This window comes from Mustela putorius, unplaced genomic scaffold, assembly GCF_011764305.1.
Source record: "Mustela putorius furo isolate JIRA1106 unplaced genomic scaffold, ASM1176430v1.1 tig00000139_pilon_pilon_pilon, whole genome shotgun sequence".
In the NCBI taxonomy this organism is placed as follows: Eukaryota; Metazoa; Chordata; class Mammalia; order Carnivora; family Mustelidae; genus Mustela; species Mustela putorius.
Genome location: NW_025421293.1, coordinates 1,759,915 through 2,332,480, shown reverse-complemented (window position 1 = coordinate 2,332,480; position 572,566 = coordinate 1,759,915). Strand labels below are relative to the sequence as shown.

The window sequence follows — 572,566 nt, the reverse complement described above, 5'->3', positions numbered from 1 at the left end:
GAAAAAGCATTTGACAAAGTACAGCATTCCTTCCTGATCAAAACTCTTCAAAATGTAGGGATAGAGGGCACATACCTCAATATCATCAAAGCCATCTATGAAAAACCCACCGCAAATATCATTCTCAATGGAGAAAAACTGAAAGCTTTTCCACTAAGGTCAGGAACACGGCAGGGATGTCCATTATCACCACTGCTATTCAACATAGTACTAGAAGTCCTAGCCTCAGCAATCAGACAACAAAAGGAAATTAAAGGCATCCAAATTGGCAAAGAAGAAGTCAAATTATCACTCTTCGCAGATGATATGATACTATATGTGGAAAACCCAAAAGACTCCACTCCAAAACTGCTAGAACTTATACAGGAATTCAGTAAAGTGTCAGGATATAAAACCAATGCACAGAAATCAGTTGCATTTCTCTACACCGACAATAAGACAGAAGAAAGAGAAATTAAGGAGTCAATCCCATTTACAATTGCACCCAAAACCATAAGATACCTAGGAATAAACCTAACCAAAGAGGCTAAGAATCTATACTCAGAAAACTATAAAGTACTCATGAAAGAAATTGAGGAAGACACAAAGAAATGGAAAAATGTTCCATGCTCCTGGATTGGAAGAATAAATATTGTGAAAATGTCTATGCTACCTAAAGCAATCTACACATTTAATGCAATTCCTATCAAAGTACCATCCATCTTTTTCAAAGAAATGGAACAAATAATTCTAAAATTTATATGGAACCAGAAAAGACCTCGAATAGCCAAAGGGATATTGAAAAAGAAAGCCAAAGTTGGTGGCATCACAATTCCGGACTTCAAGCTCTATTACAAAGCTGTCATCATCAAGACAGCATGGTACTGGCACAAAAACAGACACATAGATCAGTGGAACAGAATAGAGAGCCCAGAAATAGACCCTCAACTCTATGGTCAACTAATCTTCGACAAAGCAGAAAAGAATGGCCAATGGAAAAAAGACAGTCTCTTCAACAAATGGTTTTGGGAAAATTGGACAGCCACATGCAGAAGAATGAAAGTGGACCATTTCCTTATACTACACACAAAAATAGACTCAAAATGGATGAAGGACCTCAATGTGAGAAAGGAATCCATCAAAATCCTTGAGGAGAGCACAGGCAGCAACCTCTTGGACCTCAGCCACAGCAACTTCTTCCTAGAAACATCGCCAAAGGCAAGAGAAACAAAAGCAAAAATGAACTATTGGGACTTTATCCCAATTGTTCACCCAAGGAACAATTAATCCAATCAAGAAATGTGCAGAAGACATGAACAGACATTTCTGCAAAGAAGACATCCAGATGGCTAAAAGACACATGAAAAAGTGCCACATCACTCGGCATCAGGGGAAATACAAATCAAAACCTCAATGAGATACCACCTCACGCCAGTCAGAATGACTAAAATTAACCAGTCAGGGAATGACAGATGTTGGCGAGGATGCGGAGAAAGGGGAACCCTCCTCCAGTGTTGGTGGGAATGCAAGCTGGTGCAGCCACTCTGGAAAACAGAATGGAGGTTCCTCTAAATTTGAAAATAGAGTTACTCTACGACCCAGCAATCACACTACTGGGTATTTACCCTAAAGATACAAATGTAGTGATCTGAAGGGGAACATCACTCAAATGTTTATAGCAGCAATGTCCACAATAGCCAAACTACGGGAAGAACCTAGATGTTCATCAACAGATGAATGGATAAAGAAGATATGGTATATATATACAATGGAATATTATGCAGCCATCAAAATCTAAAATCTTGCTATTTGCCATGACATGGATGGAACTAGAGTATTATGCTAAGCGAAATAAGTCAATCAGAGAAAGAGAACTATCCTATGATCTCTCTGATATGAGGAATTTAAGAGGCAGAGTGGAGGGTTGTCAGGGGAAGGGAGGGAAAAATGAACCAAGATGGAACAGTGGATGGCGACAAATCGTAAAAGACTTTTAATCTCGGGAAATAAACTGAGGGTTGTTGGGGGGTGGGTGGGATGGGGTGGCTGGGTGGTGGACTTTGGGGAGGGCATGTGCTATGGTGAGTGCTTGAGTTGTGTAAGACTGATGATTCACAGACCTGTACTCTTGGGGCAAATAATACATTATATGTTAATAAAAAAAATAAATGGATAACAGAATGTGGTGTATGCATACGATGGAATATTACTCAGCATTAGAAAGGATGGGACTTCTGACACCTGCTATAACATAACCAGTTACAAACAGACAAATATTGTATGACCCCAGTGATATGAAATACCTAGCAGAGCCACGTTCACTGAAACAAAGTCGAATGATGCTTGCCAGAGGCTGGGGGAGTTGTTTGCTAGGGACAGAATTTCTGTTTTGCAAGTGAAAAGAATTTCAGAGATGAATTGCATGACAAGGTGACTATACTTCACACCACCAACTGTGCTTAGGATGATAAATCTTACGTTTTGTACATTGCACTACAATATAGAAACAGATTCTTACAGGTTGCCACTGCAGCATAGTCTCAGGTTGGTTCTCTGGAATCAGGGGGCTAAGACAGAGTTTGCGGGCCAAGAGTCTTAGTAGGGAAGGCAGAATGGCGAAAGCAAGATGGGAAGAGGGAGCAATGGGGTGATGCCATCCAATGAAACCTTGGTCATCCCAATGGGGGCTGATCAGAATTAGCCTGTGTTGATCTCAAATGGCCAGGTCTTTATACCCCCACCTTGAAGAGTCAAGAGGCAGGCTGCCCTGGGAAGGGTGTGTCGTGAGTTCTCAGGTTCTCCACAGTTCCACATAGTGGAGACAAACCCTGAGGAAGCTCATAGTGGGGGCCCATGTGCTGATGGGGGACCCTCCTTCTTTGAAGAAGCATCTCCATGTCCACCCTTCATACTGTCTGGATCCAAGTGGTGATCATTGTCCGTCTTCTCCCTTCCCTGTTCTCTGTGGGACTCATGATGAAATGACCAGACCCTAATCCCCTGGTAAACATTGCTCTTCTCAGGTCAAGGGTGCTTCCCTTGTTCATTTACTGTCACACTTGAGCCAAAGAGCACCAGAAGGCGCCCAAGTCCTCATGACCAGCAGCCAGGCACTTAGCCACCACCCACAAGTCATGTGTGTGCTAATCTTGGGCCCCCTCTCCTTCCAACCTGAGTACATGAGGAGGGCACCTCCCCGGGCTCTGCCCTTGCGAGGGCTTTGCAGTCTGTCCGAGACTCTCTCTTAAGTGCCTCGGCCATTCCTTTTTGGCTTTGACCCACACACCTGGGTCAAAGCCAAATTTACAAGCTGACTCATCTCTAAATTAAGTTCAGGCTTTTTCATCCTCTCTCAGCTGTTCTTAAGGGAGCTGATGACGGCCGTTAGTGTGAGCTGAGGAGGGGCTCTGGTGATGTTCACCTGCATCTTCTGGTCTTGCTTGTGCATTTCCCTGCATGTACCATTTCCGTCCTCGGAGCGACTGCTGCTGGGCCCATCCGGTCTATGGCTTGGTGGGTCTGACAGCACCCAGTTCACGGTGGGGATTTCTGAAGGCTGGTCACTTGTTGCTCCATTTCCACCAGAGCCCAGCTGCTGCAGATGGCTTGACTTCCACACTAGCGGGTGCATTATGACTCCCTCCTCGGACCTTGCCATCAGCGCCACACGGCACATTTTCCTGCAACCAATACTTCTAAGACCATATCTGCCAGATTGTACGTGGTCTGAGTGGTAGGGCCCTTGGTGCCAGGCTGGGCTTGCTGGCTGCAGAGCCCTTTCCTGCTCTGGGCCCTACTTGGAGCTGGAAATCACTGGAACACCCAGTACATGGGCTAGAGCAGCATTTCTGAATGTAGATCTGTTGCCTCTAGACCTAAACAGTTGTACAACATTTTATGATCTATTGTTCATACTTGGGAATTGCAAGATCCAATAAGTCGGTTTTTCCCTGGGCAGTGGTATGGGAGTGTGGGGTGTGTGGGATGTCTCGGTACACCCTGACCACTGGACCTTTAAAAAAAAATTGTATTGATGTGGCAGGCTTCTGAATCTTCGTAGGACTTTATTCCCCACCCATTGGACTGCATATGCTTTCGTAAGGTCTCCCACGTACCAACCACTTCTTGCTTTTCTAGCTAGCTTCACATAACGTAATTATCAATGTAGTGCATCAGTATAACGTTTTGTTGGATATTCAGAATGCCCAGATGTCGTTGGTGGACAGGAGAATTAACATGGCCCTGTGGCAAAACTGTCTATGTATCTTGTTGCCTGGCCCGTGTGAATGGGAGCTACCTCTGATCATCTTTCTAAGTGGAATAGAAAAAAATGCATTTGGCAGGTCAGTATCAATGGCCACACTCTATAAACCCAGGGCTGTGCAAATCTGCTCTACAAACAGTGTCATGTCAGGCATGGCAGGTGTCTGTGGGGGACTACCTGGTAGAGTCTGTGGTAACCTGCTGTCATCCGTCACAACCCCTTGGTTTCTGGAGGGACCAGCTTGGAAAACTAAACAGAGAGGTGAGGACCGCGGCGCCTGCGTCCTTGAGATTCTTACATGTGGTGCTAATTTGTCATTCCCGTGGGATGCTATACTGCTTTTTATTTACTCTCTTGGCTGGCAGTGGAGAAAGGGAGTAGCAGGGGAGGCTTCCTCATATACGGGCTACGCAAAATAGGAAGTATGTCAATCCCAGTGACACACTTGAGAGCTAGAGCAGACCACCACGTGGGCCCGTGGATCAGTGGACCCACTGCAAGCTGCACCTTGGCCAGGAGCCATTTGTCCTCTGACCACCATCTGCCCCCACTCTCAAAAGAAGTCAGCCATGATGCCGGCTATCAATGTCCCCTCAGATCTGGTGTCTAATAGTCCTTTAAATGATGGAGTATCCCTCTGACCCCAGTGCACAGTTACCCAAGTGAATGACCACAGGTCACTTCGGAGAAGCACGGGGTAATCATTACCTGGTTACACTTGCTGTGATACTGTAGGATTGTACCGAGTAGGAACTTGGCATCGTCTTTAGTCAATGGGTTCTGGCTCTGAAATCATTGTGCCCACCTGGCTTCTGGCAGGTGCATGCTGCCGCTGGCCACCATTGTCTTAGGATCCGATGGTCCCCATTGCTCCCAGCGAGCTAGCTCCATAAAGATCTTTCTGAGAGCATTTCGGAGACCCATCGCCAAACCTTACGGTGATAATCGTTCTGTTATCATGGTTCCATCTTATCAGCTCCTTCCTTCTGATCTTGGAAAATTCTGTATCCTCTGCATAATGTGGATTCTTATGGAACACACCCATCTGGTGGACCTTGTGGCTGCACGTACTGTAGCTTCTCAAGTCCGCCATTTCTGCGTCTTTCTCCACCATCTGCAGCGGCAATTCCGGCATTTCCAATTGACTTTGGGGTCACCATCTCCTGGGGTCCTTGCCAGGGCGGTAAACCCTATCTCTTGGAAGAGTACTCCCAATTCAATAAGCTCTCCCCTCTGCAACCTTGCCTCCTGGCTCCCCTGACCAAGTGCCCATGGTCTCCCGTCCCAGGGGCCCATGCCTCCTGCCCAGCTGTGCTGGCTAGATCTTGCAGCATTTTGGGGGGATAGACCCTTTCTTCCATTATCAGCGTCAGCATGTCCTCAGCAGGATTATGCTATAACGAGCTACTGGCCTAGTTGACAAGCGGGGTCTTGGGGGCAAATCCTGGGATGGGGGGGGGTCCGTGTTGTGTTGTAGGGTCGGACTTGTATCATCAAACAAGGAGGGTTGGGCACCTCTGCAGGCTCAGAAGGGTTAGCAGAATCAGACGGTCTAGATATTTGGGTCACCTGTGCGTGTGTCAGGATCCTGTTTTTGCCTTCAGGATACTGACCTCGACATAACAGACCGGGCATGGTAACCTCTTCTGGAGCTCAGCCCTGACATCAAGTCGTAAGCCTGGTCCTCAGCTTTTCTTTCTGTGCCTCTTGCTGTGGGACATGAGGACCTATTTGTAAGCTACTAAGGAAGTCCCACGGCTTTCACATATGGCTTTTAATTGCCTATTAATCACCCACAGCTTTTTGCTGTCTTTTCCTAGGATATCAGTGGCACTTGGCAATAATTATCTAATATTTTTTCTCTTCCCTTCCACAGATAAGAGCTATAAATTTTCGGACACCGAAGAATGAACTACAGAAGGCATATTCTAGGGGTCACGCTTGGAACAAGAGTGGAATGAAGGTTCCTTGTTTCATGGCTTTTAGTTTATGTACATTTTATGCACATGATTAAAAGATTCAGGTCGTGTCACCGCTTTGCTCAAAACCATCCAGAGTCAAATTGGGCTCTAGGCATGCTTCTGCCTCAGGGCCTTTGCACCTGCTGTCTCCTTTGCCTGGATTGCTTTCCCTCAGATATTTTCAGGCTCTCTCTGCCTACTCCTTCAGATAGTTACTAAAAATGTACCCTCCTTCGTGGGAACTTCCTTAGCCAGCTCCCCACCCCCAACACTTACCCACTCCCTTCCCTTCTGTCCTGAGCCTCTCGTTTGTACTTGTCACCACTTAATGTATGACATCGTTTGTCTGACAGTGTCTTGTTTGTCTGACTTCCCTCTCTAAATGTAACCTCCACGAGGACAGAGATTTTTCCTCCCCCAGCCCCTTCCCCCCAAGTGCTTCATCCTCAACACCTACAACAGGGCCTGGCACGTAGCAGGTGCTCAAGAAAAGTCATCAAATTAAGAACCTTAAGGTAGATTGTGAAACTCCTGAAAATTCTGGACAGGTGAAGTAAAACCCCTTTCTTTTTTTTTAAAATTTCTTTAAAAATATTAACATGTATATTATTTATTTCAGGGGCACATCTCTATAATTCATCAGCCTTACACAATTCACAGCGCTCACCGTAGCACATGCCCTCCCCCATGTCCATCCCCCGCCACCCCATCCCTCCCACCCCCCTCCCCTCCAGCAACCCTAGGTTTGTTTCCTGAGATTAAGAGTCTCCTATGGTTCGTCTCCTTCTCTGGTTTCATCTTGTTTCATTTTCCCCTCCCTGCCCCTATGATCCTCTGTCTTGTTTCTCAAACGCCTTTCTTTCTTTAAACAAGAAATCTTTTGTTGAGATAAAGCTCACGTAATGTAAATAACCCATTGAGAAGGATACAAATTCCGTAGCATTTTGTAAATCCACGATGCTGTACAACCATTCCCCTCTCTGTATTTACAAAACGTTTTCATCACCCCGAGAAGAGACCCTGTCTCCAGTAAGCAGTCCCTCCTATGCCCCCTTCCCCGAGCCCCTATTGTCACAAGAGTGTTTCTGGGTCTACGGACCCGCTTATTTTATTTCACAGAAATGGGATCACATCATATACGGTTCTCTTGTGTCTGGCTTCTTCCTTAACGCAGTGTGTGTCAGAGTCACTCACACGGTGGCACAGATCAGTGCCTCATTCCTTTGGGCGGCCCAATGATATTCCGCTCCCCATCTGACACCATCTCGTTCCCCCATCACGGATGGACACGGGGGTGCTGTGCTCCTTTCTGCTCCCGTGAACAATGTTCCTACGAACATTCATGTCCAGGTAGTCCCCTGCACACCTGTTTTCCAGTTTTTGCAGGGGGGCAAAATTTTGCAGGGCTTAGGCTTCTGCATTTGATGAATGTGGAGAGATCTGGGATCGGGCTCAGATGCCAGCTCTGCCTCTTAGCACCTGCTTTCTGAGCCCCGGCTTCCTCGTGTGTACAATGGGGGTGTGAAAGCTGGTGGGATTAAGGTTCCCATATATATGTAACACGTGTGCATCATTTCCCATTACTGGATTTCGTGCTCTGGGATTGTGATGTCAGAGATCACCATCTTGTAAAAACATCCTTGATCTGGTCCTGGGGAGAAACGCCCTACCGGGCACTCGCAAAGAACGCCTGGGCCCTTCGCCTCATCTCGTGGCAGCTGGAAGCTGCGACAGCTCCGGGGAACAGGGAGAGCCCGCCCGCGGGGGTAAGGGTCAGTGTGGCCCAGACTTGCTGTTATTGCACATTATGGACACCAGAGGGCGCTGTCAGAACACTTTTTTTGTTTGTTTGTTTGGTTTTTGTGTTTTTGTTTTTTTAAAAAGCTGTGCGTTTGTGCTCCAGCCAGGGCCTGTTTGGTTGGGAGCGTGGTCTTGAGAAGCAACTGCAGAAAACCACTGCCTCTGCTTGAGGTGCGCCCACGGGAAGTGGCAGGGACCCGCACGTGCCGGTGCATCTGGGCTCGCTTGCCCGGAATCAGGCGGATGGGACAGAAGCTCTCCATTTACTCAAGGCCTAGTAGTGCTCACCTCACCCCTCCGTCCTTAACGCAGACCTGCGGTTCTAACTCACCAGCTTTCTCTCCGTTTGCATGCTCGGCAGGCACATTTTCCTTAAAGGAGGTCCTTCCGAGACACACCTTACAACACCACAGGTTAAGGCCCCGTTCGTGTCAATGTAAAAACCAAGTCACCGCCTCGCTCTGCATTCAGACGGAGCATCTTCGGGGGTGGGATGTTCCCAGCAGGAGGCAGGGGGGCTCTGGGGTGCCTCAGGACAAGTCATCCAGGATTAGGTGCTGGCGGGCACGGTACAAGGGACCTTGACCTTGACCTTGTCTGTTTAAGGTGGAAGGAATGGCTGCCCATCCTCCTCCTCTTCCTCCAGTGTGGTGCCCGGTCAAGGGTGGGTCCCTGGTCTCAGAATCCACACGAGACCGGGCTCTGACATCCCGAGGTTCTAGATGGTGCCACGTGCCCCGTCTAGCGTATGCTGTCTGATGTCACTTGGTCTGGAGAGGCCCCGGCCAGCGTAGGAGTTCAGTCATGGCCTGTGTTCCCAGTGGCAGATTTCCCCAATTCTGGGACACCTGGGTGGCTCAGTCAATTAAGCATCTGGTCATGGGGTCCTCAGGTCCTGGGATCCAGCCCCATATGGCGCTCCCTGTTCAGGGAGAAGCCTGCTTCTCCCTCTCCCTCTGTGCTCTGTTTCTCTCTCAAATGAATAAACAAAATCTATTTAAAGCAAAAAAAGATTTCGCCAGTTCTGCATCCCCTTCACCATTGACGTCATAGCCACAAAGCCTTTATGATTCTCCCTCCACTTCCGTGTCCTGCTCCCAGGGCTTTGGGAAGGTGGCAGGGACCGTGGGCAGAAATTCCTCGGCCCAGGTTCTGCGAAAGATAAATTTTAAGAAACACACCCAAGGCACTTAAGCCAGGTCTCGAAACCAGGACTGTATTTCCAACCGGACCCCTCGCAGGAGCCAGAGAAGAATCGAGGTCCCTTTCAGAAGTGTTTGCACAGGACTGGCTTGGAGTCAGACTCGGCATTAGAATTTGATGTTGGATGGGGCCAAGCGTTTGATTCAGTGAGGGTTACGTGATTCCACAGGGACTGTTCCGTGATTCTAGAATATTACGGCTAGGAAGTTACCAGGTCCACGTCCCCATATTTTCTAGAGGAGGAAATGGGCGCCCAATTGAGGTGCTGCCCCCCTTTTCATGGACTGAACTGTGCCCCCAACACGCGTGTGCTGAAGTCCTGACCCCTGGAATACGACTGTATTTCAGGATACGGTTTTTAAAGTAGTAACCAGATTACAGGGAGGTCGTTATGTACGTCCCAGCCTAAGACGACTCGTGTCCTTGTAAGAAGTGGGGGTTGGGGCACAGACACGCACACAGAGGGACGGCCATGTGGGGACACGGGGAGAAGGCGGCCGCCTGCACGCCGGGGAGAGACACCTCAGAGGAGACCAGCCCTGCCCGCAGCTTGATCTCAAACCCAGACCGTCTCCAGAGCCCGCAGCTGGTGGCAGGGGTTGCGGGGAGGCGGCCCAGCTTATACTTTTCAAATTTTGAGTTTCAAGTGTCCAGTTTTCCGGCAGGTGCTGGGGATTCGGGGCTGGGGGACGGAGGGGGTCCCTGCAAGGTTGGGGTAAATGGTGTGTGCCGGGGGTGGCGCACGAGCCCGAGGACCCGGAACCCCCAGGGCAGGCTCCCAAGGGATGGGAACGGCCGCCGGAAGGAGGGGTGGAGGCGGCTGTGGACTGAGCACGCGTCATCAGCCACCTGGGGTGTCCCTGGGCTCGTTCTGCCGAGGGCGTGGAAGACGCACGGACAAGCCCGGAGGCCGGCGGTCGGTTAGGAGGCTGGCGGCACCGTCCACGTGGGAGCCCAAGCCGGGATGCTGACGGAGAGCTGGAGAGCTGACCCACTGCCCGGCCGCTTTGCAGCAGAGTACTGCAGGCCGGATGGGTTTCAGTGACAGCGCCGTCTGGAGGCTAGAAGGTCGAAAGTGAGCGTAGGAGGACCGGCCCCCGCTGAGGCTCCCGGGGATGCCGGCTCCTTGCCCTGTCCCAGGTTCCAGCTGGGGCTGGCCATCGGGTCACTGCTGGGCTTGCCGCTGCTTCACCGCCGTCCCTGTCTCCACTGTCCCACGGGGTCCCGTGCGCTTCTCTTAGCCTCTCTCAATCAGGACGGCCGTCATACCGGACTCAGGAGTTGTCCTGGTCTGCTAGGACCTCACATCGGCAAAGACCCTGTTTCCGAGTCCTGTCACCTTCCCAGGCACAGGGGTTCGGTTTCAGTCTATCTCTTTGGTGGACACAATCCAGCTCACAAGAGCTAATGAGAAAAAGGGGGAGTCACAGGTGACTGGGTAGGAGGCCGCTGAGAGGGGCAGGCCCGGTGGGGACGGCTGTGGGGGACGTGGGGACATCCGTTTGGGACGTGCTGCGTCTGAGCGGATGGTCCACGGAGCACCTGGGAGAAAACGTCCAGGAGGCAGATCCACGGTCCGGAGTGCAGGGGACACAGCCAGGGACCTGCCTCCAGACAGGAGTGGGGCAAGACGAGTCAGTGAGTGAGAAAAGCCTTGGGAATGAAGACACGTAGGATGGGCAGACGTAGAGCATCTCACAAGACCGAGGAGCAAGGACAAAGGTAGCAGGAGGCACGCGGGGGGCTGTGGGTCCTGCGAGCCAAGGGGGGGACACGTCAAACGCGACGGAGGGGAGGGACACACGGAGCAGCAGCAGTCCCTCGGGGACGCTGACGTGGGCACGGACTTTCCCGTGGGGTGTCCACGGCTTGTATCTGCGAAAGCTCTTGCAGCGGGTGGGCAGGAGCCGGACTCCGCATGTGAGAGCCCGAGGGAACACAGGCTCCGTGTTCGGACGGAGACACCAGAGCCCAGGAGGCCCCCAGGGAAAGGAGAGAGTCGCTGCTATGGAATCCGAATCGGAGAGAGTGTGGACAGAAGAGCTGGGCTCCTGCCGCCAGGGGGCGACCGGCACCCGCCCGCCCAAGGCATCTCCGTCGAAAGGTGAGGAATTTAATAATCTACAGAAAGTTCAGGTTCTCCCCGTGTAACTGTCCCAGAGCAGCAGAAGTCCGGTAAATAAACAAATCTGTGTGGTTGAGCTACCGCCTCAAATGCATTATACAGACGGTTTCCTATGGGAAAACTGCTCAAAGCTCGTCTCTGTTCAGAGATGCCGTGACCAGAAGATGGGCCCCTTACACTGGGGAGTGGGTCGTGAGGCTGGGAAAGGAGAGAAGTTTAGGATAACGCAGAAGGAGACTCTCGGAGGGCCAGACCACGCAGACAGAACACTGTCCCCCTTCTCTGGTGAAATGTAAGGGTCTGGACACATTTTTTGAATCCCGAGAAGACAGCTGTCCTCCCCCGACCCTTGGGAAGCTACAGAAGGAAGAAGGAACTTTATAGGTTCTGGAATCTAACATAAAAACAACAAGAAACACTTGAGGAGTCAAAGGGTGGTTGAGGTCTACCGTGGGGGTAAAGTACCACAGAGGTTAGTCTGGGGTAGAACTTTTCCTTAATTTTAATTTTATTTTAATTGAAGTAGAGCTAGCACGTTCGTTCCGGGTGTACAACGTAGTGACTCAACAAGTCGATACGTCACGCTCTGCTTCCCATAAGTGTGGCTTCCGTCTGTCACCACGTAATGCCCCACGGCACCGTGCCATTGACCACACCGCCCGTGCTGTACCCGTGCTCCCTGGGACTTCCTCGTTCCGTACCGGGAAGCCTGTGTCTCCCGCTCCCCTTCGACCATCATGTCCCCACCACCATCCCCCTGGCAACCACCACGTTGTTCTCGGAACTTATGGGTCAGTTTCTGCTTTTTCTTTGTTTATTCTTTTGTTTTATTTTGTCTTAAGATTTTATTTATTTGTGTATTTATTTATGGAGCAAGTGGGGAAGGGGCAGAGGGAGAGGGAGCAAGAGAGAATCCTAAGCAGACTCCACACTCAGTGCAGAGCCCAAGGTGGGGCTTGATCTCACGACCCTGAGATCATGACCTGAGTCGGACTTGAGAGCTGGATGCTCAACCGACGGCACCACCCAGCCGCCCTTGTCTGCTTTGTCTTTCAGATTCCACGTGCAAGCATGGGATTTGTGTTTCCACTTGTATTTGTCTCTCCTTGTCTGACTCGGTTGACTGAGCACAACAGCCTCTAAATCCACCCATGTTACTGAAAACATCAAGATCTCATTCTTTTTTTACAACTGAATAATGGGGTGGAGCTTTGCTGTGTCCTTTCTGTCTCCCGCGTTGCTTTGGGCATATTGCTCGCCCTCCCAGGAGCCACTGCAGGGCCAGCCGTCCCCCAGATGATGACCGGAATGGTGCTCTTGGGATGAAGGTGGCAAAGCCACCGAATATTAGCCTGTGACCTCAAGTGACCTTTTAGAACAGAGACCCCCAGCTTTATCTCCTGTTGCGGACTTAGAACCATCCTGGACTGTCCAATGAGAGAGAAAGAAACTTCCATGTGTTAAGTCATTTATTATGTGTTTGGGGTCTATTTGTTACACAGCTAAGCGTTTGCAAACTACCACAAGACTCCAAAGCATTAGCCAAAATTAAGAACTTCTATTTAACAAAGGGCCCATAGACAGAGTTAATGGTTGGGGGACTGTTTGAAAAAGATGTTCGTGGCATCCAACACTAGCAACGGAGTAACCGCAACCCTAAATGAGAAATCCCCATAAAATAACCAAACACCACCACCACCACCGGTCCCCCCCATCCCTCTAAGAAGCTGGAGAAGGATGAGAACTCATTGAGATCGAAGTCCCAAGAACGCATTGAAGTCGAAATGCCAATGAACGTGAAGAGACGGTCAGCATCACCGGTGACCAGAGAGATTCGAAGGACAAGGTGAAGAGGAGACATCGCTCATCCCAATCCCATGCAGCCAACTCAGAGATGTAGACGAGGCCAGCGCGGGTGAGACAGGAGGACACAGAGCTGCCACGTGTCCTATGTGCACAGACGAGGTCAACCAGCTGTCAGTGGTGTTCAGTGAGATAAAACCAGAAACAGAATGAGATGCACAGCACCATAACTGGGGCTCCTGGCACACACAGAAAGTGTTATGCCAGCGTGCACGCACGCACACACACACGTAGAGTAAACCCACCAGAATGGGTGTTTCTGGTCCGGGCGCTGGAGGGGGTGTGTGGGCAGATGGAGAGGGGGTCCGCGGGCGCCGTACGACTCACAGTGATTGAACACGAGGAGTCCAATGTGAGGATAAGCCAACTTTCTGCACCCAGTGTTCAAAGGGAGAAAACCCCTCTCTCTCGGGAGACTATTATCTGCAGGGTCTCATCTCCGTCACCTGAGCCTTCACCCAATGCTGTGGAGCGAAGAGTTCATTTTACCCTTTGATTCCATGATTCAGTGGAGATTTCAACAATCGAGGCTTAATTAACTCCTATTTAATTGAAGTCATCTTTGCGGTCACGGTGTTCGCACGCAGGACAATTCTGCGTGGCCTCTGGGGCTTCATTACAAGGTCCGGCTTCCGACTCCGCTATGCACAGCCCCGAGCCAGGGTCGTCAGACAGACCTTCAGGCGGCCGCGGCTTTATGGTGGGAATCGGTGTCTCCCGCTGCCAGAAAGACGGGCCCCTGGGAAGGAAGGGTGTTTGAAGACGGCACAGAGAAGGGGACCCCACAGAGCAGGCAGGTTTGGGGGCAGGGGCGATGGCTCTTCTGGGGGGTAAAGGTGACCAGCGCAAGGCACAGCCGGCGTCACAGACAGTCACAGACAGCTGTCGGCCGCTCCTGGGCGGGAAAGTCTCATTCAGTGGGAAGTGGTTCTTTTTCCTTCTCTTTCCTAAGCTCAGATAAGCCACTTGGTAAACGTTGCCTACAGACCCATACTGATTTCAAAACAACAATCCCAGTTGGGGATCAGCCCAGGGTAAGGGAAGGAAGTATTTATAATTCAGGACAAACTCAGGGACCCCAAGTCATCTGATATGAATATCACACAGAAGCCCTTAAAGATGAGCTCGTCAAAAAGCCCGGGGCTAAATTAGCCAGGATCCTGGATTGTTTTCCTGGCAGTGGAGGCTGGGACCTCAGGAGTCCCCGGGACGCTCGGGGCACGGGGCCCGCCGGGGATCCCGTGTGCGTGCACGGAAGCAGTGGCTGCTGCCGGCATCTATGCGGACGGCTTCCTGCTCCGGGCGTGCAGACCCCCGGGGACAGCCAGCTCCGCGGTCCTGCTGCTCTGCGTGCATCTCCCCGTCCACCTGTGTCCCCGGGGGGCCCGCAGTTAATCCTCCCACAGTCAAACGGTTTTGTGGTTTTACCGGAATACTGTTCGGCCGTTAAAAAGGGTGGAGACCTGATCCGTGCCACAGCATGGGTGATGAGGGCCACGTTAGGCGCCTCGAGGAAGCCAGACCCAAATGCCACTTATTGTACGTGGAATGTCCAGAACGCGCCAATCCACGGAGACAGAAAGCAGATGATAGGGGCGCCTGGGTGGCCCCGTGGGTTACGCCACGGCCTTCGGCTCCGATCATGATCCTGGAGTCCCGGGATCGAGTCTCTCGTCGGGCTCCCTGCTCGGCGGAGAGTCTGCTTCTCCCTCGGGCCCTCCCCTCGCACACTCTCTCTGTCTCTCTCTCAAATAAATAAATAAAATTAAAAAAAAAAAAAAAAAGCAGATGACAGGTCGTCGGGACGGGTTGGGGCGCGTGGGGGCGGGGAAGGGGATTGGGGAATGACTGCTTAGTGGGTATGGGGTTGACTTTCGGAGTGATGGGCATGTCCTGGAAGAAGTGAGGGGTGCGGCTAACACTGCGAATGCACTAAATGCCACTAAGGGCAAATTCTGTTGTGTGTGTTTTACCGGAATTAAGGGGGAGGGGGGAGAAATGAACAGAGGCGCGGATGGTACCCTCCTTCCCAGGCTGTCTGCGCTCTGCTCTCTTGGGCTCCTCTCAGGGCTGGGGGAAGGCAGGGGGTGTGCCTCGAAGACAATCAGGACTGGAGGCTCAGGATGGGTCCCCTACAGTGGACCTACGAGTCCCCCCAGGAGCCACCCCGCCTTGCCCTCCTGACGCCCCCCAGGCTCCTTTCGGCATCTCCGGGAGTGACAGAGACCCCCCCCCACTGCTTTCACACGTGGGAACACCTTCTTTGCATTTGGGGGCCCCGCGTTGGAAGCACCCCGACTTCTGACAGAGGGGAGGCAGAGAGCTGGACTCCACGCAGAGCTGCTGAGGCTGGTCCTAGGGAGGCCGGAGAGGCAGAAACAGAACCGGATGGGGACAGGAGGTGGCCTCTGGAGGGTCCGCCCCCTCCTGGATGCTTCTCCGACGGGCGGTTTCACCAGGAGTTCTTCACATCTCAGATCTGGGGGACGTACATCCGTCTCTGTGACCGCGGCCACCTCCCTCCCGACTCCGCACGCATCTCAGGGGGACGTGGAGCCCCGCGGGGCAAAGGGCTGAAGAGGGAGAAGCTGGGGAGAGGGCTCGGGCTGCAGCAGGGCCGTGTCATCCTTGGGGCTGTGCCCACAGGTGGCTCTCCCTCTTCTGCTGAATCACCCCAGGCTCCCGCACAGCCACCGCCCTGTAAAGGGACTCCTAGTACCAACTGCACCACCGACTTCACGACTGACTGCAGTAGCGCTGGCTAGAGCGGGGCGGGGGGGGGCACCCTGGGGGAGAGAGAACGCGGGCGCTCGGGCCGCCCCTCTGTGCCCCCCGCTGTGGGCTGGGGTCCAGGGCCCCCCAGCTGCTCTCTCTCTCCTTCCCCCTCCGCGGAGTGGACGCTCTGCACACGTCACCCCCACTCTGTGCGCACCCCTGCCCCCACCCCGTCTTTAGCTCCTCTTTGGACTCGTGATTTCCAAGCCTTCTTGCAAAGCGTCCTGCTTCAATGGATTCATGTTATTTTTAATGGCGGGTCTCCCCTGGACTTCCTTTTCTTTATTACCTCCCTTTTGTTCCTCTGTGTTTAGAAGAAAATCCCCAGGATCGTCTCAGCCGGAGCAACCCGTGATCCCACATCCCTGGTTTGAAGACTCGTTTAGATCCATCAGGTGCAGCAGCCTGGCAGGCCCGGGGGCCCCAAGGACCAAGACAAACTGGTTGAAACCCTCAGGGCTTTGAGTCTAGTGAGTAAAGTTCTTGGTGTAATAATAATAATGATAAAAGTCAAGTGACGTCTTGTACGTGCCTGGCAGTGTCTTCACGAATGAACGAATCAGTGAAATTCTCTAACAACTCTCCAACGCTTGGACTGTTTGACAGAGGAGGAACCCGAGGCCCGGAGCCTAGCGGTAACTTTCCCCAGTTCACACAGGAAGTGGTGGGGCCAGGATCTGCCCCCGGGTGACCTTGACCGCCATGTTAGACCATCCCCCGTGGGGATGTCTCCAATCCTGGCCAGAGGGCTCCGGGCCAAATGGAAGGTCAGGGTCTCAGGCTCACAGACCTGTTTCCTCAGACCTTCTCTGGGGACACCTGTGGACATTCCTCCAAGCTTGCCTCCGACCGCCGCCCCCACCCATGCTCACCAGTTCGCTCCAAGGGGCTTTCTGTGGATCTCAACTGGGTAAAGACACGGAAAGGCCTTTCGGAGAAAAAGCCGAAGGACTACTTCACAATCCACACCGCGCGGCAACCTCAGCTCTGTTGTCATGCGATCCTGTGATCTTGGAAGATGAGTATTGATTTGATAAACTTGACAAAGAGACTGAAACAATGTGGCAGGCGCCCAGATGACCTTGAGCTTCTCCAGGGGACATCTCCGTGCCTTCTCTGTCGTGAGAGTCTCCTCGGGATTTACACTTAGACCCTGGGATGAAGATAAAGACGCACCCTGGGTCCCAATTCAGGCACCAACGCCTTTTACCTGACCAGGAGTCAAACTGTTACTTTGCCTCCGAAATGGGAGATTTCAATGATACCTAAACTCATTACGTTTTGGTGAGAAAGTTCCCCCCATTAAAAAGCTTTAATGATAAGACAAACACGAGAGATCCTGGACATACCATTTCTGGTTATATTATTTCATTACACTAGGGGGGAGCGTACATCAAATCTGGTGCCCTCCCCGCCCCCCCAAAGTGAGCGGTGGGATCCCATGATCCATGTGCTCATTCTGCAATGCCGTCATCAGTAGAAACCGCATTTCTAACCAAATGGCACCGGTGGTCCTGAGCCTGCTGGGTCTCTGAGCCCCCTGAGCGGAACGTAGAAGGATTGCTGGTGCCACACCATTAAAGGCATTGTCCTGTGTGGTAAAAATTGCACCGTGTGTGCGCTGACGTCAGGACTGGCCACAGTGTTAATGACCGCAATGACCCTGAATTGTATCCAACAGAGGCATTCGGAGAGAGGAGTCCTAGTAAAGGCAGAATGCCCAAGGGCAAAACAAAGAAGGTGTATCAGCTGATGTCTGTCTGTCCAGGTGCGGGGGGACCACAGAACACACCTAATCCCACGGAGGAAATGGGCATCCAGGTGGGCATAGCCGGACTGGCCAGGATGGGCGGCTTCATCAGGAAGGTGGCATGTCCCCAACATCACACTCAGGCCCCTCCCCCATCAACCATGTCCCCGTCGTGGCTTTTCTGTAATTCTGTGGCTCCCACTGCCTCCCCAACCCCAAATCCAGACTGTCCTTTGATGTCCTGTCTGCAACATCAAATTACAGAATCATTGATCTGCTCTCACCGTCCTCTCTCTCGAACTATCCATCACTTAGGCATTTGTCAGATAGGAGATGGGGCTGGCCGGACGCTGGACCGGCTGAAGTTATTGGAAAATGATGCTTGAGGATTAAAAAAAAAGAAATTCTTTGTATTTTTTAATTGCATCTAACCCAAATGTTGCCAAGGTGGAGGCTCGGACTTTTTCTTTAACACAGAAGTAAGCACTGATTAATTAATGAATTCCATAAGTATTTATTGAGCACCTACTGTGCGCTGATACTTTGCCAAGTGCTGGGAACGCCGCAGGGAACAAAGCAGACAGGCCCCGGAAGCAGACAATAGATGAACACTCGTGCTGGTAAAGACGGATTACGGTCATGCTAAGTGCTGTGGAGGTGAAGCCCGGGGGTGGGTGGGAGGGAAGCCCAGCGAGTGAGCGCGCCAGGGTACAGGGACACTGAGCCGTCCCTACGGGGGGGGGGGGTCGGCCAGAGGAGTTTGAGCTCTGTCTTTGTTGCTTCAGCCCCTGTTCTGGACTGGATTATGTCCTCCCCCCAAGTCCACAGGTTGAAGTCCTAGCCCCCAGGGGAACTGCATTCGCAGATATGGACTTTAAATAGAGAAGTTAGATGAAATGAGTCGTAAGAGGGGCTGATCTGATGGGACCGGGGTCCTTATAAGATGAGGAGGAGACACGGGGGGGGGGCGGTACACGCACAGAGGGAAGGCAGTGTGAGGACACAGAGAGGGGACAGCCGTCTGCAAGGCAAGGAGAGAGGCGTCTGGAGAAACCAACCCTGCCCGCACCCCGCTCCCCCGTGCCAATCCGGGGCACGTTGTCAGGGCAGCCCACGGACCACTGGAGCCACTCACAGCCCGGGGTACATGCAGGGGATGGGCAAGTGTCTCAGCACGAAATGTGTTGTCACAAATGGCTTCTCTGCTGGCCAGCTGCATTGTAAACCCCCAATTGGTGCACCTGCTGGGTTCACATGGACCGTTCACAGGCAGGAAAACATTTTAGAAACGGGTTTCGTTTGGTTTGGTTTACTCTTAAAACGACGCCACGGTGTGCTGGAGAGGATTCTAGAAATCCCAGGAAGCCCAAGATCCTCGCAAGCAAAGCTCTGGCCAGGGGACTCTGAACGAGTCACTTAAACTCTAGGGGTTCCTTTGTTCTCCGCTAATGTGAGTGTGAAGCCCCCAACGCGGTACAGTTCAGTGTGACCTGATTAATTGCTCGACTCACCACGAGGTTTCTTTTTCTTGTGTTGCGGATTGCGTTGGGGACATCTGGTGGCCAGCCTCTCCTGGGGAGGAGCCGCTGCGCATCCTCAGGGACACGCTCTCAGGCTCTCAGGCTTTGCGGTTTGGATGGGTCCCCGCCAAATCCCTTCGAGCCAGGAGCTTCTGTTGACGCTGATGAACCCCGACAGCGTGTTGTGATACTGTGTCTAAAAAGAAAATACATTATTTTGGTCTTTTGTCCCTGGCTCCTGGCCAGGGCTCCTAATACCCTTGTAATTTCCTAACTGATAAGAACAATGGGAGCTTCTTCCGTGATAATGTTTGGTTTCTGCCTGCTCCTGAAACAGCTCTGCAGCGATTAAAGGGAGCATCTTTGTGATGCGTAACAAGCCCCTCACAACCACACATCTTTTATCTTAATGAGGTGGCTTTGGGGAAGCACCTGAAGATAGGGGGCTGATTGCCAGAGGAGCCCGACGTGTAATTAGAGAGTTGGGACTCTTAGCACCCACCTCTGGGCCCGGGAGAGGAGCTGGAGATTGACTTGACTGCCAAGGGCAATGACTTAATCAGTGCTGCTTACCCGGTAATGCCTCCATCAAAACCGTACCCCGAAGGGTTTCAGAGAGTTAGCCCTCCCCTGCGATTTTAGCCCGAGGGTGGCCCATCCCAGCCCCACGGGGACAGAAGTTCCCGCACTCGGGACCCTCGGGACCTCACCCTCTGCCTTTCTCCATGTGGCTGTTCATTTGTGTCTTTAAACTGCCTCGTGGAGGGGCGCCTGGGTGGCTCCATCAGTTCGTGTCTGGCTTTGGCTCAGGTCATCGTGACAGGGCCCTGGGCTCGAGCCCCAGGTCAGGCTTCCCGCCTGGTGGGGAGTGCGCTTCTCCCTCCCCCGTTCATGTGCTCTCACTCAAATAGACATGTTCTTAAGGAAACAAAATGTCTTCTGTAATAAATTGGTAACAACGAAGAAACGGTTTCCTTGGATTCTGTGAGCTGTTCCAGCAAATTTTTAAACCTGAGGAGGAGGTTGTGGCTGGGACTAGTGACTGGTGTCTCCGGGTGAGGGCGGGGGTCTGCTGGGGTGGGGGGGATGGAGTCTTGTGGGATGGAGCCCTTAACCTTGGGGCTCTGTGCTGACCCTGGGCTGTTCGTGCCAGAACTGAGTTAAACGGTAGGACATCCAGTTGTGGTCTGCCAAGAATGGGAGCACGGCCTGCTGTAGAAAAGCCGGCACATCTGGTGTCAGAGGGCTTGAGTAGAAGAATCCGCTTTCCTTGTGGGTTTGGAGCGGACGCTCCCCTTGCACTGTGGCCACGGCTCCCCTAGAGGTCGCGAGAGAGCACCAGCCACCGGTGCAGACGCCACCTTTCCCAACAGGGCTACGAAGTAGCCGTTGGAACTTAGAGAGTCACTTCAACAGCTTGGAAGTTGAAGGCGCAGAGGCACGGCTGAAAAAGAAAGCGGGGGAGATCCTTGGCACCTGGGAGCAATGGTGCTCCCGCGTTAGCACAGCTGGTTCGAGTCACCCAGAGGCTTGTTAAAACACAGGACTCTGGCCCCACCCCCTGGGGGGTTCTGGCTCAGGAGATCTGGGGTGGGACCTGAAAACTGGCATTTCTGTCAGGTTCCCTGGGGATGCTCCGTGCTGGCCTTGGTCCCCACATGTCCTTCATATCCATGGAGATGGCCCCAGATCCAAGATGGGGAGGGAATGACGGAGAGCTCTCGTGGGGTCTCTCCATCATCACGGACAAGGTCAGAGAAGGCAGACGGAGCGAGGGGGACATCCTTGCCCTGCCTTTTGTTTGGGGCATGGGAGCTTCATCTCAGGACCGTGCTTTGAGACCGGGGCACATGACCCTCCCACACTGGACTCCACCGCCATGTCTGGTCTGAATCCTGTTTGCTGCCGGGGCAGAGACAAGGGGACTGGAGAGAGAGAAGCTGGTGCTGGGTACAGGGTGCCGGGGGGGAGGCTACCTGTGTGCCCAACGCTCGGCGGGGCGAGAGTTCACGCTGGGTAGAGTCATGCTGGAACTTTGCAGAAGATTTTGTTGAAAATCACTCTCTGAAACATAGATAGCATCACCACGGAAAGTGTGGGTGAGGAGAGAGGAGCCCTGAGGGAGGACTCCTGGGGAACAGGCGGGGGCGGGGAGGGAGAGAGAGAGAGAGAGAGCAAGAGCAGGGAAGGGGGAGAGAGACAGAGAGACGAGAGAGACAGAGAGACAGAGAGAGAGAGAGGGAGAGAGAAGACACGCAGTCACTAGAGACCATGCTCGGGAGCAGGAGGGGTGGGAGGAACAGCTCTTTCAGGCATTTGAATAGAATATGAAATTACGGTCGTAATATGAACAAGATCGAATCTTAAAAACCAGATGAAGCTCGTCCCCTAAGCCAGATAGATACCTTACAGAGTCACACTGTCGTTACAGGCATCGAGCCGGTCAGGGGACCCTGACGCAGTTTTTGGGAAAATGAAACCTTTTCATGTTCATCCCCCAAAGAGTCGAGACATCTTGGTGAGCTACTCACAATCATACTGGCCGTATTACCTGGGGATCTCGTTTTTCTTGAAGGACCCAAGGAGGACCCTTGGCTGGCTCCCCATCAAAGTACAGGTTCGGTTCAGGTTGGACGATCGCCCTGTCCACAGGCTGCTCCTCCATTCACCCCTTAATAGTCTTCCTATCCTGGACCCCAGGTTGGTGCCTTGGGTGGTCCTATGCTGTCCGGATCATGGGATGGCATCCTTCTAGAATCCTGTCTGCTTTTTGCCCCACTCCACATCCCTCAGCGTTAAAATAAATTATGCAGTAAATACATTAGTAAATGCAAGAACGGGTGTTTTCCTAAGAAAATGAAATTTACAGTATCCATGGGAACGATTATTATCAAACACTTAATGGCTTTATAAAAAGAAAATGTAACCAAATGCTTGTGCAGAAGAAGGCACAGTATTAAGTTGGCTCATCAGAGGGCTCTAGCTTTGAGCATATCCAGCAAGACTTTCATTAAGCAGCAGCGGCGTTCGTTGGGTGTTTTCGCTAACCAGAAGTTTTATTTCAGTCCTCGACTCTTTTGGAGAAAAGGAAAATAACATGAAAGCAAGTTCTAATAAAAATTTATTCCAGAAAGCAATTTCCAGGAGCGGTCTTGGAGGGCAACCCAATCTTTTCTTGGTCTACTTCTGCAGACAAGAATGAGGCAAGGACATTTCATGGAATGGTGGGAAGACCAGTCCACCTGGAGACACAGGATGGGGGCCAGTGTCTACCCACCTCCTTCTAGCCTCAGTTTCCCCACCCATGACATGGGGGGGATGGATTACCTGGTTTTAAGGCACCTTTCCTTAGGACATCCGACAATTTCAGGGTGAGGGTACAGGGTTAAAAATGGTGACCCATTGGAGAACTGGCTGATTCTATGGAGGCAAGAAATACATGAGATGAGCCCAAAGCCTCTTCTCCTAGCAGAAAGGAAAGGAATGCTTCAAACAAACAAATAAACACAAAACCCCTAACAATGGGGGTAAGCCACAAGGTCCACAGAGACTAAATAAAAGAGTTCCCAAAGTCCAACGCTGGAACCATTTGAGCAAGAAAATAAACAAAATAGTACAGGATTGTAACACAAGCATAAAACAGGTATCTCTGAGTTTGTACTGGTATAAGTCAATAAAGGATTGAACTAAAAATAATGGGAGAGGAGAGTCAACTCTTCCGCGCCGAATTCCAAATAATGTGTGCCCATGCCCCATTCTCCAGAAGGGGTATATAGCTCCCCAGTCCTTGGGTGGGGGCACTTGGTGATGTCCTTCCAAAGAGGAAGAGTCACTTGATAGGCAGAAACCTGACAAGGGTTTCCTCAGCCGATAACCAAGTTTAACATCAACGGTGCTACATCATGTTGACGGTGTGTTCCCTTGATGTAACATGATTAGGGTCACACTCTATCCCCAGACTTCTTCCAAAAACCCACAACGCCGGTCTAATCATGAGAAAAGTACCAACGAATTCCAACCAAGGAACGTTTGGAAAAATATTGACCGGTGTTCTTGGAAACTATCAAGGTCGTCAAGACCAAGGGAAGTCTGAGAGACCGTCATGGCCTAGAGCCCAAGGATCCGTGATGGGTAACTGTGATGTGGTCGGGACGCCTGGGTGGCCCGGTTGGCTGAGCGTCTGCCTTGGGCTCAGGTCATGATTCCAGGGTCCTGGGATCGAGCCCCGCATCGGGCTCTCTGCTCAGCGGGGAGCCTGCTTCTCCCTCTGTGGGCTGCTCCCCCTGCTTGTGCGCTCTCTCTCTCTTTCTGTCAAATAAATAAAATCTTCAATGGTAACGTGGCATCCTGAATGCAATCCTGGGACAGAAGAAGGACATTAGGTAAAAACTGAGGAAATCTGAGTGAAGTATGACCTTCAGGTCATCATGAGAAGTTCGTCGTGGTTCCTTCGTGGGAACACACATAGCATTCTGAAGTAGGAGGTTCGCAGTAGGGAACCTGGGGGAGAGGGGATTTGGGAACTCTTGGCATTTTTTAAAAAAGATTTTATTTATTTGACAGAGAGAGATCACAAGTAGGCAGAGAGGCAGGCAGAGGGAGAGGAGGAAGCAGGCTCCCCGCTGAGCAGAGAGCCCGATGTGGGGCTCGATCCCAGGACCCTGAGATCATGACCCGAGCCGAAGGCAGAGGCTCAACCCACTGAGCCACCCAGGCGCCCCATCACTTGGCAGTTTCATGTGAGATCTAAACTGCTCTGAAATGAAGTTTGTGGTTGTTTTTTGCTTTTTTTTTTTTTTTTTAATTATTGCCCCGAGGGTTGGCAAACCTTGCAGAAATGATTCAATATGGTCAACAGACTGGTTCCGTCTAAGGAGACAGAAGTGACGGAGGATTTACAATAAAGATGAGAAAATCGTGTTTCCTGAATCAGAAATCTCTTCTCCCCCGGCCCGGCTGTCACAGCTCCCAGGAAGAAAAAGGGTTAACTCATTAGCCCAGGTTGTCCAAAGCCTCCTGCGTTCCCGTCTCAGGACTTGGCCTTGACCCGAGAGGTGAGGGCTAAGCCACGGGCATCTTCTGCTAAGCGAGTCTCTGAGGCCTGCGGGCCTGGGCCACACTCCATCATCAGCCTGACTTCGGCCGGGAGGGAGGCTGGACACTCAACAGCCAAGGGCAGCCCTAGGGGTGCTTTACGCCCACGTGACCCCCAATAAAAACTCTGGACACCGAGTCCCGAGTGAGCTTCCGCGGCTGGCGGGCATTCGTCCTGCTGTCACACGTTCTGTAGGCAGCGACCGTATGACGCCCCTGGAAGGGAACATCGAGAAGATCATGCCTGGGCTCTGCCCTGCGCCCCATTGTCCTCTGTTGGTTTTCGTCGCATCCTGCCGCTGCAGGAAACCGAAACCCAGAGCGTAACAGGCCTTCTGAGGTTTGTGAGTCCTTCTAAACCGTCGTCAAACTGGCCGGTGGTCTTGGGGACCCTGTGACCGGAGGGGACACAGACTGAGGTCTTCATCTTGACGGATCTAATAAGGAAACCGGCCATCTCCAGCACGGGGGCCCCTCGCGACCTGGGGATTGTTTGAGGACATGAATTGCCTGATCAATTAGCCAATTATCCATTTCCCTCCATTAGTCCCCAATCAATACCCCAGAACTTAGAAAAGCACATACTCCATTTCCTCTTCCCTCCAGCTTCTGAAAGCCAGCATAATTTGGAGATGATTTTATCCAGTTTTAAAAAGACACACACAAAAGAATTCAATCATTTTTCTACCTGATAAATCTCTGCTCTCCCCGAGGACATGGGCACGGCTGTCTCATTCCAGCACACCCGGCGCAAAGCTCTCCCTTATATGCCACGACGGGGCTTGGCTGGCCGGGCTGCCCCGGGGTTCCGGAGGCCTGGCCCCAGACTGGAGAGCTGGGAGTGCCAGGGGGAGGGAGAGGGGATTGAAACTCTGAGAAGGACAGAAAACCACCGCAGACATGGAGAGGAAAGAGCCAAGCTGCAGCTCTGGGGGTTTACGGGCAGTTAGCCGTAGATGTTTCCATCAGCTTCTCCCACGTGTCTGTAACAGGCAAGCTGCGGCTGAGGAAACTCCCACGTGGGTCGAAAATCTGGGGTCGTGCAAGGCAGCAGGTGCCAGCAAAGTGAGCCACACCCCCTCCCTCTGGCCGGAGCCCTTCTTGGCATGGCTGGAGGACGTGACAGGTGCACTGACCTTGTCCTTGTGTGGCCCAGACTTCCAGCCTCCTGGGTTGGGAGGAGCCCCTGATTCTAGAAAGCCAACTGGAGTCTGTAGTGGAAACAACCTGAACCCAAAGGCCTGGACGTGTCTTGGGGATAGTGTTGGGCTGGCAGGAAGGGCTACTAAAGATGGCGAAAGTTCCCGCCACAAGACCTGAACTTGGACAAGAGAACAAAGGCCCAAGCAGGAATCTGAGACCCCTGCCCCGGGCTCCAGTGGACCAATGGGACCCCGGCGAGCAGGCGAAATATCCAAATAAGGGAAACTTGCCAAAAGACCCCTGAGCTCCCCTCGAGACCCCTTAAAAGCCCCCTCCTCTCTGCCTTGGGTGCGACGTCCGCCACTCCGCTTTCCAGAGTCGCGGAACCTCGCCCGAGGGTGCCCACCTCCTCCCGGCGCAACTTTCCCGGCTCCCCTTCTCCTGAGCCCTGAAACTTCCCCGGAGAGTGTTTTTAATAAATCTTGCCTTGCACCCACTTTGCCTGATGTTGTGTTTATCTCGCCGGAAAAACTTTACAGATAGAAACATGGTGCCAGCAGTCACGGCAGCCACCGGTCCACGGGGAGGCTGCTTCTAAGGCCCTGTCCCCAGAAACTTGGGTGTCACCAGTCAGTTTATCTCTTTGATCTGATCCGTTGGTCAAAGGCGATGAGCACATCTGGGGGCTTGAGGGAGCTGAAGGAGGACCTCTGGGCGGGGGCCCCGGGTGGCCTGGCTGCTGAGACATCGCAGTGGTGACCTCTGGTTTCTCCAGCCCAGGAGGCTGGAGCTCCTTGGGGCTTTCGAATTCCAGGTTCTGCCTTGGGATGGAAGGAGAATCTTTCCAGCTGGGTTTAAACACATTAATTCCCAAACGGAGTTTGGCTCTCCAGCTATTTAAAAACCCTATTTGGTAAGCACTTCACAGCAATAGCTCTGGAAGAGAAAGATTACTTTGCCCTTAGCCCGGCTTAGTAGAATGCGTCGTTATTCAAACGACCATCAGAGGGGATTCGAGGGGGATGTGGGTTTCAAAAGTCCAGGCGAGAACCGATCTGCTGGGAGTCTGGGCTGTCCCGCCTCTGGGGACATGAGGAGTTGGGGGCACTGGCTCCCGTCAGCCGTGCTGGTCAGACACTCCCCACGCTTGGGGATTTGGGGGAAGCAGAACAAGCAGGGAACTGACCATCCGAAGAAACCAACCAAGTGTGCTCTGCTTGCCTTGGAGCCGAAACAAGGTAGAAAGATAAACCCGAGACCTACAGCCTCCTGCCCCCTTCTCCCCACTGACCCGAGAGTGCCGGCTCCCACCTGAGCGGCTCAGGCCATGAGCACCTTCCTTGGGACTAGACCGAATTGACCGAATTACTGAACTTACCGAATTTACCGAATTACTGAACTTACCGAATTTACCGGACTAGTTCTGCTTGGACCGACCTGAGCTTCAGCGTAGAACCACCCTTTGGTCGAAGGGTGGTAAAGGGTGGCAGGAAAGGGTAGGTGGCCCCCTCGGGGTAAGTTTTCGTATTTGCTCTTCGGGAAAAATCAGATTTTTTTTTACAGCGACACAGAGCAAATAGAATTGTGACATGTTTTGTAGTTTATGTAGAAGGTACGTCACGGGCTCCTAGAGCCCATCATATTTCCTCTGATGACAGGCTTTTCTGTGTGGGCGGAAGCCCCTTGTCCCACCATCCTGGTGACCTCGATTTCTGACCGTAGGTTCCCCCCATGTTTGCCACGTGCTGGGTTGGTTCCTTTTCACCAAAATTGTCACTGTTTCTTTCATATATTTGGGCGCTCTGATGTTGGTACCTGTATCTTCGTTTTTATGTTTTCCTGGTAAATTGATCTTTTATCCCTCCATAATGTCCTTCCTTGTCTCTTGCGGTAGCTTCGACTTTGGCTGATGGCCAATACTGTCTGATACACATCTGGCCACCCGTTCTCCTTCGGTTGTCATTTGCATGGACACATTTCCCCATCTAGGATATCGCTTATACATGGAGTAAATGAACAAACAAATAGTTGGACTCATAGAAAGGGAAAGTAAAAGCGTTGTTTCGGGGGTTGGGGAGTGGGAGAAATGGGGAGTTTCATAAAAAAATACAAATTTTCCGTTATAAGATGACTACGTTCTCTAGTTATAAGTTACAAGACAAATAAGGTATAAGGTGAATGCAGCATGGTGAAAATAGTTAAGGATGCTATATTGTATATTTGAAATTTGTTAAGGTTTCTTAAATTTCTTAAGTGTTTCCACTCTGCGTTTTTTTCTTTTCTTTCAAAATTCACTGTATGTCTTTTGTTTGTGTTTTTTAATCCATTTACATTTAAGGTAATTATTGATCACTAAAGACTTACTGTTGTCATTTGTTAGTTATTTTCTGTCTTGTAGCTTGTAAAGTTTTTCCGGTGAGATAAACAGAACGCCAGGCAAAGTGGGTGCAAGGCAAGATTTATTAAAAACACTCTCCGGCGAAGTTTCAGGGCTCAGGAGAAGGGGAGCCGGGAAAGTTGCGCCGGGAGGAGGTGGGCACCCTCGGGCGAGGTTCCGCCACTCTGGAAAGCGGAGTGGCGGACGTCGCGCCCAAGGCAGGGAGGAGGGGGATTTTAAGGGGTCTCGAGGGGAGCTCAGGGGTCTTTTGGCAAGTTTCCCTCTTAGGATATCTCGCCTGCTCGCCGGGGTCCCATTGGTCCACTGGAGCCCGGGGCTGGGGTCTTTGTTCGCCTGTCCGAGCTCAGGTCCCGTGGCGGGAACTTTCGCCCTCTTAAGCAGCCCTTCCTGCCAGCCCAACGTCGCTTTTTTGTGACACTTCTTCCTCTTGCTGCTTTCCTTTCTGTTTCATTGGTTTGATGGGGGAAAAGGTATTAACACACTTTGATTTTTTTCTTTTTTTTATATCTTCTACATGCATTTTTTGTTGTTGTTATTGCCATAAAGCGTCTTATAGTTATAACAATCCATTTTAAATTGGGAACAAGTTAATCATATACCAAAATTCCACTCTTTACATCACCCCCCTCCTCCCATTTTGTTATTGATGTTAGAAGTTACATTTTTACATATATATCTTATATCCACGGACATAAATTTGATAGTTACTTTTAGGCTTTTATCTCTTCAATTCCATACCAAATTTAAAAGCGCTTTATATGCTGATATAATATTACAGCATTCTGTATTTGTCTATATATTTATCTTTACCAGTGAACTTTGTATTTTCAAACGCTTCCTTGTTTTTTTCTAGCATCTTTTAATTTTAACTTGCAGGAATGTGTTTAACATTTCTTGTGAGGCAGGTTTAATGAAGATCACCTTCCTCGACTTTTGTTTATCTGGGAAAATCTACATCACTTCATTTTTGAAACGAAGTGTTGTTGGATATAGTATTGTTGGGATACAGTATTCAGTTTTTTTCATTCAGTACTTTGAATATATCCATTGCCTTCTGGCCTGTAATGTTTTTGCTGAAAAGTCCACTGATGACCTTATATGATGATAAGTTGATCTTGATAGATCTTGATGAGTTGCTTTTCTCTTGCTGCTTTCAATGTTCTCTCTTAGTCTTTGTTGACAGTTTGATTATGTGTCTTGCTGTGAGCCTCTTTGGTTCATCTTTATTGGACTCTTGAGATTCTTGAATTCAGATGTCCATTTCCTTCCACAGTTTGAGAAATTTTTAGGTCTTTTTTTCTTTCTTTCTTTTTTTTTAATTTTTATACACACACACACACACACACAGAGATCACAAGTAGGCAGAGAGGCAGACAGAGGCTGAACAGAGAGCCTGACGTGGGGCTCGATCCCAGGACCCTGAGATCATGACCTGAGCCGAAGGCAGAGGCTTAACCCACTGAGCCACCCAGGCGCCCCAGATCTTTCTTCTTTAAATAAGTTTTCTTTCCCTTTCTCTTTTATCCTTCTGCAACTTCCATAGGTGTTTATTGGTCTACTTGATGGTGTCCCATTAGTTCCCTCAACTTTCTTCACTCCTTTTATGATTTTTATATTTTTGTTCTTTTGACTCAATGATTTCAAATGACCTGTCTCTGAGTTTGCTGACTGTTTCTTCTGCTTGACCAAGCCCCATGTTGAATGCCTCTAGTGGAATTTTCAAGTCAGTTATTGTGTTCTTCAGTTCCAGAACTTGTTAATTTTTTTACGTTTCTGTATCTTTATTGATATTCTCTTTTTGTTCATGCATTATTTTCCTGGTTTCATTTTGTTGTCTGTGTTCTTTGTAGAGTATTCAGTTCTTTAATATAATTACTTTGAATTATTGTCACATAGCTCTCCCATTCTTTGGGATTTTTTGCTCACCGAGATGTCCCTCCCTCCCTTTCTCAAGATTTATTTCTGATCCTTTGATTGGGGCACGTTTCCTTGTTTCTTCGTGTGCCTTGTATTTTTTCTTTTTCCTTTCTATTTTTTCCCCTTCTGTTTCTATCTTTCTTTTCTTTTTTTGCTGTATTTTATGCACTTGAATAACAGCCACCTCTCGAGTCTGTACAGACTGCCTTTGTACAGGGAAGGCACTCACGCTTCAGCTTGGCTAGAGACGCTAGGGACCTGCAAAAACCATCTTGGAAGGCTGCATAACGTCTTGGTGTTCTCCGTTTCCTACTTAGAGTTTTCCTGGTGTTTTTTCCAGGCGCTCTCCTGAGCCCTCTGGTGTCTGTCTGTCCTTCTGCAGGTTATCTGGTGGTGTTGCAACAAGACTTCTGGTTTTGTTGTTGTTGTTGTTGTTGTTGTTATCAGTGCCCCCAGGCACCCAAAGTTGCTGGGTCCCCTCGGTGCTCCAAGTCAGGTGAGGCAGACCACCAGTCCTGTGGCAGTCTTCCAAAAAGTCAGAATACCAGACATATGCCTCCATATGTCTGCTCTCTTCCAACGGAGAATTCATGAGCGGAGTGCCTTCTCCTGATGGCCCTGAGCCATGAGGCTTCTTCCTGTGGTGCTGCTGGCCTTATGCTAGGGTTACTCTCCCCTGCTCTCCCTTCCTCTCAGTGGCTTTCAGGTATTCAAAAATTCTAGTTTCATCAGAGCTCTGTGTGACGCAGAATTTGCTTCTGTGGTTTGTTTGGGAACTGCGTGTAGTTACTGGGTAACCTTCAATACTCACACAATTCTGGCCAAGCGGATCTCTACAGGTGGGAACTCTGCCTCATGGAATGCTGCTGGAAGTTCCAGGAACAGGAACAGACCTGACTGCTGAGCATGGTGTCTGACACGGTGGGCTCCTTGAAGTGTGGTCTATCACCTAGAAGCAGAATCTGATGCCTTCCTAGATCTACAGCATCAGCATCTACATTTGAACAAGGTTGCTGGTGATCCTTCACAGTGCAGACCGGGAAGCTGTGACAGAATTGACAGATGGCCCAGTTATATCAGGAGCCCTGGAAGGGGCCATGCAGTGCATGGGAAGCAAAGTCTCGTCTGGGGCTTGAGCAGGTGACCATAAATGTTCGACAGGGCCGTTCGTGTGTTGCTTTGACACCAGTCTTCAAGTGTTAGTAAAGCCTCCCCAGTGCTGCCAGATTAAAAGGTTCTCTTTCGAGAAAGGTCCAACATTTGCCCATTTATGTTAACTTAACTGTAGCTTTCCATCAAAGCGTCTGTCCAAAGGCAACGTCGTCATCATTTTCCTTCCTCTGGTTTAAAAATTGTCGATAAACAGATCCCTTTCTCCTAGAGGGCAAACAGGAGGATTTATCACCCCTTACTTGAGAAAAGTTTAATTACTTGATCTTGGAATTCCAAGGTTGTCTCAGTAATACAATTAATTTTAATCAGGAGTCTAAGTTTGTCACTCAATCCAATTATTCTCAATTAAGTGATTGTGTATTTCACTTCATGATCAATGGATTGCGATTACTTATTATCAAGTAAACTCAATATGTTAGTGATGATTTCATTAATCAGACAATGCCTGCCGCTCGAAAGCCATGGTTTTAGTCAGGGGGGCATCATCCGGGTACCTTGAGCTGCCGTGAAATCGATCGAAACTGAAGATAATTACCCGACGCCTGCACGGCTTGGCACTGTGCTGGGACTGTGGGGACAAAGGACAGCACAGAAGACAAAGGCGGTCCTCGGGGCCCTTATATGTATCTGAGACGGGCAGTGCGTGTCGCAATAACCACCGAGAAGGGTGGTACAGACGAGACATGCTGGGGGAGGGAGGAGGAGGGCTCGTCCCAAAGGTTTCGTGGAGGAAGCAGGACCCGAGTCTTTGGAAGGGGTGAGGCCTCCCAGCCACGGACATGAGGAGCACTGGGGATGATTGTGAGATGCGCCCCAAACCTACCAAGGTCCAGGAACCTGGTTGTTAGTAAGATGATCAGTTTACTAAGGTAATTCATATGCATAGAAAGTCTGAGATCCGCGGGCAGGGTGGCTAAGAGAAAAGCGTCTCACTCCAAACCTTCATATCAGGCTTCCCTGTTTCCACCCACTGGGTTTATGGCCTTGGGGGAAATCACCGGTGTCTCCAGGTCTCAGTTTTCTCCTATTAAACATGGGCACTAAATGCCTGTCTCATAAGGCTGATGTAAGAACCGCATCAGACAGCTCAGGCCTGGGCAGAGCAGTGGCCCACGGAAGGTGGCCTGAGAAATGCGGAGCAAGGGCTTGTGCAGCCCAAGGAACGTTGCAGATGAGACATGACGTGGGCTCGGGTTCCCGACGGCGAGGACCATCTTGGAGCGCCAGGACCTGGCCAGTGCGGAATAAGTAGGCAATCAACCATCCGGTTTGCCCCGGCCTGGAGGGCTTCCTGGGGGGTGGGACTTGCCTGGGCAAACTGGGAAAGGCATTCACCCGAGCCTGGGAGCAGAACTTACACCGAGAAGAAGTGTGAAGGTGGGGGATGTCTTGGGCCAAATGGTGGCAGAGCTGCTCCCCCAGCCCAGGGAGCCCGTCCTTGGTGCGCAGGAGGCTTCCCTTCGCACGTTATCTGCACCCACAGCTTGTTCTACTGCAGAGTGATGAGGAGATGCTCCTTGCTTGGGGTTTCTGGTTGTGTCTCAGCTTTGTGCCAGGTGGGACTTAGCTCAAGCTGAAATCACATCACTTCCTCAACCCAGAACACCAGGGGAAGGGCAGACCAGTGCTGCTTTTCATCGTAGTGGTCACTGCTGATGCCTTCCAACACCCGTTTCCAACCTCCTCGTCTTGCTTCCCACAATCAGGTCTCTCTTGCAGCAAAGGGGGCAAGGGCCCTGAGTCTGACCAATGCAACCCAAAATGAAATCTGTCAGCAGACTTTCAAGTAGGACATCTTCTCTTGACAGAAAGAGAGACATGCGAGCAGGGCTTTTTTTCTTACGTCCCTGGCTTCTCTCCGCTTCTCTCGATTGGATGGTGATGCAAGGATGTGATGCCTGGAGCTGTGGCAGCTATTTTGCTACCACAAGGAGAAGGTCTAGAGAAAGACAGAGATGTTGACTCAGACCTCTGACATGGTGAAGCTCTTCAGCCATCCCTGAAGGCTCCTCCATATGGGCTTTCTGCACCATTTAAGTACTGCGCCATGGTTTAAGTCCCCATTTGTCATGTGTTCTGTTACTCGAAGCCCAAAGCATCCTTAACGGATTCGTTCATTCATGCCGGTGGGGGGCCTGCCCTCCCACAGACTGCTCCAGTCTGATGTGGTCTGCTTAGATCACCTTAAGCCTGACCACTGGTCTCTGTAGTCTTTGACCGCCAAAGCCCAGGGTGGGGCAGACCAAGCACAGGGGAGGAGTTAGAGATCTCATCTACTCTTGGTGGACTCTGGCTGGCCGGCACGTGGTTCCTGCCAGCCCGTCCCCAAGGATGGCTGCTGTTCTGGTCCTCCCGCTTGTGGGAGTTAGGGGCCGGGAAACCACCACTGCGCAGACTTCTGCCCACCCGTCAGACATGATGATTCCTGTGTTCATCGCTGCGGGACGCCGTATGTAATCCAGCTTTGTACTGTGCCTCAGCTGGGGCCCCTGCCTCCCTCCCACCTCCCCCTGCGACCCTCCATCCACTTCCCCACCCCCTCGACACTTGAGCCAGAGTGACCTACTTCCTAACTCTCACCAACCTGCCGCTTTCTGGTCGGTCCTACCCCTTCCCCATGCGTCTCCCTGTCCTCCGTTCGCGACAAATGTGTATTTCAAGGCCCGGTGTGAGCCTCACCTCCTTCCCAAGTCTTCCCTGGGCCGCCAGCCCTGGTTGAGCCTCTCTGATGGGCTTGCGTTCCGGGGGAAGCCACCCTTGGTTTTGGCTGCTCGGACTCCTTCTCTGGTCGGAAACCCACCGCTTCTACTGGGAAAGCGCTCCCTCCTCCCGTCCTCTCCAGTCATGTGGTTCTGGAGGGACGAGTACCTGGTTCTTTCCTGCCTGGCCAGTCAGAGCCCTCCTGGGCATTTTTATTCTAAGTTGTGGTCCGACAGTGCGGCTCCCCTGCTACAGAGGAAAGCGAGGCAGACAGCCCTGGAGCAGCAGAGCCGGAGGCGGAGGGAGAGTCCCCAGGGCGTCATTACTGTCCTGCCCGACGCTGGCCTTACCTTGTCCTTCCAAGTCTGGGAACCAGTAAATCCTCCTTCGTGCTTAAACTACGCTGAGGCCCGTTTGGGTCTCCTGCAGCAGGAAAAGCTCTGACGCATACGTCTCTGTCATAGTGTGCAACGCTCCTTTGCTCGTCTGTCCTTCCTTCCGGCCAGACTGGGAATTCCTGGAGATCAGGGGCTGGTGCTCCCAGACACGCCGTAAGTGTGTGTTGAATGAATGAGTGAGTGAACGAATGCATCAAGAGAGCAACTAGACTTGAGTTGGCCTCCGTGCACCTTGGATGTGTGCTGTTGGCGTTAACTGAGTGACTTTCCTCCTGAGGCTGGCCCAGCTCCGTTGTCTCTGTGGCTTCCAGCTCCTGCCTTGGCCCCCGACTCACTCACAGAGACCCCAGCATGCTCTGCTGTCACGGCTGCACCATTTATAATAAATACCACCCTGCACGGTGCTCTAAGCGCTGAGAAAAAAAGACTTGAAAATCAAAATAAAGCACTTCAGCCACCCGGAGGCTTCTCCATAACAGTCTGGGTTTGCACACCTCTAGTGACAGTGAGCTCACCACTTGATAAGGCAATCTGCCCTTCTTAGGAATGCTCCGTGCTATTAAACAGTTCGTCCTTATATGAAGCTGGAAACTCTCTCTTGGTCGCTAATTTCTCCCCTTTGGTCCTAGTTCTTTTCTGTGGCTTTTACATTTTCACAAGGCAATGCTCTTCTAGCCTGAGCATCCCTGGGTTAACACCAGGCCTTGTGGGGGTTTGAGACTTTCCCGTCTCCGGACATGCTTTGCTTTGCCTGCACCCATCTCAAAATGAGTCTCCCTTTAGCCATTGCTCCCATCCTAGCCCAAGCTGCCACCAGTTTACAGTGGGATGTAATCTTTGCTGGAGGTCTCCCTCCCCGCCCCCAGGGTTTCCTTTATTCCTATAACCCGTTTCTTAGTAACACAGTCGTATCCGAGGCCTCCATTATCTCAGGGGCAGATTCTCCTGGGAATGGAATTTAGTACACTACCCTGTGACAGGAAAAAAAATAAATAAATTGCAGACAACAGTAAGACTCTCACCTCCTTCATTCTACAATCTATGCTTCTGTTAATGCAACCTCAGATAGTTCCATTTTTGCTTCAACAGGAAGGAGGACACAGAGGGCAAGAAGGAGATGGAGGAGGAAGAGGCAGAGAAGGCCGGGCCACCAGAAGGGGAGACGTGAATCGGTCACAGAAGCATCCTTTAATGTGGGCCACAAGGTGAGGTTTTTGCAGTGTTCCTGACCCACAGCTCTCCACGGACGATATCTGTGAATGTTGTCTTCGCCTGAGCCTGGATTTTCTAACTCGTACTGACAGGTTTCCTAATGGTAGCTCATAGCAGTGACTCGGGAAACAGGAATTTGACAGCAAGCAGATAACCCAGACTAGGACTTGATTTCTAGTGACAGACAAGGAGTCACCAGAGAGAACCTTTAGGAGGGAAAATAAATTCAGGAAAATGCTGTTCATCTGCCTCCCAGGGAGGGTCCCAGGGACCGGCCCCACCATCGCACGGCAGGCGGCCTCCTGGCACCGTCTCCGCTCCTTTCACACCCTTACCCCCTCACCCCCCCTCCCCAGGCCAGACCTCTGTCGGTTTGCTGTGGGACCTCGGTTTCCTATTATTCCGTGACCTGCGCCCTTTAAAGAAGCTAGACAAGAACCCAGCACTGCCCCAGCAGAAGACAGCCAACGCGCTTGGTGTGTGGCACGTAGACCTAGAGGAGCGGGCCAGCCGGCTTTCCTCTGGGGCGGAGGAGAGGGAGGGTAGCGAGAGGGGCCTGGGCCGGGGCCGGGCAGGTGGGTTCAGAGCGAGGGGCAGCTTCAGGGTGGGGATGCGGATGGAGCCCCCGCTGTGGACCGCTGGTGCGGCTTCTCCGCCGACGTCCTCTCCCTGAGCCTGGAGGCAGCGGGCAGGCCCGTGGGTGCTCAGAGCCGTGAGGGAAAGGAAAACAGCTCGTCTCCACGCCGACCCTCTCCCCTGGGCGGCACAGCAGAAACGCATCTCTCTCTCTCTCTCTCTCTCTGGCCTGGGTGCGGGGTCTACTAGTTGTCTGATGGTGGCCGCCTGCGTATGGCCGCCCGTGCTGTCTCTTGTCCACCAGGCGACCACCCGAGTGGTCCCTGAGAAGCACAGCTGTACAGAACCCACGCCTAAAACTCCGCCGCTGCCCCCTTTCCTGGAGGCCGGCGTCCCAGGGAGGAAGGTCTGGCTGCGGCCTCCCGCCGTAGCCCACGCTCTCGCCACTCCGAGCAGGACGTGGCCACCTGGACCCTGGACCCGGACCTTTGCACACGCTTCTCTTGACAGGTGCATCACCCTCTTCCCCCCACAACCCCCTTTCCCGGTCACGTACTGCCGCATGGCAACCATCCCACACGAAGTGTCTTAGAACAACAGCAGCCGTTCCCGTGGCTCGAGAGCCTGCCCTGTGGGGAGAGCTCGGAGCCGACCGCAGTCTTCGCTGTGCGGCGTGCGCTGGGGCCCCTCACCCGGCGCCGGAGGAATCACCAAGACGACGCGCTCGCAGGGCTGGCTGCCGGCGGGGGCTCAGCCGGGGCTCGTGGCCGGGGCCTCCCTTCTCCACGGGCTGCTCGGGTCGTTTCCCAGCACGGTGGCTCGGCTCCGAGAGCGAGTTTCCAGAGCACCGGGCGGAAGCTGTCTCGTGTTTTATGGCTTCAGTGCAAAAGCCACGCAGCGTCCCTTCAACCACAGTTGCAAACCTACCGGGGTTCAGGGGCGGCGACAGGCTCAGTTTCCAGGAGGGGCGAGGGTCCAAGCTGCAAGAAAGAAGCATGTGTGGATCGGGAGGTAGCGTAGGCGTCTTTGGAGAATAAAATCTCCAGCTCCTTTCTCTAGATTCTGCTGTTCATACCCGTCATCAGCTTAAATGTCTCTTTCTCGGGAAGACCTGTGATCACCTCGAAAGGGTTGGGATGGGACACCTGGGTGGCTCAGTGGGTTAAAGCCTCTGCCTTCGGCTCAGGTCATGATCTCAGGGTCCTGAGATCGAGTCTCGCATCGGGCTGTCTGCTCCGTGGGGAGCCTGCTTCTCTCTCTCTCTGCCTGCCACTGTGCCTACTTATGATCTGTCAAATGAATAAATAAAATCTAAAAAAAAAAAAAACCCCAAACCAAAAACAACGGTTGGTTGTCTTTTTCGTGTGCGATCCCGGCACCCTGCCCTTGCCCTGTTAGAACACTTGCCATGCTCTGAGCGATGGTCGAGTGTCCTGTTTTCCCAGCTGGACTGTCCCTCCCTGCTGGCTTGCTCTCTTGCTTCCTTCTCTCTGTTTGAAAAAGAAAATCCATTGATCAGACACCCGTCCATGCCAAGCCTTGTGCACTACCGGATGAATTATTTCTAACCCTCAGAACGACTCCACCAGGTATTAATTATTTCCTTCATTTTATACATGAGAGGAGACTCCGAAAATACACGGCTGCAGAAGTGGCCGAGCTAGAGTTCGAATCAGGTCCTGGAGCTGCGAAGGTCTGTGACATTTCCATTTTTTTTTCTTGCCTCTCTTGTGGTTTAATGTACATTTTTGGAGGGACTGCTACTTGAGGTTGAATATTTTCCCGTAGGTTTTTAGTCGGTTCTATTTCCTTTTATGTGAATTCTTTGCTCCTGCCTTTTATCCACGCACCTTTTTCTTACTTACGGCTCAGAGTTCCATCCAGAACAAATCATTTTCATTGTTGTATTTACCTTTTGATCTTACTCGGTTTCAGGCATGCAACGGTTTTACATTTGCACACGGCCAAACCCCAAGGTGTCCTTTTGTGAGTTCCTTTATCACGTCTGGAAAATCTTTTTTTTCCGATGGTGTATCATTGAAAATTCCAAAAAAAAATGCAGAAAAGGCTAAAGATGACATACAATTGCCTGTAACTTCCCCACCCACCGTGAGACCACCCGCATTGACATGACGGTATAGTTCCTTCCTTTAAAAAAAAAAAAGAGGGGCGCCTGGGTGGCTCAGTGGGTTAAAGTCTCTGCCTTCGGCTCAGATTATGATCTCAGGGTCCTGGGATCGAGCCCCGCATCGGGCTCTCTGCTCAGCGGGGACCCTGCTTCCCTTCCTCTTTCTCTGCCTGCCTCTCTGTCTACTTGTGATAAATAAAATGTTTAAAAAAATTAAAAATTAAAATAATGTTATATATAAGAGAGTAGGTATGGAATGATCGCATACAGCGTAAAGACTATCAGTGAAACGAACAGCCATGCGGGCTGAACGGTGCTGCTAGGGGCTTCCTGATGCCCGTCTCCTTGTGCCCCTGCAAAGCAGAGACCCTCAGGTGTGTATATCCACCACGCAGGTGAGGAAAGTCAGCACCATGCACACCTTAGAAGCCCTCGGGTTGTCCTTCTCCAAGAACATGCCCCATTTCTACCCTTGCCGGCTGGAGGCGATCACCAACCTCCATCTGGCTCATCATTCCCGTGGTGGTCCTCAGGTCCTGCTCTCTAGTTATCTAGCATCCAACAATCCACTGTAAAGCATTGGCCATTTTTCCCTTTGTTTTTGACATTTGCTTCTTGGACTTGACCTTATGTTTTGGTGATTGACTTGTATAAACCGGGGAGGAAAGGGTGGTTCCCCCATCCCTGTGTTGCAAGCGTCAGAGCCCACGGTCGCACCACGGTAGGCCGCCCACTGACGGCTGATGGGTGTGTCGGTGGTTTCCAACTTCGGGCTGTTCGGATCAGTGCCACGTGAACCTTCTTCCACACGTCTCCAGACGCACCGGTATGAAGTGTCCCTAAGGCGTGCGCACCTGGAGAGTGGCGCCGCTGGGTCATAAGGGGATACGCACGCTCAGCTTACTGACTAGAGGTGGATTTTCCCCTGGGAGTTGGAGAAATTTGCACTCACCAGCCGCAAATTAACTCACCGTCGCTGCACAACGTTATCAGCCCCTGGTATCGTTTAAGTCAAACTTCCTTGCAGTCTGGTTGCTTTGAAAGGTTTATCTTGTCAATACGTTAAAATTGTTCAAATTGCTGTTTTATCAATTCCTGACCCACTTGTGTTAAAACACTCCAGTATTGTGGATTCGTCAATTTCTCCTCACAGAGCTTTTTTTTTTCCTGTTTTAAGTATTTCGAGTTTAAAATTGCCATATCTTGTTAGCGAATTGAACCTATCTTCGTTATGTAATGACCCTTTTATCTCTATTAATGATTTTCCCTCAATTCCCATTTTAACTTATATTAATGTGGTTATTTCCACGTAGCCTTGGGTTAGAATTTGCCTGCCATAACCTTTTATCCAATCTCTTGAATTTCATTCCGTGTCCCGACGTCGTAAGTGTGCTTCCTGTAATCGTGACGATCGCAGCCAATCTCTACTCTCCAGTCCCCACCCCGGGGCAGCCCCCCAACATCGTCCAATGACAGAACACCCGTTCACCTCTGGGTCGCTTGAGCCGGATGCGAGGTCAGGGCTCCAAAGTGTCTGATGAATGAATGAGTGAAGGTATCATGCGAATTACACAGTATAGATGAGAATGAAAGTATTCTCTCTCTGACAAAGGTGTTCTGTCATTAACAAAGGTTGTCTTTTCCCAAGGCAGACTGATGCACGAGACTTTCTTTAAAATTAATTCACTGTTATTGGTCATACTACCAGCTTCCAGGAGTGGAAAGAGGACATCTGCTTCTCCGTGATGGCACCCAATGGCAAGACAGGCTCTGGCTCTAGTAGGGGCAACACTCCCCTCCCCCGCCTCCACCTCTCCTACAGCGGCCAGCATCTGTCTTTGCAAATGCTCCAACTCTGGTCTCCTGGACTTGCTCTTGAGGAACTTGGAGCATTCGTCAGGCACATCTGAGGGGGAGAACTGGATCCGTTGCGGAGGGCAATGGACGGCCTTTGCTACCTTGGTTCTGGCAACTGACAAGAAGCCAGAGCTGCCTGGTGAGGACTCAGGCCTTCAGGGGCCAAGATATGCACTGGGCTTAGTTCTGACCTCTGTCGGTGCCCCAGGGACAGTCGTTGACCTCCTCCGGGCCTCTGGAAAGGAGAGGGTGGGACCGTGAGCTTTCGTTGGTCGGTTCTGCAAGGCCATGCTTTCCAAGCACTTAGGTTCTTACATGGCGTGGCTGATGCGGGTGGGGACAGCTCTGATGGCCCCAGTCCCATCTTGGCCCAGAGGGTCTTGCAGCGAGATGGACAGAGCCCTCAGAGGAGAGCTTCATCAGACCAACTCCGCTGTCCTGAGTCACGGGCTGCGGTGGCTCCGGTTGGCTCATCTCCTCTGCTCCTGCGAGATGGCTGGTTTTCACGAGTTACTTCTCCTTCCAAAGGGCGTGGGTTCTCCATCCTCCCAAGGAAGAGACGAGCGGCCGAATGTCATAAACAGAAAGGAAATATGTTCCCTCTTCTCGGTTTCTCTTATGTAAGTGCTTTCTATCCTAAAATTTAAAAGGAAGCTACAGACCAGTCCTGAGGGTCAGCCAAGACGAGATGCTATTACTTGGCCCCAATTTCCTATTCAACGCCCCAAGCAGTGTGGCTGCTGAGATCAGCATATCCTTGAGCCAAAGACCATCTGGACCTTGTTCCCTTAGGACTTCATGGCCAGCAGCGCCTGAGTGTCCCACGCATGCGCAGGGCAGTAAGAAGGCCACAGGGCGGTTGATCTATATCTTGAGCTTCCCGGGCGGATGGGGGTGAGGCCAGGGGCCCCTGAGTAGGGAAAGTAATCACGAAACCAGCTCAACAGTCCAGCCTCCCCTTGTTCTTCTTTCTCATGGTTGCTAAAAAATTGGGACGAATCCTTGAAGCAGAGAGGATAGGAGAGGTGTCGACGGGGACGGTGGTGGGGCGAGCGCCGTCGTTCTTCGGGGTCTGAAGGTCTTGCTCCCTCCCCACCGAGGGGCTGGGAGCATGGGAAGAGACCTGCAGAAGAGGCAAGTCTGAGGGCTCATTGTTCATCTGGGGCTGCAAAGAAGCACTTGCATGGAGTGGCAGAGTCTCAACCCCAGGGACCTCCAAAATGACAGCAGAATTGCCTTATGCCAAGGTGTCCTCCTCCTGGCTTTCGGACCCCATGCTCTCCTGGTTCCCTTTCCCCCTCCCTGGCTTCCCCGCCTTATCCCAGCAGACAGCGGCTCCTGCATGAACGGACCTCCGGATGTGGGACCTTCTGTGCTCAGACCGGACACTCTTGTCTTCGCCTTTCTCTCTGGAGATGACCTCCTTTCCCTGGGCAGAACACCACTGGAGGCTGCTGACTTCCAAATACATATTTCTGGGTGGACCCAGGTCTTCCCACTTGACATGGCCCCTGGACAGGCATGGAGTCTAACAGATGTGCAGTGGAGATCTTGGCACCCACCCAGGCTCCCTCTTTCTGTCGCTTGCTTTCCCATCTCCACGGAGGGCAGCAGTGTCCACCCAAGGGTTCATGGCAGAACCCCATTTTCTTTCTGTTCCTCACCCCTAATCATCTGTCCACACTCCTGACCCTCCTCCTCCTCCCGTACCTGGACCCCATGTCCATCTCCAAGCTAGTCTCTCTGGGCCCTCTCTTAACTGTCCATTCGCTGCTCTGTGAGGAAGCCAGGGTGTAGAGTAGAACGCGTGATCTTCTGTTTAACCAGCCGAGCCACCCAGGTGCCCTCGTGGTCTTCTGTTTGAAACCCTCAATGGTTTCCCATCTGATGACCATGAGTCGTCCGCCTTTGGAGCAGGGATGAGACCTGAGTGAGGACCAGGTCCCGCCCTTCGGGTCCGGGTTCCGACAAAGGCCAATGAGGACCCAGCCGAGTGGTCCCAGACTCACAAACATGACCGTAGTTTCCAGAGGAAGGGCACAGCTCTGGAGACCGCGCCTTTCTCTGCCAGCCCCACCGCCTTCACGCTCCCAGGGAGGCAGATCCCGGCCCCCGCAGGGTCTTGCGGTCCATCCCTGGTTACAGTGACGGCGGGGGGAGCGAGGCTTGACCGCAAAACCCTCCCAGCTACCGGCCACACTGCATTTTGTAGAAGTGGGTACCTGCCCATCTCCACCAGTCTGAATGTCTGTCTGGGAATCTGAAACTTGACCGGAGACACAAACTAATGGAACGAGGTAGTCGGAGTCCTTTCCTAATGGCACCCGAGAGAGAAGGTCCCTGGCTTCCCGCCGCGGAGCTTCCCAGAGCTGTTCTGGCTGCCGCGTTTCCCAAGATGCTGTTGTCCTGCTCTTTAAGGGTGTGAGCTGCCCTGGAACCTTTCCCGAAGAGCTCATTTTCGTTCAGCTTAGCCAGGCTCTGCTTTAACAGGGGTTGCGAAGACGCAGACCTGCAGCCTGCACAGGCTGACACTGAGCTCTTGAGCACATGGCACAAGCCCAGGGCACGGAAACCGTATTCCACCCCCCACCCCCACCCCTGCTCCCGGAGCCCCAGCAGAGGAGACGCCGGGTCTGGCCAGGCTCTGTGCATTCTCCCTGGGAGCAGCCTGTCGGGGGGGCGGTGGGGGCGGTGAAGAGGAGCCTTGTGTCTGTGTCAGTTAGGGAACTCCTCACCCCAGGTCAGGCTGTTCGTGGTCAAACCACAAAAGGCATTTGCAATGCTCTCCCACTGCCAAAGTCTGGAAGTAGGTCATTGTGGGGCTGGGTGTATGGGATTCTCACAGTTTTCTTTCTTTTTTTTTTTTTTTTTTTTAAAGATTTCATTTATTTATTTGACAGAGAGAAAGGATCACAAGGAGGCAGAGAGGCAGGCAGAGAAAGAGAGGGAGAAGCAGGCTCCCGGCTGAGCAGAGAGCTCAATGCAGGGCTCGATCCCAGGACCCTGAGATCATGACCTGAGCCCAAGGCAGAGACTTTAACCCACTGAGCCACCCAGGCACCCGTCTCACAGAGATTTTCATGATCTCATGCGTGATGGTGGCTATGGGTCTGAGCATCAGTTACCAAAGACAGCAAGAGAGGGGGGTCGCCAAGATGCCAAAAGAAAGGCTGCTCTCGTGAACCTCCTGCTTTCTACCGGAGAGCCGGGATCTTCGCCGGAACTGCAGACTTTCCTCCGCAGTGGCTAGACCCACATTTACACGGTCCCCTTTAGCTCCTAGAGCAGGTGGACATGCAGATAAGTGGACATTGTCCCTATGGCCCAAACCAGTCCATTTTAGTGAAGGCACTGGCTGGGCCATTAACTTTGTCTCCAGCGGCCACTTCAGATTCCCAGTGTTGTTGCCAGGGAGCAGCTGAAGGACTATGGCCTCCTTTAAGTCTTCATCAAAAACAAGTGGGTGGTCTATTACTCAGAGCTCTCCAGAGAAGCAGAATCAGTAGAGTGTGTACACACACACACACACACACACATACACGCACGCACGCACACACACACACACAGATATTTCTGATGAAGAATTGGCTTACACAGTTACGGAACTCACAAGTCCCATGATCTGTCATCTGTGAGCTGGAGAACCCAGGGAAGCTGATGGTATTGTTGTGCTCGAGTCCTGATGCCTGCGGACCAGGGGGGCAGATGGTGTGAGTCGGAGCCCAGCAGCTGAGCCGGCGCATGGGGAAGGGGCGAGCAGCTTGGGTAGAGGGAGGAGAGAGGTTCCCCCGAGCGCGCAGAAGACAGGAGCGTCGGCAGTGAGAGGTTCTGGAGCCCTCAGAGTACAAGAGACCTCGCATGGAGAGAGAGAAGAGCAGCGACAAGTGCGGCGAGGCCGAGGCTTGCGTCTTCTTCAGCGTTTCTTGAGAGCCGGGGGCGAGAGATGGGACCTCATTTCTTTACCGAAGGAGAGTCGCTTTGTTAGCAGCAGGGGCGGCTCACACCGTTCTCAGGATGCAGTTCTTTGCGCAGCCTGGTGACACGAGGTTTCCAGATCGAACCTTTGCAGAGAGCTCGGTCTGGAAGGTGGAGCCCTCGGTGCGCCCAGAGACGATCACTGGGGTGGGGGTGGGGGTGGGAGATGGGGGTGGGGCGGGGGTTACAGGAACACAGGCGAACCACACCTGCTCCTTTCCCTGGGCCTGGGTTAGCGACATTCTCCCTTACAGGAGAAGCCCTTCCTGTCGGGGGGCACGAGGGAAGGGCTGACAGAGAGTCTGTGGCTATTGTTTTAGAGCTATTTTTAACATTTTCTTTTTAAAAGTTAACCCGTTGTCAAATTGCTCCTTTCCCCCTGAGTGTCCGGTTCTTTCTTTGAGTTTGAACACAAGTATAGGTTCATGTAACCGAATGCAATCGGGATACAGAACGGTTCCACCGATCCAGAAAACCCCCGCGTGCTACCTGCTGGTGGCCACAGCCTCCTCCCGGCCCAAGCCCTTCCTTGCGGGTCTTTTCCTCACCAGTGTAGTTTCGTCTTTTCAACGAAGCACGTAAATCATGCTACAGTATGCATGGTCCCGGCTTCTTTCCACTGTGGCTAAGTGAACCTTTTAAGACTGGCTTCTTTTTATCTTTTTTTTTTTTTTTAGTATAGTTGACACAATGTTACATTAGTTTCAGCTGCACAAAACTGTAACAGTTTCAGCTGTTACATCCTACAGTATGTAACAACTGTTACATTAGTTTCAGTGTCACAACGATGTGACACGGTTGTCCGTTATGCTGTGCTCACATCGGGTGCGGCTACCGTCTGCCCCGTACCACTGCACGACGACAACGTCGCCGACTCTATTTCTTATGCCGCGTCTTTTGTTCCCGTGACTCACGCATTCCACGACGGGAAGAAGACTGGCTTCTTCCACTGAACCTTTGAAATGTGCCCAGTCTCTTGCGCGTGTCAGTAGCTCATGCCTTTTTATAGCTGAGTAGTGTTCCCGCGTATGGACGTACCACAGTGTGCCCCTCCTTCCTCTCTTACTCACCTGGTCAAGGACAACGGGTCGTTTCCAGTCTTCGGTGGTAGTGAACAGAGCTGCCCTAGATACCCATGTGCAGCCTTTTGTACACATGAGTTCTCTTCTCCCGGCTTCCTTCTCAGGAGTTGTATGGTTTCTTTGTAAGACACTGCCAAATGGATTTCCAGAAACGCTGGAACCAGAAAGGTTCTTCATTCCCACAAGCAATCTGAAGTCTAGTTCCTCTTTGTTATTGTTGTTGTTAGCTTCCTAGTATGTGTACTATCTCATCATGGTATTTTATTTTATTTTACTTTATTATCTTCTCAGTGTTCCAGAATTCATTGTTTATGCCCCACACCCAGTGCTCCATGCAGTCCGTGCCCTCCTCAATACCCACCACCGGTCATCTCTTCATGGTTTTAATGTGCATGTCCCTAGCAGCGAGGATGCTGACTGAGCGTCTTTTCGTATGTGAATCTGACTTCTCTACAGCCTCTTCGGTGAAGGGTCTGTTTAAACCCTTTTGTCCGTTTTTAATTAGGCTGTTAGTTTCTTACCATTGAGCTGTGAGAGCTCTTCATAATTTTGTATGCAAGCCACTCGTTGGATAGATGACTTGCAAATATTTTATTCCACTCTAACTTGTCATTTCATTCTCTTAACAACGTCTCGTGCAGAGCAAAGATTTTAAATTTTGTAAAATCTAACTTACCACTTTTTTCTTTTATGCATCACGCTTTCGGTTATCATGTCCAAGAATTCTGTGGCTAAACCTAGATCATGAAGATTTTCTGTTGTGTTTTTAAGTCTTGCAGTTCTAGGTTTTATATTTATATCTGGGACCCATTGTAGTTCCCTAATTTTTCCATACAAACATATAGATACAGATATGATTTTGATTGATTAGAATTACACCAAATACAGAGTTTAATTTGGGGGCATCTTTACTATGTTGAGTCCTGCAATCCATGAACATGGTGTGTCTTACAATTTATTTAGGTCTTTGACGATTTCCTCCATCCATGTTTCATTAGTCTTCAGGAAAGGGCCCTGTCAGTGTTTTGTGACCTTTATGCCTAAGCATTTCATTTGGGGAAAGTTACTGTAAATTTTATTGATTTTTAAATTCTGGTTCATTGCTGGGTATAGAGAAATGCAGTTGATGGTTGTGGTCAATCTCCTATCTTGTGGCCTCATTAAACTCACTTGTTATTCCTAGAAATCCTTTTTTTGTGGATTCCTTGGCATTTTCTGTGTAGGTAAGCATGTAATTTACAAATAGGCGGTTTTATTTCTTCCTTTCCAATATGTATACTTTTTCCCCCTTTTTCTTTCCTTATCTCACTGGCTATGATTTCTAGTACAGAGTTGAATAAAAATGGTGAGAGTGGATAGCCTTACCTTGTTCCTGATTTTGGTGGGGGGGAGCATTGAATCTTTCCCTATTCATGTTTTGTTAACAGCGGGATTTTTGTTTGTTTGTTTGTTTGTTTTTTGTTTTAAATACACACCTTGTCTCAGGTTGAGAAAGCTGAGAGTGTTGTTGTTTTGTTTTTGTTTTTTTAAATCACGAACGACTATAAAATTCTGTCAACTGTCTTTCTGCATTGACTAATATGGGAGGGTGAAAAATGACAGGAAGGAGAGAGAGTTTAGCAGAAGTATGAGTTGGAAGTGGCTAGGAGAAATTCAAGCTTGCCCCTTCCACCGAAGAACTCTGATAGATTGGGAAGATCCTGGACCTATATGTGGGATGAGAACTCTTTTTATAGAAATCCTAAAGGACAAAGTGATTCCAGAAGTCTGGGCACCTAGGACAGATGACTTCTAGGGCAAGCATGTCTCTCTGTGTTTGCACGAACCTCTTGTGTGCAAATTCATTCATGTGTTTTATGAGACTTATAAGTCATCACCCAGGGCAGTGCCGGCTTATGGAAGGGGTTCACACACTCTGTTCTGATAAATGACCAAGTGAGTGAAATGTCATAGACCAGACTGTATGACATTGTGATTATGAGCATGGGTTGGGAGCCAGACTGCCCGGATTGCAACCATTGTAGAGGCTGAACCACAGCAAATTACTAAAACTCTTTGTGCGTTAGTCCCTTAACTCCAAAATGGGCATAATAAAGGTATCTATCATGTAGGACTTAGAAAACTGTCTTGCCCATCGTAAATGCAATGTTAAGTCTTACTATTGTTATTTTTTTTTAAAGATTTTATTTATTTATTTGACAGAGAGAGATCACAAGCAGGCAGAGAGGCAGGCAGAGAGAGGGGGAAGCAGGCTCCCGCTGAGCAGAGAGCCCGAGGCGGGGCTCGATCCCAGAACCCTGGGATCATGACCTGAGCTGAAGGTAGAGGCTTTAACCCACTGAGCCACCCAGGTGCCCCAAGTCTTACTACTACTATTATTGTTATTATTATTATTATTTATATCTTTTTCTTGGAATTAGAATATGGCCTTTCCTTTCTTTTTCTTTCATTCTTTTTTCTTCCTCTTCCTTTTTATTTTCTGAAAGTAAAGCTTTAAGATAATTCCTCCCAGTAGAGACAGAATTGGAGCCGACTTCAGGGCTGATCTCATTTAAGCTCTTTGTTTCTGTGTGAGGAAAGGGAGACTCAGCGAAGCCGTGGGACCTACCCACAGTCTCCTGGGTCATTGTTGCCCAGCTTGGGGGGGTCTGACTTTCTCCTCTGGCCACTAATCAGTTGCTCAAAACAACCCAAGTGTCTGCATTGTTGGAAGCTATCGTGCGGGGGACCCACTCAGGACAGGGAACCTGTGACTCTGCACGAGCGTTCTCTCGGGACCTACTCTGCGTTAGAAAGTGGGAGCGCAGGGGCAGGGCCGTCTCAGCAGCAAACACCCGCCACACCCCCGAGGGGAGACGCCGCAGCTTCGGGGGCTCCTGGCACACACCCGGAGGCTGCCGTTGCTACCACAGGCCCCTCCTGACCACCAAAGCCATTTGGTTGCCTTTTCTGCCAAGGGCTGAGACAGCAGCCCTGAAAATCCCCGCAGTCTGCCTTGTCCTGCTTAGAACACGCTCTGTGCTCCTGCCCATAAATATTTCAGGCCGCGCCGCTTAGTTATTAATGGAATGAAATGAAAGAGAATTCTTTAGCCTTTCTTCTCCGCAGATTGAAAACCAGAGCCGGTATTTGCGAGGCCGAAGTGACAGGTTCGGTGGCGGAGGGGGGGGGTGTTCATGCTTGGGGGTGGGGTGCCGTGAATGGATGTGTGCTGTCTTGCCTTTCTTGTGAAAGAGAAGCCACTCACCCCTTGTTCCAGAGCAGCCCAGAGCTGTCTTCCGCTCCCTGCTTCTCTGAGACCGTGTGCCCCTGGTGGGCAGGGGACGCTGTCCCATGGGGTCCGTGCCCCCTTCTCCACGGAGCAGATGTTCAATGTGCTCGAGGGGAAGAGAGTCAACCGTATGGACCGCCTTCTGTGGCCTGAGCCAGGGGAGCTCCCGGGGGCCAGTCACCCGTCAGACCCTCTCAGAGGACATCACTGTCACCCTGAGAGGCCGGCTGCCACGCAGGTGTTAGGATTCCCGCCCTGCCCCCTCTTCCCCTCTTCGTTTCTCAGAGCTAAAGAGGAGGCACCTCACACAGTGGCCCACAGTGACAGGTTCTCCATCATTTAAACCCCTTACGGTTGGCAGGAGCCAGAAGAACTGACTTTGTTTTTTTTTTTTGTTTTTTTTTTTTGTTTTTTTCCGGGAAAGGAAGCAGGGGCAATGGTTTATCCTGCTGTTCCTTTTCGTTTAGAGCATAAGACACCCCAGAAAGCGGAGACCCCACGCTGAAGAAACCAATTACATCGCCCAGCGTTTTTTAGTGCTCTGAGTCTCCAAGCGAAAGAAATAGGTGAGACATTGTCGTCATGGTAGCTCGTCGCAAATTGTCCCTTAAAATAGGATCTGTTCTTGGGAAGAAGGGGCCTGAGGCTGCCAGACGGGCGGCGAAGACGTGCACGCACCAGTCCCGCGCACACTCACGGGGGCCCCTCGCTCCGTGAGAACTCCCTGTGGGCACTGAGCGGACCGGAAGGCCCCGGCAACAGGCCACCACCGAAGGGATTTCGGCTCCAGGATTTTTTTTCTAGTCTCTTCAGTTCATTAACAAATCCTGGCTGAACACCCACTCCGCGCCAGGCACGGTTCTTGGCACCGGTGTCTTAGTAGCGAAGGCGACGGGATCCTTGTGATCTAGTGGTGAGGATGGACCTTCCACATTTGGTGAGGACGCTGTAGAGATGGGGTAGGGGGGCATGTCTTATCCTGAGTGGTCTCTTTGAGACCCGCGACATGAGAGTGAGGTAGGCATTCGGAGCCCCTGATGCAGGGACAGGCACCTTCGCTTTTCCTGGTGGAGTGTCACACTCCTGGCTTCTCTCTGCCCCTTTCCCACTGCACCCAGGGCAGCTGGCGGGGCTGCTCTGACCGGCAGAGTGGGGAGGGACCAGCCGCGCACCCTTAACTCTTCCCTCTCCTGCCTTCTACTTATTCTGCTCCCCTTTCCGTCTTGGAAGCAAGCCACCTTTGGGTGCAGGGCTTTGCCTCTCTCCCTCCACTCGTTGTGTCCAACGTTGGTGAAGCTTGGGTCTGGATGGAGAGGTTGGGCTGACCCTGGAGTACGGTTTGCAGGCCGTTCATCCTTCACACTAAGCCAGGCTCTCCACCGTGGCCTTTCTTAGTCGTGCAAGGGACCCGTGGATGTTCTTTTGCCATTTCTTTGTCTTGTTTCTCTTTTTAGACTCAAGCTGAAAATAAGAGTGCTCTCGTTGTGTCCCCTCCCCAACCCCGACTCCGGGGAAGGGGGCTCTAGATGAACAAAAGAGAAAGTTCAACTGTTCTGGGCCAGGATGAAATTGGGCACAGTTCAAGGCCAAAATGGGGGTGACAGGGACCGGAACAGGGTGGCCGACCAGAAGCGTGTCCGAGAAGAGCCAGGGAGACAGGAGCCAGATGTATGGCCTCAGAGGCGTTGGGAGGACTTTGTGCTGTATTGTAAGCACAGCGGGGAGCCAAGAGGAGGAGGATTTTAGGCACGGGGTGGGGGGGGGACAGGATCTGATTTCTCTTAAGCAACATAAAGCAAAACACAATACCAACAAAGAGGAGAATATAGCAGCTTTCTAGATGAGATGTGATGGTGGTTTGGGGAAAGGCCTTAGTGGAGACACAACGAGTATAGTTGGATTTTGGAAGTAGAGCCGGGAAGACTTGCTAAAGGATTGAAAGCGTCTGGGGAAGGAAGATTACTGAGGAAGATCAGGTGGCCCCAGTGGGCCGCGTGCTCTGGTTCAGGAGGCTGAGTGCCAGACGTAGGGTGTCTCACTGAGTGGCTCTGGAGATGCGCAGGGCTTTGGTGGGGTGGCCATGCCCCGGGGGACGGGGCGAAGAGCCCTGGATACGTGGCCAGCCCTGGGAAGATGCTGAGGCACGAGCCTTGCTGTGGAGAAAGCCACGCCTTCTCGTTACGTGTACAAACCTCGCGCCTGCCCCACTCACGGTCCAGCAAGCTCCAACACTCAGAATCACTGTCCGCTTCATCCTTCTTCCGACTCTGCCTTTCCTTCCACAGTCTCCATCCTCGTCACTCTCCCGGCCTCCCAACCCCCAACTTGCCCTCTTCCCTCCCCCCGGCTAGCAGGAACTTCGATCTTTCTCCCCAGATCTTACAACGGCATCCCTGTCCTCACGGACTGCTCTTTTCTGCTTTCCCATCTTTCAAACGGTGAGAATGGACTTTCCGAGATACATGGCGCTGAGTCACACAGCTCCCCACCCAGAAAACAGTCGTGGCGCTTGTTTTGTAAAGAAGGAAACAAACACCCCAGCGGGACATTCAGTGTCCCCTATAATTCTTCCAGGCTCTTCCAGTTACTATGGCTGCAAAACCAACCACCCTAAAACTTAGTGCCTTCAAACAACGGCATTTATTATGCTCCTGGATCACGGGAGTCAGGAATCCAGAAACAGCTTGGCAGAGTAGTTTGTGCTCGGGGTCTGGGATGGTGCAGTCAGATCACTGCTGGGATCTTCTGAAAGCTGACCAGGCTGGCAGATCTATTTTTTTAAGGTGGCTTACTCTCACGGTTGGCTCTGGCTGTTGCCTGGGGACCTCGGTTTCTAACCACAGGGCTGCTTGAGGTCTTAATGGCACTGTGGCGGTCTTCTGGCAGGAATGACCCAAGAGGCCAAGTGGAAGCTTCAGTGCCTTTTATGATTTGGCCTTGGAGGCTGCGCATCGCAACGTCTGCCATCTTTCCTTGGTCAAGGCACTTCCAAGGGTTCCCCCAGGTCCAAGGAGAGGGAACAAAGTCTCCCATGTCTTGGCAGAGGAACGTCAATGTCATGTTGTACGAACAGCCAGAAGAGACAATCTGCCACTCAGGCTCTTTGCCTTTCTCCAAGCATCCCAGGCTTCACCCACTTGTCCACCCACTGGCCACATGTTTTCACAACCTTCTTTCTTTCTCCTGCTGTGCCATTGAACAGAAATATCCTTACCCATTTCATCATTCTCCAGGGCGAGCTCAAATAACATTCTCCGGATGAAGCTTCCCCGAGCCTTCCCTGGGGGATGAATTCTTCTCCCTTTACAGCCCCTCTGGCTCCTGCTTACCTGTCCTGTTAGGTGTTTTCCTCTCTGCTGTCTGTGCGGTCACTTATTAAGGGTCTGTCTCTCCCACAAGACGGTGAAGCTCATCTTTCTGCCTCCACTTCCTAGCACGTGGTCAAGCCCAGGGAAAGCTCTGAATACTAAAAACCGATATGGGATGATGCGTATGTCCGAGAGGTGGCCCAGGCCAGATGGCTGTGGTCCATCCGACTTTGGGAGAGGGTGTCCAGGCCATGACTCTGTTGGGGTTAGGGGGGTGGCGGTGTCAGCTTCCAGATCCATTAGACTTGCTCTGGATTTAAGTCAAGGATCTTCCACGAAGGAGGTCCTATTCTGCGTTTTGGTCCCAGAGTGGTGATGGTCACCCCGTCCCAGGACAGAAGTGGGGGTGCGGAGCCCCTGGCTGGCTCTGGGCTGCCCCGGTCCTGGCAGGAAGGTTCTTAGCTCCAGCTTCTTTTGCTCAGCCTCTAATGCAGCTGGACTGTATGCCCAGGATTTCAGACATAACACGTCCCGCCCAACCTTCGTCCTCCCCTGGCGAATGCCCACGTTGCTCAGGTGGAGAAGTCCTGGGACAGCTCCTCGAGTCTTTCCTTCTGGTCTGTCCCCACCCTGCCTGTCTGTGGGTCCCGGCAGCGCTACCTGAGGAGTAAGCGCGGAATCCGAGCGCGTCTGGGCCTGTGCCACTAAGCCCCTGGCCGGGCCCCGCTCATCTCAGCTGGACAACCACGGGGGCTCCTGACCGTCCTCTCTGCTTCCAAGGCCACCGTCTCCCGTCCCTCCCAACCGGCGTGGCAGCTCGGGAACCTCACTGAAGGGTAGATTAGGTCATGTCGCTCCCGTGTGCAACCGTGCAAGGCCCCCACAGAATCCAGAGGCAGAATCTAAGCCGTGTGCCTCATCCCGGGGGACACCGTCTGCTGGACCTTGCGGCCCCCAGCCCCCCCTTCCTTCCCCTCCCGCGGCCTCCGGTTCCAGCCACAGTGACCCTCCCCTTCCCCCCGCCCTGCTTCTGGACGTCCACAGCCTCGTTCCCGTCTCTCGGGGCTCGCGCTGGCTGTTCCCTCCGCCTGGAGGCTCTTCGTCTGGGTCTCGTGCTTCTCTCCTTGTCCACATCTGGGTCTGTGGCCCGAGAGCTCCCCGAGAGGCCGCCCCTCCCTGCCTCCCGACCCCCCCTCCCACCACCTGGTCTCCTCGCTCCGCAGCCCTCACCCCGACGGCAACAGGGGAATGACGGGTTGGCCTGCTCCCCGGGACCCCCCCAAGCAGAATGTGGAGTCCAGCGGCCCGAGGCCCATGCTGCTCTGTCGCGTGCTGCCCGTAGGCCTTGCACCGGTGGTTGCCGGGAGGGAGACGGGCGGCAGGAAGGCCCTGACGGGAGGAAAGAGATGAGGAAAGCGATGAGGAGCACCAGACACAAGCCCACAGTGAAGAGAACCAGCCGGCGGGGACGTGAAGGTCCGCTCCCCTGCCGGCTCCTCCGGGGGTGGCGGGCGTGTGTGTCCCCTGCTGCTCTGGCCTTCCCAGCCTCGTCAGCAACTGCAGATTCCTCGAAACCGTGTCTCTGGTGCCTTCTCCTCACCCCACCCTCCTTGTTCCCGGGGGCCCTGGGTGTGTAGTGTGTAGTGTGTAGTGTGTAGTGTGTAGCACCCCACCCCGCCAACACACGCCCAAGACAGCCTCAGCCGGGGGGGAGGGGAGGGGCTCAGGGCCGCAGGAGCCTCCCAGGCAGTGCCGAGCTGCCCCCCAGGAATTCTGAAGCCCTTTCCGTTTCTCCCTTCCCAGAGGGGCCTCGGGAGCGGATCTCAGCCCAGCAGAGCTGCCTCTCTCCTCTTCTCCTCCCCTTTTGGCAGGGGGACCGTGTTCCCCAGGCTGAGCCACCAGCGACCTCCTGCAGCCTCTGTTGGGGAAGAAAGGGTTAATGCCAAACCCACCTCCAGTCCCCGTGGAGCCTCTCTCAGCATTTCAACATGAGTCTGTTTTGCATGCTTTTCAGGTGGTAGGTCTTCGGAGGATCTTGGTCTTTGAGCACGGGTGGTCTCTGCTCCTTCAGGACTATGACCTTGGGACTGTCCTTGTCCATGGAGTGGGGCGGCAGGACACCATGCCCGTGCACCTGGCAGGGCTGCTGTGATCCTCCGACAAGGCGACCCACAGCCAGCCGGTGTTTTACAAGCTGCCCCTTTCTGCTCTGGCTCAGGCCGAACCTAATCCAGGAATCCTCTTTTGTGATGGAAAGAGCTCGGCTGGGCTCCCTTTCTCCTGAAGCTGGGTTCACAACCGGCTCGAAGGAGCCTGAGGCTCACGTAAAAGCCTCCTGTACCCCTTGGACTTGGAGTTGAAGTTCTAGGGGGATATCAGGAAACCCCCTGGCCTTCTTGAGTGGCCCCAAACTCTCGTTTCTCTTTCCTTTCAATCTTCAGGACACAGGGAGGTGCTTGGCTCTTGCTCCATCCAGGGGAGTGGACGGGACAGAGGAACCAGGAGGCTGGCCAAGTGGGTGGGAGGCCCGTGACCCCAAGACAGGCTGGGGAGGGCCGGAGGGGGGCAGAAGAGGGGCCTGGCACCGGGTGGGTCTCAGGACGTCCGTGTGACAGCCCGCTGCTCAGGGGGCCACCGGAGACACACATCACCTGGACTTCCTGAGAGGACCCTAGGGTGTGCCCCTGCCTCAGAGCTGACCTGGAGGAACCACCTCTTACCCTCCCCCTGCGGAGACACTTGGCCTCTCCAGGAGTCCCCGAACCCCGGCCTCTTCCTGGAGGCTGGAAACGGAGCGCCGAGAACGTCTGACTGCAAGGTAGGAGCTGTGGGTTTGTTTAGTCCTGATACCTTGAGGGGGTGAGCGCGTGTGTGTGTGCTTGCGTGCACGTGTGTGTACATGTGTGTGCGTGTGCACATGTGCATGCGTGTGTAAAGTGAGCAATTAAATCCCTACGGTCACTTGCTCCGCACACCCGCACCAGACTCTCCTACTGTGTTCCAGGTAGCGCGCAAGACTCGTTATCTTAGTGACCTTTTCGACTCAGGAGCTCGGGCCTCTCCCCACATTTTACTGCCCGTGACCCAGAGATTCGGAGAGGCCCCCTATGAACAAAGCGACGTTAGGGCTGGGACGAGACCCTCGCTACTCCCCTCAACGTCAGCTGCTTCCTTAACATGACGGTGATGTCAGGGTCTCTATCATCTTCTTTAATCCGGCCTGTGGAGAGCGGCAGTATTTGCCCCAAGATTCAGATGGAGCCGGCGAGGCCCAGAGGAGCTGCACCGTGCGCCCGAGGTCACTCAGCACGCCACGTGGTAAGCTGGGATCTGGGCTGCCACCCTTCCGACTCGAGGCGCATCTCTGGGCTGTGATCTCTCCCTGCTACTTCTCCTTCTAATGCATTTTTAGAAAAACAGCTTGATTGAGATATAATTCCTATTCACCACCTGATGTGTGCAATTCAGTGGTCTCGAATACGTTTATAGAGCTGTGCAATGATCGCTCAATTTTAGAACATTTCCGTCACCCCTAAAGGAAACCCCATAGCCCTGAACGGTCAGCTGTCCACTTCCAGGCTCCTGGGGCCCCGGGGTGAGCACTCGTTCACTTCCCGTCTCCGTCAGTTCGCCTCTTCTGGAAATTTCACACGAATGGAAGTCACAGTATGCGGTCTTCGGTGACTGGCTGCTTTCTTCAGTGTGATGTTTTCAAGGCTCTTTCATAGTGTAGGACAGATCCGGTTATCATTCCTTTTTTATGGCTGAATAATATTCCAATGTGTGGAATATTAGTTATTTTTTATTATTATTATTTATTCATCCATTCACTAGCTGACGAGCATTTATGTTGTTTCTACTTTTGACTATTGTGAATACTGCTCAGAATACATTTTTTAAAGATTTTTATTTATTTATTTGAGATAGAGATTGACAGAGCTCAAAAGTAGGCAGAGAGACAGGCAGAGGGAGAGGGAAGCAGGCTCTCCACTGGGCAGAGAGTCCGATGCGGGGCTCCATCCCAGGACTCTGGGACTGTGTCCTGAGCCAAAGGCAGAGGCTTAACCGACTGAGCCACCCAGGTGCCCTCACAATGCGTTTTGGGAAGAGAATAGGAACCCAGAAAACAGGGACATCCAAGTCAGCTGAGTCCACTGCACTCTGCACAACAAGCAGGCAGGACTGGCCTGACCGTGGTCACGGTGACGAGAGGCTGGCCAAGTCTCTTCTGACCCTGGGCTACCTCCAGGGCTTGTAGGATTTCCGCTAAGCGTGGCCTTGTGACCTAGGCACCAGCCCCTGACCCACCAGAGAAGTTGCGCATTTCCTCTGCGTGCTCCTGTGGACCACCCCCCACCTCCCCGCCCTGCCTGGCCTGGCCCCCACCCCAGCCTTTGAATCAATTTAACACCAGCCAGGGAGCAGTTTAACAGGTTCTGTTGCTCTGCTGGAGAGGAAACTCATTTTCAGGGTAATTTTTAAAGCCTTTTACATAAGTCTGATTCCAGAAATGAACCTTTTGATTTCTCAAAGAAGAAAAGGTAAGACTTGAAAGGTGTTAATTACCTTGCCTATGAAATGGGCAAAATGTGAATTCTGGCTCTAGGGGAAAGGAACAGGACAGATTTTTGGCACATCAAGGACCCGTACCTTCTCTATTCTGTGTCTGAGATTATCAAAAATTGGCAGAAGTGCGGCCTTGACCCCAAATCAGGCACGCTGCCCACATATACTTAGTTCCCACTTTTGTTTTTTAAGCCCCAAAGCCTCCCAGGCAGAGTCCCCAGCCTTGGTCTCATCAGCAACAGAGAGCAGCCTGACTGGTACCCTGGGGACCCTGGTGTGTCTTCCCGGCACAGGGCAGGGGCTGTGTAACCAGAGTGCGGGGGTGGGAGGCACCCCTTGCTGGCTCACAGCTGTTGGGGATACACAAAGGAGGCTCTGGGGTTGACAGTGGTGGCGTCTGGGAAGGGTGTTGCTCGAGGGGCCATGTGGAATGGTCACAGCTTGGAGAAGGAGACCCCCGAGCTCTCTGCCTGTTGGTAGCACCCCTGAATGACCTTGGGGGCATGAGGAAAGAAAAGGTTCTGATGGGTCCTCAGGTGGTGGATGTCTGTGGGGGGAAGTCCCAGGAGCCACGTGCAAGAGCTATGACAGAAAAGAACATTCCAGACTGAATCATGGGCCTCAGAATGACACAGAGAAGCTGAGGTAGCCCAGCTGTCCCGCTCATGGGAGACGTGACACTGTAGCTATGAAGGACTCCTAAAGTAGAAAATGTCAATGAGAAATCAGGAACAGAGATCTCCTGGGCCAGCAGGTTACAGAATCTGATGATTTCTTAGGAGGAGTAAGAAGGAGGCAGAGGAGGGGGACAGAGGTGACTCGGTGGCTTCAGAGGGGACGGATCAGCAAGAGCGTCTGGTGACGCGACCTCAGAGCGAGGCTGGGCTGGCAGAGAGCGGACATCCTCTGAGGGCTCCCCCGCACCTTCCTCTCACACGGCTCCCCCCGTGTCAATAAGCTTGAGGCTACCAGATGTCCCACGGGACCTGACGTGTCCCCAGTGCATCACAGAACTGGCAGGTGTGTACTTGAATGTGTACTCTGGCTTCAGCGGGGACACCTCAGGGGGGGATGGCTTGTGACCAAAGAAGACCTTTCCTAGAGCTGTTTTAGGGCCCCTGGAGATTCTTGGCTTGTCTCAGACTAGCTCAGCAGAAGGAGTCATGATGGAACCTGGGGTCTGTGGTGGGTACGTGGGTCGTGTCTGCCAAGAGCTCAGCGTGGGGAAACCATGGTGGAGCAGAGAGGGCCGGCACGGGAGCAGGGGTCACGGAAGCTTCTGAGTGTGTGAATCTTTGGGATGCCCCATTGGGGAAGGGCTGGGTTGCCTTGCGGGGCCTCCCTTTATCTTTGGGTCACAGCCCACAGGTGGGGAGCTCTTCGCGAGGTGCCCTGCCCATTTCAACGTGGTGTCCAAGTGTGGCCTCACAGAGCCAGAAGCCATCTCAATAGCGGGCTCCTGGGGTTTCAAACAGATCCTACAACTTTAAGACTTTCTCAGAAGGAGTCTCTGGTGACCTAGGAAAGAGGGAAAGGGGAGTGAGAGGGCTGGCCACCAGCTGGCCGGCGTGAGGCCTTTGTGTAAGTGATTAAAAGCAGCCCCGAACTTCGGGCAGGTGTCTCCCTCCAGGCACATGCCTGGCACAGGACATGGTCTTTGTGCCAAGATACAGGGTTTGGCAAATAAACCACAGTCTGTATTTTTGGTGCCTTTGTGCAGTCTACAACCTGGTCACCTAGGACCCATGGTAGGCTGAATGATGGCCCTCCAGAAAAATACCCACATCCTCAATGCCCTGATAGGGGCTTGCAAATGTGATTAAGTTAGGGATCTTGAAATGGGGAGATTATTCTGGTTTATATGGGCCCTAACAGTAATCACAAAAGTTCTTGCGGGAGGGAGGTGGGGGAGGAGTCAAAGGAGGAAGTAGGAGGTGGACCCCGGGGAGCCCGAGACCGTAGCCATTCGAGGAAGGATTGTGAGTGATGGAATGCAGGGGCTCCCAGAAGTCCAAGAGGCACAGGAATGAGTTTTCCCCGAGTCTTCAAAAGGAACCAGCCCTATGGCACCTTGACTTTAATCGGCAGAGGCTGATTTTAGACTTCTGACCTCAGAACTGGAAAATAATTAACCTGTGTTGCCGGGAGCCGCCAAGCCTGTGATGTGCTCCGGAGGCGGCCGCCTCCCCCCCTTCCTTCAAGCCTTTCTTTCCCTCCGTGGTGCACGTCGGGATTTCAAGCACGGCTTCCTTCCCCCAAGAAGGCGAACTGCCGGATGGGGTCTAATAGCGCCGCGCAGGACTGGAGATGAACCACAAGTTGTTTTCAGTGTTGAGTTTACCAACGTTGCCAACTGCGTTCTAGTTGTGGGAGAACGTCTCTCTTCTTAGAGAATACACCTAGAGGTATTTAGTACGGTGTGCAGAACTTATCTCCAATGAGTCAGAAAAAACGTGTGTGCGTAAGTGTGCATGCACACGAGTGTGCATGTGTGCGTGAGTGTGGGTGTGAAAATAGCAATGATAGAGCAGATGGGGAAACGTGCACGAGAGGTAAATCTATACATGTTCTTTGTGCTCTTCCTGCAACTTTTCTCCAAATTTTGCGATGATCTCCAAAGAACACATTTAAGCAAGCTCGCTGTGAGGAATCACCCCTGGGAGCATGAGCGTGGAGGTGGTCCTGCAGCTCACACAGAGCCTCCCAAAGGGTCTGGAGCTGAGCTGAACCTGAAACTGCTGGCTCTTGATCTCCAGGAGGGTTTGTGACATGCCAAGTCCCCCTGGGAAGCTATAACACCGCTCACTAGTTCAGACTAAAGTGTTGATGGCTACCTGGGCTCTTCTGATCCTGGGAGCTGGGTTACTTGAAAGCAGAGTGGACACAGAGGAATGGTCCGGTAAGGAGGCAGAAGACCCAGAAGCTGGCCAGTGTTTTTGAGCAGTCCTGCCTTGCCGGGATCCTACTCTGACGTTGTTTGCCACTGTTCAAAGTGTGGGGTTCGCGGGATGTCCTTCTACTGCGTCCTGGGGAAGGCTCTGCTTATCGCCATGCTCAGCCCATCCATGAAGGTTAATCCACAGGCACTTGTGTGTTGCGCTTATCACGGGGCTGGTCAGGCGGGAAACACTGCTTGAACAAAAAAATGGGTCTTGCACGAAGCTTACATTTGTAGAGGAGAGAGTGCGCCAATAAACAAATGTTTTGTGTTGGTGGTGACAAGGAGGCAATTCAATACGGGGTTGCATAGAGCAGCCATTCTCAACTTTTTTGGCGGTACCTCTATCAAAAAATATGGACCATGTCATATACACACGCACGTAGACATGCGCATAGAAGGTCGTTTGCAAATAATATGCGTGTGGCACCGTAGTAAGGCATGGTAAGATGTATACAAAGTAAAAATGCAGTAAACAATAATAGGAATGGAAATTCCATCATTTTGTGGACCTCGCTGGGTCATCTTTGGCACCCCAGAAGGTGGGTCCCACTCTGGGGACCCTTGAGACAGGAAAATCTAAGGGGCTTGCTCTAGGCAGGGTATCTAGGAAGAGTTCTCTGAGGAGGGACCATTTGCCTCGAGACCTGACCAATGAGGGGACAGCCTTCCAGGTGGAGGGGCCAGCAGCTACGAGGCGCAGAGGAGGGCGTGGGCTTGGTGTTTCTGAGGAAGAGACAGAGGGCCAGGGTGTCTGAAGCAGAGGAGACAGCAGAACGGCCCGATCCTGGAGTGTGGGCTTAATTCTGGCGCCACGGGAAGCCATGAGAAGGTGGCCAGCAGGAGGTGGTGTGGTCACAGGTCCCCCGGAGACAAGTTCACTGCCTGAGCCGCAAGAAGGGAAGGTAGATGCGGGCTTAGAAGTAGCGAGACTGGGCAGGAGCTTCTCGCTCCGGCCGGAGCTACAGTGGCTTGGGTTCGGGCGGCGGCTGAGGGGCCAGAGGATGAACAGGGATAGATTTTGCAAGCGGACTTGCCAGGACCGGGTCGCACGTGGGGAGCAGGCTGGAGGTGGGTTAAGAACCAGGGCTGATTCCTGGATTTCCAGCCTGAAGGACTGACCGGAGGGGACGCTGGGGCCCAGCTGTGCTCCAGGTGGGGGGACACAACAAGTGGGCGCCGTGTCCCGGAGTCTGTCGGCAGGTGGGGACGGCGAGGGACGGTGGGCAGTCCCGGGGGAGAGAGGTCTGGGGACGCCTGGCCTGCGGGGGCAGGGAGGGTGTCAGAGGGCAGCCTGGGGCCAGCTGGGGGCCCACGATGGGAAAGAGCTGCAGGAAAGAAGTGGGGAACCATCAGAGAAGCCGCACCGCACAGGCGCTGTTAGGCCCAGAGTTAGCCGGAGCGGATTTGCTCAGAGCAGCAGCTCCAGCGGAGGCCCTGAGATCGTCTGATCCAGACGGATGTCAGACTCGGCGACTGGCCGCCCACACCAGCCCCCACCTGCCCCCGCCCCGCCAACCCCGGGGAAGGTGCGAGAACCCTGCTGCCGCGGCTCCCGACTCCCGCCCTCCTCTGCGCTGCAGCTGCTTGCAGGGCCCGGAGCTCCTGACATCTTGACGAATGATGCAGCCGGCCGGAGGGCTGCGGGTTCCCCAGGACGGCCGGGCACGCAGAAGGCAGGGCGGCCGGCTGCGACTCTGCCCGTTAGAAGTCGCACCTCACCTTCTTTCAGCCGAGGCTAGCGTCCGTGTCAGACCCCCACTCCACCCCATGGCAGAAGACCTCCGCTCTTTCCAGTTGGCCTTCCTGGTGTCCCGGGGCCCCCCAGTGCCACCGCCGTGGCGGGCCCGAGGCACGTGCGTGTCGGCTCCGCTGGGCTGCACGCGCCCAGCTCTCCTGTGTCCCTCTGGTCTTCTGCCAACACGCCACCCTCCCCCTTCTGCTTGCAAGACCCCCTCGGGCCCCCAGCCCGTGCTGCTGCTGGCCGACCGTCCTTGGGTGTGTGGAACACATTCCCCAGCACCCCACTTCCTTGGCCCCGAGAACTGCCTCAAGTTCTTCTTCGTAGATGGGTTCACTGGAACGTTCGTCCTGCTGCGTGGCGAGTGGGACCTGAGACCCCGTCGTGGCTGCTCTGCCCAGTGACACCCTCCAGCCGACATGGGACTTTGGCCCCACCCTACTGGGCTGGGCCGTCCTGAGTCTTCTTGGGTCGTCTTCTTGGGGTGAGCTCCAGGGACCTCAGCACTCACGGAGTTATGTCTCGAGGGGCTGATGCGAAGAACCGATTCCTTCTTCACTCAGACAGTGTCTACCGATAAGTGAAAGTCACCCCCCACCCTTGTACTGGGCGTGGAACTCTTATGATGGTTCACTTTATGTGTCAACCTGGATGGGTCAAGATGCCCAGGTAGCTGGCCAGACGTTGTTCTGGATGTTTCCCTGACATTGCCTGTTGGGTGAGATTCACGTGAAAATCCGTGGACGTGGAGTAAAGCAGGTTACTCTCCTAACGCAGATGGCATCCTCCACTTAGTGAAGGCCGTAGTAATCAAAGATGGGCCTCCCCGGGCAGGAGTTTGGAAATAGACGGCGGCTCTTCCCTGACTCTCTAGCTGCCCGCCTACCCTGCACATCTTGGACTTGCAACCTCCACAAATCGTGCAAGACAATTTTTTAAAAATAAATCTCTCGCTCCTTCTCTCTCCCTGTATCGTTGGTTCCCTGTGTCTGGAGATCCTTGCCTGATGTACCTCCGATAGACCAAGGATCTGATTATACAGGTGGACTGAGAAAATTGTCCCACTTCAGGGAATGCCAAGCATTTAATGGCTTGGATTATGCTGGTGGAACTCTCCACAGGAGCAGCTCTTGGGGAAGTCAGTCTTGTAGCTAGAACATTCCTTCCAGGCACGATGGCTTGAACTTCGAATGCCTCCTGAGTCCATTCTGAGTTTCAGGTTTTGTCCCCCCGCCCAAGGACCTCACAACCTGTGGGGCGCAGGGACTGGCCATGTGAACTTGCAGGGGAACGATGGACCCAGGCCACCTCTGGTGTCCCCTGGGAAAGGCCTCCTTGGGATTCAAGCCTGTCTTCACATCCTGGAGCCATGTTTGAGCCGTGGGCATGCAGGCCAGGAGGGTCAAGTCTCAAGACTCAGTACCACTTCGGACCCCGGACACTACATGCGTGTGTTCGTGTGAGGTTTCTGGGTTCTCCAGCCCACTCAGCATCAACGGTTCCCTTCCCTGGGGAGCCTCTTGAAACTTCCTCTTGAGGACACAGTGTTCTTTTTATCTTTCTATCTCCAGCCTCCAGCAGAAGGCAGGAAGGTAATACATAATTCGTGCTTGTTCAATACATGAGTGGAGGAGGGTTCCCGGCTGCAGCCTGTGGCCAAAGAAGCAAGTGTGACATGAGCCGGAAGATCTCTACCTTCCATTAAGACAACTACAGGGGACGGGGCTGCAGTGTCGATGAACGGCCTGCTCCCTCACCACTCGGCTTCCTGCCCCCCATCCCCAAATGGTCCCATGTGCAGACCCTGTCTAGGAATAGTGGCCTTTGCTATGCCTGTCCGGTGTGATGTGTCGTGAGGTCATCACAGCCATCCCCAGGGAACCTCCAGATTCCGTAAGCATGCCATCTTTCCTTTCTGTTGGTCAATGTCCTGGACGTCACTTGAGAAACAGGTTCTCCGTGTATCCAGGAATATTCATAGTGATGCATAGGCTTGTGCTGGCCACAACTGGGTTACTCTGCAGTTTTACTGGGATTGGGTTTCTAGAGTTTAAAGGAGCCGGAGGAAGCCACCCCCATTGCCAATGACAACCGGCCAAAAGGACCACTTATTTTCTCCCAGGGGTTCTCCTTCCTTCAGAAATCGTAGTGCTTCGCAGAGAGACTGGAGGGGTGTTGAAGTTGTAGCAAGAAGCACACACGGTGAGCCCCTGGGTCTTGGCAAAATGTCTAAATTCCTTTTCTTAAGAACCAAGGAGGACTCAGTCTGAGACCCCTCCCAGAGGAGGTGAGAGCAAAGGTGAGATTCCAACCTACGATTCATAGGGGCAGAGCCAGTTTGGAAATTGCAGAGGGCACTCAGCAAAGCTGGTGAACAAGACCAAAGGCCAAGTCCATGGACCAGGACACAAGAATGATTAACCAAACTGGAATGGAGTGAAATTCAAGCAAAAGGGTGTCCAGGGCGATTGGGGTGTCTTGGGTCAAGTCGTGTCCCTTCAAAATTCATAGGTAAGTTGTAACCCCTCGCACCTCAGAAAGTGATTATATTTGGAGGCAGGGCTTTTAGAGAGGTGATTAAGTTAAAATCAAGTCCTTAGAGGGTCCTAATCCAAGATGACTGGGTCCTTATAAGAAGAAGAGAATGGGACACAGACAGACGCACAGGGAAGACCACATGAGGACACAGGGAAGGTAGCTGTCCACAGTCAAGAGCAAAGAGAAGCCTCCTGAGAAAGCAACCTGACCACAACTTGATCTTGGACCTCTAGCCTTCGGAACCATGAAGACCTCAATTTCTGTTGTTTTAAACTGTCCTGAACAGACTAAGGGAGGTAAGGTGCTCTTGCTAGTTCCCCATCAGGTGAGTCAGAGCAGGGCGGGGCTGAGTTAAGGGTGAGAGGTCCAGATCTGTAACTCTTCTGTGCCTTCTCTAAGTTTAGGGAAGAGGGGACAGAAAGTGGTTGTCAATGTTGCCCAAGACAGAGCCCCCTGATCCCTCAGTTGTAGTTGGGTCTTGTGGGGTGATTGGTCATCCCCGGCCACCCCTGCTCTGAATTCTGAGCCTGGTGTTTCTCTGACTCAGCCTCTGCCCCTGTCTCCCCTCCACAAGTGGCTCTTGATGGAGCCAAATAGGATGGGTAAGAAGGAGACTCGCTGCTCAGGCCAACGTCAGGAAGGAACCCGCCCCATCGCCAGTGGGCCACATCCGCCATCTTGGTTCAGACTGGGCTGGGTTGGGGCAGAGAGCTCACTCGTCCTGAAGACTGGCTGCTGGATGTTGGCATAAACACTCCTACTGGTGCAGTTTGCTCTGCCAAGGGCTGAGCTGGAGGGATTTAAATGGGCCTGTCGGCTGGGCTCACAGATGCTTGCCTACCCAGTTTCTAGGTGAAAATCCGTCTAACCAGAGGAGTTTTCTCTCACAACTGTTTGTTTTTATGTTGAAAGTGTTTTATGCCCCCCCTCGAACCAGCCGAGAAGTGACAACTTTAATCCAGGGTAATAATTCATCCTTGTCCAAAGCCTCATAATTGTGCTGTGTTTTACTATGTGCCTCCTCATCTGGGAGTCATAAACGCCCCGAGAGACAGGCAGGATGGGTGTCCATCATCTCTGCGTTCCCAACAGGGGGAAGTCGTCAGTGGGTCTAGGGTCTGGATGTTGTGTCTCTGTTTGGACACCCTTTCAATGTTTTGGTGTTTGATTTTCAGGGATAACACTTTCTCATTGGACGGCTTGGTTGTATAGTGTGCATTTCCATGAGGAGAGCTAACCTGACCCACTCTCTGACCAGCCGTAGACACACAGGATGCGTGCTGACCGTCTCTGTTCTGCAGCTGTGGGAAACTTCTTTGCTGGACTCCTGCCTCCAGCTCAGGGAGACAAGAAAGGAGCAACAGTGCTTGCGAGCGTCAACCTCTGGTGCATCAGAATCACCAGAGGACTTAAAACAATGTGTGGGGGTCCCCCCCGAGGTCTGGTTGGGGTTGGCTGTTATTGTGGCTATTTTTAGACCTTCCAGGTGGTTCTCATAAGCCAATAGGGTTGAGTATCCGTGGGCTAAGTTATGACTCATTTGGTGTGTGGTCGCCAGTCAAGGAAGGTCCCCAGAGAGCCAGGGAGCAGACATTAGGACCCTCTTTCTCCTCAGCAATGCCAGTGGCTGCTTCTTGTTCCCGAGCTTCCCCTCTGTGCATCTCCTGCAACGCTCCTGGTTTCCCGCAGGTGAAATAAAACGGGACACCATTTGCTGTCATCTGAAGAGAACTCGTCACCACTCTGTGGCCAAGATGGAGCCTTGGCTGGTGGAAAGTTGGAGAAGACGAATCTTATCTGTGTCAGGGCAACAAAGAGAGACTGTGAAGGCGGCACAAAGAATGCCTGTAAGCAAACTCCCTTTTGTTACCGCACATGGAGTCTTGGGAGTCGGCCTTGCATGGCAGGGGCGCTGCGGTGGCTGAAGAGGCAAGTCCAGCGCTGCTGGTCTATGCCCGGGAGGGATGACCCACTCTCTGGGCCCACTGGCATGGCGGCCTTTCCCAGGCCTGGCTCTTGGCTGCTCCCTGAGGTGTCGGTTCCATGTGAGGGAGCCCGGGGAGGAAGCAGGGCCTGAAGAAGGCTTGGGGAGTGTTTCCCGAGGGAGCGACTTTGGAACTGGACCATGGAGGATGAACAGGAGGTCATAGAGGTCAAGACAGCAAGAGATGAGAGGCTTCTTGGCCCGAGCACACAACAACTTCACTTCCCAAACGTATATATTCTTGACGGGGTGTCAAGGGCGAGGCGAATGGCTGATTTGGGCCAACGAGGGGGTGTGGGAGGAGGTGGCCTGTCCTTCCTCAGACGCCTTGTGCCGCTCTGGCTGAGGACACCGGGGGACGGAGCAGTGGCAGACACTACGGTTGGGAGCTGGGGCATCCACGGGGACGGGAGGCGACTCGGAGCCCCGTGGGATCCTTGGTCCGTCCTCATCATCACCATCATCACCGGGTTCAGCTTCCGAGGACGCTGACATCCCTCCGTCTGGTACAGGAGACGCTGACATCCCTCCGTCTGGTACAGGAGACGCTGACATCCCTCCGTCTGGTACAGGAGACGCTGACATCCCTCCGTCTGGTACAGGAGACGGGACAGGGATCCTTGTCCCCATTTGACAGAGGCGGAATGGCAAGGAACGGCTGCCCCTTCACAGCCTTCCAGCCCCCGCAGACCTTGCTGGCTGGTGATGGTGAAGCGAGGTCCCGCTGCAAAGCCCCCCTCACGGAGCGGGGGACCCGGGGCGTTCACTCTGCGTCAGGGGGTCTGCGCTGAAGCTCACCTTGTACCCGCGGAGCAGGTCAGAGGGAGACTGGCAGGAGGCTGGTGAGGGGGAGGGTCTTGAGGGTCCACTGAGGTGACCGCGCTTACCCGAGGGCCTCGCAAGGCCCCGCCCACCGTTCTGCAAGAGCTTCTCCCTCGGCCCAGCAGAGTGTCTAATTGGAGCTAGAAATATGGCATTAAAAAATCACCACGGCAGCGCCGGCAGCGGTGGGAATCCGGGCAGTGATAAATTAAATGATGTTTCCAGCTTCTATGGCTTCCCTGTGGCCTCCCGGGAATACATTTCGATATAAATAATTTACCAGGCAAAGGGATATTGCGCCTGCCCCCGGGAGCTGCAGGGATCGGAATGAGTTCCGTTTCCGTGACTCAACGAGAGGTGTCACCTTGGGAAGCGAGGACCCGGGACCTGGAGTCTGATGTTCTGGGTTCCAATCCTGTGGTTGGTCATAGAGCAGCAAACCCACAGGGTGGCTTGGGGCAACCCCCTTCCCATCTCTGGGCCACCCTGTCCTCCCCACGGAGTGACCTTCTCCGGCCACAAAATCTCAGAAGTATTTTCCTCGTCCTTCTCTGGGCTCTCGTTAGCTGCTTCACAAACTCAGTGTTATGCAAGTCGGACCACCTGCGGGGTGTTTGGGAAGCGTTCCGTGCACACGCGCGGGCACATGTGTGCACACGCACCCATTCACCACGGAGAGAGAAAGTCCTTCTCCCGAGTGTTACTTTGAATGGATGAGAAAGAACTCAAATGATTTTATTTTCAGGCTCAGGGAAGCCAGAAGGCAAGTGGACAGGACAGCCGAGTGGAAATTCTAATTGCTATAAACCCCTGCGTTGGGAATGTTAACTCTTTCCTTGTGACAGTGCGGCGAGGAGGCAGCTGTGACACGATGAGAGGAGCTGCGTACGTCCTTGTGGGAGCCTCTCCAAGCATCCCTCCTTTTGTCTCAGACTGGACTGGCTTCCCAGACCCCAGGATTGGGTTCCTCCTCACCGGGAGCCGACACTTGCTCTCAGCCGGAATCTGGCTGCCGCCGCGGATCACCAGACCTGGTAACTTCTCGCCCTGGCTTGCCCGACCTTCTACGTCTGGCACTTGGGTCAGCCTCCACTCTTTGGAAGCTGTCTCTGTTGTCCCCGCTGCATACCTGTGCCTGGGTCAGGAGCGGAGGGTCGGATCCGGCCCAGCGAGGCCGTCCCGTTGGTCTCAGCCAGGGAATGAGCAGCCAGAGAAGTGAAAGACTGGTCAGCTCCGGAGCAGCACGAGAAAACCCCCAAACAAACAAACAAACAAAACCCCCAAAACCAAAGCCAAAAAACACCCACAATAACAACAACAAAAACATTACTTCTAACCATACTTCTATTCCAGAAGAGAATAAATTCCGCCATACACTTTGCGACCAGAAATGGGTACTGAGGGCATAGAAAGTCACCTGAGAACAACCGAATCCTTTCTCTCTCCTTCCCTTGCTTTACAGAAATACGTCTCAAGCACATATCATGAAGCAGAAACTTACAGACAAGGGAGGTGAGGAGTGAAGACAGAGTCCGAGCCCCCCCGTGGGAGATGCAGAAACATTAACCCATAATTTCAAAGTGGTGCATTAAGTGCTATCATAGAAGAGACAGAGGCCGCTGGGAGTGTAAAGAAGGGATACCTTCTCCAGCAGTGCAATGAGTAAGAGACAGTGTCAGCAACGCTTCCTAGAGGAGATGCTCAAGCTGCGCAGTCAGAACGCGGCGGGGCACAGAGCGGGGACACGGCAGGGCACAGAGCGGGGACACGGCAGGGCACAGAGCAGGAACACGGCAGGGCACAGAGCAGGAACACGGCAGGGCACAGAGCGGGGACACGGCGGGGCACAGAGCGGGGACACGGCAGGGCACAGAGCGGGGACACGGCGGGGCACAGAGCAGGAACACGGCAGGGCACAGAGCAGGGACACGGCAGGGCACAGAGCGGGGACACGGCAGGGCACAGAGCGGGGGCACGGCAGGGCACAGAGCGGGGACACGGCAGGGCACAGAGCGGGAACACAGCAGGGCACAGAGCGGGAACACAGCAGGGCACAGAAGAGTGGGGACACGGCAGGGCACAGAGCGGGGGCACGGCAGGGCACAGAGCGGGGACACGGCAGGGCACAGAGCGGGAACACGGCAGGGCACAGAGCGGGAACACGGCGGGGCACAGAGCGGGAACACGGCAGGGCACAGAGCGGGGACACGGCAGGGCACAGAGCGGGGACACGGCGGGGCACAGAGCGGGAACACGGCAGGGCACAGAGCGGGAACACGGCGGGGCACAGAGCGGGAACACGGCAGGGCACAGAGCGGGAACACGGCAGGGCACAGAGCGGGGACACGGCAGGGCACAGAGCGGGGACACGGCGGGGCACAGAGCGGGAACACAGCAGGGCACAGAGCGGGAACACGGCGGGGCACAGAGCGGGAATACGGCAGGGCACAGAGCGGGGACACGCGGGGCGCAGCCCAAGATCAGGGTGCTCTGGGGGTTCCATAATTCGGCTCAATTCTGCCACTTCCTAGAAATAGCACCTGATCTCACATGTTGAGGGCTCAGTCCCACAAGACTGCCCCCCACACTTTGGACGCCAGTTGCCATCCAGGTTGTCACATGGGCTTTTGACCAAGCATAGATCAGAGATTCCGAAGACCCCTCCTTGAGTTCCTTTAATTTGCTAGAGTGACTCACAGAACTGGGAGAAATGGTTTACTTTCCGGATTAGCAGTTTATTATGAAAGGATATAACTCAGGAACAGCCAGATGGGAGAGAAGCACAGAGCAAGACATGGGGGAAGGGAACAGATCTTTCCGAGAACACCGCTCTCCCTGATCTCCATGTGTTCATGAAGTCACCAGCACGGAAGCGCTCCAAACCCTGCCCTTCCCCCTCTCCCGCCCCCATGGAGGCCTCACCGCATAGGCACGATTGATTAGATCATTGGCCATTGACGCCTGATTCAACCCCCAGCCCCTCTCCCTCCCTGGAAGCTGACGGTGGGATCGAAAGTTCCAAACTTCTGTTCACGGGGTTGGCTCTCCTGGTGACCAGTCCCATTGTTAGGCTCAGTCCAAAAGTCATCTCATTGCCATAATTAAAAAAAAAAAAAATCATTCTCTGAGTACTGTGGAATGTGTAAACCTGGTGAGTCACAGACCCGTACCCCTGGGGATAAAAACACATTATATGTTTATTTCAAAAATTTAAAAATTAAAATTAAAAAGAAAATCATTCTCAGAATAGGACATCCCCAGCATTTCGGGAGCTCTGTGTTGGACACAGGGACAAAGATCACATGTGTATTTCTTATTACAGATCGCTCCGTCACAGGTGCGATGCCGCTGCTCGGGGGAAGCTGACACGGGGAAGGGAAACACGCATGGCTTCATGCTGAACGGAACATAGTTAACAGAAAAGAATGAATAAGAGGTGTTTGCAGAGCCCAGCCGGGAGCATCACAGAGGGACCCAGAATGTGGACGTGCTGCTGAGAGCAGGCAGCTGAAGAAACAGCCCTGCACCCTGGGGACAGTCAGGGTGGGAATTCAATGGTGAGGAGGAAGACATCGCTCTCCAGGGAGGACGCTTTGGGCACCCAGGAAGAGGAGGTGGAGATGAGACGCAGAAACCTGGAGGTCTAACCACGCAGGGGCGCGGCACAGAAGGGGAGAAGGAAAGAAAGGATGGATGTTCTTGCACAGGAGGGGCAGTGGTGGTGCGGCTCCCAGCACAAGGCACAGGGAGGAAGATGAGAACGAAGAGTTAAGAGAGAAAGAGGAGGAAGAGAAACAGCCCCTCTACCTCTCCTTACCCACTTCCAAAGACGGGAAGGTCAGTCCTCGCAAGAGAGCGTTCCACCGTTCGCTGTAAATGCTAACAACCTTGCCCTTTTATGGAAGAAACAAAGTGCCTTCGTGTACTTGCTAAGCACAGATCCTAAAGCTTCCCTCCAGGGCAGCCTGGAAAGTTCATCTTCTGCCAGACAAATATTTGAAGACAATAGTTAACAGAAAAGAATGAATAAGAGGTGTTTAGGGCTTGTGTTTCAACAGAAGATGCTCAGAGTGTTTGTGGGGTTTTTTTGGGGTGGGGGGGACCCAGAGCAGCATTAACCTTAAGAGCAGCGTGTGGCTTTTGGGGCCAAGAGGGGAGGTGACAGGTGTTTTTCAGGTAGGTCAATGAGCCCCAGACAGAAGGGTCAAATGCCAGCCCCTCAGCGGCCATGCTGGGGACGGTCAAGGGAGTCTCAAGCCAACCTATTCTGTTGAGAGAAGGAAGACATGCTGGGCAGAGTGTGGTCTTAGCCCGGGAGAGTCTCTGGTCAAGAAGCGATGCCTGATAATGGCCGTGGGAAGACATATGTGGACACTGTGGAAATGTCAGACCAGAAGCAACATAAATCCCGCCCACGGCCACCATGCGGGGACAGGTGAGGGGGCCAGAGGAGACCGTGGGAGGAACCCATGTACCTGCGCCCACAGAAAGTGCAATGATTAAGACAGTGGAAAGCACCGAGGGTGCGGAGACCGACAGTGAGAAGAGGCTTTCTGGTACCCCCGATGCTAGCTTACTCGGGCTTCCGTCACGAGGACCACAGCTGGGGTGGCTTAAGGGAGATACGTCCGTTTTCTCCCAGTTCTGGAGGCTGGACGTCTGAGATCAAGGGGTTGGCAGGGGTGGCTCCTTCTGAGCTCTCCCTCCTCGGCTTGTCTCCTCCTGGCGTCCTTCCCCCGCTGTGTAAGCCCATGTCCTCATCTCTTCTTCTTTTTACAAATTTGTATTTAAATGCAATTTAATTAACACAGAGTGTATTATTAGTTTCGGGGTAGAAATCGGTGACTCATAAGTCGCATAGAGCACCCGGTGTTCATCGCATCACACGCCCTCCTTAATGCCTATCACCCAATTATCCTACCCTCCACCCGCCTCCCCTCCAGCAACCCTCACTTTGTCTCCCAGAGTTAAGAGTCTCTCACGGTTTGCCTCCCTCTCTCTTCTTACCTATTTTATTTTTCCTTCCCTTCCTCTCTGATGCACCGTTTTGTTTCTTAAGTTCCACACAGGAGTGAAATCATTCTGTATTTGTCTCTCTCTAAGTTATTTCGCTCAGCATAACACCCTCTAGTTCCCTCCACATCATTGCAAATGGCAAGATTTCATTCTTTTTGATGGCTGCATAGTATTCCCTTGTATAGATATACCACATCTTCTTTATCCATTCACCTGTCAATGGCCATCTGGGCTCTTTCATAGTTTGGCTATTGTGGACACTGCTGCTGTAAACATTGGGGTGCAGGTGCCCCTTTGAACCTTTATGGTTGTCTCACTTCTTCCTATAAGGACCCAAGTCATGTTGGATTAAGCCACACCGTGATGACCTCATTTCAACTTAATTATGCCTTTGAAAACCTTACCTCCAACTACAGTCCCATTCTGAGGTTTTCCGGGTTAGAACTTCAACATATGAGTTCTGAGGGAGACACAATTTTGTCTGTAACATCCCCTAATGTTCTTTTTATACAGCTCATTCCCAGGCCTTGAACATAACTGATTATTCTATTATAACTGCATAGAAAAATAACCCAGCATTAAAGCATCCCTTCTTTGTTCTGTTGATTTCCGATCACGTTTTCGGGGCCAAGGCAGACCCACATTATCCTTCCAGGCTCTGCCTAAAAATATAGCTTGAGTTAACACCTCGCAGCAAACCAGGATATTTGTGAATGAAATCTATCAGAACCTTGCAAATTAATTATTCATGCAGTGTCATATAAAGTGATAACCTGTTGTGAGTTCTTTTTTTTTCCCCCTTTTCCTGGAAGCCTAGCTAGATTGTTAAATTTGGGCCCAGTGAGAGGTAGATATTAGTGATCTTTGGGAGAAAAAGTTAATAATTCAAAATGATGCATCATGGGCACTTCTGTACAAATGTGGATCTGTCGATGTTTCAAGAGGTTTAGCGAAGAAAGTGATATGACATGTTCTTTTGCCTGTAGGTCCTCTGAAAAAGGCAAAGGAAGCCTTATCCATCAAGAAAACTGCTGGGGTTCTTTCTAAATTTTCTGAAGCATGAATACTCAATAAAGTTATCTTTCTATTTTCCCTGTTGGATTTCTCATTTTAAACAGGCATGAAGACTTGTTTCTTCTATCGCTGGATGTACCAAATTCACATTGAAGTTTGCTATTATACTCAAACATAGAATAGCACCCATTTTTTTTTTATCTCCTTTGAAACACCAAATTCATCAGAAACATATTAATTCAAACTTGCCTAAGAGCTTCTGATGCCCGAGGGTCTTTAAGAGATGATGGTTTTACTCTACAGGACTACAGAGGAGCCCTCATCCTCTTCGTAACAATAGCCAACACTTATGAAGTCCTGTTCTGGGCCAGGCACTCTGCTGTGCGCTTTACATGGCAACACTTTGCTGGAATCTCGCAGCAACTCTAAGGTTAGGGTGATTATATCTTCCAATTCCCGAAGCCTAGGGAGCTCGCATATGCCCAAAGTCCTCCAGCTAGAAAGTACGGGAGCTGGGAGTCAAACACAAGGCTGCCTGTCCACACCCTGACTCCCAGCTCCATGGCGCCCCACCGCCCACCCTGTGGGGATCAGGGAGACCCAAGATGGCGGTCAGGGATCCCTCCGGAGTGCGTGCACCGGCGGGGGACTCTGTGCTAGGGACTATTTATACAAAAATGGAAGAGAAATTGTCGCTGCCTTCCAGAAGCCCTAAGCCTAGACGAGGAAGAAAGCCACATACAGACTGGGTAGACTGGCCCATGACATGTTCGGTGCCACGGCAAGAAGAGAAGCTCACCTTCTCCCGTCCCGTCTCTCGTCAACCCCTCAGCTTTGGGGGTGCACCTAGTTACATGTCAGGTGGGTATACCTTCCCTTCCCTTTTCTTCCCTTTTCTTTCTTTCTGTCTGTCTGTCTGTCTGTCTTTCTTTCTGTCTTTCTTTCATTTTTCTTCCTTTCCTTCCTTCTAAACGAGAACATGACTAGCTGATCCCATGGGAAGAGAAACTCCCCTCTGCCTTCCTCCGATGTCCCTGAGACGGGCATCAGGACACACCTGGTGCCCACGTGTGGGAAGCCGGGTCAACCGTCCGCTCCCCGAGCGCGCTCCGGACCCCTCCTCGTTATTCACGAGGCCCACGCTCAGGGCCTGGTTGGGATTCTGGGTGCTGTGCCCAGGGCCCTCTTGCATCCTGGCAGAAGGGACCAGGCCCCTGAGCACCGGTCCCTGACAGGACGGCGAAGGTGCCTCGCCTCGCCCGGCTGCCCCATCGACGGCGCACCCCCCAGCCCCGCACCTGTCGATAGTCCTCCCAGCAGGCTGCAAATGCCTGACGTGTCTGTCAGGGCTTGGGGGGGGTCGGCGACATCCTCTGCAGGGCCAGGACTGCATCAGTGAGCATCGCCTACGGAATCCTGAGCGACAAGGGACAGAGGGTCAGGTCTGCTCGTGGCTGGGCAGAAGCCCCCGGCTGAGAGCACTAGGGGGAATTTTTCCGTCTCTCCAAAGACTCTCTCCGTGAAAGAGGCAGAAACCAGGGTCCTGGAGCAGCGTTCGCAGCCTCTCTGCTGCCTCTGCGAGGTCTCCGGGGCCGGGATGGAAAAGCTTCTCCCTCTCCCCCACCTGAGTCTGGATCCCAGGGAAGCCAGGCTGCTGTCCCCCCGCATCAAGGCATCCGAATCAGACCTTTCCGGTTTCCCCCTGCTCTGACCCTGTGTCTGTGTCAATGGCGGCGTCTCAGGCTCAGCTGAACGCACTGGGTTTTCTCTTTCTGCGCCCTTGAAAGCGCAGCGGAAGAAAGCAAGTGCCGTGAGCTCTCTCAACGAGAGCCTTCGTTCCAAAACTTGAATTTGCTTCTTGGCAAGAGGTTCCAAAAATAAAAAGTTAAAAGCGATGCCTCCAGGAACTTTCGGGATAGCTCAGTGTCTCCAGACTTGCAGACTGTGACTATTCTGAACGCCATGGCTCTTTAAAAAAAAGAAAGAAAGAAAAAGGTTTTCACCAAAAAAAGCAGAGGCTCTCAGTTTTCTGACATTTCTTCAGTCTCTCGAAAACGCAAGCTTGCCAGTGGTAGGGAATGTGATGCGGCCGGTTGCCGGCGAATGTCTCGTCCAAGGACACACCGCCAGCCGCCTCTGGTGGCTCTGGACTCCGTCCTAGCTGCTCGACCCAGCTCAGCTGAGAATGTGAGGCCGGAGAGTTCTCAAGCTTCTCTGTTGCTGCTCGCAGACGGGGCGGCCGTGTGGGCGTTGGTGTTCCTCACCGAGCCTACCGAGCTTCGCGGCAAGCGAGCCATCGGCGATGCCACACGTTGGCACACAACCAACACCGGCATTTTCCCAGATTCTCCAAAGAAAAATGAACTTTCCCCCAAGCCTGCAACATTAAAGCATCTTGCCGAGTGCCTGAGATGCGGCAAGTACTGGTTAAAGCAATTTGAAGGGCTTATTCTGTCTTCATGTGAAAGCCATCTTTCCCCCAGGATGTGTTTATTACTAAAGTGATACTCTAGCAACATTAGCATCACAAAAACCCAGAAATAGTTGACTTACAGCATCTTCATCTGAACACACCTGCTGGAAATAACACCACAAGTACATTTCTGTAGAAAGTCTTTGTCCATTTTTCTGGTGACTTCCTTAGGGTATATCTCTGGAAGAGGCATATGGGTTCTAATCTTTGGATTAGACGTCTAATCTAATCTAATTTAGTCTTTAGATTAGACATTTAGATTGGACATCTTTGAAGATTGTCCATGGCTTTCCAGAAATAGTGTTTTACTGACTCATTGTTGCTTAATTTACGTTTTTCTGAATATTAATGACCCGGAGCAATACTTTAAATATTTATTAGCCATTTATGTATCTTTCTATGAATTACTTCTTCACTTTCTACCTTTTCTACCAATTTGTATGGACTTTTTTTAAAAAATTAAGACTATCATATTTGTTGCCAGAATTTTCATTTGTCTCAATTTCATGGAGATTGTGGTATATAATTGCAACATTGTTGTGTTTATGTATTCAAATCTATCCTACTACCCATTGTGATTTCCTGAATAATAATATCCCCTATCGGGCATCTGTTTCACGCTACACCATCCGCCACAGGATTTATGTTTATGTTCCGTTAGTTCCTTACGTTGAGCACAAGAGGCAGCTCTCCATATACCCATTAGACAGATGAGCATACACTAATAATGGAATAAAATAGTAATAACAATAGCGATGTCTAGCAATGAGCCATTACCGTGCTCTGGGTATTCTTATGGGCACTTTAAATATACTATTAACACACGTAATACCCCAAAACACTCCCACAGGGTAAGAAAGATTTCCATTCTCATTTGATAGAGGAGAAAACTGAGGACAAAGAAGTTAAGTAAATTGTTCAAGGACCTACAGTGGGGAAGTGGCAGGAGTCAGAGTAGGGGAAGTTCTGAAACTTGCCCCAAGTCACAGAATTAGCCCAGGGTATAGACGTGCGGTCAGTCCTCGGCCTGATGGAACCCACAGCCCAGGTCCTTCAGCTTCTCTGTAGTCCTTGTGTACTCGCCTGTGACCTTTGGCCTGGCTTCCATCACACTTAAGACCTGCATTTATATGACTCTTGCTGTCTTCTTCTTCTTCTTTTTTTTTTTTAATATTTTATTTATTTATTTGAGAGAGAGAGAGAGAGCACACGAGCAGGGGGCGGGCAGAGGGAGAGTGAGAAGCAGGGAGCCTTGATGCGGGGCTCAGTCCCAGGACCCTGGGATCATGACCTTAGCCAAAGGCAGATGCTGACCCCACTGAGCCCCCCAGGCGCCCCTCGTGCTGCCTTCCTTCTCTCTCATCTTTTGTTGCATCAGGTCTCATTTGTTACACAGCTTTGGAAGACAAACATTTTATATTTTATTCTGTGGACCCTCCCCGTATCTGGGTGTTGGCTACTCAATGCCGCATAACACCCAAACAGGGTACACGAAAATGATGAAACCATCAGGATTATGCTTTAAAGGGAGACACTCATTTCTCCAATGTCAATTATGTGTCTCGGTTTTATTCTTCTGTGTTGAAGGCTCTGGCTGTTCCCAGAAGTCATGTTCCTGTGGCATTGAAGTGAGTGGTTGGGACATGCAGACCTTCTGTGATTTTTCCTTAGCAAACGCTCACGAGACCAGCAGGAAGGGGGTAGGTGGAAAGCACGTCCGTGTGTCAGGGCCGAGCCCACGGGTGGAGCGCCAGCCAGAGCAAAGGGCCAGCCCAGAGTTAGGGTCTCGCTGCTGGACAGCGACGCCGTTTCCCATGCAGCTTGTACAAACCCAACCACACACGCTTCAGGGTGATCATATGAGGACATTTTCCTGCTGCTTGGAATGTCTACAACTTCCACATTTTCTTGAGTTGTGCCTGCAGCAGGCAGCTAAGTTACTTGTGGGTAACATCTATCCCTTTGAGCTTTGCTTTGCCAGAGTGGTTTCTGAGAAGCCTGCACTCCAAGGAGAGTAAGCTCTCCCACGAAAGTGGGGGTCTCTGGAGTTTCCCCTGGGTGCTCAGCAAACACCAGTTGGGCTGGTTGGAGCTCAAGTGTCTCCCAGTTCTTTGTGAGCTCTGGGGATACTTCAGTTTCCACACCCAGGTCATGCTTTGCTCGTTGGAGGGCGTTTCCATGTAGCCTCACACTCAGCAAACAATCAGCCTTACCATGTGCTGTTCTCGCCTAACTTCCTGCTTTCCAGAATGCTGCCTTGAACTTCCAGCCGCCTCAGCCTCCCCACGTTTCAAGTTCTACCTCCTCAACGAGGAAAAGTGGCCCCGCTCTGTACCCTACCTTCCTCCCATGCCCTTAGATAAAGCCGGGCAATTGTAGGGGCACCTCCATTGTTTTTTCTTCCCCTGGGTTCCCGGTCCTTTGCTACTCGTGGCCGCCAAACCCAAAGACAGCGGATTCACAGTCCAATGCCTGAAAACAGTGTGTCCCGTTTTCCGGTTGTTTATGGTGGTGGTGGTGGGGGGGTCCCATCCTTCTCACTCCCGTGTAGTTGCACGAGAGTGAGAACAAGTTAAATGTTCTCACCCTAAGCTCGAATGTTCACGCCCAAGCTCAAATCTGCTTCTCCCCTGACTGGTCTCAGGGTCCTCGGGCTCCTCTGGGCTGAGGGTTCAGATGCTGCCCCAAAAGCTGTCCTTTCCCTACACAATGGCTCCTCGGTTCATGTTAATGACTTCCTCTGGTTTGCATTCCAAAAGCAGAGATTGGTCCCAGCACAAGGAAACACTCCCTGGTTGGTTTTATGGAGTCTCCAGCTGCGCCCACTTTCCAAGCACTGGTTTTACTCTGCACAACTGTCACCCTACGGGCTGACGTGGGAACCCCGTCCCCTCCCGAGACACAGCTTCGAACCTTAGATCCCCTCACAGAGGCTGGGTGAGCCTGAGCTCTCAGCCCAGGACTGGTCTCCTTTTCTGGAACGCTCCGCGCACCACATCGCACCGTTCGTGAGCACGTGTTTCCGTTTTAATCGAGGCCTGCTTCTGCCAATGACATGGTTATGCCTCTCGGCTCTCCTCAACGGAAGCATCTGGGGATCGCAGACCCGAGCGGGTCTGCTGCTCAGTTTTGATCCTCCTCCAGCAGGCTATGCCTTCCTGTCCTCATCAGTACGTGACCGTGACGGTTCCCCCTTGGAGGGTGGCCGGGGCAACGAGACGACGTCCTGCCTGCGTGTTTCAGCTCTCTGGGGCGGCTTCTAGACACGCCTGTCATGGAGCCTGCTTCTGTCAGCGTCACCAACGTCCACCGTGGCGCCACATCCCAAAGACTTCTCTGTTTCTCACCTTACAAGATTACATACTCGTGTTTGATACGGTGGTCGCCACCTTTTTTTCTTGAAACCTTTAAAGAGTTTTTTTCATGATAACCTGTCCTGGTTTTTCTTCTGCCTCTCTGGCCATTCCTTGGCTACATTCTATTCTTTCTTTTTTTTTTCACTTTTTAAAAATTTTTATTATTTTTTAAAGATTTTATTTATTTGACAGAGACAGAGATCACAAGTAGGCAGAGAGGCAGGCAGAGAGAGAGAGAGAGAGGAGGAAGCAGCTCCCTGCTGAGCAGAGATCCCTATGTGGGGCTCCATCCCAGGACCCTGGGATCATGACTGAACCGAAGGCAGAGGCTTTAACCCACTGAGCCACCCAGGCGCCCCGGATCCTATTCTTCAACCCCAATCTCCACATCAGTGGTCTTCTCACTCAAATTAATTTTTATTCAGGTTTTAAAATTTTTACTTATTTTATTTTCAAATTTATCATCATCATCATCATCATTATTATTATTTTGGAGAGAGAGCAGAGAAGAGGGGCAGAGGGAGAAGGAGAGAGAGAATTAAGCAGGCTCCATGCCCAGCTTGGAGCCCTACTCAGGTCCTGACCTTATGACCCTGAGATCATGATCGGAGTTGGAATCAAGAGTTGGACATTTTGGGGCGTCTGGGTGGCTCAGTGGGTTAAAGCCTCTGCCTTCAGCTCAGGTCATGATCTCAGGGTCCTGGGATCGAGCCCCACATTGGGCTCTCTGCTCAGCAGGGAGCCTGCTTCCCACCACCTCCACCCCCACCTGCTTCTTTGCCTACTTAGGATCTCTGTCAAATAAATAAATAAATAACCTTAAAAAAAAAAAAAAAACAAGTTGGGCATTTAATTGACTATGTGCCAGGTGCCCTAACTGACTCAATTTAATTGTATGTATTATGTATGTATGCATGTATGTATTTATTCATTCATTTTAATTTTATTTAATTTTAATTTGAAAAACTCATCCTCTAAAATCATGGGTATATACATCTTAGAGCATATAAGATATTTGAGTATGGTGACACATGTATGTGATTTTGAATAAATGTACACGTAGGGAATATAGGCTAACCACGTCCACTGACGGAGGTGAAATCAGAAACTCTTTGGAGGGTGCCACCGCTCTAAACGCCGGAGATCTTCAGGGTTGACCATGGACCAAGCTTCTCCTCTTCCACGGTCCCCCTGAATGACCACATCCACTTCCATTCACACACCAATCACTCCTCAGTTGTCGTGTCTATCCAAACTCCTCTTCCAAACCGTAACTCATGTATTCAATTTCCTTGTTTAACAATCTCCTATGCCTTGTACAGACTTCTCCAACCAAAGAGCAACCAAACTAAACTCTGCAATTTCTCGCCTAAATATTCTCTTCTTCCAGGCGTTTCCCCCAGGATGCTCATTCTTTGAGGACACCAAGCTGGTCTGGTTGTCCTTCCCCTGGCTCCTGTCACCCCCAGGACTCTGATCGCTGTTGCCTACTTCCTGTCATTCTTCAAGGCTCAGCTGCTTCATCCCTTCCTCCGGCTTTTCTTTCCAGCATCTCTGTCCCTTTCTTACTCATTCTCCGATTTTCCTTTGGGAAGCGAGCAGTCTTGTTGGGGCAGGGTGTCAAGGGTCCCATTTCCCAGGTTGGTTCCCACCAGCCCTCCAAGCAGGGGTCACATGGCCCCGGGGAAGCCAGTAAGTTGACTTTTGCGTGGGCTGATGCAAGGGAATAAAACAGTGGGGACATATTTCCTCTGAGGGTGACACCTGGAGAAGGCTGCCACTTGGATCCTACTCTCAACTTCCACAATTAACTTGTTAGTGTTTGCCCCGATGCTCTGCTACCCCATCTTCTTTTGTGTAAACTTCTTATTTTTACATAAGTTGGCTCCCTTCCTATCGCTTACCCACAAAGAAGCTGAACTGATGCGCTTCCCGATCTAAATTCGGCCCTACCTGATCCTCTGTCGTACACGGCACCCACCGTACTGTCCTAGGGTGACTGTACCCAAGTATCCGAAGCTGGGTGCCTTAAAGCAACACAAATTTCGCATCTCACAGTGCTGAAGGCGGGAAGTCCAAAGGCCAGGTGTTGCCAGGGCCATGCTCCCTCTGGGCCCTTTACTGGAGGATCCCTCCTGACCTTCTTCTAGCTTCTGGGGGCCCCTGACCCCAGGTGTTCCTTGGCTTGTGTCAGCACCATTCCAATCTCTGCCTCCCTCCTCCCATGGCCAAATGCCCTCTCTGTGTCTCTGTCTTCACATGGCATTCTCCTCTCTGTGTCTCTCTCCTTTTCTTAGAAGGACACCAGTCCTGTTGGATGAAGAGCTGCCCCTGCCCCAGTATGACCTCCTCTTATCTTGGCTAATTACATCTACAACGACCTCATTTCCAAACACGCTCCATTCTGAGGACCTTGTACTAGTCCTAGAACTGGGGACTAGAAATACAACATACACTTTCGGGAGACACCATTCAACCCATAATAACCCCCTATTTTTTTCTTCTGGAGCACTTCCACTGTTGACAATTATATTTTTGTGAGCTTATTTGTTTAGGGCCCATCTCCCCCTCTTCGTCCATGAGGACAAAAACTGGGTCAGTTTGATCACCACTGTGCACCGTCCAAGCACCGTCCCTGTTGTAACTGTGATGTCGGAAAGCACAGCTCGCTAGTACCTGGCCCATCAAAGACTCAGAGAAATGATCATTCTTTTTGATTCTTTAGGGAGCTCCTGGAAAGTTTGCATTATAAGTATCTTACCAGAATCTATTGTATCCTGTGTGTCCAAGGACAGGAAAGAGGGAGAAGCGAAGATACCCAAGAGGCGTGTATTTTCTTCTCTAAATATTAAGAGTCCTATGTAGCTAAGGAATGGAATGGCCCCGTCTGGCCCCATGTGTATCTGAGGGAGTCACGAGCTCCCAAATTAGAATGAGCCCCGCCCCCCGCCCCAGCCTGGGATGTTGTGGGGCACAGGAGCCCTCAAGCTGTCTGGAAGAGTGTCTGCAACCCTGCCAGGGTTCATCCTTACCCGCGCCATCCGTTTCCCACTGGCAGGGCTTTCTCTGTCTGGCTCGGCCGTGGCATATGAATCAGGCCATCCCTGGGTGCCCAGAATTAATCATCTCTCCTTCAAATGGATTGTGTACCCCCAGAGCACTGAGTTGGGCCAGAAACTCTGGAATCTGTTTTCTAAAATGATTTTCCAACTTGGCAGAAATGTTCCAGCTGGGAAGGAAGAACAGAGGAGTTAAGGAGACTGTTAAAAGCTTCGAAATAAGGAACACGATTGTGCGGAGCTGAGGTCAGATCTGGCGCCAATCGGGAGGGCGATGGGCAGGCCGTGGTGCGAAGCGTGGCAGGACCCATCCGGATCTGGGATCACGAATGTGCTGCGGCATCTTTCTGGGGGTGGCCCAAGTTCCCCTAGTAGGACTCGGTCACCTGAGACCCAGAATGCGGACTCCCCCCGGGGGTGGGTTTTGTTGGAGGGTGGGGGCGTGACGGAGGTAGGGCCAAGGGATGTGAGACTGGAAGTCCCCACAGAGCCCAAGGAAGAGCATATCCCCCAAAGCGATGAGGTTATAACGTAGAGCAGGAGAGTTTCAGATTTCAGAAGTGCAGATATTCAGAGTGAAAGGGAGACACCCACTGCGGATGCTAAAAGACACAAGCGCTTGGTGTCCATCTCCCCCGGCCATCCACTGGCCCCTCCTGGGCTGTCTTTTGGACGGCCTTCATCGGACAAGCCCAGACTCACCCCTCTGGCCTGTTCTCTACACTCTTGCCTGGGCTTGCCTTTAAGGATCATGGTTTAATGCTCTCCATACCCTGACGTCTCCTGGGACCCGTCCCTGACCTCTGCCCTGCTCTTGAATCCTCGGGACCCGGATCCAAGCACTTTCTTGATATTTCCAGTGAGGCGCCTTCCTGGCACTTCAACTTCAACACGTCCAAGAGGGAAGTCATGATTCCTCTGCCCAAACTTCCACCCCTCCCAGTCCTCATCTTAGGAATTTGCAATTCCCTCCTTCCTGGTCCTTACGTCTGCTGTGGGACGCGTGGCTCCTCTGTGTCCCCATGTTCTCGTCCGCAAGACAGAGGGAACAGTGGCACTTACTATATAAAACTCTTACAAAAGACTATTGAGTTATCGCATTTAAAGCATTTAACTTTCTGTCCCGACTCATAGAAATTGTTCAGTAGTTGTTACCTATTACGGGTATTAATAGATACACGCAGAATCCTGACCCTGCGCTGCCCTCGGCTAACTGATGATGAGCTCTTGAGCATGTAACTGACCCAAAATGGTATTGCTCTTGTTTAAAAACCATTAAGTCTGGCTTAATAAGAAAGAGCTCAAGATCAGTGTACTTATGTTAGATTGCGGGGGAGTAAGAAATTCCTTATTGCTGTTTTAAATTTTGCTTTGGCAGCTAAAACATCCGGACAAAAATGAACATCTCTACTTTCAGACATTCTGAGCCCATGAGGCCAAGCGTCTGGTCTTTGGTAGTTTGGGGAAAACCCATTCCCCAGGCAGCCTGTGCAGAACTGGGGCCCCACCAAGGTTTTGTGACGGAACGCCGAGGCTTCAGGGCAAGACTGGGCGGTGGGGAGAGCTCCCTGGCAAAACTTTGTTCCAGGGTCTTGGAATTGAAACAAATCCTGTTTTCAATTATCTGCGCCTTTCCTAGCAAACAGATGTTTAACATCGCAGAGCTGTAATATGACAATAATCGGCTGAATTTTCCAGGCAGCCAAGAGCCAAACGAAAGAACCATCCAACTCTCCTGGGCGTGACTACAAAGGTTTTGCTTCCGGGGGTCCTGCACTTTCTTTCCCCGCCTCCTCTAAACACCTTGACGTATTCTTTTATGAGAGAAGATGTGATGTCAAGCCCCGGCAGTTCCTCGTTCACTGTCGCCATCTTGGTCACCCAATGATCTTCGCACGTGGATCTGGAGTGGGAGAAGTAGTCTTCCTACCGCCGGGCCTGGAGAACACCCTTCTTTGTGTGAGAAGGCCGTCCTCTTTCAGCAAGAGGCGACACCGGATGGGATGCCTTCCAAAGACTGAGAACTGAGAGCTGCCCCACCCTGGGCAACGCAATCGGTAGCCTCATCCCTAGGGGTCAGTGGGATGGCGGAGGCCCCCAGCCTGGTTCCTTCCACCTCCAGGATAATATTTACAGCAACTCTGAGGACTAGGCTTTACATTTTCAAAAAAGAAGCCAATCGATCAGGGGCTGCTAAATTTAGACTGCTCTGAGGAAATCAAATATAGAATCCCAAGAGAGAATAAAAACCAACAAATAAAGAGATTAAGCTCCCTGGAGACTCCATGATCAGTTTCCCTGACTACCCTAAGTGACCATTTCCATAGCTCTGAGCACTCTTGCCCCCGGGGCTCTGGTCGTGGAAGCGGCAGGGCCGCAGAGGGGGCTGGAGAAAGGGGGAAAGACAGAGGCTGCGTCTAGGCAGGTGCCGACAGAGCCCCACTGGGAACTGAAACTGCCGTAAAGCGCGCGGGGGTTTGTGACCGTCTAAGGACGTACGGACTTCAACTTCCCCCTAAATTTACGACTCAGGACTTGGCATTTGCCCCCATACCTGGCCGAGGGCTGGAGCTTCAGTTTTATTATTTTCCACGGATCCAGCCAGGAGGTAGGGAAGGACATGGGAGTGAGAGGGAACCTGTGATAAATCTGGGATGAGTCCTGTCACTGGAATTTTCTGGTGGCAGAAGAACAGAAGATTTCATTAAGAAGAATTAAGGGGAGGGGCGCCTGGGTGGCTCAGTGGGTTGAGCCTCTGCTTTAGGCTCAGGTCGTGATCTCAGGGTCCTGGGATCAGGGTCCTGGGTCCTGCTTCCGCCTCTCTGTCTCCGCCTGCCTCTCTGCCTACTTGTGATCTCGGTCTGCCAAAGAAATAAATAAAATCTTTTTTTAAAAAAGAAGAAGAATTAAAGGGAGTAGAAAGAGAAAGCACAGAGAAGGAGCAAGAAAAGAAAAGGGAGAGAAAGACGATTACGCGGCAAAAGAGTAAAAGGAGCGCGTGGTGGGCAAGGGGTCTCTGCGCCCGGCGTCAGGGGGAGGTTTGAGAAACAGGTGTGAACAAGCACATTCAAAAGAGAATTACCCGCTTTCAAAGCAGTCCCCTTAACCGTGAAGGTGGTGCATCCTTCCCTGGAAATATTTTGACACGAACCTAAAAATAGCGCAAACCTAAAAAAAGTCTGTATAATTTGAACAGTCATTCTTTTACTAGAAGTCAAGTTTAATAACATGAAATAGGAAACAGTTTTGCCTGCACAGATGTGCGTCTCCAGCAGGGGTTCTTAATCCTTTTGTACTTTAGAATTACCCGGGGAGTTAAAAAAATGGACTGGTGCCTGGGTCTGTCTCCAAACCCTGGGGAGGAGCCGGCATCCAGCTGGTGGAGGTGGCTGCTGTAGTTCTTTGTTTACTTGTCTTCAAGCTCCCTGGGTGACTCCAGTTTCAGTGCCCGGTCGGATCCGATGGCCACGGAGGGAGAGCTCTGCTTGGCTCACACGGTTCAAGACTAACTCAAATTCCACGCCCGTCGAAAGGCTGCCCTGACGTTTCTTCCCAATCTCGTTCCCTGCACCAGGTTCTCTCCCTACTTCCCTGGTTCCTTTTCTTCAAGGTTTGCTATTTATTTCTCTCTCCCTGTCTTCTTTCTCCCTAAGAGGACCTTACAGCACGTTTTTCTCTTTGGTTTCTAATTCCGAGGAACCCCTGCTTACTGTAGGGGGTAGGAGGTCAGAGGCGGGTAATGAGGGGGATCGGTAGTTGGTTGTTATTGAAACTGTAAGGTGCAGAGGCCACAGAGAAAGTTCTGGGGGCTTCTCTGGCCTCCCCTATTTTCTGCAACAACAGTCGGGGACGCTTACCCTCCAGGCTTCTAGTATTTCTATGCCTTCCCCTGAGGCAGCGTCTTCCAGACTCTTGGATCATTGCTTGTCCACTTAGGGGATGTTATGAGAACTCCTCAGGATTTCCCAAGTCACAGCTCGCCTTCTGGGTTAGAAGCCACACGGAGACATGCTCCCCAGCATCTTCCACCGGCAACGACTTCCTAAAATGTAAGCCAGGATGTTGTGTCGTCTCTTTGGCCCTGGGGACTTTGGAAGCTGTTTTCTGCACTGCCATTTTTTTCTACTCTTTTTAGTCCATTTTTTTTTTTTTAGCTTGGGGAGGAGGAAGAGTCCCCAAGCCTGTTTGACTCCATCATCTTTATCAGGAAGTCAACACAAAAATTTCAGTAATGTAGTCAAACACAAACATTATGGTGTTTAAATCCAAAAAACCAGTGATAGGGTTTGATAGTGACTCATGATAATATAAGAAATGTGGGAAGAAACACAACAACATGAAAACAGCAACGGAATTCTTACAGAGGGATTATGAAAGAGGTGAATTCAAAACTTTTCAGTACTCTAGCTTTCCCACAACATTCTTATTTTGCTTTCACAGGGGTAAAAAGTTCTGTAGAAACCCAAAAGCACACAGCACTCCTCTTCGGAGACGCAATAGTTTAAGGCAAAATTCTGCCATTGCTCAGAGAGTCAACCCTGCTCTTTCAGAACTGTCCAGATTCTGTGATCTCTTCTATGACTGTCCTAAATGGGGCTCATCTTCGCCAAAGATTTGGGCTCAGGTTGGTGAATCATGAGAGATCAGGCTGGGAAATGCCACTTAACCCCACTGATGGTTGAAGAGTGTGGCTGAGAGGTTGGCCAGGCGTCTCCTCCCAGGAGAGGAACTTGGAGATGCTTTGCACACTGACGACAGCTGCTGGTTCTCAAGAGCATACCCTCTGCCAGGCACTGTCCCAAGCCCTTCACACGTTCGAGTGCACTTAATACACAAGACGGCCGCATACATTTGGAACCATTTCAATCCCAATCACGTCGATGAGAAAATTAAGGCTAAGTGACTCACTCAAGATCCTCGAGAAAGACGCAGAGCTTGAATCTAAGCTCCTGAGTCCAGAGTCCCAACCACTGTTCCATACGAACCCTTGAGGAAAGACGGAGGGTCACTGGAAACAGACAAAGGAATGTCCTGAGGAGAGACCTTAAAGAGGGCAATAAAAAATTCCTATGCGTGTGATAGATCTGCTGCCATTGGTTCTAAGCTGAGAGGCTAACTTTCGATGGTGTGTAATGAGTGGGGGGAACGGAGTGGTGGAGGGTTACCCGTATTGGGTACTGACCTGTCCCCAAGCGTGTGGATCCATGACTAGTGCCCGCGCCCAGCAAGGTCAATACTCACAGCTGAAAGCACTTCAGGATTAATTCAGCACCTACATGAAGACCCTCACCTGCCATCTTGCCTTGGGAGGGGACATTGGTCAGACAGGGCGACATTCAGAGCATGATCTCATTTGTTCCCATAGGACTCATTACCTTGGAAGTAAGCACCTGCACACACCCCTTTGCCTGGGTGCTATGAGGTACATTTCGTACTTAAGACACATTCACATACGTGTGTGTGCGTGTGTGTGTGCGTGTGTGAAGCTTTTCCCTGATCCGGTCAGGAGCCTCTGAGCGCCCTCAGGGATCCCGGATCTGTCGGTGGCATTCGTCCCTTCTCCTTCCCACTCCACTGCAGACAGAGCACGGGCTCCATTCTAATGTGCGCTCGGCCCACCAGAGCCGCAGCAGAAGGCCGGCTCCCTCCTGTCCTGTCCCTCCAGGCTCTTCTCACGGCGGGGCGGTGGAAGGCACGGACCTCGTGGGCGGGTCCTCCGGGTGAAGATTCTGCTTCTTTTCTCCAGGTATGTGCCCTGGAGCAAGTTTCTTCACTAACACATGGAGAATAACTTGAACTCCCTTCTAGAGATTGATCATGAGCGCTTGCATTAATACAGAGAAAAACCCTTAGAACAATCTCCGGCAGGGGGTCAGAGACCAGTATTTGCCATTTTTATGGAGCGCGCAGTGGAAGAGGGAACAGAACGAGCCTTGGTTTCAAAGACTCACGGTAGCTTCCTCTCCACTCCCCTCCTGTTTACTAGACCATAGTAGAACCTAGTAAGTACAGCCCTAAATAATTTAAACATCTGGGAAACAATGAAGTCCTTTGGGATGACTAAGATACACTTATTACCATCAAGGAGCTTTAAAATTTAGCTCCAGAAATAACCAAAACAACGATAGCACAAACAGAAACTGACAAATGGTTCAAAAGAGGAATAGATCCAGGGTTGAGGAAGCGGCTCTGCCTAGCTTTGGGGATCGGAGGCTTTGGCGGGGAGGTAAGAAGCTGGGCTGTGAAAATGAACAAGGCTGGCCGGCGTGGAGAGCAGCGGATTCTGTGACGGGCTGATGGGCAGGGATACCGAGGTCCCCGGAAAACAGGGGAGACTGGAGAAGACCATTCTGGGAAGTGTCAGAAGAAATGAAGAGAAATCCTTAATGACATGTGTCTCAGAGGTAATTTGGTTGCAAAAGCAGAAACGCAGTCAAGCTAGCTTGCATAAATGGGGATTTATTTTGTGACTGTGGTTTTTCACAAAGCCCATGGAGATGGAGTATAGCTGGGCCATGCCACGGACGTAAACTGGGAACCAGAAAGATGCCGTCTGGGTATGATTCACACTCTTTCCTTGCTCCCTGCCCCATCTCTCTGCCCCTTAGTCTGTCTCCAGCCTCTCCCTTGTGTATTGCTTCCATTCTCTTTGCTTTTTCTCCAGCATCTGGGGTCACAGAATGGTGGCCCGAAACCCTGTCCGCGTGATCTCTGGGGGCCATCTACCCACAGACCGGTTCCATCTCTGCAAAGCTTCTGTGTGTAGTGGGGCAGGTTGGGGTCTGCACAAGGGTACCACCCGAGGGTGAGTAGTGGCTGAAATCTGCTGCAATTCTCGTACTAACCTATACTGACCAAAGCAGCGGTCCATGAACAAATTCCAAAGGGGATGGAGTTGTGTGTTCCTGCCATGGGGCCAGAAGGACTTCATGGGTCCAAAAGTATTTGTGAGCAGCTCTAGAGTTGATCATATGGTGAAATGGCGAAAAAAATTCACGCTGTGCTGATATTCAATGAGAATAATTTTCTACACCCAACAGCATATTCCTGCGTACTATTCTGTCTCATTCCTTTAAACTTTTGTACATCTCACTCGGACTAAGATATGCTGCATTTGCCTTCCACTGTAGGGCTGTATCGTCGTCGGCTTATGCTTTCTTTTTAAGGGATCTTGGGTTGTTTTCAGTTTTTCTTTCCAGTATAAATAATGAAGCCATATATATGTATCTATACCATTACAAGATAAAAGCTGGACAGGCATCCCATTAATGACTTTTTGAGAACCCATAAGAGATTTGAGGTCACAGGACAAACCACTATCTTGAAGAGAGACAGGTGCCTTCAGAAAAACAAGGACCTCGGTATTTCCTTATCTGGGGGCAGAAGAGCCTGGATACCATACAAAAGCAGTAGAAATAGTAAACTAGAAATTTTAATGATTTGTTCAGGGCCAGTTGGGGACTAGGATATGAGTATGAAGCTCATACTCATATGAGTATGGGAACTTTAGTTCCGTCATATGGGAACTTTAGTCATAGGGGAAGAGATTTCTACCCTTTTTTTAGGCTTTTTGTCCCAGAACCCCACCAGGCTCTCACAGAGAGGAAGGGGAAAATGCAGAAACTTTGGCTGGGGGAGAGAAATGACAGCAACTTCTGAGACTCCACAGAGATCTCTCTTCCCTCGGAGCAAAGGCCTTAACCGGCAGCGGACGTAGATTGTCAGAAGACACCTGCCCTGCCCCAGGCTCCATGTCTTACCAAGGGGAGAAAATCGGAGGCTCTCCTCAAGGACAGAAACTGAAAACACTTATAGTTCGCTTATTGGACCTCACTACTCCTTTCCTGATAACTGATAGAAAATGTCTGCGGATGGGGCGCCTGGGTGGCTCAGTGGGTTAAGCTGCTGCCTTCGGCTCAGGTCATGATCTCAGAGTCCTGGGATCGAGTCCCGCATCGGGCTCTCTGCTCAGCAGAGAGCCTGCTTCTCTCTCTCTCTCTGGCTGCCTCTCTGTCTACTTGTGATTTCTCTCTGTCAAATTAATAAATAAAATCTTTAAAAAAAAAAAATACCTCCCAGTGCAACTAAATGGTCCTTTTTAAAAAAAAAAAAAAAAAAAAAAAGAAAATGTCTGCGGAGAATAAAGGATCTGAAGAAGGTTATCAACCAACTTAGCCTAACGGATATTCACAGAACACTTTATCCCAAAAGAGCAAAACACACAGTCATCTCAAATGCACATGGACATTCCTCAACACAAACCATGTTTGGGGCGCAAAACAAACCTCAGCAAATCTGAAAGAAGCCCTACAGTGCGCATTGTTGGCTCCTATCAAAATTAAATTAGAAATCGGTAACAGAAAGACATCGAGAAAAGCCCAAATATTTGGAAATTAAGTAGCACACTTCTAAACAGCCCACGGGTCAAAGAGGAAGTCTCAAGGAAATTTTAAAAGTATTTTGAAGTAAATGAGAATGAAAATGCAACTTATCAAAATTTGTAGGATGCAGGGCACCTGGGGGGCTCAGTGGGTTAAGCCGCTGCCTTCGGCTCAGGTCATGATCTCAGGGTCCTGGGATCGAGTCCCGCATCGGGCTCTCTGCTCAGCAGGGAGGTCTGCTTCCCCCCACCCCCCACCGACTCCCCCTGCTTGTGTTTCTGCTCTCCCAATCTCCCTCTGTCAAATAAATAGATAAAATCTTTAAAAAAAAAATGTAGAATGCAGTAAAAGCAGTGCTTAAAGGGAAATAGGTAGCACCAAATCCTTATATGAGAAAGAAACATTACTTAAATTCACTCTTTGGAAATTGCTATAGAGGAAATGTTTGTCTCTGGAAAATTCTTCTGTTAGAACTTAACCTCCTATGTGATGGTCTCAGGAGGTGGGGCCTTCGGGAGGTAATTAGGGTTATTTGGGGCCTTTGGGAGGTATATTAGGTCCCATATAAAAAAGACCCCATTGAGCTCACTTGGCCCCTTCTCCATGTGCGGACACGGCAGGAAGACAGGCACTTCGATGAGCCAGAGAGCGGGTCCTCACCAGACACCGAACCTGCCAGCACCTTGATCTTGGACTTCCCAGAACTGCGAGAAATAGATGTTTGTTTAAGCTACTCAGCATATGGTAATTTTGTTCTCGCAGTCTGAATGGACTGATACAAGGGCTTAATGAAAGAAAGCCAAATCAAACCTAAAGCAAGAAGCAGGAGGGAAACAGTAAAAAGTAGAGCAGAAATGAATGAAATTAAAAACAAGAACACAATAAAGGGAATGAAAGAAACCCAAACCTGGTTCTTTGGAGAGCGTAGCTCTAGAACAAATTCTAGGAGTGAATGTGATGGCTTAAAAAGCACGTGAGTTTTGAAATCGGAAATAACTCACTGTACCGATCTCTACGAAGGCGGCATCAACTTATACTCCCACTGCAGGGTGTGAAAATCCTAGTTCCTGCCTATAGTGCTTTATCCTGTCCCTGATCAATATTTTATCCTTTGCCAGTCTGATAGGTAAAAAGATGGTTTTTCTTCTTCAAATTGTTTTTCATTGTTTTTTTCATATATTTCTAAGTTAATAGTATACATTTATCTATGAAGTATTCTTCCAAGGCCTTGGCCCAGCCACTTTCCTGTGGATCAGCTGATATTTTTCTTATTGATTTAAAAATGCTGTTTACAGTTTAAGGCAACTAACCCTTTCTCACATAGGAATATTTCCCCCCACTTTGTCGTCTGTATTTTGATTTTGTTTATTGCCTTTGCTGCCATCAAACTGATGGAGCTTCTCTTCCACAGCTTGTGGTTCTTGTGAGTTGCTCAGAAAAGTCTTGCCCGTTCCGAGATTATGAGAAAAAATCTTATATTTGCTTGCGATTCTTTTATGATCCCATTTTTTACTTCTAAATCTTTGATCCATCTGTGATTCATTTAGGTATAAGGAGTGCAAGCCATTACAATTTAAGATTATTATCAAACACTTGAAAAGTATTTTGTTGTCTTTTTTCCCCTAAAGCTTGTATGTTTTTCTACAAATAATTATATTTGCTGAGAGAAATCTGAAAATAGATAAAAAGAACAAAGAACTCATTCAAAACGATTGCCTAGAGACACCTACTATTATTTTATTATGTAACATTTCTTTGTTTAAAAAAAACTATGTAAAGATAACACTTCATTTCTTTTTTTTTTCCAGGGACAAGGGGAAGAGCAGTAAGCATCGTGCTCCGCCGCCTGCGTTTCCAGCACCCAGTACATCGGGAACGTCCAGGTGCATCTTTTCGGCCGGGTTCCGGGCGGAAGCCACGAGGGTGAGGCTGGGGAGAGGAAGGACAGGGGCCGGGAGCGTCCGGGAGTCCTCTAAAGCCCAGCGGTGACAGGAAGGAGAGACCCAGGGCAGCCGTCGGAGGAGTCATCCCGTGAGGACAGATGGAACCAGCCTCTTGCAGACCGCGGGAGGAGGTGAGAAGGGACACGGGGAGGACGGGGAGGTAGGGCGGAGGCCGAGGGAGGCCAGGAGGGGCGGGTGTCGAGGAGGCGGTGACACTGAGGCCGAAGGGAAGCCTCCTCCGGGCGGCTCCGGTCTCCCTGCAGTCGATGAGCTCACGGGCTGAGCGCAGTCAGGGCTGGCTTCCAGGAGGTGGGAGCCTTTGGGCCCGAGGCTCTGGGAAATTCAGCGGCGAGCCAGCCAGAGCAGCGGTGAGAAGCCAAGTAGGGAACCAGTCATCGCAGCCTCCCGGCCCCCGCCAGCACCACGGAGGGATTCCAAGAGCGGGAAACATGGGACGGGGACTCGGGCCCGGCCGAGGCGCGGGCGGGGGAGACGCGCACGGCACAGCTCTCTGGCCGGGAGGAAGCCCACCTGGGTGTCTGGCCCTGGGGCACAAATGCAGGGAAAGGCGGGCTTCGTAAGCACCCTGTCCGGCCGCCAGCACCGGTGGTCTGCCTCCTGCCTTGTTTCGGGGTTTTCCTCTGTTCTCTCCGCCCCGCGTCTGTTTGGCCCCACCTGGCTCCCGGCCTCATCATCCCTGTCCTCCTCATGGTGGGGGCTCCCATCCCCGGATCTCAGGGAGCAGGGAAATCAAGCAGTGGGCGTCAGACCCTTTGCGGGGCACCAGGGGTACGAGATAGATCAGATCAAGCCGCTGCCCACAGGAAGCTCAGAGCAGGAGGCACGAGGGCTAATTTAGATCCCATCCGGGCAAGTGATTCCCACGTGCGGGGCTCTGCAAAGGGCAGCCAGAGAGACGAGCCCGACAGGACAGCGGGTGAGAGCCCCAGGGGTGAAGGCTCAGACCCACGGTGAGGCTGTGCGTGGGATCCCCCGACATCAGCGGGACTGGAACCCTTGGCGCTGCCGGCTCCTGTGGCTTTGCTGTGGGCTGGGCTCAGGTCCGCAGCTGCTAAGATGCGACCTAGGGAGGGTTCCACGTGGGCCTCGGCCTCCGGCCCTTCTCTTGGGGCTGCCTGGCCACGTGGGTCCTGAGCCTGCAGGGTGGGCGCTCTGCTCTCTGCCCTCCGAGCCGGCTCTCTGCTGCGGAAAACCTCTTTCCCCAGTGCTCTCATTCCTTCCAAGGCCTCTGAAGGGCGCGGTGGGGGTGCCCCTGGATCCGTGTTTAATGGAGTTCAATGGAGCAGGCCCACTCCCCCTCTCTGGGTGCGTGTTTCTCCCCGCAGCGGGGAGCCGGGGCCCGGCAGGCACGTTAGGTCCCCTGCCCTGCGCTCCGGGCCGACCCCGGCTTGCCCTCCCTTCTCTCTGCTGAAGCTGCGATTTATTCTAATCCTCTCCAGCAGGACACATGGTGTTCTGTGCGCCATCGTATGCTAATAATGTAATTATGCGGTTAGAGGATCAGGTCAGCAGAACCCCGGCCAGGATGGGAAATGAATCAAAGCCGGCATCGCAGGGAGAAGGTCCAAACGCCTCTTCAGCAAGGCCTCTCTGGGCTCCCGGCCCGGGGTGTGGGGCCTCGGACTCCCGGCCAAGGCAGGGAGCTGGGGGCGGTGAGAGCCGGCGAGGGTAAGAGGGCCAGCCAGCACAGACCAGCAGCCCCGGGGGCGTGGGCACCCCGCAGATTGGAAGAAGGGGGTGAGCCTCCACGAGGCACGGGAGAGGGTCCTGGACTTCATCCAGCCCCCAGGAGGCCCAGTTGGGTGAAACGCAGAGAAACACCAAGAAGCGCATTGGCTTGCTGGTTAGCAGACTAACTAGCTCTTTAGTACCTGGCGCAGACTCGAGCCTTGTCTTCTGAGCCCGGAGAAAAGGGATTTCATCATCCTCGGTGCCTCCTCCGATACCTGGGCGCCCAGACTCCCTTAAGCAGGGCTTGTGATCGAATAAGTTAATTCTCAGACACACGTGTCCGAAAGTACAATGTCTCCGCGAATGCTTTCCTACGTCCAAATGGCATAAATCAAGGAAGTACTATTCATTTATAGGATACTTTTTTTTTTAGCAGTCCCAGATCCCCCCAGATAACCCCTCTCAGGCTCTTCTTACCTTGGGACACACCTCGCAAACTAATGCACCCAGTGACTCCAGATAAGGCCCAGAGGTTCCCCGGGCACAGTGCACAGCTCTGGCCGCTGGATTCTGAGATGCCGTGTGGGGGTCCCGGGGAAGGCGCTGTGTGGCCCCACTCTTGCCGCTGGGGTGCCCGCGGCTGCCGCATGGCTTCCGGCCAAAACTTGGGCGCTGAACCCTGTTTTCACTTTTTGCCTTTTCTTCTGAAAGTGAAAACCCTCCTCGGGTTTCTTAGAGGTCTCGAGGACAGGTGCGACTGTCAATGAGGGCGAAGCGGCAAATGCGAACTTGAGAAAAGTGGGGGCCGCCGTGTTCTTCTGTCGCCTGCTCCTCCTGGGGTTAGAGGCTGCGTCGGAGCGACCAGCGACTCACCCTGGGGACTGGCCTTGCTTTCTGACCTTGCACGGTCAGGGGCTGTTCTCCTCCTTCCGTGGGGCCTATGGAACCGCCGTGACCTGAGCACATCCACGTCCGCGCGGCCGGGGAGGGAAGGCTTTGGGAGAATCGAGCCCATCATCCTTGCAAGATGTTGGCTGAGCACTTCCTCCCCCGGTTTCCTGCGCCTGGCCTGCTCGGATGGACGCACGGGGAGCCGCTCCCTCCCAGCCCTGGGAGAGATTTGCTTATGGAAAAGAAAAGAAAAAAAAAAGCAGCTCTGGGCCCACAGGTTCTCCAAGGGAGACGTTGGCTTTGCAGGAAAGAGTTCTTTGGGGGATGTCTTAGGACTCTTTAAAAACACATAAGAAACAAGAGGAGGGCTCCTGGGTGGCTCGGTTGGTTAAAGATTCTGCCTTCGGCTCAGGTCGTGATGTCACGGATGCCATCAAGTCCTGGGTCCGAGCCCCAAGCTCCCGCATCCAGGCTCCCTGCGCCGTGGGGACACTGCTTCTCCCTCCCCCTGCTCGGGCGCCCTCTCTCTCTCTCAAATAAGTAAATAAAATCTTAAAAAAAAAAAGGGGGAAAAAGGAAAAGAATACTAAGTATTAAGGAGAAACGAGAAAGCGGCGGCAGCTGCAAGCTCGTCCCCAGAAGGGCCCCTCCCCAGCCCCCCATGACCCGGAGAATTCTACTCCTGGGAGGGGCGCCGCCCTGGACCCAGCTGTGAGCGCCAGAGACGGGCCCTGCCTCCAGTTCTCAGCCACCAGCTCTTAGGGTGCGAGAGGAAACAAGAGGATGAAAAAGAGGGAGAACCAAGAGGAAGAAGGGAGGAAGCCCACGGATGTGGACCGAGCCAGGGCTGCGGGGGGCTGCGCTCATCTTCCTCCGACCCCGAGACATGGCCCCTCGCGGGCTTCGCTGTCTCTGCGGCAGAAGGAGCTTTCCAGGGCGGATGACCAGGAGGGAAGGGTTCGTTTATGGAAATGCGAAAGGAATGTTAATGAGGCTGACGAGAGCCCCCCCATCTCATCCTGGCCACTTTCAGTCCCAGGAGCCCCTTCCCCTCCAAGAACCTCGCAGGACCTGGATTTCATTAAATACCATGGAGATAAAACACGTTTTAATCGTCTGCAACATGCGGCCTCTCGAAGGTCCCCGTCCGTGGTTCTCAAAACGCAAACCCCGGGACTGGGAACAACGGCAGCCCCTGGGAGCTGACGTCACCGTCGGCAGCGAAGTCTGGGAATCCGTTGTCCTGCAGCCGTCAAGTCTGTCTGCTGCTGCCCAGGGAAAGGGCCCTCGTCCTGCAGAAGCAGGGACGGACCAGCAAGATGGAGCCCAGCACAGCTGCAGGCGAGGAGGTCACCACCGTGGGTCGTCCCTTCTCTCTCTAGATGCCGGAACCAGAGGCCATCAGAGAAGTTGAGTGACTTACCCAAGATTGCGCTACTAGGAGGTAGTGGGGCTGGCACGGGAACCAGCTCTGAATCCCTCTCCTCTGACTCAGTTTCCCTGGCGTCGCTGTTTGGCTGGAGAGGATCCGTGCAGCTGGAAAACCCGGCCCAGGAGGTCAGCAGACAGAGCCGGGGTAGCGTCCTTACGTCCTGTGGAAGACAGCAACGATTTTCCAGTCTTCGGACTTGGAATCTCTTTGCCCTCTGGAAAGTCACTGAGGACCTCAAAAGTTTTTATTTGTCTTATTTCCCGTCCTATTCACCCTATTAAAAACTAAGGCTAGGAAATTCTTAAAATGCTAATTAATTCATGCAAACAGTAATGATAAAGCCATTACATCTCACCATAAATAATGTGCTTTTAAAAAAAAGCAAAGAAAAGAAGCAAACAGCAAACAACAAAAAAACTGTGAGAAGAAAGGCATTGCTTTACCCTTTTGCAAATCTCATAACTGGTTTGCTGGAGGATAGCTGGATTCTCATAAGGACTTTTAATCTGCTTCAATATCCCCCATCACGCAGACTCTGGAAAATTCCACTGAATGCTACTTAGAGAATGGGCATAAAGAGGTGAATAGCCTGTTAGCATTATCGTAAGGAGGTTTTGATCTTGCAGAATCCCCGAGAGGCTCTCAGGACCCCCGATCCTTCTCAGGATCCAGCCTGCCCCGACGCCAGCTTCTCTCTCTCTTTGTCTCCTCTTCCTTGGAACGGGGCTCACCGTCTGCCCCACGGAGTCCCAGGAGAATCTCCACTTCATCAGGAGCAAGAGGCATGTGGACTCCTGCCCAGGAGAAGAGCCAGCCGCAAACACCGCTGAGGAATTTTCTGGAGTGGCTTTTTAGGGGCTCACTTTTACAATTCATCTTTCATCAAAGTACTGGGTTTATGGTTTCTGGTTTCTGCCAGATTTTCATCCGACCGGTGGGCTGGGGGTGACAGGGAGGCAGGGCAGCGCTGGGACACGGAAGGTGCTGTGGGACACTGGAACTGTGAGCCCGGCCCCTCTGGTCACCACGAAGACAAAGCGGGTCAGGGACGGGGTCGCCACGGGGATGCCATTCACGGAGCAGGATGGCCAGGTCTGTCCCCCGCCATGGGCTGCCCACGACTAGCATAGCCCAGACTCAGTTCGGCCTGAAGTCCACCACAGGGTGGGGGGTGTGTGGTGGAATCAGAGCCTCTAGAATGTTCAAGCCGGTGCATGTGGGGAAACTGAGGCCCAGGGAGTACAACCTGCTCAAGATCCCATGGTGTTGGTCACGGGTAAGTTGAGTGGAAGCCCCAGGGACTGTCCCTACGTGCTGGCCTGCTGGACTCCGTTTTCCAGCGGGGCGGATAGCCCCACAGAACGTTGCTTCTCCAGGGGAAACTGAATGCAGGCAGAGGGAGTCACTCCCAGGACCTAGAGTCAGTATGTTTTAGATGGAAGTGACCTTCTCCTTAATGCTGTTTTCCCTTCTTTATATACATTTTTAAACATTTATTTCTTTATTTTGACAGTGAGAGAGAGCAGACGCAGGGGAAGCAGCAGAGGGAGAGGGAGAAGCAGGTTCCCCACTGGAGCCCAGGGCGGGGCTCGATCCCAGGACCCGGGCTCATGACCTGAGCAGAAGGCAGACGCTTCACCGCCTGAGCTCCCCGGGCGCCCCTCCCTTCTTTATATTTTACTAGCATCTCTGGGGACAAAATGTCATTCTCCACCCAACCATGTCCCACACATCATTGTGGCGGTCGCGCCGGATGTCGTCAGGGCAACCGACAGAGAGAGACCTGCAGGCTCCCCGACGTGGGGGGTCTTGGCCTTGGTCCTCTTTCCTGGCTGCACTCGCGTGGCTCCAGAACTGGGGGCTGCCCAGGGCCTCTTCCTTCCTCTCTTGCTCCCACTGTCTGCTCGCGACATCCCTTCTGCTATTGCTGGGGACACCAGAACAGCCCATAGTCCGTGTCCTCGAGCCGCCCGTTATACCAACGGACGGAGGGAGTCAAGGAGGGACCCCACGGAGTCATAATGGTGGGAGAGGAGCCAGACGGGCCAGGCACTCGGTCCGCTGGGAGAACCGGGGACGCCCGCTGCAGAGTCCCGCCTGGGGCGCGCAGCCGTCCCAGTGAGAAGGGGCAGAAGCGTCTGGAAGGGGCTGAATCTGGGGGAGGAAATGTCACCCTCACTCACTCCCAGGGCTTCTGGAGGTCACCTGCCCGGCACTGTAGGATCATAACAGCGCCCGCAGAAGGGTTATGGGTCGGTTTCTCCAGATTTTGAAGAGCTGCAAAGATCTGGCTGTCTCAGCCCTGGGCCAGAGTGTGCTTGCCTCCTGCTCCTGATGGAGTCGGGATTTTCCCGGGACTTGATGGTGAGCCTGGTCGTGAGCCCTGTTCCCAGTCAGGGGAGACAAAGGGGGAAACAAGCCAGAGTTGGGGCGGGCTGGATCCCAGGAAGGCTGAGCTGGGCTCGCGATTGTCCTCCTGTTAATTAGCACCATGGGACTTGTTACCGTGTCTGAAAGCACCCCTGCTCTCAGAGGACCTGGATGGAGGCCTCCTTTGGGGCATTCTAGAACCAGGGAAGGAGCCACATGCCCCAGTTCTGCCTCCTCTCCTGACACCCCTTCCCTCCCTGTAGGCAGGATGGGGGACGGCCTCACCATGGGACCCAAGCCTCTTTGTCAAAACGGTTTTGTTTTGGGATTTCAACCTCTTAATCTCTAGAAAATTTTGATTAAAAAAAAAACACAAAAAACCTTGAGGGCACCTGGGTGGTTCAGTGGGTTAAGCCTCTGCCTTTGGTTCAGATCATGATCTTGGGGTCCTGGGATGGAGCCCCGCATTGGGCTCTCTGCTCAGCAGGAAGCCTGCTTCCCCCTCTCTCTCTGCCTGCCTCTCTGACTACTTGTGATCTCTCTCTCTTTTTGTGTCAAATAAATAAAATCTTAAAAAAAAACTTTGAAAAGCAGTAAGTTAAACATGCTTGGGTTTACCCTGTTTTGAACATCCTCCCTGTGTGAAGGTGATCGCAGATTCGATGTCTTTAGGGAGTGGGCGTCCTCAAATCCCAACCACTCCCCGGTCACACTGCATCAACACTGACACTCGTAGGCAGGCCAAGGCCATAGCTGAGCGTGCTGGGCGTGCCCGAGCACAACTCACAGGACAAGGGCAGACCTAAACATCAAGTGCGTCCCCACTGGGCTCCACCTGTCACAGACGAACACCTGAGGTCCAAGGAGGGTAAGTCAGAGGTCCAGGATCTGGTTGAGAGATGGAAGCAGATGGTGGGAGGCAGCCGAGAGCAGGGCGGTCTCTGAGCTACATCCGTGACCCCTGTGTCCTTCAAAGTCTCTGTTCGTTTGTGGAGGGAGGTGGGGGGGCTTGGATTGACAGAGAACCCCCCTGGCCTGATGCTCTGGGGGCGAGGCTGGGCTTCAGGGCAGCTCTGATTCTAAGGAAAGTAGCCCAGCCTGAGGACTGCATGTGCCAGCCTTGACTGTCTGTGGGTGAGCTCACGCTTAGAAAGAGAACAGCAATAGAGTATTGGCCATTTCAGCTGCCACTGTCTGCTCTCTTCCAGAAACTCACTGGCTGCTGTCCCTGGACACCTGGTGCACAGCGTCAGATTTAATTTTTGCAACAACCCCCATGTGCAACTTTGGAAACTGAGTCACAAAGTGCTTCCAAGGCTCACAGCAACACCTTAGTTGGTCAGGACCAAAGACCTTCTGGGTTGGACTCACAAAGGATGGAGAACAGTTGAGTCAGCACACATGGGTAGACACAGTGATATCACCAAGGAGATGTGGCCATGTTCCTTTGCTTTTAAGCCTTCATCTGACTCTCACCAGGGGCTCTCCAGAAATGTGTTCTCTGGAGGTGCCCAGAAAAGGAGGTGGTCTATGTGGGGAGGTTGTTGGGGCCTACCATGTGGCCTATGGAGGCAAGGAAGACAGGTAGATACAGGCCGATGAAGACAGGGAGAAACCCTAAGTCATCAGACAAAAGAAGCTAGAACCATGCCCAGGAGACTGGGCCATGAGAGGTAGGAATGATGTCAAAGAAGTCCAAGAAGATACATGAGTTGAGCCAGTCACCAGAGGTGGGCTAGATGGCCAGAAATTGGTTGGATCATAACAGATCTTAGGCATCAATACAAAGCTTGAGAGAGGCACACAAACCAGGCTTAGAGGAGATCCACCAGGAACCCGAGATTGGTCCTTGAACTCAGTTTGAGCACACGAACTAGAGAGGAACTGTGGCTTGGGCCTAAAGTTAAGATCCCATGCTACAAGCTACCTTGACATTGGGTGACCCGGGAGGGCCTGGAATGGCCTACCTGCCAGTTTCTCTCCCCAGATGAGTTCTGTCTTATCTGCTCCTGTGGATAAGGTCCTCAGCCAAACAACCCTTCTCATCAAGGGGACAAAGCATAGTTCCTGCTAATCCATGAGGATTTGGTTCCTGTTCCTTCCAGCTCACAGAATTATTCAAGCAAACCACACACCTTTTCCTAATGAAACCAGGGGTCACCCCACCCTCTTGAGCCCACCAAGTCTGCCTCTGCCCGCCCCTCTTCATCCACTCTGTTCCTGAGTGTAAACCCGTGTGGTCCTGCATGGTGCACAATGTCTGCCTCCCCCAGGCCATGACTCTATGAGTTTAATAAATAACAATTGACCTTGTCTGTCCAGTATTGGGCATTGTGTTTTGAGTCATATCTGTAGTCCTAGGAAGGAATCCTTCCCTTACAAATGGGGTGAGTAAGAGATGATTAATATAAGAACAGACCCTGTCCGTGCCCTCACAGAGTCCAGCTGGGAAGACAAGATGTGAAAGAAAAAGTATTAAGTGTCATACACAGACCAGGCAGGAAATGTGAATCATTCATTCATTTGACAAATAGGAAGTAAGCCCCACGCATATCAAGTACTGCTCTGGGCCCTGAAAACACAGCTTGGAAGGAAAGAGACAAACTCTCTGGAGAACTACAAGCAGAGTACAAAAGATAGAAGGCCAGGGGTAGGTGTGGGGTTGCTATCTTGCTTACATAGGACGGTCACGGAAGATCTCTTGAATAAGGAGATATTCAAATAATAACTTAAAGACCTCGATGGAGCAAGCCATATGAAAATCCAGGGGAGAAGCATTCCCAGAAGAGGAAAGAACCAGAGGAAAGGCACTGGGGCAGTAGTAGGAGAGGATGGAGGGCTTGCTGTGTGTTAGGAGCTTCTAGAAGAAGGGGACTTCAGTAGACCTACAAAATGAGCCAGTTTTGACCAAAGTGACTTGTGAAATCCTATGTTGGCCTCTTCCATAGGCCACCATCTTTGCATGGTGCCCAGGACCTCGGGGACCTATACAGAGTGCCTGGGAATCCCAGGTCTTGGACCCCAGGCTGTAGTCCAAGAAGTGCTCAGCATACATACCTCCCCTTCCTACTCTAACTTGACAGGACCTGGACAGTTACAACCTGTGTTTGCTGACCACCCGATAGCCGCTTTCTCCAGCAAAGGCACAGATTGGGACCCATGGTCGGCACAGACATTTGCCTCAGGACCCCCCCCCCCAATTCTGTTGGCCACCAAACGCTTCCTTCCTACAGGCAGTGGAGGCCTGCCACTATTCCATGAAGGAGCTCACAACCCACTCCCTCTTGCCCCCCAAGAGCAAGGCAGTTTGCTTAACGTCGCAAGAAAAATACCCGAGCTGCTTCCAAACTGTGGGGCTCTTTAGATCCACCCTCTTCCACAGGTGTCTGTCCATTTAGGTTGCCAAGGTCTTCATTGGGTGACTCGCTGGGTGAGCCGCTGGTCTGTCTCACAGTGAAAAGACGGACATGGAGCTCACACTCGATTCACCCAGCCCCGCAAGACCCCTTGGAATCAGAAGGTTCCAGTTCTTCTCACTTCCTGGGATTAACTGTGCTCATTGAAGGGCCCAGCTCCAGCACTAGGAGCCAAGGCCATGGCCACCAAGCTAAGCCACCAGCATGGCTGCTCCTCCACCTCAAAGCAGACCCGTGCTGTGGACACACGGAAAGAAGGACAGCTGTCACTCCCCCCATGGGGGGCTGGATTTAAAGGAGTTGGGGGACATCATCAGAGAGAAGAGTCTCTCAACTACGGAGGAAATTAAGAAGCTCTGATGCCTGATCATTAGCTTTTATTAACTCCTAAGGAGACCCTTCACGGCCTGCGCGGAAGCAAGCTGAATGCGGCCCCATCGCTCCATCACATTTTATGACCGGCGGCCGCGACGCTGTCCTCCACGAACCACCGCCCGCTGCCGACACGGCAGGTGCTCCCCCTGCTCCCTCTCTGATCAGCCCGGTCTGACATTTCAAGCATTTTATATTTCCACCCAGAAGGCAATCGCTAACGTCTTTATCCTGAGCATCTCAGGAGGCTGGAGAGGTGATTCCGGGAGCTACTTGATGCCTAACGGGGACTTGTGAACCCCCAGGGCATCTTGGCTTATTCTGTCTTCGTCAGGAGGCCGCGTGGCTCCCAGAAGCACTCTCCCTGGAGCTGAATCAGTGCTCGCTTCTCCTTCTGTGGGGTTTCCATCAATGCAGAAGGATTTTGGAAGGATTTCCATTTGTCTAGAAGACTTGGACGCACTCTTAATTGTCATTGTTGTCATAATAAAGAATTTTTTTTATTGTGCTCCGCAAGGATTATAGATTCCGTTTACTTAATGCCACACACAGACTTTGGGAAGTGCATTGATTCTAACGCACCTTTTACAGCTGGGGAAATGACAGAATGACAGATTAAGTGACTTCGGCAGTGAGGAAACCAGGATGTGAGCCGGCGCCGTCTGATACTGGTGTGCTCCCCGACCTCTGCGGAAAGAGCCCACGTTTATGCTTAGCTGGGGCCACTCACAAGACAGGGAGCTGAGCGTCACACCCTGATCCTGCTCTGGGGACATAAAGGAAGCCCCCGGGGAGTGGTGGAGAGACGCAAGGGTTTGCAGCCACTGGACATGCGGTGAGACGCCCCTGAGAAATATGAGTGTTTGCTATGGGAAAACTAAGCAATAGACTGTCCCATGTTCAAGACTTGGGACAAAGTGACAGTGCTCTCTGGGTCCTGAGCGGCAGAAGTGGCCATGGCCCGAGAAGCCAGCTCATGGACAGCAGAGGCTGGTCAGCAGAGGCAGGAATGGACACAGTCGGGGATAAAGGAGCAGCATCCATGGCCCCAAAGCACATATGGGGACCCCATTTGCCGTGAGAGCTTGAATCCCGGTCAAGCCAGAGGGGCTCAGTGCCAGGCTCTGGGAGGAGGGCATTGGTGACCCTCCATACCTACAATTTGGCAGTGGCTGGGGGATGTCTAGGTTACATCTGTTCTCCCCCCACTTGGTCTATGCAGACGCAGGCTGCATTTCTTCCGTATCGCTCACATTTATCTTGGCTACTGTCCCTTCGTGGTGAGCACTGCTTGACCCCTCTCAGACATAAACATTAATGCTGTGGGGAGTGGTTATTAATAGCTCGGAGTTGTCACATGGCTAATTTAGGGAGATAGACGGCTTTGCAGCTTTCATCTTCCCCAAATGAGAGAGAAAGGGAAAAAAAATTGCTGGGACCAAAATAGATATTTCTGGAGAGTGGCTTCTAATAGGAGAAGAACGCTGAGATTTCCCGTTTATTTTATGTGCTATGAAGTCAAACCATGTACAGCCGAAAACAAACACATTACCGTATTCTAAAAAACCCAGATTATTTGAAAAGGCTAACTCTTTTTTTTTTTTTTTAAGATTTTGTTTTTATTTATTTGACAGACAGAGATCACAAGCAGGCAGAGAGGCAGACAGAGAGAGGGGGCGATGCAGGCTCCCCACTGAGCAGAGAGCCCGATGCAGGGCTCGATCCCAGGACCCTGAGATCATGACCTGAGCCGAAGGCAGAGGCTAACCCACTGAGCCACCCAGGTGCCCCGAAAATGCTAACACTTTTATGTGTCTGATAAAACCAATTGAGCTGAAGGGATGTGGGTGGTGGGTAGAATTTGACGTCTGTGTCTCCAAGAATGCTAGACTTGACCGGAGTAGTGGGGCTTCCTTGCATCAAGAATGTGTCCACCGGACCGACAGCTTTGCCCAACCTTCTGCTCACCACTGAGCAAGCTGGCAGCACAGAATACGGCAGGATGTGAGTCCCAGCATGTGGGAGGGGTCCCTACGCATCCCCAAGATGCCAGACTCCATCTCCGAGCCCCAGGTGCCTCAGCTGCCGTCTCTTTGGTAGAGCAAAATCAAATACCCAGATGCTACGTAAAACCCCAAGTGACCCATGAATCTGCTCTGTCTCGTGGGAGGGCTGGTCTTCCCTTTCTTTCTGTGGGTGGCTTTTGCCGCTGTGGGCTCTGCAGCCCATCCGAACCCTTCTGTCCCTATTTGTCTCTCAGGATGAGAATTTTCTCATCCAAATGAGAGGAAAGATCGCTACCGCTGATGAGACAGTGACCGGAAGCCAACAGCGTTGACCTGTTGATTTGTTTCTGAAAGGAAAGATGAACAGAGCCAAATTCTAAAACGCAAGCGGTGTTGCTGGGTCAGGAAACAGAAATCACACTATTTCGTTATTTTGAGCTTTTTCTATCCCAGTGCGATGCTTTCAGGGCACTCTATTGAGAGAACAGCCCGAGGAACCTTCAAGAGACTTCTGTGGCCCTCCAGGGTCTGCGGCCCTCCCGTGATCTGGGCAGTGGGGGTGGGTGGCCATTAGCAGTCTGCATGTACCACTGCGGGCTTCATAATCCCTTCTGTGGGGCGTCAGCTCCCAGTCTTGAGACAGGAGCCCCGGTATCAGACGTGCCTGCCTTGGGAGCCAGTTCTGCCAGAGCGGATTAAAGGCATGAGTGGTAGGACAAATCTCTTCCTCTATTAAAGACTTCTTATCCTTGCCTTTGGAAGATGACACGGCTAAGCTGTAGTCACCAGCGTGTAAACTAGGAGCTGTTTTCCCAGGAGTGGAGAGGGATTGATCCTGTTTCCATCCACACGTTCTGGTCTGCTGCTTCTGCAAGAATGCTCAGGCACCTGGCCAAGGTCAGGAGAACTGTCTGTGCTCCAGACACGGGGACTCAAACTGGCTGAGGTGGGGAGAAATGCTGTGATCCCTTGAGCCGGCAAAGTTCATCAAATCCCAGGGGCGGAGGCAATGATGGGGAGGGGAAAGCACCCTTGCAGGAAACATCATCTAGATGGGCCTCATTGTGAGGCTCTCTGCACCATTCATTCCTATCACAGCATTCTGCATGCAGCCTTTAATGAATGACCCCATCCATTCTTCATCCAGGAACACCCTTGGCGCCTTCTTGGGGGCAAATGCTAAAGGGATTGAGACTGAGGTCGACGCCGTGCTGCTGTGGGCTACACAAAACAGTCAGCACTTGAGACATTTGAAGAGGTAGATAGACAAACACACAAACAAACTGACGCACATGCATGCTCACACACCATGCAAAGGCCCTGGGGTAGCTTCCAAGAATATAAACAGAACGATGAATCCGACGTTTTTAAATTAAGGCACAGGAAGCTATAGACCTCGTGGAGGGATAGGTCTGGTAGAAAACCAGCAGTTACATATGAGTCAATAAGGCAAAAAAAAAAAAAAAAAAAAAAGTTACTAAAATTAGGGAGAGCGGGAGTGTTCTGTTCACCAAAATAAAATCAGAAATACGACTTGTTACAAATACATTTGGTTCTTGATCCCTTCCTCTCAAATTATGTTAATTCTTTGGGATAAGCCAAAATCTTTTAGACCAATGGGCCTAAAAGAATTATTTTTTCATAGAAAGGACAAAGCAGGGGCGCCTGGGTGGTTCAGTGGGTTAAAGCCTCTGCCTTCAGCTCAGGTCATGATCGCAGGATCCTGGGATAGAGCCCCGCATTGCGCTGTCCTCGGTGGGGAGCCTGCTTCCCCCTCTCTCTGCCTACTTGTGATCTCTCTCTCTCTGTCAAATAAATAAATAAATTCTTAAAAAAAAAAAAAAGAAAGGACAAAGCAAGATCTTTGACATCATGTCTGCAGTAATGCAGGAATGGGTTTCCATGGCAGTTCCCCATAGCATTCCTCAGTGTGAGCAGAGGGGCCATTTGGGAAAAGCTCTTCTGCTCTTCTGATGTAGGGACAAAACAACGTAGTGTTTTCCAATAGCTGGGTTTAATGTCCTCAAGCTTTGACGCTGATCAGAATTATTGGCAGAACTTGTTAAAAAATACAGATACTTAGGTCCCTTGCCATGGATTTACATTCAGCAAATGACCAGGCATCTGTATTTTTACTAATCTCTCAAGGTGACCTTGGGATCTGCCAAACGCTGAAAACCACTGGTCTGTTCTGGTTTTGGAACTTCATGAGCTTTTCCTTGTTTCTAGTTCCATTGGCCAGGGTTCTTCTCTGGGGGCTTCTTTTATATTTCGTCAATGTGTGGAGAGACAGTAGGTAATTTCTTCAAAGGACACCCCACTGGACTTCTCCAAGTAAACAACCCAATCAATAATCTCTAGACATTTAAAGCTTTACTTTTAACACCAGACCAGCAACTGCAAGAGGGAAGCTTCCCCCACGTCTCGAATTTGAGCAGACTTAAATTGGATAGCATGAATTAAAGTTGTATTCATTAAACACCAGGAAGGTAATTATGTTTGAGAAGATATAAATGCTTTCCCCTGTGGCTAGGAAGAATGGCATATTAGAATCCCTACTGGATTCATTTCCCTTTCTCCTTGTAAAACTTTTCCCTTTCCAGGATGCTTTCTGTGTGTCTACATAGGGCTCCCATTTCAGCAGTTGCAAATGAATCACTTTGGTTAACAGAAGTTAATTAAATTAGTTTCTTATTAATTAAATAAGCAACATTCATGTATAACAAACACTCATCTTAAGAAACTACAAGATTATTTTTGTTTGTGTACAACAGTTGTTCAATGAATCATTAAATATGTTAGCAAAAATTACATTTAAATATCCATAAGAGGAGGTGGCTAATTAAATTATGTTATGTTCATAGGAGGAGCTAATATACAGCCATTAAACGTAATCCAGTCACCATAAAAAGGAACAAAGTACTGATACACGCCATAAAATGGATGCGCCTCTGATACATTGTGCTAGGAGAGAGCAGGGATATTAACGAAATGACAGAATGGGAGGTCTCCAGCTCACATCCGCCCAACACAATTTGTTAATTGGCAGTCGTTCATGGACAAAAGTGCCTCCGTGGGAACTTCAGGAACAGGTAGAAGGTTGCAAAACCCTTGTGAAGCCCAAGACCAAAGACGGCTGCAGCGAGAAGGTATGCCCATGGCCCAGTGGCAGGCTCGTTGAAAGTGGTCTCAGCTGAAGATTGAAAGCTGAGCCATCCCTTTCTAGACTCAGTAGTAGCTTCCCTTGGCCATGGTTTTGCGACCAGCCCCAACTGCCAGGGGACCTTGGGAAGAGCTATACCTACCCACAACCCAGGTAAGAAGCTTGTAAAACTTGGTGTGAACTGCAGGTCCTGAGTCAGCCCTGTGAATCAGCTATACTCCTACCCAGCTGTGGTCCAGAGTCAGCCCGGTCTGCCTTGGGACCAAGCAATGCCAGTCTATGTTCCTGGTATCGGGCCCACTGACCTCAGTCTTGTCTGTGGGACCTGAAGTGGCCCTGTGACCAGCTCCAGCCCTGCTGGAGTCAGTTCTGCCTGCCCAGAGACCCACCAGGGACCTGGTGGAAGAATGCACAGGGACCCAGTGGGAGCCATATCCATCCACTCCCCTGATAACAGCCCTGCTATTTGCAGACCTGGAAGTGGCTCTGGGAGCTGGCTCCAGACCCACTTGACTGTGGTCCTATAGGTATTTCCTATCACCTGGGGATCCAACAGGAACTGCTGATTCATGCCCTTGGTAGCAGGTCTTCCAGCCATGTACCCACCCCAACATCCAGAAGCAGATACATGACCCAGCTGCAGCCCCACTCAGCTGTGATTCCAGAGACAGTCCTGGCAGAAGATCTCTATCTGCTAAAATTGTTCTATAAAAACACGTTTGCTCCTTTAAATGAATATACATCAATGTAAGGCTACAGAAATAATGAAAAAATCAGACAAACATGACAATACCAAAGGAAATTAATAAAGCTCTGGTAATGGAACCCAAAGTAATATAGATCTATGAATTGCCTAACAAAGAATTTAAGATTGCTTTAAGAAAGATCAAACCACAAGAAAATACAGACAATTCAGCAAAATCAGGAAAACAATACACGAACAAAATGAGAAGTTCATCAAAGAGATCTTAAGAAAAGCATACAAAAGAATCAAACAGAAACTATGAAGCTGACAAATACGATGAATGAAATGAAAATGACAACAGACAGCTTCAATAGGAGAAAGAATCTGTGAGGAGAGTAGAAGGGGGAAAAAAATCAGTGAATTCAACGACATTTGAAATTACCTAATCAGAGGAGTAAAGAGAAAAAAGAATAAAAAAGTATCGACCCGAAGATTTCACTGAGACACATTATAATTAAATTATCAAAAGTCAAAGACAGAATTTTGAAAGCAGCAAGAGAAAAATGATTTGTCACATTCAAGAGAACTCCCATAAGTCTATCAACAATTTTTCAGCAGAAACCTTGTTGCCAGAAGAGAGTGGGATGATATATTCAAGAGCTGAGAGATAAAACCACCAACCCAAATTCTACACCTGGCAAAGCTATCCTTCAGAAACGAAGGAGAGATAAAAAAAAAAAAATTTCTCAAATGAGCAAAAGTTGAGAGAGTTCATCACCACCAGCCTGCCTCATAAAAAATGCTGAAGGGAGTTCTTCAGGTCAAAACAAAGACCCTAATTATTAACATGAAAACATATGAAACCATAAAACTCATTGGTAAAGATAAATATATAGTCAAATTCAGAATACTCTAATACTGTAATGATGGTGTGTAAATTGCTCAGAACTTTATTATAAAAGATGAAATTATTAAAAATATATCCAATGATTTGTGCATGGATACACAATGTAAAAAGATGCAAATTATGACATCATCAACATAAACTTTGAGGGGGTAGAAGCAAAAGTGTAGAGTTTTTGTATATGATTAAAACAGACCATTTTAACTATGACAAGTTTTATGTAAGCCTCACGATAACCACAAGGAAAAAATCTGTAGCAGATACATAATGATAAAGAAAAAGAATCAGAGCATACCATTACAATGAATCATCAATCACAAAGAAAAATGGCAACAGAAGAAGAAAGGAATGAAAGACCTATAAAAAATTCATAAAACAATTAACACAATGGAAATAAGAAGTACTTATCTATCAAAAAGTTATTTTAAAGATAGAAGAGATTTTCTAGTCAAAAGATACAGAGTGACTGAAAGGATTTTTAAAAGAAACAAAAACCTAGATCTAGTTATATGCTGCTTACAGGAGACTCATTTTTACTTTAAGAGAACACATAGGCTGAAGGTAACAGGATGGAAATTATAGTCCACGTAAATGGTAACCAAAAGGAACCCAAAATGGCTATATTTATAGCAGACAAAATGGACTTTAAGTTAAAAACCATCACAGAAGACAAAGTTGGTCATTATATATTGATAAAAGGGTCAATTCCATAGGAGAATATGAAATTACGAATTATGCACCCAACATCAAAGCACCTATATAAAGCAAATACTGACAGATCTAAGGGGAGAAATACACAGCAATACAGTATTTGCAGGAAACATCAATACCGCATTCTGTAATGGGCAGATCATCTGGACAGAAAGTCAATAGGGAAACAGTAGAACTGAACAACATTGTAGACCAAATGGTTTTAGTAGACATACAGAACTTTCCATGTATTCCACATACATATTCTCAAGCACACAAGGAACATTTCCCAGGATAAATCCCATGTTGGGTCACAAAACAAGTCTTAACGAACTCAAGAAGAATCATCCCAAGTATTTTTTCTGACCAAAACAGAACGAAGCTAGCAATCAGTAACAGCAAGAAAATGAGAACATTCACAAATATGTGGAAACCAAACAACACATTCTTGAACAAGAGTCAAAGTAAAGTGGATCCATTGGGTCAAAGATGAAATTTAAAGGGGATTTAAAGTATCTTGAGACAAATTAAAATGAAAACACCACATACCAAAACTTACAGAATGTAGCAAAGGCAATTCTAAGAGGGAAGTTTTTATTAATAAATTCCAACATTAAGAAAGAAGAGAGATCTCAAATTAACAATTTAACTTTACACCTCAAGGTGCTAGAAAAAGAAGAGAACCTAAGCCCAAAGTTAGCAGAAAATAATAAATCCATCAGTCAACTGATCTTCGATAAATGTTCCGAGAATACCCAACGGGGAAAAAATAGTCTTCTCATGAACTGTAACAGGTCACTCATTCACAAGACAGGTCTTAACAAAGTCAAGAAGAATCAGCCCAAGTATCTTTTCTGACAAAAATGGAAAGAAGCTAAAAATCAATAAGAGCAAGAAAATGGGGTCTTATTAGTATTGGAGCAACTGAACCTCATTCAGAAGAATGAAATTGGACGCTTTACCTCACAGGACATGCAAAAATCCACTTGAAATGGATTTAAGTCTAAAACATAAAATCTGATACAGTGAAACTACTAGAAGAAAACAGGGAAAAGTCTTCTTGACATTGAACTTGACAATGATTTTTTTAATATGACACCAAAAGCACTGGCAATAAAAGTGAAAATAGACAAGGGATGATTGCATGAAACTAAAACCATTCTGTACAGCAAAGAAAACAACCACCAGATTGAAAAGGCAACCTACAAAATGGGAGAAAATATTTGCCGACCATATATCTGGTAAGGGATTTATATATTTACCCAATATCCTGGCAAAATAATGACAAAATAACTAACTAATTAACTAACTAATTAAATAAATAAGCCTCATTAATTGAGCTGAATATTTTGCCAAGCTCTGAGCTGGGTCACCATGCAGGTTAGAGATAATATCTGTCTACCAGGTCACATGAACCTGGCTTTACAACTGAAGATACTGCAACCCAGGTCAGAAGAGTAACAAGGCAATATTTGTGGGGAGGTTTGGTCGAAAGGCACCTGGCTACGGAGACCAACCCACCCACAAGGCATTCCAAGGGAAGCAGAATCTCTAGAACATCCACATGGTTGGATTTTCCCACAGATTCCAGGGTGGACCCCACATTAACATGTGCAACCGATTACGGGCAGATTGGCTGAGTAGAAGGCTCAATTTGTCCTTTCTGGTGTCGTGTAAACACACACTAAAGTCATTTGGGGCTTCGATTCCATAACTTCTCCCTAAGACTCCTGTGGGGTCCTGATATATCATTCTCACCTGCCAAGTGCTTCTTCCCAGGGTCTGTCCAAACTTCTCGAAGGCAGGGTCTTCACAGTAGCCACCCAGGTAAAGAATAGCTCCCATTCTACCCTCATTCTTTTTTTGGTTTTTAAGTAGATCCACACCCAGCAGAGCCCAATGAAGGGTTTGAACTCACAACCATGAGAACAAGACCTGAGCCAAGATCGAGCTGGACACTCAAATGACTGAGCCACACGGGTGCCCTTGCCCTCATACTTTTTTGTTTGTTTGTGTGGGTTTTTTAAAAATTTTTTAATTTAAATTCAAGTTAGTTAACATACAGTGTATTATTAGTTTCAGGAATAGAATTCAGTGTTCATCAGTTGCATAGAACACCCAGTCCTTGTTAAATCATGTGCCCTCCCTAAAGCCTGTCACCCAGTTACCCCAGCCCCCCGCCCACCTCCCCTCCATCAGCCCTCAGTTTGTTTCCTAGAGTTTAGAGTCTCTTATAGTTTGTCTCCATCTCTGATTTCATCTTATTTTATTTTCCCTCCTTTCCCCTATGTTTATTTGGTTTTTTTACTCAATTCCAGATATGACTGAGATCATATGAAACTTTTCTTTCTCTGATGGACTTATTTTACTCAGCATAATACCTTCTAGTTCCATCCACGTGTCAATGTCAAGATTTCTTTCTTTTTGATGACTGAGTAATACTCCTGTGTGTGTGTGTGTGTGTGTGTGTGTGTAAAATTATAAGATTTGGCTCATGTGATTATGGAGGCTGAGACATCCCAGAATATATGTCTTCTGCAATCTGGAGACCCAGGAAAGCAGGTGGTGTAATTGAGTCTGAGTCTGAAGGCACGAGAGCCGGGAGTGCTGGAGTCTGAGGGCAAGAGAAGGAGGACCCAGCTCACAGTGAGAACAAATGCCCCCTTCTTGTTCTATTCAGGCTCTCAGGAGACTAGACAATGACCACCTGTGAAGGTGATCTGCTTTACCCAGTCTACTAATTCAAATGCTAATCTTTTCCAGAATCAACCTTGCACACACACCCAGAAGTCCTGTTTGACCAGCTGTCTGGGCATCTCTGGTCTAGTGACGTTGACATATAAAATTTAACAGCCCAATCTCCTTTCTCGTAAAATGATGAAGCTGGAATAAATGGCCTATAAAATTTGCTCTTTCTGAACCAACATCCTATGTTTCTACTTCTAACCCCATTGCCCAGCGTGCCCTGCTGACCCTGACCTTGACTCTGCCCTCTTGTCCCTTTCCAGTGTCTATTGTGAGCAAGAGCCCTGCGTATTTGCAGTGGTGGTTTCCATGCTCGTACCCAAGCTGGCTACACATTCTCACTCTCCCATATGTTCTCACTTTCTGTTCTTCAAGGGCGTCTGTGAGAGGAGATGGGTCTGTGGTGTGATCAGACAGCCCTCTGGGCATCCCAAACCTGCTGCTTGGAAAATCACAGGTAAAGCCGCTGACAGCATCATTAGTGTGAGTCAGCACGATGTTGTTCAAGCCCACCGTAATGTGGGGAGGGAAGGGTGTAATTTGCTTGAACACACATACTCTCCTGCAGAATAATTGCTTTGCAACCCACACACTTTTGGGGGGGTCAGAATTCCTCTTGAACTAAGCACAGCCTTCTTTGTCATGTTCTGTCTGAAGAAAGACAGCTGCTCCATTGTCAAGAATGGAAGCATGAAAAATGAACGGAAAAACAAGTAATGCGGGGAGGCAGAATGCTTTGTGTATCATTTACTGCCCAAAGACTTGTTTTGCCATTGGGACGGGAAGACTCCCCATGCCTCATTTTTGTAGACCCTGATGCAAGCCCGACAGGAGGCCTCTCACGCTTCCAAGCAGATCGGCTTGGCAGGACAGGGCTGGTGATGGAGTGTGGGACTTCACCGTACCTCTGTCTCCCAGCTTACTGGACTATGTCTGAGGTTCCTCCCCAACTCTGGTCTGTGGCTACCTCTGCTCTAGGTTATGAACCATGATTTGGAAAAATACAGAACTCTCCATAGGACACTGTATGGGGAGTGAGGAGCCCTGAGACCTGGCTCTGTGGGTTGATCTTGGAAAAGCAAGTAGCCATTTCAAACCTTGGCTTCCTTTCTTGTCAAATGATAAGTTTGGAATAAACAACCTGTAAACTCTGCTCTTCCTGGGGCCCAAATTCTGCCATTCTACTTCTAACCCCATGGCGTGACGTGCCTGCTGACCCTTATTTTGACTCTGCCCCCTCGTCCATTTCCTATGTCTACGCTCTCTGAGCGATCTGGAGACTTGAAGACATACCGTTGACACAGCGATGATTTAACACAATCCAGCATACGAGTTCAACCAGGCCAGCTCAGTGAAATTACAACCATTATGCTTTCTTTACTACATGCACAGTAATGAATATTGGCTTGGGCTTCGGACCTAGCTTGGCCGTAGGCATCGGGGGGATATCTAAGGAGAATGTGACCTGCCCTTGCATACACAGAACTTGGGAAGTTCACTTGCTCAATCTTCACAAAATAAGAAGAGGATAATGAGCCTTAGTCTGTGGGCTGACACCTGAGAACAAGAGACGTTCAAAGAAGGGAAAGCTGCATGTGGCAGAAGTGGAGAGAGAGATTTGGGAACAAAGTGGGGTCAAGGCTGGGCCTTTTATGATGGGTGGAAGACAGATAGATGGAAAAAACCTCAGGAAGAGGGAGAGGAGAAGAAATGCCCAGTGCAGTGCTGAGGGGCAGTGAAGGTCCTGTGCTCTCTGGAACGGAGACCAGATGTTGGAAATAAGGTGAAATAACACAGAAATGGTTATAATCATACAAATAGAGCACTCTTATCTCTTCTTTCATGGGTGGAAAAGCCATGACTCAGAGAAGTTACATAACTCTCCAACAGGCACAGAGCTAATTCAAGGGGCAGAAGCCGAAGCCCATGTCTTCTGAATTTGAGTCAGTGTTCCTCTTACTCTGTGATGCTTGGAGCTAGATTATCAAAAGTCTTAAGTGACAGGCCTGACATCAGAGGAAAAGGTCAAAACTCTGGTCTCACCAAGACTCACCGTAACTTCTATTTTCTCAAGAATTTTTTTTATCTGGTCCTGACTCAGCGTAGAACTCTGGGTTTTTGTGAGGAGCTGTGGAGGGCAAACAGACCAACGCACACTTTGAGATCGAAAGATCCTTCTGGCTAAGAGTTTTCAACTATGTCGGAGAGAGAGTGGAGGAGAAAAACTCAGCTGGAGAAAGTTAATTCGTGCAGAACTCACCACCTTAAAATTCCTTTCACTTATTTTATCTTTTATTGAGTGCCTACTATGTGCTAGGCACTAGGCCAGGTGCTAGGGTTTCTTTGATAGTGTCATGAAGAATGCCAACCATATTTCACTATCTTACAACCCTTTCCCTGCATCCTTCCACCATTCAGATCTTTGGTTATGAATTTACCCAGCAAATATTGTTGCACACTTACAGTGTGCACACTTACTTACCGGCCCTAGGCTAGGGTTTTAGGAAGCACGCAAACAAGAGATAGGCCTCTTGACCCCTGGTAGGGGAATGAGAAATCTAAATCTAAAAATTTTTAAAAATAAATTATTAAATAAATGAATAGTCATTAGTCAATAATAAAATTAATTGATAATAATAAATTAATTAAATAAATAACCAGATAGGGTTAAAATCAGTGGCTCTGATTTAGACAAAAAGTAGATATTGAAATTTGATCCATGTTTGGAATGGTCTTTAAGGTCATTGGATAACGCTGAGATAGTAGACAGTTTGGAAGGCCTTAGACTTGGATCCTTACCCGTATAATACGCAGACTCCAGAGGGTTGAGAGAGTTAAAGAACAGAAGAAGACCATAGAAGAAATTGTAAGATCATGTATCTCTCCTCCTTAGATGGGAGAGACATTTCTGAACTTAAAAGCAAGAGAAGAAATCATATAAAAATATCAATAGATCTAACTTCACAATTTAAAAAAAATGTACGCACAAAGAAAAATACTATCAACAATATTGATGGAGGTTGTCTGGGCAGTTTGGTGCTGGAGTTTACAGGTTGAATGATGCTCTTTGGCTACAAGCTCAGCAGTGATGGATGAAGCACAAAAGGCACAAGTAAAGGATAGATAGAGGCTCAGGTACACGATCAAACATCTTCGTGGATTGGACACAGCGGAAATGAAGCCAAAGCCTTGGGCTTGCTGGACAGTATCAGGCTGCGAACAGCAGAACTAAGCTAAAATTATGGCTCTGTTTGAAGACAGGAGCCGGAGAAAGGCTTACTGAACTCGCTCACCAAAATCTACAAAATAGGACAGAAGGAAAATATTTTCAAGTCATACATCTGATAAGAACCTTGTATCTAGATTAAATAAAGAGCTTGTATGACCCCACAATGAAAAGACAAATAACACCATTAAACATGGGCAAAGGACCTGAGTAGACGTTTCTCCGGAAAAGATGCAGTAGAATACACCTACCCACGGTTTCCCTGTCTGAGGTTTCAACTCGTACAGTCAACTGTGGTCCGAAAGCAGATGAGCCACCTGACATCCTGCTAGAAGGTCGGTTGTACCATCAGAGAGTCTGAGAGAGGAAGAGAGCACATTCACACAACTCTCACTACAGTATAGTGCTGTAATGGTTCTGTTTGGTTATTATTGTTGCTCCTCTCTTACTCTGCCTAGTTTATCATAGGTAGGTATGTATAGGAAAAGACATAGTATATATATACATAGGATTTGATAATATCTGTGGTTTCAGGCATCTGCTGAGGGTCTTGGAATGTATGCCTTATGGGTAAGGGGGGCCGATTGCGCTCAAGTCACCAAAAAACACGTGCAAATGTGCCCAACATCATTAGTCTCACAGAAACGCAAATCACAACCACAATAAGATACCACTTCACACCCACTCGGGGGGCACTAATAAAAACATTGGATGATAACGAGTGTTAGCAAGGGTGTGGAGGAACTGGAATTCTCATACATTGCGTGTGGCAATGTAAAATGGGGGGGGGCCACTGCGAAGAACAATTGGACAGTTTCTTAAAGAGTTAAACCCAGAATTACTCTATGACTAAGTAATTCCATTCACAGGTGTATATCTGAGGGAAATGACAGTGTATATCCATACAGAACTTACACTGAAATGCTCATATCAAATGCACAATCATGAACTGTGTCCCCCTCCCCTGAATTCATTATTGAAGTGTGATGATATTTGGAGGTGGGGTCTTTGGGATGTATTAGGTTTAGATGATGGTTGGGCCCCCCATGGGATTAGAGCCCTTATAATAAGAGATATCAGAGTCCCCCAACTTTCTACCACATGAGGACACAGCAAAAAGGTGGCCATCTTCAAGCCAAGGAGTTCTCACCAGAACCCAACCCTCCTGGCACCCTAACTTCAGACTTCCAGCCTCAGAACTGTGAGTAATAAATTTCCTTTCCTTCAGCCACGCAGACTATAGTGTTTTGTTATGGTGGCCTGAGCTAACTAGGACAGATTTTTGGTACCGAGAAGTGGGAGGCTTCTGTAAGAAATACATAACAAGTGGAAGAATGCAACTTGGGAACCGGGCAATGGGTAGGATTTTGAGGTGCATGACCTAAATATAGAACTAAAGATGATTCCAGTGAGATCTCAGACAGAAATGAGGAATATATTATTGAAAACCGGAGGAAAGACAATCCTAGTATAAGGTGACAAAGAACATGTTCAGACTATGTTCAGGTGTTTTCTGGAAGGTAGAACTTGCAAGCGATGAAATTGGATGTTTAGCTGAGGAGATTTCTAAGCAAAGTGTTGGAGGAGCAGCTTAGTTTCTCCTGACATCTTGCAATAAAACACATAAGGAGAGAGATGAATTGAAGTAGGTTTCAGGCAAAAAGGAACTGGAACTTGGATATTTGGGAACATCTCAGACTATCCATATTGCAGAAAAATGAGAAAAGTTGTTCGGAAGAGAACACTACTGGTGTGACTGAAGAGCCACTTGGTAAATCACGGGTATGACTCATGGACTCAAGCAGCTCAGCCATCTCCGCAGAAGCCAGGAATAGAGATGGTATTACGCTAGCGAAGACTCTGCCAGTTTGAACTAAGGAGGCAGAGGAAGCCTGTTGGAATGAAGGAAGACTATCAGACTCTTCGGATTCTCCAGGACAGGGCTACAGACACATTTGGCTATAATGTGCACTGTTTGATCGTAAAAAAGGAAGAGTGACCCCGAAGTGATTCTGAGATCACCAATACGGCCTCTTTGGTTTCAAAGAGCAAGGCCATCACCTCAGCTTCAACACGCTGCATAGTCTTCATCCCAGACCCTTGGGGGACAGGACCCCTGCCTGGCAGAGCCAAGGGGACAGGACTGCCACTCCAGTGGGTCCAGAAGGAAGGATATGGAGTCAAAGAGGATTATTTTCAAGCATTAAGATCTAACAGACTTTACCTCATTGGGGGTTGGACTTGCTTGGGACACATCACCCCTTCCTTCTTTCTTATCTCTCTCCCTTTTGAGAAGAGAATGTTTATCGTATCCCTGTCCCATGATTATAGGGCATACAGTTTGTTGTCATAGGTTCATAGCTGGAGAGGAATTTTCCCTCAGAACGACTAGTGCCTTGAATTCCACCACATCTGATGGTATTTAGATGAGACTTTGGACTTGAGAGTCATTGCTGGAAGGAGTTAAGGTTTTGGGACTGTTGAGGTGAAATTAATGCAATTTGCATGTGAGAAGAACATGAGTTTTGAGCTAGGGGCAGAATTCTATGGACTGAATTGTGTTGCCCTCCCTACCCCCCCGAATTTATATGAAGACCTAAGTCCCAGTGTGCTAGTATATGGAGACAGGGCCTTTGAGAGGTGATTGGGTTAGGGTGAGGTCGCAAGCCTAGGGCCCTCAGGATGGATTTACTCTCCTTATAAGAAAAGACACATGGGGCGCCTGGGTGGCTCAGTGGGTTAAGCCTCTGCCTCAGGGTCCTGAGATCAAGTCCCCCATCAGGCTCTCTGCTCTGTGGGGAGCCTGCTTCCCACCCCCGCCCCCTGCCTGCTTCTCTGCCTACTTGTGATCCCTGTCTGTCAAATAAATAAATAAAACCTTTAAAAAAGAAGAAGAAGAAAAGAAAAGACACAGCAAGGAGGTGCAATCCAGGAAGAGAGCCTTTGCTAGAGACCGACCATGCCGGCATCTCAGCCTCACACTTCCAGCTTTCAGAACTGTGAGACAGAAAGCTCTGCTGTTTAAGCCTTCCTAGTGTTTTCTTATGGTATCCTAATTTGATTAACGCAGCAGAATTATTCATAAATCAAAAAGTGGGGAAAAAACCAATATCCATCACTTGATGATTAGATATATAAAATGTGCTATGCCCATATAACTCAGTACTAAGGCAAACCAAACCAAAATAAGTAGATCAATAAATAAAATAAAAATAAAAGTAAATGAGGTATGAAACATGCTACAATATGGAGGAACATGGAAAACACTATGTCAAATGAAAGAAGGCTACGTATTGTATGATTTCATTAATATGAAATGTCCAGAATCGGAAAAGCCGTAGAGATAGAGAGTTTGGTAGTTTCCAGGGGCTGCCGGTGGGAGGGGGTGAAAAATGACTGCCTATGGGTATGGGGTTTCTTTTTGGGTTGATAAAAATGTTCTGGAATCAGTGGTGATGGCTGTACAATGTTATAACTATAGTAAAAACCACTGAATTATGTACTTTACAAGTGTGAGTTTTATGATATGTGAATTATACCTCAATAAAGCTATTATTTTAAGAATGCTGCCCAGAGCAATAGCTCCTGGCAAATTGTAGGCCCACGGAGGAAGGTGAAGAAACTTGACTTCTAGATTAGGATGCTAGCCAAGCTGTGGGCCAGCTTTGTGAGTGGAAATGCGATGGTCCGGATATCAACACAAAGTTGGATTATGGATTAGGATCCTGAAGGATCAGATGGGGGCAAGCCACTAGACAGAGAGAGGAATAAATAAATGAAAAACAAAAATAAGATATTCTACTGTAAGCCAAAATATCAAAATACAAGAAAATACATTTCTAAGGGAAGCCAACAAATAAAATCAACATTTAGAATAGAACCTAAATTCAATTGTGTGAAATTACATTTATAGAACAATCTGACAAAGACTTTAATTTAGATATAATTAGGATGCTCAGAGAGAAAATGAAGACATACTTTCTGTTAAAAAAAGAATATTACAAAAAATAAGGAAAGCTGAAAAAGAACAAGTAGAAACAAACAAACGAAGTCCATTAAAATGACAGACAATTCTAGAAAAGGGATCGGTACAATTTTACAAAATGGAAACAAAAGGAGAATCAATTAATTGGAAGACAGGATTGAGAAATTCACAGAAAGTGTATCACAGAAAGACACAGAGATGCCAAAGGAGAAAGAGCAGGTAAGAGACGTGGAAGATAAGGTGAGATACTTCAACATTTAACTGGTAGGAATTTTAGAAAAGAAGAATGGTAGAGGTCATGGAAAGTCTATTTTCTTAAAGAAATAATTTATAGAAATGTTCTAGAAATTTGTAAAAACAGTCTTCCATTTGGAAATGCACTCCAAGTACTGAACATGACCAAACCATAGAAAGCTCAGGAACGTGCCCTTTGGTGTACAGAAACTCAACATATGAAAGCGATAGCATCATAAATTAATGGAGGAAGTAGTACTGCTGAAGAAATATGGAAACTATCATGCCCTTACTACATATTACAAGCCAAGTAAATTTTAAGTAAATCAAAAACCCAAATTTCAAAGGCAAAGTTTTAAAACTTTTAGAAGAAAATAGAAAAAAATAACTTAGACTCTTTTGATAGGACGGATCTACTTAAAAGAAAGCCCAAAACATCAAGGAGACATTGGATAAATTGGACAGCTTTAAACATAAAAAGCTTTACAATTAAGACAGAAAAAAGAAAGTTAGAAGACAATCTACACACTTAGAGAAAATATTTACAAAGTACAAAGCAGACAAATAATTATTTACAGAACATTTAAGGAATGGCTACTGCCAAAGACAATCTGATAGATACATGGACAAACCATATGAACAGGCAATTCATAGACAAGGAAACCTGAACGATGCCGGAATATTTGTTCAAACAGTGAACAGCGAAAGGTCTCCATTTCACAAGTAACCGTGGAAAACAAATGAAAATACTGATGAAGCTCAATTCATACCTATCAGACAGGCAAAAATTAGAGCTCAACAATACCAAGCACGAGTAAGAATGCGGAGAAACAGAAATTCTGTGACATTTCTAGTGGGTGTGTGCATTGATATCATAACTTTGGAGGTGAATTTGATTGCACTTAGTAAAGCATAAGATTTTTATATTCTACCCTTCAGGAAAGAAGATCTCACACAGGGCTAAAGGAGATATACTTATGAATACTCATTCCAAAATTGCTTGCAAAGGGAAAACCAAACAAAAACAAAAACAAAAAAAGAGAAAGAGAGAGAGAAAACGATAAAGGGAAACAATAGGAATTTCCAAGCCATTCGCAGGAGAACAGATTAATCATTTGTGGCATGACGAATCCGTACGGTAGAGTAGACTGCAGCTAAAATGAGTGAACTATGGTTGTATGTATCAAAACTGAAAAACACTGGAAAAGAGCATAGAAGGAAAAGAGCTAGATGCGGAGGGATAAACGCCAAATGCACATTATGTATATAATTAAAAATAAATAAATTAAAAACATGGAAAAGCACATCATTGAAAAGCCACGGATATCTACATTTGCAGCAAATGCATGGAACAAAATGACTGAACTCGCGAGAGTAGTTACCTAAATAGGGAGGTGGGGAAGGATCTGGGTGTGTGGGTGATGGGGACATGGCAACCCCAAGTTTTTCCCTAGATCGTTTAAAACAAATCTGAACTTACTCTAAATAGAGAATCATGTTCATATTGTATAAAGGAAAGTCATGAGAGTTTATTGTACTATTCTTAATTTTTGCTAAACATTCTAGATGCGTATTATAATGAAAATATTAAAAATGCCAACACTCCAGTACCAACAGAGGAAATCTACAGCGGGAGAGAGTTATCGCGACAGGGGCTGGGCAGACGCTGGAGGTTCTCATGATATAAACTGCTCTTGTTACGCAACGAAAATGAGATGCACACACAAGAGGAGCTGGAGTTAGCAGCATGCACGGGCAATTTGCAGGAAGAGGAAAACAAAGACTTGTGAGTTTAGAAAAGCAAGCTCGATATCCGTGCAAAGATGCAGATTGGAGCAGCAACGAGATCCGCTTTTTTAAATTCACTGAGTTCTTGGAGCCGACCCTTAAGAAGTGGCCAGGAAGTCTCATAAAACCAAAACCCAAACCCAAACCTTTATGTTCAGGGATAATATTCATGGTGGATGAAAGTGGTGAACGCAAAGATATGTGACAACAGAGTGTGTGCACCTGTCCTCGCCAGCGACCTGGGAGTGAGTCTTGATTCACCCTGACTTTTACTCTCCATCACCAAAGACTGACAGTTCTACTTCCTAAATTCAATGTCCCGCATTCAGTGTTCTCCTTTTGGCATCGGGCAAGTGGGGACGTGGGCTACAGTCACTGCCGGCCAGGCGGCACTCGACGATGTGGCTGTCGCCCTCCAGACACACTGATCAGAACCTGCACGATAGGTGCTAACATTCTTCTCAAAAGCTTCCTAAGTACCACGAGCACCCTACAAGCTTCATACACGCGAGCCGGTTCAGAAACCCACAGTCTTCTCAAAAGTGCCGTCGTGGTCCAAGTAAGAGCAAATTAAGACAACTCTGTCCCACAAGAGAGAGAAACGAGTCCGCAAAGCAAAGCAGAAGTTTCTATAGCGTCTTTCGGAGTTCGAATCCGGGACCCGCCTCATGGGCTCCCAGAGCGGGGGAGACGAGGGCTTACGAAAGCAGAAACCGCAGGCTTACGGAAGTGGCACACGCGAAACCATTCACGCTGGTTTGTGTACACCAGGTTACTATGCTGGTCGCTAGGTTGGAGCTCAGTGAAACCAGCCTCATTCTTAGAACCGCAACAGGATGCAGCCGTTTGGGGTTGGCACAGCCTAAGAGTCCGGGTTCCGTCCGGTGTGCCTGTGCGTAAGGCCACCTTCCCCAAGCCCCTCCTGGCTCCTTTCTGGGACCCCTTGACGTTCCCGACTCCATGTCAGATGTTTCTGTTCGCAGATCTAAACCAGCGAAGTGAAAACAAGCAGGGACAAGCAGAACATGACAGCTTTAATTTAAGTGAAATGTGAGCGTAAGTTGAGACAAAACTAAGCAGTTCGTTGTCAAGGTCTGAATCTGTCGTCCTTGGACCCAGTCGCTTGGAGGGCGTTAGAGTAAGTTCTAGCTGAGACGAAGCAGTGTATCTGAGGCTGAGCTCAAACACCACTCACTCCCCTCAAAAGTTCTTATCGCTCATCAGAACTAATTAATGTGTAATTAATATGTGACCGAACCGTTTATACTGAACCAAAGGCAGACTCAAACATCCTTCTCAAAAGTAACATCTCTGGATGGATTGGCGGGTGTGTAGTTGAAACTAAATCCGTGTGAAACCAACTCTGAAATCCCGCATGCATTTCAGATAAAACCCGGGAGCTCTGTAGAAGCGGTACGTGCAAGCCAACAGAAGACATGTTCCTTGTCCCGCTTACCAGCGGGTCGTCGGACTTCACTGACCATTTGCTTACCACGTGCTTGAAGCAAGATTTGGGTTGCTTTGAATGACGGGGATAATCTTGGCAGCTCCTTGGGGAGAGCAAATCGGGAACACACACAGAAGGATTTGGAGATGCCCTAAAACAGTGTGCGAAACAGTGACGGGGGATGAAGAGTTCATTTTCTCAGTGTGTAAAGAGCTTCCGACAATCCGTGGGTCCCTAAACACGTGTGGGGCAAGCACAGAGCTCGCACAGCGCTCACAAAGGAGGGTATACCACCGGCCGAGAAACTCCCGAAACACAGAAACCTGACGGAAGCTGGAGAAACGCAGACTAGGACAAGAAGTTAATTCTGCCTCTTAAGTCACCCTGTATTTAAATAACACACCATCCACGGTGGCTCAGGTTGCCGTGAAACAGGAAACACTATGTCCTAGTGGGAGCGCTCACGGAAGTAGCCTTTCTGGGAAGCAATGTGCCAATATGCACTAAGAGACTTAAAAATATCCCTGCCTTGCCCATGTATGCAAAAGGCAAGAACCGTAGGAGGCAGAAACTGAGAAGCAAGTGAGCTGGTTCTCCAGGGTAAGGGAGGGACACGAGTGAGAGACAAAGAAATCGTAGAGAGAGTGAGTGGCACCTGTGACTTTATACACTGTTATTTTATTTTATTTTAATTATTTTTTTTAAAGGGAGAGAAAGAGAGCAACCACAGAAGGTGGAGAGGGGCAGAGGGAGAAGGAGAATCCCCAGGAGGCTCCCTGCTTGGCACCGAGCCCTACCTGGGGCTCCATCTCAGGACCCTGAGATCATGACCTGAGCCAAAGTCTAGAGTGGACGGAGCCATCCAACCGCCCTATGTGTTTATGACCTTTTATGTAGTTCTGAGTTTTAGAAAGAGACCTCCCCCCAATGAATAATTTAAATCAGCCAGGATGTGGGGAAACCCAGAATAGAATGCAGATGGCAAAAAGTGAGCCTAGTTGTGTTACGGATGATTAACCTCCCTGGTGGAGAAGGGAAAAAACCAGCCTTCGTGTAACATTGGAAAACAGGCTTTTGACTCCCTACAGCAAGACCAGAGACACAGAAGGGTACAAAGTACCGGGCTCAAGTTAGTAAGTATGTTTCTCGCAGGGGAAGGGGCTAACCATTCTGACACAACCTCACATGCACACCAGAATGGGTTGGATGAGTGAAAGTGTAGCTGCAGGTTAACATCTGCAGGGCTTCTCGGGCTCAAGAAAGAAGTTACCAACAGGGGAAAGGGGAAGGTTCTGGATCACAATGAGAGGTTATCAAGATGAACTCATAGTTTTCGGTAGAAAAATGTGTATTCAAATGCTTTGCCCATTTGTTAGTTGGGTGATTTGGCTTTGTTGTTGTGTTGATTTGTAGAAGATCGAGCCTGCTTGGGACTCTCTCTCCTTCGCCCTCTGCCTTTTTCCCACCCCCATGGGCATGCTGCACATGCACTCTCTGTCTCTCTCGATCTTTCTAAAAAAAAAAAGAAGAGGAAGAAGAGAAATTGCTGGAGATCTACCCCACAGGATGCGAGTAGACTTAGCACTCATTACTGGATCACACAGTTAATAATGTTTAAGCTCACGGGGCACCTGGGTGGCTCAGAGGGTTAAAGCCTCTGCCTTCAGCCCAGGTCATGATCCCAGGGTCCTGGGATCGAGCCCCACATCAGGCTCTCTGCTCAGCGGGAAGCCTGCTTCCTCCTCTCTCTCTGCCTGCCTCTCTGCCTACTTGTGATCTCTGTCTGTCAAATAAATAAATAAAATCTTTAAAAAAAAATAATGTTTAAGGTCACAAGTTCTATGTTATGTGGGGTTTTTTTTAACCACAATAAAACTAACAAACAAAAAATTCGAGAAGAAAGGGATTATTTGCAGAGTCTTTAAAAATCTCCCATCATCCAAATATTTATTCATTTCAAAGGGCAAAATAGAAACTGTACAGTGGGGAAACCCAGACACCAGACATCACCTTAACCAGGTGATCAAGGCTAAGGTCACCAAAAAATAAGACTTACCAGCCTTGGGAGCCTCCTGAGGTAATGCACTGAGAAGGGCACAACATCACTTCTGTGGTTTTCTTGCCAAAAGCACATAACCTCAATCTAATCGTGAGAAACCACTGAGGAAACTCACATTTAGGGACATTCTCCAAAATACCCAACCAGTGTTCTTCAAAACCCTTAAGGTCTGGGGCTTTGGGCAGCAAAGCAAGACTGAGGAACTCACAGACTGGAGGAAACAGAAAACTCCAATAAGTATAATATGTCTCCCTAGCCTGGATCCTGGACCAGAGAAAGGACATTAGTGAAAAATGCTTGTGAAATCTGGACACAGATGATAATTGAATAGACTGAACACAGTCCATAAATTATATTATTATAATTCTTCAAGTTTCTAAATTTCAAGATGGTAACATCAGGGGAAGCTAGATGAAGGTTTAGGGAAACTCTTTGTACTATTTTTGTCACTTTTCTGTCAGTCTAAAGTTATTTCAGATTACAATTTTTTAAAAATCCATACATTGGGGAAGAACCCCCAAGAGTTTCTTTCCCGGCAATTCTTTCCTAAAGAAAGAATCTGAAATACAGAAGATGCTCATCGTAGCATTAGTCATAATTTTAAAAATTGCAACAAGGTCTACGTTCCTAAAAAGGATGCTGGTTAGTAAATTATGATCTCTGGGCTCTCGGATTTGAATAGAACCTGTGCTGGTTGATACCCCAGTACACGGCTCTGTTGGTAGAGCTGATGGCTGGCTTCACACCTCCACTCAGGAAGGTCGAAAAGGCACAGCAACTTAGTACCCACAACCTCAGCCTCAGACTTGCCTGTGGTGTAGGTGACACCTACCAGCCACCCTCGAGTTCCTTGCATTTCCTCGTCTTCCAGGCCTGCCGCCTTAACAAGTCCCTGTGCTCTTCCTCCAAGACACGTCGTTGAACCACGTACTCTCCGCAGCACCATTGCGCTTCCTGATGCAAGTCCTCCCCGCCGCCCGCCTCTCCCGGACCACTGCACGGGCCTCCCAACGGCTTCCCTGTTTCCTCTGTGGTCTGCTCTCACCCTCTCCGTGCTGAATGATGTAAAAGAACACACCCGTCTGTCCCACCTCTGCCTAAAGCCCTCCAGTGGTTCCCCGTTACACACGGAAGGTCAGCTTCCTTACCGGTCATTCCCTGCTGGGTCCGACAGGAGCCGGCCAGGCGTTGAGCTCTGGGCCTGTCCCTCATCCTCTCTCCTGTGCTCTGGCCGGAGTGGTCTCACTCAGTGTCTAAAACAGCAAGCTTGTTTCCTTCCCAGGGCCTCGGCCCAGAAGGTTCTGTGCCCAAATCCTTCCATGGTTGTTTCCTTCTTGTCATTCAGGGATTGAAGCACTGGTCACCTCTTGGAGGCAAATTAACATAAAGCGCCCCCCACTCCTACCCCAGCATCATTCCCTATGCCCACAATGTCCTTTAACAGCTTCTGAGCACGAGTTATAATTAAGAGTCTAAAATTATTTTGTTCATGCATTTGCTCAACGGTTAATTTTCTGCCTCTTTTTAGAACATAATCTTCCTGAGAATAGTTAAATTGTATTTTGAAAAATTTCAGGCCTCCAAGAAAGTTGAAGGAATAGTACATATACCTCACTTAGTTGAGTCAAATATTAACCTTATACATTGTCTTTCTCTCTGTCTACACACAGACAGACAGACAGACACACACACAGGCTTTTTACCTTAATTGTTTAGAATAAGTTAAGGACATCATGGCGCTTCACCTCTAAATGCTTCCTCATGCATTTCCTAAGAATAATGACATTTTGCTGTACAATATCTACATCATAATTAAGAAAATGAATAATTCCATAATATCATCTAATATATAATCCAGATTTCTCCAACTATCTTTTTTAAAATCAGTTTTATGGGTTTTTTTTTTTTTCTCTTCATTGCGGATTCAGGTCAGTGTCAAGCACTGCATTTGGTTATGTCTCTTTAGTCTCTTATCTTGTCCTTTAATTTTTCATGAGGTAAACTTTTGTGACGAGCCTGAGTTCTTCAAAGAGCTCAGAGAGTACATCTGTTGTGTAAAAGGCACCGCTCTCTGAATCTGTCTGATTATTTCCTCATGGCATCAATCGACTACATCTTCTCTGTATTAATTCAGCTCACACCACAGTTGCAATCCAATATGGCGCCACTTGCCACATGTGAGCACTTGGAACGTGGCCAGTGGGACCGAAGACATGAATTATCACTTTTATTTAGTTTTAATTCATTCATATTTAAAATTTTAAATGGGCATTCTTTTCAGCTATTGGGAATTTTTAAAGTATGTTCGGAATGACTTGGGTATGTGAACCTACTTTTTAAACTGTATATATATTGAAATCTGCGGTAAGCGTAAAATATCAACTGAATTTTGAACACTTAGAAATAGGAAAAGAATCCACTCACCCATCCCTTCACAAAATCTGCACTCAAGCCTTGGATTAAAAAGTCTGACAACACACATCCATACTAAACACACAGGCAATTAGAAAAGTCAGGCCGGAGCAGGAAGGCAAGGGCTAGCTGAAAATGACTCACCAGCTTGTAAACGCTACTGGGTGGGAATCATTATCTCTTACTCAACTTATCAACGTGTCTTTGGATCTATGTGACACCTGGCGTGTCGTTGACGCTTACTGGATATTTCTGGTTGAATGAGAGCCGGTAACCAGATGGTCAGGCCTTTGAGGAAGGAAGAATGGCTTTGCTGAGAGCTGAGGGAGCCCTTCCCAGCAGCCCTGCAGCATGAACAGGCAAACAGTAGTGTCCTAATCTAGAGATAACAGAGACAGGGAGGGCGGGGAAGACCTGGCCAAAAACCAGGGCAAGAGACAAGCACCTTGCCCTCCTTTGGGTGTCTCTGTACGGGCCTGTTTTGGCTAAAGCACCCCCGTGAGTGGCAGCCTGGCTTTGGCCTCGCTGCGGGACGTGTTCCTGGCCAGCTGGACCTACAGCGCGACACCTGCATTGGTAAGTGGCCTGGTACTGGGCAGCTGTGTCTGGCCTCCCTGTGCCCAGAAGAGTCGCACACCCAGGGGAGGTGCAGCAGAGACCCTCCGCGCTTCCCACAACATTCGTCTTTCTTTCGTAATAGAGGAACTGGCAGGTTGGGGACTAGTACCTTTAACCAGGAGTTCGTTGTGCCAAGTTCTTAAATACAGTCCAGATACCATTCCCATTCTGAGGAACACATTGCAAAGTAGGTATGATTGTCCTCAGTCTAGATAGGAAGAAACTTGGGGCGTCTGGGTGGCTCAGTCGTCAGGTGTCCGCCTTCGGCTCAGGTCGTGATCCCCGGGTCCTGGGATGGAGCCCCACATCAGGCTCCCTGCTCAGCTGGAAGCCTGCTTCTCCCTCTCCCACTCCCCCTGCTTGTGTTCTCTCTCTCTCTTGCTGTGTCTCTCTTTGCCAAATAAGTAAAATCTTAAAAAAAAAAAAAGAAAGGAAGAAACTTGATTTCGAATAGGTTGAATAGCTTACCAAAGGCCACACAGCGAGTCGGTGTCTGTGCTGGCTTCTGAGAGCAGTGGGGCCCCAATCTTTTGTCCTCCGTGGGAGAATAAGACACTGAGATCCCAACCCATCCCTGGGGCCGCCCTTGCACAGCTCTGGAATCTGTGCCCTGCAACATCTCCGTAGTCTTGTGTGTCCCATATATGCCACTTTGTACATTTATATCTGAGCATAAATTACACATATGTATGTATATAAATATATAAAATCATAGTCATGCATTTACTATTTAAATATTAAATCATTCATATTCATTTTATTATTCATTGATTTTTATTAATAATTTATCAATACATTAAATTATTTAATATATCAATTTTATTATTTATGAATAACACTGTATTAACAAAATCATTATCAATGATATATCAGTAATTTGTTATTTAATATATGTAGTATTTATACATTATAAATTATATATGTAGAATATAAAATTATATTTATATACTTAATATTTAAACATTCATTTTCCTTATTCATTTTATTTGTTATGTATTAATTTTATGAATAATTCATCAATAAAATTTATTAATGTTATTTATTACTCTTACTTTTAAATAACTATTTAATATTAAGTATACTTATATACATTCATATAAATATTAAGTATATATTAAATAATAAATGTGTTGATGATAAACAAACAATAATTATAACTATTATGTATTATACTATTATTTATTTTATTAAATCTATTTAATTAATTACTTAAAAATTACCACAATAATTATTATATGATGCATTATGTTATAGTATTAATTTTATCAATCATTTCATTCACTATTAAATAGCTATTAATCACTTATTAATATTGTTATTTATACTTATTCATTATGACATTTATATGTGTATATAAATATATAAAATTATATATGTGTATTAAATTATATATATGTATGTGTGCATTCCGTACTTGTATTACATATACATACACACATGCATATGTATATTTATATGTATAAATTGCGTTTTTTCTAATTAAGTTTTAGGAAGAAAGTTTTGCTCTCCAAATTTCTGGATATATCATTAAAAGCTTGAGGGACAACTGTTGAACGAGAGGTCAATTGACACAAGGTCATCGCTCACAAAAATGGTTTCCCACATTTGAACCGGACGGAACCCCTGCAACAGCTCGAGGTCTCTCCTTGCAGGACCAGCACCGAACATGGTGTCGGTGCCTAGTGTTTGCTACAACGCTGTAGCCTTGGCTAACCTGCCAGAGCCTGGAAGGCAACCCCCTGCCTGTCAATGTGCTTTTACCTAAACATTCTTCCATTGAAAGCTTGGAGGTTTCCATCAGAGAGGGTTCCGACTTTATAATGATCAGAAAGCGGGGGATCGACCCTTTAGTTCCCTACTGAAGAGCCCTATGCCGTGGAGAGCAATTGAAGACCTACTGAGTGACGGGATCTGCTTGGGAACCACGAATAAACTTCCGGTGGTGAGATGCGGGCAACACTATTTTCCAGAGATCTTCAAGACTCCTGGGTTAAAGTGTGGTTGAATGTGCACATTTATTCTCACTTCCTTCCTAAGTTCTGCTGGGACTATAGAAAAGAGGTTTTTAAAAAATATGCAAACATGGGGAAAACCAGAAAGGAGAAGACAGCAACAAAATCTGGGGTAATGCATGGAAGTAGATGTGTGCGCGGTAACTGACTTAGGAGATCCTATAAAGCTAAGCCCCAATCCACAGGCCCCTCTCATACATACTGCAGAATCCCAGACAGCCGCGGGAGGCGTTATGTCTGAATTTAGGCAAAGCCAGTGGCCAGGATGAGAGAACTGGGTAAAAACTGAAGAGATCTGGAGGGGGAGAGGAGGTAGCTCTGTGACCTACTTTCTCATGTGGGTCTGATCCAAGGCCATCTTGAGAGGGCTTGCGTAGGCAAAACCTGTGTGCTTCCCTCCCCATCTGCCTCAAATTAAACCCATCAAGTTAAAATTGTTAGAATAGATGTCAAAAAGCAACTTTACATTAAAAAGACAACAGTTACGGAGTGCCTGGGTGGCTCAGTGGGTTAAGCCCCTGCCTTAGGTCATGATCCCGGGGTCCTGGGATAGAGCCTCACATCAGGCTCTCTGCTCGTGGGGAGCCTGCTTTCCCCTCTCTCTCTGCCTGCCTCTCTGCCTACTTGTGATCTCTCTCTCTTTCTGTGTCAAATAAATAAATATTTTTTAAAGATTTATTTATTTATTTATTTATTTGACAGAGAGAGAGATCACAAGTAGGCAGAGAGGCAGGCAGAGAGAGAGAGAGAGGGAAGCAGGCTCCCCGCCGAGCAGAGAGCCCGATGCGGGACTCGATCCCAGGACCCCGAGATCACGACCCGAGCCGAAGGCAGCGGCCCAACCCACTGAGCCACCCAGGCGCCCAAAGACAACAGTTAGAAGATGTAAACAGAGTAAGGACTTGTAGATGAGTTTTACGTGTACAAGAAGGAGTGTGGTTTTGCCCCATCAGATTAAATGCTCTCCCTCTGCCACATTACGTACCCTCTGACGGTAGGTGCTGGGAAGTTTCTAGAGAGCCTTGGGTAATGCCTCTAATTTCTTGCAGCTAAAAAATGGTTCTCCCTAAAGGCCCACATAGCCTCTAACAGAAAACTGCCAATGCCCTAGAGTGTTTTTCTTGCTACCAGCTGCTACAAACTCCTTCGAGTTACACGTTGCTGAAATTCGTCGGGAATTATCTTTGGGCAATATACTGAAATGTCTTTGTCTGGGCTTGGAGGTTTTAATTTTTCCGCTATCTGAATTCAGCACTTGGTCAGATGTCATAACCGGTCATTATGCCAGCACCAATGTTATTCTAAAGCTACACTGAAATAATTTCTATGACAGGCTTGAGTAGTAAATAGAGAGACGGCTTAGTGTAGCGTAGCATTTTTCAATTTTAAGTAAAGAAGCTCTTTGAAAGGGAGGGAAAAAACCCTTTCACTGCACCTCAAGCACTGACTCAAATTATGTTTATTTTGTTACTAAAACAAATACATTAACAAGACATAAATTCCTTATGTTTTTATAGCTCATAAACCATACAATCAAAAGAGATATTAAAACTAAATTTAAACAAACTACAGAAAAAAAAATCCCACAATACTTTTAAATAGATCGAATTCCTCTAGAGTTAGAAGCTTATGGCAGATTATTACTTCTGTCATAATGACTAAAATATAACTGGATGAAATGAAATTTCACATGTTTTTTAGATATACCAGAGAGCTGTGGTTGCAAATAAATTTAAAGGAATAAATTCCAGACAGGAGAGAGTCCTTTCTAGATGAGGCAGAGATCTTGCCTGGAGATTAGCAAGTTTCCTTCCTAGGGGCATTTGCCAAATTTGGGCACAAGCAGAGAGTCAGTCTTACCATAGGCAGAAAATTCTATGAGGGAAAGAGAAGATTTGTAATGTTTAGTGACCTTGTGGACTGGCATGAAGAAATGGAGGTTGGTTTTTCCTACCTGCCAGTTTTCGATCACATACGTTTTACTGAGTGTTGGGGTTGTGGTTGAGAATAGAGCTTGGCTAGAAAGGCAGAGAAAGGGTCCCTATCATTTTCTGGTTCTTGAAAAGGATAACCCCTGGAGGAAAACGCCTGAAATGAACACAGACAAATCTCACCCTCAATATGTTTGCAAAAGAAGGAAAACTAATAATACTAAGAAGCTGAAACCAAGACCCAGCGCAGCTCAATTTGCTGACAGAGAGAAAAGGCATGTTTTGTCTTGAGAAAATAGCATCAGCTTCTGTCTCTATGGATCTTTTATGCAAACTGTCTGGCACAAAATAAAGAATGAAGAGATTTTCAGGAGAATATGATCATGCCATTTTGTATACTTTATTATGAACATAAATGTTATATGTGCATGTGTGTATCCTGTATTTATATTATGTATATAATTTACGTATGGCATTTTTCCTAGTATTAAGAAGAAAGTGCTGCTATCCAAATTTCTGCATCATATTATTAAAAGTGAGAAATGCCATGATTCAAGAGAAATAACATCCTTTTGAAGCAGACCTACAGCCAACCCAAGCTAATTCTAAGCAGAGGACCTTAAAATAATCGTGTGGATATGTCTTAAAAATTAAAAAAAAAAAAATCTAGACAGAAATGGATGAAAAGGTAGAAAATTTCTGTAAATAAATAGAATCTGTATAAATAAATATCTATATAAATCCATATAAATGAATAATCTATAAAAATTAAAAATAAAAATCTAATAAAATATAAAAATAATAAGAAAATAAAGTAACTATAAAATAAAATATAAATAAAATAAAAATAAAAACCTATAAAACCTATATAAATAAATATTTAAAAAAAACAAGATATCGGGGCGCCTGGGTGGTTCAGTTGGTTAAGCGGCTGCCTTTGACTCAGGTCATGATCCCGGCGTCCTGGGATCGAGTCCCACATTGGGCTCCTTGCTCAGCAGGAAGCCTGCTTCTGCCTCTGCCTCTGCCTGCCACTCTGTCTGCCTGTGCTCACTCTCTCTGACAAAAGAAAAAAAAAATGTTTAAAAAAAAACAAGATATCATACAGGAACTTTAAAATACAATATTTGAAGGGAAGAATGAAAAGAATGGAGAGGGCAGGAATTCTCAAGTGGTGGCGTGAAAAAAGAAGGGCAAACTTTAATTTTAAAGCAATTCCATTATTAATTATTTTCCTAAAATCACAGTTTGGGTTTTATTTTAAGAAATCTTCACTTAAGTCAAGTTTACAAAGATTTCCCCTAGGTTTTCATCAAGAAGTTTTACAATTTTCTCTTACGTTTAGGTCTGTGATCCATTTTCACTTAACTTTTGTACATGGTTTGAAATGCAGTTCTAAGTTTCTTATTTTAAATATTAAGTTTCTTATTTTAAATTTGCATATCCAGGGACACCTGGTTAAGCATCTGCCTTTGGCTCAGGTCATGATCCCAGGTCTTGGGATGGAGCCCCGCATCAAGTTCGCTGCTCAGTGGGGAGCCTGCTTCTCCCTCTCCCTCTGCCTGCCACACCCCTGCTTATGCTCTCTTTCTCTTTCTCCGTCTGTCAAATAAATAAAATCTTTAAAAATAAATAAATAGAAATGGATATCCAAGTTTCCAGCGCTATTTGTTGAAGAGACTATCTTTTACCCCATCGAATTGCCTTGAAACCTTTGTCAAAATCAACCAACCATAAATGAAAAGGTTTATTTCTGGACATTCTACTTCTGTTTCATTAATATCTAGGCCTATCCTTTGAGACCAGCTACGGGAAGTCTTAAAAGTTTGTTCTTCTTGTTCAGATTGCATTGGTTATGGATTTTGATAAGAATTGCATTGAATGTATTCCCCAGTCTGGGAGATCTGCCATCTTAACAATACATGAGCATGGGACGTATCTTTATTTGGAGCTTGACTTTCTCTGTTATGTATCTATGTGTGGATCTCTTTATATTTATAGTAATTAGAGTTTACTGAGCTCCTTGGGTGTGTAGATTGTTTTTCATGAAATTTGAGAAGGTTTAAGACATTATTTCTTTGAGTGTTTTTTCTGCCCCTTCCCTCTCTTACCGGTTTCTAGGAATCCGTGATGGTGTACTTGATGGTATCCCACAAGTGTCTGAGGCACTCTTGACTTTTCTTCCTTTTTCACTTCCCGTCCTTCAGATTCAATCATTTCTATGGGTCTACTTTCAAGTTCATGTATTCTTTGTCCTGCCAGCTCTCATCCTGTCCACTTTTGAGTTCATCTAATGAATTTTTCATTTCAGGGATATTAAGTTCCAGAGTTTTCTTGTTCATATTATTTATTTTTATTTTACATTTCATATATATAAATGCAAATCAAAACCATAATATAATAACACTTTACCCCTTTCCACACACTAGCACAGCCACTTTGGAAAATCAATTTAGTGGTTTCTTAAATATTTAAACCTACACTTAACAGTAGAACCCAATAATCTCTTTCTTAGGGATGTATGAAAAGAAATGAAAATATATTTCCACATAAAGATACGTATGTGAACATTCATCGGAGCATTACTCGTAGTAACCAGAAACTGGAAACAACCAAATTATCCATCAACCGGTGAATAAATAAACAAAATGTGGTGTCTGCTGGCAATAGAATGTTACTCAGCAATAAAAAGGAGCAAACTATTTATACATATTACAAAAGGATGGAACCTCAAAAAAGGTACACTAGGAAAGTAGCCAGGCACAAAAACTACATATATTTTTAAACAATATTTATAGGAAAATTCTAGAAAAGTCAAATCTCTAGACACAGAAGACCGATCACCCTAGTAATTATCTGGGTCTAGGAGTGGAAGTAACAATGTCTGTAAATGGGCACAAAGGAGCTTTTTAGAGTAAAGAAAATGTTCTTAAACTGCATTGTGGTGGTAACTTCACAGCTGTATAAATTTACTAAAACTCACTGGACCATATGTTTATAATGGGTAAATTTTATAGTATGTAAATCATGTATCAATTAAACTGTTAAACATTTGATAAGGCAGTAAAGAAAATTACAGACCCATCTTACTCATGACCACGATGCAAGAGTTGTACCCAGAACATTAATGAAACAAACCCATGAATATTAAAAAAGGATATTATATTGCCATTAGATTGTGTTATTCCAGGAATGCAAGTCTGGTCGGTCGAACATTCAAAACTGGCCAATGCCGTTGTCCCATCAGCGTCTGTTGGGTCAATGGTGAGGGCTCTGCCACCTGACTCGGTGTGTGCTTCCTTGGCTTAGGTAGTTTGGGGACAGATCCCTGGGTCAAGGGGATCCTCATTGAGAGCATGGATGGGATTCTGTCTGTGCCTAGACTGTGAGGCACATGCTTACTTCTGCCTCAGTCGGATGGAATAGAACTTGAGCTTTGGCTCTAAGAAGATGGGTTTCTTCATAGTTAACTTTCCAGAAAAGTTGGAGATGGTCTTCCAGTCCTCGTGTTTACCGGCCATTGCTGTGGTTGGGCTAATGTTGGTAATGGAGTCGTCTGTAAGATGGCCGTGGTCCTAGGAAGGAACTCATACTACAGTAGCACTAGAAAGTCCATGGGAACTCATGCATAATGTCTAAAGAAGACCTCTGTGGAGGAGCTCTTTTTGGAGCTTGACTTTCTCTGTTATGTATCTATGTGTGGATCTCTTTATATTTATAGTAATTAGAGTTTACTGAGCTCCTTGGGTGTGTAGATTGTTTTTCATGAAATTTGAGAAGGTTTAAGACATTATTTCTTTGAGTGTTTTTTCTGCCCCTTCCCTCTCTTACCGGTTTCTAGGAGGGTGCGGGCACTTTTTTTGTGTTATTATACAATATTTAACTCTTCTACAGAGGCAAGAAAACAAGTGGGATAGGTGAAACTGATAAGGTATGTTAACATACATCATGAGTAATCTATGAGCTTGTGAGATAGAACATGAGTCAGGATGTGTGGTTAGGGGTAAAACTAAACAAAAGCAAGGTGGGGCACCTGATTGACTCAGTTGGTTAAGCATCCAACTCTTTTTTTAAAAAAGATTTTTATTTTGAGAGAGAGACAGACAGACAGAGTGAGAGAGAGCACGAGAGGGGAGGTCAGAGGGAGAAGCAGACTCCCCATGGAACTGGGAGCCCGATGTGGGACTCGATTCCAGGACTCTGGGACCATGACCTGAGCTGAAGGCGGTTGCTTAACCAACTGAGCCACCCAGTCATCCAAGCATCTGACTCTTGACATCACTTCAGGTCTTGATCTCAGGGTCATGAGTTCAAGCCCCATATTGGGTTCCATGCTGGGCATGGAGGCTACTTTAAAAAAAAAAAAAAAAAGAAAGAAAAAGAAAAAAAAAAGAGGAAAAGGAAAAGCAAGGAAGGGTTTACCATGAACTGTTCTAGCCAACACCCAAACATACATGCTTTCTTAGAAATTTTACTAAAAAGCTCTTACAATTGCAAGACCTTCTTCTGTCCCTTTGAGATGTGTATTTTTGTCCTACAACTCTAGAGTGTCTTTTGAAAGACCCCTCCCTTAGTAAACAGATAGGATAACTAACCGCTTGTTTGCTTTTCTGTAAACCGCTGGCTTTTAGGTATAAGATTAGGTTATTAATTGTGTGATTAATTGCTTACTAATTGCTCTTTTGCCTTTCTGTAACCGCTTGGCATATAGAAATAATGGAGACGCCATGATGGCATTCCTCCCTTCCCCCTTCTTGTTCCCCTTTCCCGCCTCTCCGTTCGCGCGCGGGCCCTCATAACCAATCAGCTTGTTCCCCCTTCCCGCCGCTCTCTTCGCGCGCGCGGGTCCCCAGGGCCAATCAGCAAACTCCAAGTATGCCTTTTTCAAAGTTCAAACTATCAACCAATCATATGCGCCCCACCCAAACCTTGTTTGTACCTTCCTATAAAAGACCCTGCTTCTCTCCGGTTGGTGTGCTCGGTTAGCCGGAGCTACCGACCACCCGCCGGTACCTGCGTGACAATAAACCTCTTGCTGTTTGCATCCAGTGGCAGTGTTGGATTCTTGGGTAAGGGGATCCGCGGGTCTTTCACTTTCTCATGAACCTGAAAGCCATTCCTTTAAAATATAATCCCCAGGAAATTAGGACCTCTGTCTCCCAGTCCCTGTAGGAAAGAATCCTGACTCTGAGAGTTGCCAGCAACAGACACAGCTGGCTTCATGGACACTGACACTAACCCACTCTTTGTAAACTCTCACTTTCCTGTCGCTGCTGGCCCCTGCTCGCCCCCCTGCCCAATTTCTCACTCTCCTGTTGAAATACCCAGTCACCTCTGCACAAATCAAGGTTGGGTTCAGTTCAGTGTAGATGCTCTTCCCTACTGCACTAGGGATGTAAATTTGAGATTTACTGTTTAAAAACTGTCCTTACTATTTAAAATCTGTCCTTAGCACTCTTGGATTGGTATCTGACTTTGCTTATGTTTGACACCATAAGACTGGGGGACAGGATAGTGTCCACGTAAATTGGAGGATAGTGGTGAGTGGGGGTCCTATGGGGTTCTTGGGAGCTGAAGTTGTATTTCTTCATGAGGGTGATGGTTACACAGATGGCTTCTCTGAGTTCTTGAGCTGCCCATTTTTGATTTGCAAATATTTCTGTAGGTATGTTAGAGTTCATCATTTTTAAAAGGGTTAAACAAAGAATAATTGGCTTTGCTTCTCCCCGGAGGCTAGTGCTCCGCAAATTGCTTCCTAAGAATGTGACCGTAAATGCTGTTCATTACTAGCTTCAGGAGAAAAATTGTGCAGACTTAGGTATTGCTGTTACGATCCATTGTAGGAAGAATATAGATTTTTATGTATTAATGACTTTTTGAGAAGCCACTCATATTAGATTTTAAACTTCTGATGCAGAATCTTTCCACATACTAATTGTTTCTTTACATTTCTTGAAGTGTGTGTATGATAGCATAGGAAGCTCAGGGAGTCATATCTGGTAAATCTTGGACTTGGAAGGACGTTGCATACGCCTGTCATTTTTGTTTTTTCCTTATTTAATTTTTAATAAGAGCAAATGTCTCTATAGTGCTCACTCTGTGCCCAGGCCTACATGCATTACGTGGATACTATTAACCCATTTAATCCTCAAAATAAATCTATAAGGGAGGTGCTATTTTTTATCTCTATAGATAATAAAACTGAGGACCAGGAAGTTAAACTTCTGGACTGGCCACAGTGCACAGTGGGTTGGTTCCCTGGGCTGGGCCATGGCTCTATTTTTATAGACTGTTTGGCCATTGTCTATTTGCATTATATTTGTGTATTCAAGATTACACAGTGAATAGGAGTAGAGCTGGACTTTGAACCATGCGGTTGGATTCCAAAATTCATGTTCTTGTTTTAAAAAAATTTATTTATTTGAGACAGAATGGGAAAGAGAGCGTGTATGAATGCTGGGGAGGGGCAGAGGGAGAGGGAGAAGCCGGTTCCCCGCTGAGCAGAAAGCCTGACACGGGGCTCCATCCCAGGACCCTGGGATCATGACCTGAGCTGAAGACAGACGTTCAACTGACTGAGCCATCCAGGCACCACCACCTGCTCCAGATTCATGCTCTTAACCAACAGGTTATGTTGTCTTATAAATGCTAAATGAGTAGTGCCGTCTGAAACACATATAGGATTAAAATAAGGGTGAGAGTCTGAGTATGCAAATAGACAATGGCCAGACCATGTAAAAATAGCGCCATGACCCACAAACTATAGCAACCAGCCCAGGAAACCAACCAATCATGCACAGTGGCCATTCCAAGAATCAGGCTTCTATTTCTTAGCCTGGAGGTCAGACAGCTAACTTCCAGCAACTGGCCCAGGAAGCTAAACAGTAGCAACCAGTAACAGTTGGCCCCCAATGGCCAGGATTTGATGAAAACCTGATAGCTTCCGTAATTGTGGTTCCCGTTCTGATTTAGGACCAATCAGAGGACGTGAACTATGCTCTCCCTGGGCAATCCTATGGAATGCCTTCTCCTGACGAGCCCATCTACAGCTTCCCCAAGACAACAGCCTCCCCTCCGGGTGACCTGAAGCTCAACCCCACACCCCCATCTCCCACACGCTGTCTCTGCCAAGCCCACGTGTCGGGGCTGACTCCCTTGCCACAGGAAGTCCTGAATGAACAGCCTGTGCTCTTGCCCATCTCTCGGTCTTTGTTTGTCTCCGCGAGAGACAACAATGGCGGAACATCTGAAGGGAAGTGGTTCTAGAGGGTCAAGGAAATCACCACCATCAGCATAAATAAAATATATCTCTGAGTGGGTAACTGTATTGATCACGCTACTTCCACCAGTCTGTCCTCACGTTTAACTAATATAAAATTGATTCGGTTGGAAGAATTCCAGAGTACCACATGAAAAGCTTTCTTCCTTCCCACCATTTTACCTGGGCCTGTGATCCCCTCATTCATAATTCATTCTCTTTCTGGTTCCTGCTTACATCCCTTCTGCATACAAACCCTTCCCAAGCTTCTAGTCAGAATTTATTCCCCGCTTAGACCACCAAGGCCCGTCTTGGTCACCAGCCCCCAGACATGAATGGACTTCAGCAGAATCTTCTAAAAACAGCCTCCCAACTTCTTTCTGGCGGGCCATATGCCTGTATCCCCCAGGACCATTCACGGGATGGCCTGGTTAGGATTTGTTCTGAAACTCCAAAGGAAGAAGGACTATTTGACTTTCAAAATTCCTGTTCCAACTGGGAGATCCTGCGGTTTCCTGATTAGACAGAATGAAGGATGGGGCCTGGCATTTACCCATTAGAGCGATGACGAGTGGGTCTAATTTGTGGTATCTCTAACTGATAGTTTGCATTTTAAGGTTAAGATATTTTATTGCTTCCAGATGGTCAGCTAACTTCTAGCCAGAGGAACATTACAGCAGAGTTTAAGAATAGCTATGATGCAAAGAGAGATTTTAATTATCATGTAAAGGATCTAATTAAAAAGACATACAGTAGTCGGCTTTTCACATGCTTAAGCCCATAAAAATCAGTAGTTTAAAAAATTACCTTGAGAAAGAAATTGGAAAATTATTCAATTTGAAGTAGAGACACTTGAGGAATTTCTCAAATTGGGGAACCAGAATCAGGTTAACTGCTTGTTCCTAGAGGCCTTCATTTCCATGTTGTTCCCTCCCTTCTGTTTAATGGCACAAACCGGTGGAGGTTCGAGTCTTTTTGCTCCTTTGTTAGTCTGCTCCTGGAATAAGGCAGATTCCGTTCCAACAGCCTATCCATCCAAGCAGTCAACACAGGATTCATTTCTTGTTCGCTGAACTCGAGACCTCTGTTCTGATCCAGACTCTTCCACTTACTGGGTGACCTTGGGCAAAGCCCATAACCTCTGTGAGCCTCAGCTTCCGGGTGTGTAGGATGGTAAGCCCTCTCCCGAGGGTTTCTGGAGCATAGCCCGAGACAACGAGTAGGCTATGGTGATCCACAGAGTTTTAGAACGAGGCCAAGGACTCTGGAAGACAGGTACCTCGCACGACTTCTGGAGGAAGGTATTCAACAGACAATGTACTCTTTCCTCTGTGACTTCCTCTTCCTGCCTCCTGAGCTCTGCAACACAGAGACATTTTGAAAGAGGGGCAGTGGGGGTTGCCGCAGGGATGGGGAGCGTGCTCCCTCTGCAGCAGGCAAACTGAGCTCTTTGGGCTTAATGATGTGGAACCAGGTGGGTACTGACCTGTGATACGGGGATGTTGAATAGACACCATCTTCCCACGGTGGCCTGGCTCTTCCCTACGTCAGGACCTCCTGATCCGCTCATCCCCGTCTCCTCCGTTTGCTACCTGGGGCCGGCGCTGAAACACAAAGGGCCAGCAAAACTCAGCTTAAAGCCTGCCCCATCCACCTCTTCCCTTTTGTGGCCTCCAGTCATCCTAAAGTCCCCATTCTCTCCCCCACACTGCCTCTCCTTCTCCTTTCCCATTTGGTCCAGGGGATTAGTTTGATTCGAATAAGCGTGAGGTCTCCAGATACGTTAATCCTTTTCTTGGAGGGTGACGTTACTCCAGCCCACTCTTCTTCATAGCTCCGAGGAGTGCAATGAGGCTTGGACGGATGCTATGGAAGGAAGAAAGACGTCCCTTCTCTGCTGCTCTGGGTTGGAAACCCTAATTAATTGGACACCAAGACTGTTCCTCTTGGAAAACAGAAGGTAATCCAACAACAGACCCGCAACTTGTGGGCTCATTCCACTTCAGTTTTCTACCTTCAAGGACTGGTCACATTATTTAGTTCAAAGGTGGTAGAGGAGACTGGGAAGGATCATTATGGACGAAGGAGCCATGGTCTCTCCTCTCATGAATCAGGGGACAGCAGGACAGACCTTCCATTTTCTGGATGTGGTAGAAGAACCCATAAGGCAAAAAGTCAGTCCAAGTCAAAGAATATCTAATTTGTTAGCTTGAGTGACAGTAATAGCCCTGCCCAGACCCAGTGGGGGTTGTGGGTAGGTAATTACTCCCTAGAATATCCTTTTCTTTATTCCTACCTTTCTTTCCTTCCTTCCTTCCTGCTATGTTCGGAAGTCAGATTTAAAAGAATGAGAACGTTCTAGACCATACCTCCTTTCTCCCAGAAACAAAGCCTAGAGCCCTAACTAATGCAGCGGGTGTCAGCTACATCCAGGTCACATAACTTTGTGGACAAGAAGCTTCCAGTAATTAGGATAAGTAGCTCTGATAACTAGGGTAGGGCAAGTCACTCCCTACCGCCAAATACACAGAGGAGTGGAATTTGTGTCTCAAACATATAACGGGGGGAACTCTTACAACTCAGTGAAATAGTACACAATCCATTAAAAACTGGGAAAAAGACTTGAACACATTTCATGAAGGAAGATTTATGGATGACCTACAAGCGTATGAAAAGATAGATGTTTACCGTCATTCTTCGTGGTGCAATATAAAATTGTAATTAGATACCATCTCATACCCTTTAAAATGGCTAAGAGGAAAAAGACGTGCCGTACGAAAGCATCGGTGAGGATGTAGAACGGAACGTCCCGTACATTGCTAATGGGGACTTACCATGGTACAGCCACTCTCAAAGCCAGTTTTGCCGTTTCTGATGAAGTTACAGATACATTTACCGTACCCGCTGGTGATTCTCCTCCTAGGTATTTACCCAAGAGAAATAAAAACATGGGGCCACAGAAAGACTCGGTGGAGAACGCAGCAGTTTCACACTCACTAGCCCAAACTGGAAACAGCCTGATTTCCATCAGCAGATGAATACATAAAGAAACTGGTCTGTCTCCATACAATGGAATATTACTTAGCAAGAAAAAGGAATGAATTACTGATGCATGCTACAATAGGAATGAATGTTGAAATAATTATTCTATGTTAAAGAAGCCAGCCAGATCAGAAACTAAGTATGTATTGTTTCTTCCTCCTCCTCCTCCTCCTCCTTCTTCTTTTTGATGAAGAAAACAAATGAGTGTCTTCCTGGGGCTGGAGTCATTGAGCACAGAAGGGCATGAGGGAACATTTGGGGAGTGACGAAATATTCTCTATCTTGTAAGAGGATGCCGACATTTGCGACAGTCTGGACAAAGCTGGGGATTGTTATGCTAAATGAAACAGTCAGACACACAGAAGTTGAAATGACTGCCTGAGCTCACTAGAGCAATTCAAAAAGTGAGTGCATAGAAGCAGAGATAGAAATAGTAGTTAATAAGGGCGGGGGATGGGGAAAACAGGGAGATGTTGGTCCAGGGATACAAAGTTACAGTTACGCAGGATGAATAAGTCTAGAGATCCAAGGGACAGCATAATGACTGCAATTTGCAATACTGCATAGAATACAGGAAATTTGCTAAAAGTGTAGATTTCAGGTGCTTTTATACACAAAAAGGTAACGATGTGAGAAGATATGTTAAATAGCTTGACTCTAGTAATAATTTCTCTATGTGTATGTATATTAGATCATCTTGCACACGCAAATGTATACAATTTTTATTTAAAAAAAAAGTAAGGGGCGCCTGGGTGGCTCAGTGGGTTAAGCTGATGCCTTTGGCTCAGGTCATGATCCCAGGGTCCTGGGCTCTCTGCTCAGCGGGGAACCTGCTTCCCCCCCACCCCCGCCTGCTTCTCTGCCTACTTGTGATCTCTGTCTGTCAATTAAATAAATAAAATATTTTTTTAAAAAAGTAAATAGGTCACGGCTAAATAAAAGAATACGTTCTTTATCTTGAAAGGGACATTGTTATAGGAATAAATGTATTTGTTACAATGCACTGACGCATACATTTAAAACTGACACCTTTTGTTATATGTAATTTACACCTCAACAAAATTGATTTTTTAAAAGATTTTACTTATTTATTTGACAGAGAGAGACAGAGAGAGAGGGAGCCCAAGCAAGGGGACTGGGAGAGGGAGAAGCAGGCTTCCTGCTGAGCAAGGAGCCCGATGTGGGGCTCCATCCCAGGACCCCACGATCATGACCTGAGCTGAAGGCAGATGCCCAATGACAGCCACCCAGGAAACCCTAAAATGGATTTTTTTTTTTAAAGCAGGAAGAACAACTGTAAACCCAAACCAATGAGCACAACCAAAAATATTGCTAAGACGTCTGAGTGGGCTGAGGGATTACCCTGGGGGAGCAGTAACCAGAACTCACAGGAGGAAGGCAAGTCATCTGTGTCCGAATCAGTTTCTGGTGTTTCTTCGAGAAGGATTTTTTTTTTTCCCAGCAGAAATTTCCCCACCGCAGTAGTGTGCACATAGCTGTCTTTCTGCAGCTAAAATCGTGAGCTGGCTGGGGAATATTGAAGGACAGACAGAAGGCAGGTTGTTCTACACAAAATCACATCTATCATGCTAAGAGTAAAAGCAAGTTACTCGTAAGTGGCAGACGATAATGGGAAATCAGGGTTTTCTGAGCTCAGAGAACGTCAGCTAACCTGCTTTGATGGGCCTGCGTTGAGATAATGAATGTTCCAAGCTTGGGGAAGCGATCATGGGGCTGGGAGGCCCAGGGCAGATGTTCCGATGTTGGCTTTACAGATCCCCAAAAAGAAATTCTCCTGTGTGCTGGACACAAACAGGCTTTCACCTCTGATCAGAATCAAATATCTCCTTTATTCCTTTCACAAGAATGAAGACTGGTGTGCAGCCTCAACAAGCGGAAACACTCCAGATTTCAGGCTGCGGGATGTGCACCACGGCCCCTGGGGGACGCCTGCGTGACCCACTCGGACCAGAGCCTGTTGGTTTATTTCTTGGGGTCGTTAATCCACTCGCTCACTCAGCTGATACTCCTCGTGAAGCTTCCGCCAGCAACGTGTCCAAGACAGACAGGACGTTTCTGCCATGGTCTCTCACCATCCATTGGGTGACGGACACATGAACGAAAAACTCTGATGTGACAGGACCACTGAGACAAGTGTTCACGAAGCTACGCGATACACACAAAGGGGTAACTCACACAATCTGGGGAACTAGGAAGGAATTTGCTCACACCCAGGGGCACACGTACACACTCAGGAGGGCCACCTCTTGGACAGAGGCGCCAAGGGCCAGTTTGGGGACAGATCCCTGACCTCTGACCTTCCCTGAAACCATCCATGTGACGATATCACCCGTGGTTTCTCTAGACCCATTTAAGGCTGAAAATAACCAGAGAAATGAGGAGAGGAAGAAAGTTGTTTCGAGTCTCTCCAGTGCTGGGTTGAAGAGAACAGACAGTCTCCATTCCTTCACACAGCTAAGGTACGAGCCATCTGCTGGGTAGGAAGAAAATAGCACTTTGGTCAAATTTATTCATTCATCTTATTTATTAATGGGGGTGGATGGGCTTTATCGATTGCCGTGATGCGATTGTACACAGACGTCCCCTCCCCAGTCCACAGGGCGCTGGGATCGGGTGACATCATTCTGGATGTTCATTCTTTGTCCCGCCTGGCCTTTTTCCTTTTCCTCTTCGAGAGACCTCCTCGTCCTCCTAGGCAAAAGATCAATAAGGAGAAATGTCATTGGCAAATTTTGCGGTGACATTCTGAAAGTGCAGGTTAATAGCAGCGCGCTTCGGGGCCGGCGGTCGCTGGAGAGGGGAGGCTTTGGCTCTGCCCCCCACTTCTCTGACACGCCTCTCCCCTCCCTGTTGTGGGGGTTTGAGATCGACCCACACGGCTGTGTAGTAGAGATGAAAAGTAGCTCAGCCTTAGCTCTGGGGCACTGTTTGATACAGTGCGGTGCCCACACCTCTGATGAAACCTGAGAAAAATGAGGCACTCCACGGAGGGGCGTATTTTGCAAAAAAGTTGAATCACTTAACAGGCCTCACGGGCGCAGATCGCTCCCAAAACAGAGCCATGAACAAAGGCGGCAGCCTGGCAATGTTCAGAGCCTGAACTCTCCAGTCAGCCTGCTTGGGCTCCGGTCCCCGCTCTTTGACTTCCCAGCAGGGGAAACTCCGTGTCTCGCCATCCTCGTCCGTTCAAGGGGCACGATCGCAACAGCACCCACCTCCGGGAGCCGGTGCGTGTGAGAGGTCAGTGAAGTCACGTGAGTGGAACATTAAACAGGTCAAGACACGTGTCGAAAGCGTGACACTTAGGAAGTGTCTGATAAAAATTCGCCTTATTATTCTATGGATCTTACTGTTTCGAACGTCGCTGCTTGTAAAGAGAAAAGGGTTGGTTTGGATGAAGAGGTTCTCTAGATGATGGTGCGGTTGGTACTTCAACGTGAAAACATTGGTGAAGCTATCCACAAGATCGGGGGGCTGGGGGGGTCCATGAACACAACCCCCAAATTCAGCGGCTTAGAGCCCAAGAAATTTATTATTTCTTCAGCGCAGAGGACCGGAGTTTCCAGCGAGCGGGTGTTTCTGCTCCGTGTGGTGTTTTCAGACCCCCGGGGTCCTTTAGTCTCGAGGCTCTATCTGCCCGCGGTTTCCTCGTCACCTTCATGGTGATGGTACTGATGGGCGGGTTACCCCTTTGGGCTCTCGCACGCCAGAAAGGGGACGGAAGGCTGGTGGCTGTCTTAAAGTCCCCGGCCCGGAAGGGGCCACCCCACTCTGCTCACATTCCGTGGCCTCAAACTTCACTCCCCTGAGCTGGGAAGAGCCGTGTAGCCGCGCCCCGCGTTTTCATGGGCAGCTAGCTGACTCTGAATGTGAGTGAGGAGAGTTTGGGGAACACCGCTCTTCGGCTTGGTGGCCGGATTCCTCCTAGGGCTAGGGCCAAGGAGCAAGATGGCAATTCAGGGCTTCCCCGTGACGGGGAAGGGTCGATGAGTTTTCGGCCCCTGCCACTCAACGCCCAGCTTCACTTCTTCCCCTTCTGTCACGTACTCTGTTATTGCCTTGAGTTGGAGGTGCCTGAGGCACGTGGATGGACCATGAAGGGCAGAATAATGCACCCGCAAACCCCACAAAGATGCCATCACCCTAATCCCCACAACCCGTGTATGTATGACGCACATGGCAAAGGGACTTTGCAGGCATCGTTAAGATTGAAGACCCTGGGATGAGAAATTAGCCTAGATTTTTCAGGTGGGTCCGACCTAATCCTATGAGTCCTTGTAAAGAGAGAATCCTTTCTGGCTGTAGTCAGAGAGCCAGGGAGGGTGGTAGGAATTCAGCCTGAACCGACTGGCTTGAAGACAGAAGAAAGGGGGGTGGGGCACCTGGGTGGCTCAGTGGGTTAAAGCCTCTGCCTTCAGCTTGGGTCATGATCCCGGGTCCTGGGACTGAGCCCCGCATCGGGCTCTCTGCTCAGCAGGGACCCTGCTTCCCTTTCTCTGCCTGCCTCTCTGCCTACTTGTGATCTCTGTCAAATAAATAAATAAAATCTTAAAAGAAAAAAAAAAAAGACAGAGGAAGGGAAACCATGAGGCAAGGGTTGCAGGGAGCCTCCAGGAGCTGGAAAATGTGAGGAGATGGATTCTTTCCCAGAAGCCACAGAAAGGAGTGCAGCCGCCACACACCTTGATCTGAGCTCAGCGAGACTTCTGACATACAGAACCCGAAGACCAACCTGTGTTGTTTTAAGTCTTTACGTTTGTGGTAATCTTTCATAGTTAATACAGGACCTGTATCTTTAGTTCAGAGAAAAGAGCGAAGCGGGGGCACAGAGACATGGAAACATGTGGACTGGAAGCCCAAGGGTTTTGAGCATGAGGTGACATGAGGACAGCCAGGGGAAGATGACCAACCCCAGAGAATCTTACCCTTAGGAGTTCTTGGGGGAGGACATTGCACTTTTCGCAGCGACTACAATGGACGATCTTAAAGAAAGTTGGGGAATTTGGCCAAGATAAAATCCCCCCAACTTCTGTTCATCCCGGAAATTCTGTCTGCACCTTGAGAATTCCAGGAGCCTTGTTCTTTTTCAGAATATTTGCAGAGTACTTGGAGCTATGGATTCTCGGAAATGATGCTTTCCTGGGAGTTCTCTCAAACGAGTGGTTGCATTCGGCAAACTAGCCCAGGAAGCTCCAGTTTCAAAGGCCACTTCCTGGTGGCCTCCAGGAAACTCCAGGTTTCCTTCGGGAAACTCCCCAGCAGAGCTAATCTTGAGCCCAACCTACCACCGATGATAGAAAAGCTGTTGGTCTGTAATGGCCAGTAAATAGGTCATGAGAATGTCATAGGGTATATGAACGCACCTTTCACATGACTGGGCAGGGTCTGCATCACATAGCATGCGATGGCCCATGGCAGGATAAGCCCAGTTTCTCGGCTTCTCCTGCACATGCTCACACTCACCCTGAAGCCAAAGCAAGAAGGGTCCAAAAAGGGCTTTTAATTCACAGAAACAACAGGCAATGAACAGACATTGAAAAGTTTCTTTCGAGTTCCTTATTCACACTTGCTCTGTTTTTCTCACTTAGAACCAATAACAGACAATCTTCCGGTTGTCATAAATATTCGCTAAATTAAGAGAAGTTGCATATATAGTATGGTGGTTCCTCAAAAAATAAGAATACCCTATGATCCAATAGTTCCGCTATTGGGTATTTATGCCAAGAAATGAGAACACTACTTTGAAAAGCTCTATGCCCTTCTATGTTTATTGCAGCATTATTTATAATAGGATACAGAAGCAACCTGATGTTCAAACTGACAGATGAATGGATAAGGAAGATGGGGCAGACGGTAGAATATTATGCAACCATGTAAAGGATGAGATCGTGCCGTTTGCAACAACTCCGATGGGCCTAGAGGGTATTATGCTCAATGAAATAGGTCAGATTGAGAAAGACAAATATCGTACGACTTTACTCATCTGTGGAATCTAAGAAAACCCCAAATGAATAAACAAACAAAAAGCAGAATCAGACCTATAAATACAGAAAACAAACTGATGGTTGCCAGAGGGGATGGGCAAAACGGGTCAAGGTGGGTGGGAGATACAGGCGTCCAGTCATGGAATGATAACGTCGTGAGGATAAAAGGCATGGCCTAAGGAATACAGTCAGTGGTATTGTCATAGGGTCGTATGGTGGAAGGGACAGCGAGGCTGGTAGTGAACACAACAATGTAGAAACTTAACCAATCACTGTGCCTGGCACCTGGAACTAATGTAACACTGTGTCAGCTGTAGTAAAAAAAAAAAGTTGCAGATATAGATAAAATAGAAGCTTGGGCATACTGAGCACCAGAGTGAGGTTCATGTATATTTGAGAAGAGCATTTCCCGGCCTCAGCATTCCCAACAGAGCTGTCCTTGGGAGGGTGTAGGGTCCCTGAGCAAAAATAAGGAGTCTGGGGACAGGGAGGAGGGAAGGGCCATCCCCAGAGCAGTTCGTTTCACTGGGCCCTCTGAGCCCTGGGACTCTGTCAACAAACATGCCCAGGCCACCTGTTCCCCGCGGTTTGGTGGAATTGTTTCTCCTAAGTGCAACTCAATGATTTTGGTATTAGAGTTTATCTGTGACTTACCTCTCCTCCTAGACAATAAGCCCCACAATGCCTGGGACACAACAGCTCATGACAAGTACTTGAGAAACATTCAATTACAGAACAAAACACTGAGCAGATACTTTGTAGATTGGTAGATAAATCTGTGGCTAATTTGTAGCTAGAAAGGCATCCTGAGTTTCCTGATAGGGCTTCGCAGAGGACTGGGATGGGCCTTCAAATGGTCTTTGAGTTTTAGGAGGAATCCAACTTCTAATAGGAAGGAAGAATTTTCATATGTAACCCCAGGGTTTCCATGTAAGTTGGCCAGTAAGCAAGTATTGCTTTCTAATGGTGGTCCCTACCAGGAAAAGATGTGAGACGTGTATGCCCGTTATCTGTGCCATTCTTTAGAAATCATATACCCGTGTGACTCTCACTGCATAGATGAAATGTCAGTAGCTTTTGATTTCTTTCTTATTTTGGATCACAGTAAACGGAAGGTTGAATATTTTTCCCCATCCCCCAGTGGGTTGCCTTGTGTGCTCATCATGGAAGCCCACACACTCCTGACTGATTGATGAGACTGAGACAAAGGAGAAGGTTCTGGGGTTAGGAGGCGGCCTGTGTCTCTCCCACAGGTGGACCTGGTCTCAATGTGTGTCTCTACCCATGACTAGCTTTTCTCGGTTCTAGTGATTTTAATAATGCTGATAATAACCAATGCGTACTGAGTGTTGAGAGGGCTGAAGTTCACGGCCAGACATGGCACTAGAGCTCTGATTCTCTCAACCTCTGTGGCCACCAGCCTGGAAAGCCCACACAATTGGCTGCAAATGCTGGGGACCTTCTCAGTAACTTCCAGCTTCCCTAATTGTTACCCCTGCTTCTAACTTAGGACCAACCAAGGAAAGCCAAATAAAAGCTCCCTTCCTCCATCATGTAGAATGCCCCACTCCTAGTGAGCCTGCCTCCAGCTTCCCAGGCCATCAGCCTTCAATCAGCGCTGATCTGAAGCCTCTCCGCACCTTTTTACTATTAAACTCTCTCCTCTGCCTGCCTTTGAATGTCTGCCAAACACCAGGGACGGTGGCCGGCTCTCCTGCAACAGCAAACTGAATCAACAGCCTTTACTTGTCCTCAGCTGGTGGTCCTCGTGTATCTCCACCGGGCTTCCCGTCAAGGCTGTTACCGCCGTTTTGTAGCTGGGGAAGCAGGTGATGCCCCCAGAGAAGTGAGGTAAGTTGCTCAGGGTCCCCCCAGCTACGACTGGCACCCAACACAGGCCCTCAAGGTGGGTTCTTGAAGGGGGAGAAGGGCAGACTCCTCTCTTCCTTTTTTCTTAAAACAAAACAAAAGAAAAGAAAACAAAATAAAGTGTGACGTAAGCCAGGCAGAGAAAGACAAAGAGCGTATGATCTCACTGATTCGTGGAATCTAAAACAAGACAAAACAGAACCCTAAACACGTAGACGCAGAAAACAGATGGGCTGGTGGTTGCCAGAGGTGGGGGACAGGTGAAGGGGCCCAAAGGTGCACGGGGCCAGCGATAAAGTAAATACGTCGTGTTGACTGTCGTTAATCCTACCGTATATTCAAAAGCTGCCGAGAGAAGACCTTAAAAGTTCTCATCGCATTAAAAAAAAAAGTCTGCAACGCAGTGTGGTGACAGGTGGCAGCCTTACTGCGCTGATGGTCTCCTGACCTACACAAAGATAAAAATCCTTGTGTTGCACACCTGAAACTAATATGATGCTCTATGTCAATTCTATCTTATTAAAGAAATCAAATAAGCACCCCCCCAGCCCCCGGTTTCTGTTGCTCAGGGTTTTATGGGAAGGATGGCTCCAGCCCTCGCTCCCTGTAGAGCCATGAGCCCCTCCTCTTCCTGATGAACCTCCAGCTCTTTCTAGCTTCTGTGACAGACCAGGCTGAGATGTGAGAGGTTTTCAACAGGCAAGGAAGGGTGACACAGACCAGTCAGAAGCTTCACATCATGGCTGATGTGTGAAAAACGTACCTGGAGGAGAAATCTTTCGTGAACCAGGGACGGAAATACACTCATCGCCCCCCTTTCAGTTGGCTCAACAACAACAAAAAAACCTGCCAATAAATCTCTTTTTAGAAGTATCTGTAGCTTAACTGAGTTTTATGATCGGGAAAGATTTTTGGAGCTCTCCAAAAGTCAAGAACGGATGTGCTTCATGGTAATAGGGGGACTAGGAACAGTGGCTCCTGGTGAGCAGGACACAGAAGCTCCGAAGGGTCGTTTTGTTGATTTTTGCAAGCTGGATTGGGACAAGGGGTGTGTAGACGGAGGGCAGTCATTGATGGAGGGAGGTCGCCCACACCTCTGGGAGCCTCTGGTTCCAGGACAATCGATGACTCCGCAAATGGGTCCTTCCGTCTCTATGTATGTGGTGTAAATGGCTAAGAGTGCTCCTTCCAGAACACTCTCAGCAGAACCCATTCAATTCAGCTCCTTCATTCATTCAGTTTGACCTTCATCTGTACAAGCGGCTGGACTTTGTCCAGTCTTCTTCTATCTACGCAAACAACCAGAGAGTTCTACCAACCCGGTGTGCCTCGGAACCACTGACTTTTTAGGCAGCTGGCAGACAATAAATATTGAGTTGATTATGTTTTTGCATATCCAACATATCCCAGGCAGGGATTTAAGTATTTGGAGTCTCTGACCACCATTGAGAATCTGATGGAAGCTGGCCGTCTTTTCCCCAGAAAAATGCCCATAGGACACACATGTGAGTGTTTTATACTGGACTGAGGGGTGTTTATGGACTTCTGAAGTCTATGTCAGGCACCTCTGAGGGGGGAGGAGCTGGCTAGGATCATGGAACTAAGAATTGAGGATCCAGTTCAAGTTAGATACCACTAACTGGTAATGTCTCCAAGCTTTCCGTGATGGCATTTTCCCTAAGCACACTCTGTTGCTTGGATCCGTGGGTGCAAGAACCAAGACGGTGAGATTGTAATTCAGAGGGGCGGATTGCTGGGCTGGGGACGGTGTGAGCATACGCATAGAGAGTGTGTGAACTGCGGTCACTGCTAGGAAAGTGTTTGAAATAAGTAATCAGAGCTAAAGTATAACCAGGAAGGGTAGGGAAGGAACTCACAAGGGGATGGACGGGCTTAGAGACTGGGTGAGGGAGACAGGGCTGCTGGTGGCTGGAGAACATGTTTTTGTTTGGGGTTGCGAGTGGGAAATTTTCCTGAAGGACTACTGGAGTGGGTCACTTCTCTGTTATGACAGGGCTCAAGACAGGAGCCTGACAGTGTCAGATGTCATTTAGGAATGCTTGTGGAAGGGGAGGAGAGAACCCTGCAAGAGGCTGGTAAGATCAGCAGTTAATCTGGGCTAAGGACCACTCCTGCTTTGGAGGGAGAAAAAGAAATCTGTCTGAAGCTGCATCTTGCGTGGAAACATCTCCATGGCTCAGTGGGTGTTCCCTCTACGTGGCTTCCCGTCTCCTACTCCCAAATAGGCATGTGCTGGGGCGTCAGACCCACCTGGGTTTATAGCCACTTACTGGGGGCTCCAGCCCCTTGTCTCAGCCTCCCTGCCTTCTGTCTTGCGGTGGAGTCAACGTTGGAAAATTATTTTTGCAGAAGTTTCCACTGATTGTACTAGCTTCTATCTGGGTTCCCGGTGAGACATTGTGGGGACCCTGCCTGCCCTGGTGCCCGCCACGTCACCACTGCCCAGTAACTCGGGTTTCTAGTCCCTTGGCTCCTTTCTGGCCCAACACCTGTGGCAGGAAAAGGTCCCTTGGGGCTTTTTATGTGGCTTTTTCATTTGCCTGTTTTGTATTCACTTTTTGCAGGTGCTAGAAAGCAAAACACCAGGAAGACCCGACTGAACCCAGGCACTGAGTTCCAAGGGGCTAAAATTTTAAAGAACTGTTATTTTTTCAGGCACTCCTCTGTTAAAAATATCAAGTTAAAATGATAAATGCGCAACAAAAGCCCCACACGCCAAACCCCAAGCGCAGAAAGAAAAACTTCAGCGAGATCGGGGCGGTGAGGTGGAAACCACCAGAACGCTTGGCCTTCCCTGCCCGCTCTTTATGGGGGGCGGCCGCGTTCTCTCTGAGGCCCAGGGAAGTGAGTGGATCGAGAAGGGTCTTTGGATTCCGGCCTTCCCAGCGCCGGGCTGCGCGAAGAGGAAGAGGCCGTGGAGATCCGGCCGCCCGAACGTGCGTCGTGCGATGGAACGAGGGGGACGCGCCCGCGGCGGCGGGGACGGTCAGCATCTCGGCGCGGACAGAGCCCACCCAGCCCAGGGCGCGCGGCCCGGCTCCCAGAGCCGCAGATCCGGGTCTCCAGGCCAGGATTTCCCTCCAGCCATTCCCGGCCGCGCCGCGCGGAGCCGCGAGCGCACGGAGAGGGATGTCTTCATCGCGGCCCGGGATGGAGCGGCCCCGCCAGCCCCGCGGGCGCGGAGGCGCGGGGGTCCCTCCGACGCCGCCCGCGGCCCGCACGGCTTGAGCGCCCCCCCCGCCCCCCCGCGCGGCGCCCACTCTCCAGGCGCCCCCGCCCTTTCCGGGTGCGCGCGCACGAGCCGGCGACCGGGGAGCCGTGCGCCCGGCAGCTCCGGGGAGAGGCTGGCCCGCGGCGGCGGGGGAGGAGCTGGCGCCGCAGCCGGTCCCCGCGGGCCGCGCCCCGCCCTCCGCCGCCACCTGCGCGGCCCCCCCCCGCCCCCCGCCCGGGCTCCGCAAGCCGGGGCCGGGGCCGTGGGCGCTCTCGGTGCCGCAGCGGCGGTGTCCTGCGTCCGCCAATTAGGAGACTCGGCGCTCGGCTCCGCGGGCGCGGGACGAGCGGCGCGGCCGGTGCTGGCGAGCGGAGGGGGCGCCCGCGCGCGTCCCTGCGGCCGCGCTCCCCGCGCCGTTCCGGGAGGGGCAGGGAACTGCCGTGACTTTTGAGGTCCGACTCCTTCCGGCCGGCCTCGCGACGCGCCCGCTCGCAGCGAGGCCGGGGCGACCCGCAGGCCCCGAAGGCTCCCGGCGTGGGGCTGGGGCTTGGAACGCGTCCCGGCGCCCGCGGCGCTGTGCGCGCTGGTGAGTTCGCTGGCGGGGTGGGGTGTCCCCGGCGCGAGGGGCGGAGAGGACGTCGCGCTCTGCCCCTTGGCCCGCCCCTGGAGCTGCCCCCACTTAGAGAGTAACTGGGACTTGAGCGTGACTGCGGAGCCGCGAGGATGCGGGCGCCGGGCGCGGGCTTCCCCTCCGCCGGGTGCGACGGAGCGGGGCGGTGAGCGGAACAAAGGCGCTCGCCCGGGGTAGCGGGTCCGGGACCGGAGACCGCGCGCCGCGACGGCCGCCTGCGGACCAGGGTGGTGGCCGTGCTGCCCCAGGCGCGGCGCGCTCCCCGCGGGCGGGCGGCAAACCCGAGCCCGACACCTGCGCGCAGCTCCCGCCGCGGCGCCCGGGCAGCCCCGCTCCCGGCGACCCGAGGGCCAGCGCCGAGCCCCTTGCCGGTGCCGCGGAGACACCCCCGGCCCCCGGCGCTTCGCGGAGCCGCGGAGGCGCCCGAAGGGGCCGAGCGCCGCGAACTGAGCAGGCGTCTCCGGGAGCACTTCTGCACACCCAGCGCTTCCATGGGAGCGACTCCGCTGTCCCCCTGACCGCCCCGTCCTCCCCTTCGCCGGAGCGGCCGCGCTGCGGGGCCGCGAGCCTCTGGGGGCCCCGCCGGCCGTCCGGAGTGTGAGGCTCGCACGGGCCCCGGCTGCCCCGCGCCTCGCCGGAGCCCGAGGGGGCGCGGGTCCGGGGCGAGGGCCGGCGGGCGTGTTTGATGGCTTCACTGAGAAGAGTCAAAGTGCTGCTGGTGTTGAACTTGATCGCCGTGGCCGGCTTCGTGCTCTTCCTGGCCAAGTGCCGGCCCATCTCGGTGCGCAGCGGAGACGCCTTCCACGAGATCCGGCCGCGCGCCGAGGCGGCCAACCTCAGCGCGCACAGCGCCAGCCCCATCCAGGATGCGGTCCTGAAGCGCCTCTCGCTGCTCGAGGACATCGTCTATCGCCAACTGAACGGTAAGGACACGCGCCGGCGCCCACGGGGCTCTTCGCGGGCGGGCCCGGCACCCTTAAAGCCCTGGGGCCCTGCGCGCGGTGCCGGGAGCCGGTCCCTCCCGACTCCCGCGGGCTCCCCCTTCCCCTTTCTGCTCTGCCTGGCCCAGAAGGCCGGGGCTGCTGGAAAGAATGACCCGCTTCTTCTGTGGCCCAGCTGTAAGTTTGCTTTTATTGTGGAAACGTGTCAGTACAGCCGGCTCCCGGGCCCCCGCGTGCGGGAACGTTACCTGGAGACTCCGGCCGGACTGCAGAAGCCAGTCGCGCGGCGGCCGAGGGGGACGGGGCCGCTGGCCGGCTGACTTGGAGGAAGGAGCTCCTGCAGCTTCGCGTTCCGTGGGGTCAGACAGAGAGGGACACTGGCGGGCTTTCAGTGTCTGCAGAGTCAGGGCCTCGGGTGTGGAGCTAATGCGCTTCGGTAGTGAGTTGAGTGTGTCAGCCGGCTGGACAGCTGATAACCAGGACCCGTCCCTTCCTGCCGCCTGGGTGGAAGCTGCTGTTAAAAACACCTGGTTTCTCACCGGAGAGCAGCCTGAGGGCGACTGTTAGCAGTTCTTGGTGGGCTGGGGAGGCAGTGCTGCAGAGTGTAGCAAAGCGAGGCGTGCCATCCAATTAATGGCAGTTCTCCGAATCTGCCCCGTGTGAAACGTTCTCCTTCGTGCTTCTGGAGAAGGGGGGAGACTTTTGATGTGCCCTGACTACATCTGGCCTGGGGACTGTTAGGTCAGTGGACACGTGCTGTTCGCAAGGCCAGAGTGAGTGTCACCTACCTGAGTCCAGGCAGCTCCTGGGGGGTCCTTGGGGCTGGCACCCAAGGCAGATCCCAGGCTGCTGCCTACCCTCCTGAGCTTCTTCCAGAACCACTAATACTCATGAAGATCACGATAGTAACAATTGCTGTAACGTTTGCTCCCCAGTGATCCCTGCTGGGTCCTTCCAGGTGGGATACGGTCGGAACTCTGAGCATCATCTGAAATATCGCCTTGGTCTTCTTGGTGTCATGTCACAAGTGTCCAGGGGGTGTTTTCAACTTGTATCTGCCCCGGGTAGTTGCGTCTAGATAAATTAGAAGCTTATGGGGTGGGCCTTTGATTCGACTCAATACCTGCCAAAGACCCACCCATAAGACCCAAGATGGCCTGGGTCTCACTGTTATGCTGCATGCAGGGACACAAGTCATTTTAGAAGTGGTTTCAGTTAGGAAACAAAATTTGGTATAGCCACACTCCGCATGCCCTGAAGAGGAATAATAAAATCTAAATGGTATTTACTCAGCGCACACACATGCAGGGACTCCTTTAGTCTTCCTAGCAACCCCAGGAGATAGGGGCTGATACGGCCTGCTGAGTACCGCGCTCCGTCCCCTAGCCAGGGGGATCGCACTTGGATGGTCTGTTCCGGAACTGAGGTTCTTAGTGCACTGCGGCACTGGCCTGCCCCAGTCTGGCCTGTGTCAGAGTCGGACGGAGGGCGCGCTAAGTCACAGGCTCCTGGACCTCGGCCCTGCAGTCTCTGATTCAGTAGATCTGGGGTGGAGGCCTAAGACTTTACATCTGGGCTAGCTGGGGCCTGCGCCACGGCCCACTGCCTATGCGAGGCAAGCAAAGAGGAAAACCTATTCGCCCATCAGTGCCCGCCGGTTGGGGTTGGGGTTGGGGTGGGAACTTCTGAGAAGCCGAGAGCCTGCTTCACGTGGCAGGGGTGGGGGGTGTTGGGCTTCTCTGCATGTGTGCTCTTCGGTCATGTAAGCAGTCCTCTGGGGACTGAGGGACATGCCTGGCCCTTGGGGCTGGTTGGGTTGGCCGCCATGTGGTGGGAAGACGGAGCTTTCTGGACTTGCAGCCTCTGAGGAGGGACTGGTGGGAAGACTGGCTTCAGAGCCTTTCCTGGGCCAGGAATTCCGGCCGGGACTCGGTGGGTGCTGTCTTCCTGGCTGCTGAGCGTAATCTGGAGCGAAGGGAAGCCCAGAGGAAGAGGGCAGGGCGGAGTCAGGGCGTGGGGAGAAGCCTCCGACCCACCCTGACCGCCGTGCCCGTGCTCGTCCTGGGCATTGTGTGTCCCACCTGTGGATGCCGTAGCCCGCCGGGGCTGCAGGGGACGGGGGCTGAGGGTGGCGAGGGCTCCTGGGACCTGGACTCCAGTGTCCACTGGCTCTGCAGCCTGTCTCTATCCCTTGCTCCTGAAGGAGAAGGAAACCTTGACCTTGGTGTTCTTTATTCCTCGGGAATTAAAGGTGGCCTGTGAGCACCAGGCGTCCCGTAGGAGCAAGGCGGCTGGGGTCCAGCCCTCCTGGTACAGAGCGCAAGCTGACCTGTTCAAGGCTGCTCAGCCTTCCTTTGAACCCTTAGGAAGCTCCAGCAGGAGGCACTCCTGGAGAGCTCTACCCCTCCCTGGCCCTGAGCACTGCTGTCCGGAGGGGCTCCTCCCCCCAGGAACAGGTTTCCTAGGGTGTCCTGACAGGCCCCTCCACCACCCCCGCCCTCCGGGCTTGGAGGAAGGGGGCCCCAGGCTTCCTTAGAATCAGCCTCTCTGCTAACATTCTCAGTGCCCAGATCCCGAATCCTGTCCTTGGAAAAACAGTTACCGGCTGTTGCGCCTGTTGTGTTTTTCTTACCGCAGGCTGGGAACTCGGAGATGCAGGGAAATCACACGGAGATGAGTGAGTTAGGTTTCCCCCTCCGGACTCTGTCTGGCCCCTGCTTTCCCATTCTTCCGGCAAGTCCCCCACGGCTGCCCCTGGGTGTTACGTGGGACACTCTGCCCCGTGCCCTGGGCCTGGTCTCTCGTGGTGGCGTTGCAATGATCACACGTGGGTCCAGCTCTCTGCGTGGGAAGCCTCACTCCCCAAGGGCCCAGCTTCCAGCAGCTCTTTCCTGAGGAATCCTGGGCAAGCCTAGGGGCTGCTAGTCAGGGCCGGCCCCAGCCAGCGGCAGCCAGAATGTCCCAGGTTCCCACTTGCCAGGGCCTTCTGCCTTCCCCAGCCTGACCCATCTGCTCGCAGGAAGGCCCAGATTTGCCTTCGGACTGTGGCCTCCACAGGTCAGCCCCAGCCTTGGGGACGACGTCCGGGTTTGCTGTCCCAGCTCCCTTCCTGTATGCCTCCATCCTTTAAAGTTCGGGTCAAGGTCCTTGCCGTGGGGTTGGGAGTGGGGTCGAGGGCGGGGTTGTGCCAGGCCACGCGTCTGGGCTCCTCCTGCTCCGAGGTGCGTGAACTTTCTTGTCATACGTGTTCATGCATGTTCTTGTGCTTCCCTGGGTTTGTCTTTTGAGGCCAGAACTGGATGGTTCGCTTTTCAAGGGCTTGAACCATTTTTTGGACTTTTTAATACCACGTCCGTCTTTCAGGCCTTAACCAATAGCACCTTGTACGGGATGCGGTTGGTCCATTGGATGGGAGCTAGTTTTAGGAGGGAAATAGTCTCCACACTGTCCTGGCTGGGTTGGGCTGGGTCGGGCAAGGGGGAGGGAGCTAGAAAGACTTGCCTGGGGAGACCAGGCAGTGTGAGGAAGCCATCTGTCTCCACCGTCTTAGCTGCGCCCTCCTGAGGCTGCCCTGGTCCTTCCCTGTCCTGACTGAAGGGCTCCAGTCCCTCCGGAAGACTTTGGAAGGGAAGCCGTTGCCCGGCATAGGGAAAAAAGCATTTCAGTATATTTTCTTTCAATCTGTGCTTTCTTATAACACAAATATGGTTTTGTATTCCTTTTTTGGGAGAAGAAAATTCAGTCATATTTACTGTAGAAAATTTGGAAACTCTCAAAGGGTTCCATGAGAGAAAAATAATGCTGTGTTGAAATATTTTATGGAACAGTGACTTCGTGGTTCAGGCCGAGCATTAGGAACCGCGGACCTGGGGACGGATGGAGTTCTTGTGGGGTTTCTCATGGGACTCTGCACAGGACTTGTCCGCTTCCTGCCCCTTCTGGGGATGTCATTTGCTTCTCTCATTCTGGAGCGGAGAAAGAGGTGACAAGCAGAGATGCTGTGTGACTTAGCCAGGAGGACACAGCCAGGAAGGGCAGTGCTGAGATTTCCCGAAGCCTGGGTGTTTTCCCCAGCCCAGGGCCGTCCCGAGGAGTCAGGGTGAAGACAGCGTTTCCCTGTCCGCCCTGCCCCATGCCAGCCCCAAGCTCTGGCTGGCGACCCCCTCCCGCACCGCCCACCCCACCCCTGTGCGGTGAAGCCCAGGGCAGCTCTGTCATAAGAGGAAAAGCGATCGATTCAGGTTCGCTTCCAAATTTAGATTTCAGGAGGATATTGAGCAGAAGCGGGGTGGCTTGGAGAAACTGACAGTCTTTGTGGGAACGGAGAGAAGCCAGAATGACCCTTCGGAGTCCTGCCCCCAGGCCTTTGGGGCAGATGGGGTGTGAGCTGCGGAAATCCCACAGGGGCCCCGGGGTGCCGGCCCTGGCACAGCCCCCCCACAGCCTGACAGCCCAGGACAGCCAGGCAGAGGCCGAGATCTGCTCTCGGAGGCCTCCAGGTGGAGTCACAAAGAGAGGGTTGGCATTTTGAAGGCGCTTCTTCATGAGGCCTGGGGTTGGCCTGGAGACCCCAGAACTGCCTGGGACAGGCCCTGGCTATGGGAAGGAGGGAGGTGGTGGGGAGGAGGAGAGGGCAGATGTTTGTGTTAAAATCACAAATTTTACACAAGGAGCGTCAGACGGAGGCCAGGGCAGCTCGGGCCTTCACGGGGTGCCCAGTCAGTGGGGCCAGGGTCTGGGCGCGGGGCGGGCGGGCGGGCTCCCTTCCTTTCCCTCTGATGCACGGCCGGCATCTGGAGCAGCCACCTGTCCTGCGGGATGGGGAGCCCTCGGAGGCAGTGTGTGCGACAAGCGCCCTCCTGGCAGGCTTGGCCGCCACCTGCCCAGCCCCAGAGGTGGTGGGCAAGAGGCCACCGTGCCATTCTCAGGGAAGAAACCCAACCCCCTGACCTTTGCTGTTGCCAAATCGGGAGTGTCCTTTGTGGACAGGAAGGAGGCTTGGTAATTAGAGCCAGAGGCAGCCACGGGAGGAAGGGGCCATGGGCGCTGTGAGGCGCATGGCAGACAACGAAAATCTGGGATCAGATAGCCGGCAAGTCTCTTCTAAGAATATACAATTGGAAAAAAAAACCCAGAAGTTTGCTCACTTGGGCATCAGGCAGACTGGACTGGATGACCGATTCTGGTCCCTATTAGCTCCATGACCTTGGGCAAAGCATGTCATCTCTCGACTGAGAAAGGGGGTCCTTGTAAGGCCAGACAAAATGGGACTCGGAGCAGACAGGCCAAGCCCCGAGGCCTGGCGTGTGGCAGCTGGGAGCGCTCAGGCGTCTGGAAGGAAGCGACCCTGCCCGCCTGCCTCCGTCCCGTCCTGGATGCTGGGAGCCACTCTAGCTCATAGCAGGTGCCCAGCAGATATTTCTGGCCTAAATGCACGACGAGCCGCTAGCCATGCTTTGTGGCAGACTGTGGTCATTGTTGTCTGCGGTGTGACTCTTCAGAGGGACAATAGCAAGTCCTTTTCCTTCTCACTTGCCTGGATTGTGAATTAATGGGGATCCGTCTCTCCTCTTGTGTTTGTCTGAGGCCAAATTCTGTTCCCTTCTTCTTTCTCCTTTCTCCCTCTCCCACTTGACTTACAAAGATGATGCCTTTGGGTGATGCTTGTGAGACCGAGGAGAAGAGATGGGCCTCTACACCTCGGACCCCAGGACAGAAGCTCACGTGTATTATGGGCACTGGCGGGCGTGGGCTGGGGATCAGGATACGGAGGGGGCAGACATCTGTGGTCTCAGTGGAAAGGTGCGTTGGTGGTCTTACCAGGGACACATGAGGTCCTGGAAGAGTTGCTGGCGTGAGTATGGGGCTGAGGCCTGGACGGGCACGTGGGGGGTGCTTGGCCGGTGAGTGTTGAACTTGAACCTGAGGACTCAGAGGTTTTGACAGGTGCACCTCAGAACACAGGTGGTCAGAGCTCCCCTCTCCGGCTTTGCTCTACTGGGGGACCTGACGGGGAAGCAAGTCCCACACAATGGTCCGGGCCCAGGCCTGGGAACCCACAGGGTGGCCGGCATGGCGGGCAGCAGGGACAGAGGCAGAAACGTGGGCGGGGACCCAAGGGAGGCCGCACCGCAGGAGCTTGCCGGTGAGGTGGGGCTGGTCTTGGAGGAGCAGGTGGGTCCCACTACCCCATCTGGACTCGGCGGCACGGCTGTGTTGTAGGGGCAGAACCTATGTCCCCAGCTGCTGCCCAAGGGACCAGAAGGTGGAACCTGGAAGTCCGGGAGAGCCAAGGCTGCGCAGGATGGCCTTTGACTAGGAGCTGCCCCTCAGCTGGGGGTTGGGGGGAGGGGTGGCCCCTCAGAGAGGGTGGAGGGTGGGGGAGAAGAGCCTTCCCTCCGTCCCCCTGCCCCCCTTTCCTGATGCCTACAAGTCGTGAAGAAAATGCAGGACTCGTTTGGTTGAAAGACCTTCTTCTGCCATAGTTATTGTTGCTCACGGGTCTCTAGTCTAGTCCGACACAAGGATGACAATTGGCTTAGCCACTGAGAGAGAAGTTTTCCCTTTTAATAACGTCCCTGTCATTGCTAACTGCTGAGCCTCTGCCTCGCCATGCATGAGTAATAACCCGCCGCCGTAATTGCGGGCGGCCACATCCACACAGCAGCACCGAGCGTGCCGACAGTTGATAGGGAGGAAGGTTCCACAAGAGCCTCCTTCCGTCCTCGCCGCAGACACAATGGCTAATTGTGTGATTAGTGTTTACTGAGGGGTGTCTAATGGTAAGACATGCCTTGTTAGGTGCTGTCCGTCCCTGTGGAGAGTGCACTGAACTCATGGGGCCCTGGGGTTCTAGTTCTACCCTCTTTCTAGGGACCAAACTTCATGTGTGTATAAACTGAGAGCTACATGACTGGAGGGTCCTTTAACTCGCAGATTATGAGCACCCCCCCATCTTATTAAAACCTCCCGCATTCTCCAACAGCCGTTCAGAATCCCTTTAATCCCTGAAACTTCGCTGTCACCCTGTCAGAATTAATTGTCCTGTGTTCTGGGCTCTTACAGTGCTTTGCATGGGCCGGCTTTTAGCCCTTGTTCATCTCTGCCTTGCATTATAACGAAGTGTTAACGTGGTCAGAGCTAAGAGTTTGCAAGAGAATACATTTTATTCATTTCTAAAAATCCTTCTCTGTGTCATTTAGGAATTAATTCATCGTGGAATGGGCTCTCTCTTGACAAGCCCAGAAGCAGTGGTGGCTAGGATTGGTTGGGCATCGTGAGGTCATTATGATGACATAATTTTATGACATTATATTTCGCCTGGTCTTCATGGTTGCAAGATGGCTGCGGTAGTGCCAGACATTGCATCTTTGTGCAAGGAGGGAAGTGGCCGCATCTCCTATTCTCTAATCTGGGAAGAAAATCTTCTCCAGGAGTGTCTCTGGCATGCTCTGCTCATGGTCTGGAAAATGGTCAAATGACCAGCTTTGCTTCAAGAGAACTTTCTGGAGAAAGTGAGGGTAGCTGAGGCAAAAAAACCAAAGAGGGAATGGGGTTTACATTACGAATCCACGGTGTCTGCCATCCCTTCCACACTCCCGATGCTTTTTCAGTGAACATTAAAATGAAGCAAGACTCTTGGCCAACCAGAAACCAATTACCTAGAATAAAGTCCTGGGCATCTTGGTTAACTGAAATTTGTCTTGAAGGCATCTCATAGATGGAAACTGTAACCATGTTTTGTCATTTTTGTGTCTCTGAAACGTTCATTTTAGGGTTGGTAATGTGTCATCGTTTAACTGGTAGCATTTTTTCTCCATAAAAATGGTATAGCTTGGGATGCCTGCATGGCTCAGTCATTAAGCATCTACCTTCGGCTCAGGTCATGATCCCAGCATCCTGGGATCGAGTCCTGCATCCGGCTCCTTGCTCAGCAGGAGCCTGCTTCTCCCTCTGCTTCTGCCTGCCATTCAGCCTGCCTGTGTGTGCTCCCTCTCTCTCTCTCTGACAAATAAATAAATTTTTAAAAAATGGAAAAAAAATTGTGTAACTTGCAGTCAGAGTTCTCTGAGGTTTGGTGAAGTACAATGTGTACTATTGTACGTAGAAGGTACAATATGCATGTGGTATTATCGTATGTATCATATGTAGTACGTACATATGTATACCAGAGTTTACCTGCACAGTGGTTTTATTGAGCACTTGATACATACCAAGTGTTTTGTGCTCCTGAATTGTACGTCAGGTACGTGTCCTGTGAAGCCCATTTTACATACTAAGGAAGCTGAAACTCAGAAAAACAGGTAAGTCATCCAGAGACACTCACCTGCTGCCTCTCTCTGTCTCCCTTTGCGAGACGGACGCTCGCTGCCTCCTGGGTACGCCAACACCCAGTCCTGATCGGCGTTGGTGGCTGGCCCGGGGGATTGCCGAGGGACAGGCCTGGGGGCTCAGTGGCAGAATGGCGGCCGCGAACCTTCCTCCCTCCCTTCCTTCCGGTTTGGCAGTTACCAGTGTGTAAAGTTGTGAAGCTGTTAGTTCTAGGGCTCTAAATTATGCTGCGAGAGCTTTAAATCCAGCCCATAATTAGAACAAAATGTGAGAAAAGTGAAATTGATATTAAGTTAATTAAAAGGCTTTGCTTATATTTGCAAGGAAATTAGCACGACGAGAGTGCTGACAAGTGCACATTGTTAATTTCTTCTTCGTTTGGGCAACTCTCAGCAGGCCCAAGGCAAGCTTTGTTCTCGGCTTCTGCCCTGTGCCCTCTCCACAGTCCAGTCTCCAACTTGTTGGTATTCACGGTGGCTTTAATTGGGCAAGAGCAGTGTCATCTTGCGAGGGTTGTTTTTTAGTGGAACCAGGCCTCAAGTCGGAGCCACACCATCCAGCCAAGGGCCCGGGCCCGGACGGATGTGTGGGGCTTTGGAGGTTGGGGACGCACCTGCTTCTGGGAAGCCGATGCCATGCGCTGATGTTCCCTCTGGTTCCAGCTCACCCTTCTCGTGTCTGTTCACCATCCTGACCTGTGCGAGAGACCAGAGCTTGAGTATGTGGTATAGGACTGTAGCTTGGAGCTCCTGGGAGGTAGGAACAAGGCTTTCTGACGGTGCCGTTTAGACCAGATCAGGGTCTACGTTAGGGCCGCTGACATCAGGCAGCTTAGAACACTCCTGTCTCCAGTCGGGCTGGTGGGACTAATGCTCTTGTTCACCAAGAAATTTGTCTTGGGCACCGAGCTCACCTTCGGCCTTGCCTGCGGGTAAGTGGGGGCCATGGGACTGAGTTCTGGGTAGAAGGTGGGTGGAAGTGATGTTTCTCACTGTCAGGCTTGGTCCCCCGTGTCCCCTGCGGGGTCCCCCATGCTTCTTTACCCGTTCATGGTGGCCTTGGAGTCTGCATCTAAGCGGCATCTCAGATGGAAGGACCCTCAGTCTGTGAGTGACTGGGTAGAACACATCCCCCAACTCTGAAGCTCTCTCCCGATGTCCCTGTGCCTTTGGACCGTTGTGTTAAGCCGCTGAGATCTTGGAGCTTCGCTGTTACAACAGCTAGTGTTAATCCTGACGGATTCAGTCAGGCAGAGCCGGAACCCTGGTCTCCCCAAGTGACAGGCCGGCCTGTCTACTCCAGGTCTCTACCTTGATTAATATGACCAGCAGGTACTCGTTGAGCTAAACAATAAGTGGTTTGGGGTACGGTGGTCGGCTTGGAATCCATCTGGCTCTGGACCAGCTTCTCTGTCTGATCTGTTGGCTTTAAGAAAAGAGTCTTGTTCTCAGTGTCCCGGTGTTCTATTTACGGAGTGATGGAATGATTGTAATCATCCCCTACTTATGCTCCATGTTGGAGCTGAGGGATAAGTATTGAAATACAGCTAAGTTGTTTGCAATTATAAAGAACTAAATAATATATGCATTGTCTTTATTACAGCTTCTGCTGATAGGAACTGGCATTTTTCAAGATGAGACAAACTGAAAAGGTTAGCTTAAGAATTAGCAATTTAAAAAATCATGATCTTTGCTGCCACTGCATTTTAAATCATGCAAACATTTATGTTTGTGCCAAAGTTCCACAATTTCCTTTAGAGCAATTACTGAAATGCATTCACAGGATAAAAATGGAGTTCAGGGAAGAATATTTAAGAGCTCTTTAATGATGTTACAAACTTTGCTAATTTGCCAAGTTGTTCTAAAATCCACTTTGATTTTTTTTTTTTCTCTCTCCCTACCCATCTTCCTGCCATTGAACTGATTCCAGAAGGTTTGAAGAAGGGGGCTGCAACTTCCATTAAAATAGACAAATCTTATAAAATATCTTTTCAAGGACTTCGTGTCTTCTTTCATTAGCTGAAGGTGAACACTCAGAAAGAGACAAGAACCCTTGGGCTGTGTTTACTTGCACAAAGCAGTTCAGGGAGCAAACAAAAGCCAAACAGGAGTTACTAAGTGGGTGGTTTGAAAAGTCTTTTTTGCTCCTCATCGGCTGGTGTTCTAGAGCCTTGGGTGGGGGAGCAGACGCCCAAGTGTCCTCTCTCTCCCCTCCCTCTCTCAGAGGTCAGCTTGGCACAGCTGCTGCCAGTGAAGGGCGTGTGGCCCCCACCACCTGGAAGCTGGGGGATGGCTCTAGCTTCTTTGTCAGGGCCCTGGAAACCCACATCTGTCCTTCTGCTTCCCCACAAGAGGGGATCTCACGTTCATGGTGCCCAGTTTTGTTAAGAGTGTAATAAGTTCTTGGTTGCCCCTCTGGGATGCTTCTTTTGAAAGCTTCATCTCCAGCAAAGAAAGTTCAATGCCCCCGAGTTCCGGAGGAGGAGAGCCAGCCATGCAGCCCTGCCCCCCGCCTCCCCCCACCAGCTCCCTACTTCCCCAACCACGGGCTCTCCTGGGGGGCACCACGCCGTGAACTGAACATGGGCCTTGAAGTCCATAGATTTTCCCAGACTTTCTATGACTACATAACAAAGCCAAGCCACACCCTTCAGGGTCGCTGCGCCTCAGTTTACCTAGCGGGAACACAGCAGCTGCTCATAGACATACGATAAAGACTAGACAAGATGGCATTTGTAGAATACCTTGGAGAGTGCCCGGAGGCCGGAGAATGTTGGTGAATGATCCTGGGATCACTGTAGCAGGGGTGGCCAGAGCCGTTGGGGCTCCCTGGACCAAGACAGTTAGCCGCTCTGGGACTGCTTGTCTCCCCAGCGAAGCCTGGAGGGGATCTAACCTGTGTTGAAGTCCTGTGATTTTATGGATCAGACCAGTGATTCAGAAGTGCCTTTTCATGTAAACGGCGGTTGGTCCACTCTGGATTTCCATTTTGGGGCATCAAGGGAAAGTGTAGTCTAAAGGAACGGGAAAGGGCTTTTGTAGGTGTGGTGGTTTTAAAATGTATCTGCAAGTTCTTTGACGCCGTTCCCGGCTTAAAAGGCACACTAATTGCCTTCCCCTTGAGTCTTACTGGCTGGCCTTAGTGACCACCTTCTCGAGGCTGGAGGCCAGTGGAAGGGGTGTTGCAGGACCTCGGAGGCTGGATCTAAGGGGTGGCGGAGGGTCCCCCAGGCACTCTCTCTGGGGATGTGTATCTTTGTCGTCTTGGGCCACAGTCAGAAATCAGGCCTTCCTAAAGCCACTGCTCTGGGAGGGGGAGAGACTCTCCCAGAAAGGGGGAAGGATCGGGGGAGGGGAAGAGCGCCAGAGGGTGCAGCTCCCGGCTGCTTTTGTCTTTGGGGGGGGGGGTCAGACACGAGAGTGAGCGAGTGAGCGAGCTTCAATCCACCGCACCCCACCACCCTTCCCGGCTGACCCCCCGCCCCCGCCCCACCTGTTCCGGCTGCCCCCACCCCTCCCCCATTTCCTCTTCGCAGTCCCCCTCCCCAGGGAGCCCCGCAGCCCCCCCGCCCCCCATGCTACCTTTCCCCTCTCCCCACCTCCCCTCTTCCACCCTGCCTCACCCCACCTTGGCCTGCGAGCCTCCCGGCCCTGATGCCAGGTGGAGCCAAGAGTGGCGGTCCCCACGCCCAGGCTCTGCCCAGATTGCAGATTTGGGACCCAAATCAATGTGGTCATCATTTCAAGCCAGTAACTTTGGGGTTGGTTTGTCGTCCAGCAGTTAATAACCGGAACACCGGGCCAGTACCCTTGCGCTCGATAAAGTGTCCTTTTTTCCTTCCGACCCACAAGAAGTAAGGCATTCCCAGTGACGATGGCGTCGAGGGGCCGACAGGAGCACATGACACAGTAGCTAACATCGGCAGCGCGTGCGCCTCATGGACCCAACACTGGGCCTGAGACTTTGTATGGACGTCAAAGTGGGTCATGGATCATGGATTTTTTTTCCCCTTAAGTCTCAGGTTTGTGTGCCACCGACGGACTGTGGACAGCAGCCTGATTGCTGCAGAGCCGGTCGGCTGGCCGAGAGCTTCAGCGTCTTGTAGCACGTCTCCGGCTTGGCCTGGAGGGCCAGGCACCATGGCTGTGCCCCCCTCCCCCGAGCATCTCCTTGAGCATCATGGCCAGACTCATGGACCCTCACACCCGAGTTTCTGACATCCCGCTGTTTCAGGTCTTTGAGGAGGTACAGGAATACATTCGACAGAGCTTGTGTCGACAGGAGACAAAGGATTTTTCTACTTGTGGGGGGGCAGGGGAGTCCAGAATGTTCTTCTACAAAGAAGACACAGACGGCAAACCTGCAGAGCACCTTATTCCCCAGAAGTTGAAATAAATACTGTAAGCGTCTCATCTTCTAGTGAAGTAGACTGGGGAGTAGGCGGCTTGTCTGGACTCTGGTCTTAGAACGAAGACATAAATCAGCATCTCGCTTTGCCCAGGCTGAGAACATTGTATTTCGGTTCTAACTTGGACACATCGTGCCTATGGCTTTGCCACTTCCTTACTCCAGAGCCAGGGCACCCAGAGGCCAGTGGTTCCCATGCCGGTCTGAGCTTCCTACTGGTGAAGACGCTTGGGAAACTGGCAAAACTTTGGGGGAAAGTCCTGGTTCCCAGATCCCTACCCCCTGAGGGTTCACATTTTGCGGATACCCCGTGTCAGACTTGGCTTTGGAAATCCTTCTTTTTCGAAAGCTCGGTGGGTGATTCTGAGGAGCAGGTGGGAGCCACAGACGGGGCGGCCGCCGTGCCTTGAAGTGCTCCCTTCTCTTTTCCTGGAGGCAGAAGCTTTCACGCCTTCCTACCTGCGGAAGGCTTCGTGGAGGGTTTCAGTGTCTGCATCTCTAAAAACATTGATTCCGCAGGGCTGCTGGGAGGCTTGGATAAGTTTATTCACGTGGGATGTTTGATACATTCCTGGCTTCTTGTAGATACATTTTTTTTTTAAACCTCCCAACACAATTAACATTGTTGCCAGCATTTGCCTCTTCATTTCAAGAGCAGAAATATACCTTCAAAACCGATCTTCTCTTTCTGTTACTGCCAGAACACTGAACGTGAGAACTACCTTCACCGTCCGAGCGTGTTGCTGGGACCCCAGCAGGTGGCCTCCCCTTTTGGGGCTCACGGTGGGCCCCCGTTCTGCCCTCACCACGCCTGCCTCTCCCGCCATCCAGATGTCTTGGGTTTGGATAAGCTGGGTGTGGGTGGCTGTGTTTCATTGTTTGCTGGGAGTGCAGTTCTACCTTTTTATGGAAAACCTGCTTGTCACCTGGTGTTTGCTCAGTCAGTTTGCTGTAGTATTAACTCTGGTTTTACAAGGCGCTGCCTTCCATCTTTGTTCTCAGACTTTGTTCTCACACCCCGGCTCCCCCCCTCCCCTTGTGCTCCCTCTTCCTGGTGTAGCCCTACACCCTGGGTAAGACCTGGGAATGGGCCTCGGCTTGGTTTCCCCCTCCAGGCTCTGCTGGGAGGCGTCCGTGCTGCATGGGGCCACCCGTGCTTGGTCCTCAGCCACCCCACGCCCTCCATTCGTCCAAGTTTTGTCTTCGTCCCCGGTAATGCTTCTCACCCCTTAGCACCAAGTGCCTTTCCTGAAGAAAGCCGCCTGTCATCTCGGAGTTCCTGAAAGTGATGGGGATGTGTTTGGACGCGACAGTTGAGACTCGAAGAAGGCACATTTCTGCAGTATGCAGAAACCTTCCAGAACTGATGAATTTCTTTTCCCCCTAATCTTGGGTGCTGTCTTGCCCACCTCTAATGGCATGCTTGCCTGCTCGTGGCTTTCTCCCTACCTTGAGTCTTTCTAAAGCGTTCAACTTGGTTTTCACCGAGACAGTCACTCTCTTTTTTTATCCTAACTCATAATGTCATCCCTTTATGTAATTTAATAGAATTACATAATTACAGTAACAAGCACAGCTGGTACGGGGAGGTTTGGGAAAAAGGCAAGGGACTGTTGGCAGGTACACAGCTCAACTGGTGAGAGCAGAGGCAGGCCGCCCACGAAATCGAGGGGTCCCTTCCAGCCTGGTGACCGTGCGCCGGGGTCTGTCGGTCTGTCTGCCTCTCCTGCTTTACGGAGGTGACGGAGGATGGCAGCCTGGTGGTCTCTGTGGCAGTTAAGAGAGCATTCCTGGGATCAACTTAGCACATTCACTGTGATAAGTCAGGAAACAGGGAACAATAGAAATGCGAGAATAAAATTGTTATAGCTCAACGGCATTAAGATAAGAGCATCTTCTTTCTTCCCTGTAAACACTCTTGTGTCTTTAAGATCATGCTTGCCTATAAATGTTTGTGTCTTGTGCTTTCTCTTACATTTTTAGATAAACATTTCCCTGAGGTGTTATCAAACACCTCGTCAACATTAATTTTAGTTATATGGTATTTTCATACAGTGGTTTTACCCTAAGTCTCTCTCTCACCTCCCTATAGGCAGAGAATCCAATTGATGCAATGGGAGAAATTTCAGAGTTTTTCCTTCCTCTGTAGGCAGAAACCCAGTTCTTCCCTCCTGTGTCTCTCCTGTGTGTCTCCTTCGTGACTCACAGGGAACCCTTCATTTCTGACACTTGTGGTCACCGAATGTCAGGGTGTTTCCCCACACTTAGCAGTTCTCTGTGCCTCCATCTAGGGCTCCCATAATTCAACTCAATTCTGATACTGTCTGCCTGGGGGTAGCGTCAGATGACCCCGCTTAAGGGCTCAGTCCCACAGGACTGTCCCCTCCACTAATTCAGATGTCAGTGCTAAGCCAGAGTTTCCAAGGACTCCCTCTCGGATTTGGTTAATTTCCTAGAGCACCTCATGAAACGCAGAAACATTTTACTTACTTTTATGGGGTTGTTAAAAAAGGATAGGGTAAAGGAGACAGTTGAATATCCAGATGGAAGAGATGTGTGTAGGGCAGGACGGTGAGAGCGTCGGGGGCCGTTCTGGGCATGCCAGTCTCCCAGCCCCTCCATGTTCACCAACCCACAAGCTCTCCTGATCTTGTGCTTTGGGGATTTTATGGAGGCTTCATCCCACAAGCAAGATCAACCATTAACTCTATTTTTACCCCTTCTGGGATGTAGGGCCGAAAATTCCAAGCTCCAGTTATGGTTCCATCTTTCCGGAGACCAGCTCTCATGCAGGAGCCCACCTAGAGTCACCCCATTAGAGCGAGATACTCCATCACCTGGGAAAATCCTGGGTGCCTTGGGAGCCTTGTGTTGGGAACCAGGGTCAAAGATCAAATACTAGAACAAAAGATGCTCCTACTGCTCTTGTCACTTAGGAAATTACAAGAGTTTGAGGAGCTCTGTGCCAGGAGCTGGAGCCAGAGACCAAATTTATATTTTCTATGATCTCCTTCCAAATTTTTATTATAAATAATGGTGTGATGAGCATCTTTCTATGTAGAATTTTGTATCTGGTATCAGATAGAAGTAGTATCATGTGGAATTAGTAAACCAGAAGGTTTAAGGGCTTTTTAAAGATTTTTGATCTATTTTTGCCCAACTGGTTTCCATTAAGTTTATGTGAGTTTGTTTTTCACAATAGTACCCAACAGTCCTGTTCCCTTATCTTTTCCCACAATGAAGAGATGTTACAATATCTAAAACCTTGCTAATTTGATAAACAATCATACCTTCTTGTTTTAGCTTACATTCCCTTGATTGGTAGTGAGACTGAATATTTTTCCTAATACGATTTATTTGCATTTGCAACTTGCTAAAATTTTAAGCTCTGATTGATCTGTTAAAAACAATTTATCTGTTGATTAATTGAATTGCTGATTTGCATACTTTTTTTAATGTAGTGAAGAAATTATCTTTGTCTTCCGTATTTATTACAGATATGCATTCCCAACACATCGCTTACCTTTTAATGTTGATAATTTTTTGGAGGGGATGTATCGGCTTTACATTTTCCAAGAAGAGTGAATTTCACAAAGGGTTCTCGGCTTTGGGTTTTTTTAAAAAAAATATATCCACATGTATTTTTTTTCTGGCTTTATTTAAAAAATTAAGTTCAATTTTTAGCACATAACTAAAAATACACCTGAGAATTATGCTGGGGAATTATACTTAGGCGTTGAAGTTCTAGCTTGATCTTTTCTACGTCAGCCCCGCTGGTTGAGTGACGCTGCCTTCCCCAGTGACTCATGCCTCTCTTCTGCCGTGCTCTCAGCTGTTACACGGAGAACGGTGATGGTTCTGGGTGTCTGTTCTGTTCTGATGTTATGTCTATACTAGCATCAATGCTGTGTTGTATTAATTACATGATCATTTTAGTCTCCATCATTTATCTTCTGTTCATCTTTGTTTCCTTTTTTTAAGAAAGGATTTATTTGAGAAAGAAAGAGAGCGAGCGCTTGAACAGGGGGAGGGGGAGAGAGAGAGGGAGAATCCTCAAGCAGCATCCACCCCCACCATCCCCCCCACCCCAGCCGTCACCGTGTAGGGTCCGCTGTGGGGCTCGAGCCCAGGACCCTGAGATCATCACCTGAGCTGAAATCGAGAGTCAAATGCTTAACCAACTGAGCCACCCAGGTGCCCCCACATGCTGGAATTCTTGATTTTGTCTGTCTTTCACAGACCAGTAACATTTCTGACGGAAAGGTAGGGGGATGATAGATTTTCACAGATCTCGTTTTGTGTTTTTCCTTTGTTTTTACATATATGTGCCTTGGCTAACGGCAACATTTCTTTGTTGGACTCTTTTCCCCACAAGTGATGGCACTCTCTTCTGACATTTAGTACTAGACTGCCTAAGTTGAGTCCATCTGTCTGGCCATCCATGGATCCCTGGATTGGAGCCATCTGTCCATCTGGGACCAGTTCTGTCATTTGCAGAGCCCGTTGCAAAATGAAGATGCGAGGTCCCTCGTTCAACAATCGTGAGCAATTTCAGGGTGGTGATGGCAGAGCGTTAAGCCAAGTGCAAGGCCCTCGAAGTTCAGGGCTTCTTTATTTCCTGTTAATTCCTTATTGAACACGCACCACGTGTTGCACAATTTAAGGTACAGTCCATGGGGCAACATAGGTAGCTCAGTTATGGGCTTGTCAGTACGGGATGGAGGTGTGCACAGGGCACTGCGGGTGCGCAGAGGAGAGAGAACTCCACCAGCCCTGGTTTCCAGAGAAGGCTGCTGGAGGAGAGAATACTTGTACTGATGTTCCAAGTGACGCTGGGGGGGGGGGTTGAGCTTAAAGTAGTGACATGTAATGTGCTCTGATTCCAGTGTTTTCAAGAGATCACCCTGCGCCGTGGAAGTGATGTTGTAGGGGACCCGGTGAAGGCAGGAGTGGAAGCAATGGGAAGGTGATTGTGGTGGTCCAGGCAAGGGAGGATGGGGGTGGTGGCTTCCGTCTATTTGGAAGAGTGGAGGTGGTGACACGTGTGATGTCCTGGGTGGATTTTGCGGGAGCACTCTGTTTGTCCATGCATGGGAGAAGGAGAGAAGTTAAGGGTGATTCGGTGGTTTTAATCTCTTCAGTTAGAAGAAAGGAGTGGTCGCTCACTGAGACGGGCAAGACGTGTGGGAGAACAGAACAGGTTTGGGGGAAGATGAAACATCCAACTTCGGATACATTGGATTTGAGATGCTTATGAAACGTCGGTGGAGATGCTGAGTAGACGGCTTGACATGCAGTTCTGGGTCTGGGCTTGACCCAAGTTGGGGAAGAAGCTTTGTCAAGGAGACGGTTAGAGAAGATGAGTAAGACGCCGCCAATGAAATGGTTTTTATCGTTCCTATTTTTTGTTCAAGTATAGTTAACATACAGCGTTGTGTTAGTTTCGAGTGTACAATATGGTGACTCACACTTCTGTACATTTCCCAGTACTCATCACGTTGAGTGTGTGCTTAATCTCCTTTTACTCGTTATCTGATTCACTCATGCCTCCTGCCCCCTTCCTTCTGGCAACCACCAGCTCTTTGTGTTTAAAGGTCTGGTTTTTTGTTCATCTCTTTCATTTTCTTTGTTTGTTCATTTTGTTTCTTATACTCTGCATTCGAGTGAAATCATACGGCATTCGTCTTTCTCTGACTGTCTTAGTTCACTTAGCATCACACCCCCTAGGCCCATCCACATTGTTGTAGGTGGCAAGATCTCATTCTTTCTTTTTTTTATGCCTGAGTAATATTCCATTACATATGGAATATGTACACTTGGGTTGCTTCCGTATCTTGGCTGTTTGTAGATAATGTACAGTAAACCTAGGGAGTCATGTATCTTTTCGAGGTAATGATTTTGTTTTCTTTGGGCAAATACCCAGCAGTGGAATTAATTAATTAATTAATTAATTTTTTGAGGAACCTCCATGCTGTTTTCCACAGTGGCTGCACCAGCTTGCATTCCCACCAGCAGTGCCCAAGGGCTCTTTTTTCTCCACATTCTCCCCAACCCTTGTTATTTCTTGTGTTTTGGTTTTAGTCGTTCCGACTAAACTGTGCGTAGTGATTGATTCGACATAGAGAAGGAGGAAACAGATTTAGAAAATGACCCTGACCAGTTTTATAGCTCTTTCCCCCTCGTTCGTGAACCAAACCAGGGATTCTGGAATATGGAGTTGTGTTTTGTGCTTTTGGGGAGAGCCCGTCCTGGAAGTATTTCTTCTAGTTCACATTCCTGTAGGAGATGATGAAGGTAATTTCTTGATGTTTACTTATGATGAAGAGACAATTGCTGCCACTTAAGTATTGAATTATTAATGATTCAGGAGGAAATGACTTCTTTCCGAAATACCGATCCTGAAGGTGTGTTGGACAGAGGCCAAGTAGTACATTACCTCTTTCAGTGAGGAACATCTAAAAGGAGGCAGTGATTACCTTCTCCGGGTTGGGTTCAGCTAGTCATGATTCTGGAAGTCCAAATCAGTTTGCTTTTGACACTTGGCACAACATAGAATCCATTATTATGGGATCAATCTCATACTAGGGGCGGGAGGAGTGGGGCTTTCTAGAATCAGTGGATTTGGAACCGAAACAGAACATTTTCAAGTTTCGAGGAAGAGCCGATGGTCCCAGGCCATTCTGATCTGACCTTATGAGACAGTTCTTCCAGGGTCTGGCTATTTGCTGCCAGACACGGTAGTATACTGGTGTGTGTGTGTGTGTGTGTGTGTATGTGTATGTGTGTGTGTGTGTGTGCATACACAGTACATCCTCCTCCCCTTTCAAAACTCAGAGGAGTTTTTGCAGAGACAAATGGGACCAGGATGGGACTTGCCTGTGTGTTGTCACCGGCATGAGGCTCAGTGAGGAGACGGGGGACAGCAGAGAAGACCCTTTTAACCAGCTGGGAAGCTAGGTGAGTGAGTGTGTGGGTGTGACAAGGTATGGATTTTAGCATCATCTCATGCACTCATGTGCGAAGAAAAAGTTCTCTAAGGCCATTTGCTGTGCTCCGAAATGGATTAGAACCTGCCTTTATTTCCAGAGAGTGATTTAAATATTGGATAGCTCATTCATAATTGACTAAAAGAATGCAGGGGCTCTTTACAGATTTTGTAGGCATTCTCTCCAAAAGGCTGTTTTGTTTTCTCTTTTTGAAATAAACATGAATTAGCATAAGAAATCAGGAGGCCCTGAAAGGAATCAATAAAATTAACGGGAATTGGATTTCACCCTTTGAATGCATCGCACGTCCCTATTAGGGGAGATACCGAGCAAAAGGGAATCAGTTCAAAGAGAAGCGGAGGCTCATGAAAGACTGACCTACTTCAAGAGGATGAATATTTAAAATCAGAAAAGCTGGAAAAATAATTCAGTTTACATGGATGGACCGAACCGCAAAAATAGCAGGGAAAGCTGGGTTGAGTGAGGTGGGGCTGGCACCGAGTTGGGGAGCCCGAGAGGTGTGGGGAGAAGGCCGACCTTGGACCCTGAGCTGGGTTTGAGTTCTGGTGCTGCCGATTGTTTATTTCAAGTATCTGTTTTCATTTCTACCCTTAAAGCTGTTACCCTTTGCATTGCAAATGAAGTTGGCTTGGCTCGACTTGAATGTTAAAATTAAGCCTGTTTAATTTTTTTTTTTTAGGTGAACAATGAGGGAGGAATTTATGAGTTCAGACCACGCTAGAGCCTCTGTGTGGAGGGGCTGAGGATGGGGTGCGAGTGTCCCGGCAGACATGACCCACAGCCCTCCTTGGCGAGGTGGGCAGAGGCTTCCCAGGAGGCTGCTCTTGCCACACCTGAAGCTCTCCTTACGTCCTGCTCCGGGGCCCTCTGAGCCTGGGGTTGTAACAGAGATCAGTGTTTCTGCCTTCGGAGGCGCGGTCCTTCCAGAGCTGTGTGACTTCAGAGGGGCAGCTCTGCGTGCGCACCCGCTGATTTTCCTTTTGCAAATTAGTGCGGGCGCTCCACGCACGGCATCCGTAGGGAACCTAAGTAAAGTTCTCTGTTTCCTTGGCAAATAACTGAATTTCCTCCTGCATAAAACGGAGAGGGGCACCTGGGGGGCTCAGTCCGTTGTGGGCCTGACTTTGGGTGTCAGCTCAGGTTATGACCTCGGGGTCCTGAGCTCAAGCCCTGCCTCGGGCTCGGTGCTCAGCGGGGAGTCTGCTTGGAATTCTGGGCTCCCCTCTGCTCCTACCTCCATGCCCTCACCCCCTCGAAACAAATACATCGAGAAGGGAGATAAAATGCCCATCTGATTTGTTTGGAATTCTCCATTTCTTTATACTTAATTGGACTTTTGAGAAGGGTTTTTTTAAACAGCTTTGTTGAGGTATAATCAACAGTCATTACACCACATGTTTAAAGGGTACGCGTTGATACGTTTGGAAATACACAGGCACCAGGGAAGCCACCACCACCTTCAAGCTCACGTACATATTTGTCGCCCCAGAAGTTTCCTCGTGCGCCACTGTCATCATCCTTCCCGACACTCCCATCGGCCTTTCTCCGGACCACGGTGGTTCGCCTTCCGGGTGGTAAGGGGTTTGCCTCTTCGTCGGGATCCGCAGGAAGAAGGGGTCACAGAGCGCGCCTTCTCCCCTGGCCGACTGCCTCTGCCCGGCGTGGTGGTCCGAGCCCATCCATGCTGTGGCCGGTATCAGCAATTCATTCCTTTTCCTCGCCGAGCACTCTCCGGTACGAGCGGCCACAGTGTGTCCGTCGGTTCTCTTGTTGATGGGCATTTGGGTTGATTCCAGATTTCGTCTGTTCCGAAGGAGACTGCTTGGAACGCTCAGGTAGGAGGCTTTGTGTGGATAAGGCTTTTGTTTTTCCGAGGGAAATAACCAGATGCAGACTGGCTCGGTTATATCGTAGGTAAATACTTAGGAAAGTTTTTTTCAGGGACAACTGCTCCGATTTCCATTTCAATTCTCACCAGGGGTGTATGAAAGCTTCAGCTGGAGCTGTTATGACGTGTGTGTGGTGGTGTCTCTTCCTAACTGTAACTGGTCTTTCCCTAATACCTAGGGTTGTTTTTGCGTTCAAATCGTTGCACATATTTTACTTTTCAGTTTTTGTTCTCGAGTTTTGAGAATTCTTTGTGTATTCTCGATGCAATCACCGTCTCAGATACGTGGCTCACACACAGTTTCTCCCAGTCCGTGGCTTGTGCCTTCATTCTTTTAATGCTGAATTTCAAAGAAAGGCTCTAACTTTCAAGGACATCTGTCCGGTTTATCAGTTTCTTCTTTTATGGATCGTGTTTTTGGTATCTTATTGAACAAGTCTTCACTTAACCCATTGTCACAAAGAGTTCCTTCTATGTTTTATTTTTTATTTTTTTAAGATTATTTATTTATTTATTTGACACAGAGAGAGAGCAATCACAAGTAGGCAGAGAGGCAGGCAGAAAGAGAGGGGGAAGCAGGCTCCCTGCCAAGCAGAGAGCCCAATGCAGGGCTCGATCCCAGGACCCTGAGATCATGACCCGAGCTGAAGGCAGAGGCTTAACCCACTGAGCCACCCAGGTGCCCCTATTTTCTATGTTTTAAAGTTTAGTTTCACCGTTAGATCTATGACCAGTTGAAATAAATCTTTGTATCTGGTGCAAGTTACGGATTGTGTGTGGGTTTGTGTTTTTTTTTTTTTTTTGGTATATAGATATCTAGTTGTTCCAGCATCATTTTTTTTGGAAAGATGGCCTTTCTCCGAGAAATTGCCTTGGTAGGTTTGTCGGAAATCAGTTGATCATGTATGTGGGGATCTATTTTTGGACTCCCCGTTCTGCTTCTTGGCTGTGCATGTCTGTATTCACAACACCACCACGGTGCCTGATTACTGTGGCTTTGTAGTACGTCTTAAAATGGGTAGCGTGAGGCCTCTGATGTTGTGCTTCTTTTTTAAAAGTCCTTTTACCTGTTTAGGTCCTTCATATTTCCATAGGAATTTTGGAACCAGTCTGATTCTCTCTCTCTCTCTCTCTCTTTTTTTGTTTCCTTTCAAGTTTTATTTATCGATTTATTTATTTGTAGGAGAGAGCACGGGTCTGGGTGTGCACAAGAGTGCATGAGTGGGGGAGGGGCAGAGAGCAAGGGAAACAGGCAGGCTCCCCACTAAGCAGGGAGCCCGACCACAGGAGGCTCCATCCCAGGACCCTGAGATCATGACCTGAGCCTAAACCACGAATCTGATGCCTAACCATTGAACCTCCCAGGCACCCCTTCTGTTGGCCATCTTCTGCATTGATTGTTGAATGTATTTAGCATCTAGGTACCCATTGGCTGGTGGCAGCAGACCTTGTTCGGGGCCCTCTGTGAGTCCCAGCCACTGGTGGTTACCTCTCTTCCTTCCGGGTGGTTCTTTCCGCAGCACTGGGTCCTTTCTTCACATTAACACACTGATCGGTTTTCAGCTGATGCTGGAGGGGTCCCTCTGCAGACCTCTGGGATTCTCTCCCGTGCAGCATTCCCCCTCCTGCGCTTTGCCCTGTGAATTCCTGCTGTCTCCGTCTCCACGGACCCTCGTCTCTACCTTCAACTGAGGATGGCTGCTGGCCTTGGCCTGAATTCCCTGGTCCTGAATGTTAGTCCTGAAACTCTCAAGGGAGTGGCTCACCTCATTTGGTTCCTCTCTTCTGGGGTCCATTATACTTTGTTGTCTGATGTCCAGCATCTTGAAAACTTTTTTTTTTCATATGTTGAGTCTATTCTGGTGGATTCAGGTGGGACAGTAAATTTGGTCGCTGTTACTCTGTCTTGATTGAAAGTAGAAGTCAATTAATTACTTGGGTTTTACATAATGTGGTTTCTTCTATTTTTAAGATTATTTTTTAAGCAATTTTTTAAAAGATTTTATTTATTTATTTGACAGACAGAGATCACAAGTAGGCAGAGAGGCAGGCAGAGAGAGAGGGGGAAGCAGGCTCCCTGCTGAGCAGAGAGCCCGATGTGGGGCTGGATCCCAGGACCTTGGGATCATGACCTGAGCCGAAGGCAGAGGCTTTAACCCACTGAGCCACCCAGGCACCCCTCAAGTAATTTTTATACTTTCACGGGGCTTGAACTCACAGCCCCGAGATCAAGGTTGTATGCCCTACTGACTGAGCCAGCCAGATGCCCCTGTGTAATGCTTTCTTAGTTTATTCTGCTTTTTAGATGGGATATTAACCCTAGCCAGGCTGTCTGCGACCTTCTGCATGGGGAGGGCAAATTCTTTCCATCTAGAGTCTCCCTTCCTTTGTGTTGAATTTATAACACCTTGTCGAAACTTTTGTCGTTTTAATTTATTGTTTCTCTTTTCCATTTGACTATGGTCTCCTTGAGGATTATGGCCGGGTTTTATTTACATCCTGCCCTGCTAGGGAATGTTGGTTTATATAATGATGAGTGAATTAAATTTTCCATTTCCATAACAATGCATGGGTTGCTGCTTTTCCTTAACCCCTTCAAAGAAGTAGATCAGGCAAAGGCTATATACTCTTTTAGAAGGGCGATGCTTTGTTTAAAATCTAGCTTATTTGGAATTTTGAGTGTGTGTTCCTGTGCCTGCATGAGTGCAATAGTGACGGGTGCTTGGTGTTTTAATATTGAAAAGGTGTGGCTAATTGAAAGTCAGAGTGGCCCCAAAATAATTCATGGCAAATGTCCCTCCAGGAGATACAGGTCTGGGACCATAGGGTCCTGAGCTTTTTAATGAAAGTTTATTAAACAAATGCCATTATGTTTTATAGCTGTATAATCTGTGATGCTTAATTCATTTTTCTTACTTCACTTTTGTCGCTAAACGGGATAAAGGCAGACTTGCAAGCATGTATGATTAATATAGGAAGCCCCCGTGGGAATTTGGTGTTTTTGAGGGGCCTAGTGAGTTAGAAGGAGGAGGAACACTAGTGAACAAACTTAGTAGAAGGGGTATCTGTCTCTACGGAGCCACTATTCCAGAAAGAAAGTTTGTGTCTTGGAAATATTCTCATTAGAAATTTTTGATCTCCAATTACTTGCAAGTTACTAATTTGGGGACGCGGATTTACTCATTATTATTACCGTAGACTTTGCTCCGTTCTCTCTGATTTGCGCCTGTGGCTGTAGCAGAATGCAAAATGTAGAACAAATGCGGACGGGGTTTTTAATCTGTTTGAACAATTCGGAAACTTGCATTGCCCTGTAATGGAATTCGCTGGGTTGTGCCAAAGGTTTTTTTTTTTGATTCCGAAGTTTTTGTGCTATTTGCTTTTGCTTTATTTGAAAAAGGTTCTGGGACGTTGCCAAAGACAACTGGGAATTGCTTGAAACTATATTAGAAATACCCACGATGTGGCTGAATGTGGAAGCAGAGCTGCATATGTTGGGAGTCATTCCCAGAGCCGCTGTGGGGCTGGGGATGGCTTTCCTTTAAGTAGTTGTGATTGTATTTGTAAAAAGACAGTGACTAGTGTGAAGAGTGTGGGGTTGTGGGAGTTTTACCACTGGGACATGTGGATCGAAAGTTTCTAGAGTATTTTCTTTGACTGTTTTTTGATTTTCTGCTCAGTTTAGATTTATTTTCAGGACAGGACACGCCCTCCCTTTATCCACTGCCCACCCATCTGGTATTTTGCTTGACTGTTCTTGGCCCTTGGGGTTACCTGGGTGTGCGAACATGAGAGTGATTTTACGGAAGGGGAGGCAATTGAGGAGTAGGTAAGAGAAAACCACATAGGACAGAAGAAAACGTGATAGAAGAAGAATTTTGGAGGAGGGCAAAGAAGTGAAAAAGGGAGATGCAGGTGTATGTGTTCATCAGAACTATTGGTGAGGGACGCTTAGGTGGCTCAGTGGGTTAAGTGTCTGCCTTCGGCTCAGGTCATGGTCTCAGGGCCCTGGAATTGAGCCCCGCATCGGGCTCCCCACTCAGCGAGGAGCCTGCTTCTCTCTCTCTCCCTCTGTCTGCTGCTTCCCTTGATTGTGTTCTCTCTTTCTCTGTGTCAAATAAATAAATAAAATCTTAAAAAAAAAGTATTGGTGAAGTTAACCAGGTTTAGGAATGGATTGTCAAAGCCCTAAAATAATCCTTTTCTGGCTCTAGTCTTATCTAAGCATCTTGGTTTTCCCCACAGCACTGGATAGATGCCATCTTGGACTACTCTTGAGAAGGACAGGAGACCCCACGAGGACCAAATCCTCTAGAGTGAAAGCCACGTACGGGCAAATGTGTCACCATCTCCCAGTTTCCGCAATGCCTTGCACTTGTTGCTTATCAAGCTCATAGTAGCCTAATAATGTTTACCAATTAAATCAAGGTCCTTTAGTCCTGAAATCGCACTATATTTCATGATTTTTTAAATAAGCAGAATAACCCAGTTGCTGAGATAAGCAGTAACGGGTGACTTTGAAATGTCCCGGCAGCTTCCTGTTCAGCTTGAGAGCAAGGAAGGTATTGTTCATCCTACAGGGGAGGAGAAGAGGGATTATGGAAAACTGGTAGCAGGGAAAGAAAAACAAGGGATCGGTGAAGGGGCCAGGAAAGGAGCAGGTGCTGGAGTAGGGTGTGGGTTTTGTGCCCCCGCAAAGCAACTGTATAGGTTTCACTATCACAATTAGGATCCTACCACCCCTTTGTTTCTATCACAACACAGTGCGTTGTGTAGCTGCTGGCCACTGACCCAGCAGAAGGTGAGAGGGCAACAGGCTGTCGTTTGGTGGTGGTTCCCCGGAACCTCAGAGGGGGTAGTGCATGTAGGGCCGTCTGGAACCCTGGGGGCTTGGCAGAATGGCTGTGGCTGTGGATCCTGGAATCCCCCAGCCGTGTGAGTGGGAAACATGATGGTGGGCCTGCGCTCCCGAAGTCATGGTATAGCCATGGGCTTCAACTCTTGGGCCGTGCCTATTTTGATAAGGTGAGGTGTATCGCCCCCATCATGGAGGACAGTATTTAATCGAATGACATGACTAAGTAGCTTAACGTTCTAGTATTATTATTGTTTTTCTTATTAAGGGTAAGCCACATAAGCTCAGGGGCTCTTGTCTGTTTAATTCTCATTGTACCTTCAATACCTGGGCAGTGCTTGGTGCAAGGTAGACACTCAGTAGATAGTAGTCAAATTTTGAGATGGTATAACTACAATGCCTGGGGTTCAGGCAGGGGAAGGAGAGGGAGCGGAGGACCAAATGCCCTTGTGCTTGACCTAGATTCAGTTGGCCATCTTTTCTTAGGCAACATAAGAGATTCTTCCATGCTTGCTGTGTCCCAGATGGGTAAGACCGATGGTTAAGGCCCAGCCCTGCCCTCGTGGAGCTCTTACTCAGGAAGGAGAGGTATTGCTCTAGGGCTGCTCTGGGGGGTCTGCTGCAGATGCTGGGGGATTCCTGGTCGGATCTCCAGGGTCAGGGAGGCCCTCAGAGGGGACCTCTGAGCTCAGGGTTGATACCCTCATAGGATGACAGAGAAAGGAAATGGGGGGGGGTTCCTTTACGTAGAGGTCATGTCAGAGCACAATGTCAGCCTGGGGGACCTTGGCCCCATCAGGGATCTGCACGTGGATAGGTGTGCCTGGAGCTCTGGAGAAGACCTGGGGAGGACCCAGGCATGGAACAGAAGTTAGTGGAAGCCAGACGCAGAAGAAGCTTGTGTGCCATGCTTTGGAGTTTGGATTTCCGTCTGTGGGTAGTCATTGAAGATTTATTTTAATTTCATTTCCTAAAAAACTTTTAAAGTGAAAATTTTCGAACATGGGCAGAAGTAGGAAGGATAACACATGATGTCCATAAACTCAGCCTCTAGAGTCTACAACTCATGTTTTCCTATATTTGGTCTCTCCATCTTTCTGTATCTTACCTGTCCATCTGTCTGTCTATCCATTCATCCATGAAATCCTCTGAAGCCTCAGTCACACACATCTGGCTGGATGATGCTGGCTCTTGCTCAGGATTTTATGGGGGACATCCAGGTGTGGCCTCACCATGGCCTGGGATTCTGTACAACATGCTGTCTGGATTCTGAGGGTGAGTGTTGAGAGAGAGACAGACAGACAAACAGAATAAGCGTGCTGGGTAGAATGACAGTTGGTTTTATGGTGCAGCACCAAAGTCATGTCCCATTGTTTCCGGAACGTTCTGGTCATCAAGGCAGTCACCAGTTCAGGAGGAGAGAAAATAGTCTGCACTACTTGATGGGGAGTGGCAAGATTCCAGAAGAATCTGTGGATCTGGAAATATGGCTGTTGGCCACTTTTGGAAAGTACAGTCTGTCCAGAGGCCAAAATGGCAGGATCTATAGTTGGATGTACGGAGTCCGAGATCACACGCAGGCCTCTAGGAGGAGGGGCAGGGGTCGCGCCTGGCAAGGGCAGTGTGGGCGGAGGGCTCTGTGAGGAACGGGGAGAGGAGGAGGAAGGGGTTTGCGTTGAGGTCCCCTGCGTCGGGACAGCTTCAGAAACTACAAGCCCCACAAGTATAGCATCATTCCGGGAGCGGACCACTGAATGTTCAGGTTGTTTTCTGATAGCTTTGGGCCGAGTCGGGTGTCCTGGCCTCCCTGCCTGCTGGGAACACGGGGGCCCTCAGCGTCTGCTTCCTTCGGTGCAGTTGGAGTGGCCGGTCGGGACCCAGGCCTTCATGAATCCCTCCAGCAGGTGTTGACGGAGCTCGTGGTATGCTCTGACCTACAGAATTTACATATAAGCTGCAGCCTGGAGAGCTTTGTCTGCAGATGGGGAGATGGGGCCACCCACGTACCACTGGGGCCACCCACGTACCACTGAACTTCGAGGATCCGGAGCTCCGAGCAGGAGCAATGTCAAATTACTCCCCAGGCTTTTCGTTGCCTCTGGGACCCCCACGGGGTACACAGTGTTGCTGGTGTTTCTGTTGGAGCTCAGAAGGTTCTGCCCGAGAGGAGAGGCCAAGCCACCCGTCCTCACACTTCATGGGACATCTGTCTGCACTGGGCTCTCTTGGTTCCTAAGTCAAACTCATCGACCACAAGATGGCACCCCCGCCCTCCACCCCTGGGGCAGAAGGCTGAGCCAGTGGCCAGATGACCCCAACCAGCATTGGTGTCTCCAGGCACCCAGTGACTCAGAGAGCTGCTTCTCTGGGAACGCTCCCCCCAGCCCCGCCTTCCAACCCCCCGTGTCTGGACTCTGATTTAGTGCCATACTGCCTGGGAGGTTCTGACACTATTTATTCTGAGAACCCTGACTGGAAATCCGATTCCCTGTAGCTTGTACACAAACGACTATAATTCAAGGTAGAGAGCCCTGAAATGCAGAGAGAGTCCTTCTGCCTGGGAGAAGAGCGCAAGTTTATTTGAGGAGAGGGCGTCCCAGCTGCGCGGAGAGAGCAGGGTCTACAGAGATGATGGGGTTGATGGAAAACACATTCCTGGGAGTGTCCCAGCTGGAAAAAAACCAGCAGGGAATGGGACAGAAGCGTGTTTTATTTTCCATGATTTTTATCAGCCGTCCCCTTCTTGGAGCCTGCATACAGTTCGTGCGGAGCTGTTTACCTTTATTTATGTCTTAAAATTCTTACCAAAATTAGTTCATTATTTCCTCTTGCCTTGATGCAGACTTTTGCTTTTATCATGAAAACCCGTGCAGGGCCCTTCGGATGAATCTACACCGTAGATAATGTGAACAGAATCAGCAAATCGGGAGCATTTTGACTGAGTCAAAACTTTTGAAATGTTTTGGAGACAGTTCTAGCATTTCAAAATCAATACTAGGGTTTTATATGAAATGAATATTTATTTCTATTAAGATTAAGAAAAATAACCAGGAAGGTAAAACTTGCTTGTATGAACATTTAGGTGACCTGGAATGTGTGTTTTCCATTTTATTATTATTATTATTATTATTATTTATTAGAGAGAGAGAGAGGGAGAGCATGAGTAGGGGGAGGGGGAGAGAAAATCCTAAGTAGGCTCCCCACTCAGCATGGAGCCCAGCTTGGGGCTCAGTCTCATCACCCTGAGGTCTTGACCTGAGTGGAAATTAAGAGTCGGATGCTCAACCGTCGGAGCCACCCAGATGCCCCGTAGCCCCCCATTTGTAATTCAGAGACCACATCATACATTTTATTTTTATTAACATTCACCTTTTCCTGTATATGCGAGTTACCACCCACATTCCTTTTTCTTCAGACTGGAGAACTTCCTTTAGGAGTTCTTGTAGGAGAGTTTTGCCGCGTAATGACGGATTCCGGGTTTATCGGTTTTTTGCTCAGCGGGTTGAAGATAACCTTCCACTGTCTCTTGGCCTCCATGGTTTCTGATGAAGAATACACCCTCACTTGTGTTATTCCCACGGATGTAACGTCCCCTTTCTCTGGCTGTTTTCAAGATCTGAACCTTGTATTTCTGTAGGTTGCCGGGATGTAATTTTTTAAAAATAGTTACTCTGCTTGGGTTTTGTTGAGTTTTGTGAGTCTGTGCTTGTTTTTTTACTAAAGCTAGAAATCATAAGCCTATTAAAATGTCTCAATTATTCTCCTGTCCATTCGCTGTTTGCTCTCTTTCCTGGGACTCCAAGTGTAAGCTGAACAGATTGATGTCATACAGTCTCTAAGGCTCTGTTCATTTTCCTTCAATCTTATTTCCCCTCTGTTCTTCAGTTTGGATGGTTTCTATTGGTCTTCCTTGAGTCTCAGAGACTCTTCCGCTATCTCTAAATCTGCTGTTAATCCCATTCCCGTTATTGTACTTTTTACTTGTAATTCTCATTTGGTTCCCTTTTTATAACGTCTAATTTCAGGGCTGAGATTTCCGCATCTGTGCATTCATTGTGTATATATTTTAATTAAAGTTCTTGAACATATGTATAATAGCTGCTCTAGAGTCTTTGTGTGCTAATTTTTATTTTTATTATTTTTATTTTTTAAAGATTATTTATTTATTTGACAGAGAGAGAGAGAGCAAGAGAGATCACAAGTAGGCAGAGAGGCAGACAGAGAGGGAGAAGCAGTCTTTGTGTGCTAATTTTTATTTTTATTATTTTTATTTTTAAATATTATTTATTTATTTATTTGACAGAGAGAGAAAGAGCAAGAGAGATCACAAGTAGGCAGAGAAGCAGGCAGACAGAGAGGGAGAAGCAGGCTCCCCACTGAGCAGAGAGCCCGATGTGGGGCTCAATCCCATGACTCTGGGACTATGACCCAAGCTGAAGGCAGAGGCTTAACCGACTGAGCCACCCAGGCAGCCCTAATTTTTAAATACCATTTAATGTTTTTTAGAGAAAGTGAGAGAGTGCACAAGCACAAGGGAGGGAGAGAGGAAGAGGGAGAGAGAGAATCTCAAGCAGGCTGCACGCTTACAGCCTGATGCCAGGGGTGGGGGAGAAGAAGAGGGATCGATCTCAGGACACTGAAATCATGACCTGAGCCGAAATCAAGAGTCGGAAGCTTAATAGACTGAGCCACCAGGAGCCCCCTTTATGCACTAATTGGAATTTCTGGATCATCTCGAATTGCTTAAAACATTTTTATTTTCCTCTCAAAAATGGTTTCTATTTTTTCTTTTCATGTCTAGAGATTTTTGGATCCGGCTCCAGATGTTACTAAATTATATTATAGAGAGAGACTCTGGATCCTGCAAAGGTCTTTTGATAGGATTCTTAATTCTAAAGACCCTTGACTTGGCTGGGCTTAAACTCCGAGCTCAGTCCCTTGCACTAGGGGCCTCAGGACATCTTCATTTATTTATTTCAGTTTCCAGATACTCTTTCTTCACCAACACCATGCCCCCACCGCCATCATGGTCCATCCTGTCTGTGTGGTGCAGGCTGGTAGGCAGCCAGGGATCTGGTGGATTTTATATACGGATTTTCATGGGTTCATTCCATCTGCAGCTGCCTCCCTCCCAGGATTCCACCTCTAAATTTCTGACTGTTCTTCTAGCCGCCAAGTTCTCCTCTGATGACTGAAGCCACTTAAGTCTGTGGCATTCTGCCAGATGCATGCAAATGGGAGAGGACCTTCAGGTAAAAGGCTGCTGCAGTCACAAATTTTACCTTCTCCTGCTGTTTTACAGACCTCAACTCCTATCCAGTTCTGGCCTGCTTTTGGTTCCTCTCCCATACTTTTAAATACATTTTTAGAAAACTTACACTTTGTCTGGCTTTGGTCTTTATTACCTGCCGAAGGCTTAGTTTGTACAAGCTGTTCTGACATTACTGAAAGCCAGGTCAACATTTTTTCTTTTTTTACAGTTAGGCTGAGGTATAATTTATATAAACTGTGCATATTTAAATTATACAACTTCAGGGCACCTGGGTGGCTCAGTTGGTTAAGCCTCCGACTCTCGGTTTCGGTTCAGGTCCTGAACATGATCTCGAGGTCACGAATGTGAGCCCCGTGTCGGGCTTTGCGTGCTGGACGTGGAACCTGCTTGGAACTTTTCTCTCTCCCTCTGCCCCCTCCCTGTTGGTGCATGTGTGTTCTAAATAAGTAAGTTGAGCAAATAAATGAATGAATGCATACATATAATCTTAAAACAAGGTACAACCTCATAAATTCTAATATATGTTTATGCTCTCGATAACGTCCCTACAATCAAGATAACGGTGAGCTCTTGTCTTGAGTTTTGTTCAGAAGTCCTATGAAATGAGTAGTGGGAAAACCGGGCGCTCTCACACTTTATGCCTTACACGTGGCTTTCAAAATGCCATACCTCAGTCGGCTCTTCATCACATTCCCGTGTTATGGGCTGAATGTCTGTCTCCTCACCCTCCCTCCCCTCCACCATTCATATGTTGAGATCTGAACCAGCCGTGAGATCCTACTAGGAGGAGGGGCCTTCGGGAGGTGATTAGGTGTTGAGGGTGGAACCCTGGTGAGTGGGATTAGCAGCGGGATGAGAAGAGGCAGGAGGGCTTGCTTCTCCTCTCTGCTCTGTCAACGTCCGGAAACAAGATGGCCGTCTGCAAACCCGGAATGGGCCCTCGCCAGGACTGGATCTGTTGGCCCCTGGGCTTGGACTTCCCAGCTTCTAGGACCCTGAGAAGTAAATGTTTGTTGTTTGAGGCACCCAGTCTGCGGTAATTTGTTCCTGAAGAAAGACGCCTAGTGAAGGTACCGTGGTTCTTCATGTCACCCTTCTGCTGATAAGAAACCGAGGTGATGTGTGAAGTGGCTTGCCCTTTCCGTGATACCTGCCGTGCTTCCTTACTTCGCCACACACCCATGATTCTCAGACACGTCCACGGTGGTTCTGCCTTCAGGGGTGCGGTTTTGTTCCGCGCGGGGAGAGAGAGCTGCTCAGAACAGGGTGAGTGTGTGGCGGAGAATTTGGTGACCCTGCAAGCCAATGGAACATTTGGACCAGATGTAGGGCGTGGTGGGGACCACGGCAGTGTTTGCGCAGAGGGGTTCTGGGACAAGAGGGGCAGTTGGGCTCGGGGAGAAACTGAGGCCAGGAGTCTGGTTTGGGAAGCGTGTGCGGTACGGCAGCGTAATAGGATGACCCTCGTTCCAGAAGTGGAAAGAAGAACAGGTCTCAGAGCCCTCTCGGAGGAAGAACTGCAGGGAAATAGGAGAAAAGCAGAGGCGGGATCCACGGTAGCCTTCCCGTGCCGTTCACTGGGTGAGTGCCCAGCGAATGTTCGTGGAACTAACGTGAGTGACGGTGGGGAGGGGGACAGGGTGAAGCTTGCCCGCAGACCACTCAGTTAACACTTCCCTAACTTGTGTGTGCGTCAGCATCACCTGGAGGGCAGTTTCTGGGCCAGTAGGCCCGGAGTGGGCCCCTCGATTTGCATCGCTAACAAATCCCATGGGCGCTGCTGGCCCGCGGCCACACTCTGAGAACCAACTGCTCAAAGTCAAGGGAACGTTCGTGAGTTCTGCTGTCTGCCCTTTCCGCTTCGGGGGCTGACTGTAGAGGAATGTTCTCTCTCACTTCCGTCCGCTGGGATTGACAGTCAGAGAGGTGTCTTTGGGATCATTAATCACGATTTAACATTTGCAAGAAATCCACTTTATTACTTCCCTTAAACTCTGGAGCCCCGTTTCTGGAACCTCTCGGGTCACATCTCGAGAGCACTATATGTTCTGCCACAAATTCTTCGTGAGCAAACGGGAGGCTTTCCAGATGTTACAGGAGATGCTGTGTCCTGGGAAGGGCAGCAGCAGACAGATGGGGGTGCCCGTGCCATGATGTTCGGCTTATTGGCTCATTTGCAGGATTATGACTTCATGTATCATCAGGTAGAGGTCCTGGGCGTCCCTCCAATTAGCCAGGGGTCTTCCTGAGTATCTGCTTGGATTGCAAATTTTTTTTTTTAAGATTTTATTTATTTATTTGACAGAGATCACAAGTAGGCAGAAAGGCAGGCAGGGAGAGGAGGAAGCAGGCTCCCTGTGGAGCAGAGACCCCGATGTGGGGCTCGATCCCAGGACCCTGAGATCATGACCTGAGCCGAAGGCAGAGGCTTTAACCCACTGAGCCACCCAGGTGCCCCAAATTTCTGTTCTTTAATCCACCTGGCATAGTACTCGGACAGCTGTCGAAGTAACCCAGATTTGCTGGATGACGTATGCCTTCTCTGAGTGTGGGAGCCGTGGCTGAATCTCACAGTCTCCCCCGTTCTGTCCCTCAGGCCGATGTAGAAAGCTGATAGTCAGACCCAACCTGTCTTCCGGTTGCTGTCTTCACTGACATCCTTGACCTCAGGTAAATCTTCCCGTCTTCAGCTCTGCCATCTAGGAGGCTTACCCTCTCTGGCCAGACCCAACAGGCCCTCTCTGGTGAGATTTGCCAGCTCCCAGGCTCAAGATGGAAAACAGCTGGTTCCCTCAAAAGGGCTATGCACTCAGTTCCCCTCTTGGTTTTACAGCGCGGTGGGGGTTATTAAAGGCCCGTTTTGCATTATCCTTCGTGAAGCCCCGTGTGCAAATGCTGGGTTAGTTGGCATTACCCAGAATTCGAAGTTGGCTCTCCCAGCGGCACTAAAAGTTGTATGGGAAACCATGGGAAGGGCTTTAGGGCAGCGCGTGTGAGTTCTGACTCCGGAATCCCACAGACAAACTGTGGGATCTTGGGTCGTCATCGAACGGTCTGCAGCTCCGTTCCTACAACTACAGGACCGGGGTGAGCACTGTAGTCAGTCACGGGGCGCTGTGCCGCCCAGAGACGCGGCACAGGACGGCTGATGCTCGATCCGCAGTGAGCTCAGTTCTTAGAGTTGTTACTTTTATGGACCTGCGAGATAATTCAGGATTCCCACTTGTTCTCTTCGTCAACAGAGCTGTTGACTTTGTTAGAAATGCTGAATAATGGTGCTGTTTATGATCTCTATGAGTTACTCTCTGTAAGTTCTCCACAAATGGTAATCCACATAAAGATACTGTATGTAGCCTGTTTTGGAACAAAGAGAATTCTGCTGGTTTTTTTGGGGGGGGGGGGTGTCTATGAGTCCTGGACTTCTATTTCCTGGTTAATTTCCTACTCCCTCGCTCTTGTCCGACAGAAGGGAACACGTAGTTACCTGTTTGGGTTAGAATTGAGGACCCAGATGGGGCCACATTTCTGGTGTGTTGGGGGCGTGGCTTGTGAACACCTCGTGCTTGGGGATGGGTCCGTTTTTGCTTCCTGTCACCCATGCTGTGGTCCTGCCATCCTGCGTCTTTGCTCTTCTCCTGTGGGTATCCCACGGCCTTCATACTTTCCGTGGCGAGTGGAAGAGCTTGCCTTTTGGGTTTGGGCTCAGCAGATGGGAGGGACTTGTAGGGTTTGATCCTCACCCCCACGAGTCAATCGGAGTTGACTTCCCGTTTGCCGGTGCCCTTTGGGTGCTGGTGAACCTCAAGGGCATGGCGGGAAGGAGAGGGTCTAGCCTCATCTCATCAAAACTCCAAGCCCAGTTCCCTAAACAAACGGTCTTGCAGACATTTCCCTGGCCAGTACCAAAATGAAAGTGGGATTTGGGCCTCTACAAGCAAGCTCAGCTACCTGATGGCGGACGTCAAGGCAGACACTATAATGGGAAAATAAATATTTCCCCTAAGGCAAGAAGGCCTGAGTCGGCTGCCATCCGCGGCTCCTTCCCTCGGGACAGAGCCCGTGTTTCTCTTATTTTCTCTTTTCCTCCCCAAAGGTAAACATACAGGCAGGCAGCTGCCCTCCCCCCGGCTCCCCAGCTTCTCCTCTGGATTTTGTGTTTAAAAGCAAAGCTCAAATCTCTGACAGGTGGGTCCAGCCCCGGGGTGAGAAGACGTCTGCAAAGTGCGGAGGGGAGGGCTGCCGCACGTCTCCGTCGCTGCCTTAAAACGATCCATTCAGCAAGAAGATCTGGGACAGATATGGTGACATGTTCGAGGGACAGGTAGAGATCGCCCCCGCATTATGCTGAAAGCATTATGGTCTGCTTTCTGTATTTACATTACCGTTGCTAGCTTTGCTGGGGAGTTATATTTTGAAAGGAGCCACAGAAAGTGGCTTGTTTCCTAATGTTATTTGTTGAAATTGTTTCCTAATGTTATTTGCCACCCCCTGCCTTGTCCATTTTCCATTGTGGGATTCTTTGTTCTTGAGGGTCTAGTTGGGGCTTAAGAGCCGAGAGAGGCTGACCTCGTAAGTTGCCGCTGTCCCGGGGGCAGTGCTGCCTGGCGAGAGCCGTGTCACTTCGTACGGTGAAATATCTGCCGCTCAGCTTTGGGCACGTCGCCGGGTCACGGGACACACGTGTCTCTCACAAGAAATGGGCCCGAGGGAGAGTGAGGAGGCAGCAGAGGTTTGGTTTGGTTCTTATTCCAGTAGTGGCAGCTCAATGTCAATGTACATGACACCTGGGGCCGTGAAGTGCGTGTGTTTTGATTCATGACCCACAGCTCTCGAGTGAGGTTTTGATACAAGAAAGTGAGGAAAACCGAACAAAAAGTCGTCTGCTCCTTGGAAGGCAGCCTTCCGCATGGTCCTTCACTCGAAAGTTGTTTCTGCCCACAGAGCCTGCGGGCTAACGTGCGGGATGTGCGCGTGTCCGGGGGTTTGAGAACTGGTCCCCCGGTCTCAGGCCCTGGAGAGGATGGGCCATTGGAGGGAGAGAGGGAGGGATGGTGGGACGGAGGAGAAGGTCGGCCTGGCCTCAGCTCTCCCTCAACCAGAGCATCTCGGAACTGAATATATTGGGCAAGTCCCACAGGGCTGTTTGGACAAAGACCGTAGATGAAATAAGATTAAAAACCACATCCTCTGAGGAATTCTAAGGGCCCCGAGGCTGGGTAGTTAGGAACAGCTGGTCATTAAGAAAAAACAGCTGTACAGAGTGAGCTTGAAGTTGAATTTCAAATGTAAAGCTACGAGAGCACAGAGTCGAAGGGAAAGGCAGCCCCGTTGAGGAGTAAGATCCCACCCTTGTGTCTCTTGAAAAGAACAACAATTTGTTTTCAGTATTTCTAAATATGGGGTGAAATGTATAGACCTTCACTATGCAATTCTGATCAGTTTGGACAAACTGCTTATGTTTGCGGAACCCACGCTCTGCCGATACGCAGACCAATTCTGTCACCTCGGAAAGGGCTCTGTACCCCTCCCCAGTCAGTTCTCCATCCACCAGAAACAAGCACTTTCCTGACATTTTCCACCCTAGATTAGCTTTGCCTATTCTAAAACATCATAGCAACGAAATCATGAAGTTCACACTCCTCTGTTTTTGGATTTTTTTCTCCCTCCTTCACTCAGCATAATCTTTCTGCCTTTATCTTTGTCAGAGGTCCAAAGACATTTCCTTAAAGAAGCAAATAGTAGATATTTGAGGCCGTTCGGTCATAAGGTCTCTGGCAATATGCAAATGATGGTCACTGCTCTGTAAATAAAACTTTATTTACAGGAAACAGGTGGCCATTCTGCCAGTATAATTTGCTGACCCTCGATCTATGTTAGTTTATTTTTTTATTATGTATGAGAAGTATTCTGCGTATGAATGGATAACAGTTTATTCAGACTTCTGTTAATGGACACTTAGACTGTTTCCAATTTTGGGCTAGTATGAATAAAACTACTATGAATGTTTTTGTGTGAAGACTTTTGTGAGCCTGAATTTGGATTTCTCTTGTATAAAAACCTGGGCAAATAATTACTGTGTCATAGGGTAGGTGTATGTTCAACTCTTAAAGAAAGCACCAGGGAGTTCTACAGAGTCATTGCACCAACATATACTTCTTCTTCTTCTTTTTTTTTTTTTTTAAGATTTTATTTATTTGACAGAGAGAGAGATCACAAGTAGGCAGAGAGGCAGGCAGAGGGAGGGGGGAAGCAAGCTCCCTGCTGAGACCCTGAGACCATGACCTGAGCCGAAGGCAGAGGCTTAACCCAATGAGCCGCCCAGGCGTCCCCAACATATACTTTTGTCAACAACATATGAGAGTTCCGGGGGCTCCTCAGCCTTGCCAACACTTGGTGTTGTCGGTCTTTTTCATTTTAGTTGTTATTGTGAAAATGGAATTGTTCCTCATTGTGCTGTGAATACTTGATTAACACAGTTCCATCCCAGATGTTGTCTTTATTTCTGAGGTGGCTGGAAAGGAGATGCCTCTTCCTGGGATCAACCTTCCAAGCATTAATAGCTTCTCTTTACATGGGATCTGGCTAAGTGGCATGTGTCTATTCAGAGTCTTTGACAGGATGTATTTTGGTCTTTAATAATCCTTTCCTGTAATGGTCCCTGTGAACCAGATTTTACACAGATACCCCTTTGTCTTCTTTGGTGGAGAAGAGCTGGGAGAAGGGTGGTTCTTCTTGGTTTGGTTGGTGGAGCCAAGCTGGGAGAAGGGTGTCCGCAACGACACCATTTCTGTTTTTGCAAATGCCATGAGCTTTAAGACCAGGCTGGTCCCCATCTATGGAAACTATGGAAAAATCCAGCTGATTCCTTCCCACCATATGGTTGATTTTCCCTGGGGGGAAGGGGAAGGATTGAGAAAACAGACCCATATGCTGCTGGTTTTCTGTTTGCATTTGGATACAGAGTTTGATTTGTGTCAGAAAATGGCAGTATTTTTACTTCATTGATTTCCTTTTTGCTTCTTTTATAAAAGGAAAGAATAAACGCTGGGAAATTAGCTACAGAAATAGCAAGTAAATAATAAAATATTGTGTTGTTGGCCCACGTGCAATAGAAAAAAGGAATAATGTTTTACTTTCTTTTGGTGTGTATTGACAAAAAACATACTGCTTTCTTGTTATCAATGTGGTGTTTTAGAGGCATAAAGAATTCTTGCATCCCCTTTCTTATTCAGTAATAAAAATAACCCTGTGAAGTCGTTGTATCAGCTATGAAGCCTATTTTATAAATGAGGACTCAGGGTCACAGAAATGTAATAACATTCCCAAGGTCACTTAGCATGGACTGTGGTCCTAGTTGAATAGGCACTTGAAATTGCCAGTGACTTGGTTTGTCATAAGATACTTCAGTGAATATTTTTTCCCTACCTTGGAAAAAGAAATATGGCATGTTAAGAAAAAAAAACAAAAAAAACTTTTGGGTCCTCAAGTTCAAGTAATGGTATTACCAGGAAGGTTCAACATTGAAATTAGAGGAAGGAGACGGGAAAGGTGGATTTGGGGGAAGAGAACTTTTTCTAGAGATTCAGCCATGAATTGAGACAGAGCTTGTGCCTGGCCTTGATGCTGACTTGGGGGACATAAGGTGGTGAGGGTGACAGCTGGGTGCAGAGGAGAAGTTTCTGGTTAACTTTGCATCCCTGGCTAAGTCATTCAGTCCCTCTGTAGCTCTGTTTTCTCATTGGTAAAACTGGGTTCTTGGATACGATCTTCTTTCTCGCCTCCAGCTCTGAATTTGACTCGTTACCTAAAGTAAGTCTCCTTCATTTTAGTTACTCTGTTGAATCAAGGGGTGTTGGTTTGCTAGAGTTATGAGCAAAACACCAGCACCCGTCAGTGTCCAGTGCTATCTCAGATTTGGAGGGTCCTATTGGAAAAAGGTCCTTAAATAATTAAAGGGAACAAGGTATGGGTAAGAACTATCTGTTCCTTGTGTCTGGAGATAAATAACGGTCTTTGGCCACAGCTGCTGACTGCTAAGCCCACCCTTAGGTCCCGAGGAGGTAAGTGGATGGAGAGAGGTGTTTGCCCAGCCCCGGCCTGGTTGGAGGGACTAAATGGGGAGAGGAAAGTAGCTAATATGCATCGGGCTCACAGTCTGTGATGGAACTTTACATACATTACCTTATACTATGTCCTTTTAACAACCCTACGGAGCGGATATTAACAATTAATGCCATTTTACAAATGAGCACCTCCTAAAACCTTTACGTGATGCACCGAAGGTGACAAAGGTGGGATTTGAACCTTGACTGTCTAATCTGGAGCCTCTGATCTTAACCACCATTTCATGAGTAGCCACATGATAATAATTTAAATAAGCCTAAATAAGCCAATGTTTTTTGTTTTTTTAAATTAACATATAGTGTATTATTTGCCCCAAGGGTACAGGTCTGTGAATTATCTGTCTTATACATTTCACAGCACTCACCATAGCCCATACCCTCCCCAATGTCCATAACCCCACCACCCTCTCCCTACCCTCCTATCCCCCAGCAACCCTCAGTTTGTTTCCTGAGATTAAGAGTCTCTTATGGTTTGTCTCCCTCCTGATCCCATCTTTTTTCATGTTTTCCCTTCCTATGCCCCATGGCCCCCCTCCCTGCCTCTCACATTCCTCATAACAGGGAGATTATATCATAATTGTCTTCTCTGATTGAGTTATTTTGCTTAGCACGATACCCTCTAGTTCCATCCATGTCGTTGCAAATGGCAAGATTTTGTTTCTTTTGATGGCTGCATAGTATTCCACTGTGTGTATGTATTTGTATATATATATATACACACTACATCATCTTTATCCATTCATCTGTTGATCTAGGTTCTTTCCATAGTTTGGCTATTATGGACATTGCTGCTATAAACATTCAGGTGCCCATGCTCCTTCGGATCACTACATTTGTATCTTTGGGGTAAATACCCAGTAGTGTGATTGCTGGGTTATAGGGTAGCTCTATTTTCAACTTTTTGAGGAACCTCCATGCTGTTTTCCAGAGGGGCTGCACCAGCTTGCATTCCCACCAACAGTGTAGGAGGGTTCCCCTTTCTCTGCATCCTTGCCAGCATCTCTCGTTTCCTGACTTGTTAATTTTAGCCATTCTGACAGTGTGAAGTGATAACTCACTGTGATTTTGATTTGTATTTCCCTGATGCCAAGTGATGTGGAGCACTTTTTCATGTGTCTGTTGGCCATTTGGATGTCTTCTTTGCAGAAATGTCTGTTCATGTGTTCTGCCCATTTCCTCATTGGATTATTTGTTCTTAGGGTGTTGAGTTTGGTAAGTTCTTAATAGATTTCAGATACTAGCCCTTTATCTGATATGTTATTTGTGAATTTCTTCTCCCATTCTGTCATTTGTCTTTTGGTTTTGTTGACTGTTTCCTTTGCTGTACAAAAGCTTTTGATCTTGATGAAGTCCCAATAGTGCATTTTTCCCTTGCTTCCCTTGCCTTTGGTGATGGTTCTAGGAAGAAGTTGCTGCGGCTGAGGTCGAAGAGATTGCTGCCTGTGTTCTCAAGGATTTTGAGGGATTCTCTCTCACATTGAGGTCTTTCATCCATTTTGAGTCTATTTTTGTATATGGTGTAAGAAAATGGTCCAGTTCCATTCTTCTGCACGTGGCTGTCCAATTTTCCCAACACCAAAAGAGACTGTCTTTTTTCTATTGGACATTCTTTTCTGCTTTGTTGAAGATTAGTTGGACATAAGAGTTGAGAGTCTATTTCTGGGCTCTGTATTCTGTTCCATTGATCTATGTGTCTGTTTCCCTGCCAGCTCCATACTGTCTTGATGATGACAGCTATGTAATAGAGCTTGAAGTCTGGAATTGTGATGCCATCAACTTTGGCTTTCTTTTTCAACATTCCTCTGTCTATTTGGGGTCTCTTCTGGTTCCATATAAATTTTAGGATTATTTGTTCCATTTCTTTGAAAATTGTTGATGGTATTTTGATGGGGATTGCATTAAATGTGTAGATTGCTTTAGACATTTTCACAATATTTGTTCTTCCAGTCCATGAGCATGGAATGTTTTTCCATTTCTTTGTGTCTTCCTCAATTTCTTTCATGAGTACTTAATAGTTTTCGGAGTACTGATTCTTTGCCTCTTTGGTTGGGTTTATTCCTAGATATCTTATGGTTTTGGGTGCAATTGTAAATGGGGTCAACTCCTTAATTTCTCTTTTTTCTGTCTTGCCATTGGTGTAGAGAAATGCAACTGATTTCTGTGCATTTATTTTATATCCTGACACTTCACTGAATTCCTATATGAGTTCTAGCAGTTTTGGAGTGGATTCTTTTGGGTTTTCCACATAAAGTATCATATCTGCAAAGAGTGAGACTTTGGCTTCTTCTTTAGAGACTTGGATGCCTTTTATTTCTTTTTGTCATCTGATTGCTGACACTAGGACTTCTAGTACTATGTTGAATAGTTGCCGTGTTCCTGACCTTAGGAGAATAGCTCTCAGTTTTTCCCCTTTGAGAATGGTATTTGCTGTCGGTTTTTCATAGATAATACTTTGATGGTATTGAGATATGTACACTCTATCCCTAAACTGAAGAGTTTGGATCAAGAAAGGATGCTGTACTTTGTCAAATGCTTTTTTAGCATCTATTGAAAGTATCATATGGTTCTTGTTCTTTCTTTTATTAATGTATTGTATCACATTGATTGATTTGCGGATGTTGAACCAACCTTGCAGCCCAGGAATAAATCCCACTTGGTCGTGGTGAATGATTCTTTTAATGTACTGTTGGATCTATTGGCTAGATTTTGGTGAGAATTTTTGCCTATGTGTTCTTCAAGGATATTGGTCTGTAATTCTTCTCAATGGGGTCTTTGTCTGGTTTTGGGATCAAGGTAATGCTGGCCTCATAAAATGAGTTTGGAAGTTTTCCTTCCATTTCTATTTTTTGGAACAGTTTCAGGAGAACAGGTATTAATTTGTCTTTAAATGCTTGGTAGATTTCCCCTGGGAAGCTGTCTGGTCCTGGGCTCTTGTTTGTTGGGAGATTTTTGATGAATGCTTCAGTCTCCTTACTTTATGGGTCTGTTCAGGTTTTCTATTTCTTCCTGGTTCAGTTTTGGTAGTTATATGTCTCTCGCATCTATGTCTTCCAGATGGTCAAATTTGCTGATGTATAGTTGCTCATAACATGTTCTTGTAATTCTTTCTTTGGTGTTGGTTGTGATCTCTCCTCTTTCATTCATGATTTTATTAATTTGTGTCCTTTCTATTTTCTTTTTGAGAAGTCTGGCCAGGGGTTTATCAATCTTACTAATTCAAAGAATCAGCTCCCAGTTTCGTTGATTTGTTCTACTGTTCTTTGGAAATCTATTTCATTGATTTCTGATCTTTATTATTTATTTTTCTCCTGCTGGGTTTAGGCTTCCTTTGCTGTTCTTTCTCCACCTCCTTTTGGTGTAGGATTAGGTTGTTTACTTGAGACCTTTCTTGTTTCTTGAGAAAGGCTTGTACTGCTATATATTTTCCTTTCAGAACCACCTATGTTGTGTCCCAAAGATTTTGAACAGTTTTGTTTTCATTTTCATTTGTTTCCATGAATTTTTAAAATTCTTTTATTTCCTGGTTGACCCATTCATTCTTTATTAGGATGCTCTTTAGCCTCCATGTATTTGAGTTCTTTCCAAATTTCCTCTTGTGATTGAGTTCTAGCTTCAGAGCATTTTGGCCTGAAAATATGCAGGGAATGATCCCAATCATTTGGTACAGGCTGAGACCTGATTTGTGACCCCAGGATGTGATCTATTCTGGAGAATGTTCCATGTGCATTAGAGAAGAATGTGTATTCTGTTGCTTTGGGATGGAATGTTCTGAATATATCTGTGATGTCCATCTGGTCCAGTGTGTCATTTAAGGCCTTTATTTCCTTGTTGATCTTTTGCTTAGATTATCTGTCCATTTCAGTGAGGAGGGCGTTAAAGTCCCCTACTATTATTGTATTATTGTTGATGTGTTTCTTTGATTTTGTTATTAATTGGTTTGTATCATTGGCTGCTCCTGTGTTAGGGGCATAGATATTTAAAATTGTTAGATCTTCTTGTTGAACAGACCCTTTAAGTATGATATAGTGTCCTTCCTCATCTCTTATGATAGTCTTTGGCTTAAAATCTAATTGATCTGATATAAGGATCGCCAGTCCAGCTTTTGATGTCCATTAGCATGGTAAATTATTTCCCACCCCCTCACTTTAAATCTGGAGGTGTCTTTGGGTCTAAAATGAGTTTCTTGTAGTCAGCATATCGATGGGTCTTGTTTTTTTATTTTTTTTTTTAATCCATTCTGATACCCTGTGTCTTTTGATTGGGGGCATTTAGCCAATGTACATTCAGGGTAACTATTGAAAGATAAGAATTTAGTGCCATTGTATTGCCTGTAAGGGTATTGTTACTGTATATTGTCTCTGTTACTTTCTGGCCTGTTACTTTAAGGCTCTCTCTTTGCTTTGAGGACCCCTTTCAATATTTCCTGTAAGGCTGGTTTGGTGTTAGCAAATTCTTTTAGTTTTTGTTTGTCTTGGAAGCTTTTTATCTCTTCTTCTATTATCAATGATGGCCTAGCAGGATATAGTATTCTTGGCTGTATATTTTTCTTGTTTAGTGCTCTGAATATATTATGCCAATCTTTTCTGGCCTGCCAGATCTCTGTGAATAGGTCTGTTGCCAATCTAATGTTTCTACTGTTGTATGTTACAGACCTCTTGTCCCGAGCTGCTTTCAGGGTTTTCTCTTTGTCACTGAGATTTGTAAGTTTTACTATTAGATGATTTGGTGTGGACCTCTTTTTATTGATTTTGAGGGGTTCCTCTGTGCCTTCTGGATTTTGATGCTTGTTCCCTATGCCAAATTAGGGAAATTCTCTGCTTTAATTTGGTTCAATATACCTTCTTCCCTTCTCCCTGTCTCTTCTTCTTCTGGGATCCCAATTATTCTAATATTGTTTTGTCTACAGTGTCACTTACCTCTTGAATTCTCCCCTCATGGCCCAGTAGATGTTTGTTTTTCTTCTCAGCTTCTTTATTCTCCATCATTTGGTCTTCTGTATCACTGATTTTCTCTTCTTTCTCATTTATCCTAGCAGTAGGAGCCTCCAGTTTTTATTGTACCCAAGTAATAGCTTTTTAAAATTTTGACTTGGTTAGATTTTAGTTCTTTTATTTCCCCAGAAAGGGATTTTATTTCTCTAGAAGGGGATTCTCTAATATCTTCCATGTTATTTTTAAGTCCAGCTAGCACCTTGATAAGCATCATTCTGAACTCTAGTTCTGACATATTACCAATGTCTGTATTGATTAGATCCCTAGCCTTCGGTACTGCCTCTTGTTCTTTTTATTGTAGTGAGTTTTTCTGCCTTGTCATTTTATCCAGGTAAGAGTAGTTGAATGAGAGAACAAAATACTAATAGGGTAGAAACCACTCCAGAAAAATATACACTAACCAAATCAGAAGAGACCCAAAACTGGGGGTAGAAGAAGTGAGGAAAAAAAATAGGTAAAAAAATATGTTAGACTGGCGAATAGAACAGAGCCACACACTTGATTTTGTGTGTATTTTGGTCAGTTAGAAGAAACTACTTTTCAAAATTTTAAAGAAGGAAAAACATATATATACAAAAATAAGGGCAAACGTGATGGAGGGATGCAATATGACTGTAAAGAGGAAAATTTCAAAAGATTTTAACAAAGGAATTGATAAAATAAGTTGGTTGAAAAAGAAAAAAAGAGGATGTCATCACGCTGGAGACTAGAAAAAACAAAACAGTAGATTTAGGGTATATTTTGATCTGTTAGAAGAAACTGTATCCTAACATTTAAAAGAAAGAAAACCTTATATGTATACAAAAATAAGGTTAAATACAATGAAGTGATAGAATAGGACTATAACAATGAAAATTAAAAAAGATTTTTTAAAAGGTATCGTTAAAATAGTTTAAAAGGTTAAAATAAGAAAGAGGAAAAATTTAAAAAATAGAATAAGAAAACATTAAAATTAAAGATTAAAGAATCAAATGGATTAAAAAGAGTGAAAGAAAGAATAAAAAGGTTGAAGAATCATGGGGAAAAAAAGCCATGAATTTTATGTGCCCTATTCCCCTATTTCTGAAGCTTTGCAGTTCTTAGTGATCCGTAAACTTGGGCTTGGCTGGATGCTCTCACTGGTCTTCTCTGGGAGGGGCCTGTTGATGTTTAAATGACTTCGTGGGAGGCGGAATTGCACCACCTGTGCCAGGGGCGGGGCTACGTCGTCTGCCCGGGTTCGCGCTGGAGCTTTTGTTCCCTGAGCGCTTTCCGTAGAGCGGGGAGGAGGATAAAGATGGCGGCGCCGGGCTCCCCTCGCAGAACCCGACCCGGAGCGGCTCTTCCGACGTCGGGAGAGAAGCCGTCGGTCCCTCCCGGCTCCGGTCCCCGCGGCTCCGTCCCCGGCCTGGGACCGCGGCTCCGTCCCCGCCGCCCGTCCGGAGTCCGCACACCCGCCGCTCCCGCGCTCCCCGGAGGACGACGGTGAGTGTCCCCGCGCCCCGCCGCCCGCAGACCCCGTCCTCCCGGGACCCCGGACCGAGACCGCGCTGTCCCCCGAGGGCCCGCCCCGCCCCGGCCGCGACGCCCCCGCGGAGCCGCGTCTACGCGGTCGGACTCTGGGCCCCGCCCCGCCGGCCGGGAGCCGCCCCTGCCCCGCGGCCCGTCCTCCCGCACGTGGCCGGTCCCGCCTCCCGGCGCGGGTCGCTTTGCTGCCCCGGAGCCGCGGCTCTGGTTCTGTCCGGGCTCCGGGTGGGCTCGTCGGGGCCGGGTCGGTCGGGCGAGCGCGGCTGTCCGCGACCCGATGTGCGCTCCGGGTCCGCCGCCGCCGTCCTGCTCGTCCTCGAGAAGCCGACGTTTCTTGACCCTTGCTCCTGGGCAGGCTGGGGCAGAGCTGTGTCCGGGGGCTGGGGAGCTGCCGGTGGGCAGGGTGTGGGCAGGCTGGGTCAGACCTAGGGCGGGGGACGCCCCCTGGGTTGGTGTTACGTGGGTCCTTCGAGTCCGTGTTTGTGTTTCGGGCCCGCGTCCATCACGGGGCCCCGCGGTGGCCAGAGCTGTGTTCCTCTCCGCTGTGATTCTCCGCTGCGTTCCCGCTGCTCTCAGTCCACCCAGGGCCGGGACCGGGCGACTGGGGACGACCCCGTGCCCCAGGAGTGCTGAAGTCTTCCCACTGGCCAGTTCTGAGCTGTTCACCTGCTCTGCTTTGCTGGGGTCCAGTCTCTTGCCTCCAGTCCTCCTCCTGTCTCCCGAACGACTCCTGGCATGTCCCCAGGTGGCCCTGTGTGGCAGGCCCCTTGCTCTCAGGAAATGCAGGTGACCAGTGTCTTCCTTCGAAGGCGTTGGCTACATCAAACACTAACGATGTGCTGTACGGGGACTAATATGACACAGTAAAAAATAAGCTGAAGTATTATCTTAAACCTCCTTCTGAGAAATAAGGTCCGCGAACAGCTGAAAAATAAAACAAAACGAGGCAAAGGCATTGGCCGCTCTTGTTGTCACTCAGTCCCTTTCATAAATCACAGTCCGGTGCTGCCTTGAGACCATCAGTTCCATTTTCCTAACCCAGGATTTGTTCTGCAGAATGGAATCCTTGGCCCTGGGGGCATGTATATATTTAAGAAATTGCCAAAGGGTCCGCTGGGCTTTTAGGGAGATATTTGAGGAACAAGTTCGTCTCGCGTAGCAGTGGACTGGGATGAGGCTTTGTACCTGGCTTACCTGGGGGGCAGAAAAGATGTAACCCAGCGGAGCGGAGGGTGTCCTCTTTGCAGAGGTGTTCCTACAACGTTGGCCCTCGGCTGGCATCTGAGAACTGGGATTTTGAGCGAGTTTCCATCCTTTCCTGATAGCAGTGGCTCAATGTGCCCAAACTCTGTGCAGATCATTTGTGTGCGCCGAACCCCTGCTTTCCTTCTGGGAGCCTGGAGTTTAGATACATGATAAGCCTGTGTGACAGCCCCCAGTGATAACCGTGGGCTCTGAGTCAATAATGAGCTATACGTGTTGTCACAGCTCTCGCTGGGGCACTGAGTCCTGTGTGCCGTTACCAGGAGGGGACTCTGGAAGTGTCCTGTGTCTTCCGGCACCTGTTCCATGTGCCTTTACCCTTTGCCGATTTTTGCTTTGTCTTCTTTCCCTATAATAAATCATAGCATGTGTATGACTATATACTGAGTCCTGTGAGTCTCTCACTGAGTCACTGACGTGGAGGTGGTCTTGGGGACCCTCAGCACACCTGTGTTTGAAACCTGGTTATGTTAATTTATAGGGTGTGGCCTTGAGACTGTTGGTGAAGTTATAAATGTATTCCTCGTCTGTGAAACAGGACGAAAGCACCAGTTCAGATGGATAGGGTCCGAGGTCGGTGAGATATATGCGTATGGAAGCCTTCAAGGATTAGACTTTTCCGCCGTCCCGCTCAAATGTAGGAACTAAGCAATGTGAGTGACCAGTCGGTAGACCTTGGTGCAGGAAAGGAAAGGCCTTCCGTTTCCTGTTTTCATTTCCTGCATCTGCTGAGGTTATGTTCCTTTTTCTCTGCTGATTGGAATGTACCTATTAAACCTGGCCCTATACCAGAGAGACTGAGAGGTCACCCAAAGACTCTGAGCTCCCAGAATTTCCTCTGGGGTGTCTGGGCTAGTGGTAAACAACGGATGCCAACACAGAACACTTAAGAATGAAGAACCTCACCGTTACCCGCACTGAAGCTTACGTAACTCGGAAGGTGGGCACCTCCAAAGAGGCCACTTTCGTCCTGGTGTCTGCAGGTGGGGTGGCTGAAAATTTCAGGAGAAGGAATTTTTATGTCTGCATTTTTCTGGAAGGTTTCTATGTTTTCTACCAGAGAAACGTGTGTGTGTGTGTGGTGTGTGCTCGTGCGCGCGTGTGCTCTGCCCACTGCCTTCCTAAAAAAAGAAATCTGGGTCAAAACGAAGTGTGTAGTTCCCTTCATTTACGCGCTGGCTGCAGGGGTTCTTGAACCTGAGCGGGCTTCAGCATCACCTGGAGGACCTGTGAAAACACAGATGGCAGGCGCCACTCCCGGAGGTTTTGATTCGTGGGTCTGGGTGGGACCTGAGAATTCGCCTTTCTCAATGGTTCCTTGTTGCTGCTCCTGCTGCTGGTCCCCCTCACACCAGCCTGCAGCTTCTGGGTGGCATAGCGGCTCTGGCTGGGGGACGTCTCCCTTTCTGTCAAGAGTGACTCATTTAAGCTCCTCACAATGCTACTTCCACCCTCATTAATGGTCTAAGTGTGTAAGCTTAATTTACAAGGCAAGAAGCCCTGAATTTTGTCGTTGAATGGTTTCACAAATGGTCCATCTGAATTTTGTTCATAGAATGGCATTTCAATCAAGTCTTGTTTGCTCTCTTGTTTGGTGTGTGTTCAGAATACCACTCTTCCTACTGTGGTAACTTTTGTAACCCACTGGTATGTGTAAGTGGTTTGAGCAGCTCCTTCCTTGTGGACTAGGACTCACAATCATCCATCCATCCATCCACCCACCTACATACCCACCTAGCCAGCCAGCCAGCCAGCCATTCATCAGCCCGCCTACCTACTCCCCTCCCTCCCTCCCATCCATCCATCCGTCTGCCTCCCCGTGCAGCCACTGTCCACTCACTCTTCCACCACCCACCCCATCCGTCCACCCATCTGTCCATCCACCCATCTGTCCACCCAGCCAGCCGGCCGCCAGCCAGCCATTTACCTCACATAATGTGTTGGAAGGCTGTAGAGTTCTAAAGAAAAATAAGACAGTGTTCTTGCTCTCAAGAGGTTTATGGTACTGTAATAGAAACTCCTCTTTCTTGTCTTCCCTGGAGCAATTGTGCATTTCTTTCTTCCTAGTGAGTTGTGATAATAGTTGAATCCATTAGATTAATGCTATCCTTTCCTTACAAGAGTTCATTTCCTCAGAAAATGTTGTGAGAAATCTGCTGATTTCTTGAAGTAAAGACACAAATGTTTTTAACCCAATACCTTATTGGAAAGGCAGCTCAAGGAAGCCCTTCATAGCCTCTTGGTGGTAATCACAGAAGGGTTTTCTTTGAATTAGGATGCTGCTTTTTAGAAGCCTCTGCCATGTTCTCAGGTTATCTTCAAAGACCCATGTCGGTTTCAGCAAGGCTCACCAGTGCCTCTGCCAAAAATGGATGTGGAAGGGGTTTTTGTAAATAATTCTAGAACATCTGTAAATAATCCTAGAACATCTTCCTGGGGACTTTTCTTCTTTCTTTCTTTTTCTTTCTAGTTTCAGAGGTAGAATTCAGTGATTCATCAGTTGCATAGAACACCCAGGCTCATTCCATCCCGTGCCCTCCTGAATGCCCATCACCCACTTGCCCCATCCCCCATCCACCTCCCCTCCAGCAACCCCCAGTTTGTGTCCTGGAGTTAAAAGTCTCTCACGGTTTGTCTCTCTCTGATTTCATCTCATTTTATTTTTCCCTCCCTTCCCCTATGTTCATGCACTTTCTTTCTTGAATCCCACACAGGAGTGAGACCATAGGGTGTCTGTCTCTCTCTGACTTACTGCACTTAGCGTAGCACCCTGTAGCTCCGTCTGCATCATTGCAAATGGCAAGATTTCGTTTCTTTTTGAAAGCTGTATACTGTGCCCTTGTATTTATTTACCACATCTTTATCCATTCATCTGTCAGTGGACATCTGGGCTCTTTCATATTTTGGCCATTGTGGCCATTGCTGCTATAAACTTTGGGGTGCAGGTGACCCTTCGAGTCACTGTGTTTCTGTCCCTGGGATAAATACCCAGTACTGCGATTGCTGGGTCATAGGGTAGCTCTGTTTTCAACTTTTTGAGGAACCTCCATGCTGTTTTCCAGAGTGCCCGCACCAGCTTGCATCCCCACCAACAGAGTAGGAGGTTCCCCTTTCTCCTGATCCTTGCCGGCACTTGTTGTTTCTTGAGGTATTAATATTAGCCATTCTGACTGGTGTGAGGTGGTATCCCATTATGGTTTTAATGTGTATTTCCCTGATGCCGAGTGATGCGAAGCATTTTTTCTTGTGTCTGTTGGCCATTTGCAGAAATGTCTGTGTGTCTTCTGCTCTGACTGGGTACTACTCTGGTTTTCACTGCTGGGTGAGGTGCTTCAGGCGAGTGCCTGTCCATGGGCACGGACGGCTTTATGTTTCCTAGAGGCCTTTTCTGAAGCATTTAAAGTGGTATCTTCGCTCCATGCCTTCCTCCATCCTACAAAAGCATCAAAAATTTGCATTATAAAATTTTGCATTAAAATGTCCAAATGATGGGTGCCTGGGTGGCTCAGTGGGTTAAGCGACTGCCTTCGGCTCGGGTCATGATCCCAGGGTCCTGGGATGGAGCCCTGCATCGGAGCTATAAAAAAATAAAAAAATATAAAAATATATATATACAATATATAGATATAGATATAAAAAATATCCAAACGATTTCCACCTCTTCTAATCCTCATCTCATCTTTATTTAGACAAATAGAGCCCTTTTTATGGTTGTAGTCATTATGGAGATTCAGTTTTTTGGCTTTTCCCACTTTGCGTTATTTGGTAAATGTTCTTTCTTCCTCCTGCGTGGCCACAATGACTTCATAATAGTCATGGTTTAATATACTTTTATTGCTTTTCCATTTTCCTTTGCTGAATATTAGGTCACTTCTATTTTTTTAAAAATATAACTAAATGCTTCTACATCTAGTATCTATATACAAAAAGCCAAAAAAAAAAAAAATCAAGCACACTCTTTTCTCTTTGAATTACTTACAGACATTTTGATGATTAGGTTATTGTTTTTATTGTTATAGTTTTAATTACTCTTGATACTGTGAGTGAGACTTTATTCCCAAAGAACTGAACCAATTATCTCCCTGCCGAAATTGAATTTAATAATTTTTTTTGTTTTTTCGATCTTAATAAATTGTAAAGCATATACCCACTGTTTGGACTTACAGTTCTTTAATTGCCAATGTCATTAAACCTGCTTTCAGTTACTGCTTTACTCAGGAGTTCTGTTCACTCCCATGTTCATATTTGTGATAGAGACTGATGACGTGTGTTTCCTTTGTATGGGGCACTTACATATATATCTGTGTGTGTGTTAATAATACTTATGTCTAGATTTTCCAGTGCTAGGTTTTCTTTCCAAGTAGGCCTTCTTGGCCTCATAAGAGTTGGTTATTTTTATCAAAATACATAAAATGGTAAGTTCTGCCTGTTTGGAACTCAGATATTTATTGAATGGACAAATATTTATCTTTTACTTGAAGTCTCTTCTAGTACAGTAAGTTTAAGAAGCACTTAGGGAGGGGCGCCTGGGTGGCTCAGTGGGTTAAAGGCTCTGCCTTCTACTAGGGTCATGATCTCAGGGCCTTGGGATCGAGCCCTGCATCAGGCTCTCTGATCTGCGAGAAGCCTGCTTCCTCTGCTCTCCCTGCCTGCGTCTCTTGCCTACTTGTGATCTCTGTCTGTCAAATAAGATCTTAAAAAAAAAAAAAAAAAAAAAAAGAACCACTTGGGAGAAAAATGTTGTTACTTCTTCTGTGTTTTTTATTCCATATGCTTTATTTTCCATTTCCATGACTTCAAAACAAGTCTTGATTTTTGTATAGGCAAACTCTACCCCCAATGCAGAGCTCGAACTCAGCCCCCAAAATCAAGACTTGTGCACTCCACCAGCGGACCTAGCCAAGCACCCCAAGTGTCATTTTCTAAATTCTAGTTTTTCTGGAGGTTTTGATTTGTTATGCTGAGCCATTTTTGCCACCAAATTTAGATTGGGTATGAATCTCAGTTAATTTTTCTCCATTTTGTTATTTCATTTCTATCATAACATATGCTATTAAATTTATTTCCTGTTCCCACTGTTGTAATTCTTAAAAGTTTGAATCATCTTTGGGGTTCCTTTTGTGCCTCTGTGATCTTTGAGCCATTATTACTATTCATGATATGCTTGTTTTGAACACGTTCTAATATTTAATGGAAAAAACCCTTTTTTTCTTAATTCATCCCTTTCCTCCAAAATATAACATGTTTCCCTTCTTTCCTTTTTCTGTTTTTAATTGCATTTTGCATATAACAGCGTAAATAAGGAAAGAAAAGCTTCATAGAGCAAGAGGTAGTTTAAAGAGCAGCTCTCCCCTCTGTAGTTCAGGAACATATAATTAGGAAAGTGTTAGTTATGCTTTTTTTTTTTTAGAAATTGATCACACAGAATTGTAGTAATCTATTTGCTATATACATATATTTTTAGAAAATAATTACGTTGTACACCTAAAATGTCAGTCATAGCTCACTAATAAAAAACTTGTCACATAGACACTATTACAGCAATAATAAAGAAAATAAAGTGAAAAAAATCACCTGCGGTCACCTGTAATGTTTTTTTGAAGCTTGCACCTAATTTGGTTTAAAAGTATCTGAAGTTTTGTATGGCTTTAAAGCTAGCCAAACTTTAGTTTTATAGTTTCATATTTTAAATGTATCCATGTAACTTCATATCACAAAGATTTCTCCGTATTTTTTAAATAGTTCTTGTTTTACGTGACTCCATAAACTCTCTTGCATTGAGTCGGGGTTTAGTAATTGATCTCACTAATTCCTTTGTTAAGTATTTAGGCTGTTTCTATTACAGATAATGTAGGAACAAACTTTGTAGTACATACGGCTTTTTCTCACTGAGAGTGATTTTTTGGGCTGTTTTACTGCAGTGAGGTCACGAGGCCAGAGAGTAGAGACATCTACAAATTGCCAAGCTGCTTTCCCAGCTTGAGAATGTGTGCGAATTATATGATGTAAACAAATGATGAATTTTACTACAGGTTTGCTTGCTTGCTTTCTTTTTTAAAGATTTTGTTTATTTATTTGGCAGAGAGAGTTCCCAAGTAGGCAGAGAGGCAGGCAGAGAGAGAGGGGGAAGCAGGCTCCCTGCTGAGCAGAGAGCCCGATGTGGGGCTCCATCCCAGGACCCTAAGATCATGACCTGAGCCAAAGGCAGAGGCTTTAACCCACTGAGCCACCCAGACGCCCCACAGCTTTGCTTTCTTGTGTATGTGTGTGTGTATAGTTACCTTGTATCCCTCAAATTAGCAGCATGTATATTTCATGAGTACAAGGGGCTACATAATTTCAACTTATGTTTCTTTGAGACTGAACATTCCTCCATTTTGTTTGTATGATGTTTCTTGTAGGAGTTGGGTCCCTTGTCCAGTTTTTCCAAACCAGAGAGCTTTCTTGGGTGCCCCTCAGGACCTACGTGAGACACAGTTCAAAGCAGCCCCGAGTATCCCTGCCCCCCTCAGAGGAGGGACATGGATAATTCGGCAAGCAGGAGGAAGACCACCCTGGGAAAGTGAACAGCTTAGTGACAGCACATGGCAGGGCAACTCACCAGACTCAGATTTCCCACCTTCCCCACTGCCTGATCCCTTCCTGAATGCGGGAGCGATGAACAGACCAAGGGACTCTGTAAGGACTGTGCCACTGTGTCACCTTGGCCGTGGACAGTGGGAGAAGCAGTGGCACCAAAAGCTCTTACGAGTATAGCGGTTCGAGTTCATCTTTCCATAACCAAGTCGAATTCTCCCCCTTTGTGTTTTTACTCTTTGAGGCACATACTCATTCCCCCAGGACCTTCCCAAGGATTCTCTGGTGGTGGCACGAAGCGCACAATAGACAGCCATGATTCTAATTAGTATTGTTATTGTATTTGCAGGATTTTCTCACGTGATTTCATTTCTCACGTGAGGTCTAGGGAGAGGTTCTGTTGTCAGGGCAACCAAAGTGGTAGATTTCCAGGACAGCCTTCATGAAGACCTCTCCTTGGGCCGGGTCCTTGCTTCCTATGGCCAGAGGAGGCCTACGATCTCTGGTTTCTCCCACTTGGCCTCATGGTTTGTTCCCTCTGCTCAAGAGTCTCCGCTTCTCCTCAAGACTATCAGCCAGTGTTTTCTCTCGAATTTACTAGCCTAATATGATGCTTTCTGTCCTCCCAGAAAAGAGAGTCCTTCTCTGAATTTTGCCCTTGATCATCAGGTTTTAGGAAGCAACATATATTTAGCTTTTGATCCAGTTTTAATTCCTTTTTTTTTTAACTTGTAATTTTAAATCATGCCCCTTTGTTGTCATACTTTGTTTTTTGGGTTTGATTTTTGACATGATATATTATTCAGTTGCCACTGATCTTCTGTTCTTATGGAATCAGAATAATTTTAGTCGCCTTCACCTTCTGGAGCAAATTGGAGGGTGGATACCTTACTTAATCCACTAGTCTGCACTGGGGACTGGAGGGATTTCATCTGCGCAAGTGCATAGCGGGAATGGTGGGAACCGGTGGGGGTGGGGGGCAGGAAGCATGTCACAGCAGGTGGGCTCTCTGAGGAAGAGCTTTCCAAGGTAAAAGATGACATGCCACCATGAGGAAGTGTCTCCAGGGCCTGGACATTAGGGGGAGAGTGGCGAGAAATGAGCTGACAATCTCTCAATGGTTCTTGGGGGCCTTACGTGCCTCCCCGATGAGTGTGGACTTGACCTCAGCTGTCCTTGGGGGCCTTATGTGCCTCACTGATGAGTGTGAACTTGGTCTTGAAATCACCACAAGCTGTTGGAGCTAAGCTGTCAGCATTTTTCTGAAACGGCAGAGCAGAAGAAGTTCATGCGAGGTTTTCTGGCCATTGCTTTAGCCTGGGTATTTGTCAGAAACACGTATCTGGAGCCATGGATATGTGTTCAGGTATGAGATGGACACACAGCCATAATTTTGATTTAAACGTGATGTTCCAAGAATAACAACACATACCTGCTCCCACCGGAAGATCGATCGGGGGAGAAGTAGCTTCCCCTCTGTGGATTGCTCCAACCAGGGAGCTCAGCCAGAATGACCCACACTGACAGATTCCGCCAAAGAAACATTAATGACTGGCCTTCACACTGTGCTTGTTTCAATGTAATAGATGCTTATAAATCATATAAAATGTTTGTATTTCCTTTCTTATGGAAGCAGTTTCAGTATTTTCATGGTATGAAATGGACTTCAGAAATGGAATCTTTGTTAAGAACTTTATACTCACAAGAAACAAATAATTGATTTATGATTACTTGACTTGTTACTTTTGTCCAATAATTGATTAGGTCGGGGGTTGGCAACCTCCTCCTGCAAAGGGCTGGAGAATAAATCGTTTCAGCTCTGCAGGCCATATGGTCTCTGTCAGAGCTACACAACCCTGCCTCTGTGGTGTGAAAGCAACCACAGGCACTGCGTAAACAAATGAATAGAGCTGTGTGCCAATAAAACTTTAGTTTTGGCCAGTGATATTTGAATTTTATATAATTTCCATGTATCACAAAATATTCTTCTTCTTTGGGTATTTTTTTCCACCCTTGAAAGAAGCCAAAATATTCTGAGATTATTGGCTATATAAAAACAGGCCAGGGGCAAGATTTGGGCCCTGGTTTTACCCCCACCCCCAACTCCCAGCTTGGGTCATTCTTTAGGATTTTGTGGATAGCTGTGATTTACACAACACACTCAGTGTGCTGGGTTCTGTGCCGTATACTTTCTCATTGCATCAGCTCATATAATTCCCATGAAAACTCTGAATTCTGTCGATTTATTTAGAGGTGGGGAGACGGAGGCGCCCCAAGTGCCAAGGATGAAAGGGGAGCCCTGGCATGCACGAGGGGGCGGCATTTTGAACTGAGATCGGCCCGAGTGTAGGTTGGAACTGTAAAATCCCTTTCTTGAGGAATTTACGGGGTTGTGGGGAAGAGAGTGGGCAGTTAAACAATTTTGGAATTGTAACACGGGGTCATAAGAATTCTGTCGATGAGCAGATTCCTAGCTCCGACATACTTAGGAAGCCTCAGATGACTTTAGTTCTTGGTTCTTTATCACGCTTAACACAGGAGGGAGGAGAAATTGTCTGGGCATGAACCTCGCTCCAAACTTGGAAGTTCGTTGACCTTCAAGTTACTTATCCACTGTCTGCCTCAGTGTCCTGATTTGTAAATGCAAGTAAAAATAGTGGCTTACACTGGGGAGTTGCCCAAAGGATTATGTGAGCTGGGGTAAGCTCAGTGGTTGGCACGTTAAATGGAAGCTGTTGTTACTATTTTGAACTTTGAGTCAAGTTAAAGCCCCACAGCTATGTTTAAAACTCATGCTCCCCATTCTATTTTTGTGAACTTACTTTTGGGGGAAAAAAGATGGTATTTTGTGGACTAGTACAGTTGTTCTGTATATTTTCCCTGCACTCAAAAATGAAGGTGCAGAAGGATTTCCTTTTGTGTGTCGTCCTTTTAAATGTCTGTGATTGCAGATGACTTCTTCCAGGATGAAGTACGTCCCATGCCTTCTTGTCCTTGCGTAGAATGACTTTGCAGTCCCCAGCAAGACCATTACAATTATTAAAATTCATCCTAGGTCTTTCAGATTGGAGAGTGTTTTGTGAGTATGTATGTCTTTACCGGTCTAGTTTTTTTTTCCCCCCTTTTATAATTGCTTGTCTTCCTCCGGTTATTGATCTGTTTAAATTTCATAGCTCTCATTGGCTTGGTATTTTAAACTTTAATAGAAAATTATGAATTACCCTTAGATTAGATTAGATTAGATTAACCAATCCAGCTTGGCATAGCCTTCTCAGATGACTTTTTTCTCCAGCATGTATGTGGTTACTTTTCATTTGTAATGTTGTACATTCGTGTCTGTTTCTTGTTTAAATTTACATGAAGATTATCTGGGTTTTTTTAGTTTTTTGGGGGGAAAAAGGGAACTCTTCCTTTTATTCATCAGCCCTTAAATGTTTTTATTTATTTATTTATTTATTTAAAGATTTAATTTTTTGTCAGAGACAGAGGGAGAGAGAGCGAGCGAGCACAGGCAGACAGAGAGGCAGGCAGAAGCAGAGGGAGAAGCAGGCTCCCTGCCGAGCAAGGACCCTGGGATCATGACCTGAGCCGAAGGCAGCTGCTTAACCAACTGAGCCACCCAGACGTCCCTGTTTTTAATCTTTTATTAACACATTTGTTATATTGCGATCAGAGAATTTGATTGCTAGAATAATTACCTTTCTGTACTTAATGGCATGCACTGTCTTATCAATTACTATTTTGCTTTCTTTGAAAAGGAGAAACATTCTGTTTTCATTTACTTTGTTCTAATTCTCCATTAATTAAGCGATATTAGTTATAATGTTCAGATGTATATCATTGCTTTTTTTTTTAAAAAACAAGATTTTATTTATTTGACAGAGAGAGACATCACAAGTAGGCAGAGAGAGAGAGAGAGGGAAGCAGGCTCCCCGCTGATCAGAAAAGCCTGATGCGGGGCTCGATCCCAGGACCCCGAGATCATGACCTGACGCAAAGGCAGAGGCTTAACCCACTGAGCCCCCTAGGCGCCCCCATGTCATTGCTTTTAATGTACCAGATTACTGAACTCTAACAGCACGGCTTTGTAGTAAATCACTACAGTGGTGATTCCATCAAGTTCTCTACGCTGGGCAGACAGTCAGTCTTAATGTATTTCGTCGACATTTATCATTTGAGAAATGTTCAACATGCATTGGTTTTCAGTTGTTATATGCTTTTAACATTTTGTTATGACTGTGTGTAATTTAAGTGAATTTTGACGCAAACAGTAATGTTTCCATTTTTATTTTTTTAATTGAAGTACAATAAAGATACAGGCTTAATTAGTTTCAGGTGTGCAATGCAGTGATCCAGCAATCCTGCGCATCTCTCAGTGCCCATCGTGGTGTGTGAGCCCTGGCCACCCTTCATCTGTTTCATCCGTGCCCCCACCCACCTCCTCTCTGGCAACCACCAGTTTGTTTTTTGTATTGAAGAATCCTGGGGTTTTTCTGGTCTCTCTTTTTTTTTTTTTCCTCTTGGTTTGTTCATCTGTTTTGTTTCTTAAATTCCACTTAAGAGTAAAATCACATGGTAATTGTCTTTCTTTGACTGACTTATTTCACTTAGCATTTTATTCTCTTGCTTTACTCCATGTTGCAAATGGCAAGATTTCTTTCTTTTTTTATGGCTGCATAGTGTGCCATTATATGTAATGGGCATTATAACATAAATACTAATATGTTTGTGTATGTGTGTGTGTGTATAATATGTGTGTGTATACACACACACTGCTTCTTTATTTATTGATCTATGGATGGACACTTGGGTTGGTTCCGTATCTTACCCATTGTAAATAAGGCTGCAATAAAAATGCATAGACCTTTCTGAATTAGTGTTTTTTGTTTACTTTGGGTAAGTATCCCATGGTGGAATTACCAGATTGTATGGTAATTCTATTTTTAATTTTTTTTTGAGAAACTTCATACTGATTTCCAGACTGGCTGCACCAGCATACATTCCCACCAACAGTGCACAAGGGTTCCTTTTTTTTCACATCCTCACCAACACTTGTTTCGTGTATGTGTGTGTGTGTGTGTTTCTTTTACCAGTTCTGACAAGTGTGAGGTGATATCTCATTGTGGTTTTGATTTGCATTTCTTCGATAATGAGAGATGTGGAGCATTTTCTCATGTGTCTATTGGCCATCTGTCTTCTTTGGAAAAATGTCTATTCAGGTCCTTTTGCCCATTTTTAAAATTGAATTATTTGTTGTTTTTGGTGTTGAGTAGTAGAAGTTTTTCATATATTTTGTATGTTGACCCCTTATAAGTTATACCACTTGCAAATGTCTTTTCCCATTTCCTTTTTGTTTTGTTGGTGGTTTTGTTCACTGTGCAAAAGCTTTTTTATTTTGGTGTTGTTCCAAAAGTTTAATTTTGCTTTTGTTTTCTTTGCCTGAGGACACATATCTAGAAAACTGCTTCTGCAGCTGATGTCAAAGAAATTACTGCTTACGTTTTCTTCTAGGAATTAGATCTTTAATCCATCTCAAGTTTATTTTTCTGTGTGGTATGGGAAAGTGGCCTAATGTCATTCTTTTGCTGTCCAGTTTTCCCAACACCATTTGTTGAAGAAACTCTTTTCCTTATTGTATATTCTTACCTCCTATGTCATAGGTTAATTTCATTTATTTCTGGACTCTGTATCCTGTTCTGTTGATCTCTGTGTCTGTTTTTCTGTCAGTACTTCATTGTTTTGATTATTACAGCTTTCTGGTATACCTTGAAATCTGGGATTTTGACCCCTTCTTTTTTCTCAAAGTTGCTTTGGCTAGTTAGGGCATTTTTATGGTTCCATATAAATTTCGGGGTTATTTGTTCTAGCTCTGTGAACAATGTTGATATTTTGATAGGGATTGCATTAAATCTGTAGGTTGCTTTGAGTGGTATGGACATTTTAACAATCCTGTTCTTCCAATCCATGAGCATGGAATGTCTTTCCTTTGTTTGTGTCATCTTCAGTTTCCTTCATTGATGTTTTATAGTTTTCAGAAAATGGGTTTTTTACTTCCATGAGTTTATTCCAAGGTATTTTTTTCTTTTTGGTACAATTGTAAATGGGATTGTCTTCTTTATTCTTTTCCCACTCTTCATTATGAGCGTATAGAAATGCAACATATTTCTGTATATTAATTCTGTATCCTGCCATTTTCTGAATTCATTTACCAGTTCTAATAGTTTTTTGGTGGAGCCTTTAGGGTTTTCTATATGTAGTATCATCTCATGTGCAAATAGTAAGAGTTTTACTTCCTCCTTACCAGTTCACATGCCTTTTATTTCTTTTTCTTGTCTGACTGCTGTGGCTGGGACTTCCAGTATGAAGTTGAATAAAAGTGGCGAGAGTGGGCATCCTTTTCTTTTTCCTGATCTTAGAGGAGACCTGTTCAGTTTCCCACCACTGAGGATAATATTAGCTGTGAGTTTTCCTATAAGGCCTTTGTTACGGGGAGCTGTGTTCCCTCTAAACCTACTTTGTTGAGAATTTTTATCATGAATGTACGTTGTACTTTGTCAGATGCTTTTCCTGCTTCTATCATGATGATCATACTTATTTTATACTTTTCCGTGTTAATGTGATGTATCACACTGATCGATTTGTCAATCCTGAACAGACTTTGCATTCTGGGAGTAAATCCCACTGGATCCTCGTGTATGATTTTTTTTTACCGTATTGTTGATTAGGTTTGCTAATACTTCGTTGAAGACTTTTGCATCTGTGTTCATCAGAGATGTTGGACAGTGTCTTTGTCTGATTGCTATCCGGCTAACTAGCTGGCCTCACTGAATGGGCTTCAGGGTCCCTCTTCCTCTTCTGTTTTTTTCTTGGAACAGTTCGAGAAGAATAGGTATTTTTTTTAAAGGTTTTATTTATTTATTTGACAAAGAGAGAGAGATCACAAGTAGGCAGAGAGGCAGGCAGAGAGAGAGGGAGAAGCAGGGAGCTTCAGCAGGGAGCCCGATGTGGGGCTCGATCCCAGGACCCTGGGATCATGACCTGAGCCAAAGGCAGAGGCTTTAACCCACTGAGCCACCCAGGCTCCCCAAGGATAGGTATTAACTCTTCTTTAAATATTTGGTAGAATTTACCTGGGAGGCCACCTCATTGTAGACTTTTATTTGTTTGGAAATTTTTTGATTACTTGACTCAGTTTCATTGTCACTAATCAGTCTGTTCAAATTTTCTATTTTTTCTGATTCAGTTTGGGGAGATTATATGTTTCTGGGACAGTCCTTTGTATTTCTGTGGTATTATTTCTCCTCCTTCATTTCTAGTTTTGTTTATTTGAACTCTTTTTATTACTTTTACTTTTTTCATTTAAAAAAAACCCATACACATCTTTTTATATTTACTTTTTATTCATGTGTAATAGATTTTGTTTGCTAATCCAGCTAGAAACTCCTTTTTCTCCTCTTGGGATGATAATTGAGTTCTTTTGTACTTGGCCTTACATTTGGATCATCTTCTGTCATCCTAATTATTATTTTCATCTTTTTAATTCTTCTGACATTTCTTTCCAATTATGACTGCAGAATCCTGGCCATTCCTCACTGGTCTTATTCCTTACCACCCTCCCCATTAATGTCATCTTCTGGTAACCAGCCTGTTTCTACTACAATATCACTAAACCAAATTGGTCAGCAAATATTTTATCTTTGTACATACCTTCAAATTTTTAACTGCTTTACATTTTTATTGGCTTTAATTTTTAACCACTTAATGCAAGCCAGCAATTCTGGTTTAAAACAATCTTATTAAAAAATTTTAAAAGATTTTATTTATTTTATTAGAGAGAGAGAGTGCACACAGAGGGTGAGTGAGAGAGAAAAGCAAACTCCCCGCCGAGCAGAGAGCCCGGCGTGGGGCTCGATCCCAGGACCCCAGGATCATGACCTGAGCTGAAGGCAGATGCTTAACTGACTGAGACCCCCAGGTGCCTAAAACAAGATTAAATAACAATTATATATATTTAACCCGTACAACGTGAGGATTGATGTACATGCACATAGTGAAATGGTTATTATAGTCAAGCCAATGTAACCCACTGCTTCTTTACATAGTCAGCATCTTATGGGTATGTATGATGGGAGCACTTGAAATCTACTCTCTCTGCAAATTTCTAGTATTTAATGCCATCTTAGTAGCCGCACGTCCAAGCTTCCGACGGACTCCCCTTGCGCACCCGAGGCTTCCAGCCCAGTCTCCCCTTTTCTCCGCCTCCCAGCCCAGGTTGGGCCATTCTGCCTAGCGTTTCTGTGTTGCCGACTCGATTTGAAGATTGTGCATGTAAGCGAGATCATGCAGTGTTGTTGTTTTTCTTTCTTTCTGTGTCTCGCTTTTTTCGCGTAACATAATGTCAGTAATTTGGGGTCCTCTTGGTGGAAGAAGAATGGGCACCCCCCCTTCCCCATGCCCCAGCCTCAACCCTTCACCCAGTTCCCAACTTTTCCTTTACCTGCGGAGACTTGGAGAAGCTCAGAGCTTTGAGGCCGCACTTTCCGTGGTGCTCATTGATCTGCGACTGTGTTGATGCTCATCCCTCACGGTGCGGCAGCCCTTCCCATTAGTGTCCGTTCTTTATCGTTCCGAGCTGGCATTTAAACTCAGTGGCTGCTTTGAAGTAATTTCAGAAGTGAGATTTGTCCGTCGTGGTGCGCGCCGTAAATAATGCCTTCGGGAGTTGGGCCCATCCAGGTCTTCTGTCGCGGATGCTCTGAAGTGATAGCTTTGCAGGGTAAACAATACCTGGGAGCCTCTGCTTTTATTTCTGAAGATTTATGTGTACCGCCGAGGTCTGAGACGAGCATTCGGAGAGAAGCCTTATTTGTGGTATTTCTTTCGGTGTAACTCCTTCTTTCCCTTTTCAGTGCCTTGGGAAGGCATTCCTGGGAGAGATTGGGTCTTCCTCCGTGCTTGCCGATGCTGGAAGGAGCGTCGTAAGCGCTGCTGGTCTCCAAACTAAGTTTTTAAACAATCTAGGAAAACAGAGAGAGAGAGAGAGAAAGAGAGAGTGAGCACGAATGCAGGGCGGGGGGGGGGGAGGCAGAAAGAGAGAATCTTTTTTTTTTTTTTTTTAAATTTATTTGACAGAGATCACAAGTAGGCAGAGAGGCAGGCAGAGAGAGAGGAGGAAGCAGGCTCCCCGCTGAGCAGAGAGCCCGATGCGGGGCTCGATCCCAGGACCCTGAGATCATGACCTGAGCGGAAGGCAGAGGCTTAACCCACTGAAACACCCAGGTGCCGCAGGAGAGAGAATCTTAAGATGCTCCATGCAGAGCCCAATGCGGGTCTTGATCTCATGACCCTGAGATCATGACCTGAACTGAAACCAAGAGTTTTGGACACTTAATCAGCTGCACCACACAGGGACCCCATCTGGAATGTTTCTAATTGTTCCCGTCTCATTGTACCCTTCCTTTCAACCCCAGTTTAATCTTGATTGGTTTTTCAGGAGAAGATGCTGCTTGTTAGCTAGATGCTGTTTTTGATTCTGGTAGTTGTTACAGTTTCGTTATCAAAGTGCTGTTCCCAGGCGCCCCCCACCCTCCACCCTGCCCGCCCCAGGCTGGCTCCCAGGGCTCTGAGCTTCTGCCATGGAACACATTTTTGTCTATCCTGGGTTTTTACTTTTTTTTTTAATGTTGTTAAGATTTACTTTTCTGTTTAATTTGTTTTCTGTTTTATGGGTGTTTTCGGTGGAGGAGCCTGTTTTTTTATCTTCAATTTTTGGAAAGTGTTTTCATTACCACTTTTCAAAATGATTTTTTATTGTATTTTCTTTGTTTCCCTGATGGAGGTATGTGAACGATTATGACTTTATTCTATTCATTTTTATTTTAGTTGTATTGTGATAATAAAATTTTAACTCTACGTTACGGTAGAGAGGATGTGTAATGCCTGCTCATGTATCCCATGTAGATACCCAGGGACCACCTGGCTTTAGTAATAATGACTTTTCTTTGGTCTCATTTTATTTACAGTCCGCGGACTCATTGTTTGTCCTGGCATATTTTCAGGGGAAGCCCAGATATTATGCCATTTCACCTGTAAATGTCACATACCAGAGTCCTGGGTGGGGCTGATTCTTCCTCGTGGTGTCATTGAACTTCCTTCTTCCGACCCCGAATTTCCTCTAAGCAGGAGTTGGATTGAGAGCAGACGGTCTCCAACTTTTTGGCCTTCAGACCCCTTTGCAATCTTGCAAATTATTGAGGACCCCAAATGCTTTTATTTATTTATTTTAAAAAAAGATTTATTTATTGACTGATTTGACAGATCACAACTAGGCAGAGAGGCAGGCAGAGAGAGGGAAGCAGGCTCCCTGCTGAGCAGAGAGCCCGATGCGGGGCTCGATCCCAGGACCCTGGGACCATGACCTGAGCTGAAGGCAGAGGCTTAACCCACTGAGCCACCCAGGCGCCCCTGATTGTTACATTTGGAACAGCTTCTGTGTTTCCAGTTTTCCTACCATTTAATTTTTACCTCTCTTAGCCTTTTCTTCTTCACTTTTACAAAGGCAGTGAAGTTCGTAGGTACACACGTTATTATTGGGAGCGTCCCTGATGGGGAAGTACAGACGGAGGATTGCTTCCAGAAACTTCTCTGCACTCCCCACTGTCGTTAGCGCTGTGAGCCTTTTGGCCTAGGCCTTTTCAAACCTTTTCTGTGGGCTTCTGAGCAAACTTGGAGACATTAAAATAAAAGTAGATACTTGCGTTTTTAAGATGGTCTTCAACAGTGGTAAATGGGTAGGTATGTACCCTGTGTTTTTTCCTGCAACTCACTTTTTCTTTGTCTTTTAACCTGACAGTATGTCTTGGAGGTCCGTCCATGTTGGCAGAGTAGCTGACTGCATTCTTGGGTGTGGACACTGTGTGGCTGGGTGTGGACGCAGCAGAGTCTACACAGCCGGCCTACTCTTGGTGAACAGTAAGGTGTTCGTTGTTCTCCTGTGGCAGCCACTGCTGTCGTTAGCACCCTTATGGTGGCCTGCTGGCCATACTTAGCAGTGTTTCTCCACCTAGGAATCCAGAAATAGGAATACTCTGTAGAAAACTCTGTCCCTTTGGGGGGCGCCTGGGGGGCTCAGTAGGCTGAGCTTCTGACCCTTGGTTTCGGTTCAGATCATGATCTCAGGGTCGTGAGATCCAGTCCCGTGATGGGCTCCGTGCTGAGTGTGGGGTCGGCTTGGCTGTCTCTCTGTCCCCCCAGCCCCCGCTTCCTCCCTGTTTCAGATTTTAAAAAAGAAAAAGAAAATTCTGTCCATTTTGCGTGCAGTGAGCGCCACCGTGAGTGTCCCCACGGAGCTGCCCCGCACTGCGCGCCCGTTCTCCTCTCTTGTCCTTCTCTGTTGGGTTGTCTGAGGCACCAGTTGCAAGTTCCGGCAATTAATCCTCCGTTTTGTCCATTTTAAGGGCAGTTTTCTGCTTCTGGTGTTTTGCTTGGCTTTTAGCTTTGTCAGTGGCTTGTAGTTTTTAATCTTTTGGCACGTGCTCATTTTTTTTCCCCTGCAGTAAAATTGCTCAATCCCTTTAGGGGATTTTCTGTGTGGTTCTGTGTTTTTGCATCTTTTCAGTGTTTTAATGTCTGGGACAGAGTCTGTGGACTTCTTGTCATTTAGTTCCCCGGTCATCCATATGTATGACACACGTCATTGTCACTGCGGACCTGTGCGGAGCTCTAAGGGGGGAAGAGGCGTTGCTGGGGGAGCTGGAGGTCTTTCCCTGGCAGATGAGGTCTTGCGTCTGGTTCTTTCCTTGGCTTCTGTTCTCAGCTAACCAGTATCTTGTGTTTTCTAATCCCTCCATGATGTCCCTGCCTCTGTGCCTCTGTGTGTGTTCTTTTCCAACTGGAAAGTGTCCCTCTTTCCCTTGGCTCTTGGTTGCCGGGTGCTTTGAGTGTGCAGAGCACGCCAGGAGGCGTGACCAACGTGTCCGTCTGCGGCCCCCATGGTCCTACAGGGGCTGGTCGGCCCTCTCCAGAGGTGACCCTGGATGAACCAGGCTTCGCGACTGCTGCTGTGTGTCATGCCCTCCCGGCCAGCCCATTCCCGCTGGCCGGTGACTTGCTCTAGTCAGGACAGCGTGGCATCAGGGAGGCCATGCTGGTTCTGGGCAGTGCTCTGAAGAAGGCCCATGTGCCCTTCTGTGCCCAGAGCCTCTTGGAAGGGAAAGGCCTTGGGGCTTCCTGGACCCACAGAGGATGAGAGGGTCCAGCCGAGCCCTGCCTTCTCTCTGTCCTGGCTACAGTGCTGCACCGTGGGTGAAGTGACTGTGGCTGCTCCAGCGCCATCCATCATCTGGCAGTGGCCATCGAACCAGCAGGAGAACCCGTGAGCAGAGCTGTACCAACCCGCGGAAGCATGAGAAGTAATGACAGGCTGGTGACTTTACAACACTAGATTTAGGGGTCCCTTGGGTGGCTCAGTGGGTTAAGCATCTGCCTTTGGCTCAGGTCACGATCCCAGCGTCCTGGGATTGAGTCCCGCATTAGGCTCCCTGCTCAGTGAGCTCCTCCCTCTCGTGCTCTCTCTCTCTCTCTGTCAAATGAATAAAATCTTTAAAAAATGAATAAAATGTTGGGTTTGGAGGAGTTGCTAATGCAGTCCTAGACAAATGGAACAGAGAGGGGGGAGTGATCGGTCTGGTAGAGAAGGACTCGGCGTTATTTAAAAGACTTAGGAATGCTCTCCGTAGTAGTCGTCCTTGAACGAAGCGTCTGCAGCGGTCCAGGCCTGGTGTAGAGAACGTACATGCTTTCTGCGTGGAGTTCGGCTCCCCAGTCTTTGTAGATGGTTGTGGATTTTATAAGAACACAAGCCATAACCACTGCTCCTTATTGAGCCGCTTGTCCCTGCCAGATTCTCTCCGGCTGCTTTGTGTGACTTGCTGTCAGCAGATTCCTACTTTGCGTGGGTGATTCTCGACTGACTTCAGCTCATCCTTTAAGAGGGTGGCCACCGAAGGGAAGCGCCGGCCACCTGGACGGGCTTTGCCAACGGCTGGCCTGTCCTCACTGCCCTGAGCTTGCAGAGCACCTGGCCCTTTGCGCCCGACCGTGTCTCGCTCTGCCCTCTCCTGGCCCCGCAACACTACAGTGGTTGGCCCAGTCAGCTCTAGGACTGCACATGTGTTGTTCCCTGACACCCAGGGATCTAGGACCACGTTCATAATCGCATACGGCTCCTCAGGTGAACAGTCACCTTGCTTCTTTCCCTCTTCCTTGCTCTTGGATGTTTTTGTCTGTGCTTATGGCCACTGTCCTGTAGGCTGCCCCAAAGTGATAAACCCCTCTGGATGCTCTTTCCACACAGTCAAGCCCCTGAGCTCCATTTTCTGGTGTGTTTTGTTCTTTCCTTGGTGACGGTCCCCCTGTGGCCCCACAGGGCCTGCTGCATGCCCTCCTCCTGGGGTTCCTCCTGCCTTCTCCTGTGCTCGGGGCTGAGTTTCCAGGAGCCTGCGTTCTCATTTTGCTGTGTTCCCTTGGGACCGTCCGCTCTGCTGTGTGTCTGTATTCTAAATCCTTGTATCCCGGGTTTCCTGAAATGCTTCTCCATCCGGGGCTAGGCCTCTTCGATTGAACCTCTGACTTTCCTTATTCCTCTCGTATTTTTGCTTTTTGCGTTTTCGTCTTTTCATCCAATTTTGGGCGGAGATTTGGTCGCTTGACTCTTCTCTTAAAATTTCACAGTTTCCATTCTCTGGACTCCGTAAAGCCTTTTCTTGCCCAGGAGTGTTCCTCTTCTGCATGTGCCGTCTGTTTTGTGAGCTGCGGCACCTTTCCTCCACGCTCTCAGAGTTCCGGGCGGCGCGCCCTGCGCCCTGCGTGGGGTCCGTGCTCTCCCCGTCCCAAGCGTGGTGTTAATTTACATGTTTGCTTCAGCACCTACCCTCGTGCTGCTACTTTTCCTTAAGGCCTGGTGATGCTTTGTTCTTTGGAATCTGGAAAGAAGGTGCTGAGGCCTTGGGGAGCATTCTGTGCCTGGTGGTGCAGAGCAGTGGGGGGCCCCCACCGGTGGACAAATCGAGCGGGTGTGTGGCTGTTTCGCTGGGTGATCTAGACTCATTTGTCACCCCCAAACTCATATGTGGAAGTCTTAACCCCCAGTTCCTCCAGAATGTGGCCGTATTTGCAGATAGGGTCTTGGTCTTTAAAGAGGAAATTAAGGAATAATGAGGCCATTAACATGGGTCCTCATGTAATAGGACCGATGTCCTTATAAGGGGTGGGACTTAGGACACACGCACATGGAGGGAAGGTCGCGTGAAGACCTGGGGAGAAGGCGTCCATGCGCAAGTCGGGGAGAACGTGTGCTGCAAGCATGTGTAGGTCGCGGCTTTTAAATGCTTTTACGTCTCCTTGGATAATGTTTGAGAAGGAAGCACAGAAGCCTGTATTTAGGACCATGTTTTCCAGCACTTTTTTGGTCCTAAAGATCTTCTTTGTCTGCTTCTTGTGATGTTACTGTTATTGTATTTGTATTCACTGACGTGGAAGGAAATAATCTCTCAACTCGGCATTTGTCAGGAGGGCATCTGTCCACATCGTTCAGGACAGAGTAGCCTCGATTTCCTTCCGTCTTAGCCTGGCGCCCTTGGGACAGACCTCATACCTAACTCGAGCCCATGCTCCTACTCGGTTTAAATCCGTTGGCGAATGTTCCATCCTGGTCAAAGCCACCAAACCACAAGAAAACCCTCTTCCTCAGAATAAACCAACCCGCTGACCCCTGGATCTCAGACTTCCAGCTTCTAGAACTAGGAGAAAACGAGTTTCTGTTGCTCGAGGCCCTCCTGGCCCCTGGTCCTTTGTTACGAGGAGCCCCGAGAAGACCAATATGCCGGGCAAAGCCCACTTGTCAGTGTCTGCGGCTCTCCCCTCTGGGGCCATCCAGTTTCCCTAGAGGAGAGATCCCCAGTCTTCTGCCAGGCGGGGGCCTGCTGTGAGCCTCTGGGAGCTCGTGACGGGAACGAGACCTCCATGTGACCTTCCTCTCTTCCCTTGGGCCCCTTGCCTCCTCCTGGGAGCCTGGCTTGGGGCCCATGTGGGAGAGGCAGTCAGCTGTCCGAGCAGGATTGGCACAGGGTGCGTCGGAGGACTGGGGGCTTAGCTGCACCTTATACGAGCTACAGCCAAGCTTCCCTTTCAGCCATGCGACTTGCCCCTACTTTCTGGAGATCCCTGGGCACGAGCGGGCGTCTGCCTCTGCAGTCCAAGAATCTGGTCCTTGTGTCTTTCCTTCTCCCCAGGCTGCTGCCCGGGGTGTGAGCTTCATTTTCAGCTTCGAGTTCTGAAGTGATTGTCGACTTAGGGAAGAGCTGCGGATTAGGTACCGCGCGCTCCTCGGTGGGGCCATACTACAGAACGGCGGCGTGACTGTCGAAGCAAAGACACTAGAGCTGGTCCAGTCCGAAACTAAATGTAATAACCAGATGTACTAACGACAGAACCTGGTTCAGATTTTACTGGATTTTTCTCTAACACCCTTTCTCCACTCTGAGATCCGGTCCCGGATGCTGCATCGTGATGAGCTGTCCGGGTTTTGTTGTCTCTTCAAAACAGTTAGAATTGCTCCGGATGTCCTTGGGTCTCGTGACTCCCTGGGCTGGAAGGGCGCTGGTCAGGTATTCCGAGAAGGTCTCTTAATGTGGGCTCATGTGGTGTGGAGTTTTCTCAGGATTTGATGGAGGGTTTTGGACTTGGGGGAAGGACACCACAGGGGGACGGGTGCCCTCGGGGCATCATGTCAGGGTTCGGGACCTGACGGATACAACTGGGAATGTTCATATGACGACTTGCTTAGGTGGTGGCTGCCAGGTTCCCCTCCCCCACACAAAGTTCCAGTAGGGCTGTGAAGCCTTCTTTGTAATCAATATGCCTTTGGGGGTTCTGGAAGCCTCTGCCAGAGTCCCGCTGCTCCTCAAACTTTCGCCTGCGCGCGCATCGGGAGGCATCGCCGGCAGCAGTGGTCGCTGTGGCTTCTGCTGGGGATTTTCTGCTTCTGTCCTTCCATCCGTACTTCTTAATCGGAGTTTTGTAAGGAAAAGTCGCCCCTTGTGCCTCACCTCTTTGTTCATCCGAGAATGAACAAAGGGATGGACTTGTGCATGCTTATTTTATTCTTTGGCGCTATGTCCAGTTTTCTGTTTCTTTCTTTTATTGCTCAAATGGTTCTCGCACTGGCCACACGTTGTCAGCTTGGTTCTTGTGTCCTTTTTTTTTCTTTTTCCTGAGCATTTTTTCACTTACTGATACCACAAGATGCCCCGGGCTCCTCTTGTGGAGTTCACAGATTTTTAATAAATTCTTTTTACTGGGGCGCCTGGGTGGCTCAGTCGGTTAACCATCTCCCTTCGGCTCCGGTCATGATCCCACGGTCCTGGGATTGAGCCCCATGTTGGGCTCTCTGCTCCGAGGGGAGACTGCTTCCCCCGCTCTCTGCCTGCCTCTCTGCTACTTGTGCTCTTTCTCTCTGTCAGATAAATAAATAAAATCTTTAAAAAATTCTTTTTACTTCTGTTTTGATAAGGTTTCAGAAGGAAGCAGAGAAGAAGCGTGTGTTCAATAAAGTGCTTTCTCTAAACTTCTTTTGATCATAAAGGTTTTGTTTCTTATGATGTTATTGTTTTTTAATTTCTATTCACTATTGTTTAACGTCTGAAGCAGACATCTGTTAGAAGGAGGGCATCTAGTCCCTGTCTTTCCAGACACTGTAACCTGAATTTCCTCCCCCATCCTTAGCCTGGTGCACTTGGGACTGACATTATACCTAACTTGAGCAAACAGGATCCCACTTACTTTAAAACACTGGGTGCATTCCATCCTGGTCAGATCTCCAAAGCAAGAGAAAATCCTTTCTAAGGACTTGGAAAGGGGAGGCTTTCTCTCTTCCGTAGAAGCAATCGGAGGGAATGTTATCCCTTTCCATGGATGATGATGTGTTCCAAAACATCAGGTTTGGAGCAGCTGCAGCCTTTTTGCCCCCATGAGGGTCAGGTGCTGTGGCAGGGAGCAGTTGTCATGTAGAGCCTGAGGGTGAAGCCAACCCAGGAGGGGAGGGGGGTGCCAAAGAACCAGCACCTTGGGGCTTAATGTGTGAGTTGCTGCTGTAGAAAGCCCCACCTGACCAAAACACTTCCTTTATTGTTGAAACCAGTGCGGTGTGTCATTTTGGATGTCACTTCCAACAAACATAATCTCTTTCTTCCAGAAATCGTGCTTTACTGCCTTAAATGTGCAAGTGCTGTAGGCAATAGAGATAATAATGATCTCAATTGATCTACAAATGTTTTGAAAAAAGCATCGTCTTTTTTTATGTTTCCAGGTTGGTGATGACTTCGCACTGTGTAGTGAGGACAGTGATTATACAGAAGCTAGTTCTTTGGCCACCGAGATGTTTGGGACTGTAAACGCTCTGCCCTGGCCCATTCTCCTAGGAAGTGAGAGTTCAGTCCAGTCAGAGGCACCTGCGTGGCTCAGTCCCTTATGTGTCTGACTCTCGATTTCAGCTCAGGTCATGGTCTCAGGGCTTTGGGGTCGAGCTCCGCATCGGGCTCTGCACTCAGTGTGGAGTCTGCCTGGGATTCTCCCTCTGCCTCTGGCCCTCCTCCCACTCATACTGTCTCTCAGATAAATTAATTAATTAAATTTAAAAATTAAGTCCAGTGAGTGAGTAGGGCTGTCCGTTAATTTTCACGTAGCGAGCAGCCCTGTACTCTGTTGTCTGAGAGATGTCCCCAGGGGTCCTGTGCCAGTGGATGACACAACCTGCCTTTTGACCAAACAGTCACCTCGTTGGAAGCCATCTCAAGGAAGTAAGTAGAGAAGTGTGTGTATAAAGGGGGGAATGTGCCAGAGGGGTACTGAGGTGTCGTTGCGACCGAAGAAAACTGGAGAGATGTATAAGGGGCAGTCGGTCACATATGTTACGGCACATTTGTGCACATCAGCCGCGGACCGGTGATGGCCGTGTGTATTCAGACCTGGAGCGGTGCTTGTGGTGCACTCTTGGGTTCAAAAGAAAGCAGACATGTCACAGTACAGTACGATTGCATTTGCAAAAAAATTATATATACACGCCTATAAAAAGTAGTGGTTATATTACAGATTTTTAAAATCCCTTTATAAAGTTTTTTTTTCTGAATCAAATCCACACCACTTTCGAGTAATATTATAAAGCTAAGTAAAACCAAAAGTAGCTTTGTGACCCTGGTACCCTTCTTCTGGAGCTCCGTTTCTGAACAGCGAGCAGGCACGAGGTGCTCCTTCGATAACTGGTTACTTGTGGGCTGGCCAGGTCTTATGTGTCTATGACGTGGATGTTTTTCCCACTCCTCCTCCAGGCCCTTCTCGGCACACGGCTCAGGCAGCCTGGAGTCGGGGGCGGGAGGAGGGACGTCCTCTGGGCAGTGGCACAGCAAAGGTCAATGTGAAAAGCAGTGAGCCTAGATTCCAACGTGGGGGCTTTCATTCCCTGTCTTCATGGTCTGGTCTGAACCCTCCACTGTTACGTTGGGGCACGGTTCTGGTTTTCTCTGCTTCATAGCGGCACCATCACAAATAAGGTGGTACCCCCAGAAGAGCCTTCCAAACTGGAGGAAAACATCTGTGAGGTCCTATTGGGTCTTGTTTGGGACAGATGCTGGGATCTTGGCTCTGCCTCTTAATGTTTCTTGGGCTGAGAGTCCGTCCGGGTCCTGTGCTGCCTCCTGAGGAACCCCACGTCCTCGGAATGGAAGGGGGCGGAGGGTGAGGGGGTCGTTACGTCCTCTCCGGCCTTTGAGCCCCTCCTTAGAAACTGCCCTCTGTGCAGTCAAAACGGGAGGCCCTGGAGGTCAAACGGTAGGTCGTGCAGCTCTGGGGAGAGCCCGGTTCCCTCCAGGCCACCCTGTCTGCCTCCCGAAGGAGCTGAGTCTGACGACACTTCTTGTCCCGTTCTTCTGCTTTGCCTGGCTCCGTGATCTGGATGCTTCGAGCTTTTTTCACAAGCCATGATTCTGTTCCTTTGGCAAGAGACCTCTGTTATCCCTCCTGCCCCCTTTGCTTGATGGCTTAATTTCGTCGGCTCCCACCATTTGATTTGATTTGATAGCGTGCAGCATGACGTCCCCAAATCATTTCTGCCTGTTAAGCAAACATATATTTCTGGGATTGATGTTTTAATTTAATGAAACACATTCTAATGAGGGTCAGCTGCAGCCATGAATTTTTTATGAGTGATTTGCTGAAAAGCAAATCCAGTGGTAACATCCTGTGCTTGGCTGAGGGAACCCAAACCCTCGTTCCAGTGCGTGGTTGAGTGAGACGCGAAGCGAGATTCTGCTGGCCGCGGCACGCCTGGCTTCTCCTTAGAGTCGATCCTGCTGCGTTTGTGCGGTGTCTCGTCGGGGTTCCCTTTCGTTGTTAGAAAGAAGGAGCATCCGGGGACGCCCAGGCCAATAGAGGAAGACACGGGTGGCACAGAACCCCAGCTTGGCATCTGCTCCTGGGGCTCGTCTTCAGGCCCTATTAAGGCAGAGAATGAGGAGGGCTTTGCTGGGGGGGGGGGTGTGCGTGTGCATGAGCGTGTACGTGTTACAGGTGCGCCGGGCACTGGGGAGGGCAGGAGAGCGAGTGCGTGAGCAGGTGCACCGGCTGCTGGGAGGGAGGAGAGGTCCGAGTCTCTGTGGAGGAACCTGGGGCTTCCATCGCCGCTCTCCTGTCCCCGAGCCATTCTCCTCGTGTTTGTTTCCTGCGGCTGCACAGTGAGTCTCCACAAGCTGAGAGCAGTCAGACCACCGGCGTGTATTCTCTCTCGATTCTGCAGGCCAGATGTCCTAGATCAGTACTGCTGGACTGAGATCGAGGTCTCACAGGGCTTTGCTCCCTCCAGATGTTCACGGGGTGGAGGGACGCCTCTTCCAGCTGCTGGTGGCTGCCAGCGTTCACTGGCTTGTGTGGCTTGTGGCTGCGCCAGTCCCTCGGTGCAGCCCCCCCCCCCAGCAGCCCCTGCTCTGCCGTCCCCTTGCCCTCTCCCCTGCAGTGCAGGACGGTTAGATGCGCGTCCGCCTCTTCCCACAAGGACCCTGTGATTGCTCTCAGGGCCCTGCACAAGCCAGGACACCCCCACGTCAAGCTCCTCAACTTGGGAGGGGTTTGGGGGGGATCGGTCCGTTAGGCAACTGACTCTGGATTTCAGCTCAGGTCATGATCTCAGGGTCCTGGGATCGAGCCCCACGTGGGGTTCTGTTCTGAACGCGGAGCCTGCTTGAGGTTCTCTCTCCCCTTCCCTCCTGCCCACCTTGTACGCGTGGGGCTCTCGCTCGCTCTTCGTCTCTCTCAAAAACGATCTCGGCTCCATCATGTTTCCTGTGAGGACTCTCCGGAATGAGGTTGACACTCACAGCTTCCAGGGATCAGGACCCGCCCTCTCGGGGCCGTTTGCATTCCACAGTGGTCTTCCTCCTCCTCCTTTGCCAAGGCCCTGATCTGATGCCCTTTGGCCAGTACGTCTGTGCCCGGCTGGTCTGGCTCACGAGGCAAAGGACCAGTTAACAGTGGGTGTCCCGGGTGCCACTTGCCCTTCTTCTCTGCTCTGCGGGCCGCTGTGTGAGGACAGGACCCCCAGGAGGGATGCAGACATTCTGTCATCACGGGCACGTGCCCAAGAGAGCTGTGAAGATTCGCGCGCAGAGCCGGGCCGGGCCGGCCGGCCCCCACACCTCCCTGCGGCACGAGACCTGCTCACTGACCCGGGATGCACTTGGGAGGCCGCTCCTGCCCCGATGGCGGCCGGCCTCCTTCCCTGGCCTCTGGGGTGAGGGCGCAACAGGCCCGGGCGGGATCCCAGAGTCCTCTCGGGTCCTGTTTCGGGCTCTTTCAGCAGCCGCAGCACATCGGAGCAGCTGCTGGCCACGTGGTTTGGCCCCAGGCCGTGCCGTTCCTCAGCTTATGTCTGGAAGCCCGTACTTCTGGAGGAGGTCGGGTCAGGTTCACATCGCGAAGGTTCCTCCCTCCGCCCAGCAAATCAAGTCTGTGCTGGTAGCTGCGCCCCACATGGAGCCGGGGTGTGCGAGAAGTCACGGGGCCAACCACCCCTCATTCAGCCCAGTGTCTGTGCCAGGCTGTGCCCGAGGCAGGCAGGTGCCCAGTTAGGTTGCCCCACAGGCAGGAGGAGGATAACAGGGTAGAGCTGAGAGACCGTGTGTCTCGGAGGGGCTTAGACTGAGCCGGGGCCAGCGGGGCGGGCTTGGCCGGCCTCGGGCCGCACCCAGCGCTGAGAGCACTGTGGGGCCGGGGGCCACGACTGAGGGCTGCTGGAAGAGGAGCCGCGCCCCGGTGGGCCCAGCAGGTAAAGGGACAAGGGGATGGTGTGGGCCTGGGCCTGGGGAGAGAAAGCAGAGCGTGTTCCTTGCATTAATATTCCTGCTGCTTCTGCTCTGTGCCTCTCCCTGCCCACCCCATGAGACCGATGCCAGATGACCGAATACGAGGTCATTTGTTGAAATGAAAGTGGAGTCGTATGTGTCCGTTGAGATCTAGCAGCCTTAAGACAGCAAGTTCAATAGGGGTGTGTTTCATTCATGGCCAAGAATGCGGGAATGGGCTGCCTCTGCATGGAAGAAGCTCCTCTCCGGGCTGCCCTTCCTGCTGCAAGACGGCTGCCACAGCTCCAGGCGTGCTGCCTGCGTTCAGGAGAGAGGGAGGGAGGTTGGCCACAGCATCAGCGGAGGAAGCGCTTTCTCAGCTTCCGCAGCTCCCAGCAGACGTTCTCTTGTCCCCTTGGTCAAAGGAAGGAAGGGAGAGACGGGGAAGCGCTACCTGTGTCCTCAGCTCCGGCCCACCGCCACTGCCTTGGGGATGAGGCTTCTCACAGAGGATTTGAAGGGCACACAGACATTCGGGCCTCAATGATGGGGAAGTAGGATCTGGGTGGCTGGTCTCTCCTGGGGCAGATGAGGCCTTCTATATTCCAGCATTCCCTGAGTCGTGCGCAAAGTCACTATTCACAACAGAGAATTCTTGGTTGCCACAGAGACCCATCGGGTCCTGGGACACTCGGCGGGTGACACTGTGCTGAGAGTTTGGGACATGGGACGGAGGTGGGCAAGGCAGAGGGAGTGGAAGCCGGAGTCTGCCCTCAGGGCTGTTTGCTACACGCCCGAGGGATGGCCTCCACAGTCCGTGCCCTCAGACCAGACTGCTTGCCCCTGGCTCTCACCAGCCCATCTCATTCAGGCGAGGGGAAGCATCCTCTTGAGGCGTGGCAGGTGGGGTCTGTGGGACCGCGTCACCGTCCAGAGCACGCCCTCCGCTGATGACTCCCAGGCATCTCGTATTCAGTGAGAGCAGTAGGGAGCAGAGAGGACCCAGACCCCGAAAACAGAGGAGCAGGAGGAGTGGAGGGTGAGCAGGCGCATTTCTGTGATGAATTCCAAGTTCACACACATGTCATTGAGTCATCTCAAAAGCCCCAAGATACAGAAAGGGAAACAGTGCAGAGCCCTGGAGTCTGCTCTGCCAACGGGGGGCGGGGAGGGGGGGAGCCTGGACTTTTAACCTCCAGGCTTGTGACAGGCGATGCACCTGTGATGACTGCCGCTAACATTGCCGTGGGACGCGCCGGAGAGCTGTGACCAGAGTAGATCCTGAGTCCTCATCCCGAGGAAAACAATCCGTTGCTTTTTATTGTGTCCATGTGAGCGGGCGGGCACTCACGGAGCGTCCTGCGGTGCATATTCCACGGGATTTGCGAGTCAGACCCTTACATGGGGCACCTTACGCTTTCGCGGTGATGTGTGTCCATTACATCTCCGTAAAACCGGGAGGAAAAAACCCTTGGGGGTCTTGCCGGGAGCCCTAGTGGCCTGTTCACCACAGCCGCTGCTCCTTCACTTGCTGGGGGGCCGGCGGGGGGGTGGGGGAACCTGCCCAGAAGCCTGGGGGTGGGGCTGTGCTGCCGGCCATGGTCCTCCCCACATCCCCGTTCATGGAAGTGGGAGCAGTGTCGGAGAGAGGACAGAGCTGGACCAGTCCATCCAGAAGGCCCTAGAGATGGAGGAGCCCCATGAGGGACGCGTTCACAGAGAGTCCCGTCCAGCGGCAGTGAAACCTGTCGCCATTCGATGAGATTGCGAGGGGCAGTGGTGTCCCTGCTGCGAGACCTAGGAAGCATGCATGGGTGTCACCCTCACGGAGCCCTCTGCTGACCAAACGGAAAGCCAAGTAACAATCAAAAGTGGACTCTGGGAGCCCAGCACCCGAACAACCTGGTCGAACTGATGTGTGACGGCTGCGGTCTGGGATAAAGGGCACGTGTGCACTGGCTGCCCCACAGGGCCCTGGTCTTGCCTTTTGCGCACGTCATTCTGTGGTCCGACGCTGACCCAGGGGCTTCGGACCTCAGGCTCCTTGCTCCGGATGGCTTAACACCGTCAGCCTGGCTACAGCCTGAGCACCAGCCTGTCTCTTCCGGGTGCTTTTGCCTGCGTAGAGATTTCTGAGCTGTGTGTGCTGACTTTCCATTCGCTCTTGGAGGATGCACGGGCTGTGGATGGGCGGGGGTGGAGTAAAGGAAGGTAAGTCAACCAGCCTTCCGGCGCCTGTCTGATGTCCCAGTGTTCTGGAATGGGTCTTGCTTTCATCCGTGGTGATCATTAGCCTTTGTCTTTCTTCCTGCGATGATAACCCACAGGACCGGACAGAACTGCTTTTATCCCCCCCAGAGACCAGCCCCAGTGTTACGGATGCAGAGTCCAGGAGACACGTCTTGGCGTGAAATCTTTTGTACCTGGCCATCTCCTGCACAGTGAGGATGCTGGAGGCTTGCCTTTGCCCTGCACGATAAATAATTCAGTCTGGCCCCTCTCGGTTTCGCCCCCAGTTGGGAATAAGACCATCAGTCCGGGGTTTGTGACTTTACGACACAGATGCCCGCATTAGTCAGGATTTCTGCTTTTCAGGCTGCAGTGTACTTTTATTTAGCTGTTTTTTGTTTGCTAAGGACCTAAAGTGACTTGGATGGAATTGCCGCTGGAATAAATGATGTATGAAATGAGAAATCTTTGTCCGGTTCTGCCAGGGGGAGGGAAGGGAGAAGGGCAGGCTTTCGGCAGCGTCGCTGTTGTGCAGTCGCTCCCAATACAGCCAGAGACGCCAAAGAATGAGACAACGGATCATCATATATTTCTCTCCATTTTTTACTGAAAAGCCCGGCTTTTATCACTTTTCCATTACCCCTTGGAGGCTCCCGGCAAAGGAGAGTGGATCTTAACACCAAATGAAAGCAAATTTTCACTTAGTCCAGACGCTCCCAGGGGCCGAGCACAGGGGACCCCCGTTGTCTCTTCTGCGCTGTCTCTTCTGCTCTCTCAGGAAAGGAGCTGATGAGCTCATCCACACTAGGGCTTAAAGGGGAGACGATGCTTCATTGCTAACTTCCCTCTGGGGGGTTTTATTCTGAATGGTGGAAAACCTGGAACCAAGATCGGAATCTACCAGGAAGCCGATGAAGCTTCTCAGGGCCGGTGCCCATGTTGTTGGCTGCAGGATGGGTCTGATCTCCGCGTCACCTGCTTCCTCAGGGGCATTGCAGACCGCACACACTTGCCCGTCTGCAAGGCTGCACCGTCTCCTTCCTCCAGGGCGAGCGCGATCCCGCAGTGTGGCCGCTGAGCTCCTGCTGCCGCACGTGGGAGGGCAGGCCGGCGTTCCCTCCCACCACCACGCGCTCCTGGATCTCCAGCTGACACCTCCAGTCTGCGCCGGGAATCTGCGACCAGAGCAGCGAGAGCTGGAGACGTGGAATCCAGGCCAGCCCGCAGCGGGACACCTGCCCTTGACCTCGCTCACAGCACTCGCGTGGGGTGTTTACGGAAGCTGCACCTGCTGCCGTCGCTGCTGGCCGTGCTGGGGGGCCGTAATCATCTCCGCCACCGGAAAGAGAGGAGCACAGAGAGGCAGCCTGGGGGAGGAAACGTGCCCTGCTCTATTTTTGTCTCTGCTACAAGCTCACTGAGTGTCCTTGAGGGACCTGCCTCGGTTCTCGGTCATGCTCTGTTCGTGGCCCGGCCGAGTTTCGTTCAGTGCTTGCCAGAGCTCGCAGGGAACCGTGGCCTCCCTGACAGCACGCAGACATCCTGGCACCTTGTTTTGGGGGGGGGGCGGAGTGTGGGAGGCAGGGCCATCCGTCATGGGAGAGGACTGGCAGTGCCCCAGGTCATCAGACCGTAGGCACGTTGAATCTTTCCTTGCGCCGCCTCCGAAGGACCGTCTTATTGTCCTTATTTGTGGTCCAGTAGCCCCTCCCAGGCCGGCGGGGAGCTGGGCGAGCTGTTGTTTGCTGACCGTTTCACAAATACTTTCGACCCATGTCCATGCATCATGTTACTTGTTCCCCATTTTCAAGATGAGGGAATTGAGGCTTCGGGAGGTCAGATTATTTTTTTGGAACAGAACGGGAACCTCTGTCGTTTTGAGACCCCAGCACGGAGCCCGGCGCACAGGAGGGCTCAGCAAATAGTTGGAGGCTGAGAAGAAGTGTGGGGAGCCTGGGGGGCTCTATCCGTGCTCCGTCCCTGTCTCGGTCCCCTGGCTGGTTCACCTGTCAGATAACGTGAGCCGATCCTCGTGTGTGATCGGGGTCGGCTTGGGGAGGGAGGGCAGTGGTCAGCAGCCCTTCCCACCCCACCTGGGTTTGGAATCCCTTGAGAAATGAGCATGGAATCAGGCCAGTGCAGTAGAAATGTATTCACGTTTTGAGTGACAGAAGCTGGCCTATAGGGGATGTGGATCCAGTCCATGGCCGTAGTGGGTTTCCTACTGTTTTGCCCCACAATTAAACTTATCCACCAATCACAGCTGGAGCTGGACAGCTTCCCTGTGGGACAGAGCACACGCCATGTGGCAGACGGCGGATCAGCCACACTTTCTCAGGGCAGCTGAAATTGCCAGGGAGAGAGCCCTAGGGGTACAGGGCCGCACAATGACTTTCTTCTCAACTGTCCTAATATAGTAGCTCACTCTGGTTCTGGGGAGAGGTCAGGGAGGAATTGGGAAAGAGGTACCTACATCCAGTGTTTATTAAACTAATAGGTCACATATCAGAGACCGAGGGAATGCATCTCCTGGAATCAGTGTTTGTTCTTGTCCCAAGTGAAATAATGAAGGATGGCTTTCTTTCCAAACAATTTAAAACCTGTCCTAGCAAGGAAATTGGAGGCAGCCTCCAAGGTATGCCTGTATAGCACATTTATGCCTGGGTGTAATCCTCTCCCCGAAGTGTGGGTAAGGCTGTTGGCTCATTCTCATGAACGGAATATAGCAGAAGTGACTTACGACGCTTCTGAAATTAGGTTATAAAATTCTGCTGGGCAGTAACAGACCAAGACCAAGAACTAAGGCAGTTCCCTCGAGGACACTCAGTAAGCATATATACTATCTGGAACACAGTGTCTTGGAACACACGTCTGGGAGAACGCAGTTGCCATGTCCTGCAGGAGGCAGCCCTGTGGAGAGGTCCACGTGGCAAAGGCTGGAGGCCTGTCAACAAACGTGTGAGTGAGCCCAGAAGGGATTTCCCCCCTCCCCACGTGGAGCCTTCAGATGAGACAGCAGCCCCAGCTGACCATTTGATTGGAACCTACTGAGAGACCTGGAGCCAGAGGCACCAAGTTAAGCTGTGTGGATTTCCAACCCCTAGAAACTGAGCTAGTAAGTGTTGCTTGAAGCCCCTAAATTTTGGAGTACTTTGTTGTGCGATGACAGAGAGCTAATACAGAAAGCCTTGTCCTTCCTTGCACGAGGGCCCTGCAACGTAGCATCCCCAGGAAAGCCCAGTGGTGTCTTCACCCTGTGGCCTTTTATTCGTAAGGAACCGAGTCTGCCCGTTGGAAGCAGCTCAGCCAAACCAAGCCCAGGATTCTTCCTCACCCCAGGCCCCAGACTAGAGATACAGACCACGTGATTCGGCTCAGCAAACAGGTTTAAAAATAGCTTTACTAGCTCGCACTTCGAAATTTAAGCCATCCATTTAGGAAATAGTGTGTGTAGCTGGGAAAAATGATTTTTACATTATTACTTTTCAAGAACAAAGTGATAAGTGACTCTGGAGTCAGGAAGTGGTTGTTTGCAGAGTTTATGAAAAATAAGCTGTCAGCCTTGTCCTATATTACATTGGAGTCACTGGGAGTTAGAACTTAGTTTTCTTAAATTTGGGTGTTTTAAGGGATCTTGGACAATATTGAAATAAAAGAATGCCTCACAGTTACACAGAAGTGACATTTCCCACCTTTTCCCTCCAAGAATGGAACATTAAAAACACACTCACTCCTTTGGAGCCTCACCGAGGGGCCCCTGCGCAGTGCCCAGGGAAGAGCTCGAAATAGAGACACATGTGTTGCCCCAGCAGCCGCCTTAGCCGAGACCAGAGAAATTGTCAATTATATTTAGATAAGCCATATTCTCAGCTACCAAATATACTTTCAGACGGCATTTGGGGGATCAGGCAGTTCTGTTTCCCTGGCTCAGAGCTTGTCCATAAGATCTCTAAAGTGGTTTTTTTGGCCAACATACTTTGCATATTCCCAAAGTTACAAATCTTGGTGCCCTTGGGTGACTGCTTTCTTGTTCTCTTTTTCTCCATTTGGTTCTTCTCCGAAGGGCTCTGACAGGAGAGTTATTTGGATAAGTCAACAACTTGGGGACAGGTGCCATGCTTCCTCTGTGTCCTTCAGTCTTTGTGACAAGGACCATGTGTCTCCTGTTTTCCCCAGAGATGGGCTTTGTGGTGGGTACATGGCCAGTGTCTCTTGCAGTGTGGGTGCAGAGATGTGACCTGAAGGGCTGTGAACCGAAGAACCATGTGCCGTTTACAGGGAAGGAGAACGTGCCCCTCTTCCCTCTCCCACTTACCACTGGCTGGAAGGCAGATGCTGTTTGAGCCCACTTGGACCATAATGAAGAGGGTGGCTACCTGGGGATGGTGGCCAAGAGCTGGGGCCCCTGCCACCTGCGCCATTACAGCCAGTATCACTTTAGGTCCCTATCACACACAGCAGAAATTGGGTCCCATTTCATCCCCTGGTATGACCCTGGGGTGTGCGTCGCTGGGCCTGCTCTGGAAGGTGCCCAGTGTTCATCCATTCGTGTGGTTGAGCAAGTCACCACCCTATGTAAAGATGGCCACTGAGGATGGTTGCAGATGGCCCCTTCCTCCTCAGTCTGTGGTCTCCCACCACTTGGGCCGTTAGAACCTTAGAGTTGGAGAGAATCTTCTAGATCAGCTCTCCAGTGCACCCTTCACTGACATCAATTTCTGCACATCATTCTTTTTTTTTTTTTTTAAAGATTTTACTCATCCACTTGACAGAGATCACAGGTAGGCAGAGAGGCAGGCAGAGAGTGAGAGAGGTGGAAGCAGGCTCCCTGCTGAGCAGGGAGCCCGATGCGGGGCTCGATCCCAGGACCCTGAGACCATGACCTGAGCCGAACGAAGGCAGCGGCGTAACCCACTGAGCCACCCAGGCGCCCCCTGCACATCATTCTTGACCCATCTAGTTCCCAGCCCGATGATGAAACAGTGTCGGGCCTTCTTAATTGTGCCGAAGTAGAGGTGCTGGAGGTGGTTTGCTCTGAAGGTGAAGGTCCAGAAGCCAAGGGAGACGAGCCTGATGGAATGAATGAGGCAGCGGGCAGGGCTGTTTGCGGAGCCCAGCATTCAGCTTCAGCAGGACGCACGAGTAGCCTCATAAAAACAGGCTACAGGTCCAATGGGCATAGGAGAGGGAGGCTAAAGGACCTATAGAGCACTGACCGAGTGCCCAGCTGAGGTACTAGAAATTTCCAACAGTCCACGCAATGGTGTGATGCTTTCTAAAAGTGCTCAGCCACAGTGAGACAGACCCAAGGTAGGGTAAGACAGGAGGGTGCCCTGGAAGGCCAGGGGTGCTGGGGAGTCATTATGAGAGTGAGACAATGGTTTGGGGACCAGCCTCTGGCCCAGGTGGGAGAGGAGATGCAGGGGATGCTGGGTGGGAGGCTTGCGTTGGTTTCTTCCAGGTGTCAGGGGGTTGGGGGACCAAGGCTTACCTTCTGTGTGTCCGTCTGCCTGGGACAGTCCTGTGCATTTTCCTGACCATCCATCTTTGGGGTCTTCCAGTCTCCTCTTTGAGGGTCTCATTGCCCGCCCCCAGCCCCCACTCGGGGGCCCCACCCCCACCAGCCCAGCTCAGAACACGTCTCTCCTGGCTCCACGGCCATCCTCAGAGCTGTTCCAGCTGAGGGCATCGTCCTTCGCTCCCACACGCCCGGCCCCACCGTGGGTCTGTCACCGTGAAGCGGAAGGCCCGCCATTGTGGTGCTGGGTCTGCGCGCCCGGCACCGCCAGCCCCTCCCAGCTTCCGATCCCCGCCGTGTTTGGCACGTTCATTCTTCTGAGGGAGACAGAGCGCTTGGTGGTCAGGGGCTGAGATGTCGGGGTCATGCAGACCTAAGGCTGGACTTCAACTCTGCCTTTTATTAGCCATGGGACCTGGAGTGGGTCTTTCCACCTCTCTGTCTCCGTGTATAATGTGGGGACAAGAGAGATGCCAGCATGACGCATAAAGGGTTGTGTGTGGGCCTCGCGGGCATGATCTCAGAGTGAAGACAGAGACAGAGGGCCTGGACGTGGCCGGAGCTTGGATTAGAGCTCAACCAACCAACCCAGCCGTCTCTTGGGAAGGACCCTCCGCCCCATGATGAGATGGGTATTTCTAAGGATCGGCCATTCATCTGTGTCACACAGCTCCACTGTAGACACTCTCAAATAGCCCGTCGGGTGTTGGTGTGGTTTCTTGGCTCCCCAACAGCCAGCAGGTCCGTAATTACATTCTGACTCTGGGGCACCCCATGATTCTTCTCCGCCCCTAACTCTGTAGAACCTTTGTCACAGCCCACGAATGATGTGCCCCAGGTCTGTGGATCTTTCCCACGGAGCACACACTTGACTCGCGGGGGCTGTGCTCACAATGCACTAAAAAGGTGATTTAAAAACCGTCTTGATTTTATGAAGCATGCTACAGTGCCCTTTCTCCTCGGCACTGCCTGTCGCCCAGGATCGAGAGGAGTGCACAGGCCTGAAGTAGCTGCTGTAAACTGTGACACGCCAAGTGAATCCCTTGTCCTCTGGGCTGGAAGCGAGGAGGCAGAGACGGACAAGCGTCACCAGGTCGGGTGCGGTTGGTCTGACGGGACCTGGTCACAAAAGAGTGGGGACTCTGGAGGGCGCCCGCCCACCCCCAGCTTACATGCAGCATCTCGTTCTGAGTCCCTGAGAGCGAACAGTTCTGTGGACACTGGGGACGGAACTGGTTTGGGGTGTCGGTTTTCTGGCTCTCTGATGGGCAGAGCTTAGAGGTAATTAAAGGGAAGCCCATGTGCAAATTAATATTTCAAATTAGCTTTCTGGAGTTGGAACTTTGACAAAAAGAAAGGCACTAACCACTCCATAAAAACAGGGAAGACCACTCAGAGGAGGCTAGCATGCTTCGTGAAGTCTGCAGAGCAATCCTTGCTGTCCAGTGTGGTTGAGGTGTTGCCAAGCCTCACGGCTTCCCGCTAGCGGGTGGCCTTATAAATTCCCAGTCACACTTTTGGAAAGCCACTTGGAAGTACATATCCTAAGCCATAAACCTATTTCAAACCTTCTGAACTGGTAATCTCCCTTCCGGGGGTTTATCCTAGGACACTCGGTCTGAAAGGAAGAAAAATACCACAGGCGCGGAAGTGCTCATTGTCTTGTTGGTTTCCATGCCAAGGACCGGAAGCAGCCGCAAGGACCAGCAGGGACGGGGTGGGGACTTAACTTACGGAATATTGAATCACAGAGTGTCAGCCCACTGTCAGGTGATAATGACGAAAACCAGGTAGAGGGGAGTTTCTGTCTGAGCGGACGAGCGTCCATGGTACATGTCAGGGAAAGCGAGCACAATGTCAGCGGCTCATCGTTCTGCGATTTGTACGGAAAACTGAGGTATGTCTGTGAGAAGGTAAGAACGCTTGGTGGCTCCCCGTGGTGAAAACAGGACTGATTGCTTTTACGTTTTTGACCTCGGTTGTTCTTGTAATGCAGCTAAGATTCACATCCTTGTTATGTCCCAGGGTTATTACAGTTTGGTCATCTGTAAAATGGGTATAATGCTGCGGGAGAGTATGAGCAGCTCAGTCCCTGTCGCCAGCCCAGGCTCCGTTCTTGGCCCATCCAGATGTTGGTTCTTTAGGTCTCTGCCGCCTTGCCAGGCCCCCCTTGGGCTAGTGCTTGCAGACAAGGGACAGAACTTGGACAGTCTGTCCCATGAAGGTCACTCGGAACCGAGTTGGGCTTCCAGAACCATGTGGTTTGGCTCCAAAGGCAACACCCTTCACTCCCTACCCAGTTTGGTCTGCTTTGCCCTCTGCTTTCCTGGAACTTTCCGAGTGTGTTGTCGAGGTAATGTATGCTCCCTTTGGGCTTGGCATTTAGTAGGAACTCGGTAAACACGAGCTGCTAATCACCATCCTCATTATACTGTTTGTATAATAAAGTAATAAGAAAAACAACAAAAGTAGAATGAGTACCTTGAGGTTCATCTGTGCGGGGGAATAAGGCTTACGTGCCCTATTTTAACGGATTCTCAAGGTCCATCTTCAAATAAGAGCATCTATTATAGATTTTCTTATTAGAACAAAACCACGTTAGAATGAACATCAGAGGGATGTCTAGGTGGCTCAGTCGGTGAAGTGTCTGCCTCTGGCTCAGGTCATGATCTCAGGGTGCTGGGATTGAGCCCCGCATCGGGCTGTCTGCTTCTCCCTCTGTCCCTGCCCTTACCTCTGCTCATGTTCTTTCTCTCAAAATAAATAAAATCTTTTTTTTTTTTTTTTTTTAAGCATGAACATTGGACACCTTTAGGCTGGATGAGGCCAAAATGGGCCGGATTTTTCAGCAGCAGACTCAGAAATAGTAGCAGTTCCTTGTGCTTTTGACCTCTTTATTCACAGTGCTTTTGTCTCTCTGGCACCTGTGCTTCTTTAAAACCATTTTCATATTTATTATGCCTCTCATTAATTTGGTGAGACACATGGTGGTCTCTTCACCTAACAGGTTGGGGTCTCTAACCCTTTTTTTTTAATCATATTAGTGAAAATTTTTGAGTTTATACCTCTAATACCCATATATCTGTTTATTTATAAATTCTACGTGTGGCTCACAGTGCTAATGGACTAGCCGTGAAGGCGTGGGATGGCATGGTGAAATAAGCAATGTTTTAAAAAAACAGTTTTCAGGGTGCCGGGGTGGCTCAGTGGTTAACCATCTGCCTTCACCTCAGGTCATGATCCCCGGGTCATGGGATCAAACCTCACAGCAGGCTCCCTGCTTGGTGGGAAGCCTGCTTCTCCTTCTCCCACTCCCCCTGCTTGTGTTCCCTCTCTCACTGTCTTTCTCTGTCAAATAAATAAATACAATCTTTTTTAAAAAACCCAGCTTTCATAATATTTGATTTAATAGCACAGAAAACCTTTATGCTTTCATTAAAATATCATTGCTAGTCATAGTTTCAACGAGAGTGGTGTTAGTGGCTATGTTTTATTGTCTTTAGAATCCTGACTTAGTACTTTGCGATACGCTAACTCAGATGTCTGGTTTTAATTCACTTATTTTCGGTTTCAGTAGCTACAGACGTATCTCAAGGAAATATGTAGATTCGAGTGGGAGAGGTTCCTTGGTGCTGGTACTTACTAAATTATGACGCTCATTTTTCAGTCCCATCCGTGTGTTATGCAAAGGTTTTTGTTGAAATTCAGCTGGTAAGTTTTCATTTCTCAGGATGTCAGTCCTTTGCTCTTGCGTACTAGCTGAAATGTGCTGCATTTCAATATTTTTAACAAATGGGTTTGAAGCCCACTGAAATTCATTTGGAAGACATTTAAAAGACTAGGAAAATCTGTTTCCAAGTTTTTGAAGTGTGCAGATATGAGTTTTTATAAATCGAATTACAGCGTTTTCAGCCACAAATCATTAATCATGGAAACGTTTCCAAACATCCATTTTCAAAATGCCTCTCCAATAGTACAAGTTTCTTTTTCTTTCTTTCTTTTTTTTTTTTTTTTATTTGGAAAGCATTGCTTCCTCATTTATTGTTAAAATGTCATCTTTACCTGGAGGGAACAAATTCAGTGTATTTGTTTTTCCTGAAAATTTCTTCTGGGTGCCATATTGCTTTTGATAGTCACCTGTCGTCCAAGAAGAGGCCATTAAATTTTGAGCTCTAAAAAAATGATAACGCCTCATTAAGTTTTAAATTTGCAACTTGACTTGAGTTCTTTGATGCAAGATAACCAGGAAATGTCTGGGTATTCCAGAAGATTCAGATCACTGCCCATCTTATTAAAGAGGTTTGGTAGAGAGATGCCTCCTTTATTTATTTATTTATTTATTTATTTATTTATTTATTTGACAGAGAGATCACAAGTAGGCAGAGAGGCAGGCAGAGAGAGAGGGGGAAGCAGGCTCCCCGCTGAGCAGAGAGTCCGATGTGCGGGACTCGATCCCAGGACCCCGAGATCGTAATCTGAGCCGAAGGCAGCGGCTTAACCTTCTGAGCCACCCAGGCGCCCCGAGATGCCTCCATTTTAAAGATCGAGAGTGTTTACAGTTGGTGTCCCAGAGCCCTTTGTTCCCTTTGCTACAGTCACTTGCTGGGAGTGATGCACTAAGTGAATTTCCTTGTGCCTCTGTCTCTGTCACCCGGCACCCAACCCTGTTTTTCAGGCACAGCTACGATTCTGTCAGGCCCTACATTGCGTTTCCTCCTGGAAAAGTGTTTTCATTTAGTTCAGAATATGAACTTACCATAACTCTTTTGTTAATTGGACACACACACACACACACACACACACACACCGTGGTGGATCATTACGGAGACAGTCTAGCCCATTCCATGCAGAGAGATCCTCACCCCAGAGCACCGCAAACCTCCAGCCACACGCCTCTTCCCCAGGTGTCTCTAGAGGGTCACCGCTGTTTTCAGTGCATTTTCCAAAGGTATTTGCTGACAAAGAAGTGCATTTAATTTGTGGGCACATTGTTTTGCGTGTGACAGTTAGGCTGGTTTTGCTAGAGTCGAAAGCAACAAGTGTCTCTTCTTACAGGGTTTCTTACCTTTCTCTATTAAGAAACCTTAAAAGAGAATCAAAATTTTTTTTAAAAGATTTTATTTATTTGAGAGAGAGAGAGCGCGCGCCCACAGAAGCAGGGGTGGGGGCGCGAAGGGAGGGGGTCAGGGAGGCTCCCTGCTGAGCGGGGAGTCCAGTGTGACGCTCAGTCCCAGGACCTCAGCATCGTGACCTGAGCCAAAGGCAGACGCTTCACCGACTGAGCCACCCAGTTGCCCCAGGAATCCAAACTCTGTCATGCGGTTTGGGGAATGTCCGGAAGGCGCTTGGATTGTGTCTGTATGATGTTAAGTATCCCTGAAGACACCCAGACGACTCCTGTTCCTTTTCCATGTGTTCCCTGAGCCTGATGGTCAGCCCGTCGCTCGGCACCGTCTGTTCTTCAGGGAGGGCCACTGTGATGAGATGGCTGTGCACCCTCGGATTCCAGTTCTCGTCTTGCTGATTCCTTTTCTTCTTCTCGGATCTCTATCTGATCGGCCTGTATTTACCTCCTCTGGTGGCTGACGACAAGCTCCCATCAGGGGGACAGTGTCTGCTTCCCTTGCTCGGTTGTTAGCTCGTGCTTGCCTTTCTCAACCTCATCCTCTGCACACGCGCTTTACAGAAAACCTGTAAGTCTCTCACCTGTCTTACGGGGCTGGTCTTGTTCAAGCCATGCCCCAGAATCTGTGCATTCGTGGGCGGGCATGTGGCACGGCGTGTTGGCGCGGGGCTCTGATCAGACCTGCCTGCCTGTGTCGTATTCTCTGGGCTGTGGGGGTGCTGGGCTCACTCAGGGCATTGCCTTTTTTTTTTTTTCTTTTTTGACCACCTGGGACAGTTCTGCCAGTGGGAACACCACAGCAAAGGTGTGTATTACGTGTGGTTCGATTCGATGTCCTGTCTCATTTTCAGATCAATAAGCATTACTGTCCCAGAACCTGTAGTATAGGCTTGTAATCTTTTTTGTTTTTTTAAAGACTTATTTCCTTCTGGGGCACCTGGGTAGCTCCATCCTTGTGTCTGCCTTCGGCTCAGGTCATGATCCCAGGGTTCTGGGATGGAGCCCGCATCGGACTCCCTGCTCAGCGGGGAGCCTGCTTCTCCCTCTGCCGCTACCCCTGCTCGTGTTCCCACTCTCACTGTCTCTCTCTGTCAATTAAAAAAAAAAAGATTTATTTCCTTCTTCGATTCTTTGAGAGACCGAGAAGAGAGGTCATCTGAGTGGGGGAAGGGGCGGGGGGGTTGGAGAATATCAAGTGGACTCTGCATGGAGCTCCATCACGTGACTTTGAGATCATGACCTGAGCCTAAACCAAGAGTCTGACGTTCAATGGACTGCATCACCCGGGCTTATAATCTTGTACCTGCAGTTCCGAACCTCAGAAAAAGGATGGGATCCAAACCCACAGAACATGCAACACCAAGAGGGAGCCCTAATGTAATGATGGGTGTTGGGTGACATCAGTGTGTCAATGGAGGGCCGTGGACTCTGGCAGATGTGGTGGGTGTTCCTTGTTGGGGAGGACGGGCCTGTGTGCCGGAAGGGGATCTGGGGGGCCGCTGTGCCTTGCTCCTATGCTTGCTTTGTGAACCTGAACGGCTCTAAGAGAGGAAATCTTTTTTTTTTTAACTGATACAAACACTAATTCTTTCTTTTTTCTTTTTTTTCTATTTATTTTATTTTATGTTTATTTTTTAAATTAACATATAATGTAGTATCTGTTTCAGGGATACAGGTCTGTGATCATCAGTCTCACACAGTTCACAGCGCCCTCCCCGGTGTCCATCCCCCGACCACCCCCTCCCCTCCAGCAACCCTCAGTTTGTTTCCTGAGATTAAGAGGCTCTTATAGTTTATTTCTCTCTGGGATTTTGTCTTGTTTCATTTTTCCATCCCTTCCCCTATGATCTTCTGGCTTGTTTCTCAGATTCCTCATGTCAGGGAGATCATATGATAATTGTCTTTCTCTGATTGACTTATTCCGCTCAACATAATACCCTCTAGTTCCATCCAGGTGGTTGCAAATGGCAAGATTTCATTTCTCTTAATGGCTGCATAGTATTCCATTGTGTATATACACCACATCTTCTTTACCCATTCATCTGTTGACGGACATCTAGGCTCTTTCCATAGTTTGGCTATTGTGGACGTTGCTGCTATCAACATTCGGGTGCATGTGCCCCTTCAGATCACTGCATTTGTATCTTTGGGTTATATACCCAGTAGTGCGATTGCTGGGTCGTAAAACTCCTCTAGTAACACTATAGGAATGATTGTTGGAAGTACAGACTTAGAAATGAAGTCTTTAATAATAATTTTTTTAAAGGTGGTAAAGCCTAACCCTATCTAAATAAAAGGCTCTTAGCGGCCTGTATTTATCCCACTTAGTGTAGCTGTGTTTACAATGTATACTGGAGGGATAGTCCTGTATTCCTTTGGGGTGCTGGCCTGGGCCCCCAAAGAGTATTGGGTCATATCTGTAACTCCCCTAAACTCCGATGCTGAAACGGAGCTCGGCCCAAGGTTTTAGATACGGGACTATGAGCCTGTATGGTCTTCCCGTGGCCCTGTGGATGGTTCTGGGCTCTTCCTGAGGGGTGTGCACCCTACTCTGGTGCGTGCAGAGGAGGAAACCAAAGCCCAGGGGAGCTGTGTGTCATGCCGAGTCACCCATCAAGCCAGGGACAGGAAATGAGACTGTCCGAGGGCTGCTCTCCCTGAGTCATGTCGTGTTGCGCATCTGAGGGGACAAATTCTGGGTCCAGTTTCAAACCAGAGCTTCCAAGAGAGCAGGCCTACCCGCGGCCTCCTGCCAAGAGCCGGCGGCCTTCACTGCCAGCATCAGCTGTGAGAGGCCATGTCCGCAAGGGGGATGCGTCTCGAATCACAGAACGTTCGAGTTCGAACATTTTGTCAATGGATTCCTTTTTGCTTCACTCGCCCATTCAACACAGTATTTATTGATCATGTGCTAAGACTCAAGCTAGGGCTGGGGAGGGTGAGATCAAATGTCTGGTCATTGCCGCCTGCCCTAACAGTGTCCGCGGGTCCCTGCGGACTGACGGGTATGTACGCAGACTGCACACGCACAGTCCGGTCCCGTGGCTACAGGCCTGGGACTCGGAGGAGAGGCAGCTCCCCTTAGGGAAGGAGCTCCTCAGTAGAGACCTGAAGGTCGACTAGGACTTTTCTCAGGTGCCTTAGGCTGGAGAAGGTGTTTTGGTTGATGGACTGGCTGGGTGAAGGCACAGCGGCTGGCTCGGGGGCTTGCCGGAGCTCACCGCGTCTTGGTGTATTTCAGTGTTGGTCTGTTTCAGCTCAGTGTTATCGGGGTAAGCTAAGGAGTAAGCAAGGTGGGAGAGAAACCAGCCTGGTTGGCAGGGGTGCTGTCCTCCCGGACCCTGCGCTGGCGGGTGTGGATTTCCCACGTGGAGCTAGTGAACCGGTTTGAACAGGGGAGGGAAGAGTTTGTCTAGAAGCTCCCTAAGCCTCGGCTCCAAAGCAGCTCCTTCCGTGGCACCCCTGTGTGGATGGTTGGGTGGCCTCTCGTTGGCCACTTCTGGGACATTATTTGGTTAACATAGAAATTAGTTTTGTTTAGGTGGCTTGTCATTTGTAACTTCCACTCGCTTTAAAACCCATTTTTTTTTTTTTTTTTTAGGGCACTCTGTACAACTTCAGTGTGTCCTTTTTTGGGAAAAGGGTGCAGGATACTTCAATTTAATTCCTTTTGTGTTTCTCATTTTTCACACCAGTTGCCTTATTATTCTTAACTGTTATTAAAAGGAATGATAAAAAGTAATTAACCATCTGGATCAGATTCATGCTTCCCATTAGTCAGGGCATCCATTATAAAACCTCCCCAAAGTTCAGCCTTGGAAATAAATTCTCCACGTAGGTGGATTAGCTAATGAATTTTTCTTCTCCAAAGGCAAGCGCGTTTTTCCCGGCACAGCCAGTTCCTTCACTGCCCATTTATCAAAAGGGGAAAAAGTAGAAGTGAAAATGGAAACAACTTATCAATATAATTTACTGTGTTAAAGCTGTAGATTTGGTAGGGTTTTTGTAGGGCTTCTGCACCAAACTTTCCCACCACTCGATGGATTTAGTGTGGCTTTTCCCATCAGGTTATTCAGCCAGTGCTCCCTCTGGGGTCCTGGGGAAACAGCCTCTGTACTTCCAGTCTGATGAGGAAGCTGGGGATGGGTCTGTAGTGGGAAAGCACCAGGCTTCAGCTCGTTTCCTGTGGGTCCCACTGTGACTTTTAGGGGTCCCTGAAATTTGCCCAAAGGAGGAATTGTGTTGTAGTGGGTGAGCTCTATGTCGTGCCTGGGTTCCCCAGATCCCCATCTCCAGCGGCATCTCGGCGTGGTTGGGCTGTCTGACTCCTGCAGGACCCATGTGACATGGCCATGTTGGGCTGCCGTCCTGGCTCTTTGTAGAGAGTCGCTCCCCCTCGCTGCTTCTCGGGTGTCCCACAATTATGAATACCCAGGAATGGAGTCGGGATTTGTCATTGCTCATCATTTCCTCCAGATTCGGGCTGGCCTTGAGCGGACATAAGCTCAGCCCCCCAAGACCCTTCTGGGGGAGAGGCACCAGCCCTCAGTGCTTCTTCCTCAATACGGAACACGGGTCCCGGCTCCCAAGGGCTGCAAGGCTGACTCCCTGTTAGCTCTGTCGACAGAAGCGTTTTCTTTTCTCCAAATCAGAAGCTGTCCACAGCCCCTTGCATTCCCAAGGTGTGAGGCTGATCTGGGGCTGACAGTGAACTCTTCACGCTCCGTGAACTCTCCTACGGCTTTGTAGTAGCCTGATAAGGCTTAGCTTAAGTACACTTTCCTTCCTGAAGCTGATAATGTGAGCTTATGAGTTGATTCTATTCCACAAATATTTGTACGCCGCCTTTCATAGTCCGAGTCCCATGCTGCAGTCCGGGGATACGGGGGTGAGTGAGGCACGGGTCTGTCCCCCAGGAGCTCTCTGTTGGCTGAGAGTTGCACATGCAGCAAAGTTACAGGTAAATATGGTCAGTGCTGTGAAGAGAGGGCTCGGGAAGGGGCCGCAGGGGCCTGGAGAAGAGCCTTTCCCTGTCTGCTGTGGAGGCTGGGGAGGACCTTCCCCGGGCAGGATTATACGAGTGCTGAGCCTTGATGCCTTCCTAGGGACTTGCCGAGTTGAAAACAGTTGAAGCAGAAAGGACACGTACAGGAGCCTGGCTTGGAAGACTGGGGTATGGGGCATAGTGTTTCTCTTCTTTTCTCTTCTCTTCTTTTCCTTTTTTAAAGGTTTTTACAATTTTTGTTTTTATTTTATTTTTAATTTTTTAAAGATTTTTAAAATTTCTTTAACGGAGAGAGAGATCATAAGTAGGCAGAGAGGCAGGCAGGAAGAGAGGGGGAAGCAGGCTCCCTGTTGAGCAGAGAGCCCGATGCGGGGCTCAATCCCAGGACCCTGGGATCACGACCTGAGTCGAAGGCAGAGGCTTTAACCCACTGAGCCACCCAGGAGCCCCTAGATTTTTTTTATTATTATTATTTTTAAAGAGAGAACAAGCATGCACGAGCAGGGGGAGGGGCGCAGGGAGAGGGAGAATCTCAACTGAAGTCCCTGCTGAGCACAGAACCGGACCTGGGGCTCGATCCTGGGACCCTGAGCCAGAATCAAGTGCTGGATGCCCGACTGCCTGAGCACCCCAGGCACCCCAGGGTATTTGTTCACAGAGGGTAAGGCGGGAGCCCATCCTGGTTGTATCCCCTCTGTTGCCCTCACTTTAGACCCCGAGCCTGGCACACGGTGCCCACTGGGAGCAAGGGGCCTGGATGGAGACCCAGGACGAGCTTATGGGTAAGGGCTGGGGCAGAGCTCCCACCGTCGGGAGGAGTGACTAAATATGGCTGTCTCGGGGACCGCCTGCCCAGGGGCATGGAAAGCAGGGGTCAAAGCTGCAGGTCCCTAAGTAAGAGGCGGGAGCTCCAGGGGGAGGAGAAACAGAAACAGGTTGTTTCAGCCAGGGAGGAATGACCCTGCGTTGCCCAGGTTCGTATATACCCGTCTTTACTCTTGCAGTAGATTATGCCCAAAGCCAGAGGGGATGGCTCTAAATTTATTTATTTTTTTAAAAAGGTTTTATTTATTTATTTATTTATTTGTCAGAGAGAGAGAGAGTACTCAAGTAGGCAGAGAGGCAGGCAGAGGCGGAGAGAGAAGCAGTCTTACTGCCGAGCAAGGAGCCCAATGTGGGACTCGATCCCAGAACCCTGGGATCATGACCTGAGCCAAAGGCAGCAAGCAGCTCAGTGGACTGGGCCACCCAGGTGTCCCTCAAATTATTTTTAAGTCCTAAGCACCGCGATCTAGTAAAGTACCATGAAAACACGTGGGAACTCAAGCCACTTGCTGACAGTTCCAGAGACCGTAGGGTGGCAGTGAGGGCACTGTGCTGCTGGAGCCTGGTGTTAACCCCAGCCCCGGACGGCTCCCGGAGACGAGTGGCTCCCGGAGACGAGTGTTTGCCCCGTCCCTGCCCTGCCCTGCCCCGCCCCAAGTCCAGATGTGGAGAGTTAATTCCCCAGGGTGGTGATACTGGAGAGGCGGGCCTTTGGGTGGTGAGTAGGTCTTGAATGCCGTGAATGGGATTCATGGCCTTATTAGAGCCGCCCCAGAGAGCTCCTTTGTCCCCTCCACCATGTGAGGATAAAGCGAGAAGATGGTGGTGCGTGACCAGAAAGTGGGTCCTTCTCAGACAGGGACTCTGCGATCTGATTTCGGACTTCCCAGATTCCAGAACGATGAGAAGTAATTGTTTCCTGTTGGAGCAACCCAGTTTGTGTCATAATGGCAGCCCAGGTGGGCTAAGACAGAGGCTTCCAGGTGAAAGCACGTAGTGGCCCCTTTCCGGGGGGGTCGGATCTCATTCAGGGAATGTGCTTAGTAGACAGTGTCACAGATAAGAACGGACATAGCAAGTTCAAGTACACACAGGGGATGGGGACCTCTGGTCCTTTGTCTTGTCCTGTGAACAAAACTTGAGGGAGCAGAGAAGTTGCCAGAAAGGCCTGCGTGTGTAGGGTGGTTGGGTGGCCGGGAAGCAGGGTGGTGAAATACTTGCACGTGCTTCATGTGGAAGAAGGATTCATTCGGGCCGATGTGGCCTTGAGGGCGGTACCTCTAGCTGCGTTGAGGTCGCAGATCTCCGTTAACCGCTGGTGCTGCTTAAAATTGCGACAGGCTGATTGGAAAGAGTAAGGCTTCCCGAGCGAGAGGCAGAAACAGCAAGGCTGTTGTCAAGAGCTCCCTTCTCCGAGTAGGGGATCCCACCAAATGATTTGCAGCATCTCTTCGAGTTTGAGGATTCTCTGCATCTCTTGATGCTTCTGTGATTCTGCCATTCCCCCTGGCAGCTGGCGGAGGCCAGGCTGGGTGAAGACCTCAGAAGCTGCGCGGCCGGCTGACTGACGCCCAGCCTCTGTCCTCATTCTTGCGGCGTGTGGGACCCACTTGCCAAGAGAAACGGGAAAGTATTTTTAGCCGAGGCATTTGCTTCCATGGGACCCAGTTTCCTAGAAAAACTCTGTTCCTCCCCTTTTCTGTCACACCTTCTCATTCCCCAGGATTTTTATGCTTGGGGTGCTGTTTGGAGGATTGTTTCCTTTCTCATCTCTTAAACCAGGTGGGTTCCAGAAGGATAAAAACCCAGGTGTTCAATTCCAGCCTAGAGAGACAGCCGCCTATTGATTGCAACAGAAAACACCCACCCCTGAGTTGGTGGCCGGGTTCAGGGCAGGGTTCTCAGCTTTGCCTGAACTCTGGAATCACTTGGGGAGGTTTGAAACATCCTAATACCCAGGTTGCATGCAGACTGGTTCGATCAGGTCGGGGTGGGGCCGGGCACCAGAGGTTAATAAAACTCTTCTGGTGGTTTCATGTGTAGTCAAGGCCGAGAATCATGGTTTAAGGTACATTCTGGATTCCCCTTGGAGGACCTGTTGGTCTCTGTTCCATTTTGGATCTTAAAGGGATGGAGAAAAGCAGTTTACAGTGTACCTGTGTGCTTTGAGGAAGTTAATGGAGTTCTCAGAGTCTCTGTATGGAACCCCTAGAAGATCAGTTATATGTGTCGTGTCCTCAGTGAGTTTCCTGGCAAGGAGTTCACTCGGGTGCTGTTAGCTATGATGATGATGATGTTGATGACAGTATTGATGAGGGCAGTGGCGATGACGATGATGATGTTCGTAATGGTCGTGATGACAGCGTTGATGGTGTTCATGATGCTGACAGTGATAATGTTGAGGGTGACAATGAAGATAATGGTATCGGTAAGGATGACAAGGATGAAGACCACGAGGACAAAAGTGACAATGTTCCTGATGTTAGTGATGATGAGGACAAGGATGAGGATGACAACGTTGATGATGACAGCATTCGTGACGATGGTCACGGTAATGTTGATGAGGACAGTGAGGAAGAAGATGATGGCAAGGGAGAGAATGGTGAGGGTGAAGATGACCGTGTTCCTGATGATCGTGATGATGATGATGACGAGGATGAGGAGGATGGTATTGATGACGGCAGTGTTCCCGATGATGACAAAGACAACGCCAGTGACCAGGATGAGGATGACATGTTGGGGACGTGATGATGACAGCCATAGTACACACTGGCTGGGCATACTCCTGTGTGGCTGTAGCCTCCGTACCGGGCTTTCTGCACATGAACTTCAGGTACTCCTCTCAGTAGTCATAGGTGGTGGTTACTATTAATATCTTGCCATTTCCACATCACCACCTCCATGGAGAATGATGACATTTGTAGAGCACATGGCAGGAAAGGCGTGACAGCTGCGGGGGCTGGAGGTGATGAGCTTGGTCCCAGTTCCAGGAGCCATGAGTGTGGAGGGGATCAGTATTTTGGGCACCCCCCACCCAGAATCCCACCTTCTAGCGGGGAAGTTCTGCCTTTTTCAGATGGTGATGATGGTGATGCTGATGCTGATGGTGAAGTCGGTGTGAGGGTTATTGCTCTGTTGACCCCTTATGTACAAGTCACTTCTCATTGGCAGACAAGTTACAGGTGTTCACATGGTGTATTTTTAATTCTTAGGAATGTTTTGGGCTACATTGTATTCCTCCAAATTCAGATGTCAAAGTCTGCCCCAGAATTCCATACTCAGAATAGAACCGTATTTGAAGATAAGGTATTTAAAGAGGTAATTGAGTTAAAATGAGGTCTTTAGGGTGGGCACGAGTATAATGTGACTAGTGTCCTTATAAGAAGAGGACATTGGAGGTGGACATGTACAGAGGGAAGACCATTTGAGGACACAGCAAGAAGGCAGCCATCTACAAGCCAAAGAGAGAGGCCTCTGAGGAAGCCAGTGATGCCCAGACCTTTACCTCAGCCTTCCAGCCTCTAGAAACCGTGAGAACAGGGATACCTGATGTTCAAGTCCCCCAGTCTGTGGTGCTTTCTTACGGCAGCCCCCGCAGACAAGCAGAGAGAAGGAGGCCTCTTGACCACTTCCCAGCACCTGCCTTTAGAACACCGGTGGGTTTCTCCTGCCTCGGGCGAGTGGTTCTCACGCTGCAGCAGGTGTCAGAGCACCCAGAGGTCTTCTTAAAGCAGGGCCTTGGGCTTCACCCTTAGGGTCTCTGACGCATCGTGTGTGGGATCAGGTGGGGCTTTGGAATTTATGTTTCTAGTATGTTCCCAGTGTCTTAGTCCGTTTGGGCTACTGTAGCAAGGGGCCAGTTCCGGAGGCTGCGGTCCAAGATCAGAGTGTCGGAGCCCTCTTCTGGGTTATGAGTTGCTGATTTCTGGTTGTGTCCTCCTCTGGTGGAAAGAGAGGGGCTGGGCCTCTGGCTTCTTCTTTCCAGGTCACTAATCCCATTCAGGAGGGCTCCACCCTCATGACCTAATGAGTTCTCAAAGCCCCCGCCTCCAGATATCATCACACTGGGGATCAGGGCTTTGGCTCAGGAATTCCAGGGGACACAGACGTTCAGTTTGTAAGACTGGGTGATGTGTATGTTGCTGGTTTGGGGGCTACACTTTGATAACTGCTGTTCTAACAGCCACAGACCTATAGGTGGCTCCCAGCAGGTCCTCCAAGTCTTTTGAACACTTTGGGGTCCTTCTGGGTTCATCTATGTGAAGAGGCCGGTGGTGCAAATCCTGCCTCCTTTCCTCCCTCTGACCCTCTCTCCCGGGGCTGAACGTGCAGTAAATGCTTCCTTTCTCGAGGGCCTGTTGTTGGCCGCGTGGAAGGGCAGCGCTTCTATCTAGTTTGGAGTCCCTCTCCCGCTATAGTTAGGGTCCCCTCTGTTCTGGCCGCCCATACACCAGTATATCTCCAGGGTTACAGAGATGATGAAGGCAAACAGTTACATTCGTAAAGATACTGCGAAAGGGTTATCTGTGCCAAGACCTACGTGTCGGACACCATGTGGTGACAGAGTGCCCAGTGGCTTATGTTTGCGCAGAGAGGAAAAAGCTCAGCAGAGATAGTGGCATCACCACTGGGGTGTGCCTGAGGGGCAGAGATTTTCCTGGCAGAGAGGAAGGCATACCGGGCTCCTGTCTGAGACTGTGGTACGTGCCAAGGCACTGGGGTTGGCAGTGACCCAGCCTCTTGGGGGGAGAGCAAGGAACGAAGGTGGGTTGGAGCACAAGCTCTGTGAGTGTGGTGGGAGCCGAGGCAGGAGAGAAAGGTGGGTGCCGTTCCCACTGATCAGGACTGTGGTATGCATCTTAAGGAATGAGGACATGTATCTCGTGTCAATGTATCTCTGTAACAAATGACCACAGAGCTTGTGGTTTAAAACAGCACATTCATTCTTTTGTAAGTTATCGTGGTCAAAAGTCTGAAGTGAGTCTTTTTTTTTTTTTAAAGATTTTATTTATTTATTGGACAGCGATTACAAGTAGGCAGAGAGACAGGCAGAGAGAGAGAGGAAGGGAAGCAGGCTCCCTGCTGAGCAGAGAACCCAATGCGGGACTCAATCCCAGGATCCTGGGATCATGACCTGAGCCGAAGGCAGAGGCTTTAACCCACTGAGCCAGCCAGGCGCCCCTGAACTGAGCCTTAAGGACTAAGACCCTTAGTCTTAGAGAGATGGGGTTCCAGTTCTTTCCTCTGTCGGAGTGACTCCCACTGCACAGAGATCGGGGTCGGTAGGACCGTGGTCCTTCTGGAGGCTTCTGTGCCTTCCTCTGCCAGTTCTCTGACCACGTCCCATCCTTGGCTGCAGGCACAGAGCTTGATTCTCTGCTTTTATGGCCACATAGCTCCTCTGACTGATTCTCTCACGTCTTTCTTATAAAGACCCTTGTCTTTGGGCGCCTAGGTGGCTCTGTTGGTTAAATGGTTGCCGTTGGCTCAGTCATGATCCCCGGATCCCGGGATTGAGTCCCGCATCAGGGTCCCTGCTGAGCAGAGGGGGGGGGTTTACTTCTCCCGCTGACCCTCTCCCCTCTCATGCTCTCTCGCTCTCCAGTCAGTAAGTAAAAACTTAAGAAAAAGTCCTTGTCTTTATTATTTATTTATCTATTACTGTCTCTGTTCATTACATGGGGATCACCCACACAGTCCAGAATAAGATCCCGCATCGAGATCACTGACTTGTGCCTGCGGAGCCCCCCCCCTTTTTGCCATATAAGGTAACGTTCATTGGTTCTGGAGATGACTGGCCCCCATCTGGGCGCTGTTATCCAGCCTACCAAGGGCGATGGAGGAATTTTTAAGTCACCTTGACAAGACGAAAGAGAAATCCAGTGTGGAAGACCACCTCTGCCGGTCCCCACGGCCACGTGACACTCAAATGGGGCCATTATCAGGAGGAGTGCAGGTCCTGATGACTTACCGAGCTCTACCTCCGAAGTTAATGACGTACTATATGTTGGCTAGTTGTGTTTAAATTAAAAAATGAAAAAAAAGGAGTACAGGTCCGTCCATGACCTGCTGCCCAGATCCCGCCTCTGGTTGTTCGGACTCTCAGGAACCCTTCCTGGGCGTGCCTGGTGAGGTCCCCAGCACACCCGCTCACTGTCGGCAGACGCCTCCTGGCGCGTCGGCATTTCCTTGCCGGTTTGTCAGGCTGACGGTTCCTCGAGCCCCTTGCAGGGCGTGGGCTGTGAGGCAGGCTCTGGTGTTCGTGAGTTTCCTCTGTTTGTCTGTAGACATTCGGGTGCCCGCGGGCGGCCGCTGGAGCCGGGAGCCCAGAGAACCGCTGTTGCTAGGACACCTTGCTCACTCCCCGCTCCTTCCCGGAATGATGACAGGGGCTGAGTGGTTAACCTTGATCTCCCTGGTAGTGAAGTTTTTAGTTGTCTCCCCTTCAGGAAGCTGTGTGTCTTCCAGGATGTCATGTAGTCTTTAAAATGGGTGTAAGTAAACCTAATAGCTGAAAATGACTTGGAAATCATTTAGCAAGGAGGGATAATTCAGCTGGAAATATTAGAAGGCAATTTTCAAGGATACTTGCCTGGGTATTTCCAGAAATGGCCTCTCCCTTGAGATAATATTTCTTGTATCCGTTTCAGTAAATATCTGTTCTGTTCATTTGCTGACGGAATTTTGAAGCGTTCTGTCTCCTGTGTGTTCTGGCTCTTCCTTAACCTCTTTCATCCTGCTTGTTCCTTAAAGCCACAGAGAAGAGTCCGTTCTTTTGTTTAAAAACAAGAAATGGGACATGGAGGGGACTTTGCCTTTTGCTTGGGAATTCCGATCCCTGTCCCAAACCTGAAAGCAAGAAGATTTCTGTTATCTGGGGAGAAGGTGGAGCCCTCCCGGGAGGACCCATTCAAAGATGATATGACTGGTCCACACGCTCAATGATTTCTCCTCTGCATGGACAAGATGTGGTCATGGAGGAGAGCTCTGGGAGAGATGGGGTTCCAGCTCTTTCCTCCGTCGGAGTGACTCCCACTGCACAGAGATCGGGGGCACCTTCCCGAAGAGGAGTCTGGCACCCCCTTCCGTGGCTGGCTGCTTGCTGAGCTGTAGCTCTCATAAGCCCGTCTTTATACTGGGAACAGAGTTTGCGGAGAATGTTCCTGGGAGACCCTGAGTGTGGGAGAAATTGACAGGAGTCCTTAGGATTGGGGGTACCCACGTGGACCTGGGGCCCTGAAGACAGGAGGCCAGCAGCAGATAGGGTGGGCGGCCTGCACTGTCTCCCCAGCCTGCAAGCCAAGCATGAGCAAGTCTCCTGGGGGTCCTTCGAGGCAGGGGGCAGGCTCGACAGGGGCTCTGCTGGGGGGAGGACCTGGGCACGGAGGCTGCCAGTCAGGTCCAGTGAGATTCCCAGGAGAGCTCATCACTACATCAGGGAGCCCTGTAGTGTGGAGGTCTTCACAGCAGGGCCTGGGGGAATCCCTCAGATGTGCCCTGCAGGAGAGCCGACCGACAGACCTTTGATTGCCAGCCAGGAGGAACCAAGTCTTTGAAAGGCAGGTGCTGCTTCTCATGCTCTAGCTGACCTGTTCTTCCTGTGCCTGGGAGGGGCCAGGAGTTGGGACTGGAGGAGGCAGAAGCTCGGAGGACCAGCCAGAGGCCCACCGGCCTGTATGGGGCCACTGACCCCTGCACGGGGCCGGAAACGGAGGGGAGGGATGAAGCTGGGAATTGGGTATGTGTGGATGCGTTTGCACTGGGCTGCCCTGCACCTTTTGAATTTGGAAACCAAGTCCTAATTTCCTGATGTGTCTTATTCTCCCAAAGGAGCACGAAGGGAAGGCTGAAGACTATGGCCCGGGGCAACCACCAGGCAAGAACAGGGGAGGGGGCGCGGTGTGCGGGCGGAGGGCCGCTGGACAATGGCAGAAGAAACACAAAACCGTTGCCTCCGTACCCCCCGGGTTCAGCAGCACAGGGCAGAGGGTCAGCTCAGGATCTGAGGTTTCGACATACTCAGCGAACCTCACTGAGGTAGTTAGTGGCTCAGTGCTCCTGATGTGGTGGCTTTAGGAAGCACGTGTCCACGCGTGTTTGTATCGGTGGAAGCACATCACGGAATAGCCGCCGGCACACGGTAGGTTCTTAGAAACATGTCTCCCTGCTGCCCCACACGGTTAGGAAATGTGCTGTAAACTCACTGAATCTCACGGCCGTCCTGCGATTCGGTGCTCTCAGTGCCTTTTGACAAAGAGGAAACAGAAGCACAGAGAGGTTAAGAAACTCACCTAAGGGCACACAGCAAGTGTTGGAGGAACAGGGATCTGTCTGGCTCCTTGGGCCATTTTCTCAGTCTTTCTTAATCTCTCTGTCTCTCTCTCTGTCTGCCCTACCTCCCCATCTTCTTTGTCTCGAGGTTTTTTATTACAGAATTTTCCAGACACACGAGGTAAAGAGAAGGCTGTCGCAGGCCCGATACACACTCCCGCAGCTCCGGCCCTTCTCCGTGTATAGGCTGCGCTCCAAACCCCACACCCTTCTTTCTGCCTCTTCTAGCAAATTCGTTTGAGGTGGCGGCTGTCTGCTGAGCAGACGGATGAAACACAAGAAGGAAGAAGAGGGAAGCGTCATTGCCGTGTGATGCAGAACAGCCGCGCTTAGCTTTGGTCGAAGCTGCTCCTTCCCCTCCCACAGTCCGGAGTTGAGCTGCAGGAAGAAGAAAGAGGAAAGCAGTCGCAGTGATTTAAATTCTGCACGCCGACCTCGTTTGTCCTCGTCTTATCTGACCTTATTTAGTCAGACAAAAAAAAGAAAAAGGGGAAAAAAAAGACGAAAAAGAAACATCAGAATGGCATTTTCCAGGGATTTCATCATGACCCTTTAAATGAAATTCCCGTGTACACTTCTGTGATTGTTTTATATGGGATAGTCTTAGTAATATCAAGTTTCATTTCTAAAGGAAGCTGACAAAAGCTTTTACAGACTCACTCATTCAGATGTGTCAGAGAAGCTGAGAATAACAATGTGCTGCCAGTTCATTTACTCCCAGTATTTTCTGCCTAAGGGGGCTGCACGCTTTGCCTTTAAGGAACTCCCCACCGTTGCAGAAAAAACCTTCCTCCCTGATCCCAGATCCCTGTCCCCTCACCTCAGACCCCTCTCAGACACCTGGCGTCTGGGGAGCAGGCTCTGCTTAGAGCTCCAGAAGTTTTTCTTGAAAGCACCTGACCTTACAGGAATGAATTAAAAAACCCCTGGCCTTCATTCAGATTTTTCCTTTCGGTAAGACTGATTGAAGTCTGATGTTCCTCTCATAGCATTCACCTTTGTACCTGTGTGTTCCAGGTTTTGGCGATGCGTACCACCACGTATCTGTCGGCACGGTCAAGACACAGACCTGTCCCATTACCCCGAGAGCTTCCCCGTGTGCCCTTTTCGAGGGAAAGCCCGACCCCATCCTCAGGCAGCCGCTGATCGGGTCCCTGCTTTTGGGATTTCCCTTTTCTAGGATGCCGTGTCAGTGAGACCCCTGCCGCGTGTCACCTTCCAGGTGCGGCTTCTTGGACTCAACTGTAAGGCTTCTGCGTTTCATCCCTGGGTTTGCCTCTATCAGGAGCTCATTCCTCCTTATTGCTGAGTCGTCACTCACGGGCTGGATGGACGTTTGTGTTGTTTCTGGTTTGGGGCAACCGTGAGGAGAGCTGGTGTGAAACATTCATATATGGTCTTTGTGTGAACGTGTGTTTTTGTTTCCCTTGGGGGGATCCCTAGGAGTGGGATTGCTGGACCATCGGGGGGCTGGCGTTCGCATTGTCAGCAGCCGTGTGTCAGGGCTGTAGTCGCACCAAGTCCTTGCCGACACTTGGTGTTATCAGGTGTTTTTTTTTTAGCCACTCTGCTACGTGTGCAGATTTTTGTCTTCAGAAGGCTAAGGATGGGCTCTCTAAAACCCGGCCTCAGTGACCGCGTCCGTGGGCCTCTTTCTTCATGGGCTGGATCGCAGGGTTCCCTGGGTACAGATGTGTTTTTGTGTCACTTGCAGTGCAGTGAAGAGGGGAAGGACTTGCTACTGGCAGTCTGGGACCAAAGTCCCTTTCTTGCCACTTATCAGGCCTTCAGCATCCAGCAAATAAATCATTTAAAGCCCGGGCCTGCCGGTCCCCTTCTGTGAAATGGAGATAATCATGGCTGCTGGCCCACCCTCCCAGAGAGTAAAGAAGAGCCTTGAAAATGGAACAGTGCCGCCGGAGAAGAAATCACGGCACGATTGTTTCTGTAGCTACCGACCGGCCGCTGCTGGAAACCCCAGGAACGAAGGGGAGCACTATTGTTAGAGCAGCGAAGGTCACAAGGACGGTTTCTGGCCCACTTTGTTATTTTTAACCATTTTATGCACAACCTAATCCCCTGAAAATGCAGGGAAGCTGCCTGGAATCGAAGCTGCATGTTCCGCTCTGATTTTGAATATAAAACTCTCCTCAGGCAGGCACGACCTCCTGTAACCACGCACCTTCCTTCCCAGACCCCAGTCGTCTGCCGTGCGACTGCAGACTTGCTCCGACTTCAAACACTGTCAGCTCCTGCTCATAAAAGGGGCCGTTTCTGTAGCGTGTGGGTTTATCCCTTTCCCCTCCGAACGTTTGTTTCACTGCCCAGTGCCATTCGCAGTCAGGTCAGACAGGAGGCATGGAAGGAAATGAAATGCAGGCGGGGTTATTTTTTCCCTGATTGCGGCTGTTGTCGAAAGTTTGGCTAAAATGGAGTGCTTGGGGCTCCCTGGGGATTTGAATTATTCATGCTATACCCCTTCCCTCTGTGGGCAAAGTCAGCCAACAGTGGAATGAAGGTGGACAGTGAGCTCTTCCCGTTTGCGCTCTGTGGTTTCTGTCTTATGTACACCAGAAGGTGATGTTCCAAGTTGGTACGGAGCGAAATTTATTAGGAGCTCACGTCCCATGTGTACGTTGGAGACAACCAATATTTCTTCTGGGGAAGTGAGAAAAGGAGCAGCCTAGAGAGCCCGTGACTGAGCGTTCGGGGCTGAGCGGTGGAAGGGTGGGCAGTTACTGATGGTCAGGCGCAGTCATGGCGTCTCTAAAAGATGTTCTTTAACGAGGTCGTGTGTGCGTGTGTGCGAGAGAGAGAGAGGGAGAAGGAGGGAATCATAGTTCTGCGCCGACCTCCATTTTAATTGCAGACTCGTTTCAGAGCCGTAAAGCCGCAGAGGAGCGCCCGGCGGCTGAGCTCAGTAAGCTGCATACGCAGAGGACTCTGTGCCGGGAGCCCGGCTCTCTGGTGGGGAGTGACGGGGAACGAGGGGGGCGGGGAGCAGGGGAGGTGGAGGCGGGGTGGGGGCCTTCGCGCCGCCGTGGTCAGTGTCACGCTGCCGGGAACTGACACGCGGCCTGCAACGTTCCTGACGATTTAGCCGCCGGCTCTGGTGGTGCCGACCCCACGCGCCCTTCACTGCAGGGACCTCCGCTCGTCAGGAAGCCACGTTCATGCGCCTGGTCCCACCCAGCTCTCCCAGAAGACGTGTGTCGGGTGTCTTGCACTTCACACGGGCGCATGCAGGACAGGTCACCGATGCGCCGGCAGATTGTCGCCTGGCTGATTCTGGGTTGGCGGCAGACGCCCTCGTCTCCGTGCCCTCCTGCGTTGGTGTGGATGCCCCGGGCCTGGGGGGACTGGGACGTTCAGGGCTTTCTGATTTGCATTTCGCAGTGAGGGCGAGAACTCCGTGAAGGAAGGTTAGTTTTCCAACCAGCAACATGCACATCGAGGTAGGGGCGTGCAGGGGGCAGGTCAGGCTCGGACCTACCTTGGGGCCCACGGCCCGCGTCCATGTTCCCCGGTCTCCATACAGGGGCTGATGCAGCCTGCAGGGGTCTGTCTCAGGAGTCAGGACCCTGAGCTGTCTACTGAGGGATTGCAGCAGCGGGAGGCCGCGTAGAAGGGCCTGCAGAAGTAACATGAAGGGTTTGTGTTTGCCTCTTGCTGCGCTGGCGGATGGGCTGGTCTCCACCTCCCCGGCTTCCCCTGATGAGCAAATAGATGTTGTCCCTCTGATACAGCAAGGGTTCTCTGTGGGGGGGGGGTCCCCAGACCAGCCACAGCCGTGCGGCCTGCCAGCCGGTTAGACCGCCACCCCCCACCCCGATCCCGGAACCCGAGGGTGGGCCCAAGGATGGATCTGGGCACACCAGGGCCTGCCCAGGAGTGAGGCCCACTGAGTCATGGCGCCGTTTATGTGAACTCTGAGCCCTAAGCCTGACTTGTCACCAGCAGCTCACTGCAGGCACCCCGGGAAAGGAAGCATCCAGGTGGCTGCAGGTTGGGGAAGGGGACAGATCAGGCTGCCACTCCGTGTGGGGACTTCGTGGGAAGGCGTGGCCAACAGGAAGGAGGAGGGAGGTTGCTCCTGCGGAGGCCGGCAATGGCGCCGTCTCTATCTAAGCACGCGCTAGCCCCATCCCCCGTCGGCCCTGCCCTCAGGAGGACCCAGTGCTCTGCCCCACACATGGGGCCTGAGAGAAGGAACGTGGTCTTGCTGCCGAGAGATGGAAACCGTCCGAGCCATCGGCTCCTCTCAGTCACCGTCTCTCGCGCTCTTGCTGGCTTACTGACACTTCATACTGTGCCTCAGTTTACCATTTGTGACTGTAATACTTATGTGTCTCTTATTTCCTTTTCTAGCAGAATATAAGTTCCATGAAGGCAGGGGCGGGATCTGTTTGTGTGCCTTTGTCTCGCCACACCGTAGCACAGCGGCTGGCTGGCCGTAGGTACACCTGGGAAGGTCTGCGGAACGCACGGACGAGAGGATGTGTGGGTATTTCGGGAGACAGCTGGGTGCAAGCCCAGGTACTTCGTGGAGGAAGGAGACTGTTTGTCTGAAATGTCTTTGGTGATCTGGAAGCATGAAAAAAAAAAAGGCCATTGAAAAGTAGGGAGCAGGGGCCCCCAGCTGGCTCAGTCGGAAGAGCATGTAGTTCTTGATCTCAGGGTTGTGAGTTTGAGCCTCATGCTCGGTGTGGAGCCTACTCCAAATAAAAGTTAAATTAAAAAAAAAAATTAGAGAGCAGAACAACGCTGGAGATATCACTTTTCCTGATTTTGAAATAGATGACAAAGCTACGTGAATTAAAATACTATGTTCCTGGTGGGAGGCCTGAGTGGCTCCGTCGGCTAAGTGTCCGACTCTAAATCTTGGCTCAGGTCATGATCTCAGGGTCTTGAGGTCTAGCCCCACGTTGGGCTCGGCCCTTTGAGCACGGAGCCTGCCTGAGATTCTCTCTTTCCCTTACCGCACCCCCCTCTACACCCCCAACTGTTTGCACACGCACTCTCTTTCTCTCTCTCTCAAAAAAAAAAAAAAAGATTTAAAATAGTATGGTCCTGGCAAAAAGACAGACCTATAGACCGGTAGAGCAGAATAGAGCACTCTAGAATAAACCCTCATGTACACGGCAGACTGATCTTTGACAGGGAGCCTAGAATGCCGAGTGGGGAAGGAGAGTCCCTTCGACAGCTGGTGTTGGGGGAACAGGGTACCCACATGCAACAAGTGAAACCAGACCCTTATCTTACACTGTACTCAAGAATCCACCCAAAATGGATTTGAGACTTGAACATAAGGCCTGAAAATGTAAAACTCCTAGAAGGAAATATTTTTAAGAATCATCTTGACATTGGTCTTGGCAGTGATTTCTTGGATATGACACCGACAGCACAAGCAACAAAAACAGAATTAGACAAATGGGACTACATCAAGCTTAAAAGCATCTGCGCGGCAAAGGAAACAATCAGCAGGATGGAGAGGCAGCCGGCAGAACGGAGGGTATACTTGCCAGCCGGCTAGCTGGGAAGGGCTTAATATCCAACATCCGTCAGGGACTCCGACCACTCCCTCGCATAAAGCCCCAATAACCCAATTAAGAGACTGGCAAGGACACGAACAGGCATTTCTCCGAGGCAGACATACAAATGGCCACCAGCCCCGTGCCGTGTGGCTCCACTTCAGGAAGCACCGGGGAGATGCTGCTCAAATGCACGTTCGACGGCAATTGTAAGAACCAACCAGTCCGCCGACGCGAAGTGTCCGTGAAGACCGAGAGGAGCTGGAACCCTCACACGTTGCCGCTGGGAGTGTCCCGTGGGGAAGTCTCTATGCAAAACAGTAGGGAGGTTCCTCCAGCCATTCAGAATAGAGAACAGACTGGAACTACCGCATGAGGCCGTGGTCCACTTCTGGGTGTGCGCCCAAGAGAGCTCAAGTGATGTCAGAGGGATCTCGGCACTCCGAGCTCCGTGCGGCACTCTTCACAGCCGAGAGCGGGAGCACCGCCCACGTCCACCAACAAACGACGACGTGAAGACAAGACCGGACACACGTCCTCCTCTATTCGGGAGGACGTCCTCCCGCGGGCTGCAGCACGGGAGAACCCAGAGGACGCCATTATACTAAGTGCAATAAGCCGGTCCTGGGAAGATGCATACTGCACGATTCCATTTATATGAAACATTTAAAAGAAGTGAACTTGTAGCAGCAGAGAGAAGAGTGGTGCTTGCCAAGGGACCCAGGGGAGGCGAGCTGCCCGTGCCATGGGTGTAGATTTTCAAACAGACCAGAGGACCAAGGTCTAGACGTCTGTTGTACAACATAGCGCCTGTGGTTGATAATCCCATGCCGTGTACTTAGACCATCTGAGAGAGTAGATCTCAGGTGGCGGGGACTTACATGCCCCCCGCCCCGACCCCCCGAGAGACAAAGGTGCACAGGGAAACTTGGGGAAGTGCTGGATATGCTCCTTACTTGGGTTGTGGTGATGGCTTCATGGGCGTAGGCACGTGTCCAGACTCCCAGATGGTCCACATGAAGTATGTGCAGGGTTTGGGGTTTTCGCGTTTGCCAGGGACACCTGGGTAATGCTGGTCCCCACTTGTGGCCCCGGCTTCTGTCATTTGTATGCTGCCTTCCTGCCCTGCGTGGGCACCCCTGAAGGAAAACATTTCAATTACACGAAGGGGAAAGAAACTTGAAATCCATTGTTGCTTTTAGTGTGAGAAATTAATTTGAAAGTAGAGCTGGTGTTGGGTGCCTAAGATAATTGGGCATTGTTTTTTTTTTTTTTTTTTTTGAAATTCTGTCTGATGATAGTTTAGGGAAAGTCAAGCTAGGCAATTCATTTTCCCTTTTGAGGTGTGCCCAGGGAGGGAGGGATGAAGGATACAATGATAAGTAGCCATAATCTACAATATTTAATAACAAATAAAATAGCATTACTGTGTCTATAACAAGTAACAACATATAATAATGCCTCTATGTTATATTTATATTACTGTTATACATGATTGTGTATTGTGTTATATAACACAGTGTATGCATAATACTTATATAATATAAATATGAATTTATAAATATGGTAATTATAATAGAAAATGTACTGTGTATATATAATAATTATATTTTTAATATTTAATAAGATTTACTATTATTATTACTTGTTATATATAAGTGAAAAATTTATTTAAGAATTGGCTTGAGGCCCAGGAAAGCCTGTGGTGTACTTCAGTCCGAGTCTGAAGGCCTGGGAACCAAGGGAGCCAGTGGTGTGAGTCCCAGTCCGAGGGCAGGAGGACACGAGGTGAGATGTCCCAGCTCCGCCGTGAGGCAGGAAGATAACGGGGATGGATTCCACCCGCCTCTGCCTGTTGTTCCAGCCAGGCCCTGCATGGGATGGGTGAACTGAGCCCCGGACTCACTGGAAACGCCCACACAGACACCCCCAGAGAGAATATGGACTCTGGACACTCCCGGGCCAGCCCAGTGGACACATACAATGAGCCACCCCTCAATCCTCGTATTGATCCTATGCCTCGATGCCTGTTCATGGAGGGGTTGAGTAACTCAGCCCACGTCCCCTGCACCTTGTATGGCTTCCTAGGATGTTTAGGACACACGACCCCAACCTGGATGGCCCAGAACAATGAGCATCTCTTCCCTCCCATCTCTAGAGCTCGAGCCTGACCCCAAGGCATCCAGAGGGTTGTGCTTCCTGGGGAGGCTCGTGGCTCTAGAGAAGAATCCTTCCTTGCCTTTTCTAGAAGCTTCTGGTGGCTGCCGGCAATCCTGAAAGTTCCTTGGCTTCTGCAGGGTCATCCCTCCAGTCTGTGGCTCCGTCTCTGCAGGCTCCCCATCCCTCTGTGTGACTGTGTGTCCCCTTCTTAGAGGGACACCTGCTGGGGGATGCAGGGCCCATCCCAGTCCATCCTGACGTCCACCTTAATTCTATCTGCAAAGACTTCACTTCTAGATAAGGTCGCGTTCTCAAGTTCGGAGAGATCGGAATTGGGGTGGGGGGACCCTGCAGCCACTCCAGTGCTGTGTGTCCGTCTGACTTCAGAGCCATGTGTGATGCCCCAAGGAGCCCAGAGCCTGAGGCTTCCATGGAGTGTGGCCTGAAGGAACGGAGGAAGGTGCTGGAAAACTCCATGTGGGGGCGGGGAGGAAATTCCGCCGGCCGGTGGCAGGGGACATTGTGCACTTTTTTTTTTTTTTTTAGATTTTACTTATTTATTTGAGAGAGAGGGGAGCACGAGGGGTGGGCGGGGGGCGCAGAAGGAATAGAGGGAGCCGATTCCCGCTGAGCAGGGCCCGAAGCAGGGCTCCATCCCGGGATCCGGGGATCAGGTCTGGAGTTGAAGGCAGATGCTTAACTGACTGAGCCACCCAGCCGCCCCCTTTAAAAAAAAGGAAAAAAAAAAAAAGATTTTAATTCTTTATTTGGGAGAAGTTCACCTTCTTCATGCTGTTGGGCGTGTCCCCTTTCTTGCCTGCCGTGTGTTCCCTGGAGAGTTTACCTTGTGTCAAAATGCAAGAGTTCGCTGGCACATTTAGTGATTTCTGTTTCTCGGTCCTCTCCGCCATACCCGAATTCTTCCTGCTTGTGTTTGGCCGATGTATCTCGGGACACGCTTTTAATTGGTCTGGGCTGTGTCATGGCAGGTATGTTTGGTACAAGGGTAGAGAGTAATGTTTTCTATCCCACTGCAAGCCTTTCAGTATAGACGGGAGAGAGCGGTCCCAGAGCGGGGCCGCCCTGGAGGGGGAACAGGGGGGACCAGAGCCCAGGAGACCACACGGACACCATCCTCACCTCCCTCTGTCCTCTGGCAGGGGAGGGAGGAATGTGGGGCCGATGGGTGGGGGGGGGGATGTCCCATGGTCTCAGGGCCGGGGTGAGGAGTCCACCTTGGTGAAGGGGGTGTCGGCCTCTTTGGGGAGGGCCGGGTTTCAGGGAAAGCAAATAAAGGGTTCGTTGACTGGGCAGAGGCTGAAGCCCCTTGGAGGTAGCCCCTGCACGGTACAGGGTCTTAGTGGTGACCTTGGACGGGTCTGCCAGGAGGAGAGAGGATTGTCAGGAGGGAAGAGCACCGGGCAGTGTGGGGCTGAGGGTTCCAGGAAGGACTCATGGCAGGAGGGGCCCAGAGAGACCCGGGCAGGGGTGGTGGCATTACCGAAGGGGTCCTCCCAGGGCCGAGGCAGGAACAGCGGCTGTGACATTCCTTAGCCATGTGGCTCCCGGGACACATTTCTCTTCCTTCCTCTTCCTCATGATTTGTGGTTCGGATTTTTGTCTCGGGTTCATTATTTTAACATGTCAGGCCGCAAGCCTCCTTCAGAACACGCTCATATCCAGGTGTGTGCGTGTGGGTCAGTTAAAAAAAAAGTTGGGCTTCTTTTTTTGAGGTTTTTATTCTTTAAGATTTTATGTACTTACTTGACAGACAGAGATCGCAAGTAGGCAGAGGCAGGCAGAGAGAGAGAGGAAGCAGGCTCCCCGCTGAGCCGGGAGCCCGATGTGGGGCTCCATCCCAGGACCCTGGGATCATGACCTGAGCCGAGCAGAGGCCTAACGCTGAGCCACCCAGGTGCCCCCGAGTTTATTTTCAAACCCCAAGCTCTCTTCTCTGGGAGTCAGCCCTGTCAGCTCACGGAAGATGATTTGTCCCTCTCTTCAAGACAAAGCGTTTCCTCACACGGTTCTTGGTAGAGGGTTCTGTGAGCTTTCACGGTTAGAACGGTCTTTCCCATCTGGAAAACTGTCCTACCCTCTGCCGTTCAGATCTGTTCTTCTGGTCCTTGTTGGAGAGGCTTTAAAATCAGAGCATTTATTTTCACAGAAGGAAATGCTGAGCTTTTTTTTCATAACCAAGTCAACTGTTGGAAAGAACAGAAGGGCTCAATTAGGGGGATATCAGATTCAGGGTTTACTGGGGCTTGATGCTGACACAATTTTGGCTTCCTCTTTTTTTTTTTTTTTAAGATTTTATTTATTTATTTGACAGAGACACAGCGAGAGCAGGAACACAAGCAGGGGGAGTGGGAGAGGGAGAGGCAGGCCTCCCGCTGCTTCCCGCTGAGCCGGGAGCCCGATGAGGGACTGGATCCCAGGATCCCAGGATCATAACCTGAGCAGAAGCAGACGGTTAGTGACGGAACCACCCAGGCACCCTTTGGCTTCCTCTTTTAAGAAAAAGAATGCAAATTAAGTAATACAGAATTAGGTGCAAAGTAAATATTTATCAGGAATGAGAAAAATTGGGAAAAATATTGACAAGTTAGAAAAGCTGACAAATATCACAAACATCCTAAAATCTGGGAGAATAGTGTATTTTTATGAGTTTCCCAATGCCCCTTTATAATCCTTTCTTACGTTTTTGACTGTGTGTTATGAGACTGACTTTTGGTATATGACAGCAGGGTTGGAACACCCTTTACTATGGAGAGAACAAAAGGGTGATTCCGTCTTCCTCCAGTATGCCTGATGTTAATGTTAGCTGCACAACTCTGTCTTGGCAATGTCCTTGAGTTTTTAGGATCATTGTCAAAGTCAGGGCGACTCTCATGCATGTGCTATAGGAGCTGTAGGATTTTAAGGCTTTCCTTTTTTTTTTTTTTTTTTTTTTGTGGTCAGTTGTTTTCAGTAGACTTTGAATTGATGACATTGTGCGCATTCTTGGAAGCTGTCCCTACCTGGGCTTAACAATATATGGGAGACTGAGAGCTATCGTAAGCCTGTCCTGCTGCTGCGGGAATAAATGTATTGCCAGCTCAGCTGTCCCAGATCAAATCCCACATAAACCATTATTCCCACCGCTCCTCTGCATCATATGGGGGAAACTGTCACAAAATTGGTGTAGAGAGGTGGTCAGCTTAGCTGATTGCAAGGGAAGTATTTTGCTTTTGGGGCATCTGGGTGGCTCCATCAGTTAAGCACCTGCCTTCGGCTCAGGTCATGATCCCAAAGTCCTGGGATGGAGCCCCACATCGCATCGGGCTCCTTGCTCAATGGGGAGCCTGCTTCCCCCTCTCCTTCTGCCCCTCCCTGCCCCCATTTGGGCTCAGGCTCTCTCACTCTCTCCCTCAAATAAATAAAGTATTTTTTTAAAAGGCATATTGCTTTTGCAAATCTTACGGAAACATCTGACCGTGCGTGCACATTGCTAGGGCCCTTTTGAGGCCCCTTAAAGGGAGGATAAGAGGGGCGTGATGCTCGGGCTCCGATACCACGTGTCAAATCGGGCTCCGCATCCATTGATTACTTCTGAATGCGAATATTTACCAAATCCCCCAGGGTGTGTGTGTGGGTGGGGGGAACTGGGAGCACACACCCTGGTGTTTTCTCTTCTCTAATGGACCTTTAAAATAGAAAAAAAAAAAATTATTCCCCCCTTGAAATAGGCATTACAAATACTCGCCCGAGTGATGATTACATTTCCCAACATCTGTGTGGTGGTGTACAGTTTGCAGGGGCTCACAGTGCCTTCTTTTCTTTCGTCTGCACTCCAGCCCGGGGAGCTAGACAGGGTCAGCATTATTCCTGCTTGCAAATACGGAGCTGCGCTCTGAGCGCCCGGGCTTTCCCCATCTGCCTGCCAGGGAGAGGGCCTGGCGGCGGGAGGCACCTAGGTGCGAGCAGGGACCGCTGGGCGCTGATCCCGGGGCCTTTGATGGGGTCGGCTCCAGCTGGCTCCAAGTGCCCCCCAAGCCTGTTTCCTCGTTTGCAGGAGGGCTGGCCCCTGGGGCCCCTTTTTTCCTGCACTGTCCTCTCCTCGATCCAGAACAGAGTTCCTGCCTCTTGGCTTCCATCCGAACAGGGGGCAGTGGGCCTTTTGCTTTCCTTCTTGCTCCGCTCCTGATATCCTTTTTCTTCCTGGCATCACCCTGACATCCTCTCGCTGTGTCTTTTCCGGAATGGAGGCCCTGAGCCGGCCAGCGTGGGGTGGAGATTATTTTCCTGCTTCTCAGATTTTGGAAGCTCATCCTCGAGTCGCAGGCTGACGCTGCTGTGGGCTCTCCCAGGGCCTGGGGGGAGGCAGTGGGGCTGTCAGGGGAGGCTCCCCTTTTGGGCACATCACCTGATGGTGTTTCTGCTGCCTGGCCCCCGGCTTTGATGCACCTACGCTTCTGGATATTCAGAGGCTCCCTCGGTTTCAGAACTAGGTTAGAGCAGCACACGCGGCTGGCGGAAGTCCAGGAGGGGGTGCAGGAGAGGGGAGTCCGTGGGTCACCCCAGCAGTGTTCTGGCTGTGGATAGATTTCTTTTGAGAAGACTAACCTCTCAGCAGAGTTTTCTTTACATCATCTCTTTAACTAACGCTGAAGCTTGCTTTGGTCCATGTCATTGAAAAAGACTGCCGACAACTAATGTGCCCATTTTTCCTCTAGGGATGCTGGGGTCCAGGGACGAGCGGTTGGGAGTCCTGGTTCAGAGAGGTTAAGTGGGAACCTGAGCTTGTGTGTAGGCCGCCCTGTCCCTGTGTGTCCGTCGTCATTGGACCCCACGTCTTTTTCTTTGCAATCTTATTTTGTGCTTCGTTATCATTATTGGCTATATTTAGTAAGGGCATGGTTGGATTTGAATAGTCTGTGTTTTGTTTTGTTTTTCCTTTACTTGCATTTAATTGTACCTATAAATACAGAGATACCTTTCTGGGTGGCTTAATATTGAAATGTAAATGTTTTTTACTTTCTTCTTTTAGTTTTCTTTTTTGCTTTTCTGAATTTTTCTGTTTTTATTATAAAAATGACATAACGTAAAGTTCATCCTGTTAACCAAAGTGGATTTTAATATATTTCCATGTTGTACAACTGTCATCTCCGTCTTAACCCCAGGACCCTTTCATCACTCCCAAAAGAGACTGCGGAGCTATCAGCCATCGAAGATTTCATTTTACAGATGGGCTAAATCGTGATGCCGAGGGTGTGTTTAGACTTTTTTTAAAAAATGTATTTATTTGACAGAGACAGAGATGACAAGTAGGCAGAGACAGGCAGGGCGGGGTGGGGGTGGGGGAATAGGCTCCCCGCCGAGCAGAGAGCCCAACACTGGGCTCGATCCCAGGACCCCGAGATCATGACCCGAGCCGAAGGCAGAGGCTCAACCTGCTGAGCCACCCAGGCGCCTCGGAGTGTGTGTTTACAGGTGGACCTGGCCTCCCTCAGTAGGTGTATCTCTTCCACCTTGACGATGAGCTGCTTTGGAAACGTGTCCCTTTGTTGAGGGTGCCCTGGATTTCAAAGCCATCTTTCTCATGACTGAGGCTGTACGAGCACGTTGGGGAAGCTGTATGGTGGCGGCTGGCCAGAGGCTGCCAGAGCGGTGGGGAGAGGCAGCAGCAGCCCATGGAGACCCCTGGGCTTTCCCAGGCCTCATGAGTCAGAGCCAGTGCCGCAGGAAGGAGCCGAGCTGTAAGAGGGCCGTCTGCAGAGAGGCTGCGAGCCTCGGTCGGTGTCTGGTCTAATAAAAGCTCCCTGGACACTTTTGACAAAAGCCCCAGTGTAGTTGGCCGGTCACATCCTGATTTGGATCCATAGCTTCTGCCTCTGAAAACCTTCCCCAATGTCCCATTTGCGTGTGCTGGTCCATTCTGGGTCTCTCTGCTGCAGATTCCACCCATCCTCCAGGCTCACGCGTGGACCCCAGAGAGCTGTGTTCGCTCACAAGATGCGATCCCGGGAACCGGCACTGTTAGACAGGCCCAGTGCCAGACAGACGCAGCGCTGGGCTTGGCTCTCCGCCCCGGGTGTGACCCTGACCGAGTCACTTACTTCCCTGGGCCTGCATGTGCTCCTTTCTAAAGGGCATTGGTGGGAACAGATGATCTAAAAGTAACAATACCTGCTTCATGGGTATCAGGATTAAGTGAGATAATGCATGTAAATCCTTTGGCACAGTGCCTGGCACACGGCTTAAGTGCCCCCAAAGGCTGTTAATATAAATACACTAATCCTTATTAATACAGGGGCCGTAACAAACTGGCTCATGGATCCAGAATTAACTCGTAAATAACCAATGCCATTTCGTCAATAGCAGCATCCTTAATTTGTAACAACTTCTCTAGTGTATATTAAATTTATTTATTAGAACAAGGTTTACTTTTGACTTATTTTAATTATTGTGGCTTTGTCAAACTTCTCAACATGTTGGGGCTACCCTCTTACCATTTTAAAGATTTTATTTATTCAATTGACAGAGATCACAAGTAGGCAGAGAGGCAGGCAGAGAGAGAGGAAGCAGGCTCCCCGCTGAGCAGAGAGCCCGATGCGGGGCTCGATCCCAGGACCCCGAGACCACGGCCCAAGCCGAAGGCAGAGGCTTAACCTCCCACCCAGGTGCCCTCTCCCCAACCTTATTACCACTTTAAGGAACAGAGTTTCCACCCTTCTTGCCTTCCTGTTCTTCCATATAATTTCTGTAACTTTGTATATCTTGTGTGAGTGTCTCATTGGGTTGCCGCAGACCCTCCTGGGGTTGTGATCAGAGGCCAGTTCTGTTTTACCTACATCTTGGTGTCTGGAAACTGGCTACCTAGCGATTCTCGGTCTTCCCATCTGGGAAGAGGCCATATCTCCTCATTGGTTTACATATTTGATGTCTTTCTAAACATGCATTGCCATAGACGCTTAATTATTTGTTACTGTTTTGACTGGCATTTTTCCCATCTTTGTTCTGATTAGTTTTTGTTTTGTTTCAGGAAAGGTGTTGATTTTTAAGTTTTTCTATTATCTTCACCTTATGCCCACTCCTGACCCTGACTTACATGCTAATTCTCAGAATTATTATTTTGATTATCTCTTGATTTCTATACATATAATTATTGATTGTACAAAAAAATGATAACTTTACCTCCTTTGTAAGTTTGATTTGCCAAAAGATTGGCTCTTTGATTTTCTTTTCTCAGCAGGCTCCATGCCCGTGGTGAAGCCCAGCGCAGGGCTTGAACTCCCAACCCCACGATCAAGACCTGAGCTGAGATCACGAGTCAGACTCTTAGCTGACTGAGCCACATGGGCACTCTTCTCTCTTAGGTTATCTTATGTCATTTTGTATTTATTTACCCAGCGATGCAATTGTTTTTTCTGGTTTCGGATTCATTCATATCTGCAAAATCTCATCCCTGCTTTTCACTGGCCATTTTCTTTCTTTGTGTTTTCTGACTTCTTCAGTAGAGTGCTTGAGGGCTCATTTATATTAATTTTTTTGCTTCAATAATACACGTACTTAAGGCCATGGATTTTACTCTGAGCAGGTCAGAGCACGCGTAACCCTGACATGGATTAATTCCATTTTAGGTGTTTTCAAACGAGTTTGTTATTGTAGATTTGATTTTCTTTTGGAACTCGCCGTTTTTCCAGTTCTCTTTCTGGGAGACTGAGATCGGTAGCTGAAAAAGTGTCACTTTGAAAGCGTCACTCCGTAGGGAGGCGTGGAATGCAGGGACCCTGTTGGGCGGACAGAGGGTACTCTGGGGCGCTGAGCTGCCAAAGCCCAGTGAGGTGTCGAGTCTTTATCGACAATGATAGTACCTAAAGGATTGTTTTCAAGTCCTCATGTGCTTTGGATTCTTTTCCTTTGAAGGATTATTATTCTTTGTTTTATTGTGTTGTGGACTACATGTGGTCTGGCCGGTTTTCGCTTTCAGAAAAAATTTTTCAGGTTATTTCTTGTGGTCTAATGTGTAATCAGTTTTTATAAATGTTCCATGGGTGCTTGGGGTAGAGACTGGTGTCTGCTCATAAGATACACGGATTGACATGTCCATCCCTCGATTTAGTATTGTGCATCCAAATGCTTGATGTGGTTTTGAACTTGATGTGTCAAGTGTTTAAAGAGGTCACTGGGAAGAGCTGTTTTGTTCCTTTTCTCCCTTTTGTGATTCAGATGTTCTGTTATCTGGCACCCACGTGCGGTGACAGTCTATATTAATTACGAACTTTCCCTTTCATTGACACGTAAGTTGTAGGTCATCTGTGTGGACTTTTGCTCTCTTCCTCACGCTTTATGCTGTCGCCCTGTCCCCAGTCTTTGACTTCATGGGGCAGTATTCTGTTTGTCTTTCTTGTCTCCATTAGTAATTCTCTTTGAAGTTAAAAAGCTGCTGTGGCTCTTATAGATCTGTTTATCTGAGGCGAGAAGGAAGCCACTTCTGATCCCTCATTATGTAGGAGGTATTCTAGGATATCTTCAGTCCCTCTTCTCATGGACGTATGAATCCTTGACCTGCAGGGCCCAGGGTGTGTGTGTGTGTGTTATGATGTATTATGATATGTTACAATATTTTAAACACAGTACAAATGCATATATAAATATAATTTAATATAGGCAATATGTTAAACTATGGTATATGCATATGGGTGTGTATGTGTCTGTGGGTGTGTATATGTGTATGTATACACGTTTATATAAATGCATACATGTACACACACATATGTAAACACACATACACATTCATGCATATATGCACACGTGTTTTATATATATATATATATATATATATATATTCATTCATTCATTTCCCCCCCAACTTTTGGGATTGAACGTGACCCCCACCATGGCACGCCATGCTGGTAGATTGGTAGATTCCTTCTCTCAAGCCAGCAGAAGTCAGGAAAGACCAGAACCTAGTTCTTTACCTCAATTTCTGCCCCGGTTGGTCCAGGGCACTAAGGAGAAGCCCTTCCTTACCCCCATGGGCCCCACATCCGTCAGGTTCAGGTGGACTGAGTGCAGACGCCCGGCGCTCTTCTTCCCCCGCCCCGGGAATGCGTGGCTCACACGTGGTGCTGCCGCAGCCTCTGCTCTTGACCACGCTCTTCCTGGAGCCAGGGTCTCAAAGCAGATCTTCTACAACAAGAAAAATTTGGATCGAAATGCTCAAAGCGGCCTTACTCCTAGCAGCTCTGAACTGGAGACAGCGCCAGGGTCAACCAGGTGAATGCAGGGACTGAGGTGCTCACGCCCTGCGGTGCAGCCAGCAGTACAGACGCAGGAGCCATCCAGGGCATGAACATAAACACCACTGCGGTGAGCAGAGAAAGCCCCCACAATGGGATTCCGTGTGTGGAAAGTGCTAGAACGGCCACAGTAGCCTCCAGGGAGGGAGTGACAGTGTGTTGCTTGTGTTTGGAGGAGGGAGCAATGGACTGGAAAGTGCTGGAGGTGTTGGCGACCTGTCTCCGGTGGTGGTTCCTCCGCGGATCTGTGCAGCCGTCAGAGTCAGAGTGCGTTCACCTTTACATCCAGGTGTTGTCTTATCTGTAACTGATAACTGATACATCGGTAAACTACACAGACACGCTTCTGGCAAATAAAAAGGAGGGGCATGGGAGACCATTTCACAACCATTGCGCTGTGGTGAAACAAGCAGGAGATGACCAGTATTTGAGGATGTTTAGAAATGGGAAGCCGTGTACATGGGTGGTGGGAACGTTCACTGAGCAGCCATGTGGAAGAGTTCGGGGGTTCCCCCAAATGTGAGATTTGCCCTATGACCACACAGTTCCAATCCGAGGTATATACTGTGAAGACCTGAAGACAGATGTTTGAGCAAATACTCGGATAGGGACGCTTGTGGCAGGGCTGTTTACAGAGTAGCCGGAAGTTGGGGACAGCCCAAATGTCCAGCGGTGGACAGAGGGATAAACAAAACCGTGGTACAGCCATGCAGTGCGACTCAGCCGCCAAAGAGATGGAAATCCTGATGCAGGCTTCCCTGCGGGTAGACCCCAAAACACTGGAGGGAAGGAAGCCAGGCCAAAGGTCACCGCTCACATGATCCCGTTTGTAGACGTATCCAGAGAGCAGGTGAGGGGCGGTTGGTGGTGGGCGGGAGGCGGGGAAAGAAGAGCGAACCGAGTGTGCAGTTCCGACCGGGGTGATGGACGTGCGTCGGAAAGAGACACACGGGTGGTGGCCCACTGCTGGGAACGCACCCAACGCCACCGACCGCACACTCTAAAGTGGTTAATTCTATGTTAAGTGAATTTCACCTCAGTTTTTCAACATCAATCCAATGTAAAACAAACAAAAATCAGGGGAATAAAATAATGGGTTAACCTAAATGAAATCAGATTCATAAAAAAAAAAAAAAAAAAGGCAAACGATGAAGTTGAGAGCCGGGGCCAGGAGTGCGGATGAGTCTTGGCACCTGCTGGGGTCCGTCCCACGTGCCAGCTGCGCCTTTGTCTGCCTGGTTCAGACCCCGTATTACTCCCTGAGCGGACCGTGGTGCATAGCCTCAGTCGGGCTTTCCCGTCTTTGTTCCGAGTGGCTGGGTTTTTCAATTTCCCAAAGTAAAGGTGTGTTCAGACCCAGCTGCATCGGATTTCTACATCATGTTTATTTCCAGTGATTTCCGTGTGTGTGTGTGTGTGTGTGTGTGTGTGTGTGTGTCCACCGCACACTCAGGGGCCTCTACCTTCTACGGCATACTGACGGCATTTTATTTCGGGTGTGGCGAGACCTGTTTCAGAGGTGCCAGACTAAAGCTGTTTTAACTCCAAGATATGGAATAGGATTAAAAAAAAAAAATAGTAGCTGCCTGAGGGAGCTTGGCAGGGAAACCATGCTGATGGTGGGTCTGTCACATCTCCCCGAGTGGGGCACAGGAGGGTTTTCACCCCAGCGACTTGTGGCTGCCACAGCCTGCCGATCCAGCGGTGGAAAGGTCCAGCCGTGCACAGGCAAGAACCTTACACCTGCTCCCAGGACCTGAGGTCATCTTACAGGTGGGCCGACCTGAGCCCCAGACAGAAGAGACTGGTGCTTACCTGTTGGGAGCTGGGGACCCACGTAGAAGACCACGTTCTTAACTTTTTTCCAGGATGCTTTCCCCCTCCACTGCAAAAATAAGCTAAGAGATTTTTATTGCCTTAATAACTAAGGGTATACTAATATCTCAAAATACTGAATTATTTCAGACATACGATTACAGTAGTCCTATGATGAATAGAGTGGGGACAGGAGCCAGCACACTGGAGGAACGATCTGTATTTATGTTATAATCAATGGCAGATATTTCTCTGGTTATTCTTAGAAAAATATTAGATATGTTAGAAGCCGAAAAGCTTTGCTTAAAAACAACCTGTACATACAGGGCAAGCTTAGACCTTCAGAAACCAGATAAACATCTGCAAAGTAAAACAAATGAGAAACACTGATTCAATGTTGCACACATACTGGCTTGTATCAGATACACTGTTTCAAGGCATTGTAGCAAAATGAAGCATCCCACTGTACTTAGGAGACTTACTCGCTACATTTGTTTTCATAACTACTTCATTATAGGTCGACTGACTTTAGTGTAGTTTGAGTAAAGATTGATTGGAAAGCAAAACTGCAACCCTGTGATTTCCCCCAGCCCTGGGCGTGGAGATAGTGGCCAGGCGTCTCCCGTGTGCCAGGCATGGAGCACACTCTCTTGTCCCCGTGGGGGGCATGGGTGGTGGCCGAATCGGGGTGGGTTTCATGCGGAGAGGACGTGCGGTGGAGGGAAGGGCGGTGGTTAGGCAGAGCTGTGTGTCTTTCACATGCCTGTGCTTTTGGGTCCCTGCAGGGAGCGATTCACCCTCATAATCACAGCATCACAGAGCTGCGCTTCCTTGGCGCCTGGCGCTGATGGGAGGAAAACGCCTGCTATGTTCAATCAAAGTTTTGAGGGAGATGATTTAAATTGTTTTGATAACACCCTTGGGAGCCAGGGCTCCTTTTAATAATTTAAGGTGAAGGCATGTGTGCTCTCATTAAAGGCAGGAGGCGGATTTGAAGTTTTCCTTTCTACAAGGAGGCTCGTTGAGTTTTGAAATCAGAATGACACGGAGGCTCGGTGTGCTGGCAAACAGGGAGAGACGCCTGCCTGTCTCCTCTCGTGTGTCCCCGCTCTGCAGAGTAACGTGGCTGAGCTTTTCCGAATCACTGGCTATTGGACGCTCATGGACTTGGACAGGATAACAAATGGAAGGGGGTTATTTTCTGATCCTAATAAGTGAGAAACAGCTGTTCTTCCTAGCTTGGAAGGCAAGTCATTTGTTTTCTGCACACACACATACACATACATGGTTATCAACCTGCGGCGAGGAAGAATTAAAAGTCACACATAGTGTTTTTTAAAAAGATTTTATTTATTTGAGAGAGAGAGAGAGAAAGCATAAGCAGGAGGAGGTTGGGGGAAGGGGCAGAGGGAGAGGGAGAAGTAGACTCCCCACTGAGCAGGGAGCCTGATTCAGGACTTGATCCCAGGACCCTGGGATCATGACCTGAACTGAAGGCAGATGCTTAGCTAAATGAGCCACCCAGGCACCCCCACCTCATGTTATTTCTAAAAGGGGGAAAGGGGAAAAGGGATCCAAACCTGCTTGCCACCCCTGCGTCTCCTCACAGTGCACGACCAGAGCTTAGAGTGTGGACCTGGCTCTGACCTTGAGCTTCCAGTCCCTCCCTCCCTGCTCCCTCTAGCCACTGCTGGGGAGACGTGAGCTGCCGAGGGGGAGTCGGAAACTAGACTTGGTCTTTTTCCATAATCTGTCATCAGCTGCTTGTTTTGCTTCCGCGGAAGCTTATTTTAAAAGTGAATTTTGTTGAATCCATTTACATTTAAAGTAGTTATTGATGGGGAAGGATTTACTCTTGCCATTTTGTTAATTGTTTCCCGTTCGTCTTGTAGTTCTTTTGACTGTCTGTCTACAGGCATGAAGTTTCCGTGAAGCCAGATGGATCCGTTGTAGTGTCTGCCGTGTGACGTTGTACCTGTAGTTAACAAGGCAATATTGGACACTTACGGATTTAAGAGGCTAGAGCTCATGCTGCGCGTTCTCATCATAGTAAAATAAAAAAAAGGAAAAAATGAACAAGGTAAACGGTGGATAGATAAGGGAGGGCTCTCCTTAGGCGAGAAAAGGATTAAACTATCGTTCGAATTCAACTTTTCTTGGTGGTCTCTACTGTTTTACCGAGGGAGGGCAAAGTGCCCGCTGGCGGTGGTGGCTTTAGGTAGTCTCAGGAGGAGCAAAGTGTGGCCACAGACAACCACGACAGTTTCTTGAACACAAACTAGAGTTTGTGTTTCCAAAATGCATATTCTCTGAGTTTAAATGGTCACCTTGGAATTCTTTCGAGTAATTGCTGGGCTTGAAAGATACAAACATACATGTGCTTGCCTGTGTGCACACGTCCCCTCTCTGGATGGTTCTGGGCACACGGTCTTGTTTTTTGCTTCCACATCCAGATACTTGCCCTGCACAGAACGTTACTACACTGGGAAGAGGTAGCCAGGCTGAGTGGGTAAAAATCCAGAAATACTGTTTTACTGGATTTTTATTAGGTTGAACAAATTTATTATTTTTAGAAACATAGCATGACTCTGCTGTTTGAAGAGAAAAGAAAAAAACCTGTCTCTCCTGCAACCCCGTTCACCTTGCCTTATTCAGTATGGGACACTCATTGGTGATCAGAAGCAGCAATTTTCATGCATGTAATTAATAAACTAAGATCCTTAAAAATAGAATGACTTCTGTAGGTTAGGCATGCCGGGCTTATTTATACCGCTTAATTGCTTTCTTTTCATTTTCTTCATAAATTACACCAGAGTGAAATTGGCCAGCCCTTCCAGAGTGAATGATCCCAGAGTCCGAACTGGTGGGGTGTGTTAATGCTGGCTGCTCGAATATACTCTTGGGTTGTGGGAGGGGAAAGAGACCACTGTCAGGGGTGCCTGGGTGGCTGGTCGGGGCGCCTGGGTGGCTTAGTGGGTTAAGCCGCTGCCTTCAGCTCAGGTCATGAACCCAGGGTCCTGGGGCCAAGTCCCGCATCAGGCTCCCTGACCAGCAGGAAGCCTGCTTCTCCCTTTCCCCTTCCCTCTGCTTGTGTTCCTCTCTCACTGTGTCTCTCTCAGTCAAATAAATAAAATCTTTCAAAAAAGAGAGGGAGAGAGAGAACACAAATACAGATACTGTGTATTTTTCTCCTTGCACTGGAAAGATGTCTGATTCTAATCTTTCTTGTTAATAGAGTCATTACTGATACTTAGCACATTGATCTGCTCCTTGGAAATGATTTGCAGATTCTCTGGGAGAGGGGAATTACTCTCTTTGTCTCTTCACGACTCAGATTGGGTTGGCCTCCCCTCTGAAGGAGAGGCCCTTGACTTTGATGAAGAGCCACATTCCTTGCAAGACGTGACCCTAAACCTTTGAGAGGGGCCCTTTCAGTGTCTCTTTCTGGGAATCTAGCAGAACCTGGTGCCTATTTCTCTCCAGGATCCACATAATAGCTGCGGCTGTGAGGAAAGTGTCTTTAAAAACAACCACATTAGAGTTATCTGGAGGAAGCAAGCGAGAGTCGGCTTATACTTCCCCGGGAGCATGTGTGTGTATTGGGCCCCGCTAAAGTATGAAATGAGTTTGTCCCGCAAGAACGTGCATGAAGGTTTCTACTCTAGTTTCTCTGACTCCTCTCTGAAGCATACCTCGCTCGTGTGAGCAAAATACACCCAGTTTTCCGGCTTCTTGGCCAGCCACGTCCTTGATTCTTGCCAGCTCTCCTACTTTAGAGAAATGGCAGAACTCACACAGTATTCATTCGCTCACCGATTCACTGCTTTTTTTACCCTGCAGATGGTTTTTGAGTGTTTACAAAGTGCGAGGCCCGGCCTGGGCCCTGGGAACACAGAGTTCCTGAGCTCTCAGAGCTTGTTATCTGGAGAGACTGACGAAGGGGCAGACACCTCCATGCTCTATAGGGGATGATGCCATCGTGAAGGAAGACAAGGCAGGGGAGGGCATGGAGAATGACAAGGAAGTGAGGTGTTGATTAGAGCTGCATTTGTGCCAAGATTTTGAAGTAGGGAGAGAAGAAGCCGTACAGAAGGACTGTAGACAGAGGGAGCAGCGTGCATGGCGTGAAGGAGCTGGGAACAGGGAGGAGGAGCAGATGGTTTTGGGGGCATGTGGTAGTGGTTTGGTGGCAGGAAGTGGTCAACTTGGGGTTCAAGGAAAGGGCTGGCAGGCCTTCCTGAGATCTCAGCGGGTCGAAAGCAGGCGCAGAGCCCAGGGAGGGCTGTTAGAAGCCCGAAGCCGCTCTGGGAGCAGATGGGGAGACGTAGGAGGGGCAGCCTTGGGAGGGGCCGGGGGAGCTTGGGTTGGGCGTGCTGAGCTCGGGGTGTCTGTCGGAGACCGAGCGTGAGACGCTCTGCGCACAGGTAAGTATGTGAGCGAAGAGGTGAGAGAAGCGGCTTGGGATGGACGGATCGTTGGTGTCTAGAGTGTTTAGAGCCGTGGGACTGGCTTTAGGGACTTAGGCGATGAGGGCAGCTCAGAAGAGAGCAGCGGAGACAGGGCTGGGGACGAGCTGGAGCTATACTGAAAAGCTAGAAGATGAGAAGGAATCAGTAAAGGAAAATGAAAAGTCAGTGGTCAGATGGGAACCAAACCAGGGCAGGCAGGTGGAGACAGAGACAGAGACAGAGAGAAGAGAGAAAGTATCTATTGTAGGGCCTGGCTCGAGACCCAGGTGGTAAGACCGTCCGGGTCTGAAGGCCTGGGAACCAAGGGAGCCAGTGGTGTGAGTCCCAGTCCGAGGGCAGGAGGACACGACGTGAGATGTCCCAGCTCCGCCGTGAGGCAGGAAGATAACGGGGATGGATTCCACCCGCCTCTGCCTGTTGTTCCAGCCAGGCCCTGCATGGGATGGGTGAGCTGAGCCCCGGACTCACCGGAAATGCCCACACAGACACCCCCAGAGAGAATATGGACTCTGGACACTCCCGGGCCAGCCCAGTGGACACATACAATGAGCCACCCCTCAATCCTCATATCGATCCTATGCCTCGATGCCTGTTCATGGAGGGATTGAGTAACTCAGCCCACGTCCCCTGCACCTTGTATGGCTTCCCAGGATGTTTAGGACACACAACCCCAACCTGGATGGCCCAGAACAATGAGCATCTCTTCTCTCCGATCTCTAGAGCCTCGAGGCCTGACCCCAAGGCATCCAGAGGGCTGTGCTTCCTGGGGAGGCTTGTGGCTCTAGAGAAGAATCCTTCCTTGCCTTTTCTAGAAGAAGCTTCTGGTGGCTGCCGGCAATCCTGAAAGTTCCTTGGCTTCTGCAGGGTCATCGCTCCAGTCTGTGGCTCTGTCTCTGCAGGCTCCCCATTCCTCTGTGTGACTGTGTGTCCCCTTCTTGGAGGGACACCTGCTGGGGAATTCTATCATACCTAACACCCATAGACTACCCATGGGTCTTCTCTAATACCCATCCGTAATGTTACCCTCCTGTTAACTAAGTCACATCTGGAAAGAAGGACAGAGAGAGAGAGAGAGAAAGAGAGAAACAGTGCTGATCTGACACCTGCCGGGATGGGCAGGGAGAGCCTCAGACCGTGATGCGGATCAGACAGAGTCTGGCTGTGGGTCGACTCTCGGCTGACTTCCAGGCACTGGGCAGAAATGCCCCTGGGAGCCTGGCCATGCTCAGTCATCGGCTGGGGGGTGGGGCTGCCCAGGGAGAGTACGGCCACTGCTCTGAAGACCAGGCCACCCCCAAAGGTGCCAGCGGCTGGGGGTGTCTGTTGGCAAGATCTTCTGGAAGGGAGGGGCAGGCCGTACAACTGTGCGGCCGCCATTCCTGGTGCTGTGGTTTCCTGCGTGTTTCCAGGACTCTGTGGAGTAAGTCAGGCTGGTGCTTCTCTTTCCTCAAGGCTGGCTCAGTGCAGCTTTGTTCCTTGGGCTGTGGCCTCCCGAGTCCCCTAGCTGTTGCCTCTTCTGCCTGCGGCGTCTGTGGGGCTTATGCCCTAAGGAATAAATCCCTCTCCGGAAGGCTAGTTGGGGTGCTGGGCAGAGAATAAAATCACATGGGTATGTGCAGTCTGCCGTCTTGACTCAGGAATCTAGTTTGTTTTTTTGTTTTTTCCACCGAAGCAGAGAGGAGTCGGAGAGCAGTTAGGGGTACAAACTACTGGCTTCCGTAACGGAAGAGCCAGTCGCTGCGCAGACAGGTCTGAAGCTGACTGAAGGGAGCAAGGGTGGAGAGCCCGAGTAGGATCCGTCTGTGGGTCGAGGGACCCTGAAGGCGTGGGGGAGGGGAGGACTACATGGACTCAGGCTTTGCTTCTCTCCCTCTGTAGCTTGGATGACTTCGGGAAAATTACGTCCCGACCCTGGCTAGTTCTTCAGGTGTTTAGTTACATCAGTCAATGGGTAGGCCGCTGAACATGGGGAGGGTTTGGGGGCGCCCCGGTGGCTCAGTCGTTTAAACGTCCGACTCTTGGTTTTGGCTGAGGTCATGATCTCAGGGGTTCAGTCTGTGCTGGGCGTGGAGTCTGCTTACGATTCTCCCTCTCTCTCCGCCCCTCCCCTGGAGACCCCTCTGCTTACAGGGGTGCTGAGAAACGAATTACATGTGTTTGCCCACCTGTGCCCGTGGGACCCCTGCAGTTCGGGGAGCTTCCCTTCGTGCTTCTTACCCGACTGTTCTTTCTCGAAAAAGATGTGCTAGATGAGCCTCCGCTGACCTCCATGTACTGCAGCGTTCAGGATTTCCCTTAGAGACGCCGTATCCGTCCTCTGTGTGTGTTAGGGACTGAGTTGTGTCTCGCTGTAGTGAACATGTTGATGTCCTAACCCCGGTACCTCCTAGGTGACAATATTCAGAGATGGGGCCTTTAAAAGGGAATTAAATTACAATAAAGCCATTAGCGTGGGCCCTAATCTAATCTGCTGATGCCCTTAGAAGAAGAGGAGATTGGGACGGAGGGAGCATAGGTAGGTGAGCTTGGAGGGAGAAGGCAGCGTCCCGCCTGCAAGGCAAGAGCCGGGTCTCAGCGGAGACCACACCTGCTGGCGCCTAGACTCGCAGCGTCCAGAACTGTGAAAAAATAGATGTCTCCCAGTTTGTGGCATTTTCACTAGGCCAGCCCTGGCGGAAGGACTGGGTGGGGAAATGAAAAGAATGAGGCTGGACGGAGGTGGACGGAGGAACAGATGCGGGTGTGCGGACTCTTAAAGTGAACTACCCGAACCCGGACTGCATTCTCTTTCTTCTAGCAGACATAATCCGATGTGGAGCACAAAGGCTCTGAGTGCATTTTAATTTCCCTAGTTTCTTGGGAGGGGCTTAATATTTATTTATTTTTTGCCACACGCCTGCCTCCCGAACTGGTCATATAATGCCCATTCAGGACCGTGCGTGCCCGCTGGTCCTCACCCTGCTGCTTGCTTCCTGTGGTGACCCCCTTGCGTGGCAGACCCGTGCGTGGCAGACCCGTGCGTGGCAGACCCGTGCTGGCAGACCCGTGCGTGGCAGACCCGTGCTGGCTGCGGCTGAAGCGCTGCCATTGCTTTCTTGTGTCCCTCGCCGGCCCCCAGGGAGAATACATTTTCCTTCCCTTGGCATGGCACAGCCCATCCTGGAAATTCCGGAGTGGCTCGTTAGCCGGTGTTCTTAAACCTGGCCCTCAATTTTGTGGAGACTGCGTCTCCGATGTTCCTTGATGTTTGAGGAGGAGGTCTGTCACCGTTAGGCGCAGAGTGCCGGTTATTTGGTGGCTGTCCTGCGATGGGCCAGGACAGAGAGGCTGTCCTCGTAGCTCTGCATAAGATCAGTGGTAAAGGACGCGTCGGGCTGGTTATCTGGTGTCCCAGCCTTTAGCCATGGAGCTGGGGAGTTTCTGTGTTTGAAATAACATTTTGGATTTCGTAGAGACTGTAGTTGTTAACTAGCCACTGAAGACCGTCTCCCTAGCATAGCATGAGTCATTTGCCACTTGTTTTTTGTTTGTTTTTGTTTTGTTTTGTTTTGTTTTGTTTTTTGTAGTATTCTAAGTTCCCAGGAAAGCCACTGGATGTTGTAAACAGGAGAGTATCCTATCGTGATTTGATTTACACTTAAACATTTTTTTAATTCTGGTGAAATATACGTAGATAAAGTTTATCATCTCAAGGGACACCTGGGTGGCTCAGTTGTTTGCTCTGTTGGGTCAACCTACTTACAAAAAAAATTGCCATTGTAACCATTTTTTTTTTAGAGAGCACACCCAGACGCATGATTGTGGTGGGGGCAGAGGCAAAGAGAGGGAGAGAGAGAATCTCAAGCAGGTTCCACGCCCAGTGTGGTGTCCGATGCAGGGCTCAATCTCACGACCCTGAGATCGTGACCTGAGCTGAAATCAAGAGTCAGACCCTTAACCGACTGAGCCACCCCAGCGCCCCCTCTTATTTTAGCCACTTTTACGTGGACAGTGTAGTTGTTTCGTGTACATTCACAATGTTGTGTCATTTCCAGAACACCTTCATCTTCCCCAGCTGAAACGCCGTGTGACCCCTTGGCTCCCCTCCCCCAGCCGCTCTCCTTTCTGTGTCTGCGAACCTGACCGCTGCAGGAACGTCACGTGCACACACTCGTCAGGGTCGTCCTCTTGTGGCGGGCTTGTTTCTCTCAGCATAGGGTCCTCAGGGTTCATTCATGTTGGAGCACGGGTCAGCAGTTTCTTCCTTTCTAAGGGTGAATAATATTCCGTTGTACGCGTCTCCCATTCTGCTTATCCACTCATCCGGGTGAAGGGATGTTTGGGTCGTTGCCTCCTTTTGGCCGTTGTGAATAACGCTGCTTCGAACATTCTGCCGTGGGAGTGCCGATACGTCTTGGAGACCCTGCTTTCGGTGCTTTTGTGTATATACAACGAGAAACGGATTCCCGGATCTTACGGTAATTCTATTTTACATTTTTTTTTGGTGGGGGGACCACCAGCTGCACCGTCTTTTGTCCTCACGAGCAGTGTATGGGGCTCTGATTTCTCCACATCCTCACCAGCACTTATTTTCTGCGTTTCTTGTTTCTGACATAGTCATCTGATAGGTGTGAGGTCCTGTCTCATCGTGGATCGTAGCGCACGTGGGACTTTCTGCTGTGTGCGCGTTATATCCTCGGGTGCGCGTGCTCAGAGACCGTAAGACCCCGTTTCCGCCTCCAGAGAGGACTGTCGTGGTCTGCTGGAGGACAGAGGCGTCCGAATGGAAAGTTATAATACATCGTACTGGTGTCGTGACAGAGACAGGTCTTAGAGAACACGGAGTGGATACAATCAAGGAAGACTTCCCGGAGGCGGGGGTGCTTCTTCGAGTACTCTCTAAAGCCCACTTGTTAGAAGGCACTGAACAAGGGAAACTGAAGTTAAGCTCCAAGTGGTTGGGGGCTTGGGAGGGAGCGATATTTCTGGAGTAAAACAGCACATGAAGCATTTTCCCTCTCCGTTCGTGTGTCTTTCTGGCTCTGAGAGATTGTAAAGGTTATTTAATTGGGATACCGACTTCACAGTGTGCGGTTATCTGAAAGAGGCCAGACCGAGGCCTTTGGGAGAAAACGTGCCCGGCCAGTGAGTGGGTGGAAGGCGCCCCGTGAGCCCGAGCCGAGGGGGCGTGTGCTTGAAGGGGAGAGTTTGAAGGCTCGGGTTAGCGGGTGCGGCGATAAGACAGTGAATACGGAGGGAGAAACATCGTCTAGAAAGGCCTGGCATTTGGGAAGGGCGCTGCTGTTGTCATGGTGACTCACACTCGCCAAGCCTTTGAGGATAGATGCCGAGGAAGAAAGGGGGACTGAGCGGCCACCGGACGTGGGACCGGGCCGTGTGATCTCACCCGGGCTTCTGAGGGCTGGGCTTCCCCCGGGCGGCTCAGTTTCCGTGCTCCTGCCTCTGCACTGCCTTCCATAGAACCGCTCTCAAAGGAGGTAGTGGGTCTGATGCCACAAGGTCTGTATGCTTTCCTCGGGGAGGAGAGGGACCGGCAGAGAGGGAATACGCGTTTGCAGGACTTCTGTACGAGGCGCCCTCCCCCAGCCCGGGGTTGGATTTACTGCTTAGGTGTTCGGCCTGGACTCCCTGTAAGGCTCCCTGCAAACTTGTCTGGCTCCCAGAGTAGACCGAGAGCCCCTTTTGTCCCCAGAACCACACGGCGTGTCCACGTTGCTGATTAGCCAACATGTGCACGAATGAATGGATGTTGGGAGTTGGGAGCACGGAAGTGGCCAGCCAGCCCTCTTGGCTCTGGTCCTAGAGGATCTTTCCTTTCTGTCTTCTCTCTCTACCCACCACTTCTCCTAGTTCAGGTTCTTCTTCATCTGAAGTGGACAGCTCAGGGCACCTTCCAGTGGTCTGCTCTCCATTCGATGTCATTTTTCTGACGTTCGGCAGTCGGGGTCATCTCTGTACCGGCAGACGCAGCCCTGGTCCTGCCTTTCCTCTCTCCTACTCAGAGCATCTCATGGTTTATGGTGACCCAGAGGCCAAAATCCATGACCCTCTGCATTCTGATTCCTGTCTGTCTGCTTTCAGGCCTTGCCACACTTCCCAACCTCCCTCCTGCCTCAGCCTGCCTGAAATTTGTCTCTCCCTTCTGAGATCTGCGGTACATGCCTCCCTCTCGCCTGGGAAGCACAATCCCGTTTCTTTTTCCAGAACGAGGTCCAACATTGCCTCGTTAGGGAAATTGGTTACGCGCCTCTCAGGGAGAGAGCTGGACCTTCACTTGGGTTCCCGCTACCTTTGTACAGACCTTCTCTGAGTCACTCACCCCATAAATTCCCCCAAAGTATCTTTTACTTAACATTTATTCTCTTATTAATCTCAAAAATGGTTTAGGCCAAAGAACAGTTCCACAGCACTGAATTACCCTTACGAAGACAGACTTACACTGCAGCGGTGATCACGGTTGTGCTCGGGGCCATTCACGACGAAGGCCAGTGAGGACGGGGTTCAGCGCCGTGCGAACTTGGGGAACGTGTGTGCGTACGGTTTGAGTGCGTTTGCCAGAAGTGGAACCTGGTTCTGTGCCCGTGCTTCTCTGCAGCCTGCACGGAGACGGAAATGCCATCCACGTCATCCGTGTGGCTCGCCTCATCTCCAGGACGGAGCAGATTAGCAGCAACACAACCCAGCCTGCTGCTAAGACTCTACAGAAACTTCCGTAAGCAGGTTGTCATAAAGGACCCCCTGAGTCATGTCACGATGTCCTCCATGGCATGGGAGGTCAAAGTCATCCCATGGAGGTCACGTTTTGTGCCTGATGGTATTTGTTTGCAAATAACAGAAGGGCCCTCGTGTCAGAGACCATGAAGACGTTTACTGTCTACTCTACAAGAGTTCTAGCTTGTTAGGAGCTCTCAGGGGTCAGCTGTGTGGTTCTCGGCCCGATGGCTTCCACTCTTTCCTTCGTGATTAGTCCAAAGGTCACGTCCTAATGCTGGCATCCCAAGCAGGGATCAGAGAGGAATGGCCTTTCTGTAGTCTCTTTAGGAGACTTTCCCTTCTATCGGCCAGAGCAAGGTCACACAGCTCCCCAAGCAGCAGGAGGCCTGCAGCCGTGTCATCCGCAGGGCGTGATCGGTGTGGGCCAGCCCGGTCAGCATGGAGCAGCGCAGATTGCCACCCGGGCATGTTCTGTCAGCAAGGAGGGAGCTGGGAGCCAAGAAGAAAGTGCTGGGGAAGACAGCGCGGAGTGACAGCCGCAGCAGGCCCCTAACGCCCCAGGCCACTCGACCCCGTTTTCCAGCACGCAGACCCAGTGTGCGACTCAGTGTTGAATAGTTGTATTCCCCAAATAACTTTCAAGTCTTAAGGGCAGGGGCCTCCCTGCATTTCATTCCGGCAAGCCTCGGCGGATATTATTTTATTTCCGCTGACCTTATCTGTAGCCCGAGCTGCAGGGAGCCTGAAAGTGGGGCTTCCCGACAACCCCTGAGCGAGGGCTTGCTGGTCGGCCCGCTACCCCTGCACTGCGTCCTCCAGCAGAGATGGGGATGAGGGACCACGGGCTCTCAGCCGAGCTGGTGGCGCAGCGAGGACACGTGGCTCCTGAGGCGCACCCTGTGATGACGATGGAGGAAGGAGAGGCTTCGGGCTTGGCAGAAACGCCTCTGCTTCAGGCTTCCCAGCTAAGCCACGCTGGGGGGGCGTTCCCAGGTGATTCAGCCCGATGAGGACGGGTCTCCTGGCCGGAGTCAGCCTGGGCTCAGGCGCCTGCAGGGCGAGTGCTCTTACCAGAGCTGGTGAAAGGCACAGTGACAAAAGTCAGGGAGCAGCAGGGAGCTCTGGGGGCGAGGCGGGTGCGGTGGGGAGAAACTCCCTTTGCTTGGATCCTATATGGTGAAGCCAGGGGGACCTATACGAGGTGAGAACCGACGACCATTCACTGCAGGCGTTGTAACGATGACTCAGCTGCGAAACTAGATGCACTCATCCATCAGGAATGAAAACCCCATAGAAGAGCGTATGTGCTCTCTGGGGACTGAGGGAGAGACTAGAGATTGTTGAAGCTCAAAGCAAGGATAATGGCTTTGATCATGGCTCAGGGGCTAAACCCCAAGGATTTTGCGAGAACTCGGGCAGAGGAAGGTGGAGCGCCCCTGGTCCACGTTCCTGTATCCTCGGTGCGTACCGGCTGCAACCACGCATTATGAGCGAGCTACCTGGTGGGACCCTGTGCCTGGCTTTCCAGCCAGAGCTGGGCCAAGCTGTGCTGTAGTCAGCGACTCTAGCACCTTCACGAGCTCAGCGAAGTTGAATTCCCCTCCTTCCTCACCAGGAGATCCTTCCAGAATTTAGCCAAGAAGGGAGGCAAGAGAGGGCCATTGGGAAGTAAGCATTCCGGAGCTTAGCAGGGGGAGGAACGCAAAGGCGGTGGTCACCTGGTCTCTTCGCTCCCTGGGAGTAGCTTCCCACTCACCGCGTCTCCTGCGTGGCGATGGAGTTGCCCGTAGCCTGCCCCCAAACCGCTCTCTAACACGATTGGCTTCCAAATAGTCGCTTCCTCATGGAATGATCAGAAAGTGCTGCGTTTCTTGGATCTTCCATCTGGTAGCTGGGATCTTCCATCTGCACACTCTTGCCCTGGAGGTTGTTACTTGGAAGGCCGGAAGACCGTCCGAGGAGGTGTCCTTCTCGAGAGCGCCCTTCGGTGGTCTGGGGAGGCCTGGGGGTGGGGAGCCTGGGCGGGCATCTGGGGGGTGTGATTTTAGGAGGCAGAATACCCTGGAAGCCCAATGTCACCAGACAGATGGAGCAGCCCCCCTGCTTCCATTCCCACTACCATATCGGCTGATATAGAAAATAGGAAAAGGTGACTTTAAAAGTTGTATACTAAAAGGCAGAAGGTTAAGGCGGTTTTAAAGGCAAGGAAACCAAAGGAAAGAAAGGAAAAACAGGGAAGGTAAATGTTTATAGGCAATAAAACAAGGCAGAATAATTGATATTTTTGCTAAAGGAGATAAGCTAAAAGTGGCAATGTTAAAAATTCAAAAAATACCAAAAAAAGGATTGAAATTTGAGACAAGTGTTAAAAATAGGTTGGTAGAAGAATACTTTTTGAGAGAATAACATAGTTTATTATTTTTTTAGAGAAATTTTATTTATTTGAGATGGGGCTGCCTGGGTGGCTCAGTCAGTTAAGTGTCCACCTTCAGCTCAGGTCATGATCTCAGGGTCCTGGGATCGAGCCCCACATCGGGCTCTCTGCTCAGCGGGGAGCCTGCTTCCCCCCCTCTCTCTGCCGCTCCCCTTGATTGTACTTTCTCTGTCTGTTAAATGAATAAATAAAGAAAATCGTTTTTAAAAAAGATTATGAGAGAGAGAGCGTGCACACAAGCAGGGGAGAGGGGCAGGAGACTCCCAGGGCAGGAAGAGAAGGCAGGATAGCGCAGCTTGTCAGTGTGGAACGGCGACAAGGGGAGAGTTGGGAGGGTCTTCCTTTGACTCAAGTTCTCAGGATGGGTTGGTGAAGGGGTAGGAGCGTTTGTGTGTGAGGATGTGCATGACCGTACTGTGTAGTTGTTCTGCAGGGTCCACGTGTGGGAGAAGCACAAGACACTTGAGGACCTTGGCAGGGAGAGACCGAAGAGGGCTTTAGTCTAGAGTAGAGCTCCCCTTCCCGCACCAGCTGTCCCTATGTCTGCGTCCACCATTTTCCGTCTACTTGGATCAAAACCTTGACCTTGACTCCTGCTTCTGTGTTGCCTCTGCCAAAAGCCCTTGAAAATTTAGCAGTGGGGTTCCTGGATAGCTCAGTCAGTGAAACGTCCCACTCTTGCTTTTGGCTCAGGTTCTGATCTGGGGCCATGGGACGGAGCCCCGGGCCGGGTGCTGTACTGAGTGGGGATCCGCGGGAGGGCCTCTCTCCCTCCCTGTGACTTGCCCCGTCCCTCCTTTCCTGCTCGTTTTCTCTCTCAAATTGGTACATTTTTTAAAAAAGAAAATTTAGCCGGATTGTCTGTGTGAATTTGTTTGCTGGGGCTGCTGTAACAAATTATAGAGACGGGGGCGGCATAAGCAACAGAAATTTATAGTCTCAAGTCCTGGAGGCTGGAAGTCCAAGGACAAAGTGCCCGCTGGGTGTGTTTGTCCCCAGGCCTCTCTCCTGGGCTTGCAGACACCTGCCCTCTCCTGGGCGTGGTCTTCCTCTGTGTGCTCACCCCTGGGGTGTCTCTTCTGTCAGGACACCAGGCAGATTGGATTAGAGCCCCCGTTCACAGGCTCATTTTAGCTTGAACCCCTCTTTAGAGACCTTCTCTCCAACAGGGTTACGTTCTAAGCTGCCAGGAATTGGGAATTCGACGTCTCACAACGCGGAACAGGGTTTGCTCTGTGCTCTGTACCTCCCCTCTTGCACTTGACCTCATTTGAATCAGTTACTTGTGTAATTAGAGCTTAATGTTCATGTTTCCCATTAGCCGGTAAGAGGCCCAAGGGCAGGAATTGTGTCTGTTTTATTTGTGGCTCTATTTCCCCTTCGAGAGGTCGGGGACGTAGGAAGTGCCTTACGAGTCTGTGTCGGTTGAAGGCGGAAATGATCTCTTCCTTTCTGTTCCCTTTCGGGCACCCCCGCCACGCGTCCCCTCCTAGCTCTGCTCACGCAGAGGGCATGCTGCTTGTGTGTGGTGGGCTTGGCAGGTTGGGGGGGCTCCCCCAAAGAGAGATTTCTCAAATCCCAACCCAGAGTCCATGCTGGGGAGAGCCACGGACCTTCCTACTTAATGGATTAGGACCGTCATGTCTTCACATCCGTGGGTGTTATAAACATGAGTACATTCTTCCAAGCGTGCATTGACGACCTCATTCTCTGAATAATCAGCCCAGTTTTTCTCAGGAGTCTGTATTTTTATCGCTTGAGCAACGCGAGTGTATCTCAGCTTCCTGTCCAGATTGTAGATTCCAGAAGGACAAGTGTGCAAGCAGGATACTTTTTCCCTCCTGCCATCCCTGTGAGGGCTTGGAAGGGCTGTCAGTGGGCTGGAGTTCCAAAGAGTAAATAAGAAAGGAGAGTCAGAGAGCAGCAAAGATTCTCCTGCGCTGTGGCCAGTCGTCCGGGGGAACAAAAACACGTTAGCGAGGCATAGTGCTTATTTCTTTTTAGCAAAGAATAATTACCGAGAATGAAAGCCGCCTTGGCAAAAAAAAAGAAAATTCAATGTATCAGGTGAATATTTTGTAAAGGAGACTTTTTGACCTTAAAAAATGGTGAGCCATAGCTCAGTAAAAGCTAATTAGGGAGAGAGCGAGCTGGTCAGGGGAGAAAATGCATATTGACTCAGAGTTTCTCTCTATGAAGGCGATTTGTATAACAATGAACGCATGTTGGGTTGGAGGCAGTTACTGTTCATTGGAACCCTTCCAGGGTAGCTGCTGTGCTAAACGCAGAGGCCCTCAGAAACCTGGGTTTAAAAGGAAATTAAATGCGAGGGGTTCCGTCAGCACTTTGTTAGCTGTGGGGGAGGGAGTGAAAGGGACATTTCATTGTGTGCGACGTCAGGACGATTCTCGACCAGCTCACCAGGTTGTCCCCTTGAAAAAAATGTGCCCCTCCTGGTGGATTTTGGAAAAGATCATTTAATTGTGGCTCTTGGGCATTATGGGCAGAGGGGGAAGAAGACATTGCCTTTTATCCTTTGAGAAACAGTCCAGTTTTCCTACCTTTTACACAAGAAAACACAACTGAAATGCACTTCATGTCTGTGCCTTATAACTCTGCAGACAGCGGTAACAGAAAAGTTGTAGTAGTTGATTATTCCCGAAGAACAGAAAATTGTTTTTGTGTGTGTAACCATGACACAAAACTGCTTCTAATTTCTTTGGCCACGGGAACCAAATTAGGTGGCATGAATACGGCAGTTAGAGAGTTTGGCCGAGGAAGGAGGTAGGGTAAAATTTTAAGTAGATGATATGTAGATCGACAGGTGGACGGAGAGACAGATACGTACAGAATATGACCTGACAGAGAGGTAAAAGAAGACCTTCCTGGGCTGCACTAGAGCTCAGAGCAGCCCCTCTGAGTCCTAGGGTTTTGACATGGAAATAAGAAAGTTCAAGAGGGGTCAAGAGCCTTTCCTGCTTAATTTAACCTTTTCTATTGTTATTTTTTATTAAGAGACCATTTGCATACCATGAAATTCACTCTGTGCAAATGACTGGTATGTAATTCTAGAGTATTTCATCAGTCCCAAAAGAAACCCCATGATCATGGGGTGCCTGGGTGGCTCAGTGGGTTAAAGCCTCTGCCTTTGGCTCGGGTCATGATCTCAGGGTCCTGGGATCGAGCCCCACATCGGGCTCTCTGCTCAGCAGGAAGCCTGCTTCCTCCTCTCTCTCTCTCTGCCTGCCTCTCTGCCTACCTGTGATCTCGGTCTGTCAAATAAATAAATAAAATTAAAAAAAAAAAGAAGAAAAAAGAAACCCCATGATCGTTGGCAGTCACTACCCCGCGCACCCTGGCCCCTGGCAACCTCCCTGTATTTTCTTTTTTGTCTCTGTGTCGTTGCCTCTTCTGGGGATTTCCTACATATGTCATCATACAGTATCTTTGATGTTTTGTCTGGGTTTGAATTAGCACAACGTTTTCGGGTCCATCCACACTGTACCGTGTGTCCAGACTTCATTCCTTTTCACGGCTGCATAGTATTCCACTCTGCAGATGTGCCACCCTTGTTCAAGTGTTCCACAATTGACGGGCATGGGGGTGCTCTCCACTCTTTGGCCACTGGGACTAGTGCTTCTGTGGACATGTGGGTCCAAGGTTCCGTGTGGATGTACATTGCATATCTAGCAGGGAATTGACAGGTCACATGGCAACTCTTGTGTTAAAGTTTCCAGGAGCTGCTAAACTGTTTTAGAAAATGACCACACCACCTCACGTCTCTTGGGGGATCCATGAGAGAGCCCTTATGCTCTGAGCGCCTGCTGTCCACCAGATACTGTACTTTCTGTCCTTTTGGTGTGTGCTCTGTTGTATGATCTGGTAAGTCGGTATTCCTCCTCTTCAGAATAGGAAACTAAGGCTCCGGGGGTGTAAGACCGAGAGAAAGGAGAAACCGGCCATTGTGATTATTGTTATAGGACTGAGTGTGGGGCGTCCCCTAAGCCTGGAACCCTGAGATTCCGGCTTGGAGACAGTGGGGAAGTAGAAGGATGACCTGGAAGGTGCAGAAGCTGTACCTGGGGCGGCAGCCGGAAGTCCGCCGAGGGACTGCCGACGTCTCTCATGGTCTGCGGCTGGAACCAGAGCAGAAGCCAGGGAGGCTGAGAGCCTGGCAGGCCATGTGGGACCGAGGAAGAGGACACCTCAATCAAAAACGGGGGGACGACAGCATGTGCTGGGTCCCTGATTGTGGCCCCTGGAGCCCCCCCGGTGGGAGCTGGTGCACCGTCCGTGAGACCACTTGTGCACGCTCCCTTCCAGCTGTCCCTCCCCATGCACACCTGCCTCAGGCTGGGAGCCGGGCTCCCTGTATCGATCCAGGTTTTTTCTCATCGTGTCCCAGTTCTTGTTCTTCCCAACCCCGATGTCTGCTTTGATTATCACTGTTAGTTTTGCAAGGAGGAACAGGATGAGTAAGTGTGTCCCAAGCTAAAGGGCTTCGCGGTACCAAGTTAAATGAGCACCAGGTAGCGTAAGCGTCTCCTGCTGGCCCTCCGGAGGGAGGAAGGGCTGAGGTTGCCGCCCGCACCTGCACATCTGGGCAGATGTGCTTGCCTCACACCTCCTGAATGGTCCAGCCCTGGGCCGAGGTGAACAGACACATGCTCGGTGGGGTAGCCCGGACGGCAGAAAGTGTGTGTACGTTCACGGCAGCCCTTTGGGAACAGAAACTGGCATTTCCGTGTTGGAGCCTCTTAACAAAGCTCAGGCCTTGTAGGTCATTCATTCCCGCAAAGGCTTCCAGATTCTCCTCCCTAAGAGCTGGAGAGCAACCGGGGCATGGGAATGTGTGTTTTCTTCTGGTCTCTTGTAACCGCTCAGTGTCTGTCTAGTGAAGGGTCCAAATGGTTCTATTTGGTCCATCAGGGCCTCCAGGTAGAGGCTGTTCACCGTGGTGGAAGCCGGGGCTGTGTGTTTCCCCATGGAACACTTACCCCTACTCGGCCTGCTTCTCGTTTGCCTCATCAGGGGACTCCAGCAAGGCAAGAGACCAACATCATAGGGAAGAATGAGGCGCGTGTGAAGTGAACCGGAAGGAGAGAAGGTGGAGCAACTTGTCCTGGTCACAGATGTCTTGTGCTCCAGGGATGGTGGCAACATCGAAAGCTCTGGAGCTCGGAGACAGCCAGCTGCTTCTGTGTGTTCCCAGGCACAATTAAGACCAGTGTGAGGGAAGGTAGAACGATGAGGCTGACGTTGGCTGTATTTAGGAACATTGAACGTGAACCCAATGGAGTGGCCTGGATGGAGGCTCGTGAGGGAGTATGAACCTCCGGAGGTGTTTGTTCTGAGGCTGCACCTCATCCCGGCAGCAGCGTGGACGACATACATTGCATTGGGTCAAGGACCAAAGAGGCTTTGGATGAGCCTAAGAATCTGGGTTTTGTGGATTCATATTTGGGGGCGCATTTTGCATTGCTGAATTTATTGACTCATTAAGAAATTGGATTTTGCCACTTGTACATGGAGGGATAAATTCTAAGCTAGTACCTGTGTTGCTGTATCTGGGCCCACCCACGTAAAGAGTTTTGCCTCTTGCTTCCCTTCCTCTGGTTTGCCATGATGCTGCAGTGCTCTGCGGTTTCTGTCAGGTGATGAGAACACCTGTGTGTCCCCTGTACAGGTCACACAGAGCCACAGAACCCCCCGGAACAAAGACCTTTGGAAATCTGAGTTCCAGAAGAAGCCACCAGGTTATTCCATGTTTTTCGTTTACTGATGGATGAGCTTTCTTGCTTGTGTCCTCATTCTGTCACATATGTTTTCACACCAGGGCTGCCGAGAGAGGAGCATGGAATCTGAGACGACACGGGGTCTCAGATGCTTTTCCGTCCCCATTTTACACATGTGAGTTTTGTGGCAGGAATTCGTGGGAGGCCATCGTCCCACTGGGGCAGAAAGGGTCTAGGATTGGTAGAACCGCAGCCCGAGTGTGCCGAGCTTTATTTAGTTATTTATTTTTCTGTTCATGTAGCTGTTTTCCATACTGATCCCTAGAATAGAAGCTGCTTTGCATTTCTCGGCTCCTTCTTACAGCAGCTCCTTGGAAGTGTTACCCGTACCAGCTGACCTCTTATGTTCACTCTCATTCTCTCGCAAGCCTCCTCTGGGTTTTGGTTCCCTGAAGCTGGTCCTGCAGGAGTTGCTGGCACCTTGGCAGGACCACATCCATGGGATAGTTCCCAAAATACTCCATGTCTAGGCTTGCTTTCTCCATTTCCTCTCAGTTTGCTTGTAATGGCTCCTGGTTGGTGGTATGCCCAGGGCCAAGTGTTCCGCCTTCCTCGTTCTCTGTGTATCTCTGTTGCCTAGGTGACTCCTCAAGGAATGTGTCTTTCAATCCCCTTTGGATACTGGTCAACGCCAATTTCATATTTCCAAAACTGACCTCATCTTCTATCATATGCTTGACATCTCCACTTGGATGGCTCATGGGCGTGTCCAGTTCCTTATGTCCCACCCAACCGAACTTGAGTCTGATCACACACACTCTTTTCCTCCCCCTGTTTTCTATCTTACTGAATGGTCCTGATGTCCAAAATCCCTCATTGCTTAGGTTTAAAAAAAGTAAGTGAGCTATTCTTGGAGCCTCTGTTTCTCTCGTGTGTCTTCAGAGAAGCTGATCTGGCCTGAGTTTAGCTGGGCTGGGTTCTAAGCTGCAAACTGGATCCAGCTCGTCCATGAGACTCTCACCCCTCCTTGGAGCAGTGAGCGCCCAAAGCAGGTTTTTGTGTTGGTACCAGTTGAAGAGGCCAAGGCCAACAGTCTAAGCACATTAAGGCTCTTCTCACGTTGCACTCGCTAGCATCTTGTTGACCAAAGCAAGTCTAATGGCCAAGCCCAAAATTAAGAGTGAGGAAGTACCCTCTACGCAGCAAAATTATCAGACCCTACATTAGCGGGATGGGGATGTATACTCTTCCCAGGGAATTGGAGGGCAGAAAGTGTGTATTTGCTGAACAAAATCTCACGTAGCACCTTGGAGAAACACTTGAAGATGGAGTTTACTTATACTTTAATAGGATCGTTAGTCAATGGGGTCTTTTTATGAGGAACTGGGTATTCGTTTTTAAACTTGTGGTGCTTTTTTTTTTTTTTTAAAGATTTTATTTATTTATTTGACAGACAGATATCACAAGTAGGCAGAGAAGCAGGCAGAGAGAGAGAGAGAGGAGGAGGAAGCAGGCTCCCTGTTAAGCAGAGACCCTGATGCGGGGCTCGATCCCAGGACCCTGACATCATGACCTGAGCCAAAGGCAGAGGTTTTAACCCACTGAGCCACCCAGGCACCCCATAAACTTGTGGTGCTTCTGACTGGCTCTTTGAGAATAGGTATTTTTTTGCTTCCAGTTTCTAATAGCTAATTAGAGATGGTCATGATGGTGGTGGTGGTGGTGATGTTGAGGTGACGGTAACAGTGTTGACAGTGGTGGTGATGGTGGTAATGGTGTTCGTGATGGAGGTGATGGTGGTGATGGTGGTATTGACGGTGGTGTTGGTAGTGATGGTGATAGTGGTGATGATGATGATGATGGTGGTAGTGGTACTGGTGTTAGTGATGGTGGTGAGAATGATGGTGGTGGTGGTGATGATGGCGTGATGGCGATGGTGGTGGTGATGATGTTGATGGTGATGATGGTGGTGATGGTGGTGGTTGTGAGGATGATGGTGACGTTAATGGCGATCATGGTGGTGGCAGTGTTGTGTGTGTGTTAAAGGAAGGTGATGCTGATGGTTTTGAGGCGTTAAAGAGATAGCAAGATTTTCCTAATGTGGTTCACTTTTGTGTTGTCTTACTCCTTCCTTATCCCTCTTCTGATTTCATAATTACCCTCGTTGATGTGACCATAGGTGTTGGCACTCAAAAACCTGTGGAACTGTATGTGTGCTGTTTAAAACTTATATGCTTTTGGAGGTTCCTGGGTGACTGACTCAGTTGGTTAAACGTCTGCCTTCAGCTCTGATCATGACCCAGGATCCTGGGATCTAGCCTCACATTAGGATGCCTGCTCAGTGGGGAGTCGCCTTTCCCTTTCCCTCTGACCCTCCTCCACCCATGCTCTCTCTTGCCCTCTCTCTCTCTCTCTCTCTCAAATAAATAAAATGTTAAAAAAAAAAAGAAAACTTAGATGCTCTTTGTAGAATGTGGTGAAGGTTAGTGTTGCTAACCTTCACTGCCCTCTGTCCCTTCTTTTTAATCCCTCTCATTAGGGATAAAACCTAAGAGGAGGGTTCAGGGCGTGGGAAAGGGGGAGTGGGAATTTTCTCTGAAAGCGGTCAAGATGGGCAGATGCTGAACAAGTATGGCAAATGGCACGGTCTGCAGTGCCTGGCGTGTGCTTGACATGGCAAATTTCATAGGTCACGGCAGGGGACTCTCTCCAATTCAGCGTATGGCCCTAGGTCAGCTTTCTTTCCCCTTGTGTAGTTTTGTAAGTGATGTGAGGCTAAGTGACACAATTAACCTGTGCAGCCAGCATCTTTCATCCCTCTGCTCCGAGCAGTCTCAGTGATTGCCAAGCTCTTCTTTTCTTTATTTTATTAGGAATACGTTTTTCATTTACACACTCAGGCACGCATCTGCTAGAGCCTGGGCCAGGCCAGAAGCGTGCGTTTATCACCTCCACACATGGGGTGGGGGGATGTTTGTGCCAATGTTTGTTTGGCACTGGGAGTGAGATTCAGGCCTTATTTGGTTCTCTTCATCACAGCGTGAAGTCAGAGAGGGCGTTTCCTGAGGATGTGCTTGGCAACCCAAAACACATTGACCCAGGTTCTAGATCTACTGTGGACTGTTTTCAGTGATCTTAGGACCGTTCAGAAGCCTCATGGAGCCTCCTTTTCTTAACTGCTGAATGTGGATGGGGCTGTTCTGAGGATCAAATTAAATAATCTATGTAGAAAGATTCCGGGAAGTCTAAAGTTCATAATACATGTACGATATGTCATTTTGTATAAAACTGCAGTTTGAAAATTTATGGACAGTTTGTTCCAAAGGCACTTCAAGCACATAACAATGATTCATATCTCTTGGAATTGCAAATGCTGCATGAACAGTTTGGTTAATGGGCAAAAATGTACTTCTAGTATTCTGGGCTCCCGGGGGGAGCCCACATCCAAAGACCCTATTAGTCATCATTTTGTCGTCTAGGACAGAATTCGGCAGGGGATGACCATGAGTTATCGAGTACGTGCATGAATCTCCTGCGCCACATTCGCCCATTACAGCCCTAATCTCTAACGTGATAGAATTAGGAGGTGGGGGCTTCGGGAGGTAGGTAGGTTCCGATGAAGTTAAGGGAGTGGTGTCCCCATGGTGGCACTGGTACCCTGACAAGAAGAGGAAGACCCCAGAGCTTGCTCCTGCTCCACTGTGTGAGGGCACAGCAAGATGGCGGTCATCAGCAAGCCAAAAAGAGAGCCCTCCCCAACGACCAAATATGCCAGTGCCTTACTTTGGGACTCCCCAGCATCCCAAATGGAGAAATAGATCTCTTTTGTTTAGGTCTCTTGATGTACAGTATCTTGTTGTAGCTGCCTGAGCAGACTAAGAAATCATGGAAAACTGGAAAACGTGGGTATACAGAGATGACTGAAGGGGTGGCTATGGTTAGCCTGGAAAAAATGATGGATCAGGTCATGCTAATGCAGCAATATTGACAGGGACATGAGAGCATAATCATATGCACGACAGATGAGCCAGGGATGACCTGCTGTGCTGGGCGGTGAGTTCTTTATTCTGAGAGGAAGGTAGTAGAAACACGGGCGCATCTCTCTAGAGTTCTGGCGCTGGATGGGGGTGTGGAGAAACAGTTGAATTTTCCTTCCTTCCAACTCAGGATTCTGTGTTGGACCCCAGGTATGCTGTTGCCTTTTGACATAGGCAACAATGCATTCAGTTCCTTTGCACCAAGAAGCAGCTGACATAGTTGAACTCTGTGAGCACATTCTGGATACTAAGACTCACGTAACCTTTGGACATCGTATCTGGGAAGCACTGAGGATACAGGACCGAAAATGTCAGAATCATTATAATGCTGATGTCAACAAATGTCAAGTTCATCATACTAATATATGAACCGGGGATTTTATAATGATGCGGTATGAGTTTATGAAGCGGTGCTTACTGGTATGGTTGCTGACGCATCCCAGGAGATGTCCGCATCAGCCCTAGAACTGGGTAACAGCGGGCCGGCCCGGCTTGCAATGCACCCATTCACTTACTCTGCCGTTTATCCAATGCCTTTCTCATCCGGCTGCTCCTTCCTCTGTGCAATGCGTGTGAAGCGCTTCCTAGGTGCAGACCAGGTGTAAGACGCAGAGAGGCCTTCCTGTGCGCAGGAAGTGGGGCGAACACAGCAGAAACAGTTACAGTGATGACTTCGTTATATGGAGGACGTGGACTGACATGACAGGAACAATGCTGTGGTTGTGATTCCCACCTGGGAGCAGCGTCTGACTTTCTGGGTAGGGCGGTGTTCAGAAAGGGTCTGTGGGACTGTGTCGAGCAGCAGGGATGACTGGCAGAGGCACAAAGGGGCAGTGACTTTAGAAGCATCGGAAGAAGGCGATGGCTAAAACAAGGCATGTGGTGGATGAGGCTGGGGAGGGGCCACGAGTGAGTGGCTTTGGACATCACATGACGATCTTGGATTTTTTTTCTAGAACGGCAGTTGTGCGCTGATGAATCTTAAGTAGGCAGTGATCAGACTTCCCTGTTTCCCGGTCACTCTAAAGCGTGGTTCAGGCTGACGGTAATCGCTCAAGAAAGAGGACTTGAGCTTGAATCCAGGCGCTGGAAGAGATGCAGAGAAGGACCAGAGTCGAGATACAGATGAGCGAGCCCCAGGAGTCACTGGGGTAATGAATTAGAAAAAACACGTCTATGTAAATTACGGGAATTAACAAAAATATGTACATATAGCACAGATATAGTTGGCATATTTGTTTAACATAAATACTGTATAATAATGATTAAAGTGCTTAGTATAGCGCTTTGCATCTAACAAACATTTGCGAGCTTAACTAATTATCACTAATAATTGTGTCCAACATGGGGCTATCTTCTTTTGGCAATACTTCCAGGCTGGCTTTCCTTTTTCATTTTTTTTTAAAGATTTTATTTATTTGACAGAGAGAGAGAGAGAGAGAGAGAGAGAGAGAGAGAATGGGTGGTGGGAGGCAGAGGGAGAGGGAGAAGCAGACTCCCCGCTGAGCAGGAAGCCCGACATGGGCTCTGATCCCAGGACCTTGGAATCATGACCTGAGCCGTAGAAATGCCTAACAGGGGCCCCCAGCCTACCTTTTTTGTTCACTGATGTGCCTGTCATTTATTATTCTATTGTCTCACTGTCTTAATTATCAGAGCTTTCCGGGGATACTTTCCCAGCTCGTGGTGGAGGCTCTTCCTGGCCGGCCCCTCTTCACTCACTTCTCCAGAGTCCTCCCTGTTGAGGTGCTGGCTGGGAATCCAGGGCTGGAATGACAGCTCACTGTTACGTTTATGGCTGCCACTTCCTGACTGTCTGTAAGTTTGACAACTTGAGCATCGTGGAGGGTCTCCCTGAGACTCTGGGACCTTTAGGAGGCGTCAGGCCTCTGCAGAGACCCCGTAACACACGCTCACCCCGCTGGGCCTCGGGACATGCCGGCCTCGTGGGCTGGGGTGTGTGTGTATGTGTGTGTGTGTGTGTGCGCGCTTGCACATGCGGGGGCTGCGGCCGCCCCGATGATGAGAAGCTTCGTGAGTTGACAAGACGCCAGGCTGCCTCTCACCACGACCTCTATCTGTCCCGGAGTTTGTGTGTCGGTTGTAAGCGCCGTCCCTATTTCTAGAAGAATGATACCGGTTATCTGTAAACCCATAAGTTTAAACTGTAACCCTGGAGAAAATTATGTCCTGTTGTATGGAGGGAGGTGGGAAGGCCGCGCGGCCGTGATTTACAGCCGTGGTCCGTTATCTCCACTGCCGCCATGGAGCCCGGGAGCTTGGGCCCAGCCAGAGACAGACACGGGCCGAGTGATGGGGTCTCGCTGCGGGGTTATCAGAGATGTGCCCCCAGGGATCCCCCGGCTCTGTGCCAGGTGCACGAAGCTTCTTTGTTATCCACAAGTTGGTTGTCGAGCCAACTGGACTAGAAGGGGTTTCTCAAATTTCAAAAGTGGCGGTTATGTCGGTGACTTCGTGTTCGAGAACTGGATGACTGTTTGAGGAAGACAATACATTAGAGCCTCGCTTCCCAGCGTAGATGTGGGATTTCCTCGCAGGGACCACACCTGTTGTGTTATTATTCCTTTATTCTCGAACTTAGTATTGGAGACAGCAACCTGCCCCATGATTCCTCTTTTTATTTATTTTTTTTTAATCTATTTTCTGGCCTCTGTGTTCTTCTGGGGTGATTTTAGAATTTTTATTATGTTCCTGAAAAAAAAAAAATAGAAATCTCATATGGAGTTCTGTTTAACCTGTCCATTAAAGAGGGGATGTTGTGTCTTTGTGGCCGAACCTTCAAAAATGTCTCTCTCTGCTAAGCTCAGTAGGTCTCATTTTATTCCCTCCAGTAGAATTTTATAACTTTCTCCCTATTAAAGTTCTTTCTAGATATTCTGCAACATTTGTTACTTTTATAAATACCACTTTTTTTTTTTTTTTTTTTTTTACATTATGTATTCTGGTGGGTTATTGCTTGTAACACGGGACCCTCGACATACTCCAGCTTTGGGATCCTGACCAAGGAGGGAGCTTGCTTCCCACCTCTTTTCTTTTCTGCCTTGGGGGTTGCCTATTCATGGGCATGGCGGTCTTTAAGGGCACCAGGGCCCTTTCCGTGGCCAAACCAAGTGGCCTTTTTCAGGCTTGATTTTCCTGTGACATTCCTTGGTGTAGACTCTCTTCTTTATGACTGTAACTACAACGAGCATATGTTGTTTGCATCGCTCTTCTCGTAGTAGACATTTATCTCATGGGTATTTCGTGTTCTTTCTCAACATCAACTTTGTTGTAGAGGCTCTGAGTTGATCTCAGACCTCTCTCTGCTCGTCCACGTGTTCAGCAGTTGTGAAGACCTTCCTATGTATCGGGCACTGGGTTGACCACACCCATACCCTTCAGGGGAGGGTGTAGACGTGGCACCCTGGGAAGAGTCATCCCCAGGGGCTCAGTGGGATGCTGTGTGTGTTAGGATGCCAGCAGGAAACAGGTGGCATACCCAGAAGAGGTGATGGAAGAGAGGCTAGCAAAAATAGTTACCGAGGTCGAGAGAGCAGCAAAAATGACAAGGGATGGTGACTCCGCTGTGGCTCACAAAAGAGGAGGAGGCAGGTGGCATACCAGGGACGGAAGGGGGAGGGGGGAGCCGTTGACGGAACACAGGGCTAGCTGTAACCCCAGGTGAACCCTAAGAGAGGGATGTCTTGTAGCAACAGCGGCATAGAGCAGGCGACCCAACGGCTGCCCCGTTGGGAGGGAGTTGGGAGAGGACACACCCCAACTTCTCTCTCCGCCCGTCCACCGATGGAAGCCACTGATGCTACCTCTGTAGGTCTGTCTCCTGGGATGTGAAGCAGGAGGGCAGGGTGACAGTGGGTGTGGGGAGCAACATGACGACTACTCAGTCGAGGTTCTGTGGGACGACGAGCTCACTTTGTGCTTGTTCCTTCCTCTTCGGCATCTTGCCTCCTAGATCCCCCTCGGCTCGGCGGTCTTTAGCTGAATAACTCGGAAGGCCGTGCCCAAAGGAGGGAATGAGGAGTCTTTCTAGACTGAGTGCCGGGCACCACCCCTCTTTCCCTCTTTTCTCCTCCTCCTCCTCCTGTTCCTTCTTCTTCTTCCCTTTGCCAGTTGGGACGTTCATGCCCGTACGTGCATTTTGGTTGGCAGTGGCTTCGGTTGCTTCTGGCCAGACTGCAGAGGCACTTCCAGAAGAGAAGGTTCCGGGTATGTGGAGTCATGCCAGCTGGCCCCAGGGGTGACTTCTCCTGGCTAAGTAGAAGATCAGCTTGAGCCTTGTTGGTGATCTTGAATTCTTATTTATCTTTGCCAGTAGTTTCAGGGGCCTGCTAAGTGAGCACATTAAAATGCCAGTGAAAATTTTTGCTGCTTTGTTGAACCTTTCTGGCAGATTCAATTGGGGGGAAAATGGGAGCACATGGAACACAAAATACATAATTCATAGTTGTCACATCGCACTGTGAAGAGTGATCTTTTGGGGGGCTGCTAAGTGGGTGCTTTTCATAATGGAAGAAATAATGCCCCAGAAAGGGAAGAAAAATAGCCCTGGGAACCGTCATTCCCTTTGTGTTCATGGTGGCATTTGGTGTGCATTCCTAGTCTTAATTCCTATCCATTTTATTTTTTTTTAATTTTTTTTTAAAGATTTTATTTATTTATTTGACAGACAGAGATCACAAGTAGGCAGAGAGGCAGGCAGAGAGAGAGAGAGAGAGAGAGAGGGAAGCAGGCTCTCCGCTGAGCAGAGAGCCCGATGCGGGACTCGATCCCAGGACCCTGAGATCATGACCTGAGCCAAAGGCAGCGGCCCAAACCACTGAGCCACCCAGGCACCCCCCATTTTATTTTTTTTTAAAAGATTTTTATTTATTCATTTGAGACAGAGAGATAGAGAGAGCGTGAGAGAGAGCAAAAGCAGGAGGAGAGGGAGAAGCAGGCTCCCGCGGAGCAGGGAGCCCGACACGGGCCTCGAGCCCAGGACCTGGAGATCACGACCTGAGCGGAAGGAAGGCAGATGGTTAACTGCCCGCGCCACCCAGGCGCCGCTCCACTGCCATCTTAAAATGAATCCCTTCCCTGGCCCTTCTGCCTCCAGTGGAGAGGCTGCCCGCGGAAGATGCTGGGTCAACACAGCTGAGATGCAGTTTAGCGCGGAGACGGCATTTAATGGCCAAAAGAAGGCCTTTGTCATTAAGGGAAGAAAAAGATGTGCTAAAACCAAACCAAACAGATGAGATGAGAGAAAGGCTCGGAAGCCGCTCTGTTGGCTTGAAGATCAGTCATGTCCCCTTCCAGTGGTTCCCGCCTTGACCCGTGGGCCCCGTGCTGGCAAGAACAGCATGGAAGGGTGAGTTTGTGACTAGTGAGAAAAAGGGAAACTCCAGGTGGGTGAGCAAAAGTGCACAAGACAAGGAGGAACTACTGTCAGTAGTCCGTGCGTGATCTTTTTTTATTATGCAAAATGGCATCCATTATATAGATCACATACATGTCGGAGAATAATTCTACAACGAATTATTATAGAAATGAAGGAGTGAATCCTCCCGGCTTTCCAGTGGAGCAGTACCAGGACCTTTGAGGTCCCAGTGTGTCTTCCCAGTGATGATCTAGTCTTTTTTTTGCAGTTTCTGGTTTCTATGAATTTAAACTTCTGACCTATGTTTTAATTAGCCTTTGAGACTTTGTATAAATGGCATTATACGCATTAATGCTTGCTTTCCCCTTGACAGCGTGTCTCGGAGAGTCATCTGTTTCCTGGCAAGCTAACCATTTCCACTGCTGTATGGTATCCTCTTAATGAGTTCACTACCATCAACTTACCACTGTCATCACCGAAGATTCCTAAAGAACTTCCTGGATTGAACATTTGTTTGTGTATTGGAGGCTGGGGCGGGTGGAGACATCTTCTTCCATTTCTGTTACTTTTGGAAGGTCACGTAATTAAGCCTCCTGAGCCTCCTCATTTCGTTATCTCTAAAGTGATCCTGGTAACATCAGCCTTGCTGGTTTAATACAGAAATGGATATAAAACCATTAGAGAAATTAAGCCCTAAGCAGTGACCATTAGCAGGTGGAGAGAGGGCGGTTGATTGGGTCTATGAGGACAAGCGAGGAGCTTAACCACTTGGTTCATACTGAGCTATTTCTCCGGTCCTTGAAGTCTTGGGTTTCAAGGGTAGCTTCAGTGGGATGCCCTGTGGAGAAGATCTGAGTTTCAGAGGATGCAGTTCCTGCTCTAAATACGTTGAAATTCCGAAGCATCATCTTTCTTTCTCCTTTTTGCTGCTCGACCCCTGCCCCCACCCCAGCAGCCCTGCTTCCATCAGGGCTGCAGCCCCTGCCAGGCTCTGGCTTCCTGGCTCGTCTCCTGAGCTTTGTCCTCCATCTTAACTTCCATTCCCACGTGTTTCAGCTTCGCACTAGACCCCGACTCCGTCAGAATGTCCCAGGTCTGTCCTGTAGACAGACCACCTGTGCGGAGTGGAACTCATCATCAAACTCGCTTCTGAATGTGCCGTCTCTGGGGCTGGTGTCCCCAGCTGGTCCTCACGCTGGGAGCCGGGCTCGCTTACTGCCTCCTTCTCTCCTACCCGAACACTTGTCTGTCTCTGCCTTGTGACAGCGTCTCTTAAATACTTCTCCAGTCTCTGCTCTCCTTTCGGTCAGTCTCAGCACTGCCTTAAAATGAGGCCCGTGTCCTCTCTGGAAGAGCCCTGGAATCGGTCTCCTCGGGTGTCACAGAGGCGAGGTTTTCTCCTTTGTGTCTCTAACTGTACCCGGAATCCCGGCCGGCCTTCCTTTACCGGCTGTGGAGCGTTGACCAAGGGACTACATTCTCAGGCCAGTGTCCTCATTTGGCAGAGATCAAAATAATGCCTTCCTCATGAGGTTTGGCAGGAGACTCGATAAAACAGTAGCACACGTCGTGTAAAGCAGCCAGCGGGGTCCCCGGCGCGCAGGGTCGCTCTTCTGTGAGCGGCGGCTGTCATTGCCGCCGGCATCTGCGGTCCGTCCTGGCAGCCCCTTCCAGGGAGTGTGCAGGGCGCGCCTCAGACTCGTCCTTTCCTTCTCTGTGCTGCAGCCGCGCGTCCCCGGTAAAAGTCTGACCTCAAGGGAGGAAGGGCCGCATGATGACTTTGGCCTTGGTGGGTTTCTTCCTTCATGAAAAATGGTACTGAGAATTAAATTCTAGGACTGCATTGTTCTGATTTTACAAGAACTTGAAACACTTTCCTCTTTAGTATATTCCCAGGTTTCTGCACATATTGCTGCAGTCTAACTCCAGGACATGGTCACCATCCAAAAAGGCACCCCCCACACACCCGCAGCCACTCCCCATGGCCTGCCCCAGTCCCCTCAGCCCGAAACAGACACTGATCTACTTTCTGTCTCCGGAAATGTGCCTGTTGTGTACGTTACGTATAGATTGAATTGTACAGTATGTGGTCTTTTCTGACCAGCATGGTGTGCTTGGCGTCTTGTTTTCAAGGTTCACCACGTCCTGGTGTATATCACTACTTCTTTCCTTTTTATTTTGCTAAATAATGTCCCACAGTATGTTTTTACATTCTGTTTATTGATTCGTCAGTTGACAGACGCTCAGCTAATACAAATAATGCTCCTACAAACGTTTCTGTCCAGGGTTCTGTGTGGGCAGAACTTCTCTTGGGTGTCCACCCGGGGGTGGAGTTGCTGGGTCATATGGTAAAATGACACTTGGCATTTTGAAGAGCTACTGAACTGTTTTCCAGAGTCACTGCCCTGACTTACGTTCCTACTAGGAATGTCCGATGACAAGTGATTTCAGCACCCAGAGCAGGCGTTTGCACTGGACTGGGAGGCGTTCTTACCGATCTGGGAGCATGGCGAAGGCGGCGTGACTGGCATGTCGGTGGCACATTGACGCGGGATGGGAGCTTGGTGCCCGAGAAGCAAGTGGGCGGTGCTGGAATGACCTGGTGCTGGAATGACCCAGCCGAGGGTGCTCTGTCGGGATGATGGCCGGCAGGATAGAGGTCAGGGCTCCTGAAGCTCCCAGCGGCCAGTGGGAATGATTCTTTGGCAGGAAAATGATGTTCACCTGTGGCCAACTCTGAGCCGCTTGCTGGACCTTCGCTTTTTGATCTTGATGTCACAGAAGACGCATTTCTGTTTCCAGAGAAGCAGGCACGTCTTGCCACTGTGTGACAGAGCGCCGTTCTGTGACGGGAGCAGATTCGTTGGCCTCTGACAGGTTTGCTGGGTGCCTTTCTGGGAGGTTCGAATTGTCCTCAGTGCTCTGGGCTGCCCCTCACGGGAGCAGAGGGCACGGTTTACATCTCTGCTCCGCGTACGTCCTGCCAGGAGCAGGAGTGGGACTTCTTTGGATGAAGTGGTGCGCGCTTGTGTACCTGTGTGTGCACCTGCGTGTGCATGTGTGTTTGTGCACGCACATGCACCTGTGCACTCGTGTGTGCACCTGTGCATGCATGTGTGCACGCATACGTGCCTGTGTGCGTGCATCTGTGTGTGCATGTGCACGTGTTTGTGCACACACATGTACCTGTGCACTCGTGTGTGTGTGCACCTGGGCGTGCACGTGTGTGTGCATGCGCACCTGTGTGCGTGCACCTGCGTGTGTGTGTGCACGTGTGTTTGTGCACGCACATGCACCTGTGTGCACATGTGTACCTGTGTGTGCACGTGTGTGTGTGCATGTACACACGTGTGTGTGTGTGTGTGTGTGTGTGCATGCCCACAGCAGTGCTGAGTAGCCTGAGCCTTCGTGATGACGGAAGGGAGTGAGAGCCCTTAACAACCAAGGTTTCCTAGCTGAGAGGTAAAACCTGCCGTAACTCCTGGATTTCACAATTGCTCATCAAGCTGTTTATTATGTGATGGGACAGCAGGTGTAAAGCTGCCACCGTCCTGGGGACAGGCCATTGCTCAGTGCGGCCCGTTACAGAAGCGTCCCCCTCCACTTGGCGTGGTTATCATCCTTGTGGGGTTTCTCCCACCTCTGTGATGTGTTCTGAAACATTCTGCATTTTCTTTCACCATTTAGATGGAATTTAAATAAAACCATTAGGTAAAGAAATGTGTCAGGTTGTTGTACACTTTAAACTCGGGATAAAATCAGTCTGTGCGTCGTCCTCTGTCCAGACGAAGCCAGAGCACCTTGGCTTGGCTGTTCTCCGCGATGGCTGTTCTTTCTCTGGGTCGTGCCTGTAGCTCGTGGAGTGCCGAGGCTGGTCCTCCCTGCCCCGCAGAGAAAGGAAAACAGGCCCGGCCGGGAGCCCTGCATCTGTCCCATTGCTTGTGTCCTTCTTGGTCTGCCTTTTTCCCAGGGTAGAGTCTCTCGGTTTTGTAGACCCCGTCCACTCCGTTCTGCAGAGGAGGCAGAGGCTCCCACCTGGGAGTTACACGTAGCCCCAGAACTCTCTGTTGCCCCGACCTTCCTCTCAATGATACAAATGCGTTCAGGGCATATTCCTTGATTGTCTGTTCGAGAAGTAATAAGCCGTGACAGGTCATGTGAGACTTGCCGTCAAAGCATGTGTCTGAGTTTGAGTGACATACCCTGATGTGGTGGCTTTCTAATAATTGTCTTTCCTTCCTTTTTCTAGGCTTATCCAAGTCCCTTGGGCTCATTGAAGGCTATGGCGGGCGGGGCAAAGGGGGCCTTCCTGCTACCCTTTCGCCCGCTGAAGAGGAGAAAGCCAAGGGACCTCACGAGAAGTATGGCTACAATTCCTACCTCAGTGAGAAAATTTCACTGGATCGTTCCATTCCGGATTATCGTCCCACCAAGTAAGTTGTGATTCAGTCATTCAGAGCGGCCCGCTGTCTCCCAGGATGGGTGGGGACCCGAGTCTGCGACAGGGTCTCATGTCCTTTGTCACTAGCACAGGGCTTCCGCCTTCCTCTGTCTCCTGCATAGTCCACAAACCAAGTCCTGTGGATTATGAAATATTATCTAAATGAAGTCTTGACATTTTTAAAAAAGATTTTATTTATCTGACAGACAGAGATCACAAGTAGGCAGAGAGGCAGGCAGAGAGAGGGGGGAAGCAGGCTCCCTGCCGAGCAGAGAGCCCGATGTGGGACTCGATCCGAGGACCCTGAGATCATGACCTGAGCCGAAGGCAGAGGCTCAACCCACTGAGCCACCCAGGTGCCCCTGAAGTCTTGACTTTTTTTTAAAAGTAACCCAGAAACACACAGGAAAGTCCCCAGTACAAAAAGTCTTCAGTAAAACACAAAACTTGCCATGATCTCGTTACCTAGAGATGGCAGTCAGTCAAATCTTAGCATCTTGTGTTTGAGTCAGTTTTTCTGTACAGATTATGAGCATGTGCATTGTTTGTACGCTTTTCTCATTTAATATGATTTCGTGAGTGCTTGCTGATGTCATTAATTATGATTAACGATGATCATCATTATGACCGTTTTGCATCATTATTTCTGTCGTCGGAAATTTAGGGTATTGTCAGTTTGTCGTCGTTATAAATAACCGCTTGATGAGCATCTTCCCACTCATGTCCCTGTCTGCAGTGAATTGGTATTTATCTTCTGAAAGTATAATATCCCCAGGCCATATCGCAGGGGTACTTCTGGAATCTCTAGATTGATGTTGGAGTTCTGTCCTTCAGAAAGCTGGTGGCCGTCTGCACTCTTGGGGGACTCTTACCTGACCCTTCGCAAACTGGGTCCTGGTGTTTCAAAAACGCCGTGTCACGCTGGTGGGTGAGAAAGTGCATTCCGTGGTTGTTTCAACGTCCACTGTTCTGTTGGAGAGTCTTACCTTTTTTTATAAATTTATTTTATTTATTTTGTATTTTTTTAATTTCTTTTCAGTGTTCCAGAATTCATTGTCCATGCAACACACACCCTCCTTCATACCCACCACCAGGCTCACCCACCCCCACCCCCCACCCCTTGAGAGTTTTCTCTTTTAATCAGTTTGTTCGCGTCTTGGTTGCCTCACAAAAGGTCTTTGTTCTGTGGGCTCAGATTTAAGAATTACTTTTCTCCTTGGAAAGTGGAGAAGAGGGATCAGTCATAGAAGCGGGACGCTGGAGGGAAACCTGTCTTCTGGGCCGGTGACCGTGTTGACTTCACGGGTTCTTTGTCTTCTGTTAGTTGTCGTGTCTCTTTCCTCCCCGTGGAGAGCGTGTCCGAGGTTAGGCTGCTTTATTCCTTTTTCAAATGGGTTTTGGACAAATCGGTTGCGTATCCTGGTTACTGAGAAAAATAGAATCAAGATAAAGAAAATTATCTTAAATGGATTTAAAATTGCAGCATTAGCTGAGAAACCCACTAAATCTCTCTCTGCCTAATAAACATATATTCATCTTGAATCGCTGGGAAAACACACGTCACCCCCGTTGGAAGGGGTTTTGTGCTCCTGGACTTCTGCTCGCAAACACATCTGGCTGTTTTCATTTCCCGGTGCTCTCTGATTAGCCTTTCTTATTTGGACGCTGGCAAACACACAGAGCCATATTTTGGTTGCCTGCCTTTGAGAATGACAATGTTTCCAACATGGAGCTTACTGGAAGTAGGTCCGCCGGACACAGATGAGGAGGGCCTGTTGTGCCGGGTGGTTCCCCGCGCAGGAGGCAGGACCTGGAGAAGACACAGTCCTCCTACTTCTTCTCCAGGGAGGGAGGAGACGTTTAGGCAGGGTGAGTCGGCCCAGTGAGCTGTACGTGGTGTGTGTCAAGCCACAGGTTTACACAGCCCGTGGGGGAGGATCGGGGAAGCTTCCCACGGGAGATGATGCCTGAGCCTGATCTCGAAGGTCATTAGGGGTTGCAAAATGAGCAAAAGGCGGAGGATAGGAACGGACCAGGCAGGGGAACCGCAGGAGCAGAGCTGGGGGTAAATAAAAACATGGTGTATTGGGGGCTGGGGGTGCGTAGTGCAGCGTGCTCCGTACATTAGCGTGGTGTCTTGAACTTTTATCTGGCCCCTCCTGGAACTGTACTAAGATGGTGTAAAGAACGGGAGAGCTGACCTGTAAGGGATGACCGGGCTGGGTAGGGGCTGACCGCCAGCAAGAAACACCTGCAAAATTTCGGGAGATGGGAAGAGCGGACCAGGTGAGGCTGGGGCCGACCTCCTGCCCGTGGTGGGGAAGAGGAGGGACGGATGGTGGCGGAGAGCGGACCGGGTGAGGCTGGGGCCGACCTCCTGCCTGTGGTGGGGACAGATGAGGAATCCAGGCTAGTCACACCTCAGAGCCCCAGAGATCTGGGCATTGGAGGCTCTGAGTGCTTCCGATGGCTGAGAAGTCGATGTGAAGAGCAGGCCTGCAACTGTACCCCCATGTTCTCTCCCCAACACCACCCCTGGCAGAATATGGGCGATTGACTCTCTGGAAAAGGTAAACTTTGGGCTTCAGTTTATAAGACGTAGCCTAGAACAGATGGTCAGACTGGGTGTCATCTGGGGATACCCTCAATGTCGTTACCCCTCCAGGGCTGTGCACCCTCGTAAATCAGTACTTGGGAGAATGTACTCTTGAAGCAGCCAGCCTAAGAAAGGGCTGATAGACGGGATGATTGGCCCCCTCCCCAAACGTCTGAGCTCTGCTCACTGTTTGTAGAGTGTGCCTGTCGTAAGACTCTGTCCCCACACAGCTGTCTCACTCCAAAATAAGAAGAACGATCCAGGATCCCTGGACATCCCAGCAGAGTCTCGGTTATAAAAGTCCTTAACAACAGCTACAACTGGGGGTGCCTGGGTGGCTCAGTGGGTTAAGTGTCTGTCTTCGGCTCAGGTCATGATCTCAGGGTCCTGGGACCGAACCCCAGCATCGGGCTCCCTGCTCAGCAGGAAGCCTGCTTCTGTCTCCACTCCTCCTGCTTGTGTTCCCTCTCTCGCTGTGTCTCTCTCTCTCAAATAAATAAATAAACTCTTTAAAAACAACAACAACAATGACTGTGACAACAGTAGAAAAGGCATTTAGAGGAGGAAGACACTATAAACTTTCGAACTATAATTAGTTAGATCATGGAATGTCTTGTTTTACTCACAAAACAGGAGCCAAGTGCTATGGCAAAGTTATAATCCGAGAATACAAAAAGAAGCCCTGGGAGTTACAAATAAGGTAGGAATGAGTCAACAGAAGAGTGGAAGATAGCACTGAGAAAACCTCCGACAGATCGAGAAAATGAAAAGTAGGAGAGAAAAATTAAAGCAGTGGATCAGTTCAGCATGTTCAGCATAACTAACAGGGATATGGGGAAGAGACCAGAGAACACGGAGAGTAGAAGAAAATCATGAGACCAGTGATGGAGCGTGATTTCCCAGGACCGTAGGACATGAGCTTTCAGGTTAGGGGGTCCACCCCGTGTCTATGGGATGAAAGAAAAGAAGAATTAAACCCACATCACCAAATGTCAGTATGTTTGTGCAGCTCCTCAGAGCACCCCTCTGTTTTCTAGCTGGCATGCTGCCTGATTTGTGAGATGTTTAATAAAACTAGTTACATCTTTAGGTTTTGTTTTATTTAATTAATTTATTTAAAGATTATTTATTTATTTATTGAGAGAGAGAGAGAGTCCACATCGGCAGGGGTAGAGGGAGGAAAAGAGGAAGAGGGAGAGAACCCTCAAGCAGACTCCCCACTGAGCACAGGCCCCCAAAGTGGGGCTCAGTCCTTGGACCCTGAGATCATGACCTGAGCCGAAATCAAAAGTCAGATGCTTAACCACCTGATCCACCCAGGCACCCATGATCTTCAAATTAAAAAATATGTAAAAATGTAAAATCTCAGGACAGGTAAATATATTACATTTAAGTAGGTTCTCCACCGTTGTACCTTCCCTGCATCTGTTTTCAGGAAGCTGCTTCAGGGTATGCTTCAGTAAAACAAGGGAGTAAAGTAAGAAAGAGAATGATAGCAGTATTGAAGACACAGGGAACTCAAACAGGACCATACAAAAGACAGATCCCAGGACACTGATGAAGGGATGCTCCAGGGTAACATTTCAGGGTGACAGCTGTGTGGCAGGTCAAGAGAACACCCATTCCGCACTGGAAAAGGGAGATGGAGGGGCTGTATGAAGTAGGTCTCCAAAGGAGGCCAGGGATAGAATAGTTTGATTATGTCGTGTTTTTTACCGCATCCAGAATTATTATTATTATTAGTAGTCGTAGTAGTATTGGAACGTAATTGACATACAAGCCTGTAACGATTTGATGTTTAGAGACATTGTGGAATGACCACAGGTTTAGTTAATGTTGGTCAGTGCACATAGTTATAGGTTGTCTTTTCTTGTCATGAAGACCTTTGAGTTCTACTGTCTTTGTTAACTTTCACAGGTGTAATACCGTATTATTAACTGGGGTGACCATGCTGTACACGATGTCCCTGGGACGTGCTTACTCTATCCTGGAGATTTCTTCCTCTCAACTCCTTTCCTCTGTTGGGCCTACTCCCCGCCCACCTGCCTCCCGCAGGTCCCAGTCTGTTCTCTGTAGCTTAGTTTGTTTGTTTTTAGATTCCACGGATAAGGGAAATCTTACAGTATTTGTCTTTCTTGGACTGACTTCACCTTGAAGGCCCATCTGTGTTGTCACAAATATCAGGATTTCATTCTTCTGTATGGCAGAATAGGAGTCTGGGGTGTGTGTGTGTGTGTGTGTGTGTGTGTGTGTGTGTGTTTCTGTGTGGCTGCACCAACTCGCATTCCCACCAAGAGTGCACAGGGTTCCCTTTTCTCTAAAATGTGTGTGTGTGTGTTTCTGTGTGGCTGCACCAACTCGCATTCCCACCAAGAGTGCACAGGGTTCCCTTTTCTCTAAATTGTCACCAAAACTTATTTCTTGTGTTTTTTATATTAGCCAGGTGTCAGGTGGTATCTTGTGGTTTTGATTTGTGTTTCCTTTATGATGAGTGATGTTGAGCATCTTTTCATGTGTCTGTTGGCGATCTGTACGTCTTCTTGGGAAAAATGTTCAGATCTTCTGCCCAATTTTCTAATTGGATTGTTTGATATTTTTGCTGTTGAGTTTTATGTATGAATTTTGATATTAATCCCTTACCAGTTATATGATTTACAAATATTTTCTCTCATTTAGACGTTGTCTTTTCTTTTTATCATTGTGTTTAGTTTTGTTAGCTCTGCAGAAGCTTCTTACTTTGATGTAGTCCCACTTGTTTATTTCTGTCTTTCTTGCCTTTGCAAGATTTTTTTAACCATTCTTTCAGAAAGTTTGGGACTAATTAGTGATAGAAACAGAACTGGAAAAAAAAGGGGGGGGGCTTCCGACAAAGCAAAGCAATTGTTAGCCACAGGAAAAAACCTAAGAGTTTTTCAAGAGAGGAATTGTAATTTTATACACTGTGTCTCAGCTGGGCCGGATACAGTCACAGCAGCGTAAGTCCTGGCTACCTCCCTACCTACAGATCATGAGGGGCTGAACGTGGACAGAGGAGGAGGGCCAGACGTGGCTGTGAGGTCTGCGAAGTGGGAGACCATCACATCTTTATCCCCAGAAACAGAAAATCAGTCACAAATATCTAAAATGTGAACATCAAGAAATAGAGGCATTCCCACTGATAACTAGGTACGTGGAGATTACAGAAATGAGATGGGGCCATATATGTTTTGTTTTCACAAAATCAACGTTTAAGTAAGCAGTGAGTGTTAACCTGCACACAAAACAAAGAATTAGGCGCAGGATGGAAGTATGGTAGAAGAAAGACGTAGAGAAGACAGGAAGAGGCGGGTTGGATGATTGCTCACATTTGCCTTTTCAGAGTCTTCTGGCAGCTCCCTGGAGGATGCGTCGGAAGGTGGATTTGGTAATGAATTTGGGAGGTTGCCCATGAGCCATGTATGGCAACCAGAGGCACCATTGTGCATTCCGGGCTCTGCGGCAGAAGTTACCAAATTAGCCTTTGCTCATTGCAGATTAACCCTTGCCATCAAAGAATGGCAGAGGATTTGCCCGTGGAAGCTCCTCTCTGAGCCCTGGGGTGGGAAGAGGGGAGCTGTCTGGGGCCCGAGTAGTTTCTTTCCTCTGAGCTCAGGAGGGAGTATCCCCCGATGGGCGAGATCCTTTTTGTGAGGCTCGCCCAAAGCCCTCCCAGGTGCCGAGATTTAAATTAGCGACTCATCGCAGTTTTGCACAGAACCTGGCGTGACTTTCATTCTTACTGTTTTGTTATCACGCTGCTCTTAAGAAAATTGTTTTTCACAGAAACATGAATGGATCTTTAGGTAGTTGTGGGATCAGCCGTTTGTTCGTCATCTTTCACACAAACGGATTCCAAAATGTTGTTTTCTCTTTCATTCCAGTTCTGTGGGTTGTGTTTTTTTTTTCCTTCCACTGGACAGATCGTTTAAATTTGTATGAGTCCCAAACTGTCAATCCTGCCAATTTCAGTTCTTCACTGCTTTAAAGCCGAGGAAGATAGCGTCCCTCAGAAATACGTGTAAATATTCTCTTCTATTCATGCTGCTTTCCCGGGATGCTTGTAGCTTGCTCCTTCGTCCATCCAGGGGTTATTTGGGAATATGGTACCAGGTGTGTATCTTTTGTTTAAAATGTCTGTCCATTTTATCCAAAGCAGCTTTTAAAAAAAAAAAATCTGTAAGTAATTCTTTGATTTGGAGGTGCTAGATATAATGCAGTTTATACATTTTATAGATCTAGACTTATTTTCTAAGCTGTATACTGTTCCTTTGGTCTCTATTTTTTTTTTCTTTTCCTTTCTTTCTTTGTTTTTTTAAAAATTATTAAAAAATGATTTGGAGGGGCGCCTGGGTGGCTCATGGGTTAAATCCTCTGCCTTCGGCTCAGGTCATGGTCTCAGGGTCCTGGGCTGGAGCCCCACATCAGGCTCCCTGCTCAGTCGGGAGCCTGCTTCCTGCTCTCCCCCTCTGCCTACTTGTGACCTCTGTCTGTCAAATAAATAAAAAATCTTTAAAAAAAAAAAAAAAAGATGATTTTGACTGCCATCTCCAGTCGGCCAGGCACTGTGTGGCTGTGTGGAGGCGAGTCAGGCGCATCCCGGCCCTCTAAGAAACCGGGGATTGTGGGGGGGCGGGTGGCAGAGGGGCTCCCGGGAGTCAGCAGCACGGAGGCAGCCGTGCTCTTACTGGTGAGCAGGAGTTTTTCCCTCAAAGGGAAGGCAGGGGCATTTTAAAGAGAAAAACCTGTGCTTGAGGACTGGACAGGTTCTCGGATTTGGGGGTGAGGGGAGCAGCACACGGACTTCTGGCTGGAACCGAGTTTCCAGAGTGAACCGTGGAAGGAGCGATCGGAGGGCAAGCAGGTGCGGGGTGGGGAGGCAGCCTCAGTACCAGCCTGGGTTTCGTCAGGGTCTTTGGCTCATCAGTGGGTGCGAGTGAAGGGCCGAGGCAGGAGGGTACTGTTGGCATCATCCCCTTTCTGACAAGAGAGAGAATGTTCCCTGCGGCGGGAAGGCATCGGCCGGGCTAGGACAGACGGAGGCCGGTCGCTGGCCGCTGAGGTCGAGTCACCCGGTCGCCGGCCGGTGGTGAAGTCGAGTCGCCCGTCGCCGGCCGGTGAGGTCGAGTCGGCTTCAGCGTCCGCTTGTCCATCCGCCCAGCCCAGTGCTCCGCGCTGCCCGACGGAGAGGACGGCGTCGGTCCAATGCTAGAGGGAGTGATTCCTTATTCCCTCACTGTTTCCACGGAAATCATTTCTCGTAGCAAACCAAGGACTCAGAGGCGGCGTGGACGGGCTAGAGAGAGGAAGACTTCCTGAGATCAGTCAGCGCAGGCAGGGGTCGGATACGGGCGCGGGGGTGCAAGCCCAGGTTTCCCGCCTGGGGGGCAGAGGGCAGTGATTCACTCTCCGGGCCGAGCGTCCGCAGGGGCTCCCGCTGTGTGTGGGAGGAGGACGGCTGGCTGGTCCGCGTTTCCTTGTGGTTTCCTTGAGGCCACCGCCTGAGACGAACCTGTCCAGCTTTCTTCCCTATGTGACTAGGTGTGTGCGAGCGAGGAGGTGACATGGGTGACCCTAGAAGCCAGACAAGGCTTAAAACACCCCACTCTGGTCCCTTGCAGAGAGACGCCAGAGACACCATTCCTTGTCCTGTGGTGGCGTGGGGAGGATCTGCCTGCCCCGTTGTCTGGTAACCCGGGGAGGCAGCCCCCGCCAGCCCCTGCTCCGTGTGCGCTTCTGGGAGCCCCTGCTGAGGTCCTCGCACGCTTTTTATGGCTGGCCCCCTCCTCCCGGATCCATCGGTAGTTTATGGGCCGCTTCTCCTGCTGTCATCTCGGTTTCTCCTTTGGCCTCCTGCTTATGGACCCGGATGTCGGGTGTCCTGGGCGCTCATTTCGCTTTGCTCAGAACGTCCTCTCTTTCCTTGCCACAAATTCTAACCTGTCGTAATCCGACGACACCCGCCTTGGGCACACGAGGCATGAGACGTTTGTAGACTGACTTCATGTCCACAGGGACGGCTGTGCCTTTGGGTTTGGAGGTCGGGAGCTGTGTCCAGGCCGGCTGTGGGGTTTGAGAATCATCCAGTCTAGCAGGTGTCCGAGGTGGAAGTGTGTGTGTGTGTGTGTGTGTGTGTGTGATGTACGCCGTTGCAAGGACCCAACTCAAGGTTTCCAAGAAGCCTGCTGATTATCGAATCGGTGACTGGGCTTTTCTTTCTTTTTTTTTTTTCTGAATCGTTCTTCCAATAATCAATACCTGTGTCTCATAGATCGGTTTTCTAGTGGAGCAGAAGCACCTCAAAGAGGGTCAGGGCCCCCGTGTTAAGCTTTGTCTTTCCTGGATGTGGGCACGGAAGGTCACGGTCCCATAAACACTTACTGGCTGACATTATAAGGAGGGGCTCGGTTAGGAGTGTCCCTGAATCACTAACCGCAATAATTATCCCCGTTTATTGACTGCCTTTTACGTTTTGTCACTGCGCTGCGTGCTTTATCGATCTTGTTTAAATTTAAACTGCTCTCTGAAGTAGCTGCTCCCATCTCTGTTGTGTCAGCGAGGAGGGGGCTTAGGAGAGGTGAGCCCCTGCCCGAGGTCACACAGCCTGTAGGTGCTGGACCCAGATTCAGACCCCCGTGTGTGCGTCTCGGAGGGCTGTGCACTTGCCCGCACACAGTGTTGCCCCTTCAGGCCCTGCCTGTCCCCGCTTGTCTTTCCATGTCCACGCACTGGGACTCTCTAGCTCCACACTGGCTCCGTCAGTAGGAAGAGGCACCCTAAGTCTGAGAAGCAGAACAGTTTCTTTGGAGACAGAGAGAGAGCGTGTGTGTATGTGCACATGTGTGTGTGTGTGCACGCGTGTGTGTGTGGGTGCGTGTGCGCGCACACCCCTCATTTGCTTCTCCTTGTCCCGTCCGCCCCTCGCAACTAGAGCCACGTTCCACCAGCAAAGGGACTGTCCTTCGAATTCAATTCGCTGCTGTCCTATATGGCCCCCTCATACGGGGGGTAAGAGAGTTGAAACCCTCGTTCAAGGATACGGTATTTGTAAAACACAACACGTAAACAGGGCAACACGGACCGGTTCAGGAAATGTCTTGCCGTCGAGCTGCTCTCACCTGGACGGGAGAGCTCACCGAGAGCAAGGAGGAGCTTCTTTGGCTGGCGCTGGTCCCCACCCACAGTCGTGGGAAGTGTGGAAGTAGCAGAACCTCTCCTTTCCTCTCTGCTCCCGTTTCATGGGTTCCTGGGTCTGAAGAGCATGTCTGTGCCACTTAAAATCTGTAGTGGGAGATTTTTCCGAGCGGTCAAGAGCATGGACTTGGAAGTCTGCGTCCCGCTCCTGGCTTTGCCTCTTACTGGCTCTGCAGCCGTGGGCCGCGCATTTAGCCTTTCCGGGCCTCATGTGTGAAGTGCTGCTGCGTTGGTATTTATTTCAGGGAATTGTGGGGAGTAAATCGATTATTTCCTGGGGGCTGCATGGGCTGATCTACCAGACGTGGTCTAAGCCTTTCTCGTGTACTAATGGTACCCAATCGATCAATATTAGCTGCGGCTACTTCTTAAAGTCCTTCCTCCTACATACCCCTCGTCCTAAAACACCTTGTGTGGAACGACAGAAGCTTTAGGGAAGTGTGTCCCTGAAGAATAGGGCACAGCTGTGTATCCTTCATATGGGAAACCAAATGTAGGGTAACGAGTATTCCCTTATCCCCGGGTCAGCCCAGAAATCCAGGGGACCCAGCCTGAGACAGATGCCTGGCTGTGACGAGCGCCTGGGAAGGTCATTTTGGTGTTTGGAGGGCCCAGCGGCAGAGGAGAAGCTGATGGGAGAGATCAGATGCCTCCTGCTTCTGCTTTGCCAGCATCAAGAGCCGTCAAGAGAGTTTACAGTCGGCCCTTGAGCAACGTGAGGGTTGGGGGTGCTGGCGAGAGTCTGCCTACAACTTTTGACTCCCTAAAATCTCCACTACTCCTAGAGAAAAGCAGGTGTTACTAGGAACATCACAAAAAAGAGAAAATACACTTACAGCACTGTTCTGTAAAAACATCTGCGTGTAAGGAATTCACCCACATCCAACCCTGCTTGAACCTAGTCCAAACAGGTCAAAGATCGGCTGTAACATGTGCTCTTATTTCTTTACAAATCGAAATGATTTTTTTTCCTCCACTCATGAAAACGACTCTTCCATGAAAAGGGCTGAATATTCAAAAGCGCATTTTAGAGTGAGGTCTTTGGAGCTTGCAAAAAGTGTAGGTTGCTGGGCTCTCCGGAGTCCCCGGTCGGAAGTCGTGGACACGTTCTGTGAATTAATCCCTTCTCTCGAGGACCGCTGAAACGGTAAGAGAGTTCTGAGAGATGGCTGCTGCTCCGTTGTGGCCTTGTCTGCAGAATGCCTGTGTTCTCGCCAGGTTTTGACTTTTGAGACTTTCTGGGAAGCTGTTCCAATGGGGAGCTTGGCCGCGCCCGAGAGGCCGGCCGTTGGCCTGGGGCAGCTGGGGAGAGCAGAGGAGCCCCATCTTCCCGCTGGACCGGGGTCTCTGTGCAAGCACAGGGAACCCTCTGTTGTCTCAGGTGGGCGCTCCTGCCTTAAATCCCCGACTGTTACGGTCAAGAGGCAGATGGGTAGCCCAGTTTCATTACTGTTTCCTGCCTGTTATGGACAGATGAGAATCTTGGAATAAACATTCTAGAATGTTCTTTGGGTAAAAGTGTCAGGAGTTACCAAAGTGAAATTTGGAAGCTCTAGGGCCTGCCTCCCTGCTTGCCTAAACGTGTGGGTTCTCCCTCTGGAGTGGGGTGGGGGTTACCACTGGGAGGCCCCTCCTCCCCCACCGCGATGGACTCAGAATCTCTGGGAGTGAGGCCCGAGCATCCGCAGGGACCCCCGGGGGGCTCAGTCGGTTAAGGGTCTGCCTTCAGCTCTGGTCATGGTCTCAGGGTCTGGGACCGAGCCCCATGTCAGACTCTCTGCTCAGCGGGGGCCTGCTTCCCCCTCTGCCTGCCAGTCCTCCTGCTTGTGCGTGTGCTCTCTCTGTCTCTATCTCTCTGACAAATAAAGGAAAATCTTCAAAAAAAAAAACCAAAACAAAACAAAAAACAACCACAAGCTTCCCAGGTAACCCCAGTATCGCATCAGGCTGACGCTCGGGCAGGCTCCTCAGATTTCTGGAAGCCTGGCCCTCACAGCTGACTGCCCAAGTCTGCTGGCTAGAACCGTCAGGTCTCTGGGCTGGCGACGGCCGGGCTGGCCAGGCTGCGGGCTGTGAACCGGCAGCTTCGAAAGCTAACTCGCCTGAGCGACGACACCAGGCTGATTCTTATTTCTCAATTCTGAGCGTCCTGCCCCCCCAACTTTCTGAAGCAGGTGGAAGAGGAAACGAGGGTCAGGACAAGGTGGGGTCTCCCCGGCCGGGGGGTCTTGCCTTCGCTGTCGCTTTATCTTCCCTCCTACCCCTTGTTTCTTCCCGTCCCGTGGCCTCCAGTGCATTCGTTTATTTAGTGAGTGAAAATAAGTAGAAACCAACCTTATTTGGGGGCACCTGGCGGGCTCAGTCGGTTAGTTGTCTCCCTCCGGCTCAGATCATGATCCCAGGGTCCGGGAGGCTCCTCCCTCTCGCCCTCTACTCATTCTCTCTCTCTCCCAAATAAAATAAATCTTAAACAAAATCAACCTCAGTTTGAATTATCTTCCTATTCAAATTTCCTTGCACCCCACGGAATGGTTGAGAGCCCTCTGGAGTGTTGCGCACACAGAGGCATAGAGCAGAAGACGGACGCGAAGCCGAAATTCCGTTGGTGCATCGTAAACGTGGGGTCAGAGACGTAGCTAGTGTTTAAGAAAGGATTCTACTTCCAGAGGTAGGGCCAGCCTGGCCGGCCGAACATTTGTGAATGGGCCAGGTTACTCTTTCATTTGAATGTAAAAGGATTCTTGCAAGTGCATCCGAGCGAGGGGCAGGAGAGATTCCCCTCCGTCCGCTCATGCTCCAGACAGCGTTCTGGTCCGGTTCAGTGGCAGGTGATGTCTTCAGGTAGAAACCCAGTGTGAACCATGTCCTGTCCATGCAAACGGCTCTGCCCAGTGGCCTGTTGACAACCGCCAGGCTTCTTGAGTACCAAAAGCGTGCCCCCCAGATGTAGATGCGACTATGGGAAATGGAGTTCTTGATTTATAACCTTAAGTCAAGCTCGTGTTGGGATTTACAGCCGCCATTGTGTCTACTTCTGCAACTCTTTGACGCTTTGTGGGAGGATTTGTAGGCACACGTGAACTGGAGGGGAAGAGCTCACTTCCCAGCAATATTCAGAAATTCCCACAATGGCTGCAACTGGGAACTCCTGCAACGTGCAACCTGTAGGTTTCTAGGGCATTATCCTGCTACCAATGCTACTTGGACTCATACATGCACATGCACACGCACACAGACACACACACACGCACACACACACACACACACACACACAGCCCCCTGTAAGAAAGCCCAAGCCGGCCTCCACAGGCCTGGTGTAAGCAGCCTGCCGAATTCCACTCTGATTTGTCTAGTAGCTAGTTATGTGAAATACTTTCCCGAGAACATTTGTTTCTCAGCCCTGAATGTAATCAATAGAGGCAAACGTTTCTGCAATCACAAGGCCTTTTTTATGTGTGGAGTTCTTGGTGGTTTTTGCTCTGTGAGCAGAGTAAACATCCCCAAAGAGGCAGCAGGGAGTGCCACGGTGCTGGGTAACAAGCTGAGATTTACAGCGCCGGGAGAGCTGGGGGGTGAATAGGCTGCTGGCGGAATGGGCGGAATGGGCTAAATTCAGGTATTAATGGGAGCCTCTGTGTGCACTGCAGAGGGAGACAGGCTCATCAGTATTACGGATGGAAGGTCCTTGGAGTTAATTTGGAAAAAAATCTGATCAGCCAGCAGAGCTCCGAGGATGGATGCAGGAGAAAGAAGACGGTGGCATATGGAGAGAACATATTTGTTCTTGGAAAATCAGTAGAAAATGTTTAATGTCATCATAACCTCATTTGCATAAAAATAGTCATCGGCTGCAAAACGCACGAAAGCAAAAGAAGACGTGGTGCAGCCGACGCTGTTTGAGTCTCGTTTCATTAAGGATAACATAAATGATTCAATTGGATAAATAAATGTAAAATTGCTTCAAGTGGGTGTACGGTGAACCGTCACTCCCTGGGGATTCCTTTAACGGGACGTGTTGCGGCGATGAAGGGAAGCCGCGTGCCTCCGTGGGCAGCACCTCCTGTACCCTGGACCCTTGATAACACCGTCGGGCTCTCCATCACTTGCAAATGCTTTGTGGCCACACACGAAAGTGTCAGTGGCACGGGCCGGTCTGTAAGATGACCTTGAAGACGGTCTCATCCTCATCGTGGGGCATCCAGCCCCCCCCCCTTTGGCCATGGCTCCGCTTAAGCAATGTCTGACCATGGGGCGTCTGAGGAGACTTGGGCTGCTCTGTGGTAGACACAGAATTTTTTTTCTTTTTAAAAAAGATTTTATTTATTTATTTGACATACAGAGATCATAGGTAGGCAAAGAGGCAGGCAGAGAGAGAGGAAGGGAAGCAGGTTCCCTGCCGAGCAGAGAGCCTGATGCTGGGGCTCGATCCCAGGACCCTGAGATCATGACCTGAGCCGAAGGCAGAGGCTTAACCCACTGAGCCACCCAGGCGCCCCTAGACACAGAATTCTTAATAAACGCTTGGAACCCTGGTGGCAGAGTGAGAGCCACTGTTTTTGTCTTACAAAGTCTGGCTGAGGGAATTCTTGTCTAAGTATAAATTGTGGCTGGCGTGGAGAAAATTGATGGAATTTATTAGTTAATTGATTTCAATGGACAGTTCCAAGGGCCATGTAGAGAGCCATGGGAAGGTTCTATGGGGGTTGTAGCAGACGTGTATCACACACACACACACACACACACACACACACACTTGTATTCATTCGGCAAATAATCATGAGTGCCTGTATCCCAGGTACTTTGCTGGATACTGAAATTATGATGGGGGATGCAGAGGAAACTGGGAAGAATACAGACAAGATAATTATAGGTTGTGGATTGTGGCGGGAGCTTCGAAGCAAGCAACAGACTGCTGAGATAGAGTGACTGGACTTGAGGGTGTGCTTTAGGGAAAGGCCCACTGAGGGACTGGAAGCAACTCAGACGCCGGGTAGGAGAACGCTTCTGGTGGAAAGAACAGTCCTCAGAAAGGCCCCGAGTTTGGGGTGGCCTTGGCACCACTATTTATGAACTGGTGGGAACTACTGGCAACGGTTTGAGGAGGATGGAGAGGTGGGTAGGAGCCAGAGCATGTGGGACTGTGGGCAATGATGCAGACCTTGGGATTTACTCCCGTGGGAAGAGAAAGGGAGTTTTTTGGTTGAATAACGTAGCCCCCCAAATGCATGTCTATCTGGAACCTCTGATGGTGACATTCTATGAAAATGTGAGCTTCGCAAAAGAAACTAAGTTTAGATGAGGTCATACCAGATTAGGGCGGGACCTAAATCCGAGGTGACTGGGGTCCTTGTAAGAAGAGGGGAAACGTAGAGACACAGACACAGAGGGAAGAAGCGCGTGGGAAGACACAGGCAGAGTGTCGAGTGATGACATAGTCACAAGCCAAGGGATGCAAACTACTGTCCACGATCTCCAGAAGCTGAGACGCAGCGAGGTTGGGTTCTTTTCTAGAGCCTTTAGAGCATGGCCCCAACACCGTGATTTCAGACTTCTAGCCCCCAGAACTACGTGATAATGGACTTTTGTTGTTTTAAGGCACTCATTTTGTTATGGAAGCTCCAGGATATAATACTAACAGTCATGGAACCCGTTGGAGGTCTGACAGGGGAAATGTCATGACCTGGTGTATGTTTTTCAAGCGTCATCGGAGCGCTTCGGAGGAAGGGGTGTGGAGAGCTACAGTGAAGCAAGGAATCTGGTTTGGAGGATGGTCAAGGTAGGAGACAATAGTGGTTCCAACCAGGTGAGCACAGAGAGATGAAGAAAAGATGAGAGGGTGACGTTGGAGGTAATCATGGGAGACTGCTGAGTTTTAGATGGAGGCATATGGGTAAGGCCATTTGCTGAATTAAGGGGGACTTGGAAGAACTGAATAGATCTGGGGAGATATTTAAGAATTCTACTTTGGACATGTTAAGTTTGATTTGACTTTTAGTCCTGTCATTGGAGATCTCAAATATGTGATTGAACAATTTATGAATCTGGAGCTCAGGTGAGGGTTTGGGGTTGGGGATGTACTTCTGGAGGCATCAGCCGCAGATGCCCGTTGAAACTGAGGTCCCTAAGGACGGCTGGCAATGAGACAAGGGCCCAGGACTGAGCATTAGCGAGGTCATTCCAGATCTCAGAGCATTGGAGGAAGAGAGGAATCCAGCAGTTGATGTGAAGACGGAACAGCAAATAAGGAAGGAGGAAATCCCGGACAACGTAGTAACCTGGAAACCGAAGGCGGAGAGTATTTCCAGAAGGAAGGAGTGGTCACTAGCCGTGAGTGGCACTGAGACGCCAGAAGTAGCCATCGGGTTTGGCAACAGAAGAGCATCATCACCTCCACGGGGGTACCCAGCCCTGGCTGGGAGTGGCCAAGGAGTGAATGGGAGACAGGGAATGGGGGAACGAAGGGACTATTCCTGGTGACTCACTGTGCGGGGAAAGAGTCATGGGGTTGCATCGGGGGGATTTGGGAATCAAAAGAGGTTATTACTGTCCTTGTGCTTATTTTTAAATCTTTGTTAATGACATAAATTCAGACTCACAGAAAAGTTGCAAGAATAGTACAAAAACGTTCTACACACCCTTTACCCAGATTCCTCAAATGTTAACATTTGATCGTATTTCTGTCTGTCCATACATACCCATTTTTACCTGAATGGTTGGAGACGCGACGCCCCTTTCCCTCTTAGTACTTCAGCACGAGTGTCCTGGGGACAAGGGTGCTCTCTCACGTCCTCACAGAACGACACGGATGGTACAGCAGTCCACAGTCCTTTATGTTTCCCCGATGGTCTCCGTACGGTCCTTTTGGAAAAAGGATTGTACACAAATTTATTTGTGTACAAGTGCTGGATCACGAAGGACATGCAGTTGTCATGATTTTTTCATTTTGAAATGGGTCTTCAGCATTTCCTTGTTTTTCGGGACATTGACATTTTCAAAGGCTTGCGAAACACTTTTCAATTTGGACGTGTCCGTTTCTTCAGAATTTGATTCAGGTTAGGCCATCATACAGGAACACCACACAAGGGACGTGTCCCTCTCAGCATGTCTTATGAGGACGCGCGTGGGGTCTAGCGGTTTCATTGCTGGTGGCGGTAATGCCGATCGCTTGGCTATAGGATGTGTCTGCCTGGTTGTCACTTTCCTGTCCCGAGCCGTCCCATGCGTTGTGGAATTAGTGAGAGCGCGTGGGCTCCCTTGCCTTACTTTTGACCCTGATGGAAATGCCTGCCGCGGGACACTGATTTTAGGACTGTGGTGTAGGTGTTTGCCTGGTTAAGAACGTTTCTATCAATTCCTCTTTTCCTGAGTTTTTTTAAATTAGGAGGAGTTGAATTTGTTGAAGGCTTTTCAGTGTTTTCAGTACCTATATGGATAATCATAGATTTTCTTCTTCCCATATTGTGTATTATGCTATTAGATTTCCTCCTGCCGAATCAAATTTGTACCCCTGGAATAAATTCCAGCAGGCCACGGTGTGTTATTTTCTTAGCGTGATAGTCACTCATATTTTATTTAGAAGTTTTGCATCAATATTTGTGATTCTTTCTCTCTGTACTCTCCTTAAGAGGTTTGGGTATCTGTACATCTAAAAAGAATTAGGAAGTTTTCTTCCCTTTTCAATGTGCTAGAGCGACTTCGAGAGAATCACCACTGTGGTCTTTGAAAGTTCGGTAGAATGTATCTGTGAAACCTTCTGGTCCTGAAGGTTCTTTATATGGTAATGCCTTGATGCTTTTTCCTATTTCTTCGAGAGAAGTGGGTCTATCAAGTCTTCTGTCTCTAAAGAGGTCAACCTTGGCAAACTGCCTTTCCTGGGGATATTGTCCATTTTATTTTTATTACAAATTTATTTGTGTACAACTGCAAACTATTCTCAAAAACTATTTCAAGAGTTATTTTTCTCTTTGGTTTCTCATTTTATATTTTTGTGCTTTCTCCTTTTTTGGTTAAACTAGCTAAAGGTTGTATTATTTGATTAATTCCTTTTTAAAAATTAGAATTTTGAGGGGCGCCTGGGTGGCTCAGTCATTAAGCATCTGCCTTCGGCTCAGGTCATGATCCTGGGTCCTGGGATCGAGCCCTGCATTGGGCTCCCAGCTCAGCGGGAAGCCTGCTTCTCCCTCTCCCACTCCCCCTGCTGGTGTTCCCTCTCTCGCTGTCTCTCTCTGTCTGTCAAATTAATTAATTAATTAATTAATTAATTAATTCTTAAAAAGGAAACATGGTTATTCAAAAAATATATATTTATATTTATTATTGCCTTCCTTATATTTCTTTGTGGCTTACTTTGTGGTTCTTTTTCTAGCTTTCTGAGCTGGTAAAGAAATTCAAGTATCTTTATTGCTAAAAGTTTTCAGGTTTCAAATATTCTTACTACTTAGAAGTTTCCCACTGATTTTATATGCTGTTTGCATCATCATTACTTTTTAGAAGTACTTTAATTTGGGTTTCTACTTACCCCAGACTCAAGATTTGTTTAGTCGTATTTTTTTTTTAATTTTCAGGTGGATGGCTTTAGAAAATCATGAGTAATATTTATTTGATTGCGTCGTGACCACAGAATGTTGTTTGTCCTCTTTCTGCTTTATGATGTGTCCTGGTGTTTCCTTTGTGATTATTTTTTACAACTTTCCCTGAGGTTGAGAAGAAGGTGTTTTGTCTATTTCTGGAAGTAGCGTTTGGTGGAGAGCCGTAAGTGCTGTTATCGTGGTTGTATTACTTAAGCATTCCCTCTCTCTCTCTTTCTATAAATATATATATATATAAATATAATAATTATATGTATATATTTGAACAACAGTGCCTTTATTTATTTATTTATTTATTTAGGAGAGGGAGCTAGAGCGGGCGAGAGCACACACGAGGGGAGGGAGGGGCAGAGGGAGAGGCAGAGGCCGCCTCCCCACCGAGCAGGGAGCCTGCCTCTCAGGACTCCATCCCAGGGCCTGGGGATCGTGACCTGAGCTGAAGGCAGACACTTCACCGACTGAGCCCCCCAGGCGCCCCGTGAGCGTTCTAATTTTTACTCGCTGTCTCTCTGATTTGCTTGTGCGAAGAGCGGGGCGTTAATATTTCTGCCCAGCGGGGGTGCTCGCCTGTGCTCCTTGCGTCCACCGTAGTGGTTCCCGAGACGGTGGCCGCGCTATTTGGCGCCTACATAGGAAAAATCCCCACATCCTCACTGTGCATTATGCCTTGGAGCGTTACAAAGTAACCTTAATTCCGCTTCACTGGGTGTCTTTAATGCGTTCAGTCTTGTACCTCCTTTGGGTGACATCAGGTTCCCGCACCCTGCTTTTTCTTTCTTCTGCTATGAACGAAAATGGGAAGTTTTGAGGGTTCTGTGTGTTAGAGTAATGCTCTAGTTTTATTTGTTCTTTTAGCCATTATTGGTCATTATTTTGGAGAATCTGGTGAGAGATTTGGATTTCTGGAGGCCGAACCTTTCGAGGCTGCTCTTAAGTTGGGAGATACAGGATTTAAAGTTTATCCCGATAAGGATGTTGACCTACGTCAGGGAAGCAGCTGCGCCAAAACCCCTTTGCAGTTCTTGATGTAGCACACGGTCCTAGATTCTACCCTAAGGAGACTGGGTGGGAGTCCCTGGAAGGGGCCCAGCAGCTGGTTCGTCCAGGGGCATCTCAGGTAGTTCTTACACTCATTAAAGTGTGGGGGCCACGGATGTAGATGGGAAAAGTGATGAAATCAGATAACAGAAACTACCCTTGGTCACAGCACAGCCAGTCCGGAATTGGGGGGACTTTGTGTCGCTCAGGTAATATTTACCATCAGAAAGCACAAAAGAAAAAATCTCCCCATATATTTTTTTTTGCTCCTTACTATTAGGAGAGAAGAACATAGGACCATCTGGTATCTGAGATTTAGAAATACCCAAGCATTGTCAGTGTCTGTTGTCGTACAGCATTCACACCAATTTCCGCTGTCTTGTCTGTCTGCGGGATTCGGAGCCGTGGCTGATGCCCCGAGGCCGTGTTCCGCGGGACTTGCGAGATGACTTTTCTGTCACAGACCACTCCTTCCTTCTGGGTTCCTTGCTTCAGGGACTCCCGGGACCTGGAAATCACGTTTCTTCCTCTTCTTTCCGCGTCGTGATCATGGAGACTACATCTCGTCTGGATTGGTGGTCTTCATATCTAGGGGACCCGATGGACTAATTTTTAAACCAGTGAGTTCTCTAGAGGTTTCTAGAAAACAGTGGAGATACCGAATTGCTTGGATTTAGTTAATACTGTGTTTCCGTTGTGTTTGGTTGAACTGTACAAAATTGCTACATTGGACCAGAAACGGCCGTCTCCTGGGGTGCCTCGTACCTCTTCAGGTCTTTGAAACCGGGGCCAGGGTCTGGCCCAGCTACTGGCTTCCTGTTAGTCCACATGAGGGGGACCCCTCTCTGCTTTTCTCTTTATTATGGGTCACTTATTTATGGAGGCAACTTGTCAGATGTTCTAAGCGCTTCTTTTTTTACGCGACCGACGGCTTCATGAGTTCCTTCACACTCGGCTGGAAGACCCGGAATGGAAGTCAGCCCAGGATCGGATTTTCATTTTTTCAAAAAAAAAGCCTCTGCCATTTTGTTGTGATCTGGGAGCCAGGAAGCCCGATGGGCGCGCCCCTCACGGCGAGCCTCCGCACCCAAAGCACCCCCCCCCCCATTCTCTGTACGATGGTCTTGATGCTCCTTTCCCGTGCGCCGGCTCACTCTTCCTCTCGGGAAGAGTCTCCGGTTCGTTTCATCAAATAGCGGTCCCTGTTCCTGCTCACCGTGTGGCGGGCGCAGGGCTAAGCGCTTGAGGGCTGTGCACGCGGACGAGCTGTGCTCCCGACGGCGCGGAGGTTTGGAGCTGCTGGGAGGAGCGGGTGCGTCGGTATAGGACCTCAGTGGCACTGACCTCCCGTCGAGCCTTACTCTTCTGGCCTAGATCGAAGCCCTTCTGCTTCAGGTCACGAATCCCGGTAACCGTGGCACAGTGACGTTATAAATAGCATCGAATCTTGACTGCAGGTGAGCTCCGAGAGAGGGGGAGAGAGAGAGAGAGAGAAAGAGAGAGAGAGAGAGAAAGAGAGAAAGAGAGGGAGAGAGCAGGCAGAGATGGGACAAAACGTGGAGCACAGTTTGTCTGGGTGTTTGTCTGTGGGGTTGGACCATGGCTGGGTCTGGGTGCTGTTTGTGTCCCCACAAGGCCGACTGCGCGATTTTCGTGTCTGTGGTTAGAAGGCTTCTGGGGAGTGTGTCTGCGTGCAGACTTGCTTTCTGCCCGTGAGCACGTGTGTTCATGCTTAACTGATGTAAGGGCTACGTTTCCCCCAACATATTACACCAAATGTACTTAACAGCAATTAGAATGTTTGCCGCCTGCTGTGTGCAGATCTCGCCGGAAAACAAAACTCTCCTAAATGGCGGTGTAAGTAATTCCGAAGATTAAAGCCAGTGATTTGCAGAGCGCCTGGTTTGTTTGCTTCCTGCAAATATCAAGATTAACAAAGAAATTCATTGATCCCGGTTCGCCTCCTCGAAGCCGGCGCGCGGGCCCCAGGGAGCACATCACGCGTGGCTCGGCGATTCAGACGAACACTTGCTGATACTTCCTTTCCCGGCCACGGTGCTGAATTAGTGGCATTTCTCTTGGCAAAAGGGGTCTCGAGAAAACAGATCAGTTTATGTGTGTTTTCCCCGGAAAGGCTCCAGCCAGCCCTCCCCCAGTCACGGCCTTCCCAAGCGGGCATGACCAATTCACAGGTCTGGAAAGGGCAGCTCGGGTCCCGACGCAGGGCCCTGCCCCCTCCCTGGGTTGTGCGATGCTGGCTGGATCTGAGCCGCTGGGCAACTGTGGAACCGGTTCTTGGCTCCGGCGAAGTTGCTCTACAAGCCTCCCTTCCATTTCTAACGTGTGAGTTGACTCAAGAGCCTGTCATTTTGGACAATGAGTGACGTGCCGTGGATGGTGCCAGGGGCTGGGGGACACGGTTGTGACGGTGAGGCGGTGTCATCTCCAAACACACACAGTGACCAGCGACCAGCGACCAGCACTGGCTGCCGTTGTAGGCAGTGTCTTGGGACGGTGCTCAGTGCCTGTTCCTTTCTGTGCACACTCGCCTGCGCCCTGCCCCCGTCTCCCCTGCTTGGGATCACCTGACTTCAGGTCATCCTCCGTGTCCCTCCCAGACCCTTCCTCTTCCTCACTCTTCTCCTGGAACGACGGCGTGACTTGCCCACAGCGAGGAGGTGGCATAGTCCGTCCTGCTGTAAATCCTTAGGGTTCCAGGTGTGGTCCACGGACCCCCAGCCGCCTCATGAGCTGGGAGGTTGTTAGCCGTGCGGGATCATGGACCTCTCCAGTCCTCCTGAGCGGCATCTGCTCTTTGACCAGCTTCTCCGGTGGTTCGCATGGAGGGTCCAGTCAGAGAAGCCTGGTCTGGGGCCAGTACCGTGACTCAGACTCCCAGGAAGCCTCATTCTCACCTTCTGGAGCAGCCCTGAGGCCTCCCGGCTAGTCCCCTCTGGCTAGGCGAGGCGCGTGGTGGTCTTCAGATGCCTCCCTTGCCCACCTCCCATGGCTCTCTGGTGGCCAGACTGTCCAACCAGGTACCCTGGGGCAGAGAGGCTGTCCCGCCCCAGGCCTACCCAGGCCTGAAGACTGTGCCCCATGTAGCATCATTGAAAGCCGCGGAGGCCGTGTGGGAGGCAGAAACAACCGTCCGTGCAGTCACTTCCAGCCGAGACAAGGAGCTGCAGTCAGCGGGTTCTCAGAGGTGTCAAATCATCGTGATGATCACTGTATCATAGAAGACGGACACGGAGGTCCTGTGCCCCGGATTCTGTACCGATGGGTGACAGACCAGCACTTCGCTTCCACCTGCAGTAGGCATATTTGTACCCTGCCCGCTTCTCTGCAGGCCGCCGACCCCCCTGCCCGCCTGGCAGGAGCCAGGACTGGAAGGGTCCACAGGCTGCCCAGGGAGGTGCACAGCGCTTCCCAGAAGCTCCAGGACGTACAGCAGGAAATGTCTGCTGACCATTGCAGGACATCAGCCAAGCAGTCCCGGCTGGACATGCCCTTTGATGCCTTTCTGACAACATGCAGATTTCCCTTGGGAACACTGAAAGCGGTGCTTGGGCTGTCTTTGTCTCCAGAAACCCGGGATGTTCCCCCTCCCGCACCCATCATGGCCAGCATTTTGCATCTTCTGTCATTCCCTGCTGTACCTGCCACATCCGCCTGGACCCAGAGACTGTGCGTGCAGGGACAAGTTACAGAATTCTCGCGTGCCACTGCCAGCTCCTACACCTGGACAGTGAACAGGCAAGGAAGACGGATCTTTGGAGCCAGGCCCCCGCTTCGGGGAGGCTCCGCATTCAGCAGGACCAAGGAGGCCGCTGAGGGACACCTTTGCGGAAGCTGGGGTCTGCCTCACGCCTGACCTTTCAGTCCAGACCTGTTCTCACGCCCTGGCTGGCCTGGATACGGAGCTCAGTGTGGCGGGAACAGGATGCTGACTCTTGGTCCGAATATGATTGCCAACTCCTCGAGCAAAGACATGGTGATCACCCACACTGTAGGGACCGGGGTGTTCTTACAGTTTTTCCTTTGCAGACACGGTGGGGGGGTCTGGAGCCTGTCCTCAAGGGACTTGGTGCCCCCACCATTAGCGCACCCAGGCCCATCCCAATCCCTGTTCTGGGAGGTGTTTGTGTGGGGGGCGGATTCCCAGTGTAACATCATTTTGCCAAATAACAGCGTTCCTGTAAATACTCCTTTGGACCAGCGTGCACAGTCGAAGATTTTATGGAGTACTGCCGACATTTTTTACCTTCTTTTTTTTTTTTTTTTTTTAGAACCCATTTGCAATTACTCATGAAGGCAATTTTTAAACACAGACACACACAGACCAGAGTCGAGGAGTAGAATATTTTAGGATGAGAAGACTTAGATGTGCAGGGACAGTCATTTTGAAAAAGTCATTACTTTGCCTGCTAGACCTTAACACACTTCCCGCCTGCAGTCAGACCCGCTGGCAGAATCGGGAACGGGATTCTTTAAGGATGTCGGAGCACGGGACCAGAGGGTCTCATTTGCTGGGGCTGAGTGCCAACTGAAGACTCCTCTTTTTCAACCCATTTCTGGGCTCTTTCCTTCCCCTCCTGCGCCGCCTTTCTGGGAGGAGGTTTTAATCTATTTCTTCTTCCACGAATGGTACAAAGTGCTGTGTTGGAATTTACAGATGTTTCCTATGATTTTCTACCTGCCACATCCAGTAGATTTTTTCGCGTCTCTTTTTAACTTAAAGAGAGTATGCAAGTAACAGTTGAATGTATTATTTATGAATTGTGTTGATGGATATAGGGCAAAAAAAAAGTTCTTCTTAAAGCCCCAGATCCAAACATCCCTCATCTCAACAGCCGTAACCGCTGTCGGCCTCTGTGTCTATCTGAGGTTTCTTTACGACTGGATGTGCCGGCATGTTCATTGTTAATTTGTCGGGTGCTGTTGACCCGTTCTTGAAGGATTTTGCCCGTGTGTACTCCAGTCCGCAGCGTAGGAGGATTTCCTCCTCCCTCACATTGGATGAGACTGTGTAAGATCTGTCTTCGTTTTGTTTTGCCAACCCAAAGGAGTGAAAAAAAAAATACTTTGTTATAGCTCTTGGATGCATTTCTTTGATTACTATAGAGATTGATCACCTTTTCGTGAATTTATTGGACATTTTTGCTTCTTTGGATTTCCGAGAGAGATGTGCTGATCTCTCTCCGTGTGACTGTGAATGTGTCTGTACTTCTTGGATTTTCAATACATTTTGCTCTGCGTGCTTTCAAACTATGCTGTCAGGTACGTACATTCGTGACCATTTAATTGTCCTAAATCATACCATTCATCAGTAAAAAAATTTCCTCTGACCCCAGATCCCTTCCTGTTTCTTGTAAAATCACTCAGCTGACCTTACGGGTTTCCTGCTTCTCTTGCCCCACGTCTCCCTCCTTGCTTTAGAGTGTCTTTCTAAAACAGATTCGGTTTTACGGGGTATTAGCATAGGATGAGTTGGTGAAACGTATGAGCCAAAAAGAGTATTAGTGGAAACCCTAAATTCCAATCCCCTGGCCAGGGATTTCTCTTCATACGTGGGATCTGGGGGACGTTTCCTGCTTGACTGCCATTGTGATGTGTGGTTTACTGGCCTCGGGTGTAGGCAGAGCTGCCCTTCTGTTGGACATGGTTTTGTTTTTTGTTTTTATGTTTTAAGATTGATTTATTTTGGAGAGAGAGAGAGAGAGCACAAGTGGAGGGAGGAGCGGAGGGGAGAGAGAGGGAGAGAGAGACTCCGCAGCCGACTCCTGAGCAGACTCCCTGCTGAGCAGAGAGCCCGAGGTGGGGCTTGACCCCAGGACCCTGAAGTCATGACCTGAGCTGAAATCAAGAGTCAGACGCTTAACCCACTGAGGCACTCCGGTGCCCCTGTTGGACGTGTTTATCGGTGACTTCCGGCTGGGCCCTTGTGAGCGAGCTGGGAAGGGGTGGGGGCGGGTTAGGGTGAGGTCCCCGGATGCCTGAGGCCCCGGGAAGTGGAGGAATCATATGTGGGAAGTTGCCGGCTTCTTCCCCGGGTCTCCCCAACCATCGATGAGTCCACGGCACCCCTGAGTTTAGTTCAGAGGTCAGCCCATTCCATCTGGGGCTTTGCGGGCAAGGTAAAACGCCTCGTTCAGACTTCTGATGACGAACTGAAAAACCTCGTTTCCTGCGGATAACACTGCGAGGGACAAGTTTCTGTAGGTGATCCAGGAGGTAATTTTCGTTGTGGTCTTTGTTCAGGATGGGGTCGAGGGGCCCTGCCAGAGACCCACTCGGAGAGCTCATGGGTAGGCCCGAGCTTTGGGGCCTCGGAGAGGAACTGGGGTGTCTGAGCCAAGCATGCACCCTTTGGAAGGTGTCTCAGTGGAGCCCGGCTTCCCCAGGCCGCGTGGGGAGCGGGCGAACAGCCACGGTGAGGAGCTGGGGTTGTGACCTGAGCAGAGTGAAATGAATGAGCTCTGTGGACAGCCATCTCGTACACCCACACCCTTTTCAAGAGCTTGGAGCTCAGCCTCTAAGGTCACATCTTGGCCTGACTAGAAGGGATGCGGTTCTTCGATTTAGACACCTGCCTGGGGCTGTCATGCCACTTCCCTGCTCAGTAGTCCTTGACCTCATGGCCTCGCGCCACCGGAGGACGGAGTTCGCCTTTTATCAGCTGCCTTCAGAGCTCCTGGTCGACCGCGGGTTTCTTTGCTCGTCCAGGACTCACCCCAGAACACCGATTTCCCTTACGGGTGCGCTGTGTGTTTTCCTTCCTCTGTGTCTGCACGTGCTGCTCATTTCGTTCCGCTCGAAGAATTTCCCCATCTTCCCTTCCCCCCTCCCAGTTCCTCACCTGGAAACTGCCTCCTGATGCTTCACGGCCCCCAGGGCAGATGTGATCCCCTCGGGGCAACCTGCCCGGGGCAGGCCCCCTGGCAGGCAGAAACCCCAGACCATCCTGGACAAACCTCCCTTGTGGTATTTCTCATTCCCTAATCATAGTTATGATTTAGCTATCGTTTTCTCTTTCCAGGGTAACGGGAGGTTTTTTAAAAATGTCTGTATCTTCTGCACTTTGCTGGTCCAAAATCGATGTCCCATGTGTGCAAATGTCACCGTTAAGCCATTGTTACCAGGTGATATAGAAACAGTTGTCCCAGGGGGTGTTAAATATAAAAGAACAGGTTTTTTTTTTTGTTTTCTTCATCTTTTCTATTTTTATTTTTTATTTTTTTAAAGTAGACTCCACAACAAGATCCATGTTCAAAACTGAAGGCTGGGCACTGTCTTCTATCCATCATAAAATACTTGGAATTAAATAAAATCACCATCCACAGCCAGGACAGCTTCTTCTCTAGTGACCTGATGTGGCATCTTCAAACAGGTGCCCTGGGAGGGGTCACGTTCTTGTGATTCTAGGGTCTTCATTAAATACTTAGGGTTCCAGAACTGTACATTCCCCATAACCTCTTCATGCCACAAGTGACTGGAATGTCTCTTCTCTATTTTATAATTAATGTATTTTACACCTATTTATTGAGCATCTGGGATGAGCCCTGTGTGTGCTGCAGACGTATCAGCCAAAGAAATGTGGTCCCTGACCTCACGCAGCCTCCTAGCCAGCGATGGGAAGGGTACGTGCTAGGACTGCCAGCGGCAAGGACAGATTTATGGTTACCGCCGTGCCCAGTGGGTGTGCTGCCACTTTTCTACCCCCCTCGCCAGCCCAAGATACGAGAAATCAAGTCAACAGGTTGGAAGTCTCCAAATTAATGTAAGATCTTACCCGTGGGATTTTAGACAGGGAAGCGTTACCTGGAGGACGGCTGAAAAGAATGAAAATTGCTCGTGATCACCATGTCGGAGGGAGGTGCGAGTGACCGCGGACTTTCTGCAGGACACTGAGGAACCAGTGGGAACGGTATCTGAAGAGGATTGAAGTTTCTTTCATGCCGTCTGCTGCAGAGCAGAAGCACATCCTAGCACAGAGGTCACTAGGTCATCTCATCCGTGGTTATAATGGGTAGACTGGGTGTCTGGCAGGCTGAGGGGGACGCCTCGCTTTCTCTGTAGGAGGCCCAGGCGTGGGCTCACGTCTCCCGTGGCATGTATTATCATTGTAAATGGGCAGGTTCCTGTAACGTTATGAAATAGGCGTAGAACTGGAACTAACTCCATAATTTAAACAAAATTACAGTTATTTTATATTTAAGTTTCTCAGGCCTTTTCAAAGCTACATGTTGACTAACAGAGGAAGGTCTACAATTGCAGTCATTGGTTTTATGTTTATTATACTTTTAGAATATAAACCCTTTATTATATGAGGCCATCTTGGAACAGCTCCCAAGTAGAGGAAAGCAGCGGAGGTCTGCTTCGGCGATAGGTCCGCTCGCCCTCCGGAGCGGGGCGCCCGGAGGTGGGGCTCTGCCATTCTTGTTCCCCGTCTGCTCTTGAAAAGGTGGAAGGCTTGGGCCTTAGGTCTTGACTCCGCATTCTCTCTCCGGTGGCGGGGTCACGTGGTGGTGGGGATGGCGCGGGGTGTCTCTTCCGCAGGCCAGCGGAGGTCGCGCCCGTGGGGGCATCGGGGAGCTTGTCGTCTGGCACCGCGGTGCCCTTCAGTTGGGCAATATGGTTCTGTCGCTCCTGTGTTAACCGAAAGTGACGGGTTTTCTGTGTGATATTTGCTCACTATAAAAAAAATCAGAAAATGTACAAAGAAGCAAGAAAAAGTTATTTATAATTCCACCACATCGAGGCAGAATGACATCTCATTACTGTCTGAATCCTTTTTATTACTAGGGATGGCCCACCTAGTTTCGTGTTTGTTATTTATTTCTTTTGTTCTCTGAATTGTGTTCATGTTTTTTGTTCATTTATCTGTGTTCTTTGGGTTCTCATCTTTTCTCCTTCTAAGTCCTCTGAAGTGGGTTGTTTTGTTTGTTTGTTTGTTTTGTTTGTTTTTTGCAGTTTACTGTTTTAATTTTATTATTTTTCTGATCAGGGGTTTAAACATATTACCAAACTATTAAAGATCCTTCAATATCCAGAGTCCGTATAAATATTCCCATACATTTTTATGTCGCTTTCCTTATATTTTGAGTTCTGCATTCAGCCATTTCGTCTGGCTGGCTTCGTCAGAGGAGCGTGTGGCTGTTGATTTTAGGGTTGTGAGTTGAAGCCTCACCTTGGATGTACAGATTACTTGAATAAGTAAATAAACTTGAAAAAAATAAAATAAATTTACTTTTAGTGTGTAGGGGAGACTCACTGTGTCACCCAATAAAACAGTCCCAACACCATTTATTATATGATCCTTGGCTTACTGTTTGTGGACCTTTCTTGGCATAAATTCTCCAAGATCAGATCTGTTTCTAGAATCTTCTTTTCATGAATCTGTCCTCTCGTTCTTGATTCGATGATAGTCACTTTATGTTAGATTCTAACATCAAGCAGGTCTCTGGGCTTCCTTAACGCCCTTCCCTCTTTAACAGTTTTGTTACTTATTCTTTGCTGTTGATTGTTTCTGGTCGGTGCTGGAATTAATTTGTCAAGTGCTAACATTGTTTCTGTAGAAATCTTTGAACAAGTAACATCTGTAGTATTTTTAACTTAGGAAAGGGATGCATGTTTGATACAGAACACTGGAGAGGACAGTCAAATATAAAGAAATGAGCATGTTAGAAAAGAGAATTCCGCCAAGGAAGCTGGAAGATCCGAATGACTTTACTAAGCAATTTGTGAACTGGCAGCCTCCCATCTAGCAAATGGGGGGGCTCCTTCCGGGAGTTATGCAAAATGAAGGATTTTATAGGAAGGGGGGGATGAGACGTTCTTAGCAAAACAAAGGATCGTTTTAGGGAGGGTCACCCTCCCTGAGGGGAGGGGCTGGGGGTCTTCTTAGGTGGGTTGCCTCCTTTTACTTTGGGGCACAGGGAAGGGCTTCTGGACCAATGACCTCTTCAGCGCTGAGCAGAAAATGCCTAACTGACAGGTCAAGACCCCATTTCTGGGGGAGGCTGAAGCGGCCGTGAGGTCAGGTATGAAGCCCCAGTTCGGCGACCCAACTCGGCACGAGTAACATCTCGGTCATGCCTGTGGCTTCGCTGAACAAACAGAAGCCGTCCCGAATCCCTCCACTCGGACCTTCCTTGGGAAATCATCTGTTTTCAGAGGCGGGGACAAGAGGCTTTGGCGTCAGGTGTGTCTGGGTGTCACGTCTGGCTCTGCGCACCCCTCGCTTGCCTTTGGGCTGGTGACTCTGAGCCTCACTTTTCTTATCAGTGCAGTGGGTACAGCCGCATTGCTGTCTCACTGTGGAAAGTAATGAGCCGACGCAGACACTGGAAGCTTCTTGGCACAGCGCGTGGCTGCAGAGTCTGGGCTCCCGCATGTGTGGGCGTTTTACGGCCCATCTTCCACCCCCGTCTGGGACCAGAGGGCTCGCCCTTGGCTTCTCAGGTGATGGCCAAGGGCAGGAGAACGCTTCAATGCTCGGGCCTGGAGCGGCACGACCCCTTCCCCTTGTTCTGACGGTTAAAGCAAATCGTGTGGCTGCACCCCGATCTCACGGGTGGGGAAATAGACTTCACCTCCTTCGTGAGAAAAACCTGGAAGCCACCCTGCGGAGGGCCTGCGTACACTGAGGGGTGAAGGATTAATGCATTTGGCCACGCAGGGTCCACAGAACGGGGTACACTGCTCCGGCAGGTCAGGAAGGGTGAGGGCATTTGCGGATTGAGACGGCAGGGTCCTGTTAGCTGGAAACAGAGCGAGGGGCTGGTGTGTCAGACCTGACTCTGACTGGGCAGGGCCTGCCTTGGGGGAAGACTTTCTGGGTGGAGGGTGAGAGCCCCGAGGACAGAGGGGTGGCCCACTCGTGGGGATAAACGGACGTGTTCTCAGGGTCCGTGTCCCTCGGCTGGACAGCTGCTTCGGCCAGGGCATTGAAAGGAAAGGTTCCGGTTTGGTAATGTGTTTCTCATCGTGGGGCTGAAGTTCTAGAAGACGACTTTAACTCCAGATTGGAGCTCTGTGCGGGGCTAGGGTGGGGGACTGATGCTTTGGCTGAGATCAGAATGTTCTAGGTCCTTCTGTTCTTCTGAGGAATCAGGTTGACCACGGTTTGGATCTGCTGGGCTTCGGAACACGGTTCTTTATTAGTTCTGGTTTGCACCATTTCCTCATGCATTTTGGCCCTCCTGCAGCCGGGGGTCGTCCCCCTCCACCACGCTCCCCTTCCGGAGCTTATGGGATAAGGACCATGTGTGAAGGACTCAGGCAGCATTTCCCGCACCGTAAGTGCAGGAGGTTTCCTTGGCTCTGGCCTGAAACTGTCTGTATTAATACACCCTTAATTGCTTTTAGAGATTCTGTTCCTGAGCCATTGCTTAATGAAACTCTGGGTTTTTTCTTTTCTTTTTCCGTTCTCGTCCGTTGACTGTAACAGGATAAGCTTCCTCGCTGCCAGACAGACCCACCTGCCGAGCCGAGAAGAGCAGCCTCCTCCCTTGCTTCCCCCAGCTCTGGGCCTCGTGGGTGTGGTTCCTCCCCTCCCTTCTGAAAAAACTGTGCTGCACAATGCAGGGGACTGTGGTCAGGGTCCACGGTCAGAGCAGGTGAATCAGTCCTTTTTTGCTTGAAAACTAAAAACCTTCTGAAGACAGAGAGACATGGGTGGAGGTTTGCCTGTGTCCTGACCTCGCACTGCGCCTTGAAACTGGCCTAGCAGCCTCCTGGCCAAGGAGAGTGGAGTTTCCTGGATTTTCTGGCTGAAGACCATGACCTTGTCTTTGGAAAGGCAACTCTGCACCCCTTGGAGAGACTCCTCAGTAAGCCCTGGGGGAAGAAGTCACACTTGGCCATCAAGCCCCGTAGGTAATCAGCTCAAAGATCAAAAACATTTGGGGAACATTCCAAAGTAGGAACTAGGCTGGCTTGGGAGGCCTCCAGGCCTGTTGATCCTTCGGTGCTTGGAAAGAGGGCTTGGGGCTGCCTGGCCACGGGGCATTCCCAGGGCCTGAGGCTGTAGACCAACTGCCGTGCCAGGGGCGGGGGCGGCGGGGGTGCTCCTGCCAGGCTTCTGCAGGAAGCCACGGAAAGAGGTGTGACTTCTCGCCCCAGAAACAACAAATCCTCCCGTAGCACAACATCCTACATTCCATATCAGGGGCTTTGTGGGCTTTGTGGAACCCAAGGCAGGAGGCCGTGCCAAGCATCTCGATTCGTGAAAATGGCCCCAGTGCGACTGGGCAGGACACAGAGGAGCTCAAACGCTGAAGTAGGCAGTTTGTCCCAGAGACTGCTCTGTGCGGGAACTGAGCTAATGAGGTGTGGTGCTCCTTCCCTGACAAGTGCAGAGCTCAACCGAGGAAATTAAACCACTCAGCAAAGCGTGTGTTCTCCCGCATAATGAGCGGTCCAGTGGCGGGGCCTGATACGTCTCCGTCGCCCAGCCCCATCTTATTTTGCAAGGCTTGCTGTTGCTAAAAATGGTACCAGTCTTGCCTCGGATTCCGGGAGAGGCTTGATGAGGCGCGCGGCAAGAAAGGGGATGTCGGCCTGGTTAATGCACTTGACCCAAACGGGCTTCTGGAATCTGCGTTCTGATTAGTAAATCAAAGGAGACAGCAGGCAGCTGAGTCCCGGATGGGCTCCTTTTCAAGTGTGGGGGTGCCATCCTTGATGTTAGGATTCGGGAGGAGATAAGTGATGCCTTTGATCGTAAGAAGAGCAGAGAGAAGAAATGGGGGAGGTAGGAGGGTTTTCATTTGTTCCTGCAGTAACGGTTTCTCTGCCAGGGACTGTGCTGGGCCCCGGGGACACACAGTGAAGGGAGTGGGGGAGGAGAGTGAAGGGTCCCGGATGGCAGCTGGCCGTGGGGAGAAAGCAGCAGAGGACAGGGGGCCTGACATCAGGCTGGGGGCCCAGGGACGTGCCTGCGGCTGGGGCTGGACCGGGATGGGCGTGTTGGGCAGAAGGAAGGGCACTGGAGGCAGAGAGGAAAGAGCGTGAACGGAGAGAGGGCTTTCCCGGTTCTGCGAAGGACAGCGGTTTCCCGTGGGTGGAGGCAGCGGGGCAAGGTGAGGTCGGAGGAATGCGCTGGGGTGGAGCTGGGGGCCGGGAAAAGGAGCTGGAACCCAGCCCTGAAAGCACTGGCGAGGCAAGGAGATCACAGAGAAGAAGAGTGCTGTGATTCCCCTTGCGGGTTAGGAAGGCCGGGCTGGCTCAGTGGGTGGGACACGCACCCTTGTAAGGCTTGTAAGTTGGAACCCCATGTTGGGTGTTTATATAAAAATGCAGTTATTGACGAGGCGGGAAGGAGACAGATCATGCTGGCAACAGAGCAGTGGATAGAACGAGGTTGAGTTGCCCAGGGGGAGGCTGGACAAGGGCACCAGCCGGTGGCTTCCGGTGTCATTCAGGTGGGAAGTGATGAAACATGGAGCTTGGGCAGTACAAATGGGAGGCAGGGGTGAGCATCATAAAGAGATCCTAAAGGTGGCAGAATCTTCAGGATTTGATGACTGACTGGACGTGGTGACCGTGTCATGATTCCAGCTTGATGCCCGCGAAGAGAGAGCATGGGGTGCCCCCATGATGTGGATGGGAAGGCACAGCAGAGCAGGTGGCCACTTTAGGCAGGCTGAATTAGCGGGGCCTAGGAGATGTCCCATGGGAAGTTAGCGGATGCTCGAGTGAAGGTCCGGGTGAGTCATGTGGGTTTGGAAGTCGCCAGCATGACAGCAGGAGCCATAGATTTGGATGAGGTCAGCCAAGTAGAGTCTATAAAGTGAGACCAGGAGATGGGAGAGAAGGAGCCTTGAGGAAGTCAGAGATTTGAGGGACTAGCAGAAAGGGCAGCCCAGAAAACAGAACAGGTGGCCAGGGCTCATCACGGTGGGGAGAGGGGAGCCTGGGCATAGGCGAACCCTAAATGTGTGGGCATCCAAGAGTAAATCACGTTTATGTGAGGAGAGAGGCAACCGTGTTGGCTCCAGCAGAAATGAGGTCAGCTCAACTAAGGTCAGGTTGGGAAGTGTCCCTGGATTCTGGCCACGTGGATATGCTCAGAAGCTAACCAGAGCACTTCCTGTGGAATAGGGCAACCTGAAGCCAGATGGGAAAGGAGTGAGGACCTGAATGGGAGGGGGGGGAGGGCGGCGAGGAGAAGAAAACAGTGATTGAGGCTGTGGGAGGGGCCTTTTTTGTTTAAATGGGAGAGACCTGGAATGTCTGCTCCCGAGCACTGCTTCCTTCCAGGGAAGACACACAGACAGGGAGCAGACTTGGGAGGTCCAGAGGTTTGCAAGGGGCCCGTGGGACTAGGGAAATGCTTCTCACATTTCCACCTGTAGGGGATGCGCCGTTGGGCTTGGTGGGGATTCTGGGTGGCGGGTCTGCCTGATGGCCAAGCGATGCCTCTCTCCTCACATAAACGTGATTTACTCTTGGGTGCCCACACATTTAGGGTTCGCCTATGCCCAGGCTCCCCTCTCCCCACCGTGATGAGCCCTGGCCACCTGTTCTGTTTTCTGGGCTGCCCTTTCTGCTAGTCCCTCAAATCTCTGACTTCCTCAAGGCTCCTTCTCTCCCATCTCCTGGTCTCACTCTCATGTTACAGGCCTGGACCACTTTTGGAAATTCCTGCCGGTGGCCTTGATTCCTTATGTGGAGTAGGAGGCATGCTTCCCTGCCTGAGGGAGATGGGCCAGAGGAAGGTGGTAAAATCCGAGAGCAGTGAGTGGGGGCGGGGAGAGAGCTCCTCTGAGGGCTCCACGGAGACTGGAAACCTGGGGTTTGTCTTGTCATCGGCTGCAGACGGGAGGCCTTCTCTGCCTCTTTATCTGTCTCTAGCATCTATTGTCTTAATGTTTATGGCTACATGTAGGTAGATCCATAGGAAGAGAGAGGGAGAATTAGAGGGAGATTTATTTCAAAGAATTCAGCAAACGTAAGTGTGGAGGCTGCTTGCCGTGTCCCAGCTCTGCCCGACTCATCCACGGCTTGGAGACCCAGGGAGGAACCCATGTTGCATCCAGACTCCAAAGGCGGTCTGCTGGTAGAATTCCCTCTTCCTTTCTCGTGAAACCTTCAACTGATTGGATGAGGCCCACCCACATCATGGAGGGTAATCTGCTTTGACCCAAGCCCACTGATCTGAATGTTAATCTCATCTTAAAAAAAAAAGTACTTTAGGCACATCTGGGTGGCTCAAGTCAGTTAAGCATCTGGCTCTTGGTTTTGGCTCGGGTCCTGGTCTCATGGGTCATGAGATTGAGTGCCGTGTCAGGCTCCAGGCCCAGTGGGGGTCTATTTGGATATTCTCTCCCTCTGCCCCTTCCCCTACACATACTTGCTCATGCGTGTACATGCTCTCTCTCTCTCTTTCAAATAAATACATAAACCTTGAAAATAGTTGAATGAAGTACTTTCAGAAATATCGAGCGTAGTTTGACCAAAATACCATGGCCCAGCCACGCTGACCCATATAATTAAGCGTTACAGTCAGCTGGACTTGCTTTGGGATCGGACTTCACAGTCTGACCCCACCTCCACAGCGAACCAGAGAGAGGAGGGAGCAGCTTGTCTCCTTGTTGGCGAAAGAGTGAAGTTGTTGGTGCCGTAAAAACTGTGTGGAACATTCCGAAGTTTTCTGTCAGTCGGCATGTGTGGGGTCAGTGTTCGTGGCCATTTCCGGGCTCAGGAGTGTGGCATTTTTGCAAGAGGGCTTCCAAGGAGGAGACTCATTTCTGTTCGCAGTTGATCACAGCCCCTGGCTTGGCTGGTGCAGCTTGAGTTGGCGCACACGGGCCACATCTTTGGTCAGACATGCGCCTTTGGTGCTTGTGGGCTCACGGGGCTCAGGCAGCAGCTACGAGATGACTGTGAGACAACTTGCCATTCCTTCCTGGTCACTTCTATCTGCAACTGGACCCCACTGTTTGGAAAGTGCATCCCACTGCTAAGTGGCTGGGCTACCTCAGTGCTTTCTTGGGGATGGCGCCCCTGGGCCTCTCGGTTTGCGGTGGTGGGGTGTGCATGGGGAGTGTCTGCGTGGGTCAGTGACAGTGCGGCTACCCAGGTCAGGGGAGCGCGTGTGCCCGTTCTGAAGTGCAGGGGATGGTGGCACGGTGCGGTCATTCCAGGTGTGCTCTCACACGTAAGGCACATTCCAGATTTGGAAGGGAGACATTCACAGACCCCGAGCCTCCATTTTGGAGTGGATCTGAGGTCGTGTGGATGTGACGTGGCGGCAGGCACTTCCAGAAGGAGCCCTCCCCCTCCCCACCTCTGCCCATGGCCATGGAAGAAGAGGGTGTGATGTGTCCGCCCCACTCCCGTGACGTCCTCGAGAGCTTTCTTGTTGGAGTGTGGCTGCTCTTGGGGTCAGGTGGCATTTTCTGACTCAAACTGTTGGACTCCGCGTACTTCCTGCCTCACGTTTTCCTCCACGGTGCTGGCATGTGCTGGGATGAGCCCTCATCAGTGGACCTTTATGACCTCATGCCTGTCTTTGGTGCGCTTTGAGAATGAAAACGAGTCGGCCTGGCAGGAATTGGCAGAGCCTGACGTGAGTCTGTGGTTCCAAGACTTGGCTCTTCACCGCTCCATCTCCGGACAGGCTTAGCTAGGTTTCTTCCGGAGGCCCCCGGGGAGACCAAGCAGGGGGCCCTGGTGCTTCTGTGCGTTCAGAAGTGCTCTCCCTGTCTGCGCGTCCCTCTGTCCTCGCCCGTGCGGGTTTGATCCGTGGATCCAGCTTTCCAGTTCGTGGCTCCTCTTCCCTTGTCCTCCTGACCCAGCGCAGGCCGGCCGCCCCTTCTGCTGTAGGGACAGCTGCTTGGCACTTAGCCCTGACTGTGCTGCATCCCAAGCTGCCTGGCTCTAAGTGTTGAATGTTGGTTACCAGCAGCAGGATCAGAGCCTGGGCAGAGCTGGGGACTCTGCTCCCTCCCTGGGATGGGGCGACACGGGGCAGAGACAGGGGCGTCCTGGCACCCAGGGCTGGAGCTGACGGCGAGCAGCCAGCGAGGCTCTGCGGAGTGGCCACATGGTGACCGTCCTGGTGAGCTGAGTGACCGGGAGAGACTGGGTAGGCCCTGGAAGGGGGGCCCTCACGGTAGGGCTCCCGCCCTCAGGGTAGGGCTCCCACCCCCCGCCTTGGCCAGACAGGGGCCTCTGGGCGACTTTTCACATCAGATGGTGATGCTCACATCCAGGCGCCCTTGCTGCTTTTCAGACTTGTTGTATGACTCAGGGCAGGTGACTTCACCTGTCTGGGCCCCCAGTTTCCTCATCCGTGCAGTGGGGATGATAATACTACCTTCCTCCTAGGCAGGCTGCTGGGAGGATTAAATGAGATGGAACAGTCCATAGAAGCTTCCAGAAGTTTCTGGCATTATGTGCATAGGATTGTCGTGGTCAGTGTCGTCGTCATCAGCCATGAGTCCCCTGGACCACACGGAGTCTGAAGTCTTTTACAACTGTGGGGATGCTGGGGTCATTTCTTTGTTCTGGGCTTGGCAGGCTGGGTCACAAGTGTGACTTGGCACCCCTGACCCGTACCACACTGGGGTCGTGTACGTTGTCCCCTTAAAAGGGGGTCATGGGCAGCCTCTGACAGGGCCTGGCCTGCTCTTTGATCTGTGTTTTCTTCTCTGCTGGAGGCCCAGCCCTTGACCTTCAGTCGTGTCAACCGTGATCCTTTCTGGTGGGTCCTGAGGTGGCTTGACCTTCGGTCGTGTCAACCGTGATCCTCTCTGGTGGTCCTGAGGTGGCTTGACCTTCGGTCGTGTCAACCGTGATCCTCTCTGGTGGTCCTGAGGTGGCCGGTTCTCCCCAGCTCTCCTCTCCTTACTCTGCATTCATGGAGGGAAATGGCGGGCGCTTTGGGTGATAAGTGAAGGCCATGCCAGGGACTCTGGGAGAGGGGGAGCAAGCATCACTGTCCGGGACATACCACGTTCAAGGAAGTGGCCCAGGCGTCTGGACAGATGGACGCACAGACATCAGGACAGACGTCAGGGGTCCGAGGCATCTCACTTGGTTGGTTACTTGTCTCTGCTTTCTTTGCCCCATGAGCTCAGTGTGGCAGAGACTGGTTCCTTGTCAGGCCTCTGGGGAGAGGGCTGGGCCTGCGTTCTCTGGGGTCCCTTCACGCGCGGACGGAAAATTATCCAGACCTTAAGGTTTTCCTGCCGACCCTCTTCTTTCAGACATAACGGTTTGCCGTTCACTGACCCATTATTGACGGGAACCTGTGGTTTCTGGGACCCAGAGCTGAGCCTGGGTGGAGGGAGCGCACGACCCCCAGCTACGGAATCGGAATTGCAGTTTCTGGGGCTCCGCAGCACCTCTCAGCTTCCTCTCACCTGCGTGTGGGGCCTGGACGGCGGTCGGGGAGGCAGGAGACACGCCTGATTCTGCAGGTTCCGTTGTCTAGAGACAGTCTTTGGCCTTCCCCAAGTCCGCCTGCCCGGCTGCCTGGCACAGGCCATAGCCGGGACCCCCGAAAGCACCATGCCCCCCACCGAGGCACCGGGTGCTGAGCACCTCCCGCCCCCTTGGCTCTGCGGGGACCTGGGAACCACGGGGAGGGCTTCTTTCAAGTCAGCCTGAGGGCAGCGGGGGACACTGGTCTGTGTGGTTTGGTACACCGTGTGGGGGCGTCCAGCCGGAACAGGAATTCAGCTTCCACTCCTGGGGGCAGATCCGTATCCGTGCCCTTTCCCCGGGCGATCTCTCCGGGCGATCTCTCCGGCGATCTCTCCGATCTCTCCGTATCTCCGTACGTTGTCCGCGGCCGGCCGGCCTCTGCTGCCTCGTGCCTTCCTTCCTGCGCTCACTTCTGCCGTGAGGCACAGGGTGGCTGATGGGGAGCCATGTGCGCGTCCGTCCGCACCTACCCAGTGCTTTAAAACTGCACTGTCCTCCGCTCGAGAAGATTCCACACGTCTTCTCTGTCGCAAGCAGTGAGCCAGGCCCAGGGATTTTTTTTTTTTTTTTTTTTTTTTTTTTTGAGGCAGAGTTGACTCCCTAGATACTGAAGACCCAAGAAGGAATGCTGATTTTCGTAATACTGACTGTATTCATCTTGTCTGCCCACTGGGAAAGCCCGAGGACGCAGGGCGCAGGAGAGGTGAAGCGTGAGCTGGGTCCTGCAGGAAGGGTCTGGGTGAGGGAGCCGGGAAGCCGGGCTCATGGGGACGGGGAGGACACAGAGGGGACGACGGAAACAGGCGACAGCCAGGACGACTGGGTCTTCCCGTGAGTCTGTGCGTTGCATTTTTACGGGGTCTCAAGTGACCTTTATGGGCACCTTAGCCAGGCACCCCAGCGAGGCACACACATCTCAGGTGCAGAGATGACGAACCAGGAATGGCATGCTCAGGGTGACACGTCCAGCGTGTGACCGAGCTCTTCTCATTTTTGAAATCTGCCCCTCCCTGATTTCCTGCAGGGCCACCTTGACCCATGAAGGGGCCGGGGGAGGCCGTTCCTCTAAGGTCCCACATCTCCCCTTCACCCGGCGGAGAGGCCTGACTCACACTGAGTCTTGATTGCATCACGGCCCCGGTGCCTGTGGTGAAAAGATGGTGCTGGTACCACGCACTCTGGTCTCTCCACTTCTTAATTCCAAGCCAGAAGGTGTTAAAAACAGAGGACCAAAGGCCCCAGCCCTGGGGATGAGCACTCTGCAGAGGTGGGTGTGTACGGCGGGTGTGCGCTCGTGCGTGGGTGGGTGAGGGATCCGGGCTCGGGGTGGTTGAGGGGCTCAGAGAGACCTTCCGGGGCAGCCTCCTCCCTCGGATCACCCCGCAGTAAAGGAGATATTCCCACTGACGGCCCGGGAGCCCGTCAGTAACCGTCCCCCCTCCCTGGCAGCCCCCAGAAGTGAATTTACAGCGACATGGTAAAAATGAGGCTCCGTGATCAATGGGTCCCCAGACAGTCTCCTCCAGGAGACACAAATGTGTATCGTAACAAAACTTTATTTTCTCCCGAAAATTGCCTGCATGATTAATACAGCCTGACACGGCCCAAGCTGTTCCGCATTAAAAAAACAAGCCGTTGTTCTGGCTCCTTCTTCAGTGCCGTCCGTCTCACTCGGTCCTTCATCTGGTTTCCTTTGTTTTCTCCTCTGATGTGCGTGCTCTCAGCTTTTCGGTCTTGGGCAAGGGGGAAGAGAACGCATGGAAATGCCCTAGCTTGCTCTTCATCCCGCTGGGTTCCCGCTCTGTGTGGCCAGCGAGGCTTAGCCGAGGCCATAGACGCCCATTCGCTGGTGCTCCTGGGACGGAGTGTGGTGCTCTGGGGACTGAGCCAAGCAGAGCACGTTCCCTGGGAATTAAACCACCTCTTAGGGGCGCCTGGGTGGCTCACTGGGTTGAGCCTCTGCTTTTGGCTCAGGTCATGATCTCAGGGTCCTGGGATGGAGCCCCGCATCGGGCTCTCTGCTCAGCGGGGAACCTGCTTCCTTCTCTCTGCCTACTTGTGATCTCTGTCATAAATTAAAATAAGTAAATAAATAAATAGACTGCCTCTTCAGTCACCAGGAGATCTGCACCTGGGGTCCGGCCTCGGTGACAAGGAACTCTTCTCTTTCCTCTCCTGGGAGAGCTGCTCTGAGGGAGGACCTTCGAGGCAGGCAGCCCCCGCTCCTGCCCCGCCCCAACAAGATTTTAGGAAGAGTCAGGGTGTCTCGGGCAGCACGCTTCCGTGATTATGATTATTCACGTGTGCATTTTAGGTCCTAGAATGCAGGCTGCACCGAAACAGGTCTCCAGGAGACGTCTCCGTTTGGGTTTCCCCAGACGCAGATGCTGAGACAAAGATTTGAGTGCGTCAGTTGATGGGCAGGTGGAGAGAACCCCGCTAGGGGCTCGGGAAGTGGCGCCCGGAAGGGAAGGCGTCCCCGAAGGGTGTGGGTGACGAGATCAGCGCCCCCGCGGGCCTCTGGGAGCCGGTGTGAAGAACCCCTCGGAGTCAGCCGCTCCGGGGTGAGCGGGCGGGGACTGATGCGCCAGCTGCCGGCAGGTGGGGGCAGAGCGGGGCTTGCGTGGCAGCCAAGGAGGCTCCAGGCAGGGAGATGCTCCCGGAGTGGGAAGTCGGGCAGGGGACACCGAAGTGGGATCAGGTAAGTCTTGGAGAATCGGGGCTGGGTCCTTTAACAGTCTCCTTCTTAGGTTTTCACCAAGAGGGGCCCAGGGAGAGCCCATGACTTACACCTTGGGAGGACGTGTCCATACCGGTCCCTAGTGCCCACGTCTTCTCCCTCCTCTGACTCCCCCCTCCCCCGCTTCTCCCCCCCCTCCAGGTGCAAGGAGCTGAAGTACCCCAAGGAGCTGCCGCAGATCTCCATCATCTTCATCTTCGTGAACGAGGCGCTGTCGGTGATCCTGCGGTCCGTGCACAGCGCTGTCAACCACACGCCCACACACCTGCTCAAGGAGATCATCCTGGTGGATGACAACAGCGACGAAGGTGAGGGACGGCCCAGCTGCTGTGGAGAGGAGCGAGCGTGATGTCAGTAGCGGGGCAACGCCACCGGCGCTGAGACGGGAGCCCACGAGTGTTTGCCTCCCGGCCCTGGGGCATGCCTGCAGGGTGCGAGGTGTTCTGAGGAGGACATCTGGGCGAACACTGGTCCGTTAGACCGCCCAGTGCTAGACGGCCCTTAAGATTTCATGCCTGGCCGCTTCTCTAGACTCATTTCCCTTCTCCTCATGACCTCAAGTAAGTAGATGACACCCAAGGGCTGACTTCTCCCACGCTCCCCGCCCCCAACCGTTGCCATTGTCCTGTGATGGGGACCGTTCACCTTGTATCTGAAGTCCCCTCTGGGCCATTGTGCTCATGAAGACCATAGGTAGGAATGAGTGGTGTTCTCAGGCCTTTCGTGGTTCAGCTCTGTTGGGAATGATGGCTCGGTGAAGAAATCCCAAACAAACGAGTGTTGGGCAGCGGTAATAGAAGTCCTCTGAGACCTTTGGAGACCAGTCAGCGGGCAGGCCTGATGTCCGGGTGGGGGTGATGGGCGGATTGGTCTTGCTAATTGTGCCTTGATGTTGGCTCTTAGCCTCCAGAATTCCCTGTGCTCACTGCAGGGAGAAAGCCCCACGGGCTGATGACATAGAAGAAGGCCAGCCTCGTGCTTCGGGCCGAGGAAGGATTAGGGGTAGGCTGACCCCCTTGCTCTCGGCATGATGAGTGGAGGAGGATTTCCCCGTGTGTGTTCCCAGGTCAGGAACAGGTGGAGAAGTTAGAGGACGATGCCACAGGTCCTGGGTAAAACCTGATCACAGCCAGGAGCTGTGGGCTGGGCCTGTCACGTGTCAGCAGCCCAGGTGCTGTCGGCCACCTGCCCCTTCTGAGCAGGCTGACTGTCACCCAGAGGGCTCAGGGTCCCTGGGCCCAGCTATCCGCCCGCCAGGGGATACCCCCTGCCCTGGGGCCTCGAGGTGCTGAGGACCGATGCAGCACTTGCTGTATCTCTCACAACCTCACTTTTCTCTTTTGACCCTTGCCCATTTCATTATCCATTGATCCTTCTCAAACGGACATCGATGGTCTCCTTGTGAGAACATGGCTCATTCTGTTCCCTGAAGCCTCCAGGTTGTCTGGTGAAGTCGTCTCCCTGACGTGGCTCCCAGAGCCCCTCGATGCAGCCTCCCTCTGAGCCCGCCAGGGACCTCCTGCTTCAGTAGAGGGAATCCCCAACCCTTTTGCCAGCCAGAGTCCACCCACTTGTTCCCCAGGTGTCCCCTGTGTGTCATCTCTTCAGAGATCTCTTTTGCTGACATCCTAGGGCCCTTGCTCTGTGCTCCCTCCGCTTCTGACGCACGCAGCTGGTGATGCCTCTGTGTCTGGCAAGCGGCTTCTCGGGGCTGGGCAGGACTTGGTTACCCATGGCCGGGCTGCTTAGCCAACCCTCAGGGAGCCTCACCCAGCCCGGGAGTGAGTGATGAAGGACAGGGTTGGCATGGGGCCAGCGGGAGCCGGCAGCGGTGGCTGGAGGCAGGGCAGAGAAGAGCAAGCAAATGCAGGGAAGAGAGCTGGTGGTCTCCTCTGGACTGACTTGGGGGGAGGACTCACTGCCTGTGCGGCTCTCCCCACTCAGGGAATCTTGGAAGAGCTCAGCCAGGGAGGAAGAAACCAAAGTCAAGCCAGTCCCACCCAGAACACAAGTGGCAGTGGTCTCCAGAAGGTGACTTAGTTTGGGCTCCCCCAGAAGCTGACCCTGAGATGAAAGATTGGCACGTGTTAGTGGATTCACGAGGGGGAGAGAACACCTCCAGGAGCAAGGACAAAGCAGGGCCAGGAAGGGAAGGCATCCCCCAAGGGTGTGGTGTGTGGACAGCCCCTGCGCGTGACAGAGCTTCATCCCACGGGGGCATTCGGGGAACGGAGGCAGTGGGAAGCCCACTCCTGGGAGTCAGCCTGCTCTGGGGGGAGGGAGCCGGGGTATTGACGCACCTTCGGCATTCCGTCAGCACCTCCTGGAGCCCTATCCTGGAGGAAATGCGGTCTCTCCAGAGGTCCAAAGTGCTGCTGAGAATTTCTGTTTCTCGCAGATTCCCAGGTGGGGCTGAGGCTACTGTTAGGGACAGCCCGCTGAAAACCACGGAGTTAAGTACTATTTCGGTGGTTCCGTGGGTGAGAGAGGGTGAGACAGGTGCTTGGCCCAGTCTGAGCACAAAGTTAATTCCCATTCATCTTCTTCTCTGCCCCCTCCGCCTTCCCAAACACCCAGTGAATCGTAGTGACACGGGCTCCCTCTTCCTTGCCTCCAGCCTCTGTGTCCTCCGGGCAGAAGGGCCTTGTCTCTAACTGGAAGAGGAACTTACTGATATTTCTCTTTGTTGAGATTTTCTTGCTGATTCGTATTATCGAGTTCTGTATGTGTTCTATAGACCCTTGAAAAGACCCCCACGCACTGTCATCGTGGGACTGAGTTCCTGCCAGACATCAATTTTGTGTATTTGTGTGGACCTGGAGTTTATTTTCTTGAGTCTTTCTGAGGATGATGTTTTAAAATCTCCTCCTACGACGACTCTTCTTTCCTGTGTTCCTAATGATGTTTGATTTCTGTATCTGTTGTCAGTTTCTTTGGCAACTATAGACTTGTGTCTGCATGGCTTCGCTATTAGTGGTGGTTGTCACCATTATGTAATGCGCCCTTTATCTCAAAGGCATATTTTCCCCCTTGCCTTGAGTTTTGTTCATCGAACGTTAATATTGTAATCCCTGCTTACCTTCTGCTTGAGCGTGATTAAACCTTTTTTTCCAGCCTTACCATATTTTCTCATCTCAAAGGTAATGCATGTTTTTTGTAGGGAAATTGAACATTCCCAAAAGGACTTGTAATTGGAAAATAAAATACTGAGCGGAGTAACTGAAGACAAAGGCTCATTCCCCCTCCTCCTCCCCTTCCTTAATGCGTATGTTACCTAGTTAAGATCCTATAGTAAAAACAAGTTAGTGTTCTTGTAACATTCCTCTTTTTATTCAGAAAGACCTGGGGTACCCAGGCGGCTCAGTCAGTTGAGCATCTGACTTTTGGTTTCTGCTCAGGTCATGATCTTATGGGTTATGGGTTCGAGCCCTGTGTCCAGCTCTGCGCTTAGCGGGGAGTCTGCTCAGAAGAGTCTCTCCCTCTGCTCCCCCACCTCCTCTCTCTAAGATAAATAAATGAACCCAAATAAGCAAATAAATACACAAGATCTGCAAACCTCATTTTTTTTTAAAGATTTTATTTATTTATTTGACAGAGATCACAAGTAGGCAGAGAGGCAGGCAGAGACAGAGAGAGGAGGAAGCAGGCTCCCCGCTGAGCAGAGAGCCCGACGCGGGACTCGATCCCAGGACCCTGAGATCATGACCTGAGCCCAAGGCAGAGGCTTAACCCACTGAGCCACCCAGGTGCCCTGCAAACCTCATTTTCATGAGGGTAGAGTGGGCCGTTCTCAGGCTGGTTAAGACTGGCTCGGGTGGGAACTGTAATCCTGTACCTCTTTGGTTATCCCATACATTAAAGAAAAATGAGGCTTTCTCAGAAAAATAAGAAAGAGAAAGAAAGAAAGAGAGAGAGAGAGGAAAAGAAAAGAAAGGAAGGAAAACCTGGCTCGGGGCCTGTGTGGATAAATGTGAGTAAAATCCAGACGACTGGGGATCTGTGCACACAGGCATCTCAGCGACTTGCCCTTGTGGGTTGTTTTTCTAATGAGTTCTTGCATTCTGCTTCAGTGTTGATTCCAGCTCAAGGTAAGCCCAGGTAAGATGCGGGCCTTTGTGGCCATGGGCATTAAACTGAAATCACTGATGCAAACTTCAGCAGCCGTCACTGCTCACCCGATCCAGTGGGCACTTTGCTACTCCGACCTGGTCACCTTTGACATTGTTGGCCGCTTCCTTCCTGGCGCTGACCTCCTCCCCAGTCCCCAGCATCTCTGTCTTCTCCACCTTGACTCCTTGCTTCCAAGGGGATCACTCATGCTTCTTACCATCAGGACACAGTGGGCACTTTCTCCCGTGCGTGTGTTCAGAATGATCTGCAGATCCATCATTCTGGTGCAGGGCAACTCACGCTCTCCCCTGAGCCCCAAACCTGGGTCCTCTGTGTCCTCTATGGCTTAGGGTCCCTCTGAACTATAAGCTCAATCTGTCCAATGACTGATTTAGCATTCTCTTCTTGGCCTTGGACACCTGCTTCTCGTTTTTTCTCTCCTGTGTCCGTGAAGGGCTCCACCTCCTCTCTGTGTTCTCACCACCAAAGACCGGAAGGCTTTTCATCTCTCTGTCTGCTCCCTTTCTCAGCATCCCCTTCGTTCCTCTTGAGCGTGATCCTGCCTGGCCGTATCCCGAGCCACTGGTCCTTGTTTAGGTGCTCAGCGTTCTTTGCTTTGATCTTTATTTGAGGGGTTGAGGAGAAGGGGATTTGGGTGCATGGAATTGTATTAATCATAATTCATTTTTTTATGGATTTTTGATTTATTTGTTTGACAGACAGAGATGACCAGTAGGCAGAGGGGCACGCGGTGGGTAGTGGGGAAGCAGGCTCCCTGCTGAGCAGAGAGCCCAATGCAGGACTCGATCCCAGGACCCTGAGATCATGACCTGAGCCAAAGGCAGAGGCTTTAATCCGCTGAGCCACCCAGGAGCCCCATCCCTTTAGTCTGTCTTATTTAGAGAAATGTCTGTTCAAAGCTTTTGCCCATTTTTGAAATGTCTTTTCAGCGTAGAACTATAATTGCTTATATCCCATGGCTATACGCTCTTATCAAGTATATTCTGTAAGTATTTTTTTTGCAAATGTATTTGCAGACATTGTCTTTTCTCTTGATAGTGTCCTTTGATGCACAAACATTTTTAATTTTCATGAAGTCTGGTTTATTTTTCTTTTGAGTTTTGGAGCTTGTTGGTGTCATAGCTAAGACACCATTGCCTAACTCAAGGTCCCAAAGATTTACATCTATATTCTCTTCTAAGTGTCCTTTGGTTTTAGCTCTTACATGTAGCTCCATATCCATTGTGAATCATTTGTATATGGTTTGAGGTAGGGGTCTGAATTTTTTTTTTCCATGAGGATATTCAGTTGTCCTGGGAGCATTCGTTGAAGAGACCATTCTTTTCCCATCGAGTGGTCATGGCATTTTTGTCAAAAATAAACTGCTTTGTAAATGGGAGGGCTTATTTTTGGACTTTATATCCTGTGTCATTGATCTGTGTGTCTGTCCTGCAGCTGGTATCATGCTGTCTTGAGAACTCTTCCTTTATAGTACATTTTAAAATCAGGAAGTGAGTCTTCCAAACTTCTTCTTCCTTTTCAAGATTGGTTTGTCCATTCTGGGTCCCACGTGTTGACATACAAATTTTAGGACGAGTTTGTCCATTTCTGTGAAAAGACAGTTGGAATTTCGTCAGGTTTTGCATTGAAGCTATCGGTCCGTCTGAGGGGTATCGTCATCTTAGTGGTATTAACGTGCCAGTCCATGATGTGGAGTGTCTGTTTATTTAGATCTTCTTTAATTTCTTTCAATAGTGTTTTGTAGTTTTCAATGTATCAGACTTCCCTTCTTTGGTTAAATTTATTCCTAGATATTTTATTATTTTTGATACTGTTGTAAGTAGAATTGTTTTCTTAATTTCATTTTTGGATTACTCATTGCTCATGTATGGAAATGCAACTGGTTTTTGTATATCGATCTTGTGTTCTTCTATGTTGCTAAACTTGTTTATTAGCTCTGATTGTGGGGTGTGTGTGCATGTGTGTGTGTGTTCTTTAGAGTTTCTGTCTAGAATATCCCATCATCTTCAAATAGTGATAAGTTTATTCTCACTTTCCAATCTGAATGCCTTTTATTTATTTTTCTTGCTTGGTTTTCCTGGGTCCTATATTTTTAGAAATGTTTACTCTTTACCAAACGCCTAATATCCCATCATGTCTAGAGCAAGAACATTGGCCCATGTGTATTCTGATTGTTTATAAAAGGCTCCTTGGGAGACGAGAGCTAAGTCATGAGTGAGCTCAGGGAAACACAGGGCTCAAGCAGGGACCCCAGCAGGGACATCTGGCAAGCTGTTGTGTGGACCAGTGCTGGGTGCAAGGTGAAAATCTGGACAGAAGGAATGGCTGCCCTGTGTTTTCTGCCCGTGACCTCACCACGGTGCACTGCCTACTCTTAGGAGGAGGTCAAAGCAGACCATGTCTGAGGGATGAAATGAACGTCCTCAGCTGATCCAGGCAGCAGGCGTGGAGAGAGAGAGCACAAACCCTGTCCGCCCATGGCCAGAATGTCCAGTTACCGGGGAGGAGGGGACAGTCCATCCTCACTCAGACATCTTTTCACTCATCAGAGCAGCCAAGATGACAAAGATTAATAAGCGCCCGTGTCGGTGAGGATACAGAGCAGAGAGACTCTCATATGCTTCTCACGAGACAGAACCTCATATCTGGAGAACAATTTATCAATTCATATTAGAAGTTCTTGTCTCAGTTTGTTTCTCGGAGTCCACGGTCTCTCACGGTTCGTCTCCTGCTCTGAGGGAGGGGGCGGGGGGATGGGTTGGCCGATGGCTTTAGGGAGCACTGGGTGTTACACGTAAGCAGCGAACCCTGGAACACTGCACCAAAAACTGAGGACGAACTGTATGGTGACTAACATAATATATATACAGAGAGAGAAGTTCTTATCTCATTCAGACGGCCTGTCCTCAGTTTAAAAATGCGGTATGTTTGCAGGAGAGAGTAATGGCAGCTCTCCTGTATCTGCCTCAAGTCCCCACTGCTTCGCTGTGGATGGAGGCCACGATGGCTGTGTGTCACTGTCACCTGGGATCCCTCCTCACCACCGTCCTGGGGGCTCCTTCGCCCCCTCTTATGCTGAGCTCCACACGTTTCTCTTTTCCTGGCTTCCATGCTCATTTTGGCGAAACACGACAGCTAGAAGCTTCATTAAGGAAGACCGCAAGGAAGATGAACTCTTCGGAGATCATCCGTTTCTGAAGAAAGCTTTGTCCTCGTTTTCCGTGTGACCAATGGCCCGGCTGAGATGGGCACCCCCTTCTTTCCGACGTTGATGCTCTTGCCTCTTTATCTTCCTTTCAGTGTTTTAGAGGAACAAAGGCATTCCGATTTCTGATCCTCGGTGCGTTTTTTCCTTTTTGGAAGCTGGTGGCATCTTCATTTTGTCCCCACAGTTTTGAAATTCCCAATGACGAGCCTTGGTGTGGGCTCAGTCTTCATCCATTGGGCTGCACCTTTAGTGGCTCCAATCTGGAATCGACTTCTGTCAATTTTTGGAAAATTTCTTGGAATATTTCATGGGTAATTCCTGTCCATTCTTCTCGGTTCTCTATTTCAATGTCTCCCCTGATTCCATCTTTCCCCCCATTTTTCCATTATTAAGCCTCTTGGGCAGAACTTTTCATTTTCTCATCCTTTCTCTGCCGCCTTATCATTCCTTACGTTTTTTGCTCGGCTCTGTTTGCTCTCTCCAGTTTTTATCTTCCTTCCCTTCGATTCAGTGTTTTATCTCTGCTATCATGGTTTTACTTCCAAGTGCTCATTTTTATTCTCTGAGAGCTCCTTTTTATGGCATATTGTTCTTACTTAATAGAAGCAATATGTTTCCTTATCCCCTGGAGGATATTAATAATATTTCGTCCTTTGTTTTGTTTCTCCCTGCACGGTCTGTCTCCAGTCTCCACACGTTGCTTTTCTCCTGCTCTTTGCTGTGTGGCTTCTGGCCCCCACACTGGAGGCCTCCCCCCTCGGGATCACCGCTGGTTTTGACAGCAGAGGGGTCGTGTGGGCTGGAGCACAGGGCGGGGACGGGGATCTAGGGACAGGTTGCCTTTTGAATGGCCTTCCCTCTGGTCCTCCTCGTTCTGTTTCCCCGATTTACCCACAGTTCAGGAGGCACCTGGTGCTGTTGCCATCACTGTCCTCAAGGATTCTCTGTCCCTCAAGATACAAATTGAGTTGATTCTCAGTGTTTCCCGTGGTTAGCTTGGGGTTCAGCTGCCACACGGCGGTCTGTGTGCTTTCTTACCCTTTCCAGCTTCCCTGATACTGTGCTTTGTGTCTCCTCTTGTGCTTCCTCCTACCTCGGAATAGGTCTGAGTATGGGTCTATTTTATTTCATTTTTTAAAATCCCTTTACTATAGTTTTCAGTGGCTTGGAGTAAGGAAGTGCATCAGATTTATAAGTTAAATTCATCTTCTTATCGTGATTAATACGCCGTATTAGTTTTAATAACTTTTTTTTAAAGATTTTATTTATTTGACAGAGAGAGAGAAATCACAAGTAGGCAGAGAGGCAGGCAGAGAGAGAGGGGAGGAAGCAGGCTCCCTGCGGAGCAGAGAGCCCGACATGGGGCTCGATCCCAGCACCCTGCGCTCATGACCTGAGCCGAAGGCAGAGGCTTTAACCCACTGAGCCACCCAGGCGCCCCTAGTTTTAATAACTTTTAATTGAATTGGTAAGTTGCTCTCCAGCTCCATGGTTCTGTCCCATGAGAAGGACACGAGAGTCTCTTTCTCCATATCCTCCCCCGACACTGACTCTGATTTATCTTCTTTGTCTTGACTGTTCTAATGGGTGAGCAGTGACATACCTTTAAATCCACTTTTTTGGAATCCTAGTGATAATGGGAGCTTCTTTGTATGTTTTACTGCCTTTATTTTCATAGAAATTTGCCAACTGATGACCCCACCTTCTGTTTTCTCCTGAAGAATTGATCTTTGCCTCACTGATTTGTAAGAACGGTGTATATATATTAAATGAGCTCCTTTCATGTTCATCTATCAGGTGTTTCTCCCAACTTGTGCTTTTCACTTTTTCTTGTTTATTGCATTTTTCTGACAAATGCAAATTTTACATTTTTAAATTTACATTTTACATGTTCAAATCCACTTTTTTGAGTGATGTCCTGAGAAAGTTATTTATCATCCCTAGATGGCACAAATATTCATGCGTATTTTCTTACAGGTAAATTTTTTTTTTTTTTCAAAATCAATTCCAAACAGATTAGACATTTTTATGTTCAGGTATAGGAGTTTCAGCACAGAGACCCTTGTCTCCAAGTATGCTTCTCTGAATTTCTTTAATAATCAATCTATTCTCATTTAACCACTGATTTGATGTTGCCTATTTTCATATGCTAAAATGTTGTAGATTTGGAAACAAGGTGGCCAGGTCACATGAGGACTGATTGGTTTGGGAGGAGGGTGAGGAGGAGGGGGTAGTCATAGAAGGGTCCTGGCTCTGGTGACCGGGTGGGTGTTGGCGCCACTCGTTAGGAAGAGAATATGACAGAAGTAGCAGTTGTGGGAAGGAGACTGAGTTTACTGTTCTGGATGTGCCAAGTCCAAATACCCGTGGAAGTTAACGCACCTTCAAAACTCAGGTGAGGGGTAACTGTCGCCGTCAAACTAATATTCGTGGCTAGAAATAATATTAGACTAAAGTAATATTAAAATAACAATAGAGACTTCTTTATTTCTACTATCATAATCCTTAATACATTTTTAAATATGTTTTATCAAAAGTTTTCAACTACTTTTTAAAAACTTCCCTCAGGGACGCCTGGGTGGCTCAGTTGGTTGGGCGGCTGCCTTTGGCTCAGGTCATGATCCTGGCGTCAGGGATCGAGTCCCACATTGGGCTCCTTGCTCAGCGGGGAGCCTGCTTCTCCCTCTGCCTCTGCCTGCCTCTCTGTCTGCCTGTGCTCGCTCACTCTCTCTGACAAACAAATAGATTAGAAATCTTTAAAAATAAAATAAAAGTTGAAACTTTAAAAAAATTAAAAATAAAAACTTCCCTCAGTACCTTCTTTGTTCTTGGGCAATAGCATGTGGAGCAAAAGGTAGAATCGAATCCTGTGTGCTGCTGGCCAAGGCCTTACCTTTTCTGATCTCGAGCAAGTTGTGGATAATAGTGGCTTTTATACAGGGATTAAATTGTGAGGTTTAGAGGTAATACTTGCAAAGCGCACGGTACAAGTCCTGGAAATAAAATAAAGGTTGTTTTTACGGAGTGTGCTCACGGTGTTATTTGATTGGCTAGCTCCAGACCGTTCTTCAGCACTACTTCTGTGTCACCTCCCCTGGGAAGCCATCCCAGATTTCCCAGCTGTGGCAGGGTTGGGGGCCCTTTGCCTCTCCTCCCCAGGCACCAGCATGGATTTTGGCGCAGCACTAGGGCCGCTGCGTTGCCTTTGTGTGCCTGTCCGTCTCTGGACTGTGAGACCCTTTAGGGCGAGAACCACAGCTCCTTCTCGCTGCTTTCCCAGCACGCCGCTGAGTCACGGTCAATGCAGATTATTCACTTAAAGTGCACGTGTGCAAAGATGTTTTTTTCCTACTTCATCCCAGGAGCTTTTTAACTTGGTCTCGTTGTACATATTTGGGCTTCAGCACTGCAGTTCTTTTGGTTGAGGTCTCAGATCTTACTGACCTCTGCTAATCAGCATTGAAGTGTCCTGGTGACCAGGGCGGCCGTATGTCTGCGCACTGGTGCTTCCCTGTGGGCCAGGCACACCCAATCGGGCTCTTCTCTTGGCTGGCGCATTCAGAGGTTGAAACCAGGATGGCTCGAGTTAGAAGACTTCTTTGAGTGGGAGGTCATACCCTCTGGCCTTCCAAAAGGCATTTTGGAGACGGCACGCTGGCATCATTTGCTTTTCTTCTTAGCTTACAATCGCGGGGCTCGGAGAAGTCCTGTGTTTCTGGAAGATAACATTTTTCTGGTGTTGTCGAGGCTCCAAGTCAAGTAGCCAGGAGACACCTTGTTATCACACAGCTCCACGCTGGCCCAGGCTTCCTTACTGGAACAGCACCTGCCGTTCCCACAGCTGTAGGGAGCCTTCCTCATCAGAGACCATGCTTGTTTTGTCCCCAACCAGATGGCTGCAGTGTGACAGCATTTGCTCTGTGGGCCTGTATTCACAACTGGGTTGTAGGTTCACATTCTTCCTTGTGTGTTTTCAGGCCACAGGGAGGAGAGATTCAGAAAGAGAGTGTATACCTTTACACGAGACAGTGGGAGAACCCCACTGAAAGCTTCAGAGGCTAACTGGCTGTGAGATGCCATGATGGAAAAAAATGCAGTAATGACAACAAAAATACTTTGCTGTTTTGAAATAATTTTCAATTCATTACAAGTTGCAAAAATGGACAAAAGTCTTAGGTGTTTTCACTCAGTTCCTCCCAGGGGCTACCATCTTGCAGAGCTCTAGTCCTCGATCATGACCAGGAGGACATTGACTTTGGTGCCGTCCACAGACCTTGCTCTGATTTGACCGGTCGAACATGGAGGCATGTGTGTGTGTGCGTGTGTGTGTGTATGCACGCGTGCAGGTGGTTCTGTACAGTTTTAGCACATGTGTACATTCCTGTAACCAACACAATTAAGGTATAGAAATGTGCCAGCACCACAAAGCTTCTCCGTGCTCGCCTTCAATACCCACTCCCGACTCCCACCCCCATCCCTGACCCCTGACAACCACTGATCTGTTCTCTGTCCTATAGTTTTGCATTTTCCAGAATGTTCTCTAAACTGAACTCTACAGAATCTAATCCCGGTGGTTGGCTTTTTACACTCAGCATGGCTCCCTCAAGATCAGTCCAAGTTGCCGTGTGTACCAAGTTCATTCCTTTTGATTTTTGCACAGAGATCTATGATACGGCTTCATCACACTCTGTTCCCCCTTGGGCCGTGGGAGGACATCTGGGTTGTTTGATTTGGGGTTTTTACCAATAAAATTTCTATCAGTGTTTGTGTACAGATGTTCGTGTGAAAATATAGGTTCATCTCTGTGGGATAAATGGCTCAGAATGCAATTGTGGGGTCTTGGGATACATGCATGTTAATGAACTTTTTGGTCATTCATTCCAGTTGTATGATATCCTCTCTTTAAAAAGTTTGATTGACTTTTAATCCTCCAACCCGGCCTCCAGTGGAAGAAAAGTGTCTGTTTTAACCTTGATGACCATGACTGTGGCACCAAAGGGAATGGTTGGGTTCTACAAGAACAAGTTATCAAGAAAACTTGTTGGAAGTTTTGCCTCATGATCAGACTCAGGGTTCACAGTGATGGGAATCAACAAAAATGCTGGAGCGTCCGACCCAACCCAGGGACAACAGTAAGGCTGAGCTGGGGGAGAGTCGGACCCAGGCATGCCGAAGTGTTTATGAGTGACCGGCCACCTCCAGTTCTTCGGGCTGCCTGGAGAGAAGTAGAGCTGGGGAGGTGGCTGAGAGTCGTGTTACAATCCCGCTTCCTCCAGTGGAGAGGGACAGGCCCAGAGGACTCCTCGGGAAGGAAAATGGTGCTTTAGTATATGTCGAGTGCCCTTCCTTGGACCTGCCAACACTGTCTAGGAGGGCAGGGATAGAACCACCCTGGCACAGCTCCAGAAAGGAAGGGGCTGGGCAGACAAGCACAGCACGGACAACATCTCCTGGGGATTCACACTTAGGGTTCCTACAAGTTGGGGAAATGAATGAGGTCTTCGTGGCCCTTGAGTTGGCCCGTGAAAGGGCTTTGGGACATCGGGGAGCAGGAGGAAGCAGCAGTGGGAAGAAGTACCCGAACAGAAGCAGGGAGGCGTGGGGCCCACAAAGGGAATGTGTGTATGGGATCCCACGTGCAGGAACTGGTGGGTGGACCGGAGAGACTCTCCGTCAGGTTCGCAGAGCCCTACAGGGCCCCAGGATAGGGAGGAAGAGTGCGCACAGGTGAGTCTTCGACCCTCGCTAGCCCTGCTCCGCGGCCTCAGAGAAGAGGGAAGCCCGGGCTGCTGGAGCTGCGCAGCCTGGGATGGAGGCCGGCGAGCCTGGAGGTAGGACAGAGAGCGGTGCGAGGAGGCCCGGGGGCTTGAACTGGGGCTCCGGAGCTGCCCAAGGCCATGTTCACCGTTGTTCCTCCAAGAGCGGTGTTCAAGCTTTGACCTTATTTTACTGCGGAAAAAAATGAGCCGGGCACGTGACGGGGGTGTCTGTAGATCACTTCAGCTTGAGTTCTGGTTCGCTTGCGCTTTGGCCTCAGGCCGTGTTACGGGGTCTGGAAAGGCCTGTGACCAAGACCAGCCCCAGATCTAGACCGGACCTTTGCTTGCTCTCGCCCTTAGGGCAAGAAGGCTGCCTTCAGAGGGTGGGTCCTGGTGGGTCCTGCTTTTCTTTCTTTCTTTTTTTAACCCTTTATTTATTTATTTTAGTTTTAATTAATTTTTTAAATTTATTTTTTATTTATTTTCAGCATAACAGTCAGTATTCATTGTTTTTGCACCACACCCAGTGCTCCATGCAATCCGTGCCCTCTCTAATACCCACCACCTGGTTCCCCGACCTCCCACCCCACCCCCCGCCCCCTCAAAACCCTCAGATTGTTTTTCAGAGTCCATAGTCTCTCATGGTTCCTAACACCCGAGGGAGGGCAGTGGGCTGCCTGGCCTCAAGGGGGTCTGCTAGGCAACGCCTCCTCGCGGGATGTCCGGGAATGCGGGAGGGTTTGGTACAAAGACAGAACAGGCGTCCTGTGGCAGCTCAGGACCAGGTGTGTCTCTGTTCCCCAGGTGCCCCTGACCCAGTGTAAGTGCTCCCAGGTGCTCCTGGCCCTGGGGCGCCCTCTCTTCTGAGTTCTATCCACTGTCACCCTCTTTCCGCATCAGAACATTCCAGTGCAGTGCAGTGCACATCCCGTGCAGCCGTCGCGTCTTGTGCGGCGCCGTTCCTGCCCCCTCCGATACGCCTGCTCAGGGCCTGTGCGTCCCGCAGATGGTCTCCTGGGGCAGCGGAGACACAGTAGGTTCTGTGGGGCTTTGGGGACCCTAAGACGAGCTGCTCTTCACAGAGCGCTTGCGGGTCACCTAACGGTCCGGCGGGGGTCGTTGGCTGTGAGCGCGCAAGAGCAGCCCCCTTGCGCCTGCGTTCTTTGCTGCCCTTGACCGGGGAGACGCCAGGGCTCTGAGCACAGAGTCCCCAAAGGCTAGAGAAGGGTGGGTTGACCAGATGCCTTGCTCTCTCGTTATGCCGCTCCTGGCTGCCACCAGCGTTGAAAGAAAACTGGAGGTGACCCAACACCAAGACCTGACCCCGTTCTCTCCAGGGCTTCACGTCTCTCATGCTCTGCTCTGCTCCCCCCACCCCTGCCCTTAATGACTGTGACTTTTGCTATTTCGAGGAAAATTTTGCCGGCTTCAGAGCATGCAGAATCAATATCGCAGTAAATAAGAAACATAATGAAAGAAAAACACACTCCAGCCTGTAGACAAATTTTATCGCTTAAATTCACATGTTATTATTAGAATCAGCTGCGACTGCCAGACTTGCCACGGCCTGTTGTTGGGGGCAGGATCGGGGGTGCTCTTCTATTTGGGGCAGCTGCTTGGAGGCACCACCTCTGGGCTCTATGAGTTTCCCTGTTGCTCTGGGCTACTTGTAGGGTTTTTTTGTTTTTTCTTTAAAGGTGAAATTTAAGTGGGGACAGCAGAGGTGAGGACCTTCTTAACAAAGGGATTGGAAGCAGGGGTGGCTTTCCTTTTCAAAGCGCCTCTCATGAATGCACGACTCAGTGTGATATATTTAGTGTAACACTTTGGTATATTTTGTGCCTTACATCTCTTTTCTTGCTTCTTTTCCTCTTTTGCTTTCTTTAGTCCTTGCTTTGATCTCGCTATGGAATAGCCTTTAAAACGCTCTCACACACAGCAAAAACAGCCCTTTAATCTCCCCCGTTCTTCCGGAAGTTTTCTGCTCCCGCCTCTTTTTATTCTTCCCTCTTTGCTTCCATAGTCAGAAAATGCATTCTTTAAGTCCCAGAGCTGAGCGCTGCTCGGAGAATAAAATATGCATTATTGCTGCCTTCTGTATTATTTCAGCCTGCATTTTAACATGCTCACTTCCTCTCTGCGGATGTTTGCAGGGGCTGGGATTTCAGAGACCGGCAGGGTCTTGCAGTGGTGTGGGGACCGTGGCTCATGTGTCACTCCTGTCCCTTCGGAGTCTGGTGGGACTGTCCGGAGATGCTCCATGTTCCGCAGGGTCTTCTCTATGCCCCCAGCCCTTGGGAGCCTCCCCAACAGCCCAGGGGCTTGTTCTCTGGGGAGGACCGACCGCCATTCACGTACGGGTGCCTACAGAGGCAGGTGCCTGCCTGCAGGGAGAGTGTGGGCGCCTCAGAGTTACCGAGGGGGCCAGTTCTGGGGCAGACCGGGTCGGGCCCCTTCTTCTGTGTGCAAGGTGCGCTCCCTGCTTGAGCAGACCAGGGACTTCGGGTCTCACAGCCCAGCACCCACAGGGACCGGAGGCGGAGTGCCGGGGGGATAGCCCGTGTCGCTTACAAACCGTGACTTGCGGCAGGGACCTTACTCTCTGCGCTGCAGTTTGCTCCTCCATAACGTGGGGACAGCAGCGCCCCTACCCCACGTGAAGTCTCCAGGGTAACAAGAGTTTAGAGACCACAAGCAGCAGGTAGGTGGCTTCGCGCCAACAAGTATGAAGTGTTAAAGCAAAAATACAAAACAGATGCCCGAGAACACAAAAGCCGTGCAATGTTAGAAGTTGGCAGATTAGGTCATTCTGTCACTGACTGCGAAAGGGGAGCTGATCCGGACAGCATTGGGGAGCATTTGACGGTCAGAGGACGGTCTTAGCAGTTTTGGCATCGAGATGCTTCGTCATAGACACAGGTGAGCCTCGTATGTGAAGTGTTCAGAAAGTCACGATTATTAGCAAAAAGGAACTTGGAGCAAAAGGAACTTCCACGAAGTCAGGCTCACCGGGGCGCACTCACCGTCAAGCTGAGAAAACCCGTGCGTTGGGACCCCGCGCGTCTGCATCCCCGCTGACCGCGCCTTCACCCACTGTTTACCCTGAAGCCTGTGGGCTTTGGGGAAATTTATGAATAAGAGATTTTCTTTTTTAAAGACGGGGGCGTGGAGGGCGGGCAGGCTGGGCGTGGGGCAGGGTCGAGAGGGAGCCAGAGAGAAAATCCCAAGCAGGCACCACACACAGTGCAGACCGTGACGGGGCCTGACCTCACGACCCTGAGATCGTGACCTGTGCCCACATCAAGAGTCGGACACTTCACTGGTTGAGCCACCCAGGGGCCCCAAGAGACTTCCTTTTTCTTAAAGAGGATCCTCCACATCTTAGAGACTCTCCGTTCTACAGAACCCAGATTTGTTTCTGGAACTTCCTATCTCCATCTCACAGATGAGAAATCCACCTCCTGCACGACCAGATGACCAGGATATGTGACCAAGTTTCTCTAACCCCCCCTTTTTTTTAATTTTTGAAGATAATGTTTAAACATGCACTGTTGGTTTTTGTAGGGCCACTTTCTTGTATTTAGCTGGTTAGCTGTTTCAGGCCCAAAGATACTCACAGGCATACCCGAAAAGCCAAGTTTGAAGTCCATATTCTGTGTTCTTTCTGTGGTACCGTAGGTGATTTTTACGTTAAATCTCATTAAAAAAGACCCTGTGGAAATGTAGGGCTAGTCATGACAAGTAACTCTGCTAAAACCCCATGCTGAAGACTGTGATTTTTCTGCTGAGTGATCTTAAAGTCCCCCGGCGTGGTGAGCTGGGAGTTTTCATGAGGGACGGAGGGCAGGCTGGTGTTGCGGGGCCTGGGAGTCTGACATGGAGTCGAGGGCTGGATCCTCTCCTCAGAGACCAGACCCCCCTTCAGGGAGCCTGGAATTGCTGTGGGAACAACCTTCCGGTCGACTAAATGACCAGAATGAGAGTCAGAAAAGCAAACTGACGGCAAAACACAGAATCCGATCTTCAGGGAGGCCTCGGTGTTCAAACTCACCTCAGAACGGTTCCTCACCTCCTTCCCCAGCTCCAAGTTAACCCAGGCTTGTCGACCACATGGTCACCCGCTGTGCGATCCCATTTATATGAAATACCCAGAAGAGGCAGGTTCACGGAGACCAGGAGAACAGGGATCTGTGGTCACTAGAGGCTGAGGTGGGGGTCAGAAGTGGAGAGTGACTGCTTAACAGATGCAGGGTTTATGTTTGGTGTGATGGAAAGTTCTAGAACTAGATAAGGGGATGGTTGCCCCACATCGTGAATGCACAGAATGCCACTGAACCGTACACTTAAGAAAAATAAAACGGTCAATCTCATGGCATGTGTATTCATCGCACTGCCAACAGTGAAAAAGAATCCAGCAGTGCTTTCCAGAAGCCTTGGGTCTGTGCGAGAATTGTGTGGAGTGACCACAACCCTCTCCTAACGCCGGCTAAATCAGAAACTCTTGCAGTGTGCCCGGAACCCTGTATTTGCACAGGCTCCCAGGTGATTCCCAGGAAGGCACCGCATTCTGAGAAACGCTGCATCTGAGGCACGCAGTTTTTGCTTTTTGCTTTCAACTGGAACACGCCGGATGTGCCCTTTTCTCGTCCCGGCTGTCACAACCCATGCATCCGCAGCTAGCGGCGTGTCCAAAGCCCCGCCGCCGCCGGCAGGGAGAGGTGGTGGTTGTGAGTGGCTGGGCTGGCGGCGGTGGCACCGAGAGGGGCAGGAGTGATGTTGGCGGAATCGTAGCGCTAAGAGCAATACACCAGGAGCCTGGGGGTGAGAATAGAAGCCCGAACCTGTGCGGTCCTGGGCAGGGGGCGGACCTAATGGCCACGTTGCTCTGTGCAGGGCCGACCAGCAATGGGGACCCAGTTTGGGAATCGGCAAGACGGACCCTCGCCGTAGAGACTGAGATTAGCCCCAAGGAGCTCCATCTCTCTGAGGAGGCAGAAGGAGAAGGTTCACGTCGTGGGAAAAGCAGAGACGGGCTGTGACCCCCTGGGATCGGGAGCATCTGCTCCGTGAGGAGGAGGCCCGTTCCACGCCCCGGGGCTGGTTCACAGAGAGGGCGTTGAGCAGGTGGTCGCCGCCGGGCCCGAGCTGCTCCGAGTGTGCTCTCCAGGCCAGCAGCAGCCACAGCCCCTCGGAACTTGTTAGAAATGCGAGGTCTCTCCGCACCCCAGACCTACCAGGGATCCTGAGAAGCACTCCTCCATCAGAGCTCACACTGACTGTCCGAGTCGCCGTTCCTGGAGGGAGAACTAGAACGTTCAGGAGGTCTCGTCCTCAAGACACAGCAACCACGTGAGGGTTGAGAGGTACAGATGTGACTCAGCCCTGGACAGCGTGGCCACGTCCGAGGTCACGGCTTGTGGCACCAAGGCTCAAGGACTGGCTCCAGAGCAGGTAGAGATGAGTTCTGAAGGCCAACGCTTGCCTCTGAGCGGGGCTTAGACGCAGGACCGGACTGCTGCTTTATTCTCGAATATCCCTGAAAGCGCAGGCTCTAGCTATAATTCTGTAATAATGATTCTGCCGTAGTTCTCAGTCTCCGTGACTTTCTTCTTGCCAGTATGTACTCCTTAGGCCTGGATGGCAGGTGTCTCTTTTTTTTTTTTTTAATTTTTTATTTTTTATAAACATATATTTTTATCCCCAGGGGTACAGGTCTGTGAATCACCAGGTTTACACACTTCACAGCACGCACCAAAGCACATACCCTCCCCAATGTCCATAATCCCACCCCCTTCTCCCAAACCCCCTCCCCCCGGCAACCCTCAGTTTGTTTTGTGAGATTAAGAGTCACTTATGGTTTGTCTCCCTCCCAATCCCATCTTGTTTCATTTATTCTTCTCCTACCCACTTAAGCCTCCATGTTGCATCACCACTTCCTCATATCAGGGAGATCATATGATAGTTGTCTTTCTCCGCTTGACTTACTTTGCTAAGCATGATACGCTCTAGTTCCATCCACGTCGTTGCAAATGGCAAGATTTCATTTCTTTTGATGGCTGCATAGTATTCCATTGTGTATATATACCACATCTTCTTGATCCATGAACAGACATTTCTGCAAAGAAGACATCCAGATGGCCAACAGACACATGAAAAAGTGCTCCGTATCACTCGGCATCAGGGAAATACAAATCAAAACCACAATGAGATATCACCTCACACCAGTCAGAATAGCTAAAATCAACAAGTCAGGAAATGACAGATGCTGGCGAGGATGCGGAGAAAGGGGAACCCTCCTACACTGTTGGTGGGAATGCAAGCTGGTGCAGCCACTCTGGAAAACAGCATGGAGGTTCCTCAAAATGTTGAAAATAGAACTGCCCTATGACCCAGCAATTGCACTATTGGGTATTTACCCTAAAGATACAAATGTAGTGATCCAAAGGGGCACATGCACCCGAATGTTTATAGCAGCAATGTCCACAATAGCCAAACTATGGAAAGAACCTAGATGTCCATCGGCAGGTGTCTCTTTTATCGCTATGGAGAAGATGCGTCTCTCTTCTGGTCCCTTCCGAATGCGGGTGGCGTTTGCTTCTTTCCTCTCAACCTCCCCAAATGCTATTTACCGAAACGTTAAGAAGTGCAGAGATTGCCGAATGACGCTGGGCCAATTTACTATTAGATTTTATCACATTGGAAGGTAAATGCTTATTTTTGCCAACATGAGTTTTGGTTGTTTTTTTTTTTTTCCTCTGAGTTTGCTGATGAGAAAAATCATACGTAAATTTTTTTCTTACTGTTGTTGTAACGTCCGAGCATGGTTTCCTCTGTTAAGGATGATGAAGGGTCTCAGGTGGCGGGGGGGCATTTCCTACCACGGTCCGGTTGGGAACGGGCTTCTTTCCCTGGTGAACTTGTGGGCCTTGTTTTTACATGGTTAATTCGTAGGCTCTCTTGCTTTAAGGCGATTTCCAAATCTCAACACCCCAGGGCCTCAGACTGTTAAAACTGTGCTCCACCAGGATTACTCGTTTCTGGAAGTCTCCGGAGCTTTCCCACTCACCCATTTCTCTTGATGCGGACCTATCCCTGTGGGGCACAGCTGCTTCCAGAAGGGAATTCCTTTTTCTCTCTGGTCCCATCAGGAGCCTGCTTGCTGACTGGGTCTGTGAGCCATCCTCAGGTCTCCGTGTGTCTAATGCATTTGATTCTCCTGCCTTTGGATGTTGGGTTATGCTCTGAGGGTAGGGACTGTGTCCGTTTCAGCCGTGCAGGCACTCTGTATGTATCTGTGACATGAAGGCACATGGCCTCCTCTTGAAGCTCTACCCATGACAGGCTCTGCCCCACGACACTGCTTGTAGCCAGCCTTGTTCCTGGCTCTTCTTCCTGCCTCCCGAATGCGCGTGTGTCCCCAGGTGCTGGCCCAAGTCTGCACTCCGTCCCTAGAGTCTCCGGGCTCTTTCACAGTGTCCTCTCTCACCATTGTGTTCCCAGTACCATGTGCCTCCTCCTCACCTCAGGGTCGCTGGTTGGTTCAGCAGTCTGCCTGACGTCTGCCGGCATCTCATTGTCCCCAGGTGGACTCACCGATGTGTTCTCCGACTTCTCTCCTTTTTCTCTTTTCTGGTTCGTGACCTCTTCCCAGTCTCCCAGACACTAGTGGTTTTGTCGCCTGAGAAGACCCAGTTCCGTGCTTGGGCATTTCGCTGTGTGTTTATGTATCCGGGGACGTTGAGAATGCATGTCTGGAAGCTGCCATCCAGTGACCGGACACAGTGCCCCTGGGGGTCCCAGTCACCCGGCAGCGAAAGGGTGACAGTGTCTGGGTGCCTGGAGTAGAACTCAGCACTCAGCATTCAGGATACTCTCCCTGCACTTACGGAGAGTCCCCAAATTCCTACCGCCACGCGCCGATCCTAGCGAACGGGCAGGTGTCCCACCGCGCCATTCCGCGGGTGAGGTGCCCGTGCGCGGCCCCGGCATGTCCCTTCATCCCCCGGCCGCCCGCCCGGCATTCCTGAGGAAAAGTTAAGACCCGAGCAAGCCTGGCCTGCCCCACGCTCTTGGTCAGAACTCTTGTTACGAGAAGTGTAATGAAGACGGGAAAAATCCCGCCAACATTCAGCCGGTAGAGGTTTCTAGAAGCTCCAAACCCCGTGTATTTGGTTATCCTTCTCTCATGGAGAGTGAAAAACAGAGGGTCCCCACAGCCTGGCCTCACCTCTCGCCGGCGCTGGGATGAGGGCGAGTACTGGAGAGACCAGTTGGTGACGTCCCCAAGCACAATAATTCTCCAGGCTGTGTAGTGTGCCCGGCATGCGCCAAGAAAGCCCTGTGTGTTTTGAGCTCAGTGGTTCTCAGTGTGGTTCCCCATACTCCAGCATGGACACCGCCCCCCACCCCGGGCCTTGTTAGAAACACAGACACGCAGGCCTTACCCCCAACCTTCTGAAAATGGGACTGTGGGGGAGGGCCCCCCCCCCACCGTTGGTGCTAATGTGCCCCCAGTTTGAGAGCCACTGTTCTAACATGCAGGCCTGTTCCCTTCTGGGGGCGGCTTCCTCGGGCTCCGTGGTCTGCTCTGAAGTCTCTGTCCACGTGCTCCACGGCTCTGCAGACGGGAAACTCAGGGTTGAGCCTTCACACTGTGACAGCGACCTTGCTGGGCATTCCCTCACAGGGACTCATTCCGTCCCCACCACACCGCTACGGGTGTGGTGGGGACGGAATCATGCTGTGATGATCGTCCCCTTCCGCAGAGGAGGAAATTGAGGCCTGAACTGATTGGCTAAAGCTCCCAGGGCCACTCAGGAGATTGGTGGCAGCTCTGGGTTCCGAATCCCAGGCGGCCCGACTCCAGTGTTGAAAAACCCAAGCACATGCTACTTCTTGTTAGAGGGTCATGCCCCTGCCCCATCCAGATTCCCACTTTTTCCCCTTCCCAAATACCCCCTCCTGGTGTTCGTTTGCTTGGCCGCCATAACTGAGGACCACAGACTGGGCGGCTTGACCAGCAGTTCTGGAGGCTGGACGTCCAAGACCAAGGTGTGCGCAGGGTCAGTGTCTCCCGAGTCTCCCCCGCAGCCTGCAGAGAACCACCTTCTCTTTGTGGGTGGCCCCCGGTGCCTCCGAATCTCTTCTTAAAAGACCACCAGTCATGCTGGGCCACACTAACAAATTAATCACCTCCTTCAAGTCCGTCTCTGCAGATAGGATCGTGTCCTGAGGACCTGGGGTGGGTAAGGCTTCGACAGGTAGATTCTGGGGAGTGCACAGTGTGGCCCATCAGGTTCCCACTCCCTCACCATGTGGGCATTTGATAGGAACCGCTCCACGTCTCCGTGCCACGGAGACTCCCCGCTCCCACCAGCTACACACCCCGGCCTCTGCAATTCTTCCCGGGTGCCATGGCAGCATCAATTCCCGGGACGTCACCCGTGACCTAGAGAGCTCAGCCTCTACCTAGGCTCACATCTGTGGCTTTAATTCCCCAAAGTCGCTGTGTATAACCAGGAAGTGAGGGTTCTACACGACATCTGTAAATACAACCTCTTTGGGTTTCTCTCAAATGGCGTCAGAGGGAAGAGTGTCTCTTGAAGGATGGTTTGTGGCCCGCTTGTGTGCTCCCCAGCCTGCAGTGATCCGTAGCAGCGTCTCCAAGGCTGGATCCTCGCGGTGTGCAGACCTGTGAGTGCCCTCCCCTCCCCCTCCATCTGGCGATTCTCATGTACAGAAAGGGGTCAGCTGTCCTGTCTATGGGGTAGACATATTTGGTGCGTGTCTTAGCCCTTCCATTACTCAGTGTGTGACCTCAGGACAGGTCAGCTCCCCCAAGACTGTTTCTTCATTTGCAAAGTGGGATGAATCCAGGTAATTAATGGAATCAATCTAGCTCCCTCCTAGTTGCTGTAAGGATTAAATTGGATCATATAAATAACACACTGTATACCACCTGCTTGTCGCAGAATGGAGGCTGCTGGATCTCTGGTAGGGCAGCACTTCTGCTACTAGGCAAAGATTCCTTTGTTAAACTGAGACCACAGCAGCAATCTTGTTAGCTGTGCATCTGGTGCGTGACTGTGGGACTGGACCACCCAGGATACGTACTCGAAGAACCAGTGTGTGCGCTGATGGGAAAACGTGTTTAGAAGTTGAATAACAGGACCCAGGGGACGGTGGGGGGGCAGAAATGCTGGCCTAGAAAGGAGGAAAGGCCACAAAGAGAAGCAACCTCAGAAGGCATCTGCTGGCCTGGAGCGGTCAGAACGTTAAAGCCCGATGTGGATTCTGTCCAGCTGTGTGGCTTGGACGTGGGGCGAACACGGCTGTTCTGCGTTGGCGTGTCGGCTGTCTCCCGACGCTCTTGCTGAGCCAGTTGTCTCCTGACTAACACTACTAGCATGTCCACTTCTCTGCCTCTCGAGCTCCCTGAGGATCCGCTGGCATCGCAGTGGGTCGGACGCATGGGTGACATGACGTGTTCATGGACCTTCTTGCATTTTATCCTTTGCAGAGGAGCTGAAGGCCCCCCTGGAGGAGTACGTGCACAAGCGCTACCCCGGGCTGGTGAAGGTGGTGCGCAACCAGAAGAGAGAGGGCCTGATCCGAGCTCGCATCGAGGGCTGGAAGGTGGCCACGGGCCAGGTCACTGGCTTCTTTGATGCCCACGTGGAGTTCACCGCTGGCTGGTAGGTCACAGGCTGGACCCCGGGGGCACCGAGACCCACAGGAATGTGGTCAGGAGCAATTAGAATCTGGGAGGTGGAACTTTGCCTGTTTCCTCTGGGGCTGCCAGAACAATGGAGAAGGACTGGTTGTTAGTCGGGGACAGAACAGGGAAGCAGGGACAAACGTGCCGTACCCCCTGTTCTTCATTGTGGATATCACCCTCCCCATCGTCATCCAAATGCCCGGCAGAACGTGAGGTTGATTGCCAGAACTCAAGATAATCCTTGCTAAGGGGACAAGACAGCCATATGTATTCTCTTCTCCCACTGGCGTGTTCCCTTGTCTGAGGATGGTTGAGTGCTGTTTGGAGGAAAGAGATCCATTTCTAATGCTGCCTACTCAGGGAGAGCCTCCTGGAACCCATGGGACCATCTGTGACATCATATGCAGGAAGGGGAGGGTTCATCTCTACAGATGTGGCCCCCAGGGGTTTCCCAGGTGGTGAAAAGATCGATCTGGGAGAAATGGGGGGTGGGGAGCCCCAGGGAGAGGAGGCGGCTTGGGAAGCAAGACTAGCAAAGCATCAGAATGCCCAGATCCCTCAGTGAGCGCTGACAGTGGGTTAGGACTTCCCAGCTGAGAAGAGCCGTCATGTGATTGCTGCTGACTGACCACCGGCGACAGAGCAGCGTAGAGGTTAAATAACCTGTGCTCAGTTTGTTGAATTACTGAGAAGCAGAGTTTTCATCTCACAAATCATGTTTGTAACGTGTCGACTCACGGGCACCATCTTGAATACACGTTGTTCACAGTACCAGATTGAAGAGCCACCGTCCCGTCACCACTGACACATTAAATCATTTCTTCTCCTTCATTTGCAACAGACTTTAGAATCTCTTTCATGGCCAGATCAGAGAATGGCTACCCGCGCGAGCCCATGAAGACTGGAAACGGGGTCAGGGCTGACCCTGCCTCTTCCAGGTGCACATAGGTAGCTGGTGTCATCTCAGACACTAGTTTCCTTCCTGGTGTTTCTGCCGCCCTCAGACCTGGTGACACAGGGCTGTATGCTTGCCGCCCTGACCTCCCCCATGCTTCGGAGTTGTTTATATCTCATAAACAATTCTCAGATTGTGGTCCCCAGACCAGCAGCAGCATCTGGGAACTTGTTCGAGAAGCAGATCCTTGGGCTCCCCCAAGGCCTCTGAAATCAGAAGCTCTAGGGGTGGGTGCAGCGATCCACTTTAAGCAGCCCTCCAGGTGACGCTGCTGCGCACTCAGGGTTGAGAACCGTTGAGCTGGAGGCCACCCAGCAGATGGACTCCGATGTCCCACGGGACGTCTGGCCTTTCTCGCCACATCCTTGCCTCCCGGTTTCTTTTCTGTCAAAACTGGTGGCTCTGCCCACATCTCTTTTCACTTGATTCTTTCCTCCCGGTTATGTCACTCACCCAGTCAGCCTCTGGCTCTCATCAAGCTCTAGCTCTGCCTGGTTTTCCCTTCTATCTCGCACATCTCGCACGCCTGCCCTTTCCCCTTGGCCTAGACCCCACTCCCCCACCTCACACCTTGCACCGAAACTTGCACAGTGGCTGCCTGAGTCATCCTTTCGACACATATTTCCTGGGTGCCTGCCACGGTTCCAGATGCTGTCCTGGGCCAGGGGTGGGGTGACCAACTCTTCAGGTCTGCCTAGTGCTGAGGGATTTCCCCAAATGCAGGACTTGCAGCAGTAGAAGTCCTAGGCAAGCTGGGACAGTTGGTCATTCAGCTGGGGTTCAGAATCGGGCAGGACTCAAGTAGCCCGTGGTCTACCTGGTCTCTGTTCCAGCCTTAGCCCATCACACTCAGTTTCCACATGTCTATCGGAGTGACCTGTAGTCCCTGGTGGTTCCTCATTACAAGGTAGACACTGTGTCTCAACTTTCACTGCGTTATGCTGCTCTCGTAATTTCCAACCTCAGTGATTTCTGACGACAAGGATTTTCATCTTATCTGGGAGCCGGTCAGCCACTGCTTCTCCGTCTGGAGCTCTTCTGCACACGTGTTCTGCATTCTGAAACCTCAAGGAGGGTTTTGTTTTGTTTTTCCCTGTAACTTAAAGTACCTTGCTAAAGCCGACGGAATTGGTCATAGCAATTTTTAAAACTGGTGTTAGTTTTGCAATTATTAGCCTAAATGTAGTATAGAGAAACCAGGACATTTGAGTTCAGTTGCTTGGAGTCTGTAGCTTAAAAACAGCTTAACTTTGTACAGGTTAACATGTGGTCACTTAGTAAAGTCCTTCTGAGACTCTTTCTTTTTTGTTTAAAGAGTTAGAATTTGTTCTCTCTTCCTGGAAGGGAGCACTGACATTTAACAGCCCTTAGGCTGTCGTCCTGTGTACATAAAATGGAAATCTGGCCATAAGAGGCCATGTGGGAAAGGAGTCGTGATGCATTTTATTTTATATGCCAGTGTACTTGATTGTGAAGAGAGCAGAGATTTGATTCAGGACTCGTGGACACTTGTACTAAAATGCCTTACGCTGTTAACCATGAGGTCTGAAACAGGAATTGCTTGGGGCCGGGCAGGGGAGGGGGGGTCGGACCGTGTAATTCTACCCTGGTCACGGGCTAATGAACAGTGTGAAGACAGCCACTTCGAGAAACCCCAAATTAAAAAAAAAAAAAAGAAAGAAAGCAAAAACCAGTCTGTAGACGAACAATCTGATCATTGCTAAAGTGAGGCTGTTTTCACCTATTGATTCGATGAAGTCCTATTCACCACCCCGATGGGCTACGGTTCTCCCAGTGTTTCAGATCCAGGTGTGTTAGCTACAGGCTGTGGGTCTGGGGAACGCCAGAGAGTCGTGCTGTTACCTAAGAATGCGAGTAGGTGGTGGGTGTTTCTCAGCCAGAGCAGTGAGTGCCCGCGAGGGGGTGAGCGAGTGAGCGCGGCGGGTCCCCCAGAGGCAGTCCGCAAGTCTCTGGGCCTCGGAGGCTGCGTCCCGGCTCCGATCTTCCCCTGAAGACGCCGGTGGACGGCAGCACACGGGACCGTTTAAAAGTGACAAACAGCTCAGTATTGAAACGGGACACCTGTGTCCTGTCTCTCGGTCTGAAGCAACAGGAAGCAGAGCTCTGCCGGGGATGCCCCGTTGTTGTGGCTCTGCGGGTTTCTGCTTGGATGTGACGTCGTCTCTTCTGCTCAGACCCCATTGTCCAGAGCAGGTCCCAGATGATGGGCTGCGGGAGGGAGAGCACCGCGCTGCGGGAAGCACAGCCGGCCGCCCCGTGGAAGGTAGGGTGTGCCCGGGGCGGGCTGTGAGTAACTGGGAGCAGGTGCATCTTTGCCCGCACACTGGGAGGTCACCCCGCAGCATCAGAAGCATTGGTGGAACAAAGCCGCCTTGCCCCCGAGCTCAGAAGCCCAGCACAGTGGCAGGCGACTGATTGCTTCTCTGCAGCCACCAGACCAGCCGGGGGACCCTGGTCCCATCAAGGACACGGTGGAGCTTATGGGCAGGGCGCGAAGCCAGGCCATCCAGGTCAGAAACCCCGGCTCTGCCACCGGCTGGCTGTGTGGCCTGGGGCAAGCCACGTAACCTCATTTGTCCGATGCTGATCATACTGTCTACCTCCTGGAACCATTGTGAGGTTTCCATGAGTCGCCCTGGCTCCTGTGGGACGCCTCGAATGGTGCCTGGTGTGTAGTAACTGGCCCATAGCTATCCGCGGCCATTAGCTCATGCGGAAAAACTGTGTGTGTTCTAACAGTGGCAAAGGCAAGGTATAGTCAGGGTGACCTGATGAGATGGAGAAGATGGTCCAAGAGCTGAGAGGAAGGGCAGAGCCTTCCTACCAGGAGAAACCAAGGAAGGCTTCCTGGACGAGGTGGCACTTGATCTGGTAAGACTCCATAGGTAACTAGACTTCCTGCCAGTGGCCAAGGGCGTTCCTCCCGGGAGGAGAACTGCAGGAGCAGGTGTTTGGAGGGGTGAAGCTCTGAAGCGTGTCTCGAAGCCCTAGCGAGTCAGTCCCACTTGGCTTCAGTCTGCGTGGTGCGTGCAAAAGCACTGGGGGCAGTAAATGGCCCAGGGTATGTTTTATTGCTCATTTTAAATAGAAAGATGAGATGAGCCAACAGGTAATTCAATAGCTGGAAATGAAAAGAGATGGGAAGCAGGCCGAGCATTCTCATTATTCTCCAAGTAATGCAGAGGAACGGTATTTTCACTTGACTCTTTTCCAAAGCCGAGCGCTGTTCTAAGCAGGGAGATTAATGCCCTGGCTTGCGAGAGCCATCTTTGCCTTCTCGGATCTGGGAAACAGCCCTTGCCGACGTCTGCCTGAGAGACACACACTGGTGGGGGAGCCTGACCACCTGCTTTCTCCTGAGTGGGCGGGGCTGCACCTTGAACCCCGAGCCAGGTCCCTGCCCATCTCCCGCTGCAGCCCTGAGGGGCCGGGCTGGCTGGGAGGCAGGACTCTGCCTGCCTTTGCATTTAATTAGTTCTCTCCTGCCACTGCTAACCAATTCAATTAGATCCCTTTTAAGAAATCAATTAAATAATCAATTAAAACAACTGAAACAGTCACACACACCGAGAAACTAGTGAGATGCTTATTAAAACCAGGCCATCAAGGGCAGAAGTGACCCATTTTGGGAGAGAAAATTCAGCTCCTGCAGAAGAAACAAGAGATGTCAACCAGTGCCAGAGGGGAAATGGCAGAACTGGGAAGCCTGAGTGCGGTGTGCCTGGTGAACCGCGTGGAGTCCGGCGGGCTGGCCTCGGCACAACACACAGGCCTGGGGCGTTCGTGGGGAGAGGCCCCCACGTTCTGAATTCTTGCCCTGGGTCTCTCGGGCCCAGGGGCCAGGGGCCAGGGCGTGGGCCACACGGCACCGCCTTCCAGAGCGCGCTCCCAGGGGCACGGTCCACTCCGGGCAGGTCGCTCATATGCCTCAGTTTCCACCTGAGCCTCAGCCCACCCAGGGCCGCCACCTTCGCTATAGATCACTTCTGTGCATTCCACGTGGGGTGGGGGTCCGTGCCAGTGGGGGGGCGGGCGTGCCACAGGAGCAAGACTTTACTTCTCCTTCCCTGTGTTTCAGGGCCGAGCCGGTTCTGTCCCGAATCCAGGAGAACCGGAAGCGAGTGATCCTTCCGTCCATCGACAACATCAAGCAGGACACGTTTGAGGTGCAGCGGTACGAGAACTCGGCCCACGGCTACAGCTGGGAGCTGTGGTGCATGTACATCAGCCCCCCGAAAGACTGGTGGGATGCCGGAGACCCGTCTCTCCCCATCAGGTCGGTGCAGCCAGCTCTGGAGGCTGTTGCGTCCCCAGATCCCAGGGACGCGGGAACCCGGAGGGAGGGAGTGTAGGCGGGGCCACCCGGGGTGGCCAGCAGTGGGCAGAAGCCACTTTGGGACTTGACGGTGTCTTACTGTCAGGGCTTGCTGAGGAAGCAAGAAATGCCTTTGTCTTTAGCTAAAGGTTTCAGGTGTAGCTTATCAAACGGTGATACAGAGAGATAGGAATGTTGAGAACGTCCGCCACCTGTCATCCACCCTCCGTCTGATGGTCTGTGTCCAAGAGCTTGGCCTGTGACGTTTGCAGGGTGGTCATTCCTGTGGCTCTTTCATACCTGCAGCCCTCTCTCCCCTTTTGGTGATGTGGGAACATGGAGAAAACCGTATTTTTGTGACACTGGAGGGCCTTTGTGCAGCCCTGTCTGACTCTCGCCCACGTCCCACCCTGGTGCTCACGGAGATGAGGGCATCGGTACCCCAGAGCGCGCCAGCCGGGAAGCTCTCACGTAAGGGGTGTTGAGTACAGTGGGCTGACGCTGACGCCGTACTCCCACGGCTGCTGTGACAAATCACTACCGGCGTGGTGGCCGGAAACCACGCAGATGTGCTCGCTGCGTTCCGCAGGTCAGAGGGCCGGAGTGAGCTTTCCGGAGCTAACGGTGTGCTCAGCGAGGGGTTTCTTCTGGAGGCTGGCGGGGAGCATCCCTTTCCCTGCCTTTTCCAGCTTCTGGAAGCCCTCTGGGTTTGTGCCTCCGTCACCCCCTCGTTCCTGGGTCTGTGGCTCCGTCATCCCCTCGTTCCTGGGTCTGTGGCTCCGTCACCCCCTCGTTCCTGGGTCTGTGGCTCCGTCACCCCCTCGTTCCTGGGTCTGTGGCTCCGTCACCCCCTCGTTCCTGGGTCTGTGGCTCCGTCACCCCCCTCGTTCCTGGGTCCTGGGTCTGTGGCTCCGTCACCCCCTCGTTCCTGGGTCTGTGGCTCCGTCACCCCCTCGTTCCTGGGTCTGTGGCTCCGTCACCCCCTCGTTCCTGGGTCTGTGGCTCCGTCACCCCCCTCGTGTGGCTCCTGGGTCCTGTGGGTCTGTGGCTCCGTCACCCCCTCGTTCCTGGGTCTGTGGCTCCGTCACCCCCTCGTTCCTGGGTCTGTGGCTCCGTCACCCCCTCGTTCCTGGGTCTGTGGCTCCGTCACCCCCTCGTTCCTGGGTCTGTGGCTCCGTCACCCCCTCGTTCCTGGGTCTGTGGCTCCGTCACCCCCTCGTTCCTGGGTCTGTGGCTCCGTCACCCCCTCGTTCCTGGGTCTGTGGCTCCGTCACCCCCTCCTTTCCACTCTTCCTTCATCACACGCCCTTCTCCTCCCTCCGAAGTCTCTGCCTCCCTGCCATGCGCCCTTGTGATGACATTGACGGCCCGTGTGCAGAAGCGAAGATAACTCTCTAGCCCACAAAAAGACCTCATCTGCAAAGTCCTTTTTCCCACGTAAGGAAACGTTTACAGGTTCCGGAGATTAGGATGTGGATTTTTTGGAGGGGAGGAGGCGTTGTCCAGCCCACCACAGAGGCTGTTTCTCACCATGAGACCTGAGTCATTCGGAACTTCTGTGAGTTTTGCTGAAGGGCCCAAGTGGCTTCAGACCTTCAGGGCTCTGTCTTCAGTTAGGACAGGCGGGAGACGCTTTCCTGCCTTGGCTTGGTTTTGAGGCAGCGTCTGTTGATCTAAAGGAGGGGGCAAGAAGGAGCTGTGCGCTAGGACGAGGACTTTCGACAGGTGGTTCTGAAGTTCATAGTTGTCACATGTTGAATAACAAAGTTGCCTCGGGTTCTCTTATTTTCCTGCCCAGACTGAGAGCTGAGGACCTAATCGCTTTAGAGTAGGGCTGCCCTGGGTGGATCTGTGCAACAAGGAAGGCGATGTTTTGGGCCTAGAACTTCCTGCACCAGAGAGGTCCTGTGCCTCAGTTTCCATCCTAGTCCCAATGTTCAGTGCCGTGCTGTAGGCCATGCTCCTGGCTTCTTGCAAATACTTACGTACACTCATCAGTAAGGTGTCGCCTGGGAGCAAAGCACGACCTTTGGGGAATTTGGATTTAATGGTGGGCTGCCCCCTCACATCCATTAGGGTGGGACTGTCCAACCAACAAGCAGAGAGGAACAGGTGTTGGCAAGGATGGAGAAATTGGAATCCTTGAGCACTGCTCGTAGAAATACCAAATCATGCAGCACGAGAGTTCCTCAGGAATTTCTAAAAAACAGAATTACCATGTGGTCCAGCAGTGTCACATCTGGGTACGGACCCAAAAGAGTTGAAAGCAGCCTCTCAGAGAGAGAGTTGCACACCCATGTTCCTGGCAGCACTAATTCAAAACAGCTAGAGGGTGCTGGTGACCCAAGCGTCCACCGACGGATGGAAGGGGGATAAAACGTGGGGTGTACATGCAACGGAATATCACTCAGCCCTAACAAAGGTAGGAGGTTCCCATATAAGCTACAGCATCAGTGAACCTTGGGGACATCACATTAAATGAAATAAACCAGTTACCAAAGCCACATCCTGTATGGTTCCACTCCTGTGAGGTACCGAGCACGGCCAGATTTACGGAGATGGAGGATCGGTGGTCGTCAGGTGCTGGGAGAAGAGAGGCGTGGGTGTGTTACCCGACAGTGCCGAGTTTCGGCTTTGCAAGATGGAAAGCGTTGTGGGTTCGGGTGCGGAACAACATGGAGGAACTCAACACTGCTGAGCCGAACACACATGGCGCTTCCTCCCTGACCTCCGGCCGCCACGGATACGGGAAGGGGGCTGACACGGTGCTACCCCAGAGGCGAAGCAGTGGGAGCAGTGGCGTGCGGTCAGGTGCCCAGAAAACCGCTATTCCTACATATGAAAGGCACCATGCGAAAATGTGGCTTGTATTTTGTGAGTTACGGTAATATTAGCAGATGATTGATGCGCGCTCTACAAAGACTCAAGAAAACAGAGCTGTGGCCGTGAGTCATTAATACTGCCTGTATCTCTGACGCACAAAACAGAATCAAATACCAGCCATCTCTTCTTAATGCATCACAACTGACGAAATGCGTAGTTTGTTAATGGCGGATGGAGCTGTTCTTACAGGACAGAGGTTTATGGCCCTTCTGATGGTGCCGTGCAGAGACACTAGGATTTCTTGCAGGTGAGGACATGGTCGTTTCTGCTCCCCGACGGTGATCCTAACGCTTCGGGAGCAATGGTTTTATTTTGGGGGAAGGGCACGGTGGGGGGAGCATTTCACCATCCACAGGGCGCGGCCGGGTGAGCCGTGGACGCCGAGTCTTCCCAGGTGACGACATAATACAGGAGATTTTGCATTAAGAAAATTTATATCCTTAAAAAAGAGGAAAATGTGTAACTTTTCTGTTTTACTTCTTTCCCTTTTCTTCCTCTATAGGTGCTTTTCCCCTGCCTGGTAAATGGTTTATTTCCACGGTTTTCCATCTGTTCTCTGCCCTCCTTTGTGTCCACCAGGGCCGCTAGAGCGGAGAGGGGGCCGGTGCCGTGACGCAGAGCAGAGTCTGGGTATGGGGGTGGGGTGCGGGGGCTGAAGAATGCATTGCGCCCCCCCAAGAAGGCAGCTGCTCCCAGCCCCAGGGGACTGTGCTAGCCGGGGGGCAGGGACCCAGGGCTGGCCTTTGCTGGGTCCTCAGACTTTGAAGAGAACACACAAATCCAGATCATTCCATGAAGTCTCTTGTTTTCTAAATATTGGCCCCCAAATCCCTCTTTTTCGACGCTGTGCAGGAGACTTGTGTCATTCCCAGGACAGCCATATCCCTGCTTCTCACACCGGGAGCCTGGGCACCTGCGCTGTGTGGCGTGACCGTGGGACTGGGGGGTTTGGGGAAGGGTTACTCGGAGCTGCAGGAGAAGCTTAGTTAGGCTTTCAGGAGCTTGAGTTAAGCCTTACGAGGTCCCCGTGGCCTCCACTATGTGTCATTGCCCTCTGCTGCCGGGACTCTTCAGGGAAGGACTGAGGGCCCGGTCCAGCTCTTGCCTCGCAGAGCAAGGTCTCACGTCTTTGTATAAGCCCTGATTTTTCTCCAGAGTGACACTATGTCCAGGGTCACATCGGTAATGTTTCTGAGTCAAGGACCTCTTGCCTAAGCTAATGAAAGGCATAGATCGTATCGACCCTGAACTTGTCCGATCGGACAGAACTTTTCATATAATTTCATAAACTTCGTGAGGCCCGAATGATTCGCAGGGCTCCTGTTACGAACCAGTGCTGCGTTCCTACTTGCCTCTCCCAGTCGGAGAGCCTCTCTCTACCGTCTTTATCGCCCACCAGACCGTAGACCTGTGAAGCCAGGAGTGTGGCTGGGTCACGGCTGCGGACCCCCTGCTCACCTACTACCTGGCACTTAGTCGTCTGCTGAGAATCTTCAGTGAATGACCGAATGGGTGAGTGACAGTTGAGGCTCTGAAGAGCCGTCCGCCCGAGCAATCAGAGAGAGAGCGGCAGTGCCCAGAGGTCCTTTAGAGAAAGACAAGGAGAGCCTGACTATTTCTGGGGCGGAGGGAGCCTCCGTAAGGGAGACTGACGGGTCTTGGTGAATGATCAGAGATGTATGAGGACAGTCGGGGAGTAAGAGATTTAATAACGGGAAGACCCGGCACACCACTGGGTTGAAGGGCTCAGCCCCTCATGGCCTTGCTGAAACCGTTTTAAGGGAGCATTCGGGTCCGAAGCCAGCTGGCAGTGTGCGGAGGGACGGATGGAGTATGAAGACCTTGGGGAAGCGAGTGAGGGGTTTGGGGCAGCCTGGACTCGGTGGGGGGAGGGCGGAAGCTGCGGAGGAGGGTGAGGAGAGATCAGGTGATGTGATTTTAGGAATGGGAGAAACTGAGCGTGCACCCCAGGGCGCGGGAGAGCAGAACTCCTGGGTGTAACGGTCAAACCCCGCTGTCTCGGTTTCCTCCTCCTCGGTGCCGTGAGCCTTCTCCTGCCCTGATGGAAACCCCGGTAGACCTCGTGATGTTTCTTATCACTCTTGGGTTAGGCAAGTCCTGGGGCCACTTACGTCACACATCAGCCTCAGTGCACTATGGATATTGTCCCATCTCCTGTCATCATAAAAACTTGAACCTCCTTGAATTTAAGAACGCTTCAGGGCACCTGGGTGGCTCAGTCGGTTAGGCGTCCGACGCCTGATCTCAGCTCAAGTCTTGATCTCAGGGTGGTGAGTTCAAGCTCTGTATTAGGCTCCGTGCTGAATAAGATGCCCTCCTGTCCCTCGCTGACCCTTTGCAGTAGGGGAGTGGCCTGTTGCTCACTCCTCTGTCCCACGGGAGGTGCGGAGGAAGGATCTTCCCGTTGTCCAATGTAGGGCCGGGCAATCTGAGCCTCGATCCTGCTTTATCAAGGCGGCAGGGACTCTCCCTCCTTGGGCCTCTTCCCGTGCTCTTTCCGCCTCTGGCTTAGCGTCCGCCCCGCACCCTCTAACTGCTGGGGTCCCTGTGCTGCAGAGCTGCCTTTTACTTCCAGGTAGTTAATTCATAAATTTACATATGCATTTTAAGCACTTATTTTTTTCAAGCTTTCCTGAGCGATGATTGACAAACAAGAACTGTGTGTACTTACTGGGGACAGTGTTCTGGCACAAAATGGCTGCCGAGGTCAGGTCAGGGAACGCGTCCATCACTTTACAAAGTCACTGTCTTTGAAAGGGTGGGAGCCCTCAAGATCTCTTCCCTCGGCTGACTTGGAGCCTGCAGGCGGTTACTAACACGCGCGGTCACCGTGCGTCCGTCCGATCTCCGGAACTCCCCGGCTTGAGGTTCCGTGTCTGCTCTTGGCCCAGCGCCTCGCCGCTCCCCCCAGCCCCGGCCCCCGGCCCCCGGCCCCCGCTGTGCTGATCTCTGCTCCCTGACGAGCCCCGTACGCGGGAGCACTCACTCCCTACCTGTGTCTCTCCGTCTGGCGTCTGACCCTCGGCAGGACGCCCTCAAGGTCCATCCGTGTGTTGCAGACGGTGGGATTTTCTTCTTTCTCCGGCACGTCACGCCTTCTCGGTCCAGTTCACCCATCGACGGACACGTAGATGGTTTCTGTGTCTTCTAGGGTGCGATTCTAGGCCTTCCTTTTTTTCTGTTTTGCTGACGATTTTATTTAAGGTGGTAAAGCGCACGTGACACAAATTTTACATGTTAACCATTTTATGGTATCGGATTCAGTGGTGTTCCTTGCACTCGCACTCCTGTGCACGCATCAGCACTTCCTGCCCAGTTCCCTCCCCAGTAGACACTCACCCCTCCCCCCTCCCCACTCCACCCTCCCCCACCCCCGCCGCGTCCCTGGCAGCGGCATCTGCTGTCTGTCTCTGGACGTCCTGTTCCGGACGGTTCGTGCGCGCGGAACCATACAGTCCCGGGGCTTGTGCTTGGCTTCTTTGACATCACCCACGGTTTGCGAGGTTCGTCTGTGTTGTAATGTGAGTAGTTCCCTCCTTTTCTATACCGAGCTTTAATGATGGCCCTTTTGAAAGTGGTCACGGGTCAGCATTTGCTCTGGGTTCCGTGTCTGCGTCCCAGGAGTCACACACTGAGAGGTGACACCCCTGTCTACCCGGGCTCCGCTCTGCTCCACAGGCCACTTTCCCTACCCCTGCGGCAGGGAGGGGTGAGGGGGTTTTCTGCTGCCGGGAGCACTGGCCGTCAGGCTTGGGTCAGACGGTAAGACCCCCTGCTCCGGGGAGCACCTCACTCTGGGGGAGCTCTCCTCACACATTGTCCCCTGAAGGCCACTCCCTTACCAGCTGCTTCTCAGCTTCCGACTTTGGAACTCCTGCCCGATCTCCCTGAATTTGTCGTCTGTTGCTCGAACGTCCTCTTCCCAGGTGAGGACAGGAAGACTGCCGTTTAAACACGACGCACAGGGGCGCCGGGGCGGCTCAGTGGGTGAAAGCCTCTGCCTTCAGCTTGGGTCCATGATGCCAGGGTCCTGGGATCGAGCCCCGTGTAGGGCTCTCTGCTCCACAGGGAGCCTGCTTCCCTTCCTCTCTCGCTGCCTGCCTCTCTGCCTACTTGTGATCTCTCTCTGTCAGATAAATAAAATCTTAAAAAAAAAATTTCTAAAACATTTCTAAACACTACGTACAGTTGAAGCCACGGCGCAAGGAGAGGGAAGGTCTGGAGACACAGGAGGGAGGGAGGGGCTGGTGGGAGCGGAGGACCCCGGAGTTCGGGGACGAGGTCAGGCCATGAACTCAGATGGCGGTTTGGTCTTGGAGAGCAGGAGGAGAGAGCTCATGGTTTATGACCACGTTCTCTTTGGGGAAGAGGAGGAGAAGTCACCCTTAAGAGTGGGAGCTAGGCCTTCGTGTGGGGGGTCATGGGAAAGTGATAAAGGTCTGGAGTCTTTTCCAGAAGGAAAGAGAGTGGGTGAGCCAACCAAGGACAAAGGCGTCGTTGACGGCGGTTTGGGGGATCTGGGAACATCCGACAAATCTCTCATGAGAATTCCTTGACAAAAGAACTACTATGAATTCAGTTGTACTTGGATATGAACTCAAATTTTATGATTTGTAACATAATGTCCTCCTATCTGGAAACCAGTAGCAGAAAGGGGATCTAGTCTACACAGCCTGGAGACACCCAGATTGGGTGCGTCGTGAATTCACAGAAACCTCACTGAGCTCAGCAGCCTGCAGAAGGTGTGTAGCTCGCAGCGTGGCAATCGCTAATCTTCCCAGTTCTTTCCAGCTGTAAAATCCGAGAGTTTTACCAGGAGGCCGGGGTCTCCGGTGGCACCAGAAATGGGCCATTTTCCAGGGCACTGCTTCTGGGGGCTGTCTGCAGTTGAATGAGGCATCTTCTGGGTGGTGCTGGGGGTGCCCGCCGGCTCTGTGCTAGGTGACCCTGTAATTAGTGGCATTACTCATTAATAACTAATTCAGGCTGATGATTAATAATTAGCCATCCTAAATCCAACATATAATTTTAACATATAATTATAAGGCACAGGAACCATTAGAGGCTGTTAGTTGAAAGGGCTGTCCTGGATTTGTGTGGCTGCTGGTGTCTCAGATTCTATACACAAATGTATATAGTGGAAAAGGGTTTTTTTCTCCCTTCCTAGGGGAATATCACTGGCTTACACACGGGGAAATCCTTACATGGAAAACCCGATTTTTCTAGACTTTTAAACAGAGATCTCTTCCCTAGGCATCAGCAAATGTATTTTAGGAACCAATTTTGTGCTCAGCCTTGTAGGGACTTTAGGGGGACAGGGTCGGTGAAGGCCGTGGTCCTCCCAAAGGAGGTGCTGGGCTGGTTGGAGACCCGGGACCCAAGTGGGCACAGTTGCATTTAAGTGCAAGGAAGTGTGGCTTGACGGGAGGGGGGTTAGCTTTGTGAGTGGAGCGGATGGAGAGCTCATAAAAACCGTAATTAATGTTGGAATTTTCCATGTGCCGGGTTTTAATCTTATGCTGTACACATTTCAAATCCATCTACACCGGATGCCCTTGGAAGTGAGTATCATCATGGTCTCCATTTCACAGACGGGGCGAGCACTTTTCTCAGGGTCACAGGCTTAGTGAGAGAGAAGCGAGCAGGCCAGTCACGTCGCCCAGAGTCCGTACTCTTCCCCATGTGCTGTCTCTCTTGGAAAGGATGGGACTTTCTGGGACTTGCAGGCTGACATCGCATCTGGGAGACAGCACAATTAGAGGGCTGGGAGTGAAAAATGAGTGTGTTTGGGGTCCCCAGACTGCCCTCAGGTGTGATGATGATTCAACAGAAGGACTCACAAAACTCAGAAAAGCAGCCATGCTTCCCTTTACCACGTTGTTAGAGTAGAAGGGCACAGATGGAAATCAGGAAAGGAAGAAGATGCATAGGACAGAGTCCAGGAGAACCAGGTGTGAGGTTCGGGCTGTCCTCTGCCGTGGGGCTGCACAGACAGCACCTCATGTCCCGGCGGTGACACTGAACCGCAGGTACGGAGCAGGGCCAACCAGGGAAGCTCTCCCGAGCCTTGGCCTTCCCGGTTTTCAGTGGCGGTCAGTCATGGAGGCACGGCGTGCCGGGCGACTGGCCTTGGCCGTGCAGTCTCCGCCTCCCTCACCCAGAGCTTAAACTAGTGTGGTCCAGGGCCTCAGGCCCGTGAGACACTCGAAGCAGGCAGGAGACCTCCAGGGCCTATTGCTTATCTTCCGGGGCCCCGGCCAGGGCTAGTTCTTTCTTTAGAACGTGCAGGATTGGGGCAACCCAAGTCCACGGAATTAGCCATGTAGGACACCCGGAGGTTGAGGGATCTGGGGTGTGGTGAGGAGGCTGAGGGTAGGGAATGTGCACTGAAAACGAGAGGAGAGATTCCAGACCAAGTGGGTCAGAACAGGAAGTCCACGTCACGCAGAGTTCTCCAAACCGAACAGAGGAGCCCAGAGTCCGCCCAGCGGTCAGACGAGGTGGACGATGAAACACGGATGGGAGAGACAAGTAGAAGAGCAGCTGTCTTGGCCTGGAGAAGGGGCGGGGAGAGGAGGGACTGCTGAGGAGCAGGAGGCCTTTGGGGGAGTGATACAAATGTCCCAGAAATGATCTTGGCGAGGATTGCACAATTCTGTGAGCATATCCAACACTGTAGAATTGTGCAGTCTAAATAGACGAATCGCGTGGAATGTGAATTCTATCTTCGGAGCGGATGGCCGCCGCGGATGGCCGACCTTGCAACGAGATGAAGACCGTCGGGTGTTAATTCTTGGCTCCCAGTCTTGTGCCGTCCCCTTTGGAGGGACGTGGCCGGACAGCACAGAGAACGCAGCTGATTAAACTGGGGCAAATCCCAGAGCAGCAGAACGTCGCGGTGGAGTCGCTAGCAGAGATGGGGCAGAAGCTGACCCCCGCCCAGAGTCAGCCAGGTCTTCCTGGCCACCGTGGGCTGGGCCTCTGGTGCTGGCCGCCTGCGGCGTGTGGGGAAGGACAGACTGAAGACCACAGTGGCTTGTACTTGCCTCTGGGTCTAGGAAAGGAGAGTCTGGAGAGGAATCTGGCTCGGGGGCCAGCTGAAGTCTGTCCCAGTTCAGGAAGAGAAAAATCACAGTGGAAAAGCCTCACCTTCTTCTCCTGCCTGTGGCTGTCCAGTGACAGAGGAGGGACCGGGTTGATTTTGCTACCAGAGACCCCAGACGTGAGGCAATTTACAGTTAAAAAGAACCTCCACAAAACGCCGCTTGCTTTCTTCAGGGGACAGCCCTGGAGGAGCCCCGTTGGTAGAAGGTGTGGGTTTGGTCCTTACTCGTCAACTGTGGGGTTTCCTCTCCCTCCGGAGCATGAAGAGTTAGGAGGAGGATCAGGGCTGGGGCGGACTCTGCGTGCGGTGTTTTTCCCTCTCTGCCTCCTGAGCCTTCATTCCTGCTGCGTATGGAACTCTCTTCTAAGCAGGGCAGAGGCTTCTCTACTTGTGTTTTGGTCCTTTTCAAGTTTTCCCGTGTTTGTCCATTTTTGAGACCCCAGGTGAGAACTCGGTGAGTGAGAATGACCACCGGGGAAGGAATGGATGCGTTCTTGCTTTTCTGTCCTTTGTAAGAGTGTCCAGCAGAAGCCGCGTCCACTCCTCTGAAGCATTTGAAGTTGGGTCAGACAGTTAACTGGGAAGAAGGCCTCGTAGCGATCGCGGTTGTCCAGGACCTTGACGCAGCGTCATCCTCACGTTTCTCACTTCTGGGAAAGGAGCAGGTCCAGCCCACCTGGAAACACAGGATGGCCTGGGTCTGCTCTGCGTGGCCGTCCATGGCTGACTGCTGCCTGTTCACGGTGCTCCAAGCTGGGACGGGGCGCCTGGCTGGCTTTGTCGTTAAGTGCCTGCCCTCAGCTCAGATCATGATCCCAGAGTCCTGGGATCGAGCCCGGCCTCAGGCTCCCTGCTCAGCGAGGAGCCTGCTTCTCCCTCTCCCCCGCCACTCCCCATGCTCACGTGTTTTCTCTCTCAAGTAAATAAAATCTTAAAAAAAAAAAAATTAAAAAGCTGGGAGCCAGCACTTCTCAACCGCTCTGTGTGTCGGCAGCATCGTGGGAGAGAGACAACATTGCCACAACCTGTTTTGGGGTCAGATTTGACCACTGCCTTTGAGCCTTAGTTTACTTCTCTGTAAAAGGGGTAGATGTGCCCCAGACCCATTCTGCAAGACCAGGAACAAGCCACTTGACCTCTCTGTGCGTCAGACCCCACCTGTCCGTGAGGGCAGTGACCGATTTTGTAGGATTGTCGTGAAGATGAATACATACAAACTGCTTGAAAATGCCTGTTGTAGGTGTTGTTATTAGGGCTCTTCTGTGTTCTGCGGTGGCAAGCCTGCTTCTCCCTGTAGGGGCCCTACAACTCTCGTCTGCATGCTTGGTCCATTCCTCCAACTCTGCATGGTCAGGACAGCTCACCTGACCGCTGGGTTAGCCCTCCCCGATCTCCTGCCCACGGAGCAGAGTGCCGCACGCCAGCAAGGAAGCGGCAGTTCTAACAAAAGGGCATTTGCCCTGACAGAGGAGAGGCCCACAGTCCTCCCGTCAGTCCCGTCGGGGAGGCTGTTCGTTGTAAAACAAAAGCGTGCTTACACATTGGTGAACAGACCGCTTTGGGGCGAAATAAATGGTATTTCTTAACACCCCTTCTGTACCTGCAACACCAGCCTGGGTAGATGAGTGTTTCTTTTTGCATGACACCCTGAAACCGCTGCCCGATGCCGTTCTCTTGGAAGCAGAGTTCCCAGGCAGTGCCGGGAGCCAGAGCAAGGCTCGCAGGGCAGCCGCTCTCGGCGAGGACAGACAGATGCCCGCCTCCGTCGGCCAGCACGTGTGATGACAGAGCGGAGGGTGGGTAACTCTGAGTAATTCGGGGAAGGTTCTCCTCCTCGCTTCCAAAGAGGCTCGGCGTTCTGGGCTGCCAAACAGCAGACAAGTTTCCTTTTAAGTGAAAGGTTTTAAAAATAGAAGATACTTTGCCTCTGAGTTAAATGCCCAGGTCCTGAGTTATTGCTGGACATGAGTCGGGAGCAGTGGGGCCGTTCATCCTGCCAGGGGATCTGGCGAGGCCTCCATTCCTCAGCGGTTGGAGCTGGGTGGGTGTGATTGCGGACGGGGTGGGGAGGGGCAGGCTCCCAGTAGGCCCTCTTCTAGACGGTTCCAGACGTGCTGTCGTCCAGTCTTGCGCGTGTCTTCCTTCTCCTGCCGTTCTCCGCTCCACCTTCAGAGCCCAAAAAGCAGCTACAGGAGACTCAGACTGAGTTTGGAGCAGAAAAAGCCCTTCTCTCCCTATTCCCAGCTGCCCCTTGGCTTTCTCTATGGCGGAGTGTGGAACTCCGGCCCATTGCGTCCACGGGGCCCCGTTGCTCCCTGTCGTTTTGAGGGCACCTTCTGGATGCAGTGCCTCAGATACGGGTCGTAGCGGGTCCCAAGCCCAGCCGGCCTTCGCCGTTCGTGCACTCCCCGCTAGCACCACCAGACTCGCCGTCGCCCACCACAGACCAGCTCGGCCCGGCTTTCCCAGACGTGCAACGTTAGTCCCATTTCAGGCTCAGTTTGGAGCTGAGCCCCTCTCCACTTCCTCCTCTCTTTTGTGGAAAGACGGGGACATGTGACTGTTGTATTTCTCTTAGACTGGGGAGAAAGCAGATAGAGTGTTCCGTAAGAGCCCGGGAAATTATCCATCAGCAGTGAGAGCAGAGCCTGTGGTGTGCTTCCCCGCCGGGTGCAGCCCGCTGGCCAGGTTCATCTGTCCAGGTCCATCCCGCTGGCCAGGTCCAGCCTGCTGCCCGGGTTCAGCCCGCTGTCCAAGTTCAGCACACAGAGCGGTTTGCTCTTAACTCGTGGGCATGCAGGCATTCCTCATCCCGTGGACGGCGCCCGGTTTCCATGGCTGCAGTTCACCCCAGACTTTCCCAAAGCAGGAAGTTCAGGTTGATGCTTTGCAATCTCTCTGGATTTTAGGTCAGAGTTGTCGCCGGTTTGGCTCCCGCAGGGCTCTAAAAATAGCTTTTGCAGCCAACGCACACAGAAAGTCAGGGGCAGCGGGCTTCGTTTTCCCCCAAGAAGCTGCGTCAGTAAACCTCTCGGTCTCGCATCCTCACAGCCGCAGGGAGGCGGTGACGCGCTGTCTGGGCCGTTAGGGACAGTATCAGTAGGAGTAGCGTGTGATGGAGGCCGCCCCTTCGCAGCCTTTTGAGGTCGGGCAGCGTCTGCGGTCTGGGAAAGCGTCCCTGCGCGGCGGTCCTTTCTGGACCCGGTAGGATGCACAAGTCAGTATTTTGGAGTTTGACTTACGTGCGTGAAGTTCAGTGAACCCCCGGGTTCCTAAGAAGTTGAACTTACAGGAAAAACGGGAGAAGCGATCCTTGAGCGTCTTCTATTAATGTTGATTTCCGGCTGCGGCGTCCGCGGAGGCGGCAGACGGCTCTGCAGACCGGACGGGTCGTGTGGCAGGTGGGAGCCCCCGCGGGCTGCGGCCGAGCCTGGGAGCCGCGGCTTCTCTCGCTGGAGGCCGGTTTCGTCGCGGGCCCGGCTGCACACGGTGTCGTTCCTGGATTTACTTCTGTGTCTTTCCGCCTGTCTCAGAAAGGCTGACGGCACGTTTGCTTCCTCCTGCACCGAGAGTCAGACGGGTAAGGACTTGGAACCCAGGCGCTGGCGCTGTGACTTCCGTAGACGTCGCTCTGCGCCCCTCGTGCCCTGGTGACGGACGCGTGCGATTCTGGAGTACGTGGGAGCCAAGAGGCAGGGAAGCCAAGGCGCGGCCGTTAGCCTGCATCCTTCCACTGCTCTGGCCCCAGCCCCCGTTCAATGCTCCGAGGTGGACGGAATGATAAGAGCGTGTCTGCTGCGGAGTCCTTACGAAATCGCTCTGGCTTCCTTCCGCGGCCGGGACAGAAAGGCGCGGAGTAGCGAAGCCTCCGCTGACCCAGCGGCTCGTACCTCTTGAACCTTCACTACACCTGTGCTCACCCCCAGGGGGACAGCTGCTGGGTCGGGGCTCCTGAGCGCAGTTTGTCCCTGAGGAAATGCTCGGCCTCCTGCGAACAGAATGCTCAGTCCAGGTGGTGGGCGGGTGGGGACGGGGTGGGGACGGGTGGGCTCGTCCCCCCGCAGCTGAGCGGAAGCCCCGAGGTCATGTGTGTCTCTTCTCCCCGTGGGCAGGGCCCCAGCAGGGGCCGAGAGCCCGCCTGACTGGGATCCGATCTCTCGGTGGGTCAGCACGCGTCCACCTCCGGGCCGAGGCGTGTGCTGGGGGCGGGCGCCCGAGCCGGGTGCTCCTTCTCCCACTCGCCCCCGCGTCCGCTGCGGGCCCAGCCTGCCCTCGGGAGAGACCCCGCTGCTCTCTGACTCTCCACTCAGCCTCCCCCTTCCCTCCCCTCCCCCCGTGGCCACACTGCGCCATCGTGGCCGTTTGGATGAGGCGGGTCCCACACGCATGTGGGGCCCCTGCGAGGCAGGCTCCTTCTGTGGCCCCCAGGAGAATGGAGGCAAAGCCCACCCCCGTGCCCCCCGCGCCGGCCTCCCTGGGGAACGCATCGCTCCCTCTCTCTGGGCTGCACCTGGCCCTTGTCCCTTCTCGCCCCCTCCCTGTCCCCCGTCTCCTTCCTATGGGACTGGAGGCAGAAAACCACGGGCTTCCGTTTACAGCACATCTTCTTGCTTCTCAGCACCCACCAGCGCAGGGCTGTACTGGAGTGAGAGCGCTTCCTTCCCGCTCTGAGAGCCCGGCTGGCTCCGAGCTGGGCTCCCCCGGGAAAAGGCAGTGAAGGCGCTGGGAAGCCCCCGCGGTCCCGCCGGGCACCTGAGAGCAGGGAGCAGAGGTCACGGAGCCCAAACCAGGGATGGTTCTCAAACTGCCGCCTCTAGCACGCGGGTTTGGCCTCTTCTGGAGCAAAGAGAGCACGGGTTCGTGAAGAACAGCTTTCTCGAGGCTCTTCTTCCATGCCAGGTTTTGGAGGACGGCTGGGGACGGCGGCAAAGACCCCGCGTCTCCCCGGCTTGTTCATTCCCAGCTCTCCTGAGATCCCCACCCTGTCTTCTCTCCGGATTTTGTCCTGCTCTGGTCCTGGGCCCTGGCGTCTGACCTGGTGGCCCGGCTGCAGTCGTGCGCCGAGAAGCAGTGTTCCCACCTCGAACCTCGAGCCGCCAGGCGTCCCTGAGGCTCCCCTTCTCCCGCCGCCGGCGCTCTCCCAGCATCTCTCCCAGGAGCTCTCTGCCTTGCTCATGGGGCTCCCGGAGTGGCGGCTCCACAGTGAGACCCTCCACTCCACCAGGGGCCTCTCCCCCAGAACCCCGGCGTCCCAGGACCAGGGGCTTTTCTTTGGCCAGACCTCAGGGATGCATCCACTCAGAGTCCTGGCCTCCGGGAAGTCATCACCAGGCCGGCCCTGCCATCACACCCCCGAGTCCCGCATCTCCGCTGGCCTGCCGTGCCCCTTTCCCCAGCTCCGTGTCTCCCTTTGGATTTCTGGTCACCCGATGGCTGACCTCTGATTTTAAGCTCCTGCAGCCCTTAAATGCAATCATTTTGCCTGAAGGGCTCAGCTGCTCCAGCCAACCTCTGTGCTTCTGGGGCTGGGACGGCGTTCCCGGACTTCAAATGACCACCGTGACCTTCCCACTCGTAGTCTCTGCGTGTCTCTTTGAATGCAGTCTCAGGCCTCAAAGTAGTGAAGAATGGTGGTTCGACGGGTTGTGAATGTTTACACAACTGGGACATCCGTCTCATCTGCCCCCAAACCCTTTGGTATCTTAAAAGCAATGACACACGGGGAAGAAACCCCCGACACCTGTCGTCATCACTGGAAAGCGGGAGTTCTTGCTTGAAGAAACTTGAAATTGCAGAGACTTCAAATCCGGAAGAGTATGAGGAGGGAGGAGCAGGGTCCGACAGCCGTGAAATGAGAGCTTTGTGATTTGTCTGTCGGCATTCAGGAGGGGGAGAAAGAAGAGTCATTTTCTGCTCTGCTTCTACTCCAGATGTTGTCTCCCAGCCCAGCAGAGAAGAACACGGACAGTGGCGAGGAGACTGGGGAATTTGAAAATCCCGTTGTAAAAAATACTTTTTTATTATGTGTTCATTGTAAAGTTAATATTCATTGTACAAATTTAAAAAATACAAGTATAGGATGATGACTCATCATCAAATCCCCGGTGATCATCACGATGACGGTTTCATGAGGGTCTTAACGTATTTTAAATGACGTGGTCCTTCTATGAGATTGATGTGCACGTGCATTTTAAAAGTCTAGGACATGCTCTAGAAGGCTCTGTTCGCTCTCTAGAGGGACCACTCTCCACTCTTGAAAATGGCCCTTCTGTCTTCCTGTCTCTTTCCAAATAATATACTTCTAGTCCTACTTGTTTTTTGAGATGTAAGCAGGATTTCTTGACTTCCTACTCATAGCTATCCCTGCCGCATTTGCCTGCACTTTTCGTCCCCGTTCTGTCCCCCGTGGTAATTATGCTGTGATTTTGTTCAGATCATTTAAAAATATTTGTAGTACTGTAACTTAGTGTGGATGTACACGGTACACTTGGTTATTTCCTCTTTCCTGCTCAGCTTTTTGTTTCTCCTGTACGTAGTCCTTCTCTGATGGTTGCTTTGTTTTCTAGGTACCCATCACTAATCCAACGCTAGACCATCTGCCTCTTGTCTGAATTCCCCTTCAATTCAGGAAAAGGCTCCAGAGCGCTCTGGCCCTTTGCAGTGGAATAGGCTGTGCAAAATAGCACGGGTTCTAGACTTTCCTTGCCCTCTCTCCTGGGTGTGGTCCTGTGTTCCAATCTCATGCCTTGGTTTTCTTGGCTTACCCCTTCATTTTAGTGTTGCATATCTTCAAGTAAAGTTTTTAGTCCTGGCTTATCTAGAAATATCTGGATTCATGCTTCACACTTGGACTGATTTTCCTTCCCTATTTTGAAGGCTGTGTTTTACTGCCTTCTAACTTTCAACACGGCTCTCGGGACGTTCAGAGCCATTTTGACCTTGGTTCTTTGAAGGTGACTTGCCATTATCTTTTTAGAAATTCTTTTTACCCCACGTATTCTGTAATTTCCTGACAACGTGCTTTGGATTTACTTCTATCCATTGTGCGGGATGCTTGGTGGAGCTTTCTAATGGAAACACATATTTGTTGTTGATACTCTTTATTTGTGTGTGCATGCATGCATGTGTGTGTGTGTGTGTGTGTGTGTAGGTGTGTTTGGCGCTCTTCATTTTTGGAACTTGTTTTGAGTGTCAGACCTCCTGGACCAATTCTCTAAGTTTTTAATCTTTACCTTTCTATTTTTCATTTTTTACCTTTTGACTATACATTCTGGGAAATATGCTTCACCTGATTTTCTAAACTTTCTATTTCTGCTTTTGTATTTTCATTTTCAAGTGTTCCTATCAGTTCTATAACTCATCTTTTGCCGTAACACCCAGTTCTTGTTTTATGAATGTGATATAGTCTCTGATTACCTGAGGATATTAAATTTTTTTTTTCGAAACAAAAGGCACGCATGTCTCCCAAACATGATGTTGAATCAAAGAATTCAGCTCCCAAATAGTATACACTGTTTGATTCTTCTTATATAAATTTCAAAATCATGTACCATCAATCTGCAAGGTTAGTACTCAGGATAGATAGTAGTTACCGTTGAGCAGGTAACCCGAGTAGGGACTGGAGGAGCTCACTGGGAGATTCAGGGAGACTGGTCATCGTCTCTTTCTTGACTTGAACGATGCTTAAATGGGTATGCTCAGTTTTTTAACTGACAGGACAGGGCTGAATGCTTGAGATTTTTGTGCTTTTGAAAAAAAATGTGTGCTCTACTTCAACTAAAGGTGTTCTTTAAAAAAAAAAAGATTTTATTTATTTATTTGCCAGAGAGAGAGCACGCAAGCCAGAGAGCCCACGGAGGGGAACAGTAGGCAGAGGGAGAAGCAGGCCCCCCGATGAGCAAGGAGCCTGATACGGGACTTTTTCCAGGACCCTGGGATCAAGACCTGAGCTAAAGGCAGACGCTTCAACTGATTGAGCTACCCAGGCGCCCCTTGATAAAAAGTTTTCATTAGAAATGACAACTGACCGCATTTCTGAAGTCTTTATAAGTTCTAATAATTTTTGTTGACTTTTTCTTTCCCTTCATTGTATTTCCCTTTTTAATTGCGTCCACTGAAGTCTACAGAGCAATATTGAATATCGATGGTAACGGCAGATCCTTATCTCATTTCTGACTTAGTGAAATGCTCTGAGGATTTCACCATCATAACTAGTACTGGATGTTTGTTTGAAAAAGACGTCAGGTTCAGGAGACTTACTTTTTAATTTTGTAGATTTTCCTTGAAAATGCATACATAATGTTTTTATATGTCTTTTTGCTATTTATCAGTGCGATTATTTTTCCTCTTGATTTATTAATATTTTGCATTGTATTCATAGATTGTCTAAAATAGGGCCATATTTTTATCCCTAGAGTAAACTCTACTTGTTAAAATTTTCAGTATTCAATTGATCAGTGACACGTGTATATAGTTTTTCCTTTAGATTGTGTATATGCTGTTTTTTCTTAAAAAAAAGAAAACCAGCCCTGTTGAAATAAAATTCGCAGTCATACATTTTATCCATTTAAAACATATAATTAAATGAGTTTTTTGTATCTTCAGAGTTGTACACACATTACTGTGATTTTTAGTACATAATTCATCACCCTTAAAAGAGATCATCTACTACTTTCCTCTGACCCCCACAGCCATAGGCAATCACTGATCTTTCTGTCTCTGTAGATTTGCCTGATCTGGACATTTCATGCAAACGTGGTAAGTGTGTGTGTTGTGACTGGCTGGGTTCACTTAGCCTGATGTTTTCAAGGTGTGTGTGTGTTCACTTTACTGCCTTTATGCTGAGCCTTGTACGTGTGTGGAAAAAATGACCAACTTTCCCATTTTCTTTTATGTTCTGTGCTATTTCAGATTACATGGTATTTTTCTATTCCTCAAAAAAAAAAAAAAAAAAAGACAATTTATTTGTAGTATAATCTGGGTCGAGTGCCTTTTTGGATAGTAATCTCAGATGACTTTTCCAGGATTTGGAAGTGGTTGGCCCCTTCCGGGTTTCAGCTCTGTCTCAGAAAGCTTTCCGGAGTGGCATTGCTTCCCTTCCTTTATCATTAAAACATGTAAAAGCTTCTTTATGTGTGGCCAAAGCCTTTTTCTCAGTCCTAATGGCATTTATGTGGTTTTTTTTTCACTCCTTTTAAAATTAGATTTAATTTTATAATCTATTTAGCTGGCCTTTTTGGAGAACCGGCTCGCGATGTTCTGATTCCTCTCTTTCCCTATATTTGAATTCTGCGACTTCCGTCCTGTCCCCTGTCACCTTGGCTTCTTGCTTTCTACCCTCGAGTTGAAACCTCAGCTCATTTATTTTCCTTTTGCCTTGCTTAATAGCAAAAGCATTTAATGTTATGTGTTTTCCTCTGAGAACAGATCTTGCCACAGCTCATAAGCTTTTATACATAGTGTTAGAGTTGTCACTATTTCCTAAATAGTGTATAATTTCAGTTTTTATTTTTCTCTTTGATCGAAGGGTATTTAGAAGCTTTTTTTTTTTTATAACCCAGTGGTTAAGTTTTAGAAATGTAAACCTTTATTCTTAATTTCTTGCTTCAACTGCATGCTGGTGATTTTTTTTTTTAATTTTTTAAGTACGAAGGGCTTCTTTTGCAGTGGTTATTGGAAAAGAAGTGGTGTGACTCAGGGGTGGACGTGGCCTGCATTTCAGTCATCCATGTCTGCCTCCTCGGGTGGTCCGTCTCCGAGGGGTGGCGTGAGCCCGGCTGAGCAGAGGGGATCTCTGCCCACTTCATGCCCCGTCTCAGGGGAGGGGGGCTCTCGGTTAGCGCAGGCGCAGGGACGCTGGAGCAAGCATGACGCGTCCCGCACTTTCTGTTTTGTTTCTGGCACCTTCTCGCTGGTGAAGTGTAGTCATTCACCTGCCGGATCGTGAGTAGCTGCTTCCTGGCTTTGCTCCACCTGCTCTAAACTGATCGCCGGCACCACCTCGACGCTGACCCCCAGTTCTCTGCCACGATTAGCCTTCTTCCCTGTCCTGGCCTTTGGCTCCCCCCCCCCCCCCCCCCCCCCCCCCCCCGTCTCATTGCTGCTTCAGGGAGTCCCAGACTGGGAACCCCCTCCGGGCAGGAGTCCTGCTCCAGGGCGTGGACTCCTGCCTGTAGTGTAGTAAGTAAATACTTTCTGCATGAATTCAGGTTGAGAGAGGCTGCCTGGGTTGGGGTGGGGAGGGGTGGGTGTTCCCCAGGTTTCATTTTAGGCACCATTCGTAATGACATGGCAGGTATTTTGGTTCTGGCCTGAAGGACTACCCTGCGTAATCAGCAGTCAGCGTCTGGATTGCGGAACTCGGGCTGCGGGCCTTCTTCAGCGTCTGCCGCTGCGTGGATGGCCTGGCGGGGACAGGTGCGGAAGCGGCTCAGAAGGAAGCCGCGCGGCAGGATGTTCTCCTGCCCCCTCCTTGGTTCTGTTCCAGCTCCCCGGGCAGCACCTCCTCCTGCCGCTCAGACCCTCCCTGGGTGTGGTTTCGCCGTCAGATTCCTCCCGTCCGTGTCCACAGACACAGCGACCCCTCCTTCGGCTTCCGCTGCTGCAACTCCGAACTTAGCTTTCTGCAGCCCCCTTCCTGCGCAGCCCCCTCTGTGACTGACTTGCTAATCTCCTGTAAACTCATTCACGTTACAATTTTGAAAGATCAAATGACAGCTTAATACGTCCCGTGGGTATTACTACACTAGGTTTGGGTGTGGAGGTTTTTGCACTTTAATAAGCCTTTATTCATCTTCTCATTTACTCATTCAGCAAACACTCTTGAACCTCACTGTGACTGAGGCACTGTACCAGACCCTGTGGCACCAACGAGAGCTCTGCTGTCTCTCGGGCTTGCAGGCCTCGATCCCTAGGTGGGGTGGGGGAAGGGCTTCCCATCGGGAACCTCCGATCCCGCTGGGCACGTACAACACTGGGCAGGTAATGACTTCTTTCTCAAGGGTAGTCCTGTCTGCATAAGAGGACAAGCCAGACTTTCAGCACGAAGCAGACCTGGAAAAAGCTTTGGCCTGGGATCTGTCCGTATTTTGTCCTGGTTCATTTCCGTGGGTCAGTCTCAGACCCCACTGGGAGTCTCAGGAGAGATCATTGGCTCTTGGGACCTTGAAGAAGGTTGAGGCGTATGACGTCTGACTCCGTGTACCGAGTGTAGGGCCTGTGGTGGGAGCCGGGACCATTAGCTCTTTTCGTGGCTTCTGAAAATCCAGCGTGAGGCCTGGGATGGCAGGGATGTTTGTGCTGCTGCGTTTACATTCTAGAACAAGCCTCTTTGTAGAAAGGAGCTAATGACATCTAATCTCAACAGCAGGCGGTCGCAGAAGGCAGGGCACACAGGCACCCCCTCCCCCAACTCTGTGAGGTCAGGCTGTGTCCCCAGTAGGGCCTCTGCTCTCACCTACCCCTGTCCTGCCACGCAGCGCCACGGCAAAGCTCCGCGTGGGGAGCTGACCCCGTCCTGCTGGCAGGCTCAGTGGTGGGCGGACGCTTTCCCATCGCAGGTACGGTGGGCTCCGTTCTGTGCAGCAGCGGACAGACATCGGACTGACCTTTGGTTGCTCCCGAACAAAGGAAGTAGAGCTTTCTTGGTGGTTGAAAAGCTGTGTGGAGCAGTAGACGGACGCGCCAGATACACGGGTGGACTGAGAGGCGTCCATCGGATGGACAAGGATGTCCTTGTTGGACCACAGCCCGGCGGGGGGCAGGGCGGGCCGTACTAACTAATACGAGACTCCTATTTCTTAGGTAGAATTTCTGGTCACATCTGGCAGATAAAAACAAATAGAAACTATAGGGAAGCTACATTTTGTCTTTCTCTCTTCTAGGTTCTGGGCTAGGGCTCCTCCTCGAACAAAAGACAGCTTAACAAGCGAAAAAACAAACAGAAGCTTATTAATATGTAGATCTCTTGTATACCTGGGGACCTCTGGGTTGGGTGAACTCTGAGAGGTGACTTAGATTGGGGCTTACATGCCATCTGAGAAGGGTGTGGAGGGAAGTGTTGACGGGAAGGGGCCAGGAAGAGTACCGCGCGCAAGGACTAGGCTCGTTTTGGCGATTTATACCAGTGTCTTGTCCATGGTAAGAGTCTCTGCTGCTGTGGAGTCCTTCTGTCCTGGTGCAGAGACGCACCCCTACCAATGGAATTTCCTTTGTGTATGTTAAGTTCCCTTGCAAAAGGCAAGTTTCTACTCTGTTTCCAGAGCTTCTCCTGTTTCTCAAAATAATCCGCTCAGAATAATCTCTATGCCAAAGAGGCATATTTTGGGGCGGCATTTTCTGGTCCCCTACAGTGATGTTTTGGGGCAGCATATTAGAGTTTCCAACAGAGTTGACTCACCGCTACCCCAGCCACAACTAGGGGCAGAGCTCCTGTTTACTGTTAGGTTGAGGAGATAAGGGGACGAAGCCGACCTCACACAGAGGAACCGGGCTTGGGACTGACATGAAAAGTTGAGGGACACCAGGGAGGCGTAAGACTTCACATTCCTAGAAGGTCTCTCATGCCTCTCTGAGTGAACCCTGGCCATTAACGCATGAGTATTCGCCAGAAAACCACCCCGTTTTTCTAGATCTTACAGATACAGCACGGACGTACAGAGGGAAGCTGCGTGTGAGCCCTGGAAGTGGCTCGTGCGTGCTAGAATGAACACATCCTGAGGGAACAGGTGAGACAGGCTGTCCCAGTGAGTCTTTCCTTTTCCTTAGGCGAGGGCGTTGGAATGAATTGTTACCGCCGCACCCTCTTCTCATCACGAAGCGGTGTTTAATGACTTCTGTGCGAGTCCTCAAATCAGGGAGGTGAGGCTGGGAGCTTGTCTTCGAAGCGGAGTGCAGAACGCCGTCCTTCCTCCCACGGGACTTAGCGGAGTGTTCGGAGAGCGACGGCTGAAGGCTGCACGTTCTTGCCTGTGTGTATGGATTCAGCCCTTTTTACTCAGTGGGGCATAAACATACCGCACTTAGATGAGCAAGGAAAGTCAGAACTGGGACCTCCGTGAACACATCCTCGGGGCGGCGGGGGGGGGGGGGGGGGGCAAGTGCTTCGTGTCTGCTCCATGCCCTTGCCTCCCTGAGCTGGGCCACCCGACGGACCCCTGCGAACTGTGCTCTGCCTTTTGAGGTCCTGCTCTGGGGTGTCGTTCTCGGCGGCTTGTCTCCTCCCCGGGCCCTCTCCCACAGATGTCGCAGCAGGTCTGAGTTGTTTATTATGCACCTGCTGCACGCTCCTGGCATGATCCTCTGGGACGAGAAATAATACACGTCTTTAGCCTTCGAATGGAGCGGACATCGGAGTCATTGGCTAGACGTCCAGGAACACCGCCTCGGCTCTCCTCCTCCGGCTGACTTCACGGAGGACGCAGGCGTCGTGGTGAAAAGCAGAGCAGACCCTTGCGTCCGTGACGGTGCCGCACAGGTGTGCGCCGTGTGGGATAGAGGGTCCTCCCTGCCCTTCGAGTCTTCTGAAGTCACTCCTGCAGCCGCGCCGCGCTGGGGCGCCGCGGGGACCTGCGTGCGGGACTCCTCGGTGGTGGGGACCCCGGTAGCTGCCCCTGTGTCCTCCGCCCGGTCTCAAGGACATTGATCTCTGCCCCCAGCCTTTCACGTCCTCCACTCGGAGGAGGTTTAAAGAAACGGATGACACTTAAAACCATAGTGAAGACTTTATTCCAGAGGATTGTAAGGGCTTACCTCTGTTGTAATAGGGGAGAGAGAGCTCGACTGTAAACACGAGGACGAGTGGGGATTTATGGCCAGGGAGCGGGCGGCAGGGCCAGTGGATAGAAAATCGCTGAGGTTGGGGGACGCCTGGGGCTCAGTCAGTTAAGCAGCTAAGAAAATACACACACAAAAAGAAAGTACAGGGGCACCTGGATGGCTCAGTCGGTTAAGCGTCCGACTCTTGGTTTCAGCTCAGATCGTGATCTCAGGGTCGTGGGACGGAGCCCGCCTCAGGCTCTGAGCTCAGCGGGGCTCTGCTTGAGATTCTGTCTTTCCCCGTGCTCTCTCTCTCCCTAAAATAAATAAATTAGATCTTAAAAATTTTTTTTAAAGTATATGTGTATGAAATAATCGTTTTATGTGGCTTACATTTACGCCATGCTGTGTGTCCGTCACAGCTCAAGAAAGCCAAACAAAAAGCAAAACGAACAGGCAGAAGCCCCGTCCCCTCGAGCAGTGGCCGCTAACAGCAGCCTGTGTCCATCCGGGCCCTCAAAGACTGAGGCAGGGGCCGGACGACCAGCGTGACTTCATCATGCAATTCTAGATGTCGTCCTCTGGGAAAGAATGTTGGTCTCGAGATGAGGAGTCCCCTTTCATTTAATTTTGTAGTCTAGTTTGGAAATTAATGCCAGTGATGTGTGTGGCTTGAAATAAAAGACAAGACATGGATACAGGAAGCTTTAAGGAGACGTTGGTTGGTTGGTTGGTAACTTGGTTGGCTTTGGAGGAACAGCTGTGGAGCTCAAATTGAAGGGAGCATTCGGCATCGGATGTCCCCTCCCCATGGTGACCGTCGGGGGTGTGTGGACATCTCTCTCACTGTACAGACCCAGACTCAGAAAGGAAAAAACTACTTTCTAAACTGCTGGCTTTTAGAAATGAAAGCCCTGGTCCAAGCAGAAGGAGGGAGGTGACGGGAAAACCACAGCAGAGATTGAAAGCAGATCGCAAAATGAGCAGACTGGGGACCTTGCTTGACTACGACGGCCGCGGGAGCCCGGAGCGCCGCAGACAAGCGCCGCGGAATCGTGAATGGGGTCCGTCTTCTGACGCTTGCGTCAGAGAGTGCAGGTGTGTGTTTGCTGTTGAATAATATGTGGGTCAGGTATGTGTTGTTGTTGTTGTTTTAGTACAGAGGGCTTGTGGGTTTCCCCTGCTTCCCCTACCCGTTTTCGTAAACTTTTTTCCCTGCACATTCATTGTTGGAGACGCAGTAGCATCTCGCCCCTGCCCATCTAATCCCCCAAACCACGGTTAATCCACTGGACATTTGGAAAAGCATTTGTGCAGTTAAAACATGACTGTGTGACCCTGCGGGTGCAACCTCCGTGGTTGTCCCAGCACGCTTCTAGAAGCAGGGCTCGGCTTCCTTTGCTCAAAAACCAAATTTGTTGGGACGCCTGGGTGGCTGCGTGGGTTAAGCAGCCGACGCTCGGCTTTGGGTCAGGTCACGATCTCGGCTCAGGTCACAATTTCAGGGTCCTGGGATCCAGCCTGCGTGGGGCTCTGTGCTCCTGGGGGAGCCAGCTTCTCTCTGTCTGCCCTTCCCCCTCCTCGGAGGCATGCTCTTCCTCAGTCAAATAAATTAATTAAAATCCATTCAGCTCTATGAAGCATGTTTTCATAAAAGAGATTTAACAGGCAATTAATGCAAAAGGAAGCAGAGAGGACCGTGTCCCATGCGCCAGTAAAATTTAACAAAATTACTCTTAAAATATCTGATTGCACCCTGTCCCTCCCCACCGGCTGCCAGGTACCTCTGTCTCCTCCCGGACCTCCCCGTGCTTCTCCTCTTCACGAAGTGCGGGAGCTGACCGCTGCTCCAACCCGCGCTTCTCAGGCCCGTCTTCTCTTTCAGCAACAAAGGACACTTCTGGCTCCGTCCTTTGCAGACGGGGATTATAAACCACAAACGATGCGTTTCTATCACATGTTTTTCAGTTTGCATATGCATGTGGGCTCAGTCCTAATATTTGCATTTCATGATTGTGTTCTGAAATCGTTGGAACGGGGAAAATAACCCGTCTCTCCTCAGCCAGGCACATCGCCCTGTCTGCCCTCGGAGAACCCGATCAGGGCTTCACCCTTCGTGCGGGTTGTTGTGAAAGGTGTTTGCGGGGCTCCCGGAGCAAACTCCACGCTTTGCGGAATCAGGGCAAAGCCGGCCTAATGGATGTGCCCGGTCCCTTGGTTCATCCGTCCCGTTATAACACTACGAGGCAGTAGTCCCTCCGGCCAGCGCCCCCTTCCTTAGCTTGGGTGACCTTGGACTACTCTCCTGACCTCTCTGGGGCTCCCTTTTACCGTCTTTAAAATGGGGATAAATAGCAGCGCCTGTCTTCTCTCATGGGGTTGTCGCGAGGATTGGTGTCATTAAAGCATAATTTAAAATCGTGGTTTGCTGCGAGTATGAAGTGAGAACGTAACATTTCCTTTGTGTTATTAACTTGCAGAAGAATCCCTAAGAAACCAAATCCAGCTCAAATGAAAGTTTGACTTACGGGGATTTGTTGTCTTCCCCAGAAAAAAACTCATCGCAGGTAGCATTCGCGCTTTCCCGGTGTCTGTGCTGTAGCAGCGCCCTGCAGCCCCGTCCCATTCCCTGGGACCTGTAAACTGCTCTTGTATATGGATAAAAAACCGACTTTGCAGATATGATTAAATTAAAGATCCTGAGATGAAGAGCTTATCCTGGATTATCCCGGCAGGCCCCCGTGGACTCACACGCGTCCTCCAGGAGGGAAGCAGAGGGAGACTTAGCAGGCGCGCACAAGCGTGTGCACACGCACGCGCACACACTGGGAAGCCGTGTGACTGCAGGCGCAGGGCACCCTGACCACGACCAGGGAATGCTTGCAGCCCTCAAATGCTGGGTGAGGCAAGGGACAGATAGTCCTCTGCAGCGTCTGGGGGCAGCGCGGCCCTGCAGACGCCATGATCTGGAAGCCGGTGAAACGGACTTCAGACTCCGGAACTCAGAGACAGTAGATTTCCGAGCCAGCGTGCGGCAGTCAGTCACAGCGGCCCCAGGAGCGAGCTTCAGAGGCATGAGCTCGCCTCCTCCATGGGTCCATCCAAAGCCCAGACCCCTGGAGGCTCTGCTGGCTGCACCCAGAGCGCCGCCGACGGGACTTCCGGGCAGCGCTGGACAATTCCCCCTGACTGTCTTGGGGTCTCCGTGAAGTCGGAAGTGCTCAGGGAACGTGCAGAGCCTCCGATGCCCGTGCTGGGCGGTCGCGGTGACACTGCCGCCACGACCACCGGTTCGTGACCCGGATCCTCACCATCGTGGCCACCCAGCTGGCCCTTTCCACGGCGTGGGCCATGCTGATGGGGACCAGGGGCTCACGGGGCTAACTGGGATCCGTGTCCTCTGGGGGAGGATGGTGGGATCGCGCGTGAAGACAACGGTCGTTCTAGTCGGGACTTGGGTTTCAGCTCCTACGTGCAGGAGGACAGAGGTGCAAGGTGTGGGCAGTGATGGGCTTGGAGTGACCTAGGCCGCCCCAGCTCGATGTCCTGAGCTTCTGGGGAGACACGGATACCAGAAAGGATGATTAGCTGGAAGATGTGTGGTTGTCAGTGAACAGGAGTCGTGGGGAGCACCAGTCGGGTAGAAGCGAGCTTACTGGCAGACCCCCGAACGGCGGCAGGAGGTCCTTCTTGCTGGCTTCCAAGGGGATTGTATTTCTTTTCAGTGGATGAGCAGAAGCCATAGGCTGATCACAATAGAGTGGGACATTTAATAGCATTTTTTAAACGATTTTATTTATTTATTTGACAGACAGAGATCACAAGTAGACAGAGAGGCAGGCAGAGAGAGAGGGTAGCAGGCTCCCCGCTGAGCAGAGAGCCCGATGCGGAGCTCGATCCCAGGACCCTGAGATCATGACCTGAGCCGAAGGCAGCGGCTTAACCCAGTGAGCCACCCAGGTGCCCCGTACATTTAATAGCATTTTGAATGAATCTGGGACTGTGGCTGTCAAGGAGGTAGGGGAGGACTTCTGTCCCCCAGGGGACATTTGGCAAGGTGTGGTGACATGTTGGGTCCGAGCAACTAGGGGTGCCGCTGGCGTCGGTTGGTCGAGGCCAGGGAGGCTGCACAGGCCCGCCTGCCAGAAACCTTCCACAGCCCGAAAGCTCGGTAGCGCCAAGGCTGAGAAGCTTGCGTCTGGGGGGAGAGTTCAGACTCACGGAATCAGAGTCCCCGAAGGGACTCCAGAGATCACGAAGCTGAGTGGTTTCCAGGCGTCATCCTTCAGATCCCACGGGGGCGATGAGGAGGCCCTGGGAGCTGCGGCAGGCCCCGCGGGGCGTGTGAGCCCGTCCCGGGGGCCCCACCTCGCCGGCCCCGTTTCCTCTGCGTTGACGTGGGTCCGGGCCTTTCTGCTGGGGACTGTTGCCGCTCCCCAGAAGTCTGAACAGAACTGAAGCGCTCTAGTCCTTTTGGTTTGGAGCTGAAAAGCGGAACTCTGCTGGAGGACTCTGGCGCACAGGTCGTAAGAGACGGCGCCCTTGCGAACCCGGAGTCCTGGCTTCCCCAGTACCAAAGCCGGACCTTCTCAAGATTCCCTACACCCCCGCCAGAGAAACCCGGGGGCTTTCAACCACTGTCAGGAAATCTTTCAGACACGAACTCTTTCATTTCCAACCGTAAAGCATGGCTGTCGAGGATCTTACCAAGATCCTTCACTGAAGCATTCACCAGCCCACCAGTTTTGGCCCTGAGCATTGAGAGGGCATTAAATTTATAGCTGGAACTGTGTGATTCAACGCATGTTCTAGAAGCTGGGGTTTATATGCTGGCCTCTTCTACACAGAAACTGCTGAGGACGGGGGTTCTGGGGGGAGACACTGAGTGTCGTGCTCTCATCCTGTCTTCCCGCTTGGTGGCCGCCGTGCACCTGCGACTCCCGCTGTCTGTCTGGGGGACTTACCCACTGGGAGTCCAGCCTTTCTTTTTTCTTTTCTTTTCTTTTTTTTTTTTTAAGATTTTATTTATTCATTTGAGAGAGACAGAGGCAGAGAGAGCACGGGAGAGGCAGGAGGACAGGGAGAAGCAGACTCCCTGCAGAGCTGGGAGCCCAATATGGGGGCCCTGTCCAAGGACCTGGAGATCATGACCTGAGCTGAAGGCAGACACTTGACCATCTGAGCCGCCCAGGCCCCTCTAGTTCCGCCTTTCTTGGGTCAAAGTGGAAACTCCCTTTCTGTGTCCCGTGTAGCTCAGGCCAGAGGTGAGATCAAGCTTCTCCATCAGAATCACCTGGGGTCGGGTTGCAGAAGACGGTGACAGAGGACCTGTCGCAGCCAATCCATGGCTGTGACAGGGAGGCAAACGTGGTATCTGTTTTTGTCGGGGCGTCTTGTTCCCACCTAGACAGAGTGGCAGCTGGCCAAGGGTCTCCGTTAATAAATTCCCGAGCATCTGAACTAGCTGAGGTCCAACGAACACCCCCCCCCCGCCCAGGCAGGACAGAGGGACAGCAGAACGCTCCCAGACGCCAGATCACTTGGCGTTTCTGTGTTTCCGCTACTGCCGCCATTCCCGCCTCCTCTGTGGCGTGGGAAGAACTCCCGGCTGCATCTTGTCTCAGACCAGAAACCACCCTTTATAGCGGCGTTCAAGGCCACGGGCTTTAGGAGAGGTGACACCCGGCTGACAGCGACCCTGTGTGCGACGGACTCAGCCTCTGCACTTAAATGTCTAAAAACATTCCGAGTCGGGTAAAAACGAAAAGTTGACATCTCTCCCACCGCATCCTTCACGGTGCCGCTCGCCGCCTGTGGCTTCAGGGCCTCTGTCGAAACAGGTTCTTGGAAGAAGCCACAGAGCCGAGGCCACGACAGGCTCAGGGAACTGCCTGGATTACGGCTCGGCACGGCCTCCAGGACCCTGGGCTGGTTACTGACTCGGGCAAGAGACTGGGTGATCAGCCCAGAGCCCTCTCCTTTCGGCTGGGCGGCGGGAAGGAAGGCCCTAGCTCAAGGTCAGCAGACGGCTTTCTTCCTCTTGCTGGAACTCATCCCTTTGCAAACAGGAAGAGGTTTAAATGTCTGTGGAAATGTCCAGAGACTGTAATATTGAAGATCACGTTAGCAGAGACGGCGTCGGGCTCCCTCTCGGATGAATAGTGAAATTGCGTTTGAACGGGCCGGGGCCCAAGGAGCAGCTCTCATGGCCTCGGAGTCAAGGACCGCTCTGATGTTCTTACCTGTCGTGCTTTGGGATGCAGACGGTACCCCAGGATGCCGCTGGTGTCTGAGGTCAAGGACTTTGTCTCTCATCCCTGCAGAAGGGGCCACTATGTCCCCCGCTGCGGCCTGTCCACGTGGAGCTGGACCGCAGAGAGCTCTGCCCTTGCCTGTGGGGATCCTGGCCTCGCAGTTGCTGTCTCCTTTCCCTGAGGTTCCCCCAGCTTCGTACCCGACTGGGGCACTGTCTCCAGAGGGGGCTGGGGACCCTCCTGAAACCCCACGGGACGAGTACTTCTGGCAGCTCGGCGATGCAGCTGTTTCCCTGGCTGAGCTACACCTTCCAGAATGCCCCGTCCAGAGTGTCTCCCTCCGGGTGGACCCCAGGTTCCTTGGGGAGGTCTGGAGGGTGGAGGGGAAGCCCCCACCGTTTTGTACTGAACACGCCGTGGCTCATCTGCTGGCTCTGTGAGTCGGCCACCCTGCGACTGCTCTGCCTTTCCCGGGGGCTTCCCTAGCCTCTCGGGCTCCTGCACCGGGGGTGTGTGTACTTGACTCCATGAGGAAGGACCCAGGCTTCTGTAGGACGCCCCAGACCACCGAGGTCAGGGGTAGCTAGACCCCTGGCCAAGCTTCACCCGTCTGCCTGGGCTGCAGTGCGTCTGTGGGTTCCAGCTCTTTCCTGCTCCTTCTCTTTATGTCCATCACCTCCCCTGCCCGACCCTCTGCCCTGTGGACTCAAGCCACAGCATTGGACGTGAGGAAGAGAGCCTTCGGCGTCTGCGTGACCGCTCCTGCGGTGGGTCAGCTCCGACCCCTGCCCCCACACCACAGGCCTCCAGGTCCACCCCCTCCCTCCCCCGGGCCCCCCTCCCCAAGGAAGGCCCCTCCCAGGCTCGTCGCAGTGGGTCATGAAGGTCCAGCCCCCCTTGCCTGATTCGGGGCATCTCTGCAGGGCAGCTCTGCTTCAGCGCTCCCCAGGGGGTCTTCTGGGGTCCCGTCCTGTCTGCATCACTGTGCCACCTCTCCTCTGCCCAGTCCTGCTTCCCGCCCTCTGCACCCCCGGCTCCGTGTCCGGGAGCAGCCCCGCTAGTGAATCCGGTGGTGTGGCGGAGTTCCTCCTCCAGCCTTTTTCCGTCTCCGACTAGGTCCGCTGGAGCAGGAACAGGAGTCTGTTCACACACGTTCTTGGCTTTCCTGACGGAGAACAGGCCGGACTGGGAGGAATCTGGGATCTGGAAACTAGAGCAGGAGGGTCAGAAGTTTGGCGATGGAACTACAAGTCTGTCCGTGGCCCAGGGAATCTCGGGGGGACAAGCAGCAGTAGAGTCAGAGCGAAAAGCAAGCCCCTGGGCAGCGGGATGAGGAGGAGCCAGGGGACCTGCCAGGTGCACACCTAGTGTGTCTGGGCCGGCAGACCAAGGAAGCCCCAGAGCAGGAAGCCAGGCCCGCCTCCCGGCGGACCAGCATCCGGGGGGATGTGAAGAAACTTTGAGAAGGGGGTTCCACACGAGGACGGGGACGGAACCTCATCCCTCGTCAAACACGAGCTGGGGCCCGGGTTCTGAAACTCGAGTGGCACCAGGGTCACCTGGAGGGTGAAACACTTCCCAGGCTCACCCCCAGATTTTCTCATTCTGTGGGTCAGGGCCGCGGGGTGCAGGGTAGGGGGGTTGCCGAGGGTTTGGCTTTTTAGCGTTTCCACGTGACCTGGGGCCATGCTCGGAGAACGTGACATGGAACAAGGCCAGAAGACAGGTCACCCGGATACCAGCCCTGACACGCCTCGCTCACACTCAGCTCCTCCCGGCGCAGACAGAGCCAGGAAGGTCCGAGATTCCCACAAAGAGGATATCCCGGTCTCGTCAGTAGACTTTGTGTTCACTACGGGAAGTGACTCGACTCCGAAAGGGGGTGATGCCAGCCGTCACATAGGGTCCTTGTAAGGACTGCCCAGGGTCAGACATGGAAGGTGCTGCCACGAAGTCCGGCCAGAACAAGCCCTGCAGAGACAGACCGAGAGCCAGATGGAAGGGTCAGCGCGGTGGGATGATGGCAGGACTTCCGTGGGGGTCTGTAGAGGGTGCGGGGCGGGGGATGCCAGCGGAGGGGACTGTTGTCTTGAATGACCGGGTCTGGGTTCCGGGCACAAGGGGAGCCCCCCCCCCCCCCAGTTTTGGCCTTCAGGTTCCCCGGGCTTGGAGTTGTGCTCATTCTGCCAGGCCCTCACGGTGGCATCCGTAGCTGGGGGTGTGGGGGTGGGCATCGGGGGTGATTTTTATGTTTTCTCAGGCAGGGAACCTAGGGAGCGTTGGGATGGCTTTCCTCCGCCAGCTGCACTTCACGGCTTGCGGCTCGTGGCGAGGCCCATCACGGCCACAAAGCACGCGGCGTTATTTATATGTTTGTTCCTTGCCTCGTTCCCGGAAGATTTAAGGCAGCTGCACACCCGAGCACATGAATCCGCTGTCAGTGCCCGTGGGGGAGGCAGACTCTGTTATCAGCCCGGGCAGGTGGGCTTGGCTGAGAGGTCTTAGCAGGAGACCCCGGCACCACTGTGCGGGCTGGGGGAGAGGACGCGGAGTGGCTGCGTGGAGGGCATGTTCTCGCACGCTGCTGATTTAGGTCCACGCTGATTTCCCGATTCCTTAGGTCTGAGGCAGCCCTGAGCCTCCTGCATTTCTAGGAGACCCGAAGCTGTGATACTGCGGGCTGGAGGTCGTGCTTTGAGAAGCACTGACCTGGAGAAACGTATGCTGAGAGCTCTCTCCTACACTCAAGAGCTGGACACCGTGTACACCCTCCAGCGGTGATGCAGGCCTGTTTCGGTGCTCTCCCCACCCACAGAGCTGCTGGGAGCCTCCCGCTTGTACCCACCTTCCTCAGGCGTATCGTGTGCTGGAACTTTCCAATCTTGGCACCTGTGTGAACCCTTGGTCCTCTGGCTCTCACTTTCAGAGCCTGGCCAGGAGCCAGTACCCTCAGCGGATGATCTGTCGGGTGGCTCTTTTCTAGCGGAGAGAGGGAGGGAGAGGAGGCAGGCTTTGGTGGCAGATGGACCTGGCTTCGGAAAGAAAGTTGGCCAGGTGGGGTGACACTGGGCAAGTTAACTAAATCCTCTTGGTCATTGATCTGTAAACTGGGGAGAATGCAGGTCCATGGCACGGCTGTCACAAGTCAGTTTTGTCATACAGAGTACAGCCCTTGAACAACACGAGCTTGAACGGCACGGTTCTACTTACACGTGGGTTATTTTCCGTAGATACAGTACAGTGGATGTATCTCCTCTTCCTTTTGATGTTCTATTCATGTTTTAAAAGATTTTATTTGTCAGAGAGAGAGAACACACACAGGAAGGGGGAAGAGCAGGCCGAGGGAGAAGCAGCTCCCCACTGAGCAGGGAGCCCGATGTGGGGCTTAATCCCAGGACCCTGGCACCATGACTTGAGTCAAAGGCAAATGCTTATCCCATTGAGCCACCCAGGCACCTCTCTTTTGATGTCCTTAATAACATTTTCTTTTCTCCAGCTTACTGTATTGTAAGACTACAGCATCTAATACATGTGACATGCAAAATGTGAGCTAATCGACTGTTCATGTTATTGGTAAGGCTTCTGATCGATAAGATATTAGTAGTTACATGTTTGGGGATTTTCCACTACATGGGGGGCAGCGTCGCTAAGTCAACCTTGTTGAAGGATCCACTATACTTGACACCATGTTGTCCTCCCAAATATAATCCTAACAAGAGCCTCCTCGAGGAATGACCCAAGTGGAGAGATTTGGGAGATGGCAATGGGCCAGAGCCATCCTTGTGGGAAGATGAGGGGCCGGGGTCCTTATATGGCATTCCTTAGTTCACATGCTTTTGTATGGTTCCTCTCAGCCCCCTGGTTTCCCCTTGGATCCAGGTAAATGACATGAGCAAATACATATTTTAGTTGGAAAGGGCAGTTTCCAGAGAATAGTTTTGATTTCTGCTACTGCTGGTGCTTGAAGTGGGGCAGGTACTGGGTGTTGGACTGGGTGTGGGGCACAGAGCCCAGTGCAATGGAGTCTTGGATCCGAGGAGCTCTGTCTAAGCCCCGCTCTAGCCAGCCTTTGTCAGGGCTCCCTCGGGGCCTTTCCCACCCAAGCACCCAGTGCAAGAGTGGCTCCCTTGGCCACACTGCCAGGGCACACGTGTGGATCCTCAGTTGTCTAGGTGTTCTTGACACCGCCCTGATTCACCCTCTTGTTGAAGAATTATGTGCAGGAGAATTGCGTGAAGGAGGAGGAACTCAGCTTTGGTCGTCCCCTCCCATCACGCCACCCCCATGCCTTCGCTTTTCTTCTCTGACCAGTGCAGATGTTTCCATTTGTATATACCAGGTGATCCGTCCTACAATGTCATACAAGTGTCAGGTGTACAACATAGTGATTGGACAGTTCTGTACTTTATCCAGTGCTTGGTATGGTGACTAGTCATGATCTGTCACCAAACACTGTTACGCCAATGTTCTTGACTATATTCCCTATGCTTCTTATCCCTGTGACATATTTATTTTATGACTGGAAGTTCATTTGTCTTACCCCTTTATCGACTTCACCATCCCGTCACTCCTCCCTCCTGGGGACCCCCCCCCCACCGTTTGTTCTCTGTGTTTATGGGTCTGCTTCTATTTTCTGTTGTTGCTGTTTGATTTTTAGATACTATTTGTAAGTGAAATCGTATGGTATTTGTCTTCCTCTGACTTGCTTTATTTAGTCTAATACCCTTAAGTCCACCCATGTTTTCGCGAGTGGCCAGTTGTGGAGTACAGTATGGAGGTTCCTCAAAAGTTGAAAAATAGAAATACTTTGACTCCAGTGATTCCACTATTGGGCATTTATCCAAAGAAAACAGAAACACCAATTTGAAAAGATCTATGCACCCTGTGTTTACTGCAGCGGCGTGTACAACAGCCAAGGTATGGGAAGTGTCCATCATTAGATAAATGGAGAAGCGTGTGGTGTATGTACAATAGGATATTAGTCATTAAAAAAATACCTTTACTGTCGATGGCCTTGATGGCTGTTTCAGGTGGTTTACACACAGGGAAGAAGGAAGTCTGTCAGCTTCTTTATAAAGCAGAGCAGAGGAGCCTAGGAAAGATTATATTCCATGTCTTGTGTGGACAATGAGGTTAATAGCTGTCTTTACTGAGCACGTAGTACTGTGAGCCAGGACTGTGCTAACCGCTTTCCATGGATTAATAACTTATCACTCATAAGAGTTTTATAGATGAGGCAGAAAGAGATTAAGTAGTTTGCACATAACTAGCAGTGATAGGACTAGGTTTAAATACAGTGCCAAGGTCTGACCCCCAGCCCCTGGGGCTCCAACCCCCACCTCCTGGCCAGGCTCAGACACGGTGCCGTATCTTGGCACAGCCCCCACAACAGGAGGGTGTTCGTGCTGGAGGCTGATGATTTCTCTGCTTGAACTTGGAACAAGAATAATGCCCCTTCTCTCTCCAGGTATGTAGGAGGTTGCAGCAGGTAGCAAGGAGAGAGCTCTAGGAATGTCCATTTTTGGTCTAGAGCAAAACAAACAGCAGCCCAACGCCTGGCAGTTGTCATCAGTTGAAGTGGCCGTGTGTGGTATGCTCGGGAAGCAGAAACAACTCTGAAGGCTCTCCCTGTGTTCATGGAAGTACATCAGGAAGCTCCAGGGGCTCAAGAATGAGGGGCTTTGGGGTGGCAGGCGTAGGCTTCCCAGGAGTGGCCGGGTGGCTGCAGGGCCGAGAGCGGTGAGCCTTACCCAGAGTGTTTGTAGGCACGAAACAGTGACGGAGCTGCCTCTCTTCAGTGGGGGGATGGGGGGGGTCCTTAGCATTAGAGGGGAATGTGTCCCTAGAAGAGACTGCATGCCACAGGGCTTGCTCAGTGCACAGCACATTGGTGAGGCCAGTAGCCACAGTTTAAACAGAGGAAGCCAGAATGAGGACATCACCTCTCACTACTGACCCCCCATGACACGAGACAGTCTCTGCCTCAGCTCCCAGCACTGCCCCGTCCTACCTTCCTGACCTGCTGGTCCTTGAGAAGGAGGGTAAAGAGGAATGAGAATCTCCGAGCCCGACACGGCCTTCTTATTCTAGACCCTTCCGGCCGCACGGGTGCAAGGCAAGGGGGCTGACACAGAATGAGATCAGTGTTCTTCACCGGTCCAAGTTCCAGTAACTGAAGATGACTTGAGAGGTGGCAAATGTGTCCAAGGAGGAAAATTTGATTCCTTGTCATTGAACTGGGAGCAGGAACTGGATTAAAAAAAAAATCATCTGCTGTTTCTGTCCCAGTGAACTAACCTTCCTCTGAGTATTAGTGTCCCAGAGCTGCCGTAACAGTTTATGACAGACTGGGGGGTGGGGGGCTTACAAACAGCAGACACCAGCGTCCCCATGGTTTTGGAGGCCGGAAGGCTGGGTGGCAAGGCTGGGTGCCAAGGCCAGAGTGACAGGAGCATGTCTGTGGGCTCCAGCAGGAGCGGCTCGCTTCGGGAATGCAGGTGTCCCTTCCAGCGATTTGCCCTCGGATAGCTGGGACTTTGGGGAAGACGGACAGCCACGATGGATCTTCCTCCAGGACAGAGGCAGTTCGCGGAGCAGACAGGGTAGCACGAGTCTGTTTTAAGAGAACGTCTGCGTCCACACGCACGTGTGACCCTGCCTTGGACGTGTGCAAGCCCACAGTGGGGCACGGGTTATCCTTGCGGGCAGGAGGGCGGTGGTCAGCACTTCTAGAAATCCTCACCTGTATTTGCCATGTTTCCCGCGATGACTCGATATTACTTTTGTGACATAAAAGAGAGAAAGAGCCACATGACGCAGGAGAAGGGAGACCCAGAGAAGGCAAATGCTTAGCCTGGGAGCTGGGAGCGAGGGGATGGAATGTGCGTTTGTGAGCCAGGACTTGGAAGGTGCCAAAAACCCAGAAATAGCCAAATTAAAGGCAGCAGATCAGTAAAATAGTGTTCAGTGAGAGTTTGTTGTGGATGTCAGAACAGTTTGCTGACTGGAGCTTTTAAGCTCAAAACCACCGGGAGGCCCAGAGGCGCGGGATTACACGGTGGTTTATAAAGTGAGAACGAGGAGGTCATCGAACCTCGACAACACTCGGTCGTTACACTGGGGGTGTGCAGACGGCAGGGGATTGGAGTAAAGTGGCTGTCTCGTCCCGTCTGTAGAAACGTGACTTAAGTCTCTCTTCACACTTCTCAAAGCTTTGACAAGAAACACTGGAGGTCTTTCACTGGCGTCCACGAAATCCCAGGTTCTCTTTTGTTGTGGGGTTGTTTGCTCGGGGAATTTTCACGTCTGGTCTCCCTTCTGTATGTAATTAGAACAGCCGTCAGAGTGACGGGGTCCTGGAGAGCACGGTACATCCATGGAGGGGACGAACTCAGGATGGCTGGAGCAGGCGGGGTCTCGGCAGAGGCGGGGACCCCTGCTGCCTGTTGGGCTCTGCTGCAGCCGAGGCTGAGCTCCCAAGCTGCCTCAGATGGCTGTCTGAGCCGGAGCAGAAAACTGCACCAAAGAGATGAGTAGGGTTGAAAGATGACATTTAATGTCCCTCCGAACCCTGGGAGCCTGTGCTTCTGTGAAAATGCCCAGCCCCTGAGCTGAGCTGTCTTTGAGGGCATGGTGACATTTGAGGCTAAGAGCATCTGGTGATAGTGTCTTTGAAATCTGCCCTGGGCCAACTCCACCTGGAAGGATGTCCTCCAGAACGTTGGAATACCTTGTAAGTCTCCATAGCAACTCTTGCGGCAGAAGTGTATTTTTAGGGAGATCCAAAGGCACAAAGACAGTGCGGCATTACGTTTTCATCTTGACATCTCCTGTCCATATTCACACAGTTTCGCGAAATGGCATTTCTTTCTTAGATGACCTGTATCTTAACACCATCACTGTTAACGGAGCCCCGCCTCAGGGCAGGATATGCAGATAGGCTCATTGTTTGTGGGTGATTTGCAGGGACCAGTCACATTTCCAGTCTCCGGTAATGCTGATTTATGGACGGGACTGCGAGTGGACGAGATCCACCGTAACTCAGACGAGCTCCATCGCCAGCAGGAGAAGGTGCTGCAAACAGGAGCCTTTTTCATTAATGACATTATCACTTCCTCGTGAGCGCTCAAAAGGTTCCAGAGAAAAGCGTCCTTAGACTCAGACAAGTCACGGACAAAGACCGTTTGCTCTGGCCTCCATCTGCTTGAAATGTGCTCCCAGTGTCTTCTGTCCTTCCCCGGGTTTAACCTGTCCCACCAAAACCACTGCAAGTTCACACTCTTCCTTGTAAATCCAGCCCGGGCTCCCATCCCAACTGGCTGCTTCTCCTACAGATTTCCTAGAGCCAGGACTGACATTCAGGCGACCTGCTGTCTCGTCATCCTCCTGGGTGTCCACTAAAACGTTCCGTGCGCTTGTGTCTCCTCGCGGTGTCAAGTAACGTGCTGTGAAGGGAGCAGGTCTCCGGGAAGGGTTCTCGCTCGCTGTTGAAGACCGCCGCGGCGGTGAGCAGCAGTGGCTTCTGCAGGTTGACTCTGCAGCCGGCAGACTCCGCGGGCGGTCTCCCCGCCCCTCCTCTCTGCCGTCCTGGCCAGGGACTGCATCATCTGCGGGCAGCCCCCTTCTAGCCCACCGGCCTCTCCGATTCTTGGCTTCTCCCTTTCCGTTGGCCACTTGCACTTGGCTGCATCCAGTCTCGTGGCCGTACCCCCAGAACGAGTCGTGCCGTGCGCAGCCGGAACGCAGACATCTGTCCCCTCCCGCGTCCTCGCCTGTACCACCGGCCCTCCCGCTAGGAACCTTCTGGGAGGGCATCAGAGCTGGAGCTCACGACCCCCTCTTCTTCCAGCTGGCGCCCGCCCATTCCCTCGCCGCCGGCTTTCCTATCTGGATTCCAGGCCTCATCACTTCAGCTGCGCCATGACCAGAGTAAACGCTCTACTCTCCGTCTTATGGCAAAGCCTCAGCCCTGGATGGGTCTCTTCCTGATGAACTCAGGCCCTGAGTGGTACGAGGGACCCGTAACCCAGGCGGGTGGGCTCTTGTCACCAGCCCGGTGGCCCTCACTGTGTCAGTGTTGGGGCGATTCCAGCCCTCCATGGCGAGGGTTTCCCTTTGGCCGGCCTCCCCATCCAGACCCCTGACCGCCCCCTCCCACGTGCCTACGAAGTGCACCCCCTGTCACAGGCGAGGCAGGAGACATCCTCGTCCTCAGGACTACGGACACAGACTTGCAGAAATACCCCAGCTCTCCTCCTTCCCGCCTGTTACACCGAGAAACCGTGTCTTCTCTGAAGCCGGTTCCTTCACCTGACTCAGGATTCGGTCCTGGCTTCACGGGCTCTCTGCAGTGTTTGTTGATTGATTGTTGATTAGCCCTTTGCTCTCCTCTTAGACCCCCTCCTCCCCCGCAGATGGGTCTGTCCCACTGGCCTTCACATGTGCCCAGGCAGTTGCATTAAAAACACAGATAATCTCACATTTGCTGGCATCTGTATTCTCGCTCACCCCTCATGGCCCAAACTCTCCAGCTTTGCTCACCATTTCCTTACTGCCTGCTCATTCCCATGGCCCAGTGTTTCTCCCAGAGACGGCCGCGGCGGTGCCGACGGGCCCGGTGTCTCTCCCAGAGACGGCCGTGGTGGTACAGATGCCATGCCTCTTGCTCTCCCTGCAATGTGACACTTATACCCCGTGGGGACTTCAGGTCTGGGGAGGACCTTGGGAACTGTGTCAGCCGAGAGAATGTGGTGGACAGTTGCTGTCCAGTCTCTAAGGCTGGGTCATAACGGGCAATGTGGCGCCTCTCCCTCAACACACCTCTGGGGAGCCTCGAGCCAACATGTAGGAAGTCTGGCTTCTCCAAAGCCACCGTGTTGGGAAGACCACGTGGGGAGGCCACCAGGGCAGACGGAGAGACGCCCAAGGAGCCCGCACTGCCCCAGCCCTGCTGTTTCAGGTGGCCCGGTCTCCACCACCAGGCACGGGCATGAGGAAGACTTGGGGTGATTCCAGGCGCCCAGTCTCTGTCCTGCCCCGGCCCATGCTGAGGAGAGCAGAGACCAGGCCATCCCCGCAGGGCCCTGACCAAATTGTAGATTTGCAAGCAACATCTGTGAGCAAAGGTACCGCTGCAAGCCCCTGTCTGGACCGGTTTGTTACACAGCAGCCGTTAGCCCAGTCAGCCCTGGGGCCTACCCAAGTCACCTTTGCCCCATCACATGCTTAAATGGCTCTTACTAGGCTCCCCCTGTTGCTGAGCCCGGTAGGTGGTGTCCAGAACTCCTCTGTCTGGACAGTGACCCTCTGCGCCACAGACCACCCACCCTGAACGCTGGATTCCCCTGCAATCCGTCATGCAACCCTCTTCGGGACTTTTCGGTTTTCTTCCTACTTTTCAGTCTGCTGCTTCCCCCTTTTGAACATCATTCTATCCCTGACAACCAAACACAGAAATCCTTCGAGACTCAGGCCTGGTCTTCCTTCTGTTCTCGTTCTGTGCTTCACCACTCTGGACAGTTGCTTCCATGTTCACGTGTCTGTGCCCCCCCGTCCGGACACGAGTCACGATTCACATCTTCTCCAGGCTCCTGACCCCTACGTCCAGTTTGCTGGGGCAGCTCCCCCTTCGGAAGGTCAGAGTGACCTCATGTCCGACATGGCCAAGGTCTCACCAGCGTACCCGCATCCACTGCTCCCTTCACCTGCTCTGCCCGGAGGGTCGTGAGACTGGGTCACGCGTGGACGCCCTTTTGCCTAGGATTCGAGTAAGACACGGGCTGTTCCTGCTCTTGTAGAGCTTTAATTCCAAGTCCTTGGAGCAGACAAATGCTTGTAAGTACGTCAGTGAATAATCAAATGCCAGACTCCAAATCTTACACAGGCGACGCGCGAGGACAGTCGGGGAGGTCGGGACGAGCAGAAAGGAGAGCAGAGACGTGGTGGCAGAGAGAGCCACGGTGCCCCGACCAGGAAGGCAGGGAGCGCACTGGTACGAGGCAGGTGAACCCCGAAAACATTCCCCGAGTGAAAGAAGCCAGTCGCAAAAGACCACATGTGTCGTATGATTCCATGTATAGGACACGGAAGGGGACGGATCTAGAGAGACAGAAAGTAGATGGTGGTTGCCCAGGGCTGGACACTGGGGAGAAATGGGGAGTGGCCGCCCCCATGGGTCTGGGACTCCTTCTCGGAATGATGAAAATGTTGTAAACCCGATCGTGGTGGTGTTTGCCCAACCCCGTGAAAACACTATAAACCGTTGACTTACGCACCTGAAAGCAGTGGTTTGTGACTCCCACCCCGAGAAAGCTTTCGTTAAAGCGGAGCCAGCGCAGAGAGATTGGGTGGCAGGAGCTCCCGTGGCAGGAGGAACAGTGACGAAAAGATGCGGAGTGGAAAGAAACTCTTGGCATTTGCGGGGAGCTCAGTGAATCCCGTGGTGCGCTCTGGAGGGCGCAGGGGTGATGGTTGGAGGCGGACCAGGAGAGCGGCACCAGCGGGTGCATCGTGCAGGAAGCTGGGCCTGAGACGTGAGTTGTGTCCCGAGTGGGATGGAAACCACGGTCGGGTCAAAGGACGGAGGTAGCGCGATCTGGCTTAGAAAGAGCCTCCAGCTTCTGGGCCGAGAAGGGACCCTAAGAGACCCGTGTGGGGCTGCTGCTGCAGGAGGCCAGGCGGTGGTTAGACTAGCGTGCGGGATGAGAGCGGTGGGAGCACTGGCTGCATTGGGGTGTTTTGGAGCTGCAGTTCGCAGAATTTGTGGGTACGTTAAAGGCAGGGGACGAGGACATAAGAGTTGGGGATGACCCCTAGATCTTGGGTTAAGCAGTGCAGTGGCGTTTGGTGGTACCATTTCTAGGTGGCAGAGACTCAGGGTGACTTCGGCTGTGTTCAGTCTGAGGTAGCTGCGGGGCTTGCGGGGCGAAATGCTGTGCAGGCAGCGGGACGTGGGAGCAGAAATCAGGGCTGGGGTTTGAGGTCGGGGAGTTCGATGTTATTTGTATGCACGGGGCTGAAGAAGTCACTTAGGGAAAGCGGGTGTTCTACAGAGAGAAAAGAGAAACGCGGCACAGAGCCCTGAGGATGCCAACATGTGGAGAAGGAACAGTGTTGAGCACAGAGGAAACCTAGGGACCTTTGAGGGTTCCCTACAGGTGCCCGCCTAAGAGACCTTAGCAGAAAACGTGAGGACAGAGAGAAGCGATTCTTGTACTTTGTGACATTGAGTGCTTTTCCCTTTGTCCAACCTGAACCTCTTCCAGCTCCTCAGTAAAAGACTAGATCCCGGAAAGATGGAGGCCACACGCTCCCTCACTCTAGCTCTTCTCTCTCGGCATCTTGGCTAGCGCGACCAAGGATCAGAGCCGGAGAGGCGGACACACCAGCGGGGGTGTGGAGGGCGTCCTCAGAAGGCGCGCTCAGTGCGCTGGAATTGTGCAGTTAGGTCCCCCGCCCCTGCCGGAAGCCGGTTGTGATCCTAAACTTGTCTGGGAACTTATTTTTCATACAGTGAAAATGAAAAGCAGCCGAAGTGGTGAAAACCTGCAGTGTTTATGCACAAACCTTGGTGGTTTCTGGGGAAAACCTTGTCATAGGTCCAGAATAATCTTAAGACGGTTCTGCTTGAACCCCGGGCTGGAAGTGAACACTCATTCCCAGTCCCTTTGGACCCCGGGGGTCTGAATTTGGAGGGGGGGAGCGGCCTTGACACCCTGAGAAAATTAAACCAGCTTCTGTCTGGGCACACAGCTGGCCCCGGAGCCGGCGTGTTGCTTAGTCTTTATGCTGTGCCATTAACGCACGAGTCATTTGCATCTCTGATGTCCTGCGTAGGCCTGCCAGATAAAAGGGATCCAGGGCACAGCACCTTTCCCCGCAGGAGGAGAGCTGCCCAGCCGGGTCCGGGGTGGGGTGCGCGTGGCTGGGGAGTGTTTGGAGGAGGGATGCGGGAGGAGGAGGAAGCCGTCCCTCCTCCCTCCGTGATAAGCCTAATTGTTTTAAGCAGGGGGTTTCAGGTCTCCGCACCTGGGATCAGTATTCAGCTCACAGATTTTGCTAAGCTTGTGTGACAGGATAATCTCCTTTGTTCAATGCCCGAGGAGGATATTTTCTGCATTATTAGACAAGTCAATGAAGATAAAACAAAACATTAACTATTTTAAGCTGCACTAGTCCACCCCAAAGAAATTAAGCCTCCTTTTCTAATCGTGCCGGCCTCCTTGTTGGAGTGACACGGGCTGAGCTGCTGGGCAGGAGGGGCTGGTTTGCAAGTCCCCCGCCCCCGCCCCCAGCCCTCCTGTCAGGTGCAAGTCTCACCTTTTCTCTGCTTTGCTTTTCCCGGGCGTGGGGGTGGGGGGCAATTTGTGAAGCTGGGGACCTTGTTTCCTGGCAGGAAAGAAAGAAATGGAACATGAATGAAGCCCACAGCGGCGTGACATCCATCAGCATAATGTTAAAAGGCATCTATGTCTCTTTTGCAATTATGTAAAACCCGCTAATCCTGTGTCTGGGCTTTGGCAACCGGGACACGTCAGGGCCATTCGGCATCAGGATTCTATCACGCAAAAACTGCCCGTCCTGTCTTTGCATCTGCGCTACCGTGTAATTTCCAGTCGGCTTTTTAAAGGTAGAAACCTGGCCGTCGTCACGTGAGCAGCAATGCTGCTTGCCCACTTTCCTGGCTCTGGGCAGGCGAGAACAGTTGGTAAAACCTGGAGAGGGGAGCGCGGCCCTTTCCTGGCCGGTCAGCTAAGCGCCGGTGTTTTATGGGAGCTGCCGTCCTCATGGGTTTGGGGGATCGTCCCGCCCAGACAAGCCAGACCCTCCAGGTCCCCAGCCTTGCCAGTAGCTGGGCTGTGGCCCTGACTTCGCAGATGCAGAAGCCGTGGGAGGAAATCTGTCTCCCTGCCTCACTTCTCCCCAGAGGACAGGTCCCTCCTCCCTGGGGAAAGCCTCACACCCACAAGCTGCCCTGTGACGCGGCCCTGGCTTTACTCTTCCCTCCTGCAGAGTCTCTGCCTGGTTCTGGAGCACCAGGGTTCCCGGGAGAAGCCCATGAGGTCCTGGGCGCACGCGCACGTGTGTGTGTGCGTGCACGCGTGTGCACTTGCGTGTGGACAGCCCCTCACCTGTGGTATCTTCACGCATTCTCTCCTGCTAACTCCTTCTCTTAGCTCCTGTGCTCAGAACTGTTGGCTGTTTTCGGGCTTACCTAATCCTCCCAAGAATGTTGACAAAGGGGGTCTAATTATCTCTGTTTTGTAAGGAAGGAAGCACTTGGCGTCTCTGAGCCTTGAACTGGCCCAAAGTTCAAAGTCCACGGCAGAGCTAGGATTCGAACCAGAGTCCACACAGCTGGGATGCCTCCAAAGACCTCCGAACTAGGATTTGGGGCAAGCACTTTCTTGCGGGGGGTTGACCCCTTACAGCACCAGGGAAGGGAAGCAAGCCGTGAAGGGGCCGCAGGGGCTGAGCCCTGGGGGGCCCTCTGAGCGCCTGCGTGGGACACAGCATTTTCTCAGGGGACCGTCTTTGTTTGTTTGTTTGTTTTTAAGAGTTTATTGACATTTATGAACATTTAAATCCCATGCTATGCAATTCTCCCATTTAAAGCGTACATTCTGTGTGGGTTTTTTTAATGGCAGCCTTGAGCTGCCAGAGAGCACTGGACCAGGAGTCAGGAGGGGTCACTGCCTCCCTCCTCACCAGTACAGTGGGCTTCCTCAGTAACTACTCTTCTTCAAGGACCTACAACGTCCGCCAAGCGCAGGGTCAAACCCCACTCAGGCCCGGCTCCCAGCCGTGCTGAAGCCTACAGCACGCTGGTTTTCAGTGCATTCACCGCGTTGTGGAACCATGAGCACGAACGATTTTAGAACCTTTTCATCATCCCACAGAGAAACCCTGTGCTTCTCTGCCATGGCCCCCAGCCCTTGCCAGCCACACGCCTACTTCCTGTCTCCATAGGTTTGCCCGACACTGGGACTTTTGTCCCTCTAAATCCTGTCCTCCATCAGTTGGGTCACTCCTGAGGCTGATTCCCGGGTACATCCAGCCACCCAGAGCACAGGCTCGTAGGCCAACCCCGTCTGCCCAGAGAACACAGCACACCCAGGCAGAGGGCCCCGGGGCGGACGGCCTCCGCAGGTGTGGGGCCCTCAGGGATGTGGGTCGGGTTCTGACAGCCTCTGCTTGATATACTTCTCCCCCGTGCCTCCTGGGGGTCTCTACTCTCCCCGGAGGCCTCTTTGCTCCCCCGTTAAGTCACAGCTCTTTCCTCCCAAGATCCAAGAAGGCTGTAGTGAGTCTCTGCTCCCCAAGTCCATCGCACTCCATGTGTCCTCTTCCCGGGGGAGGGTGGAATGTGGCTTTAAGGAGTGTGGCCAGGGCCTGGGGCCCAAACGGGGAGACGAAGCAGCCGAGTCGAGCTCAGCAGACAAGCATCAGGGGCAAAGCGGGGGAAGCAGGAATGGGCTTGGAGCTTGCACGGACCGGACCAGAAGCCCAGGGCCTGGAGTGGACATAGCTGGGTGCGGGGGCAGGAGGAAGTGGGAGGAGGGAGTTGGAGCAGCAGATCCCACAAAGGGCTCCTTGGTGAGGAGTTTGGATTTTCTTCCAAAGCAAGGGAGCCCCTTGGGCAGTGTTAAGCAGGGATGGGACCTTCCGATTTCCTCTTGACACCTAGGCCATTTGCCAGGGACTTCAGTCTTTAGCATTGCGTTGCCTTTGGCCTTCTCCAACCCCACTTGTGTCTTATCTGGCCGTTAAACTCTGGTTCCGTGGTACAGGCGCTGTCACTAGCACCCTTGCTAGGCCAAACAGTCCTTTGTGCAAATTAGGAAAAGGCACAAGACACGTTACTGCCATCTGCTGGAAAACCATCATAATTAATGCACCTGTCCATGATGGTGCCACTTAGGGTGGGGCAGTGTGCAGCCTACACAACTGTACATGGCAACCCTACCATGCCTTCCATGACAGACTTCTGATACTATAGCTTGGATTAGCCAGGGTTCACCTCACTTGTCTGACCTCCCAGAGTGCTGCTTCTGCTGGACATTTCTGATAGTAACTGCCACATGCCACTCTACCCCTAGAACCCATGTCCCGTCGGCCTGGATGGAAAGGAAATCTTTCTTTTATCTTCAGTAGAGTTTGTTTTCTCAACACTGAATCTGCTAATGAACAGCTAACTTGGGACCCGTCCTCCCGAACTATAGGACCTACCTTGTGTCACTGGGGTCTTCCTTCCTTTCCCAGCTACGTCAGAGGCAGCGTGATGGGGTGAAGTCCCTTAGACCGGTGGTGTTTCTTGCTCTCTCGGTGGGGACAGCTCTTTAGCATCCAGGTCAGCCTAGCTGCCCGGGCCTCACAGAAGGCCTGCAGGCGCCCCACTGGCCTCTTGGGGGTGATGCTCTGTGAGAAAATGGTCACCCAGGGCATCAGCACAAATGCTCCGTGAGCAGCTTTGCTTGGGGGCTCCCTCAGTTTCCCTGTTCTCGGCACCCCCGGGGAGGCTGGTGTGGGAGACGTCGGAGACTGGGCATGTTTCTGAGGATCTCAGTTCGGCCACTGTGCCGGGCTAGACCCCGAGTGCTGCCCCAGGCTTCCCCCCCTCCCCGGTCCCTCTGACAGCCAGCGCGAACCTGGCTCCCTGTGCGCGGAGAAGGTGGGGGTGATGGAGCATTTGGGGGAGAAACGGGCCCGAGGCCCAGTTCCCTGTCAAGGGAAATACTTCACTGTGTCTAATGGGCCAGGATTCCTTTAGCTACAACCTGGCTCCTCTTCTCGAGCACTGCGATTCCCCGAACGGCAAATGGAAGCGGAAACGCCACATTACGTAGCATTTCTATGCAATTAAAACACATTAAAATGGCAATTAAGTTTCACAAACAGCCTTCTCTATGTTCCTGGGTTGATTAGGCTGTTTGTGTTGTTTTTCAAGGATGATTGTTTTAACTAAAGGCTGAGTTGTCTTCTTAAGGACTGAGCCGTTGTTCCCCGGGAGGCAAGGAACCCTGAATTCAAAGTCTGTCTTTCTTCCCTTGGCAGTTTGGGCTTACTTTTATTTTTATTTCTTTATTATGTTGAATCTCGAGCTCAGGCCAAAGGAGGGAGAACGGGGCGACACAGCTCCGTGTACCCATCACCCAGCTTCCGTGATTATCGACGAGGGGGCAGTCTCCGCTCGGTTGTTATTCCTTCCTAAAGAGAAGGACGTGTAGGAGAATTCTGGTAAGAGAAATTGGCACGGACTCCAACCAGGAGACCCCCTGCCCACAGAATGCAGCCAAGGCGGGGGAGTGGGGGTCAGTCCGGCGCAGAGGTCCTTCCCTGCCCCTTGTGGGCTTCATGGTCTAGAAAGGCCTTCATCGGAGCTGCCAGGAGGCTCTGCTGAGGCTGGGCTTCCTGGGAACCCTCCGTGGGGCTCTGGCCCGCCCCCGGTGACGCTCTTCCCCCCTCATCCACGAAGGCAGACCCTCTGCACGAGGGCTCATCTGCTTTCCTCCCTCGCTTTCCCCACGGGAAGAGGAGCGCTGTTACCCCGCTCCTGACGATTCGCGAGGAATTTAGTAATTGCTCCGAATCTACAATGATTGGGAGCAGAGAAGGCGTCGGTCCGGGGTCTCACTGCTTTGGAGGAGCGGCATAGCTGCTGTCCTTGGCAGGACCGTGGGATCAGGTCTGGAACCCCTTCCTCGACCACGGGCCGTCGAGGGGCTGGCAACAGCCCTTCCTAATCTCCTTGCCTGCCGCCCGGGTAGCCGCTCCCAGTCCCAGGGCCTCCTTCCAAGAGCAGCGGGGTGTGGGGTTGCTCGCACACTCCTCTGGCTTCCTTGGGAAAGGGGCATGTGCTGGAGTTAGTGAGGTCGGCCTGCCGCCAGGCCCGCCGCTCCCGTTGGCACACAATTCCTTCTCTCCTGCTTGTCGCTCTGTCACCGGCGGCAGAGTCCCTGTTTCCACCCGATTTCTGCCTGGGATAATGGCTTTTGTCCTTTGGGGCTGCAGGTGCCTGGGCCGTCCTTGCTAGAAGGAGCTGCAGCCTCCAGCCGGGTTCCTCCAAGCTTCGAGGGCACAGCACGGCCCGGGGCCGTCCGGGATGAACAGCATCTCTGTCACTGTTGCTCGGAGCCTGACCTCACCCCTGGGGCTGCTGACAGTGATGTGAGGATGTCAGAGACCTCAGGACGGGCGTCCCGGTTCCCCCACTCTTTGGCCAATCTGGCTGGTTTTCATGGGCAGCTTTTTTTTTTCTTTTTTAGGAATAACACAACTTCGGAGCTTCCTTCCGGGCAGTCATTTGTTTATATTCTCTTTTTAGTTGTGTGGTGGTTGTTTTTCCTACTAGATTAGGCGTCAGATGGGTAAGACATCGAGATAGATAGAGGATAATAAAAATCAATCATTTAATAAAAAGTATTTATTAACGGCAACTACATGCCAGGGGCTGTTGTAGGTTCAAGGATTTCATAGGTAAACAATGCAGAGGGGCCCGTGACAGTTTCATGGTTCTTACGCACTACCGTAGGGAGAGACACAACACCCGTTGGTCCTCAGGTGAATAAAAACAGAAAACCCAAGCCCATGATTGTGTTATGTAGGACATTGAACGGGGGGGGGGGGTGCGGTGACGGGAGTGCGGCATGGGCACTGCTCCAGTGGGGGAGAGAAAGAACCAGCTTTGGGGAAAGGGTTGAGACCCAGAGCTCTCCTCTCTGAGGAACAGCTCATCAAGGACCTCGGGGGAGGAACGCGTGGCCCCTCCCGGGGAGGCGAGGGTGGGCGGTGGGCAGAGCCAGTGGGAGGGAAGAGAAGGGACCCAGGCCCGCGGCGCTCGGACCTTCTCTGCCGGTGCCAGCGGGCAGCGCTATTGGTCACTCAAGGGGAAGCCTGGAGAGGGCTTTCAGCGGGGACACGGCATGAGCCGATCCAGGTGGTAAGAACAGCCGTGAGGTGCAGGGCGCTTACCAGCGACGGCCACCTGTGAACCCCCCCTTTTATTTTTTTAAGATTTTTATATATTTATTTATTTGACAGAGAGAGACACAGCGAGAGAAGGAACACAAGCAGGGGGAGTGCGAGAGGGAGAAGCAGGCTTCCCGCTGAGTAGGGAGCCAGGTATGGGGCTCGATCCCAGGACCCTGGGATCATGACCCGAGCCGAAGGCAGAGGCTTAACCCACTGAGCCCCCCAGGCGCTCCTGAACCCCCTTTCTTACCTTCCGCTGCTTCTACACATTCCGCCCCCCCGATTTCTGGGGGAGACGGTTACGTGATCTTCACGTCTTTGCCTTCATCCTTTCCTTGGGGACCCGAGTTCTAACCCAGAAAGTGCTTTCTTCGGGGAACTCTGCTGGGGGTTTTGCTGTCGGTTAAAAGTATCTTTGCCTGCTTTGAATACGGTGTTTTTGGAAGTCCTGGGTGCACGGGGAGATCTTACCAGGATACTGTTAACCACCCGAGAGACAAGGCCAGCGTCTGCTCCTCAGATCAGCGTGGCTTGGGACTGGTATTTCCAGAATCCCCCCGCTCACCGAGTCACCGGGAGCCCTCCGAAGGGCGGGACAGCTCCCCAGACGTGCAGCTCCCTCTGCACGTGATTGGGAAATGCGCGCACGCTGCCCCTGGGCAGGGAAGGGCACAGGCTGGATGCTCTGAACGGTGCAGATTCCTGAAAGCCTGCTGCCAGACAAGATGAAAACCTTCGCCTGGGACCAGATTGGAAGGTCCTTTGTGCTCCAGGAAACAGTCCCAGGCCTCTTTTTCCCTGTGTCTTGCTTGGATTAGGTAAGTGCTTTAATCAGTGAGCTCTGGCCAGTTCATTCGTTTAATTTCACGTTCACTCATCTTACAGCCGCAGTGTCTGCCGGGGTCCTGGAGGGCCTTGAGAGAAGGACATTGTTCTTTTTCTCTTCAGGAAATCGCAGAGATTCTCCAAAGTCACAGTGGAGAGTCATGGAGGCGTATTTCCGCTTTCAAAGTTAAAGAGTGAGCGTCAGGATGGGATGGCTCCAGCACAAGTGAAGCTGGGGGACCAGTCAGGTTGGCTGGGGAGTGCGACACATGGAGAGGGGTGATCTGGAAGCGGTCCGGCAGTTCGTCTTAGGAGGCCGGCGTGAGGACCGTGTGAGGCGGGGTGCAGGGGAGGTGGGGAGGGCAGGGGGCACATACGATGGGGCCGTTCTTCAAGCAGAAGGCAGCAGCCCTGCTGGCTCAGTGAGCGGCTGCGGAGCACCCGCCGTACACTGGGTTCTGTAGACGACCCCGAGAAATCAGTGCGATCGCAGTCCTAACCCTCCAAGAGTTGATCGTCCAAGGGGGAGACATGTATTTAGAAACGGAGGTCTATCTCGCGGGGTCGGACTACGGCCGATCTACGCATGGTGTCCCTCGGGGACCTAGCACTGGGGCTCGCCATCCTGTGTGGGTTCTGCAAGGACCCTCCGTGAAGAAGGCAGTGCTGGGCTTCCAGGTGAGAGCAAGTGAGACAGGACATCCTCGCAGAGGGACCAGCACGGTCCGGGGCGGGGGGTGGAGGCAGGGCGGGGCGTGGTGGAGGCCACAGGAGCAGACCTGAAGTAGAGGGTGGGAAACACAGGTAAGTGGCGGGACCTTAATCCCAGCAGGTGTGATTCTCAGAAAAATGCTTGGGCAGGAAGTGGGAACTGGAGGTCCCAGCAAGCATGGTGGTGGGGGATGGGGCAGGGATGCGGGGACCCAGCAAGAGGGCTGTAAGAAGACAGACTAGGAGGGGCGCCTGGGTGGCTCCGTTGGTTGCGCATCTGTTTGGCTCAGGTCACCATCCCAGCGTCCTGGGATCGAGCCCCGTGTCGCGCTCCCTGCTCCGGGAAGCCTGCTTCTCCTCTCCCTTGACCTGCTGCTCCCCCTGCTTGTGCGCTCTGGTACATCCTCTCTCTCTCTCTCTCTCTCATAAATAAATACTTACGAAGGAAGAAGAGGGAGGAAGAGACACTAGGAGCGCGGGAGCTGGCCGGAGTTCTGTCGGGTGCTGTGCCATCTTCTGGCACTTTCTCTGGGGCAGGCTGCCCCTCGGAGGTGTGGGCTGAGAGCCGGAGCCGCCTGCAGGAGGTTCCTGAGGGCCACAGGGAGCCGCCGAAGACCCTGGGTGTGTGCGTGTGCACATGTGCCCGGCGGGCGCCGGGGTTCCTGGACGCCACGCCGCTCCTTGTGGCCCTGGAGAGCTGTGACTGGGCCCTCTGGCAGCTGCGGCTCCGTCCTTCTGCAGGAGGCCTCGAGGGCTGGTGCGCATTTGTATGTTTGTGCGTTTGTGTGCTCGCGAGTCGGGCAGAGGCCAGGCTCAGCACAGCTGTCTCCGGGTGGCCAGGAGAGCCAGCTCTGCCCGGGAGGAAGCCGCCTTCTCCATGCTCGCTCCTTGGCCCAGAGAAACGGCTCACGGCCCTGCTCTCCTTCCCCGTGGTCTGGGTCACCGACTTCCAGGGCCCGCCTAGGAGCCCATCTTTGCATAACCGCTGCTTCCCATCACTTCTCCACGGAAACCTCTGGAACCCTGGTGCTGGGGTGATGGCTTCTCCGCTCGCAGTGGGGAGGGGCGGCAGTTTAGCGAGGTCTCGGTGGCTGAACCCAGCTCAGAGCTAGCTGCCCACGCAGGCTACTCTCCTCTGCTCTTCTGGGCATCTCATGCCCAGACTCTGGACCCAGCGTGCTTTGTTACCCTGGCCTGTGGGGAAAGCGGTTTCTTCCCGATAGCCTCTGTGGTGGGTTGAATGTCATCAGTCACACCCTAAGGAAAAGGTCCAGATTACCGGCGGACGGCATTGTCGTGCTGGTGACACATCCAGAACCGTAACAGATGGTTGGTGTTAGAAGCGTAACTCTTGAGTGACGAATCCCGTAATCACAGTTTTCCTCATCCTAAAGTTTTGATTCTAGAAGGAGTCCTAGAATGTTAGACCGTAAGGCCTCCGGGAAAGCTTCTTGTCCAGATGCCTCATCTTACAAACCAGAAATGGAAGTCCAGTGGCATTAAGGGATTTGTCCAGGGTGACTGAGGTAATTAGTGATGAGGCTGAGAGTGAAGTCGGGCCCTGGACATTCGACCCAGTGTCCTTTGCACCGTCGGTGGGGCGTCCTGCTTTGCTTCCCTCGGAGACAAGAGGCAGAAAATGCCAGACGCCCAAGCATTGGTAGGGTCCTGGTGCATTACCATCTCTGAGGGACCAACAGTTCTCACCCCCTTTCTGAGGCAGTGCAGGGACTTTGGGGTCTCTGCTGATGTGGGCGGACCACCCCTGCTAGCCCTGTTCTTCAGGCTGGAGCAGGGGTCACCCAGCTCAGCCCCCCTACCTGAGGGAATGTGGTTCCCCCTGAGGTCCTTTCTTGCTTCAATGGGGACATCTGAATGAGCAGGGGAGTACATCATCTAAGCTGATGGTCTCGTACTTGCTCCCCAGACCAGCGGCACCAGAATCCCCTGGGAACTTGCTAGAAATACAGACAGTCAGCTTCCCCTCTCCCCAAAACCTACCAACTAGGAAACCCCTGGGGTGGGTCCGATGCATTCATGTGCCCGTAGATGCCACCACGACCTCTAGGCTGTCCCGGGCACACGGAGTTCTGACGATACCCCAGATCCACACGTGACCTCGGTCTCCCAGTGGCTGAGCAGATGGTCACCATGTACCACACGCATTTCCTAAAACATCCAGTGAGTGCCCCGGAGAAGGCAGAAAGTGAAGTCATTGTGTTCCCCAGAGTGGAGCTTCTGGGTTCGAGTCTTAGGAAGGATGCGGGTCTCAGTAGGGCCGGTCTCCGACTGCTGTGAGGGGAGCAGGCGCTACCTTCATCTTTCTGACATCCATCCTCGGCTCTGGCCCACCGTAAACCTTGCTGGGTCCTTTTGTTTCGAGCGCGCTGCTTGCGGATTATACACGGGTGAACTCTGAACTCTGTGGTCATCGTCAGAAGCAGCCCCGTCGCCCTCACTTTCTGTCCGGGCTTGTAGCTCCTCTGCATGCTCCCTTGGCCTCTGTTTTCGGTCTTTTCCTCCAATATTGGTATTTGGTTCTGTCTCGTCCAGTGATCAGGACGGCGCTCGTTCCCCTTTTAATTCTAGTACTTCTTTTTATGTCTTTAGAAACTCGTGAAGCCTGTGTTTTCAAATGATGGGAGTCCAGAGGAAATCTCTGTTGGTTCAGTTCCGTAAATACAAGGTTTTGTGTTTCCTGCTCCCTCTCTCCCTCTTTTCCTTCTTTCTCTTAATAAAATTGGATGTTTGGGGTCTTCATTATTATCAGCTTATTAACTTTTCCATTAACGAACTTCCCTTCGAAGATTGAGATTTGACAGCTGCGTTTGCTGTGGTGACCACGTCTATAACAATGACAAGACTTAACCTGTTCAGATGATTTTAGTCCAGAATGTTCCCGCTTTTCCTTCATTTTGATATGTCTCTTAGGATGTTGGGGGTTTTGTTTGTTTGTTTTTTCCCTCAAAGAAGAGTTTATGTGAGTGCCGCTCGCACACGGAGCCGAGAACAGAAGCAGGACCTCGGCTATTTCCGTTTCTTCTCTCTCTCAGATGCTCGCATCTTTTCCCAAATCCGCAGCCAGTTCCTCACAAACTGGTTGGGCCTCGCCCGAGGACCGGACGAGACGAGTCACAGGAGATGTTCTTCTGCAAATGTGAATCGCCCCACGCCTTGATACACCGGCCGTGCCCCGCTTCCGCAGCTTTGCGCACACAGTCGCGTGTGGTTCGGGTGCCGTTCTCGTCCACGGGGACCCAGGGCAGCAGCTGCAGCCACCTCCTCCGTGACGCCCGCTGTCCTCTCCAAACACAGTGTCATCTCTCCACGGCCCCTTCGTCTTGCCCCACGTGCGACAATGAGCCTTATCTTTGCCGCGTCCCCTACTGCATTTCACATCCCTGTCCCTTCGGTCCCTGTCTGGGCCCTATTCGAGTCTCTCATTCGAATTCTCAGATAGAATCTGGTCCTGTTCATTTTTGTGTCCAGCCCATATCCAGTACCAAGGCTGGTACACAAAAGGCATTCTCTCCATTGTCGCGTGCCCACTGTGATTGCCGATGGGGGAACCCACAAAACCCGGGAGGCATGACCTTAATTCAGCATATGTGGAAACATCCCGTCGGAACAGTACTAAAACGGAAGGAAGAGGGTCTAAAGATATAAAAATCCCACAAAAGCCCATCACATAGGTCATTAGGCAGTGCATATCCATAGAAGAGAAAATCATCACGTAAGGCCGCCGTGTAAGCGAGGAGAGCTGGCGTTTTCCTCCTGGTGATGCAGCGGCCTTGTGAGAGCGCCGTTAGGCTTCCCGGGAGGTAACTGCACGGAGCTCTCTGGCTGCAGATCTCAAAGCCTCAACGGCACGGAGATCCTTTTTGGCCTCTTTTCTGGCTGACTGTGACCCTGTCCTCCCCAGGCTGGCACTGAAGGCTCACTTTACTCTCGACTTCAAGGCTTGTGTCAACTCTTAACTGTCTTTTCTTGCCGTGCTCATTTTACCGTTGGTTTGTTAATAAATATTTGCCATCTGTAGCAAATCTTAAAACGGAGCAAAATCTTAAAATGTCTACAGCAAAAAAATGCACAAGATGAAGAACTTGGCATTTCCTAAGAAGAGACCTTTATTTTCTGCCTGACTCTCGTCTGTGTGCGGGGGCACACATGAGGACGCACGAGCCGGCGCGTGTGCGCACACACACGCACACACATGGTCCCCGGCGCGCGCGCACACACACACGGTCCCCGGCACACACACACACATGCACACACACGGTCCCCGGCACACACACACACGCACACACATGGTCCCCGGCGCACACACACTCACACACGCACACACATGGTCCCCGGCGCACACACACACACACGCGCACACACATGGTCCCCGGCGTGCACACACACACGCGCACACACACATGGTCCCCGGCACACGCACACGCACACACATGGTCCCCGGCGCACACACACACACACACACACGCACACACATGGTCCCCGGCGCACACACACTCACACACGCACACACACATGGTCCCCGGCGCGCACACACGCACGCGCGCACACACATGGTCCCCGGCGTGCACACACACGCACGCGCGCACACACATGGTCCCCGGCGCACACACACGCACGCGTGGTCCCCGGCGCACACACACACACACGCACACACATGGTCCCTGGCGCACGCACACGCACACGCACACACATGGTCCCCGGCGCACTCACACACACACACACGCACACACATGGTCCCCGGCGCACACACACACACACGCACACACATGGTCCCCGGCGCGCACACACACGCGCGCACACACATGGTCCCCGGCGCACACACACGCATGCACACACATGGTCCCGGCGCACACACGCGCGTTCCCCAGCACACGCACACATACACGCTCTCTGGCGCACGCGCGTGTGCACACACACACAAACGCACACAGGCGTTCCCCGGCGCACACACACACACACACCACATACACGGTCCCCAGCGCGCGCACACGCGTTCCCCAGCACACGCAGTAACAATAGCCACTGTTTTCTTGTGTGGCGGCGGGGAGCGTGTACACACACGGCACGGGGGACACCTTCCCCTGGCTCGGGCACGTGGCGCGCGTGAAGGCAGCGTGCGGCCCCATGCAGAGTAGAGCCCCGTGTAGGGAGCAGCGGTGGGTTCTGCTCGTCACACGCTCGTCCTCCAGAGCCAGGGAAGAGTGAGCGATGGTGTCTCACGCAGCACAGCCAGGGAGCGGGCAATCCGGATTTCACTTATGTTCACGCGGGTGTCTGCAGCACTAATTACGCCGTCAAGAACTCATCGTTACCAAGGTGTTAAGTCTGAAGCTCGGCTTTGCTATGGGAAGCTTTGGAGCTATAATTACCCATAAAATGTAAACAAACTTTTGTTGAAAAATGAAGATGAATTGTGACAGCAACAGAGAAGCGGGTGCCCCACCATGGGCTCTGCAATTAGCAGGGTGGACGGGAACAAGTAATTAATCAGTGCGCGACTCAGGCAACGACGCTGGGCCACTTACTTGTCTGCCTTCCCTGGTCAACTCTCGTGTGATGACAGAGTTCCACGGAGAAGGCGGCACGTCTGGGGCCCGCGGTCCCTTCAGCACAGCCGACATACTCCTGCACCACTGGCCGGGATTTTGTTTTGAGACAGTGTTCTCTCTCGAAGTTTGATTTCTAGAATTCCGGTTGATGGTGAATTCATGGCACTTGTGTTTGTCTCGGCAACACACATGCACACACACGTAAACACTTTCTTAAAGACGTTTTTAGGAGGAATGTCAGGAGAACACTCCGTTCCCTACTTCAGTTCCTCTTAAAGAATGTTCTGGAAACGTAGCCGCACTGGAGGGGCCTGGCTGTCAACGCTGATGACGGCACAGCCCTTCTGAGTGAGCATCTCTTGGAGGGGCGCGGCTCTGTGGAGGATGCTTGGGGAACGGTCGTACGCTCGGCCAGCGTCGGCCACCGGAGCTCTGCGCGACGCAGGAAACGCTCCGTGCCGTCCTCCATGGGAGACACGTGGCCGAGCCCGCCGACGAAGCCAGTGCTCTTGGGTGACAGAATTCTGGATTTCGTTTCACTTTAACTAATTTATATTGATGTTGAATGGTTACGTGGGGCTTGTGGCTCCTGTTTGGGACGGTGCAGGGCTGGGTCATAAGTCAGCAGCAGGGACAGGTGTGGTGGTCGCAGTAACAACAGCCACTGTTTCCTGTTGTTGTTCTAAAAGGTTATTTATTTACCGGAGAGAGAGAGTGAGGACGTGCGGGCACCGAGTGGGAGTAGGGGCAGAGGGAAAGGGAGAGAGAGAAGCTCGAACGGACTCCCTGCTGAGCACGCAGGGAGTGGAGGACCTGAGCTCACGGCCTGAGCCAAAAAATTGGGAGTCAGATGCCTGACCAGCCGAGCCACCCAGGCGCCCCAGGAGCCGCTGTTTGTATGTGACTTGGCCCTCGGGTTTTTCGAGTTTGCTACATGCGAGACGCCGTTCTAAGTACTCGCGACAGCTGAACGTATTTAAGCCTCACAGGATTCTAGCGCGTTTCCTAAAGGCGTGGGGTGGTGGGGGACTGGCCCGGAGTCCAGAAGCCAAGCTGGGGGTTTCAAACAGAGCGTATTTCTGGCAAGTGCTCATGTCCCCCGGGGACTCCGTGCGGAGCCAGGAGCTCTGGGTTTCGCAGGCGTTTGGGACTTTAGTCCTCTTCATGTCCTGAGACACGGGGACCCAGGCCGAAGGCGGGGCTCGGATCCTGTCTCCTCCTTCTGACTTCAGGCCTCCTGCCAGTGCCTCCCATTGGCAGAATCTAATTTTATGGCACATGTAATCCATGGAACTTAATTTAATCAGAACCTAATCAGAAATCTAATCAGAATATAATCAGGCAGAGGGGTCTGGAAAACGTCGTTTGGGGACTCCCTGCCCCAGAATCCCAGGGCAGGGTTCAGACGGGCGAGCTTGGCGAGGGGAGAACATAGACAAAGCCCCTTCATAGTCGTTCAGTTAGCATTTCTCTCAATCCCACGTCTGTCTCCCTGTGTTAATGACGTCACCACTTTCCAAGCTCAACGGCATGGGCCAGGCAGGGGCTCCTGAGACGCTTGGACCCGAAGGACCGAACCTGGACTAATTGCCAGTTTCCGCGTTCGCTTTGGCTAGATCACGAGCAGAGGCGGGCGTGCACGCTGGGCTGGGGTTCTCCGGGTCTCTGTCCCTAGTTTGCTGCTCGGTCTCCTCCCTGAGCCTGGGGTGCTCTCGTGGACAGGGCTTGAAGCTCTGGACCCAGCCCTCAGGGGCCGCTCCTGGCGGTCCCTGCTGGCCAGCTGTGTCCGCAGCTCTCCGAAGCTTGCTACTCCCCAGCGGGGAGAAAGAACGGGGTGAAGAAATGCCCAGAAGAGAAGCCGCCCCTCGCTACACCTGTTCACAGTTTCCGCCCTTCTCCCGGGAAAGCCCCCACTGCGCTACTAGGCTCGCTGTGTCTCCCCCTTCCTCCCAGCTGGACTGAGCCCCTTGTCTTTGGAGCTGGACTGGACATGGCGCGTCACCTCACGCTGGGGAGAAGACTCGCCAATGCTCAGTTTTCTCTTTTACCCACCACTCGGACCAAGAGCGTGAGAAATAGATTCCGCAGTAAAATACCTGAATTTTCTAAGGCAACTTCTCTGCATCCCATGACCTCAAAGTCCTCGTGTGGAAGCAACGCTGAGGGGCTAAGACAGGGGCGAGCGCGAACTAGTGATGAGTGACCGGCTCGTGAGTTTATGAAGCTGTAGGGAAACAAGAATGCGTCTGTCTTCTCTTCCAGAACCCATAAAATAAATGTGGAATTTAATGTCTTAGAAAACAAATGACGGACGATCGTGAGACATTACATTCTTGTCCCTTGCAGCGGATGATGACAGGTTTTTGTTTTGTTCTGTTTTTCCATTTCTGATTTCTGTAGCAAATGATCTCAGAGCTCTGCCCGGTTTTGGAGGCTTCAGCAAGCTCGCCTCCTTCCCCAGCACTGCAGTGTTTTCCCACAGACTCTCAGCTCAGGAGAAGTGCCGGGCCCGGTGACCGATGACCTTGGTCTTGGGTTGCCTGTCAGAGCCCATTTTCCGTTCTCACGGTGAGACGGAAGGGTGAGCACGGAGCACAGGTGTCATTCTGCAGGTCTTATCCATGCCTCTCTGCTGGGCCGAGGGGACTCCGTCTCTTTACCCCGTCCGGGGGTTTCTGGGCGCTGCATCTTTGCTTCTGCTCTCTTGTTTCGGATTTCTTTGCATTCGTTTAAGAATCACAGTCTTGGTGTTACCTGCTCCTTGGGTCAGTTACAGTTTTGTCCAATGTGTGTCATATTCCCTCCAGCGGGATCTCCAGCCTGTCTTCTGGGCGCCCCGGCCTCCTAAGGGAGAATGGTGCGACCCACGATCTTGTTACCCGAGGTCGTGGGTGCCAGGCTGCCCTTCTGTGTGGTCCCCTCCACCTCAAGCCTCTGGGCCGGTGGGGAGATAGTGGGGGAGGGCCACATCGTTCCCTTGTCATCCTAGAGGGCAAGAGTGGTATTTCCGAGGGACACCACCACTGTGCTCCTCTACCCGGCCCTGCTGACGTGTACGTAGCAGATTTGTCTTCCAGATCCTGACAGTGGGTTGCCCGAATCCAAGCTCTAGAATGAGCAGTGGTTTTTACTCTCTTCTGCATTTTCATCCGTCTTGCCACCGGACGAGAAGGTGGCGCAAGCGGTTGCTAGTCAGACACCGGCGACATCTGAGTCTCGCTCACGCTATGCCTCTTCTGCCATCTCCTTGTTGGGCAAGGACACCCCGGATCCTACTCCTTGACGGGTGAAAACCCCAGGTCAGATCCGTGTGGGAAAAAAAGGCACTTTGTGTGCGTGGGCTTTTACCTGTGAAGTGGAAGTGTGCGGAAATTCAGTTTGGGGCCCGTGACATCCTGCGTGAGCAGACGACCCTCCAAGCAATAAAGTCACCAGCTCTGTGGGGCTTCCGTCCGGCATATGGCTGCGAATGACCACGCTGGCTTCGTCTCCAGAGTCTGCGCCGCAAGCATCTGTGTTAGGAAGGGGGTGGGCGTGGAGCCCTCGGCCACGTGGGCGTGATTTCACGTTATCGGCTTATTAGGAAGACAGATGTCATTTCTGGGCCAAGTGTCAGCCCCGACAGGGTTATTTAGCAACTGGAATATTAGCTGGTAAACATTAAGCACTTCTGCACCTGAGATGGATTTCCCTGAGGCCATTTAATTTGTAGGAATAAATGCATTTAATTTCCAGCAGTTGGAATTTCTGATTCTGTGTCCGTAATGCTGAAGCCGTGTCTACGTTAGGCCCCAGCCAGGCCATTATCAGGCCTTGTTTAGTCATAAAAATCAATGATTTCCATTTAACAGCTCGTTTTATGACTTAGTTTGCTGTCTTAACAATCAGTCTCTTTGGGCATTTAGCTATCGAAGATGAACGACCACGCATCGGTGACCGTGCATGGCAAGGGGAACTGTTACCAGCTTCGGTCACTGTCCTCCTGACGGAGCTCCTTCTCCCGGAGACACCGGAGAGGGCTGGCCATCATCAGCGGATGCGTTCAACCCAGTTTCGGATGCACCCGCTTCTCTGCTTCGGGGAGGCTCCTGCATCTGGGCCTCCCCCTTTCCCAGGCAGCTGAGCACAGAGACCCAAGCGCTGGACACAACCAGGGCCTGGGCACCGGTCACTGCTCAAGTGGGAGCAAGAAAGGCTGGCGGAGCCTCAAGCGGCTCCTCCTATAATGGGGAGAGCTCGGATGCAGATAAGCTTGAAGCTGTTTGAGTCTGGCCTTCAAGCCTTGAGTAGCGGCAAGTGGTTGGCAGGATGTGAACTTGGAGGAAGATGGTTCACATCCTGCCTTTGCGTGGTCAGCCCCGTCTTCGGGCCCCTCCTCCTCTAAGACACCCACACTGGGACTCTCTGCCCCATCTCCTCGGCTTACGTTGCGTGCCCTGAACACACCAGGCCCGTCCAGCCTCCCTCCTTCCTCCGTGAGTCCAGGATCTTGATGCTGCCTGGCACGTCCTTCTGCATCTCACGGTGTTTCTGCTGGTGATTGTGTACCCGTTCGGTGATGGCGTACCCGTTCGGTGATGGCGTACCCGTTCTGTGATTGCGTACCCGTTCGGTGATGGCGTACCCGTTCGGTGATTGCGTACCCTTTCGGTGATTGCGTACTCGTTCTGTAAGGCTCAGGTCAACACCTCCTTCCCGCAGCTTTCTGCTCAGTCAGTCACCTGGACGACAGTCGTTTCCACTCATGTTTTGTATGATCACATTGTGTCGCAGCTGCTTGATGACGCATCCCGGACTGGGAGCTCTTCAACGGGGAGACAGTGGCTTAGTATCTTTGTGTCCTCGGTGCTGAGTAGAGCGTGGTGGATTGAATGCCCCCCCCCCAAAAAAAGGTAGGACCCCTGGACCTGGGATTGTGACCTTGTGTGGAAAGGCGGGTGGCAGTGGGGGTTCTTGGAACCACAGGACACGGTAGGGGCCCTGAGGCTGGAAGGGGCAAGGGCAGATTCTTCCCTGGAGCCCTCGGAGGGGTGCGGCCTACCTGTGTCTTGATTCTGGACTTGTGGCCTCTGCAGTTCTGAGAGGACGCGTTCCTGACGGAGCCTTCCAGCTTGTGGCGTTTTGTCACGGCAGCGCTAGGAAAGGGGACGGTGCAGAGTAGGAGCTTAGCTGCTGAAGGCATCATCGTTGATTATTCTGTACTTAGAACATTTAGAAGGATTAAAGGTACTTCCGTGGAAAAGGGAAAATCCTGGATGTGTCTCTGCACGTGCTCCTCTGGGTCCGCTCGACACCGTGGAACCCGGAGAGGACGGCAGCGGCTTGCACACCGCGTTCCTCCACGGAGGACAGAGGGGCCTCGTCCACCTCCAGCCCGCAGGCCAGCGGCACAGAGAGGGCGGCTCAGTCCCCTCTGCTTCCGGTTGTCAGCAGGGATGAGAGACTGAGAACTCCGCTCAGGGCCCTCCCCGTCACCCTGACAAGGCACGGCAGACAGCAGCACAGAAGTGCACAGGAGAGATCATCAATTAACCTAATAAAATTGATTTAAAGGCCTTTAAACTTGAGAGTGTGTTCAGTGCCAATGAAAGATCTTCCCAGTCCCTTGAAGTGATGAGATAAAATGATCGATCACCCTCATCCGCCTCCCTTTTTTGGTAATGTGGTGGCGGGAATAGCTTCGCCACTGCCAGACTAACCGGCGTTTTGTAAAGGGTCTGTGCACGCTTCTTCGCCCCAAGTGCTCGGGAGCTGAGCCCGTGGAACTCATTTCTCCTTCATTGCTGGCTTCATCCTGTGTCGGAGGGGGCAGCCCGGGCCGGCCCTGGTGACTGACTGCCCTTTCTCTTGGAGGCTTTCTCAGAGGCTGAGATTTCTTTTCACGTCATTTGAATTATAAGAACAGAAAAAATGTGTTGTAAAAAATTCAGCCCATTGAGAATCATGTAAGTCAGAAGCCCCTTATTTTGCTGCCTTCCTTTGAGCCGTTTGGTATGTAGACATCTGGACCGTTTGCTTTATGTGTTCACGTGTGTGTGTGTGTGTGTGTGCGCGTGCACATGTGCGCTTGTGTGATCGTGTGAGTCGTGTGATTGTGCAACGTGCGCATGTGCGTTTGTGTGATTGTGTGTACGTGTGCGTGTGTGCGCGTGTGCATCTGCTCATAAACTTACATGACATCATCTGCAAAATCCAGCACATCCGACAGACCTTTTTCTGACAACGGTCTTGAAGGGCCTTGTGATGTGCCGAACGTGGAGTGCCTCATTGACATTATTCTGCAGCTTGCTTTTGGACTTAATTCACCAAGGACACATCAATCTCTGGAGTTTAGTTCCGCCTCAGGCTTTTTACTGAGCCCCTACTGTGCGCCAGTGCTGCGCTAGGGGCTGGGTGTGTGGCTGTGCACGCAGATGGGAGTCTGTCTGTCCTGCGGAATGTTTTAATCAGGACCTCTTGTTTATAGGCATGGGGTTATTTCTGTTCTTTCCTCTGTCCCAACAAATGCAATGGCTAATTGCCTTGAATGTGTATTTTGTTACCCAGGTGTATTTCTAGGCCAGTGTCCCTGAAGTAGAAGTGTTTTGTTCAATCATGCGAGTGTGACGGTATCACAGTTCATAGACGAGAACAGGACGTTTGAACTGAGTATCAACACAGCATTCATCAATGGGCCATTTTCTTTCTTTCAGATTTTATTTATTTATTGGTCAGAGAGAGAGAGAGGAAGAGTGAGCACAGGCAGACAGAGAGGCAGGCAGGGGCAGAGGGAGAAGCAGGCTCCCCGCCGAGCAGAGAGCAGAGCCCAATGTGGGCCTGGATCCCAGGACGCTGGGATCATGACCTGAGCCGAAGGCAGCCGCTTAACCAACTGAGCCACCCGGGTGCCCCAGGCAATTTTCTTTCTTAACCCAAGGCTACTGACTGTCATCATTAGGCTCACATCTCCTGCTCAGAATCCCTACTCTGCTCTCTCCTGCCTGGGTTCCCCAAGCCATGCGACAGAGTTGTGCTAAAGGACCAGTGCCACTTGGCACCAGGCAGTGTGGCGGGAGCGTGCTTGGGTCTCCTGGCCCCGCACGGTTCCCATTCACAGCCCTTCTCCCTGTGTGGTGTGGACCCAGACGTACGCTCACCCACCCGCTGCGGATGAGCGGCGAGAGGAGGTGCGGGAAGGATGACCCAATGACAGTAAGACCGTTCGGTGACCGGCGCATCATCTCCTGCATCGTGGCTGCTCTCATGAATTCACTCACAGGCCCCTCCAGAGGAAACTTCTTTGAGCCCAGAAGTCGCTGGAGAAAAGAATGTTCTAATCGGGCCCCTGCGTGCACTTGCTACGCAGCATTCGTAAAGCACTTGCGAAATGCAAGATGCTGTTCATCGCTGTCGATGCCGCACACGGGGACTCCAGCACGGGCACGTGTTCCGACAGGGGGACGAGATCCGTCGGTGAGTAAGCGCCGCGTAAGGTGGGAAGCCATGAAAGCTGAAGAGAAGAGAAGAGAAGAACAAAGCTGGCCCCGAGTCGTCCGACGTCACTTCCCTTTGCCGTGGACGGCTCTGTGTCTCCTGCAGACCCGCTCTTCTTTCATAAGAGGGAACGCTGATCTCGAGAAGGTCATTGCGATTGTCAAGGGTGTTGCTGAGGCCGCGTACAGCGATCTGCGTTCTACTTCCCTGCCCTTTTGAGAATTAAAATATTCAGCAGGCACTTTGCAAGCAGATTTACCCAGGCTCCTTCGCCAAGGTTAATGAATCCAGAGCCTCATCAGACTTAAGATCCCACCTGGCCGATGCGTCGAATCCTGGTGACTTAAAAATCCGAGCTACGGGAATAGAGGAATCAAGCCTGTTTGCGGTGGGAGGCGTTTAAGGGAAGATGTCTGGGCGGTTTGTCTCACTGTTTCTAAGGGGGAGAATGCTTGCCCTTTTGAAAAGAGAGCCCACGCTCCCAAAAGAATTTCATTTCTCCTTGTCCTTCTGGTCAGAGAGTTTCAGTGACCACGGTTGCGTTACGGCTCTGGCCCCTGGTTGGGGATGTTTCGCATTTATGTGCCCTGCCTATGGAAATGACCCTGGCACCGTTCCCATGCAGGTTCTCCCCACGCCCCGCGCCCCTCCCGCCCAGTGTAGGAAGGAGGTGAGTGGTGCGTTATCCCCTCCCACCAAAAACGACCAAGTCCAGAGCGGCAGGAGTTCATTCGGAAAACCGCAGAGACCCAGCAGTTCCCCTTTGTGCAAACCAACCGTTCCCTGTCTTTCAGGCCCTCTGCACCTGCTGGTCCGTTCTGCCTAGGCAGGAAGAGCGCTGTCCACTGCCAAGGAGGGAGGGTTGCTCCGCTGTTCCGGCTTGGGGCTGTCCTTGGGTTAACACTGTGGAGACTCAGTTTATTTTGCCAAGTCCACTCCCTCAGCATCCCCGTTGGCATCGCGATGGTCTGGGTGTGTGTGTCCCCCACCCCCTACCCCTACCAGCCCAAATTCCTGTATTGAAATCCTCATGTCCAGCGTGATGGTATGAGGAGGTGGGGCCCTTGGGAGGTGATTGGGTGTAAAGACAGAGCCCTCGTGGCTGAGATTAATGATTTTATAAAAGAGGTCTGAGAAGTCGCCTTTGCTCCTTCCACCTTATGAGGGTACAGAGACGTTCACAACCCGGATGAAGGACCCCTCCCAACCATGCTCTCTGATCTTGGACTTCTGGCCTTTAGAAGTGTGAGAAAATGTGCTTCTGTTGTTTGTAAGTGATTTCGGTATTCTGTGGTGGCAGCCCCAACAGACCAAGACAGCATCTCTTCGGCTAAAAATACTCATCAAGGGGGGGACGTAGGAGAAAGGGAAGGCTCTTGGATTCAGAAGATTGTCTCGGACTTGCAGCTTCATCACTGATGAGCCGTGTGGTCTTGTGCAAGCCCCTTAAATGTCTCTGAGCCTCCATTTCTCCATCTGTAAGGTGGGTAATTCAATCCATGCGTCTCCATCACATGGATTCTTTGTGGACCAGATGAATTATAGGCATTAACCTTGAAAGCTTTATTTATAAATGATAGAGGTTTATTCAAATATAAAACATTTAGTAATTTCCACTCTTGGCCCTGGGGAGAAGTTGCCCAGGGTCCAGGACCTCGCTGACCGCGCTGTGATGGCAGAGTCCAACTTCCACGTCTCTTCCTCTCTTTTGCCTCTTTTCCTCTCTCTATGCACACTAAGGGTGATTTCACCCTCTGTCCCTTTGTTCACGCCATGTCACGCTTCAGCTATGCCTAGTTTATTATTAATAATTCATTATTATTTAAAACACAGTTTAGCCATGTTTTAAACTTCAAAGTCTGTAGTTTTCATTTCTAGAAGTTTTGTGTCATTATTTTTCCCGTCTGCTTATTTTTCATAGGGTCTCATACATACGGTTTTGCACCCCATTTTTAAGGTTTTTAAAACATTTTGAACATGTTTTAATTCATGGTCTCTGATAGTTCTGTTAGCTTGAGTTCCTGGGGGCCCTATTCTGTTATATTTGCTGACTCTCACTTAGGGCGATAGTTTCTTCGTATGTTTGTAATTTTAGATTATGAGCTCATCTTCTGTGGAGCTTCTGGGTGGTCTGGCGCCCAGTGCTATTTCTTTGTTTTATTTGATTTTTTAATTCAAATGTAGTTGACACACAATGCTACCTGGGGAGGTTTTGCATCTGCTTTCGGCAGTCGCTCCCGGTGACTGTCAACCTGGTGAGAGTCAGGGAGACCCAGGATGGGATCTTCTCCACTGCATTCGAGCAGAGCACCCACGTTCTCGGAACTTCATTGTTCCCAGCTCTCAAAAGCATGAGCTATTACTCATCTAAAAGCATTGCTGTGAGAATCTGATGGGATGACAAGTATATGTCAAACTCATGGCCTCGCACCTGCCACGGGGGAAGCAGTCCATTGATGGTAGCTGTTCCCCTTCTCCCCACTGCAAGGGTAGAGAAACTCAAACCCAGAAAGAATCAGCCCACTGCTGGATGGGGCACTCACCCTGCTTCACGGTCAGGCCATGACCCTTTCCTCATAAACCCTCTCATGGGCCCACTTTTCTACGTTTGGGTACATTTACCTGCCCTTGAACAACAGAAGAGCTGCGGGGGTATTTTTTATCTTTTCTTTTTCCTTAAATTCTGTCTCAAACTTAGAATGGGGTCCCTGGCCTGAGCCAGCAATGGGAGAGAAACCCAAAGCTGAGGAAGGAGGGACCATCACTGTTTTTGTTGATAATGAAAGCAATTTTCTAACAATAAAAGAAGTACAATAAAAGCTATCTCACATAATGGCTTTCATTACCCATTCTGTAGTCTTCTCTAAACAATAGGTTATTAGCCATATGCAGTAGGGACTGAAGCTAATTGTTTTCCCTATTTTTCAAATAAAGAAATGAGTTGTGGGGCGCCTGGGTGGCTCAGTGGATTAAGCCGCTGCCTTCGGCTCAGGTCATGATCTCAGTGTCCTGGGATCGAGCCCCGCATCGGGCTCTTTGCTCAGCGGGAGCCTGCTTCTCTCTCTCTCTCTGCCTGACTCTCCGCCTACTTGTGATTTCTCTCTCTGTCAAATAAATAATAAATAAAATCTTTAAAAAAAAAAAAAAAAAAAAAAAAAAAAGAAATGAGTTGTGCACAGTGATTTCTTAAGGACACTGCTAGTGCTAATATTCTGTGAATCGATTTAACGGGGAGCACTGGGGAGGAGTCAGAAGTTCATGGAGACTGGGAGTTCTTTCATCGTTGTGTTTCCTTGAGTGGTGGAAACAGTCGTCGTGTTTCCTCGAGTGGTGGAGACACATCCCTGTCTCACTCCACACCCAGATGACAACAGCAGCAGCAGCTTTTATCTTATGCCTTTGTGCGCATGGCTTCTCCGGGTGCCGCCTTGTGCCATGGCCGTTCCACCCAGCCGTCCTCTGTCATGGCGGACATGGCTGGTCTGAGGGTTAAGCTCTCCCCATCATTTTCATGGTGACTTAGAATCAAGAACTCCCTCAGCCTTGACCTGCTCATCTGTGAAGAGACTGACTCCTACCTCCTCCTGTACAGGGTTCACGTGAAGCTCTAATAAAGTAGGCAGGCTTTGGGAGTATGGAATCTGGCACAAATGGAAAACACTCTGTTGGTTTATTTGTCTCTTTGGCTAATGTGCAGAAAACCGTGAACATGTCAGACCTAACTATGTATTTATTCTTTGAAAGGCCCACGTACGAGGTTGGCCCTTGGTTGCCATCTTGGACTTCTGATGAGAGTGTCTCCCTTTATGTGGTTTGTGCTGTGTACCTGCCTTCCCTCTGAGAGACTGGAATTCTGGTACCTGCTAGGCAGAAGGTGCCCCCATAATCAGTAAAAATCCCGGGTGCTGAGTCTCTGATGAGCCTCCATGCTAGATAGCATTTCCCACAAGCGGTCCCAGCTCTCTGCTGGGGGACATCTGATCTGACTCCAGTGGGAGATGACCTTGAAAGCTTCTGCTTGGTTTCTCCAACTGTGTTCCCTACACCTTCCCTATGCTTCCCTATGGCAAAGGAACAGAAGACTTCCTTCTGTCCCTTTGCTGTAATAAATCATAGCCATGAGTAGGACCATATACTGAGTCCTATGAGTCTCCCTAATAAGGGAGCAAACCCGAGGGTGGTATCAGGGTCGCCCTCACACAGATGCTCATTAGGGCTCCAGCTTGAGTCATATGTTGCGCTGACTCACCTACACGGCCTGCTCCCCGGGGCCCTGCCTGTGCAGACTCCAAACACAAGCTGTGACTCTCAGCGGGGCCGGTGTCTCAGGGAAAGAACAGGAGGCAGTGGGTCTGGCTAAAGCAGAAGTGGAGCTACCAGAGCTGGAAAAGATACACATTTTCTGGAGACAAATACCGGATTCTAGAAGAACAGGGAGAATCTGCCTGAAGGATGGCATGTGACCGGGGAGGACCAGACCCGTGTAAGTCCTGTGGACCACTCCCAACGGTGTGGTTCTCTCTGAGGCCAGGGCCAAGACCCACCCAAAGGTGACACATAGTGTGGAGAAAAATGGGGGGAGAGAAAGCTCCATGGGCTTGGTCTGGGAGAGCCTGGGTTCAGGTCTTGGCTACATACGTACTGGTGATTTGCTGCTAGGGAAGGGATTCACCTCCTTTGTGCCTCAGTTTTCCCATCTTTCAGTTGGGGATATTAATAGTCGCTCCTTGTCAGTCAGATCAAGTGGAAGGATTAGAAGAAATCCCATATGTAAGTGCTTAGAGCAGAGCTTTCAAGCATTCAAGAACACTGAACTATGATGGGGTTAGTAGGCAGAACGGTAAATTTAATGGCCCAGAAATCTCTGCCTCTCAAGCCGGGCAGCAGAGGCTGCTCCTGATGGGCACACGGGGAGAGGAGCCCCTGGGCTGATAAAGGCCAGGGATAAATCACAGCTTCCCAGTCAATCCTACGTAAACATACCTCTTCTCTGATTTTCACTCTGTGACTCTTTGGATCTGGAAGTGACTCTGACTTAACTTGGATTTTCTGATCTCTTCGCTGGAAAACATTTGGAGCTTTGTCTTCTAAACTCTGAACCTGGCAGGGCTGCCAGGCATAACCCAGCCCGATACAAAAGGCCAGCCTCATGCCTGCTCTCCCCAGCTGCCTTCTGCCAAGCTCCCTCCTCCCACCCAGCTGCTCCCAATGCATCATGAGAACAGCTCTTAGTGGCTCATTCCCTCCTGGCCTCTTCTCAAATCTCCCAGCGACAGAATTGTTCCGCTCTTGTGGACCCAGGTTGATGAGTGTGGATGGCAGAGGCCATGCAGTTGTCATATCAAAGGTGGAAGCATGCTCTACTGCTGCCCAAGCCTTCTCGTTGCTGAATACCCACGATGGGGAAAAGAGCAGTATGGCTATTTTCCCAGTCCTGGGGCCTGGAGGTAGGGGTAGGGAGACACAGGACAATGAAAAACAGAACAACACACTTGCCAAAGGAGTGTGACAGACAACAGTTCTCTAGAGGTTGAGAGCTACAGTGTTGAGCGAGTCAGAGGATTCATGGAGGACCCTGGGCCAAAGCGAACCCCATAAAATACAAGGACTTGAGCAGGAGATAGCAGGGGATGTTCTAAGCACAGGGAGTGAAGCTCAAATAACACTGGGCTTCAAGGGAGGAGCAAAAGATTCAGAGAGGGATGGGGTCCTAGAAAAGAAATTTGGAAAGCTAAGAAAGGGCCAGACGTCCAGAACCTTGAATGAGTATTGCTTAGAAGTTTGGAATTCATCAGGCAGGTGTTGAAGATACCTTGAAATTGAGCACAGTCATGACCTTTGGAAAGTCTCTGCACTTGGAACCTTAGGCACTGGGCAATGTCCAGAGGTTGCCTGTGCTTAGACTCAGTGACCCGTCTCTTCTTCCTCACAATAGACACTGCTAAAAAGGAATGATGTCATTAAGGAAAGAGGCAGCCAAGGTCCTGTTCCTGTGGAGGAATGCTCCATGACATGTATCACATCTCCTTGTAGTATCAACTCTTCAGCCTTCTAAGGAGTTAACTTACAACATTTGCAGCTTCTTTCTCTGAGCCAGGGAGCGAATGAGGGTGTGTGAGAAGTGGCTTTGCTTTTGAGCTCCTGGGAGTTCTGGGTGAATGAGAGGCAGCCTTTGGCCTCTCATAACCGTGTTTAACTCCTTCCTCATACCATTATTTTCAGGAGGGCAGGGACGGTATAGTTCATGTTTCATGTGGCCTTGCTGTATTCCAGTGAGTTCCCACACCACAAGCCTACTTGGCCAGACTTGTCCCTCCTGGGCTGGGTTGAGTCCTTCTGGGTGGAGAAGGTGAATGAAGGAGATTGTCCGTCAGGAGCCTCTTGGCCAAGCATCTTTGAGACCATGAGAAAAGACCTTACTGTAAATTTGATAATAATATGTTATAAGATTGAATATATCTTATTATACTAAAGGAGTATTTCTTTTTCTCCTTGAGTGGTGCTAGAAAATAAGCCCCTTTCTCTCATCCCAGCTTGTTATCTGCCAAGCCCAAGAGGGGGTGGGGAAATGCCAAACTCCTGGGAGAATTTTGGAAGAAAAAGAATCCTGTCCTGTCTCATGGGTCTTCTGGGAAAACCGAGAAAGAAGTGTAGAGGAAAAGCTGGGTAGATTCTCCACAGAAGCATCTGGAAAAGAATGTGTGACTTTCTCAGCTCCGTACTCATCCTGCTCTCTTAATACATGTACAAAACAACCACTAGCTCAGAAAGCCACTGCCCCAGTTTGAAATTGAGAACAGTGGCTGCTGGTGTTAAGATTTTTAAATAAAACTTTTCCTACATCATTCAATATTTTTAAAATGATATTTTAGTAGTGGCATCTATTTTATGAGGGGGATATGCCAGAATATATCTAACTGTATCTCTGTTAGTGGAAATTTGGGTTTTTAGTTTTTCTCCATGACAAATAACGTTTTGATTAAAATTCCTACACAAAAACCTTGAAAAATCTTTGATTATTTCTTTTTCTTTCCCCATCTGGATGCTTGTAAGATTATATCCCTTGTTTTGTTATTAATTTCATTGTGATCTGTCTAGGTGTGGATTTCTTTTTATGTATTCTGCTTGAGATTTGTTGATCTTAAATCTGTATTTTGATGTCTTTCCTCAGTTCTGGGACATTCTCAGCCGTTCACTCTTCAAATATTGCCTCTGTCCTTTTCTCTTCTCTCCCAGGATCTCCCAAACCCATGTCACATTTCACTGTATTCGCTACATGACCTAACCTCTTTTACAGAGTTTTCACCTTTTTGTCTCTCTGGACTTTGTTCTTGAACGTTTCTTCTGACCTGCCTACCACTTTAATAATGCTCTCTGTCTCTGTGTCTAATCCGCTGCTAAACTCCTCACTGAGCTCTTAATTTTAGTTGCTTAACTTTTCAACTGTACATCTTCTCTTTTTTTCTTTTTCAAAACCGGTTGTTTCACTTTTAATGTAGTTTCCAGTTTCCTGCTGAAATTTTTAAGTTTGCTTAAAAAACCTTTCTGTGGTCTCTTCTTTCTGTGGGTCTGACTTTTGACATCTTGACTTTGATGCTTCTGATTATCTTGGATTATGTGTTGGAGAGTGTATTCGAAGAAGTATTTACTGAAAGAATTTGACACTAGAATGATAGCATCTGCCTGTAGGGGGAATTTTTGTTTACTTCTGTCAGGAGTGTGGGAGGTACTCTTAACCCTGATCCCGTTAATCAGAATTCAAGAGTCGAAGTTTCCTGGGCTACTCAAATGAAATGAAGTGGACTCGGAGCTTGTGGGAGAACAGGTTGGTTTCCCAGAGGTTGTTACTCCTCGGTCAGCCTTTTATGGTCCCAGTCCAGACTGGAAGGTTATTCATCATGTTGCCCATCGTGGTGGGCCCTGAAGTCTAATTTTTAGCTTCCTGGTCTTTTGAGGTTGCTGTAAGTGCAGCCCTCCCCCACCCCATACTGGTCTATAGCTCTGGGCAGGAGCAAACCTAGTGCTGGGATTCCCTTTATTCCAATCTCAGCCAGATTGCAACTCAAGCCATTTATATTTTGTTCATTTTTAATGGTTTTATTAAGATTTAAAATTTTTTTCAATCCAGGGGCGTCTGGGTGGTTCAGTGGGTTAAGCGTCTGCCTTCAGCTCAGGTCATGATCTCAGGGTCCTGGGATCGAGCCCCGAGTTAGGCTCCCTGTTCAGCAGAGAGTCTGCTTCTCCCTCTCCAGCTCCCCCTGCTTGTGTTCCCTCTCTAGCTGTCTCTCTCTGTCAAATAAATAAATAAAATCTTTTAAAAGATTTTTCAATCCAGTTTCTTTCATTGTTTTCAGCTAGAAAGTTGTCCAAATCATACAATCCAACATTCTCGGAGTTCGAAATCATTTGTATTCTCTAGGATAAATTCATGGGCCTGGAATTTCTATATCTAAGACATGTACACTGTTAAGATTCATAAGACATTTTGCCGAATTACTTTCCAGAAAAGTTCTTTTTCTTATGTGACTCCTTTGTTCTTTTCTCCTCCTTGTCTTCTCTTGGTGTCTTAGAGTCCATTCATTCTTCTAAGTACTCCAAAACCTGGAGCAGGTTTTAAGTTGTAGTTGCAAGGCAGATGTGGGAAAGGTTGACGTTGTTTTGCAGTATTTGAATTCAACTTGATCTTTAGCCCCCATTTTCATTGATGATGAGAAAGAAAAGCAATCTTGTCATCTCAAGGGAATTCAGTTTCTTCCCATTTAAAACTCCATTTCTCTGAACCCAGTTGCTCCGTTAAGTCAGGATGACACAGGCTGTTCTCTGTAAGGGTTGATCTTTTTCCCTAAGGGATCTTCCTTTCCTGCTTCCCAGCCCCCCTTGAAGAACTCCGAGGAGTAAATGGGAGCTGGCATTGTACAGCGGTGATGACGAGAGGTGTCTGGGCTGCAGGCTGTTCCCTGTAACCTTCCTGGCCCCTGTTAACGTGTCTCATACCTGCCATCTTCAGTTTTACCCCCTCTGTACTCACTGTCGATGTCCTTGGCCCTGGCCCTGAGCTCCAGGCATAATATGCACCCATTCTGTGCCCTCCAGGCCCCCGACTCCCTTGATCCTATCTGCTTAGCCTTTTGCCACCACTTTCCCAGGAGATGAGGGATTATCAGGACTTCCTGCAAGCAGACAAGAGCTAGCCGTGGGCACTGGAAGCGCTATTAGAAGTCTTCTGTCTGCCTAAACATCGCTCAGACATCTGCCCCACTGCCTGGGCAGTCTGCAAGACATCCTCCCTCCTGTACAGTAATAGGCAGTGTTGGGGAGGAAGAAATTTTCTCTGCCCTTCAAGATCCTTCCAGCTGCTCTAAGGATCTCATTAACATGAGACCTGAACAGGAGAAAATCAAATCTAGTTTTGTACTTACTGCCCAAGACAGTAGGCATCATGAGGCTCTTACATGAGCTAAGGAGAAGCAGAGGGGGTCTGAGGATACTAAGGGAGGAAGACCCTGGGCTTCCTTAAAGGTAAGGTAAGAGGAGAAGTTTGGAAAACAAAGGTTGCCCTTTTATACAGATATAATTTTTTAGGTAAAGAGGAATCTCTGTGAATAGCTCTCATCCTGGTACAAGCTCTCTTTTCCAGTGTAAATTTAGGCAGTTGAGGGGGAGGCAAAGTTCTTTCCCTGAATATGCTAGGGTTTGTTTGGTTTTATTTTTGTTTTTTTTAGAGATTTTTATTTATTTGGGAGTGTTAGCACACACATATGTGCAAGTGGGGGGAGAAGCGGAGGAAGACAGAGACTCCCAAGAAGACTCCGCACCACGTGTGGAGCCGACATGGGCTCAATCTTCTGACCCAGAGACGTGACCTGAGTGGAGCCAGGTGGGCCACCCGGGCTCTGGCTGCACTTCCAAATCAGTTGGACGTAGAGCAGTTGGAGCCGAGTGTCTGGAAGGGATCCCAAGCACAGGTAGTTTCTCAAAGCTCCCCAGGTGATCCCAGAGTGAGCCAGCATCGAGACCCATAGCCCTGGAGCAACCTGGTCTTGTGTTTGTCTGATATTTCAAAGGACGCTCGGATTTAGAAAATGCTTTCCTTCCATGCATGGCTAATGCACTTGAAATTCTGGCTTCAAGACTATTTCAGTAGTTTCAAGAGTCGGCTTTATAGTCACAACTGAAAATTAACACTTCTTTGCTTCTTTTCATCTTAGTTCTGACAGTCTTTCCTCGTGCGAAAGCTATGACTGCCTCTGGATGAAACAGCGAACCCAGAATAGAAAAGGATACTCCTGGATTGCAAAATAATATATTTTATTTCACCACGTTCTTACAACGACTTGAATACTCATCTACCCTGTAAACGAGCAAGGCCATCAGAAAGCTGTGTTCTTACTTTGACCTCATTTTGGCCTTGAAAACAGTCGTGCTCATCTTATTATACTGGGTAAATGCTGTGAGCCAGAGCTGAGGGATGTTTTAGGAAACAGATTTGTGGAGCTTGTTGTATTACCGAAGTAGCATTTCGAGGATATGGTTCACCAAGTTACTCAGTGGAGAAATATCTTTTGGGTCTTAGAGGCCAAGTACCTCTCTTTTAAAAATCTTCTAGGCACTGCAGATGATTCCAGTCGTGCTGTTGGCAATGACTGCCAAAAAGCCGACGCTGCATTTGTGTCCCACCTTCACTAAGTATATGTTATGTGCACTAAGCTCACTCTTGACATCATCTTATCCTGCTCTCTTCCCCTCTGCCTGCTTATTCTCATTATATTTTATCCCAGGGAACCTGCATTTTTATAGGCTGTCCTCAGACCTCCTCAGAAAGATTCCCTGCCAGACACGCATCTCAATACCCTTCCTTTTGCAGGGGAGGAAAATTGATTTTCCTTTTACCCTTCTAGGTTCTTGACTGAGATTCCTCCCTGAAATAAAAAGATTAATAAAAGACAAACAAACAGGAGTTCAGTGACATGTATACCTTTTGTATACATGGGAGAGACCAAGGAAAACTAAGTCCCCAAAATGACCCAAGCCACCACCCTGAACACATCTTCAGCTAAAGACGAAAGAAAGATGGTGGGAAGAAGAGGCTGTCAGTGGTGGGGGTAGGGGGAGGGGGGTGGCCAGGAAGAGCACACTTACAAGGGGAAGGTTTGTTATGGCAATTTAAGTGGGTGCCTTCTCCATCGGTGAGGGTTTCTAGAGACTCAGGGTCATCCTCCTCTTCCTGGCACAGAGAAGGAGGCACCCTTACAAATCGAGATTCTTCCATAAATGTAAATTTCTCTTTGCAAAGGGTAGATTTTCAGCGCTTCTCCTATGTCTGCTGTTTCTTAAACATCACCCGTTCAAGGTCATCCTTACACAAAAGAGACATATTTGGGGCTGGCATAATCTGTGCCCCTTTGCCTCTTTAGGGGCACAGATTTTACTGTGTTTTACTAGCCTGATACCACTTTTGAGTGTGCCTCCCCAAAGCCTTCATCGGATTTGTTTTCACATCAGCCCTGGAGGCTGGCGAGGAGCTATTATTCCCCTTTTACAGATGAGAAGGACACTCCTCCATCCTTTAAGTCTTTTTCTCCCCAAGCTCCTTACCTGTCCTTTGAAAGTTACTTCTTTGCTCATCACTGGTACCATGTTGCTCCACACAGAGTCTGCACTCCACTCTAGAGCTCATGTTCCAGCACAGAATTCAGCAAAATTTTTCTCTAAGGGGCCAAATAGCAAATATTTTAGGCTTTGCAGTCCAAGAGACAAATTCCAGGCTATTGTGCAGATACCTATAAACAAGAATAAAAACCAGTTTCCGTAAATATTTTGTTGATAAAATCCAAGATATAATAATAATGAGGATAGTTTTTTGGAGCTTATGTCTACTAATGAGGATAATGGAATTTTATTGGGATTTTAATGGAATTTTATTTTATTTTGCTGGTGTTCTCATCTTCAAGTCAATACGTTCGTCTGTATAAAGCATTCTTAGCTCTCAGCTTGGACAAAAACGGGCTGTGGAGTGTGCTGACCCTGTTCTAGATCCTTCTTCTGTTTCTCTTCTGCAAGCATTCACCCAACCTTTGTCATCTCGGGAGGTAGCTAACCAGACATGTAAATATACATATGTATGAGGCGTTGATGGCTGATAATGGCTTAATGTGTTACCGATTCTCTAGGAACTTGGTGCTTTTACAAAAATTGTCTTCAAAGGATTATTTGCACATCAGTTTCCCAAAGCCTCCAGAAAATGTGATTAGCAAAGAGCCAAAGTGTTATGCTGAGAAGATTCCTTGTGGGGAACATCCTACTGGAGAGTTTTGATAGGGTCTTTGTTTTAATAAAACAAGCCCAGGCAAGATCAGCCAGCCAAGGACATGCGCTCGGGACCGCAGCTTCAATCCCTGCTGGCAATTTCTACATCTGTGAAAAATCACACTCCAGAGAGACGAGCATTTCCTGCCTCCTCCACCAGGAAGGGCTCTCCGTGCCCAGACGGTTCCCTTCCCGATCTGGAAGAAGTCGTTGTCTCGGCGTGAATGATCTCTTCGGCAACAAAGGGGAAGTGCTACGTCCATTTACCAGACCAAGCACTGGCCTCTGGGCCCCATTTTCCTGTGAGATATTTGTGCACTGGATACAGCGTTTGATTTTTAAAAAGGCAGCAGTACTTACCCTTTTGGTATTTATATGTACAGCAGAGGCAAATGGAACTCTGAGGATTAAATTACTCTTCTGTGCCGGTTGAGAATTCTGTGCCAGCCACAGCCAGCTCCTTCCCCCAAATTGTATTTTTAGTGTTTAGCAGCTGCAAGTTCCCAGAAATCTTCAAAGCGGGACCACTCATTCTGCCCAGTGCGAGAGCTCTTAGCTGCTGCCTGTTTTTGATGATCTTGTTAGGGAGGCAGCGGGATACCGAGGCGGGTGTGGGGGTCCGACGCCAGCAGGTTGCACCTCGCCCTGCGCTTACTTCCACGTGTCTTCCACGTGTCTGCCCTGGGCCAGCTCACCTACCTCTGACCTCAGATCCTCCGCTGGAGAACGGGCAGCCCAGGAGAGCTGATCTGAGGGTTCGGGATCCCTATGAACGGACTCAACGCGGCCCTGGATACATCTGTCTTCTCAGTACGGGGTCCTGTTGGCCTGGGTGGTGCGCCACCCACCCAGTTTCCTCTCCCCTCCATGCTCTGTCTTTGGGGCCCTTTAGCACATCAGTGTCTGTGCTAGAGGATGGTTGAAGAAGGGGGACATCCCCGTGAGACACTCTTTCTGTGTATTAGGAAATGGCGTCAAAGGGCCTATTGCATACATGACTGTTACAAATGCAGTGAAATCAATACATTTGGAGGAAAGGTGCTACCTGCTGCTGGAGAAGTGGGTACCCAGGGCAGCTTACACCCTGGGAACGGAACTTGCAAAAGTTCTTTCAAGGATAACTCCAGTCGTGGTGTAGGATTTTACATACTCTTCCTACAAATGGGCTCTGAGAAGGGATCAGCAGAGGTGCCTCAGGGGCTCCGTAACGTGCTGGCTCTTGACTTCAGGTCAGGTCATGACCTCGGGGTCGTGGGGTCGAGCCCCGTGCCAGGTTGCATGCTCGGAGGGGCGCCTGCTTGAGAGTCTCTCCCTTTCTGTCCCTTCCCCCACCTCCACCTCTGACTCTCTCAAATGAATAAATACATCTTTTTGAAAAAGGGGGACACAGGTGCTTAGCAAACAGTCCTGGACATTAGCTGAAGTAGAGCTGGGACCCGTGGAAGTGGCAGGCATCTGAGTTTGAGGACAGAGGGAAACAGGAGTCCCAAGGAGGCAGGCCAGCTGGAATCACGAGAGGAGAACAGGGTGAGCCCCGGGGCCCTCACTTATGAGCCATGAGCCTCCCGGATTTGGAGACACGGCCACCAGAGATGGGGACCGGAGACAGCAGGGACCTATGAAAGCAGCAGGAGGCTGAGGCAGGCAGGGCAAAGCAAGGGACACACACCTCAGCCCCACTACCATCCGCGTGACCAAGACCGCCAGCCACGCGCGACAGGAGAGCCAGGGCCAGAGGACAGACCCCTCCCAGTGGGGCTTCTCTCCGAAGACAGCACTAGTCCTCCGGCCACAGGCCAGCAGAGTCTCCGTTTTCTAGCATCTCTTCCCATCGCAGTGGCCTTGTTCACTGGTGATAACGAGGGGCGCCATGACTTCAACCGGAAAACCTCTTTACTAAGAAACAACAAAAACATAGTGTTGGCTTGTTCCAGAGGACAGAATCACACGTGCTTTTATCTCCTCAAGTCCTTGGGAGTTAGCCTAAGAACCATGGCCTCATGGCCTCCTCATGCTTGTTGACGGGATGAACCGATGAGTGAGCTGGTGACGAGCACGCGTGACCCCTGCTCAGACTTCTTCTTCCCGTGGCCGTAAGGCCTAGAGCGGGAAGTCCGCCCTCACGTGAGGGTCCCCGTGCGAGGAGCCATGGGATGGGGTCGCACACGTCTTCTCTCGGACAATCCACGCGGAGGCCTAGACGTTGCACGCAGTTGTGGAGGGGAGAGGTGACCTCAGGACGGGCTGGACACTGTAGACCGGACAGACTTTTGTCCTGGGGCCGCTCTGCCTGCCCCACGCTCTTCCCTGGGGTGTTCCCACATGCCTGTCCCAACACGTACCTCAAACGTCACGCCTCTGTGCCGTGCCCTACCTGACTCGCTCATTCCCCCCTTCTTCTGGGCTGCAGGCCACCTCCTCTGCTCGTCTCACTAGACCTGAGATGTCTGTGGCACCATCTGCCAGGACATGTCTCACCAGCTTCTGTGCCCTTTGCCCCAGTCCCTCCCCTCGGTCCGTCACCTCTCTGCTGTCCTTCTAGGTTGCTCCACAGTCGCGCACGTGAACCGAGCGCAGAGCACACCTGTTTCCATTATCGCCTCAGATTCTTGCCACAACCCTACCAGGTCGCCCGGGCATTTTGTGACCAGGTTATAGATGAGGAAACGGAGTCACCCCGTGGTTGGATGATGGCCCCGCAGGACGGTTAGATCAGTGCGCTTCCCCTGAATCCTGGGGCCACGTGCTTCCGCCCATTCTAGAGAGAGGACCATAGCGTTTATACTAGTTTGGAAATAGGGCGTATGGGCTAAAACTTTGAGCACATGAGGACCTTCTCTCCAGAGTTCTAGATGACCCGTCTCCACGAATAGAGAGTAGGATTGGAGATAGAGCCGCCCCTTCAGTCGCCCACCTCTGTGTTTTTTAGATTGTATTTATTTATTTGAGAGAGAGTGAGCAAGAGAGAATGGGAGAGCGCACCAGTGGAGACGAGGGGCAGCGGGAGAGGGAGAAGCAGCCTCGCTGCTGAGTAGGAGCCTGACTTGGGACCCAGCCCCAGGACCCCCAGGATCACGAGCTGAGCTGAAGGCAGACATTTAACTGCCTGAGCCACCCAGGCGCCCCTCAAGTCTCCCACCTTCTATTCTAATGGCCATTGGAGGAAACTTGGGGTTCGTGTTTATAACGTTACATAACAAAGCAAGCTTAAGGAGTGTTACCATCAGCTGCACGTTTTTTGTTGGGGTCAAATACACATAAAATTTACCATTTTAACCATCCTAGGCGTACAACTTAGTGGCATTAAGCACATTCACGGTGTCCTGCAACTATCCCCACCTTCTCCTTCCAGAACATTTTCCTCGCCGCGAATGGAAACGCGGTACCCCCTCCCTACGACCCCGGACGACCACTGAGCTGCTGCCTATCTCTGTGGACTTGCCCGTTCTGGATATTTTACGTAGATAGAGTCACGCACTCTGTGACTCTCTGGCTTTTGTCACTTTGTGTCATGTTTTTGCGGTTCACCCACGGTGCAGGATGTCTTAGCACTTTATTCCTTCTTACGGCTGAGTGGTATTCCGTCGTGTCGATAATCTATGTCTGGCTTATCCGTTCGTCCATTGGGGGGCCTTTGGGTTTTTTCCACCTTCTGGCTCTCGCGAACGGTCTTGCTGTGAACATGCGTGTGCAGGTGGGAGTGGGCATGCCTGCTTCCAGTTACTCTGAGTGTAGAGCGGGGAACGTGGCTGGAGCAGGGGCGGCAAGACGAGGAGGTCAGAGAAGCCCCAGGAACACGGACGGTCTAGAGGGAGCCCAGTGAGCTCGAGTGAGACCCTAACTTTTGCTCCAAAGGAAATGGGGAATCATTGGCAGGTTTGCAGCAGAGGCCTACCCTGATCTGATTTATAGTTTAGTAGAAGGTTCTGGAGGCTGTGTTGAGAGTTCACGGAAGGAGAGTAAGGCTGGAAGCAGACGCCACTTGGGAGGCCACTGCAGTTACTCGTAGCACAATGGCGATGGCCTGCCCTCGACGGTGGCAGTGGAGGTGGTGAAGGCCATCAGATCCCAGCTGGGTCTTGAAGGGGGGGCCTGAGGAATTTCAGACAGATCGGCACCAAGGCAACACCAGAGTTTTTACCCCAATATTTTGGAAGAATGGAGCTGGCATTACCTGAGATAGCAAAGACAGAGCGTGGGGCAGGTTTGCGTGGGAAGAGGTTGAACACCCCATTCCGGCCGTGTTGGCGTGTTGGCGAGAGCTCTTAGACACGACGCAGATGCCGAACAGGCAGTCGGATATACCAGTCTGGGATCCGGAGGAAGGATGAAGACTGGAATGTAAATTTGGAAGCTGCTAGAATAGAAATGTTGCCGAAAGCCACGAGAGCAAAGAAGAGTGCCAGGGAGTGAGTGCGGCTGTGGAGAAGACCCACGGGCTGTGCCTGGAGTCCTCCCGCCTGGAGCACCAGACAGCAGAGCAAGAGTCAACGGGACGGCTGGGGGCGGCTGTGGAGGAGACCCACGGGCTGTGTCCGGAGTCCTCCCGCCTGGAGCACCAGACAGCAGAGCAAGAGTCAACGGGACGGCTGGGGGCAGCCGGGACAGCCGGGCCGGGGCAGGTGTGGCGCCCTGCACGCCTGTAGAGGTCCTGCTTCCAAGGCAAGGGAATGGGGCGCTGGGTCAGCTGCCCCTGGGAGGGCGCCCGTGATGAGGACCGAGCCTTGCACGTGGCACTCAGGACGCGTCATCTCTGACCTCGACAAACACGCGTGCTTGCAGGGGAGCAGCGAGGGTGAGAGAGAGCCTGGTGGAGGGGGTTAGGGGGAGATCCGGAGAGAGGCATCGGAGGCCCGGGCAGAGACAGTGCTTTAAAGGGGTTTTGCGGTAGGGGACCATTAAACGAGGAGGGGGTGACCGTGGGGCGCGTGGTGGGGACGGAGATCGTAGGCTCTGTGGGCTGCTACGCATGGCCGGCCCCGGAGGCGGGCCAGTAACGCGCAGTAACGCGCAGTGTTATTCTAAAAGGCACCCGGGAGTTTTCTTTTTCCGGCAGATCAAGAGGTCAGTGCCATTGAGCAGACGGTTTGTTACGGTTCCCAAGAGGAGGCATGTGCCGCTGGGCAGGGCCATCTGAGGAAGCCCCCGGGTTGGTCAGGAGGCTGGAAGAGTGAGGGGAGGCATAGGAAGGAGTCTCCGCTGTGGGTTTTTTTTCCGGGAAGGAATGGGCAAGGCCGGGGAGGCTTGGGATGGGCTGGCTGGGGGCATTTTGGCAAGCTCAGGGGTTGGGGGGAATCAGGGCTGTCCCCAGTCGTCTGGCTCCTGGCTGTGCGATGATCAGGACAAAGAGGTATTGCCTCCTGGAGCACAGGACCCAGCTAGGGGCTAAGTGTGGTCTCTGGGGTGGCCAGTTTGCGTCGGAGAGGCAGTGCTCCCTGGCGGGTCTTGTGCTGTCTCCAAGAACTGGACGGCCCCGGCACGGGCCGCCTGTCCCCAGCGGGCAAGGCCCGAGATGCCAAAGCGTGATGAACACGAGGCCTGGAGAAGACACTTGATGCAGGCGTGTCTAGGGGAGGGGCGTCGCCGGCGCGGGGTCTCGAGTAACTACAGAGGACAGTGAGTGACAGCGCAAAGCCGAGTAGATGTGGGAACCGGGGACATTCGATTCTGTTTGCCGCCTTCCAGCAGAGCAGGAAGCAGGGTCGTCCGTGGAGAGCTGGAGAGGGAGGAGGACGTGTGGCAGGGCCCCTAGGTCTGCGGGGAGGAGTGACTCGGGCCCTGTAAGGAAGGAAGGGCAGCACGGAGACCCGGAGGCTCACAGCCCTGCGTTGAAAGCAAGACCAGCCCGCAGGGTGGTGACCTGCGTCTCTAACTCCGTCAGCGGGAGTTCCAGCTGTGGGTAGGCAGGGTCTGCGTGAGGGTTTGCCAACCGAGGACGACAAAAGGGGAAGGAACCGGGACATCCTTGCAACAGCCGTTGTGGCTTTACACTGGGGAGGGAAGGGGTGCGCGGGGCCAGTCGGGGTCCCGGTGAGTGACAAGACTGTGGCCCCCGGGCTTAAGGAACCGAGCTGCAAAGATGGGCCGTGGGGATGGGGACGCGGCGCTCTCGGTCACGAAGCGATGAGATTTGTTTTAAGGCGTATTTTCTTTAGGGTAGGTATCGCAGTTTTTCGTACCATAAAAATTAATATTTTTTTCCAGAAAGAAAGGTGTTTTGAAGGTTGGGTAGGATTCGCGTAGATGGAGGCGGTCTCGGGGACGACGTTTCAGAAGAAGGGGGACAGGCATAGATTGGGACGGGCTTTCTGAACAACCACAGCCCAGAGCCGCCGCGGAATCCGGGGGCGACACGGCCGGGAAAGTGCTGAGGGGGAGCCTGTCCCTCACTGAAGAGAGGGTGGGGAGCCTGTGAAGAGTTTGGGGGGTACCTAGACCCCACACGGGCCCGTTGGCACTCCGAGGTGAGGAAGCCTGGACACGGGGAAGGTTCTCCCTGTGGTGGAGATTCTCCTGCGTCTCCCCCCAGCTGGGCTGCGGTGCGCGTCGCATATATTGTGCGAAACAGAAACAATAAAAGTGATTATTTTTAATTTCTTTCCTTCTCCTCTGTAATAGAGCTATTAGACTTTGGCAGATCCCTTAATATGATTATCGTTTTTGAATGATTTTGAATGGAAATGTTTGCAGTAACGGTGCTAACCGCCGTGCGGTTTGAGGAACGAGGCTGTAGGCTCCCGTTCCGGGGTCTCAGCAGTCCCAGGAGCCGGCGGCAGGGCAGGGGGTGGGGAGACTGGCCGGGAAGCGGGGGCCAGTGCCTGGCTGAGGCCGGGTCTGGCCAACCCTGTCCCCTCTGTGTGGCCGTCAGGGCAAGCCGGCTGGTCGTGCCGGAGACCCACTCCTCCCCGAGCAGAGAGGCTTCTCACCAGTCGGGTCGGATAGTTCCAGAAGGTGAAGCCGTCTTCCCCTGACCAGCAGAACTGCTGGCTGGCCTAGCCGGGGCGGCGGGGGGGACCCGTGCTTTAGTTCAGTCTCCGCATTCCCCGGTTCTGCACAGCCGCCTCCGGGACCCTGGGGCCGCGGAGCCCTGCTCTTGTGTTCAGGGTTCAGCAGGAAGGCCCCTCCCGGGGCCAGTCTCCAGGCCGGTGCCGGCCTCTCTTTGCTACTGTCCCTGTCAGGGGCCACCTCAAGAGAGAGCCGAGACACGGAACGGTGCGTTCCTCCTTCTTGACACTGTGGCCGGGGTTTCCTGCGGCCTTTAGGGGACCTTCTCGCAGGCCACCAACAGGAATGGTCACCAGTTTGTCCCGCGTCCTCCGTGCTGTGGCCTGTTCTGGTGAGGGGCCCTAGGGGACCGCTCCGTGCCGTGGTGAAGAGTCCGAGGGCTCCCGGGAGGGAACCCAGTTGAATGTGCTAGACTGACCAGCACAGGGAGGACCCGGGGCGGCTCCTGCTGTGAATTCGTCTGCTCGCCACTGCAGGCGAAAACCTCACCCCGATCCAGCCGGTTCTGCTGGAATACCACGCCGCTTGACAGGCCCGGATGCTTCCCGAAGGGCGATCCCAGAGGGGTCTGGAAGGAGCAGGCAGCCGGTCCGCCCTCCTTGACGGGGAAAGCTTTGTGCTCCGAAGCCCCGCCCCTGCTCTCCCGTCCCCTTCAGCCTCCACCCTTCCTCCCCGTCCCTCCCCTCCTCTCCCATGTCTCCTCCTCCACGCCCCCCCCACCCCCCCCACCCCCGGCCGGCCTGAGTTGCAGGACCTCCCTGCTGTCCTGGGTTCCGGCCAGCTCAGCCAGTGTGTCCCTGAGACATCGCGGAGCCCAGGGGCCGTCCCCCGGCTCTGTTACTTCCCCTCATTTGTCCCCGGTAGGCAGCCTGCTCTGGGCCAGCAGGGCCCCAGCTCCCGGGGGGACCTTCTCTGCCCTCGGGCACCTGGCCCGTGGAGGGCAGATGCCTCCGCAGGACGGATCTGCTGGTCCAGACCCAAGTTCCCGAGCCCGGTCCCCGGAAACCTGGTTGCGTGGTTCTGGGCCGCAGTCAGGAGGCTGCGCTTTCTCCAGGCCGTCCTGGAGATGCTGGTGCGGATGGGCCCCGAGCCCGTCTCCGGGAAACACCCTTCATCCCAGCCACCCCTCCGAGAGTGTGTGCGGCCTGCCCCTGCCGTCTGCCCCTGCCATGGGACGGCCTCAGCCTCGCTTGCCCGAGAGGGGCTGGAAAGCACAGTGTCTGGGGCAGGACCTTAACCACGCGCAAATGTCACTGTGGGGAATTTCCGGGTGCTGAGCATGGGCTGTCGGGATGGTTCCGGCGCACCTTTCCGGACGGGCTCAGCACTGGCCCTCCAGAAAACCGAGGTGCTCCTTGTGCTGCCCCGTCCCCTCCTCCACACGTCCCTGTCCCCTCCCGAGGCTGGCCGGGCCCCGGTGCCGAGCTCCCCCAGAATGACGCTCCCCTGCCGTTGGCTCCGCCGGCTGCGTGAGGCCGCACCGTCCCTCCCCCGAGCACGAGGAGGGAGCGCGTGTTCTCATCACCGCTTGCGAAGAACAGAGACGTATTGCACCGGTTTCAGTCAAGGAGAGAACACCAAGACTCGGGGGCTCCTGCATGACCTCGGGGGGCAGAGGCAGAGCTGGGCCTGTCAGCCGATGAGAGGCCCGGTCACCCGGCTGCCCCTCACCACGGCCTCCCCCCAGCACCGTGCACCTGCTTCCTTCCTTGGCACAATCGTGCCCTTGCACACGGGGCCGAGGTAGCCTCCCCAAAATGGCGCCCTGAGCCCTACAGATGAAGGACGCCATGTGGCTCTCGCTTCCAGAATCCTCCCAACTCCAAGTTTCAGGAAAAACAGGATTCGCTTGACCCAGTTTGGGTCTGATGCTCATTCCTGGTTCCGTTGGTCGAGGCTGGGCCGGGGGTGGGAGGTGGTGAGCTCACACCGTGCTTTTCCGTGCTAGGGTCAGCCGCCTGTCTCTGAGGGCCGCAGGGCTGGGAGGAGAGGGTCGTCAGGCCGAGTGCCTCCCCTCCCTGGTGTGGCCCGGGCGACTCCTGTGGAGGGCCGCCCCCCCGTGTCCGGGGCTGTGACTGTACGGGATTTCTGGAGAAAACACTACGGGTGGGCTTCCCAGCGACAGGGCCGGGGAGCCGTCTTCGTTGAGCCCTGCTCTGTGCACTTCTCTGCACAGCGATACTCGGTATCCAGAACATTCCGTTAACATCATGCAAGTGTGGGTCTCCGTGGCAGCGCCGGTGTTCAGACTGCTGCCGTCAGTGCCGGGCACGGGTGTTTCCAGTGTGTCCCTCCGCTCCGTCCTGCGTGGGGCCGAGGACTCCAGATCAGGGGCTGACGAGGCTCTGACGTGGAGGGTCACGGTGCAGCTCGAGGGAGTTTCACCCCATGAACCGCTTCCTGCAGGCCCCAGGCGGGTGTCCCTGGCTTCTGTCTCTTCTCCCCAGAAAGCATCTCACTGGCATTTCTGGCCGTCGGCAGCTGGGGCACGGGCTCCTGCAGGAAGCCTTCTCGGGAGCGCTGAGTGGACCGGAGTCTGGGGGTGCTGAGCCCCCCCCGCCCCGGCGACTCAGGGCGCCCGATCTCCGCGGCCTTGGTCTGACTCGGCTGCTGTCCCTCCTCAGAAATGCACGCGGCCGGGCTTCAGGTTCAGGCGGGTTCGTCCTTGAGGCTTTGCTTCGGGGGGGTTTTGCCCCCGGTGTTCACTGAGCCAACTTGTGCGTGTGGCCCGCGTGCGGCTGGAAGAGATCATCACGGCTTCACGTATCCAAGACTGAAGTGTTCGTTGTTGTCTCCGGACTCACTGGTCGCAGGCCACCCTGCCGGTTCTTATAATTATTTTAAGTTTCTGTGTGTTTATTTGTCAGAGAGAGAGCAGGGGAGTGGCGGGGGGTGGCAGGCAGAGGGAGAAGCAGTCTTCCCACCGAGCAGCTGAGCAGGGAGCCCGACGCGGGGCTCAATCCTGGGGTCACGACCCGAGCCGCAGGCAGACGCTTGATGCACTGGGCCACGCGGGCACCCGCTGCCAGGACTTGTCTTTCCCGCGTGGCACCCTCCGCGGCAGGCTGGGGCGGTGTGTCCCCAGGCGCTGCAGGTCTCCTGGATGAGTCGTCTCCCGTCTCGGTCCTCACGTCTGCGCTTCTCTGCGACTGTCCCGGAGGCTCATCGCATCACATGGCTGTTGCCGGACGTGCCATGAGAACCGGCCCGTGTTTGCAGACCCCACGGGTCACAGGAGACCGTCCCGTGTAAGCTCCCAGAAGCCCGGCTACCGCTAGATGCCCCGGGAGCGTGTGCGGGCACGAGATGGGAACTTCGGGACGTGCCTCGATGGGCCGGAGTGAAACTCCGCACCTGTCGGGGTGGGGCCTGCCGAGGGGCTGCGGCATGTCCCCTTAGTGGCTTTGGCTCCTCCTTTCTTTTTTTTTTTAGGTTTTATTTGTTTATTTGACAGACAGAGATCACAAGCAGGCAGAGAGGCAGGCAGAGAGAGAGGAGGAAGCAGGCTCCCTGCTGAGCAGAGAGCCCGATGCGGGACTGGATCCCAGGACCCTGGGATCACGACCTGAGCCAAAGGCAGAGGCTTTAACCCACTGAGCCACCCAGGCGCCCCGGCTCCTCCTTTTTTTTAAAAAAAATTGATAATTAAATAATTTTTTAAAAATTGATAATTGGCAAGTGGGTGTAACCTGTTGACTTGCGACGTTTCCTACGCCGTGTGACGGCCGCCGCCGCGCGCCGCTAACACCTTCCCTCACATAATGGTGTTTCCTGGGAACTGAAGGCGTTTAGGAGCTGGTCTCCCAGCTTGAAGAACGGGGTGCGGTCTCCTGGCGATGGTGACCTTGCTGTGCGCGTGACCTCCAGAGCGCACGGACCTTCACACTGTACATTCAGACCCCGCGACCAGCATCCCCCGGCCCCCGGCCCCAAAGCCCCGGTAGCCAGCCTCCTCCTCCGTTTCTCTGAGTCCGGCTCTTCTAGACGAGAACATTCAGTGCTCGTCTCTCTGACTCCGCACGGCCCGCGGGGGCTGCAGACCGGCGGATTTTCTTCCTCCCGCGGCGGAGACGTAGGTCCATCAGCGACTCTAACCTCTCCTCTCCCCTGCAGGACGCCCGCCATGATTGGCTGCTCCTTCGTGGTCAACAGGAAGTTCTTCGGGGAAATCGGTCTGCTGGACCCTGGGATGGATGTGTACGGGGGAGAAAACATCGAGCTCGGAATCAAGGTTTGTGCGCAGCATCCCTGCCTCCTGCTCTGTGCTCGTCTGTGAGCCGAGCCGCCTGGTCATCCTTCATGTGTATTTAAAGTTTCCTTAGCTGGCGAGCGGCAGAAGCAGTCACCCGTCCCCATTCCTGAAAATGTGCTGGTGGCTTGTCACCCTCTTTAGGCAGGGGGACTCTGGGCTTTCCCTTCGGCATAGGTTGAACCATGTTTCATGCTTCGGTGACCCACACTGAATTCCCTGAGCCAGGAAGTTCGGTTCCCATTTCCACCCAGCTCTGTCCAGCTTTTCTTCTTTCCGTAATGTGTTCTTCACAGTAGCGCATCTCCGTCGTGAGTATTTCCACGGTCTGCGTTGTGGCGATTTGTGTGCATCAGGGAATCGTTAAGAGGCCGGAAGCGAGAAGGACCCTACCTGTGGGACCCTTCCTTTAGAAATGCTTCCAAGAAGGCGGACGGGGACGGGGAAGGATGAAGCCGCAGGACGGTCGTCTCGCTGGGCCCTCAGCCCGGGTCGGCGTCACGGTTAGAGGGCGTGTAGGTGGCTGACCCTCCCCGCGGGCTTGCACTGCACGGGTTCAGTCACATGCAGAACGGACAGTGTCCTAAATGTATTTTCTCTGCCTTATGGTCTCCTTAATCACGTGTTTTTCTCTAGCTTACTCGACCGTAAGAACACAGTACGTGACACAACACAGAAAATACGCGCTCATCGGCTCTTTACGGTATCGCTGAGGCTTCCGGTCCGCAGCCGTAGGCTCGGAGTAGTTGAGTTGTTGGAAAGTCAAGAGTTACACGTGGATTTCTGACTGCACACAGGTGGTCAGCGCCCTAAGCCCCCGTGTTGTCCAGGGGTCCGTTGTCCTGTGTTCTGCTTAAGATTGTGTTTGAAGACATGAATGTCGGGGTAGAAGAAAACGCAAGTCGGCCACATTGATGCATCCCAACCTCGTTGTTATAGAGTTGAGATAAATCAACCGTAGCCAGGAGTTGGCGCAGGGGCAGGGGAGTGCCTTGAAGACCCAGTAAGCACTTCACTGGTACGTCTTGTCCACACCACAAAGGGTGGGTGCTGGGGAGACCCCCAGCTGGGGCCTCTGTGTCCGCTGCCCTTTTTCCTGAACCTTTGCATTCCCGAGCCCCAGGCTTGTTGGAAGCCACTCAGGACACAGCTGTAGGGTTAAAATTCACTGAATTTCTTTTGCCTCCCTCCGCCACGCCGTGTTTCTGTCCACTCCGGCCGACCCCCAGTGCCGATCGCCCTCCCTAAGCAAGGCTGCTGCTTTGGCGTCCTGTCTCGCTCGTGGATCCCTCCCTCGCGGCTCCGTCCCTTCCGTCAGCCCCTCTTCGACCCTTGAGCCCCATTGTGGAATGAGAGGCATCGTGCCTGCGATGGCCCTCAGGGCCGCACGAGCGGAAGGGGACAGGGAGGCCGGCCCCCGCCTCCTCACGTCGCTCCCTGCCGAGGACGGCCGGCCCTTCCGCTGTTCTCAGTGTCAGGCCCGGCTCTTTCCTGGATGGGATTTGCATAGGGTTCTTTGTAAAGCCCCGTAATTAAAAAGCCCGTGCGTATGTTATTATAGGGAAGATACGTGTCGTTCGTCCGTTTGGAATTGAACAGAAGGAGAAGGTCTGGACCCGGCGTATTGAACTTGGCCTGTAACTTGGTCCCCACATCGCTCTCTCCTCCGTCTGGGTCCTTGTGCTGTTCTGCTGCCTTCTCTTTTCTCCGAGCTCTCCTGACCTCCGGCACGCCACAGAACCCGCGTAGTTATTGTGAGTGTTGGTTTTCTCCACCCTGCCCTCACGGATCGCAAGCTTTCGGGGCCCAGATCTTTGACGTGTGCCCCTCTGTGTCCCAAGCGTGTAGAGCCGTGCTCGGCCCGGGCTCCTTGGGTGCCCGTTACTACATTCATGCCTGAGGGAGCGTCTGTGGGTGCCTGTGAGAGCTCCGGGCAGCCGCCTGGGAGGGGGGCAGCTCACGGAAGCCCCGTGTGGGCAGAGGGACATTCTGTTTGTTCAGAGCGGAGAGACTTGGAGGTCTCTGTCTGCTGTTAGAAGGAAGCCCGTGAGGAGTAAGACGTCACCACAGAGGAGGGGACCGCATGACGGAGGCGCTCTGCCCCGTGGAGCCAGGGGCACCGGTCGGGTCCCGGGCTGCAGGGTCACGAGAGGCTCCCAGATTCGGCTGCCGTTGCCCACTGGGTTCCAGGGAAGACGGAGGCCGCGATGGCAGAATCCAGCGCCGAGGCTCGCTGAGACGTCAGTCTCCCCGCACTCGCAAGGACGCTTGCTTTGCCGCGTCTGGGATCCTGCTGCGGTCTGTGCGTGGAGCGCCGCCGGGCCCGGTGCGGATGGGGGTGACGGTCCTGTGTGGCGGCCCCTGCATGAAGGGGGGCCGGGGCCCCATCGGCTTCCATCCCGAAGCAGAGCCTGGCAGAGCACTGCCCGTGTGCCACCGGCCGGCCCGGAGCCTAGCGCGTTCTGCTGCGCAGGGGCCTTTCGAGCCGGCCGGAGCGGGTGGTTCAGGGACACCGACCCCGGCCCCAGCCCCGGCTTCCCTTCCGCTCCCGGCTGTGGGAGCTTCCGACGGGTCAGCGGCCGGTCCCTGACCAGCCACATCAGCCTCTTCTGCGAACTGGTCACAACGCAGACTCTCGGGCCCCGTTTCCCACCTACTGAATCGGATGCTCTGGGCTGCGGTTCCGTGACTTGTATTTTAACAAGCGTCCCGGGTGATTCTGTCGCACACCCAGGCTTGAGAGCCACCGGTCTGCAGCCCGGCCTCAGCCTGCCTCCTGGCAAGGACACACCTTTCCTCAGAGAGCAGGTCAGGTGAGGATCCACGGCTTTCAGGGCCTTCCTGGGGTGTCGCTCACAGCCACCGCAGGCCCACGGGGCTCTTCTCCCTCTGCCCGGCCCACACAGCCCGGGTCCCCTCGGTGTCAGCACCCACCTTCCTCATGACCTTCACGGGCAGGTGTACGGACCAGGGGACTGCAGGGTTTCTGATGACGGGGCTCCCTCTGTGTGAAGGAATCCACATGTTACAACTGGGTTGGTTCTTTCATTCTGTGCTGTTTCGTGCCACTCAGAGGACACGTTAGATGAATAATAAATACATTGTCAAGAAAGCCATCCCCGCTGCTTGAAAAAACCCAGAACTTTGTTTAATACACACACACACATACACACAATTTTCATATAGCGTCCACATATGCAGTTATGCAAACTAACCTATAAGAAATTATGCACAATTGGGGTGCTTGGGTGCTCAGTGGGTTAAGCATCTGCCTTCAGCTCAGGTCATGATCCAGGGTCCTGAGATCGAGCCCAACGTGGGGCTCCCTGCTCACTGGGGGGTCTGCTTCTCCCACTCCCTCTGCCCTTCCCCCCACCCATGCTCGCGCTCTCTCTCTCTCTCTCTCTCTCAACTAAATAAAACCTTTTTTTAAAAGAAGAAATGACCCCAAATCAAATGTTTTAGTTATGTAGGGAGATTCTAATATGAGAACACTATCTTTGTGGATTTTTTTCACCAAGAAACGGGTCCATCTGCAGTCTTTCTAACTCATCTTTGACATTTTTTGTTACTTTTTATTTCCATCCTCAGTGAGTAAAGATGTGTCACAAGAATAAGAATGCAAAGTCTTACTGTGGTTTGGGGAAAAACACCAGCGGGGTTGACTCCTGGGCCGTTGCTCGGGTGAAAGGCAGCTTCCCTGTGACCAGAACAGTGCGTGCGGGCGTGGGGAGTTGGGCTCGTCAGGGCTGAGAAAATAAATGAGATCAGAAATGAGAGGTTTCATCTTGTTCTGACTGACATTAATCAGAAACTGTTAAAAGGCGTATCATTGTAACGTGTCCAAATGGGAAGAGAGGAAAAAAATTCTCCAAGGAGAGCAGACCAGATAGATTACTCTATCTGGGGTGGGGTAAAATCACATGCCTTCAGACCTCTCTAGTCTAGCAACTTCTCCAGGGAGAAGCGACGCTGTCTTTTCTGGAGCCTTGTAGAAAAGGGCGGCACCAGGTCTGCCGAATCCTGTCAGGCAGATGTGCCTAAAGACGGACAAGAGAAGGACGTTATGAGGCCCTCAGACTCTCAGAAAACCTCTTGGCGTGATCAGGTACCTCAGGACTGCGTGTGCACGTTTTAGGAACTATTTGTGAGACCGATGATGCGAGACGCAGGTCTGCAAACTTGAGCGCGTGGGGAGGCACCAGGTGGTTACCCTCTTGCCCACTCGAGCCCCGGGACCTTCCCCTCAGCGCAGCTCCACGACAGTGGCTGCTGAGTTTCAGACTCATGTCATGCTGCGCGACGACGGGCAAAGGGTGTGCGTGTTTGAATTTGCTCAGAGTGACAGTATGTGCATAAATGGCAGAGTTTGATCTGGCTGCGGCAGTGGCTGTTTGCATAGTGCCTGGTGTCCCTGGGCCACACCGTTTTCCTAAGGGGTTTGGATGCCATTCTCATGACCCAGGCGGGCCCCAGGGTGGCATCCCTGCCGTCTTGCCCAGCCCGGGACACTCGAGTCCATGACCCTGGAAGCCTGCAGGGTTCCCCAACCTACCCAGGCTACCCTCACTGTTCCTGAGCCAGATCAGGAATGACGGCAGCAGATCTGAAGAGTGGCCTCCTTTACAGGGTCATTGAGCAGTTACAGGCTGTCTGGGGTCGCCAAGCCCCAGCCCCCCACATGAACGTGGAACGTCCCACTCACGCTGGTCTCAGTGTGGGTGAAAGTCTCAGTTTTTCTTCCCACCTTGCCTCTTGTCTCTGTGAAGCTGGTGGTATAATTCAGCCCAACTCTGAAGTCCTGAGAACTGGGAGCTGATGTACAGACGGTCCCAGGCTGCGTCCGAAAGTCTGAGGACAACGAGTGCTAATGTCTGAGGGCAGGAGAAGGTGGATGTTTTGGGTCAAGACCAGCTGGGACTGGTGTCATGACCCCCCACCCCAGCCACTTCTCCATCCATGCGGGACGCGTCTTCCAGCACCCCTCTTTGCCGTCAGAAGTCCCCCTGCCCTCTCTGAGACCCTTGCTATCCAGAGCTCTGATATCCAGAAGCTTCTGTGACTTTCATCTTCCATTTGGAATTGTTGGGCTCGTCTCTCCCATCTGGTGGATGTTGTGATTTGGATAAACGTGTGGGGAGAGAAACCAGACCACCAGCTCTGTTCAGTTACCCTACTCTTTAGATTATATGAGTCTTTGGTTCTCCCTCCCCTACAGGCATGGGTGTCTGGCCGTGTGAAAATCTTCCTTGTGCAGGATTCGAGTATGTCTGTGATCACATTCAGGAGGAAGCTCCAGGTCATTTGGGGATAGGGTTGGCCTTGGGGTTTCACGTAATGGTCTTTGATCAAGATGCATTTGTTATAGGTGGCCAGCAGTTCCAAAAGCCTGGAATGCTTTTGAATAGAAAGGGGGCATGTTGAGTGCCTTCTGTGCTCTAGCAGGATGTCACTGGGGCACCACAGTGACTGACATAGCTTCTGCTTCCATGAAATTTATGGTCAGGCACAAAAACAGTTCCGTAACTACGAGTGTGATCAGTCTGAAAAGACAGGCTTGGAGGAGGCTGTGGGAGAATCTGACAAGGGAATATGACTTAGCCTGGGGAGCTGGGAAGAGCCTCCCTAAGGGAATGATGTTTCAGGCTTTAAAAATAAAGTGAATTTAAATAGGCAGAGAAGGTGTGGGTGTGGAGTGTGGGAGTAAGGCTGTTTCAGGAAGCTACAGTTCGATGACACGAGTAAGTCCTAGCGATCCCCTGTGTACTTCCACCTCTGCCAACAGGGTGGATCTTATGTTGTGCTTTTTTATTGATTGTTTTATTGAGATATAACTGACACACATCCCTGTGTAAACTTAAGTTGTGCAGCGTTAGAATTATACATATCGTGACAGGATGACTGCGGCAAGTTTAGTTAGCATCTCCTATAATGAGAAAGTGAAAAAAAAATCCCTTGTGATGAGAGCTCTGGGGATTTACTCCCTTAACAACTTTCATACAAATCCTAGAGCAGCGTTAACGGTGGTCCCATGCTGTACGTGACCTCCCTAATGCACGCACCTCTGTCCGTGGAAGTTCGTACCTTCACCTGCTTTCTCCTCCTCCCCGGTCCCTGCCTCGGCTGACCACAAATCTGATCTTTTGTCCTTAGAGCTTGTTTGTTTTTAGATTTTGCATACCAGTGAGATCATGCAACATTTGCCTTTCTCTGACCTGCGTCACATCCTGCTCTCAAGGCATTTAATGCTCTCATGTTGCCACAAATGGCAGGATTTCCTCATTTTTCATGGCTGAACAATATTCCATTATGTGTATGTGATTTGGTTACCTGTTGATGAATACTTGGGTGATTTCCGTGTCCTGGCTATTGTAAGCAATGCCTCTATGAACATGGACGGGCAGACATCTCCTGAAGTTAGCATTTTCGTTTCCTTTGGGTATTTTCCCCAAAGTGGAACTGCCGGATCATTGGGTAGTTCGATTCTTCATTTTCTGGGGCCCCTCCATCCTTTTCCTTACTGGGCTCACTCATTTACATTCCTACCAGCGGTGCAGAAGGGATCCTTTTTCTTGTCTTCTTGGTGATGAGCATTTTAACGGGCATGAGGTGACCGGTTCTTGTGGTTTCATCTCCCTAAGGACTAGTGATGTGGATCGCCACTTCATGTCCGTGTTGGCCTTTCCTGTGTCTTCTTCGGAGACATGTCTGTTGAGGTCGTTTGCCTCCTTACTGACTTTTTTCCTTTTGAGTCGTGTCAGTTCTTAATAAATTTGGAGGTTAACCCCTCATGAGATATGTAGTTTGCAAATATTGTTCCCATCCCTAAGTTGTCTTTTCACTTTGTTGATGGTTTATTTTGCCATACAGAAGCTTTTAGTTAGATACGGTCCCACTCGTTCATTTCCTGTGGTGTTGCTGGTGCTTTCGATGTCCAAGAAATCATCACCAAGACCCATGTCAAGGAACTTCTTTTCTGTTTTCTTCTAGAAGTTTCACGGCTCCAGGTCTTACATTTAAGTCTTTAACCCATTTTGCATTAATTTTGTGAGGGGTGTAAGGCAGGGGTCTAGTTTCTTTCTGTTACGTGTGAGTATCTGATTTTCCCAGCACCATTTGTTTAAGAGACTGTCTTCTCTCTTTGGAGTGCTCTTGCCTCCCCTGTCCAGTACTAGTTGATCGTGTATGTGGGGTTCATTTCTGGGTTCGTTTCTGGGCTCCCAGTCTGTTCCGTAGATCGTCTGTCTGCTTTTATGCCTCTGTCACACAATTTGATTGCTGTGGTTTTATAGTAAAGCTTGAAATCAGGAAACGTGATGCTCTCTCTTTGTATTTTCTTCTCGGGATGGCTTTGGCTACTTGGGGCCTTTTGTAGTTTCATATAAATTTTAGAATTGTTTTTTGTACTTTTGCAAAAAATACCCTGGGAATCTTGATAGATATTACACTGAATCTATAGCTGGTTTCTGGTAGTATGAATATTTTAACAGTACGAATTCTTTCAATCCATGAACATGGGATATATTTTCATTTGTCTGTGTCTTCACTCGTTTCCTTCATCAGTGTCTCACAGGTTTCAGAGTAGAGGTCTTTCACTGCCTTGGTTAAGTTTATTCCTAAGTATTTTATTGTTTTGATGCTGTTGTAAATGGGATCATTTTCTTTATTTCTTTTTTCAGATAACTCATTGTTAGTGTAGAGCAATGCTACTGATTTTTATATAATTTTGTATCCTGGAACTTTACTGAGTTCATTGATTAGATCTCACAGTTTTTTGACGGAGTCTTTATATTTTTTCTATATAAAATCATGTCATCTGCAAATAGGGAAATTTTTACTACTTCCATTTCAATTTTGATGCCTTGTATCTCTGTTTCCTGACTGATGGCTCAGGCAAGGCCTGTGGTGATGGTCCCACAGGTGTGTGCATATCCTCAAACTCATCAAGGTGTATGCGTTAAATGAGGACAGCTTGTTGTATGTCAGTCATATCTCAATAAACTGCCTCAACAGAGAGAAGTATTTCAGGCAGAGAGAATGGTATGTGCAAAGGATTGGAATTCTGAGAGGGAAATATTCTGGAAACTGCAAGAGTTCTAGATGTCTGGAACAGAGAAAGGAAGAGGGAAACAGGTTGGATGTGGTTGGGGCTTGGGTTATGGAGGACTTGTAAACAAGAACTTGGCTTTTCCCTAAGGAACAGTGTGCACACTTTGAAAAATAAAAGATATATATATGTATATGTATATATATATACACATACGTGTATGTATATATAGATAATATATTATACACACCCACAGATGTGTGTGTGTGTGTGTGAGTGTGTGTGTAGTCCTATGTACCCATCACCAAGCTCCTTTGAAGAGTTTTAAGGGAAGTGAGGTTATCTGGCTTTTCCTTTTTTTAAAAATCAAGGATCATTACGACTACCACATGGAAAGTGGGTTATAAAGCTGAGGAGACTCCGAGGAGGGAAGCCTTAGTGAGAGAACGTGCACTGTGGTTGGGACAGTGGAAGAGACATGGACAGATTCAGGAAGTCGGAGAGACAGTGTATGAGGGAGACTGAGTGAATGAATGGAACGGCGGGAAATGGGAGGTCAAGGCCAACTGGCACATTAGTAGCTTGAGCAACTGAGCGAAGCTGGTGCTGCTCTGAGGTAAGGAAACCACTGGAGGACGTTTGGGAGAAGGTTCAGTCTCTGAAACACCCAAGTGTATCCAGCCCGCAGTTGGCTGTGTAGGGACTGAGCGGAGGAGAGAGGCCCAGGCCTGAAGTAGGCTGCGGCATCTTTGGTCCATAGATGATACCTGAAGTCTTGAGAGGGAAGAGGTTGTGTAGAGAAAGGGGAGAAAGGACAAGACAGAAGTCCGGAGAAGGCACCATTTCAGGTGTGAGAGGAGCGACGGAGGGGGGCTGAGAAGAAGTGGGCCAGAGTAAGAGCGAAGCCAAGAGAGTGAGCTCGCGGCAGCGGAGAGAGGAGCATAGGGGGGTGCACGACGTGGGTCCTTCAGGAGGCGCGGAGAGGAGGGGTGGAGACGAGCGCCATTCGGGGGTGACTTACCAGCCCCTGCCCGGTGACTGGACATGAGGAAGGAATGCGGAGTGGGTGGGAAGGAAGCGTCCCGACTTCCCCAGCCGCTGGGCAGGCTCGCTTAGTGAGCGCTGGCACGGAGGAGGGTGTAGGGGACTCGAGGAGCTCCATTTCAAAAACACTGGGGCCGAGGAGTAGCAGTTCCCTGTGACCTGGCAGTGGGATGTCAGAGAGAAGACAGGAGTAGGACGGAGTCCCAGCCGGGAGCGCGAGGAGGCCGAGGGTTCCAGGGCAAGGCTGGGTGTTCACTCGTCCACTCGGGCTCCGCCGGACTCTGGTGCCGAGGGCTCGGAGTGACTTCAGCGAGCAAGGGCATGGGGACTCCTTTTATGGTTCGAGCCAGCGGCCTATGGAAGAGTTAGGAAACTAGCATTATTGTTATTACTATTACTGTTTAATCAAAATATAATTAACATGCACTTTACTCCCCTGTGTCTATTCCGTCCGCCCCGCCACTCGCCTTCCCTCGGGCAACCACCAGGCTGTCCTCTGTGTCTGAGAGTCTTGGTTTTTGTTTGTCTCTTTTTTTATTTTTGTTTGTTTTGTTTTATAAATTCTACATTTGCATGAAATCATATGGTGTTTGTGTTTCTCTGACCTTTCGCTCAGCGTCCTACCGTCCAGTCACCCGTGTCGTTGCCTACTGAATGGGAGGAGCTATTGTCCGATGACGTGCCCAGTAGAGGCTGCCGTCCACAGCCTATAAAGAGCCTAGACAACTCAATACCAAAAAAGCAAATAATCTGATTAAAAATGAGCAGAGGACCTGAATGGACGTTTTCCAAAGAAGACATACAGATGGCCAACAGACACTTGAAAAGATTTTTTTTTAACCGAGAACACTTCATCTCTTTTGCTGCTTATTTTTGGGAAAAGATTTTAGTTTTTTAAAATATGTTTAGAATTTTGATAGCTCTGCTTCCTGCTTCAGTTGCACGCAAGTACGTGAGTTTCCTGGCTGCCCGTCCAGCCCCACTGTGTTCTATTCGTTTCTATGACACTTCCCGAAAGGAGAGGGTGAGGTTCCCCCAAAGTCCCATCAGAACAGCAGCTGATGAGCCACCCACCTGTGGAGACTGAAAACCCGCAGTGACAGCTTCCTTTTCTAGCCCTCACTGCTAAGGAATGTTCTCACCAAAGGGCAGAATGGTGCTTTGTAGGACATGGAAAGAGCAAGAGGAAGTTAATTTGAACTGTTCGTGGCATTAGATAGCAGGGCCATTTTGCTCTCTTTATTAAAAGGTATTGCCCTCCCCTTAAAGACAGAATAAACTCATATATGTAGAATGTGAAAAAACACACAAACGTGTGCACACGCACGCACACACACACACACACACAGACCCCCACACCACACAAATCTTGCTCAAGAGACCTTCCACGGACAGCCGGTGTGTGACGTCAGTCGCGGAATAAAATGGCCTCCACAGAGATCCCAAAACTCGTGAGCGCTGACTTCGGGTGGCCTGGGAATCCCACCCTGAGTGCACGAGGGCTTTGATTACTTTGTCTCTTGCCATTTCTCCCCCTCTCACTTTTCGGAGAATGAAGAATTCAGTCATCCCATTTTATGTTAATTTCTTGTATTTTAATCCAACATTTTATTATGGAGAATTTGAAACATACACCAAAACAGAACAGTCTAAGGAATCCAAATGTACTAATCGTTAGTCTCAACAAACATCAGCATTTTACTACGTGTTCTCCAGCTACGACCCCTCAGCGTTCCAAAAGCACATCCCCAGACGGCCTGCCGTCCAGCTGTAAAAACTGTAGGACGTGTTGCCAACGTATAAAGGCTTTCTCCAGCGTAGGCACAACATACACTTACACTTGGTAAAATTCAATACCCAGACCATGTTTCTCAAAAACATTTCTCAAAATTCTGTGCGATCTCGCTGTCCATACTTGTGCACGCGCACACACACACACACGCACACGCATGTACAGTTGCTTTCTTCAAATAAGGATCCAAACATCATCCACACATCGTGTTTGGCTCATGGGTTTCTTAAATGCCTTTTGATCTGTAACATCCCCCACCGTTACTATTCTCACGCCATTCGTTGTTGAAGACCCCGAATCATTGTCCAGTGAAGTTTTGCACAATCTGGATTCTGAGTGGATTGCTTCTTCTTGATGTCTTTGGTGCATCCCTTCTACTCATGCTCTCTGTGCTGAGCTGTAGCCCCCCCCTTATCTGCAGTGGCACTTCCTAGGGATTCCTCTACTCACGGTCCACGGTGGTCCAGAAGGAGGTGATCCTCCTGACTTACTGCCCTCAGGAGGTCCGTAGCAGCCTGACGCTACGTCACCGTGCCCTGCACCACTCGTCTCACGTTATCTCATCACGTGGGCATCTTAGATCTCACGTCATCACAGGAAGGAAGGACGAGTGCAGGACAGTCAGATATTTTGAGAAAGAGAGAGACCATGCTTACATAGCTTTAGTACAGGGTATGATAATTGTTCAATTTTATGAGTAGTTATTCTTGTTAATCTCTTAACTGTGCCTAATTTTTAAATTAAACCTCTTCATAGGTATGTTTGCATAGAACAAAAACACAGTCTATCCAGGGTTCAGTACAATCTGCAATTTCAGGCACCCACGGAAGATCTTGGACTATATCCCCTGGGGACAAGGGAGAAGAGCCACTGTAATGAGTCTCCTGGGTCTACTGTAATCAGACCCGGACGTTCACTGGACTTGGCTCCCTTCCTTCTTCCCTCCCACCTTCCCGTCTGTCCTTCCCAGCGAGAGTACATCCGGTCGGCTGCACACCTCCTGTCACATCCCGTCAGGAGACACGCAGCATCTGGTGTTTCACGCTTCGTGAGGGTAAGTTTCCGCAGCGGGTTCATGTGTCGTCAGCCGGACTCGTCCATTACAGAAGTTCCTCATCAACCTTGCCCTGAAGGATTTCGCAGCCACCAATGATCATTGCCTGGACCCATTATTTCATTAAGGCCTACGAAGTGGTGATTTTTGAGCTCTACATTAATTCTGCATTTATAAGCTGGAACTCACCTATTAGAAGGGAACTTCCCCTCATCAACTATGTGGATACTCTGAAATACAGTTCAAGCGGGGAAGGCGGGATAAATGCTTAATTCTTTCCTTTCATTCAAACACTTCTAGAAAAACGAATTGTTGCCATGGCCACCTCCAGAGATGACCAGTGAGGTCTTTCCCCCTAGTAATATTATGGACTCACAGGTTTTTTTGGAAATGGGTATTTTATGTGTCTAAATCCGTGACAGTCATTATTGATTCGTTTGCCTGCTCTGTAAGAGTTTTTGTTGAGGTATTATTCAGTACCGTAAAGGACACAGGGTTTTGGTCTTCAGTGTGACCGATTCCGGTTATACGCATCCCCATCGTCACCTCCCAAAACACGACGTGAACCTTTCTGTCGCCTGAAAACTCCCTCTCGGCCCCTCTGCTATCCTTTCCCGCCACTACCGCACTCCACCCTTTCCAGACAAGCATTTTCTGATTTCTGATGACTTGTTTCTGCCTTAGAGCTTCACATAAAGGGAATCATGTCCCAGATACTTTACTCTTCCGGCACAAGTGACGTGTTTCGCGTTCCTCCTCCTCGCTGTGTGTCAGCAACTCCTCTTTCTTACTGCTGAGACGTGCGCTACTGTGTGAGTATAGGATAGATTTGTTCATTCATTTTCCTGCTGAAGGAATAGTTGGGTGCTTTCCAGTTTGCAACTGTTAGGAGTATTCATGGAAAAGTCATTTTTGGACATATGTTTTGGTTTCTCTTGGGTAAATACCTTGAGATCGAATAGCTAGAACATGGGGAAGACGTATGTTTAATTTTTTAAGAAACCATCAAATGGGTCTCCAAAGTATCCTTTTCTTCTCTCGCCAGCATTGGGAGAGTCCCAGGGGTCTGGTGTCTTTACCTGTATTTGAGATGGTCAGTATTTCTTTTAACAAATCTTGTAGGTTTGAAGTGGTACCTCTGTGTTGTTTCAATTTCTATTTCCTTCATGGCCGATGACACTGAGTACATTTTCTTGCGCTTTTTGGATAATCTGTATATCTTGTTTTTTTTTTTTTAAATTTGAATGCAATTAGCCAACATACAGTACATCATTAGTTTCAGATGTAGTATTCAACAATTTATCAGTTGCCTATAACGACCGGTGTGCTCATGTCACATGCCCGCCTTAATCGACTTTTGCCCATTTTTAAAATACTGTGTGATTTTGTTGTTGACTTTTAGAGATTCATGATGTGTATACTGGATACTATTTTCATAGATACCTACTATGAATATTTTTCTCCAGTATATGGCTTGTCTATCCATCTTTTCCTGTTTTCTTCTAGAAGCTTTATGGGTTCTAGCTTTTACCTGTAGGTCTTCAATCCATAAAGCCCCTACGGAAAATGTAAGAGCATATACTGAGGTAGGCAGGACTGTTTCAGAATGGACACAAGAGACTTCATCAAAATTTAAAATTTCAGCTAATCAAAGTATAGCGTTAAAACTGTGTAAGCACATCAACACGCTGGGGAAAATATTCAGTGTGTATGTCTGACCAAGGAACTTCATCCCAGTTATATATGATAAATCCTAAAAGTCAGGAATAAAGAAGTAGCAAGAGATTTGAATACCCACTTCACAGAGCTTTCTTGCTTTCTGTCATAAGAGGTTTTGGTCTCATTTGTGTATTTCCTATCCCTGACTTAGGATCAGCCATTTCTCCAAGAAGTCCTAGTTCCTTCTGATGGGAAACAGTTAAACTTCAGAGACCAAAGTCTCTTCAGTCAGGGTGCCTGTTGCTCTTGGATTGTCCCTATGTTGCTTTTTCACTAGCAAAGCTAGGTCATATTGAGCTTTGTGGACAGATAAATGCATATCATTATTGCACACTAACATTTCTGTTTTGAGTTTGTGATTACAGGATTTTTACTTCTTTGATTTTATACTTATCTTTTACTGAAAGACTAGGTTCCTACAACAGAATTTCTTCTTTGCATGATTTTACAACTGTGCAAATAATGGTCCCAAAGTAAGGATGCTGACTACCTAGTTAATGAGATCTAATACTTCCGTGTGGTCTGTCTTATCCTCAAGATGAATTCCGCTGCAGCTAGGTAGTCATCGCACTATGATTCAGTCATTTGAAGTGATTTTCTCTGTACGGTTATATCACGTTCTTGATACAGGATGTTAGAGCTATGTAGCAATGGACAATGAAGCTCACTTTCTTCTCCCTGTTGGAGTTTACAAGTCAGGTGATTAAAATCATGTAACCTAAAGTTTTGGCTTTAAAAAATTTCTTAGAGCAATTTTAGGTTCAGAGTAAAACTGACAGAAGAGTACAGAGATTTTCTGTACCCCACTGCCCCCCCCACATAGAGCCTCTCCCATTACCCGCATCCCGGACCAGAGTGGTACATTTGTTACACTGGGTGAGCCTGTGCTGATCTGTCATTGGTACCCGAAGTTACTGTTTACTCTTGGTGTATGTCTTACGGGTTTGGACAAATGCACACTGACGTGTACCCATCAGTCAGCACCCGACAGAGTATTTTCGTTGTCCTGAAAACCCTCTTTGTTCTCTCCCTGTTCATCCTTCACCCCAACCCCAAGCAACCACTGATCTTTTTACTTTGTTTCATGGTCGTTCCTTTTTCAGAACGTCATGTAGTTGGATTGGCGCACTGTATCGCCTTTTCAGATTGGTGTCTCTCCCTCAGCAATATGCACCAGGCTTTGGCGCACTGTATCGCCTTTTCAGATTGGTGTCTCTCCCTCAGCAATATGCATCCAGGCTTTCTACTCTACTCATCTTTACATGGCTTCATGGTGCAGCTGCATACGAGTCCCTTGTCCTGATGTACCACAATTTACTTATCCATTTACCTACTGAGATACCTCTTGGTTGCTTCCAAGTTTTGACAGTTATGAATAAAACTGCCGTAAACATCCATGGGAAATTTGGGCAGTACCATAGGTCATAGCAATGTACACAAATATTTCTTTTTAAATGTATCCAACTTTATTCACTTTGATTTCTTTTTTTACATTTTTTATTTTTTATTAACATATCATGTATTATTAGCCCCAGGGGTACAGGTCTGTGAATCACCAGATTTATACACTTCACAGCACTCACCATAGCACGTACCTTCTGCACCAAACACTTTTTATGTCTACTTCTGACCTCCCGTTTTATTTTATTTTATTTTAATTATTATGTTCAATTAGTCAACATGCAGTCCCTCATTAGCTTCTGATGTAGTGTTCAACGACTCATGAGTTGTGTAAAACACCTAGTGCTCATCACAACACATGTCCTTCTTAAAACCCATCACCCAGAAGAGATTTTATTTGAGAGAGAGAGTGCGAGAGGCATAGGGAGAGTGACGAGCAGGCTCACGCTGGCTCCAGGGCTTCATCTCTCAGCCCTTCATTGTGGCTTAGCTTCTGGATCTGATCAGGTGGAGCCTCAGTAATTATTGTTGTTGTTGTTGTTGTTGCTAAAACATTGGGGGAAAAAATCAAGAACTGCCAGGCATAAGAGTAAAATAATCCCTCTCTCCCCCAAAGCATGCGGTTGATTGTCAAAGCTAAATTAAATTATCACATACCGAAACTAAGCCAGGGAGGAGACATAGCCCCTAGAGGGGCTCAAACGGCCCCCAGAGCTCTAAAAAGTGGGAAGAGCGCATGGCCGTCATCAGGTGCGTGGAGGGAGCAGGGAACAGAAGGGAGAAGAGCTCGCAGGCCTGTCTGTGTCTTTCTTCGTGTGGTACTTTTGCCCTCACAGTCTAGACTGGGTGCTTGAGAAGAGAAGCAAGTGCATAGTGAGTTCGAGGATGGTTCCCACAGCTGCCATTAAATTGACACCGGTGGGGCGCTTGGGTGGCTCAATGGGTTAAGCCTCTCCCTTCGACTCAGGTCATGATCTCAGGGTCCTGGGATGGAGCCTGCTTCCTCCTCTTCCTCTGCCTGCCTCTGCCTCCTTGTGATCTCTCTCTCTGTGTCAAATAAATAAATAAATTTAAAAAAAAAATAAATTGACACAGGAGAGGGAGGCACGTCAAAATAACATCTACTGTTGACTGGCACGAACATTGTGCTCAACACTTTATAAACAAAAGATTATTCAGTCCTCCTGGCAGTCCTGTGAATCAGTCACCATCGATTCCATTTTACAGATGATATGAGGATTGGCAGAAGCCAAGTGATTTGTCAGAGATCTTGGAGCTAATCAACAGAAGAGCCAGGACGCGACCCCAGTCTGCCTGACTCTAGAGCCCCCTGGGGCTTTGCTCATCTGCTACCTGGTGTCCTCATGCATCCTGGACACCTCAGCCTCCGGGTAGCTGTGCAAACTGCAAATGACGCACGGTGTCATCACAGAGTAGGTGCTCGTACAGAAGACAGATCATAGAGTAATTCCATTTGTAGTAGATGCGATGTTCATAATTCCGATGTAGACACACAGATAGATCTCAGGCCCATACACCTATTTTATGTAATGCGCCATCTCGTATATAGAGAAGGGTAGTTAGATAATAAACAAAAATGTGTTTGAAACAGCATGAAATTGGATTTTCCCATCCATAAATTGTGTTATATTTATGTCTAAGTTATAGTTCAAGAAACAGAACCGCGATGTTGATATTTTTATAAATGGTGTCTAATGTATTTCTATTAAGGGGAGATCTATTTGCCGTGTTGAAATGTATTATCATAATAGCCAAACCATTTACTCTGCCACTGGAAAACGGTGTGGTGTTCTGTCTGGAATTCACTTGCCTGCTCACAGCCTGCCAGATCTATTGTAAATTATTGTAGGCGTCTGTGAGTTATTTTATAGGAAGCATCCATCTATTTTTACAACTCCGAAAAGTCTGTCACTCTCATTCATCTCCCTGGGAATAGAGCAATAATTTGATTCTCTATAAATGTGAACCTGAATTTACACCCTCCTCTCCAGTTGGGAGACTCGGTGATGTGGGTGAGTTATAGCCCTGTGTCTCTGGGGCAGGGGACCGGAAAGTGGCGTCCTGGCCCGATGTGTTTGTCGCCATTTCCTATCACTTCCACAGAAGAGGGGGTGCGAATCAGACTGCCCTTATCCTGTTTGGGATGTCCCTGTTTTGTTCTCTGTACCATGTGGGCTTGTCGAATGCCATGCCACAGGGGAGAGCCTCAAGGGTCCTGAGCCAGTGTGTTCGGGTCTGGATCCCATGGTGGGGTGGATATCTGCAAATACATGGGCACCACGATACACTCAGGCTTGAGAGACCACCACCGCGAATGCTAACATTTCAGAGCTTTGACGGGAAAGTGGCTGACCATTTGGGGGTCTGTCAGATATTCACTGTCCTGTGGATAGCCTTTTGGGCAAATCCATTTTATCTATCCTTGGCATCTGTCCTTGGGCTTACTGGAGAACAGCCTGTCTGGGAACTATCAGTGTTTTATCCCTTTTTTCCTTTGATAAGATGCCAGGCAGCAGTTGCTTGGGGGTCTGTGGGACCGAGGCTGCTTGTGCCTGGAAATCTGGACGCTTCCATAGCCAGGGAAGTGGGCAGTGGGAAGAGAGTCTGAGTAATCCTGAAAGCAAGGAGGTTGGGAGGAGGGACAGGAATCGGGGCTGGAGGCTACAGCCAGAGAACTGCAGTTCTGGGATGAGCAGAGGAAGGAATGATGGCTGATGGGGTACGCGATGCAGAGAGAAGTCCTGGAGGGGAACCCGAGACAGGCGGGCCCCGGACCCCTGGGCTGGCTTCTTCATGATTCTACAGCACGCTGCTCAGGTGGGCTGGCTGAGCTGGCCACCCTCACGGGGACCCCTCCCTTGGCTGCAGTCCCCACTGAGGAATCCACATTCAAGCATGAATGTGTCTCGGCCCTCTCTTTATCATATTCTGGGTCTGGAAATGTTGCGCGGCAGGCTGTCCCTAATTGAAACCATTTGTCCTGGAAGAGCATCTCCTAAGGATTACGCACAGTCAGGCTCAGCACGAAAGCTGGGTCTGTGAATGACTTGTGTTATTGTGGAGGTTCTTGTTCAGATGACTCAGTCTGGGGAAGAGAAGTGTCCGTGGAAACATGGCAGATGGATTTGTCAACGGTGACCCTCGATGTCGAAGCGGCTGTCCATTCGTCTGCAGGCTGCTGTGTACGGACCTTCCGGTGACGGCCTCACGGAACCACTCTCTATCTCACAGAGTATGAAACCGCTTCCCATTTGCCTGTTTTGTAATTAATTCTCTCTTCTTTAGAAAATCTAAATGGGAAATATATTGTGCATTCGACAACTCCATAAATTTTAAAATACTCGAGCTTAGAAATATAACTCCGCGTTTGCTCGATGTGACGGGAAGAGAAAGAATTAGGACCTCACGTGTTTTCCAAAACTTGTGTTTAGACTCCGTCCCCCCTACAAGGAGAGCCATGTAGGAAACCGTGAAGGTCCGTTCTGTTGGTGTCAGAGACGCCAAAGACACGGGCACGTCCAGTGAAGACCTGTCATTTTCCGTTTCCCCCGAAGTTCTCCTTTTTCCCTCACCCGGAAAATCAGCCAGTTCTTCGGGCTTGGAATGGTTGTGATCCATTTGGAGCTCCTTCTTGAGGACATTCTCAAGGGAGAGTCGCCCCAGAGGCATGCCGTGGGGCTGGGACCAATGAGGGTGGCCTGCCAGCGTCCAGGAGCACAGGCACGGGCTGGAAGCCTGCTCGGCGGGGTGGGGTCCCTCCGAGGACGCTCGGCCGCCCGAAGAACCAGCAGCCGCGACTGCAGGACGGTTGTCGACGTGGAGGAGAGCTGCGCCCGGGCCGGAGAGTGCGCCAGGCACAGGCTCTGGAGAACCAGACGACGGAAGAGGCAGATGGGTTCCAGAGAACTGGTGGATGTTCACATTCTAGCCGTGTGACCAATAGCCCCACACTGATGGCTTAAAATAACAGCGGTCATGTTATTATCTCTTCCGCGCATCAGGAATTCAGACAAGGTGTAGTGTGTTAGCAGAGGGATTGCGTCTCCCCCCCAACCCCTAACTCCTAACTCCTGGGACCTGTGAATGTGAACTTATGTGGAAGTAGGGTCTTCGGGCTCGCCCCAATCCTGTGAGATTGCCGTTCTGGTTGAGGGATCACACAGACACAGGGAGAAGAACACTGTGTGGCCACCCAGGAAGCTTCTGGAGTGCTGCAGCTACAAACCAAGGGATGCCAGCCCCAGGGATTGACGGCCGAAGTCAGGAGACCAGAAGTGGTCTCCCGGTGGCCACGGTGAAGACTGTCTCCATTGCAGGCACCAGCGCTGCCGGACCACTGCCGTGTTTTGCCCCCAGGCCCCTTGGTGTTTGGCCTGAACTCCCCTTTCCGCACGGTCCCCTGCGCACGGTACCGCAGCTGCGTTTCTAACTCGGAGGGAGACGTAGTTTTGTGCTTCAGAAGGCAGGAGCAACTCCACATTCTGGAAGGGGCTTGTCGGTCTGAGAAACAGCGGCCGACTCCCCGGAAGCAGCAGACTGTGTCCTTCACAGTCCGCGGTTCACCACGGGCTCCCCTCGGCGGGCACGGGCCTGGGTGACACGGAGCGTGCGTGTGGGTCTCGCACACGTCGAGTCCCTGCAGCTGTGTTTATCGCGTCTCTTATCTGCCGTGGGTGTAATTTTCTTGTTTCCAGCAGGACTTTTGGTTTGTTTGGAGCCTATTTATTCTTTTTTTTTAATTTAGTAGATTTAAGGCGGAAGATCCTGGGACATACATCTGCAGAAGTGAGGTGCCTCGACAAACTTTCTAGAACTACTGTAGCTTGCAGCTCCAGGTGAACAGAATCCGAGGGAAATGCCTAGAGTTCGGTCAGTCTAGCAAGTGCTAAGTGTGTGCTGTGCGCCGGCTCAGGGTGCCGAGGGTCTCCCCCGGCGCGGAGCTGATGGTCTGGTTGAGGGATCCGTGTTAATGACCCACAAAGAGACAGTAATGCGTTGGGATAAATGACGGGGGGGGGGGGGAGGGTTGAGTGCTGTGCGAAAGGCCGGGCCGGGGACACCTGCGGTCAGGGAGGACCTCTGTCAGGAGCGGAAACGAAGTCCGACCTAAAGGGGAAGGAGGGGAGCAGAGAGCAGCCAAGAATGGTCCGGACAGAGCAGCACAGAGACGAAAGGGGGTTCCTGGGGCTCCGGGCCCTGGGGGAGGCCCGTATACCTAAGCCGGAGGATCAGGCCGAGCACGACGAATCTGGAAAAGCAGGAAGGGGCCAGGCCTTGCTTGGCCTTGTAGGGCACCTAGCACACTGGGGACTTTATCCTGAGTTCATGAGCAGTCCGCGAAGGAGGAACCAGAGGCTCCGTAGCGCGCTTGGGTAGAGACAGGGCTGAGAGGAGGCAGCCTGTCCTGACCGCACCGGGAAAGCCGGGACGAAATGTGCTTCGGGGTTTTGCTTTCTTTTCTTTAAAGGCTTTTGCCTCCCTGTGACAGTCAGACTCTGTGAGTCTCTGGGAGACAATGGCTTGGGCAGGAGGAACCAGAATTTGGGGCTCTCCAGGGCCTGGGGGGCCTCATGGGCCATGGAAGTGTGGTCTGGGCCGGAACCTCCAGGAGGTCAGCCTTGTCCTCGACTCAGCACCACGTCGCTGTGTGGATCCTAAGAAAGGCCCTTCTGTCTGTGAGAGCAGCCAGACGCCAGCAGAAGTTTAAACCTAGGATAGCTTTGTGCCCTGAGCCATCTCCTAGGGTCATCCATTAACAGAAGTTCTCCCCTGGACACCAGGGACATCTGGGGCTAGGCCGTTCCTTGCTGTGGGGGGAAGGGCTGTCCTTCTCTTGTAGGATGTGTAGCAGCATCCCTGGCTTCAGCCCAGCAGATGCCCGTGGTGCCTGCCACCTCCCCCAAGTTCTGATGACCGAAAACATCAGGTATCACCAAATGTCCCTGGGGGGAGGGGAAGGGAACAAAGCTGGCCCTTGTTGGAGAACCGCTGATTTAGACTGTGCCTTCCCGGGGGGTGATACGGTCCCTGGGTGGGGGTGGGCAAAACGATGGCCCTTGAGGAGTGAAAATCGTGGCTATTGCAGTGGCAGGTGGCCCTCCAAGGGCCACAGCTCGTGGACAGAGATCTCCCGGGTGTTACAGTTGCGTGCGGGGGAAGGGCAGCTGAGAACAGAACCTGTCCACAAAGGCTTCCTGGGAGGTGCTGATAAGATGCAAAGCTGTGAAACACTGGTCTACACCGAGGGAGAGCAGGTATCTCCAGGGGACTATAGGACCGGAAACCGAAATGGGGAAGCAGCAGGCGTGGTGGGAAGGGTCATGTGACTGTCCCAGCAGCAGCTAACAGCTAATAATAATAATAACAGCAGCAGCTAACAGCTAACATAATCGCTGACCACGTGCCAGGCATGGGGCATGGGGCCAGGTGGTCTGAGTGTGCACAGCCGTGCCTGGGCGAGACGGCGGCTTGCGCAGATTCACGATAAACAGCCCGTGTCCAGACACAGGGCCTCTACCGTGGGGGGCAGGGCCGACCTGCAGGTGGATGAGAATGACCTTAAGAGCCCATCAGAGGGGCTTTCAGGGAACCTGGGGGACCCGAGGCCCCAGGAGTCTGGGAAGGGAGCAGAGGGAGGGAGGAGGAGGAAGAGGAGAGGTTGAGAGATGAGCCCGAGGGGGGCCCTTGAGTCCGTCAAGCCTGCAGGGACTCAACCTCCGAGGCCAGCGCGAGCCTCCGTGCAACCGTCTCTCCATGCTTCTGCCTTCCCCGTCTCTGCCTCGGTGGCCGCATCGTGGCTTCGCAGCGGCCCGGCTGAGCAGTGGCAAATGGATTCTTCCCAGCTGACCCGGAAGGCTGGCCTTGGCCGCGTCCTGTCACACTTGCCCAGTAACTCAGTGTGCCTCCAACATCCCTCTGGGACCGGTCTCAAACTGAGCTCTTGTCCAGAGCTCGGCGTGACCGGTAGGAAAGGAATTTTGCGAGCATTCCTGATTTTAAAAAAATAATAATAAAAATTGCATAGAGTATTTTCCACCCAAACTCTATCCGCACAGAGAAATAACACTATTTCACGCCCTTTTTTGAGGGGAGGGCGGCTATCGCTCTCCTCGGAGTTGGAGTTGGGGCTCTTTTACCCCCGTCTGTGCTGAGGAAAGGCTGTCGGTTGTAGCTTGCAGGTCCCGTTGCTGGAGAGGCAGCTCCGAGCCCCCCAGGACATCCCCCTAAACCAATTAACCCTCCTTTGCTCATCAGTGGTGACCTCGGAAGGCAGTAGAAGCTGCATCTGGGATGTTTCAACTTGGAGAAGTGCTGGTAACTTAGAGTAATTGGGGCATTTCAAATTAGGAACGGAATTATGGTAATTGGCGCTCCGTGGTGTTCTCTCCAGAGCGGCCCTTGGCGCACACTGCTGCGTCCGCTCCGCCTCTCTCCGTAGCTGCTGCAGGTCGGGAGGGAGCAGCTGCAGCCACATGGTGGGGCGGGGTGGGGGGGTCCTGCGAGGTCGTCTTCAGGCTCCCGGGTGCGCTGTATGGAGTTCTGTTGGGAGGGACTTGGACGTGTGCGTAACGTAAGCACCCATCTTCCCGTGGCATAAACCCGTCCTTCTGGGGCATAAACATACCTAGCACCTCCTCCCCGGTTCTTCTAATCCCATGCTTAACGCTCCTCCCATCTGGGGTCTTCTCGTCTTGTGTGGCCCAGAGGAGCACCTGCCTCTTCCTTCAGATGTGGCACAGCAGGTGGGGAGGCTAGGAGCCCAGAGGATTCCTTATTCTCAAAACTTAAAGCCTAAGATCCCACGATCCTGTGGCTACAGAGTGGATCAACCCACCTGTTCCTCCGCAGGCAAAGACCTGTTTGGGGGGCTTCCCTTCCAAAGGGATCACTGAAGTTCTATCGATGAGCCTGGATGCAGGATGCCCAGGAAGCTGTCCCCAGGCTCCACCCTCAACTCGACCCAGTCTTTAGCACTTTGTATGGGAACTTCGAGAAGAGCCACCTTGGGGCCAGCGTTCTGCAGACTCGCTCTCTCACCAGCCCGGGTGCTCATATCGACAGGGTGGCAGAGAGCCAGAAGGTGTCAAGCAGAGCGCTGGGGAGCGTTGGGGAGACATAAACATGAAGATGTCCTAGGTCCTGTTTTCAAGGAAGAAAAAGAAGATACCTTAGTTCCAATCATGCCGGCAGAGCGCAGTAGTACAGCGTGCAAGCAGATGCTGGGATTACAGGAGAGAATTCCAAGGCTGGGGTCCTGGAAGCACTTCTGACAGTACCTCGGAAGGCACCTGTGCGTGATGTTCCAGAAGGAAAGGACAGGTGCACAGGGAGGAGAGATCCCTTCAGCCTGAGGGAAACACTCCAAGATCAGGGGAGACACGTTAATATAAGTCATATCGCAAGAGCTTCCCAATTTAAATGTTTACGGATTGCAACGGATGGTAGACACACCTGCAAACGTTCCTCACTCCATCCGGAGCTCTGTCCGCTTCGGGCTGGTGGGCGCAGGCGGCCAGCACTGGGTACGAAGAGACAGAAGGAGGCCCCACAGCTCTTGGCAGTCCATGTTTTCGTGAAATTGTCCTTTCTCTTGTCTCCTTCCGCCTTAGGGAGGTCCTCTTTCTATGGGTGTCTGTAGCCTCTGGTCTCCTCTCTGCTTTCCTGGGGTATGTGAAGGCATACTTGTAGGGTCCCAGGAGTCTGCGTGTGGTGCCTTGTCTCTCAGCTGGCCTGACACCCACCTCACCCTCCCCTGCCCCACTTTTATGTGAATGGTCATAGGCTGGTGACTATTTCCTCAGAGACTCTTGGTTTTGCTGGGTTTACTTCCGTTTGCTTCAGCCATGATTGTGACCCTCCTTCACACTCACATGTGTGCACACACAGGCACGCACACACTAAGCCCATCTTGACTTGTCTTGCTCCTAATCTTGGATCACGGATCTCTACACCAGGGAGAGAGAGACTGATAACACTCAAGAAGCCATGAGCAGAATTACTGGAGACGATGGTGAACCTCGAAGAGGTCGGGGGGAGGCAAAGTGATAAAATCACTTGGTGTCAGAAATAGGTGGCTCACACGCACGGGGCATGCTCCTCGACTGGATGTCTTATTGAAGTACCAGTTGATACCATCCAAGATGGTGATAGGATGAGAAGCTCATTAAAAATGCTTCCTGTACGGGGCACCCGGGTGGCTCAGTCAGTTAAGCATCTGACTCTAGGTTTCAGCTCAGGTCATGATCTCAGGGTTCTGGGATCAAGCCCTGAGTCAGACTCTGTGCTCTGTGGAGAACCTGCTGGAGGTTCTCTCTCTCTTTCTCCCTCTGCCCCTCCCCCACTCGCGCATGTGCGCTCCCTCGCAAATAAATAAATAGAATCCTTTTTAAAAAATGCTTCTGTACTGCCTAAGGAGTAAGAGTTTTATCATCAATTCATCAAACTCAAAGAAGTATGTGAATACAGAAAAAACATCAAAAGCCCATGGAAACATTTTGTAGTGTAAAAGAATAGTCATTAAGAGCTTAAAGGTGCACCTGAATTATTTCTTTTACTTGAAACTGATGGAAAAGTGAGGAAGCAACTATTACACATTCTCAGTAAGATGGAGGGGATTTATACCTATTGATCATAAACTCGGTAGCACATAAGGAAGTGGAATTAGAGGCATCTGGGTGGCTCAGTTAAGCGTCTGCCTTCGACTCACGTCATGATCCCAGGGCCCTGGGATGGAGCCCCACATTGGGCTCCCACCTCAGGGAGAAGTCTGCTTCTCCCACTCCCTCTGCCCCCCCCAAATAAATAAAGAAATAAATCTTTTAAAAAAGTAGAATTATAACAATAAGAAACTATGTACTATTTTTTTTTTGGTTGCACCAAAAATTAAAACTGACCCTAAAGAAGATAAACAGATAAACGAGAAATGTTCCCCAAGGCGTGTGGGAAAAGATGACGGACACAGTGATAAAGCTGTGAGAGGGGATGGGTGAAGAGTAAGAGTTGCCAAAGAAAAAGAGAAAAGTCAAGTCCCCAGGGGAAAAGAGGGTGAGAACCACCTCCTGTCTGTTGATTTCCACTCTTCCTCTGGTGCTTTCTCAGCAGAGCTGATCAAATGCAAAGCAGAACCCCTTCTTTCCTCGCGGATGGTCAACCCATTGGGAGCCACACTGACACTTCCCAAAGAAGTATAGTTAGTAAAGGTATAATATAGTATAGTATAGTATAGTGTAGTATAATATAGTATGAAAAATACATACATACATACACACATACACACACACTTCACTGTTTACTGTAGTAAAGTACAGAAGCAAAGTTAGGGGTGCCTGGGTGGCTCAATGGGTTAAAGCCTCTGCCTTCAGCTCAGGTCATGATCCCAGGGTCCTAGGATCAAGCCCCGCATCAGGCTCTCTGCTCAGCAGGGAGCCTGCTTCCTCCTCTCTCTCTGCCTGCCTCTCTGCCTACTTGTGATCTCCGTCTGTCAAATAAATAAATAAAATCTTAAAAAAAAAAAAAAAAAAGCAAAGTTAGGACAAGATAAGTTCTGCTGTAGTAACAACTTTACCCAAAACGTCTGTCTCCCGCAAAATCCAGTGAGACCTTTGGAACTCTCCAGGGAAGTAGCTTCAAGTGATTGTTCAGGGACCCAGTCTGCTTCCAGCCTGCTTGCCGCAGGGCCCCCACAGGACCTGTCCTGGCATGACCATGGCAAGTGCCCCTTTCACTCCCCACCATGTGCGTGTGAGTGCCTAAGTTATGTAGTCATCTCCTTGTTCCCCCATCTGGGGCTGGCTTCCAGGTCACTACAGCAGGGAAAAGAGAAACCTGGTATTTATGGGCCAGTTTCATCCTTAAATGCTTTGGCCCGGATGTGATGCCCATTATTTCCACCGACCACCCATTAGAATCACAGTGATTGATTCTTCATCTCGCTAGGCGGAGGCCAGGACACGGGGGCAAGCACACGGATAGTCAACGAGCAGTCAACACCACTGTCACAGTAACCTTAGCAAAATCTGACATTAAAGGAAAATGGTGAGACAGATACAGGCAGTTTCAAAGCAATGAAGCTTCTAAGTCCAGCCGTCTAATTTTAGCTCATCTGTTATCACCACGGAAGGGACCCAGACTCTGGCTGGTTTTTCACACAGACACACCCCCACGTAGGGCCACACCAAACACCGTCTCCTGGTTTGTCCCAACTATAGAGTCCTTGACATTCTATCTGCTCCCGATCAAAGCCACGCCCCAACCCCTCCCATCTAGGGCCTCCATCACCCCTCGGTGTCGACCCTGAAGGGTGTGTCTTAGTCCATTTCCCTGGCATTGGTCACTTCGTTCTGAATCTTTTGCTTTTTGTCTGAGGATATTATGGCTGTAGAATGAGTGGTCAGGCACCAAGAGGCCAGAAGCAGGAGGACTGGGGTCACAAGGGGTCCTTTGTGAGTGGTGAGAGCCTTCTGAATGGAGGGGCAACTACCTCAGCTACGGTGGAGACAAGAAGGCAGCAGGCACAGAGCGGCGGCAGAGTGGGGGTGCCACAGCAGGTAGAAATATTCAGTCCACCATTACATGCCACGACATATGGCTAACTGAGGGGAAAAAAACCAGAAAGAAATTATGTAGCTGATAGGAAAGGTGTAATTAGCTAGACTTAATCATACTTAACAAACATTTATTCATCAATTATATGATTAATGAGTGAATGAACACACGTAATTAAAAAGGTAAATATTTTTAGAACTCGACTACCTCCCAGAAGGAGAATGTAACTTCTTTTCAGACGCCTGTGAATCTGTCGCAAAAATTGATTGTATCCTAACCTGCAAAACCGCCATGGATCTTAAGAAGCAGAAAATTTTCAGGTCCTTTTCTCTGATCAAACCAGAAATTGATAGTATAGGGTTAAATCGAAAGACCACTGTGGGAAAAAAGCCTTGGGCTTTGAAAGATGCCTGCAAATACAGCGTTGTTGGCCAAGGGAGAAGACCCAGGAAATCCTGAAAAGCTGCTCAAAGACAATATGAGCAGAACCAGTACTTGTCAGAGCCCAAGGAGCGCCGCTAAAGGGAAGGCCCGAGGGGAGGGTGACAGCTTTTGCTGCAGCGGTCCCAGTCACGCGGGCTGCTGGGGCGATCGGGAGTGCCTGTCTCTGCCCTTTGACTTTGCTCCACACCGAGTTCATCCAGAGGGTTCCCTCTGAGCACCCTCGGGTCGTCCGCCAGCAATGCCTACTCTGCCCATTGCCTGCTGTCATCCAGACCACGGCTTCTACCGCGTGGGATTTTCCAGCAATTGCCTCTTTCTAAAACAGATGAGGGCCTGCTGTTCCCCTGTGAGGCACGTTTGGATCCCCACGACGCCAGATTGAAGTCTGTCCTCTTCGGGCAGGCCCTCCGGGCTCTTGCACTTGGACCCCAGTCCGAGGCACTGGAGTTCAAGGTCCCGGCTCAAGGGGCCGTGACTGCTGCTTACAAGCAATCATTCATTCCAGCCAGCCCTCCGCACTGTGCTCCTGGTGGGTGTGAAATTGTTGTATTATAGACCAACACAACTGTTGACTTGTCTCTTTGTCCCCGAGTAGCATTTAGGCTTCTTTCCTGTGTCCTACGACCTCCCTGGAAGGCTTTGTCCCTAGTCTTCCTCACCCTGCACCAGGACAACGCTGTCGGGACAGAAGTACAAGACAAAAGCTTGTGGGATGACAAAAAACTCTTCAGGTCTTAGACCAGCTCTAGACACTCAACAGGCATTGAGTCCTGTTGGCACTAATACGGTAGACCCTCGGGAAGGGGGGAAGCACCGGGTTACCCGGTGCCGGGCACGTGCTGCAGGAATTCAGGGAAGGGCTCACGGCCCAGAACGACCCGGGGTAGCCTGACGTGTTGCTGGCTTTGCAGAGGGAGAACCTTAGAACGCTGAAGGCGCTTATGGCCTGGAACTTCTGGCTGGAGGAATTTGATCCACAGCAGAGGAAGGGAGGAAGTGTGGTGACAGTGGGGGGACAGTCCCCGATGAGGGGCACAGGACATGAGTTTGGACAGTTCCTGCAGCCACCACCGAGCCACAGTGTGGGGCAAGTGGGCTGAACCCCTTATCTCCAAAGCATCCATGACCGAAGCAGTTTGTGTCCTTCAGACCAAGGTAGGGTTTCGATGTTCTTAGAAACCTTGTCCAGCTGTTCAACAAAATTCAGAGGGAATGCCCTCCCCCACCCCCGCCTCCAGTGTAGAAGCCTTTATCTGCTGTTTGCAAACTTGACAAGGGAATGAAGGAATCCGGAGGTCAGATCGGAGTGCCTGTGAGTGGGGGACGAGAGAATTGTACTGATTGTTTGCATGTTTTGCTGTGTCAGCGTTCATCCCATGCTGCACGGGGGCTCGGTCTGCTACGACCCAGAGCCTGTCCTGAGGGCTGTGCCTGTGGAAATAGCCCCTTAGACGCTTAGAATTAGTCACTGTATCTCCTGCATAATTCCTCCGCCTGCGTGTCCGTATGGACAACTGGCCCTGGGCTCATGCCCTTCACGTGTTCCGTTAAAATTAGTTAAATCAAAAGAATGCATGAAAAAGAGATTGTGTTTGGCAAGCCATTGTGCGGCTATCTGATTAAGGAGAAGCTTTTTAGCATGCTGTGTCAATGAGATGTGCTGTTGTATTAATAAGCCGTAAATTCTAAATAATCGCTTGATAGATGAGAACCTGAAACAATGGGTTCCTCCCCGGAATGCTGATCACCCCCACAGACGGCGAGAGGACCCATTCCCGCAGTTGTGTCCCTGAGGGAAGGAGGGGACATTGTGTCCTGGCGCATTGACGGAGAACACTGAAAATTCCCTCTTTGTTTCCTCTCCCCGGAGCTTCTGGTTTATTCCCACATTTGCAGACAAGAACCGGGCGAGGTGGACTCCTGCCGGTCTCTGTTTGCCGTGTCCCCTGCATGGCAAGTGCTTCTTTTCCTGGCCAGAGAGTGGGAATTCTGTCTCCGGAGCCAGCAGCATCCCCGGGTACAAGCAGAGCTTCCCTGGGGGGTCACCGCCGCGAAGGTGGGTGACTCGGCCGCCCTCTTGCCCGGAGCCCGAGGTTCTAGCGGACATCCCTGCTGCGGGAGGCTCAGCTCCATCAGCTCTGAGTCGCAGCCAGCACTGGTTGTTGGTTCCAATTAAAAAGCAATCGCATTCCCGGCAATTCCAGGCTGCAGCCAAAAATACAGCGTGTTCAGAAAAGCACGATCCTCTCTGACAGGCGGTGACTCCAGAAAGGGCTGGGTGCTGCCGGGGGAGGCTAATGACGGTACATCTGTATGTGATGGAAAGTTCTAAGTTCAAAGTCGGAACCGTAGTAAATGACTGACTTTATAGTTACTTGTGGATGCGCAGAGGGTTTCCTTTGCTCTTTTCTTTTTTCTTTTTTTTCTTTCCCTTCAGCAGTAAGCAGCCCGTTTATTAGAGGACAAATAGAAATTGACCTTTGTCAGACAGCAAGGAACAGAGCAATCACATTAAGGAAATCAAAGGCAAAAATGCCAAAGGGTCTACATGAACCGGCCCTGGGAAGCAGTGTCGTTCTCGGGTGCCTCGGCCCAGTCAGCACCTGTCCCTCCGTGAGCGGTGTCCGCTTTCTCGCAGGACCGACGAGGCCAGAAGACTCCTTCAGATCACCGTGCGCTGTCCCCTCCCGTGGTTCAGTGCTTGTGTCTGGGTATTTTTAGTAGCCTTCTCCGTCTTGTTTGGCTCCAGGACACATAATTTCGCAAGAATCGTAAACCTGAGAGTCAAGAACCCAGATTTTTTCATGTCTGGCTCGCTGTCGGACGGGGCAAAGTCACTGAGCCTCTCGGGGTGTTTGTTGGGAGTTGCGACTCTTTTATTTTAGTCCTCTTAGTTCATGATTTTAAAATAAAACCGTCTGGCCTCATCACCATGAAATTAGTATTTCAAAACAAAGAGTCCCTTAATTTCCACTGTGTGAGCGAGGGTACGACCTACGTTGAGCTAGTCCTAAGTCTTCTTCTGGAAGGGCCAAGAGATCACTTCCGGAGGCCTTTCCGTCTCACGCCGCTGGGCTTCCTTAAAGAGGAAGTGGGTTACTGCTGCCAAGACACCGTGTTCAGGACCCGGGTGACTGGCACGGATCCTCCGGTACCACCACGGTGGGGGCTGGCGGCCGCGTCCTTACCCTGGAAGAGAAGGTGCGGGGGGATGAGAAGCGAGAGCGTCCGCGCAGAGCCGGAGAGGCTCGTCCCCTGCCAGTGGTTCGTGTAACTGAACAGGCTGTTTGTCATACTTAATTTTAGGTGTAATTGTTCAATCAGGACCTCATCCAGACCAGCTTCAACGCACTCGCCTACTCTGCCCCCTTGTCCCAGGGTGTGTGACTCTTGTTCTCCCAGCCCCCCAGCCACTGGCCAGCCCCGGCCAGGTCACCTGCGTGGTGGGCCCCAGGTGTGGCTTTTCCAGCCCCTGGAGTGGAGGGAAGCATTCTGGCTCCCTCTTCTGTCTACGCCGTAGAAGCAGAGTGTTTCTGCTCTCTCGTGCCGAGCTCTGCGTCCGCTCCTTCCTCTCCAGTGGACTCTGAAGGAAGGAGGCCTCGGGAAGAGGCACAGTCCCCACTGGGCTTGGCAGGAGGAAAGCATCACTTCTCCGATGATTCCGGGGGACGGGGGTGTTGCGCTCGTCTCCTCCACCTCTGACGAGGGCAGGTGCGGCCCGAGGCAGTGGAGGAGGAGTCTGAAACCAAGCCCCGGTTCTGAACGTGTTTTGATGGGCAAGACCGTGGGTCCGTCGAATGGAGAGGGTGCCTGTCCCGCCAGCCTCACGTGTGGATGGGACGGGCGGCCCGGAGTTAAAACATACGGCGGCACCACGTGAACTACGTGTGCGCAGAAGGCCGTCTCCCAGCCTCTGCCTCGACCGGACGAGGATGGTGCTCTGGGCTTAGGACCTGGGCCTGTTTGTGGAGCCTGAGAAGGACAGTTCACAGTGGCATCTCAGGAGAAACTTCAAGTTCTCCAAGCCCAAGATTCCTTGCCCCGCCGTCTCCCCAGAACGGGACGGCTTCTCTTGTCCTCTCTGCAACCCTTCCCTCTCTGTTAAACTGGCCAGTCTCCACCCCTCGTAGCTGCGGTTCTCTGTCCTCCTGTTCCTGTCCCAAGCTCCTGGAAATGAAAAGTGATCCCTCATGACGCCACTCTTTCTTCAGTGTTCCTCCGTCTGTCTCCCGTGGATGACTCGTCTGGAGCTGCTTTCCGTCCCGTCCCTGGAGACTTTGTGCGAACACCTTGGGTGCCTGACCTCCTGAGCCACCCTGGCCTTCCTCTCCTTTCTGATCTCCTGTGCCGTCACCACTACGCCGTCATGCTTCTCCTTCCCTGAGGGACTCTGCTTTTCAGTCCAAGCAGCCAAAATGTAACCTGACTTAATCATCCTTCTCTAGTTTAAAGAAGATGTCCTATCCGTGAACTTGTGTGATAGGCCGTTGAAGGTCAGGAAGTAGGAAGACCCAGATTTTCCACGGGGAAGAAAGGGGACACGCCCCGTTTAAGAATGGGAGCTCACCCCCGCCCAGTAGCCAATCAGACACTGGTCACCCGAGTTCTGTCCGCCATCCTCAGCATTCTCTTGACCCCCTTGAGTGGGGAATGGGTGGAGAGGTGCGATCTCTATTGTGTGCAGAACCCTGGACTCATAGATTCGGGGTGGCCTTGGAGTCTCTTCGCAGATGGTCTACAGACAGGAGTCATCGTGTGTCCACGCTCAGTGGCCAAGGGTAGGAGGGCCTGCTGACGCCCTGTCCAGTACACTTCACCGTGACAGATGCCGCCTCCATGGGGGTCAGGGGCTCAAAGCTTGCCTTGGGCCAGGAGTCCCTCTCTGGAGAGTGGGTGTGGGAGGTTACCTCTGTCAACCAAGAAAACACTAGGTCTCCAGCCACTTCTGCCCAGGGACACCCACATGGGGGCCCCTGGTCATGCTCTTGATCTTCCATCATTATGAATGCGATTCCAAAGGAGGGAGTCAGCCCTTTCCCCTGAAAATTGGTTGGCAGTGTGACGTGACATTGGTCCCTTCACTTTGCTTCTGCTGTTCTATGTGGGGAAACGGGACTCCTTGGGCTTCCCCCTTTCATCAATATGTTGCTCATTTTCCACGATTTGGGGGAGTTTTTTGAGACCATTCATCATCTCGTTCAGAGTAATTTTGAAATAAGGTGGAGAGAATTGATAGAAAGAGGCACCAAACCTTCTTGACAGAGGAGGAGTAATTGTCAGAAGCACAAAGCCTTTTCAGTGTCAAGTTTCTGCGGACCTCTTCAGCGATCCTGGTTGTCCCTCTTTTCTGGCATCCGAAAGCATCCACCCCGCCCTTTGGATAAATATCAGGTTGGTTCTGATGCTGAATTCACAGGAGCTTGCAAATTCAGATCACACTCAAGACCAAATTGCTGCTTTCAGACAATGGCCTTTGTCTGACTGCTAACTGGGGATTTAGTAAGGAACCCAAGGGACAGGATTTGGGTCTAAGCTTTCGAGCTTTGGCTGGGTTGCGTTTTTTTTTTTTAAAAAACAGAGCTTAATTATAGGCCCAAGTCATATATAGAAATGCAGATATGAGACATACCGCATTCCCACATTTAATTGGATCTTTAGGTAAAAAGAGTGTAAGCCATGTATTAATTCAGTGTGAATATCTCTGTGTGAACACACTTTCATAGGAAGGCCTGGCTTTCTTTTTTATTTTCCCCCTTTGCCTTACATCTGTGCTCCTGCGGCACCCTGAAATCTTCTGTTCTTCTCACTGCACTTGAAACACTCGGAATCGCTTCATCAGTGTCCTCCTCTCTTAGACTGCAAACTCTGAGAAGCGTCTGTATCCAGTTTACCTATCAGTGTACCCCCGACTAACCTCGGATAGTACCTGACATGTTGTAGGCCTTAAAAAGCATTGGGGTGGGGGGGGAACATTTGTAGGATGGGTAGACAGATGGGTAGATGGATGGACAGATGGATGGATGCATGGACAGACAGATGGTTAGATGGCTGGATGCATGGATGGATGGACGGATGGACGGATGGATGGATGGACAGACGGAACGAGGGATAGATGGACCAGCAGATGCATGGATGGATGGACAGATGGAAAACAGATAAAAATGTATTCTTCCTTTCTTCTATTTTTGAAAACCTTGATAAGATCACAGCACCCTAAGATGAAAATAGACCCTTCCTTGTGCATTGAAGTGTTCTCTTGGCCACTCTTCCAGATTGGCCGCATACTGTGTCCTAAGAAAGCGCTCTTGTCCTCTTTCTTTAGAAGCTCCGTAAAATATGTTTTCTGTGATCGTGGTATCTGAGGTTCATTTTTTAAAAATGTGTCAACAAGAAAAATAGATCATCTTTCCTGGATGAAGTTCTAAGTACCTGTTTGTTTTTCAGTCCGGGGAGATCAAGGACCCGTAGAATCCAAGTGCGTGTCTGCCCAGCTCCTTTGCTGCAAAGGGATTTTCTTTTTTCTTTTTTTTTTTTTTAATTTTATTTAATTCATTTAGATTCAGTTAGTTGACATGTGTGTATTACTAGTTTCCGAGATAGAGGTCAGTGATTCATCGTGTATCAAACACCCACTGCCCATGACGTCAGGTGCCCTCATTAATGCCCGCCACCCAGTTACCCCGTCCCCCCGGCCATCCCCTTTAGCAACCCTCAGTTTGTGTCCTACAGCAAAGAGTATTTAATGGTCTGTCTCCCTCTCTGATTCCATCTTATTTTATGTTTCCCTCCCTTCCCCTGTGATCTTCTGTTTTGTTTCTTAAATAACACAATGAGTGAAATCATATGATAATTGTCTTTCTCTGAATGGCTTATTTCGCTCAGCGTCATACCCTCTAGTTCCATCCACATTGCTGCAAGTGGTAAGATTTCTTTTTTTGATGTCTACCACATCTTCTTCATCCATTCGTCTGTCGGTGAATATCTGGGCTCTTTCCATAGTTTGGCTTTGTGGACATTGGGGTGCACGTGTTCCTTCAGATCACAACATTTGTATCTTTTGGGTAAATACTTAGTAGTACAGTTGTTGGGTCACAGGGTAGCTCTATTTTTAATGTCTTGGGGCACCTCCATGCTGTTTTCCAGAATGGCCACACCAGCTTGCATTCCCACCAACAGTGGAGGAGGGTTCCCCTTTCTCCACATCCTCACCAACATCTGTCATTTCCTGACTTGTTAATTGTAGCCATTCTGACAGGCATGAGGTGGTATCACACTGAGGTTTTGATTTGTATTTCCCTGATGCTGAGTGATGTTGAGCATTTTTTCATGTGTCTGTTGGCCATCTGGATGTCTTCTTTGCAGAAATGTCTGTTCATGTCTCTTGCCCATTTCCTGACAGATTATTTGTTTTTTGGGTATTGAGTTTGAGAAGTTCTTTATAGATCTTGGATACCAGCCCTTTATCTGATAAGACATTTGCAAATATCTTCTCCCATCCTGTAGGCTGCCATTTGGATTTGTCCTTTGCTGTGCCAAAACCTTTTTATCTTGATGAGGTCCCAATAGTTCATTTTTGCTGCAGAGGGGTTTTGTAACCCTCAGTACTTGAGAGTGACGGTCCTATAGCCAAAGAGCCCAAAGGGCATGACCTCAGGCTGCATGGCTTTAGAGCATGTCCTACAGGGGAACCGGAACCCAGCAGAGAATCCAGATGAAGGGAGTGCCTGGAGCGTGCCCCGTGATGACTCTGCTCTTAGGCGCGCTGCTGTCCTGACCCACAGGCTGATGTTCCAAGATTGCTCTGTTTCTTCATCACACTGTTCCAGGCTTTCTTTTCCTGGGGCTCTCTGAGAGCAACAGGATGTTTTTACTAGCATTGAACTAGAAAATGAGAGCATGCTTTCCTGAATGGTAACAGCATTAGTTCAAACCCTGAACACAGCAGCCGTTGCGACTTACAAGAGCAGCTGGAACCCTGGGTCTTCAGAAGAAGTCCGGTTGTCCCCAGAATGAGTGGCCTTTGTGTGCAACACCCCACGGGCCTGTTCTCACTCACACCTGTGTCTCTCTCAGCTTCACCAAGCACTGTTCTTGAATGCCTCTGCTGGCCCTGATGCCCACCTTGCTCCAGTACAATTTGAAGTCTCTCTCCATGTCACTTCAGGATCTGGCGCTTTCTGGATGTGGTGCGTCTCTCAGAAGCTGACCCAACTGTCCAGTGTGGCCTTCATCATTGCTCTTCAGAGGCGGGGAGAGTGCCCTTTGGGTCTGGCTGGAGGCAGGAGGAGGTGGAGGGACTGAGGCCAGTTGTGGACTCTTTAGAAATGTGGATTGTCCCAGCCAGGTTCCAAGACACTGTGTCAACAGGACATTGGCAGCTGGCTGTTTGGCAAAGGGTGGAATGTCTCTCCCAAGACCCCATGCTGGACTTGGAGGGGTCCACAGGGAGATGAGCCAGGCTCTTCATGCTCAGACTCTCCATACAGCCCATCTGCTCATAACATCCTGCCTCGTTCCCCTCTCCATGTCCTGCTGTCTGCATTTAGGTCTCTTCAAGTTCTCCCTCTAAGTGAGTGCATTTGACCTGCCCCATTCATCTGCCCCTTCCTGTCTTCCTGGGTCTGGACCTTCTTTTTCCTTCCAGACTGTGAGCTTCTCATCTCCCTGGAAAAGGACATTACATCGTATTCTCTGTATACAGTACAGTGCTAAAGATCATGTACTCTGGTGCAAGCCTGCCTGAGTGTTTGCCTTCCATCTGCCTTTGACTAGCTATGTGACCTTGGGCACGTTACTTAATCTCTCTGTGCCTCCCTTCCCTCACCAGCGTAGTGTGGATAGCAAAAATGTAGGGCAGTGGCATTTTGTTCCTCTGGGTTTCAAATCTCTTGATGTCTAGGGTACTAGACAATGGGTGGATTGTAGCATCATCCCACATGATGCGGCCTCTGGAAAATTCTACTTGCAGAACAATGAAAGTGGAGAAGGTAAAGAGCATCTATGAAGAGAGTCCTGACCTTGTGGAGCCCTGAAAAGGTCTCAGGAACCCACAGGCAGCCAGAACGTCCCCACGGGCAAGTGGGGGTCCGTAGCTGTGGAGCAGGGTGGGGGTCAGTGAATGGAAGATTACTAAGAGGAAATTTCAGGGGTGAAGCGGGTTCTGGCTACACCAAGCTAACAGGACTCTTGCTGAAGACAGGCCAAGGTGTCTAACATCACATCGGGGAGGTTTTAGGGAGAGGAACTTGATCAGGATATCAAGATACCAGTGTTCTTGGTTACCTGATTTAGCGGGGCTCTTGCTAAAACTGGAGCGTACAAAGAAGTGTACAGATGGGCCCAGGAGAAGGGTCAGGAGCCCGATTCAGGTTTGGTCAAGCAGTGAGTCTTTGTCCAAGTATTTGCCTGGCCTCGGAGACTTACTTTTTCTCCACTCGTTATAATTTGTGTATGATTTTTTAGTGTGTTTGTATGTTGGTTTTTCTGGGGGCGGGGCGAGAATGGTGGTGTGGAGGAGAAGGGGCCCCGGATTAGAGCCCCCAGGGCCTGGGAGCTGGGTCACCGTGGGCGGTCCCTTCTCCTGCCTGGCCTCATTGTTCCAGGAGCACAGACGAACTCCACCGTCTCCAGAGCTCTAAGGGTTTGTGTTTCGTTGAGACTCTTGCTAGAGAGGCCACCTGTTTTGAGCTAAATTATTTCCTCCCCAACTTTCATATGTTGAAGCCCTAACCCCCAGCCTCTCAGAAGTTGACCGTATTTGGAGACATGATCTTTAAAGCAGTGACTAAGTTCAAATGCAGTCCTCGGGGGCCCTCATCCAATCTCACTGAAGAGATTAGGACACAGAAGGTGGCCAAAGTGAGAGGTCTCAGAGGAAACCCAACCTGCCAACACCTTGATCTTGGATGTCCAGCCTCCAGAACTGTGAGAAAATTGATTTTTGTCATTGGAACTTCCCACAGTGTGATACTTTGTTACGGCAGCCGTTGTCCACTTGTGCTCCACTCAGGAACCGTGATGTGCCCTGAGCCTACATCCAACTGTCCCCCAGACTGTTGTTTCGAACTCGGACTGGATTCTCTGGGTTCAGAACAATGCCTGGGGGAAAGGATGAATGACCACTACTGAAGGACAGAAGCTACAGGCTGTTCTGAAGACACACACCATGTGGGCAGCTCCAGAGTGCTCAGGGGACCTGGGCCCTCAGTGTGTCTGAGATGCTCCTATCTTTGGCTTGTCTCCCAGCCAGAGAGAGGGTGAGAAATGACAGGCATCTTGAGGTAGAACGAATCTGCCTTCAGTTGCGAGAAAGTGAATTTGAGTCTACAGTGTCTTTCCGGTCTTGTGCTAAGCCTTAAGAAGAGAGAATGTCCACAGGAGCATGATCCTTCTCAGATTGCGACAGGGACACTTATGGACAGTGCTTCAGAGCTGGCTGACGGGGGCTGAAGGCACCCCAGGAACCTCCAGTAAAGGTGAAGACGACATTCTGATTTTTACTCCTTCGCTTCCAATGACCTGTGGCCCTGGGGAAAGAGAATGTGAATTAATAAAACTGTGGCCTCTACTTTTTCCGAAGTATGTTCCTTGGAAGGCTAGTTCCATGGGTCATCATATATCCTGCAAAATCAAAGTAGTTCTGTGTAAGTAACAGAGAGTGAGTCCGAAGTTTCTGCCTTGAATAGAAGTGAGTGGGCTCCTGGGGCGCCTGGCCGACCGGGCAGTGGAGCATGCAGTGCACAGTTTGAGGGTTGTGAGTCGAGCCCTGTGCTGGGTGTACAGACTACTTTTTAAAAAAGTAATATCTTAGGGGTGCCTGGGTGGCTCAGTGGGTTAAGCCTCTGCCTTCAGCTCAGGTCACAATTTCAGGGTCCTGGGATCGAGCCCCGCATCAGGGTCTCTGCTCATTGGGGAGCCTGCTTCCTCCTCTCTCTCTGCCTGCCTCTCTGCCTACCTGTGATCTCTCTCTGTCAAATAAATAAACAAAATCTTTAAACAAAAATAATATCTTTAAAAAAAAAAAGAGAAGTGAGTAGGCTTCGCTACCAAGTGGACCTGGCCCCCAGCTCTTTACAATGCTGGCTGCGGGGGTACCAGGGAGGGCCGTTTCTCAGACCGGCGTTTTCTGCAGACCGGCTTGCTGCACATCCCAGGAATGGCCTCTCAGATGGTCTTCAGGCCTCCCTGTGGCTGCCCTGAGATGTCCCGATGGAGAGCAGTGAATGGTCACAGGGTAAATGGCAGAGGGGCGAGAAGATTGGTCATGGCCGGCCAGCTGCATGACCGTGGCCTCCACACTCCTCCCTCCTCCTCATCTGCCACAGAAGCACAAGACCCAACGTAGTTTATAGATAAGGGAACCTACCAAAATCCATAGTTAAAAAAAAAAATCAGTGCGTACCCTCACTGTAAGGTACGAGGGACACGAGAGGCGATTTGCGAGAATGTGTGTGTTTCAGCCTCCAGCCCAGCAGCTCCCTGGCAGGAACCACCCGCTTCTGGATGTCCAGACCCCCCCGGGGGCAGCACCTGCTTCTCCCGGGACCGTAGCAGTTCTTCTCAAGCCGTCCGTGGCATGCGTTCTTAGTGACAGTGACACGGTCCCCAACAGGGTTAAAATTGGCTCTTGGAGGGGGACACAAAGGAGCATTGCTCTTTTTATGTAAAATCACAAACCTGCATGCAGCGTGCAAGCAGATGGACAGAATGTCTGTGGCATTGACCTTTCATGGCGGGAGCAGAGTGGGCGGCGGCCGGGGAAGGGAAATGACTCGCGCGCGCTCCGTGGGGCCGGTCATGAGCCGAACGTTGAGAAGCACTGATGTATCATGGACACATCTTGTCTTACTTCCAGCCGATCACAAACGGAGACTTTGATAAAACGCAATAAAATGAATGACTAGATAAACGAAGGAAAAAAAGAAGAAAACACAAAGCCCAAGTCTTTATTCTTAGGTTCCACCGACATAAAATTACTCAGTTGAATTACTGTAACTGCTTTCACAGCTCACTCACGATTTCCATCCGAAGCTTGGAATTCAGACTGTTCACGGACAGGCCGTGTGAGCCACACGTTCGGTAGCCCTGACCTGGCGAGGCCGGGGTGGGAGAGAGGCGGGTGCTGGACAGGCCTCAGGGAGGGCATCCCTGGGGTCTAGAAGGACCCGCGGGAGTTGGATGTTGGGGAGGGAAGAGGAGTGATTTGGCAGAAGGTACAGCCTGGGCAAAGGCACCGGGGAGGAAGCTGGTGGCCCCCGTGAAGACAGATGGCAAGGTACGGCTCGAGCAGAGGGCGGGAGCCTGGGGAGGAGGAAGGCCAGGGAGGAAAAGAGAGTGCACTTTCCCAGGCAGGAGCTGGACCCAGAGCCCTGTGGGCTGCCTGCTCTCAGCAAGCGGCCATCTTGAGATCCTAACGGCACCCATGGGACCCCTCCCCGCAGCTGGAACAAACTCAGGACGTCGTTCGAACAATCTAGGGGGATGGTTTTGCCATCCTGTAGGCCCATCAAAGTCTCCAGATTCAGAGCTGGTGGCAGACAGCTGAGTTGATCCCTTGAACACCCCCTTTGGAGATGAGCTCATTCATTCCCACAGCCTGGGTCTGTGGGTCCCCACTCTGTGTCGACTGCTGCTCTGTCAGGCCTGCCAGATTCACACGGGATAGTTACTGTCCAGAGATCAGCCTCAGTCCCAGAGATCTGGGGGTAAAGCCAAACCCTTCTGTTGGCAGAGCGTCCGCAGCAGAAGAACAGAGCGGAAAACGCAAGATGTCCTGTGGGGACCAAGGGCTTGGCATTCTCCCAACGCACTGGCTGGCAGCACCGTCCCACCCCTCCAAAGGGAATCTGGTTCTCCTTTTCCTGACCCTCTCCTTGTCACGCCAACTGTGCATTTGGATCCCTTTCGCGCCCCTCTCGTGAGCTCCCGCTGCGGGAGCTGTGGTGGCAGAGGCCACTCGGCCCGGGCTGTCATTATGGTTGAGGATTGGCACACAGCTAGTGGGCCATTTCATCAGTGCTGGTACAGATCGAGAAAAATGAACTAGCAAGTGGAAATGTACTCAGAGAGGCAGCTGGGATAATTGGCCTCGGAAACGCACAAGAAGTGCTCTTCTAAAAATACCGGCAGCGCTGGGAAGGCAGGCCGGGGACTCAACTCAGCAGGAGTCGGAGAGGGCCAGGACGGAACGTGTGGATCTTCCGGGATCCAGAAATCATGGAGGCTGGGAATGAGGACCCAGGGGAGAGGTGCCATTTTGGACGTAAAGAGAGGAAGCAGGTCTGCTGTGCGCCACACTGTTGGGCTCATACCGCAGACACTGGGCGTGAGGGCCGAGAGCACAGGCTCAGCTGCCGGCTCTCCAACTCATGTCCTGATTCAGTCGGTATTCACTGAGCACCTGCTGTGTGCCAGGGCCGCTCTGACGCTAGCCGTGCGGCAGAGAACAAAACAGACAGAGGCCCTGCCCTCGTGGGGCAGACGATAAGCAAATACGGAGTAAAGGGACAGCATTCAGGGGGTGGGGAGAGACTTTTTCGAATAATGCAGGCAGGGAATGTTTGGGGGATAAGGGAGTATTTGATTCATGGGCTCAAATGAGGTAAAGGGACAAGTCCTTTGGATTTCTAGGGGAAGAGTCTTCCGTGCTGAAGGAACAGCAAGTGCAAAGGCCCTGTGGCAAGAACAACTTGGCGCAGTTGTGCCGCAGCAGGAGGTCCGTGCGGCCGAGCGGCATGAGCAAGGGTGTGAGTGAGAAGTGGTAGCGGAGCAGTAGGGGAAGAGTACAGTCCGCCTCTAGGGCTTCTCTGTGTACTCTGAGAAGGGTTGGCTTACGCTGTACAAGGAGCCCCTGTTGCTCTGTGGGGATTCTCGTGTGGTGGGGCAAGAGCACGCACGGGCCCTGGTTGGGCAGGGGGGGTGGGAAGGAGCCAGGAGAGACCACCAGGTGGTTTCGACTCCGAGGGCACGTGCGGAGGTGCTCGAAGCTGATGGCGGGCTTTAGGGAAGAGGGAAATTAACCCACAACCAGCCTAAGACTTTGAGGACCTCAAGTAGCCCCACCCCAAGACCCTCTGGGGGTTCCAGGATGGACGCCAAATGGAGATGTATTAAAGGGTCTGCAGATGTTTAGCCTAAAGACAGAGAGAAGGACAGAGGGCCTGAGCCCTTTCTTCAGACACCTTGCAGATACCCGGACAGAGAGAACCGTTATGGCCGTAGACGTCCGGCCGTGCTCCCCCCACAACCTGATCAAGCTGCTGGGGTGCTGGAAGACCCCTTCCCTAGAAGTGAGCCCCCGGGGGCCGCCCTGTTCAGATGCTATGGGAAATGGAAGCCACCCCAAATCAGAGCCCCTGTGCATTCTTCATTCATGACCCAGAAACGTGTGGGGTTCGAACACTGAATAGGATCCAGCCCCAGCCCTCAGGAGAGGAGACAGTGCTGGGGACTCCCAGGGGTTGGGGTATGCCCAGAGGAGCTCCCATGCGGGCTGGGGGAAGTGGTCACGGTGACTGACTTCGGGAGCCCAGCCCTGTTCACACGCCACACGGATCCGTGTGTCTAGGTGCACAGGGGCTGGGTGTGAGGAGAGGACGGGCACCTTGCTCATTGCGGAAGGCCTGGCAGGGGTGGGGTTTGTGGCCCGGGAGGAGCTGCCGAGGGCGCAGCAGGCCGGTGATGGACCAGCTCTCCTGGCGCCGGCCCCGGGGTGGGCGTGCGAGGGAGCCGTGCACGTGCGCGTAGCAACATAGCAGCTCTTGGTGGGTTTTTTGCATTACTTTCGATTTTTAGAACGCTGCATCAAAATACTATTCCTCCTAATTTGTGAGTTTTTACGGCGCCCCTTCCGAATTGTGTAGGGAAAGTGCCTCGCCCGCCTGACCCCAGACCCAGCCCTGCTTTGGATGGGGCGGCGTGGAGGGCGGCGGAGAGTTGCCCCGTAAAACCATAGGGGGAGGCTTCCAGATCATGGCCCACCCACCCCGGCCCCTTACGGAGGGGCGGACGGTTCGTCCGGGCAGCGGGTCCCCCTCCGGCCAGCTGGTTCGGGGAGGGCTCCGGCAGAGCCCGTGTCCTGAAGCAGGAGCAGAGTCCCTCCCTGCAGCGGAGTAAGCGCGGGGAGCAGGGCCGGGAGTGTTTGCGGCCGCTGGGGCGGGCCCCTTACTCAGGGCGACGGGCCACTGTCCCGGCCGAGCCTCACGCGGCCGCCCCGTTGGGCGCTGAAGGCCCGGAGAGGTTTCGCACGCGTTTGTTTGGCTGGATTTGCTCCCGGAGTCGCGTTTCCCCGCGGCTCCTTGATCGCCCGCCGGACACACCGGGGAGGAGGGGAGCCGTATGGGGGCAAAGCCGAGGCGCAGCGGGCATTCGCAGGCGGGACCCGGCGAGAAGGCCCGCGTCTACCTTCTGTTCCCCGACGCAGGCTCGGCTGCCTCAGGAGCTAGGCGGGAAGCAGCCCCAGAGACAGAGGAGGGGCCGCTTGTGCACCGGCCCGGCCCCCGCTTAGACGGGCACGTGCCTCGCAGCGGAGCCCCCACGAGAAGCCGCCCTGCCCCTGCGGGAGCACGTTTCAATGAGGACCGGGGAGAGGACCCGCTCCCTGGGCGCTGAGAGGCCTGAGGGAGTGGGTCGGGGCCTCGGGGAGCAGGTGTTTTGGGTCCGTGTGTCTCCCGCCTTGAGCCCCCAGGCAGCCCCCCTCAGACTTTGGGCCCCTTGGTGGCTCTTGGCTGTGGCGCCTCCTCACAGCTCCTAGGCTTGGGGATTGTCTTCAGGCGCCTCTGACTCTGGGGCCTCCCCTCTCCACGCTGTCTCTGGAAGAATGTTCCGGATACGGTCAGCAAGGATCGGGCACAGGCAGCCGGGCTGAGTGGTCCTCAGGCCCCCAGTGCTCGGCGGCCCCTTATGAACATGTAGCATCGTTGTAGTAAATGGTTTTGTGCCTCCGATGCTCTGTCCACCAGCGTCCGTGTCCTGCCATCCCTGGGGTGGGGAGCTGAGGCGCAGACCTGCCCTCCGTCCTGAGGCTAGAGCCTCGAGGGCTGAGGCCCAGCCTGGCTCCTTCCGGGACCCGCTTTGGGTCACTTTCTGTGAGATGGGCTGGGGGCCGGCGGGCCTAGAGGACAACCTCCGAAGGAGCCACGACCCTGACCTCCGTTCCCACTTAGAGCCCCTCAGGAGACCAGGGCCCGGGGGAGGTGGTGCCAGGCCCTGGGAGGCCTCGCAAGGACCCCGCAGCCCGTGGCCGCCCTCCCGCAGTGCGTTAGGACGGGGGGCTGGAGGACAGATGAGAGACATCCCCTGCACTGCGGTGTGTCGACCGAGAACGAGGAGTTCCACGAGCTCGAGATGAAACGTGCTCCAGAAGAGGGTTGAGCAGCTTGAGGGGTAGGAGCACAACAGACTGTTCTTAGAAAAATGAGGGTTATTATTTCTCCTGTGTTTGGGGACCACATCACGGAGGCCGGTGCGGACACCCAAAGCCAACGTTGCGAGCCACTTCCGGCCCCCCGCGCACCACGAAGGAAGTTACTTCACTCCTCGCAGCTTTAGGTTTTCGTCGTAAAATGAAAATTATAAAACTGATTTTACGGAAGTGTGGGAATCAGGTGAAATAACTTACAAGGTGCCTAGTGCCGTGCCTTGCACGTAGCCGGCGGAAGGACAGTGTTCTGGAAGGTTGTGGTGTCCGTATACTAGCGGGCCTCCCGGTGGCGCTTGTCGGTGCGGGCCTCACAGAACACAGAAGTGACTCCGGGAGCCACGTTCACATCCAGAGACCAGATCCCCTGAGAGTCTGGGCCCCACCGGTTGGTACGTTGTTACTGGGCACATGGCCGTGGGGCCTGGGATCCCTCTGTGCCGGGATTCTGACTGGGGACCAGAGAGGCGGGCGCAGACCCTCGGTGACTTGACGGCGTGGTGGGGCCGTAAGCAAGGGAAGAGCCAGCCGAGCGGAGAGGCCACGGCTAGAGAAGTAGAGACAATCGTGGGAGGCAGGCAGCCCCGACCGAGGGCTATGGAAGCTTCTAGAGAAAGTGATGTTGAGCTGGGCTCTGAGGATGACGGGGAGAGCTGGAGGGTGGGGGAGGAGGGTTGTGGCCACATGGGGCTGCCGGTGGCGGGGCCCGTGGGCCAGAGGGACTTGGGGCCGGGACACACTCGTGCTGCGGCTGAAACAGGAGAGACCCGTGGGGAGACGGAAGCAGACCCGCAGAGACGCGCTCTCCCAGGCCATGGGTACGAGTCAGACCTCCTCCCAAGGATGGCGCGGAGCCGCAGAACACACGGCAGAGAGGGGCACCGAGGCACAATTTGCGCATTAGGAAGCACATCCTGGCGGAGGCGTGGGCTGACAGAGACACAGTGGAGGCCCCACTGTCGCCCAGGAAGACGGTGGATCAGAGGAGCAGCCGCAGGGGTAGAAAGAAGCAGGTGCTTCGGGAAGCCCCACAGTCCGTCCTAACTTGGCCGTCAGAGGGCCGAGTGCCCAAGTCAGATCACAGCCCTCCTCTCTCCAGAACCTTCAGGGGCTCCCCGTTCCACTTGACGTGAAAGCTGAAGTCCTCTCCGTCCCCTCCAGACCCTCCAGGAACGGACCCGCCTCTCCTGCTCTTCTCCTACCTTCTCTCCTTCAGTCCGTTGACTCCTCGCTCTTCCTGAGCCTCTGCCACAGGACCTTTGCTCGAGCCCTTCCTAGTGTCTGGAATGCTCTTCACAGAGATATCTCTCATCCCTGTGTGCTGCAGCTTCTCCCCACCTCTGCTCATAACCCGGCTCTACCGAGCCCCCCGCCTGGCTCTCCTTTCGCCGCAGACTTAACGCCTTCCTGGGGCCACGTGATTTACTGTTTATTGTACGTATCATCGAATGTCCTGATGCCCTTGCTGAAATGTCAGCTCCACAGAGCAGGGACCCGCGTGTGTCCCTCCTCTGGTGCCTGACACACAGCAGGTGCACCACAGGGGAGGGAACGGAATCGGGCCGGGCCCCGCGGTCAGGCACGGGGTCACAGGTGGCCTTGGATTCAGTGCAGGGTGCCATCTGTCATGGTTGATTCCAGGAGTAGAGCTGAGACAAAGGCTGGACTGCCCTGGGCTCGGGCATGAGGTGGCAGGGGAGTCGAGGCAGCGCGTGTAGACTGCTCTCAGAGGTCTGACTACGTGGTTTCCGCAGTACCTTTGCTTCATATTACCTTTAGGGAGGCAGAGACGGCACATTCTACGCTGATCGGACAGAACCAGCAGAAAGGGAAGGAGAGCCTGCGGAGAGGGGCAGAGAGAGCCAGAGAAACAAAGCCGTGCGGGGAGAGCAAGGCTGGGGGTGGCAGGGACACATGAAGGCGCATCCCCCACCCCATAGCAGGAAGAAGCGGGGGTCAGGCCAGGCTGGAGGCAGTGATGCAGTGACGCGGGCAGAGTGGCTTCCCGCCGATGGCCTCCGCTTGCCGGGGACATGCAGGTCATGTGAGCAGCCGAGAGTGAGGGCAGGCTGGAGGTTTGAGAGCAAACGGAAAAGCCCGAAATCGCAGCAGCGAGGACCAACCGGGAGCTCCCGGGAGGCTCTGCTCCTCCGGCAGCATCCGGGTCGTCTCGAGGGCCGAGCACATCCGTTCACGGGGACAACCAGTGCTCAGGTGACTCTCCTCCAGCAGTATTTAGTGCTTTGGGTGTTGGTCCAGAAGACGCAGACTGTCGGTCCGATCCACGATGGCCGTGGCCTTGCCGAGAGCACACAGAAGGCCCTGGTGCAGAGGGAGCAAGGGAGCTTCGAAGTGACCGCGAAGGGACCGTGAGCTACAGAGAAAGGCAGAGGCAAGGGGAGCTGCGCAGGAGGCCCGGGGCAGGAGGCAGGGCACAAGCAGACGACAAGGGCTCCGACCCCCAGCTCGGCCTCTACGGGGCGCGGCAGTGCGTACCTGGGGCTTAACTTATCGAGGGGACCCCATGGTCACTCAGAAAGGTTAGCGCCATTGAGAGAAAAGTCTGTTACTCCTAGTTCCCCAGAAATAAGAGGTTTTCCACCCCACACAGGGGGAAGGGCCAGGTTTGCCCAGGACGCAGAGGCGACTGGGTTTCCAGGGGGACAAAGCAGGACAAACAGTTTCTGGTGGCCTAGTTTGAAGGGCTCAGGCCGGCCTTGGGGCAGAGAGACTATCCCTGGACACCTGGTCTCTGGCCCGGGAGACGGAGGGTGTGGGGAATACGGGCCGGGCGTGGGAGTTAGCCGAGGATGCGGTTCAGACTGTGGGCTCTGGTTCGGAGGGAGAGGTCAGTTTTATCTCTGTGACTGGGGACACCACGCAGGTAGGAAGCCAGGAAAACCAGTTAGGACACCGCCCCCCCCCTTTGTCTCAGTTTCTTTGTTTCTAAAGTGAGGAGCGGATAGCACATACCTCGCCGCCGTGGATGTGAGCGAGTTGGTGATGAGTGAGTAACCGGGAAGCGCTTCAGACAGGTGTCGGCTCTCGGTCCTCTGCTCTTGTTAGCTCTTGTCACAAGCACCCCGTGGCCCCAGGCCCTCCTTTCTGAACACATGTAGCGGGTGAGAGTGAGTAAGAGTAACCGGAAGAGAAGAGGAAAAGCCTGAGGTCAGAGGGAATATCGCAGGGAATATCGCAGCGGGGGCGTCCCTGGGAGCGGGGGTCGGGGGGTGGGGCGGGGAGGGTGGGACTTGTCCCAGCACCGGCTCCGGCTCCGTATGCAGCTCACGAACGGGAATCACACAGTGTCCCCGTGCACAGCCGGCATCTTAGACCATCTGCTCCATCTGTGAAACCGTAGCACAAACAGTGTTCTAAAACGAAGAGGGGGCCGTCCCTCCCTCGGAGGGAGAGGGCGGTGCTTTCTAGCGAGGGTCCCGGGGCTTGGGAAGGTGAGTGGGACTTGGATGGGCCAAGGGGACAGGAGAGGGAGGCCCTGGTACCTGGTACGGGCAGGGTGGGGGCTGTCGCTGAGGTCAGAATGGACAGGAGAGCGTGTGGCGACGTCTTTCGGGGGCCGTGGAGGAGGCGAGCCTGGAAGTGTAGGCTTGGGGCGCGGTGACAGATGGAGGTGGTGAGACGGACCTTCTGAGCTCCCAGTCTGGGTCCCATGACGTCAGTGGATGGTGAGGCCGCTAAGTCTGGCTGCTGAGGCCCTAGGCCCGTGGCCTCGTGGGAGAGGGGAATATCGCTTCGCAAGCCGTCCGCAGAAAAGCAGGCGGAGTGACGCAGGACGGTTGCACGAGCCCGTCCTGAGGATGAAGCCGTGCCTCCATGGCCACGCTCCCGTCTCCACGCGGGCATCTGGAAGGTGGCTCCCCTTCTCCTCCCAACTGAGCTGGGCTGCGTCCACAGGTGCCCTCTGGTGTCCCGATGGACGGCTGTCCACCCTCCTCTGGGGGCTGGTTCCACCTCCAGACGCTCTGATGGAGAGTAGTTGCTCCAAGAGGTCCGTGGGGGCGTCTCGGCTCCCCGTGGCAGGTGAACGTGAACTTCCTTACCTCTGCCGTGGAGACAAATAATTGTGAGCAGCCTAGAAACACTGTCCCGCAGCACACAGCCGAAGGCAGCCAGCAGGAGATGCCTTGAGCTATTCAGGGGTTGTCAGGACACGGAGCCTGCCGTCCTCAGCACCGGCAGACTCTCTGGTGCTCGTGCAGCATCATGGAGCTTTTCGTTATTGCTTTATCTGGCTGAACCTTTAGGAATCTCATCAGAGCGGGCCGCGCTCTGACAAGGCGACGGAGAGGGGGGCTGATTACGGGGAAACGCAGCCCTTTCCGTGAATACATCCCGGCACCGTTTGCTCTGAATAAGGATAATCATGTCTCGCAATCTGGAAACCATGTTATTTAGAAAATTAGGATAAGTGCAAAACAAAGCAAGAGTGGGGGGGGGATAACTTTCATCTTGGAAATACAAGAACGCTGACAACAAGATAAATCATGCAACATTTTTCCCCACAAGATTTGCATGCATGTGATTTCTCGTGGCTGCTGTTCCACAAGGGATGATTAATTTTTCTATCAGTCATTTGATACAGTCTCTCGGCGAGGAAGGAAGGAGACTCTCCGGTCAGATCTCGCTTTGCCGATGGAAATCAAGCGCCTCTTTGGCTTGATTTTGCCTCTTGTAAGGCCCGTGTTCGTGGAGAGCTAGCCCTTGGCACTGCTATCCTGAGTGGTGCCGATTTCGTAACTGGCCCTGGCCCAGAACAAGAGCGTTCAGCCTGGGGTCCGCCCATCTCCGTGGAGTCCTGTGATAAATCCACGGGCATGCAAATTTGGTCAGGAATATAAAACACATAGCATTATTTTTCTTTTATTTTTTAAGATTTATCTATTTATTTGACAGGGGGGGTGTGAGTGGGGGGAAGGGCAGAGGGAGAGCAGAGAGAGAAACCCCAGCAGACGCCGCGCTGCGTGTGGAGCCCAGTGCAGGGCCGGATTCCAGGTCCCTGAGATCTAGACCTGAGCTGAAACCAAGAGTCGGACGCTTAACCGACTGAGGCCCCAGGCATCCCTAATGCACATCGTATGTCTACTAACCTGCACCTGGCACTGGCGATCATCTCAGTGATGACTGGTTGTGAGCGTGCACAGTGACAGAGAATAATTGATCCGTACACCACCAGCCACACCTGGGCTTTGTCTCCGGTGCTAATCACAGACCTGGGCATACTGTGTCCCACTTTGTACAGACGCCTTGAAATACTTAGGGATCCTCCTGTCTGAATTCAGATTCACGCTGGACCTTGTTACTTAATGTGTTAAAGAGGCGTATGGGTTACTGCCTCATGGCTTTTTAAAAATTTGAAGACAGTATTTCCACCTAATTTATTTCCTGTGTGTTTCTGTGCATTTGGCTTCATGGAGGCACTTTTACGCTGAGAAGGGCTCCGGAGGCTTCGCCAGACTGTGCAGGTGTCCCCGGTGCAAAGGTTTTAGGATCTCCGCACAGCTCGCGACGCGTGGATTCCCTAAGCTCGTTAAAATGCAGATGCCAGGCCCTTCCCAGAGGCTGCTGGACCGGCAGCTCGGGGCCCGGGACCTGGACGTGTGTGTCTTTCAAGGCTCCCCGGTGATGAGGGTGCAGTCAGCTCAGATCAGAGCTGTTACTCAGAGACCTCTGGCGTAGAGCGTCTGTGCCCCAGTACTGGGGCCTCACAAGTGGGTCTGGTGCAAGTGGGGAGGGGCCGTCTCAGAGACAGGGTCTTCTCAACTTCTGGAAATGTGCATGGGCGGGCGCACATATGGGGGTCCGGTGGACCTCAGTTTGCCTTCGGGCCCCTCACTCCAGAAGTGTGTGCCCCCAGCACGCTCACTGTCCTCTCTGAGCCTCAGTTTCCTCGTCGAGGGCCCAGGCCTGCTGGGAGAAAGAAAGTAAGTGCTGGTGCGCAGAGAGCACGTGGGGGGCTGACACGCGGCGAGTCGACCGCCGTTGTTTGTGGTGACGCTGGTGACGTTCCGTTTGCAGCCCCGCGACGCTGGGGCTGCTAAGGGAAGCGGCAGTCATGGAGTGACCGCGAGACCGGCTCCCAAAGCTTGGAGGGGCTCGAATCCCGGCGGTCACGTGTGGCTGACTCAGAGGGGCTCCTGCCAGCATCGGCCGTCCCCTGCCCCACGGAATGGGGCTGGCCCGTCGCTGCGAGTCCGGGGCGGTCTGCTGATGCCCCTTCCGTGGTGGGGAGAGTCCCGCGTTACTCCTGGCTACCCCCGCTTTGTGTAGGAAAGCAAGCATCTCATCTTGCGAAGAAGCCCCTTCCCATCTGCGGGCCAGAAGCCATTTTCCTCCCGATGGAGGGACTTTGAGCAGGGCTCTTCTGCTTCGGAGAGAGGATTTGAGGTTTCCCGCAGTGGGCCTCCAAGCTCAAACCAGAAGGTGCCGTGGGCAGCTGAACGCTCCACGGTTTTCAAGATTGCATGCTTTGAAGGAAAAGTTTTCTTTCACAGACTTTCTTCTAGCTTCTCCAGAACCTTCTAGGGACCTGTCTCAGGTGGGTGCGCCCAGGGCCGCGCCCTGTCGTGAGCTGGGGCAGTGTAGGCGCGGACCACGTTAGTGCACCCGGGCTGCCGTGACAAACACCACAGCGGGGCTGGGCCTCACCACGGAGATCCGCTTTCTCACGCTGCGGGAGGCTGCGAGTCTGAGAGCGAGGCGTCTCCCGACACCTCTGTCCCGGGCCTGTAGACGCCATCTTGTCTCCTTGTCCTCGCGTGTCTTCCCCGCGTGCGCGTCCGCGTCCTCCCGTCCACCTCTCACGCGAACCCCGTCTTCCGGGGTCAGGGCCGCCCTTTGTTAATTCCCTCGTTAAAGATCTTCTCTCCAAGTACAGTCACATTCTTAGGACTTCAGCGTGCCGGCGAGGCTGGAGGGAGGTGGGGGATGGAGCTCAGCCCCCAACAGACACGATTTCTTCCGACTCCCTGCGTACTCCTCCCGGGGCCCAGGGGTGCCCGGAAAACACAAGAGCCCATGGCATCTGTTGGGGACGTCCGACGTGGAGAACTTCCATCGAAGGGTGGCTCCTGCTTCCGATGCTCCGGGACAAAGGGCTCAGATGGCCCCGGAAGAGACCCTGAGCCGATGGTTCTTTAAGGTTTCAGGATCGATGCCGTGCGGTGGCACTCTGTCTACAAGTGTCAAGACCCGGCCCCACCACCCCCCGCATCTTTGCAAAGGGAAAAAGGGACGTGTGTCCAAGAGAAGACGGCATCATCCCCGTGTTTTCTCTGAGCCGGAGAGTGGAGAGACGTATCTGAGTCAAGCCGGCTCTCTGTTCGACCCGGCCCCCGGTGAACGGGTCGTGTGTGCGCGTCCCGCCTCCGGGCTCTGTGGGAGCCGGGCCGCCCGTGGCTCGCAGCAGCCGAAGTCAGCAGGTAGGAGATGACATTTCAGAATTGTTCAAATAGACCCCAGGCCTAGCAGATAGGCCGGACACGGCGTTCGGAGAGCAAGAACAAAGCAGCACGGTTTAAAAATTTAAAGGAACCTTTCCCTTTACCAGCTGCCCTGCTGGGCTGTTCTCCCAGCGACTTCCAGAGTGTGAATCTGGCCCCACGGAACGGAGAGGAGAATGGAAGAGGGCACCTAAGTGACACTTTCGATATCCGTGTGCAATATCCAGCATCCATGGAAGCTGAGGAAGAGAGAAACAAACACAGTTACTGGGTTGGAAGAGCCTCCGTGAGGCTGCTTGCTTCAGGGCATCTAACCCATTCAAGCGTGCGGTTCCCGTATATCTCTTAAATTCTCTACACTCACAAGCCAAACCAGGGGAGAGGGAGTATCTGGGGCACGGAACTCGGAGCACGGAAACAGCCAACCTCTAACTCTCGGTGGCTGGCTTGAGATTTTCATGAAAACCCATGGTGGGTGGTCGCGGTTGGCAGGAGCCTTCCTCGTGGTCATCCTGGGCCCTGGGCTCCTTCCACACGTGGCTCTTGCCCCTTTAGCAGGTGGCTTCCGGGGTCCCCATGCCATGGGTCAAAGGGAGCAGCAATGGTGTGAGGCCTCGGGTGGCACGTCTCCAGGCTCACACACACTGGTAAGAACGAGTCTACGCTGGCAGCAGTTGCCCAGACCTTTCCCGTGGCTGATGTCCTCCTTGAGTTAGGTCTGTCGAAGGATGGTCACGGGCTCACTGAGAGCCTTGCATGATTCCCTGCCCCTTCTAGGGACCGAAATGGATGTTGGAATTCAGTAAAAAGGACTGAGATCCCTCGTTTCCTCCATCTGTGAGAGTCCCCTCTCATGTGCTGTTCAAAGTCCAAATGTTGACACAGAGTTGGAAAGACTGTGGAACCTGCTGGTGTGGTGACTCATCGGGCTTCATGTCACTAAGCTCCGGGCCCAAGTGCACTGAGGAAGGTCATCTAATGGCGAGTTTCCTTTTGTGGCGATACCCAAGTGAACCAGATCCGTGTCTCTTTCCTCGGCTCTGAATCGCCCAGCACCCCAAGGGCACTGAATGGCATGAAGGCGTGTAATCTCTGGTCTTCAGACTCTACTGTGCTGGCAGCTTCCTCGTCCCTCCGGTTACTGCCCCGAGTCCCCACTGACTATCAGTAACTGCTGGGTCAGCCATTTTGTGCCCGAGGTACCGGGCCCCAGTGCTCCGTCCTTTCCTGACTTACAGCTCGGCGTCCGCTTCAAAAACCTCACATTCCCCTGACATCTGAGGCTTCTAACTCAATTACCGGTCCAACATTTTAAAAATGACCTGATGCTCCTGGCAGTTTATGTAAAAAGAAGGGACTGCTGTGGAGTCACCGGAAGGACTCTGTGAGCCTCCAGCCTTGCAGGAAGCCGCGAGAGACCCGGCTCAGGCGGGCAGGACCGGGGCTGCTCCCAGCGCATCAGCAGCCTCAGCCGCGAACCTTCTCGCTAACTAATCGGCTGTCTGTGAGGCATTCGAGGTCTTTATCTTTTGAGTGCAGGGGGAGGTGGACTCATTCTGTTTACATACGGCTCACAGTGTTCTCTCTCTCTCTCTCTCTCTCTCTCTCTCTCTCTGCCGAGCCTGGGAACTTGAGTGTGTGTTCATTTACTGATGTGGCTCCCAGTCCGCAGGCGGAGGAGAAGCAGAGGGAGGGATAGAAGTGTCCCTACACCCACACCGTGCTTCTTCACGACCCCATCAGTAACGCCGGTGTGTTTGTGATGCTGTCCCTCTGCCAACACCCAAAGCCACCATTTGTAGATAGTGACGCGGTGGCGAGGCAGGCTGGAGCCCACCAGGCCCCGTTCATCCTGCTCCTGTGGGAGCCGGCGAGGAAGAGCTTGAGTGGCGACTTTTTTCTCATCCCCCGATTACCACAGGCTGGCTTCCTGCCAGATCCCGCAGCCCCGCGCATCTCTTCCCCAGCGTGGCCCTGTTGGCTTCTCCCAGGAGGTGTCCCAGGAGGTGTCTGTGGTCCCAGTCTCCGGAGAGCTGCCTCAGGTCATTGTGGACTTCGGGGTGGTGGATCTGCCTTTCTCCCAAGTGGCTGTCCTTGTGCTCTGAGCCTTTGTGAGCACTGGACACCATTTTACAGCAGGTGCCCCCTGGGGCGTGCTCAGGCCTGACCACCTGGGGTAGGACAAGAGAGCTGAGGGTCTGTCCAGCCAGGCAGGGCAGGGCCAGCCACCACAGAGCCAACATCCAGTCATGGGTCTGCACTTTGACAAAAGCTAAACATGCACATGGGCACTCATGGTGCTGCGATGGTGAGGTCTGTGTCCCCTGCCCCAGCATCAGTGGCCTTTGGTCTCCTCAGGGCCATTGGGTCATTATCTCCAACCTGCCCCTCCCATGCGCACCACATGCCCTACTGGCCGTGTTATAGTGAGTGGGAAGTCCTTCTTCTATGACAGCTAAGGGTGGGTGGGTGGACTGTTTTGTCTGGTGGAGCTATGGCAGGCTGGTCCCTCCTGGCCTCTTGCTCATCCTGGTCCCAGACCACAGGCAGCCCTGTACCTGCTGTCCCCTTCTGTAGATTTCTGGGAGTGGTCATTGGCAAAGCCTTTCGTTTAGCCCAGACCAAGTTGGTTTGCGCGATGGTGCTCTGGAGAGAGCACTGACACCCTTTGAGAACCTTTTGAACCACGGTGATAGGATTTTCTTGGAAGCATGTGGACATTCCAGGCTCCTTCCAGAGCGCTGTACCTGATCTCAAAGCTCTGGTTTAACACGTTCGGTATTAGAGATTCAGAATTAAATATAATTCACTTTGCTCCTGTGGTGAAGCGTGGTTTACCTCTGTTTGTGCCCTAATAGCTCCTTTTCTATCCTGGCAAAATCTCAGGCTAACTGATAGTAGAACACGGATACATAGAGAGGGGAATGAATTCCATGTTAACACTCCCCCGACCAGCACCCTGGCTGCTTCTACACCAGAGTTCTAAGGCAATCTTCAACACTTTCCTGGAACTCTAATTTTAAGTTCTGAGAAAAGAGCAAAGACGGTGTGTAAGATGCACATCTAAATTCTCTTTAGATCCCTGGCAGCATTTGGCTCTGAGCTCTGGTCTTAGTAAATGTGTAGATGATATTGAATGGAATGACCAAAGGAGGTAAATTATTACAAGTTGAAAGCATCAGGCTGGGAATGCAGAGGGATAAATGCTTAATACTTAATTAGTAGGAACTGCTCTTGCAAAAGGAGGGACTGTCCAAAGGAAGGAGTGTGTGAGCAGGGCGGTCATGGAAGGAGAGAAACAGGAGTGAGGGAAGGTCTAGGCAGGGAAGCCCTAAGTGGTAAGGAAAGAGGGGAAGGCAAAGGAGATGGGCCAGGACACGCCAGGACAACCTCAGGTGTGCGACTGAGGCTGCTTGGGGCTTTTTTCCTAACACAGAACCTCGGGTCCTCCCTGACAATAACAGGCTACCAGGCTGGGTAGCAAGGGGAGGCTGAATTTTAAACTGTTGAGAGTATAGGCCTGATATTATTTGTTTTCCCACCCAATATTATTATTTCAAACACATAAGCATCAACCTAAAAAATTAAAAGAAAAGGAAAAAGCCCACCCATCTTCCATGCACAATAAATCAAGCTGCTTTCCATGTGAATGCATTTCTTTCCTCCTCTAAATCCCGTGTCATGTTCCAAGCTTCCTTTTAATTCCTTGTCGTGTATTAAGAGGAATGACCTGCATCCCCTGGAAATGGAATCCACGTAAGAGGTTCTCGCCACCGTGGTGCTTACATTGAGATGTCTTGAGGTCCATGTTTATAAATCCGATTTCTAAGAAATGGTAATAAATAAAGCAGAAGATTGAAATTGAGATTTTGTTAAAGGACTTTAGGAGGAAAGCCATTATGCATCTGTGCAACTTAGGGAGATAGAACAGACATTTCAACCATGAAAAGCCAGCTCACCGTCCCTGGGATGGCAGAGAGGAGCATGGAGGAGCAGGGGCACCTCTGGGTGTCCTGATTTTGAAGAGAATGAGCCTGTGCTTTGGGAAATGGGTTATCTACCCAAAGTGGGTTATCTACCCAAAAAAGATTGGTAGGATGAGGGTAACAAACTAAATGTTCTCTTAGTCAGAAATCTATGTTGTTTCAAACAGATTTACCAGCAGACAAAAGGCTAAAATTTGCCTGCACTTGGATTACTGAATGTGGTCATTTACATAATTTGTGTTATGCTTTTACCAATGTATGTGGGCTTCCCTGGCTTCCAGAGTGACTTCAGTCTGATACCAGGAAGAAGTTGTGTCCATGTGAAGGAGACATCTGGAGAACCAGCTCCAGAGGTGTAGGGCTTCATTCCCCAAGAGAGGGGGTGGGAGAGGTCCCCAGGGCAGGGCATCCAGGTTCTGTGGGGTCCAGTGCATAGGTCAGGCCATGAGAGGAGCTCATGCTAACAAAGGTCCTGGAGCTGAAGTTCAGTTAAGTTTGCTTCTGCTTGGGAGATGGTCATGGGGACTGCAGGAGCTTGTGTGGCCCCAGAACACCTTATAATCCAGAATCTCAAGGTGCTGGTCACAAACCACAGGAACACATCAGAGTGTTTATTGAAGTCCGGGCTCTTAGACTTCTCTTCTGCTATCTTTTTTGAAAGGGTAAGATTTTTTTTCCCTCTTATATTCCAAGTCTACATGACAAAATATAGAGAACATTATGTTTACTTTTCTCCAAAGAGATGTTAGTGAAGTCTCCTGTTACTTCAGATACATGTGCCTATGAACTGGGGAGAAAGCTTGCTTACGATAGACTGGAGGCCTTAACAGGGAAGTTTTATTCCCTGTACCTCTTCCTGGCTGGCTGACTGGTCAACTCCCTTAAAATTCTCCCATTAGAATGCCTATGTGTCATTCTCATCTAGAGAAAAGCCAGGTATAAATTGCAAACAACAGCCATCCCGTAAGACATCAGAGAATAATGTTGCATAGCTCATGGATGGTCTTGGGCTGCAGAACTTACTTGGCTGGCTTGCCTCTTTGGCTGAGAGACCAGGATGGACAGCATGGGACACCGATGGTCACCCTTGGAGCAGTTACAGACCCTGTGGATGAGGTTGGTGTAGAGGAGGAAAAAAATCTTTTCTACTCTTCTAGGGCCCCTGTAAGAAAAGACAGATTAGCAAGAGAAAAGCAAACTGGTATTTCTTAACATCTCATATATACCTGGGAGAAACTCAAGGATGGGTAAACTCCAAGAGGTGGCTTAGAACTTGAGCTCGAACACCATATTCAGCTAAAACAAAAGAAGAGGGTTGTGGAGGAGACCCGTGGTGGTAAGGGGACCAGGAAAAGTACTGTAACTAAGGGTAAGGTTTGTCATGCAGATTTAAGTCAGTACTGTCTTCGTGGATGAGTCCCTTGTGATTTGGAGTCATCCGTCTCTTCCTGATATAAAAAGGGTGGGGCACCCTTGCAAATGGAGATTTTTTATAAATGTAATTTTCCTTTACAAAAGGGGAACTTCTCTTCTGTTTTCAGAGCTTCTGTGTCTGCTGTTTCTCAAAATAATCAGCTCAAAATAACCTTTATGACAAAGAGGCATATTTCAGGGTGGCATATTCTGGTCCCCTATAGTGGCCATTCCTGGAGCTAGAGCAAGGAGAGGAGGCTAGGGAGAGACACATACCTGAGGGAGAGCGTTGGCAAGGTCACTGAGGGGCACAATCCCCCACACACACACTTGGGACACAGAGCTGGACATTTTGGGGAGACTCTCAGGCTGGATAAGCTAGCACAGCTCATCAGCATGTCAGTCCTGCCAGTGTATTCAGTGCCCAGTCATGGAAAAACCCTCTGGAAACTCAGCCCAGCCCACCCTCTTCTCAGTGGGGGCCGGGAGCACAGACAGAGTATGGCATCAGAAATCTAGCCTCGGAGTCATGATAACAGTGATGGCCTAGATAATGTGTATTGAGAACTTGGAGCCACTCACTGCTCTAAGCACTTGACAAATAACACATCTAATTTAAATATCACAACAACCCAGAGAGGCAAGGACCATTATTATCCTTCACTATACAGAGGATACAGAGGAGGACGTTGGGGTATAGAAAGGCTAAGTTGCATAAGGCCAACCAGTAAGCAGCGGAACAAGGTCTGGAAATATGCAGTCTGAGACCTGCGTCCAAGCCCAGAAACCGTATCAGTTGTCTCCCGTTGAAAGGATGGAAGACTCAGCAGTGTCCCTACATTTTTACATCCACAACCTCATTGTCCCTCATAATGGCTCTGTGTTGGAGGCAGGTGGATAGTCTGACTCCATCTTATAGGTGAGGAAGCCTTAAGCCTGGGAGGAAAGAGGAAAATGACTTGCTTAACATCACAGAGCTGGACTTTGGAGGAGGTAGAACAAGAATTTGGCCTCTGCTGCCTGGTTCATTTTTCTGTGCCTTATGGCCATCTCCATGCCAGCTCTACACACAAACCAGGGAGGGAATAATTTAGGAGACCTTGAACACTGGAGCCTTTGGATGATGAAGAGTGAAAAGAAGGAGAGAAATGACACTGGAAGCCAACTTCATTTTCTCCATGTGGCCTCTGATAATAATGAAAAGACAAACAATCCAATTAAAAACTGAACAAAGGACCCGACTAGACATTTCTCCAAAGAAGATATACAAATGGCCAATGAGCCCATGAAAAGATGTTCAACATCATTAGCCATCTGAAAAATGGAAATCACAACACAACAAGATGCATCCACTAGAAGGGCTATAATAAAAAAAAAAATGGCATTAACAAGGTTAGTGAGGATGTGGAGAAATTAGAACCCTCATTATACTGCTGGTGGGAATATAAAATAGTGCAGTCACTTTGGAAGAGATTAGCAGCTTTTCAAGAGATTAAACATAGAATGACCATATGACTCAGCAGTTCCACTCCTAGGGATATACCCAAGAGAAATGAAAATATGTGCACATCCATATAAACACCTATACATGAATGTTCATAGATGCATTATTCGTAACAGTCAAAATGGAAAAAGCCCAAGTGTCCGTGAATGGATGACTGTATAAACGAATTGTAGTATAGTATCCAGCCATACAAAGGAATGAAGACCACGTATACGTTACAACATGGGTAAACCTTCAAGATATCATGCTAAGTGAAAGACGTCAGCCACAATGGGCCACATATTGTGTAATTACTTTATATGATATACCCAGAATAGGCAAATCCATAGAGACAAAAAGTAGATTAGTGATTATCTAGAGCTGTGGGTGGTGGTGAGGGGGGCTGACTGGTGAGTATAGAGTTTCTAGTTGGGTGATAAAAATGTTTTAAAATTGATTGTGATAATGATTGCATAATTCTGTGACTGTACTAAAACCATGGAATTTTTACATTTTAAACAGGTGAATTTTATAGTATGTGGATTATAGTTCAATAGAACTATTATATATTAAGGAAACAGAAAAAGCAAAAAACAAAGACCCCAGCCTACTAAGATTCCCTCTTCAGCGAGATCTGATGTGCTCTCTGGCCTGTGGTCCTGTGGGTTGACTCATTCCTTGTTTTGCATCACCTTGACGTTCAGCTGGACTCTTTGCTGGATGTTCTACAGCATCTCTTAGTCTCTCTTAGACTTGGATCTTGCTGGTAATTGTCTGCTACTGACTTTGACCCCTTTCTGCTCTCTACAGTTCATCTTCAAACAAGCCCACTAATGCCTCCTGACAGCTTGCCCTTGCCCTTAATGCTCCTACTCACTTCCTTTCCCAAGGGTAGTAGGCAGGTCTAGGGGGTCACTTGGGCAGGACCTGGACAAGACACTGACTGGCCTTGGTCTGGGCTGTGTGAGGATTCAGAACAAAATTAATTAATTTCTCTTAATTTCTTTCTTTAATTCTCATAGATCAGGAATAGCCCATATCCCCCAAAGGAAAGAAACTGTCATTTGATGGTATAAGATGCGCAGTTTTGACTATGAGAGTGACACAGAAGACTCACTCACCCACACCTCCATGGGTCGTCTTGGCCTGTATGTCCTCACAGGAGTAAAGACTAGGATGTTGAGGGCCCCACAGTGAGTGAGGAAGACCAGCAGCCATCTTACTTTCTACTCACCTTAACATCTTAGGAAGGGATTCACTCGTTTCATGGAGTGTGAAAGATGGTCTCCAAGAGAAACTCTACAACTCTACAACTGATAATAGAATAAAAGAAAGTGATGGCTGCCCACCAGAAATAAGTTTCGGACAAATTAAAAGGATGGACACACTTGGCCATGGTTTAAGATCTGAGATCTGGAAGCGTCTCTTTTATACCCTATGCCAAGACAAGAAAATGCCGTTCAAGAAATTTGCTCAGTAAGTGGCACAGGGGGTGTTGACTGGTTCATAGAGAGAAAATAGTTTCGGTGTGTGCCTAGAGACGGCCTGTGATAGAAAGTGCACACAGGAATCCGAAGGGACCCTAGAGATTGGATTCAGAGATAATCCAGTGGTCTAGATAACATGCCTGAATTCATTAGTTGGGGGATTCCTCGGGGTCTCAAGATTATTCCTCAAGAAAGTCAACACGGGGATGGGCAGCCTAAGGAAGCTAGTGTCCTCCACTGGTGATGACCCTGGCCCTCCAGCCTGGGACTGTGATCTATGGTGTAGGGAATCACAGACCCTGAACACCAGAGCTGAAAGGATCCAATGTGATAGCTTCCCCCTCATTTATAGATGACAAACCTGGGGTTGGGATATAAAATGAGTGTGTTCAGATTGTGGGAGAAACGGATCGTGTGGCCTTCCCGTACTAGAGAATAAATGGGTTGATTCCTCCTCAGCATCTTTCAGCTTGTGCTAGAGGAGGAGTTCAGCTGGGCTGGTTTTGCAGTATGAGCCAGGGTGCCAGGGAGCCGTTGTCCCAGAAACACAAGGCGTGGATTTGGGTTTGTAGGCAGACATTGGGCAGACTCAGAGCTTCCTGGTGTTGAGTCCTGCAGTAAAGGCCCTTGGTCATTCTGACTTTCATTTCTGTGCCTGTCATGTTGTCTGTCTAGACTGTTTCCGTAAAGGCCCTTGGTCATTCTGACTTCCATTTCTGTGTCTGTCATGTTGTCTGTCTACACTGTTTCTATCTTTCTTCTTCATTCCGTTCCTCCCTCTGTGAGAGCAAGTGGGAGCCCATAAAGTGTTCAGGGGGATGATGTGACCTGATCACAGGACTCTGGCTGCCGAGTGGAGGCCAGCTGAATGGAATGGAGCCATCGGGAGGTGGGTGCTGTGGTCCAGGTGGTGGCAGCTTGGGGCGACGGTGGAGGAGGTGGTAGTCCGGTGGTCATGGTGGGCGTGAGTGGAAAGGGCTGCAGCTGAGCCACAGTGCAGAGTCATTGTCTGCAGGACTTGGTGATGGACTGACCAGTGCCTGGGAAGCAGAGGTCGAGGATGGCACCTGGATTTCTTTCTGGATCCTGCAGCTTCCTGTTCCAACTGAATGACAGGGGTGTGGAGCGGAGGGAGGCACAGAAGGCCCTAGGCCCCCTTCTGTAACAGTATCGGAGGCTTTTTCCAGAGACAGCTGCCCCCCCACACACCCGATGGTGTCTAGAGCATCTCAGGAAAAGTGGCTCTCATGTTCTCGTGGCACTCACAGTTCATACTCTAGTGACACCATTGAAAATTCGCACCAGATTACTTTGGTGACAAACCTACTCACTCCGGAGCTGTACTTTCTGCTGCTTTCGAGCAACAGCTGGCTCCTGAAAGTGGCGGAAGAAGACTAGACCTTGAGCATTTGAATTCCTGTAGTGGTTTCCAAAGGCAGACACACCAGGTGGGACCCGTGGGCCCGAGAGGAATATATTAGCACTTGCATTTCTGTGCAATTTCAAACTTCTCTCTCTACACTCATCATTGGTAAAATCTAGTAGTGCGATAGCCCATGCATTTAATTTAAAATGGATGACTTCAGTAGGATGGAGGATGGGCTTCAACTGTTTTCTTTTTTTCTCTAGATGAAAATATCTATCAAAAATGTTCAGAGGCCACTGCCTACAGTAGGTGATACAAATGAACCAGCCACGCTGCCCCCGCCTTACTGACCAGGCTCCTTGGTGATGGAGGCACTGGGGAGAGCATTTCAGGCCGTGCCCGGAACATTCGATCCCGCATCTCTTCCCAGCATCCCCAGAACCACTGCCCGGTGGTCTGAGCTTTCGTCAGCCACATCCTAACTTCTCTTGGCCTCAGTCATGAAACCATAGACTCGGAATAGATATTAAATGGCTTTATGCCTGTGGTTCCCAAACCTGGCTACATGGAAGGGACGTTTTTAAAGACCCGGTGGTACCTCAGCTTCTCCCTGGAGAATGTGACTCGTAGGTCCGGGGAGGGATCCAGGCATTGGTAAATTTAAAGCACCCCTTGGTGATTTGGAGTCATAGCCTGGTTTGGGAACCAGTGATATGGGCCAGCTTCGAATCCCGCCCTTGAAGGGAGGACTTGAGACACTGGGAGGTACAGAGAACATTCAGGGAGTCCAGCAGACAGGCGGAGATCGAGGCATAGTTCTGGAAATACCGGCTTGCCCCATCCGGTGACATACTCTCCGTCGTCTGTAAGACTCTCATGAGCTATTGAAATATTGATGAAACACAGGAGTTGAATGAATGAAATGCATCAAAAGATGGAATTAAGCCAGCATGCCCTTGAAGAGGCTCTCTCTGGAGCAACGCTGGAGAAACCAGAAATCATCCGCACTCACTGACTTCCTTCTCCCAGCGTCCTCTTCTCCCGGGGCATCACTGTCCAGAGCGGGGAAGCTGCGTCTTGTGATGCTCTTTTGCCCCCAGAGCCCTGGGTAGCCTTGGGCAGGCTTTCTGGCCCAGAACATGATGCTGCCACAGCTACGTCCCACTGCCCGAGCGGAAGACTAGGAGTCTTTCTTCTCTGCCACCTCCAGCCCATTGGCCAAGATTTTGCCATTAAAAAGCTCAAATCTGTCCACCTCTGCTTCTATTCCACTGTCCTAGCCAAAGCTACCAGAATCTCTCCCCAGGATGACACTAAGACCCTCCTGCCCCCTCTGCCTCCCCTCTCCTTGCCACTAACCTTTTTCCCACACTTCAGCTGGGGTGACTTTTTCAAATTCATCTCTTTCGGTGGCTTCTCGTTTAAAGCAAAGATCCGTTTGCTCCGTGGGGTCTAAGGCCCGGCTGGCGGGAGCCCTGCCCGCCCATCCAGCTTCATTGTCAGGCTCTGCTCTGAGGTACAGACCCTCGGCTGTTTTTCCAGTTTCCTGCATATTCAACTCGTGTCGGTGTTTACGGGCACCCACATCCAGCGGCTTAAAGGAACAGCCAATTCGCTCACCATTCTGGAGTCTGGCCATTTGGGCCGGGGTTATCTAGGTGATTCTTCTGCTCTTTGCAGCACGGGTGGGTTCATTCACATGCCGGTGGCCGGTCAGTGGCTTGGCTGGAGGTATCCGGTCCAACCGAGGCCCAAGGCACGTGATAGAGGCCAGGCCGGACCCCCTTCTCCCCAGGGTCTTTCATCCACAGCTTCTTCAAAGCATGGTGGACTTGGGATCCCGAGACGGAGAAAGCAAAAATTCTAAACCCTCCTAAGGCCTGGCCTTGTACAGTGTGAAACATCACTTCTAGTACGTTCTACAACTCAGGGCAAGTCTTAAGGCTAGCCCAGATCCAAGAGGATGAAGAGTAGGTCCAACCCTTTATGGAAAGGAGCATGGGAGGGGTTGTTGCAGCCGTCTTGAACGCAGCCCACGTGCGAGGGGCGTAGGCTCCCCCTACACAAGGCCACTGTGCCTGGGCTGCTGCCCCTAGGCTTGGGCTCTTGTCCTCGTGGCCAACTTCTTCAACCAAGTTAGCTCAGTCTGGGCCGTCTGATGACAGCTTACCCGTCCTAGGTCGAGATACTTTCTCTGAGCCGATGGGCCCATATCCCTCTCTTGGCGAATGCTGGCTTTTCCAGCACTGTGTTGCTTTCCTTCCTGGAATTAGCTTCCTGTCGGAGCGTGCACATCTGCCTGTGATGATTTAGTTCCTGTGTTTCCCTTCCAAGACCATCAACGTCACGCACGCGAGGAGCGACTTGTGTGTCGGCCCTTCTTCCTCTGTCTTTCCCGCGCTGGAAAGTAGGCTCTGAGTGGAATTTTCTGGTTGAATGAAGTAGTTGATACCTATTCCTGGAGTTACTACACCTCCTGACGGTCACCTCCTCACTTCTCAGGTAAAGGGGCACCAGGAGCCACGCTGTGACAGTGTCACGGGCATCCGGGCCAGTGCCCAACCCCGGTGATTCACTCTAGGTTTGCTGGGCCCAAGAGAACATTGTACCATTGAGACACTAAACGGTCTGAGAGCTCCTTGCATCTCCCCAGATCATGCAGGAAGAGCTGAGTGGCTCTGAGTTGGTGCCCCCTGAGTGTGCCAGCTGGTATCCACAGGGCAGAGCCCAGGACAGGAAGCCCGTGTTCCTGCCGCCGGCCTCCCAGCCTGGCACGCCGCCTCCCACTCTTGTTAAAGAGGCTGGGGGTGTGACCTGGCCCTCTGTTCTCTGAGCCCACTCAGCAAGGAGGGCCACCTGACAGCCCTTCGAAGCCTAGTCACACCCCCAAGAACAATCTGGAATAATTTGGACGATCCCAACCCTGGTTTATCCTGACCTTGGGCTGGACTGCTTACGCAAGACTGGCACCAAGTCGGCTGCCTGTGGGTTCTGCTCCCACCTGGCACTCCGTGCTTACGCCTGGGTTTCTGGCTTTTGCCGAGGCCCTTCCTACACCTGCGCCTGTGATCCCTGCTCGGAAACTGGTCCTCACAGAACCCAGCCTTGGCCCTCATCACTTCACCTTTCCTTAGCTCCCCAAACTGGAATCTGTCCCTTGAGTCTTCTTTCCCCTTCTCTCTGCGGACTACCTATCGATCTGCCTGTGTGCTTTTGTCCTGGCTTCATTGAGATAGTCTCACACCATTACGATTCACCCATTTAAAGTATACAGCTGTGTTTTTTAGTACATTCAGAGTTCTTCAGTGATCACCTGATCACCTCAGTGATCAATATCAGAACGTCTGTATCACCCTAAAAGGAAGCCCCATGCCCACTGGCAGCCACTCCACCTTCTCCCACCCCAGCCCCAGGCAACCACCGGTTTTCTTTCTGTCTCTATGGGTTTTCTTATACTGGACATTTCATATAAATGGAATCATGTAGTATACTGTCCATTGTGACTGACCGCTTCCCCTCAGCATCCCCTGAATGTTTTCAAGGTTCACCCATACTATAGCACGTGTCACTATCTTATTTATTTTACTGCTAAATAATATTCCACCATATGGAATATTTATTTATCCACTCGTCTGTTGGTGAGCATTTGCTTAACTGTAGGTCATGAAGATGTGCCCTTGTGTTTTCTTCTAAGACTTCTTCAGTTTTAGCTCTTCCATTCAGGTCTTTGGTCCACTTCAAGTTAATTTTTATACATGCGGTGAGGTGGTGGCAAAAATTCATTCCCTGGTGCGTTGTCTGGCACAATTTGTTGAAAATAACCATTTTCCCCCTTTGAATTGTCTTGGCATCCTTGTTGAAAAGCAGTCAGTTATGGGGCACCTGGGTGGCCCAGTCTGTTAAGCACCTGACTGTTGGCTTCAGTGCAGGAAATGATCTCAGAGTCATGGCATTGAGCCCTGTGACGGGCTCCCTGATCATTGTAGAGCCTGCTTCAGATTCTCTCTCTTCTTCTCCCTCTGCCCCTTGTGCTTCTGTTTCTCTCTCTCTCTGTCTCTATAAATAAATCTTTTTTAAAAAGTCAGTCAGTTATAAATGTGAGGGCTTATTTCTAGACTCTCAGTTCTATCCTGTTGTCTGTCCTTACACCAGAACCACACTGTCTTGATTATAGGAGTTTCCTGGTACATTTTGAGATCTGAAGAGAAGTCTTCTAGCTTTGTTCTTTTCAAGGTTTTTTGAGTCTCTTGTATTTCCACATAAATTTTCAGATCAGTTTGTTAATTTCTGCAAAGAAGACGTCTGGGGTTTTGATGGGGATTGGGTTGTCTTCACATCAGTTTGGGAAGTACTGCTGTCTTCACAATATCGGGTCTTCAGATCCATGAACATGGATGTCTTCACATCAGTTTGGGAAGTACTGCTGTCTTCACAATATTGGGTCTTCAGATCCATGAACATGGGATGTCTTCACATCAGTTTGGGAAGTACTGCTGTCTTCACAATATTGGGTCTTCAGATCCATGAACATGGGATGTCTTGCCGTTCATTCCCTGGATCCCAAAGCTTCCCAACACTGCATACCTGTGCAACCCCTGGAAGTTCTGCCACTGTGTTTTACCCTTATTCCCCATAAGCCTTTAGCCATATTTGCACCCCCTGACTTGGCTTCCTTCCACTATCAGCAGCTGCCATGCCATCCCATGGGGGGGAACTAATTGTCAGGTCCCTAATGAAACTACTCTGGATCGCCCGCTCTCTACCAATCTCTTAGCTCACAGTCTCCTCCTTGAACGTGCGGGCTCATGGTTACAGAGAGAATTTCTCGTCTGTATCATCTCCCTGTAGGGCAGCCAGAGTTGGGAAATAGAAGATCACATGCATGTGGATTTTGCCACCAAATTCGATCAATAAAGACCAGGGGTGGTGTGCAACTTGCAAGAGGGTCCCGGCATCCTGCAGAGGGGATCCGGGACACTGAAGGGTGCAGTGACTTGAAGTATCCCAGCTTGAGACCAGCAGCGCTGTCTGTGCTTGCTGGCTCAGCTCAGCCGAACTCTGTTTACGGAGAGTGTACACGATCCTCATGGCAGGACAGCAGCCTGGGTCCCTGAAACCTCTGTGTCCGCTCTCCCCACCAGGATCCGGAGGTTTATTTCCACAAAGCAGTCCTTCTTAACAATCAGAAATGCTTCCTTTTTCCTGCCTGGGGCTGAGAGAGGTTGGATAGTCTGGCTTTCCCCCTCAAGCTGGGCCTTCTGAGCCCGGGTGCCTGCCATGCCCACACAGAGAACAGCAAGTGTCACTTCCTTGGGCTTTTGCATGCCTCAAAGGCAACTGCCACTTCAGCCTTCCACCTCCGTATTCCAGCAGTAACAAGTGGTGCCAGCACGTGGTAACACTGGGGCACATGGTTCCAGAAGGCTGGGCATCTGTGCTCTTGGGACTCCAAGATAGAGCATATTAACAATGCATAAGTAGACCATTGCACACTTTGTGCCTATATGAATAAAGATGGTTTGGTTTTCAGTTTGAATTTTCCGTTCTAGGTCTGCAAGGCATGGCTTCTGCCAGGTGGGAGAAAACACTCCACAGGTGCCACTTTCTCACTACTGAGAACTTAAAAATACCCATGCGTCACCAAGGGCACCTTAGGTCAATGGGTGCCTGTTACCCAGAGCTCTGTTTTCACATCCTAAACTATTGTACCTATAAAAGTCCCCCCAAGCCCTCTTTGACACGTGTTAGCTAGGTCAGGTTCATCTACACTGCAGTAACACACCAACCCTGAAATATATGAGAATGCATTTCTCACTTGTGCTGTCTTTTGACCATGGCCCTGGGGCCTTGGGGAGGGGCCGTGGCCTCTAGGAATTTCTCTGTCCGGCTGATAAAATCCTTTATGCCTCCAGGTGTGGCTCTGCGGGGGCAGCATGGAGGTCCTGCCTTGCTCACGAGTGGCCCACATCGAGCGGAAGAAGAAACCTTACAACAGCAACATTGGTTTCTACACCAAGAGGAATGCCCTCCGGGTTGCTGAGGTCTGGATGGACGACTACAAGTCTCACGTGTACATAGCGTGGAACCTGCCCCTGGAGGTAGGGACGCAGCAGCTCTCCCCCATCACCCTGGGCCAGTGGTCCTGTGTTTAATGGGTCACCGATCCCTTCAGTCAGTTGGTGGTTCCTCCCCAGAGAAGTGCTTGTACTTGCAAAATTATAAGAGCATCTCGAGGGGGTTCACAGACCTCCAGGTGGTAGAACCCCTGCTTTATGTGGGGACCAGCATAGTGGAGACCTCAAAATCCATTTACAAAGAGTAGAAGGATCTTGTGGGTTAATCCCGGTCATGGTAGAGTAATCCGGATGCCCTGCTCTTGAACGAGCTCTGCATCCGAGAGATCCCGTACCAGGGGTTTGGTACAGGCCCCATCATTTTCTGACTCTGTGCCCTGTCCTGGAGCTCCAGCTGCCCCCACGACATAGGTACCCACTGTTTACATGACTCATCAAGTCTCCTCCCTCTTCTGCCAGGAACACTAAACCCCACAGGAGTATTGCTTAGTGGCAGTATCCCAGCTTGGTTGGAGTCCATGCTCTGCCAACCACTGGTTACGCAATCTCAAACAAATCCATTTCTTGCCTCTGTCTCTTAGGTTCCTCTCCTAAAAATAGCAATCACAGCAAGTCCTCCTTCCTAGGGTGATCGGGAGAACTAAATCTGAAGTACCTGCTTAAGTAGTAAGCACTACGGTAGTCAATCTTAGTACCAGAGTACTCAGTAACCGATCTAAGTACCAGAGCACTCGGTACCCGATCTCAGTACCAGAACACTCAGTACCCAATCTAAGTACTGGAGCACTCAGTACCCGATCTAAGTACCAGAGTACTCAGTACCCAATCTAAGTACCAGAGCACTCAGTACCCGATCTCAGTACCAGCGTACTCAGTACCCAGTCTAAGTACTGGAGCACTCAGTACCTGATCTAAGTACCAGTGTACTCAGTTTGAGTACTGAGTACTGAAATGCTCCTGATATGTACTTAGGTCCGTAGCACAGTGGGGTGACCAGCACCTTCAGCCAGGGCTGGATTTATCTCTTCAGTCATACCTTAGATGTCTCAGCCATGCCCCGAGAGAGTGGCCTGGAATTGTTCCCACTGAGATCTGGCAGCCTCTGCGTTTCAGGAGGCTGGAGCCCAGAGCCGCAGAGAGGCAGCCGACTACGTGTAAGAATGACAGATGAAGAGGACAAAAGAGAAGAATGTTTATCATATTGTGACAGTTCTAAAATAATGTTCTGAGACATGGACACTCCCCTCATGGCCATACAGCACTTCCTAGGTATCAGGAGGCCAGAAGTGATTTTACATGTGATCATTTATATAAACACAGACAACGCTTGCTGAGCCCTTGCTATGTCCCTGGTGCTTGGTCAGTTCCTTACTCGCAATATCTTGTGTAGCCCCATAACAAGCTGCTGACATAGTCTTCCATGCCTCAGTTTCCTCGTCAGCAAGGGGTTGTGAGCTTAGACCTCATTGCGCTCTTGTGAAGACAGATGCGAGGCTTAGAACAGAGAGAGCAGAGCAAACATTAAGGGATCAGTAAATGCGGGCTTGACAGGGACCTCTCTGCTGCCCATTTTGCAGATGGGCAAACTGAAGCTCTGGGAGGCTGACGTGACTTACTTACGCCCTGCGCATAGCATTGGCCAGGCCAGGGACGCGCGCTCGCGCCTTTATCCCACTCTTCCCCAGCACAGTCACTGCTGTTCCTGCTGGTGCGTGGGAAGCTGTCGCCCACAGAGGCCTTGTTCTCAGTCCTGAGTTCAGGGCTGCCGACTGGCTCCCAGCGCTTTCCTTGAACAACCTCAGGCCAGCAGCAGCCCCCACGCTTCTCGAAAACGGCCATTCTCTTCCATTGTGCTCAACACGGTAAAACCAAGAGTTCGAACACCACAGGCCAGGTTTGCCTTTGGATTCTGAAAGTTTTACCTTGAAGGGGATTTTTCCTTTAAAATCACCGTTTGGCTGATGAAAGAAAGGAGGCTAACGGAACAACGGGAACTCGCCGTGGCCCCGCGCGGCGGCCTGGCTGCCCGTTGCCCGTCGTGGCAGAGCCGGCAGCCGGCCTCCTGGTCCGCGGCCCTGTTGCGGCGGAGCCTGCGGAGCCGCACCTCAGCCGCGCTGTTCTCCCGTCAGCACCCGGCAGCCCATTACAGGTTCATTTCTGTAAAAGCAGAGTGAATTATTCATTAGAACATCATTACAAGCTTTGCAGTGGGAAATTATTTTCACTTCTGTGTATAATGAACTTCACAAAGAGCCAGCAGAGGGGCAGAGTCACCCGGGTAGGGAGAAGAAAGACAGGAGGTGGTTCCAGGCGTTTATTTCCTTGTCTTAATCAAATAATTCCTCCAGTAATTGGCTCTGGGAGTCGCTGAGGATATGCGGGAGAGACGGAGCTGGGGACGTAGGTTGTCAATATCGCTGTGTCCCTGGGTCGCCTCGCGTGGTGATAAGGATGATTGACTTTGGGGGCTGCCAGGGGACAGGCTACGCCAGGGGACAGCAGTCTCGCTTGGGCGGAGGCTCTGCGATCGAGTGAGTTCCCTTGAGCCGACGTACCAGCAAGCAGGCAGGAACTGAGGTTTCTCCCGGACGGTGTCGGTGAAGGCCGCCTGTCCTTTCCTCTGGCCGGAACCCCCCGCCCTGACCCCGGTCCCTAAAGCCTTTGCTTCTGCTTTCAGAACGCGGGGATTGACATAGGCGATGTGTCCGAGAGAAGAGCCTTGAGGAAGAGTTTAAAGTGCAAGAATTTCCAGTGGTACCTGGACCACGTGTACCCGGAAATGAGAAGATACAATAACACCGTCGCGTACGGGGAGGTAATTAAGACCACACTTGCTCTCCGCTTTGGTAGCTGTGAATTAGGCTGCGGACTGCTTTGATGGGAGGAATAGAGAATAGAGTCTTCACTCCTTCAAGAGAGGGTTTGGAGCTGCAGGACCTGGAAGCAGGGCTCCCACCTGCTGGCCGGGGACAGGGTAATACATGTCACAGTGAGGGCATGGGCCAAGGCTCTGGTGGCCGGTTCTGCCTATGGGTGTGGAGTGCGTGACCAGTTCTGTTTGGACATTCGTGAGGTTCCCCCCAGGACCTGTAAGTGAGACACTGAGCAGGAAGTCGTGTATGAAGACAGGCAGTGCCTGGAGCCGTCCATTGCTCAGGCCGGGGTCGAGCCCCTTGTCACCAACAGAAGGGCAGATGTTCTTGGATTTTCTGGGAGGAGATGACATCACCTCTCTAAACATCAAAGCAGATAGACTTTTCTCTTATTACCAATGCCGTAGTATGCATTGTAGAAAATTTTGAAAATCATAACAGCGATCAACCCTTAAGTGCTTTGGATGTGCTTTTCACATGTGAACTCACTGTTTACCCTCTTTATGACGTAGGAGTATTGTTTCCATTTTGTTGATCAGGAAGCTGAACTTAAATGAATTAAATAAATTACCCGCAGTGTCAGCCTGTGAGTCATAAAGCCAGCCTTGGCCAAAGACATTCTGATTTTGTGGGTACTATGTACAGTTTGACGCTGGTCTTCACTCTGTGCGTGTATGTGGGCATGTGCATTTTTTAAATTCACACATGTACATGTTTTTTATAAGTACATCTCTGTCTCTGTATTCCTAGACCCGTGGTATCCACTTGTGGAAAAATTTGAATTATTAATGCCATACGAAGGATATTTTCCTGTGTCATTTCTGCCTCACTAATAACGATTGTATATGATGCTACCTTTGGGTGGGCTGTGTTTTGTTGAAAATATAGACATCTGGCTGGTTTCCATTTTTAAAATATCATCAGCACCGCTGCTGAGAACACACTTGAATGTAAGCCTGGTCGCTTCCTTGAGTTGTGTGTCTGGACAAGGAGTTGGTGGCAGAGTCGGGTCAGGGCACGGGCAGCCGGATGCGCCAGACCAGTGGGGACACCCCACGAGCCCCAGCATTTGGGTTCCTTCCCAGGGCTCCCTGCGGCTGCCCTGTGACAAGCACGCTGACACTCAGAAGGCTCTCTTCGCCAGAGTGTTTCCTTTTTCTGTGTGTATTTTCCTACTCCATGCCCGATGCCTTTTACAAGAGGGAAATCAGCTGCAGGTTAAACCATCAGGGTGCAAGGGAGGTGTCGCCCCTGAGCCGGAATCTGGATTAGGGGCTGGGGAAGGCGACGCCAGTGCACCGGGGAGGGTTGAGGACAGTAGCTGTCACCCAGCAGTGACTACTAACAGGTCCAAACTGCCTGGTCTTTTCTTATTCCAAACAAAAGCGTGATTTGGGGGTTTTGGGTTTTCGAAGTGAGATCCAACAGAAGGAGTCGCGGAGGAACACAGACAGTGAGTGGGTTATTCATAGGACAATCGGGTGAATTGCCTAGCTCTTTGGAGAAGAAAACAATTTAAATTCTTACAGCTCACCATATCCTGAAGTGTATTTCAGATGATCTATAGCGTTCAATGAAAGAAAAGAAACTATGATAGAACCATGCGGAAATGCATGCGCCTCTGATCTCTGAAAGGGCCGGAGCCTTCTAAGAAAGCAAGCCCTGGAAGAAAATGCATAGGAAACGGATAATGGATCTGAGCTTATAAATATTAAAATAATCCATACATCATCCGAATGGAGAAGGCCCGGCAAACTAGAAGTGTGTTGCCATAAATAGTGTAAATGAGTGGATAACACAATTAGTACATCCTGAGCTCTAGTATTTAAATTTTAATAATTAATTTAAATAAGAAAATAAAACATCCCCCGAAGAAAAATAAAGTACACAAGGAAGCACAGATCGTTGGGAAACACATGAAAACTTTTCATGGACTTCCTATCAAAGAAATTAAAATATGTCTTAAAAATACATGGAAGTAGGTTTTTCTCTTCTACCAAATAAAGATTCATTTTTGGAATACAGGTTGGCACTCTGCCAGCTAGATCTTGGTTATATGAAAAACCACAAATCCTCTGGTGAGAGTGTAAATTGAAACAAGCTTTTTAAAAAGCAGTTTGAACCACATGTATTAAAAGGCTTAACGATAGTCACACTTTCATCTCAGCTCTTATCCCAAGCAAATAATTTGAAATGAGGACAAAGATTTGAGAGTAATTGTTCATCTCAGTGACTGATTTTTTTTATTTTGGACCAAAATTTCTGAATCTAACTTAAAGGTTAGTTAAATAGACCATATTAATAGTTTGAAGTGTTTTGCAGTCATTTCAAAAGGTGGGTACAAAACTTCAATGACATGAGAAAATGTTGATATAATTGTGTTTTTGTTTTTGTTTTTTTTAAGATTTTATTTATTTATTTATTTATCTGACAGAGAGAAAAAGAGAGAGAACACAGTCAAGGGAAGCAGCAGGCAGAGGCAGAGGGAGAAGCAGGCTCCCCATGGAGCAGGGAACCCAATACAGGGCTCCATCCCAGGACCCTGAGATCATGACCTGAGCCAAAGGCAGATTCCTAACCGACTGAGCTACCCAAGCGCTCCTGATATAATTCTTAAGAAGGAAAAAGTCAGGGGTGCACCTGGGTGGTTTCATCAGTTGAACATCTGTCTCTTGATATCTGTTCAGGTCATGATCTCGGGGTTGAGATCAAGCCCAGCTTCAGGCTCTGCACTAGGCTCAGAACTTGCTTAAGATTCTTACTTGCCCTCTTCCTCTGCCCCTCCCTCAGCCTGTATGAGCACATACATGAACACTCTCTCTCAAAAAAAAAAAAAAATCAGGATTATAGGAGTGGATTGGCTACTATTTTAGATTGGAAGCAAGTAGGAAAATAGCAATGGGGAAATGGAGATGATGGTTGTAGTTACCTCCAGGAGTGAGACAGGCAGTCTTTAGGGGAGTACTTTGTAATGTTTCCCCAATTGCTGCTAAGGTTCATATACTAATATAATTAGGAGAAAAATAGTATTAAAAAACAAAGAATAAAAATGGAAAAATTCAAGAAGATGGCAAGGGCACAGTTCCACAGGTTGTGCACTGAACAGCTCCAGGGCCTGCCATTCACATAAAGCACAGTATACATGATGTAAATGATGTCTCTGTTGCTGAACAATGGGGTGGCCATGGAGTCAACATAGAGATCACAGTCTGATTTTTGGAGGGGAGAAGACATTTGTTTTTGCAAATCTCTGTCTCTTTAAAGTAAGAAATTCAATGCATGCACTCTATAAAAAATACAAAGATGAAACTAAACTTATTGCAAATCCCAATTCCCAGGCAGGATCCATGTTAACATTTTAGGGCATTTGCTTCTATTACCCGTTCTCTGCTTGCTGAGCTCACCATGTGCTAAAATACATTTCATATGGACTATAATATTAAGTGCAAAGACTCAAACTAATCAAATTCAGTTTGGTAACAAAATTTGCCATTATTTAAACAACTCCATTTCTAATACTCACTCCTACTGGTTCTTTTCACCACACCAGGCCCATGAGCAGCAGGAAAAAGAAAGAGGCATTGTGAATATTGTACTGTATTTGCAATTTATGTCCTCCATTTCTCTTTTATTTTTTTTAACTTTATTTTATTTCTTTTCAGTGTTCCCAGGCTCATTGTTTATGCAGCACACCTAGTGCTCCATGCAATACGTGCCCTCCACAATACCCACCACCAGGCTCACCCAACCCCCCCCCTCCAAACCCTCAGTTTGTTTCTCGGAGTCAACAGTCTCTCATGATTTGTCTCCCCCCTGACTTCCCCCAATTCACTTCTCTCCATCTCCCAATGTCCTCCGTGTTATTCCTTATGCTCCACAAGTAAGTGAAACCATATGATAATTGACTCTCTCTGCTTGACTGATTTCACTCAGCAGAATCTCTTCCAGTCCCGTCCATGTTGCTACAAAAGTTGGGTATTCATCCTTTCTGATGGAGGCATCATACTCCATAGTGTATATGGACCACATCTTCCTTATCCATTCGTCCGTTGAAGGGCATCTTGGTTCTTTCCACAGTTTGGCGACCATGGCCATTGCTTCTATAAACATTGGGGTACAGATGGCCCTTCTTTTCACGACATCTGTATCTTTGGGGTAAATTCCCAGTAGTGCAATTGCAGGGTCATAGGGAAGCTCTATTTTTAATCTCTTAAGGAATCTCCACACTGTTCTCCAAAGTGGCTGCACCAACTTGTATTCCCACCAACAGTGTAAGAGGGTTCCCCTTTCTCCACATCCTCTCCAACACATGTTGTTTCCTGTCTTTGTTGATTTTGGCCATTCTCACTGGTGTAAGATCAATGTGGTTTTGATTTGAATCTCCATGATGGCTAGTGATGATGAACATTTTTTCACGTGTCTGTTAGCCATTTGTATGTCTTCATTGGAGAAGTGTCTGTTCATGTCTTCTCACCATTTTTTGACGTGATTATCTGTTTTGTATGTGTTGGGTTTGAGGAGTTCTTTACAGATCTTGGATATCAGCCCTTTGTCTGTACTGTCATTTGTGAATATCTTCTCCTGTTCCGTGGGTTGCCTCTTTGTTTCGTGGACTGTTTCCTTTGCTGTGCAGAAGCTTTTTATCTTGATGATGTCCCAAAAGTTCATTTTTGCTTTTATTTCCTTTGCCTTTGGAGACCTTTCTTGAAAGAAGTTACTATGGCTGATGTCGAAGGGGTTACTGCCTATGTTCTCTTCTAGGATTCTGAAAGATTCCTGTCTCACGTTGAGGTCTTTTATCCATTTCGAGTTTATCTTTGTGTATGGTATAAGAGAATGGTCAAGTTTCATTCTTCTATGCATAACTGTCAAATTTTCCCAGCACCATTTATTGAAGAGACTGTCTTTTTTCCACTGGATATTTTCTCCTGCTTTGTCAAAGATTATTTGACCATGGAGTTGAGGGTCCATATCTGGGCTCTACTCTGTTCCACTGGTCTATGTGTCTGTTTTTGTGCCAGTCCCATGCTGTCTTGGTGATCACAGCTTTGTAGTAAAGCTTGAAGTCAGGCATTGTTTTTCATGTACAATTCTGTTTGAGCGTCCTCCCCCAGGCCAGTGAATGTTTCTGGATTTAATGTTCCTTGCTCTTTCCAAAGTTTTTACCTAGCTTGTTTTTTAGCTTTAAAAAGCCTTATTAGTCATGTAAATTGTGTATGTCTTGTTCTTAATGGCATTATCGTAACCTCTAATGGTTTTTGTTGTTTTAAGTTTATTATTTAAATCGCACGTAGTTAGCACACAGTGTGATATGAGTTGCGGGCCTGCGATTTAGTGACTGGGCAGTTCTGTGTCCCCAGGTGTTCTAGTCCTGTCGCCTCTTTCACCCCCTCCCCGGAACCATCAGTTTGTTCTGCATAGTCTGGTTTTGGGCCTGCCTCTCTCTCTCTTTTTTCTCTAAGCTCATCTGTTTTGTTTCTTACATTCCACATATGAGGGGGATCGTCTGGTGTTTGCCTTTCTCTGACTGACTGGTCTCATTCAGCATGATACTCTCTAGCTCCGTCCACATCATCGCAAATGGCAAGATTTCTTTTCTTTTTGTGGATGAATAATATTCCATTGTATATGCCATATTTCTTGATCTACTCATCGGTCAGTAGACACTTGGGCTATTTCCGTAATGTGGCTATTGTAGATAATGCTGCTATAAATATCCGAGTGCACATATCCCTTTGAGTTAGTATTTTTGTGTTCTTCAGTAAATACCTAGGAATGCAAAGATGCTCACCGTCAGGCATCACCAGGGACATACAGATCAAAACTATGATGAGATGCCACCGCACACCCATCAGAACAGCTAAAATCAACAACACAAGAAACAACAGGTGTTGGCGAGGTTGAGGAGAAAGGGGAAGCCTCTTACCCTGTTGGTGAGCATGCGAGCTGGAGCAGCCCCTCTACCAGACAGTTTGGAGGGCCCCCAAACAGTGAAAAATAGAACCGCCCCATGCTCCAGCACTTGCAGTGCCTCTAATGTTTTGGTTTTTTCTGAGTCTCCAAAATGAAGGGCCAAGTAGCATATAACACGAGAACATTAACACACTTCCTCCTGACCGCCGCATCAACTTCTCAGTCTTTGTTAACGTTAACTGGGATTTTAGATGCAACATTATCTTCCTTTATTCACGTTTCGTACGTTTCAGAATAGCTTTTCGGTTAAATTCATTTCGTGACAAAATCTCTGATTCTTCAGACAGTTGCATTTTGAGGCTTCTAATGCTGCTGCTGCTTCTTTTGGCCACACACAGACTCCGGCTCAGTGGCAAAGCTGGACAGACCCCTCGGAGCAGGTCTCGGCTGCAGTGCTCCTGCTTCATCCTCCAACAGAGACCGCGCCTACACTCGCTTACTTAAGAAGCCATTGTCCCTTGATTTTTTTTTTCCTTCCATTTTTTAATCTAAATTCAGTCAGTTAACATACAGTGCAATTCTGGCTTCAGGAGTGGAATTCGGTGATTCATGGCTTACATACAACACCCAGTGCTCAGCACGACAGGTGCCCTCCTGCGTCCCCATCACCCACCTAGCGGTCCCCCCCCCACCTCCCTCCAACAACCCTCTATTTGTTCTCTGTCACTAAGTCCCTTATGCTTTGTTTCCCTCTCCTTCTGTCCTCGGCCCACGCATGTTCATCTGTTTTGTTTCTTACAGTCCACATATGAGTGAGATCATACGGTGTTCGTCTTTCTCGGACTGACTTATTTCACTCAGCACAGTTCCCTCCAGCTCTGTCCCTGTCCCTGCAGATGGCAAGATTTCATTCTCTTTGATGGCTGGGTAAATGCCGCATCGTCTTCATCCGTTCATCGGCCGATGGACACTTGGACTGCTTCCACGGTGTGGCTGTTGTTGGTGATGTGGCTATGAACATCGGGGTGCATGTGCCCCTTCGAATCTGTATGTGTCTTGGGTGAATACCTAGTTGTGCGATTGCTGGGTGGTAGGATAGCTCTGTTTTTAACATCTCGGGGAACCTCCGCACTGTTCTCCAGAGCGGCCGCACCGCTGCATCCCCACCAGCAGTGCAGGAGGTTCCCCTTTCTCCGCATCCTCGCCGACACCTGTCGTTTCCTGTGCTGTTAATTGCAGCCATTCTGACGGGCGTGAGGTGGTGCCCATCGTGGTTTGGATCTGTGTGTCCATGATGCTGAGTGAGGCTGAGCGTCTTTCCATGCGTCTGGTAGCCATCTGGAGGGCTTCTCTAGAAAAATGCCGATTTGTGTCTTCTGCTCGTTTTTTAACTGGACCATTTGTGTTATGTTTCCCTTGGTTTCTAGAAGCTCATTTACCTCTATTCTGAGCTGTCTTACAATAGTATTTCAGGGAAGACACATGGATACTTGATATCCTGACTCTCCCATGTATGACCCAATTGCTTTTCCACATATGAAGCCAACTCGGCGTGCGCACAGTTACCCCCAAGTCTTCCTCTCACTCTTCTGTGGTTGGCTCATGTCATCCTGAAGGTTGCTGGTTTGCTTTTACTCATCCTTTTTCTTCTTTTACCGTTTTTTATATGAAAGACAATACACGCATGATATGTATAAAGCATACATGTATGGCATAATAATATAAAGCAGAAATCCACATAGCTACTACCTGGGTAAAAACTAGAACATTTCCAGCAATATTTCCACTTACTCAGGGGTCACAAGTCCCTCTTCTTAGTGTCCAAACCCGCAGATGGGGTGAGGATGGTCTCCTTGTTGTCCTGCAGACTCAGTGTTGTACCTGCGCTTCCTTTATCTAACTCTCCAGACCATGGACTGTTTCAGGGCAAGGACAGTTTTGTTTATCTTTGCATTTGTTACGCTTAGCACGGTCCCAGGCACGCAGCTTATTAAGTTTCCAAATAATAGATTTCTTTGCATAAACATAAGAAACAAAATTTAAAAGCCTAGCATTCTGAAATCATTATATGGAACAAATATGCCATAAAAACAATATCCTTAATATATAAAGAGCTCTTATATATCTACAATAAAACCACTTGATATCCCAGCGGGAAAATAAACAGATGATTCTCAAAAAGGGAAATAATTGCTAAACATGAAACATTCCAATTTACTATTAATTGTAAATTTATAAAAGCAAGATGTCTTTCTTCACCTCTCAACACAATGTTTTTTATTACCCGTAATTTTTATTTTATACTTACTTTAAAAGCCTCATTAGGCCTCATTAGGCACATTTTATCATGTTGCTTTTGTGCAGGCGTAAAATGGAAATATAAGCAAAATACATTGGTCGAGGTGTTTCTGAGATTTCATTGCTTTCAACATCTTAACTCTTCTGAATTACTTCTTGACTCAGAAGATGTTTGGGTTTTTCCATGTAATGTATCCTTTGCATCGTTGAAAGGATCAACGCTGAGCCATCTCCTCAGAGCTTCTGAGAAAGAACTGGAATACGGTGTGGGGCTCATAAGGGGGCTTTGCACTTCCTTGGAGATCGCTCGCTGGGGACTCTTTGTGCGCCATGTCTGGTTCTTCACCCTCTGCACAAATTTTTAGAAACTTTGGTTGGAAACAGTACTCCACCATTTTCTTTAGAATTTTTCTTCCTAGCCACTCTTTTTCCCCCTCTTGCAGCTTTACTGAGACATAATTGACGTGTAACATTGTATAGGCTTAAGGTGTCCAACGGAATCTGATACAGTTGCGTATTACAAAGTGATTTCTGCCGGAGAGTTCACTAACCCTCCACTACATCCCATACTTACCATCTCCTTTTTGTGGGAAGAACATTTAAGATGGTCTGGCCACTTAGCCATTTTCAAGTATGCAATATTGGCTATAATCAACATGCTGTACCTCAGATTCCCCGGAATCTAGGTTTGGAAGTCTGTACACAATATTCTTAACTGGTGAAAGTCAGGACTAATAAGCATTTCTGTATCTTGTGGATGGGAATAGGAATTGGTTCAAAGTTTCCAGAAAGGAATTAGACAGCATATTTGAAGAACATTAAGGGACCTATACATTTTGCTACTATATTCCCAGTTCTCAGATTATTTTCTTTTTTTTAAAGATTTTTTAAAATTTTATTTTATTTTTTCAGTGTTCCAGAATTCATTGTTTATGCAGCACACCCAGTGCACCATGCAATACGCGTCCTCCATAATACCCAACACCAGGCTCACCCAGCCCCCCCACCCCGCCCCTCCAAAACCCTGTCTGTTTCTCAGAGTCCACAGTCTCTCATGGTTCATCTCCCCCTCCGATTTCCCCAACTCCCTTCTCCTCTCTAACTCCCCATGTCCTCCATGCTATTTGTTATGCTTTACAAATAAGTGAAACCATATGATCATTGACTCTCTCTGCTTGACTCATTTCACTCAGCATAATCTCTTCCAGTCCCGTCCATGTTGCTACAAAAGTTGGGTATTCGTCCTTTCTGATGGAGGCATCATACTCCATAGTGTACATGGACCACATCTTCCTTATCCATTCGTCCGTTGAAGGACATCTTGGTTCTTTCCACAGTTTGGCGACCGTGGCCGTTGCTGCTATGAACATTGGGGTGCATATGGCCCTTCTGTTCACTGTATCTGTATCTTTGGGGTAAATACCCGGTAGTGCAATTTCAGGGTCATAGGGAAGCTCTATTTTTAATTTCTTGAGGAATCTCCACACTGTTCTCCAAAGAGGCTGCACCAACTTGCATCCCCACCAATAGTGGAAGAGGGTTCCCCTTTCTCCACATCCTCTTCAACACATGTTGTTTCCTGTCTTGCTAATTTTGTCCTTTCTAACTGGTGTAAGGTGGTATCTCAATGTGGTTTTGATTTGAATCTCCCTGATGGCTAGTGATGATGAACATTTTTTCATGGGTCTGTTGGCCATTTGTAAGTCTTCTTTGGAGAAGTGTCTGTTCATGTTCAAGATTTTTTAAAATTTATTCATTTGAAGGAGACAGAAAGAGTGAATGGGGGTGGGGGCGGGTTAGAGGGAGAAGGAGCAGCAGACTTCCTGCTGAGCTGGGAGCCCAAGGCGGGGCTTAAACCCTGGGATCATGACCTTAGCCGAAGGCAGACGCTTTACTGACTGAGCTGCAGATTATTTTCTTGAGGAAACCTGAAATGGGAACAAAGCTTTACATGCAAAGTTTCTCATTACCATCAAAGCTGAATAAAACTAAATTGTCTCAAAATTGGGAAAAATTAACTGATTGTGGGAAAGGATTGTAAACAATTGTTATTTTCTTATACATTTTTCAAGAGATCTCAGTACGATGGTATCATTTTTGTAATCTTTCATGAAACAGGCATTGAAATTCCACTCAGGTGTCTGAACCCAGACCCAGTCTGGCCACACCAAAGCGAATGCCCCTTGCCTCTCTCCTTGCTTTATCCCTGGCTGGTTTGGTTTTCTGGTGAGCAGAACCTGGAGAGGACCGAGCGTGTACAGATAAGACCAGCACCACTGCCATTTCCCGCTGGCTGAGGTCGCAGCGTGGTGGGAGGGGCCGACACCACAGCAGAAACACAGAGCCCCTGGACCGTCTGGCTAGACAAATTCTTGCCTGTTCCCTAAAAGATGCGCCTCGCTGAGCTCAGGGGTTTTGTCTTGGGGACTTCTGGCTGTTCCTCCACGGATGTTTTCCAAACACTCAGGATGGTGTCTGGCACGGTGTGGGCGTTCAGTTAGTATTTTCGGAATATATAAATACGTGTTGCTCGGGCTTTTCCTGGTGGTGAGGCTTTTGTTTCCTTTTCCAATTCTTGTTTTTGGTGCCTCTGTATCAGTAATGACTTTAGACACTGACCTATGATTCCCAGAATGATTACAACCCATGCTGGTGTCGAGGCCCACTGTGGACAGCCAGTGGGTAACTGGTGTGCCTATGTCCGGTGTTCCCCAAGGCCCCTCTTCAGTGCTGGGATGGGGCAGCCATGTGCAAGCAGAGGCTGGAGGTGTCCCAGGCAGAGGGCTGGCGCCCACAGCATCCGCCGAAAGACTTGGTCTTTCCTGCTATAGTGATCACCTCACAGATTTGAGCCTTGGTCCTCACATGGCGGTGGCGGGGGGGGGGGGGGGGTCCCGTGGCCTTTGCATCGGGAAGTGGGGGCTGAGGCTGGCGGAACAAGGGTTGGGTACAGAAGCTCCCCCTGTAAGCTCTGACTGGCGATGTTTTGCCTTTTCCCGCAGCTTCGAAACAACAAGGCGAAAGATGTCTGCTTGGACCAGGGGCCACTGGAGAACCACACAGCAATACTGTACCCGTGCCACGGCTGGGGACCCCAGGTAGGAGCCGGGGGAGAGTAAAGGCAGCGGGGATTTGTGGGAACTTCTGGTAACATCTGTCATCCCCGATTTATGGCTGTTCCGTGCTCTGAGACATTCAAGGAGGCGGGGGCTTTCTGGTTGTTTCTGCATAGCCCTCGGGGGGAGACGCACGGGTGCATCGGCACAGGTATGCAGGGCAGCAGTGGGCACATCGCAGCACACTGAGGAGTGTAAATGTGCTGCGGGGTCCTTTGCAAACAGGAGGGCATGTACCCTTATGCATACAAGCTGTTACAGCCACGGACGCCTGAAGCATTAGCCACTTCCTCGTGAGGACACGCTCGCCGCGCTCATCCCGAAAGGCCGCCAGCGGGTGGGTGGGAGGGAGGTGTGACCGGCTCTGTGAGCCGCGGTGCAGAGCCCAGGGCTGATCCTGAAGGAGGCGTGCGCTTGCCGGGACGTTGCCGGGAACGCACGTGCTCCCCGGTGCCTCGGGAGGACACGCAGGGTAACCCAGAAAGGGCAGAACAGCCCCAACCGAGGAAGGGCAAGCCTGGTGAGGGAATCACCTAGCCCGAGCTCAGCGTGTGTGTGTGCACATGTGTGTAGGTATGTGCGTGTAAAAAGCTTAGAAATTCTCTACGGTTGGGAGAACACGTATCCAGAAATGTCGTTAGACGGGACATTCATAAAAACGGAAAACATTGTTTTATGTCAAGCCGTAACCTAAGAGGCCGCTGCAGACAGGGGCGGTCTCCATGACGCGATCCCAGGGGAACACCAGGCAGGGGACGCTACCGCAGCCTCGCCGGTTCTCTCTCCGGGTCTCAGTGGGCTCGTCTGGAAGAGGAGGAGCCTGGACAAAATGCCCGAGAGGAGGCTCCCTTGGTCTTGCTCGTGCTCTGGGAGCACACGCATTCATGGCAGATCCGTGGTCCTCTGTCCACGTAGACGCTCGCACATGCAGGCGTAAAGCTGGTGGGTTTGCCTCCTTGTGGAACTTCTGCTTCCCACGAAGCCAGCAGCGAGGAAGAGGATCGCCTCCTCTCCGCTGTCACGGCGGGTGGTGCTGGTGGTCCGGACCCTCGGGCTCCCGTCGGTGCCGGACGGGGGGTTGGGGGTCAAATCCCACGTCCCTTCGCTCCCTGCAGCCACCCCCCCCCCCCGCGATGTAGAGAGGCAGCAGGGGAGACTGAGGCGGGGAGGGGCAAGTGCCAGAGGGCAAAGCAGACCGGAATCCAGGCCCTCCAGCAGGAGCAGAGCACTTTGAATCCAAACCCAGCCCGCGTACTTGCAGAGGGCTTACCGAGCCGGCCGCCCGCCGTGGGCTGAATGGGCCGCGGCGCACGGCAGGAAGACAGGGAAGCCCAGACCCGCTGCGCTTCCGCCGGCTCCGTGCGGGGAACGGGTTGGGTTGTTCACACTCACCACAGTGGGGTCTAAAGAATCCAGGGGTGTCTTCTTTTCTTTTCTTTTCTTTTCTTTTTAAGATTCTGTTTATTTATTTGAGAGAAGCATGAGCAGGGAGAGAGAGAAGCAGGCTCCACACGGAGCAGGGAGCCCAGCTCGCTGCTCGATCCCAGGACCCCGGGATCATGACCTGAGCCTAAAGCAGACGCCTCCAGGGAGTGTCTTCACTCATTCGCTCATTCACTCCGTGAGTCCGTCCGGATCCCGGGCTGCAGGCTGGCCGCGAGTCATGTGGTGGTGGCCCCTGCTCTCACGTGGTTTGCACTCGAGGGAAGAGACAGGTAAAGAGGCAGGAAAATCCACAGCACAGTGAGTGTGGAAAGCGCAAGAGAGCTCAGGGTGTCGGGAGGTAGCAGGGGCCCGTCTGGCGGGCCCTGAATGCAAGAGAGGAGGACGGGCCACGCGCTAAGGCAGAAGGGGACGGAGAGGCAGATCTCGCAAGGCCGGACCCTTGCCTTCGGGGTGCGGTGGGTCCCCACGAGGCCTGTGAAAGCACCACGTTCTGGACCCCACTGCTGGAGCTCCTGAATCCGGGGGCCTGGGGTGGGAGCTGAGATTTTGAGTTTCCAGCAAGTTCCCGGGTGATGCTGGGCTGCCGGCCTGGGAGGGTTGGGACTGGACACCAGAGAACCGCCACGGGGATGACAGGTTGCCCTTGGGCTGTTTCACCTCCCGGAGTTCAGAGACGGGTGCTTGCTATGGAGACTTCCTGGCCTGCGGCTCCTGCTGACTTTCCAGCTTCCCCAGCACAGGCCTGTGACCATTGTTCGGGGGGGACAGGAGCAGGGGCTCATCCTGAAGTCCCAGGCTTCTCTGTCCAGTGCTCTGAGCAGGCAACATTCAAAGCAAGCACGGAGTGACCGTGGCATCATAGACACTGGTGCATTTAGATAATCCGGCCTGCGAAGCCGACTCTGGGAATGAGAACGGGAACAGTGGTGTCTCCTAGCTGTCTCCGGACACCTGAGGGCTTCCCCACGTGGCTCCCAGCACTGTTATTTTTTACCTGGTGGATTCGGGGAGGGTTTTCAAAGCCCCTTGGGCTGTTCTTAGCCGAATCCAAGGACCAGCACACTGAGGCGCTCGCTCTGCCCCCCACGGCCCTGTGGCCACCTCCCCCAGAACCCTCTGCCTTCTCCGTTTGCCCGGGCCCTCAGAACGCCCTCTAACACCCTTGTGATGCTCACAGCTCTGGGACAGACCCCCGGGAACTTGACCTTCCTCAACCTTCTGTCCGGAGCCTTCACTCCGCTCGTGCCCCTGCCCGAGTCCCGCCGGTCACCTGCTAAATGCACCCAGCCTGCAGATGTGCACCTGGCAGCCCCTGCCCACCCCGGAGCCAGCGGCAGGCTCTCCGCTCCCCCAGCACAATTCCGGCGCCTTGGGTGGGAAGGAACTAGAAGTTTTCTTTCTCCGGCTCCACCTGTGCGCAGAGCGTTCCCAGACGGACGCCCCTGCCGCTCAGTCGACGGAACAGCAGACCGAAGTGGGCTGCTCCCTGCTCCCCCCGACTCTGGGATGAACACCTGTGAGGGGCCCTGGTTGTTCCCATCCGCTGATCTGAGTGAGTCTCGTGCTGGTTTCTGTTCCACCACGTGTTCTGAATTAGGAAGCCACCCTCGGCACCGCTCTGCAGCTGCCCGCCCCCTCCCCGGCTCATCAGCTCTCCTCCCCCGCCTTCCAAGCCGCTCCCTCTACCCCAGGAGTGAGCCCCCCATCACGTGTTTTGGCATCTTTCTAAACCGCTCCGGAAAGCGCTGTGGGCAAACAGAGCCGAACCAAAGCTCCCGTAACAAGGCAACTCCCCGAAGAAGGAGTTGGTGTTCCGCAGACATTGTTCGCTTAATTAATGGACTCTCTGTCATAATTCATTATCAAACAGCAATTAAACAGAGATAAAGTAAGCACCGAGCAGGGCGATTTCGCGTCTTAACAACATGTGTCTGTCAACAAGATGGAAACGGCCCCTCACCCTGCGAGGAGCCCACTGGCTCGCCGATGTCCGTTGTCACACGCGCGGCCAGCCTTGCCCCGCGTCGGTCCCTCAGTTGGGTGACACACGTGCCTTTCTCTTTTCCGAACCGAAGTCAGAGACGGAGCTGCCGCCTTTGGGATCACGTTGAACCCACTGAGGATGGGGTCTTGTCCAAGGAGAACGGAGGCTCCCCCACCCCGCAGGGCGAGGGGCAGGTGGGTCCCCGAGCCAGAGCGGCCGTGGCGGCCCTGCAGGGCTATCGGCCGTGAGATCGGCCTCCTCTGCCCGCCCCTTCCTGCCGCCCCTTCCCGCCCACCTGGTCAGCCTGTCCACCTCGCCGAGCCGCTGAATTCTGAGAATTCTGAGCGCCCTCTCCAGCTCTCCAGCTCTCCAGCCCCTGCCACTGAGCTGCCACCCAGGTCCCCATGGTGCAGCCGGCCACGGCCTGTGAGCCCCTGAGCACCCTGGGCCAGGGCCCTGGCTGGGCTGGCGAGAAACCCAGTTCTGGCCTTAGGAGCACGTTTCGTTTCGTCCCATCGGGTGGGGTAGCGACCCACACGCAGCAGGGTTCATGCGGAGACAGAGGCCCGGAGCCATGACGCCTTTCAAACGAAGGTCCTGTGAAAACGTCCTTGCGGGGAGCATGTCTCCCCTGCGTTCGCTAGCCCACAGCAAGGCCTGCTGGGAGGACTGGCAGCCAGCACGGACACGGGCAGGAGGTGAGCGTGAAGGCTGGAGGTCGTGGGGACCGCGGCGAACCGCGTGTTGGAGGGACAGTAACACAGCTGGCTGGGACAAGTGGGGTCTGAGTGTTGAGAGCCCTGGGTGCTAGGATGTGGGGCCAGGGCTTACCACCCAGCATCTCAAGTGTGGTCCCCAGAACCGTGAGCCCCCCAGCCATGCATGAGAAATGCTCATCGGTCCCTGAGTCCAGCCCCAGACCTACCGAAGACAGAGCCCGGGACTCTGGATGCTGTCGTCCATGCATCCAGAGTGTTTCCGTCTCTCAGTACCGTCAGTGGAGCACCTGTTAGGGGCAAGGCTTTGTGTTAGACTCACAGGTGGTCAGAGGTCCCCCCAGATGTCTGCCCCAGACTGCCAACTGTCCCAGCCTAATTCTTTTTTTTTTTTTTTTTTAAGATTTTACTTACTTGCGAGAGAGAGCATAAGCAGAGGGGAGAGGGAGAGACAGGCTCCCCATCGAGCAGGGCCCCGAGACAGGGCTCCATCCCAGGACCCTGGGATCATGACCTGAGCCGAAGGCAGATGCTTCATGACTGAGCCACCCAGGTGCCTCCAACCTAATTCTTTTTTTAATTTACCATACTATTTCAGTTTTTACATAATTGGGATTTTTTTTTTCATTTTTCAGGTAAATTCGTTCTTGTTAATATTGAGTTTTGTAAGTTTTAGCAGACATAGGCCGTCAAGTTAACCCAGTCGGGATCTCGAGAGGCCCTGCTGTCCTCCAAACCCCCCTCTAAGCCCTTCACAGGCGGTCCCTCCATCTGCCTCCAAATTTGAGGCCCAGCGTAACTGGGAGCGTTCATGGCCGTGTACCCAGCGGATGTGGGTTCCTCCCCGCGCTGAGGACCACGGATTCGCAACAGCCCGTGCCTTGCCAGCACGAGGTCGAGCAGGTGGTCCTGCGGCATTCAGGGAGCGCCGTGTGCAACAGCTCCTAGCTGCGATGGGACGCTCTAGGAGGTGGGTGTCCTGGAGGGGGTGTCAGGCTTTGTCCCAAGGGCGACCTCTGTGAGTCTCTGGGCTCTGGGGAGATATCAAGGTCTCCCTTCTGTCAGTACATCTCATTCCTCCTCTCCCTTCTCTTCGGAGAAGCTCCCGTCCCTTAGCCTCAGTTAATTCATCATGAGAATGACAGATTTGAATTCTTTTATCCTCTAATTAAATTTAATCTGATCTTGGACTTACTCTTTGATGGCTTCATCTTTTAAGCAATACATCATCCCAACCCCTTGTCACGATGATGCATTGTGCCAGTAAGAGGCCAGAGCCCCAGCGGAGTGACGGGGCTCCCGCAGCTATTAGCATGGGGAAGGCCCTTGGTGGGAGGTGATGACATCTGGCAGCCTCTTGGCTTCCAGACAAAGTCACAGAAGTATTCGGGCTCGGGGCTGGAGCCGTTGAGAGCCTCTAGAGTTAACGCCCCAGGAAAGATGGCTTTCCAGAGACCGGCCCCTGCCCTGGGGAAGAAGCAGACCTGGGAATCCCTTTCCATTCCTGGAGTGCATGAGGTCAGAGCTGGGGAGCTGGAGACCTCGCGGGAGAACAGGGTTGGGGGAGCGAGGGCAGGTACCTTTACATTAGGGAAACCTACAGAGACCAAAGAGAAGGCACAAGAAGCAGGAGAGGACACACTGGTGTGGTTTGCCACGCCTGAAGTGGGGCACCACGGAGGCTCTTCCCGCTCACACCCAGCGCCCAGCACCTGTGCGGTGTTCAGAAACCTTCTGGGTTTATTATTTCCAGATTGTTACCCCTGCCGTCCAGGCCCCGCCTCCGCCCAGCCTCAGTGCCCGATTTCTGAAGTGGGATTCAGAATAACACACGCACATTTGCTCTTGCTTAAGGCGGGCCCCAGTTTAAGGAGGAATGACCTCTCCCGGCAGAACGGGGTGAGGGACTGTTCTCTCCAGAAAATCAGAATCGTAGTCATAAATTGTTCCCCAGTAGAGGTGCTCAGCTAAAAGTTTCATGTCTTCTTAGAAGTTCAGTGGATTGTTTACTCCAGACACAAAAAGCGAGCCAGGCAGACTTTATGTTAATGTTGGGTTGGGAATTAGGAACTCAGAGGGAACAGTGGGGCAGTGGCCGTATTATCAGCCGAACCTCTCTACCTTGCCCAGAGCTGTCGCAGTCAAAAAAAGTCACTGTCAGCTAATCTTTTCCTTTTCTACTAAAGATATAACAGCATTGCAGTGAGTTTGGGGAAAAATTTTTTAAATCATTCCATAATCCTACCACCCTAGAACAACTAGTATCATTTCTGAGGCTTGCTTCCAGACTTTATATTTTTTCAAAGAAGTATTTTGATTTCTTAGGTTGTTTTCAAATCACTGAATTAATAACATCACCGCTTCTGAAGGACAAGAAGGGGACAGTGGAAACCTGCTGGGGAAAAGACATTTAGTGCCTCGGCACTACCAGTGCATCTGAGCAAGAGAAGAGCCCCTAGGTTAGCCTCATGCCCTGACCATTGGGGTCAGAGTTTCCGCGTTCGTTTGGCACGGTGGCGTCTGTAGGGAGGTCATTTGCAAAGACGTTGCCTGTTGGACATGGAGAGAATCCGCGAACATGGCCAATCAGAATTAAGGGCTGGTCCTACAGTGTTTGGGGCCATTGGAGTTCAGGCCATTGGTCTAGGCCTCAGAAGGCTGGGTTCCCATCTGAGATGGCCAGAGGAAGGCCAAATGTCAGTAGCAGAATGTTCTAGACTGTTCTCACCATCCCGTCTATCTGATGCAGAAGGAAGTGGGGCACCACGGGTGCCGGGTTTTCGACCCACATGGGGACAACCAAGGGTGCCATGGATTCACTGGCATTCGTTCTAGAAAAGTGTGAAGGCCTTCCTCCGATTGCTGTGTGACGCGGCGGTTTCCACAGCAGCCCCTCTCCTGGGAGCGCTGCACTGCATGACCTAGATTCCTCCTGAAGCGACTGGGGCCGCGTGTAGGCGATGGGGTCTGCTTTCACGGGACTCCGTCAGTCATCTTGACTGCCTGATCCTGCTCCCAAAAGATGAAACCTAGGTTCATGTCTACATTGCCTGCAGGGCCTGAATCTGGGGCCCCTTTATGGGGCCAGAGATGAAAGGTGAATCCCGAGAAGCTTTGCAGGAAGCTTCTGTACATAAGGACGTGGGTTCTCGTCGGCTTGGGCTGCATAGCCCACACATACATAGTTGGTTTGGCCAGGAATAGGACAGGACGAACAGCTGGGCGGCCTGGAGCTAACCGGAGCCGTGCATGGCTAAGTGAAGGTGTCTGGTCCCTGCATCTTAGTGAGACTGGAAATCAGGAAAGGACACTTCACATGCATCCCGGACCAGAGATCATTCTTCACACGCATCCCGGACCAGAGTTCATTCTTCTAAGATGATGCCAAGAGGTACCCTTCTGTGTGTGGCTGACTCGTAAGGGAAACACGCTTACTAGCTATGACCTTGAGCAACACACGGTAGTGTCCCGTACTTCAGCTCCCTTCTCTGTCGTGTAAACACAATGAGAGTGTGCACCTCGTAGAGATAGTGTGTCAGTCAAACAAGCTCATCCGTACAAAGCCCGGGGACGAAGTCCGTGGTGCCTATCACATAGAAATGACGTCCGCGGTGCTGACTGTGGGACCTTGGGAAAGCTTCAGTTAGGTTCTATTTCCCAAAGATTCTACTACGTGAGGCTATTTAAAAAAAAAAAAAAAAAAAAGCAATAATGAGTAGCAGTGAAAACTTGAAAATTTTAGCCACTTAGCACCGCAATCCTCAAGGAACTTGCCAAGGGGAAGACTGATGCCGTAGGCTCCTTCCAGCTCTGTGGTGCTGGAACACAGGAGCTTTCCATCATTCAGCTCGTCCTCCAGCTTGGTTCAGTTCTGTAAGGAAATGTCGCCCGGGAGGCAAGTTACTTGGAAAGACAGATGGAACGTGGAAGCCCCACCATCCAGGAATTCATAGTTAATTAAGACATGATTGTATAAAATAGCATGGTGACTGGTTGAGTCCAACCATGGATTTTTTATTTTTATTTTTTTACTTATCAAGTAAATTTCTGTAAACATCATCTTAATGACGAATATTATGCAATTTGTGATGCATTTTCCCCCTAATTTATCTAATCTTCAGACCAGCCCAACAAAACAAATACAGATACGGTTTTCCTGCTGGGGAAACCACCGTATTTCAGAATATGTAATGTGCCGAGGTCTTGCGCTGTTCTTTCATTCTTATGTTTCTTTTTGAATTGCCTCCTTTACCAAAATATCTGAATCTGAGACCTCTTCTCCTGGAATCCCACAGTATCTTGTAGACAAAATTTCGTTGTTTCTTGCATAGTTTCTGCAAGGCCTTCTATCATTCCCATTTTTAAAATGGGGAAACTGAGTCTCCAGGACTAAAGAGGCAGGAACGCCGAGCATGAGGTGGAGAGTGACCAAAGATGAGGCCGGACCAGTGGGCAGGAGGCGGAGCATGTGCGGCCCTGTCGGACTCTAGGAGACTGGGCTTCAGGCCAGCCCCCACAGGAAGCCACCAAAATATTGAAAGCCTTTTAGAATAGGAGGTTGGGGTACAGTCTGACTTACATTTAGGAAGCAAGCACTTGGGACTGCGGTGTGAGGGACCAACGGGAGGGGTCTGAAGCTAGAGGCATGAACTTCAGTTCTGACATGGGTGGGATTGTCTTGTCTAAAGTCAGTCTCCTGAGCGTGAGTAGTGACCATGGGGATAGCGAGAAGGAGACAAAATTAAAATGTGATTAGGGATGAAATTAGACCCGTACTTGACACTATACAGAGGCTTAAATTCCAAATGAATTAAGAATGTAAATGTAAAATATGGAACTGTACAAACGCTAGGAAAATAATGGTGAATCCCTCTCTAACTGTGATCTAGGGGAGGGCTTTTAACTAAAACCCCAAATCCAGAGACTATAATACATCGATGCATTTCACTACAGTAAAACTTTTTTAAACTTGCATGGTGATATAACACCATAAACGCAGTCAAAGACACCTGATAACCAAGGAGAAAGTATCTGTAGCGTATGCACAAGGGATGATGTTCCCGTCGCACAGAAGACGCTTCAAATCGAGGAACAAAGGACTAAAAGTCTGTTAGAAAAATAGGGAAAGACACAAGCAAACAAGTTGCCTCCCACCAAAAAACGTGTGTGTGTGTGTGTGTGTGTGCGCATATATATATTTAGAACATCGTTTTGTTCTAAATATATTTTAAAATGTTTAAATCCATTCGTAATTGGAGAAATTCAAAGCAAAATAATACTGAGAAGCCATTTTCCCCACCTATCATATTTGCAAAAATTAGGAAAACTGACAACCTACTCTGTTATCAAGGTTCTGAAATAACCAGTCTTCCAGATTGCTGGTAGAAATGCAAATCGGTACCATTTTTTGGAGGGGAGTTTGGCAATACTTAACAAAGCTGCCGTCCGTTTGCTTCCTGACCCAGCCATCCACTTCCAGAAGCCGACTCTGATTCCAACAGTATGAGAATATGCGCGTTCTTTGTGATTGCACAACGGTAGAAACCGTGGAGTGCGTGTCGTTGGGACAGTGGTTGAAAGAGCGGTGCGGTAGCTGCCGCGCGCGGGAGCACCGGCCATCTCTGCTGACCCGCGCACAGTGAGCCTCACATACGGTTGGGCGAGAAAGGCGAAGTGCAAAAGAAGATGCATAGTGTGTTAACCTTTATTTAAGGCAGGTGACCACTTAAAAATAAATACCTGTACCTGCGCATCTGCACAGAGAGCCACGAAGGGTAAATCAGAGACTGACAAGCTGGGCCACCTGCCGGAAGTGCGTGGGGACGGGACGGAGGAGCGTGGAAGTGGGGGCAGGTGAAAGGGGGGAGGGGTCGTCTCTCAGGGAGCCTTCAGGTCAGGTTCTGACTCAGAGCCACGGTGATGTTGCAGACGTCTAGAAAGAAAATAAATTCAACTAGAATGTGGGGAAGGACCCACAGTGGGGTGCACGCAGTAAAGGGAAATGACAAACTGGACAAATACAGCCTCCCTGATGGTGGGGAAGAGGAGCGCCAACCTGAGTGACTCTGGCACAGTTTGGACAACGTTGACTGGATTCCACAAAAAAGAACCACCGCCAGTAATGCATTCTAACAAGTTAGCTTGTCTTCCCCACCAGTCTGGGTTACGTGCTGAGGACATGCCAGGACTGAACAAGCAGGTGTAGGACGGCGGGTGGGAACCCCAGCCCCCGCTGTGGGAGACGGAGGCTGGGACTAAGCGTGGCGGCGTGGCCAGGATGAGCGGATGCGGATTGCAATGTGGGGGTCGGGATGAGTTTATGTTCCATGCATATATGCAAATATAAGTACATATGTAAATGTGTGCATAAACAGAGGGTGGAAATAAATTTGTAGCAAGGTAGAAAGAAAACCAAATGCGTGCATGGGCGGGTGTGCATACACGGACTTCCTAGCTCTGGAACAGCCCAGGAGCAATAAAACCCAGTAGCGCGGGACACCTCCGGCCCCCAGCTTTGCGATGATCCCAGCAAGGGAGCAGGAGGTAAACAGAGGTTAAGCCTGGAAGACCTTGTGGTGTCAGAACAAAAGGAAGTTCTTTAAAAAGAGACTGTGTCTTCTCAATAGAACACAGGAGCCACCCTGAAGGACACCCAGTGTCCAAAGCTAGAACTGCCCGAGCAACAAAATAGTGAGAATTTGGGTTGTCACTCACGTAATTTTTTTTTAAATCCATGAGTCTGTACCGATATAAACAAGTAAATGGAGAGCGGGGGCCCACTCTTCCTGCAGTAGAAGTCCACTCAGTCGACGTAGAAGGCATGTGGGTCATGAAAATCACGCCCAGGCGGTCGGCCCGTAATACTTGCTGACGTCCAGAGCTCGCACCGGATGCTAAAATCAGTGATCAAAAGTAAGATGTTTTCGTAGTTTCCAGGCATCTCCCTCGATCAAGGGAAAAACTGTGACATCATGGTTGAGAGGCCCCAAGGCCACTGCCTTAACCAAGTGTTCAAGGTTGTCGTCACCAGTAATGAGCCATCACGCACTCCTGATCTGGTGCCCCAGGAGGGGCCCAGCGTCACCTCTGTGGTTTTTACTAGACCTTTACTCTTAATCATGAGAAAACGTCAGACAAACTCAAACTGAGGGATGTTCTACAAGACAATTGCCCCGTACTCTTCAAAAGGGTCGAGGTCATTAGAAACAAGGGAAGACTGAGGGCCTGTCCCAGATCGGAGGAGATCACGGAGACGTGACCACAGAAGGCAGTGTGGGATCCTGGGAGAGAACGTGTGCTGGAGAAGCTCCGAGATTCCTGTGAGGTCTCCGGGTTAGTTAATAGGTTTGGACCAATGTTAACTCCCTGGATTACGTAATTATGGTACAATTATGTAATAGATTAACTCTAGGATAAGCTGAATTCCAGGCCTACGGGAACTCACTGTTTTATATTTGCAACTCTTTGTAAGTCTGAAATGGCTCTGACATTACTAATTTTTTTTAATGTTTTTAGAAGGCTGGTTGGCGGGAGTTGTTGGTGGAGAGGTCAAGCGAAGGTACGAGGGCGGTGGAGTGATGCTCCAGTCCCTGCCTAAACCCGCAGACGGCGCCGCCGCCGCTGAGATTGGACGTGACGTTTGGGGGGAGGATGCCTTGAGTTCTGTCTGGGGCACTGTGGGTTCAGGCTGAGGGACGGGCCTTGGGAGGCCCCGCAGTGATGTCCTCCAGGCAGCCGAACTTTCCAACCAGGTGCTGAGGACAGAGCGGCAGAGGCAGATGGGGCTTCGGGGTATGTGCCAAGGGAGAGAACAGTGACCCCAGGACAGACCCTAGTGTGGCTCCGCCCTTCATGCTGCCCAGGGGTCCCGCGGGCTAGAGCACGCTGCGCGCTCGATACGGTTCCAGACGTGGTGAGAGGATTCTCTGTGGAGGTGGAGAGGAGCGGATGGGAGCGGATGCCGGGGGAGAAGGGAGGTGAGGCGGTGCCGACGTGGTGGGGAGAACTCTCTGGAAGGCGAGACCAGGTGGAAAGGCAGAGGAGGGTGAGCTGGAGGCACCCTCGGAGCAGAGTGAGGGAGTGAGAGGGGTTACTTGTATTTCTAAGATGTTAGAGGAAAATGTGAAGAAGGCTGAGGGTCCGCGCTCCGAAAGCAGACTTTCTGCCGTCTCCCGTCAGGCATGGCTGCGGCAACACTGAATTTCCTCGGGTCAGATTATGGTAAACAGAAGCAGAAATGTAGACTTTGTTTTTTCAGAGAGAAATCTGTGCATTCGCCCCAAACAGAAATCAACTGACCTGCCAGCCTGGGCTTCCCCTCCGGAGAACCACAATTTCTAGCTCCCCTGCCAGGGCTGGCAATGCTGAGGGCCCTAAATTCTAGCGAACGGTGTTCTTCAGGGAATCTCGGGGAAGGGCTCTCTTCGACGGGGGGCGCTGTAGCCCATGGGGGGCCACTGATGAGCATTTGATGTAGAATGAAACGTGCACAAAGGGGGTCCTGGCTGCTGGCAGGGAAAGCACTAGATGCTTTGACTGGACCCGTGTGGTGGCTGTGGGGTGAGTCCACACTGGACACAGCCTGGCCCGAGCTTCAGGATACGCCTGTGGGCTCAGGTGGGGGGTGGGGATGGGCAGCATGACAGCGACCAGTCTGGCTGGAGAGGTGCACAACACGAGGGAGACGCCACTGCGCCAGGAGTTTGGGCTTCTAGAATCGAGAGAAGAAACTTTAGTCTCTCCAGCGGGAAGGTAAAAAGAGGAAGTGCCCTGACTTTTGTAGGGCCGTTATCCCTGGATATATTACATTACCTGAAGGACCAGACCCAGAACAAGGCTTGGAGTGGATCTAATGACCTTCGGGTATGCTAGAAACCCAGACTGACTCTCAGAGGTTGGTGTCATTTCGGAAGACCTTCCCGTCCACGCTCACGCGTGAACATCAACACCGGGCTCACCTCTGACTCCCTGCCAAGGTGCTAAGTTCCCGAGCGGTTGAGGTTCATCGAGGCTGGCTTCCAGCCGATGGTGGGCCTGGGGTTCGTCTGGGAACATGCCAGGAGCAGAGAACAGGCAGAGCTCGTCAGCCTCCGCTGCAGAAGCGTGAAGGAAGGACCGTGCGTCCAAGATGGGGGGCCAAGAGAGCTCAGGACCCTGGGGGCATCAGCGGGACACAGGAGCGGCTTTAGAGATGTGAAGCGGAGTCCCAGGAGCCCCATCGAAGGTCCGGTTCCCCCAGGCATCTGGCCCGCTCCAGGCAAGGGCACGGAAGAGCCGGACCAAACCAGAGAAGTGAAGTGGAGGGTGGGGGAGGAAAGAGCGGGAGCACCGCAGGGGCCAGAGCCAGGCTCCCCTGCATCAGCAGTCCAGCTCAAGGTCGCCGGCAGACCCGGCCCAAAAGAACCCCGTGGGGCAGGCAGCCACCGGTAGGGACTCAGCTGCCCAGCAGTGTTGCTGGAGCACTTGAGGCAACCCTTGGACCAAGGGCTCTGGCACAGAACAGGGAGCCCAGAGTGGCTGGGAACAGGGAAGGAGACGGGGCCGGGAAACGCTGGCCACACGAGGCCCCGTGGGAGCCCCACTGGGAAGAAAAGAAGTCTGGTGAATTAGAAACCCCGGCCGAGTTCTCAACTTGAGCATGAGGTCAGGGAAAAGAAGAGAAACAAATACACAGGCCTTCCTATGTGCGTGTCCCCTTCTCACTTACCGGATTCCATAACTACCCTGGGAAGTAAATCGTAAAATTATCCCCAGTTTGAAGAATGAAGCCTCGGAGCCCCATGGGGCTGAAGCAACTGGCCCAGGGTTATAAAACTATTAAGTGGCAGAGCTTGGATTTCTTAAACAGGCTCCAGAGTGCAAGTCTTTAACCGTGCGATAGACGGCCCCTTTGATGACACAGCACTGAGCCAGGAACAGTGTTTCAATGGGCAAAAATGAGAAGGTGAGACAGACTTCATTCAGATCTTGCTAGAAAGGGAGCCAAGCGTTTGCGGCGTTTTCACGCTGCGCCCGACACAGTCCTGCCTTCCTGTTTCACATGTGGAGACAAGAAGGAAATTAATCTCTTCGTGGAAAAATGGGATCTTTGCTTCTCTGACCAGTTAGCAGTCAGGGTTAGCTTTGGAGGCAGGCTTGGGAATTTGCCTGGGAACTGGAGCGGGCTCTCCCGCTCAGCACCCCCTCTCCCACGGGACTCTTCTGGCCCTCATCCTGGTGTCGCTCCCACCCCTAGGGCCACTCTCCAAGAGCTCCCAGCTCTCTCCACAGAGTTCTGGGGTCCAGACCCTGCCACCCGCCCCCACCTCCACTGGCAATGCCCTGAATCCATCCACTTTTCGACAGTCTGTGCAGGTAAATCAACCCAAGGTTTTGTGGTGTAAATATGTTTCCCCACTAATTTTCAGTAGCACTGCATTTTCTGGAAATACAGTATTTTTATCCAGCATGAGGAGTCATAATGGGGGAAGAGAGGAGACTGAGGAGGAAGGCCCTGGGAACTGGCTCGTCCCCTAGGAACTGACTCTCTGCAAAAAACGTCTCTGATTCCATAGCCTGCCTTCTAAGCTTCCAGATATATTTTAAAATCAAATTTACTGAAGTACAAGGTCAGTACAGCAAACAGCATCTGCTCAAGGGTACAATATGATGAATTTTGACAGGGTACATACTTGCAGATCTCCCTCCCCAATCAAAACATGCATTTCCATTTCCCCCAAAGATTTCTCCTGCCCCAGGCAGCCCCTTTCTCCACTTCCAGCTCCGTCACAGCCACCATGTGTCCACTTGGAGATGCAGTTGGAGACATTTCCTGTATCGCTTGGGATCAGGCATGCTCTGAGAAAGTCTGTTTGTTTTGAAGAATATACATATGCATGTGTAATCACCAGAAATCACTCCTTCAGCCAAGCAGCAAACAAAGAAATTCACCCCAAAGCAGGTTCCAATCAATGGAACCTCATCTCTCCGTGTCCTGAGTAAAAGCAGGGTAAAATGCATTTTTTCATTTAGCAGTGGTTTTCTACACTGACTAAGCCTGATTCCGAAGAGTTGAGAAGGACCCTTAATCTGAAAGCAATTGCAAGCCATGTTTTTATTGACAATTCGATGGGTTTTGCTGTGTCCCAGAGTCATTCCACAATCATTTGGCTGTGTTTTGTTTATTTGGCTATAACCTGCATAGTTTAGTTTTCCCTCAAGGCTGTTAAATGTGGGTTAATAGTTGTGTGTGCCTCTTAGATCATCTCAAATAGAAAATTCTTCTTTTCTGCTAAATGAGAATTAATCGTATTTGAGCTCAGAGCTTTTTTTTCCCCCCTAATGCATTAGGGTTGTGGATAATGACATTCATTTCTCCTCTTGGGCCCAGCAGCCAAACCTAGAATAATCCCATTCCATTCAGAAGGCATTTATAGAGTATTTGCTTTTTGCAAGATTCTTTCTCACTCCCTACGCTGTATAAGAATATCCTGAAACAGCAGCAGTGACAACAACAACAAAACCTTCCACAAGGAGAGTCACAGAATACATAAGTGTGTACATTGAAAGAGACCACCTCTGGAAGGGGGGTCTTTGTGTAACCGCGGGAGACAGGGTAAGAGTCGGTGGAGATATATTCCACACAGTCTTCCTGCTGGCTGTTTTTGAGAAACCTCAAGCCATCTGTCAGAAACCAAGAGTGTAAGCTGGAGACCTAGAGCCGAAGATCATGACCCCCCCCAAAAAAAAAAAGTTTATTCTTAAAACAAGAGCAGTTGAAGGTTGAAGCCGGGAATGATGTGATTTGAACCTGCAGGATTAGGAAGGCGAGATGAAAAGTAGGAAGGCCTAGAGGTGAGGACAAGTTACAAATCTCCTGCAGCAGCTCACCTGGAAGATTGGGAGGAAATATGTGTGAGAGGCATAGGGAAGCAGGAACCAGAAGACTTTCAACTTTATGGGTGGGGGAGAGGGAAGGGGGAAGGTGACCAAGTTTGTAAACCTTGAGCCTCGGAAGAGATCAGGAGTACGGGTGTATAACGAGGAACTGGTATTCCATTGGCCACAACTGGAAAAGTGAGGGTCGACAAGTTTCAAGCAGTTTTCAGCCCAGAGGAGGGAGCTTCTGACAGTAGAGCAGATTAGATACTTTGAAGGGTCGTCTGCCTGCGGCATAACTAGATTCTAGGTCAACTACAACTAATACCGCTTTAAACACATGCTAGATGCACAAGAAGAAACTGTATCTGTTAGCTTCTGCTGCATAACAAATCACCCCCAAGGCATTTTCAGATAAACAGAATATGGGAGGGTTTAGCACGACAGGTAACCACCAAGGGAACTTCTAAAGAATGTACTTCAAGAAGAAGGAAAATAACCCCAGAAGACTATCTTGGGGAAAGAATGAATTATAAACAAAGAAATTTATAAATGTGTAAGTAAATCCAAAGAAATGTTTCTTACATAATAAGAATAACATCTAATTTGGGGCAGCGAAATATAACCAAAGGCTGAACGGTAAAAAGGAGGTGACTGGATTTAGTGTCCTAATGTCCTTGAATTTTATTGGTGGAGGCAGACATTAGGATACTGAATAATCTGCTAAGTTGTTAATTGTTGAATTTTGAAAGTAGCCAGTAAAATAATAGCAATGAAGTAGAATTCCCAAATCTGTAGAGGAGAACTATGAAACATTCCAGAAAACAAAAACAATAAAAAAAATGAAACTGAACCAATCCAAACTAAGGCCAATAAAGGAGAAAAAGGAAACGGAGAAGACTGGGCACATCGACAGTGCCAAGAAGGAAAATAGAAATAAGTCCGTTTAGATCATTAAGTGCAATAAAAACAAATCGATCAAACATTGTGGCTAAGAAAACATAGATTGTCACTCTAAGTTTTTTACAATCCAGTGGAAGCGAAGCCTGAATGGAATCTGCTACTGGGTTGGGAATGTGGCGGGTCAGAGGAAGCGGCAAGTAAAGGGTGAAGCCAAAGTGCCTGGCCCGAGCGGCTGAAGGATGACGCTGTGAGGACCAAGATGGAGCCGAAGTTGGATGAGTGTGGAGGGGAGGACTGGGTACCCAGGGCAGCAGGAATTCAGTTTTGATCTGTGACTCTGAAATGGTTACTAGACCTCCAAGTGGTATATCCAGTGGTGAGTTGGATATACAAATCCGGAATTGAGGAGAGGTTTGGTTTGGAGATAGAAACTTGGCACAGTTAGCCAAGTCAGCATAGAGATGTTACCGGAAGCCCCCAGAATGGCAGGCTTTCCAGGAGAGAGGGTACAGAGAGAAGAGATGGTTTCACCAGCACCCTGCAAAGCATCTGGCCCCAAATCGGTGGCCCATATAGAGACTAAGAAGAAAGTATTGAGGTGGACAGAATGAATGGGTCCTGTTGGCCTTGCAGAGAGCAGTGTCGGTGAAAGTGGTGGTAGAAAGCACGAAGGAAGGAGACCGTGGAAAACCAAAGACAAAACGAGGAGATCATGAGAGCTGTGGCTGGAGATTTCTGGGCACAGAGATCTGGTTATGTTTGTAGCTTGGAAGAAATGAAGAAGAAGGGAGAAATGATGACTTACGGTACCTATGGAGTGAGGAGAACACAATGTTGAAAGAAGTGAAAAATGAACGGAGACAGGTTTTGAGGGGTAGGGAAGGTAACTTGTCAGCAACGTGGGAGGCAAGATTCCCCAGGGCAGTGAGGGTCCGGGACACCAAGCTAGGGATTAGGATGAAGGGTGCATTTTAAAAATCTAGACCCTGCTGTGGGCGGGAAGGGCGTTGGTTGGCAGAGTCATAGGAGACAAGTGAAAAGATGAGAGACTTGGGGTGAGGTCCAGGCACCGTCGGAATATTGGTCTGCAGTGGGTACGGGCCACTGGCACCTGGCCCTGACCCTGGGGAAGCAGGAACCAAGGGAACTTGCAGCCCCTCCTGGTCTGAGTGACTATGCGGTACCAGGAGGCAGCTCATGGTTTACAGAAATGTCTTAAAGATACTATCTTTAAGTATCTTGCACTACCAGTGGATGTTCTGAAAAAGAAACTAAGAGAACAATACCATTTACAGTAGAATCCAAAAAAGAGAAAATACTTGAGAATAAACCTGAGGAAAAATACACTGAAAGCTACAAAACATTGTTGAAACAAATGAAAGACCTAAGTAAAAAAATACATCCAATGTTCCTTGATCAGAAGACTTACTGCTGTTGTGGAAGTCCTGCCTGAGTTGATCTGCAGATGCAGTGCAGTACCTATCAAAGTTCCAACTGCCTTTTTTTGCAGAAATGGAAAAGATAATCCTAAAATTCATATGAAAATGCAGGGACAGAGTAGCCAGAATGACACTGAAAAAGAACAGAGTTAGAAGACTCACGTTTCCAGTTCTTAGACCTACTACAAAGCTGTACTAATCAAGACAATGTAGTGCTCTCAGAGGGGTAGGTACATGGGTCAGTGGAATAGAATTCAGATTCCAGAAATAAATCCCACATTTATAGTCAATTAGTTTTTTTATTAGCAATTTTTAACAAGGATGAGAAGACAATTTGATAGGGAAACAGTCTTTTCAACAAACAGTCTTGGGACAACAAATAACCACATGAAAAAGAAAGAACTTGTATGTACACTTTACATCACATATGAAAATTAACTCAAAGTGGATCAAAGATCCAAATGGAAGAGCTCAAACTCTAAAATTCTTAGAAGACATAGGTGTAAATCTTTATGACCTTGGATTTGGCAGTGGTTTCTTAGATAATGACATCAAAAGCATAAGTAAAGAAAAAATCAATAAGTTGAACTTCATCAAAATTAAAAACTTTTGTACTTCAAAGCATACTCTCAAGAAAGTGAAAGAACAACCCTCAGAATGGGGGAAAATATCTCCACTCAAAATAGACCAGAAAAAGGTCTCGCGTGCAGAATATGTAAAGAACTCTTATGACTCAGCAGTAAAAAGACAATTTACCCAATTGAAGAATGGGCAAAAGACCTGACTGGGCATCTCTCCAAAGATCCACACGTGGCCGACAAGCCCATAAAGAGATGCTCAACATCAGTAGTTATTAAGGAAACGCAAATCAAAACCACAATGAGTTACCACTTAACAGCCAGTCAATGGCTAGCATGTTCCTAAAAAGAAAGACAGAGGAGAAAGCCACAGGAACAAGAGTTTACGGGGCTGTAGCCGAGCTGGGACGCTGGCCCGTGCCGGGGGCAGCTGCAGACGGTGCAGCTGCTTGGAGAGCTTGGCGACTCCTCCGGAAGTTAGACACACATTCACCATGTGACCCAGCAACCAGCAGTTCCACTTCTCGACACAGCGCTAAGAGAGCTGAAAGCACAGGTTCCTCGGAAACCTACGCATGAATGATCATGGCGGCATGATTCGTAATAGCCCCAAAGTGGAAAAAACCCAAATAGCCATCACTTAGTGGATTCCCAAAACGGTCTAGCGGAGGTGAGGCACTCCCACACCCCCTGAGAGTGAGACGCCGAAGCATAGGGATCATTGACACCGAGGGCTTGAGGGACAGTGCAGGGGTGGGGGAAGGAAGACTTAGAGAAGACACCGAGGGATGGAGAGAACTGCACGGAGTCTGGGAAGGCTGAAGCTCGAACCTTCTAGAAGGCCAGTAAGGAGTCAGCTGGAGCCAAGCCGTAGGCAGGAAGGCCTGCTGCACATGCAGAGGCCAGGGAGCAGAGGCCTGTAAGGAAGGGATACTGGGGATGGGGAGCTGGGGAGGGGGACCAGACAGCGGTCGGGAGACACCGCGGAGACTCGCGATCCAGGACCGGCACAAGATCTGAGCTCGCACCACCCTCCTGCCTCGTGGGGGAGAGGCAGTGGACATCGGTTGCTGTAACCTGAGCCCCCCTTCCTTTCAGACCACAGCGCCCTTCCCCTGACCTTGCCCCCTTGGCCAGGCCAGCGGGACCCGTGCATGTGTTTTTGGCTTGAGAAAGCGCCTTCCCCCAGAACGGAAGGCCTGCAGGGCCTCCCCACCCTCCTCGGAAAGTTGGAGGGCTGGGGTCTCATCCTTCACCCAGAGACCTCAGAAAGGAGGGCCCCTAACTCCCAGTGGCATTTAGCGTCGCTCTTTAAACATCTGGGTCACAGAGATGCTCAGTTAATTAATGTTCTTAGCGCTGTTCATTTGCCTGCTGGATAATAGATTGATTCATAATTTCAATAAGCAGCTGTGTCTGTCTTTCCCCTGAACATAAAGGCAGCTCGCTGTCATTCACCACTTTGCATTCGGTGAATCTGAGCATATTCAGAGAGACATTGCCTGGGGAGGGGTGAGGAGGGCTGCAGACTTTCGTATCGTGTCGCCTCTGACAGTCCCTCTGATTTGGAACTAATTTGGGTTTAAAGCGCATGTTAACCGCATCTCTCTCAAGGGCACTTAAACTCCCTGTCCCTTGTTTCAGCGGGGAGAGGTGGGCCCCCCTTCGGGGATCAAAGCAGAGGATTTCTGAGTGGTTTTCATCAGCAGTGAGAACCTCCGCAGAAAACTTGGGCCCTGGAGAAGAGGCCCTGCCGGACCAGAGCTTCCTTCTGGCTCCGTTCCTGCCCAGAAATGCCCAGGCTCTCGGGAGAAGCCCGGGATTGTGTAGGAAGAGTCCCGTCGGCTGGTCAGCTGCCGGGCCAGCGTCCCTCGGGTCCCAAGGAGGGAGGCCAGGACCCAGCCAGGGGACCAGATGTCCTCAAACCTGAGTTTCTTCATCTTTAAAACGGGAGAGTAATGGAAGCGTATCTCAGAGAGTTGCTGCAAAAATTACATTCTTTATTCTCTTTATGATGCTTAGAAATAATGCAGAGTGTGTCTTTAATACATGCAAGCTGGTGGGGTGCCTGGGGGCTCAGTGGGTTAAGGCTGTGCCTTCGGCTCAGGTCATGATCTCAGGGTCCTGGGATCGAGCCCAGGGTCCAGGTCCAGGATCGAGCGTTGGGCTCTCTGCTTAGCACGGAGCCTGCTTCCCCCTCTCTCTCTGCCTGCCTCTCTGCGTACTTGTGATCTCTCTTTCTCTGGCAAATAAATAAATAAATCTTTTTAAAAAATACATGCAAGCTGGTAATTTTATTTTTTAATTTATTCCGCACCAGCTGTATATCAATAATCTTCCTACCCTGCTACCTCGCAGCATGTAAGAGCGAAATGAGAGATGTATCTTCTTTCTCCTTGCCTTCACCAGCCTGCACCGGAGTTCTCAGTGGGAACACAGCCCCGTGCTCGTGTTCTCAGAAACTGGTTCCCAGGCAGGTCGCACAGAGAACTCTTCAAAACATGCTTGTGGAGCTTAAATAAACAGACGTCGTCACGTCTTTTAAATGATGTCGCTCCCCACATTTATAACGTGCTCATCCGCAAACATGTTTTGAGCACTTGGTCTGTGATTTTCTCTGAGCGAGGAATGAAATTAATTAGACACAGTCCCTGCCCCTAAAAGAGTGTGGAAGACGGATGAATGTACTTGCTCCAAGGCTGGAATATAGAATTTTAGACAACACAGACCGGCAGGAGGGAGGCCACTAGAGTAGCTTGGGTCCTGCTGTGGGAAGGCTTGGGAGGCAGCACCATCTCCGTATCAGTTAGCTCTTGCTGCGTGACAACTAGCCCCCCTAAACCTACTGGCATAAAGCAATGTGCATTCACTGTGCATCGTCCAGATGTGCTGGATGGGTCTGTGACCGGACTGGGCTCGGCTGATTCCAGGAGCTGATTTCCCTACAGCTCCTGGCAGCCGGCCGGTCCGCTGAGGGCTGCCCAGTCTCGGACAACCTCGTCCACTTATCTGACGGTTGGCTCTTGGCTGGGCCATCCAGAGCCGACTGCCACGGGGCCAGCAGGACTCCCAGAGCAAGAGGTAGAAGCACGCCAGGCTAAAGGCGAGTCCATCCTCGCTTCTGCTGTGTTGCGTGGGTCTAAGTAAGTCACCAGCACTCACGGGATGGGGAAACCGGCTTCACCTCTTGAAGGACATGGCTTCGAAAGTCGTACTGCCCGGGGTGTATGGAAGGAAGAGGGAAGGCTTTTTTTTTAAAGAAAGGTTTTATTTATTTATTTGAGTGGGGTGGGGGTAGCAAGCAGAAGTGGGGGAGGGGCAGAGGGAGAAGGAGAGAGAGAGTTTCAAGCAGATGCCGTCTAAGTGCGGAGCCTGCCGTGGGGCTCGAGCCTGCGACCCTGACACCATGGCCTGAGCCAAGACCAAGAGTCGGACGCTTGACCGACTGGGCCAGCCCCGTGCCCCGGGTGTGGCTGTTTTTGCGATCTCCCACAATCCCCCAGCATCCGTCGGGGCGCGTGGAGCAGAATCAAGCACCCGCGTTGTGTGGCGCACGTGGGACCCTTCCGCTTTCTTGTCATTCTAAATGATGTTGTGTTCCCAGTTCGGGTTTTCACCTGGGGATAGATTTCTGAAAGTGGATTTTTTGGGTCAAGAGAGAAAAAAAATCTAAAGCACACAAAGTATCTATTTTGAAATCCCCTTTTCGAAAGCAAATTAACCCCACTGCCACCCATTTTATGCCAACCTTGACAAAACGAGAATTTTGTTTCCCAATGTGGTATCACCTTGCCGTTTTGGTGTATTTATTTTAACGCTTGTTAGGTGCGATGCCTTTTAATATGTCTGTTTCCTTTTCAGCGACCCGCTTCTTTGGGAGTTTACAGCAGGGCAGGATTGATCAATTAATCCCAATTTACAAACAGGTGGAAATGCAGACTCAGGTTAAGGGACTTACTCGGGGTGGCTCCCGCGGGGAGCAGACCTGAGCTTTAGAAATCCGAAGTCCTGCTCTTTTATTTACTCCTGCTCCCTCATGTTGAAACACTGACGGAGAACATGCTTAGAAAGAAACCCGCCTGGGCCCGGGGATGCGGCTCCCAGACTTAGTGAGCCAGGAGGCCCCCTGAGCAGGGCTCCTCTGTGACCCGGGGCCGTAGCAGCCAGGACCGCGGCCGTGGCGGGTGAGCCCTGCAGACCCGAGTCACCGCCCCCTGCCCTCTCCTCTCTCCCCAGCTCGCCCGCTACACCAAGGAGGGCTTCCTGCACTTGGGCGCCCTGGGGACCACCACGCTCCTCCCTGACACCCGCTGCCTGGTGGACAACTCCAAGAGTCGGCTGCCCCAGCTCCTCGACTGTGACAAAGTCAAGAGCAGCCTGTACAAGCGCTGGAACTTTGTCCAGGTGAGCGCCCCAGGGAAAGGCGGCCCCCCAGAGCACCCAGGGGCCGCTGCGGGCCCCAGGGAAGCGACTTCCCCAAGGTCTCCAGCCCAGGGCCAGCCTCATGAACCCAAGGCACGTCTAGGGGAGTCCGTGGAGGAGGGGGATAGCGTGTGGGACACCCTGCGGCAGCACCAGGCAGGCTGGGAGCCGACCGATCTCGGGGAGGGGAGAGTGCGAGTGCGGCGAGTTTTCTGAAATCCTCTGAGTAGTCAGGAGGATGGGGAAAGTCAGAGCTCAGGTCTCCCCGGAAATCCCACTCTCAGACACCAGCCCCCGTGGGGGCTTGACACCGGGTTCAGCCACTCAGTCTTGGTGAAGCTGACACCTTTTCTGACTCTGGGGTTTCTGGAGGAGGCTCCAGTGGTCCGTTTCCCTGTGCAAAGAGTTTTGGTGGAACGGCTCCCTGGGAGAGGCCCTGCGCCGGGCACTGCAGTGTTAAACCTCTCTCTCTGTCTTTCTCTCCGTCCACGTCTCTCTCTCTGTCTCTCTGTCTCTCTCTCTGTCTCTCTTATTCTCTGTCTCTCCATCTCCGTCTGTCTCTGTCTCTCCTTGTCTCTGTCTCTCTCTGTCTTTCTGTCTGTCTCTCTCTCTGTCTCTCCATCTCCGTCTGTCTCTGTCTCTCCTTGTCTCACCCAGAATGGCGCCATCATGAACAAGGGCACAGGGCGTTGTCTCGAGGTGGAGAACCGGGGCGTGGCTGGCATTGACCTCATCCTCCGCAGCTGCACGGGACAGAGGTGGACAATTAAAAACACGATCAAGTAGCGGGGAGTGGCAGGGGCCCCCAGAGCCCGGCCCCCAGGACGGGGTCTGCCCGTCTTCTGGACCGGCCGTGCGGGTGGACAGACAGCAGGAAGCCGGCAGGTGCTCAGCGGGCCTCCCGGGGCTTCTCCAGGGCAGCACGGGGGCCCCAGAGGGAGACGTGGTGTCCCCCCTTCGGCACTCAGCTGCCGGGAGGCCCGCGCTCCCTGGAAGAGCCCCAACCCCTCCTCTGGGAAGCCGGGAGCCGCGTCTTCTGCTGCCCAGGCATGGCCCGCGTACCGTGGCACGAAACCCCCACGTCCTCCGCGATCTCTTCCAGCCGCCCTCCGGCCTGGGACGGGCAGGGCCCCTCCTCCTCCTCATCCCTCTCTCGCAGCAGCTTCTGAACACTGACCCAGCCCTCAGCAGAGCGGGGCCCGTGCTCAGCCGCCTCCTGTCTTCTCTCCTCGGAGGGGACCCCGGGGCCCCAGCACTCCGTGTCCCTCAACCTCGCTTCTGCCCAGATGCCCACTTTGAGGCAGCCTCTACCCCAACCTTTCCCCCAGGCGGACGGCCCTGGCCTTTCCTGGACCCGCCCGAAGAAGGCCTGGGAGGAATGAATGGTCCCACGGTCACCCAGTGGGGCCCTAAGCTCCCGTGTCCCTGGGCCAGCGGCTCTGCTAGGTCTGCAGGGAGCCAGCAACACCGAGAGGCTGAGCACAGAGGGAGGTCGTGGCTGGGAGGGGGTCTCCAGGGCTGGCACCGGGCCAGGGGCAGCTCTGCCCTCCCGGGGACCAGGGAGCCCTGACCCGCCTGGAGCTTAAGGACTGAAGCCAACACAGCGAGGGGCGAGGGGCAGGGGGCGGGCTCGGGACCCCGGGGTGCTCCGTGTCCATCGCGTGTCACCCCGCGCTCTGCTGGCTGGGGGCCGAGAAGGCAGCCGACTCCTCTCCGAAGAGTAATCATTTCTGCGATTGCCCTCCGGTTGGGGTGCCCTTACACATCGGAGGTAATGTACGGATGCGTGTGCACGCCTGCGAGCACGTGTGCCGGTGTGACGCGTGATGGCAGGGGCTGTGCACGAGTGTGTCTGGGCGTGAGCCTGCAGTGTGTGCAGAGCGGGCGTCCGTGCCTGGCCGTGGGCGTTTCGCTTCGGGGCTCTCCTGGATCGGGACGAGGCTGCTGGAAGCCGGGTTGGGGCGGGGGTCAGCCACGCCTCTCTGGCCTGGAGGACACCCCCAGCCTTGCCCCATGTGGAGCCCCAGATGGAAGGCTGTCCCTTTTGCCAGTTCCCCCTCTGTCCCTCATCCTGTCCCCAGAGGCCAAGCCCAGCCCAGAACCAAATCCTGTAGTCGCCCAGTTGGGGTTCACTGTGTCTCCTTTGGTGGCATCTTCTTGGTGATTGCGCCCTGCCCGTTCCTCCCTTGTGAAATAAACACATGTGAGCACTTCCCAGAGCAGCCTTGTTTGCTTCTTGGTCCTTCCAGAACCCGGGGCTCAGGGGGAGGTCCTGGAACATGGCGGAGGGCTCCTTTGGTTTGAGGGTTTGGTCTTACTGTAAGCAGCAGTCCTCGGAGCAGAGGCAGACACAAAGCCGACCTCCACTTGGACTCAATGTTTCCCCAAAGTGGGATGGAATTTAGCATTTGGCATTCACTTACTGATGCCCTGGG

At 50.8% G+C, this 572,566-nt stretch overlaps 1 protein-coding gene across 1 annotated transcript; it reads left to right on the top strand.

Annotated features, from left to right (window-relative positions):
* Window positions 1–152,698: 152,698 nt before the first annotated feature.
* On the top strand, window positions 152,699–572,350 carry GALNT17 (polypeptide N-acetylgalactosaminyltransferase 17). The gene is made up of 11 exons (XM_004761697.3): window positions 152,699–154,341; window positions 308,803–308,986; window positions 349,745–349,911; window positions 373,221–373,395; window positions 378,473–378,670; window positions 465,700–465,817; window positions 532,426–532,611; window positions 535,265–535,402; window positions 546,674–546,769; window positions 569,946–570,113; window positions 570,789–572,350. The coding sequence occupies exons 1-11, from the start codon at window positions 154,104–154,106 to the stop codon at window positions 570,915–570,917; spliced, it is 1,797 nt and encodes a 598-aa protein (XP_004761754.1). The 5' UTR covers window positions 152,699–154,103; the 3' UTR covers window positions 570,918–572,350.
* Window positions 572,351–572,566: the final 216 nt, after the last annotated feature.

Bases quoted from the DNA above. Each gene is read 5' to 3' on its own strand.
- GALNT17 (XM_004761697.3), top strand. From the start codon at position 154,104: ATGGCTTCACTGAGAAGAGTCAAAGTGCTGCTGGTGTTGAACTTGATC. The intron at 308,987-349,744 runs GTAAGTTGTGAT...CCCCCCCTCCAG, and splicing joins CCGGATTATCGTCCCACCAA to GTGCAAGGAGCTGAAGTACC. The intron at 378,671-465,699 runs GTCGGTGCAGCC...TCTCCCCTGCAG, and splicing joins GACCCGTCTCTCCCCATCAG to GACGCCCGCCATGATTGGCT.